At 36.5% G+C, this 576,716-nt stretch overlaps 2 protein-coding genes and 1 long non-coding RNA gene across 3 annotated transcripts in view; 2 read left to right on the top strand and 1 right to left on the bottom strand.

Moving 5' to 3' along the window:
* Positions 1-220,386, top strand: part of LOC138711979 (uncharacterized) — a 686,293-nt gene extending 465,907 nt beyond the window's left edge. The window contains exon 3 of the long non-coding RNA XR_011335561.1: positions 220,283-220,386. This is a non-coding gene — a long non-coding RNA (uncharacterized lncRNA). The remainder of the gene's footprint in view (positions 1-220,282) is intronic.
* A 70,094-nt stretch (positions 220,387-290,480) lies between these two features.
* Positions 290,481-523,704, bottom strand: LOC138711631 (uncharacterized). Its single transcript, XM_069842762.1, has 3 exons — positions 519,231-523,704; positions 426,067-426,240; positions 290,481-290,829 (listed from the first exon to the last, which is right to left on the bottom strand). Exons 1-3 carry the CDS (start codon positions 523,702-523,704, stop codon positions 290,816-290,818), a joined length of 4,662 nt encoding a protein of 1,553 aa, XP_069698863.1. The 3' UTR covers positions 290,481-290,815.
* LOC138711977 (uncharacterized) lies at positions 366,194-367,839 on the top strand. Its single transcript, XM_069843297.1, has 4 exons — positions 366,194-366,332; positions 366,460-366,537; positions 367,431-367,499; positions 367,688-367,839. Exons 1-4 carry the CDS (start codon positions 366,236-366,238, stop codon positions 367,816-367,818), a joined length of 375 nt encoding a protein of 124 aa, XP_069699398.1. The 5' UTR covers positions 366,194-366,235; the 3' UTR covers positions 367,819-367,839.
* Positions 523,705-576,716: the final 53,012 nt, after the last annotated feature.

The following is a 576,716-nucleotide window of genomic DNA, read 5'->3' as shown; positions in this document are numbered from 1 at the left end:
TTGAACAGGAGTACCAATCAGAATCAGTCAGTAACAAGTGCTTCTCGAGTTACTTTGTTCACGTGTGAGTGTTTTAAAACATCGAATAAGTAAAACTAACATATACTGTATAAGATAAATAAATGGAAGGAGATACTATAAAACGACAAGTACTGCACAGGCAGGCGCGGGAAATAGTGTTTAAGATGAATAATTATTTTAAAAACATTAACGAGCAGAACTCTGCCGGGCATCATGGTGCTGGCCGCAACGTTCCCAATGCGCAGGAGACGACTGCAGAAGCATGCAAACAATTATTAGTGAAGGAAACAAATATTTTAATGTGAGCGGAACTGCCACGTTTCGTTCTTCTGAAAAATATCCTCGTCGTGAAAAAACAGTCTCTGAATTAGATGAGTTTAATAAAAGTGTGCTGCGACGTACAGTATGAGCCATGCCCACTACCACGGCCGTTCATCTAGTACGTCACTTCATCCATCAGAGCGCTCTCAGACGTCACAGTATAGATAGCGCTATCAATCCCTTCATTTGTTCTTTCCCAAATAACCCTATTGGCCGTTCATTACGTCTCACGAGGATAGAGGGGAAGAGAGTTTACCTGTTTTAATGGAGATACACGGAGCGTCACTCGGGTTCCGGTACGCGGCAGATACACTTAACAAGACTTAGGCTCTCGTACGCGGGAGATATACGGAAACAGTTGGCTCAGATTCAAGGTCTCGTACGCGGCAGAAACATTTAACAAGACTTAGAATTTTGGTACGCGGCAGATATAGACAACGTGACTCGGGCTTTGTACGTGTTGGGGATAGATCAGTGGAGTAGTTATATTGCGTCGTGCGTGTTTGGGATTTTAGTGGATCGTAGTTTGAAACATCGCTTGCTTGTGATACATCTTGGGGGCAAGTTTTAGTATTTGCATCGAGTAACATATTTGTGAGATATATGTGTTTGAGGTAAATTGTATTTGGGAATTATGTAATGAGATTTGATTTGAAACGTGAGTTCATGTTCCGAGACGGTTAGAGTGATGAAGCAGCGGTTACGGTCTCACATATTGTTTTAGTGTATTCCCTGCTCCATTTGATTATTGGTTTCCTTCGCCGCTATTTGTTATCATATGCGTCGAGTTTCGTTGCTATTTAAACGATCCCTGAGATTGGAATTATTGTCCGTTACTTATTACGTGTATCTGTCTCCATCCCTCTCTCTCTCTCTCCGTTGGGTGTTCATTTTGTAAAGTGCAGAGATTTGTGTTAGTGCAATTTGCACAGAGTATGTGAGCAATATGTGCAATGGGTAATGTATAGTGATCACTCATGTAATGTCTTATGCTGGGTAGAGTTTCTCTCTTATTGAGTGTATATGTATTTATAGTTTGGTTACTCAGATTGAGTGGTATCTATGCTCGAATGGATCATGTATTAAGTTAATGTGCCGGCTGGGTGTTGTGTTCAGATTCATACTCAGTTAATATATATATATATATATATATATATATATATATATATATATATATATTAAAGAGTGGTTCATGAACATATGGCTAATAGGTTAGTCACTGATTGTCGAGAGACGGCCATATTAGATTGTTTAATCACTTATAAGTGTGTTGGCCTCAGCCTTGTGATACTTACATGATTTACATATCTTGGGGATATCATTTCAGATTAGTTTGTCCTATTTTCACTCACCCATTTCATATTTATTGTTATTTCATTTTTCATTTATGTACATTGTTACTTATTATTGTTAATTATATTTGTTTTACAAATTCACACTATTCATTTCTAAAAGTCTTCCACTGCGCACATCCAATCCTTCCAATGTGCCCTCCACCTGGCGAAAGCAGCCAATATAAGAAAGATAAAGAGGAGGAGTGGATGATCGTACCGCCGCCGCCCACCTCAAGTATTAGATATGTACCTTCGAGAATCCGACTTTGAAGAATCTGAAGGGACTGATGAGGTAATCAGCGACTTCGATTAAAACCAGGTACTGAATATTTATTAAATCCTAATTTATAATAAATGTGACCGAAATGTGACAATATAACATGGTACTCGTAGTTATTGTTTTAGGGTATTTAACTAGCTAAAATAATTTGCGCCTAAAATAGACCTAAATACAATTTCTATTTAAATAGTATATCATTTTTTCTAGTAATACACCGTATACATTTCGTATTAAAACTATACGATAAAATAATAATAATAATAATGATAATATAATAATAATAATAATATAATAATAATAATAATACCACGCATAAAAATCTTAAAACTTGGTATAAGTATTATTAATAGAACGTAAGATTTGATAATGTTCTGATAAAAGGTTTGTCATGCTTGCTCTAATCAACGGCTAAGGTCATTATTGTCTTTTTAAAATTGAAATTCTCTCCTCACTACTTGTATTGCGCGCGCGCGTAAAGTACGATGTGCCAATGCTGTACATTGCCTTTCTCTCACTATCTGTCTCTCTCGACGCAAACGCTAGCAGCAACAAACGCCTTCCGAACTGGCGTCTAGTCTAGTAGAGTAAGAAGCCATGGTGTCTTTCTAGAAGTCTATTCTCGCTACAATTATCATAATATAAGTTAGGCCTATACGTACCATCATATCATAGTGTTTAGATTAGATCAATAGAAAAAATCCATGTCCATTACTCCATCGGAAATGTAACCCGCAACTTTTCCGATTGCAGTGTTGCGCCTTAACAGCAATGATTCCGTGCGCCCCATGGAATTAATAGGAGCTATTATTATTATTATTATTATTATTATTATTATTATTATTATTATTATTATTATTATTATTATTATCGGTCAATAAAAGGATATCATGCTGTTCTTGTATTGAAAATGTCAGAATTTTATTTCCGACGCCGTTACCCACTGTGACCACGATACTGTTCTTTCAAAATCCAAACGGAACTTAGTTGACTAACGGATTCTTACTAAAGGGGATCAGAGTTCCCTTCTGGATATATGTTATCATAATTGTATTTATCAAAGCGATTGTGGAGATATTTTCAGCTAAAGATATGTCACATAAAAATAAATAAACTAAATTAATTAAATAGAATAACAAAATAAATAAATAAGGAAAGAAGTAAAGGATAACAGTTTATAAGCAAGGCCAATGACATAATGTCCAGTTACAACGTAATCTCACTGCGACTCCAAGGCTAAAAGCAAGTGCAGAACAATGAGGACGCCTCCACATCGACTCTCTCTCATAGGCAGTTTCCCAGACCGTGTGGATATGTGCCGCTTTCCCTCTGCGTTGATTGAGCTCGTGGGACTCGCGCTGCTATGAACCCGGTTATCACAGAGGGGCTCCCCTAATTGTTGGACCGGAAGTACGTCTCTCACCGGAACTAACGAACCAGAAACGTCACTTCATCGATTTCTCTCGCCTTCTGCGAGAATGTTCTCGTTTCTTTTATCTCAGTGTTCCATATATAAAGATGTTATCACTTTGTCCAATCTGTTACGAGAGTCGACACCTGCAGCATTCACTTAGTAGAGTTCCATTGTTTGTTGAGCAGTGGCGGCTAGTAGACTTCCCCACCCCGCCCGTCTGAGCGAGGTTTCTTGGGAAAGTTCAATTAACTCGCAAACTTAAAAGCTTAACGCTGTCTTGAAATAAGCTCCTAGTTACATTTAAGTTTGCGCCAAGTTGAAATTAATATGTTTGTTCTTTTGCACGATTGTTTATTTCTTCATTGTATGAATTATGATGAGACTATTTTGTTACTGTAAATAAGCTTAATCCTAAATCGTTATTTTGACGAAAATACTCCTCTTACACATCTCTTATGTCTGTCCGTATTAGAGTGCTGCAGAACAGCGCTTAGAACCGGTTTATATTCGATCGGTCGGAGAACAACCGGCGAGATTGAACATCCGACCGATTTCCGACTTTCAAGCGGTTGCACCTAATGTTTTCAAGAGTAGACAGAACATCAGGCGCACTTCACCATACAAGAACCATGATAACATTTTCTGACTACACAGATGGAGTAACAATTATTGAAGAAATTTATTTTTCCTAATTAAAAAAAGCATTAGCTTGAAATAGGCCTATAATTGATTGGACACTTTGGTACATTTAGCCTATCTTCATAACTAATATATAAATCAACTAATGGACACCGATAAGAACAAAGGAAATATATGTAATGCATAGATAAAATCTGACATGTAAACAAATGCAAGAATAAAATAAATTACAATTACTTACAAAATACAAGAGCAAATAAGTACACACTATTTTAATGTTTATACTTTAAACTCAAAATGTATAGGTTACCTGTAAAAGAGTAATTGTTAATATGGCGTGTGCCTTTTAATTATTCTAAGTGGATGTATTATTATTTAATTGATAAATCATATTTAAGGATATAAAATGTTATTAACAAAAACTAGAAACACACTCAAGTTAAATGATTGTAGTTTTCATTATCTGTTGCTTCTGACGACACCTAACTGCAATACATAAATGAATGAGTGAATTAATGGGGAGAGAGGAGAAAATATCCATTTAAAGGTACACGGTGATAATCGCGTCCTTGTAACGATTCCTGAAACTCCTGGATGGCACAATGTCTTCCGTCTTTCATGGTCCAGAACCGTCCTCTCGAGAAAAACTCGGACATTCGTTAAACCAAACACTGGATCAGTCCGAGATACGGAAGAGATTTGCATACTGTCTATAGCGCCAGGATTTCTGTAGCAATCTACAGGGACATCATTTTATTTTTACTTCAATTTTTATTGTACCTTACTTTTTGAATGTACTTCACTATCACCCCCTCTACTAGTAAACTTCCAACTTTTCTCCACACAGAACCAAGGCCGCATATGAGTTACTGAGTATAGTACGTTCCAGAAATATGTTCGCGTTTTCCAGCGACGAAAAAGCTTTCAACATTGAATCATATTTTTGCACAGGTACTGTCGTCCATTTGCCTACGTCGCATCCCGGTTTCCCCCACCCGCTTCTGCTCACCCCTCTGTAAAGGCTAGTAGCTGGGCTGTCTTAGCTCTTTTCTGAAAACATTAATTTGTTAGGAATTGGACGTCTACGTAATATTATACAACTGTTTAATATTACTTAAATAAAATGGCCTCGTTAAGTAATTAACTCTCACGTGATTTCCCTCTTTCTATGACTCTGCGACAAAACCACTTGGACGGACGGATAGCATGTCTGAGTAATTTTATCTTTTCGGATCGAGCAGAAGTGAAGATTAAATTTACAGTACGTAAGGTACGTGCTTCTTTTATAGAATAGGTACAGAATTATTTCAACATGAGTTACTCGTACGAAAGACGAAACTGGTAATTGGAATTAGGTACAATATTCTATAGTGCGATAATATGCATAAACAAACTGAAGCCTGTATCGAAATGAACGGCCACCATTTTCAAAAATGTGTTTAAATATCCATACCACGATTATTTTTCAATTTAACGTCATTCTCTATATTGTACGCTGATGTGCTGTAGACAGTATAATATAGGCTACACTGCATAATGAATTCGTCCGAATGGATAGCTCAATTCGTGAGTAAAAACACTTATTGTTAATACAGTACTGTATTTTGATTAAACAAAAACTTAATGAAATTTATCAAACACAAAATCGTGATATTTCCTAGTTTACGTAAATGTATGAACTACTTTTCTTCTCTCCTATACCTAGTAAAGTGATTTGTTTGTGTTTTACGCCAGTATCATCGAACTCCAGTCGTGGAAGGGGGTAAGTTAATCCAAAGGTATAGCCAGGTTAATATTAGAAATGTTAGTAAAGATAAAATGATGTCCCTGTATCATTTGTTTTTCGTAACCGATTGTGCACGACTCTAGTCCGTATGTATTCCGTCTAATTGGGACGTATTGTCCTGAATAATTGTCTTTATATTCACATATCTACTTCGAAGGGATATTAAATATTGGAAAAATAATATCAGTTCATGATCGCGTCTGCGGTACAATGCTATCGCGCTGGTCTTCCATCAAGGCGTCTCAGGTTCGATCCTTTTCCTCATCGTAATGGGATTTGTGATTGACAAATCAGATGTTGTAAAAGGTTTTTCTCGGAGTGCTCCCGTCTCCCTTCAGTTCGTAAATACTCTCATTTTTCCTAACTTCATCTATCATCTCCAATAGTTAAACTAGGCTGAGATGAAACTTTGGGAGTAGTACGGTCTCCGATACAAATATAGGATTTAAGGTCTTGGGGTTGCGAACACTGAGGTTTATCAGGTACTCGTCCGGGGATTGAACTTGGCTCTGCCAGGACTGAGGCAGAATGGTCCTTCTGTCAGCAACGAATTCACGAATACAACGCACGCTACCTGTCGAAATAGAAACAATAATCGCATATATACGGCCCAAGAAAGGCCAATGAGCACCTAGGTGCATTAGTCCTCCCAGGTCCGGCCTGGAAGAGCTAAACCAAGCACAGAAGGATTACTCTGAAGCCGAGCCTCCGGTGTGGAAAATAAACAATCTAGCCATTCGGTTACGCGTGCATTTACGTCACACGTACGTACACTGTGGTTATAATTAAAGCGAACCTATTCTGAGAGATCTAAAGAGAGATCTAGCAACAGTATAACGACCGCTAGCAATCTCACAAAATATTTTTAAACGAATTCACGAGTAAAAATGTTTAGTTCAATTTGTCCATCTAGGAGATTAAATAGCATTATACATAAACATCAAAAGTTTCCCTTTTAAACTGGTAGCAGTAGTAAACTCTCCATAGTCAAGACGTTGTATTTAAAAGAATAGAAGGAAAAGCGTCGTTCAAACGATTCCAACAACATAAAAAGGGAGTGAATTTCGCAAATATAAATCGACTTGGTTTTCTAGAACAAGCTGGGGATTTCTCCAGACGATAGTCTACTCCTTGTCTTAAGGCTTATATTATTGCATCTGATGTTATACGGATGTATCATTGCCACATCTCCCGTTAGTTGAAAAAAAAAAAGCCTTTTATAATAAGTAAGGTTATGTTAGTATTGTCTATCAAATGAAGTAAAAGATTACAAATATATCTTAATCCGGAGTGTTGTTGCAGATTTAAACATTACCAGTCTACGTGTGTAATTTTTATTTTATTAATACACTCCTTCGTTTGGTTACGTAAAGCCTCCAAGCGACTCGCAACAGTTACGCATATATGGGGTATAGATCAGCGGCACCCGACCCTACTACAAAATTCAGATCTGTTGTTCAGTGAACATGCGAAAACAAAACAAAGTTAGGCGCTTGGAGATCAGTGCTCTGATAAAATAATTTGGTAGTCAGCACTTCACTAATGAAGGAGAAATTTTTTATTTGAAACGCTTAAATTAATGTGTTCATACTAACGTGTAGAGACTCGTAAAGCATGCACTCAAAATTTGTATTGACATTTATATTTTTGCATTTGTTAATTCCAACCTTTAATTAGATCTAATTTCCTCTTATTGAGATTCTGGTTGGTATGTACTGTACATCTATTATCAGGCAGTTACTTCACGATATGTGTCAGAGGAAAGACAACTGTTTGTAGGGCCTATACATCTGAAGTCTGATTAGTGTAATATGTCGGCGATGTATGCAATGGAGGTGGAAAGAACTGGCCACCCTACTCCATTATCTCCTGGTCTAGTTGTCTCATAAGTGGTGTCTTCTTGATAACAATTATGTCTTCGGACAGTTCACTAAACAACAACAACAACAACAACAACAACAACAACAACAACAATGGATCTAAAGTATCTTAATGCGTTTTACTTATGTAAAAATCAGGGATAGACAAATTCCGGGTTGCATGTAGCCTTGGCGACTAAAAATTTTATGTGATACCTGAATTGTTTATTGAGTTCAATTTTTTTTAAAACTTCGATTTCTTTTATGTCACTACGAGTAATACATAATGTTAATAAAAGCGGTTGTAGGAAGAAATTCGAATGTGCTTCTTAGATTAATACTGTTACATTGTTGCGCATCTCAAGATAGTCATACATACATAGCTTCAGTGGAGAGCACAGAGCTCTCTGAGAGCCTGTGTTTGCATTGCATAAATATTCAATATTGTTTAATATATTTCAGTAAATGTATATTTATCTTACAAGCAAACATTCTGATGAGGGCAGATAAAAAGTTAATTTTTTCCTTTTAACATGTTAATAATGTCAAAAGAAGTGCTTATACAAATTTTGGCCACTCGACCGCAATTACGAGGGCCGTAAAAAATAAGTTCGCCAGCAGTCGTTAACAGAAAGAAAACACAATTTCATTGGAAAAATTTATTGAAACAGACACAGCAATTGATGAGCTATTTTTCAACATATTCCTCCACCGGAATTTTATTTGGCTCGACAGAGAGGTGCAGACGGTACTCAAACGCTGATTCCGATCCCAGGTGGCTGACTTCTACGATACAAGAATACAAAAATTGATCCCATGGTATGACATATATCACAATTCTAGTGAGAGATATGTTGAAAAATAGCGCAACAATTGCTGTATCTGTTTCAATAAATCTTTCCGTGCAATTGTGCTTTTTTCTGTAAACGGCCCCAGGGAAAATCACTTTCTGGACGGCCTCGTAATTGGGGCCGAGTGACCAAAATTTGTATAAGCACTTCTTTTGACGTTATTAACATGATGGAAGAAAAAAATTAACTTCTTTATCTGCCCCCATCAGAATGTTTGCTTGTTAGCTCATTGCATGTGTGGGCAGAATGTGATGGTTCCCGAAACGAAAGGGGCTGGGTCCTGAAAGTGTTTAGTTTTATCTAACCGTGGTAAAGAATTATCTTTTATTGCATATAAGCTGCCTTCAAAGAAATACTTCGTCATTATTCATATTAAATCCAAGTGGTATTTTGTACATGAGTACTATTCCTGTTGTTCACCGACTAATAGACACAGGTACACGGATAAACAGATGTAAACACATAGTGCGAACCGTGCGGAGAGAGATTGCAGCGTGAACTGACTCGCTTTCCGTACCAAGCGAAGGTAGTTTAATCGACGTACACCTAACTTGTAAGCAGAGTAACCAAACACAGGATTTTGCTTATTACTAATTACTGTAGGTCTATACAAACTGTACGCGTATTCAAGTTATAACATTTATGAGGTTCAAACCTGTCTTCGGACAGTATTGATCAGGCCTAGGCATTAATAACTCAATCGAGTCACTGCAGATTTCCCCTTAACTCTCCACTCCACCTCCCCCGGCTGAGACGAGTAGACAGGATTGCTCAGTGAAGGATTGTTTACGGCATGCATCATAGCTTTTACGAACTTTCGGCTCTCGCTGGTCGCCTGAAATCCATTGCTGATGCACAGTCCCTACTGTGCGTTTGTTTATAAGGCAGTCTAAGCGAAAAGGGACAAGGACGGGGGTTTCAGAGTCCCGTTCCACTTCCCCGTTGTACTCAGGACTGGTATTGACTAAGCAACAATCTACTATGTGTTGTAAATGTAATATTTCGTGTTCAACTTTTGCACATAACACATCCCTCGGTATGTTTAGAGGGTAATTGCTAACTGCACAATAGTATTAACATCGCTATTGTAGTATAATCATCAACAGTGTACGACAGTTCACTTTTAAATTCATGTTAAATTTCGTATTCTGTACAAAATCACTCCAGTTTTTACATTGTGCACACAGCTGGTTTTGTAAATATAACTGGTAGTAGACCTTAACCGCTCCTGTAACTCAGAGCTAATAGGCCGTGTTCCGTTCCTGGATGTGATTGAATTTGTGATGGACAAAGTAGAAGTAGAAAGTTTTTACGGAATACTTCCAATTCTCTCTTACATTCCAACAACACTCTTTACTTCCTCCTCATTTCACCTATCACCTTCAGTAGTTAAAAATAGAATCAGGTGAAGGGCTTTATCAGGTACTCCTCTGGGGATGATACCTTGCCCTGCAGGGCAGAGGGAGGATGGCCTACCTACCAAACGCTGCCGAATGGCCACCGTTCGGAATTGAAAAAAAAATCATTACATATAGGCTACATAGTGCCCAGAATGGGCCGATGTAAGCCGAAGTGCAAGAATCCGTTCCGGGTCCGACCTTCGTAAGCTAACAGCGTATTCCGAATCTCTCCGGACCGGTGGACAACAAAAACGTCACGCTGCGGCGAAATAAGAACAAAACTGATGGAAGGTTCGATGGATGTCATGGCGGCTGTATAAGTTGTTGTCTGTGCTACACTAGCAAGATTTTGCGAAATTTCCGTACTGTCATCTCGTTCAAAGAAAAGAGAGCATAAACAATTTATTTCTTGAACCGGTGGTAATAACTGGTCCGTTGACATGTTCGCTCATAAGCCATTAACATGTTGTTTTTACGTTGTGCTCATTACAAACAATACAGCAGAACTAAAGCAGAACACACTGCCATGACACAACAGTGCACGATGTCATTCGTCTGCTAATTCCCGCCCTACACAAGAACCAATCAGATTCACTGATGGCGGCTGATGGAGACTGTCACTACCTCTGCAAGCAGATGGAACCGGTGCGACACCGGTGGAGCATCAGTGACGCCATCGTTGAAATTCGGAACACCGTGATGCCATCAGATTGCTCAGCGCTGAGATTCGGAATACGCTGTAAGCCAAGCGTTAGATTTTAGCAGACTTGGAGTCTCTGAGATGGCTGAGTCATGTCACGCATGTGATCTGGGTTCGAGTCACGGTCAGATCTGTGATTTTTTATTGAAAAATTCGTAGTGACACTTGTGGCGGACAAGGTCGCAGTTGAAGTTTTTCTCGGAGTTCTCTAATTTCCCCATATTAGGCAACAACATCGTTCCCTCCGCTCTCCATTCTGTTATCATTCCTTAGCATTCCCCGACCGCTGGCTGCCTACGCACGAATGGGGTGGTCTACAAATGAGTGGAACTTACTCTCTGCTCGAAAACTTGATACTCAGCGGACTTTAGTGTAGTCAGATGGTATGAGTTTGGAATGAACCTACCTGGGGTTCGGTATTAATGTTATCTCAGATAAAATCAGTGCTAGGGATTCACCTTCCTCTTCAGGATGATGATAATGATAACAGCAGAGTTGATAGAGAATTGATGACATATTACACCGTTCATATGTTCAGTCACATCACTATCCAGTCTCCTATCGGCATAAACTGAACATTTCTTTTTTATTCTCAGAATATCTTCTGCATATTCTTCGTAGGGGATTTATCAATGCTTGTTATTTCGCCTCTGAATCTCATCCTAAAACTCGCTAAGTAGGTTCATTTTAATTAAACTACCCGCTACAATCCAACATTTCTTCTAGTGTACACTAGATGCTTGGCTGTCTTTGTTAAAAACGTGAATGAATGAATGAATGAATGAATGAATGAATGAATGAATGAATGAATGAAGTGCATTTACTGATACACAATTATACAAACTCATGTACACAAGATTCTTCGCGCGAGCTCGTATGGCCATTCGTGTTATAACTATGCACAGTTTGAATCTTCAAAGAAAACAAAAATAATACTACTAATAATAAAATAGTAAGACAACATTAATTATTATTACTACCGTTATCATTCATTATCACAATTACAACTAATATAACTTCAAACCAAATTTCACAAAAATAAAAAAAATCTTAATATGAAAGAAAAAAACACACAGTGAAACATATATATATACATATATATATATATATATATATATATACAGGGTGTTTAAAAAATACTGGGCATAATTTCAGGTATGTATTTCGCACATGTAGACAATCAAAATAGTTCATTACAACATGTGTCCGGAAATGCTTTATTTCCGAGTTATGGCCTTCACAACATTGAAATTCACCGGAACGTTTTTCTTTCCGCAGGTCGTTGTCGTCAAAAGAGACATTAAGAGGGCACTCTGACAGTTCATTCCGAGGCGAAGGTTACATTCAGTGTTGTGTAGGCGGTAGACTGTGCGACATGTATTCAAATCAAGAGCTGGCAGAGATACACTTCATGTACGGTAAGGCGGACGGCAATGCTGCGCTGGCTCGTCGTTTGTACCAGGAGAGGTACCCACAGCGACAATGTCAAGATCGGAAGACATTTGTACGTCTCTATTACGTCTGTGCGAGTATGGAAAATTTACTCTCCTGGTTTGGGAAGGGGACGACCAAGATCTACAACTCCAGAAGTACAGGAGGAGATTCTGGAGGCTGTGAACATGACTCCTACTATCAGCACACGAAGGGTAGCGTTGCAAGTCAATGTTCCTCATACGACTGTCTGGAGACTGTTGAAGGAGTAGCCTATCAATTGTATCCTTATCATTTGCAACGTGTACAGGCCCTGTCACCAGCAGATTACTCTGCACGAGTTAGGTTCTGTCAGTGGTTCTTGCAGCAGTGTGGTGTAAATCCGAACTTTCCTGCCTTAGTATTATTTACAGATGAAGTACAGTTCACACGAGATGGCATAACAAATTTCCACAATCAGCATGTATGGGCGTATGAAAACCCACGTGCAACTGTTCCATCTTATCACCAGGTGCGGTTCTCCCTCAACATGTGGGCCGGTATCATTGGTGATCGATTAGTTGGACCCCATGTACTTGTAAACAGACTTACGGGGCAGGCGTACACAAACTTCCTGGAAAACACCATACCTCATGTTTTAGAAGACACTCCATTGATCAATCGTCAACACATTCACTTCTTGCATGATGGCGCTCCTGCACACTTCAGTCGTACGGCTCGCCGGTACTTGGATCGAAGGTTTCCTGATCGATGGATAGGTAGAGGTGGCCCAATTGCTTGGCCTCCACGCTCACCTGATCTGAACCCTCTCGATTTCTACTTGTGCGGCCATTTAAAATCATTGGTTTAATCGTCTCCGGTGCCTGTTTTGGAATCCCTTCGGAATCGAATTGTGGCATGTTCTGAGGACATACGCAATACTCCTGGAGTTTGGGATCGTGTTCGCAGGTCAATGAGACATCGATGTGAGGTCTGTATCCAAGCAGGATGTGGACATTTTGAACATCTTCTGTAATGACAACGACCTGCGGAAAGAAAAACGTTCCGGTGAATTTCAATGTTATGAAGGCCATAACTCGGAAATGATACATTTCCGGACACATGTTGTAATTAACTATTTTGATTGTCTACATGTGGGAAATACATACCTGAAATTATGCCCCGTTTTTTTAAACATCCTATATATTATATATATATATATATATATATATATATATATATATATAAACAATGCAATTCAATTCTTTATTGAAACTGCAATAAATAATCCAAGTGATAAGTATATAGAAATACATAAAATATATACACACGCAATAAAAAAACAAACAAACAAATAGAAAAAACAATAAATACAAAAAGAACATTATCCCCTAATTACCTCATTTGCTCAGTGTTAATACTATTCATTACAACACTAATAAATAACTCTTCCCCTTACTTCCTCGGCCTCCTCCCCCTCGGCCAGTTCCACTCTCAGCTGTCGAACTTTTTCCATAAATTTTCCCACACTCTCACAGAATTTAGCGTTATTTAATATATCGTACACAATATTTGCCCGTCACTGAGATCTAAACTAAAACTAGAACAATTAATTTTTATGTATTCTTTACCCTGCCATCAGCCACACTATCTGTCCGTAGATTGATATGACGCGACTCCGCTTTCACTAGGCACCTATTTACACAATTTCATAACAGGTCCTTTGTGAAATTATTTCAAACAAATGGAACCATTATTCAACTTTTTGACTAATTTCGCATAACGAATAAAAATGGAGCCTCATTAATAACTTTCAAGGATATGAACAACATGGGGATTAGTAAAGAGATATTGTCCATACTCTGTCCATAAAATCTGGGACTTCTCCAATTATTAATTTGACTCGAATAACCGGAATAATTTCAGTGGTGCTTTTCCTTCATTAAAGGTAACATTCGTATATCGAAAACTCCTCCGCTGTAGCATCCAACGAAACCGAATTAGAATAGAAGTAGTAGAGATTTTATTTCCTTCTACAGGATGACCTTGAGCCATCTTGACTACATGTCAAGTCCCGTCATGAATGTGCAATGAAAATTTATAATTCTTGCTCGAAAGAGAACGAACTAGATTAATTAGAGAGAGATTTTGATGATATTAATATTGACGATGTTGTTTATATATAAAAATGTTTAAAAAATAGATAAATTTAGTTGCTCATAGCTTTGTTATTTTCTTACAATCTTAACAGCTCTGAGCTGTATTCTGGAATATGTCATATTTTTTATGATTATCCCTTCAACTGATGTATTGTCACAGGTCTGTTCAAAGACAATCTTTTCTTCAGGTAGTCCCACATCAACTATTCCGCACGGTTAATATCTGGCGATCTTGCAGGCCAAGTTACGTGCAATTATTTATTGATAACAGGCCACAAAAAATGTTACGTAAAATGTCTTTCTCTGAATTAAAGATGTGAAGAGGTGCACTGTTCTGCATTAATGCGAAAATTTCTATGTCTTATTGTCGTAAAGTTTGTATTGCATGATCACGAGCTATATTCAAATGCTCATTAAGTGTAACAGTAGACCTATTAATAAGAGTATGATCCTCTTAGTTTATGAAACGACTTAAGAATTCACACCAAATGATAACATTTAAATAATGAATTCCTTATTGGATGACTGTGGTTAATCGAAAATCAAAACTCAGAATTCCTATGAATATTTATATAACCATCCAGTTGGGAATGCGCTTCCTCATTCCAAAACATACTATGTATCAACCTAAATTTGAGCTATCGTTCGCATAACAAAATCATTTCGTTCAACTTTATCGTTGTCTTTCAGTTCAAAAAATTTTTCATTTTGTATGGCTACAGTACGATATTCGTCATACTGTTGTGTTCCTCAACTCCAGACATCTTGCTACTTTATTGAAACTGTATATTCATAATGGTTATTATAAGCAATATTCTGTGATTCTTGAAAAATTCCAGTCATTGTTACATTTGTTGCCACTCTAGATGTTTCTGATTTCTTTGCATCTGTAACAAAACCAGTTTATTCAAATTTTGATACAAGATTCTGGAAAGATCTCGAACTGCATGGAACATCTTTCAAACTATTATGGGTACAAAACCGTTGAAAGACTGCTGAAAAACTGCGTTCGCATATGTAATAACATTGAATAAGTTCGATACGAGTTTGCATTGGTAACATAATTTTTTTTTCATAAATAAAGTAGTAGTAATAATAATAATAATAATAATAATAATAATTATTATTATTATTATTATTATTATTATTATTATTATTTCTTTAATCTACAGAAAGTACCAATTCAAACAGAATATTACTGTATGCACAAGAATAGACAAATTCGTTACTATGATAATCTCATTACCGAAAATAAGGAAGAAAATGAGCAATTAAATTACCTCTTACTGAAATGCCCTATATATCGAACGCGATTTTGAGGTGTCCCATTTACATGCCTACAAATGGCTGTACCGATTGTGTATAAAAATGTCCAAGGAATAAGCAGCTCTGGTTTCCATGGGAACACGACGTCTATTTGCTGAGCTTGTGGTGGGGAGTACCAAATGGAAACGAGACGCATCCGGGGTGTGAAATAGTGGGAAATGAGCATCGTCTAGGCGGACACACTGTCGCAATTCTAACTTCAGTGTTCCGCTCTCAGAAATTCGCTCGCTAAATCTGGACTATATGGTTATTTATTTATCAACGAAACCAGCTGCGTTGTGTCAACTTTTAAGACTGTAAGGAGAGTAGGAAGCTCTAAGGAAGGAAGTTTGAACGGCTATTTTGTCATGAATTCAGATAGTCACAATAGAGTCAATAATTTTGTAAACTACTACTACTACTAATACTACTAGACAGAGGACGGGCACTGGAAAGTTTTCTTTTCTCAATCGTACTATCAGGGACTGGAATGCTTTACCTGCAGACTTACTAAAGGCTTTACCAATAACCAAAAATGTATTTAAAAATAGACTTAAGAACTTTACTAACAGACGGTAGTATATTATACGCACTATTTAAAGGGTGTAATTGATATTTTGTTATTTGAATTGTTGTATCAGTGAGGAAGTGTGTTGTGTCAGTGAAGTGTGAAGTGTGTGAAAAGTATGTGAACAGTGAAATGATTTTGAAGTGTTAGTGAAATCAGGATAGAATCAGTGCAGTGAGGGAGTTGACAGCGAAATAAGTGTGCAGAAAGGTACTTGTGCAGGTATGAACCTATCACACTCGTGGGTCTTAGTTCGAACTTAGGGTTAAGATACAAATTAGATTTCCTTTAAATGTTATTTTAAGTGATCGTGCTTCATTTAATTTAGGATGCTCCTTGTTGTTTTATTATTATTATTACTCGTATTATTATTAATCATTATTATTAATCATTATTATTATTTATCATTATTATTAATTATTGTTTTTTATTAGTTGTGTTTATTATTAATTGTCATTATTGAGTGTAATTAGTTACCACTGCCACCGGGTATACACCCATTTGCAATGTGAATAAATACATACATACATACATACTACTACTACTACTACTACTACTACTACTACTACTACTACTACTACTACTACTACCGCCACCGCCACTCCTACCGCCACCGTCACTAGCTACCAGGGGCGGCTTTCGAAGAGGGGCTGCGGAGCTGCAGCACCCCCAGACATTTGTGGCTCTTGTCTCGTTTTATGTTGTGAAATATATTTATTATACAGTCTCTATTTAGCGGTTCGAATTTTTTTAAATTCCGCTCTCATTGCCATGCACGCAATCGTTAGTGAAGTCACTTTCTCCTCTGGTGCTGCCAGAGCGAAGCCAGAAACAAGGACTATGGGTGAAGCCACTTCCTCCCCTGGAGCTGCCAGTCTCGTCTCGGATGCTTTGCGCCGTTGCTTACGGGATTACACAAGCTGGCGCATAGCATGATCGAGAGTAGGTCTCTGTGAGTCATGACAATTTCTGCCGCTAGGTTCGCCTCTCTGCCCTATGAAATGATGAATAGTACCATTACAAAGCATTGTGCATCGTGAAAATAGTTCGATTAATTGTGCATTACTGATTGAGTACGAATATTATAAATATGCCAAGCATATTACAATGCTATTTGAAGTTTGTTCAGCTAAGTTATATTCGAAAATTGTCTGTGTTTTGCTATGTGAAGAACTCTGTACCAACAGGTCGTATCTTTATAGGTTAAGGTAAATGTCAAAGTTCTCTCATATAACAAGCAATGCTATGTTAAAAGTGGCGAATTGCATTTTCCGACTCTCGAATGATGTGACCCGAAATGTAAAATAATTTCATGCATTGTTTCACTTACCAAGCATTACTGATATAGGCCTAATGAAAATGTGAATGACGTGATGTAAACATTGAAGATAATGTTGTTACTGTTTTCCCTTTCTCTTTTAGAAAATACCGACAAAAGTAATTAATTATCTTCATGCTGTACTTATTAGGTAATTAATGTGTATTTGTCTGTATTTTAGACCTGTGTATTGTTACGTAATTATCAGTGAATCAGGTTAGAGAACTTAACAAGGTTAGTATGAGATTAGGTAATGCACCTCAAACTGTAACTAATTTAATGGCTGCTGCCGAAATAGGCTGAGGTGGTTATCGTGTGAAACAAATTATATCTGGAATATCTAGTTTTATTATATACGGATACGTAAAGTTTTTTTTTTTTTTTGTTTTAGCATGTGTTTGTAATTTTGTGAGGTTATGTCTAGCCTAATTTCTTTTTATTCTTGTATCATTACCAATACATTAATTTATTTTATATTCATTTCAAGTGTTACATCTATGGTGGCAACTCTAATTATGTTAGGATATGAAGTAACAGTATATATTCAACTTCATCATTTGCTAAAAATTAAAGAAAACTGTATGTGTTTGACTCATTCCATCGTCATTTCTTCTTATGTATGTGAACCACGTTCGTTCTAAAAGTGCTACAATAAATGAACACTATAGACAACGTGATGGAACAATTTACAAGTTACTGTTAAAATGCTCAACATTTTCAAGTGGTGCTATACCCATTGTTTCAAAATGTACATACATATTTTTACATTTCTATAAGAGGTGTCATAAATTATTTCAGCATATTTGTAAATTCTTCAAAATTAATCCTTCTAATTAATACCATAAAGTAATGAAATAATATAGCCTAGGCCTATATGTGATTTTATACTACCGGTATTGATGTTGATCTTGGTAAATTAATCCAATTTCACAGTGTTGTCTTTTATATTGTGGTTCATAACAATTATAACAGTATGTACGTGGAAATGTTTTTAAAATAATAAATTCTAGCTCATGATTTTAAGTGGTCGTTTCAATGGGAGGTTATATTGGAAAGGTGGTCACAAATGGATAATTTACTGCAAGATACAAGAACTGAATATAAGTGAGTGTTCCGTTGAAAGTGAAAGTGAAAATTTCGTTTTACAAGAGCTAAGTAGGCGTACACGCACTAAAATACTACAGAGTTTACTATTACTATGCTCAATAGATTAATCAGTAGGCCTATAGAAATGTTTTCACCACTGCAAGAAAAAATTGCGCAATAATTATACTTCTCAGTTATTGTGACGTCCGTATTTTTTTTTTAAAGAGAGGGAAAAGTTAGGCCTTCTTGCAAATGCGTAATTATGAATTCAAGGAAATTAAAGATAATGCAGTACCTTAATTAGTTGCAATATCTTATTTAATAACAATATTAATAATATTAGGTGAAAAGGGTAGGCTATAGTGCGTATATATAAGATGTCAAGTTAATTTATTTCCGGAAATGTTTGGTGTATGAACTGAAGTACAGAGCAGACAGTCCCTCAGTTTATATGTAATATGTTTTAATATGAAGAATGACAGCCTTTTATTGTAATATAATTGAGGAGTAGAAGTTTGCAAATTACGTCTATTGTCCATAAAATATTGTACGAAGCATTTAATAAGCAATGATGAGTCCTTTAAATGTCCCAAATGTCAATGTCTTTTAAGTGTTCTGCTATGAATATATAGGGCAGAACAGCGCTCCGAGCGGCGGAATTGGCATTACGAGGGAACCACTTCAGACTCGTTTTTCAAGCTCTATGCGCCAGCTTGTATAATCTCGTAAGCAACGCTTTGCGCGTTAGTTTTACCCCTCCCTCTACTGCCCCGGCCATGAATACAGAGTTTCCAGAAGCTGCAAAATTTACAGCAGCTTGTCAGTAGCGCGCGCGCAGTTTTAAATACATTTTCTTTAATGTTGTGAGTATAACAAGTGCAACAATGTTTAATTCTGTACAATATTTACAGTCTATTCAGTTCAGTACCTTAACAAAATCAGGAGAAATGTGAAATTAAGTGCCCATCAGTTGAATCTTATAATGGAAAGAGCCGCTAAACAAAATACAAAGGCTCGCATATTTTTTTTATAATTTTACCAGTATCCCTGCTTTCTTCTCTCGATCTCCATAAGTCTGTATTAGATTAATGTGTTTCAAAGACAATTCCATCAGCTGGGGCAACAAGATGGATTTAAAATAAGAACAGTAAATGTTGTTCAAGAAAAGAAGGAGCCATTGCTAGAATGTTTTCAAATCATAATGGAATCTAAAACATCTAACATCATCACAATAAATGAGGCAAGCGCCCTGGTGCGTACTCTTGAATATCCTGAATTCAATTTCTGGCTCAGTTATTTTTTTTCATTTATTGATGTATCATGTATATATATTATACAACCAACTACAACATCGCCAGTTAGATATTTCTAAGATTCAAATCTGCATATAAAAATTAAATTTTGGTTTATTTAACGACACTCGCAACTGCAGAGGTTATAACAGCGTCGCCGGTGTGCCGGAATTTTGTCCCGTAGGATTCTTTTGAATGCCAGTAAATCTACTGACATGAGCCTGTCTCATTTAAACACAACTTACAAGATAAGGCGCATGGAACTAATAAATAAAATAAGTTGCTTGGTTTATTTTTGCATGCAGCCCCTCTTAATTCAATACCCACGAGCCGCCACTGCTAGCTACTACTACTGCTGCTACTACTATTCTACTACTACTACTACTACTACTACTACTACTACTACTACTACTACTACTACTACTACTAACTACTACTACTACTACTACTACTATTACTATTACTATTACTATTACTAGGTAAAGGGAAACAAGAAGTTTCGAAGATTGGCCTTATGTTCGTCTTTAGGTGAACGAAAACCAGTAGAGAAGGGTTACGTCCTCTTTGGGCTCGTTATAAATTACTAATTCCACTTGACTTCGAAACAATTCACCACTGTTTTCGCCGTAATTTTGATCAATAATATACAAAGGTATGTCCCAGGCATTTACCTCAAATTCCGTAAACGGAAGAAGTTGCTCATATGTATTGCTAACTAGAACATTTAAGATACCAATTTTCTAACTCAGTGCAGATCATAAACATGAGTTAGTCAAGCAGAATTAGCTCTCTGCCTCAATTAGATCAATAGTATATATCCGGTATAGACTCGACATCTACCCCAAATTCAGTGAACTCGTAAAGTTGCATATTTTACTGGCTAAATTTTTTTCCATACCAATTTTATAATTCAGTTCAGATCATACGTGGGTCACTCAAGCAGGTTTAGCTATTTGTGGCGATCCCAGTTTTGTGGAATAGAGGAAACCTGCGAAGTAATGTGAATTCCTTTATTCACACCAACAATGGAACAATCTACATATCTTCTACATAATTTTTTAAAATGAAGTTCTGTAATCTAGGACATTATTTACATGTAGGTCTATGTTATCTATTTACGCTGTGTCTTTCTCATTAAAGTGGTCGTTCTAAGTTGTATCGATCAGAAAATTACTGAAAAATGTGTGCAGAACAAACTCGCATTAGTCACGTGAATGGGACAGTGCTATAGTGAGAATTTGTGAGGCAATTAATAAAATGTAATAGACTGTTCTATTACAAGACACGTCTCAATAATTAAAAGAAAACATTATCTATGGTTATGAATGAAAATTAAGTGATAAAGTAATTAAAATTGTAGATGAATATTCGCTAACCGAAGTTCTGATCGGTGACATTCTGAACATTCTTACTATTAGTCGAGATGATAATTCTAGTGAGAGTGGTATAATGACACATTCCCATCTTCACGACACTGCCTTCAGAGCAGATGTACGTACGTACGTGGGCCTTGGTACTGTGATTTGTAAGAATATATATTTTTTTTTACTAACTTGTGGGACTATAGGCTTTACCATATTTCATTATTGGGTTCGTGATTTATTCTTAAATAACCAACCATCTTCTTCAGACACTTCGCTTCTCAGGTCTTGATTCCTCATTTATTTTTGATTCCGATGAATTTGACGAATGTAAACGACGGGGTGCAGATGAGTCCGGCTGCTGCAGAGATCTCACTGTCTTATCGACTGCAGGGGACGTGTCGTGCCGCAGTATAAATAAGATGGAGTATCTAGGATTCCCAACGGAACAAACAGTGTGGAGCTGCTGTTTAACGACGACACTGACATTCGTGATAGATGGGGAGCGTGATGAGTGATGAAAGGCGTGATTGATGCGTGTGTCGAGGATTGAGCTCGTACACCGCAGGTTCCAGGGTCATTCCAAAAGCAATACTGTCACGTTTCTCAGGTGAAATACCTCACCTTATACAGAACATTCAAATTTTTCAATGAAGAGGCCGTCATCATTCACTTATCTAAGTGATTTGAGGTGAGAACCCGAATTTTATTTTATGTTTTAAGAAAAAGTACAAAACTTGCTCTTTAAAACAGTATATATCTATATTATAGGGAATATCTATGCAGATAATCCTTTAAATATGACGGCGCATGTAATTCATACATCTTTTTAATGCAGTTTTCTGTAAGTTAAGAGTTTTCAATTACGTGGATTTTTCTCTGAAACTATTGAATCTATTAATATAAAAGTTTCACATTGTTTTCTGCAGCGTGTATTCTACAAAGTTTACCTACAGGTTTATGAATATCATTTACATAACATAAGGAAATAAAAATGTATGCATTGTAAAAAATGGCAAAAATGGTTAAAATATAATTTTTTGTTTCACTAAGTGTGAAATATTTAACTAAATATTGCTTTAAAATTTAGAATGTAAGTAGGCCTACTGATACTGCAAGAAATATGAGTGAAGAGTGTAATATGTAATGTGCTCTTAATGTTTGAGGGACATTTAGCGAAATGAGAGAACAAATTATCAGTAAGGATCTTTTTTGCACTTGGTGCATAACCATGGCCATTTTTATTCCACTCTAAGCAATAAAATTCTAGAAATATTAGTACTTAAATGCTTTAATTATACAGGTATAACTACCCAGTATCCTTGACTGAATTTCACTGTAGAAGGAATATGGTATCGATCTCTAATCTGATTACAGCGCAATATTCGTCGGAGTACCTAGATTCATCCTATTATTCTTTTCACATAATGTGTTCATTGTCACCGTATCGTCATCTTATTCTCTCTGAATATAGTATGCCTATAAATACAAAACATACATCTGGAAATTTTGTAACGGACATTAAATAAATAAATATCGTTTTTCATGGTCTAGAGGTTACAAAAACATTAAATTATGGTTTATTTAACGACGCTCGCAACTTCCGAAGTTACATCAGCGTCGCCGGTGTGCCGGAAGTTTGTCCCGTTGGGGTTCTTTTACATGTCAGTAAATCTACCTCGAGCACAGAAGGTGAACGCTATATCGACTGCGCTACCCACGCCGATTAGATGTTACAGTGCTTGACTTAGGATCCAAGAGTAATGTGTTCAAACCCGGCCGAGGATGATGGATTTTTAAGGGCAATAAATGAAGGGTTCACAGCCATAGTGGGCCACGCGCCATTTATTAAAAACGGAGAAAGCAAGGGTTAAAGTTAAGTGAATACCACAGTTTAATGAATATTTATATGTCATTTAGTTTTAATGTGTATACTTTATATTACTTGCTATATGTTTCCATTGAATTATGGTATTAACTTCATTTTAACTCTTGTTTTCTACGGTTTTAGTAAATGGCGCTTGGCCCACTATGGTTCTGAACCCTTCAAATGTCCTTAGCATGACTTCCTTCCGAAAGCAAGTAAAGCTTGGGTCTCATATCGTAGATTTACAGAAAGTAAAATAACCCTGATCTGATATATAGTTCCAGGCAAAATTTGCAGGACATTTCTCATCCACGTTGAAATTTAGAGATAGCCCATTGACCTTATATGACTGGTCTAAATGCAAGTGAATTTACCCAGACTCTCTCCGTAAAAAATATTTTTTTTATTAATCTTTGGCGAAAGCGAATGGGATTCCTTTTCGCAAGGCCACTTTTCAACCTGTATTCCCTGGGACTGAGAAATGAGGTGAGATGAGAGATCGCTATAAGTTAATTGATAGCCTGGAGAAGCGAGAAAATCCCATCTTACCCCCTTCTCCACCACAAGTAGTTTTTCGTGCTTTCATGACCTTGAAACCAGATAGAGGTTCTATGGTCGGTACCACGATCCAACCGACTTTTATTTCCGGGAAAGACCAGATACTCTATTTGATAGAGGTTGAGTAAAAACCAAGGCCGTTCTTGGAGTTTTGGTAAAGAGAAAAATTATGCCACCGGGTGACCGGGGACTGAATCCGTCACCTTCAGTCCGTAGTAAGTTACTCTACCAACTGAGCTACCCTGCCGCCATTGAGATTCCGGAGGATCTTGAGAAAGATAATCACTTTTACGAACTTTGTGACGGATAATATCGCAGAATTAATATTCAGAGAAGGGTATTGGCCAACTTTATGCTATTCCTAACTCCATAATACTTTCTCATTTTCATTTTCGTATAGCATTAACTTTTAAACTTTACAAATATTGCGTTCTTTGCTATATTCAATTTATTTAACTTCGAAGTTCATTATTTGAAATTCGACCGAGACTTATTGCTTTTAAGAAGAAATGTCTCTGAAAGACTTTTATAAGAGTAAACGAAGATAAAGCAGGAATCAGCAGAAAATATACATGGTGTAAGGAGTATAAGTGCCGTCCTTTTCACAGCCGTAGGGGAGGGTCTACAAGATCAAAAAATGTCCATACAACATAGTCAAAACTTGATAGTTTTCCCAAAAAAAATATTTCTTCTCTTATTTTATTCGCGTTATACTGCTTATATCGTTAGTAAAATTACGAAAACAATTACATCAGTAGGTATGTCTAGCAAAGAGCTAATATTTGTTTAAATACATATTTGTGTGTTCTGTTACGTTTTCGTGAAATTAAATAAAATTGCATTCTTAAATTTGTTAATATTCTGGCGTGAGAGACGTGGTAACGTGTTCAGCAGGCAATACTCTACACAGACGTACGTGCAAGTCAGCTGAGTTCAAGCTCCCTGTCCATAAGTCTGCTGTCGAGCGGATAATAATTCGAAACCAAGTACAGTATTCGATAAACAACTTACAATGTAATTCACAGTTTAGGAATATCATATGTTATTGATTTATTAAGAAAGTCGTCGTAATTCAAGTAAGGCAAAAAGATGTACCGTCAATATTTTCCGCAATGAAGGTTATCTAATCGGCGAAATTTTGTAGCGATTTCTCAACGATTATTAGAAACTAAGAGTCTCTAGCCTCGTTTCGAAAATCACACAAACAGAAATTTCTTTAAAAATGGTACTGCTTATGGACGCGGGAGAGATTAAAATGTTGCATTTAAAAAAAAGTTTGTGCGATTTTGTGCAGTAAACCATTATTGTCTATTTTTTAGACGTACAATAAAAAAGGGACCAATATTGTTAAATAAAATGGAAATTTATCGTAAAGTTCTATTAATGAGATTTTAAGTTTACATTTGCTGATCGTTTTATGTAAACAACGGTCCGCCCCTGCATTAGAACAGAGCATCTGTTTTGTACCGGCATGTCTGTATCCGTTTGAGCTGTACTGTTTACTTGTAAACTCCCTCCTCTCCATCCAGCAACGTTCCCAAACGCCTAATATTGTAAACTTTAATAAATAATTAGCTAAATATTGCAATTAGAAAAAAATTACGACGTAATTTTTTCTTCCTTATGACATGAACGAATGTTTTCTTCCTTATGACATGAACAATCATCAGTTAAAATAATGACACATGCCAAACGCCTAATATTGTAAACTTTAATAATTAGCTAAATATTGCAATTAGAAAAAAATTACGAGGTCATTTTTTCTTCCTTATGACATGGACAAATGTTTTCTTCCGTATGACATGAACAATCATCAGTTAAAATAATGACACATACCCCTTAGAGGGCACAATAAATCAATAGACTGTACTTGAGGTTGAATGACTGACGAGTCCACAAGGCAAACAGAAAAATATTTATCCTTTCCTTTCTGCTATTTAAATTTATAGCACAGCAATAATAATTATATTTCTGACGAAAGTTTCACGTTTTACTACTTTGTCCTTCAGGGCAACCCCTATTTTAGGGGAAGTTTGTTTAAATTACCGGTTGTTTTGTAAGGTTGTGAAACTTGGATTCTCACTTTTAGAGAGAAACAGAGGATATGGGTGTTTGAAAATAAGGTGCTTAGGAAAATATTTGGGGTTAAGAGAGATGAAGTTACAGGAGAATGGAAAAAGTTACAGAACACAGAACTGCACACATTGTATTCTTCACCTGACATAATAATTAAGAACATTAAGTCCAGACGTTTGAGATGGCAGGGCATGTAACACGTATGGGTGAATCCAGAAATGCGAATAGAGTGTTAGTTGAGAGACCTGAAGAAAATGACCTTTGGGGAAGCCGAGGCTTATATGGGAGGATAATATTAAAATGGATTTGAGGGAGGTGAGATAAGGTGCTAGGGACTGGATTAATCTTGCTCAGGATAGGGACCGATGGCGGGCTTATGAACCTTCGGGTCCTCTAAAAGTCATTTGCAAGTAAGTAAATAAGTACGTAAGTAAGTGTCAACTAATAGGTTATTTAGCGTCGATGGAATCGGTGATAGCGATATGGTATTTGAAAGGTGAGGCCGAGAATTCGCAATGGAATTACCTGACTTTCGTCTTACAATTGGAAAAATCTCTGAAGGAAAAAGAACAAAGCTCAATAAAAAAAAAAAGTAACTGATGTCACAAAGTGCAAGACAAACAATCTATCTACAGGGTCTCCATTTCCATATAAGCATACAGAATACAGTCATAAGTGAAGTCAAATGACGATATAACGAACAATGCTTTAATTAATTATTCTGGTCAACGAAAACATTCGAACTCCCCTTTCACATCTCCATAAGACACAATGTCAAATTATTTCCTTTGTACGGACGCCGTTATTGTATTTTGTTACAACAAAAAGAACAAATGTCCCTACATCAAAATACGACCGATTGAACGAATTTATTTTGTGCATTTTCCGTTACTTAACTTTGCAACTGTATTTTGTAGCCTAATGGATTGTTCACCCATATCTTCCTGACCGTATGTAGTTCTTCACCTAGGGAAGTATTCTAAAAGCTTATACTTTGTCCAAATAGAATAATACTAATTCAGCATGGGTATGTAGGTTACTATTGTGAGTTCTTTTATGCATGTGGTGAAAAAGATTAAATGTATCGTTAGAAAACAGTTCTAGACTCTTGTATGCATTGGACATTCAGTGTATAGTGCATAGACGGTCAGGCGGGCAGGAATCGGGCGTGCCTTGGCCAGGGTGGCAAGTACTGGGCAGGCTTTGCTCTTAACATGAGGCAAAAGGAGTTCAGTGGCGGCCATTCAGTCGCTAATCTCCTAGTATAGGGGTTCTTAACCTGAAGTTCATGGACCCCTTGGATGGGCTTCAGGGTGAGAGTCATATAAAAATTAACATATTTATTCACAATATTATTTCAACGTAAAAAGCACAAGCTTATCTAAAATAGTCTCCCACTTCTTTTTCTTACATTTTTCTAATGAGGAGAGCATAGCTTTCACCAGATTTTCTAAGGGGTCTGTGACTCAAAAAAGATTAAGAACCACTATCCTAGTGGGATTGACAAGATTATTTTATCAGTTTATTTCAATATTATGTCTTTTAAAATTAGAGAGTTGTATTATTTTATAATATATTTACATTATCTAAACAACAAAATGTTTTGCATTATGTATTTTCGTTTATGTTTTTGCAATAATATTTAATTAAATATTTAATTACTTCATTTAAATTTGTCTTTACAAATCAGTTGTTTTTACAATATATTTACATTATCTACACAACGAAACGTATTATGATTTTGCTTTATGTATTGCCTTATGTATGTTTTGTTTTATATGTTTTGCAATAAGCAGGAAAATGTCTGAAACAATACCCTGGGTTACTTTACTTTTCTAAAAAAACTTACTTCATTGACGACGGATTGCTTTAAATTTTTTATAAGTTGCATACGCTCATCTCCAACAGTAGGCATTATTATATATTTGAGCATGCCTGTTGTTTTAATGTGACTCAAAGTTTTATTTTTTTACTATAACAGTGTCCACACACTAACTAAGCATTTGGCATGTTCGCCAGTTTGAACAGAAAGAAACCGTTCCTGTCATTGGAAATTTTGAATCACTTTAAATGTAGTGCTGGTATTTGTTCTGTTCTCTTTGTAAATAGTCCTCTTACTGTAGCATAAAATATTCCAATCTCCAGTAATGTCATACCTAGATAATTTATTATTCTACGTTTAATTTGTACTTCAGCAACTAATATTTTCTTTGTTCTTAAATTGTATAATAAATTGTCCAATATTTATTAATCAGGTAATGTTTTAGTATTCTGATTTTATTGTAACTGTAAATTTAATATTAATTGTCATTTAATTTTAATTTCAATTGTATTCTTGATATTGTAGTTCTAATCCCCTGATAGAGGGGAAGAGAAGGCCTGATGACCTTATCTCTACCAGATTAAATAATAAATAAAGAAAGATAAAAAGAAAGAAGTAAATAAATAAATAAAAAAGAAATAAAAAGAAAAAATGATAAATAAAGAAATAAATAAAGAAAAAAGAAACAAAGAAGAGGGAAGAAAAAAGTACCGGCAACTAAATAAGTAACTGAGTAACAAATAAGTAAGTAAATGAATGAATGAATGAATGAATGAACACATAAATGAATACCGCATCAGTAGATCTATCTATTTTACAAACCGCCAGCGATGTTACTTCTTTTACATTACGCGTGAATGCGCAACACTGTCTGTTCGCATTTGTAACAAGTTTCCAGCGCCCGTCCACCAAGTGTACGGGCGCCCAAAGTGCAAAATGCCCGCCGTGAGCACGTCTGGTCTAATGAGACAAACTTGCGCTGACTTTGTTCTTAAATTGTACTGTACACTTGTCCCAAAGAGTCGACGTACAATGCAAGAAAAACACATAAGAGTGAATATAATGAAGAAGATAATAACGAATAAAAATGTTATCTTTTGTCGAAGCCCTAAGTATTACTAATGAGTATGAGTTATTACATTTTTTTTATTAAAGGAAAGAATGTCACCGATAATGTGACAGAAAGTGCAAGTTAGACGTAAACTATCTAGGAGGATCCATTGTAAAGTGTTCAGTGCATAAAGTGGTTACTGATTTTTCTCGAAATGAAAGAAGTGACATACATAATAGTTTTGTTGTTGTTGTTGTTGTTCTTGTTTAGTCAACTGTCCGAAGACAGGATTGAACGTCAAAAGTGACACCAGTAAGGCATCACTCATGAGGTAACTATGTCTGGAGATAATGCAATAGGGTGGCCAGTTACTTTCCCCCTCCATTGCATACATCGCTGACTAGTAATAGATGCATACAAAGAATTGTTCTTCCTCTGACACATATCGTCAAGTGAGATGTACTGCCTGATAATAGATGTACAGTTCCAGAAAAAATAAATGGGCCGCCTATTTTTAATAAGTTCTCGATACAATGCATTGCGCATGTGAAGTAAAGAAGTGCGCCTATATAATTATGCACTATACTACTTGGTGGTCAGACTTGCGAAACTTGTTGCCTACATACATATGGACTGTCATCAAGACTCGGCCCATTACTTTTTTATGGTATTGTACATAACAACCAGAACCTCAATCAGAGATCTTATACATCATAGTCAATACGAAATTCAAGATTGCTGACAAGGTATGCCTACTGTACTGTATCGATAATATAAAAGAAACTGCTGTATTATTGGAGGAATTGAATGCTTGTTGTGTTGTAATTGTGCGCTTTAATAAACATTCAATATAACATAAATAATTTCCCTATTTCCAGAAGTTCGTTTTGGCGATATTTGACTGTAGTGAGATTTCCTGTGCATGTGTTTAGCATGACACTAGATCAACGCTGTAGTCCAAGAGACCGGATTCTTCGATCCCCAACCAAGTCGTGATGGAATTTTTGGTGAACAAAGCAGACGATACAGAGGGTTTATCTCGGGGTATTCCCGCTTCCCTTTATCATTCCGCAAACTTTCTCCACCTCCACCACATTTCATCTGCAATAGTAAAACAGGCTGGAGTGAGGTGTTGGGAATAGTACGGGTTTCCGATTCTGATATAAGAAGAGCTAGACCTCTGCATTCTCTTGAAAACGGCCGACCGAACTCGCCGATCACTCCTCGGTTGTGACGAAGGCAGCAGGAAAACGATACGCTCGAGCGCATATAGTCGAGAATTTATAATCGGTCGGTTGAAACGTTTACTCGGTCGATTGCGAGCGCACGAGGTTCTTGCACTACAATTACATCACTTTTTAATGCCTGATACCCAAAACAGCCTACCTAAGGAGTTGTTACAATTTTGTTTTTATTTCAGATAGCCTAGAATGAAAAATAGGAACATTTGAACATTAAAACAAGCAAACATAATTTTTAAGTAACACAATTCTTTAAGTGGAATAATGCTTTATAAGATATTATCAACAATGTTATTCAGCATCCATTTTGTCGAACTCATTATATCAGTAACGAAAATGTTTAATGCAGTTTAGTAAATATGTGATTGCATAAAAAGAACAGAGATTTTGTGATGCGTGTCAAATTTCTTCAAAAGTAGACATAATCTATTTCATTCACAGTATTTAATAGAAATAAATCAAATCTACATGTTCACTTTGCTTAACATTTTTACAATAGTGTATATTAAGAAATGTTCCATCGCAAAGAATGATTGACGTTGGAGCTACTTATGGTAAGGTGTATACAGATTCTATTATTCCACATTCAACGACCATATCACGAAATACCCAGAATGGAGCAAACAAAATTCGTGCTGACGTTATTCCAAAATTAAAAAAGAATCAATGGAAAAATTGCCATTTTGTTTTAAAATTAATAATTTTTGTTCAATCTTATCTGGAATTTCCTCCTTGGTTTTTTAATGATTTATTTAGTCCTGTGATATTACGAATGTAACACTGTTACCAGGGGCGGCTTTCGAAGAGGGGCTGCGGAGCTGCAGCACCCCCAGACATTTGTGGCTCTTGTCTCGTTTTATGTTGTGAAATATATTTATTATACAGTCTCTATTTAGCGGTTCGAATTTTTTAAAATTCCGCTCTCATTGCCATGCACGCAATCGTTAGTGAAGTCACTTTCTCCTCTGGTGCTGCCAGAGCGAAGCCAGAAACAAGGACTATGGGTGAAGCCACTTCCTCCCCTGGAGCTGCCAGTCTCGTCTCGGATGCTTTGCGCGTTAGTTTTACCTCTCCCCCTACTGCCCCGGCCATGAATACAGAGTTTCCAGGAGCTGCAAAATTTACAGCAGCTTGTCAGTAGCGCGCGCGCAGTTTTAAATACATTTTCTTTAATGTTGTGAGTATAACAAGTGCAACAATGTTTAATTCTGTACAATATTTACAGTCTATTCAGTTCAGTACCTTAACAAAATCAGGAGAAATGTGAAATTAAGTGCCCATCAGTTGAATCTCATAATGGAAAGAGCCGCTAAATAAACTACAAAGGCTCGCATATTTTTTGATGATTTATCCAGTATCCCTGCTTTCTTCTCTCGATCTCCATACAGTCTGTATTAGATTAATGTGTTTCAAAGACAATTCCATCAGCTGGGGCAACAAGATGGATTTAAAATAAGAACAGTAAATGTTGTTCATGAGAAGAAGGAGCCATTGCTAGAATGTTTTCAAACCATAATGGAATATGAAACATCTAACAACATCATAATAAATTAGGCAAGTGCCCTGGTGCGTGCTCTTGAAGATCCTGAATTCAATTTACGGCTCAGATTTTTCATTTATTGATGTATCATGTAGATATATTATACAACCAACTGCAACATCGCCAGTTAGATATTTCTAAGGTTCAAATCTGCATATAAAAATTAAGTTATGGTTTATTTAACGACACTCGCAACTGCAGGCGTTATATCAGCGTCGCCGGTGTGCGGAATTTTGTCCCGTAGGATTCTTTTAAATGCCAGTAAATCTACTGACATGAGCCTGTCTCATTTAAACACACTTAAATGCCATCGACCTGGGCCGAGATCGAACCCGCAACCGACTATGCTACCGAGACCGACTCTGCATATCAAGCTTTGTTAATGCCATACAGACAATACGGAACAGTGCACAGTTGAGCAGCGAGATCTGTGAAAATGAAAACCATAAAAAGCGTCGTAAGGTCGAAGGGATTCAGACAAGGGTTGCGGCAGCCAAGGAGGTGTGTGACCTCATTATCACACTAACACCCGATTCCAGTTCATAAGTCATCTGATATTATCTTCTCTTCTGTGTCAAGAAAAATTTGAATGCTACAAAAGCTCATTTCCTGAAAATGACCTAAATGTATGTGTGAAGCTTTTTCTAATGTTCTATAAAGACAAACTAAAAACGGAACTCACTGTGTTGTATCAGAGACAAGAATTCAGAAATATCAGTGACGCAGTGAAGCTCTTGCAGTTTCTTCTATCTGAGAACTTGCAGGCCTATTTTCAGAAGTTGTGGAACTACTACGCATACAGTAGCTATCACCATACCAAAGACAATTTCCGAACCAGAACGTTGCTTTTCGTGTTTGAAGAGAGTAAAATCCTATCTTAGAAATAGGATAAGAGAAGATAGACTGACCGCATTAGGTATGTTTTGCATTGTAAAGACTATGTTAAACGACATATCGGATTTTAATAAGAAGACGATTCAAAAGTTTGCAACCTACAAGGCAAGGCGCATGGAACTAATATTTAAATAAGGTAAGTTGCATGGTTTATTTTTGCATGCAGCCCCCCTGAACTAAATACCCACGAGCCGCCACTGACTGTTACAAAATATTATTATAAGTTAGCTGTTCCGTTCAACTAGAGGATAAACACGAACATATTTTTATATATTTTTAGTGCTGCTTATACTTTATATGTATATTATTATAGACAACATAGTTTGTTAAAATTTTATTTTATTTTATTAACTTCTTATTATATAAATATTTTATTGAATTTTTTTATTCAATCTAATAGCCTGTACATCATCTAGGTTCACTTAACAAGTGATAGGGTATCAGGTAGTTTAATAATTTCCATAGCGCATACAGTAAACACATCTGTCGAAGACACTTTTCAGTCTATGACACCCTTCATACGACCGAAACGACCGGTCGTCCGTGATGATTCGGTTGGTTGTTTTGCTTTCAGCGGAGTCAGGACACGTGGCAGCCAGCCTACGAAGCGAGCGACCGATCGCGCGTAATATCATGACTCTCGGTCGGTCGTTATTAATGACATGCAGAGCTCTATTCTGCACCCCTGGGACCTATCAGAGTACTCGTTTGAGGACGGGACTTGCTCCATCAAGGGCTAAGGCAGGATGGCCCATCTGCCAGTATCGGTTCAAGATGCCATCTGGCCACCTGTTGGATTTAGTCAACGCATATATAGGGCGCACAATGGGACTAAGCATGCCTAAGTGTAAGGACTCGTCCTGGGTCCGACCCTCAAAAAGCCAAACCAAGCAGTCGGAAAACCAAGCCAAGTTAGTACAGACAAACACAAGGTAAGGATCACACTCAGTACTTATGAAAGGGACAATAGGACAGCACATTGGCAACGAACAGAACCCACAACCGTGACTCTGAATAACCAAATTGCGCTTTAGACACTGCGTACATTCGGCCGGCGAATGTATATTTTTAAACTCCATTTTATAATGGAAATCTACCACTACGCCATTTGTCTCCCACTGTGCATCAGCCCTTGCTTGATGAACACTAGCTGTATAGAAGTTCGCGCGTGGGTTTAAAACTCGGTTCCGTTTGAGCGGAAGAAGTAGACGTGAGCAGAAGCCTGTTTCGTTGTGATGGCAACGATGCGGGTCACGTGGTTCAAATGTCGCGAACAATACCGATTTTGACGTCTCCATAGAAATATCTTTATTTGGCCGAGAAAGAAATCGTTTTCCCGGCAAGTAGCACATGTCCCGTCGTCTCTATAGTAACAGTTGCAAACATGAAATGCTTGGAGAGTTTCGTTTGCTTGACTGTGTATGAGGCAGAAGTTTTAATCAAGTCAATTAAGAAACATTTTCCCTTTCAGTGGCTCAGAGTTAGAGCGTGTATTTATCCCTCCGCGATTTCTGGTTCAGTCCTCCATGTTGTATGGTGTGATACTTGTGGTGGAAAAGATTGGAGAATCCGATTTTCATCCGGATTCTCACGTTAACCTCAACTTCAAAAATTTAATTCTACCAAGTACTCTTCATTCCATACTACATTTCTCCTAACTCTATAAGACTTTTACCTTATCAAAAGTATGGTCAAGTGCTCAGGAATATTCGGTAATATCGCAAGGAAGTGTTCAGCAAGATAAAAAGTGTCTCTATAATCCTCACTTCCGTGGACTGGTGAATGTTAGGATGTAAATGGCGAGGGTCGTTCAATCTTATGACTAGAGCCCGGGCATGTGAAACCTGGTTCACGATGTTAACTGAACACGAATATTTTGCTCTGTAGTAAGTAACAAGGGGCAGTTGGAGATATAGTATCTGTACTCTTGCTACAAACATGCAGATTGGAAGTACAATCGAGTGAAAAAATGTAACAATTAAATTTACAAATATAATACTTCTACGACATAAAATGTAATTTTTTTACAAAACGTTAGTTTAATAAATTTGCATAATCTAGACACTAGTTGCGACGTTCGGCATGTTCCCAGGAAACATAAAATACAGAAATTACAAATGAAAGTAATATGTACAATTGTGTGTATGTATGTATGTATGTATGTATGTATGTATGTATGTATGTATGTATGTATGTATGTATGTATCAACACTACAATTGGGTACCTATACACCCGGTGGCAGTGATAATTACGATAATAAAATTACAATAATTACAGCAATAAAAAATAAAATAAACGTACATTTAAATCTAACTATAAATAAATACAATAAACCTAAGACTATAAATAAAAACTATGCTATAATAACGTCTACAATATAAGCAAATGTAAACCTAACTGATTAGTATTTCTATTAAACCCAACTATTATCAACTTAAGTAATTACATATCACTTAATTAATTACATATCAACTTAATTAATTACACGATACAACTTTGATAATGACACTGCACCTACAATTAAATTTTCAGTCTAATTTTCTCAACATTTCCTTAAATGTATTGATTTTGAGAGAACCACCCTGAAAGATTGCCGCAGGTACTATTGTTCGGTTAAAACAAAGGAAAATTTTGCCACATCCATTCTTTGTTTTCTGCATTTAAACTTCCTAATATGATCAACCTTACCTAAGTATGATGTGTCACTAATCTAGCATTGATGTCGGTCTATGCTTTGTGTGTCATTTGTGCCTTAAACAATGCGGTGAGTCTGGTTTTTCGTCGCCTTGATTTGAGAAATTCCCATCCAGAGTCTTTTAATATCTGTTCGCCATGTCCCTTTCCCATTTTGAGATATTTTGCTCCGCTGCGTTGGACTTTTTCTATTGAATCGATTTGGTTTTGTCTGTATGGATCCCAACCTACTGCTCCATATTCCATAATTGGGTGAACAAGGGTTTTGTATGCTAATTATTTGGACCTTCAAATTTCATACATACATACGTAGTTTTTTTATATTCATTGCACTGAATTATGAAATACACATTCTAAGCGTATGAAATGCAGTATTGTTACAAATTGATGTATGTTCTTCCGCGTGATACCATTTGGTCTTAAAAGATATACACATATTCATAGATGTTCTTAATGCTTATGTGGTTCGCTTTATTTAGTAGGTATTTTATATTTTAACAACATAGTCCAAAGACTTTTTTTTTGTGAAAACAGGCATTGTCCAGCCAGGACGATGACAGTATTTACAAATACTCCATTCGTGTCATCTTGGAACATTTATCCTTACAATTTCAAACTGCAGTAGATTGGCAGTACTGCTTCTTACGTACACAGCAAAAGCCACCTCAGAGATAAATACTTTAGCACGTGAATTGTTGTATTAGTTATGGAGCCATCTTTAGGTGCAGAAGTAACCCATGGAAGAAACTTAAGCAACGAAAGGAGAAGAAGCAGGATATAATACATAAAAATATTAAAGGAGAGGTACACTTCAGCCACAACACAGTATTTTTTTCTTAAAACAACAGTTGTACACAATTGCCTACATTTACACATGTTTTTCTATGAAGTAATTTAAATTATAAAATAATGTATTTCAGCTTTCCCAAGAAATGGCATAATAAATAATTGAAGTGTCAACAACTCCCATGCCAGATAGCTTTTTGTTTCTCCTGAAAATTTATCTTTTTGGACTGTGGTTGTTTTTTTTTTAACCCTTAAATTTCAAACCGATCATCACTGATCATGTACAATAGTTGAGGTTAGAACAGTTTTCAAACAGTTGTCAAACCATCACAAATTCACTGCAGAAAGAAATCTACCGCTATTACGCATTAAAAAACGTAGACTTAGCACTTAACACACAATAAGGGCAGGTTATTGCATGAAAATGCACCATTGTGCATGTATGCTAAACACGTGTGAGGCCGAAGTCACACCTGGTCTTGCAGATAAGATAACAGTAACGCACTCTACCCCTCATGTACCGTATGCCACCTCGACAGCTCGTATTATCTACAATGTTAATAAATTGTCATCTACTACCATTAAACAGAAGTCGCGAAAAATTCAGTTTGACTAGCCTATTTGTACTTAATTTCATCCGTAAGTTGAACGCATATCTTAATTATTCTTATTGGACTTAATGTTGCTATTCTGTCTTAATGCTGTTAATATTTCTGAGCGAATGAAACATATCTCGTCTTCTCTTTTGTCCACGTGGAACAATTGACAAAATATGATTTTTTTTCTGTATTATAGAAAAAAAATCTCAAATTCCTATACAAATGTAGTGAGCGCAGAACGCTTTACACTCGACGTTCTCGGCAAGTTCACTGTGCAAGTGGACTTTCAATAACCGATTAATGTATGTGAAAAGTATGATTATTATTTTTTAAAGAAGAGTAAAGTTTAATGTGTGTGTTTAAGTTACTTGTTTAAGGAAGACAGCTAATTACCCTTCTTAGTAAAGTAGACCATTGCTAAATATGTGTCGTGAACGAAAGGAATCAAGCACGCCAGTCAGCAATGCCACATAATGCAGCGGATCCATCCTGAGGTCCGCCGACCACCGGGGATCCGCGAATGATTCGAAAGGGGTCCGTGGAAACAAGACACATTTTCAAATGGTTTTTAAGTGATTTTTGAGCAACAATTATGATTAACTCTTTTTCAATATCGTTAGAAATATAAAGGATATATTGACTCATGAATATTACAATTAAGGATATATTTTCCTCCCTGTAACTGAAAAACAACTGGGTGAAAACCTCTTCTTGGTGATCAAAGTGTGTGTTTGTATTATCTTCTGATTCGAGCTTAAAAATCGTGTTTCCTACAGAACGCTGTTGCAATCCTGGTTGCATGGCACGACCATGTCTCCCGATGTTTTCCGTATTGTAATATAGCACTTAAACGACATATGCAACAACATACTTCTATCGAGTGTATATTTTCTGCTTAAATCTTCTTGAACAAATATAGAAGTAAATTTAATGTTGAGATAAACGTATGACTTACTGTACCTGTTGATAAAGTTGCGACTTAAGAGTATCTACAATTAAACCATCTTTTCAAAACTGACAGCTGGAAGTTAATACCAACTATTCCATTAGTAACATAATGGTAAGCTTAAAAACTAATTTAATAAGTAGTAGGACGTAAAATGACACTGTATTTGGGCCTATGTATTTTAAGTTCATATTCAAGAGATAAAACTAAAATTTATTATCGCCACCAATTGATTATAGATATTTAATTCACTGCATTATGCAAATATAAAATATGTTGAACATGTTTATGGGACTAAATTATATATAACATTTTAGGAGATCTTTTAAGAATCCGTCAAAGTGAAGTATGAAATGTATACCAAGTCCGGTCTCTTCTTATGATAGGGAATTTCGCTTAGTATTCACTATCACTATTTGATAGCGTGGCTGTGCAAAAGTATAGGCTACTGGATTAAAATTTTCACTCCTTGTATACTATTTTCACTCCTTGTATACTTTGTTACCAGGTAGAGTGTAAGAGAAGGCCCTATGGCATTAACTCTGCCAGTATAAATAAATAAAAAAATTATAATGAAACATCGCTTAGGATTCAAGAAATGGTTTACAGAATTGGTTTTGTGGACTACGGAGCAGTCCATCTCAATTTTCCTCCTTCTATACAGATTTAAATCTTTAAGATATCGAGCTGCAATACAATAATTTGGTCAAGAGAGATTACAAAATTAATCACATTCTAAATTGTATACGCCTAATTATGTGAAAATGAGTGCTAAGTTCAAAATCTGGAAAGTTATGAGATTATACTCGAATACATATTAGATCGTCTCATAAAAGAGTAATGTCGGTTTTTTTTAAGTTTGGTTTTCTTGTATGATTTTAATGATTTAGCTTTAATTGGACAATATAATTTCCAGGACGCTATGTTATTATTGAGTATTGCGAGCATATGACAGTCCTCAATTCTTAATACAAAGAACATAAAATGGAGGTGATAAATATCGAGATTAGAGTCACTCTAAAGCACTACTGGAAACAAGATTTTAAAGTTAGAAAAATATATGAATTCGACAGGAGAGGTGTCGTTAGTGAGCGTGTAGCACAAATATGGCTCCAGAGTTTCAGTAATGACAAGGATACACTAAAGATTTATAACGTCGCACAGTGGTTCCAAACTCAAATCTGACTGGACAAAAGGTATAAATGTTTGAGCTTCGAAACAATATAAATACTGCAGTTATATAATCCTATATAGTCGTGTATCTACAATTCATATTCAGTTTCCCATAAAAATTATTGTGGTCTGCGCAGGAGCAGGTAGAAGTCAAGTGTTCAGCACAGACATTCTATTCTCGTTAGCATCGCCCGGCAAGTTACCTTCGGAACATCGATGTGTGAAGATATAATATATTGCCAATCTCCTTCGAGTTTCGGTGAATGAAACTACAGGTATTTCCCTACATTTTTAGTGCATTTTAGAACTTTAACATTGTGTTATTTACTTATAATACTCATTAATACACAGAGAAGTGTTCCATGAACATTTTTAAAATTTTATTTGCTGTAGCAGGCCCGCAAAAGCAAAGGCCACAAAAGGCCATTGTCAAAGCAGGTTTAGTTTTTACATTAGTCATTTAGGTATGTAATTATAAAGGTTTTATAACCAACTTCAACCACCTTCTCCTTTTATTTATATTTTAGTGATGGTGGACGAAATTCTAAGAATGGAACTAGTTGACATTTCGTGAAAAGAAAATAATATTTTAAGAAGATTAGCTTGTGTGTTTGAGTATGTATTAATTAAAATGGTTTAGGAGATTCTGAGGGACATGATCGTAAATTAGTGCAGAAAAAAGTGCTGAATTCTGAATGAAACTTAAAGAGCAGTGGACTAATTGCCTCTACGTATTAAAAATTTTTCTTAAGAAAATACAAGGATTGGTTAAGTGTTGAAATGACTTTTTTAAAAAATAGACTGTGTCTAGCAACGAAAAAACAAAGATCGTCCACAAAATCCGTTTCATGAATGTGCTGAGAAAAGTCAGAAGAGGAAGCTGAAGCCTTTGGTGGAAACACACTTGGTTGATGAGATTGCTCTTGTCGCAGAAATGGATTTGAGATCAACATATAGGCCTGATGCAGCAGAAATGCTAAAGCAAGTGTTAAGTTTGTATCAGAAAGGGCCACGAAAATGAATAAAAGGAAAGAAAACAAGATCGCTTACGTAAAGAAATGGGACTTCTTGTCGACATTCCCAAACCAGAATTATTACGATTAATGACGGGATTAGCGCCCGGAGGTTCTTCGAAGATCCAGGTTTGGCATCAGAAACTACTGGCGTAGATGAAGGCTAAATTCGGTGATTTGGAACCATCTTTAAAACCAGTGGTCGTCATTTCGTAACTCGCGAATCAACCCCTTAATATACATGCAGGGCGGAGAGGTAAGGCATGATTTCCCTCTCCTCAGCCAACACTTGTTCATTCAACGTTAAGCAATCTGGATATCCTCCTCTCCTATATTCCCCTTTGCTGTGTATTGCGGGCTGCATTTTATATGACGTAATCTTTGCCGATCACTGCTTAAAACAATCGCCAGTGGGTACAGCATTAATATTGGAGAGTTTGAAAAATTACTGTTTGGGCACTGTAGAATTATACATCCAGAAACATAAGTGGTATTATATGCCGCAAAGTGTGCATAAAATACTTACTCATGGTGCGCAGTTGATAAAGGAAGCCGTATTTCTGTTGGGGTGATGTCCGAGGAACCCCAGGAAGTCCGATATAAAGATTGCAAGAATTTCTGGGAATAAGCTTATTACGCACGCAAATTTTGTAGGGCCGATACGACGATGGATTTGATGGAATTTCCTCTGGCCCGATGGTAAGCAGTCTTCGTATCTAACGCCAAAAGAGTAGAAAAAGTGTATCTTCTGTTGTAGACCTACTGAGACTGCTCCAGGATCACGATGGTGATGATGGTGATGATGATTATGTTTGAAAATTAATAGAGTTACAACTCTCTAAAGTATCTGTAAATATTTCAAATGTAGGTTTATTTAACCAGAGTTAGCGGTTTTGTTAAAATTATGTTAATATGAAGGCTATTTTATTAAAAAAATTAAATGATATTTGACTCAATATGTACGACTGTTGTGTATTTTTAGCATCTTTCACACATTAAAATTAAGTAGAACGTATATAATCCATTTGTGATTTCGTTCCAATCCCTGCGAAAATCAGTTTTGTAAAATTATTACAATTCTTTAAAATTCAACCCCTGTGAAAGGGTGGTTTATTTTATCCAATCGTAATCAGAGTTTACACTGAAATGCAAAATGTCATTTGTAACCTGTATACAAAATTTTATGAAAATCTGTTAGAAACGAGGAGAGTTATTTATTTTGTCCTGCTAGATTTGTATTTGGAACCACTGTGCGTCGTGGAAGAACTAAACTATGCAATATTGAGAATATACGCAGTTTTGGAAGAAAATCCACAAAAGAAAAGTAATTGTATGTTGTCAGAAAATCTTGGTGCTTCAAAAGATATAATACATCGCCACATTAAGACACTCATGGCCAGTTTTTCCAAGTAATGTTTAATTTGGCTTAACAAATGTTAAATTAACAGCTGGTTTATTTTTAACGTTTTGTTAAGATATTTTCCATTTTTCCAACATAATTTTGTTTAAAATAACCAACACTTAACTTTAACTGTCGTTAATACTATTCTAACTTCTCAACAGCAGTTGGTAATGATTTTGCATATATAAGACAACTTCTTATTGGCTGATATTATTATTTAAATTCTGTACTATGGAGTAAGTCATGAAACATGTGTAAAATCGTAACCTATTACAGTAGCCATGATTCATACAGTACAGAGAATTGATAAATGAAAGTTGCATTGACTGCTATTGAATAATAATAATTATTATGTATGGTTACATTTTATAATGCTAAATATGAATTTCTGTTTAGAAAAATCTCAGCATTATGACCACCAGGTGACAATAATTACACGAATGTGTGTGTAGTCAACTGTACAGAAAACCCCGAGGAGAATTCCGTATCATATAAAATTCTCTAATTTAGGTTCATGTATAAATTATATGTAATTTCGTCCTAAAGAAGCAATTGCTGCTGAAACATTTTATTATTTACTCACTGCGTATTTTGAAGCACTATTGACATCGGCTCTAGTTGAAGAGCTAGTAACATAGAATCTAGAGTTAATAGTAGCTAGTGAATTGAAACAAGTGGCCTATTTCAACTAGGTAACATACAACTGAGTTTTATTTTAAGACATGAAAATTATTATTATAACTACATACCGGTACCTAAGAAATATTAGTAAATTAATACATAATGTGCATTCAAACATAACAAAACTTAATTGGTATATTAACTTTCATTTATTAGAATTATATTACAGCTAGCGATAAGGTATATGTTTGCACTGGCTTTAAAACAGAAGCGAAACAGCTGGATTCTTGGAATTTATAATCGTTTTCTTTCCGATGGAAATTTAATTTTCCAGCAGGATAATCACCACGCGCACACCGCCATAAACGTTCAAAGACGGTTCACGGAAAAGTATGAAAAAGAGGATTGACAAATATCGAGACATCCCACCTCAAAATCCAGATCAGTTCTGGGATCAAGTTCTGGTTACCTGGAAAGATTTCGCTAAGGACCAGAACTATTTCCGCGATCTGGTGGACTCAATGCCCCGAAAATGCCAGGCAGTGATAGACGCCGATGGCATGTGGACAATGTATTAGATCCACATGTGTATTTCTTTTATTTTTCTTTAATTTGTTTGTTTATCTTTGTTTTATTTCGGGAAGAAAATTGATCTCCCAAGAGTTTTTTAAATTCTCCTAGTGGAGCCGGAGTTGCGAAATAATAAGTTCCACTACACAAAATTATAAAAATGAAGAAAGGTAACATGTATAAAAATTAGTTACGTTAAAAAAAAAAGTTATCGCCGAGAACCGAACACGGGCCCCTTGGATAGCAAGCCAACACGCTACTGAATACTCCAACTGGGTACCCTGACGTAAACAGCGCGACGAGGCACATATAGCTGCTAGGCTAGAAGTCTACGGACACAGCTCACATACAAACGTAATCGTGTAAATATTTCAATGTTCAGTACTAGTTAATGTTTCATTTGGACTGATTTACTGAAGCTTGGTGAAACCGTCCCTTACTCTAAACATTCCTCAAAGAGAAACATAACATGTTACTTTCACTACTTTTGTCTGAACAGCTGTGGTGTTATCCGCCATGTTTAACTGTTTGTTAAATGAGTTAAAGGCCTGAAATCCTACATTTAAAGTTAACAAACGGTTAAGAATCTGTTAAGCCAAACTGGTGTTGAACAAATGGAAAAACTGTATTTAACAAACTGTTGAAGGTTTAACAGTCGTTAAGTCTTCTAACAATACTTGGACAAACCGGCCATCAGAAAACCATACAGAAGTTGAAGATCTGCAACTGATATATTGACACTTGAACAAGCTCAACGCAAAACGGATATCAATCGTCAGCTTATCACTAATTCCATGGGTTATGGATTTATCAGGGGAATTGGCATGACTGTGTCAAGAAAATGGGTATATATATGACTGTAAGCCTGACACCTCAAACAGTGACTCTATCCCAATTAGCCTGCCATAGTCGTCGTTAAACAAGATCAATTCGTCCCCAAAGTAATGTTATATGTCTAGTGGAATTTTGAAGATGTGATTCACTGACAGTTTGTTCCAAACGGACGTACAGTGGATGAGGATCTTTATTCTCAAACATTATAATGAGTTCAAGAAATTTTGAGACGCGAGTACCCGGTATTAGTTAATCGAAATAGAATTCTCTTGTAACAGAACAATGCGAGACTACATCCGATATACCCCCCTGATCTTGCGCCTTCAGATTACCATATATTTCGAGCCATGATCAACTTCCTCCGTGGAAGAAAATTCTAAAACTTGATAGCCGTTAAAATGGGTATTAATGAATTCTTTGCATCAAAAACCAGAAACTGTTACCGTGCGGGATAACAAACCTGGCTGAAAGATTATTTCTATTCAAATTTAACTTTACATATTAGATTAATTTCTTGTCACAACACCCCCAACAAAAGTTTTGCTCCTAAACTAACATTACTTATGTAACAGTATTTGTTATCTGTATAATACCAAATGACTTCAGCCATTTGTCGTTATCGGTCTTATGGGCTATTTCTTCTCGAGCCTAATCCCTGTTCTCATTTAATTTCAACATCGGGGGACGATGTATCAGTTTAGAAAATGTATAATAGGCCTACGAGAAAATAAATTAGTCATATACTAGATTGTTGACTGAATTATGTGACTGCAGGGAAAAGCGCTACATTAAAACTGGGTAGATTCAGAGATTTCATTCAAACATTATACTGCGTTCAACAACCAAATATATATTGGTCTCACGGGCTTTCCCATCTCGAGCTTCCATTCCTTGTCTAATTTATTTTTCGGTATTGAGGGAGATATTTAGTTTTAAATAATTCCAAGAAGATAAATAATATTATAGCTATACACGAAGGCGCCTGGGTAACTCATTTGGCAGAACTCTGGGTTACGACGACCGTAGACTCGAGTTTAAATCTCGACGATAGCGGAATTAGCTTATATTTGAGCCGTTCAGAGCAGAAGTGGTGTAAGTCAAAATTGGGTAACGAGGTTTAAAGTAAAATTTCTGTAATATACGGCGCAAAGTACCAATTAATATGTCCTTCGTGCTATCCACTGACTATTAATAATTTAAATAAATTTAATATTAATTGTTACTGTGCGCTGCATTTAACATTTTACTTTAACCCTCATTACCCATTTTTTCTTACACCACTTCTACTCTGAACGGCTCATTTATGGTAGAAAAAGCGAGAATTTAAAGGGATTTTCGTGGGTTTCTCGTCATTATAGAACCATTCTGTACAATTCCCCTTTCACTAATATCTCCATCCCGAAAAATAGGGCACCACCTTGTTTGCGTGACGCCGAATCTATTGTACGCCATCGTGGGTGTTCCTAGCAATTTATCCAAATATCAGTAGATGACAGTGGTGGCGGAATCTAGATTGATAGATTTGCATAAGAAGCATCGCAGCCCCCCCCCCCAAGTTCTAACCTGCTTCCGACGTGAACATGACTCATGAAGATCTGTGAGATATGGTAGACTACCACTAGAGGTATGGTACGGATTTTATTGCTGGAGAGTAAGTCGTTATATGGCGGATAGTGGAACAGCTCTACCGGGCAGGACAATATGAACTAAGTTACTTCATCACGGTTGCACAAAAATCCTACTTGGACAGAAATCTTAGGTATGTTCCATGTTCTGGCCGATAAGCACGTCTATCTCTACATTTAGACTATACAAAAAGTAATTAATTACGGTAACGAAAATTGCTATTTTACTCTCTTGGTGGAATATCAGGGCCTATCTTACGGACCATTCTACACAATTTGGAGAATATACATATATAACCAAACTGAATTTAGTAAGATGTCTTGTACAAGATTACCATTGATCTGCATTGCATTAGCTGTTAAATGTTGTCATAAAATCGAAATGAAGCGATGTTATCATATTAATTCTACTTTAAAAATCTATACAAGTTCATCAGAGACGTAATGATTATGTCACAAGTTCCTATAGAGAAATGTTTAATCTTGCACAAATTTCCCTCTGGTTTGCTCATTTCGTCGATCTTCCAAAATCAATCACACAAGTAATCGATATTTTCTGGAGTGGTCAGATCGTTGTGCTTAACGTATTATGTTAAAAGGTGATTGCGTTGAATAGAAGAAAGTGTTTTCAGATACAGTAGCTTTTTCCATGGAACTTATCAATGTCGCCTCGTAAAGCAGAAGGCGTCGCTGCTGCTGGTGTGATATTTTGATTACGTATGCACGGCATATTCAACACTACAAATGTTGTTATTGTCCAGAACGCATACACTGCACAAGTGTAGCTGTTAGTCATTCTTGTTAAGCACGTGGAGAATATTGCAAATAAAAAAAAAAACAAACAAAAACCTTGTGCGACAGCTGACCGCTGGCCTCACGCCCACATGCTTCAGAAGAGATGTACGATAATACAACCAGTACAAGGGTAACACGTGGTTAACACGATGATACCGCCAGCCATTACAGCTGGCTTCCGAAATCGAATTTCGTTAGCTCCCCAAATTCATCACTATACAGACATGTGCGAATTATTAGATTCAGCACCACATTTTTTACATTTTCATAATTATCATGAATTACTGGCCAAAAATAATTCTGTAGGATTCTATGCGACAGGTTCAGTACAGAAAAAGTCCTAGAAGGCCGAATTTTTCCACAAATGAGGGACTGGTTCCCCAATGGTGAATGTGTCTTCATGCAGGATAGAGCACCCTATCACAAAAGCCAGATCAGTAACTTATTTTCTGGCTGAAAATAATGTAGACGTCCTTCTGTGGCCAGGTAACAGCCCAGACGTAAATCCAATTGAAAATCTTTGGTCTATCATAGAGAAAGAGAGAAAAAAAAAAGACGATTACCACCAAGGTGGACCTCATAGAAGCACTTATCCAAATATGGCACAGGAATGAAGACATCAAGAAACAAAGTGAAAATCTCATGAACAGCATGCCAAACCGCATAAAATTGATGATAAGGAACAAAGGGTTTCATATTAAATATTAATTGTTGCAAACAGTGTGTAATAAATTGAATCATATAATATATTATCGTTTGAGTCTAACAATTTGCACACGTCTGTACTTGTTGTTCTAAGGCCATATGACGTAAGCAGTGTAACCAACGTCGCAACTATGGAGATGAAGTAGCGTTCGATGATTTGAACCTCTTTAACATATCTCTAATGTCTGCTTTTATATATACTATTACTCGAATGAAATTTTTCCCGCTACAGCCTAACAGAGAATTTCATACTTTCCTATTTAGACTCATCCAACACCCCTCCGAAACGGGCGAGTTCAAGTGGTAAATCTAAAAATCTTATCGTCTCTGCGCATTGTTTGCAAGGCCCAACTGAGAGCTTATCGATGCTACCCGATCTACTCCAGGGACATAACGGGGTTTTCTGTCCATGTGTAAAGAGTAAACACAATGTGCGGCATGTGCGATACACGAAAACTACTTACATCTTCGACCGACTCTTCCCATTCGCAAGAATAACATTTTTTTAGCCTAGCCAAAAGTGCCGTTGTTTTGATATTGCCGGTTATTTGGGTGCCGGATACGAGGGATTTTACTGTACATGGTATTATTGGTGATATAGGTCAATCTGGTAAGGATTTTATCAGTGCTTATTACTTCTTTAATATGAATAATATCCGTGGCGCTACAGCCCGTGAAGGGCCTAGACCGACCAGCCGGCTGCTGGCCTCACGCCCACATGCCGAAGCAGAGGTGGACGATCATCCAACCAGAATGGAGGTATCGTGTGGTTAGCACGATGATCCTCCCATCCGTTATAGCTGGCTTTCGCAACCGGATTTCGCTACCTATCGTAGCTTCCCAAGTGCATCACGATGCTGGGTAGGCACCGGTCCCATACACTGGCCGAAATTTCATGAGAAAATTTCTTCCCCCATGAGGACTCGAAACAGCACGCATTCCGTAACGCGAGTCCTAGGCAGGATGCCTTAGACCACGACGCCACGGCGCGGGACTTTAATATGAATTATTATATTATTCATAATTGACCATATTCATAAATAATATAACCAAATAAGATCGAAACAATGAACGAAAAGCATACAAATTAATTTTCCTTCCCTCTTATTCCTTCATACGGAACGGCGAAAGCCGGGGTGAAACATACCGCGTGTCCGCGTTCTTTTAGATGTTTTCCTCCGATATCATATTGCTACGTGAAATGTTTCATTTAGCACCACAGGAACGCCAGTGAATATGATTGTCATGTGAATGCGTAAAGTTACGGCTCTGTGCGTGCCTATCTTTTACTTTATTTACATTTCAGCATGATACCAGCACCTCATGACTGTCAAGTGATCCCTTGTGCACTGGTCATTTTCGATTAGTATGCAGAGGGACAAATTGGCTTCATATTCCCGAATCACATAGCTCTTCACGCCTCGTTACTGTCTTGTTTCCGTGACCGTCGCGCCCCTAGTGTGCGCACAGATAATTTGTGTCGACATGTGAAGACGCTGTTGCACCAGCGCGTCGTGTTACAGTCAACTTCAAAATATAACTTATTTAATGATTTACGTTCACAGTTCCAAACATGGCATTAAAATGAAAAGAGATGTAAAATAAATAAAGGAAAGAAAGAATGGAAAAAATCTCGAATCGGTCTTCCTGTAACAAGAGAGCACTCTCTTTATTCATATAAAGAGAAAATAAAGATGAACGGAAAGTATAAAAGGGATAGAGCAACAACGAAGAGTTTTGCTAATTACAAAATTCATACTTATTGTAGAATTGGAATATATCATCCGCTGAATCAAAAGAAAAACAGTGGAAATGCTGTACCATGTCACGTTTTTTAGTTGTCGCCAATAATTGCTTACATGCGTGTTGAGATTTGCCAAATAAACAGGTCTGAAAATTCAGTTATTGTGTATTAAATACCAATTAATTACATGTACTTGTATAAATAAGAAGGTGGTTATTACCACAAAGCAAGTCTTGAATGAAAATAATGCAAAAAGTTATTCCCCTTGTTTTAAGACTGAGATTTTGTATCTTTTCTTATACACGACAAATCTCAACTTTCTCTGTATGAGCAGTAACTAATCCATGTAATGGGTATTTCTACAGCAACACGAAACTCACCTAATATTTTATATCATAAGGAAAAAATTTTGTGAGAATTATACAAGGGATAGAGTAACTAAGAGGAATATAATAATTATTGCTAGATAAAATTAACTTTTTCTGCAACCAATATGTGAGTTTCGTCAATTTTCATCTTTCGAATAAAGAGAAGCAGAATGAATGCTGTATCATATCACGCTTTTCGAGTTTTTGCTCATAAATGTTTATAGTCTTTATATATTTGTCAAATAAACGCAACTTCGAAATGTTGAAAGGTCTTATTTCTCTAATTACTATGTGTTAAATATCGACGAACTAGATATATGTATTTACACTGGCGTTCATTAGAATTCTCCAAAGAGATGGAAGTATATTAAAAATAGTATCGTTTTATGAGGACTATGGTAGAGAAATAAAACATATACAGATGCGACGCCACTTTCTCCACTCGTTGTGAAAGTTTTTAATATCTTGGGCGATACTGACCTATTGCTGTTCTATCGTGCTCTTCCCTCCTCATGTTATACTATTAGATTATGTCCATTTCCTGCTTTCCCCTTCAATATTAGCTAATGTTCCTTCAATGAAACGGCGAAAATCGGAGTGAGACAAGTGGCCAACAGGCTTGGAGCTCACATAGACACTTCTTCTCAGGCGCAATCCCCTTTCAAGGACGCGTTTTCGTGTACTTTTAAAATGTTTCTCCTCCCATTTCCAACATTCATTCATTCATTCGGAATTTGATAACTAAACATCATATACTATTTTTTTTTTATTTTTCACGTTAATATGACTATTTCGAAAGGATACTATGGCTAATAATAATTAATAGAATATTTATTTATGTAAAGCTTTTCGTAACTGAGGTTCTACTATCATTTTTTTTTCAAAACATAGCCTACATACTAGTGTAAAACCGACCATACTAATTTGAGAGAATTTCACTTTCAACCAAAGCGATTCATTCACTGAAGCTAAGATGATGCCAGAAACACAATACCCAGCTAAATTAAACTTCGAATTGTCACCGGTTCATAAATACCGCTACTTCATATCACTCTAATTGTGTCGATGTATTAAGGGTTACTGATTTCCAGCATTCATTTGCAAGCATAAAAATATTCTTCATGGATGACTAGTCTACTATATTTTTTTCAAATATCAGTTGGTAATTTTCAAATCAGTAACGGAAAAAAAAAACAGTTACAATAACTTAAACCTCACATCAATATTTATGTTTAATCTTTTATGTTAAAATCTTCTTTCTAATTTCTACGACTATATTTGGATTTAGCATATCGAAATATGCAAGAACACATATGTTTCTTAATACTGTACACCTGTCAAAAAAAAAAAAAAAAGTGGCCACACTCGTGAACAGCGAATATTTTCTAAGTCCATTTCGGATAACGGTGATGTTACATGATGCATACGCTTATAGAAGCAGTTACGAAACTAAGATGTTTAAGCAGGTATCATTCACATCTGCGAATCGTAGAGGAGCGGTAGTGTGTTTGCTAAATTATTCGAAGGTTGTGAGTTCGAGCCTTTTCAAGTCATAATTTTATTTCGTTATAAATAATATTCAAGTTCCCTTTTATATTCTGTTATCGTTCTTTAGTGTTATAAATAATATTCAAGTTATAATTTGTATTCTGTTATCGTTCTTTAGCGTTATAAATAATATGCAAGTTATCATTTGAATCGCTTCATAAAGAAAGGGCATCAGTCACATTTTTTTTAGAAATTGAGTTAACATTGAATTTCCCATCTTGAATGTTCAACACATCATTTTATCAAGAAAAGAAACCAGTACAACATTTCTTTCATCATGATATTGTGTTCGGAATGTGAGCGTTTTGTAAAGGAAGGGGCATCGGTCCAGACAGTTTTTCTTCATTTCCCACAACTTAGCTAAACCGGACTGACGCCCTTTATTTATGAAGCGATTCAATTGTGTATTCTGTTATCGTTCTTTAGCGATTTAAATAATATTCAAGTTATCATTTGTGTTCTGTTATCGTTGTTTAAGGATATAAATAATATTCAAGTTATCATTTTTACTCTGTTATCATTCTTTAGCGTTATAAATAATATTCAAGTTATCATTTTATAATGATATCGATCTTTAGCGATATAAATAATATTCAAGTTATCATTTATCTTCTGTATCCTTCTTTAGCGTTATAAATAATCTTTAAGTTATCATTTTATTTTGTTATCGTTCGTTAACGATATAAGTAATATTCAAGTTATAATTTGTATTCTGTTATCATTCTTTAGCAATATAAGTAATATTCAAATTATTATTTGTATTCTGTTATCGTTCTTTAGCGATACAAATAATATTCAAGTTATCATTTGTATTCTGTTACCATTTTAGCGGCATAAATAATATTTAAGTTATCATTTTATTTTATTATCGTTGGTTAGCGATATAAATAATATTCAAAGTTATCATTTTGTATTCTGTTATCATTCTTAGCGATATAAATAATATTCAAGATATCATTTACATTCTGTTATCGTTCTTTAACGATATAAATAATATAAATTTAATGTTAGATTAGAAACAGTATAGTTGCATAATACTAAGTTTTTTTTTCTTACATTATTACATTATACTATCCTGTAACACAATAAAATGAAAAGGAGTTATCAGGATTTGAACCTGAAACGTTAACATCTAAACTTGGACGTTCTCCCGACTGAGTTACGGGGCACAAGTAAAGAAACATATGCGGTTGTGGAAGCTCGTCCGGGATGCCTGGGATGCCATGATTGAGAACAGTTACGTTTGAAAAGACTATTCCGATTCCATACCCACTCGACTACAAGATGTGATCGATATGGGAGAAAGACGGACTAAATATTGAATCGTGGTTTTTTGTTTCGCTTTTTGAACCTTTAATTGTTTGAATTTTCGAAGACAGAAGCCAGTGAGTTTGTTTCGTTTATGCCAACAAAGATATTTTTGTTGATATAATTTTTCTTTCTTTCCATTTACAGCCTTAATGTCATAATACATTCATGAACCTGATGTTAATTACTAAAACAGTAATAAAAGAGATAGGGGCAATTATATTTTCTCTCTCTCTCTCTCTCTCTCTCTCTCTCATAAAAACACAAAAAAGCATAAAAAGCACTAGTTTGTGTTTGAACGCACGACCTCACAAATACCATTCCGAAACGTTACCATTACGCTATCACAGTAACACGGTACACACCTTAATTACAACTGTAGATATCAGGCAACGTGGTCCAACAACTTGTAACGTCGCCTGTCTCCGAATTGTAGCGGAACTTAGTTTCTAGAGAGCGGCCACTTTTCCTTTTCACAGCTGTATATGTTGACTAACGGTAAGAAAGTCAGACAGGCTGGACGATAGAGAAAATAAGCAGATTAAGGGGATGAAACAAGAGAAATATGAAGTACGAAATGATGAAAGAAAAAAAAGGATGAAAGAAGTTGTGAGAGGGAAATAAAAAGATAATAAATAGATGAAAATGATGAATAGAGAAGAGGAAGGTGAAAGAATTTGTGCGAAACTTCTGATTATGCGTTGCAGTGAACTCCCTGTTATTTGTTGTGGTGCTGGCCTCTGATTTCATTGAGGAGAAACGTCATGACTGACTCGTGTGGCGACTTGCCCGCTCACGTACACACGTATTACGTACGGAATTACAAATTTAGCTTGGTTTTGTGCAACACTGACTTAAATAACATGGGCCAGAGCTCTTCTATGAGGTACACGGGGACATCACAACTGGACGCCACAATTATCATAAAGTTGTGTTGTATGTTCTCTTAGGATGGAGTGCTTGTCTGATTATATAATATAAAATAATAATTTCGACTACATCTGAAACTAAAGCATTTTGCACCATGAATAGCAAAAATCCAGTCTCTATGCTTAAAAGCCATTTGTAAGTAAGTATAGCAAAAATAGTTTTGGCTTACCTAATTCTGCCTCGCTGCGACTGTTACGCAAAATTACAGTATATGAAGCGGAGCTTACCTGTAACATTAAAAAGACGGAAATTAATGATAATACAAGACAGTGGAAATCTTATACTAATACAGTTCTGTGTTAAGTTTACAAAAATGTATCTATACAGACTGGACCATCTTAAGTTTTCTGCAGCAACGTTACGAGTAGCTATAACGCTTAGTAACATGTTACAGAGCATAAAAGTCAAAAGTATCGAAAATTTTACAGGAGATAGCGGTTGTGTTTCTGAAAAAAATTCAGAATTTGAACTATAAGAATGGAAAGCACATGTTATTAGAACAGGTAATCACACTTTAGAAGTTCCTAGATACATATCGGTATTTATTTGTACTGGTCTTAAATAACAACTTGTTTTAAATTACACATGAAAACATACTTTAAAAAATCGAAGTATGGATGTGTCTTGGACACGGCCGTAAGTTTTAAGTGAATGCATATGACTTATATCGACAGATCTAGATGAAAGATTTCATTTGGCACCAAAATCAGCGCACTAGCACATCGGAGTCATGGGATATACCACTCGGAAGTTTTCGCTCAAGCCTAAACCGGCCGCCAGTCGGCGCAGGCCCCCACCCACACCTCGCGCATGAATAGCGCTAACTGAAGGTCATGCTAGTGTCGTAATCGTATACCCGATCGAGCGAGACCACATTTATTTAAATCATATTATTTAATCACAAAGTTAAAGTGTTGGAATGGACCACACTCCAAACGTGACATCGCCGTTTCCGTCCTGGTACCCCATGTGCCTGTTTGATTTTAAAGAAGTATATCAAGTCAAAAAAAGAAAAACTTAGTCACTACTTATTAGATACTAAATTATTGACCTTTCTAAACATGATACATTCGAAGTAATTTGTTTTAAACTATTAACTTCACTGAAAATATTTGACTCGTGATTTACCGATAATTGCGGACAAATTACTGAATTATGGCAAACTGTATTAGAACTTCTCTGCTGAGAAACATGATCGCCATCATCTGTCAGTACATAAACCATTTACAGCTGTATGTATTATTATATGTAATTTTCTTAAGAATGCGTATTTGATCAAGTATTGTATATAAAAGCCGTTTGTTCTAGAATAAACATAGTCATTTAGCTTTTTATTAACCAATTATAACTCAATAGACTGCTCGCTTACAGACAGAAATCCTGGCTAATTATGAGATAAGCCATGCCTGGTATGCGGTAAAGATTTTATGCCATTTCCGTCTTTATGAATAGGTACATGATGCACTATTTTCTCACAAGACTGACCTGATAAACATATCGCTTTCTTAGCCTTAGTACTGTTTTGGTTACCATTAGTTGTCCTAAGAGGTGAATTAAATCACCGACCAGTCAAGCAAGCGGACGAAGCCTGGGATTATTTATTGTAGCGAACTAAGATACAGTTTTCCTCGGGGTTCTACCATTTCTACCACTAAAACAGCCACAACAACATATAAGACATCATCGCATTCATCATCATACACAATCTCGCTATCGCGCTTGTGGAATACCCTACCCAGTGACATTAGAGATTGTCGGAATTTAACAGTGTTCAAAAACTAACTCATTAAGCATTTACTGACTAAGTAGAGTGCAATGCAGTAAGCTGAGTATTCTAACTTATTGCAAATGTTTCGAAATTGTTACTGTTTTGTTCCGCTTTATATTTGCACAGTCAGCTACTTACTTATAGATATTTAATCACTTTTCTTAAGGGGAGAGGATGGTATTTTTTGGTGAAAAATGAGTAAATTTTCAAAAAAAAAAAATCTTTAAAATACTATTTGATGTGTGTGGAATGCATAGCATAACATTTTGTGGGTATTTGTGCTCTTATCGGATGTTGAGTCTCCATTTTTAAACTTCCTGCGTTATGGATTTTTAAATCACTCGCCCACTTTTATTGTTGTTTCCGGTAAATTAAATTTTCAAATTTTTTTTCTTTAAAATACCCTTTTATATGTGCGGAAAGCACTGCATAACATTTTGTGGGTATTTGTGCCCTTACCGTATGTTGAGACGTCATTTTTAAACTTCCTGCGCTATGGATTTTTAAATCACACGCCCGAATTTATCGGTTTCCAGTAACTTAATTTTTTTTGTTACATTGCCAGACAAAAATGGATATAATTTCTGAACTATTAAAGATACATGCATGAAATTTAGAACACACATTCTTTAGACTATTAGGAAACTTTTCTCTGTAACAGAATTTTGTTAATTGATTTCATTTTAAAAATACGTCCGTTTGTTTGCAAGAAAGGAAATCAGAAAATTGTTATTAAATTTTAATTGTTTATTTTACAAACGTAGGGACTAATATCATTCTGTTACAGACAATTTGTAGAACATGCTTTTGCAAATACTTTGCAAAAAACTGTTTGAATCTATCTTTAAAAACGGTTTAGATATATCGGTTTTAGTACAATCATGCATTGGGTATATTTTTTCAAATTTGGGCACTCAAATATTGTTTTTTCAAATATTTTTATTTGGTTGACTTGCCACAGCTATGAGCTCTCTACATACAAAAAAATTAATATTTTACACCAAATAGTAAAAAACTTAAAAAAATACCATCCTCTTTCCCATTAATCACTAATATATTAGGTAGACAATATACTGTATTAGTACCTTTTGTGTCCATTGTGATCTTATATTCGTACTAGTGTGTGTATGTATGTATATATATATATATATATATATATATATATATATATATATATATATTTCTCATTCTCTTTGCATTTTTGTTTTTTTGTATTAGTATCTGTAATTTTATTTCTATTTCTTATTTGCTTCTTCTCTCTGCATTTTGTTTCTTGTATATGTCTATTTGTATTCTGGTGGTGTGGTAGAGAAGGCGTGATGGCCTTAACTCCGCCAGATTAAACAAATAAAAAAATTAAATAAATAAATAAATTTCCTCTTTAGAAATGTACCTAATTCTGTCACGATTTCATATTATAAACATTTCATAGCATTTCCCCTAACTCCGGCTGTTCACAACCCGAGTATACAACGAATCTTAGTTCAGTCAGTTGGTGTGGGTTGGGAATGCGCCTATTTGGGGGAATGGCACATTAGACAAGGGATGGTCTTCATGCTGGATCATATGACCCATCTAAATAAAAAAAAAGTCACGAAGTTTCTTCATACCAACGAATAACCACAACTTACGAAGTTTACACCCATCCTTAAAGGAGCCTTAAAAATGTTTGTAGCTTTTAGGCTATAAGAAATTTAAATGTCTTGGATTCATTCTACAGTATGAGTAGTGTTTAGATATTTCTATTGGTTATAAAATTACAACGTCAATGATTTGCAGAGATTTAGATAACTTGTCAGTACTATGGAAATTTCTATGGCAGTGTACGTTCTAAGAGACGTCGGCAAGGCAATTACTTCAGAGGAACAGAACATTTTCTTGACAGAGAAATAGTGTAACTGTGTGCTTGCAGAATAAGGGACGGTTGCGTAGAACACAGAACGCAGCTTGAGTTTAAATGTAAAGTATCTGTTGAAACTGTTCTCTAATTAGGAGTGATCCTAATCCATATCGCTAAATATTTTGATCTGTTTTATACTTCACTATTTTGTTATTATTATTATTATTATTATTATTATTATTATTATTATTGTTATTATTATTATCATTATTATTATTATTATTTTATTTATATTATTATCATGATTATTATCGTTTCATATTTATATACTTTGTAGCCTATGTCTCGTTTATTTTGACTTACTCTTTACATTTTATTATGCCTTTTCATTTTTTTTTTCTATATGTTACATATTATGTCTCATTTCTACTGACTTGTTGTTTACATTGTATTATAATTATCTCCTTCAGTCTTTTTTGTATACTGCATTTTGTAAATTTGTAGTGTTTTTATAGCGCCGTTTTAATCCTGGTTGAGTGTTAAAGAAGGCCGTCTGACCTTAACTCTGCCAGGTTAAATAAACTATTATTATTATTATTATTATTATTATTATTATTATTATTATTATTATTATTATTCATGCCAAATTTTAAATTACCTTGGGCAGACCGTTCAAGCGTTGGCAAGAGACCATAACGGGCCATTAGGCCTAATACAAGGATGATGATGATGATGATGATGATTATTATTATTATTATTATTATTATTATTATTATTATTAAAGTTACAGAACTATAAGCTCATAGACTATAACATAAAATGACGAAACTGCAAGATTTTGCAATTATAAACTAATTTTCTCTTTCTTAAAATTTTTCCAAACTTAACAGTGGACATTTCAAAGTCCCTTTCCTTGTAGATTTGTGTTGTGAAACATTGTCTTTATATTATAGAATTAATTGTGTGTGAAGTTTCTGTCATTTTAAATTCATTTCCGATTGCATTGCTATAGCCTTTATGTTTTATGATAGACTTGAACGCTCACAAGAAATGCATTTTTTTCTGCAGAATATGACACTTCATTGTTATGACATCAGCGGAAGTAAATTAACTTTTTAATTCTGTAAACCGCTTTTGCACTGACATTTAAAGTGCGTGGACAAAGGAGTGTTTCCATTAGGTGCTGGTAATAGAATAATTAATACCACAACATGCGCTTCACTGCGCAAACTCAGAGTTAGTTGTGAGTCACTTTTGATCACTTACTCTCTGCGTAATTTAATTTCACCGTCTCTTGGCAAATTGGCCACCATACACAGTAATTTTTTAGGCATTCCCGCTCCTAACAATTGTGTCTCCTTGTAAGACGCAAGTCATTCGCTGAGCTGACACAGTACATCGTCGGATTTTATTTATGAAAAGAACGAATGCATGAACCTACAACAGTACATACATCAGTCTTAAACATATACCTATAAACTATGATGCGAGAATATCTACGTAGGCTAATAATATAATCATACAACAAATAAATACCTTCAGTTGCCTGGGACGCATAGGCCTATTAGTTTAAGAAACAGAGAGCGATAGGTCTATGTAAATAAAATTGGACTACATTTCTGTAAATCATAAATAGAAATTTCAAACCTTCCATGATATAACAACCCATATCACAATTAAATAACACATTAGCAATATTTATTCTCATAGACGGATGCGCAATATGAATTTTTGAAACAATGAGACAAATCACGAAACAACGGCATAAATTAAATTTGTAATGAAAACAGACAGGATGACATCCACAAAGAATTAAAAACTGAATAGATTTTGTAAAAGAAAAAAATATATATAAAAATACGGAAGTAACTAGATCTAAAATATACCTAGAATGGCCAGCGACAAAATTCCACAGTTATTTCTCAAATACTTCTGAAGAGACTTCTGACGACTGAGTTCGAAACGGGTCATACGGTCCAGCGCCATGATAATTTGATGATGATGATGATGATGATGATGATGATGAGGAGGAGGAGGAGGAGGAGGAGGAGGAGGAGGAGGACGACGAGGATGACGACGACGACGGACGACGGACGACGACGACTGTATGAGTGAATATCTGGTAACTGTGTTATTGTGTCCTATACTTACACTTCACTTGAGATTGGTACTACTGGCTTACCTTAGTTCTAGAATAGCAAATTTGAAAGCATTTGTCTGAATCTTTCGTTTTTATTTGCCATTATAAGAATTATAAAAGTTTTACTCGCAGGCTATAATAAGATTTATGAATATCGTGTGTGCTAACGGCACATAATATTATTTAAGCTAAGGTTTAATCTAGCTTCAACGAAAGCTATCAATATTCTAGATTTGGAAATTGCAACCTCTTTCGAGAGGATTAAGGAGAAGTATTGCTATTTTTATGACTTTTAGTTATGCCCATGAGTTGGGGCTAGGCCCACCCACATACATTAGGCCCCATTGAGCACCTATGTACAGCTGTCAAAAGAAAAAGTGGCCGCTCTCCTGAAACAAAGTTCCCTTCGGGTATCTTCGCTACAATTCGGAGACAGGCGATGTTACATGTTGTTGGACCACGTTGCCTGATATCTACAGTTATAATTAAAGTATTCTGTGTGTTATTCGATAGCGTAATGGTAGCGTTCAGGTCTTTTATTCATGAGGTCCTGCGTTCTGTTTTTGAGAGAGACAAACTATACATAATGGCTCCTTTCTCTTTTACGGTTATTTTTAGTAATTAACATCAGGTTCATTAATATATTATGCCAAGACTTTATCATTATGATATTGTGGCTGCAAATTGAAAGAAAAAATATTTTATTCTCAATTAAAATATCTTTCGTGGCATAAACAAAACAAATTTACTGGCGTCGGCCTTAAAACATTCAAACAATTAAGCGTTCAAAAAACAAAACAAAAAGCCACAATTCAATATTTAGTCTATCTTCCTCTTATCTCGATCATCTTGCATTCGAGTGGGCATGGAATCGACTAGTCTTTGCAAATAGCGACTGTTCTTAGACACGTTATTCCAGGCATTCTGAACATACCCACATACATAAGTGTTCTGTCCATGGGCAGGTCTTTCATTGCAAACCCAGCAATCTCCAAACTTTCCTATTTTCTGCCTTCCTCTTAGTCTCCGCATATGATCCACATATCCTAATGCCGTCTATTATTCTTTTCAACCAGAGACCCAACCAATTCCTTTTTCTCTTTCTAATCAGTTTCAGCATCATTCTTTCCTCACTCACTTTTTCAAACACAATTTTATTTCTTATTCTGTCTGTCCACTTCACACGCACCGTTCTTCTCCACATCCACATATCAAATGCTGCAATTCGTTTCTCTTCATTTCGTCGTAATGTCCATGTTCCTTCACCATACAATGCCACACTCCACACAAAGCACTTCACTAGTCTCTTCCTTAGTTATTTTTCCAGAGGTCCGCAGAAGATCCTTCTTCTTCTATTAAAAGCTTCTTTTGTTCATGTTTGCAGTTTTTCTTGGGAAGGATAGGCCTAAATGCGGTAACATCCCGTTGCTTTCCGCACACCACTATCTCTTTCGCATCTTATTATATTCCAGGGGGGACAAGCGTGGAGATGAGGAGAGTGGATTTGACTAATTGGGCCCTCCGGACTTCACCGAAAGTCACGGCAAGGGTTAAATATTAATTCTATCAGGATGTTTGACCCGATCAGAGACCGGGAAATCTCAATTAGCCTTTGCCCCCCGCATCCTGGACTAGCTTCTACGAATCATCAGAAAATCTTAGAGTATGATTGGGCCAATTTTCCCGAAAATGTTTGCACACTTTTGCCCTCGTAGCTCAGCGGACGATCGTCGCAATTTAGATGTCAACGTCTCAGGTTCAATTCCTCGTTACTCCTTTTCATTTTATTGTGGTTCAAGATAGTATAATGTAATAACACAAAAAGAAAAACTAATACCAGTATTATGCAACTGCATTTTTCCAAACCTAATATTAAATGTATGTTATTTATATCGCTAAAGAACGATTACAATATAAATAACTTGAATATTATTTATACAGTATCACTAAAGAACGATAACAGAATATGAATGATAAATATCGGTTTGTTTGATTAATATATTATATAATACTTATTTAATTATCTAAATAGAATAATCTATTTCACAAAGAAAAATGGTTATTTGTGTTATAATAATTACTTACATAAAATACAGATTATTTATATTGCGAAAGAACAATAACAATATAAATAACTTGAATATTATTTTATAATGCTAATGAAGGAAAACAGAATATAAATGATAACTTGAATATTATTTATATCGCTACAGAACGATAACAATATAAAAACCGTGAATATTATTCTTATCGGAATTTCACAGATTTATTACAGATGTATTTAAGAAATTGTAGAAGAATAGTAATTAGTAACAGTGTCCTATTTATTCTTCTTGGAGCCAAATTTGTAACTTTTAAAAGTGTGGTTACTATGTTGAAGTGTATGTCTTGCAACGGATGCTTGATTTGTTATGTATGTGAGTCAGTTATAGGATGCTTGATGTCGTCGCAATGTCGTAATTATAGTTTGATTGTGTTTGTGTGACTATTGTGTATTAATTTATGATGTATGGTACGGAAAGCTGCATATTTGTGTTATAGAAGTGTTACGTATGTGTGTTGTTAATGTTTTTGTATGTTTCAAATTGATAACTGATATTTGTTTTGCAATCGCAGTGCCTAATTTACGGATTGTTTATGTTTTGTTTACATCGCGTAAGCTAATTTAATTTTCTTTTCCATTTCTCTTTATGCTTATGTTTTTTGTGTATAAAACTATAGCCCTAACATACATATGTAAAATAGGGCTAACCCCCATTGGAGATACAATAATAATTATTATTATTCATACCGTTATAAAACGATAACAGAATACAAATGATGACTTCAATTTTATTCATATCTCTAAAGAACGATAACAAAATATAAATAACGTGATATGCATAAAGAACGATAACTGGGTATAAATGATAATTTGAATATCATTTACATCACTAAAGAACGAGTAAAAAATAAAATGAAAACTTGAAGAAGGCCCGAACCCACAACCTTTGAATTATTAAACATGCACTCTACCGCTGGTCTACGAGGCGTAGGTATGAAACACTTTCATAGTTCCGGAACTGCTTGTGCAAGCACATGCATCGTGTAACATCGCCGCGACCCGAAGTGGACTTTGAAAATATTCGCTGTTCACGAGTGCGGCCACTTTTTTTTTTTGACTACTGTACATTACTTGTATGATGTGGAATGGTTGTTCAGCCATTACCTCATATTCTGCAGAATTGTTCAGATTTAAGTCATAACAATCATCGATAACTAGAGAAGCATATATTGTCTCCCGAGAAGATTCAGGAATTCAAACCCAGCAGCATCATGAACCTGGTCATTCACTTCGATTTTCTGGGATAACTTCTAGTTTATGGAGAGCACAACGGGTCATTCGTGCCAAAGTGTGTTATTAGTTGTCTTCGCCGTCAGTCGAGAAGAAGAATCTATGCAGGGAAAGTACTATGATGTTGCAGAAAATTGAATTTGAGATTTTTAAGAATATAGGCTCCATTTTTTCAGCAACGTATTATAGATGATTTAGTTTTCTGGATGCAGTCTTTCTGTGTACAGCGATTTCTCCTGAAATATTGGATGAGTTTTTTATTCAGTATTTACACAAATAAAAAATAAGATATTTGATTGAAAAAATAACATAAAATAGCAGTTTATTTAACATCGGCTAAAACGACTTATTTAGAATAAATTATATTTATATCAGATCATGTGATAAATGAAATGGTATAGATATTGGCCCTCCGAAACTGCTTTTCCCACAGAAACTAATTTTGACTTGCTCAAATGCTTAATCAATTACTTCTTTAGACAAAAAGTGAAAGGTTCAAAGGCATCTATACGAATAACGTTTAAAAATTAATATAGGCCTATCCTTACAAGTCAGGGAAGAAGAGCAAAGGAAACTGTTGTGCCATCAATTGAAAATTAGGGATACAAATTTTAGGGTTTGAAGATCACCTCCACGATTGTTTTTTTTTTTTTTAATTTAACGCAACTCTAGCTAAAAAGAAAAGTTTTTTTTCCTGAGAAATAACTTTTCTATATATGAGGTTAAAATTGTATTCTAATAAATGATTTTGAGCTATAAATATAAAAACACAAAGTACGCACATGGAAAAGTTAAAAATTGTCCTTACCCTTCACAAGTCCTGAAGGTCCTTCGTTACAAATAGACGGATATTCACAAAATCGTATAATTTTAAATATACTATGCAATATCCGATTTTAGATTACTCCTGATTATTTGACAAAAAAGTAATACGCTTAGTGAGTCATAAAATTAAAAAAAATCTCTAAATAGCCTACTTCTATAACTTTTAAATGCCGTTTTTCGTAACCAAAATAATAACAAAAGGTGATTACAGTATACGAATAGCTATTTCATGTCAATTTATGAAACAATTAATGACGTCATTTACTTAAATCTTGCAATAAAATTCATAAATGAAGTCCGATATCTTACTTTGCGAAATTATAAAAATGTTCTTGTGTGAAAATTAGGAAACAATACTCAATATTCTGGTGTACAATAAACATGTAGTTTCTGAATTTCTGAATTTTAGTTTCGAAAAATGATGAAAAAAATAAATTGTTGCGAGTCGCATAGGCTAAATCACATAAGAAAACATACGTCGGTTTTGTGATTTCTTAGTTAATATTCGGCATATGCTAATTATGTCGTCAAGTCAAGCATAAATTTCGGTTTCTCTCTGGACAGTATCGAAGTAGGACACTGACCATGGCGTACTCTTAATATCTTAAAGATAATATCTTACAGGGACATGAATAACGTTGACGAAACTCAACTTATTGCTGACGCTTTAGAAATGCTATGGAATTATATTTGGAACTTAGGCCTACATACTGTTAACGAGAAAGTGGAAGCTTTCATTGATACTGTACTACACCTATACGACAAACATGCACCCGTAAAGACTAGACGAGTATCCATACTTCCTGCCCCGTGTATGACCTACTCAGTAAGAGAACTAATGGCGAGAAGAGACGCGGCTTTTCGTACTTACAAGCGTCATAAAACCGATAATAACTGGCAGTATTACAAAAGCCTGAGAAACAGAACGACGTAAATAACACGTAATGCCAAAATCCAGCATAGCCACAGACTTATCGATCCTGACCCACAGCAAATAACTTGTGGAAAAACCTACGGACAATGGGCCTAGGTAAACAAAAACCACACACTGAAACTATTAGCATTTCACTCGACGAACTAAATGACCATTATACTTCATCACCACCTATTTATCCTGACATGTCACAAAACAAGTTATAAACGAACTCACATCACGACCTCCGCCTATACGTGAGAATTTTTTTCTATCTGATGTATCTCCTACAGACGTAATTAGATCTTTAAAACGGATCAGAACAAAAGCACAAGGCACCGCCGGTATTACCGTAATAATACTTAATAAAATAATAGACATTATTCTTTCAACTGTTACACATATATTCAACGGTTCTCTTATCACATCCTCCTACCCTGTACAATGGAAATAAAAGTATGCTCTTGTTCGATCCCCCACCCCCCTAAAGTCACCCAGCCTACCACTCCTTCCGACTGCAGACCAAGAAGTATTCTTCCGACATTATCTAAAGTACTAAAACGTATAGTCCACAAACAGCTCACCGACTACCTGGACTCGCATAATCTCCTGAATTAGCACCATTTTAGGTAACCTTTCTTCTGGCATTATTCTCACATGCCCAAACCAGATCAACTGCATTATATCTCACATAATCCAAAACAGGACACTGAATGTTCATTTCATCTCGTATAACTGTATTTCTAATTTTTTCTAATTTCGAATATCTCGCTGATCTTCTTAAAAAAATCCATTTTCTTTTTCATGAGTTTTGATGCTAACTTTTTATTAAATTTCCATGTTTCAGTACCACAATATATAACCGTACTTTTGTCTATTGAATTATATATTTGCAATTTCTTTTCCCTTGTTATATGTCTGTCCCATAGAATACCATTCAACATTGCTGTTACTGTTCTGTCTTTAGTAATTCTGTTCCTAATATCAGCTTCTTGTCTATCTTCTTTATTTATTCGAACCCCAAAATACTTAAATTCTTCACAGCCTTTAATACAACCTTTCTGATCTTCAAATATTGAATAATAATAATAATAATAATAATAATAATAATAATAATAATAATAATAATAATAATAATAATAATGCAACAGCCTATAGAGAGCAAGGCTTACCAGTCCGACTGCTAGCCTCACATATAAACAAACATACGTCAGCAGATGTGAACAGTCATCCAATCAGTATGTGGGTAACGTGTGGTTAGCACAATGTCGCTATCTACTAGCTATAGCTCCCCAAATTCACCAAATTCACCATGATTCTGGTCTGAACTTCAAGAAAAAATGTCTTCCCTCATGAAGACTCGAACCTGCACCCATTCCGTAACGCTAGTCCAAGACACGACGCCTTAGGCAACGATAATACGGCGTGGGACTCCATTAATAATAATGATAATAATAATAATAATAATAATAATAATAATAATAATAATAATAATAATAATAAATTGTAGCAGCAGAAATAATAACCTCCCACAGTGCATTTAACAAGGCAAAGTGATCAACAATATGTCCTTCGTAGAAGAAACGCTTGGACTATAACAAAAATCAAAGTACCCGTCTCTGGAAAAGAAAGGGGTTCAAAGCTCGTTGGCGAAATATATCCCATTATAAAACGCTTAAGCGATTTTGCGACCTGGCGAGAAAGTACCTAGAATAAAGAAATAAGTGGTCTCTGAGGCATTGCTAGTTGAGAAGGAAAACTCAAATAAAAACCAGGAGAGGAGAAGCTCTGTAGGTGTAGTGAAACCAACTCAAACCTCAAAATTAAAGCCTGGTCCTCCGAGAGTGGTGTGCGGATGTCTGGCAACTACCCACCTTATAAATTTTATATTATACTCACAGACTTCAAAGAAAAACGCCGGTGACGGAGTTCTCTATGTTTAAATTTACTGCAGGATTGACAGTTCATGGTGAGAAAATGTGGTGGGAGTGCTGCTATAAAACACTCAATACGTGGTCTTCGGAAAACCAGGCGGCGACCGCTGGGCAGATATAATATGTACTGCTGCATTGTAAGCAAGATGGGCGAGATTCTAGATAGCCTACCGTAGCGATTTTTAAATGAATGGTTTGACATATCCTATTTTACAGTGATGATCAGTACTCATGGTTTCTCGCATTACCTATAATTGCGAAATGTCTCCAATACATAATGAATGCAATTTATTATTTCCGTTTATCACGAGTTCTGGATCGATGATTTAATCCTTTAGAATCTGGGGAAAATTGTTTCAAAATGCGAAACAGTTATTTCTTGTCGAAATAGATATTAAATTAAAAAAGAGTCAATTTTCATAAGTTTGTGGTTTTCTTCCATAAAATAATAAGCAATTAATTGAAGACTTCCCCGGAATAAGGGCGTAACTAACAAAGCTATATTATACATTTCAAGAGAAAAGAAAGTAATTCAGGGTCATATTTCGTTAGGCCTATATTTACTATCAGAACCATTCAGACTAATCCAGGATACTAGTTTATTCAGCTATTGAATGCAATGATTTATTGTTATAAATGAATGCTTTAAAATTACTTTTTCCACCAAAGTCACATATTTCATTAACTTAATGTTACTTCTTTCTCCGGAGAGGTCTAAAATTTCTGAGATAACTGTACTTGTACTCGTACTTGGAAATTCCGTAGGGAGGATTATTTGCATAGGCCAATATGCATATTTTCAAGGCTACATATACCAAACAAATTACGATCGCTAGGGGCGAGATTATTTTGTACGCAGCGGTAATATCACATGTCCAGGAATTATGTTGACTTGACTTGTCTTGGCTTTTCGAGGACCGGGACCGGGATAGATTCATGGATTTAAACTTACAGTGGCTCATTGTGTGCACTATACATCGATGACTGTTCCAAGTTGCACGGAGGTCCGAATAACATTTGTGAATCCGATGCTAACAATTGTGTCAACCTGCCTCAGCCCCGACAGAGCCAGTTCCCATCCCTAGATAAGTTTCAGACCCAGTCTTTTCAATATCAGCAGTGGAAACCCGCATTATCCCCAACACTTCATCCCAGCCTATGTTTATTTATTGCAGATGACTTATGAAATAAAGGCGAGAGGGAAAGTTCTTGTGAAAAGGAGGGAAATGAAAATATCTCGAGAATATATCTATGCAACGTCTGCTTTGCCCACCACAAACCGATTGGGGATCGATCCCTGGACCGGCTGGATGGAAGACCAACGAGCTAACGCTGAGTCACAGTCGCGGCCTGGAATGGTGTTTAAAAATGATCACTTTTCATTTCACGATTATGCCTAAGAGATGTAAAAATATGTGGAATTTAAGTCGCGAATTATTGATTTTATAACGAAAACACTAGACAATTTATATTGAAAATTAAAAATTTTCTTATAAATGCACCCACAAATCTTAAAAATAATTATGCGATTTTATGATGCTCGCTCCCGCGTTAGATCTTTGTTGTTGATTGTTATTAATATGCTCCTCTTTGTTTTTACGATTGGAACAGATCTTGTGGAGTTCAGCAGTTGATACTCCATATTATAAGATTAATGACTACAGAATTTTATATTATTAATCACGTAGTTTAAATTTCATCAACTAACCTTTTACAAGTACAATGGATAGACGCGGAATAACTGTAAAGGAGCGCGGAATATTCTTATGTTAGAGATTCGAGTTTGTGCCGACTTTGTAATCAGTAACTAAAATGGAAAAAGAATAAGGTTCTCGATGGACATTGCAAAAGCAACATTCATACAAAGTCAAAAGAATGTTTTTTCTAAAAAGATCGGTGATAGAAAGAAAGCAGTACCGCTATGTTAAAGTAACGAGCTCACTTCCAAGAAAACGGGACAAAAAATGCTAAAATAGAAAAACAGGCTTCCGTAGAAAACAATGTTAAGATGTGTCTCCAAGCAAACATTCCAATTATCAGGTTGAACCAGTTTAAGGAAATGTCTTCAGAAGTACCTTAATTTATTTGTTTATTATTAGTATTATTCACAGACATACTAGTAGGCCTAAGTTACAATTCTCAGTAAATAAAGATTCAGCAAAATTTAATTTATCCACTTGTGTAACTGAATCGGTCATTGTTAAAAGGCATCAAGTCAATTTAGATGGATTTCGCAATTGTTTCTGCATTTAATAGAGGATGAAACATTATCATTAGTACATTATCAAAGCATTTGAAAGAACCATAACATTTACAAAAGAGTATTCATCATTTATGCTGAGTCAAACTTCTACTTGAACGTAAAATTGAATGATTTCAAATATGTAAAATTTAATATAGAGTGCCATTTAAAAAAGTGTTATCTTTTTGCCATACCCTGTACATGAATCAATACTTTTGTGAGAACGCAGCCATAAGTTTTAGTTAGATATCTCCAACAACTTTTGTTTTTGGTCTTACTTCATAAAATGAATATATAAAGAGTTACTATCAATATTCCATGCTTAATTAACTCACTGTATAATAAACCTGATGAGATGTATCTTTGTAGTGCTATTCAGAACAATATTTGCTGCCACTTCAACCTCGACAGCTGTGTGTTCCATGTTGTTTCTAAATGAACAACTTGTAAATGCAGTGCCACTTATTTTTACGTTACGTATGTCCTTCACCATGGAGCCCAGTGTGAGAGCCCTGCTAGGCCTGTTATAGGTTCCAAAAGTAATTCCCCCGTAATTAGAAATCAAAGCAACTATCAGTTACCAGTTATATCTACGAATATGCTTGGACCACACACCACATCATATTTTGAAATTGAGTTCGAACTTACGTGTCTCACGACTTGTTTTGGTTAATTATGAAGCTGTGTAATTTATATTAAGTTTAATACACATCAAAACGTTCGCCAAAGCCAGAAAATTTAATATTTAATGTAGGGTCGCAAATTATTTTGGACAAATCACAACCTTACCTTATTCCTTTATCAAAATACATGGCTCATAAAGGAACACGCTAAAAAACATTTTCGCCTCATATTCCAAAGGAAAAAAAAGATCTGGCCAAGTGAATGACGTGTCAGTTGACTTTTAGTACGCTATTTTACGACGTTGTATCAACATCTTAGGTTATTTATATGAAGGTGAAATGAGTCTGAGGTGCAATGTCGATAGTTACCCAGCATTTTCTCATATTGGGTTGAGGGAAAACCCCGGATAAAACCTCAACCATGTAACTTGCCCTGACCGAGATTCGAACCCGGACCACCTGGTTTCGCGGCCAGTCGCGCTAACTGTTACTCCAGAGGTGTGGACCATGTCAGTTGAATTTGAAGAATATTGAAAGATAGGAAGGAACATTAAAAATATGTATTCCAGTAATGGAATATGGTGTGAAGAATATTGAAAGATAGGAAGGGACATTAAAAAATATATTCCAGTAATGGAATATGGTGCTGCATGGGCATGGTGGGATCCTTACAGATTAGAACATATTGAGACATTAGAAAAGATTCAAAAACGGGCTCTCAAGCGTTGTCGTAATAATTCAACATTAAAATGGGACACACTCACGGACAGGAGAACGCGAATTCGATTATGCGTAATGTTCAAAACATACAGAGGTGAGCCTGCCTGGAGAGAAATAAAAAATAGAATGCAGCCGCCAAATTACTCTTCAAGGAACGACCACTCACATTAATTGGGGAAAGAAGACAGAGGGCGGACACTGGAAAGTTTTCTTTTCTCAATCGTACTATCAGGGACTGGAATGCTTTACTTGCAGACTTACTAAAGGCTTTACCAATAACAAAAAAAAAAAAATGTATTTAAAATAGGTTTAAGGGCATCACTAATAGACGGTAGTATATTATACAAACTATTTACAGGGTGTAATTTATGTTTTGTTATTTTAAGTGTTGTATCAGTAAAAAAAGATGTGTCACTGAAGTGTGTTGTGTCAGTAGTGAAGTGTGTTGTGTCAGTAGTGAAGTGTGCTGTGTCAGTGAAGTGTTTTTGTGTTAGTGAAATTAGATAGTTTATAGTGGCAGTGCAAAGTATTTGAACAGTGAAATGGTTTTGTATTTGAACAGTGAAATGTTTTTGAAGTGTTAGTGAAATCAGGATAGTATCAGTGAAATGTATCGTAGTTCCAGTGCAGTGAGTGAGTTGACAACGAAATGAGTATAGTGCTGAAAGATACTTGTGCGTGTATGAACGTATCATACTTGTGGGTTTTAGTTCGTACTTAGGGTTAAGATACAAATTAGATTTACTTCGAATGGTATTTTAAGTGATCGTGCCTCATTTAATTTAGGATGCTCTTTTTTAATATTATTATAATATTGTTATTATTATTATTATTATTTATTAGTAATAACTATTATTAGTATTATTATTATTAAGTTATTATTAATTGTCATTATTGAGTGTAATTACTTACCACTGCCACAGGGTATTTACCCATTTGCAGTGTTAATAAATACATACATAACGCCTCCCCCCCCCCAAAAAAAATCTTGATTTTAACAAAATTGTTACCAGTATTAGAAGTATTACCTATAACTTATATGTGGTATGGGTTTTGTGCTAACTATAAAGAGGAATTAATTCCCAACGTAGTTCCCAAAGTCTGAGAAGATTCATTAAAAGTCATGCATTTAAGAAGAAAATCTAATAGAGGTGTTCTTTTTGAAGACAACATAAACTAGTGGTCGTCAGCACTAGCTGAAATGGGTAAAGGGTAAGCGGAGCCGTCCCGTGTGCCCCGTCGTGCAGCAGGAAGAGGTAGAGAGCATACCCGCTAGCAGCTACGAGTGCACTATAGTGCAGTGTGTTCTCCGCGGGTAAGTGATGCTAGCCCCAGGGTGCTCTGTGCTGATGTCCGATGACAAACTTTCAGTCAGAGAGTAACCTGACCTGTCTTGGAAGTACAGCAATGAAAAACAATTATTAATGTAACGTTACTGAAGTTGAAAACATGCTTGAAATGAATTGTATTGTAAGATGATTAATTTTTTTATTACCGGTAATTTAAATAGGCCTATATGTATTTTTTTACAAAAATTAAAATGAAAACAAAATGTAGGTACATTTTCATCATATTATATTTAATTGTAAGATAACACTTATTGAAGTGATTATATTCATATAGTGTTTATACGTACGCACATAAATTTTAGAATGACCTTCTAGCGATAAGAGCAGATCTAAATAGGATGCTGGTGAATTGTTTCCATTCGAAATAAATGAATCCATGAAAAAATTAAAACAATTTAAGTTATGTATGAAAAAATGTTTAACAAGACTTATTCATACATGGTTCTGAACGAGTCAGCCATTTTCTCTTGGGGAACAGTTAAGCTTTTAACCAAGCAACTTTATCAGTCACTGTTAAAAAGCACTAAGTCAATTATTGACGAATTTAACATTTTTATGGATTCCTTAGGATTTTTTCTGGATTTAATAGATGATGAAAAACAATATTATTATACTTTCTAACTTACTGTTAAAATGGTGATTGATCAGTAAACACAACAGAAACATAACTTTAATATTATTAAACATGTAGAACAGTTTTCTTCGATTATCACAATATGCAAAGATATTACTTAGTTCATTTTAACAGTGACCGATTCACTACAGGACAAAATTGAGTGCTTGATCGAAAGTTTCTCCGTTGCCATTTCTTTGAAGCCTTATTCGAGATGAATATGTAGGAGGCTTTGAATATTTGCACCTGGAATTTTGTGAAAACAAATCAGAAATTAAAAAAAATTGGCTTCAGATGTTGATGGCACTGGAGTTAGTCCTTTTCTTTGGCCTCTGCATCTCTGAAGTGAATATTGACACAAGCAGTGCTGAGCCTCAGATTTTTCTGTTAATATAATTTGATTGTGACAGACAGTCGTAAATGAAAGAAGATAATACAGTTCAAACATGGTAAATGCTAAGTTGGAATGCGTAAATGTGTTGCTAAGTACCGCATGAGAAAAAACAATCCTAGTTTATGTTTCATAAATATTTATTTCTTAAGTATTATCCTTGCTTTCTTATTTCATGCCAATTTGCTATAAAACGCTAAATTTCAAATTTATGTCATAAAATGTTAAAATTACAATTCAAAAATGTTAAATTTAAAAAGCACAAACTCTGTTAATTATATTGACAATTATTCAAGTGAACCTTCAATTATTAATATAGGTATTTCCCAAGACACAGTTATAGGCCCTATTGGGCGCGCTTCCGAACAGGGGCAGCGGCATTTCCCATAAGGTTAAAGTCCAGTTTAGGTGTGTGTGTATTAATCGAAAAAAAAAAGTCATATAAACATGTGTCCTATTTTCAATATTTTCTAGCCCCTAATTTTAGATTAATACACACACACCTAAATTGAGCTCTAACCTTAGGAGAAATGCCGCTGCCCCTCTTCGGAAGCGCGCCCGCCCTATTTTATTTTTAATATATATTAATGACTTATCCAAAATTGACTTACAACAATTCAATGGTGTTCATTATTCTTATACAGATGACACAGTTTTACTTTTTGGTGGAAAAACCTGGTATGATGCATTTTATAATTCAAATAATGAACTTAAATTAATAAGAAAATGGTTTGAGATAAATTATCTTTCTATCAACGAAAATAAAGCCATAATTATTCCATTCTCATTATCTGAAAAAATGTAACAAACCTCCTACATCTATATTAAGTATTAAATTACATAGCCTAACTTTAATTGTTACCTTATACAGTGTAAATGTCCGATTATTAAGGAGTCCTGAAGTTAAGTATTTTAAGTATTTAGGTATAATTTTCGACAATCATTTGAAATGGAACCAACACATTAATTATTGCGACGGTTTTACCTGGTGGCACGTGTTGGTTGCGCCAATTGCGACTGTTGCCCTCTTCTTGTTCTGCCGCGTCGCCGACAGAGCAGAAGTCGGTTTGCTCAGTTGAACGGATGCTGTCCCCCGGTAGAGGTGATCTCTTCTCAGGGACCTTGTGGTTTTGTGGGTGTAGGATATAATGTGATGTTTGTCATTCACACGAAAAGAAACGAAGGAGTAAAGTTCCACTAAGTATATTTATTCGGCTCACGTCCCTTGCTTGAGTCCAAGCGACGGAATACTGGCTGTTGTCTTCCGTGTGGTCTCGGCGTCTCGTCTAACGCCAGTTTAAAATCGCTGCTGTCACTTTTTGAGTAAATCACAAAGCTAAAAAGTGCGAAATCTACACTTTATCACTTCGATCGGCTGGAAAACTGAGAATGATAAGATATACACGATCGGAACAAGTGCCGGTAATATTATTAGTACTCACGCGATCGGCTCACAGGCCGTAGACTGTATAAGTGAGTAAACACGCGATTGGCCGGCAGTCTTCTGACCAAACACACGATCGGCTCACTGGCCGGTAATATTCTGAGGAAATACACGTATGGCTCACGGGCCGGCAATCTTCTGAGAAAATACACGCTCGGCTCACAGGCCGGCAATCGTCTGGGGGGGCGTCTCGGTACGCCGTCCTTTTAAATACTCACTAAGGTGACGCGCTCACCAGACGCTACTATTGTTTGCAAGCTTCAAACAACGCTACAAGCGCGTTCCTAGACGGGAAAAACCCCTTTATGCTATACTAAAGTTCAATAACCTACCTCGCGTCTACTGGTTTTAAATGCGTTAGGCGCCTGTCAGACTGAGTGAATAAAGAGCCTATTACGCGCTTCGCTGATCCCCGTCGCGTAGAACATCTCAAAGAAATATAGAAATATCTAAAATGAAGCCATACTATAACTTATATAGGAGAAAAAATATCTTACTATCGCTGGACCACCCGACTACAGCTTCAAATGCCCCTTTCTCAACAATGGAAATTCCCCTAAAGAATTTTCATTGTTGGGAAATCTCGCCTTCGACAATGCCAGTCTACCGTTATCCCTATCGCGGTCAGCCAGGATACACGCCATCTTGCTCAGCTATATACAAATTCTAAAATAAACATGACATATATGTTTTTAAACAATCTCTCTGTGCACACAGTCATCATTCAAGCATACTTGCTAATCATCCCTCACACTATTTACATACATTATTGACAAAATTCATAAGATTCTTATTTACAGTTTCACACATTATTCAATTACGCATCCGCCTTGCGTACGCAGTTACACTGCGCCGCACTGTACATTGGTATCCTGCCTTTACACAATAGAGTCTAGCTCATCATCCTAACTTACGTATCTATATTTGCATTGTCTTGCCTGAATGGTCTTAGCAGCTGTTTATAGTATTTACCTAGAACCTTGTTGTTGTCTAGGTCCTTCAACTCGCAGGAATGGTCTCCAAACTGAAGGATTTCTACCCGGACTTGCTGATCTGTCACACTCGTCGCTACGCGTGGCTGGCATTATATTGTTTCCCTGTTGCGCCGCCACCATCAATGCATTTCTGCGGTCTCTTTCCTGTTCTTGCCTCCTCCAGTCTCTCCTGTTGTTCCAGCCCCTACCAAAATTAGGCTGCCAGAATCCCTGCTGTATCTCCTATTTCTTAACCAATGGGGTGGGTTGCTGTCCCTAGGGTGCATATCTGCCTCTCTATCCGTATACCATCTTATGTGATTAATTCTGCGGACTGGTCCGCCCCTATTATTTCTCATCCTATTTACATTACTTCCGCTACCGCGGTCAACACCAGGATTATTGCGGTTGTACATATTTCTGACAGGTTGAATATCCCTTCTATTTCGGTTTGGGCTGACAGTACCACTTTGACCCTGGTTGTCTGTCAACTGCCCAATTATTTATATTCATGTTCCCTCGAGGTGGTGAGAGGGCGCCAAGTGCCCCTCTCTCCGCCTTCGAGTGGCTGGAATAACCCTGTATTCTCTTCTCTGCACAATTAGTTGCGTCATAACTTTCGCCTCCATTGTGTGTTATATCAGAACTGTCTAGCGCGGTCAGGAGGTCAATTGTCTCCCCAAAATCTCGTGGTCCCGCGATAATCAAATTATACCTGATATTTTCCGGGTAATGGGATATGATAGTTTGTATCAATTCAGAATCTGGCATTGGTGGATTTAGACTCTTTCCCTTTTTGACAAGCTCCATAAAGTAATCAATCATCGATATGCCTTTCTTAGCATCAAATCTACTGTCATTGATTTCTTTTCTAATTTTCTGCTGTTGCCTCTGCCCCCAATACCGGTCAGAGAACTTTGTTTTGAATTCCCCATAACTAACCTGTGCCTCTAACGCTACGAGAACCCAATTAAGTGGCCGTCCTCTCAGACTTTTTCTCACGACGGTCATTTTTAGTTCCTCTGGTACCCCTTTCACGTGAAAATACGTTTCCAATTCGCGGCTATAGCAGTGAGGGTTTGAGAATTCCACCTCATCAAACATGGGATAACCAATTTCATTAATGATATGCGTGGGATACTGTGGGCGACCTAAAGATGACCTGTCGTTTACAATATTTAAATTACATTGTTCCTGATTTCGGGGGTCTTGGTTCTCTCCGACCACATGATTACTTATGTTACCACCTCCTACTATATGTCCTAATCCCATACTACTGCTCCCGCTAGGCGTTCCGCTCACGCTCGGTTCGCTAATTGAATTATCGATAGTGACTCCATGGATCCTATCTTGCATCGAATTCCATCTTGTTTCTAAACTCTCTAGGCGTTCTCTCTCTTCCTTTCCCTGGTCTCTCACCACTCGCCTAATCGCCTCCATCTCTCGATCCACCCCTTGTAACCTCTCATCTACCGTTCCTTCTATGGCCGACCTCGTCTTTTCGTTCTCAGCAATTGTGCTGTTCCTCACCTTCTCCTCTAGTTCTCTCATGTTCTCTGCCATCTTATCTACTACGACGCCTAGTTGACTTTCTATTTCCGTATTATTGTCTGCTATCTTCCCCTCCAAGTTTTCTATTCGACTCTCTATCAGCTGGTTCACCTGTTCCCTAATCTCTCTGGAATTTTCTCCCATCCTACTCTCCATTTCTGATAGTTTGCTGTCCATCTGCCTCATCAGCTGTTCGGTCTTTTGGCCTAGCCTCTCATCTATTTGCTTTATTTGTTCGGAGATTTGCCTTGCCTGCTCGGTACCCTGACCTAATCTTTCATCCATTCTTTTCATTTGTTCTGTACTCTGACCTAATCTTTCATCCATTTTTTTCATTTGTTCTGTACTCTGACCTAATCTTTCATCCATTTGTCTCAAACTCTGTTTCAATTGCTCTGAATTATTCTGTTTCATTTTGTCGAAATTCTGCTTCATTTGTTCTGAATTATCCTGTTTCATTTGTTCAAAATTTTGCTTAAACTGTTCTGAACTATCCTGTTTCATTTTATCGAAATTCTGCTTCATTTGTTCGGAAATATGCTTCATTAAAATTCCTAGCTGTCCTAGCATCATTCCCTCTTCTCCCTTTTCCTTCTCGCTACATTGCTGGTTTTCTTCGCTATTTCCTATGATCTCGTCGTCCCCCATAGTGCTCTCCAATTCTAATCTTCCCTCCATTTCGCTGTCTCCTACGTTATCCATCCCTCTATTCTCTCTACTTATTATTTTCCTCTCACTCTCCGTCCCTTTGGTCTCAATTCTCCTATTCTTTAGCAACATCTGGATATGCCATATCCTATATACATATCACACAATAACAATCCCCTCCAAAATATTATACACACATATATAAATATACATACAACTCTACACAAAATTACGCGTAAATAAACGTTATTCTCTCTACGCACAAAAAGAAAATTCATACATGTATAACCCTCCAAAATATTACCATCCACGTTGTCTTCCTCCTCGATGTAGCGTCGACCCTGCTCGTCCCGCGTGGCCGTGATGATTCTGCCACTCTCGGTGTTGCCGCTCTCGTCCCGTTGTCTCGGTGGAGATGCTGCGTCAGCCTCTCTGCTGTCGTCTCGTACTGATGTTAATCTGGTAGCCTCGTTGCTACTGTTGTTCTCGTACAGATGTTAATCACGTTGCTGCTGCTACTGTTGTTCTCGTTCCGCCGCCTCGGTGGTATTGTTGATTCTCATAGCCACGCGTTGGTGTTGTTTATTTTCTTCTCGTAGCCCCACTAGTATTGTTTACTTTCTTCTCGGGCCCCACTAGTATTGTTTATTTTCTTCTCGTAGCCACACACTAGTATTGTTTACTTTATTCTCGTAGCCACACTGTCTCAGTGGTATTGTTGATTCTCGGGCCCCACACTAGTATTGTTTACTCTCGTAGCCACGCGTTGTTGTTTTTATTCTCGTAGCCACGCGTTGTTGTTTTTATTCTCGTAGCCACGCGTTGTTGTTTTTATTCTCGTAGCCACGCGTAGTTGTTTTTATTCTCGTAGCCACGCGTTGTTGTTTTTATTCTCGTAGCCACGCGTTGTTGTTTTTATTCTCGTAGCCCCACGTTGGGCGCCATTTGCGACGGTTTTACCTGGTGGCACGTGTTGGTTGCGCCAATTGCGACTGTTGCCCTCTTCTTGTTCTGCCGCGTCGCCGACAGAGCAGAAGTCGGTTTGCTCAGTTGAACGGATGCTGTCCCCCGGTAGAGGTGATCTCTTCTCAGGGACCTTGTGGTTTTGTGGGTGTAGGATATAATGTGATGTTTGTCATTCACACGAAAAGAAACGAAGGAGTAAAGTTCCACTAAGTATATTTATTCGGCTCACGTCCCTTGCTTGAGTCCAAGCGACGGAATACTGGCTGTTGTCTTCCGTGTGGTCTCGGCGTCTCGTCTAACGCCAGTTTAAAATCGCTGCTGTCACTTTTTGAGTAAATCACAAAGCTAAAAAGTGCGAAATCTACACTTTATCACTTCGATCGGCTGGAAAACTGAGAATGATAAGATATACACGATCGGAACAAGTGCCGGTAATATTATTAGTACTCACGCGATCGGCTCACAGGCCGTAGACTGTATAAGTGAGTAAACACGCGATTGGCCGGCAGTCTTCTGACCAAACACACGATCGGCTCACTGGCCGGTAATATTCTGAGGAAATACACGTATGGCTCACGGGCCGGCAATCTTCTGAGAAAATACACGCTCGGCTCACAGGCCGGCAATCGTCTGGGGGGGCGTCTCGGTACGCCGTCCTTTTAAATACTCACTAAGGTGACGCGCTCACCAGACGCTACTATTGTTTGCAAGCTTCAAACAACGCTACAAGCGCGTTCCTAGACGGGAAAAACCCCTTTATGCTATACTAAAGTTCAGTAACCTACCTCGCGTCTACTGGTTTTAAATGCGTTAGGCGCCTGTCAGACTGAGTGAATAAAGAGCCTATTACGCGCTTCGCTGATCCCCGTCGCGTAGAACATCTCAAAGAAATATAGAAATATCTAAAATGAAGCTATACTATAACTTATATAGGAGAAAAAATATCTTACTATCGCTGGACCACCCGACTACAGCTTTATTATCTTTGTAATAAATTACGTAAAATAATAGGTATATTATTTTGTTTTATTGAGAAATTACTTGTCAATATATTCATTACGCGCAATATACTTAACTTTATTTCAATCGGTAATTATGTTTGGAATTATAGGATGGGGTAGCTTATTTAAATCCAATTTTAATCCACTTTATTTATTACAAAAGAAAATAATTAAAATATGTGTTCATGAACCTATTGATTTTCCATCTCAGAAATTGTTTGTAGACTTCAATGTTATTAAAATGAGACAAATTTATTATATTGTATTAATAAAATTCATACATAAAAATCGAAATAATTTTGAATTGTATTCTCATAGTTATGAAACAAAAGGTATGAATTCTTTAAGATTTTTTCAACCAAGATGCAACACTGCTACATTATTTAATCATAGTACTAATTTAGGCCCAAGAATATATATATAACAAATTTATATTTAAATATCCTAATCTTCTCAATTCTAATAGTTCTAGTATTAAATTTAAACAGCTATGTATGGATTTTATAAAAATTGAAAAATTGTAAATTTAAATTTATATATTCTTATTGCGTAGTAGACATAAGACAAATTGTATTATATAGTTCTTAATTTCAATTCAGAAATCCGCCCCTGAGCACGAGTTCTGCTCTTTCAGGGGCGAGCTAAAGTTTTCCTGTTTATATTATATTTTATATTACAATTATTAGTAAAATAAATAAATAAAAATATATTGAGATGTACTTTGGAGCAGCTATCGGGCTACTGGACGATATAATCAGTGACGTGTCTGAGTGATGGAAAATAATTATTGTTGTATGCTACATTGATGTTAACTAGAGAATCACCTACCGGTATACCTTATTTTATTTCAAGGAGTGCAGTTCAGTGGCTCCTTTGAACACCCATTTACAGATTTATGACTTTCTACACAACAGCTCTGACAATTCCATCCTGTCCCCTCGTCCAAACATTGCACAGTTGTCACAATCCTGATGACCTTCGAAATTATGTAGTGAAACTGACGGGATTCTTGGAATTCGGAAAAGATGCGGCAACTCTGCCTCCACGTGGATTTGACGGGCACCTGTCAATTCTTCTGAACGAGGGTTGTGATTGGTTACTAACAAGAGAAGACAAGATTTCCGTCACAGTAAGGAAGACAATTATTTATGACAGCCAATTAGTAGGGGGCAGTAGAAGGTCTGTCGGCAAATTCCTTTCTATGAAACTGCACTCCATGAAAAAAAATAGAGTATACTGTCTAAACCGCTTCTTAAATGAGAATTTATGAGCAGACACGTCCGAAAGGTGCGGTAGGTCACATCAGAAGGCACGAGTACGGTTGTGCTTACTGGAACATTGTAGAGGGCTACGCCTGAACACCTCGCGTGCTGGCACTCCAAAGACCCACGCGCTGTGACTGGTCGCCATGATGATCCTGGCACGCGGTTATTGTAAACAAGACATTCCTTTGCGTAGCTGCGAGGCCATTGTTGATTTGCACGTGGTCACAAAGTGACTTCGGGTTGGGTCTTCATTCCAGATGACTACTGATTCATTGATATGGAATTACGTGCACAAATGCTTATGTTGACATGATTTATGTAATACATTTGTTTTTTCGAAATGAATAATTTCTGGGAAACGGCAGGCAAATTTCCTCTGCTGGCTTGTATGCACCGATTCCGATGGAGTTTCAAGAAATTTAATCATATAAAATAGAAGGCTGCGAATTGAAATCAGTAGTGTGCTCTGTTTCAGTTTTGACTCAGCGAGCCGTAGAAGCATTAGGCTAGAGTACATACTTATCTTTGTGTAGGTCTGTATTTTACTTCTCAATATACGAAATATTTAGAGAAACAAAAAAGTTTCGAGGTTCAAACAGAGTTACGCCTACATTTTTTCAGCATTTCCAGTATTGAAAAGTTGGTTTTTGGCATGTCGTTTGTCTATTTCTGTATAGCGATTTCTTTCAAACGATTCGATCGAGTTTGTTCATATCTAGTGAGTCTATCTCTGCAAGTACTTTATCCGGGAATTATTCACATTATTAAAAAAATGGTCTTTACTTAAAATCAAAATTAAATTAGACGACTCTCTCCATGATTTTTTGTAATGCATAGCATACACTGTCATATAAGACGTTCAAGTTTGTATCGAATAGAAATGATTCCCTAAAAAAATAGGTGTTATCCCAGATCGATCACAATATAACAGATTGCTCATCCCTACGTTAAAATCGGCAGAACTTTGAAGATAACAACCACCAGGATCGCCACCCGTCCGTCGTAAACGAACACGAGAGGGCAGTATAGTCGCTAATGCAATTCAAATTGGAGTTATGACGTGACTCCTTATGTAACAACTAGATGGCAGTATAGTAAACCTAATAAAAGTTATTACCGTCAAAGCCTATAAGGTCGAGCAATCTGGGTATAATGATCTAGGGTGTTATGTTGACAATTATTTCTAATTTTAACGAGAATGTCGTCAAAGATTTTACTACCTCGGGGTTATTAACTGCAGTACTAGGAAAGTGTTGTCCTTTCTTAATGGATTGGTGATAAGTGATAACTAAGGAGCGGATTCCTATGTAATTAAATATTCTTTTTGCGTGTGATAAAACACAATTAACAAAGTTAAAAATTCCGAACATGAAGTTTCATTTCACATAAAAACACATATTTTCACAAAAAAATTAAGTAAATACATATTTTCAGGAAATCTATCATAAACACATAAATCTTGGAGTTTTTTTACTTAAATAATTTTTACGGGAACTTTTAAATATTTTAAAACTATATCAATTATATCACTTTGAAGTACGTTATCTTTTTAAGAATTCTTGATTGCTTCATATTTCTAAGCGCTGTGTGGTGTATCCGTGATCCATTTTGGTAATAGTATCGCCTCAATTTCTGAGAACTGCTAGGCAGCATATCAATGTTATTAATAGAGAATAAATTAACGTGGACAAGGAGGAGAGACTTTGCAACACATAATTAGGGATGTTTATTGTTGCTGAAGATGATTTCATTCCACGCTTTGTTTGTGAAACACAACAGATAAGAGCTCGGGTATGAACATTATTTAATTTAAACAAATCTCTCGCCTCTCGCTCATGTATATCAAGTAAGTCAATGTATGTTGTTGTGATTCCCTGTTATTGGGCTTCGTCAATCGATATCCTTCCTGAAAGACGGTTATTTAAAAAACGATTTGGCTTTTGCTATTAGCAAATTTAAGCTTTTTGTGTGACACCATAAAAAACTCGAAACATCCAAAAACCTGTTGTCTAAAACAGGGAGTGCATGCCGTGAAAATTAATCTAGATTCGCTACCAGGTTCAGAAGCACAAGTACTAAGGGACAAATTCTAGAATGTGTTTGGGAAAAACAGTGGATATAAAAACATGTGTGAAGTTGCTCAAGTATTGGAGGATGTGCCTGTAGGTGAAATTGACGGTGTGTGTGTTTGTGAGATTCTTCTCTTTAAATATCCACGTCTGACGTCCTGTGACGTGGAAAGATCGTTTTCACAGTATAAGTCGTTGTGCAGAAATAATCGGCAAGCATTTGTAATGGAGAATTTGGAGATGACCTTTGTTGTTCACTGCAATTCTCGGCCAACTACTAGCACTCAAGTGTGGCTGGTGAGTACCTAGTAACATTTTTTTTTCAAGCTAAGTAAGGTATTTTGTCATATTTAAAAAAATATATATATTTCTTTATTTTTAGCAAATATTTTCGTACTTTTTAGCACATAAAAAATAAATATATTTAAATTTTTAACACATAAAAATCCGCTCCCTAGTGATAACTGTCTGTAAATCTCTTATTATATTTGCTTGAATTTCAACAAAATATTACAGTTACAGTATTGTTGAGTATCAAAAGAAGGAAACATCCTCAGATTTTCATCAAGAATCATTAGCCCTAGAACACAAACGTCGTAAATTTTACGAGTGCCATATATAAATCAAAGTGGGGGAAGGATAAAAAGTCAATCAACATTACCATCTGTTCAGTAGCTATCTAATTCTTGATGACGATGTTTGTGTTAGAGTTTCACGCTGCATACAGCTGTCAGCATATCAACAAACCAGAAACTCTACTTCCAAAGTCGTAATTTTTAAGAGTGTTTGTGATTTGTTAACTTTTAATCAGAATAAGGCAAATAATTTTCATTTCATACAAGTAACTGGCATTACATAATGTCTTATTTTTCTTCTAAAATTGTTGTCAAAATAACATTTTCATACAATTTTGAAATTAGGTACGAGTGACCAACAAGTCCGGCATTATAGACTAATATGACCCTCTTCAATTTCCAACATGTCTGAAGGCGGAACTTCATGTTATTTACAACGCGGTGTAGGATGTGTCGGCAGTGCTTTCACGACACTTTTCTTCCACCGCATTCGTAGACGTTGCAGGTTACGATTTTCTCTTCACTTTTCCTTACCCCAGAAAGCAAAGTGAAGAGAATTTAGACCAGGTGACTTGGGAGTCTAAGCCTACTCTCTGGGGCCTATCCATCGATCGGGGAACTTGTCAAACCAATTCTGCACAGGTGTGGCATAAGATTATGCCGAAATTGGATCTGATAGGCGGAAGACGAGAATGGTTCATGCAGGGTGGTGTTTCACCGTTCCCAATGCCATTGTGTATTTTGTACGGAATGCTCAACACTGCTTGCGTCAATTAATGGGTGATTCATGTGCATAATACCTGTCGTGAATGAAAGACTACACATTGAAGGAAAAACTACGTTGTTGTACTAAGGCACTAAGCGAAGGACTAATTGTGCCATGAATGAAGGAAAGACCGAATATTCCAACACTTCCTACTGATCTCTGTTCAACGGTCAAGTGTGTGCCGAGGGCGAAAATCATCACGAAGAAGTTACTGATCTTCTTTTGAGAGCAAGAGTACAATGCACTACAGTTGGCCAACAAAAAAGAGAAGAATGACTGCCACGTATTTTACCATATCTCGCAGAACTTTCTTTAAATGAAATCATGAAAAATTGTACAATAATAATATTGTTTTAAATAATTACATTTTATAATGGTAATGCTTGATTTGAATCTTCTAGTAACTATTAAACCATATATTTGAAGTAAATGTAATTTATTACATCCCTCTTTAGGTCCTAGAATATACTCTATCAAGTAATCGTAAAATTACGAACGTTTGTGTTTGAAGGTTTGTGTTCTAGGGTTAATACTAGTATGTTTTACAATTATATCCCTTTCAAATATAGATTTTCTTAAATAGAAAAATATCAAAACTATTATACTATTTTAAAAGCTATTGTAAGCGAATCTGTGTAGAATTGGCATAACTTACCTAAACATTGCAGTCAGCAGTTCTAATAGTGACGGAAAGGGCTGCTGCACTCAAATCGGATTGTTGATTAAGATGATAATTTAACAGTAAAATTTATAAATGAATTGTTCTTTCAGAATTGCAAATAATACTTTTGGTGTACGACAGACTAAATGAAATCCTATCTTATTATATGTTGTAGTAAACGATTTAATTTATGTATGTCTTTTGAATAAAAGTTCAAGAAATAAACTATAAACAGTGACATCATTCGCAACATGAATTGTATTTTTGCTAAACATCTAAAGCGTAGTTATAATGAGAAATCATGTGTAATATTCGCTACATTACTTTTTAAGTATTCTTCGAGTTAACTCCATAATCTGGATCATATCTATGCTGACCAGATGTCCCCGATTTCCGGGGACAGTCTCCGTTTTGAGTTGCTGTCCCCAGGGAGCAAATGTCCCCGTTTAGGTCCCCGGAATTTAATTTTGTCCCCAGAAGCTTTGATTTTGCTTCAATAAAATTTTGCACACAAATATTTAAGTACCGTGATGGAACTGCTGCGATTCATGCACATTTCTGAACATTTCTCAGTATCAGACAGAAGAACCATCTAGCATAGTATGAGATATTCTGCACTCTTTGAGAAGAACATAGCATCTTTATCTTTGATTATTTTAGCATTCGCGTTGTGTGGAAGCGTTAGAACTGCCACAGCGTCCATTTGTAAGTAGTTAAAAAAATGAGAAATGTTGTGACAAACCAACAGGTGAAAAGTAGTATGATATTTTTCAACATTTCAAGAAAAAATCCATTCCGTTTGAAAATCTTCTCAAACTAGTGTCATTAATCATGTGTCTTCCAGTCACTATTTCACTTTTCTCCACAATGAACTCAATATGGACTGATGAAAAGTCACAAAAGAAAGTTGAAACAGTTAAAGTTTTGTTAAGTCTACAAGAGAAAAAAACTTTCATTCCTCATTTGAAGAACTTAGTGTGTAGCTGTATAGGAATGAACAGATCCTTAAAAAGATACATTCTTCAGACAAGTACTTGCAAAATGTGTGTGTGTTAGAGTTCAGTGTGTACAATAGGCCTATTATGTAAAAGACTTCCATGCATGCGTAAGTATTGAAATTGAATTCTTAGTGTCTATAATCACCTATATACAGGAGTTACGTGTGTTCATGCATTTCATTCAAACCGTTATGATACGCTATAAACTTAGTGTGCAAAGTTCTATCGTTGTATCTACTGTTACATGTATTTCATTTAACATTTCAACGGAGAGTGACTAGGTAAGCGTTTGTGGTTTTGCTTGAAATTGCCGGTGTCCCTGCTGGACCATAAAAAAAAATCTGGCCAGCCTAATCATATCTACAATATAATTAATTTCCATTTTTGTCAATATTTTTACGTGGTCAGTTTCTGATAATTTAAATAATGTGAAAAGATTAATTTCTGTAACAAGCAAATTACTTTTGAGTTTCGTCAGGATACAATACTTGGCACAATAAACTATGATACCGGCACAGTTACACTATTATACTGTACTACTTAATCAGCGCTGAAAGGAAAATTATTGATGATCGGAAGAATGTGAAACTTAACACAAACATTTTGGAGGGCATGGACGAGAGGAATTATGAACAGATAACTTCATTAAAGGATGTTAAAAGAACAGTCACGATCAAAGCATATACCGTATATTTCCTGTACAGCAAGGATCGTACGTTGGCGTAGCAATTCGCAGTATCGTATGCCTGTCACTTCACACAATTTTGATTCTTGGGCTCCCATCTCTTTAAAGAGAAGTGGGCCAATGATGAAATTATCAGTTATCAATCCCTCGTTCACTATACAGAGGAGCTCCATGAATTTCGTTTGGAAGCACTAATACGGCAGTTTTTTAGTGTACGCCCTACTAGTAAGATAAGTGTTTCATCTCCTCAGAATAATCCAAGGCCAGGAATAATCAACTTCTGTCTTTGCAAGGAATCGAAGGGCTCAGTCGATATGGTGCTGTGCGTCACGTGCCATTAATTTCTGCGCAATGTTACAGTTTTACCAGTAAATCCTTCTCTTCTTGTCAACTGTACAGAATACTGATTATAGCTGTTGATGTACAGTTAATCAATACCGTGGTTAATATAGTGATTGGTGGTGAACAGTGTGTCCAGTGACAACAAACAGAAGTAACCCATAGTCTGAATCTTCATTATACCGAATTTGGTATTTCTAGGGTCAATAGTTCTCCCTCTAAAGCTGGTTAAGTAGGCACAGTTCAATTACATACAACCTTCTCACATAATATGTAATTCACTAAATGATAAGCAACAATAGACGTTTATATATAGTTCTGTTAAAATACATAATCATTACAGAAAATAAGAAGGCCGACTCAGATACTTCCAAAACTGAAGAAAAAACGTGGAAAGAAATTGTGACTGAATTTGATGCTAGGAATATAATTGAAACTTTTGTAATTATTCTCCCACACCACACACGAGACTGATGTGTGATTTTCTTTGCGTTATTTCATCACCAAATGAAAGTGAGAGTTGGAATAAGTTTACAAATATACACACAGCACGTATTAATTATTCCGTAGGGTACACATTCTTTATTATTTACACATTAATTTTTATTTTATAAACTCGAAACTCATTAAATTCACAACAATTTCATTCATGTTTATTTTTAAATGATAAATAATAATAGAAGTTTATATTTCGGGTGTAGGCTAACATTCCTCATTCCTGATATCTATAACCCCCACTCCTTTAAATGATAAACTCCACTGTTATTTAAATAACTATCATTCAAAATTTACAGAATTCACCTCAATAAATAGTTGTATACAGTTAGGGTACATGAAAATTCTTACTTTATGCTTCAGAACCAGTGAAGTATTAAATATGAATGCTTCTGATCCATGTCAAAGGAGATTAATCGGAGAAAATTTGAGACCTAAATATGAACGTATATTGTGATAACATGAGGTTAGATTAGCGTTCATACAACACAAAAGCTGGGTTCAACTTGACGGACGGCCATTTTTAACCCTTAATTTTGGTTCAAAAGCTTTATACAACCGGTCCTTAATGGTTTTAGTTCAACTATAACCAGTATAATTTTCATTCCAGGTAATGCAGGGCAGAAAATAAAATACAAAATCACTCATGTTATTTCGATAAATTCTAAATATCAACGCGTTTGCAAAGTACGAGACAATCTCGAAGGAAAATCTTTGGACATACTGTGCATAAGATTTGACTCTTTCTGCGGAACAAATGCCGCCTTTTGAAATGCGCATCAGTAACATTCTGTGATGTCGAAAGGAGTTATTTCTCATTACAAGAGTATCTCGAGAGACAAAAGAGACGAATTTATCATGAGTACCGACACACAGTGACTGTATAACTTACTACAATTCATTCCTTATATTGGAAGAGGGCAAACATATCTACTTATCAACAATAAAAGCATCCAATGTTACATTTTACGAATTTTTATGTATGTTTTAAGGAAATATTTTGATCCATATTAAAGAAGTTTCAAGGTTATGAATAGGGGGCGGATGTTGATGACCTAAAAATCTACTTAAAATGATCATTAAAATGCCCTTAAAATAATGGAAAAATGACATGAAATAAATTATTCACCGTACTCGCACCACAACTTCTTAAAAATTAGTCACCTTGTTTCAATGACTGCCCTGCAAATCTCGGAGAGAGGAGGCAACTTCCTGGAATTTGGCTAAGATAAAGGAAAAGAACATGCGACAAAAAGAAGGTTGTAAGAGAAAACTATAGATTTTAATGAGGGTTTACAATATGTTTCAATCAGGGGTGGTCCATGTCAGTGTCTTCATTCTCTGTCTCCTCCTCCTTCCGCGCTTCACTTTTGATACCAGATCTTCCAGGTGAGGGAGTGTGAATGCCTAAACAATATTCTTGGAATATTTGTATTAAAAATACTGTCTACTAGAGTAGACATCTTTACCGAACCATGTTAAGGACATAACGTCCTGTCCAGGACACGGCGAAAGTTTCCCCCCTTCCAAACATAAATTCTAAAGACACCCTCGTACCGACAAAAGGACAGTAGCGATCAAAGCCTTCACTTAAACTAAGCTGCTGTCAAGCATTTTATATTACTTATGTTGTGGGAAGTGAAGCCTTCAGTGGAATGAGGGATCGACTTTAGCGTCTGTTCCAAACTATAAAACTCAAACTTCACTGTTATTCAGTAGGTAATTACTAGTGGCCTATTTGCTTAGAAAATGATTTAACAGACCTGTCGGTAAAGAAGAAAGTAAAATGCATTCCAAATGATCTAAAAGTTCTTCAAAGTATTACAAATGACTAAAAAGTGCCTAAAAATATAAAAATTGACCTATTAGTTCAAAAACGTCAAAAAATGCAATATAAGAAATAATTTTTTTTTACGTTGATATTAGCATAGAAAGGATTTCTATATTAATAGGCATCGCCCTAATGTGAAAAGTAAGAAGATGACTTTTCATCAACATCCGCCCCCTAGTTATGAATTTCCTAATCCTAATTATTACTATTATGGTCCTGTTGTTTAAGTGGAAAAATCCGAAAATTCTAGGCTTGGAGCGAGTTCCGCGATAAATATAATGTATATAAGATATCGACAGGAAGATAAAATATAATAGGCAAACATATATGAAACAAAATTGTAATTTACAACAGCAAGTGGTAATCCACGAAAATTTACAAAATTCGATTAACGGCGGTCAAACTAAATTTCATTAAAGTTTTACATTTTCTGCGTTTTCTTTTTAATAATTGATTGAATTCAGCTCTGCTTTCTACCTTTTCGAACTGAAATGTTTACCAGTGACCAAAGAAACAGTCATTTCAAACTGAAACATTGAAATGTACTTTGATAAAATGGTATTTGAGTGAGAGTCAAACGGATTTAGAAAAAAAAAAGCCATTTGGATTCGTGGCGGCGTGACGCTGGGCAGATAAACCTGATGGACGGCTTGTAAAGCGGGCTTTATTAAAACAAGAACACTGGTTGGAGCCACTCATAGAATTTATTACCATGTGCAGGCGGAAACCTTTCGTTTCTACGTGCAACTAGAAAAGTTCGACAAAAGAAATATAAAATCCTGTGGAATATGACTTCTATAACTCCGATTTTTTTTCTCGTGCAGAATTAAGGTGTAGATCATATTCTTCTTTGACACTTTTATGTTACGAGTTTTCCATTCTTTCCAAAGTCCCTTGTTGTCGCATTCTTCCACTTGAAAATCACTGTTTTCTGTTAAACGTGACCTCGTTACAGTGTAGTTCCGAAGTCCAGACGTGTCTTTCTCTCTCCCTTTATGTTATTCATACCAACGTGTAGAGAATCAACGGAAATATACATTCTGAGGTTCCGAGAAGAAATCTTTTAGTAGTCTCAAAATTATGGCTGTATGTACGTGTGAGAGCACTCATAACAATAAATAATGCAGTCATGAAATGACATAATACTCGTACATATCACATATAGCATCTCAACTATTTAAATTTGAAACTTTTTACTTTCTCGTTATACGAAGAGCACAGAAAATATTGTGGTGCACTGAAAACAAATTTAGAGATGTCCACAATGTTTTCAGCCATCCTCAGGCGACCACCGGCGTACTAACAACAAAAATATACACATTCGAAATTCCCCAACGGCGTTCTGTTTTTACAAATGCATTATGCCTGCTTGGAAGCAGAGTCACGGGTTCGAATCCTCGCCCAAACGTGAATATTAGTTTGTTATCAGTAGACTTCGTGGAATTGCCACGAGATTCGCAAGGTTTACTGTGCACGCAGTATAGACTGTATGAGAAGGGGGCGTGTCTCTGATGTAAATACTGTGCAGTATACTGCGGTTACAAGAAAACCTGTATCCTGCATTCAAGAAATATAATGAATGATCATTGAAGTAGAAAATATCTAAACATGTAAATACACAATTATTTTATAGTGAGATATATTAACTCTTAATTTAATGTAAGATACATCATCCTTGAATATGTGCATTGCAGTGAAGAGTTACGTACATTTTGAGCGACTGCAAAGTAACCTCCTCCGATGGTCACTTAAACAGTTTTTATTTTGGGAACTTGTAGTTCAACATCACACGATGTAATACGTGCATTTCTTAAGAACGGGAAGTTACTACTTTTTAGTACACCAACTTCAGACGTCTTGTCGTGATCTGATAGTACATAATTTATAATACGAAGTTGTGAACAGGCAGAATTTTTAGCAATAATGTTTCTCAACTTACATTTCACTTTTTCTGAAATTAGTGAATTGTTATTTTGGATAACGTTTTGTGATACTTTATCCACTATATTAAGAGCTTCTGAGAGTTGTAGTTTAGACAATTCTAACAGGATGATGCTTTTGGACACGATTATAAAATTAGAATCAATGACAGAATATCTTTCAATAGCTGTTCAGAAAGCAATGATTTTACAGCTGCAACAGCGGAACTGTCTGTGCTATCCAATGCATGAATTACCTCCATTATTTTTCCGTAATGTTCTGCATAATAATTAACAGAATTCAGCCACGTTCCCCAACGGGTCAAGACTGGCTGCGGGGGTAAGGTTATTCCAGGAGTAATTGTTTGGAACAGCAACACTCTCATTGTAGTATGTTTGATTGAATTCTTGTCTGCACTGAACAAATGTTAAACTTTGACTATTCCAACCACAGTAATGCAAAAACAAGTGCTTACATAGGTATACATTAGCTGTAGCTGCTCTATCTATTTGGACCGGTCACAACTCTTAGCATGAACTGCTCATACTACGAGACCGGGCGGTCGCTCGCCTCCTCTATACTACCGTACATCGGCAACCTGATTGCATGCTGCATGTGGCAATTCAACGAAGTCTAGTTATCAGTGTTAATTTTCTATATTGCCTTAAGCAGATTCAGTCGTTTAGATTCAGTGCTACAGAAATCTTCTACACCAGGGATGTCGAACAGCGCTCTCGACCTGTGAACTGCAGAGCCTTCACTCCTCTCTTACCGTGCAACGGTTGAACACAGGTAGCAGGTAGTCCGGCCGAATGATCGTAAACAAAAGCGAAACTGCGGCGTCTGGTACTTTGATAACTTTTATACATCTTACCAATTGATTAGGAACTCAGTTTAGATTTGCACTTGATGAACTCTGATGAACAAAGAATGTGGCCTACTTGAGGATGAATTATGATGATGATGATAATAATAATAATAATATAATAATAATAATAATAATAATAATAATAATGTTTTATCTGCTGGGTTATTCCATGAATGTTGCTCGTTAGTGACGGAAATAAATCATAATAATAATGTTGTTAATATCATGTTTAAAATATCAACTTTGTGTGTATGTGTTGTAGCAGTGCAACTTCAAATTCAGAAACTTAAACTGTTTTGATGTATAAAATTAATTACTTTTAACATGACTTGAAATTTATTCATAGTTTTTGTTACAGATTCAAAAATATCTCCGCCTCGAGTTCGATCCTTTAGTGAAATGACGTCTACAAGATCCCCATGAACACTGAAATCTGAATCGACACTCCTTATGAATATACTGTATCTTTACGTTCGGTACTTTCATCAACAGCTATAGTGAGTAATAAGTGTTAGTTTTCATTCTTGCTATCAGTTGTTCCTCTCCTCCAAGATATCTCCCATTTATGATACGTGCTCTGCAAAAATATTACGAGACAAGATATAGATTTAAAATCATTAACGTATTCCGGGCATATCCCTTTTGCAACAGCTATGAGACAGCCTTTCACAAATTCTCTGTTAGTAAATAGCTTTGAAGCCGTTGCAATAATTTCATAAATTTTGTAGTTAGCACGAACCAAGCTTATTCTACTAACACCCGATGATGATGGAAGATTTTCTAAATTCAATCTTGATTTTAATTCTTCTACAGCCTTTTCACGAGTGAAACCGGATAACTTTTCTGGTCCATAAGCTTCAGCATGACGTGTAGAATTAAAATGCCTTTTAATATTATGATGGCTAATGTATCCAAGTTCTTTTCTACATATTAAGCAATGTGCCTTTTCGTCCTTTAAGATAAATAAATATTTATCTGTCCACTCACTATTGAACCGTCGTTCCATATCCATACCAGCCGCAAGAGCTGATAAACACACTTTGTACAGAACCTGCTACAGCGAGCTGACTGACTGTCGTTTCAGCTCAGCTACGGTAGGCAACAGTATTAATCGTTTCACAGTTTGAGAGCGCTGTTCCACATCCCTGTTCTACACTATCAGGTCTAGCAAAAAGTCCACTATGTACTTTGGCTAAGATTAGGCCAATATAACAAGCAAACATTCTCAAACATTAACAAAAAGTTAACTTTTGTTCTTCCACCATCTTAATAATGTCAAAACAAGTGCTTAGACAAATTTTGACCACTCGAGCCCAATTACAAGGGCCGTCCTGAAAGTAAGTTTGCCTGGGGCAGTTTACATAAAGAAAACACAATTTAATGAAAAGATTTATTGGAACAGATAAGCAATTGTTGCGTTTTTTTACATATTCCCCACTGGTTTGGAGACATTTGTGATAACTTTGGCTCATCAGAAAGGTGCAAACGGCTGTCACACACTGGTTCCGATTCCAGGCGGCAGACTTCTACTATATAAAGATAGAGAAGTTGATCCCATGGTATGACAAATGTCTCATTTCCGGTGGGAAATATGTTGAAAAATAGCTCAACAATTGCAGTATCTGTTTCAATAAATGTTTCTATTAAATTGTGTTTTCTTTCTGTAAACGGCACAAGAGAAGCTACTTTCTTCACGGCCCTCGTAATTGCGCTCGAGTGGCCAAAATTTGTATAAACACTTGTTTTGATATTAACGTGGGAGAAGAAAAAAAACTTTTTTATCTGCCGCCATCAGAATATTTGCTTGTAAGGTGTAATGTTGTTAGGTGCGACAATATTGGTTTTCTTTCTCAGATATTTTCATAACTTCTTCGAAATTCGCAATATTGCAATTTATCTTTCACTGATACTAGATGGAAGTGGTGGGGCTCGTGGTATCGTCACAATTAAGGCGTTGCGCTGCAAGTCGCGGGTTCGATTCGCGACCAGGTCATGTATTTTCTTCATTGATCTAATCCTTTCGCCCGCAATATGGCTCTAGGATTTACTCAGCCTTTGAGAGAAATTAGTACCAGGACTAATACCTTGGGGGTAAAGACGACTAGCACGTAGACCCTACTCCTACTAATGCCGATTTTCTGCAAAAGCGGGAGCTTTAACTTCCGCGGTGCATCTCAGCTCAGTCACATGTCCCAAGGCACACTAACTCAGTTTCGGAATAATCATCAACTGAGTTCCGGGCCAAACATGAACTCAATTGAGGCACAGACCAAATATCAACTCATAAAATAGTATGTTAAACAAAATTTCTCTTCCCGTTTTCATAAACTTTGGACTATCTGCACAGAATCTGCAGGTATGGTTAAAAAGTCTGTTCAACATGTCGCTTATTGTACTATAAATTGTTGTTATATAAATTACAATTAAATACTGATAGGGAGGCATTTAAAAGCTACAAGATAGTAGCCTATTATCATATTTGTCTATTTGAGTTCAGATGAAGTTATCTTTTAAAAACTATTTGATTATTCCTAGGGACGTTTGATATTTACGTACAGTATGTCTCTTGTAGATAATCACAGAACTGTTGAACCCTTGCGTCATTTGGTTGTACTCCCATTAAATCATCTGTAAAACAGTTATTCACATCTTCTGGTGATAAAAATAATAGTCCAAAAAATAACTTAAACTGTTCTTTTTCAGAATCCTACCCGCTTTTTTAACCGGAGTGACATGACGTGCGATTTCATCGGTACCACTGGAAATGGGACTGAGTTGAAGTGCAATCAACTTCCGCTACCTTTTGGACCTTCATTGTTTGCAATTGAGATAACTTTACCTTTTTACGTTTAAGAGAAGTAGTCATTTAAATACGACGCCGGTCCTTTACCAAGAGAACACAGAATAGGCCTAATAGTGAATACCAAAATATAAAGATTACAATGTTTCAAAGGTATAAGCTACCTTAGTCTTCTAAGAGAGGAAATAACGGGTATCCCACTCGAAATTGTTCAAATGGTAAAATTCAATAATGACCGACATCTGAGAATAGGTGATAGATGACAGGCAAACAAGTAGAAAATGAAAAAAAAAAATCGAAGAAAGGAGCTTCACCTATGCATACAGAGATAATATTATGAAGGGAAATAAAACTAAGTAAATTGATATAGCTAAGAGGAATGGCATAAATAAAGGAGTTTTATCTGTGAAGTGAAAGTGGATTAAATAACACACAGAGAACATATATATATACATATATATATATATATATATATATATATATATATATAACCAGGACTCGAGAAAAGCACTCGTCTGTTCTTCTCTGACGAACGAAAATTTTTACTTGAGTGAAGTGAAATAATCTTGCAGCTTGAAAGGGACGGTAGGGTGCACGTAAATGAATAGAAAACCTATATTACGTTTTGTGATTAAATGTACGGTTAATTATAAAATCAAGTTTGAAGTTTGAGCAGTCCGACAACATCGTCGCTAATACACTCTCGTGATCAGATGTAAGAGGTCAAAGAACTTAGTCTCTATACGTAAGCTGCCGAGACGTTGCCACTCGCTCGCTTACTGCAATGGCTTCAATTTAGTTGTATTTAAATTAAATTTACATGAAAATCGTTGACGCTATTGAGGTTAATTAAATTTATTTATTTATTTATTTACTTATTTATTTATTTATTTATTTACTTATTTATTTATTTAATAACATATTATATAAAAACGCTAAATGAAAGTACTCGAAAGAGCAAAGCTCGTGTTCGGGGATAGTTCTGTTTTGATAGAAAGACTTCAAATTACATAAAATTTTACATTGTTCACAAACATACCTATTTTTCTGAATTGCAATTTAAGATTCTGATTATACATACCGGTAATTCACAAAAATAAAGTCTCTATTGTTTCCAAAATAAAATTTAAAATTCTTATATTAGGATCACATTCTTAACAAGAGTAGATAGAAACATACATAAATCGCAAATATACATACTTTGTGGACAAAATACTTAAGAAATAGGCCACATAAAGATGATAATAGTAAAGTTAGTAACAATAATAAAAGTAATAACTGAGTGAAAAAAAGAGATGATGTTGAGATTGGTGCTGGATTAATATTAACTTATTATTATTAGCGTAATAAGTAGTAAATCATGTTGATATAGTAACAAAGACAAGATTGAGAGAAATAATATACTTAGGGTAGAAATAAACTTCTTTTCCAATACTTGGTACATATAAACTAGGGAAGTCTGATATATAAGGTGTTTAATTTTGGATTTGAAAATTTCATTGCTTAAAGTAGTCAATTTTGGATGAAATTTTAGTATAAAATTATATAGACGTGGACCATAATCTGTACTGTGTAGTAAAGCAGCAGATGTGAAGCTTTTAGGTTCAACTAAATTAAGAATTTCATTTCGTCTTTTATTATGATCATGTGGCTGAGCTACAAATTTCAATTTACTTTTATGACAGAATTTCATTAAAGAATATTTATAAATTTGGTCAATTCTAAAAACATTCAATTTGGAATGAATCAAATTTGTTGGATAATCCAGTCGCCTTTTCGAACAAATTTTGATTACACGTTTTTGTACCAGAATTAGAGAAAGAAGAGCGGTTTTTGTGATTCCTCCTCATCCAGTTACACCATATTGGATAACAGATTCAACTATAGCCAAATAAACCAAACGTAGTATATAAGTAGGCAAGTAATGGCGAAGATTTACAAATTTGTAAATTATTTTGTGGATTCCATTACATAATAAGGTGATAAGTCTATCCCATGTCAAGTGCCGATCAATACTAATTCCCAGGTATTTCATATCTACAGATTTTTTCAGGCAAGGGCATTTACAGGTTGTAGAGTGTCTACAAAATGAGTTGTGGATTGTTAACTTTGAATGAGAAAATAATTTCAATTTGTTTAATCCAGAGAAAGAAAATGGCACCAAAGCAGTTTTAGTTATATTTAGAGATAGAAAATTAGCATAAAGCCATTTTTTACCAAATTTACAATATACCTATATTGGCATATTTATAAGTGTCCTCTCAAGTTAAACCACTGAAAATCACCACCTTATCGTCAGCTTAAGAATAACAGGCGCCATTATGTATTCTCAAATCAATGCTTAACGAATCATTAATATATATTTAAAATATAATATGACGTAAAGTTGTTCCCTGAGGGACACTTATATAAATATTTACATTTTCACTGAAATTATCATCAATTTTGGTTACCGGAATTCTTTTGTTTAAGTATGACTGAAATAACTTATGCGCAATACCTCCAACTCCTATATAATATAATTTGCCCAGAAGTAAACGTTGGTTAATCGTGTCAAAAGCTTTCCTCAAATCTAAGAAAATTCCTAAACATTTCTAACCGTTATCCAATTCGTGCATAATTTTATCAGTTACTTTACTTATATGTACTGTAAGCAGATTACTTGGAATAGGTCTTGGGACGTATACGTTGGTTAATTTTTTTACAGGGGCTCGTTTTCCACATTTTTTGCCATCTGTAGTCACGTTCGGGACTGTTTACATTGTAATTTGATGTAGGTAATGTAACTTCAGTTATAAGTGTTGGGATTATAGGAACATATTTATGTAACTGCCAGTAGGCGCAAAAGACGACAGAACAGCAGAATTTTGGAAAGGAAGCAAAATAATTGAGAGCGAGGCTGTATATGAAGTATTATTATGCACTGCACATAACGTAGCCTATTTGAGCGCGGAGGGAAAGATACTGTAGCTATATGACGACTAACTTTTGATCACCGATTGGAGCTAATGTCGCTACTAGAGTCCAGCGCAGTAAAGCGAAGGCTTTAGATTGAGAGGTAGAGAAACGCGTAGAATATAATCACGTACCTTGAGCGATAACAAAATTTGTGGTCACGTCATTTACGACCAATGAGATTTAGTCCGCCAATATTTTTGCTTGCTTACGGATGTTCTCTTTGTGATGAAGCAGAGTTGGCCAACAGTAGTATCTTAACATTGCGTACCGATATTATCTTTGTCGTAAAGCAGAGTTGCCAACCGTAGCTTAATATGCTTCGCATAGCAGAACTGATGACTCGTAGCACAGTACAGGGTGGGCACAAAGTCCCGTTACCCTCTATAAATACCTCAAATATACACACTATTTACGTAATTCCGGTCATAATGCAGATATACATCCACTTTACACTAACTGTGTGTCCTAAGTATGCGAAGGATCAGTATGTCCCCCAATATTTTCTTCACAAAAAGTGCGTCGCCAGGTTGGGTGTGACATTCGCCTCAGCATTGCTGGCGTAATCTGTTGGAAAGCGCGTCGCACGGCGTCTTTCAATTCAATTATGGTGTTTTACCGTTCCTGTGCAACCCCATAGCGTATTGTCTCAGGTTTTGCGGTCAGAGCTGCGAAGTAGTCAGTCGAGAGGAGCTGGTTAGATGGATGACCATGGGTGGTCAACTCGTGCTCTCAAACTGTAAACACAACCTCATTCAGACAGAACGAACTATGTTATAGCTCCAGTTTCTCTACGGGTTCTTGCAAGTCTAAGTTCGCTCGAGTCTGCAGTAAGCGGCGGCTCGTTATGAGTGAAACACAGTAAAATCTGATCAGATCGTTTCCCTTTTATTCACGATTGGGAAAAAGTACTTTTTTGTTAAGAAGGAAGGTATAGCTATGTATCTTATATTATGTTATACTACATTTTTTACGCATCTTTCAACAATCTAGTTTCTTTATGCACTAGGAGAAAATAATCTAAAGGAATTTAAGGAAATTTACAGTTATTCAAAGTTTGTATTCCAAAATTAATTATTTCAATTGAGTTATATGTTATTAAAGTGTCATCCATATCATGAAATATTAACATATTAGCACATGAAATGGATTCTCCGCAACAGTGAATAAAATTACGGATTTCTGAATGGCTGAACACTGTGAGCGGTGAACAGAAGAAACACAAGAAGACTGTATTACAGTTGGAGTGTTATGTATGTATGTATGTATGTATGTATGTATGTATGTATGTATGTATGTATGTATGTATGTATGTATGTATGTATGTATGTATGTATGTATGTATGTATGTATGTGTGTGTATATGTATGTATGTACCCATATGAACACTGCAATAGGGTATACACCCGGTGGCAATGATATAATATACAATGACATTACAATAATTACAGCAATAAAATTACAGTAATCACAGCCATAATTATGAATTTGTAAAAAGGGCAGTTCGACGAAAAATTAATAAATTTTACGTAAATAATGAACCACCAAGAGTGAATAAAGTTTTATTAGCGGTAAACAATAATAATTTAGATGACGTATATTATAAATATGAGTATATATTAATATTAGTAAAAAAATTACTTACTCCATTATTACATTAAATATTTGGAAATTAATTCTGTTAAGAATATGCTTGATTAAAAATTACAATTTCACTGTAATATTAGTGATATTTCGAGTTTTATTATTATGGGCATACAATGAATGTACACGTCCACAAATTTAATATACTTTATTGAACTTTATATGTATTATCACATACTCGTCTCAACAATCACTCTCACTTGAACATCATATTACAAAAATAAAATGTTTCTTTCAATACAATTCACATACACCTCCATGAACCACAAAGACAAAGCATGTCACTTTACTTTATTTCTTAGTTTCTTATTCACATTTATTTTCTTTCTCGTTCTTCTATTTCCTTTTTCATAATCAAGAGTCAAATAAGTCCTAATTCTGAATCAGAATTCACATTATTAAGAGTCTGACCCGTCGTTTGATTAGCTGTTGCACACTGAGACATTGAGTTGGTGACTCAGAGACTGTGATTTATTACTTCGTTAACAGAACTAGAATTTACCTAATTATTTCAGAATGAACACTGGAGAATCAGAAGTGTATTTCATTTCTAAAAAAAATGGAATAAGCTTGTTTACCGCATTCTTGCATGTGAGTGTCCAATTAGTCTTTGCATACGCTCTTTCTGAAGTTTGTCCCTTTTCTTTTCTTAGCTTTTATTCTAATTGATCATTAGTATATTTTTGTATATTATAGTTCAGATGTACACAACTCCTAGCTGTAAATGACATTATTTATTTTTATTATGAATCTTAACAAAGAATGACAACATGATTTAACTAATCTTAATATCTCTTAAGATGAATTTCCGAACTTAAAGAAAGGACAACAACTGAGAGAAATCCTAAGGAAAAGATATTTTCCTTCATGGTGTCAACTGACGCACAAGGGTAAAGGAATCAGTTTTTATATGGAATGTCCTAAGACAAATTCCTGGATATTCAATCAAAAAGCTCTGTTATTATCTGAATATATTAATGCGGTGAAATGTCATGCAATCTTTCTGCACTACGGTCAGTCCCAGGTAGAGCATTCAACACAACCCGTTGCCGCCACCCAGGCTGTGACGAGACTGAAACACTTGGACATGTGTTGGGTTTGTGCCGAAAGACTGAGTTACTGCGGAACAACCGCCATTACAGGGTAAGGAAATGCTTGCTGATATCCTAATATAACAGGGATCAGAAATCTATGTGCAAGTGCATTGTATATCAGAAGCTGATTGAACAAGACGAGCAGATATTGTTGTCATTAATAGAAAAAACAACACGGGAACAATACTAGACCCGACTATCAGGTTTGAAAGAGATGCACAGCAGTCAAATCTTATGTTGAAAAGAGAATGATCTAAGAACCTTGCATTCCTTATTTTAGCAAGCAGTATAACATCATGGCTAATTGTTGGTCAGTACACTGACTTCTTTTTGGAGTTCGTGGTACCATCTCCAAATATACCTATACCCTTTTAAAATCAATCAAAAATCATTTTACAACATTGAGAAAATCCTTAGAGAAATTCGGAAGGATTAAATTCAAATTTTGCAATTTCATCTCTATTTCAAGTAATATAATTTCACCTTCATTTTAATTTTATTTTGAAATTTATTGTATGTATTTTCATTGTTTCATTGTAAACTTCTCAATAGGCCTATGTATTTGTTTTCTGGATCTCTTTGGTCACCCTTATTGAAGGGCAGTTGGTTTTATTTCATAAATCCGATATATATCATTCATAATTTAAAATTATATTACTGATCTTTGAAAAATTTTAAATCAATGTAAATAAACGTATTTCATAATATTTAAACAAAATTCTTTTTTCATAAAAGAACACATGTTTCAGATCGAAACTGTTATTTACACTTGCTGATCCACCATAAAGAACATGTATCCGTGTTTATTGTATCAAATGTTTTGCGTATATTTGGCCCTAGTTTAGGCGAATTAATACAATTTTATTGTTTATATCAGGATCCAAAGATTCGTTGACTTTGTAATAGTGATGACGAATATGATATTTTACTAGATTAAAACTATGAACTCTAAGTATAAAGAAAAACTATTTAACTACAAAATGCTATGGAATCCATAATCATTGTGTACTGGCTGTATGATATTCATGTTTTAACCTAAAATTGAAACAGTGAACCGTCAGGGCACAAGTAATTAGAAGAGCGATTCAGCTTAGTGAAACAAAGAACGTAAATTTTATGCTGTCAGTTGCAGTCATTCACAGTGTAAAAGGATTTGGCGCTGTTCTCTTTCAGGTCGCGTTGTTTTGCGTAATATGCTTATCGCAAAGTACTATGAATATATTGTCATCGCTTCTACAGGTTCATTAAAGACTTTCAGCTGAGTTTGCAGAGTTCTTCACTCAAAATCAGGGAAGGTCTGTGTGGGAGTAGCATTAGACTGACATCCCCATTTACCCTCCCCGACCTCACTTGTAGTTCGTTTAAGGACGCTTTTGAACTATGATCTTCATATTATGTCGAGTAAATCATGTATTAAATTGAGTAAGTGTGTAATGTTAAAGTGGACCTAAGTAATCGGAGAAGACCTGTTCGCCAAATATAATAATTATCGTGCAGCAAAATCCCAATTTGTTTGGTGGGAGGACACCGTATAACAGACAACCAGAATTGGGCCAATTTACTTAAATTCCAACAGAGTTCTTGATGTTTGTAACGATTCATGGTGAGTTAAATTGATTAACAAACCTGTTGTTATTAATATTATTTTATTTCACCCATACCACGCTAAGTATCTACTATTTTCAGTCATATTTATTATTTTTGGGTTTGAGTACAAGTATTTATTTACAAAACCTTATTTAGAAGCAATGGTACATTAACAGTATAAATTAAATTTCACATTAGAGTTTTTATACGTCCATAGTTCCAAACAGAGCAACTTTTTGCTTTACAAGCCTTTTGTTCTACGTCTCTTAGGACTATTTCCAAGCTTGTAAGAGAATTCCCTGTTTTTGTATGACATATTTTTAAGTGTTGCTTTACAAGTTAAAAACTTCAAAATGCATTCCTAATTATTTTTATGTTTTTATTTATTAGACTACGTAGTCAATTTGCATCCATTCTTAAAGTATTTAAGAACGGTGATTCTTAAATATTAGTATTTAAGAACGATGATTCTTAAATAGCCCGTGTGGCGTGGGTCGTATAAATGAACCTAAAAGGGAGAGGTTAAACTAAGGTAAAGAAAGAAAGATTCTTAAATACTTAAGCAACTTCTATTTTTTCTATTATTATTATTATTATTATTATTATTATTATTATTATTATTAATCATAATTGTCGTCAGTAACATGTTAATTGCTGTGGACACGGTCAAGAAAGAACATGTAAGTCATACAACATAATATCAGCAACAAATAATAAAATATAAAATATATATCAAAGTTTAAGAACAGGCAATAAAATCAGAGAAAAATAATCTTATCAAGCGGTAAGATTTCTTTTATAGAGTAGAAAGAATTATTAGAAAGCCATTTATATAATGATCTTCTGAATTGTACAAATGTTATGGACCTCCTGTCGTATTCTGTTGAGGATAGAAATGACAACAGAATTATACCAGCTTTTTGGATTTAGCCAATCTTAAATGACACTCAACAAGAAAATAATAAATTGTGCCTAGTGCAATAACTATGAGTAATAGACACGATATGAAAATGACCAAGATTCTTCTTGATGTGTAAGAAGTGAGGTAACTATGAATAACAGACATGGTATGAAAACTACTAAGATTCTTCTTGATCTATAACAAACACCTACAAGTATAAACATTAACTATACAGCAGTTAAAATACCTTCCATTATAAATAAAAGTTTACAATGGGCGTTACGTGTTGAACTGGTTAATATTTTTACAGCAATTTTTAGTAATTTTAAAATCTTAGATGTTTCAGTTCAATTGCTCCAAACAGTTATATTGTAACTCAGTACTGTAAAAAAAGGAAAAAAATAAGCACTTTTATTATAATATACCAGGCATATTATCTCAGCAAATTAATGAATATCGCTTGATAATCTGCAACAAATATCATCTACATATATGAGGTTGCCATGTCAGTTTAGAATCAATATGAATTCGTAATCATTTTATATACGACTTCGCCATATCCTCAGTATAATTTTTTGTGTAAACAATATTATCTAAGTTATATTAGCATTAAGATATGTTTTTATTCTGATATTTAACGACGTTGTATCAATTACTAGAATATTTAAAGTTGACTGGATTCATTATAGCGATATGGTATTTGGCGAGATGATGACGAGGATTCGCCATGTGATTACCTGACATTAACCTTACAGTTTGGAAAAACCTCGGAAAAAAACCAAACCAAGTAAGCATCCCAAGCTGGTATCGAATCCACACCCGAGCGCAGCCTCGAATCAGTAGGCAAACGTGCCTACCGCCTTAGCTACCACTGTGGCCTTCATCATATTGATTCAATTATTTCTGCAATACTTTATTTCGTGTGTCAGTTTGAAAACGTTCGCTCTTTATTTCTTTTGCTGCAATATTTGTAAAAAAACCGTCATTAGTGTTCGAAGTTATAATGATTTCTTAATAAGGTCTATGATTAAAACTATTTAATAGTATCTGTACTTACAACGCTGTAGAATTTTAGATTTGTTTGCTATATCACAACTATAGTTTACAATTAATGAACAAATAAAACACATATGTACAAATATTTAAATGATCTGAAACACTCCAAGAAAAACTTATTCTCGATGAAAAAAAAGAACAAGAGTGATGACAGGGGATTCATAAAATTTCTATAATTGCATGGAATGTTTAAGCGGTTGGTGGTTTCAAAAAATAATCGTAGGTAAATGTTTGATAGGATCATCTGAGCATAGTTACAGAACAACCAACTTCAACTTTTAATGATTATCGTAAATGGTACAAAAAAATAAATGCAGCATTCACTGCTCAAGCTATTAGTAACATCCTGAATACAATACATATTATCCGATGCTATTCAAACTTCATTTATTTTTTCAATAATATTTTGTTGGTTGCATCGACTCACTGCCGCTAAGAAACAATGAGTTGCGGGTTGCATCAACACGTTCCCGCTGAGGAGCAAGATGAACATAGAGTAACATAGAAATGGTAGGGACTTTTTCTCGAATAGCTGTCCACTTAAACATTCCACATTAAAAAGAGTACTAAACGAAGTTCAGATTTTTTATCATTGGTTAAAGTTTCTCGGTCTTGGCGACGTTTGAAACAAAAGTTTTTGGGTTCAGAGAAAAAAGACTAAGCCTAAGCAGTAGACGACATAATACGGTTGCTTCAGTTAATGAGCTGTCTTAGAAGTCTGTATGTATGTTAGACTCCATAAACTGACGTAAGAGAAAGATAACATTCCAAGTATATGCTGTTTTCGGTACTGTAAGGAAGCCATTTCTTGAATGTGCAGAAATAAAATAAATCTTCCACCGTGAGACGGTCCCTGGGACTGGTTGCTATACCTTATTACAAAGCAATATCGTTAACACCGGCGCGTGTACCTGCCTTTTGGGTGCCTAACCTCAAGGTATTGGAAGTAAGAGAGTCCTTTGTGTTCGGAGAGAGAGTTTGAAATTAGAGCAGCTAAACAAGGGGAGAGGATTGCTCATAAGGCTGTAATTACTGGCACATGTTGTACATCACAAGCGACTGTCTGCCTCTTATTCGCGATGACATCTGTGACCGGCAACTCCGATAGTTTCCCTACATTCCCCTCGGCAAAATTGAGATTATAATGACCTACGCCCTTCAAGTTGCAGCAGTATCATATATCCTCTTGTTCGTTCGCCTTCCAGTCAAATCAGCGCATAATCCATGTTACGTCTGTTTTTGGAAACTTTAAGTTCAGAATAATATAACGAAATGTTTACGTGTGGGCTTCGCCATCAGCATTGTAATAAGCAATAGTAGTAGTTTAATGTTAGTTTCAGACGTAGCAGGGATCAGACGAGATTTATGTCTTGCTGTTTCAGACAAACTTTTTCATTCCAATGTTTTTAGAATGCTTTTTTCCATTTGTTCCAATATTCATTCATTCTTTCATTCATTTATTTTTTCCATAAATCTTACTTGAGCAATGAAGCTTTAAGATGTGGAACAAGTCAAAATTTTACAATATTACAATTACAATTTTTACAAATTTTTGTAGTTTTACAATTTAGTAATTTTCTAAAATTTTTACAATTTTGTGCAATTTTTTACAATATTTTGGCGAGATGTAGTGAGATGAGGTGAGGTCCGAGGATTCGCCAAAATATTACCCGGCATTTGGCTTTTGGTTGGGGAAAACCTCGGAAATCCCCAACCAGGTAATCAAATCAAAGAGGGGGTAATCAAATCAAAGGACTCGCCATAGACCATCCGGCTTCATTCCCACGGCTGTGGAAAACCTCGGAAGAAACCAAAGACCAAAGGGGGATCCAACCCAAGCCCGAACGCAGCTCCGGATCAGCAGACCAGCGAGTCAGCCGACTGAGCTACATCGATGGCTCTACTAAAAGTATACAATACATTGCCAATCAGATTATTAAATTTACAAACGCAAACGATCATTCATCAGTTGAGCTATATGTATAATACAAAACAAGTAAGTTAATTAAATTTAAGGCATAAACAATTCAACCAGTTGTGATATACAGAAATTGATAATACAGATCATGCAAACTACTTCAAATTACAAACACAAACAATTTATCAATAGAGCTACATAGATTACTATTCAATTTAAAACATATACAATTCATCGGCCAAAACTATAGAAATATATACAATACAAAGTAGCATACTTTCATTAAGCTATACAAGCTGAATAGTACTTAGTATTCTGTCAATATTCCAACCTTATTCTTTCATTACCTACTTTTTGCACGGTACTTTGTGTCAATGACACGTTGAATTCAGAAATTGGCATTATATTAAAATATTGATGTTACATATTCCCTGAAAATTAGTATTGGTGCAGTTACGGCATAAGGCTGTAGAATATCTCCAAAATCAGAGACACGCAATCTGCATTTATAGTAACTCCACAATCCCAGAGTCGTTGTTGAGGGAATACCTCCCATCTCCGTGCTAGCAAAGTTAAACAAAAGAGCTTCTTGGATGTTGTCATGGAGATTTTGAATATATGAAGTTACAAGTCATCTTGAGGGACTGTCTAATTGAGGAGTTGGTTGCCCGTCCGTCCGTCCGTCCGTCTGTCTGTCAGAGGCACAGGGACTGTAACTGAATTACCTACTACCTTACCCACCGTCAGAAGTCTCGGCAAACGAATAACAAGCCGGGAGCGCCCACTAATTGAATAAGGTGTTGGTTTCTGCTGGTCCCACACCAAGGCCTGCACTGCACGTCACTTTGCAATTTTTTCGTGAGATGGGGAGCTTCCACAACATGGCAGATTCTCGCTGCGTAGGCCTATAGCTCACCCTGCAAGTCCTGCTTGTCTTATTGAGTCATAAACTAGTAAAGGAAGAGTCTCGAATATGAAGACATCCTATACGATATATTCTGCCCCTTGTAAGTATTCCACCATATTAGATTTTTATTACATTTACCAGCAAACGTACTTGGGTGTAACTTGTCACAAGAAATACTATTGTTCCAGTATAAGAAGACAAGTTAGAAAGCAATGTTCCAAATTACAGAACGCCTTGCTACGGCGGTCACTTCACTGACAAGCTAGTTTCACTGGTTACCGCTTCAGCAAGGCGTTATGTCTAACTTTCTCTTTTCCAATGTGACATATTGTGTCAAGATTTTTTTTCCTTCATATCTTACATTTATTTTATTTTATTATTTTTGTGAAATTTGGTATGAAGTTAGTTTAGTTGTAATTGTGATAATTAATGATAACGGTAGAAATAATAACAATTAATGTTGTTTTACTATTTTATTATTAGTACTATTATTTTTGTTTCCTTTCAAGATTCAAACTGTGCATAGTTATAGCATGAATGGCCGTACGGACTCGTGCGAAGGATTTTGTGTACATGAGTTTGTATAATTGTGTATCAATAAATGCACTTCAGGCATTGTCATGACAGTGCACTGTAAAAACTCCAATTTTCTTTCTTGAATCGATTAAAAAATCTTGTCAAGGCACAGAAATGCTTAAAGGATTTTAAAGAGTATTTGAAAATAACTTAACAAAACAAAATTATACTGATTTTCTAATACATAGGCCTACGATATAAATATTCTACAATTATAATAAAAGGGATAATTATCTGTCTGTGGAAAGCTGTCAGAATTTAAACCACGAAGTAATCATGACATATCGTCGGTTTCTTGGTAAAAGTGACCAAGTCCAAAATGAAAAATTGTTGGGAAAAGGCGTTTAAAGGTTTAATGATCCATTCAAAGATAACTGTACTTCATTAGATGTTAGTAATAAGTTATTTTAAAGGTAAATGTGCTATATTATTAGTTTTTAGTATAAAATTATGTCTTACATTTTCATAATGCTTGGAAGCCTTGGAATGTGATTTGATCACTTTTACCAAGAAACCGAAGATATATTGTACTTAATTTTATACTATCGATAAGCGAAAAGTTTTCTTCAGTTATTAGTGAGAGGCCAGTGAACAAAGTACATATACGTATATAGGAATAAGGGAATCTTCGAGTCATTCATTCATAGTTTTCTACCCAAGGGCAGGTCCTTTACTGTAAAAACCCAGCATTCTCCAATCTTTCATATTTTCTGCCTTCCTCTTAGTCTCCGCATAGCCTATAATTCAAATATCTTAATGTTGTCTATCATCTGATATCTCCTTCTGTCCCGAACTTTTCCCCCGTTCACCATTCCTTCCAGTACATCCTTCAGTAGGCAGTTTCTTCTCACCCAGTAACCCAACCAATTCATTTTTCTCATCCTGATCAGTTTCAGCATCATCCTTTCTTCACACACTCTTTCCGATACAGCTTCATTTCTTAATCTGTTTACTTCTTCTCCGTATCCATATTTCGAATGCTTCTAGTCGCTTCTCTTCACTTCGTCGTAATGTCCATCTTTTTGTCCCCATACAATGCCACATTCCATACAAAACACTTCACTAGTCTCTTCCTCCGTTTTTTCCCCCCAGAGGTCTTCAGAAAATGCTACCTTTTTTATTTAAAAGTTCGCTTTGCCATTGCTATCTTCCTTTTGATTTCCTGGCAGCAGATCATGCTTGTAGTAGGCCTACACCCCAAATTGGAATCTTTGATGTTATACTTAAATCCACTTTGAATCAATATCATAGCGTCAGATCTCCTATCCATTACCATTCCATATCATCCCTTAACGCCGGCTAGCGGCGCACGGAGAAGACGGTCAGCGAGCCTGAGTGTAGTCAGCTGGTGTGAGTTGGGAATACGTCTAGCTGAGAATCGCAGTAAATGTTCTCTCAGACGGACAGTCACCCTCCATCTCCAGGACGTAGTCAAATTTGAAAGCTTGTACATCGTATTAAATAAGTTATCTATAAATATGTAACTGGCAATGTAAATTATAAAACACTAAACATTAGTTGAAACACAATGTAAAATGTTCCGATCTACTACAGTGCGTATACTAACTGGCTCCGCAGGAGAAGTGGCAAGCAGAACGCGGGGACTCGAGCAGTTGTGTTGGTATCGTCCAGGTAGAGTCAATGACCTTAGCTGCACTGAATGGTGGACGGTGGGAGAGAGTGAGAGAGATGTAATATTCCTACGTGTTCAATTCAGTACCAACTTTACATCGCTGCCGGGTCGAATACTGCCGCTTGCTTCACTGCGGAGCCAGTTAGTATACGCACTGTAGAACGTGAGTAATCTTTCTGCTTGCCTTTAATTAAAAAAAGCCAGATGTTTCACACAGAGGAGTGCTAACATATAAGTTATAACTTCGTTATATCAGTGTCTGCTATAAAATAGACTAGAGTCATCATATATTTATTCGCAACTAACATAATGCTCCGCTTTTTAAGAAGATATAGGCAATTTTGCTTTCGCAGTCTCCCTACATAGTTCCCATTTATGTGAACAACCCATTGCTACATTTTAGGAAGATATTTAATGCTGTCAGCAGCTTTCTGTCTGTCAATAGTATTTGCATATTGCCTAACAAGCTTACACTTTACTGTATATTACATGGTTCTCATATGAGGCATGGTTTCATATGTATCTATGTCAACTCATAAGGACATATGCATTTTGGCCGCAAACATTCGTATGTCATTCAGAAAGCGTCTATGTGCCCATTGAAAGTCGGTGTTTGATGTGCAATATCAGAGAATAATAGATCCCATTTTTTCGACCGAACAATGAACATCGCACAGTACCGACGCATTTTCATGGAATTCGTTGATCAACTGGATGATACTGAGCTGCGTCAAAGGTACTTTCAACAGGACAGTGCCACTTGTCATACGTCACATACGGCTATCGCTCTGATCCAGAGTTTCTCTGACGATCTCATCTTCTCCAGGAACCTGTGACCACCGTAATAACAGGATTTGACTTCACCAGACTTTTTCTTATGGGATTAACTGAAGGAAAACGTATATACATGCCCTCTAACTTTGAACGATTTCAAGAAGAACATTACATGAAAAATCGACAGTGTTGACAAAGCATTGCTCCAGCGAACAACCAGAAATAATACCATTTAATGTAAAGATAAAGTAACCTCCCAGAGATAATGTATATTAAATACTCAATACAACGTTACTAGCACCATTCTTGTTCAAATAAACACACGATAAAACATATCAGTTTTATATGAATCGCCTTTGGGGAATTGAGAATTCTCTTTACTAGTATAAATCCACTATGATACAGAATGTTTATATTCGGCCCAGAAGTCTAATTAAGGGGAAAACGTGAAAGATCATGTGCACCCGCGTCAAGCACGTGTGTTCCAAGTTTCACAAGGACTGTCATTTACAGTTTTTAGGGGTATTTGAAAGTTTTGTCTCTGAGTTCGTTCATGTTCCTGATAGAGAGCACCAAGCAAAAGTTGTCAACCATTTCGAAGTTGGATAACATCTACACTTGAAACAGTCGTTTCGAAATAATTTTTATTTTGTGAATGTTAATAATGTTGCTATTTTGGCAGTTAAGTGCAATTGATTTAATATACTATATAATACGTGTAAGTAGCATTTATGTTAAAGAAAATTCGGTCTTTGGAGGGATCTATTGCATTAACATTATTTTTAATAATTCTAAAAATAATAATCTAAGAATTTACGTACAATAATTTTATTAATTTTCGACATCAGTAATTAAACAAAGAATTTTCATGTACCACATTTTATGAAACCGTGAAGCATAGAAAAAAATCATAAAAAGCCGATTTTTGTAACGGTAAGTAGACTTGTATTTATATAAAATCGAGATAAGAGGTTCGTTTATATAATATGAAAATTACACATGTTGTTTATTGTATATAAAATGTCTAATAGGATAATTAGATCAGAGTTTCGCGAGAAACTTTTAAGTTTGTTGCACAATTCGCCATACATTTACTTGTGTAGTTATTGTACTAAATATTTACACTTAGTCGATGTTCCATTTTGAAATAGAAGCTTATGTGAATAACATATTGGTCATAAATTTATAAAAAGAGAATATCTACAGTGGTTTCCAGCAGAAAGAAGCAACAGTGCACATTTGAAACTTCTCAGCGAAAGAGGCTAAGAATATATAATTGTAAACTATTGTGCCTTCAACGAATTGTAGCTTTTAATCTCCCTTTTATATGTATGGAGGAAATTGAAAGATACTTTGCATGTGAAGAATCCTGACCAGCTATATAAATACAATATAATATTATATTCGTGTTCAGTTTCCACCACCGTTACACAAAACTTCTGTTTTTTTTTTGCTGAGAAGATCCAAGGAATCTGCAGAGTTATTCGATGCGGTTCCATCGAAAGCTGGCGGCCACTCAGTTTTGCATACTCGAAGCCCAGACCTTCGTGCATTGTCAGCAAGAAAGGTGGACTGCCATAAAATTCCCATAACTCTGCAATAAAACTTGGGAGTTTCTAAATAGTTACGCGCTCTTTTCCTAATAATAAAAGGGAACACGTTGGTCAACAGTATCTTGCTGATGAATCAAAATTTTTACTCGCTCTTCAGTTTTTCTGTTCCTTGCAGGAATTTTAAATTCATTATCTTCACTTTCCTTGTTCTGTTTGTTGATGATGTTCTTACAAATTGACTCAAAACAATGACGGAATCGACTGTAGGCTATATGAATTAAAATCGACAACACTCTGTCGTTTTAAGAGTTTTCCATTTTGCTGCTGCCGAAATCAAGTTTTCTTTAACAGAAGTTCCTGTTGCATTCAAGGAACTGTCAATACTGAATTATTTTTAGTCCGTCTACGGGCGTGCGTTGCACTTTACGGGAAGAGACCATAGCAGATTTTCGTTGCTGGACAAAGGAATTTCAAATGAATTTGTTAAATAAATAAAGAAGATTTGTCCTTACGTCGTGTAAACCAACAACCTAAGGAATTAAAAGAATATAAAAAGCAGGTTGCTTCTTGTAAGCTAAAGGTCCTTATGAAAACTGTGACTTTGCAGCAAAAATTGCTGAAAATCTAAGTGGGTCTTGAAACAGTAATTGTTACTGAATGTCTTAGAGTGCCGGCATGTGAAGTTTAATCATGGAGAAACTCTTCATAAAAATAATTATATAAATTAAGGGTGTCAGACTTTTATAATGAGAAATCAGTCTAGTGAGAAAACAGATTTATTATAATCGGAAATCAATCATAGTGAGAACACAGATTTACGCTAGATACAGTATATTTGAGTTGATACTTGTCCACATTATACACAGTTGTTCCCAGAAAAGTCATTAACGTGTGAATTCTCATTCCAAATTCGTCGGGTAGACTCTTATACACTGGCTTCCAAAGAAACCATAACATTCGAATTGACACTCCGTCCATCGTGAGAACTCACACAATCGCTTTCCAAGATACCATAAACGTTTTAATTTTTACTCCACAGTCTATCACTAAATGGATTGATACACTTTCACTTCCAAAGAATCCTTATACGTTTTAATTGACACTCCGTATTTGTCGAATGTCGCACTCCATCGTCTTCAAAGAAACTAAAAGTACTTTAAGGATACTTCAGATCCGCCGAGTTGGTTCATACACAGACATAGTAGGATTTATAAACTTAAAATTACAGCAAAAATTTCGCACTTTAAGAATCAAAATTATAATTTTAAAGAGTTTCAATATTAAAATTTTGTATTTTGTTGCTTTTTGGGATGGAACATTTTTATGGAAAGTCGATGGTGGAAATTTAATTATTTTTTTTTATTTTAGTAGGTTATTTTACGACGCTTTATAAACATCTTAGGTTATTTAGCTTCTGAATGATATGAACGTGATAATGCCGGTGAAATGAGTCCGGGGTCCAGCACCGATAGTTATCCAGCATTTCCTCATAATGGGTTGAGGGAAAACCCCGGAAAAAACCTCAACCAGGTGACTTGTCCCGACCGGGAATCGAACCCGGGCCACCTGGTTTCGCGGCCAGACGCGCTAACCGTTACTCCACAGGTGTGGACTTTAATGTATTAACAGGTGCATTTTCTAGGTTTTCTAGTTACAGTTCTTTAAAATAAGAAATAAGTTAAGGGAGATATAAAATTACAGTAAAATTGTGACCATAATAAACAGCCAAAAATAATGGTCTGATTTTATCATGATCCATCTGGTCAACATTAGACCTAAAGAGATCGCATACACAGACAATATTCTACCACTAGCATCAGACATTAATTGAAAATTCGAAATAACGGTACAGATAACAACAAAGAGGATATCAGGTATCAGGTAGGTCATATTCCTCTGCTATTCATGCTATAAAAGCTAACATGGAGGGGCAACCAAATATTTGAAAACATGTTAAGAATCTGGGTATGTCGGGGCCTTAAGATAGGCTATATTGTTTTTCTTTTCACAAAAAAAAAAAAAAACAAACAAACAAACAAACAAACAAACAAAAAAACAAAAACAAAAAAATTCTAATAAAATGTAATTTCCCTCTTATTTCGTAGATACATATACATTTCGCATTATATACTCAATTCCGCATTTTATCACGAATTAAAAAACTATAGTAATATGTTTAGCATGCTTTTAAACATAAAATGTCCTTCAAAAATAAACATCTAAAGTGACACTCCGTATCTCTCGAGGGGATTGATAGTCTAAATGTATTTTAATTTATACTCTATATATCACTGAAGTGAATACACAGAGTCGGTTCCAATGGAGATATGAAAATTTGATTTGACACTCCATCATATCTGTTGTGAATGAACTCTTCCAGGTTCTGTGTAGGTGTGCGACTACAATGGGGAGCGTTCACTGTGTCCGTTGTCATCGAATTTCCATATTTAGTAGCACAACTGAGAAGCTCGATCAAATCTACTGCAATATCACTTGGTTGCCCAGCACACTCATATTGGCGTCAATATGCAATACGTGAAAATTTTCTTAATACGTATTTAAGCAATTAAACGCATTGGACAAGCGAGACCAAATTAACCAATTTCATCTATGCTACAAATTAAAATGCATAATTCTGAATGTTCCGATATAAATTGCAATTGTTATTAATGAAGTTAATGAGGTTAGGTATAATTATTGATAATTATTTAAAATGTAATGATCATATTAACTATATTCGTAATAAATTACGTAAAACATTATGTTACTTTGTTGTTCTAAGAAATATTTTGTAAATTAACTGTTTACGTATAATTTATTTAGCATTATTTCAATCTGTATTTATGTATGGTTTCATAGGTTGGGGTGGAACTTATAAATCCAACCTTTATCCGTTAATTTTACTACAGAAAAAAGTATTAAAAATTTGTTTAAAAAAGCAGAAAGATTGCCCAACTGAATTGTTGTTTAAACACTTCAAAGTTTTCAATATTAAACAAATGTATTATTTTATTTTATTAAAATATTTTCATAGAAATTTTAATAACTTTGAAAGGTATATACATAAATATAGAACTAAAAATATGAATTCTCTGCGTTTGTGTGAACCAAAATGTAAAACCAATGCAGCTTTTTATCATAGCATGAGTCAAGGTCCCAGATTATTAAACAAATTTTATTCCAATATTATTTTAACCACGAATCCTCTCCAAATTAATAAAAAAAAATAAATAAAATTTTCTTGGATTTATAGTTTGGGTTTAAACATATTAAACACTATTTAATCTGTATTTACTCTCAATTTTAATATTTTTTTGTCTGTATTGGAATCCCCTCCTGAGCACGAGTCTTACTCATTCAGGAGTGGGCTAGTTTATCTTTCATTGTATTTATTAACTTGTATTCATTTCAAACTTACTAGCAATAAAATAAATAAATACAAATTATTTCTACAGGCAACACGGAACACTGAGTGTCTATCCTGTAACCGTCACTGCCATGGTGGCGCCTGTATTTCTTCACTCTTACGTACGACGATGTTTCATTTTTTGTGTACACTACTGTTACCTCCTGTTATATACATTCCAGCGGCGGCGATAATAAGGGTACGCTTCATTTTTACAAGTAATATGAAACTAATTTGGAAACACACAATCAACGTGCATCGCTACCGGAAAAGCTCGCTGGAATGAACGTGTTTTTCGTACCACACTCTTGGACGTCACGAATCCGCTCGCGCTCAAATGAGCGTCCAAATAGCTCGCTCTTAATCGGGTTGTTATTTTCAATTTGTTACTTTACTACGCTTTATCAACTGCTATGGTTATCTAGCGTCTGAGTGATATGAAGGTGATAATGCCAACTAAATGAGTCCAGGGTCCAGAGCCGAAAATTATCCAGCATTTGCTCTTAATGGGTTGAGGGTAAACTTCAGAAAAACTTCAACCAGATAACTTTCCCCAATCAGAATTTGAACCCGGGCTCGTTCGTTTCACAGTCAGGCATGCTTACCGTCATTCCACAGCTGTACTAATCGGGTTGAAAGGAGTATGCGTGTAGCGATCGCTTATGTCCAAAAGAGAATTCTATTAATTCATTTTTGTGTAATAACATTGTTCATAATTTTGTCACTCCTACAAATTCTCGCTATTAGTCACCAGAAACTAATCTCTGTAGGACATCGTTTTGTACCTGCATTTGTTTTCAATAAATAATGTTTCATCTCCATATCTAACAGAATTTTTAAGAATCACATTGTAAATGTCTGTTTTTGCTTTAGTTATGATATTTCGAAGTCACAATTCAATGTTTAATTGATGCGATGTTGGCATTCCTTTGTTTTTCTCTTTATTCGTGTCTCATAACTTTCACCTATACATAATCTTTACTCACAATCTATCCTGTCTTAACGCTGACAGAACCAGGTTACATCCTCAGACGAATACCCTGATAAGTCCCAGAGCCCCTTCCTTTGTTTTTCTCTTTATGCGTGTCTCATAACTTTCACCTATACATAATATTAACTCACAATCCATCCTGCCTTAACGCTGACAGAACCAGGTTACATCCTCAGACGAGTGCCCTGATAAGCCCCAGAGCCCGGAGACCTTCCTTTGTTTTTCTCTTTATTCGTGTCTCATAACGTTCACCTATACATAATCTTAACTCACAATCCATTCTGCCTCAACGCTGACAGAGCCAGGTTACATCCTCAGACGAGTAGCCTACCCTGGTAAGCCCCAGAGCCCGGAGACCAGCCGTTAAACCGTATATCAGTATCTGAAACCCGTAGCCTACTACCACTGATCATGATTCTTCATCTTTATCTATTTAAGATTATATACGAAATGAGGAGAGGTGAAATGAAAGGGGGAAATAGGAGTACCCCGAGAAATACACTCCGCTACTTCTGCTTTATCCACCACAAATTCCATCACGACCAAACCTGGAATCGAGAAGGACCGCCTTGATGAGAGACAGCGCGCTAACGGCGAGGCACGAACGCGGCCACGGAATAGTGGAAGGAATAGGAGTAAGAGGATTAATATGAATATTAATATTATAACCATAAGTAAGAGTAGAGTAAGTAATATTGTTAGGAGTAGAGTAGGAGTACAATAGGAGTAGGAGTAGGTATGCTAATTTTAAACGCGGTTGTACAACAACGTTTATAGGTCACAGTGTCAAAATCTGGCTTAATGCTTGCAGTCCACCTTGGCAATTTGTGCCCGGTCCACTGCGCGTGATGAAGGCATTTGCAAGCGGCCGAGCGCGCCTCACCGCACTCATCGCACCTGATCGGATCGCGTGGGGATGATCGCATCCGGACCTCGTAATTGATCCCACTGGAGCCGGCACCCCCACAGCTGTGATCGGTATTCTATGAATGAAATGTCCTTCCGTCTTCTACAGGCGGTCCTCGATTCGAATCCCAGCGTGGGCTCTGGGAATTCTGTGTTCCTTGTAATCCTGCAGAGTTCTTATTATAATTCAGTGCACTGGATGACCAATGCTTGCCAGAATTATACGGTGAAAATTTTTCATGATACCAGTTAAATCATCAAGTGAGAGAGTTTGTGACAACACATTCGGCGGACCGACTTCCAATTTCCTACAAGGAAATGGAGATTTATTGTCCTTTCACAGGGACTGTGTCGCGTTTATCATATGTTATCTTAATCTATGGGCTTGCATTGCGCACACATGACCAAGTGACAAGAAAGTTCCACTTAAATTTAATATACAGAGCGTTCGGTTACATAATGTAGGTCGATCGGGCGGCGCGCAACCGGCAAGAAAACCATGCAACACGCGCCTGCAAACCGTCTCTCGAACGCTTCGCAGTCCAATTCATTTTCTCTGTAGGAGTGGTTAAGTTGACGTTAGATTGCGTGTTTATTCTGACTGAGTTAGTGGACTACTTACATTTATATATTACGATGTACCAAAGTACATATGATATTTCAGTGCAGAATTTCTGCGTCATCATATGTTGATGGAAGAGTGAAACAGTGGAAAATTCTCTCCGGCACCGGGATTTGAACCAGGGTCTTCAGCTCTACGTGCTGATGCTCTATCCACTAAGTCACACCGGATTCCCATCCCGATGTGGGATCGAATCCTCTCAGTTTAAGTTCCATCTCTTGGGTTCCACCATCACATACTTACATTTAGATTTTGAAGTGGTCTTTTGCTGCTGTTGCTATATGGAACGGTAACATTATAAACATATCCTTGCAAATTGTATTTTTTACCTTTTCGCAATCATTCTTTTTCAAATAAATCTCTGCCGTGAAAATCCTTTGTTCCAATTTAAATTTCTGTGGTGCCATGTGAGCAAGCTAATGCGAACACTTCACTAACACAATCAGAAGAATAACACGCAATCTAACGTCAACACAAACACTCCTAAATCTAAACACTTCACAAGAAGAATAACACGAAATCTTTTAATGTCAACACAACCACTCCTAATTCTAAACACTTCACTAACACAATCAGGGGAATAATACGTAATCTAACGTCAACACAACTCCTACAGAGTCTCTGAACTAGACTGCCGAGCTTGCGGAAATGGTTTGTCACGTGTTGCATGGCCTTCCTGCCGGTCGCGCGCCGCTCGGTGTTATGTAAGCGAACGCTCTGTATATTGTTAGGTCAAGGATCCACTGTTGAAGGAATATAAGGAGACTAGTTACAGCGTTTTAAGTGCAAGCCAGAGAGAATAACTGTAAAATATCTGGATGATTTATTCCGGCACTATAACTTCATGACTAATAACACGATTGAAATAAATGTGGGCTCGTTCGATCGGGTATATTACTACTTGGGGGCGAGCTGCGTCGACTGGCGACCATTTTGGGCGTGCGCGAAGATTTCTTGCCAGTACACCTACATCTCGCGACTCCGATGTTCTAGCCAAACGAAAAATCTCGTCTTATCTGTCGATTTAAGACAGACGTGTTCACGTAAAACCCACAATTGTCTCTGACGCAGCCATATTCATGTTTTTCCGTGTTTCAGACAGGAAGCAATCATAATGTGTAGCCTACTTATGTAAATAACTCCACCACACACGTCGAGAGACACACATAATTGCCAAAGTAGTGGAAATGTGTTTAGGGCAAAATACGAAAAAAAAATATATATATATATGGTCTTTTAGATGAAAACAATAGTACGAAACCATTAAAACTGGGCCAGGCTAAATGATCAGTCAGGATCATTATTATTTAAACTAAAACAGATCGAGCTGTAACATGGAAATTAAAGACATGAGACAGTACTATATCCCAAGTTTCCTTACGCTTCAGAATTTCATGAACTGTGTACACACGGGTCAGAGCAACCCAAACAAAGAACCTTTCATTGCTATTGATTTTTCCACACATACACAAACGTATCTATATGTGGCTTAATTAGTGCGTTCAGTATGTGTTCACTGTCTATTAATGCATAATTAAAAGTTAAATTATACCTACATAATTAGCTTGCACTGCTCCGATACGCATTTCCAATTATTAAGTTTTATAAATGGTTAAATGCATTAATATTATTCATACACGTATGTCGGTTCTACAATATCTGGAAAATCCAACAGTCAATCTATTATGTGTATCCAATGTATGTGTTATGAATGGTGGAAACTATTGACAAATATCGCTCATGTAACATATACATAATATAAATACTATAATAAAAAAACCCTTGTACGCCAATAATGGAATTGAGGTACAAAATGTAAAATCTTACGTACTTAACTTAGGTTTGTAAATGATATGAAAATAATTTTGAAATGAAATTATAGGCCTAAGTTTAAATAACAAATGTAAGGGAACAATAAACGATAGCGATATGTATATATGTGCATATATGTTTAAAACCCATATCTCCTTAATCTAGCTTCGCATACCCCAAGTTCCCTATCTCAAAAATGTTCTGTAGAACATCTCCTATTTCCTGTGTAATTTTTGCACGCTCTTACTGAATCACCCTCGAAATAGAGGTCAAGAATTTGTAAAATAAAAAAAATTTAAGAACTTTCAGGATTTAATAATATATACATTAAACGAAATAAATCGAGATGGGCTAAGAAGCTCATGATAGAAATTAGCCTATAGCACAATACGGGCAAATACATTGTATATATATTTAATCACAATGACATCAGTCGAAGAATATCGGTGACCACAGACATCCTGAATTACAGAAAACTATTTACAAAGTAAGTGATTTAAAAAATAAAATTTAAACATGGATTTGTACTAAATAATTTTCACTGGGATTATAAAGTCTGAAAAAAAGAGAATTATTATTAATAATTCAGTTATTCTTAGTTTGGTTCAAATATAAATGATGGTGAAGAATCTTCAAAGAGTCCTTAATTATTGAAATGGAAGTTTTACACAACCAATTTTATTTTATTTATTTTTATTTATTTTATTTATTTATTTATTTAATAATAACATATACATAAAAACGTTACATTAAAATACCCCGAAAGAGCAAAGCTCGTGTTCGGGGACAGTTCCGTTACATAGATACACATACTTTGTAGACAAAATACTTAAGAAAAAAGCTCACATAAAGATTGTAATAAAATTAGTAAATAATAATACTAATAATAACTGAGTGAAAAAAGAGACGATGTTTAGATTGATGGATTAATATTAAATTATTATTAGTAGTATAATTAGTGCAGGTCATGTTGACATAGTAACCAAGATAAAATAGAAAAATACACTTAGGATAGAAATAAACTTGTTTTACAATACATGGTACATAATATATATACAGGGAAGTCTGTCATATAAATTTTTTAATTCTGGATCTGAAAATTTCATTGCTTAAAGTAGTCAATTCTGGATGAAATTTTATTATCGAATTATATAGCCGTGGACCATAATTTGTACTGTGTAGTAAAGCAGCAGATGTGAAATATTTAGGTTCAACTAATTTAAGAATTTCATTTCGTCTCGTATTATGAGCATGTGGCTGAGCTACAAATTTCGTTCTATTTTTATGATAGAATTTCATTAAAGAGTATTCATAAATTTGGTCAATTCTAAAAACATTCAATTCAGAATGGATCAAATTTGTTGGATAATCCAGTCGCCTTTTCAAACAAATTTTGATTATACGTTTTTGCAACATAATTAGAGGAAAAAGAGCAGTTTTTGTAATGCCTCCCCATCCAATTATACCATATTGGATAACAGATTCAACTAGAGCCAAATAAACCAAACGTAATACGTGAGTAGGCAAGTAATGGCGAAGGTTTACAAATTTGTAAATTGTTTTACGTATTCTGTTACATAAAAAGGTGATTTGTCTATCCCATTTCAAGTGCTGATCAACAATAATTCCCAGGTATTTCACATCTACAGATTCTTTCAGGCAAGGGCATTTACAGGTTGTAGAGAGTTTACAAAATGAGTTGTGGATTATTAATTTTAAATGAGAAAGTGATTTCAATTTGTTCAATCCAGAGACTGTTAAATAAAATGGCACCAAAGTAGTTTTAGTTATATTTAGAGATAGCAAATTTGCATCAAGCCAGTTTTTGATAAAATTTATACCTACATTGGCATGTTTATAAGTGTCCTCCCAAGTTAAACCACTGAAAATCACCACCGTATCATCAGCGTAAGAATAACAGGAGCCATTATGTACTTTCAAATCAATGTTTAATAAATCATTAATATATATTAAAAATAGAATAGGACCTAAAATTGTTCCCTGAGGGACACCTATATCAATATTTACATTTTCACTGATATTATCATCAATTTTGGTTACCTGAGTTCTTTTGTTTAAGTATGATTGAAATAACTTATGCGCAATACCCCTGACTCCTATATCAAATAATTTGTCCAGAAGTAAACGATGGTTCACCGTGTCAAAAGCTTTCCTTAAATCTAAGAAAATCCCTAAACATTTAGAACCGTTATCCAACTCCTGCATAATTTTACCAGTGACTTCAATAATTGCGTCATCCGTAGATAATTTATTTCTGAAGCCATACTGATGTTTGGAGAGAATTTCATTTTTCTCTAAGTAATTTACTAATCTGTTTTTTAAACATTTTTCTAATATCTTTGAAAAGCTTGAGAGGAACTTTAAGATTATTTTAGAAAAGTCCATGATAATTTAGAAATTCCACTTCTACAACCAAATAAGGCAATAACCGATCAATTGTCTTCTGAAAGATTATACTTCAATACCAGATAAGGGATGCAGGGCTCATAGATTGATACAATTCTGCTGAAATACTAAATACAACAGTTCTCTATCACAAATCTACGTGCCACATAGAACTGACCCAAAAAATAAGATGATATGGAAAGAGCAACAAGTAATATTATTCGTCACATTGTGCGCTCTACAGAGGGACTTTTCCTACACTCTCTTACCGGTCAGCTACAGAAGTTGGAAGTACGGACATTATTTCAACTTTTCTAAAAAACTGTAGACCTAATCTTAACACCTGAAAAGTTATACGAGATATATTTCTCCCTCAGTTTGAACAAGTGTAGGTCCTATGCGCACTTTACGAAGGTTCGTATATTTTCAGACCTATTCTGATAAAATAATAATAATAATAATAATAATAATAATAATAATAATAATAATAATAATACTGACTAGTTTTATTATTGTTTTGTGTTATAGCTTCATCATCAAAACAATTCTGCTCTAAGTTGAGACAAAGTTTACAAAATTACATATTCCCAAACACTAGTGAGAGAAATAGTATTTCAACACTTCTCCCTGAAATTATACATCATGTGTCTTGTTGCCATGGAGCGAGAGAAACAAAAGATATTTAATTTCTACTTGCGAAGTTGTGCACTTTGCATAAGAAGCGGGAGGCAGTGAGAACTTTTTGATTAATGGAACCCGTCGGGCGCGGTTCCTTGTAATTGAGATGTTACCTCGCCAAACCGTCCCGATGGATGCGCTAATTCAATAATCCGCCGCGGCGGAATTAAAAAGACTGTTTAGCGCAGTGCTTCGTCACCGTCTACTGTTTCTTTGCGTTCCCACACTCGCATACATATTGATGTGGCTCTTCAGGTTTTAATTAACTCCTTAATATTTATGCTGAGTGAAATTGTAAACTGTCTGATAAAGCAGTCATCTTCCATTCATTAAAGTTTTTAATTACTCCCTATTATATTTCTGAGCGCAAATGAAATTGTGCCTCGCCTTGTGAGTCACATCGATCCAACTCACAACGTCACAAACCTCTCTCCCGTAACCCGTTTGATATTATCGACACATCTGCAATTATGAAAAGTTTGCTGCCATACCCATGTAAACACATCCACACATTGCTTGGTGCAAAGCATCAGGTTCGTGTTTACGAAACTAGTATGCAAATGCATTCTTCTCTCCTTTCAGCGACCAGCCTCAAATTTATAGATCCATATTTGGCATATGCAGCATTTTATTTATATAATCTGCCATCCTGTACGGTTCAGAAATTGCCGTTCTCTCGAGAATAATTTATCCATGTTAATAATTTTAAAAAAGATGAAATAAAAATGTCAAATATTCAAGATTTAAATAAGCTAGGCTACTTAAATGAGAATAGAACTTAAATGAAGACATACAAAATAATAAAAATTCACTGGTCATACAATTAGAGTTAACACATGTTTTGTTAATGTATTTGAAAAGAAATTACGTCGCAAGAAAGGAAGAGAAAGACCTAGAATAAAATAATCATACATGCTCAGTGGAATGAAGTGCAGCAACTAATGAAGTACAATAGAGAAAAGAGAAACATGACTGAATTATTTACTTAAAAATGCAATATTATATGGAATCTATCTGCATGCTTTTCATTGCCAGAATAAAAACGACATTCGTTGACTTCTTATATCCCGACCACTGACATAAAAACCTGCGCCAGAAACCAGTGTTCGTTCGTGCGCAAGGTTGTCATAGTGGGGGTCAGTTGTGTTGTAAATGCTGTCCCTGATCGACGTCTCGCAGCGAGTACGTTTTAAACTATTCGAAACAACAGTCGTATTCGCGTCCATTCTTCCACTTTTCTATCAATTAATATTCCATTTCGACTTATTGTATACAGGTTAGTTAAAACAGATTGTAATTTATAATAATGGAAGGGAAACCAAGTGTGCGCGGCAGGCCTTTGAAAAGTGAAAGCTCCGCTACAGACACAGCTTTTGAATCGGATTCACAATCGGAGTTTGACTAGCGTAACCCGGCCTAGCGAGCTGCTCGCATAGTGATAACGTTTCACCCTCAATGGCCACGTGAGTATTGGAAATGTTGAAGGTCTTTTTGTAGTTGGTCGAGCTATAGCCGCTTGCATCAGAAATCACAAGTCAATCATATCTTACTCTATAATACTATCGACGGAAGAAATGCGAATCTCTGTTATCTTTTTACATCTCAATACTGCACACTCCTTGCTCGGGCCTATAAACTAATTCCGATATAGGCCTACTTCGTATAGTGGAGAGACAGTTACTGTACCACAGCTTATACAATCAATACTGGTAAGTTTTATATCGCCGCGGCTGTTGCTGAAGTGCTAGCACGCTCTATCTCATCCAGGACATCTAACCCGGGCCGATTGATGGCATTTGTGGTGCACAAAACAGACATTGTAGAAGGTTTTCTCGGGGTACTCTCGTTTCCCCTCTATCATTTCACCAACACTCTCCATCTCCCCTTCATTTTATCTATCATCTGCAATAGTAAAAATAGACTGATGTAAAGCCTATGGGGTTGTAAGAGTTTCCGATGATATAGGAAGGGCTTGGGGCTCCGGGCCTCCAGAACTTATCAGGCTACTCGTGTGCGGATGGAACCTGGTTTTATCAGAGGTTGAGGCAGGATGGCCGACCTGTCAGTATCGAATTCACATGCCATCCAGCCACTGTCGGACTTGGACAATCATCGGATATAGAACGCATAATGGTTTAAAGCAGGAGTCGTCATCTCAGTGCACTATGTTGCAGGCACCGTTTGCTCTCTAGCTCAGTTCTATCCCTTAACTGTGCAGCAGGAGTTGGGGGGGGGGAGGATTCAGGTGATGGCAGTGGCGTTCGATCACTTGTTCAACCCTTTTAATAATTATAATGAAAATGAAGACGGAAGAAGCTTGTACTTAATTTATTTTAAGAGGAACTGTGTAATAAGTGCATCGCTTTTCAGTTTAAGACAAGAATTAAGTTGTATTTTTCCGTTATATATTGTAACGGTTTTGAAAGTAAATAGTTTTTTTTTTCATATTAAAGTAATCGAGATCTTACAGACCTATAATGCATCTTCACTGAACAAAATATGAAATAAATCGAATCCATTAGTAATAATTAAATAATTTCATCCTCTTCCTTTGTTCAAGTGTCGTCAGTGAAATAAAACTAATTATCTATTTTTCATCTATCACTATATATAACAAAACCAATTATTTGTTATTATGTATAATATATTAAACATATTGTCGTTTCTGTTACAAGACTGAAGTAGGCCTAAATTGTTTTATTACAATGTAAATAACAAATGATAAAAATTATTTTCGCTGATCATTAGCATTGGTTTTTCTATATTTTTGAATTCGTTTTCCCTCACTAACTGGTCAATGTTAGGTGTCAATGCTAGTGTAGAACAAAATCGAAGAAGACATTGTAAATTATGGTCAGAAAGTTGGCTTCTGTGATGGCTGGACTCGACACACTGCACATTGCACACTACTTCCTCCTCAGCCAGCGTCTCGGCTCTCCGAACTAGTATGCAGGCCAGTTGACGATGGCTGTTAAAGCGTACCTGAGTGTACGGATCCGCCACTGGTCCATCCTTCGTAAAGCCATGCTAAGAGTTCTATATCACTATTTCCATCTATATCAGTCATTGCATTTTGCGTTGCTGCTGCTTCTCTGATTTAAGAAATTTCACACTACCACTTTTCTCAACAGAATACTTTCTTTCTCTAATTATTTTCTGTGCTGTACTGCTCTGTACATCCAACAACACAGTCTGCGCTTCCGCGAGTTGAGCTGTTGTTTGAACTAGGTCCTACCGATAGAAACTATAGAAAGGCGTTACTTATTATTTTTCTTGATTTTTTTATAAAATACACAACGTTTTCTGCATACGTTACGTTGTATAAAGTAGGAAAATAAATAAATTCAACTTCAGTACACATATAAGCCTAGTCTTCTTTAACTCCAAAATACATTGTCTGCACCTTCAAACACAACGTTACCAACCTGGCGAAGCAACATTTTGTTACCAGAGCTGGGAAATTATGCTACTTTAAATAACATTATGATACTTACTTGCACGCAAGTTAAAATGAACTGTTCTACGAATTCGTTCTTTATTTAAGAATTATTCATTAATTAACTTTTAGTTAGTCTAAAAGTATACATTACTTAATTGTTAAGAAAGTTACGAATATCTTGAAGTTGGGTAATATATGTAACTGATTTCAACAGTTAAGTTAAATTGTGTTAACGAATTCAGAACTAATACTGAAAGTATGATGGAAATCAGTGAACTGTAAAATAAAACTTAAACCAGCGGGAGGAAAGATTTGTAAGTATTGTATAAAAAAGAGATAAATGAGCCCCTTCACATGCTATAAAGTTAGACCCCATACTTTTTTGACGACGGCAGTAAAATGAGGTGGTGTGGTCGGCACCACACTCCGACCGCCTTTTACAGGGAAAGACTATACTCAGTCTGATAATTAATAGGCAGTGTGAATCTCGGGGCCATTCTGAAAGTTTGGCAATGAGAAAATCCCGACACCACCAGTGACCGAGCCCCGGATCTTCCAGTCCGTACCCACTGAGCTACCCGGCCGCCAAGTATTGTATAAACGAGTGTAATCAACTTACTTAAGTTTGACCGCTCGAATCACCCACCTTCCTTCAAACAAGAGAATTGAAGTATTTCAGAAGTGACACTTTGTTGTGCTCCAATGGAGCACAAGCACTACTTCTGTATTGTATCGAATTTTCAATTCTGTAAGTAAGTATCCTTAAAATGTAGAGACCCAAAAACTACAGAGCAAATATGGTTCTTTGAAACCATCGAAGCAAGTAGCATACCAGGATATAAATCATGAATAAAATCAATTTTTGAATACAAAACATGACGTATTAAACTACAGGTTACGCGGACAAAAAGTTTGCATCACGAGCCGGATGTTAACGAGAATACTGCAGCACCAACTCCGTATTACCTAAGCAGTGTATGATATTGTAAATCACTATTTCTTTTCCGGGATTAAAATAGCTTTGTGTACTATTGCAGATGTGTCTCTAACAAAAATCTTTATTGTAAGCGGCAGTTCTCTCGTCGGAATTAAAATAACACAGCACGATAAAATGGAATTTATTGGAAGTAGTGTATAGGGCTTAATGGGATTGATAAGAACTCAGTGTCCTACCTTGTTGTTATTAAAGTTTCAAAATATGACATGGAATTTTCACGTTGCGAGCTATAGCATATTGGTTATTCGGGAATGAAATTATACTAAATTTAGTAGTTCTTTTTAGTTTGTTATTTAACGACGCTGTATCAACTACTAGATTATTGAGCGTCAATGGGATTGGTGATAGCGAAATGGTATTTGGCGAGATGAGGCAGAAGGTTCGCAATAGGCTAGATTATCTGACATTTCCATTACGGTTGGGGAAAACCTAGGAAAAAACAACACCAGATAATCAGCCGAAGCATAAATCGAAAAGGCAAGCGCCTTAGCCCACTAAGCTACGTCGGTGGCTACATTTTAGTATTATGCTATGCATTTTATACAGGGTGGGCACAAAGCCCCTTTACCCCTATAAATACCTCAAATATACACACTATTTATGTAATTCCAATCATAATGCAGACATACATCCACTTTACACAAACTGTGTGTCCTAAGTGTCCAAAGGGTTAGTATATCCCACCACATCATCCTTATTTACTTACTTTACTGGCTTTTAAGGAACCCGGAGGATCATAGCCGCCCACACTCACATAAGCCCGCCAGTGGTCTCTATCCTGAGCAAGATTTCCACATCATCCTCCTCACACAAAATAATGCGTCGCCAGGTTCCGTGTGACATTAGCCTCAGCATTGCTGGCGTAATCTGTTGGAAAGACGTCGCACGGCGTCCTTCAAGTCATCAATGGTGTCGTACTGTTCCTGTGCAACAATGCTCTTGATGAAAAGCCACCTCAATGAGGTGTTTCCACAACGCTGGATTGACCGTGGGTCATCCACGTGAATGGGCAACACGTGCTCAAGGAGTGGTGAAAACCTTGACGCAAAGAAAGACAGACGGAGCCAGCCCCAGAAGTTACAAGTGATTTGTTTTTTATTGCTGAAGAAGCAGTCCACTGCCACGGTGCGCTGTGCGGCAGTGGTCGTGACGTTTAATCCATGATTTGTGTATCAGAATGACACATGGTGCAATAATTATAGTAGTTTTATACAAACTGTATCTAAACACATACTAAAATTCTATTGTTGCCAAGCTTTCTTAACTAGAATGCGATATTATGCAGTACTGAAAGCATAAATTGAACACTATCTTTTCCATCTATAACAAAGACACCGATGACTGCAGCACTTATTTATTATTACACTGTTTGTTAATATTCGTCTTATTTTAAACATAGAACGTGACAGTTTACAAGTGTTTATACATTAAAGAGTCTGGCTCCATATTCATAGCCTACGATATTATCCTATATTCCTAAAAAATTACAAATTCAAGGAAGTAATTGTTTTACATGTCACGGAAAATGAAATAAACTTACTCCTGAGATCTTTCTGTTCGTTTAGAATTTTGACACTTCTTTCTTGCATTAAAATCTGGTTAAAATTTGGAAGCATTATGTGGAAGCAAATATGGTTACTAGAAAGGAGGAAAATAAGCGTAGATTTGGAAATTCTGATTTAGGCAGCATTGCGAGCAGTTAGAATCTTGATTTCACTGAAACTGTAAATGGCGTGCTATACTGTAGATTTATCAATTCAAGCTCTAAACCTTCAGGAACTTCTATCGGCTGCAAGCCAAAAGGATTGCAGGAACACTCCATTCCTTGTCCACCATCACAGACATTACAGACATTTCGTTATAATTGGGGAAAACCTCGGAAAACACCCAACCAGGTAATCAACTCATGCGGAATTCGAACTCACGCCCGAACGCAGCCTCGGAGCAAGGAACTAATTTTGATCAAGTACGTAGGCTATAAGTATTTGGTGACAACTTTTATTTAATTCAATTCGATTGGTTATCTGGCAGTTTATAATATCAACGAAAAATTTAATGACATTACATAGTATTCACACAGCTCTTTCATATGACATCGAAAAATGAACCATTGAAGCACGTTTACATTAAAAATAAAAATATCATAGATGAACCAATGGGAAGAACTGCAACATACTCTTTCACAAATCACACAACAAAAGAAATAGTTTAAGAATTAAGAAAACAGTTTCAGATTTAGATAAAACAGCGATTATAAAATGAAATGGATATAATACGTGGGCCGAACAAGAAATAGATAATATTCTGCACACACTCCACAACTTCAATCAGAATATCACCAACATCATATAACTCCATGACGTCTCTTATTGAGGTGTTTCTGTTTCATGGCAGAAGTAGAGTATAAATGACAATTAAAATTTATTACATGTGCCGTCTATGCTTATCCTTATTTAACAAATATATTGGTTATACAATATTTTGTTACATAATATATCTATTTAAACGTTTTCGGCTCTATGGAGCCATCATCAGAAACAAGTAAGCCCATATGTATGGTGTGAGTACACTATATGTTGCCGTACAAGTAAACTCAATTAATATTAAAAATTAAAATGACATGTTTCTATGTAAAATCAATAATTGTATAGCAGAAATTACAATATAAATACAAAGCGGCTCATGGGCCGTAATAAAAATTGCCCTCACAGATACATAGGACAAACTCGTAGGAATTTTAAAACCAGATTCAATGAACATGTCGCAGATTTCAAATACAACAGGAGAAAATCTAAATTCGCGACCCACCTTATTGAGAATGCCCACGAATTAACCAATATCAATGAAACATTACGTGTAATTCTCCCTTTAAATAATTGCGCGCATATCACTGCAGCAGAAGATTTTCATATAGCCCGGGCATTAAAATTAGGTATTCCTCTCTTAAATGAGCACATTCCAAATTTATATAATCCGTTATTCAATCTGAACGCACACAGTACACGTGATGGGTTTTCAACCTACCACTATTCTCCCCCCCTTCCACCATCGGCTGTGACATAGTCTACGTAATTTTTTGTACACGGAGCGCACCGACCAGTTGCTTTCTGCCTCCAGTAAACTCAAGAACACATCCTCATTCATCATAGTAAGGTACAGTTCATACAGTTTTCAACAAGACACAGTCATTTACGTTTTCTCTTATTAATTTTGTATAAATTTGCCCTCTTAATAATTAATAGTTCAAACTTTTAACTAATAAACAACTGTTCCGTGCGCTTACGTACATATAAAATCTCTACACGAGATGTTCTGTAATAGATTCATGTGAATTATTAAGATCTTGGCATTAATAGCATTGAGATATGTATATACTTTGTTCTGGTAACGAGCATCATTGAAATTTTGAGTATAGACATTACATTTGATACTTTCTTCCCCACAGCTGTTGCCCCAGCTCCTACCAAATATGGAAAGCTACATAACCATCAAACTGGACGACTATTAATTCTGATCTTAACAATTTTAAAGTATTTAGTTAATTTTATCATCAGCAATTGTAACACTTTATTACGGCCCATGAGCCGCTTTGTATTTATATTGTAATTTCTGCCATACAATTATTGATTTTACATAGAAACATGTCATTTTAATTTTTAATATTAATTGAGTTTACTTGTACGGCAACATATAGTGTACTCACACCATACATATGGGCTTACTTGTTTCTGATGATGGCTCCATAGAGCCGAAAACGTTTAAATAGATATATTATGTAACAAAATATTGTATAACCAATATATTTGTTAAATAAGGATAAGCATAGACGGCACATGTAATAAATTTTAATTGTCATTTATAGTAATTAGCTTATCGGCCCCATCATGCCTTCTTAAATTTAAAGAAGTAGAGTAGTTTCAATATTTTCCTTCATTGATTTCTTCTTCCCTGTGCTTCATAATTTTAAAAATATTTGCCATTAACTGAACATACTTTTTACTTGCTGTAGATGCTCGCAGTCAATATATGGCTACGTTGTTTGAATAACTACAAAACTATGTGTAACTCAGTATACAGTACTAGATTGCACGTCTCGTGATCTGGGGTTTGGATCGGACCTTATTAACAAAAACTGTGGTAAATTTAAATTCTGGAATCCATGTTTGATACTACAGATAACTGTTATAAATAAAGACATTAATATTAGAAGCAGAAATAGATTAAAAAAACAATATAAGGCCTGAATGGAATCTTATGCAGTAGAGTGATCAGTATATATACCAATATTTACTGAACAAATCTGTAGTAGTACGCATTTGGCCTATGGATGTGAGAACATGCGTTTAAGAATGAAATGCGACTGTTGGCCGAAGAGGTCTCTTATTTGGACATCGACCACAGGAAGACGAAGAAGGGAGATCGGATAAACAAAAGATACCAGTAACTGAAGTTGAGAGAATGATGACAAAAATAGGAATGATATTGGAAGTTACTGTAAATCGTGATGTGTACAGAATAAGAGCAATCGGTGACTCAACTGGGGAAAGCTTATCATCAGATCAAATTAAATGCTCGCAATGATGACAATGTGTTTGCTACTTCTCGCATGTTACATTTTCGCCATGTACTCTCAAGCTGTAACATTTCTAGCAATTCAAAGTTTTGTCTCCTATTTCCTCGAAAATTTACAGTATGTCTTAAATGACTCTTCTTCTCAAAACAATAAAATTGCAAAAAAGTGAGATCTAGAGAAGTGGTGAATCAGTGAAATATGCCCTCTCTTCCAACCCAAAAAAAAAACCTGAAATAGTTTCAAGAAATGTACAGACACTGCTGGAGAAAAAAGAATTCAAAGACCATCTAACTGAAAGAAGTATTCTGTCGCATTCTGACTCTCTACACAAACCTCTATATACACAATCTGTGTTGGTATTTAAATAAAAATGGACTTATGACCTTGTCCTTGTTAAGTATACGTTGATTATTTTGGATGAATAGCATTCGAGGTCCAAAATCTCTTATAAATTCTGACTGTCTAAACTCGGTTATTGTGTGTTCCTCTTTCCGCTTGCAGTCACCCATTATTATTATTATTATTATTATTATTATTATTATTATTATTATTATTATTATTATTATTATTATATTCAGTGTTCTATCCAATTGCAGGTCTTTCACTGCAAACTCAGCATTCTTCAATCTTTCCTATTTTCTGCCTTCCTCTTTGTCTCCTCATGATTCATATAACTTAATGTCGTTTATCATATGATATTCTGTCCCGAACTCTTTTCCCGTTCACCATTGCTTCCAGTGCATCCTTCAGTAGGCAGTTTCTCCTCGCCCAGTGACCCAATCAATTCCTTTTCCTCTTCCTGACCAGTTTCAGTATCATTCTTTCTTCATCAACTCTTTCCAGCACAACTTCATTTATTATTCTGTATGTCCAATTTACACGCTCCATTATTCTCCATATACACTTTTAAAGTGCTTCTATTCGCTTTTTCACTTCGTCGTAATGTCCATGTTTCTGACCCATAGAATACCACATTCTGTACAAAGCACTTCACTAGTCTCTTCCTTACTTCTTTTTTCAGAGGTCCGCAGAAGATACTCCTTTTTATTGAAAGCTTCCTTGACCATTGCTGTCCTCCTTTTGACTTCCTGGCAAGCAGCTCATGTTACTGCTTATATTACATCACAAGTATTTGAAGCTGTCCACTTGCTCTACTGCCTCATTTAGAATTCGCAATTTTACCTTCTTTATTTTTCTTCCTATGACCATGGTTTTCGTATTATTATTATTATTATTATTATTATTATTATTATTATTATTATTATTATTATTATTATTATTATTATTATTATCTTCAGAATAGACCAGCCTCTAATTTAGGAACCTTTTCACAACTCATGATCGTTGTGCCTTTTTTCCTCCAACAGCTGTATGTTGCAGTCACTATGCAGCAATCTTTCATACCTCCCGTCGCGTAGGCACATTTCTTGACGCTTAGTTTCCATGCCTTTGGATTGGGAGGTGGGATTCAATTTCCTGGTTCCCTCCGTCTCTTGATTTCCTTCGAATTTCTTTATATTTTAGGGAAAGACCGGTTTTATTAAAGACATTGCCTAAAAATCTAACTTACAAACCGCTAAAGAAACTAAGCTATAGAAATGTAAGAGCCGTAGCTGCCGTGCTTGGGAATATGGAAAGAAATTGAATATCGCTGTTCTGTTCCGTAAAGAGAGCGTATGCTTATATTTGAAGAAAATAATAAACGTAACGCTCAAAGTTGTTGTTAAGACATAAAAGTTTATTTTTTAAAGTAAGTTTACTGTACTGATGAGTTTATGTTATTAAAATTAACGGCTACCTCTGATTGAGGTTCTGAGTAAATTTACCGTACTGTCTGATATGTACACCTATTATCAGGGCAGTACATCTCACTTGACCATATGTGTAAGAGGAAGAACAATTTGTTTATATGCATCTGAAGTCTGATTAATGTAATACAGTATGTATCTAGTCGGCGATGTATGTAATGGAGGGAGAAATGAACTGGCCACTTTACCCCATTATCTCCTGGCCTGGTTGCCTAATAAGTGGTAATATCACTTGTGAAGTTCAGACTTGTTTTCAGATAGTTGACTAAACAAAAAACAAAATTAACGGCGGCCGTTCTACATATTAACTGTCTGGCTGGAGCTGGTTTGCTGGCACTTGATCAGTTGTGCCAATGGTGCTTATTTTTTCACTGATTTCTGTATCAGTGATAGATGTGATTTTAAATTAAGGTTAACGGAAAAAAAAACAGGGAAGGTCATATAACAGCATCATTGAGAAAAGCAAGTTTTAATACCTGAACATTAGTGGTTTTTAACCAGTGTACCAAATGTTTAACGTTACCTTATACCCTAGATCATATATATCCAGATTGCTCTGCGTTATAGACTATGACGGTAACAACTTTTGTCAGGTTTACTATGCTGTCATCTAGTTGTTACATAAGGAGTCAAGTCATAATTCCCATTTGAATTGCATTAGCGACTGTACTGCCATCTCGTGTTCGTTTACGGAGGACGGGTGGCGATCCTGGCAGTTCTCTTCAAAGTGCAACCGATTTTAGCATAGGAATGAGCAATCTATATGTGATCTGGGCTTATACTGACATTTCCACTTTTAAACTCTTTGTGGTTGGACAGTTCTGTAAACCCAGTTGCCACCTATATAATGCGATATATACCATAAAATCGCGAAAAAAAAATAATGGTCATTCCCTGTTTTCTCCCATTACGAAACTTTGAAATGAAGTTAGACGCAACGAAATTATCCAGGAGAAGCTTTCCAAAACGCTGTATTTCTACATCGTAAATTTCATACAAAGCTTCACAGACTCCTTGAATGGGGCTTAGACATAGCAGTATAAGGTAGTTAACTGACGGCTATTCATAAAAGGGGTGAACGCGGGCTCGATTTCCGGCAGATCTTACGGGCTTTACGGCGAACGAAGTAGATAGCTCTAAAGAAAGTTTTCTCAGAATGTGTCATTTTCATTTCACTATCACGGTCTCTATTTCATCCTTTCTGTGTAACTTCTATAGCTCGAAGATTTTCATCCCTCATTCTGCTATACCCTAACCTCACATTGCTAGGTTTCTCCGTCTGCTAGACTACTGTGGTTTTGTAAAGATTTAGAGCTGTTGATAAAGTCACAATATTGTTGTTACCGTACCTACTTTATTATTACGCTTGCACACATATTTAAATGGATAAAGCAGAGAATGAATAACATTCTAAGGATTATAGTTAGGAAGCTTATGATTTTAGCACAGTCTAGTATATACATATTTTACAATTCATTTTTGATTTTCAGATAAATCTATTCAAGATAATAAATTTATCCAAATGCTCAATCATATGATTTATCAATTTGCAAATTTATTATTTGCTAATACATCTTGAAAAAGATATTCATGAATGTTTTCGCCTGTACGGTATCATCAGATATTCAAAAATTTGACGAAATCTAAACATAAGTCCATTAAGTTATACACAGTAATATGCATAACAGTGGTTGAATGATTAATCATGAGTTTTATGTAATGAAAAACTTATAATGGAAAAGGGTTCAATTTTGAATAATTTGTCTAATTTGTTGATTTGCCGAAAAATGAAATGAAATGTATAATTATGAAATGTGAATATTAATACATACAGCTCATGTTACACTTTTGTTAGATGTCACTAATTGTATAAATAAAATTGTTAAAAATGATGAGATATAAAATGTAAAATATATAAAGTATATGTATTAATGTTCACATTTTATAATCATAAATTCATTTAATTTTCGGCAAATCAATAAATTAGACAAATTATTCAAAACTGAACCCTTTTCCATTATAATTTTTTCATTACATAACACTCATGATTAATCATTCAATATGCATATTACTGTGCACAATGTAATGGACTTATGTTTAGATTTCGTCAAATTTGTTAATATCTGATGATGCCGTACAGGCGAAAACGTTCATGAATATCTTTTTCAAGATGTATTAGCAAATAATAAATTTGCAAATTGATAAATCATATGATCGAGCATTTGAATAAATTTATTATCTAGTATATACAGTCACGAAGCTCAATACGTAGTAAATATGCATCCATAGATAGTTGCTAACCACTAGAATCGCTACTATCATCTCATCACAGACAATGCGAAATAATACCTGCACAGTCTATTGTTTCTAGTACCCTCAACAACTCAAGCTTCGTGACTATATACTAGACTGTGATTTTAGTCTAAGTGCGCTTTTAATTTCTTAACTAATCATATATCCATCTCCCTCGGATCAACTTACGAAATCTTCATAGAAAACTACAGGCGCGAAGAGCAGTAAGCTAATTTACCGACGTTGCAGTGTGATGTAATTAAATGCACAGAGAGACTGCTCCAAAACCCGGGAGCAACAGCGTCGTGCGGTTGCCAGGCAACCCACATGATATGCCAGAAACCGTGAAATTAGTTCGCTTGAGCTGGAGTTATTGTTGCACCAGCATTTCAAAACAAGTGAAGGCACTGTTCCGTACTCTGAAGACTAGCTCTGCGACTGCGCTTTGAAGTTCCTGAGGCGGGAGGGTTTGAGGAGGAGAAGGATTCTGGAAATTGTTCCATAATGTGAGGTTTCGACTGCCTCCGTGGCCTGTTGGTCAGCATGCTGGCTTCCAGATCAGGAGGTCCCGGGTTCGATTCCCGGGTTCGGCTCTCAGTGAATTTTTCTTGAAGAAGAGGAATTCCCTGGGTGTCTAGAGTCTGGAAATTTGTATGAATGTGAGTGTGATTGTGAGTGTGCCTGGTTAATATTAATTAACCAATCATCACAAATATAAAAAAAAATACATCAGGACTGTCGCTGGGCAGTAACCTGAACACACGTTTCAGCGTCACATTGTTGACAAGTAACTCCATCTGTTAGCACAACCATAAAGCATCTAATAGATGCTATAGGGTTACCAACAATGACAAAATATATATATATATATATATATATATATATATATATATATATATATATATATATATAAGGTTTCAGTTCATGCGATTCGAAACATTGTTGGAGTTTATGTCATAATAAAGGAAATCTCGTGATAATCATAAATAAATTCTGCAGCACAAACACGAATATGATGACTATTGCACATTTTCTTTACGCTATAAATGACAAATATGAATAGTTAATGCATTTGTAAAGCAGTCGTATTAAAGTTCAGCAAGGCAATGAGAGAATGCAGCACAATATAAAAAAAATAAATATATTTCAACTAATAAAGTTGACTACTCTCAGTGAATCGCGCATTCAGAATTTTGAAGAGCACACTATTCGGAATCAAAGTAAATCGGGGGCCTAGTGTTCTAAATTTACAGCACGTAAAAGAACCTTGTCCCTGGCTAAGAAGTCTCTACAGGGTACTTCCGGGCTAGTGTTACAAACTTTCAGGGGTGATGGGGAAGGGCACATGTATCAATTTGAGATAAGGAACCCTAGTCCGGAAATGACTGAGTCGAAAATTATAAGCAAAATTAGTTGTATGGAATTGGAATTGTAACTTGGCACCACGTGCCCTCCTTCCCTTAACCTTTGGAAAAATCGTGGAAAGATGGTATGGGTCGGATGTCTCCTACGTGGGTACTTTGCCCGATACACTCTGTGAGCTTGTCTACTGTTCCTATTGGCTCATCCGTATTCGAAAATCATGTCTTCATTCCGCTCTCGTGTACTCCTCCATTTCACTAGGACTGATTGATTGGACACTGCAACTTGTACACATATACTGCTGTCTACAGACGTGCATATCAGGACCGATCATGTCCGTTACACATGACGCCATCTGCATTGCTTTAGTGTAGTTTCCTGTCCCCACCCCTCAGACAGCGCATTGAATGGAATACTGTAAGTAGATAACGTAAACGTCACATGAATACAGTATGTGAAAGATGTACGGATAAATACACATAAATAAGGTGTACAGAGGAATAAAATTATTTCGTTTCCACACAGCTACTTTTGCTTGTAACTTTCGACTCAGTCATTTCCGGACCAGGGTTCCTTATCTCAAATTGATACATGTGCCCTTCCCCATCATCCCTGAAAGTTTGTAACACTAGCCCGGAAACACCCTGTATATAGGCAACACATACCGGATAACCGTTTCTTATAATAACAGGTCACAGTTTTTCGGACACGTGCCTCTACGGACGTCTCTGTTTCGTGTTGAGAGAAATTGAAAATTTAACTTGAAGTTTTTCCGGATCACGTAGTATAATCTAAATATTAAAAATTACATATAGTAAAACAAGGTTATAACATAACATCCAAACTTGAGATGATGTGTGGTACAATCATTACATTAGAAAAATAAAACGGTAAATTTTTACACAATAATAGCTACAATTACCATTGATATGATTGTAAAACACTGGTATTCATGAAGAAAATGAAGTAGAGGTTGGAAAGTGAGTTTCATTTGAACAGGGGGTATCATTTTTAATAGATCTCAGAGAGGGATTAGTTATTTTCAAATTGAGATGTCTCAATTAATGAAGTCCTCCCATATTTTGAAAAATAAAATTTCTCATTAGCAATCGTTAAGTTTGTATTATAACCAAAATAATACTTATAAATACATATCAAACATTTGTCATGTAATTAATATTATTCAAATGCGGATTTGGTAAAGAACTATTTACAGAACGAGGGACGGGTAATAGTAGGAGAAGAATACAGTGATTTTGCCACCGGCGTAGCTCGGTTGACTGAGGTGCCTGTCTGGCGATCCGGATTTGCGTTCGGGCGTGGGTTCGATTCCCTCTTTGGCTGATTACCTGGTTGGATTTTTTTCGAGGGTTTCCCCAGCCGTAAGGTAAATGTCAGATAATGTATGGCGAATTCTCGGCATCATCTCGCCAAATATCATCTCGTTATCACCAATATCATCGACGCTAAATAACCTAGTAGTTGATACAGCGTCGTTAAACAACCAGTAAAAAAATACAGTGATTTGCTGATGATATGGCGTTGTTGGCAGAAAAGGATATGATATGAAGAGATATGCTACTGGAGCTAAATAACAGCTGTGAGCAGTATGTGATGAAGATAAATGCAAACAAGACGAAAACCACGATTGTGAGAAGAAAAATAATGAAGTTACACATTATAATACCAGACGGCACTTGAATCTTGAACATAAGAAGGATTTTGGCGAACATAAACTTATAGATAAGAGTTTAAAATAGGATTGTTATAGTTGAGGCATTGAGCCTTACCTTTATTCTTCATAACACAATACTCTGGTTCCCATGTATCTTGGGAATTAAAACGAAGCCTTCAATTTATTCGCTATATTCCTCCACTTTACACATCCCTGATTAGAACGCTATGGCACCGAGTTCAACACCTCTTACTGTATGTACATGCAGACAGGTAGAATATTAATTGTGGAGGGAGAAAAAAAGGTGTATATATTGCCCTCGGGGGAACATATTGCCCATGCCTGGTGTAGTAAACCGGATAGACCTACAAAAATAATATAACAATAATCTATAAAATGCTGACTGAGTTCACGTACAATAGTGACTTTGAACTGTACCTGGTTAATAATATGAAAAGACTTGCATCAAATTAAATTAATCTTACGTAAGACAATAAATAGGCCTACTGTTCTACCAAACAAAAAATACAAACATACCTCAAGAATTAAAAATTGCATACCATATAGATAAATGTACAAATAACATCGAGGGACGCTAAGGAAAATAATGGTCGTGACGAGACTTGACCGGGTAAGAAACCAATAAGAGAACAATGTAGCGTACAGAAGATGGATGAATGGCTTACAAAGAGACGGAACAAATGGGATGGGTATATTTCAAGGGAGAGAGAGAACTGGATAGTGAAGAATGCAAGAGATTATTGCCAACATAAAAGAGAAGTCCTCGAAGGTTAGAAAAATATGGAGCGAGTTACTCTGATCAACATTGATGACACCGATAGCTCTTACAAAAGTTCGGCAACGAAGTAAAATAAAATGGCAAAAGCACGAACTTCATGTTGACGATTCTGAAATGTCATATCAGATTTGAAAAGACAAACCGTATGTAAAGAAATAGTTAGGAATAGCTAATGGAAAATGTAATGAAAATCTATCAGGTCACTGTGGCGTTAATACAAGTACGGAAGATAAAAAAGTAAAAGTAATGGAAAAATCATGTGTTCAGTATTCACGAATTATAATTTCATATTATTATTAACTCTATGGAAAACAGTAGACATAGGAAAGGCCGAATGAACAGTGGAATGACACCGTAATAGGCCAAAAAATCTAATACATAAGAAGGAGAAGAAAGAGGAAAACATGCTTCAAGTTTATTATTGTCTCCATATTCAATTCAATACAATTTTATTGACTAAAGGGTAGCTTAGTTAGTATACTAACTGGCTGCCGATGGGGTAAACTCCGGTTGGTGACAGGATTTTCCAAGTTCCTAAAACTCCCAGAATGTTCCCAAAGTCCACTCAACTTCCTGCCAAATTGACTATCGTGTCTTTCCGGAGGTAAAAAGCAGTCGAATCATAATCCCGACAAGAACTCATTGTACTGCATGAACCTCAACTTCCATATCTTCAAGCGCATTCATTTTGTCTAAAGGGACTACCTCCTAAAAGTAATATACAAAATCAGTGTCTAGTCGTAAATAAGAACAAAATTCTACAGATTTAAAAAAAGTATGAAATATTACTTATAACGTTGTAACTTTTAATGTAACTGTAAAATGTTACATACAAAAATAAATAAAGTAATAGTATGCCAGTATGTTAGAGAAAAATTAGTCATGTATATAGAGTCTGACAAAATATGCTTCCCCCTCCCCAAAACAACACCTTATCAATGGAATCTATATTAATTCTTTTTAGGTATGAAAGAATGGAAATCTTGCCCGTTTGTTTGAGTTATAAGCCGAGAATGTTTTAATTTTAATAGATGCTCGTTTTTTTAGAGTGTTTATCTAGCAATACTAATCAAACTGTAACATAAATTAAACCATCATTTTGCATTATTTACAAAAGGTTTTCAAAATGGAAACCAACCAGTCACACATTTACCCAGTCTATCACTAAAACTGTCCACTGTCTTTGTCACAGTCACAGGACTGATCCGTTACATCTATAATTATTTCCTTCAAGTCTTCAAAATTTGTTGGATTTCAAGTGGGCCCATAGGAACAAATTCAGGAGGTTGGAGTCAGGTAATCTAGCCGGCCAATATGTATTCCTTGTCCGATCCATTTGCTATGGAACATTTTGTTCAGAAAACCCTAAAATGTAGACACAAAATATTGCTGAAACAAGCTGTTATGTGAAGGACACAGCCTGGGATAACATTCACGCAAATACTATAGATACGTTATCATCACATCATTATAATCATCAACTTCTCCACTTCAATGTTTAGATATTTGCCTGTTCAGATTTCACAGCAGATCCATCTCCTTTTTGGTCTTACAACGTCTCCTCTTCCTGATAGTCTATATTCGTATTCTACCCTGGGTAGTCCGTGAAATCCATTCTATTTACATGCGAAAATCCCGAATTTTTTATTGAGTATATTCCTAACTCCCATCGTATGTCTTCATTTTGCGAATAATCCAGTCTTGTACAATCCTTTGTTCTCCTTAAATCTGACATTGCACTGCTGTGTATTCTTGTTTGCATTAATTTTGTCGGCATCCATATTTCACTCCCATACAGATAAGCTAACCATAGATTTACAAAATGTAATCGGTTTATTTTCTTGTTTTGTTTCTCAAAGTTCTATGTATGGTACGTACCACAAACATTTAATATTTATTTAGTTTTGTGTTACTAAATGTTTCTATTTCTATTTCTGTATTTACAACGTAACATAGATAATTGAAGTGTTTGATCTTATTAATGATTTTCCCCAGAATGCCATTATTTTCGTTATATGCCCTGATACCTTGCAATCTTTATTTATAAAATTTGACAGATGTAAAGCATATTGCAAATAATCTTCGTTTTCTTGAATCATTACTAGATTGACAACATATAATAAAACACTCAGATTTGTATCCTTCTTTAATCCTACGTATTCCCAACTTCAAAATTTGTTTTCTTTGTTGCATAATGTCATTAATATTTAATGTTACGAAGAGTGAACGAGAATCTATACCCTTGTCTCATATCTTCATTTATTAAAATCTCTTTACTTTTAGATTTTGCTACGTTTATTATTTAATATGTGTGGTGGGTAGCTTTGTTCTGCCATTAATGTCCACAGTTTATTTCCCTTTACTCGATCCGATAGATACATATCAGAGTTCAAATTTACATCTATGAAAAATGGGCCAATGTGAGCATTTTCCACAAAATCTGTCTACACATAAATTTTCTGAGGATGCCGTGTATGGTCTTCTGTCATTCAACGAGGGTTAGCAGGTGACCACTACCGACAATTGAAGACCTCCCTGGAAGAAGGGTGTAACCAAAAAATCTATAATACACATTTCAGGAGAAAATAAAATATCATCAGAGGCATATTTCGTTAGGCCTATATTTACTAGCGGAACCATTTGACTAATCGAGGATACAAGTTTATTCAGCTATTGGATGCAATTTTATCGTTATATTTCATTACATCCTTTTTCTGGGGAGCTCTTCAATTATGACGATTGATGCTGCCACTTAAACAGAAAGATTACCTATCTAGAAATGCGAAATACCTCACAAGATCTTAGTTTTGACTTATGTTCACAGTGAATGCTTTGCAGTAGGCCTACTCACCTTCTCTTAATTCTTGCAAGAGCTGGATTTTGTATGAATATCATTTCTCGGAATTCAACAACTTTCATACCGATCATACACTATATATATAGTGGCCCGGGTTCGAATCCCGGTCGGGGCAAGTTACCTGGTTGAGGTTTTTTCCGGGGTTTTCCCTCAACACAATACGAGCAAATGCTGGGTAACTTTCGGTGCTGGACCCCGGACTCATTTCACCGGCATTATCACCTTCATATCATTCAGACGCTAAATAACCTAGATGTTGATACAGCGTCGTAAAATAACCCAATAAAAAAAATACACTATATAGGGGAGAGTCGGGTAGTATCGGACAGCGGGTAATATCGGACAGTGAGTTTCTTTTATCTACCACACGATGGTAGTACCTGATTGACATGGTTACGTTTCTGTGATGTCGCATAGAGAAACGTAACCATGTCATTCAGGTACTACCATATGGTGGTAGATGAAAGAAACGCACTGTCCTATATTACCCGATGTCCGATACTACCCGACTCTCCCCTAATGAATGTCATATTCAAGTAGATTTCTGCGGATTTTTTTAATAGCATCATATAGGCCTAAAGAACATTTTTCTTTCCGGTAATTGCTTTCAGTTTTCCAGATTTCAGATTATTCTTCAGTATATGTAAACAAACTTCCCCTAAAATAGGGGTTACCCTGAAGGACAAAGTATACCAAATATACAAGTATTAGTAAATGCGTACAATTTTACGAAAAATTTTTTTCCTGTTTAAATGAATTTGTTCACTCTTGAAATTGTTGATTGTGTTGTTTTTAACCGGTTGAACTTCATTAAACAAATCACCTACTTCTTGTTGATCCCTCATTGTTCCCATAACCGGTCATCTATAAGGCGTATATTCTTTCCCTTTCAATAACATGTGAAAATAATGTAAAAAATTTGAGTTGAAAAATAACTATTTGCATTTACACCCAGAGGACTCCGAATAATAGCAACTTTTAGTTCGTTTTGGAGACGACAGAGGTAAATCGGCTGACTTGCTTAAGCAAATAGTGACGATGGCGATAATGATTATTATTATTTTTTTGTTAGATTAATAATGGGAGATCCCTTGAAAATGAGCGCTTCCATCTTCGATCTGTCCAAGAATGGACGGATATCCTAACGATGTCGTGGTTGAGCTCACACTCGTCTAGGCAAGTGGAAGACAACTCGAAAAATATGCCGTATCTCGGCGGGTTTCTTCTGTCCTCGTCGACTCGCGTCGTCATGGCAACCAAGGCTGTCTCCACATCTACGTTATTCTTTTGAGAAGATGTGTCACGTGTCCAGGTCGCTGCAAGAGGGTTCTATCTGCCGTCTTTTGTTTGTGATTAGTTTGCTATTTGAACACCACTTTCGCATGCAGAACGCGCACCCTAATTGGAGGGCGCTACGATCCTAACGAACGCCTTCATTCGTCTCAAAGGAGTGGATTCGATAATTTCACACAAAGAAACAGATAACAACCCAGTGCCACGCTACGGGATGTTCTGTTGTATTGAACTTCTGTTACTAATTTTGTTCCTCGGATTTTGGAACATTTCTCTCCTCCAAATGAACTGTCAATTCAATGAATGAGTCGCCATCACAATCGCTGCCATCATAGTCTGTATCACAAACTAGGCCCGTTAACCTTTTATGGCAACGAATGGTTTATTTTTCTTTTGGAAAAATGCTATTTTAAAAGTATACATTTTAAAATCACAAATTCAGAAGGTACGAGTAGCCTATATGGTTTGGACTTACGAAATTTCTGGTTAAGCATACAGAAATAGTCACAAATTTCCTTTTGAATCTTTCTTATTCTTCTAGTGAATCGAATGAGTCAGCCATCCCACTCGTTGGAGCCCCTAATAATGGATAAATCCATGTAACTGAGCCATTAGTCACTTATGCTTATAGCGATCCCAACCATCAGGATAACCGTCTCATACGTTTGTTCACCTGAAGGCGAAGATAAATGCAACTTTCAAAATGATGCGATTTTTTTATACTTCACCAGCAATTGGAAACTGTACCTTTTGTGTACAATTCGCAATTGATTTCTGCCCTAGTCAGAACGATACAAGTTACAGTCGTCGTGTGACGCAAGACTGTATCAATATTTCATTAAATTATTAAAAGTAAATTAAATTCGTGGCGCGGTAGATCATGAAAAGCCAAGGCCGACCATCCCGCTGGTGGTCTCACATCCACATGCCTCAGCAGAGGTGAAGAATCGTCCAACCAGAATGGAGGTATCGTGTGGTTCGCACTATGATATCCTCAGCCCTTTTAGCAGGTTTACGAAATCGGATTTCGCCCCCAAATTCATCACGTTGTATCGACATCGATCTCATAAACTGGTTGAAATTTTTAGAGAAGATTCCTTCACCATGTGGACTCGAACCAGTGCGCACTTCCTAGACATGATGCCTTAAGCTGGGCGGACACAGGAAGAGACGAGACAGCTTGAGACGAGTCATTTTTATCGGAGACTGACTCGAGGAAAAAGTTGACATGGTTTGTTATGGATCAGTCGCACATAGGTAATGACGCTTGTCTCAGGCTATCAGAAACTAGGCAAAACAGTGAAGATGCCTGGAATTATGTCTCGTCTCGAGGAAACTAGAGACAGTCCAGTTTGCGCATGCGCGTACTTTTGCTTTCATTCATATTATCAGCGTTGCCGAGTATCGGAAGAAGATTAAAATTAATTTGATTTCAGTGTCATTGTCGTGCACCAGTACTACAATGGAATTAGTTAGTCAAAACTTTGTACACTCATTCGTGTGAAGTTCAAGAATTTCTTATGATCGTCTCGATGTTCATCTAAAACATGTGTAAGGTTCCTCTTGGTTGATGGGATGTATCCATTATTTGCAAACTGGCTTTTCGTCCAAACACAGCAGGTAATAATATAAAAAAATAGGCACGATCTCCATGACATCCATAATGACTGAAACTCAGAGAAGCAAGATATGAAGCAAGATATTTTAGACTCTGACTTTTGTCTCGAACCTCTTTGTCTCTGACAATCTCGCCTCTTCCTGTGTGCTCCCAGCTTTAGACCACAACGCTGCGACGCGACGCGGCACCATTAAATTATTTGTCTTTCATTTCTTTTGGGCTGACGTTTTCGAAATTCTATAATCAGGCAGTATTTCTGTATAATCATACATACATACATACATACATACTCGTACATACATACATAATTATTTTACACAATCCAGGGTCAGGATCTTCATCATCATCATAATCAGTTGCTGTTGATATTATATTAGGTTGGTTCATAAGTTCGTAGCGTTTTTTTTTTTTTTTCGCGTACTCCGGTTGCTATGGGTTTATTTATCGATTGTCATTTTTTGTTTGAAGTTCAATTGTTGCAATTGAGTTTACATTTCATTTTTACAGATAGTGAGTGGAGCCGTGGACGCTAGAAAATGTAGTGTCAAGTGGAGAAAGTGGAACATTTCCTACATATTCTTCTTTTTGATTTCAATAGAGGGGTGAAAGCAGCGGAGGCGGCCAAAAACATTTTCGCCGTGTATGGGGACAATGCTATCGGAGAGAGCACGGCAAGAAAATGGTTTTCTCGTTTTAAGGAGGGTCGTTTTGACATTAGTGACAGTCCACGTTCAGGACGATCTTCGGAGTTCGATGAAGACCGTTTAAACACATTAATCCACAATGATCCACGTCAGTGCACCCGAGAAATGCCAAATGTGATGAACTGTGACCATTCCATCTTCGTGCGACATTTACATTCAATGGGCAAAATTAAAAAATCAGGTGTATGGATACCGCATGCTCTAAGCCAAAACCACATGCCACAAAAATCAGCGGGTTGCTATATGTGCATCTTTGCTTGCTCGTCATCCATTGGCTAGTGAACAACGTCGAACATTCCTATCCAGTATCGTTACTAGTGACGAGAAATTGTGTCTTTATGCTAACATAAGCAAAACAAAGGAATGGTTGAGCCCGAACAAAAGAGCAACTCCCCGTACAAAGGCCAGCGCATCCACAAAAGATAATGTTATGCATCTGGTGGAACTGCGAGGGTGTGTTGTACTACGAATTGCTTCCCCGAGGTGTAACCATCACTGCCGACATTTATTGCCACCAACTGAGACGTCTTGCACACGCAATCCAAGAAAAACGACCAACAAGACTGCGTGAAGTGTTGCTACTCCACGATAACGCCCGTTCGCACTCTGCTAACCTGACACAAAACACTATCCAGGAGTTGAGTTGGGAATTAATTCGGCACCCATCTTATTCATCTGATCTTGCGCCCTCATATTTTCACTTTTTCCGCTCTCTATCGAACAACCTTCAAGGAACTTCCTTTTCGGATGAAAATGCGCTCCGATAATGGCTTGACAATTTCTTTAACTCAAAGCCACTCGCTTTCTACAAGCGTGGAATTGAAAAACTATTCCAGCGCCGGCAGATTGTTGTAAATAGTGAAGGGGAATATATTGTTGACGATTAACTTCTCTTATGTGTATCTGATATGTTTAATAAACTTATGGAAAAAAAAACGCTACGAACTTATGCAACATTAAAACTGGTCTACCCACTGTTTCCTTGGTCTACTGAGGATCAACCGGTTACCTCCATGAATATCTACGAGTAATTTTAACAATAGGCTCATTACTGATATTTCGAATACTGGTAGCCTATGTCCGACGGATGCCCCATCTGCAGGACATGTCCAGACATTAATTTTACTTCAATAATTTCGATTGTTAATCTCCTATTCAGCACAATTTATACAGCATGTAAAAGCATATCAATATGATGCTTGAATCAGATTAAGAATACGGAATATAGGAAATATGGAACACAGAATAAATTCAGACACTGAAACACATTACAATTGTTTTACTTATTGCAATCTGACAACTTGCAGACAGTGCACTGTTGTCTATGGATTACAGTGGACAGTTCCGCGGCAACCAACAAAGCACTCCATAATTAAATGCATTGCTGATACTGTGATGTTGTAGGGAGCTTATCGTCATTTAAAAGATTGTGGACAAGAGATTAAGTTTGCTGCCTGACAATTTAGAAAAATATACAGAAATAAATAAAGTTATGTCTCAATATTCTTATGTACAACAAAAAAAAAAACACACACACACACATACACACACAAATAATAGCAAATTTCTTAAAATAAAATGTTTTTTTTTTTAGTAGTGCATATTTTGTAATTTTTATTGAATATATCCTGGTTTTAAGTGCATACGTGCATCCATATTTTGCCGTTTTATAGTGCATATGAATCCGTCCCCTAGTGATAATCAGGCTTCGGTCCTGGGCACAGAAACGCATGAAGTTCAGAACGCACGGGCGTTAGTTTTGTGTTGGTCGAGTTAATTGGGAAATGGAGCGCGTCTTTACTTCGTGTCTCAACATGTAAACAGTCCGTCATAGTACGACACAAAATATATTTCACTCTGTACAGATGCAGTATATACAGTCCATTCCTAGTGTAGATAATAAATGTCTACCATTAAAGTATTAACGTGAGTTGTAACCTTCAATCAGGTGTCCCTATGCCGAAGCCTGTTACACGTACCGTAGCCAAGCAGCAATACACACAATGGTAATGCACATTACTGACCCACCTGTGCTGTTGCAGTCACCCCACAAGGGTCATGACGTCATTTATACTCCGTGTACTCTAAACCTCATACTGGTTATTCTGTGTCCCTAGGCCGAAGCCTGGTGATAATTATACTCGTACGATACACTTTGAGTGAACCACAATAAAAAATTTGTTGTGAACTGGGTCTAAATTCGATGTCGCTTCAAATGAAGGGAAAATATATTGTATACTCTTCATTAATTACTTCTCTTATCAAAAACTCATATTCTAGATTTGTAAACTGAAAAGCATATATATATATATATAATATATATTCAAACCAACACAACTGTAGTTTAATTTCCGTAACTGGATGTATCTACAGCGAAAAATTTTGTTCCCGTAGTTGAGTTGTTTTTACTGTTGTATTTGCGTTTTTTGCTTACAAATAATGCTAAAGTGCATTTCTCGAACATAAAAATAAGCATCCAAGTTTATGATCGACACTTGTATCATTTTGAATCTTTAAATGCTATATTGTCAAAAAGAATATCAAATTTTTAATGGAGCAAGAGCAGAATTTAAAAATACTCGAATAAAATCTATGCTGTAGCCGGTTTGTTCATCACACACTTTACAAATATCCGTATCGATTCCCGGTACTTCAGTGAGGAGCCCTCAGTTCACTGCAAGTGCTGGACTCGGTACACATAATATTCAGTGTGGTAATTGAAGTTCTCTGGATACAAATCCAGCGGATCACAGTTCAGTTCTCGGAAAATAAGTGCATTTATCTACTTTGAACCATATGAAAAAGGATTCTCACTACCTCGAAATCTCTACTGATTGCTCAGAATCATCTCAGAAGTGATTTATAGAAAGTAGATTTATATATCTTGCACCATATTACAAAGGTTTCTTATTACTTGGAGATTTTATGTTGATTGCATCATAATTCTGAGCTTAAACACTAGATTATAAAAAAGAATACCAACATTTATAATTTTAAACGAGTAAAACTAGAACCACAAAATTCTCGAATGCTTAAACCGTTTGAAGTTCTCAAATAGTGTAAATGGATACAAAACTAGCAGATCACAGCTCGACCTCGAAAAATAAGTGGAGATTTATCTAATTTGCACCATGTGACTATGTGACAAAGAATTCTCACTATTTGGAAATGCCTTGCCATACTGATTGCTCAAAATCATCTCAAAAGTGAAGACAGTGTGGGTCAAAAACTGCAAAATTTTACGTAGGTGAATTGATGATGATGGTACGGAAGGTGAAAGAATCTGTTAGACAGGATTTGCTGAGAGTTATACCAGCTAAGTTTAAAAACATGTCACTGAGAAAGGCAATTCATAATGTCTCGGTGAAGTTACAACTATTGGACATACGCCGCTGTTGCAGAAGGCTGCCACTAATTGTAGCAGTTGCTGGTAGCAACCGTCTCCAGGTGACACACGTAAGTGTTCAGCCCTCATCTAAACTTTTATTATTAATTACTGTAATTTATGAACGTTCCGTAATGGCGGCGAGACGAGCTTCATCACACTACCACCAGATGTCGCTCCGACTGACGCAATGCAAATCTTGGATATTACTGCGACCTTATTTCCATGAATATACGGTCCAAATAACTCTTTTCAATCAACTTCCCGGAGCTTGTGTTCAGGCAGTTAAATAAGGAGGCACTCAGTGCATATCCTGCACAAGGTAAAGGAACATATCGCTCAAATCCCAACCGGTATTATCCTTCTGAGAACATATATTCAAAATGGCTCTGTGTTTACGTCTTATGTTGACTTATATAACTTCATATAAACGTTTATATACCTGGATTTTAATGCAGATGCAAACCTACAATAAAATATATAGTCTCCTTTTATATTGTCGTTTGAATAAACATGTCGCAGCCAATAATTATAATATGTCAATACAAATAGAGACCATACGTTTGTCTCGGTTTAAAGTCTCAGGTTATGAACTGTTGTATAAATTATTGCTCCTTTACTTCAGAACCTATGTGGCGTAGTGAATATCGGGACTGGTGTAATTTCTCAGAACAATAATTAGTACTTCAGTATAATAATTATGATGATATTAAAATTAAATTATCAAGATCTTTAGCGACATTCGACATCCCATACTTTGATAGTGTCTCAGTAACTCCTGTTGCTGCAGTACATGCTGTGCCGGGAATATCTCAGGACAACCGTTGTAGGTATTGCCACAACGAGGTTGAAACTCTTGCACACGTCCTGGGATCCTGTCCGCACGGCGAAGCTCTGCGAAACGCTAGACACCACCTAGTACGATCAATTATAGCCACTGCCCTTAAAGATGCAGATTAAAACACCTTTGAAAAAGTACATGGTCTCTCCGTCACTGGCAGTACACGGCGCATAGATATAATAGCTTTCAAAGAATCTACAAGATCTGGATTCATAATTGATCCCACTGTGCGTTTCGAAACGAATGAGGAACAGCCAACAGAAGTGGATAAGGAAAAAAGAATATCTACAATGCTACCATTCCATATTACCAAAAGTACCAGCTAGAAGAGCTTGAAGTAATCGGACTTCTGGTTGGAGCAAGAGGCACCGCTACTCTCTTCATGAAAGATGTGTTTAAGAGGCTTGGAATACCTACATCTATTATTTCGATTGTAACTTTAGCTGCATTGAAAGGATCAATTGCTCTCCTGAAGCATCACCTATATTCGAAATGAAACCAAGTTCATTAGGATTCTCTACTTTTTTGTAACACTTACCTCTCTAAAACTAGGTACATTTCACTAATCTCAAAATGTATTTGCAGCTATGTACTTGTAGGAGTTTAATTGTCAAAACAAAATCAATGGTTCAATGAACTTGTAAACATTTATATGGTTAAGTAGTCTTTGTCCCTTGTGGCAGCTCACAAATAGTGAGAAGATTTCTAAATTAATGGGTGGTATTTTTCTGCACTTTGTTTGCCTAATAATGCTTTGACAACAGATACAAAATATTTCTAGGCTACTAATTCCTTAGGTTTAAGTTTTTTATTTAAGAAATGATGCTGTCTTTCAAAAGTGTTCTCATTTCAGGACCGACAGATATGCCTTCTTTTAATTTAGTATCTCTTAGTTTAGGAAACTGTTGCAATATTTCAGTAGTTTTATCTAGAGCTTCCACAAAATTTTTCATGAAGTATAGTTTTAAGTGCAGAGGAGGAAGGCATAATTAGGTTGATGGCATTTAATATTATGTTTACCAGGAACACAATCTTCTCGAATAGGCCATTTCATTACCACATAATGTTCTGCTGTTGCTCGTTCGTTATCAACCAGTTCGCATTTTTGCAGGTACAAACAGAATCTTCCATTGCAAGATAACTTGTAAGCTTATCGTTTAATTTTCTAAACACCGAAATATTGTACATTTTATTACTGTTCTCCCTGGCACTGTGTTGCAACCAACTCTCGGCGTGCAATGGCTTGAATTTAGAGGTTTTTAAAATTAAATTTACACGAAAACCATCCACAATATTGAAATACGCCAGAGGAATAAATTATTCTTTATTAGTTTTCCTATCGACATGGACAAAAATCACGATCCTACTCTCAATAGTTACCGAATAAGAGGTAGTTAAACATTTCTGAAAAAAAAACTATTAACTTTTCACCAATATTATATTATAGTTTTTTTTACATACAACATGAGCTCTGAATATCTGCAAGACTATTTCACTTCCATCCTGTATACTACTCTCATATATATATATATATATATATATATATATGGTGTTTCAAAAATACGGGGCATAATTTCAGGTATGTATTTCCCACATGTAGACAATCAAAATATTTCATTACAACATGTGTCCGGAAATGCTTCGTTTCCGAGTTATGGCCTTCACAACATTGAAATTCACCGGAACGTTTTTCTTTCCGCAGGTCGTTGTCATTACAGAATATGTTCAAAATGTCTACCTCCTGCTTGAATACAGACCTCACATCGATGTCTCATTGACCTGCGAACACGATCCCAAACTCCAGGAGTATTGCATACGTCCTCAGAACATGCAACGTTTCGATTCCGAAGGGGTTCCAAATCAGGCACCGGAGACGAATAAACCAATGATTTTAAATGGCCCCACAAGTAGAAATCGAGAGGGTTCAGATCAGGTGAGCGTGGATTCCAAGCAATTAGGCCACCTCTACCTATCCATCGATCAGGAAACCTTCGATCCAAGTACCGGCGAGCCGTACGACTGAAGTGTGCAGGAGCGCCATCATGCAAGAAGTGAATGTGTTGGCCTGTGGAGTGTCTTCTAAAACATGAGGTATGGTGTTTTCCAGGAAGTTTGTGTACGCCTGCCCCGTAAGTCTGTTTACAAGTACATGGGGTCCAACTAATCGATTACCAATGATACCGGCCCACATGTTGAGGGAGAACCGCACCTGGTGATGAGATGGAACAGTTGCACGTGGGTTTTCATACGCCCATACATGCTGATTGTGGAAATTTGTTATGCCATCTCGTGTGACCTGTGCTTCATCTGTAAATAATACTAAGGTAGGAAAGTTCAGATTTCCACCACACTGCTGCAAGAATCACTGACAGAACCTAACTCGTGCAGGGTAATCTGCTGGTGACAGGGCCTGTACACGTTGAAAATAATAAGGATACAATTGATACTCTTTCAACAGTCTCCAGACAGTCGTATGAGGAACATTGACTTGCAACGCTACCCTTCGTGTGCTGAGAGAAGGAGTCATGTTCACAACCTCCAGAATCTCCTCCTGTACTGTACTTCTGGAGTTGTAGATCTTGGTCGTCCCCTTCCCAAACCAGGAGAGTAAATTTTCCATACTCGCACAGACGGTAATGGAGACGTACAAATGTCTTCCGATCTTGACACTGTCGCTGTGGGTACCTCTCCTGGTACAAACGACGAGCCAGCGCAGCATTACCGTACATGAAGTGTATCTCTGCCAGCTCTTGATTTGAATACATGTCGCACAGTCTAACGCCTACACAACACTGAATGTAACCTTCGCCTCGGAATGAACTGTCAGAGTGCCCTCTTAATGTCTCCTTTGACGGCAACGACCTGCGGAAAGAAAAATGTTCCGGTGAATTTCAATGTTGTGAAGGCCATAACTCGGAAATAAAGCATTTCCGGACACATGTTGTAATGAACTATTTCGATTGTCTACATGTGGGAAATACATACCTGAAATTATGCCTCGTATTTTTTAAAGACCCTTTATATATATATATGGAGAGTAGGTCTCGTCCAGTGAACAAAAGTAGCGTGTTTTAAGTGGTATCTTTTCTTTTAGTCGGTTATTCGACACTTTATCAACTACTGCGTTATTTAGCGTCGTTAGAATTGATGATAGCGAGATGGGGGCGAGGATTCGCCCTAGGATTACTGACACTTGACTTAGACCACAGTTGGGAAAACCACGGAAAATCTACTCAAGTAATCAGCCCAAGAAAGAATTGAAATCACTTCCTAGCGCGGATCCAGATCAGCATTTAAATACGCTATTGCCTGAGGTACGTCGATAGTAGCTAAACGGTATCTTAAAATTATGGAAATGCCACATAATTATGTGGAATAACTACATTAAAAAAATAAACCGGGTTCGATGTAGGTTGGTTTTAACATGTTGTTATGGTATTGAGAAACTCAATTTCTGGGAGAGAAAAAAAAAACGTTACTTCTTGGAACATTTTCATTGTTATACGTTGTATTTCAAGTCGTCCTGGGTAGCGTAGTCGGTATAGAGCTTAACTTCTGTGCTAGAGGTTGCGGGTTAGATCCCGTTCCAGGTCGATGGCATTTAAGTGTGTTTAAATGCGACAGGCTCATGTCAGTAAATTTACTGGCATGTAAAAGAACTCCTGCAGGACAAAATTCCGGCACACCGGCAACGCTGATATAACCTCGGCAGTTGCGAGCGTCGTTAAATAAACCATAATTTAATTTTTTTTTTTATTTGAATGCCACCTATCAACTAGTCCCCAGACATGCGTTTCCATATTGTGGATAGTCTTAAGACATGACCACCATCAGGTTTTGACAAACAGTATCATTATCTTTGAAGCAGAAGTAGGCAGTTTCCTTTCACACATGAGGAAAAAATAATAATGGAATTCATATGATCAGGGACTGTAGACTGGTCGATAGTGAGTAGTGTGTATTCTTCTGAATTATATTCAATAGATTGTAGATATCAGAAAATACTGTATATTTTTGTAACAAGTGTCGCAAGTCAGTACAACGTTACGAAAGAATAGGATCATATTTTTTTTTTATTTTAGTAGGTTATTTTACGACGCTTTATCAACAGCTTAGGTCATTTAGCGTCTGAATGAGATGAATGTGATAATGCCGGTGAAATGAGTTCAGGGTCCAACACCGAAAATTACCCAGCATTTGCTCATATTGGGTTGAGGGAAAACACCGGTAAAAACCTCAACCAGGTAACTTGCCCCAATCAGGAATCGAACCCGGGCCACCTGGTTTCGCGATCAGACGCGCTAACCGTTACTCCACAGGTGTGGACTTAGAATCATGAAGATAATACATACTTTCTCAAAATCCATTTGCGTATTTCGCAATAAATGTTTTTTTTTTAATTTCCTTTCATGTTGCGAATGATATTATGGTACGCACAGTGCGTACAATATATGCAGTCAATTTTCTCGCGTCGATATTCAAAATACACACATAATGAAATTACTATGTACTCAATTAAAAAGACAAAAGCTTCGTTTTCTGAATTACACAGTAAATCGAAAAAGAGAGGAGAATTGGGAGGACAATTTAAAAGGTACTCAAAACGCGTCCTTGCAAGGGGTTGGGGGCTGTAAGAAACTAAACATGTGAGCCCCAAGCCTGTTGGCCACTAGTCTCACTCCGGGTTACGCTGCTCCACTGAAGGAGCTCTAGAAAATTTTGAAGGTGAAAGCCGAAAATGGACGTAACCTCTTTGGTACCACATACGCGAGGGGGATGGGAATGTGATCAAAATGATCACGGGACGGAACGCGGAGGAGATGGCTGGTGTAGATCTGCACATTGAAATGAACTGTCATTTCGCAGTGCAAGAGGAGTCGAGAAGACTCTGTCGTCTGTTGTTCGATGACAAGGCAGGTGAAGACCGCCAGGAGAGACGCAGTGAATTCTGAATCTGCAAATTGAAATGTTCCATGTCCTTTCGCATTGCGACTTGAGTGACTTTGCACATGTATTTCATAGTTTATAGACTCTGAACCAGAGCCATAAGTTATTTGATTGTAAAGAAGGGGAGGCTTACAGTAAATCGAAAAATCGAAAAATCGAAGGAGAATTGGGAGGAAAATTTAAAAGGTACGCAAAACGCGTCCTTGCAAGGGGTTGGGGGCTGTACAAAACTAAATATGTGAGCTCCAAGCCTGTTGGCCACTAGTCTCACTCCGGGTTACGCTGCTCCCCTGAAGGAGCTCTAGAAAATTTTGAAGGGGAAGCCGAAATTGGACGTAACCTCTTAGGTACCACATACGCGAGGGGGGCTGAGACTGATCAATTGATCACGGAACGGGGCGAGGAGGAGTTGGCTGGTGTGTGCCGTTAGGATGGCAAGACGCCGTCATCTGTTGTTCGATGACAAAGCAGGTGAAGGCCGTCGGAAGAAGCGCCGTGAAATCTAAACTGCAATTTGAGAGGTCCCTGTCCTTTCAATTTGCGACTTATTGAGTGACCTCGTATGTTTAATATACTATTAATATTATCTGAAATAGGGCATACATAATTTATAAGAAAGGTTACAGTAAATGACATTTTGTTATAATTTCAAAAGTAAGACATGTGACTTCATTTGTAAGTTGTAATGATTAGGTAGACTAATTAATTTTGTAAAAATGCACATATGCCTATAATTATTCGTATGTAGTAGGCCTAATCATTTCTAGTTTTATTTCTTCAGATTTTGTTTATAGTTCTTGTAAGTGTGATCTCATACAGCGGCTTTGTTGGAAATTGTTGGCCTACATTGAATTTAAATTTTATGTGCTGCCATCTATGGCCATATCTGAGACATGTTCGCTGTCAGGTCTTGCCTTTTAAATAATTTCTCCTTTTAAATAAATTGTTTCCTAGTTATTTTATGATCGAGGAAAGCACTAAAAGCCCCAGTCAGATTGGTCGAATCCGGATTATAACCTCGGGTTCCCCGAATGCGGTCCGGGGTCAAGTTCCGATCAGACCTGGGATTTTTCATTGGAAAATTAATAGTATTACTTGTGGCGGACAAAGTATGAGTTGAAAATGTTTCCCGTTTTCCACATTAGACATCAATATACGAGGCGCATCCAGAAAGTAAGTTCCCTTTTTTTTTTTTAAAAAAAAAAAAAGAACACACACTTTCGGGAAAACATTTATTGGCAACAGGTACAGCAATGTTTCAGCTATTTTTCAACATAGCCACCATCAGAATTGAGACACTTGTCGTATCGTGGGATCAACTTTTGTATACCTCTGTCGTAGAACTCTGCCGCCTGTGAATGGAACCAGAGTGTGACAGACGTCTTCAGCTCTTCGTCGTTGCCAAAACGCTCACCGGAGGACAGGAATTTCTTGAGGTGCAAGAAAACGTGAAAATCGCCGGGAGCAATATCAGGACTGTAGAGTGGATGATCAAACAACTCCCAGACAAATTCCGTCAAAACAGCTGCTGTGCGCCGAGCCGTATGTGGACGAGCATTGTCATGGAGGAGCACAACACCTGCAGTAAGCATTCCACGCCTCTTGTTTTGAATGGCACGTCGCAATTTTCGCAGTGTTTCACAGTAACGGTCAGCGTTCACTATTTCACCTCTTGGAAGGAAGTCAATGAGCAGAATGCCCTTCCTGTCCCAGAACACCGTGCACATCACTTTCCGTACCGACAGCGTCTGTTTGAATTTCGTCCTGACCGGAGATCCACTATGCCGCCAATGCATTGACTGTTGCGTGGTTTCCGGGGTGAAGTGCGAAATCCAAGTCTGATCGCCCGTGACGATCCTGTCGAGGAACTCGTCGCCGTCATCGTGATACCGTTGCAGAAATGTCAGTGCTGCTTCTAAACGTTGCATTTTGTGTTCGGGTGTCAGATTTTTCGGCACCCACCTGGCACACACTTTTTTGAACACCAGGTGCCTAGTGACAATCTCATGCAACAAGGATCGCTATATCTGCGGAAAATGGCTGCTAGCTCCGTAATCGTGAAGCGACGGTTCTCCATGATGCACTGCCGCACCAGCTCAACACGATCATCATTGATGAGGGACGGTCGCCTACTGCGCTCTTCATCATGGACACTTTGATGACCTTCGGAAAACTGCCTACACCAGCGGCGCACCATCCGGTTACTCATGATGTTCGGCCCATAGACCTGACAGAGCTGCCGATGAATTTCAATTGGCGCAATGCTTTGTGCATTAAAGAACCTTATCACCGACCGAACCTCGCAGGCGGCGGGAGAAGGAATAAGAGCTTCCATTTCGGACCACTGCTGCCACGCTACTGGCACCAGGCGGGACCTGTACGGCTGGCATATGATTGATACGTCATAGATCTGTTACGCATGCGCAATTGACACGGCTAATTACGTTTACTTTCAAGGGGAAAAAATCGGGAAACTTACTTTCTGGATGCGCCTCGTAATTCGATCCGAGCTCCATTCTGTTATCATTCTTTATTATTTCCCGATAGTCAACGGGAGACGAGCGAAAGGAGCTGGTTTAGGGACGAGCGGGATTGACAGTTTCGAAATCTGCACAGGTAACTTTAGCGTAGTCAGCTACTGAGTGTTGGGAACGCGCCTATTGGGTGTTAACACACGAGATCTATAAGATCACAGTGCTAGGTTATAGTGATCCCCCCGTCAATAGTAGACATATCAGTAAATGTCATCTTTGTAAGTTACGCCTAGTATATATTTTTTTAATTCATTATTTTACGACGATTTTCAACTGCTATGGTTATATAGCGTCTGAATAAGATAAAGGTGATAATGGCAGCGAAATGAGTCCAGGATCCAGCGCTGAAATTTACCCAGCATTTGTTCTTAATGTGTTGAGGGAAAACCCCGGAAAAATCTCAACCAGGTAACCTGTCCCAATCAGAATTTGAACACGGACCCGTTCGTTTCACACTCAGGCATGCTAACCGTTACTCCACAGCGGTGGACTTATAAGTTATTACTTCGGCGGAGAAATGTGTTTGCAAAGAGTAGGCCTATGGGAATGACTGAAGACAAGGAATCTACCCTACCTGTGCAGACATCTGGCTGGACAGAGTAAAAACTTACTGTTAGACCAAAGTCACAGTGAAAAGTATAAATGATTCTGTTTATAAAAAATGATTTATTTTTCAAAATATTATACACGAACTGTGTTGCTTTATATGAAATTTTATCCTGCGTAATATAAAAAATTACGAAGAAAATCGTTTGATTTATTCTGAAGATGGTAGCCATTATATTTACTAAACATTATTCTATTCCATTTAATTCACGGATCAATTCACTCGTAGAAATTATAGAATTTGAATATGAACAGAATCCGTTCACTAGTTTAGAAGAAATTCTTGTACACAGACAGAGGAACAGATGGAAGATACAACACCAACTGTGTCGGTGAAAACGCGTCTAAAATAGATTTTTATATAATGGTTATTTATGTAATTAATACTTGAAACGTATCTTTGGCGGACGAGTATTGATATTTATGGACGTGGTACCCCACGTCCATAAATATCAATACTCGTCCGCAGAGTCCGTAATATCATACGAGGCCGCTGAAGATTTCACGTACTTAGTACATACAATATTTTTGGTACTCAGTCCGTGAAGTGGTTTCTAAAACTAGTATTAAACTAAAATGTAGTCTTATTTTCAATATTTATTCATATTGGCACGCCATGGCCATCTATTTATACGAATGTATTTCTGATATAAATTATACAAAGGCGGCGACTTGAATAATGTGTTGTTGTGGTTACGACAATTGAGGCGTTCCGTAAGAGAAGGGTGAGCAGCCAAGGGTCGAATTTTGCGTTTTTTACACCTCCAAATATTTAAGACACATATCTGCAACATAAGCCTGGCAGACGTTGACCAGCTCGCCCTTACTACATGGAAATTATCATTGTTTGTAAGGTTGGAGGAACTGAGTAGCTTGTGACAGGTTCATAATATTCATATTACTCCGTACGAGAAGGGCGAATACGCCACTCCGCCTGAAGGCGCGCGGCATTCATTGTCTCAGTGTTGTAACCACACAGACGAGTACAACCGTAGTGAGGAATTACGTGTATTTATGTCCATTGTAATAGCTTAATATGAGTAATAGTGACAGTGATAATCAACCAGGCATATCTGGTTATTATAAGAAACGTCAGAGGTATGTCGAAAAATGGATAAACGTACAAGCAAAGATGAAATGGAACAAAGGTGAATCGTACATTAGTACGAAAACATCTCGACATGTGCAAGCTCGCGGTATAAGTCCGCCATGTATTTGTGGGTGCTTCAACGCATTAGGTATGGAGAAAATACAACCTGTATTTCGTAATTTCTGGGAGTTGGCTGATTATGACCTCCAGAATGCCTATATTTCTAAGCTCGTAGCCAGTGTTGATCTGAACAGATGTCGCATTAGGAACAGGCCGACCTCTCTCAGCTGGTTTTGCCAAAGAGGTATGCCACGCCAATAAATCTCATTTCTGAGAAAGTAAAGGATATGAAAGCTCTCCTTATCTATGTGCCACAGAACGTTTCTGGACGCCATGATCAGTAAACAAAACGTGCAACTAGCAGTGACTGACTCAGAGGAACATCTTCATGAAAATGTTGTAATCATGAAGATGTTGTAATGGATTATTAGCGCACCTGATCCCTGAACAAGTGAGACCACTTTTGATAGCAAGGATAATAACTTGGCACTCATATACTTATTTTTGTTTATTAATAATTTCAGACACTTTGTAAATGTCACATCACAGTGCGAATGTTTCTATTTATTATTATTATTATTATTATTATTATTATTATTATTATTATTATTTATGTCTGCCACTATTGAGTTCATTATACGCCCTTTCCTTTTTCTAATATACTGTTTTCAAATTATTCCCATAATATTGATGAATTTATAATGTCTTCTATGATCACTATTAAGTTGGAATATTAAATTGGACATTTAATTGCAATTTTCAATAAAGGTATTCGTTTTTCAGTGTACAAAGTAATTATCATTATTTATAAACGTGTACTTGGCGGCTTCGCCCTTATCTCGTTTACAGGTAAAATACTTTGAAATCGATTATCTCTGAAGGTACACTTGGCGCGTTCGCCCTTCTCTTACGGAACGCCTCAATTCAATCTGTAAATGTTGTCATAAGAACTTTATACAATTGATTCTTATAATAGTTCATTTCTTTAGTTCATCTGTCTCTGAAGCAACCACTTTACGGATTGAGTACCAAAAACTTAATTTTTATATACAGTATAATTTATAATGAAAGTAAAAGTATACTTAAGTTGACACAAATTGATATTATATCCTATGAACTGTATGACCACGAACTAGAAATAAACTATGACGAATGTCCTAAAATGCTACAAAATAGTCAGATTTGTTGGCCTGCCCTAAACCTTTATGTTTATGATGAAGGTATTCTTCCCTCTATGCTGAGCACTGAATGGAGCTCAGAGATCTTACAAAAGTTCAGCACAAACAGATGTTACATCACTGTGTCAGTAATTTCGGTCTAGAATTCTCTCGGGTCTGATGCGTTATACACCGCATCATAAGCCACATAGTGCTGCAGTACAATAGTAGCTCTTGCTTTGAGAAACACGGCCTACGCACAACCTCCGAAATCCCTGCAGACCGCCTGACCAGTGCTGCTCTCTGTTGAGGTCAGATAATGCTGATTCAGATGTTATTCAAACAACGTACTGCGATGATGTACAGTCTACACGCAGTCAACTTGAGACATACGGAAAGATCGCTACCTGGAAATTCGATATTTTCATGAAACGCAACATAATTTACAGCCGTATAGACTTAAAAGAGTGCATTCCAAAGACCTATATTTCAAATGTGTGACCACGTGCATCGATTTCGGTTAGTGCAACCATCGGTTAAAATTGTCGCTCAAACCCTGGTTAAGTATTTTTACGGTTCATGGACGTCGGTTAGGACAACATAGATTAGCCACGGTAATCTCTAACTGGCTATATTCGAGCAGTTAGGGGAGATAACCAGTGATGGTAGAGTAAAATGACAGCCAGATTTACAGCTGGTGATTTCGAAAATGAATTATTGTATTTGGATTAGTTGGATTGGTGTCATGTTGAATGCGAGTTGTGTTTGTGGTGAGAGTCTTTTTCAGGAATTAAATGACAGATAATTTTAGGAGATATTTCGTTTATGACATGCACCGTATCATTTCTACTGCAACAGATGATGGATCACTTGGACTATCTCACAAACAGAAACAATCTATTTTTTCTTATGAACCGGCTGATTACAATATCACGATTTTGTGCACCTACTGCTTTCTGTATTTAAACTTTAATAAGGAATACTACATAAATGCATAGACTTTACTTTATTGGGTTATTTTACGACGCTGTATCAACATCTAGGTTATTTAGCGTCTGAATGAAATGGTGATAATGCCGGTGAAATGAGTCCGGGGTCCAACATCGAAAGTTACCCAGCATTTGCTCATATTGGGTTGAGGGAAAACCCCGGAAAAACCCTCAACCAGGTAACTTGCCCCGACCGGGATTCCAACCCGGGCCACCTGGTTTCACGGCCAGACGCGCTGACCGTTACTCCACAGGTGTGGACTAAATGCATAGAACTGCAACATTAATCATTTACGATGCGAGCAATATACGAATAATAACTTAGCAGTGTTTGTTCGCAGGCATTTCGCTCTTCCTACATTGCAAGCTATGCTATGGATCGATTTTATAATATTCCAGTTTCCTGGCTTAATTGGGACTCTGAATTGTACACACATTTGCATTAATCGTCCAGTATTATATGTCACATCGTTTTCCTTTATGGATATTCCTTATATTTATTTATTTTTTCTACTAGATCATAAATTATTGCATATAGAATGTTAGTTGGGTGACCGGAGGGAAAAAGATCTTTGGGGGGGGGGGCGGAATGTAGATGGGAGGATAATATTAAAATGGATTTGAGGGAGATGGTATATGACAGTAGACTGGATTAATCTTGCTCAGGATAGGAAACCATGGCGAGCTTATGTGAGGGAGGCAATTAACCTCCGGGTTCTTTAAAAGCCATTTGTAAGTAAGTTGTATTAGATAATTAGATCATAGTAAAAATCGTATATGGAATGGAATGAAATGGAATTTAACTGAGGGGGACACGGGTGCCCCAGCTGTGACCTATTGAGATCTATTGCGCTAACCCTCGATATGGAATGAGTTACGTGCCATAGATCCCCTACGCGTACCGCCCTAACAACATGACTCCCTTAACGACCGGTCCCTACACCCGACAGAATCCATATACCATTCCTGTTTCGGCAAATTCCCCCAAGGCCCCCCCCCCGGTCGGTCCGAGGCGAAACTCCTCCCCCGAGTAGGCCCACCTCGGGTGCCATTGCAGAAGCCATCCAACATCGCGGAACTACATTCCACGGAGGCCGGTCGAGAGAGTCAGCAGCTTCGGGAGACCGCCGGTAGAGTGATCTGAAAAACCAGGAGGAAAGAAAGTGGCGAAGATGAATGAGGTTCCAGTCGTCTGATAAAGTTACCTGATATTCGTCCATAAGAGTGAAGGGAAAAACGCCGAAAAAAACCTCACCCAAGCAACTCGTCCTAACCGGGAATCGAACCCGGAGTGGCTGGGTTCGGAGTTAGACTCGCTAACCCCTCAGCCACAACGGTGGACAAAAGTTATATAACTTTTCTCGCTGTATATTTTCAGTTTGTAATATTTTAATCTAACATTGCCCCCCCCCCAAAAAAATTTTCAACCCGAAAACATAACAGCGACGAAAGGCAAACAAAAGCTACACGAAAGCGTTGGATAAGTTCATTTCGATGCAGAACGGAGTAAGCACAGTCATTTTTATTCTTAGATTACCATATTTACAGTGGTTTGGATTCTTTTCTTTTGTCACTCTGTAGAAACAGTGCACAATCACAGACTTCACCCTATATAAATGAGATGTCATCTAACCATAAGTATATACGATAAGTAACCGGTGATACAAAGCTGCACCGGAATTACTTTTTATCCACGATTACTTTTCAACCGTTACTTCGTAATCCATAGTTAATACTTGTTAACCGATGTTGATGTATTTCGCCAGTAGACGGACAGCAATTTAAAACAAGTTTTTATGGCTGTTGTCACATCGCTTCTTCTTTACACATCAATATTGATTGCATCTAATAGGAACAGAATACCTATAGCACAGTGTTAGTGTCCCTGACAGATAGATTAAGATCTTAGGTTGGACTTCCTCTAACTTGCATTATTATTTCCTGTTTCATTTTCTTTTTTGTTTGTTACTGGAGAACGCAATGAGTTGCTGTAAAAAAAACCGGTCTCGACATTCTCATGGAAATAAGAGTTTTTAGCATCCCTGTATAGCTAGTTATCTTTAATTATTGAACAAATTATGTTTATATTCAATATCTACGCTTCATTTTATCCGGGAATGATACATATGAAATGTAACTTTAGTAAAAAAAAAAAAAAAAAAATAGGTCATAATTTGAAATCAAAAACACAAAATAGGATCAACTCTAAAGCTGTTATAACAATTTCCTTTAATTTTATTTCTTACGTAAGATAAAAGAAAGGTTGTCCAGTGTGTCCTCAGACTCCTGTGCTTCGGAGAAATTAATTATTTTTTTGTTGTAAGTCCTAATAGTCTCCAGGCTCAGCCACGTACAGTCAGTAACCTTTGTGAACAGCGCATTTTTGTACATGCCAAATAATATGAGAAATGATTAAATAAACATATAGCTCTTTTATTTAAATTTTCTAAAGATTAATTACATAGCCTATACCTATCTATTTAAAGTTCATTCATTCATAGTTTTCTGCCGAAGGACCGCCATTTCACTGCAAACCCAATATACTCCAATCTTTCCTATTTTTAGTCTTCTTCTTAGTCCCTGAATATGATCCATATTATATCTTAATATCGTCTATTATCTCAAATCTTTTTCTTTGACGACCTTTTCTCCCGTTAGTGTAGAGCAGCGATGGGCGTTTGAGTGCATTTGCCCTCCGTGCGCACGGGGAATTCCAAGTGCGAGCGCTGCAGCGCGCTGCAATGTGCCAGCAGCTATAACAGATCTTACACAGCTTTTAAATGGGCTAAATTTAGGACTTCAGGGAAAAGAAATCCTTAATACACAATTTGCAGATAGAATTGCAGCTTTTAAGGAGAAATTTCTGTAATGGATACGTCAAATGCAAAAGGGCGAAATATATAATTTCCCATCCTTATCTAATCGCATAGGATTTTGAACAATGAAAATTTCGAAATGTACGCATGTATTCTATCCGGTCTATTAGAGGAATTTACATCAAGGTTCCACGATTTAGATTGTCTGGAAATGGATTTGCGTATTTTTGCTACATGTTCTGATTCCAATTGATTATTGATAACGTCCCCCCTTCATTATACTATGAATTGATTGACCTGCGATGTGATAGAGAGATGCGAGCGAAATATGATTCAAGGTCGAGTCTTATGCAGTTTTATGACGGATTCCCAAGAGGACGCTTTCCCAATCTGCATAAGCTGTGTGAGAAAGTTTTGTGTTTATTTGGTTCCACTTATAGATGTGAACAGTTATTTTCTATTACGAAAATAAACAAATCTCAAACAAGAAATGATGGGCTTTTAACGGCAGTTCTTCGCATAGCTTGTGCTAATACAATTTCTCCAAATCTTGAGAAATTGAGTAATATGAATTAATGTGCAACAGACATGTTTTGTTTTGTGTTTAAGAAAGTGTTTCATTACTTTGTGTTCTTATTTAGTTTGGTAGAATAACATTTTCTTTTGAAACATACAGTACGTACCGCAACTTGAATAAACCGGTTTTCGTGCACTCTATAAGCAACTTCTTTCGTAGTACACCGTGCAAGCACAGAGTGCATAATTCTGCTCAACCCTGGTGTAGAGAGTGTCACAGTAATCAAAATGAGGCATCAAGAGCGACTGTACTAAATTCTTCTTGAGAGCCAACGGAAGGAAATTTCGGATCCTTTCTAGTATGTGAATTTTCATAAAAATTATTTTACATGTGGATGTGATTTGAGTATTCCAACTTAATTATAGAGAATTCCTTTTGTGTGTAATGAAGGAAACGAAAGTTTATCCTTTTATTTTGGTGCATATTGAATGAATTCGTCCCTTTGGCTTAGTGGATAACGTACGGCCTTCTCATCCAAGCGGTCCACTGTTCGATTCGTGGGTAATGAAAGTCTTCCGTCCATGAAACTGGATGTTCGTCCCTTATTGTGTTCTGTTCTGTGTTGTCTTTTCAGTGGAAGTGCCGTGTTAACTACACAACCAGCGAAACCAGCAACGTGTACCTGTCTAATATGTGGTTGAAAGAGTATAAAACACCGGCAACAAAAGAAAGAGAAGGGAAAGGAAGCATGCTATTAAATGATTTCATTTAGGTATGTCTCTTGGATAATGAAAGTAAAGTCATCCTCATCACATACCATGGAGGTCCAAAGGGTGTATAGACATCAGTACTAACGGCAGTAGGACGTCAGTCCTAAGTACCCCTACTACTCGTTTCTGTTAAAGACTGAGTAAACCCCAGGGCCATAGTGCGGATGGAAGGATTGGATGAATGGAGAAACTCCATGACCCCATCGGAAATCGAAACAGCGATCTTCCCACTTGCCTTAACAGCAACACTACCGCACGCTCCCTTTCTTGAATAATAATGGAAAATAAATTACAAGCAGTAATATTATAATTCATATCACAACACGATAAAAAAACCTAAATTTTTGCGAAACGAGTAAGACCTATATCGTGAAAGTAAACGTAACTTCCGTGGCATTTGTTATGTTTCAGTTACTTAACGACACTGTATCAATTACGCGTTTATCTACCGTCCGTGTTACTGGTGACTTGGTGAGAGCTAGAGGTGTACCGAGCAATGGGATTAGCTGACATCTCCCCTTCTTTCCTCTCCTCTCCCCTCCCCTTTCAAATCTCCTCCCTTCCCCTCCACCCCTCCCTTTCCATCCCCTCCTGTCCCCTCTCCTCTTCTCTCAACCGATCAAATAAGTATTGGGAGTTTCTTTCTCGGGATTAAAGGTAATAGTAGCTTTATGCTAACCACCACTCAACTCTCTCTTCAGCCGAGGTTCATGGGAACTCTTCATACTTGTCCACTTTTAAACCTCAAACAGCAGACAGCTTCTCAACAAAAGCGTCGTTATTTCGAGCTCTTACAAAACCTGAGTATTTTTAATGGACAAAACTGTTTTGGGGTGAATATTTACATAAAGTAGTCTGACTTCACATCCCATTCACATTATTTCATTGTTGCTCCATTTTAGCTATCTCCCTATGGTTTAAATCCCGATTACTGGAAAACTGCGCTGCCGACAGACGACCAAGTCGAAGGCGAGGTCTGCAACTGAAGAAGCAGTACTTCGTGGATCAAAGCTTAGCTTAGCTTAGACTTTGTCCCTTATGTGTTTATATAGGTTATGCCATCTTTTCGGTTGACTTTTTCACAAAAATTACCAAAGTATCTTGAGTGAAATGACAAATTCTGGAGTGGAACAAGTGATAAGGCGCACATAAATATTTCATCAATTCCTACAATTAATGCTCATTACAGCAAAAAGATCATAACTTTTTCTACTAACACTGTCATTACTGAACGTTACTGTTAAGCGTGCATTGTACAAATTAGCAGTTTTCAGAGGAAAGTAACATTTAATTATACCACAATCCATAAAAAACTTAATTGAACCTGTCAACAGATGGCAGCAACATAGCTTGAGACGCTTGAGAAGTCACGTAATTAGTTTTTGTACGAAGAGATGGTGCTCGTGTGTTGCAGGCAGTCTTGCCGTGAGAGCTCTTGCATCAAAGCGAAGACTGCATTCACTGGCTACATATTTGCTGTGAGATTTCAGGAAACAAATATTGTTCTTACAAAAAGTAGTAATATAAATTTTCCTACATTCCTTGAGGCTAGAATTCAGCAGTAGGCTACGTGAAGCAAGAACCTTTCATCTTAATCCTATATTCATGTAAATCAGTGGCGGATAGGTACAAGACGCTCTTAATATTGTATTATGATTTCTTCTTTAAGTGCCTGACTGGCGATCTGATAATTACGGCCAGATTCTTAGATAAATAAATATTTTATTTGCACTGTAATAGAAACTTGTTATTGTGTTTTAAGTTTAGGACATGGTCACTTGAGCATAAATATATTTTAAATTTTATTTCACATAAACACATATTTTGAGTATTTTTTATGTAAATACATATTTTAAAATATTCACATAGAACACATACAAATTAAGTTGTCATCAAATAATTTTCGACAAAAGCCCCATTTCAGATTAATCATCACCCGAATGTTCAGTGCAGTTGCTTAGACGTGACAGCCGGCAACTGTTTCTCGGAATTGCCTGTCTGTGGAACTGTAGTCTGCTCTCCCACCACAAGCGATAAGAGCTGTCACCACTAAAAATTTGTACTGTAACCAACACGTAAACATTGATGTGACATTTAGGAGTGCCTTGTAAGTTATCATCAGACTTGCGACAAAATCTACCTAGATCAGATATCAGCGTACATAGAACTCTGGGTAGCAAGGCAAACCCGGAGGAGAGGTTACTGCGGTGGGTGGACGGAGGGGTTATGTATTCACTGTACAGTCCATAGTGAATGGCAGTGCATCGATATTCGTAACTGATGTCGCATCATTATGTTAAAAGCAGGCAAGAAATTAGTAGAATATAATTTCAACCGTACTCACAATTGTTTCAATTAGATTTACAGTTCATTCAATTACTATGATGTCCAACATGATATGCTAGATGGGTATCTGAACGGAGTGCCATTGTTTACGTGACGTACTACGGCGCCATCATTTGTTTTTAAAGTGTATGGTCGAAGTGCATGCAACTTGATGACAAAATAGATTTTGTCGCAGCTCTAGTTATCATAGCCCTGATTCGGGAAGCAATTGATAAGGCCTATGACCAGGTAAATCGTGAAAAATTGTGATATTTTATATTGCTACAAGATAGACTTTAATGTAATTAATGCCATACAATCATTATATAAAAACAGTAGAATATGTATTAAGGCAAGGACAAAAACTCTCCAAGTAAATAGAGGCCTTAGACAAGGATGTGGCTTTCACCACTACCATTTGATCTATACATAAATATAATTAATAGAAAAATGATTACTACATAATGAAAATGTCACCTTCTTAACTGGACAGAATCATATGCAAACAATTCTATTCGCCGACGACCAACTGCTATTGACGAAGTAAGATAACGACCTACAAAGGTCGGTTACCATTATAAATAATATAGCAAAGGATTATGATATGAAAATATCATCTGGAAAACCTAAATCATTGGCCATACAAGAAAAATATCAAAGAAGAGTGAAAATAGTAATAGATGACAAAATAATTCAACAGGTCGTAACATTTACATACCTAGGATGTAAGATAAGAACATATGAATGTAGATCTGGACACAAATATGACAAAATATAATCAATTAAACAAGTGTATTAAGAAATATTTTGAGAGGAACATGAGAGAAGAAATTAAACAAAGATTGTACAGTGTAATATTCAAACCAGCCTTGAAGTGTGGAAACGAAACATGGACTTTAAGAAGTGCTTAGAGGCAGCACAAATGCGTTTTATGTGATCCTTAGTTGGAAAGATAAGAAGAGACAGAATTAGAAATCAAGATATTCGAACACAACTTAAAATTATTTTGCTGAATTGTACTGTGGGCGTGGTAAAGCATGTGATTTTATTCGCTCCATCCTCCATGAGCGTAACGTAACCAGGTCAACAGTCTTGATTCAATCTTATCAACAACAATATCAACCACTTCTATCATACTCCTAAAGTAATTACTTCGTTCATAACCCTTATCGTCTCTATGTGTAGTAATACGAAAGGAAGATAGTCTTCATACGTCCAATAAATAAATAAATAAATAAGTAAGTAAGTAAATAAGTAAATAAGTAAATAAGTAAATAAGTAAATAAGTAAATAAGTAAATAAGTAAATAAGTAAATAAGTAAATAAGTAAATAAGTAAATAAGTAAATAAGTAAATAAGTAAATAAGTAAATAAGTAAATAAGTAAATAAGTAAATAAGTAAATAAGTAAATAAGTAAATAAATAAATAAGTAAATAAATAAATAATAAATAATAAATAAATAATAAATAAATAATAAATAAATAATAAATAATAAATAAATAATAAATAAATAATAAATAATAAATAATAAATAAATAAATAAATAAATAAATAAATAAATAAATAAATAAATAAATAAATAAGAATTAATTAAATACTGTAAATAAAAGGATAACCGAGCGGGCTAGCGGCGTGGTTTTTCATGGTTTCCTCAGTTATTTCCAGGCAAATGCCGGGATTGTACCTCTTGAAAGTCCGGCCATGGATGGCGATCCTTCCCTTAATCCTTTCATATGTGTGAGAGAATGCTGTGTAATGTCTTAAATGTTGTGTTGTATCGGAGGTGGCCCTGGCATTGAGCTGATCCCTCATCTGGGGAGGCCCTCCATGTCTTTGTGTGGTCAAAAAAGTACGTATGTACTCCCGAAAGGTCGCGGCCCTGTAAGGCTTGTGTGGAGTGGGTCGTATAAATGAACCTAAAAGGGAGAAGTTAAACTAAGGTAAATAAAGAAAGAAAATTAAAGGTTAGCATAAAAAGTAAAGAGGTACAGTTAATTAAGAAAGCATGCGGTAGCGTCGCTGTTAAGGCGTTGTGCTGCAGGGACGGATATTCTCCAGTGCTCTAATCCTTCTGGCTGCACTATGCCGTTGGCGTTTACTCAGTCCGTATTAGAAATACGCTCAGGCGTGTTTTCGATTCCCACTTGGGACGATTACCTATTTGGATTTTTCCAAGGTTTTCCCAAAGTGTAAGGCGAATGTCAGGTAATCCCATAGCGAATCCTCGATTTCATCTTTTTATCACCAAACGCTAAATAACCTGGTGGTTGGTACAGCGTCGTAATTCTTCGGAGTGAAGGCAGCAAGCACACGTGACTCATATCTCTACTACTACTAGTGTTGATCGTAAACAAAGGTGTGAGCCTTAACCTCCCGCTATCCTTTGGATCTTCGTACCTGCAATTTAGCTTTTACAGGTATAGGCCATTTATCTCGTGAAACATACCTGCTCGTGAGGGGAAGCAGAAAGTGGACTGAGAAGGTTCCTTCCCTAGCTACGCTTCCACTTGCAGCTAGATAGTTTACATATCCCCACCATAAGATTCTTACTATAAGCCTAGATTGCTCGGCCTTATAGGCTTTGACGGTAACAAATTTTTGTCAGGTTTACTATGCTGCCATCTAGTTGTTACATAAGGAGTCACGTCATAACTCCCATTTGAATTGCATTAGCGACTGTATTGCCATCTCGTGTTCGTTTACGGCGGACGGATGGCGATGCTGGCGGATGTTCTCTTCAAAGTGCTGCCGATTTTAACATAGGGATGGGCAATCTGTTACAGACATGATCTAGCTATAAGCTACAGCGCACACATGCAGTTGGCTTCACGAGATAACGAATGACCTGTAATTAAAAATAAATTTCGGCCGCGAGGTATGCACCGGCTAAGTCGCACAGTTTGACGTTTCATGAAAATCACAATCTTGTTCGAATTCCGTGTAGATTCTAGATTAGGTTATACGAGTAATAGTTTGTTGCCAATGTGACATGTCATGTATTACATTAACGTCGCGTCTGTGGCTCAGATTTGCGTGCTGGTCTTCCATCCAGCCGATCCGGTTTCGATCTCCTGCCGCTCGTCATGAAATTTGTGGTGAACAATGCAGACTCTTAGAAGCCTTTTCTCGGAGTACTCCCGTTTCTCTATTTAATTCCACTATCACTCTCCACTTCCCCCTCATTATATCCATCATCTGCAATAGTTAAAAATAAACTGGAATAAAATCTTAAGAGGTAGAATGGATATCCGATGCTGATATAGTAATGGATTGGGTCTCCGGGCCCTGGAATGTATCAGGTACGCGTCAGAGAATGGAATCTGGGGGTCAGGCAGAATGGCCCACCTGTCATTGTCGGATTCACCAATGCCATCCGGACCACCGTCGGACTGGAACAATATAGGGGGTCATTTGCAAAATTTGTGTAACAAATGGACGATTAAGAACGTCAAAATTAAAGTACTATTTAGTGCATATTCTGCATGTATTAATAAAGTGCAATGTCTCTGCCATGGTAATGAGCCACTGTACACTCACCTTGCTCTACAGCATTCTCTACAGGTACCAATGAATCTTCGATGGCACGACTAAATGTCAGGTGTGTTATAGGACAAGACAATGGATCTTTTGTAGAAAAATAATTCCTTTATTTTTATATCAGATATTCTTTAAACAGTGAATAGATCTTAGAATAGTAACAGAACTAACTTCAGATCAAAAATTAACAAATATTTTAAATATCTTAATATCAGATCTATTAGCTAATATGAAGATAACTTGTTCCGTAACTAACAGAAAACCATTCTTTCAGTAACAATTATCTTAGTAGATTGCCCTTAAGGCGAAGATATTTGAGCCTTAGTTTCTTTAAATATAGATAATTAGAAAAAATTAAGGTGCTGTTTTGAATGATGTAACAGACATGACATGGAGTAACAGATCTGACAGGTAACAGACATGACAAAGCAAACATGAGCATGTGCTAACCTAATTTTTTTTGCTTAAAAACCTTCAAAATGGCAACTTAACTATTGCACAAGTGTACTATTATGTCCTCTTGACCTTGACTCTATGTGATGTTATTTGTGGAAAAGACAACACAAACAGATCTGACAGAGAAAAATGCACGTTTAGACTAAAACACAAAGCAAAAGCATGACACACAAATTCGCCAAATCAAAATGGGTAAACATAGCAGTACAATCAAGATGGCTTTTTTTGTGCATCATCCTGGCTTGTACTGACATCTGTGGGATTTCTTTTTCAACTGTGTACCTATAGGAGCAGAATGGTGTAACAGACCTGACTGATTTACTGGACTAGAGTAATTATGCCATCATATTTAAGGAAATATAAACTCAGACATAAATGAAGAAGTTTTGATAACATCAAATGTTTCTTTAATTTTTTTCTCAATTACATTATTAAACAAACCTTTATCTGGACATAATCATGCTCCATTTTAAATACTTAACTAGTATGGACACGGTATTTTAGCTGTTACTATGTGAAATCTTTCACATGAAGGAAATAATTCTTGTGACGTTTATTACTAGACAGTGGATGCGGGATGACTTAAGGAAAAGTGAAGTTGTTTCGTATCGGAGTATATGGCACGTGCCGCGTCGTTCGTTTTTGTCTACCTGGCGAGTACAGCAGCGTACATAACGAAGGAACCCCGGTCCACATTGCAACGCTATCGATATAAATACAATAATGGGAAGGATATGAATTGATGGACGCCATTTGTTATACAAATTCTGCAAATGACTCAGTATATACGGCGCACAATGGGCCAATGTAAGCTTAAGTGCATGGAACCGTTCCGGGACCGACCCTCGAAAGCCAGTCAGCCAGCCAGATATCATGTAGTCTATTGTTTCAAATAGACGCCTGTCGTCAGATTGACCCTGATTCACTAGAGTGTCTTTAGTATAGTTGAAAAGCAAATCACAATTCAGTTTAGGTTAGATTCTGTTAAGAGAACAAAAAATTGTCTGATGATGATGAAGTTGAAGTAAATTAAATGTAATTAAATACGGCTACGGAAATAAATACTATGAACACAAACATTGTATAAGTATGAATCTAACTATAGGCTATAAATATTTTAATAGATTAGAAAGTAAATATGAACCGAACAATTATTACAACATAAGTACATCACATGTTCCAGTATGTTAGAGCAATTAAACCACCAAATACATTGTCATAGGAGTTACAAGAGGATAACGATGCCAAATTTATGTCATTATAAGCTACTGATCCTCAAACTCTGCAACGCGAAGACATTTCAAGTGAGGCGTAATGGATGTTTTTATACGTAAGGGAGCTTGAAACGCAATTCTTGAGACATCGCTTCCAATAATCCCTGTTCTGCTTTGGAAACTAATTTATTACCTCCAGTAGACTTGGCTTTTCTTTTCATTACCAGAATCCTGGATTTTTTTTTGTCCAATTCCAACCTACGGATTTCCTAGAAAATTCGGATTTCTTTTGTTTCTGGACATTGCATTTAATCACATATCGGTAAGACAGATCGCTTCCATTGACCTCTTCTACGTTATCTGGCAATTTTTCCACTGAAAATGGGGTCAAGTTCTGATCAAGAAAACCTCGTAACATTGTACCCATGTTTCTTTCGTAATGAGAAACGTTCATACATGATAATATATGAGAATATTCAGTGTAAATATTCGTTCTCCTTCCCCCCCCCCCTCTCTCTCTATCTATCTTTCTCTGGAGTGTTTTCTACATATTTTTCGTAGTTAGGCATAACCCATTTCGGATATTTCCATCATACAATTAAACTGTAGCAACATTGAATCACACAGATTTTCCGGTTCAGGCAACCCAGAACGTCACATTAAGCACTCACAAAAATCCATGCCACAAATGGATTTCGAACTTAGACTGTGGCTTTCATACAGCATCAAAGCTGCGTCTTAACTTTAGTTGTACCAGGGTTAGCATAATTATATAATTTATTTATTTTTTTTATTTTTTATTTTTTTCGTTGTTGGTAACTCTATAGCATCTATTAGATGCTTTATGGTTGTGCTAACAGATGGAGTTACTTGTCAACAATGTGACGCTGAAACGTGTGTTCAGTTTACTGCCCAGCGACAGTTGTTGTTATGTTTTATTTAACGACGCTCGCAACTGCAGAGGTTATATCAGCGTCTCCGGATGTGCCGGAATTTTGTCTCGCAGGAGTTCTTTTACATGCTAGTAAATCTACTGTCGCATTTAAGTACACTTAAATGCCATCGACCTGGCCCGGGATCGAACCCTCAACCTTGGGCCAGCGCTATACCAACTCGCCAACCCGCGACAGTCCTGATGTATTATTTTTATTTGTGATGATTGGTTAATTAATATTAACCCGGCACACTCACAATCACACTCACATTCATACAAATTTCCAGACACCCAGGGAATTCCTCTTCTTCAAGAAAAATTCACCGAGAGCCGAGCCCGGGATTCGAACCGGGACCTCCTGATCTGGAAGCCAGCATGCTGACTAACACACCACGGAGGTAGTAACAATTTATTAAGATAAAAGAAACTCAAATTTGTTCAGATATACGTAAATTTAATGGCAAACAATGCGTACTTCAATATTTCGTGAAGTCCTCTGCGGTTTACAATTATCATGCTGTTACGAATCTATCCGAAGTGGGCGGACTTTTAAAAGAAATAAAAATCCTACGCATAATTTTCTTCATAGGCGAAACGTGTCTGAGAGATCCATGCTAGACTTACAGCATGTTAAGTAATCTTGTTTCTGAATGGAAGGAATTGCAGACAAAATTTTCCAATCATTTCTCGTCCACGTCGAAATTCGATTCTGCTAGTTATCATCCTCGCCATTCATACCGTAATAGAGACAATAAACACAGTATTTCAGGTATTCAGTTTCAGAAATTGAATTATTTACAAAGGTAGACTAGGCGAGCCCAGGAAAATTTCAAACGACTGCTTCTGGAAATGTTAGCAACCAGTCTTATTTCGTTCACTAGAACCATTCGAGTGAATGCGTATTTGAGAAAATAAAGTTTCCAAAATTTCTAACGAGTTACTGCATCCTAGCTATACAGAGTAAAAGTGAAATAACCTTGCAGGTTAAAAGGGACTCTGAAATGAATATAAAACCTATTTTACGTTTTGTGATTAAATGTACAGTTTCCCTGGAAAAGGATGAGACGATTGAATATTCCTAAGTCTCAGATGTAAGACACTGCGCATGATCGGAGACCAGAGCACCGATACACAAGATAACGAATATTGAGTTACTTAAATTCAGGCTATTTGGTTTGTTACTAGCATCGTTCCGAAATTCAATTAAAAAACTGCAAAAAATATGATAATATTACGTAAATAAAAGATAAATATATACATAAATCGTGTAGTTAAATCGAAAATGGACCTTCATGACTAGATCGACACTCCGCACAGAAAGGAAAGCTATCATGTCGTTTCCATAGCTCAGACGGCAAGACTTCTGCGTGTTGTGTAGAAGAGTGCGAGTTCGATTCTTAGTCTACACAACAATTTTTTTTTGTCTAAATAACGTTGAAATAGCTAAGTCACGTTGAAACATAGTTTTACAAAGTCCTGAGATTAAGTGTTAATGATCGCAAACAATACAAAATTACAAGTTATAATATTATAAACGTTAATCTAATGAATACATTTATACACACACATATATACAATGTAAATGCATATATATTAAAAACTAACAATTAAAATGAAATTTAAAAAAATATATAATAATAGACAAACTTTTACAAAGGTTTAGAGTCCTTAGGCTATGTCATTTGTTGAGTAATTATTACAATAATTTATTAATAGCTTTCCCATATGTGTAAGAAATGCACTCGCAAAAAACAATTTTTGTTCAAAGTATGGCTTTGGATTATTTCATTCTCACCCCTGCAGTTAATTTTAACTATTTTATCTACGTGTTTGCATTCAATTTTATTCATGTTATGATTGAATGTATAAGCACTGTTGCAGTTATTGACTAATTACATATATTAATAATAATTATTAAATACATCTGTTAAGTAACCAATTGCAGTATCTTTTGCAAAATCTTGAATGTTTAAGTTGTCAATAATATTTCTGTACTATATACTATAATACGTTAAAAGAATTTGCAATAGATTTGGGATTCTCTACTTTATAATCATTGGTTTTAATGAAAAAATATTTTCTTTCTTAGGATATCTACAAGTTTAAATTTAATAATATTACGAATAGGTTTAATTGCATTATCTGAATTTTGTACTTTTCTACTCAAATATATTCTATTTCCCTCTTTCATAATTTTTGATAAATTACACTGTACTTCTTGCAGTATTTAAGAACATGAGGATCATTACATTGCAACTCATTACATATAGATTCTTCTTTTTAATACATGAGATTTTGAAGTCCCTGCGTTATCTACATGTTTTAACTTTTGAATTTTTTCACAACATTGAGTGGAGAACATCCACTGAAGTGATTATGAAATTAAGTGAAAAATTCAATATATTTACTCTTAATATCAGTAGTACCAGTATCATATATGTTTTTCCAAGATTCATTTTGTAGACATAAATGTAAATAATCACTAGATACAGCAATTACGATCCTTTCTTAGTTTTTAATTAATATTTTGAAATTGTTCAGTGACATTGGAAACACACAGGATTTGTTTATCATGGTCAGACAAGCCATTGATTATAGGTTCTGTCGAATAGGAATTCAGTCTAATTCTGTGTACAAAACGTTTATCAATGGCTGTGTTACTTCAGCTTGTATGCTATGGGAAAATGACCCTACGAATAAGGTTTCCAGTTTCAAGGAGTGAATTTGATTTACTTTTACGGAAAAGTTCCGAGAGATAATTTATGTTTATGTCACTACAGATCACAAATTCCATATGAGATTTCTAAAGTCTTTTCTTTACAAATTCAATGTTGGCTATAAATAGATAGATAGATAGGTAGGTAGGTAGGTAGGTAGGTAGATAGGTAGGTAGGTAGATAGGTAGATAGATAGATAGATAGATAGATAGATAGATAGATAGATAGATAGATAGATAGATAGATAGATAGATAGATAGATAGATAGATAGATAGATAGATAGATAGATAGATAGATAGATAGATAGATAGATAGATAGATAGATAGATAGATAGATAGATAGATAGATAGATAGATAGATAGATAGATAGATAGATAGATAGATAGATAGATAGATAGATAGATAGATAGATAGATAGATAGATAGATAGATAGATAGATAGATAGATAGATAGATAGATAGATAGATAGATAGACAGACAGACAGACAGACAGACAGACAGACAGACAGACAGACAGACAGACAGACAGACAGACAGACAGACAGACAGACAGACAGACAGACAGATAGATAGATAGAACTTTATTGTCGATGGCATAATGTATGCATAGACATGGTCAAATATATACAATTACAATTTAATGTAAAATAAGTCAAATAAAAAAAAACATTATTCATTTCAACGGCCCATGCGTGCATCCTCAAGACTGTAGGGCCACAATTTTATTAATTTCGTTTTTATATAATTCTTAAATTTCAGAGAATTTTTTGTATATTTGATGTCATCAGGCAAACTGTTGAATATTTTAATACCAAAGACCATATATGTTCTACTAGTGTTTGTAAGGTGGTGAACTGGAATAGTTAAACTATTTTTGTTACGAGTGTCGTAGGTATGGAAATCACAATTTTGATGAAAATCAGACAGATTTTTATAAATTAGTAGTAAAATATTAAAAATGTATAAACCATAAACAGTAAGAATATTATATTGTAAAAAATATTAATAAATAATGTAAGAAATATGAAAGATTGTAGTTATAAGTCTGATTTACATTATAAAAAGCAAGAAGTTACATTCCTCGGCAAGATTCGAACTTTCGATGTTTGGTTTTGTCGTCCAACGCACAACCACGGACCTATTCAATGCTTATGTTAATAACATACAATTTAGCTGTAGCAATGTGATGTCATAACTTGTGGTTTGTTTATTTAATGTAATTAGATTTAATTTGATTAGTTTCGCAACAATTGGACTTCCTGTTATATCCTGTTATTTAGATATTTAATTTAGGGTTGATTTATTAACTCTTACTATGCAAGATGCCTCTTATTTCAATAATTCTATATCATGTTAAATAGTCATTGTCTACACTAAAGTATTTTCGTCATCTCTCATTTCTCATCGTAATGGCGAACCGACGTGACATGAGACAGCGAGTTATAGCTCTAGTTGAGGCTGGATATGGGGCTAGATCTGCTGGCCGTTTGGTCGGTGTTCCTGGAAGTACAGCCGCGAGATGGGTTCATCGTTACCAAAATTTTGGGGAGGTCGAAAATCGCCCTATTCCTGGGCGTCCGCGGATTTCTTCATTGGAAGAGGATGCTCTTTTATTCGAGACAGTTCGACAGGACCCCTTTCTGACTGCTAACGAAATAAGAGCAGCATCTAACTTTCCCGGCTCTTCACAGACTGTGATCAGCAGGTTGAGGAACCGCGGTATTAGGAGCCGGAGGGCTGCGCAAATGGAAATATTGGGGGAAGCACAAGCTGTCGACCGTCTTGCCTTCGCTACCAATCGAGTGGATTTCGATTGGAGAAATGTAATTTTCTCCGACGAAACTACCATCTCGAGTGATTACGAAGGTCCTGTCCGTGTCTATCGTGAGGATGGTCTCCGACATGATCAGCGCTATGTGCACCGACGTGAAAGATCGGGGCGCTTTAGCATATCGTGTTGGGGGTGGATGTCTTACGATAGACCTGGCGTTATAGAACGCATCGATGGCCGGTTTAATGCGGAAACTTACGAGCACATTCTGGAAAATATATTCCTTCCCTCCGCCCGAGAACGTTTTCCCGAAGGAACATTGCTATTCCAGCAGGATAACCATCCCGTGCACTATGCTGCAAGCATTCAAAGATGGTTTCAAAGGAGACCCGAGATCGAAATCATTAATTGGCCTCCGAAGTCACCTGATTTGAATGTCATCGAAAATTTATGGGCGGAATTGAAAAAGAGAAGGATAGCCACCTATGCCCACCGACGCCCTCGAAATCGAGACGAATTGTGGGATCAAGTTGTTGACACCTGGGAAGATCTCGCCGGGGATCAGAACTTATTCCACAATCTCGTGACATCCATGCCGGATCGACTTAGAGCTGTAATAGAAGCTGATGGCATGTGGACAAGATTTTAAGTTAACAGGTCTCTTTTTGTTTCTTATGATTTTTGTTCGAGGAAGAATACTTTTAACTTCCAAGTAAGATTTATTTTTTTACGAGGTTCAGCCCACTTGTAAGACCCAGAAATTGGGCATAAATTATTCCATATTTTTCGACAAATTAGACAGTCGAGGAACTTTGAACAAATTAATTACACCTCAATAAAAAAAAGTTTTACCTGGGATCGAACACGAGACGTTTCGGTTATACAATGGAACCGGCACGCTACTATATGAGCTACCGAGACAAGACAGTGATAGCAGCAGTCCAGAATGTAGATCCCTTAGCAGGCATTTGCCATTCGGTACAGTGAAGCAATGATATTTTGGGACTCGAGCTATGTTGTGAAATCCTGGCCTTAAATGGCAGTCTTCTTCGTGATCCTTATTCTGGTCCTTGTCCTTGTTGTGGTCCTTGTAACAATTCTTGTACTATCTGTCATGTTATGTATCCCTACGTCGATATCGAGTGAACCGCGCTGTAGAACTTTAACTTCCGACGAGCAAGAATCGTCTCATTCTTTTTCAGGGTAACTGTACAGTTAATTAGAAAATTAAGTTTGAAATTTCAGCAGTCCGGCAACATCGCCACTAACACACTCTTCTCATGATACAGATGTAAGAGGTCAACGAACTCGGTATGTCTCGCTAGATGAGCTGTTCTCTGGCGCTGTGTTGCAACCAACTCGCACCGTGCAGTGGCTTGAATTCAGAGGTTTTTAAAATTAAATTTACACAAAAACCGTCCACACTATTGAAATACGCCAGAGGGATAAATTATTCTTTATTAGTTTTCCTATAGATATGGACAAAAATCACGATCTTGCAATAAGTAATGAATAAGAGGTTTTATAAATATTTGGGGGGGGGGGACATTTTTTTTCTGAAATAACTATGAACTTTCCACCAATATGATATTATAGTATTATAGTGTTTGTTACCTATAACATGAGCTATTCGCTTTGAAAATCTGCAAATGTAGAACATATAATTCTTTACTTCACTCACGAAACAGCCCTCCATCTCATATCCGATGATTTGGAAAATGCCCAAGATACTGTGCCGAAGTGAACCTTTGAATATCATTAAAGGATGGTCGAATGGAAATGGGAACCTTAAATGTGATAAAAGAATGTATGGGAATTATAATGCTACATTTAAAATTAAAAACCTTCCATTAGAGTTGCAAACATTTGAGGGTTTGCGCTAAGGATATTCAATGACACCTATTCTCCTTAACATTTCTATAGAACCAAATTTAATATTGTGCTTTGAAGTAGACAATACGAAGATATTGTTTTTCCTGTTAAGGAACGTGTAATTAATTCACTTCCCTTTGCGGATGATCAGGTTATTCTAACCCAGGACAGAGAGGATTGATAGTACCAAATGAAGCAGCTGATAAAGACGTATTCTTAATGGGTCAGGTCGCCAATATAGTTAAAACAAAATACCTAGTTGTAAGAAATGGAGGAAAAAATATTTACAGTTGGCTTTAGGACGTATCGAGGCAGTAGATTCATTTAAATTTCTTCAGTCAGTGATAGATAAAACAGGACAGTGTGTCCAGAGAAACAAAAAGAATAGTCTTTAGAGCTACTGTTGAAAGCATCCTAACTTACGGATGCGAGAGCTGGACACTAACAAATGGTCAGAAGCAGAAGATCGATGCCTTTGAAATGGATTTCTTTATCCAGAGTATGAACTGTATGAGAAATGAGTATATTCCGACTGAAATGTACATGGAGGAGCCTGTACACAATCGGAGACGAGCTCTAAGATGGTATGGACGCGTTCAGAGAATGAATGATGAGAGAAGGCCCCGGAGACTGAATTCCTGGTCTCCTCCGGCAAGTCGTAAGAAGGTAGATCCCGCAGTACCTGGTGAGGAGAAATCGCCAAGGTAGTGTAAAGATGAGGGTTCCAAGAGGAACACCGCAAGGGCCGCAAACTTTCAAACTTCAAAACAGGTAACCCAGGACAGGTAACCCTTGACAAGTAGAAATTTCTGGAAAAGTGTAAACTAACAATGGATATACTACTTGATCTCGAACGCTTGGAACAGCACAAAAACATGTTTAGAACGTAAATCGTCCATCACAAAAGCAGTGGTGTGAGTTATTCCCATGCAAAGCTGCGCGTCTTACCACAAAAGGAACTGGATGTGTCGGGAAAAATATGGCCGAACATTTACTTCGTTCCTCTCAATTGCAGGACTACTTTATGTGCGTTAAAGCTACGATATAAGACTTCTTGTCTGTTATCGTATTTAATTCGGTTCTAAAGCTAGTTATGCTGATGATTATATTGTGCATAAAAATCCGTCGCCCTCGATCAAGTTTCAACTTCGGATCATTCGCATGCATGACAGTTATTAGTAAACCAACGACAACGACTTGGAAACTAAGCTCACTAGGCAACTTATACATTTCATTTATGTGAAAATATCAACAGAAATTAAAGAGGGCGTTGTTTGCTACGAGTGTTATTTCCAGTCATTTAGGTTTGAAAGTGTCTCAAAAAACGACAGTGATACACTACCGCCTCCTTAACGGACACGTTGAATAACATCCATTGTCTTTGAAGTATAGGCAATCCGAAAACGCCTTAATATCGTTTAAGTACGTCAATTTGCTACTTCATTGTTTCTCACACTATGATTCATGGACCCCAAGTTGTCCTCGAAGTGAAGGTCAGTGGACTGCAATGTAGAACTGTTGCTGAGCAAATATATTAATATACTTAACTTGAGGAACAATTATGAAAGTATCAAAATATTAGAATGTGATAAATTGTCGAAAGGTATTACACTTTAACTATACTGACAATTATGTAATATTATTTTGACTAGAATTTTCAGAAAAAAAAAAAAAAAGTAAATTTAACTACATTCATATGACTAGGCTTCCTATTCCAGCTACCTACGTAAAGACTGAACTTAAAGACACATTGAGTATACAGTACGCCGAACACAGGTATTGCAACGAATAAGAATATAAACAAACGCGTCGTCCCTGCGTGTTCGTGGAGTACAGTCAACTCCCGACATTCTGAAGCTATACTGGTAAACACATGCTTGAGCCGTGATGTTCATTTTCGTCGTGATCTTTGCAGTGAATACGGCTAATATCGTCCATTCGTAAGTTACGGAACTTGAACATATGCAGATGTCACTTGGAATTATTTTAGATTGCAATAAATTCTTTCAATAGCACATGACGTTATTGGTGCATGATGTAGTACAAGATATTCATAATATCTTATATTTTTTCGTGTTTCATTAGGATATTGCATGCCGCTCATCACTGAAAACCCAGTAATATTCTATGTGGGTACTTCTCTATAAATTCTCTAAAATGTAGATTATTCAATTTATTAATTGAGATGTTGGCACTGAACATCATGGTAGGCTACACAAATCCAGGCTAAACGTCGAGTTAATATCTTCATAATTTTCAGATTTTGATCGTACTGGTTTCTTAGATTACGTTTAACACACTTTCTGTGCCTTTTGGTATTGCAGTGTCTTTTAGTGCACTTTTTTTTGTCACTTTTACGTATATTTTACCAAATTTATATGTTATGGTGTTTATATTGACAGTGAAAATATTAGTTCAAATATTCTCAATAATACCCTGCTCTCTTGAACGTCTTATCTACGACATATTTCCTCTGCAATGAATCTTTAAGCGGCCACAAAGATGTAGTTATTTAAATAATACGACTAGTAAGAGCAGTGATCGATAAGACTAATCACTATGACTGCGTTCCGATTTTTACTTTCTAGAGGAAGCTGGCAGAGGATGCTTAACTATTTTGTATACGAGCGTACCTGTACCTGCGCTGTAACGTCACATATACTTCGAATGAGGAAACTTCATTCCAGTTTATAGGTAGCTGAAATACGGAGCCTACATATAACCATTAAAAGAATTTGAAAAATAAAACTCAGAAAGAAGTTGAGGTTTAATATAATTAATGGTTGTTCTTTCACTGATGTATAGCCGTGAGTCATGGATTCCGCGTAAAATATTGTTATGTAAAATACCGACGTGAGAGACAAAATTCTCATCGATGAAGGCTATAGCTGTGAATGATGGATTCCGCATAAAATATTTTTATGTAAAATACCGACGTGAGAGACAAAATTCTCATCGATGAAGGTTATAACTGTGAGAAATGGATTCCGCGTAAAATATTTTTATGTAAAATACCGACGTGAGGGACAAAATTCTCATCGATGAAGGCTATAGCTGTGAGTCATGGATTTCGCGTAAAATATTTTAATGTAAAATACCGACGTGAGAGACAAAATTCTCATCGATGAAACTATAACAGTGAGTCATGGATTCCGCGTAAAATATTTTTATGTAAAATACCGACGTGAGAGACAAAATTCTCATCGATGAAGGCTATAGTTGTGAGTCATGGATTCTTCGTAAAATGAGTTATCTGTAAAATATCGGTGTGAGAGACAAAATTCTCATTGATGAACGGCAGTGTGTCATGTGTTCCTCGGAAAACACAGGCATGAGATATGAAATTCCTAGTTGCTCTGAGATGCAGATTAAAGAACAATGTCCGGAGTGATCTCAGTGTGTTTTAAGTGGACGGAGTTACGCAATAATAGACCAACCGACAATTTGAAAAAATGAAGAAGAAGAAGAAGAAGAAGAAGAAGAGATATTTGCACAAAACTGTTGATGGCAAGGTAATTTAACTCGGAAAAAATCAAGAATGCGATATCTGAATTTTTCTGCTATTTGTAAGAAAAAATTCTTTTATTGTATAAAATTCATTTATTTATTTTGCTATGAAATATTAATTCAACTGCTGGCCTCTTATTAAAAATCGGTTAGCCTTTCTTGGTATTATTTGTGCTATCTTTTGTAATAGTATGAATGTTATAATACTTCTTGCATAAAATCTGTTATATAAACAAATTTATTTCAAAGGCCAATATCTCGAAACAGATTTTTGGAGCTTGGATATCTATTGCTAATCACCGTTCAATAATCAATTGAATTTATTTATTTCATTTTATTGGGTTATTTTACGACACTGTATCAACATCTAGGTTATTTAGCATCTGAATGATATAAAGGTGATAATGCCGGTGAAATGAGTCCGAGATCCAGCACCGAAAGTTACCAGCATTTGCTCGTATTGGGTTGAGGGAAAACCCCGGAAAAAACCTCAACCAGGTAACTTTCCTGACCGGGATTCGAACCCGGGCCACCTGGTTTTGCAGCCAGACACGCTGACCGTTACTCCACAGGTGTGGACTCAATTGAATTAAAGAACTAGGTATATTATATTATACTCTAAAGTTTGATTAGTGTAATATCACAGTCTAGTATATAAAGTCACGAAGCTTGAGTTTAGGAACAATAGACTGTGCAGGTACTATTTCGCATTGTCTGTAATGAGGTGATAGTAGCGATCCTAGTGGTTAGCAACTATCTATGCATCCATATTTACTACGTATTGAGCTTCGTGACTGTAGGCCTATATACTAGACTGTAATAATATGTAGTTATTCGGCGATGTATACAATGGAGGGGGAAAGGAACTGGTCACCCTATCCCATTATCTTCTATTATTACTATTGTCGGTATCACTTGTGAGGTTCAGACCTGTCTTCGGACAGTCTACTGTACAACAAACAACAGCAGTAGGTCTATAGTATAGTGTAAAAATCAGGAACACTTCGAAGCCGAATGTACTCATGTAACGGTAAAATCAGAACGGGCTACAATTCTGTATTTCAGTGAAAAAGAAGATAATTAATTTATTTGTGTATTACTGCAGTTCTTTAGTTTCAAATGTGTGATTTTAAATCAAACGCAACCTATTTATACGAAGGTTCTAAAACGTGACTTATTGTTACCAAAATACATTGTAATAACGCAGTAGATCATTGCGGCCTGCAGATTTACTACAATTCTTAAAATGCAGCCTTCACTTGATAAAGTTCGAAAAACGCTGTGATATTTCGTTCTGACTAGCTATATTCGAAAGCCACGCCAGAATCAAGTTGTTTCCATTCTCTAGAAATGTACTGTACTGTGTGACAGTTTTTATGACCCACCGAAGCGATTGTGCTGTTGTCGTACGCTGTGCGAGGCTTATTATCGCAAACAATGATGCAGTACGCTTTGTTACAATACTTTAGGAGTCGGTACAGTTTTGTGCAAAAGAAAGGAATCATTTATACTATGAATTTTAATCAAAGGTTTCTCGTTCTTTTCAATTCCCACATTTTACCATGCATTCTGAGCTCTTTATGAAATACTCACAGATGTCATATCCAGTCTCGTATAGCCTAGCGTTGTCTTGTCCAGTTACGTCACGTCTTGTGTGGACATGTGTTATGTTGTAACGTATTTTCCATTTTTTTGTTGTGATGCATTATATTATCTTGTTTTTGTCTAGTCTTGTGCTCTGACTTGCCTAAACATGTGGTGTATTACTTGTATTTGACTTACTTAAACTCGTTAGGTTATGTTGCATTGTTGTATTTCAATATTTTGTCTAGTCTTCTATTGTGTTGTATTTTATCGATATATTGTGCTTTATTACCTAGGCTTATACAATATTCCCTAGTCTTGGGTTGTATTGTCCAGTATTGTAAGTATTTTACTATCTAGTCTTCTTGTATGGTGTTATACTGTATTCTATAATTGAGGGGTTCAGGAGTAAAACATGGTAAGTGACGTTTTAGTGTTTTGAAGTTATTAGATAGGTAAACATTTATACATGCAGCAGTCTGTATAGTTACAAAGAAAGTATAATCCATATACTTCTGCCATCTTTTGAGATGTTGGAAAACTACTGCATTAGACGCAGAATGTAAGATACCATTATTAGGCCCTATACGCTACTTATCTCATTTTTGACCAAAATGTCAATTGCCATGTTTTACGCCCGAGCCCCTCAATTTTGTTTTGTGATGTATTTTGACTTATCTAGTCTTGTGTTGTATTGGATCGTGTAGTATTTTGTTGCACTGTATTGTGTCTTACGTTGTACCACATTGCATAGTCTGTTTATTGTAGTGTGTATATGTGTTTTGTTGTATTATACTGCATTGTCTAGTGTTGCGGTATGATGTAAGTCTACTGTATTCCAGATGTCATCTCGTGTCTTGTGTTGTCGTATGTAGTTTTACCTAGTTTTTATTACGTCATGTATTTAGTTTTGTGTTGTATTGCATTATAGTGTCTAATCTTGTACTATTTGTGTCTAGTCATGTGTTTTGACTTGTCTAATCTTTTTATGTGGTGTTGTGTTGTATTGTATTGCTTGTGATGTGTTGCAATGTATTGTCTGATCTTGTGTCGTATTTTATTACCTAGTCTTGTGTTGCGTTTTCTAGTCTTGTGTTGTAAAGTACTGAAATACTTAATCTTGTGTTGTTTTGCATTGCCTCGTCTTTATGTATATAAGTATTGTATTGAATTGTCTTTCTGGCGCGGGATATTTAAATGAACATGAAGTGTAGCCAATCACAGTATTCGGCATCGTTGCCAATTAGACGTCCGGGAAGGCGTTAAGGGTCTCACAGCGACACGAGACTTTGCAGTAATCCAGCTCTAGCAATATTGCAGGCTGGCCTTGCTACGTGATTCGCTACAGCTTATGCAGTAGACCCACATTATTTTCATTTATCTGTTCAGGGCTGTATATTTTTATGTTCTGTTTTATTGTGTCTAGCTTTGTTTCATGTGTTGTATTGTCTAGTCTGTGTCATTAATGATACTGAAGATACGAATTTTTCAGATTTCATAGATAAATGTTATGTTTTATTTAACGACGCTCGCGTCCACACCTGTGGAGTAACGGTCAGCGCGTCTGGCCGCGAAACCAGGTGGCCCGGGTTCGAATCCCGGTCGGGACAAGTTACCTGGTTGAGGTTTTTTCCGGGGTTTTCCCTCAACCCAATACGAGCAAATGCTGGGTAACTTTCGGTGTTGGACCCCGGACTCATTTCACCGACATTATCACCTTCATTTCATTCAGACGCTAAATAACCTAGATGTTGATAAAGCGTCGTAAAATAACCCAATAAAATAAAAAAAAATAAATTAACGACGCTCGAAATTGCCGAGGTTATATCAGCGTCGCCGGTGTGCCGGAATTTTGTCCCGCAGGAGTTCTTTTACATGCCAGTAAATCTACTGACATGAGCCTGTCGCATTTAAGCACAGAAGGCCAGCGCTATACCAAATGCACCAAACCAGGCCGATGATTTCATAGAAGTTGATTATGTTTTTTTGTATAAACTCACAAAGTTAAACCGGAGTAAATTAATTTATACTATTTAGGTCCACGCCTGTGGAGTATAACGGTTAGAGCGTCTGACCGCGGAACTAGGTGGCCCGGGTTCGATTCACGGTTGGGGCAAGTTACCTGGTTGAGGTTTTTTCCGGAGTTTTTCCTCAACTCAATATGAGCAACTGCTGGGCAACTTTCGGTGCTAGACCCCGCACTCATTTCACCGGCATTATCACCTCCATTTCATTCAGACGCTAAATAACCTAAGATGTTGATAAAGCGTTGTAAAATAATTTACTAAAATAAAAAAAAATACTATTTAGGCCGGACGCACACCAAACGTAGCATTTTTTCTCGCAACGAAACATTTTGTTGCAACATGTTGCAGACGTGCTGCTGTAACATCAAATGAAGTGCACCTCACTGGTTGCAACAATATTGCGCAGCTCTTTGCAAAGCGTTGCAACAAAGGACGATGCTGCGCTGACTGATGTCTCGCAACAAATATGTTTGGGACATTTCAAACTGCGCATGAGCGTGCGCGAGGATAGGAAAAAACATTGACATCTCTTCCCTACAGTTTCTGACAGTGCGTTGTAGATAGTACAGCTCTGCCATATTAATTTTTTAGTATTTGAAGTTACTTGACTTTGAGAATTGATTCCTTTTTCTAATGTCGTCTTCAACAATTCCCAAGAGGTGATGAAACATAGTTACATTTGATCTACAGTAGTTGTGAAACTTATCGGGGTCATTTCTAAGATCTGTAATGAACCTAGAAATGTATCTTTTCTATTGAATGTGCGAACCCAATAACCTCTTTCTGGTCTCCCGTCTAATAATTTAGTAAATTTCCTCCGAAACAGTTACATCTACTTCTTCACTTCCCATATTCTTCGCAATTCATTAACTACATAAAAACAACTTCTCACAATAATCAATAAGAAACTGTATTCAATTCTTTGAAATCTCACGACTATTAGGAAATCTAAAAACTATTTTGACGTTGCTAGTCAAAATGTCTCGCAAAAAGTTATCTCTTTACATCAAATGCATTGAAATGCAACATTTTGCCTCGCAAAAAATAGTTGCGCGACAAATTGCTGCATTCGGTGTGCACCTGGCCTTAATGTTGACAGAATCACAAGGTAGTATATCTGTAATGAATGTAATTGTGGCACCGGATACAAAATTATGAGGTCCACGTTACATGGATGTAAATGTTTACATCAAATATAATATATATCATATTATATCAATATTCTAGCACCATATTGACTGCAGAGTCGTGTTTTTTTAATAGCCTGTATGATGCTTATTCAAAAATTTTACACGGATCGAGACGGAGTGGTGAGAAATTTCAATACTCACAGGATGATAAAAGCTAATGGAAATAAGAATGACGACAGCGATGATGATGATGATGATGATGATGGTGATGATGATGTTGACGGTAATGGTGATGATACATGATATTAAAAATGGCTGTGATATTGATAGCGGTGAAAAATAAGAATTTGGCATGACCACACAAGTATAATGAAGAACTTTTAATAGGGTGTTGTCAGCTGCTGACGATTACAGTAAATAACACAAACATACAAGCGGATGATATATAACTCAAATTTCGCTGCAGTTAGTTTATTTAGCGAAAGTATGAAAGCATTTTTCGGCTCTCCGTGGTGAACGTAATTATTACTGATGCTATTACAACCACAATCACGACGACCACCATTACCACTGCCACAGCAAGTCCAGGCCATCTCATCCACCATGATTTAATAACCCTAGTGATGCAAAGCTCATAATTGTGGAGCTCTCTCGATTCCTACGAAATTTAATTAATATCCGCCACAAGAGATTTACACGTCGATTAAAATACATGCGCCCCCAACTGAAATGCAATTATGAGTGTCTTGCATTATTAAGCAGACGTTTGTCTCTCTCTGTCCGTCTGTCCATCTGTCCATCAGTGAACCGTCTGACAATCCCTGCTCACACGTCAGCTCCAGGTCTCTGGACAGCATTTGAGAATAGGTACCTTTTTCACTGAAGTGTAAGCCTCACGGTTACAGATATACATCGGACCACATAAACTTGGAACTAAAAGTTAATAATAGTATTTTACGTGTGTTCACTATATATACATTTTTGCACGGATGAAACTGGATCAGAGTTTGGAAACCTTCACTTTTCCAAAATAGTTTAAAGACAATCTTTCGATGTAGATACAGACACTGAGGATAAATTCTACCTGTTTAGTAATAGTAGTGCTCTATTTAACAGCTCTTTCAACTGCAGAGATTATTCAGATCCAAATTCAACGTAGACGAGAAATGACCGACAAATTTTGTCTGGAGCCTCCTCCCCCATCAAGGGCTCAAGGGCAAGGCTCTCTTACATACTGTAAATCCTGCGCTAAGGATTTTATTGCCTTCCGTCGATCTGAAACCCATGAATCTCGAACCGAACTGCTGGCATGGTAACTATCGAAAAGAAACCGCATGCGACCCAATTCCACACGCTTCAAGAATCGTAGCTAAGAATCGCAAACTTTCGAAAGGTCCATTTCTGCAACCCAAAATTGCAGTCTAAGGAAAGTGAAAAGTTAAAGAACAATAAATAAACAGAACACTGCATTAGACAATTTAAATTTAGAAAATGCTACATATATCGTCTGCAAAGTTTACTCAGTCGAAGGAATTCAGGACTGTAGATTTTACTTGGGTTAGTCATTATTTCGGAAAACCCAAGGACAGCAAACTTTAGAAAATGCTTACAGTGAACAGTTAATGAAACCGGGAAATGGCTGAAAATGTTTTCTGTTCATTTTTTATTTTCACCTTCAAATGTCGCCAAAAGAAACAAGTAAAATTTTCTCCTAGTTCATCTCCATTTGTTCAACAGACAATTGCTTGTCACTTAGTAATTTATTTTATAGACGTATTATAACGAGAACTGTGCTCAATTTTCTTCTTTCATATGGCCTCGATCACCGGGAACACCTACGAAACTACCAATAGATTGGAGAATCTTCGTAATGTAATTCTTTTATAAAGCGGATCCTTCTCCGTCATTCATATTTCAAAAACAGATTGGCAGAGAATCGACTGAAGGCCTTCGCCCGGGGATCTAATGCTGTCACGGCGTCTTAAAAAAAAAAAAAAAAAGAAAAAGGTACTCATTGGTTATAAGCAGACTGCGGCGCAGGGTACCGAATCGGACTGTTACGAGCACAACGAACTGACCACTGTGTTATGAAGATCGAGGGGAATGGGAGATTGAGAGTGCAGTTACTCCTTGCCTCAACACGTAAACATTCAGTCACAGTAGGACACAAAATAAACGTTCACGTTTATAAATGTAATATATACAGTGCACATCTAGTAAAAAAATAATTGCCTAACATTACATGTTTCAATTTATATTATACTGTACTAACAATATAAAATAATCATTTGTGTGTTAGCAGAAAAGAAAAAAAAATATACAGTACTTACATAAAATAGCTACATTTCTTCATAATTCAATGCACCGAATTACAAGGTACATCCGCAACATCTCAAAAGAAAAATATATCTACTTTCACTCAAAATAACTTTTTTCAAGAAACGCTTTGAAATATTGTTGAAAGGGATGTTGGCATTTACCAACATTATACACAAATCTCGATGAAATCCTCTTTGATGTTTTTTATGTCTGATTTTGATGTTGAAAGCCAGTTTTGACTGTATAATTAAATATTTTCCATCTTACCTTCTGCTATTACACTGCTTTTGAAAGAATCAAGTTCTATCTGTCTTTATACTTTTTTAACTATTTGTAAAATTCAATGTTTTTTTTTTTTTTCATTTAATAAGAAAATATTCCTTTCCGAACTTCTCTGTAAGTTCATTCTGAAGGGAACGCTCTTAATTTTCGACATGTTCCTCAGTAGTGTGAATTATGAAACAGCGAAATTAACACTAACACAAATATGCATGTATAAATAGTCAAATAAATAAATAAAAAGAAATAAAATATACTTCTTTAGTCACAGGATCTCAAGTACGTGTGGTGGTTGCAAGGACCCACGCCAAGCAGAATTAGGAAGGCGGTAATGTAATTTCTTACGAAACCAACTGTACTCTCACACTGCCATCCCACCACATGGGTCATAACGTCAATGTACTCCGTTCCAAACTTCAGTCTCGCGAATCGGTGACCCTAGGCTGCAGTCTGGTTACAAGTCTGAAGGTGGTGCAATTTGTCAGCCGGAACCTTATGTTAGTAGTGTTCTATTAATTTTATTTTTTTTATCATATACCGATACTGAAAAGTGTGCTGTTCTTGGTTATCGAGTTCAGGTAAAGTCGTACAAATCGACCTGTTCATTTCCTAAACATGTTCAAATGATGACAAAATAATATACAGGGTGCGTCAGAAAGAACGGATGGATTTCACATGGCAAGAAAATTGTAAAGATTCATCAAATCAAAAATTTATTGTTATCAACATACTGTATTCACCAATACATGCAGTTTATTTATGGAAAACAACATTATCCATATGATGTCCTTGGCTTTCAATACAGGCATCGAGGCGTTTTCTGATGTTCGCCATCACTTTCACAGTCATAGCTGGTGCAATTGCCACGATTTCTTCGCGAATCGCTGTCTTCAGTTCGTCCAGTGTATGTGATCGATGTTTACAAACTTACGCCTTCAAATGGTCCCAAAGAAAGAAGTCGCAGGGCGCGAGATCTTACCGTAGCCTCGGACAATCTCAGTGCAATAGAATTTCGTCCAGGTGATTTCTTCTTCAATGTTGAACCTGTGATACGAAATGAAGCCACCCACCGCAAAATTGTATTCCGAGTTGGAATCCTAGCGTGACATCTGATGTCGAAATGAGTCCTGAGTGGCGATCACAGACTCTTCGTTTTTCAAAAATGTCTCTACGATGAAAGCACGTTGTACACCAGACCAACACCATATTCTCAACTGAAACTGCATTCTATGGCTGACCCAACAGTCGTGGTCCCCCTCACTATATCTCTCTCCTCGTTGCGTATCGATAGTTTGAAATCCATCCGTTCTTTCTGACGCAGCCTTTAGTTGTGAAAGAGATGAAGTCCACCGCTGTGGTCTCGTAGTAGCGTCTTCTCTCCCAAGCTCAGCGGGCCGGGGTTCGATTCTCCGCTAAGGACAAGTTGCCTGGGTGAGTTTTTTTTTTTTTCGGGGTTTTCTGCAAATCACATTTCGTAAGTCGTATAGTATTTTGTCACATGAGTTATCTAGCTGCTAACGCCATTATTTTGTTATTTATGTCTTCTCTTTCTTACAGAATAGCATCTACAGCCCTACTTACTTATTTACTTTCTTACTTACTTAGTTATGGTTCATTGCCGCCCTCACATAAGCCCGCCATCGGTCTTTTTCTCTCCGGCCTCCCATATGCATTTATGGATTTGCCTATACGTGCTAAGTGCCCTGCCCATCTCAATGTTCCTAATTATGTCAGGTGAAGAATACAATGCGTGCAGTTCTGCGTTGTGTAACTTTTTCCAGTCTCCTGTAACTTCATCCCTCTTAGCCACTTAGTATTTACAGCCACTGAGAAAAAAACGTTGTCTCACAATGTGATAACTGATAAATATCAAGGTATTTAAATTTGGAGTTGCGTAAAGATTGTAGCTATAAATTACATCTATTATTCAAACTATCATGAACTACACTCCTAGGCCTATATACGGAGAGCCTATGATCAGTTGAATACCCACATCTATTTAACTTCTTCATTGAATTCCGCATAGCTGCTGAATTTATTAGTTTGCTTTGACTACATGTCACGCTATAAAACATGAGCTTTTCAATTTTAAATTTTTTCTCAATGTTTTGCAATATATGTCTGAACTATTGGCTTTTATAATTCTGTCATTTCTGATTTCAATGTAAAATTCTATACCTTTGTTCTAACTTCAGTATACAGACACAGAGTTGGACGCTGTAAAGCTTTAAAACCACAGATTGGGGGGGGGGGGGAAGTCTCTTAAATAAGAAATTTAAAGATCAATGATTAAAATGACAAATAAAGGTACGTATATGATACCTACGAATTGAAAGCGTCACCCATATTAAGAATGGTATCAAAATACAAAAAGTGATCACACGGCAGTGTGGAAAGATACAAGCCAATTAGCCACCGGCGTGGCTCAGTCGGTTAAGACGCTTGCCTGCCGGTCTGAAGTTGCGTTCGGGCGCGGGTTCGATTCCCGCTTGGGGTGATTACCTGGTTGGGTTTTTTCCGAGGTTTTCCCCAACCGTAATGTGAATGCAAGGTAATCTCTGGCGAATCCTCGGCCTCATCTCGCCAAATATCATCTCGCTATCACCAATCTCATCGACGCTAAATAACCTAGTAGTTGATACAGCGTCGTTAAATAACCAACTAAAATAAAAAAAATACAAGCCAGTTGAATTTCAGGAGAGCTAGTTACATTCACACAAAGGACGCAGAAGTACAGGAAAACTTGTCGTCTAGTCACACATGTTCTACTACATTTCTGCTAATTTGTTTTGATGCTAACTTAATGAGGCTCATCTCATCGGTTACCGGAGTTCTGTGGTTCATTTTCGCAAGCGAATAGCCTATTCCAACTCTGATTTTTGTGATTTAATTCTTAATATAATCTTAATTTATCTTTATCGTAATAATCATTATTATTATTATTATTATTATTATTATTATTATTATTATCATCATCATCATCATCATCACCATCATTTGCATTCATGACTTGAGTAACAAAACCTGTTGTGACTTAAAGCCACTTTATTCCTCTTCTTAGTCTGTCGATATTTCTGCTTCCGTTGTTTCAATTGCTGCAAATGTGTGTAAAATAATGTGTGGGAACAATACAGCAATGCTAACACAACTTCGAATAATCTTATAAAACATTCCTTAATATTTTGAGACTGTCTCCTTTCCTATTTTATTTATTAGACTATTTATTTTACTTTGGAGGGTAAATTTATTCAAGAATGATTTTTGCGTCCATAAAGAAAAACACCGCATACGCTTATAGGAAGAGATTTTTTCATGACAGGCGGGTATCCAACGTCCATTAGTGTGAGCTCTAATAATAATTATTTATTAACGAGTTTATTATCGAAGATGGAAACAATAGCCGGAAGCTACAGTCCCGCCGCACACCAATGTGTTGCGTGTAACGAGCGACATAATTACGGCAATCTCGAACCGATCAGCGAGCAAAATACAGACTCTTCCACATATAATATCCCTCAGCGCTTGTATTCATTCTATCGAATAATGATAGATGGATAGGAACACTGTATTTTATTTAACGACGCTTTTAACTACAGTGATTATTTAGCGTCGAAATTCGACTCGAGGGAGGAATGGTAGACGAATTTTGACTGAAGCCCTCTATAAGGAAAAAACTTCTTTTACGTGCGGTAAATCTAAAGACATATGGCCCACGTCTTTACTTCTTTTTCAGAGGAACACATGCGTGAGGATCAGTTGTATTCTAAAGTCACTCCGAGACGGATCGTATCGCATTAATTCGGTTTTACACAGTCCTGTATTTTGTGATTGTGAGTGGTTATAAATTACAGGTTTGACCTAAGTTTTCCACTTCTATTAATTTTATCATCTACGGTATCTATCTGTTTTCGTATCGGTTTAGTATTATCAATCGCCTATTTCGTTTGGATGTCTTGGTCTTGCAATGGAATGGAATTTAACTGAGGGGGGCACGGACGGCCCAGCACTGCGACCTGTTGAGATCTACTGCGCTAGCCCTCGATATGGAATGAGTTGCATGTCACAGACCCCCTACGCGCACCGCCCTAACCACATGACTCCCTAACGACAGATCCCTACAGCCGACAGAATCCATATACCATTCCTGCTTCGGTAAATTCCCCCAAGGCCCCCCTGTCGGTTCGAGGAGAAACTCCTCCCCCGAGTAGGTCCGTCTCGGATGCCATTGCAGAAGCCATCCAACGTCGCTTAACTACATTCCACGGAGGCCGCTCAAGAGAGTCAGCAGCTTCAGGAAGCCACCTGTAGAGTGATCTAAAAAACCAGAAACGGGATGATGAAGAAAGGATGATGGGGGAGGAAAGGGGTTCCAATCGCCTGATAAAGTTACCTGATATTCGTCCATGGGAGTGAGGGAAAAACTCCGAAAAAACCTCACCCAGGCAACTCGTCCTAACCGGGAATCGAAACCGGGACCGCTGGGTTCGGAGTTAGACTCGCTAATCCCTCAGCCGCCACTGTGGACCTTGGTTTTACTTTATTTTATTGTAATAACTAATGTTTTCCATTTGTTTGAAATTTTCGTTTATATGTTTTGAAAGCGAAGTTCTGAAAATCTCCTTTTATATACTTAATATCGTCGTTGTTCCTGCAATAACTCCTATGTGCAAAATATAATTTTTTTCAATGGGAAGAAATAACACATTTATTCATTCTATGGCTGTGGTACATAAGAGATTGTGAATTCTTACATTTTCGAAAGAAAGAAATATAATTACATACAGGAGATTTTATTATTTGCTGTGTTACTATTTAAGTTATTTAATAGAGCAAATATCTGAAAATCGAATAAATTTGTCACATAGGAATTATTGCAGGAACAACGATGGTTTTTTAAGTTGTAAGAATGAATAATAAATCTAGTGTTTCTGGCAGACCATTGAAAAACGATGCTCGGGCTATTATTTATAATGTTACAAACTATTTGCAAAACAAAGGAGTTTAATTTGAAATAAGCTATATTGTTCAATCTTATCTCTGATTGAGGTTCTGGCTGATTTGTAGGGCCTACATCTATTATCAGGCAGTACATCTCACTTGATGATATGTCTCAGTAAGTTATACATCTGAAGTCTAATTAATGTAATATGTAGCTAATCGGCGATGTATGCAATATAGGAGAAAAGAAACTGGCTTCCCTACTCCATTATCTCCTAGCCCAGTTGTCTCATAAGTGGTGCCATGTTGGTATCACTTATGAGGTTCAGACCTGTCTTCGGACAGTTGGCTAAAAAACAATTTTTCAATCGACAAGTGAAGCTCCGGGAGTGTCAGTCAGCTTGGTGAAGAGAATATTAAAGGGAAGACCATGTCATTGTCAACCACTGGTCAGGTTAGATTTTCAACCCCGAATGGAAAGTCTAAAAAGAGGCGGAAATGAGTGGAGGTAGATGATTTTGATGACGAGGTTGTTAGAAGGAAAATTTTCGAGTATTATTACTATAAGGAAAACTGTGCCAACTTTGGCAAAACTCAGAGCAATGGAAGTTTGAAATGCAGCAGAGAGTATCTGAGGAAACTCATTCTCAAACTAGGTTTCAAATGGAATAAATGTGTATCAAGAAGACTGTTTACTGGCGTGCTAATTACATCCGAACAATTCGAAAATACCGTCAACAGAAGAGGGACATCATAGAGAACATTATGAAAAAAGGTTCCAATATTTAGAGAACAGGTAGTACACTTCAAAATAATAAATAAAAGTCCCATTAAGATGGGTCCTAAAATCAATATCTTCTGAGAAATGAGCAAATGTTTACCATGACTGTAAGAGCAGCATATCTTCCACTGTGAGCTCTTTGCCAAGAAACAAATGAGGAAACAGAATGCAGCCGTTTGTTACCGTGTATTACATAGCATACCTTTGTGTGTGTTTGTATCAAGAGGACGCTTAAACAGACGACAGTACGTTAGAGTTCGTAATCGTACTATTGTACGTAAACTGACTCCACACTGCAGTAATTATTGCTGTACCAGTCGGGTAGGTTAGTTTCGTATCTGTTGGATCGGACCATGTTTGGTTGCAACAATAACACGGCTCATAAAATTAAATCTTCTGAGAAATGAGCAAAATTTTTATCATCACTGTAAGAACAGCATATCTTCTACTCTGAGCTCTTGGCAAGAAACAGAACATGCTCCTATTCAACAGATACAAAACTAATACGTAGTGACAAACGGTTGCATTCTGTTTCCTTATTTTTGTTTCTTGCCAAAGAGCTCACAGTGGAAGATATGCTGCTCTTACAGTGATGATAAACATTTGCTCATTTCTCAGAAAATATTAATTTTAGAACCCATGTTTGTAGGACTTTTACTTTGTTTTGATACATACTCCTTCTCTCTAAATACTGAAACCTTTTTTCAGAACATTCTGTATATTTAGATGAGACGTACGTAAACGCTCACCACAAGATTGGTTCATGTTGGTAATCTTATGACGAAGCAGGGGTCACAACGCCTATTGATAAAGGACCAAGACTGAATATTATTATAGCTCATGCAGGAGGAGAAAATGGCTTTGTAAAAAAATTCTCTGTTAATGTTCCGATCAAAGCAGAAGACGGGGGACTATCATGACGACATGAACGCATCTAATTTATCGAAGTGGCTAAAACATAAGTTCAGTCTAATCTTTCTTGTAAATCAGTCGTTATGATGGGCAGTTCGAGCTCTCACAGTATGGAGATAAATAAAAAAAACTTACATCGACGACTCTAAAAAAAGATATCATTCAGTGGTTAAGGAGAAATAATGTAACGTTTAATGAAAATATGCGGAAAGTAGATCTTTGACAATTAGTGAAAACAGTGCCCGCAAAATTGGTAGTTGACTAAATGTTACAAGTATGGACCATAACGTATTGCTTCTTCCCCCATATTATGCTAATCTTAGTCCGATAGAGCTGGTATGTTGTGAAATAAAAGGGAAAATTGCAAGAGAAACACTATGAGAACAATTATTCTCTAAATACACTCGACACTAGTGGAAGAAGTGCTGTGATCATGTTCGAGGAATCGAGGAAAATTATTGGCAGTCTTACGACTTAATTTATGATGTTCTGGATAGTTGCACCATAAGTCCAAGGGATGATTCGGAAAACAGTGCTATTGAAATGGCATCAGAATAGATCTCGCATTCGGGATCGGAGTCAGACTATTCTACTAATGTAACCCTGACTGGCAGATTACAGCAAAATTTTCGATAACGAGCACAATTCGTTTCGAAAACGTGGTCTTAATCCAAAACACTCGCACATCAAAGCGACTTTCTCCATAAAAAACGATTAAAACTCAGATTAATTCGTTTCACAAAATTTTATTAATATAAAATACAGTACAGTTTAGGTAAAATTCAATAGTGCAGCAACAATTAATTTACTGTATTTTCTTTTGAGTTTGTTTTGAGTGTATCACCTGATTTACTGATTAGTACTTCTTGAACATTTAAAAAAATATTTTCACTATTACTAACGGAAGCACTTCTGACTGCTTGACTGACTGCAATCTTTTGCTTTGACTAAGAACCTATCCAATGACACCTGCTTTTACCTCGTTTTGCGTTAAATTTGCGCCATCGTCTTACGAATAGTGTACAGATTAGTAATATTAATAACATAATGATATAATATTAAAAATAAGGTCCGCAGTGCATATGAAGAGAAGGTATATGCCGTCAGTAATTGATTTCTTGTAAATAGTTTCCATAATCTATCACAAAATATTTCAATATCCAGTAACTTCATCACTATACAATTTTGTTATTCTAGGTTTAATTTGTAATTCAGTAAATATAAAATATTCTTTGTTTTTCTATGATAAATTATCTAGCTTTCATTAGACGGCCTTATCTCTACCAGGTTAAATAAATAAATAAATACTAAATACTGCTGATAGTGATTCGTCCGTCGGAGGGGCACGTTAAGCCTCGCGGCACCCCTTGGTGCTATTCGACAGGAATAGGCTACAAGCCGGCACCGGGTTTCCCCTCCTCCCTTCCTCATCTTCATCATCATCACTCATTCCATACACTAAACTTACACGAACACTTACACATACACTCACCCTAGTGCACAACATATCTCCCCACAGAAACACATCATGTATAGCGTGTCCCGCCGAAGTGATGTGCAACTAGAAACTGGATCACAGTCCAGCCATCTATACGCAATACGCGGAACCCGAATCACGTAAAGTGAAGTGGATGGGCAATGGGTACATACATAAGTTAGATATTAGAAATAATAAACTAACGTTACTGAAATTGTGAACAGAAAACTTTAAACGACCGTACTTTTCCTATTTATACATGTAATCAAATGCTAAGTTTCTTCAAGTTTGGCGTCGTGTTGACCCCATTTACAGAAGTTCTACACTTTGACTTTCTTTTTTTCTTATATGGCAACCAGACTCTAACAAGATAAAGTATTAAAGAAAGAGATTTTGTGAAAATCGAGCTATAGAGGATAAAATTTATTTTCGCAAGAACAGACAAAAACATAGATGGACGAACTATATAATACATAAAGAGAAAATCGAACTCTTTTACATGTATCACACATAGGTGATTTTACCTAAGAACTCATACCTGGATTAAATTACGCACCTTAGCGCAGTGTTGTACGCACCCTACTGTTTGGATGGGCGTGTGTGGGCTTTGTATTAACTTTTAATGAAAGCGGCAGAAGGTAGGGGCAGACTCCTCCGAGAATTAAACGCCCGGATAATTGTGGAGGGGGGGGCGCCGTCTCTTCACTTTCATATAATTCCAGGGTTTAGCCTTATGCGCACATTGGACATTAGACACATCTCGCTGCTCCTACGTACAGGGTGATTAACGTCAAGGAGATTAGAGCCGGTGTTGTTCAGCTGAATTTTGTAGCAGCTGTGATGATGTAGTCGCCACAATGAACACCTCTCACGTGTCGACGAGAACGCATGCTCCGCTCTTCCGCAGGAACTCATTGGTGTTAGTGAACTGCACACCACTCGTCAGAGGGCAATACTGGAGACACAGAACGCTTGTAATTCTTGATTTAACGTCCCTTTTAAACTACTGCGATTGTACACAGACTATGAGTTGATGAAGTGGCGATAATGTAACCGTGGAGGAATAGAAACATTCATAGAAACCGAAGTACTCGGAGAATACATACTCCGTAACCACTCTTTCCATCTCAAAGTGCAGGATCTTACCGAGGAACGAAGCAAAGTCTCGCTGCTACCTGATTAATACTTTCCTTCCAATTTAATGAAAAAAGAGACTACATCTTTATGTAACATGTTCAGGACTATCAGCCTGATATCACACTCGGCGAAGATTCTTCTGCGAATACTGAATCGACAATTGTTTTCTAAGATAGAAGAACAGTTGAAAGAAGAGTAGTTTGGCAGCAGAAAGCGAAAGGTACGAGAAATGCAATTGGACTGCTACGAACAATCGGCGAAAGATACCTAGAGAAGAATAAAGAAGTGTATGTAGTATTTGTGGACTTAGAAAAGGCTTTTGACAGAGTGGATTGGAATAAACTGCTGGGAATCCCAAGGAAAATTGGTGTGGATTGGAAAGAGAGAAGGCTGTTCAGTAATCTTTATATGAAACGAGTCCAAGTCAGGATAGAAGAAATGTCTGAAGGAAGTGAAATAGGGAGAGGAGTACGTCAAGGATGGTCTTTATCACCTACTCTCTTCAACATCTACTTGGAGGATTTAGTGAAGAACTATTTTCAGAACATAGGGGAGTGATAGTGGGAGGAAATTTATAAAGAGGAATAAAATGTATAAGATTTGCTGATGATATGACGTTCGCAGAAGAGGAGATAATACGAAGGCATATGCTACTGAAGCTAAATGACAGCTGTGAGTAATATGGCATGAAGATAAATACAAATAAGATACAGACCATGGTCATAGGAAAAAAAGACGGTAAACTTCCGAATTCTTGCAGTAGAGCAAGTGGACAACTTCAAATAATTGGGATGTACTGAGCAGTAACATGAGCTGCTCCCGGGAAGTCAAAAGGAAGATAGCAATGGCCAAGGAAGCTTTTAGCACAAAAAGAGCATCTTCTGCGGACCTCTGGAAAAAGAACTAAGGAAGACACTAGTGAAGTGCTTTGTGTGGAGTGTAGCATTATATGGGGCAGAAACATGGATATTACGACCAAGTGAAGAGAAGCGAATAGAAGCATTTGAAATGTGTATATGGAAAAGAATAAAACGTGTGAAGTGTACAGACAGAATAAGAAATGAAGCTGTGTTGGAAAGAGTGGGCGAAGAAGAATGTTGCTGAAACTCATCAGGAAGAGAAAACGTAATTCCTCGAGTCACTGGCTGAGAAGAAACTGCCTACTGAAGGATGCACTGGAAGGAATGGTGAACGGGAGAAGAGTTCGGGGCAGAAGAAGATATCAGATGATAGACGACATTAAGACATTAAGATATATGGATCATATGCGGAGACAAAGAGGAAGGCAGAAAATAGGAAAGATTGGAGAAAGTTCGGTTTGCAGTGAAAGACCTGCTATTGGGCAGAACACTATGAATGAATGAATGAATGAATGAATGAATGAATGAATGAATGAATGAATGTCATTTCGTGAACTACACGTAGTTTTCTTTACGATAAAATAATATACAGTAGACTTATCTGGTTCTGGATTGAAAGGAAATTTATCTTTATCATAGCACTATTTATTTTATTTTTGAGCTATTAATATTCATTTACTTCATTATTACTTTGACTTGATTTGAGTATAAGTTTGCACTAGCCAATGAGAATCGTGTATATCGATATTATCTTCTTTACTTTCACAATCAGCACATTTTCAGATAGCCTAATTATTTTTCAAGGCGTCGTCGCAAATCCTGTGTAATTGTTTTAGGCCTATCTTAGTAATATGTGAGCTTTATTGCTGCATTAATAGCTCAGTTAGCAGAGCAGCACTGGCTTACCATGACCAAGGGCCAGGCTTCAATTTTAGCCAAGGACTCAGTTGTAGTATTTGGTGGACAAAGCCGAAGTCGTAACGATTTTTCTAGTGGTTCTCCCGTTTGTCCATCTTCGTTTCGTCAATGTTCTCCATAATTCCCCTTTTATTACCTCCGTCTCGAAAAATAGGGCGACACTGTATTTGAGAGACTGCGAATCGATCAATCGCTATGGTTGGTGATTAGTAAATGACAGTTGTGGTGGATTCTAGACTACAGAAAAGCACCGGAATCTTCCAAATTCTTGGTTACCTGAAGGAGGAGGCATGGTGACTAACGTTGATATGCGAGATATGGCAGACCAATACCAGAAGTATAGTATAGGTTACGGATTTGAAGCTGGAGACGAATGCATAACATGACAGATAGCAGAGGTGGCTTAACTGGGCACTACAATCGACACGTAATACATTGCATCACGGTACAGAACAAGCCTATTAGAGCTCAAGTGTTTAGAGGTACAGTACGATTATTTAGTCCTGACAGTCGCCGGAGATGTGCGCCTGAGACAGGCAAGTCCATTTAGCTACACCAAGGGGTGTTTGGGTTATTCACTCGCTTGCCTTCGGAGCCATCGGATGTCATGCGTGCGGTAAAGCGGTACAATTAAGCTATACTGCATTCCTTTACAGATCGCTCACCCTTATCTCTACTCCGGAACTCTCCCCACTGCTCCTATTACTTCCCCTCTTTCGCGTCATTGAGCTGTCAGGACTAAATAAGCGATCTATACTCCACGTCCCACCCAATAATCATCTCTATACCTCTGTATAACTTTCTAAACAACGCACTTATCACACTATGCTATTTACACTATTATTTCTATACACATGAATTAGTTATATTTAAAAGAAAAAATTAAGAACATACGGAATCTTTAACGTCCTCTGCGCTAAAAAGGAACATTTCTCAGTATCTGTTGTACTTAGGCCCTTGAAATTTTTATAGTTTATAAATCTACGTGTTCCAAGTATTAATCGAACATTTTTTTTAAGTTATTTTTGTTTGAGATATTATTTACTCAAAATTCCAGCCATTTTATTTAAATTAAAAAATTTACACATAATATCCCAAACAAATAATAACTTAACAAAAAAAAGTCGACTTCGGAATACTCAGAACACGAAGATCAACAAAACTGTAAACATTTCAGGGACTTAAGTATAATATATCCTAAGCTAATGTTTATTTTATTTATCATAGGGAAAGACAGGAATTCTATATACCTTTTAAGAACGAATAAAAAATGGATAGTAGCTCTATTGATAAGGAAGCAGCTATATGAAAAGGAAACTTCAGAATAAAATAACAATGTGGATTTGCGAAGAACCGTACAGTTTGGTAAATGCGGATATGAGAATATGTGTAGTATTGATTGAAAATGAGAATGTGGGGGTGTGAAGTGGATTGATCCGACTTAGGATAGAGTCCATTGCAGACTCACGTGTGGGCGATGGCAAACCTGTGTTCCGGGAATCTATACATAAGCATCATATGAGAATGAGTGTGAGAGATATGGATCAAAGGCGGGATTACCTGGACACTAGGGTGAAATTCTTGTATTGATCACCGAATATATTTAGGTATTACGTGCGCATTTGCTTATTTTCATAAAGAAGAATAAGAGCTTTTAGTGTTAAAGTAATTTTTAAAGTGAGTTACGATTTTGTTTCTAATTTTTTTTAACATAACAAAATGGGAAAGACTGAAAAAATATTGTGAAGATGAATGTTCTGTCATTCATAGCCTACAACATGAAATTTACTCTTTCCATACCTTTGTACTCTTATTAAACCACGCTTTTCAAATGGAGATTTTTACACATACTTGTAAAACGTGAAAAACAACGGTTGTCGTGGCCGACGAAATGCAGTTTCTGTGGATTAAATTTGAATAATACTGCAAAATGAAATTTTAAACTATTCGCCAACTGAATTGTCTCCAAGAAATCTATGAAAAGAAGCCGATAGTGAGTGCGAATTACGGAGTGAAAGTATGGATCGGCGAATAGGCGCACTGATTTGATGGATAGGTGAACAGACGTGTAGGTAGCAATGTGAGTGAGCAGTTAGATGAGTAGGTACATACATACATACATACATACGTATGTGTTTTATATATAGGTAGGCTATATTATGTGTAAATAAATCTTTGAACACAAATAGTTTGTGTATTTTCCAATAACACAGAGTTATAAAAAAATTAATTATTCTACGTTTAATGAATCTGTATGACGGCCAAATTAAAAATGTAAAACAACGCTATTTTAAAAAGGATGACAACCCACACCGATGATGGATGACGATTGACATGTTTCATAGAACAGTGTCTGCACGAGTATTCAAACTATTTTTTTTTTCTCCAAATATAGCATTAACATAGAGCTTTAAAAATTTAACTGAAAGTTTCGATCCTATTTTACTATAATTCTTCTTCAGTTGGAATTACAACTACTGTATTTTGGTAAACTTGAATTATTCATTACTGATTTTGTTTCACTGGGATATGTATAATTTTATATCTTCGACTAAATAATCCATGAGTTTTATTATTTTAATCGGCTCCAAAAAAACTCATTTCTAATTTTATCCACTAGTATTAAATACTTATTTCGTAACGTAGTTTAAGAGATGGGATTGTAATATGACAGCGAAACCTGTAGTTTCAGATGAATAGATAAAAGAAGAATCTGAACATTAGAAATTATATTTATTAGATCCATATTTGGAGTGTCATTGAGGGACGGAGTAAGAAATGAAATCATGCCCAAATTTAAACAATTCAGTGCTATCAAAGAAAGTTACATGAACACTAGAAAGAATGCTACCTCGAAAAGTAGGCCTGTATAATTATTATCCCGATGCAAAACGAGAAGGGACACAACAATCGAGGAATGATCTCCAATAACAAGGTATGTGGGTTTTCGGCAGTAAGTAAAAGTAACATTGTTTTCATTAAAAAAGAAAGTCCTCTGCAAATCTACGTTTTTGAATTAGTATTATTGATATTTTATATGTGTAAGATTAATGTATTATTAGTCAAAATCTCGTTATTGAATTTGTTATTTTGATACATTAACAGTAAAGTCCTCCGACTTACCTTGTTATTGCAGTCATACTCGTACTATACAACTTGCCTTGTTATTGCAATCATACAATACAACTTGCCTTGTTTCATATCCATGATAACATTGCAGATTCTTTCCAAGATTACTAAATGTAATATGAGTTAAAATGTAATACAAGAACATAAAATAATTTAAGAGTTGAACTTTATTTTCACAATACAAGTTAAGTATACAATACATGATATAAGAAAATAGAACTTGTGTATTTTCTTGTATATCCCAGTACTTTTATGTTGTGGGGGAAAAATGTGACTTCTCAAAATCAAAATATATCCAAAACAATGGCATCACCTAATGAGCATTATTACAGTATTGTTTCCAAAACATTTTCTTCACATTGATTTTATCACTTTACGAAGGAATATTGTATATCATCAGTCAGTATTCCAGCTCGGATTCATCACATTCAGAATCTAGTGCTTCTGACCTACGTGGTGTGTCTAAAAAGTTCGGTGAATGGTGTCATATCTGAACTGCAACTTGGCGCATGTGCTTGCGCATGCGCATGGTTCTTCAGACACTTGGGGAGAATCGATACACAGCATGCAATGCGTGTGACTGACAGTGTAAACAGACTGCGACCAGTTGAACATAGTCAGTGTGAGAGGAAGTGTCCCAGAGCAATGGAGCAAAGTGTAAACATCAAGTTCTGCTACAAAATGGGGAAGACTGCAAGGGAGACACATGGAATATTGGTGCAGGTGTACGGGAGGGAAGCCGTGAGCAGAAAATGTGTTTACGAATGGTTTAAACGCTTCCATGAAGGAAAGGAAACAATTGAGGATGAGCCACGTTCAGGTCGGTCATCGACAAGCAGAACCCCAGAAATGATCGAGAAAGTGCGACAAATGCTGGCACAAGATCGATTGCGGAGGAATTGGACATTAGCAAGGACACGGTGCACACCATCGTCCGCGATGATTTGGGTAAGCGGAAGATCTGCTCCCGATTTGTGCCGCACAAGCTCACAGACGAGAAGAAAGCAAAACGGATGGAAACTTCTGGTGATTTCATTTCCATGTGTGACCAGGATCCATTACTTCTGAAAACCATCGTCACGGGAGATGAGACCTGGTGCTACCAGTTCGATCCGGAATCAAAACGGCAATCGATGTCATGGTGTTCACCGACTTCCCAGCGACAAAAAAAACAGCCGTCTGCAAAAATCCAAGGTAAAAACACTGTTGATCGCCTTCTTCGACAACAGCAGCATCATCCACAAGGAATTTGTTCCTGCAGGTCAAACCCTTAATGCTGCATTTTACCAGTCCTTTTTGAACCGATTGCTACAGCGTCTCCGGCGGATTCGGCCAGAGTTGCACAGGACTGGAAAATGTATGCTGCTCCATGAGAATGCCCCTGCACACTGTGCGATCCGTGTGCGCCAATTCCTGGCTCAGAAGATGGTAACTGTTCTTGAACACCCTCCGTACTCCCCTGATCGGGCTCCTCCGGACTTCTTCCTGTTTCCCCGCTTGTAGGCGGCCATGAAAGGTGACTGCGATTTGGAAACTATCAGCAAAGGCCTCCTGTGGAATCGATCGCAGAATGGCTGTCACACGATCTTTGATGGTATTCACGTCCGCAAAACGTTCACCTTTCATGGCCGCCTACAAGCGGGGAAACAGGAAGAAGTCCGCAGGAGCCCAATCAGGGGAGTACGGAGGGTGTTCAAGAACAGTTACCATCTTCTGAGCCAGGAATTGGCGCACACGGATCGCACAGTGTGCAGGGGCATTGTCATGGAGCAGCATACATTTTCCAGTCCTGTGCAACTCTGGCCGAATCCGCCGGAGACGCTGTAGCAATCGGTTCAAAACGGACTGGTAAAATGCAGCAATAATGGTTTGACCTGCAGGAACAAATTCCTTGTGGATGATGCCGTTGTTGTCGAAGAAGGCGATCAACAGTGTTTTCATCTTGGATTTTTGCAGACGGCTTTTTTTTTGTCGCTGGGAAGTCGGTGAACACCATGACATCGATTGCCGTTTTGATTCCGGATCGAACTGGTAGCACCAGGTCTCATCTCCCGTGACGATGGTTTTCAGAAGTAATGGATCCTGGTCACACATGGAAATGAAATCACCAGAAGTTTCCATCCGTTTTGCTTTCTGCTCGTCTGTGAGCTTGTGCGGCACGAATCGGGAGCAGATCTTCCGCTTACCCAAATCATCGCGGACGATGGTGTACACCGTGTCCTTGCTAATGTCCAATTCCTCCGCAATCGATCTTGTGCCAGCATTTGTCGCACTTTCTCGATCATTTCTGGGGTTCTGCTTGTCGATTACCGAACTGAACGTGGCTCATCCTCTATTGTTTCCTTCCCTTCACGGAAGCGTTTAAACCATTCGTAAACACATTTTCTGCTCACGGCTTCCCTCCCGTACACCTGCACCAACATTCTATGTGTCTCCGTTGCAGTCTTCCCCATTTTGTAGCAGAACTTGATGTTTGCACTTTGCTCCATTACGCTGTGACACTTCCTCTCACACTGACTACGTTCAACTGGTCGCAGTCTGTTTACACTGTCAGTCACATGCATTGCATGCTGTGTATCGATTCTCCCCCAGTGTCTGAAGAACCATGCGCATGCGCAAGCACATGTGCCAAGTTGCAGTTCAGATATGACACCATTCACCGAACTTTTTAGACACACCACGTATGTGCAGCTTCGAAAAGCTTCTGATAGTACTGTCTGCTCCCTTCTGAACTTCTGCACCGACACTAGAGCCCTCTACTGTCTACGTAATGAAACTTCGACATAGTCGTATCACAGTCTAGTATATAGTCAGGAAGCTCAATACGTAGTAAATATGCATCCATAGATAGTTGCTAACCACTAGGATCGCTAATATCGCCTCATTACAGACAATGCGAAATAGTACCGGCACAGTCTATTGTTCCTAGCAACCTCACAACTCAAGCTTCGTGACTGTATACACTAGACTGTGGTCATATTATAAACTGTGTATAAGCAGTTTCATACTCTCCACCTATGTGATGGAACAGCAAAATAAGTGCATTTGCTTTATATTTCTAAGGATGGCGACTACACTGAGGTATGTGTACATACCTTGTTATTGCAGAGAGTTTTGTTAACTCCTTAGCCCCGGAATGGATCGAGAAACTCAATTCTTGGAATGACAGAAGAATAAGCATTATACACTCTAATGATTTATGAAATTTGTTATCTCTAGTTTCTAGTCCACTTACTCATCTTTCCCGAACTCAAAAGGCTTACAGTATATTGTACGTGTGCAATTCAAGTCCCAATAAAATTTTCGTTAAAGAGCTAAATCTTCTTAGAATACCATTTATCGTACATATCTTATACTTCAGCTCTTAAAATTATTGTATTATCAAAACATTCGAAAATGCCAACGAAGCCTATTATCTGCCTATTTACTGTTGTTTATGGCGTAGTAAATACTTCATTGCATTGTCGTAGAGTTTTTCGACAAAATGTTTTAAAAGAGTCTTAAAACTGTGCTCCGCGGATGTGTAAAGTTGACAAATATAAATTATTTATAAGTATTAATGTATTTCTTGACTATTACACTCTTACTACGTCATACTACTTTTGACCAATAAAACGGTACGAAAGGACGTATTTCAACCAATCATGGCTGCTTATCGCACAATTTTATCGCGTCCCTAGCATTTGTTTAATTTTATCGCGTCCCTAGCATTTGTTTTTTTGTTTGCCAACATTTGAAACTGCGCTGGTCTGGACGTCAATATATAATTACAAACCACTCCAGTCGATGCACAGGAGTTTCAAATATGACTCGCATTGGCATTCAAAAACAAGAATTAATAAAAATCACTGATCATGCCTATGCATCTTCTGAAATCCGATTTACAAATAAATTAAGAGCACCATTCGGAAATCCTGAATAAGTTGAATACACCATGTAGGCCTAAATCAACGAGTTCTACTTCTATTATGCACACGTCCAATATAACATCAATTGAACCACCAACCACATTCAAATTTGAAAATTGTACATTCAATAATTATTCCTTTTAAAATTATTCATTCGGAAATTCTGAATAAGTGGAATACACCATGTAGGCCTAAATCAACGAGTTCCACTTCTATTACGCACACGTCCAATATAACATCAATTGAACCACCAACCACATTCAAATTTGAAAATTGTACATTCAATAACTATTCCTTTTAAAATTATTCATATTTATTTTTTATGGCATCGTCGTTAATTAAAACTTTTCTAACACTTGTGTATATTAGTTAGGTTATGTTATAGCTTCTGCTCTGAGAGGATAAAAAGAACTTCTGCTATATGATATTATGGATAGTCACGTATCAGAGATTGTTTAATATTAAGATTTATTGAATAGTAATCATTACAGTGTCTGTATAAAGACACTACTGCCATCTAGCATGCATCTAGCGTAATATTTGTAATGTTGAGATGGTACAATAATACATTTGAAGACAGTTGTATTTTCGTAAGTCAATTAATATTTTATTGTATTGGAGTACTTCGTTACTTCTTATCTTTATATACTTTCTTCTAATCGTGTACTAGTCAATTAAATCCACTCAAGTTTTGATTTTCTCTAGATAAATCAAAACGTCTAGTGAGATTACTGTTGACTATTACACTCTTACTACGTCATACTATTTTTGACCAATAAAACGGTACGAAAGGACGTATTTCAACCAATCATGGCTGCTTACCGCACAATTTTATCGCGTCCCTAGCATTTGTTTAATTTTATCGCGTCCCTAGCATTTGTTTAATTTTATCGCGTCCCTAGCATTTGTTTCTTTGTTTGCCAACATTTGAAACTGCGCTGGTCTGGACGTCAATATATAATTACAAACCACTCCAGTCGATGCACAGGAGTTTCAAATATGACTCGCATTGGCATTCAAGAACAAGAATTAATAAAAATCACTGATCATGCCTATGCATCTTCTGAAATCCGATTTACAAATAAATTAAGAGCACCATTCGGAAATCCTGAATAAGTTGAATACACCATGTAGGCCTAAATCAACGAGTTCCACTTCTATTACGCACACGTCCAATATAACATCAATTGAACCACCAACCACATTCAAATTTGAAAATTGTACATTCAATAATTATTCCTTTTAAAATTATTCATTCGGAAATCCTGAATAAGTTGAATACACCAAGTAGGCCTAAATCAACGAGTTCCACTTCTATTACGCACACGTCCAATATAACATCAATTGAACCACTAACCACATTCAAATTTGAAAATTGTGCATTCAATAATTATTCCTTTTAAAATTATTAATGTTTATTTTTTATGTCATCGTCGTTAATTAAAACTTTTCTAACACTTGTGTACAGTATATTAGTTAGGTTATGTTATAGCTTCTGCTATATGATATTATGGATAGTCACGTATCAGAGATTGTTTAATATTAAGATTTATTGAAAATCATCTGTCAAGTGACGTTGATTACTGGGATTCGGATAATTGAAGTTTTAATAATAAAAATGAAACTGAATCAACAAAGCCTTCTTGACTAGTAACATTGCCATCGTGTATACGTGTAGATCGAGAACTTGACGAGAAGGCATTGCTCACTGCTGCCATCTAGCATGCATCTAGCGTAATATTTGTAATGCTGAGATGGTACAATAATACATTTGAAGACAGTTGTATTTTCGTAAGTCAATAAATATTTTATTGTATTGGAGTACTTCGTTACTTCTAATCTTTATATACTTTCTTCTAATCGTGTAATAGTCAATTAAATCCCACTCGAGTTTTGATTTTCTCTAGATAAATCAAAACGTCTAGTGAGATTACTGTTGATAAAACCAGTAATAAATGTTTCCTGATTCCTTGGCAGTACAGGGTTTATATTTCAATATTTCTAGCGTTATTATTATTATTATTATTATTATTATTATTATTATTATTATTATTATTATTATTATTATTATTATATGTAAGAGTGAAAATAATACTAGAAAATTATCTATATTAGAGCGTTGGTTCACTTGAACATGTGCGCTTTAAGTTGCATGCACTAATGCACATAAAAGTAGAAGTAATCTTCAGATTGAAGTGGATTTCTGTAGCATACAATTTCACCAAACAAAATCAATTGCTCTCGAAATGAATTAGACAGACGGACAAAGAACCCCTGCTCTCAACGTTGTTCAGAAGTCTCGTAATTAATGCGGATTCATCTGGAGTATCCTCACCAGTGAGAGCGAAATGCCGATATATCGAAATATCGACACTCTCAAAATTAGTCTGCACAGTGTCATATAGCACTGGTATCCGACATACCACCAGCGATTCCTCGAACTGCATTCATTGACATGGTTTCCCAGATTGAGTTTTGTTAATAAATTCTTTGGAGTGCGTACCATTCGGTGAACAGTTAGTGTGTCAGATTTCCATGCTGGAGATCGAATTCAAATCCAGGTGAATTCGAGCGGAGTTTGTGTTAGAAAAATATGATGTTAGTTGCTCCCATTCCCTTCCCTTCTATTCTTCTTGTCATCTGAAATGCGTGGGTTTGTCATGTACACTTTATGTTTCAATGAACGTCGAAGATGAAAATCGAGTAATCTAGAAAGCCACAGATGAACTCTATGACTGTCCTGGTACACTTAATTTTGTTCTGGAAAATGTTCGCTGAATGAGTTGTGGCGGAATCCTATTGAAACAATGCATAATTTCGTTTCATCTCGATCAACTCTTCAAGAAAGGGGTATAAAATCATATGCACATATCTATCGGCATTGTTTCTTGAAAAAAAAATGGTCCTCATTTACTTTACCGCTTAAGGCACAATATAGGCTACTGTACATAAACTTTCTCGTCATGTAGGGGAACCTCCTGAATAATGTCTGCTTCTTTCAGTGGACCAATAGCGATAATTTTATGAATTCATGTAGCAGTGGAGACGGAACCAAGCTTTGCCCCAGAAGGATCTGTTTCTCCATCATGCATGTTATTCAGTGCCCATTCGCAAAATGTACGCTTTTTTCCAAAATCACCCGACTGTAGATCATGATACACACTAATTTTGTATGTTTTAATTTTCAGTTACTTTGTAGCTCTATGTGCGGAAGAAAGAGAAATTCCCGATTGTTGGCAAGCCGCCTAATAGATTTTAGGAGAATTTTTCAAGCTGTAGTGACTGCCATCCAACGTTTCTTTCATCAAAGCCCTTTCTTCCTTTCTGCACTTTTTCCAGTCCACCAAAAATTTACGTACTAATTTACACATTGTTTAAAGAGCTGGCACCTTTAAACCAGGAAATCGTTTGAAAATAGTTTTTGAACTTAGAGGGAACTTTACACGTACGTAGGAATCATACATGAACACATGATATTCTAATAAAAATTTTAACCCAGCCATATTGGTCACATTAATGTTGAATAGTCGTTTGGTGTCTTTATTTGAAGTTCATTTCATGACAAGTTACTCAGACCGAGCGAGTTGGCACAATGGAAAAACATTAGGCAGTCTTCAAATCCCGCAGTTGGCCAATATAATCGGGGTCTTTATTGCTTTCCTCGACCGTAAATAACAGAGAAGCTAGTTATCGGTACTTAAAAAGGTAAATTCCACATTACTTCAGAGAAATTTATACTAATGAGGGATATCTGCATCCATAGGTGTAAGCCATGGACCATAAATGGGAAAAAAATTTAAACTCATTTTATCAACAATGTGCCATTCTTATCAGAAGTCACGATATGATCTCGTAGTTAAAGCGACTGTACCTATATAAATAAAAGATAATAAAATAATAATAATAATAATAATAATAATAATAATAATAATAATAATAATAATAATACTGGAGAATGATTCTTCAGAGAGACGACGGAATTGCATTTTCCCCTTAACTGATTCTTTAGGGAAATGCAGGAATTATTTACCCCTTAACACGGAACCATGGTTCTTCAGAGAAACGCCGGAATTTTGTTTTGCTCTCAACATCGGAGCTCGGTTGTTTAGAGAGATGTCGGAATTTTATTTTTCCTTAACATCCCAACTCTGTTCTTCAGAGATATGATGCATTGTATTCCTTCTTAATATTGGTGCCGAGATGTTCAGAGAGTTGTTGTATGCTACTGTATTTTCTCTTAACGGAGTCTGATCCTATAGAGAGGTGTCGCAAGTGTATTTATTCTATCATAGCCCGGTTCTTTGTAGAGACGTTGAAATTATATTCTTATAACAACGGATTAGTGGGACACTGTAACTCTTTTATAATATCGGGTACCAGTTCTTAGTACGGACGATGTAATGGAAATACTTCAACATCCGGGTTCGTGTCTTTAGTGAGGCGTTATTACTTAATGACTTTGGACATACGAGTCCGGATCTTTGGTGAGATGCCGGAATTGTATTTTCTCTACAGTCTGTGCATTTAGTACCTATTAACCTCTGTCAAATTGAAGAACCTGGACAGGTATGATGGTTTATTATGTTCCTTAAGCTGTGTCGTTGTGCTGGATAGCTAGAGTGTGTACTTCCTCAGACAACAGTGATAATAATAGTGGTGAATTGTTGACACGATGTCAGGGCTAATGGCAGTACTTCAAGAAAATCTTTTCTAAAACTGTCATTATTGAGAAACTCCGTTCGACCAGAGAACTGGTCATTGGTAAGGAACTCAGAATAATAACTCAGTGAGTGTTGCGCCTATGCCAGTCTCATTCTATAGAACTCATTACGACTTTTCATCAACACACTAGTGTTAATTGATGTTTTGGATTTGTGCATATCATTTAATCTATAAGTTAAAATAATTGTGAAATCTCTTGACCTTTTACTCAAATTAAAATATCTCGAGATCTAATTGGGCTTAAAACTCTCGGGACGTTACGCATTATCGATTGAGTCCAAATTTACTTGATTCGGTCAATTTGAAGCAAAGTTATAGTGGAGCATGAATTTTTTCTGCGATGTTTCACCATAACTTTGGTCCAAACTAACCAAATCAAGTAAATTTTGGCTCAATCGATAATGCGTAATGCCCCGAGTGTTATAAGCACATGTAAAGTATCGCAACTTCTTTAAGGCTCGAGATATTTCAGTTTAAGTAAAATGTGAAGAGATTATGCCAATTACTTTTATATAAAAATACTAAAACTGAATTAATGGGTTGTCTTTTGTTTTTATGCATTGTTGTGGAGAAGGATTTGGATGATTATAGAAGGTGGGCCTATTGAGTGCTAAAATTATAAAGAAAGAAAATGTGTTACTTTTTTAATTTTGTGTTTGGTGTGACTGTGTTAACACTGAGAATTCTTTAAAATTAAGTGGGATTTTGTGCAAGTTTGTCATTTTACTTATAACTCGATTCAACTACAATTGCCGATGACGTGAGAGATGCTTATGTATGTTTATGTGTGCTCCTATTGGCCGATCTCAGATACGGGACAGGAAATATTGTAGGCCTATGCTTCGGTTCTATGATAAATGGAACACTGCACTGAATTAACTCCACTCGTGAGGAAGAATAAAAAACATTCATTCACATTTTTACTCTATAGTAATCGTATCGAACGACTTGCACTCCTTCCTCGGAGATAGTTACCTCGTCAGCTGTGTCCGTCGAGCTATTGGTGACGTCAGATATCTTAATGTGAGTTGAATTTCGCGCGTTTTCATACGTTTTACGATACAAGCCTTCATTCTCCGAATCGTTGCTATCAACACTTATATTTATTATTACACTTGCAACAACGTGTTTAATTATACCAGCTCTTCGCCAGAATTCATTTCTTATTTCACGTACTTTATCGCAGGTCTTCTTTCCGTCTTCCTTTTTAATGCTCCTTACAGTATTGCACGCCATTTTTTAGCACTCGGAGATTAACACTGCCAACATTATCTGCTCCTTCAATAAGACTCATTTCACTCCCGCATGTCAGCCTTAGACATAAAAAATGACCGATCATGAATGTTAAAGCTGCTGCTTTCTTATAGTCATTCACTACATTTTCCACTGTCCTTACACTCTTCCCTACAGCTGCAGCCGCTCTTTCCATTGCTCTTTACAATGGAATTACTAATATAATTTCCTTTTCTTGCGTGCAGATTGCACTGCATTATTTATTATTTTCCACCTGAACGGACACTTGGACAACGGAGCGGTAGTTTGTGGTTGGGAATTTCCATGTACTTCACTTCAAATAAAATTCAAACTGTGATAATGTACTCACTGTGCTACTCTACATACTGCACCGACTGTCCTCGAAGATTCAGAGCGATAACGGTCGCTCGCCTTCGACTTATAATTTGGAATATGTATGATAATTGTTTAGATCAGAGCATTACTGGCGTAAATTTTGGTCAAAGAATATTACTTCCTCGCGTTGACATAACGCCATCAGATTCACATTTATCATTTCTGTTCAAATGAAGGCCAATTTCCAATACATTTGGCTTTTTGTGTAAGGATTAAGAAACTCAAGGCCACAATTTAAATGAGGTAGGCAGTTATTTACCAGAACCTATATTCAATAATGAACAGCTTTATATTGCACTATCCCGAACAAAGTCTTGAAAGATTTGAAGGTTGAATAAAATAGAATCGAAGGGCAGGCACGCAGAAAATGTCATATGGAAAGAAGCTACATAAGTTTTATGCAAATGAATGCTACGAAGCAGCCCAGGTTATCTAGTAAGAAATGATTTCTATAATGTAAAGAACACAAACACTTTCCAGTTACCTGCTAAATTTTATAGTAAAAAAACATCGAAAGTTGAAGCGAACTCTCTATAGCGTCTCCTAATTGACAATTCTGGTTGCCATAGAGACATAAAAAAACATAATATTATCTCTACTAGAACAGAATAAAACGAATGAAATAGTGAAGTACACGCCGCTCCGTGTAATGTTAATTAACGCATGAATGGGAGCTATTAGAGCTTACCTTTCCTCTTTTGTTTCCAACTATTTTTGATATTTCAAAAATAACGTCATTCCAAACACATTCCGGCGGTAATCTAGAGCATTAACGCTCGGAGGCGTGCATACCAAAGGTTTCAAAGCGTCGACACAAGTAAGCCTGGGCATTAGCAGCGCTCTTAACAATTGCTGCAAGTTTGTTTAATAATTTCCCCTGGGAAGGTAATCTGCGGCTCTGTCTTACAACAGTACAGCGGCATTCGATTCCCGATGGAGGCTCTGAGTTCTATTCAGATACTAAAATAGCCGGAGCGTAAAATAGTTCGCTTGCATCCGGGTTCGTAACACACATCGGAGGGTGGTACTAATGCACAGGGAGTATTTTCTGCATGTTTTCCGAGATTAATCGGCAGTTGAACATTGCATCACTTCTACTTGTGTACTCTGCTTCCATTCTTTCATCCGAGAATGCCATAGCCAGTTGCTATTTATCCTTCCTCCGATTTTATATGAAGTTTACCATCTCTCAAACATAAAAAATGGTTTCACGGACAAAGATTACAGAATAGAGTATTTATTCTACTCATTTACCATATCTAGTATTATGGAGACAGTTGAAAGTAAAGACAATACACTAGGAACTATTCTTGTATGTTCTCTCTTGATTATTTCGATTGTAACACAGAGTAATAATAAAACTACGAGTACGGTATTGATAAAGTCATGCAAGAACAATGAAATACATGATATGGCAAATATGATATTGCACGGATTACCTTCCCGAAGGGAAAACAAGAATATGACAACCAGTTAAACATAAACTGTATATTATATAGGCCTATTTTAAATAATTGTAGGAATTTAAGGATTGTAAAATAAGTTTCAAAATATATAGAAAGGTCATAAATTTTTTTAGACGGCTGAAAAACTGAATAGGAATTTTTAAGCTTACTTCTTACAGTAACACATTCTGCAGATCAGAGGTGGGAGGGGTTATTTATTCCCTATTGAGATTCAATATGTGCCTTTCTCTCATGTTTGTCCTGTTGTCTCAAGCGGTGGTTTTGCAGAAATATTTAGCATGTAACTAGAAAGTTCGCTCCTTGAGTTTTTGGCTTGTAATTCCTACGTGAACGAATAAGGCAAATAGTTCAATTTTAAGTTAGCTAATACAGGGTTTTTAATATAATATATGGCTGCCGTAGCACGGGATCTGGCAAGGTTACATACTTTCTCCCTTACTTTTTAACCTGTTTATTGACGATATAACGTAGATTATGTTACGAGAGGACATTGACGCCTCCGTCATAGAGGACGTGAGTATTTCAGTATTGTTATACGCTGACGATTTGACTCTGGGCTCTAGAAGCATTAAAGGATTACAGAAAAGACTTGCAAGCTTCAAATATACTCTAGGGACTGGGGATTGAAGGTAAATACTGAAAAGACAGAGACTAAAACCTTTGCGAACGGATGTGTTTACAGTAAAACGGAGGCTTGGACATACGAAGGTCGAGCACTGAACAACGTGAAAAGTTTTGTTTACTTAGGGGTAACAACGACGATGAACGGACAATGTAATAAACATATAGACACTACAAAACACTGAAAAAAGCGATGGAAACGCTGAAATACGTAACAAAATCCCAGAAGTATCTCTAAATTTATTAGATAAAATATATAACGCGGTAGTTAGGTCTGCAATTACGTAGGGGCAGAAATTTGGGGCTGGAGATGAACGGAAAAACTTAATCAGGTACAAAGCGACTTTAAAAAAAAAAGATGGCGGGAGTTGGGAGGCGAACGGCTAACAGTAGAATCCTAAGAGAATTCGGGGGCCATAGAGGCTCAACAGAATGCAAGGTAAAGGTTTAAAATGCTACCTGAGGATTGTACATGGAGGTCATAGTGGAAAAATAATATTCTTCCACAATGATGGAGATCAGTCTCTTATTAGAGCGGTCTTTTATAGGAAGCAATTGGAGAGGAAAGATCAAGTAACCTGGTCAGGTAGATTATGCAAAGGGTTGTAGGAAATAGGCATGGGATTTATAATCGGGGAAGGTTGCAGGAACAAACGAAATGTTTGGCGGAAAGTCGAGAACCGCCTGAAGGATATAGGCAGGGAAATAACAGAAGGGGAATGTAGGGGTAAGGTTGCTCTGGAGATCCAATCGATGATCAAAAGAAATTTGGCAATCGAGTTATACCTCTATAGAGGACGCAAAGAGGGCAGGCTAGGAATAATCTGGTTTCGTCTAGGAGCTTGGAGGGCACTTAAAATCGTCAACGAAGATGGGACGAGAATATATCCTCTTTGCGGTAGAGGCGAGACATCACATATTTTGTCGGAGTGTGAAGCCACAGAAACTCTGAGGAAACGATTCCTGCCGGAGTCCTTCATTACATCTAGCAGGAGGCACTTAGCAACATATGATATAATATTAAATAACGCTAAATTCTTTTAGAGTGTGGGAAAATTTATGGCAAAAGTTCGACAGCTGAGGGTAGAACTGGCCGAGCAAAAAAGTGGAAGAGTTATTTATTACTGTTGCACTGAGTAAGTTGGTATTGACACTGAACGCAATTAAGGTAATTATGGGATATGTTCTTTTGTATTTATTGTGTTTCTTCTATTTGTTTTTTTTTATTACGTGTGTTTTTATATCTTGCATTTATATTTATTATTTTAATTTTGTTTCTGAAATTTTGATAATTGAATTGTTTATATATGCGTGTGTCACTGTTTTTATTTCATTCATATCTTACATTTCTTTATTTTTTATTATTTTAATTGTTTTATTGGAACGTGGTATGAAATTTGATTAGTTGTAATTGTAATAATGACAATTATGGTAATGATAATTGATTATTACAGTAATAATTATTATTATTGTTTTATTATTTTATCGGTAGTATTCTTTTTGTTTTCCTTGAAGATTCAAACTATGCATAGTTATAGGTAGCATGAATGGTCGTACAGGCTCGTCCGAAGGAACTTGTGTACATTTATTTGTATCTTTTATGTATAAATAAATTCATTTCATTCAGTCATTGATTCATTCATTCATTCACTCATTCATTCAGTAAAATGCCGCCTACAACGACGGAAGTAGGAATGGATTATAAAACCTGCCATACAGTAGATTTGAATGTATCGTTCTTCTGCTCGTATAGAAACTTGATATTGCCAAAATATGTTATTCACTCGTCTATGCTCATCAACTGAAATTCTTCTTTCAAGCTTAATATTAGCCTGGAGTTCCTCTAATGTATGCGGATTCGTGCGAAAGATTTTATCTTTCCTCCGTTTAAAATTGTTCCTGTTCGGGAATGTTTTTTCTTTTCAATACCGAACCTTGGTTTCATATTTCATCAGTCATCACTAGTCTTTGTAGCCTATAGCATTTCATGAAGGGGGCAGTGCATTAGGATAAGTTTCAATAAGCTCTCTTATAGCAGAACGTGCAGAACTGATTTTAAAGTAACTTTTACAAAGAAAGACACGAACAATTTTAACGGAGGAAAGACAAAGTTTTCGCACGAATCCGCATACATTTGAGGAACTCCAGTAAGACAGCTAACACAGTATATATATATATATATATATATATATATAATGTAAATAATTTACAGACTAAGTCAATTTTATGTATTGTTATACATCATACATTATTAAGGAGCACATTTGTTGTCCAATTCAACGTCGACTTAAACCAATAAATATTACTCCTGTACCTTTTTGCGGTCCGAGGCACGTAAAACTACCGTGTATGTCATAATAGTTGTTAAGAGTCTACAGATGAGGGCAATTTTTTGGTGATTTGCTAGGTTGCAGTGTTTGGAATCCTTAAAAAGGTACGGTTGATCTTTAGGCTTTCCCCATAATTTTACTTTCCTTCAAGTTTTGTACTTGTACCAATGTTTCTAACACGTAAGTCGTAAATAATGGATATGTTATTGTCTCTTCGAAAATTGCATGTGATTTTGAACACTTACTGAAAAAACAACCTCATAATTTCGAATTTCTTTCATGAGTAACTTTCTAAAACCACAGAACATTGGTATTAAATTAAACCAATCCAAACTGAACTAGAGTACGCCATGATAACCCACCGCTCAGCACTGCATGCCTGCATGCGTCGGCAGCCCAGCCTATCCAAGACCCACGTTGCCTGACGCGGCCGCTTCCTAGTCCATAGTATTGGGCTCCGTAGCCCACCGCACTGCTCAGCACTGCACTGACATCAGTTATATTCTACCGATTTTCTGCTTGCGCGTATTGGTTATGCTTTCGCTTGACGTGTGGCCAGTGGATCAGAGATCAACTAAACGTACCTATCTTCGTGTTTTATTTCCTGTAGCCTTCACTGATTCACGTCTACTGTAATATCCATTGGAAACCCCTACGGTGGCTGAGTAGTCAGATCTTCAGCCTGTCGCGCAGGCTGTCTGGGTTCGAGTCCCGGTTAGGCTTAGGGTTTTTCATTGAAAAATCATGCTTTTGGCGGAAACGTCGCAGTTGGGGTTTTTCTCGGGATTATCCAGTTTTACCATACTGTATTTCTACATTCCGTCAACATTTCTCCATTCCGTCATAATTCCTTAGCCGATTGGCGACGTACGGAGGGGACTGGCCTAGGGAGGAGTGAGGTTGTCCGTTCTAAATCTGGGTTACGCAGCTAACCTTAATTTTGTTAGCTTGGGATCGATTAAGTTTAGTTTCTTATTATTATTATTATTATTATTATTATTATTATTATTATTATTATTATTATTATTATATTGGGTTATTTTACGACGCTGTATCAACATCTAGGTTATGATATGAAGTTGATAATGCCGGTGAAATGAGTCCGGGGTCCAGCACCGAAAGTTACCCAGCATTTGCTCTTATTGGGTTGAGGGAAAACCCCGGAAAAAACCTCAACCAGGTAACTTGCCCCGACCGGGATTCGAACCCGGGCCACCTGGTTTCGCAGCCAGACGCGCTGACCGTTACTCCACAGGTGTGGACTTTTAGTTTCTTGTTGGATAGTAATTTATTATCAGAATATTAGTATAGTCAGCCGGTGTGAGTTTGAAAATGAGCTTAGCTTGAGGGTTAGAGCAGTATATCTTGAAAGTTCGCAGTGTTGTGTCATAGTGCCCCCTCCCGAAAGTTCATTCCATTCCATTTCAGTATTCATTGGAAATGTGACAACATTTAAATCAAATTTGGACACTATTTGAGCTCTCCAATAATATTATCTGTTAAATAACTTTTATTTCCAGAAAGTGTAAAAAATGAAGTCGACATTTTGCGCCGTGTGTCGGGACACTGTTCTCAAATGGGGGATGGCACTCACTTTTCCATATATACTATAGCACCAAATTTTCAACGTCTGTGCGAAAACCAGGAACCTTCGCCATCAACTGTACCAAATGACCCCAAATCCCATGCACACATAGGCACACGTTTCTCGGTTATCAACTCCTGCGTCCGTATAAGTACACGTTTCCCATACGATTTGCAACGCATGGATGACGGGAAATATATGAGGTACCATTGCATGAGTATACAGTTCCCCGCATACCGGACAACATATAAAATTGAATTATATTTCACTGTTACCGAACACAGATCTAAAAACCGCCCCAATGGTACTTTTTAAATTTCCATCCAACTCTGTTGTTTTAAACTCTCTAACAGCGATTTTCTGCTTCACTACTTTTTCTCTAGCGACTGTATTTTAGCAAGTAGGCTTTTACGATCGGTGTCTGTGACGGTTGGGACTGAGATGCCGTGGTCTACGTAGACCACGGTATCTCAGCCCGGAAAGCCTTCATCACAGAGACAGTACTGTCTTTGCGACGTTCCATTATTTGGACTCATCTTGAAAAAAAGAAATCAAAAACTAAAACAAAACGTTTGAAACAGTAGCTGATCGTTGATCAAACCACACACGGAAGCATAAGTCCGCGCAAACTCCGTTAATAAGTAGGCTTAACTGATAGAAGAGGAGGCTTGGGCTCGACGCCTTAATACCAGCCCACCGCACAAAACCATTCGCAAATGGCCCGGCCCGTGCAGTGACGTCACGGGCTTGTTCTGTGCGATACTGTGAAGCCCGTGCGGAAGCAGCCCATGGGTTGGGCCGTTATGCATGTCTATAAATTGAACCTGGAGAGATATACTTCATTGTTTAAGTATTTCACCCAAACACGTTTTAAATGCCAGTCTTGGTGCACAGAATGGGAAAAACATAGCTTCAACACCAACGTGAAACATATGTTCGTGTGTATTCCACTTATCGGTTGGACGTTTGTCGGCTGGGAGTGTCATGTTCCTTGCTGTCTTAGAGACCCACATCTCAGGAGTTCCACCGTTTTGTTCTGGATTATTTCAAGTGGTTTCGTTACTCTAAACATATAATGAAGAAGTTCCATTCAGTATATTTTACTTATTTATGAATCTTGTTAGGTGAAGTCGAACTAAGAAAATCAGTCTCAAACTAGATACGATCTAAATGCCTACCAAGGTTCGTATAAAGGTTTACGAAAATTTCTAACGCTGTATAGGACGTGTATTTGAAATCCACCATAGATGTTTATTCGTTAGAAATGTAATCTTTCTTGTCGTAGATGGACGTTCTGGATCGTGCCGATCTTACGTCACTGGAGTACCAACGTGTGTTTGCCTGGTGATAGGCCGAGAACAAGGCTCAACCAACCCTGCATGACGAGAACACAGGTCAGTGATAAAAAATGAATACATGTTTTATATATTTTCTCCATAAGTAACTGTAAGAATTTCTGATTATAAAGAAAACATTTTTTTATGGTTCTTTACTTCTCTCACTGTAGGCCTACTATTTTTGGAACAAAAAATGACTTGGATTCCAACACATCCTCAAACTGATCTTCTTTCTGACACCTAAAGTGGAGAAATAAGAAGCCACTTACTTCCGATTTCCTCTTAAGGTAGAAACAACAGAATATCCAATCAGAGCATCACAACGCCCGGAAGCGTTGTTTATGATCTCTTTTCTCATTTCTGGAATCGAACACGTGCGCCGTCGATTCTATTAACTTATCCAGCTCGTGAAACGGATTCGCTCTTCTCATTTTGCCGAGTTTGATGGGGTCTGTTCCCACGAAGGTGCTTGCAATTCCGACCTCTATGATGCACTACACCCAGGGGCGCTGTTGCGACGACTTGTGTTATTTTAGAAACTAACCAGTTGATTGGCTCTCACACAGTCCAATACCTTCTTGCTTCCATGGAACCGCATAAACGTGCCATTGTATGGATATGTACCTTGTATAGAGATCCTGATATTGGAAAAGAAAGGAATTCTTATTCCAAAAATTCGTTTTCCTTACGTATGTAATTTTATTTAACGATACGTTACTACAGAGATTATTCGATATCGATGAAATGATAATTTGATCGTTATGAATGTCGGTGTTGACGAAAAACAACAATCAGTTCTATCTAGATATCACACCTGTACTATATACGCTGTGATCTTTGTATACTGTGAATAAAAGACAAGGAACAACCGAATTTATTTCTCTTCTGAAAATTAGCTTTGACATTAAAGTAATAACACCCTTTAAAAACTGATTCTTCCACATTTTATTCAAAGAATTTTCCATAAGTTTATCAATGAAAACAGCAACAAAATAACACAGACTGTTCGTAATCATTCTCAGCACTATCTTGTCATCACTTTCGCTACATTATAATCTGCATTAGATATTCCTCAAGTATTTCAATTTCACATCTCCAAACACAATCTTCAGTATCTTTCCAGGTCAAAATCTCTTCTTTTCCGCAATTCAATGAACTACATTTAACTTCAAACGTTTCAGCAGAACTCTGTACGGATAGAATTGTCCCATTTATTGCAATACGATGATGTTACTCGTAGTACTTTGGAAACAAGAGTGTAAGTGATTTTCCACACTGTCCGTCTTGCACTATTCTCTATTTGATTTGCCTCAATGTTTTCCACGCAGTAGTAATGCAAATATGGTTATAGATATGCCTATATGAATTTCGAATAAAATGCATTACAGTCCAGTGTTGAAGAAAATACATATTGTACTTTATTACCTCAATTCGAGTATATACGTTTCAAGCAATCCTATCACATTAAGTAATTACTCGACCAAGGCCAGTGGAGTCCTGCAACTCGGAGCCGTGGCGCTACTGCTCCTGCGTTCGTAATACTGCATCGCGATAGTTCACATTACGCCCGCGACTTCACTCGCCTTCGTTGAGTAATACTTTGCCTTTTCCAACCGTTTAAAGTATTGTTTCCAAATATGTTTATACGTTTTAATAAGCGTTAAACGATATTTATTTTCTCGCTACACTAATAATTTCATCTCTGCACCAGTTATTCTTGTGGAGTCTAGTGTTAAAAATAAATAAATAAATAAATAAATAATAATAATAATAATAATAATAATAATAATAATATAGCATTGTTTCTTATTATTAAAGATTATTTTACTATACAATGGATATCTTTCATCCCATACGTCTTCTGCCGACAAAGGCCTCTGGCCAAGGCATCTTTCTCACTTAGACCTTTCACCTCCATAGCCTCCTGCACTCCATTCATTCAGTATTCTCGTGTTCTATATTTTTCTCTTTTCCTTTCCGCCTCCTAATTCAGTATATTCCTTGGTATTCTGTTCTCTGAATTATATACAGTTTCTTCATTTGAAAACATAACACAAAATGGAGACTTATTCCAAACATATTCATTATATTTTATAAATTAAAGTCAAAGTGACAAATTAAACGGTATACTAGAGATCGCATATCTCCAAGCGTGAATTCTGCAGGGATATTAAATGTTATCTACTCAGGAGATAGATACGATAAGGACATTAGACCGCTTCTTATAGCGACGGGCGTAGTTCAAAAGGTAGCGCGTTTGTCTGTTGATGAATATGCGCTCGGGCGTGGGTTCGATTCCCGCTTGGGCTGATTATATGGTTAGGCTCTTTCCGAGGTTTTCGCCATCTATAAATTCCATGAGGAATGATCGGCGTAATTCACCATCACCAATTCCATTAACGCTAAATAACCTACTAGTTGATAGATCGTCGTTAAATAACCGACTAAAACTTTTTTTACATAGTCGCATACTATTGTCATTGTAGTAGACATGGTTTTAAAGTGCCTGTTTTCGGCTCCATCTGTAAGATTACTCTTAGATTGGATTTTGGTTTGTTATTGTTTGTTTTAGATCAGAAGTAATTGCTAAATTACTATAATTTGGTTTAAGAGACCATTACTTGCTTTCAGTCATCTGATGACTCATTTATTTTAGGATTCAGTTAATAAAACTATTTGTTGAAATACTTTCGGTTATGATAGGTATAAATCTGTGATTTTCCCCACAAATTTCAGAACATTGACGATATAATGCACCAGGTCGAATAATTAACTATTGTGATATTTAGAGTATGCAGAAACTTCAGAAATTTAATAAATTTGTAATAACATGACTGCAGTTATGATTAACCCTTTCTGCATACAGTGATCATTTCAGCTGTTTCCTGATATAGGCTTACATAACGGAACAGTACGTGTTGTTCATTGTTAAGTATTTTCTCACGTCTTTATGTCGTTATAATTTGTTTCTCTATGGTCTTTTCAACGAATTTCGCTTCTCATTTAGTGATCATGATGATCAAAATAACAGTGAATAAGGTGAACCATAAGAAATGTATTCATATTATGTTTTAATGGCAACAAAACTTGTATATATTTAGTTATTAAGGCAAATAATAGTAGTGATTGTGGTAGTGGTGGTGACAGAAGTACGGGTAGTGATCTCAGAGGTATATACTGTATTAGTAGTCTTTTAACTTTTTTTAGTGACATTACGAAGCAGTAGGCCTACTCTAAGCCCATATTTCGGGCTTTCTACGACCCATACAAAATGCTAATGCAGTGGAATTAGTACGACAGTGAGCTCCCACATACAACACAGGATTTCGTATTAATAACGGACAAATGTCCATGTCGTAGGTGGAATTCGAACTCACATGCATGTTTCGCGTAATCTTACAGCAGCGCTTATTAGGCGATTCATACACAGTTACTGATAGGGGTCTATCACTATTACTAATACTGACATAGTATCCGCGTCCAATGAATACTCAGCCGGTGTCAAGGAGTGTGGTTACTTTTGAAGAGATAAGAGTTTGATTATTGATAAGACCTTCACAGGTGCCGCTCTAATATCAAGAAGCGGTAACATACATCTACCAATGATCGTTAGCAATATTGTAATTTAGATTCTCGTATCTCTTCTCCCACGTATAGTAAAAACCAATTTCGTTGTATCTGGATGTGATGGATGACGACCAAAAAGGTTAATAATTTTAATTTCATTTTTAATTAAAAGTAATCTTAGAGCTTAAAATATATTCACTGTGGATGGTGGTGATAGAAATCAGTGTATTGATGGGTGTCGGTATAAAAATAATATTGTAACCAGGAATTATCTTTGGAACGAAAATGTGACAAAAAAGCTTGTTACAAGTATTGATGAGTGCAAGAAAGTTAGACTACATCCAACACAAAAACTTCAGACTGGAAGTTATTTGGATGCGGATACTATACTACCTAATAGAACTAGTAACGATGGTGATGATAATAGTAATAATAAAATAATAATAATAATAATAATAATAATAATAGTAATAATAATAATAATAATGTTTTATCCTCGATACTCCCAAATATCGAGAGCAATCGACACTTTCGTTGAAAAGATTCGATTTTTCGATATTTCTTAGCTCTCACGGCGTTCTCTTTTACGATTTTTTCTTTCTTTCTTCCTTTCTTTCTTTCTTTCTTTTTTCTTTCCTTCCGTTTCAGCGATAGATTAGACTAGCTATATAAAATTTTATGGGATGTCCATCTCTGTTCCTTGTTTACAGAAATATATTGTCTTTTCCACCATTAAATAATATTATGAGTAGGTTGTTGGAAATACTGTATATAAATTGACAGGAATATTTCAAGCAAATAGGATACATTAAAAAGAACACGTAGAAAGAATGAATAATTCCAAGCTATCGAAAATTAGGCTATGTTTAAATATTATCTAAACGGAAGAAGAGATGTTGCAAGACCTAGAAGACGCTGGGAAGATGAGTTTTATTAGAGAGGACGGAACGAACTGTGGTTGTCCATGTTTTTAAAGATGATGAAGATGAGGTTGTAAAATAATCCTCACCATTGGTAAACCAAACATTTCACTGTCTTCAATCGTGGAATTGGGAAATCGCTCGGTAATAGTACATAAAACTCAAGAAAAATTCCTAGTGAAATAGACATATTGCAAAAGGTTTTAGTATTGTCACCATCTCCTCATAATCGTTCCTGCCAAGGTGTGTGAATGAGCTCCATATACAGACACATTATTATGATGTGAGGCGAGAAAAAGGCGGGTGACTCCTGGCCCACTGCTAGCGTGGTTTCCAGCGAGCGCGTAACCATTTCTCCGGCACTTATACAATACATAACAGTACTAACAATAAATGTTCAATAATTTTGACTACCATGCTCACAGTCGTTGCTGAAAATGGCCCCCATCTGCCACCACACACAACTGACATCTTCTAATAAACGAATGAACAACACTCTGAAGTTTCATCATTGATAGTCTCGATTTCTTCCGGTACATAGTATTTTAGTTCATCTATAGAATGAGGATTTTTTCTATAAACCCTACCTTTTAGTGTTTCCCATAAATAAAAACACAGGGTGTTAGATCTGGGCTTCGTGGAGCCCACAAATGATTACTTATTAGACTCGTACTTAAAATACGCCGTAATTCCCTCGTTGACACGGACACGCAATGAGAATTTGTTGGTAGGCATTATCTAGATACACAATAATAACTTAACTTGATACACTTGAGGAATCAAGACTTTTGTAACGTAACTCGTGACTACAGCGAGTGACATATGGCGACTGAGAATCTATATTACGCAGCACCTCTATCAGCCCGTGCATTGCAGACCGCGCAGGGAGCTGGCCGTCAGTAACCCGCCGTTTTCTCTCCTCACGTCATAATAATGTATCTGTATTTAACTAAAATTGGAAAGATCTGGTATTCCAAAAAAGTAAATGAATAATTTATTTACATCTTGAAATTCCTTACTTGCTTCTTAATCAGAACATGGCTAATGAAGTGAGAAATATATTAGTTATATGTTATCAAGCGCAGACGCTCTGGCGTCACAAACAGCTGAAAATAGGCAATTTTTGTTACTTCAAGTGTGGGACTAACCGAAGGAGCGGAGAAAATTGCAATAAAGTAGCCTAATATTTCACACAAACACTATCACTTTTAAAGTTTGGTATTGAATACCGGTACCGAATAGTGAGGCTCGAAAATAGATATCATTATCGAGAAAATATGTGGTAGCAACCCCTCTCTAATAATAATAATAATAATAATAATAATAATAATAATAATAATAATAATAATAATAATAACAATAATAATAATTGCGTCTCTAGCTGTCTCAATAGGTTAATATCTTTGTCACTGCAAACTACAGTAAAACAGAGTTATCTAGAAGTACATGCTGTTATAATCCAAAAGGATATGAAACGCTATATGAATGCATGAATCAGTTCTTGTATGGGGAACATGCACTGTTCAGTTAGAGTTTCTCCATGCTTTGTGTTAGATTTGTTTGGAGAACTATAGCAGTTTCTATTCGACCCCCTGCTGCAAGGGCTGGCTAAATCCTCCCTCTTGTTAATGGACAGTGCAGAGATAATAGCGGGTGACCACATCAATGATAGAAAATCGTTTGGAACTTTACTCTGTGCAGTTTCAATGTTCTGATAGTACTCTGATTAGAACATCCGACTTTTTAAATGGCCTCCGCTCTCTGCTGCTTCTGTCTACTCGTATGTATTATTGTATATAAATGAACTTCATTTCAGTATTATATGTTTTCCACGTTTCGGAACAATGTAACTTTCAAATATGTGAAATTCCGCACGTGTAAAATTTGCAAAGCGCATTCATCTAACTTCGAACAAAAGTAATAATTACAAACATTACATGCAAAACAAAACCGATTTGTATAACAAAATTAACCTTATATTTTTTCACAGTTTTAAAATTGCACTGCATAATAATGATTGTTTATTCATGTAATATTATTGTGGCCTCTGTAGTATTGATTGACTTTTATATAATTTTCCTGCCTGACATTGCGATGTTACGTGCAATGGCATTCATTAAAAATCTGAGGTGTGGTGGAAATTAACTTAAATTATTATCGCTTTACCTGTCGTTTTATTAAATGCGAAAAAAAAAAACAGTTATAACATGTTTAGTTCATTTTATATGATGGCAATTCTTTAAATAATTTTAAATAGTTAAACCAGTAATCGGCATTTTGTGACTCGCGAATACATAAGCAGGGCAAAGGGATAAGGCGTGATCTCCCTCCCCTCGTCGATTACTTGTTCACTCAACGTTAAGCAGTGTGGGTATCCTCCCCTTTACTGTGTGTTGCAGGCTGCATTTTATATGACGTAATCTTTGCCGACCACTGAGTTAAACAGTCTAAAGTCACGTTTAATTTGTTCTTGTCATGTCTCCATTTCTTTATCAATATTCATAGCACTCCACACCTGTGGAGTAACGGCTACAGCGTCTGGCCGCGAAACCAGGTGGCCCGGGTTCCATTCCAGGTCGGGGCAAGTTACTTGGTTGAGGTTCTTTCCGGGGTTTTCCCTCAACCCAATATGAGCAAATGCTGGGTAACTTTCGGTGCTGGACCCCGGACTCATTTCACCGGCATTATCACCTTCATCTCATTCAGACGCTAAATAACCTAAGATGTTGATAAGCGTCGTAAAATAATCTACTAAAATAAATTCATAGCATTTCCCTGATTGCTAGATAGTGATATACGAATGTGGTTATTATGGGTAGTCTAGGAAGGGTGGTTTTGCCTGCTTAACACCTGGATACTCAGCGAACCTTAGCGTACTTATAAATATGTACAATTGTAAGATCTTGTAATTATGATTGAAATTAAAATTATAATTAGGCCTAAAGCATCAATAAAATGCTTATATAAGCTGTTGCATCAATAAAATGGTCGCACTACATTTTAACATTTTTATTGATGCAATAGCTTATATTATAAGCATTTTATTGATGTTTTAATTATAATCATAATTAACAGATCTTACAATTGTATTTATAACAGAAGTTCACAACTTGCTCAGTGCTTATATTATATCAGATTACACACATGCACTAACTAATCAATACCGGTATGTATTTATGTATTCAAGGGCATAGCTTTTGATGATGGCTCTGTCGAGCCGAAAACGTTCAACTTAAATAAAATGTGACAAATAACTTACGTTAATTGTTCTAAAGATAAGCATAGACGTACCTTGTTTACCCTCATTTAATATACTAGCTTATCGGTTCTCAATATGCCTTTTAAATTTAGCGTACTTACCCAGTAGTTGATAATAGTTGATCCCTCCCGAATAGTAACAATGTACCATTTTTATTTTGACATCTATAGGCTATAGCCTACCTGGTGCAACCTAGTAGATCTGTTGTATCGTCGATTACCCAAGCCGCCCTCGTTCTAATCCCGGTGACTGCAAATGGGATTTGTGACGGACAAAGATTGTGTACGCAGTAGGTTTCTGTCGCTCACTGACATTTCCTCTGCTGTAATTACATTATCATAGATAATACTACGAGAGGTTCTGAGATTACTGATAAATTTACGAGTTACGCTGTAGTGAGAGGATTTATGTAGGAAGCTCAGATCCTAGAGTGGCGTGTAATAGGACTATTTTCTGAATGGAACGGGAATATAAGTAAATTAAATTCGTAAAATGCGCTTAATAAAAATTAATTACATTCTGTTATATACAATTAAAATTACAATGTCTCATGAACTGAGTTTATACTGGTTAATAACGAAATTATGATAATAAATTGAAGGGCTCAGAACCATAGTGAGCCAAGCGCCATTTACTAAAACTGTAGAAAACAAGAGTTAAAATGAAGTTATTACCATAATTCAATGGAAACATATAGCAAGTAATATAAAGTATACACATTAAAACTAAATGATATGTCAATCTTCATTAAACTATGGTATTCACTTAACTTTAACCCTTGTTTTCTCCGTTTTTAATAAATGGCGCTTGGCCCACTATGGCTCTGAACTCTTCAATTGTTCTAGAAACAGATTCGGAAACTTCTGAAAAAAAAAAAAAAACATTCAACGTACGGTTAAGATAGCGATGTACTTGATCGACACAGTGTTATATAATGTATGCATGTATCCAATGCCTAACCACCCTGATCATATATATCAGATTGGCTATTTACACGTTAAGAAATGACAACATATTAAAGAGAACAACCACCAGGTTCTCCACTGTCGAAAATGAAGTTTTTGGTAACGACCGCTAGATGGACGTATACTGCTGCAAGCATCCATTCAATCGCATCAGGGTTATAACGTGACTTTTTTTTGCAGTCGCTAGATAGCAGCATAGTAAAATTGATGAAAGATGTCTTGAAAGTGCATTAGGCTGATCAATTTGTTATATGTGATCAGGGCTACCAACTTTACTTGCGTATTGCGGATAGATAGCTAACTCGGTGGACATATTACATAAACTTACAAAACCTCTTCGTGATCATTTACTGAAAACATAGTTGTTTATTGTTTAGTCAACTATCCGAAGACAGGGCTAAACCTCACGTGATAACAACAAGGTACCACTTATGAGGCAACTAGGCCAGGAGATAATGGGGTAGGGTGACCAGTTCTTTTCCACTTCCATTGCATACATCGCCGTTTAGCTATATTACACTAATCAGACTTCAGATAAATACAAACTACTGTTTTTCCTCTGATACATAATATTGTCAAGTGAAATGTACTTCCTGATTATAGGTGTATATATCAGCCAAAACCTCAGTCAGAGAACTGAAAACATAGTTTTGGTTATTAATTAAATAGAATTAATTTTATTACTACCCAACTGATCCTTCTTTCCTCTAGCGTGTTCTGTATTACTTTTCTTGCTTCTGTGGCACATTTAAATTCTTGATCTATAAGCTGATTGAAATTTCGTTGATATTCCCTAAAATATTCATCTTGTATCACTTTTGCCGTCACATTCCACATGATTTTCACAGTACAGCCCACTATTTACATTCATCGGCGTTTGCAATTCTGTTGAGTTTATGTTTCTCTTTTCAGTTCATAACCGCGCACTTCACAAAACTGCTGGAACTCACTTCACACATTTTTTTTGTCTTGTGGCCTTGCATTCTGAACTACTGAATCAATTTTATCATCTGACGCTTAGCCAGAACCATTTGTAATGCCTGCCATTGTCGTTACATTGCAGTGCATACTGAATATTAATTACAATTGTTCAATAAACAGGGAAAGTTGGACTGATAAAGTCCAAAACGATAAAGGTGAACCTGAGGTTGCAACAGTCACAGCTGTGATTGGTTCTTATCTGAGGCATTCTTTACCGTTAATGGTAGAAAGTAGAATGACGTAACAAATGAAATAGTCAATAAACCGGCTACAACTGTAGATCCACCTTTTCAATGTGCACTTCTCTATCACGGTGAAATACAACTTTCTCAATCAATCAAGTGCCTCTCAATTTATAAAAGTGTACATCTTTAGGTTATAAATCATCATCATCATCGTCATCATCATCTACTGTCTTCATTTTTGTAACACGTATGAACCATCGATAGGCTGTACAAGTATTGGATATTACTCGTTATGTGATTAACACATTAAAAGAGCAAACACAGAACAAGAGAAATCCACTTAGTCCCAAAGGAAAGGACATAAATCACCACTTAACTGCTAGGACTCAAACCCAAGACAGCTGCATTTGATAAGTAACGTTTGAGCAATAGCCAAAGACTATCTTTTATATCTGAGTATTTTTTTTTTTCAATCTACTTAAAAATGATGGCGCAATTTTTGCTTTAAAATACATAAAATAGACACTTCGTCAGTACGAGTAATTCCTTTTTCTTTTCTTTTTTTTTTTTTTTCAAAAAGGATACGCAGAATAATAGTAGAGAGTATAATATAAAGTACAGATTTTAAATATGCTCATTTCGAAAACCACGTATACAACAAGTTTGTTCAACCATAATTAAATTTCAAGCAGAAGCTGCAGAAAATAATGAAGTCTTGTTCCATATCCTAGCAACGCTTAAAGTTGCACACAATATTGTCTGGCTGGTGAACAGAACAGCGTCCGTGGATATCCAGAGTACCGCAATCGTTTGAGCCGGCAAATGCCGACAAATCCGCCATTGTTAATCCAGCGCGCGCTATGCAGTATACAGTTGTATAGGGAAAGAATGTCATTTAAGTGCGAAAAAATGCAGTGCTGCTGTGTTCAGAACTGTTCACAGAGAACTGAAAAAAGCGCACATTTGTTTTCTCTGTGACAAGGTGAAAGAAATAAGGAAAAAGGAAAGAAGTGGTTATAAATATAAAAAGGAACGATCCGCTACCTAAGCGAACATACATTGTGAGATTAATGAATGACTGTATTTTGATATTTATTTTTTCAAAAATTGGTCCCCAAAATATTTTTATAAAACTAATCTAGAATTTAAATTGTTTCAGCAATGATATTTCCACATAAAACAAATGAAAATCACGTACCAATTAGGATCAGTATCAAATTTTTACCATGTTCTCCCTTTCAAATCAAGCATTTCTGAATTTAATCCTATTTGCTATTTGCAAGAATGACATAATATATTTGTGAAGTTCTGAATTCATTCTTGAGACAAGATTGTATTGCTTGGCTCGATTGGAAAATGCAGAGACCGTAGAAACTAGAAACCCTATTAAGGTTAGACTGATGTGAAATTTCAATTTTCTAAACTATTTTAGGTAGATCTTTGAAATTTTATACTTTTAATTTGTAATTTTAAATTGTGTAAATGTAGGTTTTCAAAAATTGCTACTATTATGGCCAGAATTTTTGTCTACATACTTGTCAGACCTTCAGAAACAAAACTTAGTATACAATTTTCCTTTTATTTTACTAAAAAAAATAATTAAAAATATTTAATGCACTAAAAGTGTAAAAACAGAAAAAAATTTAACTCGAGCGTAAAAAAATAGTATTAAAAATACCTTTTATTAACATTCTGGCTGATATGCATATACGTATATTATCAGGCAGTACATCTCACTTGACGATATGTGTCCGAGGAAGAACAATTGTTTGTATGCATCTGAAGTCTGAATAGTGGAATATGTAGCTAAGCGGCGAAGTATGCATTGGAGGGAGAAAGGAACTGGCCACCCTACCCCATTATCTCCTGGCCTAGTTGTCTCATGAGTGTTGGTGGTACTTATGAGATTCAAACATGTCTTCGAACATTTGACTAAACAACAACAACAAAAAATATGAGTGTTAGGTATAATCCTGATAGTAAGTTTTGTTAAGAACATATTCAAAAACCTCTAATCATTATTCTAATACAGTAAACTCTATGTAAACTGTAAGAATTGTTTATGTATTTTCGCGAAATGACTTCCTAAGCTAAAACTATATAAAATAAATAAATTAAGGAAAAAACTCTACAAAAAAATCATGCACGTAGTACAAAATCTGTAGAAAGAGTAGAATTTTAGCAATGCAAAATTTACAGTAAATTAAAGTGGAGAAAATTCACTTCCAAGTTTTGGACGATAATAATGAACCAGGTCTCTGTCTTTTTTATTTTCTAGGCATTCTGAAACATATAGACCTAGCATATTATGTACAGAACTTACCCTTATATACACTACCACGTTGTGCACACCTAACCTACACTAATAAATAACGGTAACTAAAAAAACTATGTAAACTTATGAAAACACTATAATAGATAAATATTACTTACAAATTACTATATACTGTAGATACTATTATAACACTAATAATAACACTGTTAGAAACTTGCATATATTTCTTGTATCACAAACAAAAACCAAGCATGGAAAACATGTTATGGCACCTAGCAACAAGCGGAATTTTCCTTTAGACAAGAGTTGTGCTCTCCTTTGTAACTGAATGTTTTTTAAAGGAGTCCACACCTGTGGAGTAACGGCCAGTGCGTCTGGCTGCGAAACCAGGTGGCCCGGGTTCGAATCCCGGTCGGGGCAGTTACCTGGTTGAGGTTTCTTCCGGGGTTTTCCCTCAACCCAATACGAGCAAATGCTGGGTAACTTTCGGTGCTGGACCCCGGACTCATTTCACCGGCATTATCACCTTCATATCATTCAGACGCTAAATAACCAAGATGTTGATACAGCGTTGTAAAATAACCCAATAAAAAATTTTTTTAAAGGAAAGCAGCCTCTGAAGTAGGCCTAACACCTGTTGGATTCCATGAAGAAATATTTCGAGAAGTTACACTTGCTCAATCGGAAATCTAATATTATAAATAATGTATAAAATACAGCGTAATTTCCAAAATGGTAGCAGAATTCATAATGGAGAGCGTGGACGGAGCATTTAAATTAACAGTCAGAGCCCGCAGCCTTTTAAAACTGTGACCCTAAATAGCTGATAGACTGGTCGTATGATCATGAAAATTGGCCGAGGGCATCTTTAGACCAAAAATGAATTTTTAAAGGTAAAAACAAAGAAACGATTTTTTGACCAAAATGACAAAACCTCACGTCAGTGTATCCTTGGGGACATTATACTGAAATTACTAACTTCCATATTTTTAAAGCTAAATTCACAAAATGTTTATCACTAGTATATCTGGTTAATAATAACCAGGGAACGGATTTATATGGACTAAAAATATATGAAATATGTAAATATATATGTAGTTATTTTTACCAAAATATGGAATTAAATATGGATTTTTACCAAAATATGGAATTAAATATGGACTTAAAATTATAAAAAAATGACTATGTACTTTAAATATTGGTACATTTTAATCAAACTAAACAAAAAATATAATGGACGTACCTTATCTTCCAATGTAGTTTCAACAAAACACAATTTTTATTGTCTGTTACCATAACAATAGGTTACAAACATTTCTTTCAAGTGCTGAAAAGTGAATCTTCTTCTATTGTCTCTGAGGATAGATTTATACTGACTAAAAGAGCGTTCGACGTCACAAGAAGTAACTGGTACATAATTCAATTTCACAATGTCTGCTGGGGATAAGTCTAAGTTAATCTTCACTGTTGATTCACCACTCATCACAGCAACAACCTTTTGTAGTTCTTCATATGCAGGGTTTTTTGAAAGTACAGTGTCCACCTTAGCTCTTACTGCATCTGCAACTTTACCTCTACCACGATTCAGTTGTTCCACAGTACTATTTATAATTTCAAAACTTTCAGATAGTGAAAGGTGCCTATTTTGGAGACTTTTGAGCGTTTTTATGATGCATGAAAATGTATGCTGAATGTGAGCTAAGTCATTCTTCACACTTATGTCACAGGTAACTGTTTTCGCAGTATCAATTGAGACTGCATCTTCAGAGTCCAATGCAAGGAGAACATTGTTAATAGAGTCTATATGTTCGGCATAATATTCAACTGCTTCTAGCCATGTACCCCATCTAGTTAAAATTGGCTTTGGTGGCAATGGAATTTCAGGGTACATTTCTTTCAACACGTTAACTCTACTGGGAGCTTTGAGAAATACTTTTTTCACTGATGAAATCAACAAATCTACTTTAGGGAAATTGTCTCTGACCACTTCTGCCACACGATGAAATGCATGCGCCACACAAGTAAAATGAGTCAATTTAGGATATACAACAGATAATGCTTGTCCAGCTTTGACCATATAAGGGGCAGCATCGCTAATAAAGAATAACACATTATCGTACATAATACCCTTTGGCCACAGGATACCCATAGCTTCGTTGAACAGTTTAACTATAGTTTTGTTATTGCACTTTTCTAGAACATCACAATGTAAAAGAATTCGTTCAGAATATTGTTCACTTAACAAACCGATAACTACATTACCAACAAGTCTACCTTCTTTGTCGGGAGTCTCATCAATGGAAACCCAAATTGAACTATCTTTAATTTCATCTCTTATCTTCTGTATTGTCTCATCGTAGATGGATGGAGCATACGTCTTCCTAAGTGTTGACTCATCCGGGATTGTATGTTGAGTATATTTTTCAAGGAATTCCCTGAAGACCTTATTCTTTAGTTTGTAGAGAGGAATATCAGCAGAGATGAGAGAACGGCACAGGTCGATGTTAAACTCAGATCTTACATTCGATGTTGTTGGTTGTGTTAAAAACAATTGTCTCTGCTTGGAATTTAGTTGTTTGTTGGCCTGATGTTTACTAGTTGTAATGTGTTGTTGCACCAGGAACTTTTGTGTAGATGATACTGCACACTGACACAAATTACAAAATAATATTTTATTGTCAGTTGATAAACCATCTTCTTTAAATTCTGAAATGTAACTTGTTAGTTTTGATTTTAAATTGACTGAATGACGTACTTTTGGCATATTTACCGTCTTTATAGTATGATTTACAAAACTGAACCTATGTGTACTCTGACTGGCATTTAACTGTTGAGCTGCACAACTGAAGTCTGTTAAAAATTTTAAATTAAATTAATACAGTTTTGTAACTTACTTTCCCATTGTTGATAGGACTGCTAATTTTCAAATAACTCTGATGTTAAAGGGATTACTGAACATGTGTTTAAATCTCTATTGTTGAAATGTATTTTTAAAAGTTAATGGAATTTTGTTTTGTTTTATTGTTAAACCTAATATAATATGGACTGTTTTATATGAAATATGGAAAATATATGGAAATTAACGAAAATATGTACTAAACTCTAAAATATGGAAAAATATGGAAAATAAAAGTAGGATTTTTCAACCCTACACATTGTGAAACATAAAGATAATGCAAAATATAAATTATATTAGCTTTATAAGTAAATATGTATTTACATATAAATCCTTTCCCTGATAATAACACATGTAGAAAATTTTGTCTCTCTATAATAAGTGGTTTGCATTTTATTAATAACTTAATAGAATAATATTGTATTGTTTTATACAAAAAGACCCTTGCGTCACAATTTACATTATGTTTCATTGATATCCACTTATAAGATTCTTTATATACATTGGAACAAACATTCCTATTGGAATTTTCTGTACAGCGGAAGGGTAAATTACTAGGAATTTTTATGACTTAATTTTTTTTATTTAATAAAAAATTCTAGCAATTTACTTATTAATTTTACAGCAAAACCTTATAGTAAGCTTTAATTCCATGCATGTAAGGAGCCATATAAGTGAAAATCACTTAATAATAATGTCAATTGTACTGCAAGCGACTTTTTATATAAAGCTGTTCAATATTTTAATAAAATAATTAATAAATTGCGAACCACGTATCATAGACGGATGCAATTTTGTACACTTATCACTAATAAGCAGATATACCAGTGATAAAAATTTGATGAATGTAAGTATGGTAGTAATTGGTTTCACTGTTGTGAACTCTTAAAACTAATAAACTTCGAGAAAGTTCAGTATAGTGTGCCCTTATATGCGGAAGCCGGAGAGTTTGCACGAGGAATGCAGTTGGAAATGTTTAGATCTATTGTTATTTTATTTGCAAAATTGTTGTTTTCATTTGTTACTTGTAATTTATTAAGTTCTTGTTGCTGTAATACCTATAACTGTGATGTCTATGAAGGAGTATATTGAACACTTAAATGCGTATTTATGGTGTAATAATTATTAAATGAAGTTTTTATACATTAGTATGTTGACTGATAATAATGTTCTATAATGTGAGAAGATCCTTTAGACGTTTTTGCCCTTCAAATTAAAAATATCTGAGTTTTACTTCAAATATTCCTATCCCTAGCGTGTTGTAAAGGACTAACAATGGCGGCCGACTCGGTGATTGCGCTACTCTGTATATCCACGGACTCTGGAACAGAAAGGCTCGCACTGCCATCTGTTTTCCTTGGTAGATTGCTACCCTCTGACCGGGAGGCAGTTGTGTGTACTCGGCATGGAGTATATCTCTCTGGCAGAGCCTGCCGTCGAGAGATAACAAAGAGATGCGTCCTAAGCCAATGGGGTTTGACTCTGCCGCAACCGTCGTTTATTCCGGAATGCTGTTGCATCATGGGAAGTTTCAGGGTAGTCCCCATGTTCTAGCAAATCCATGTCTTCATCTCCATAGCATCTCTCTGTTTCCCCATAACAGCATATTATTCAGATTTTTTTTTAATTTGGTGCAAATATGAATTAAAATTGATCTGTCTTTGCATCGTAAATTAGATTTTTGTGTTTAGTTTTCCGACGCTGGCGTAAACTATTTATTCTATTCAAGGCAGATATGAAAATGGACTAAAAGTGAGTCTTAGGATTTCCGAAGAGCTTGGAATAAAATATCAACTATTAGACAGCGATATTTCCCATTCAAAAACCACAGTCTAACATCGGTCTCGTTCTTTATCATTAAATGAAAAAGAGAGAAAACTGTAGCTATAACCACAGTCTAATATATAGAGTCACGAAGGTCAATACGTAGTAAATATGTATCCATAGATAGTTGCTAACCAATAGGATCGTTAATATCGCCTCATTACAGACATGCGAAATAGTACCGGCACAGTCTATTGTTCCTAGCACCCTCACAACTCAAGTTTCGTGACTGTATATACTAGACCACGCATGTCAATTGAGTAAGCGCGCGCGAGACCAGGAGAGCCTCAGCGCTTTACAGCGGATAGGAAAGAGACAGACGAAAGAGGTGGTATATGGCGCTTGGTCGAACTATTTTCAGGGATGGCCAGCACTGATTAAATAGATAAAGGGAAGAGAACTTATTAAAATTGTATCCATGTTAATTTTTAGATTTGCCTCAGAAGTGTAAGTGCATTATAAGAATGTAAGTTTTAATTTTAATGCTCATTTTTCACAAGTTTGATTTTTTTTATTCAAAAGAAATATTTTCTCAACTTTTCGTATAGAAAAGTGAAATTTTCAGGTATAGGCCTATTTATTTAGTAGCCTTACAGAATGTTTTCGTAAATCTAATATACCGTATATATGTATTACTGAAGATAGTGTATTGAAAATTTTTAAAATATTCGCATGGAAATTGTTTGTAAGGAAATGAATTAACAAAGCAACTACTGTTATATCATAAGCAAAAGATACGTGCACATGTGTTGTAAAAATGTCAACAGCAGATTTCAAGAAAATAATTTAATATTCTGATGATAGGAAGTTGCTCACAAATATCACCTTAAAAGCATAATGCGATAAGAGTTTTGTTATGTAATATTAGTTAAACTTAAAACAGATACAGTACCTAGGTAACTTTTCTTTGTACTGTAATTTTGTTTTGATTAGTTTATTGATTACTTTTGTAAGGCTAAAGATACCATCAATATAAATTCCAACTTATCATGTCATACGCAATCTCTTTCTTTGGAATATCACTTTCTTTATGAATGATGTGTATCATCCACTTAATACACTATAATATTATACTACTATGGGATTTAATTGAATATTCCTTCTTAACTCTCTATTAAGTTATTAAGATTTAAAACACAAGTGCAATATTAAGAAATCAATGTTAGTACTTTTGTTTTGCAGACAATATAGATAATATTAAACAGAAAGAAGCCATATAAAAATAACGACATAAAATTTCACGTTCCGTTTGAAGGTTGTGCACTACTGTTTTCTTAATCCAACAGGTTGCTTATTCATATACACAACCCTTCCTCTTTCCATCCTTAGCACTTGCTGCCCGCGCACGACGTCAAGGTCAGAAAAATGCGCTTGCTTTGACATCACTGTACTAGACTGTGCTATAACGCTACCAGGAAATTATTTTGCCTAGTCAGATCCTGCTACTCATCGGCTACAAGGACAACTGAGCACTGAAATTTGAACACAAGGCAAAAGTGTTCCTGTAAAGAACTGAAAAGCTAATATTCTAAACAATTTAAATCCACTTTTCATTATTTTGAGAAAATCACCAAAAAAACTATTAGTCTACTTATTAGGCCTAACTATTTATCTCTCACGTTTGTATTTTTAGGTGAATAATAGCATCACTACAGGAGTTCGTCTTGTGAATATTATATTTCACATACAATTTCATTCCACGATATTACAACAGTTTGGAATAACTTTTATTTTCATTTTGAAAATGTGGTGTAGACAAATAAGCATTTCACTGGAATAACTTGTTATGAACTGAACATAGGAATTAACTTGTTTCGACATCAGTCATGGATGAAACACTGTCGTGCATTGAACACATTATTTTGATCTCTACTTTAATATTAATAACAATATGTGAAAAATGATAATTCAAATAACAAGAAATGAGGCTTAATCTAATTAGAGCAATAATATAGTCCTGTGGTCGTCAATACTGGCTGAAATGGGTAAAGGGTAAGAAGTGTATCGGAATATGCACCGTTGTGCAGAAGGGAGAGGTAGAAGGTATACCCGCCAGCAGCCACGAATTCACGCCAGTGCATCTCTTATCCGCGGGTAAGAGACGCTAGCCTGAGGGTGCACTGTGCTGATGACCGCTGCTATAATCTGTACAATACCTTTGTGGAAAATCAAGATCATCACTTTTGTACTTTCACTAAACATTCTGTCTTCCCAACATATTTGTTCTCTTATAATGATAATAAAGGTAACTCCATTAATAATATAATCCTAAACAATCTAAATACAATTATATTTTAATGAAAAATAAATTATACCTTTGTGAAATTAAAGGATAATCACTTTTATACCTTCACTAAACATTCTGTCTACACAGTTGCACTCTAACAACGATCATAAAGATAACTGAATTAATAACAAAATAACACTACAGAACCCAATATAGGCTAGTTTAATGAAAAATACTCATCAGTATCATCACATTTATACGTTCACTCAACAATTTTTAATATGTAACAATATTAATTTGATCAAACCCATGGCCACGGAGTTTAAAATATTAATGTGTGCTCTAATAATTATACTCAGTGATGTATAAAGTAGTCACGTTGATATCTGCAGTGAAAAGTGGTGCCCATAAAGTGAATCGTATTGAACGTAGGAATTAACCTTTTTGTGGAAAACGGGCATGTAGATTTAACAAGGTCTGAAGAAGACGTACATTGTGCATCAGTTCATGACTACATCACGGAACTTTATGCATTAACAAACCTGAAAATATGCATGCAGCAATGCAGTAAGAGGTTTAATAATACGATGTAAATGAAAATAATTTAAAGTAAGTAATAAGTGTTAAGAAGCCATATTGCACAGAATACCATTTTGCCATCAGCAGAAAAAAACATTTTGTATTCAGAAGCCCAGAACTTGTCAAAATGAAAATTTACTCTACACGAGACTTCATTGTCGCAGGTGTTTAAATAACATTGTTTCGTTTCTATGAAATCAGAGCGCACCAGCAAGCATCGTCTTTGCAGCAGTTCCACGACCTCAACAATACGTACGTAACTTTATTGTCGCAGGTCTAAATACATTGCCCTAACGAAATCAGAGTAAAAGTGGTAAAAGTCAGAATGACATCTAGGCGATGCGTATTTTCGCCCTAGCTTCTGAAAAATTACACTTACATGACTAGTACGTACAGTCTTAGGAAAAAGTTTATCGCACAGATACATTAAAAGTCCTAGAAAGGAGGCAGTGCGCGTGATCAGAAGACGAGCGACAAGAGGACTAGTTCAGGTAAAATTAGTTTTGTTTCGTTGTATATCTGATCATGCGCACGAAGTCCTTTTTGGGACTTATAAAATATCTATGCGACAAAACTTTTTTCTAAGAATAAAATATCTGTGCGACAAAACTTTTTTCTAAGACTGTACACAGAGCAGCAGCTAACCTCTAATTAAAGTTGTAAATGACTCAACTTATAGGCTACTCTACGGACAGGTATACATTGCCGTCGCAGTATTTCATGTCCTCAGCAGTAATTAAATAATTATTGTATTTATTTATCACATAATTTTTATATTTGTTGGAAATTATTATTGTTATCAAAGAGGTATTTTTAAATTAGATAATAAATCGGGCAAAACAAGGAAAGCTGTTACTATATACATTTAAATATTCAAAATAAAAAATATATGCGTTTAAAAGAGAAAGCCCTCGAAATATGCATTTATGCAAAATAAAGTTGGCTTCATTCTAACGTAAAACCACGATCGGCAAAGATCCACTTTTACTTCTTCAATATGCCATATCAATAAAAAAAAAACCCGCGCTCTAGTTTTGACGGTATGGACTTAATTTGTTTCGAATATTTTGATTTATGACATGATCAAATTCAACTTGAAGACTCTGGTGGGATGTTCAGCTCAGAAAGATTTCAAAGATGACTTGATTTGTTTTGAGTATTAGCTTTCCAGTTATATTAAATATAAGGAGTAAAAATTTAATTTATGGTTGGTTTCTGGAACGTCTGATATCTATTCGATAGCACTATTTGCTCGATAAGTGTTTCTGAAACGTTGGAAAACAGTTGACTATACAAACCTTCCCATAATTTATCTGAAGCTAAATGAACAGATAACTCCTTATGTATTCGATAAACAGAGTATGGCGACTGAACAGCTGATATCTGAGCCAGAAAATCTTGATATTGCACAAATTGATGATATCCAAGGGAATGCAGCTTGGAGGACTGCAATTAATATATATTTTAAGGAATCAAATCACACTTTTTATATTTGTTTGACTGTGGCAGTAATTACACAAAGCTAATTATAATTTTAGTAACTGGTAACATTAAAGAATAATGTCGGATAGCAATAATTATAAAATAATTATATTATCACATGATATTTTAAAGGATTATCTTAAAGTAAGCGAAGTTTGACTTTTAGATATACGGAGAAATCAATATCCACAAGAAAACCCTGTCGAATTGGCGTCAATTTGCAAAATGTTAGCTTTTGAATTATATTCAAAATCTTATAACAGTTGTAAGAGACTATGTAAAGAGCTATAGCCCTGAGGAGTTCCGTAACCTATTGAATAACATGTTAGACAAATTCGAGTTCTCTTCTTTTATTGTATCACTGTATTCTTTTATACTCGTAGTTCATATATTTCTCTCAGCTCTCTTCATTTATTTTACTATCGCCAAAGCTGATGTTATCCTGTAAGTAAAACAAACTTCAGCAGTATAAATAGCCAACAACCTTCTCCTAATAACAATTCTTGAAATATAAGAACAGAAAGGTGCAAGTTATGCAAAAAACTTTCCATAACTAGGGCTAAATTCTTTTTTTTTTTAATCATAGATATTTTCTCAAAGTTTAGTTGTCTTTTTTACAGGGGGTAATTATAATCAGTGTTGCCAACTCCAATTCATGATAGGGCTTAAAGAAACTGTGCTGAAATCGTTAAATACATGTATAATCGATTATGAATAAGATGTTTTTATCCCGTGAGAAGTTAAAAAAGTCAATAAATTTCCATATCAATAATAGTAAATCTGTAATATTTTTTAAACTAATTCAAATTCACTAAGTTTGCAAATCAAACTGGAAACACATGTCACCATCTAACGGCCAAATCTAAAGCGTGCTGTCGAATACATAGCTATTGGATAGATAGATTTCCTTTCAGAAACGGTGCATAGTTAACTATTTCGTAAAGTTATGGAACAGACAGTTATGGAATGGATATCTCGAAGTTTATGCAACCGAGTTTTATTTACACAATTTAAGTACGGTATAGAGATGTTAAAGTTATTTGCACTCGTTTCCAAATACTTTTTGCACTTCTTTATGAAAGTCATAAATACTCTTAACAGGAAACAATGTTTCCATACAGTTCTTATTTTTCAGTTCATCCAAGTTATGTGGATTTCTTTCCTAATCTATATTTTAAAGTATTTCCTATGATTTTAACTTCAGTAACGTTAAAGTGTGTAATAACTAGACATCAGATTTTTAGGCACTAAAAATTGCAGTTTTAGGCGCCTAAAATAAGCTCAAAATTTGTAAAATTAGGCTCTATTTAAAAAAAAATAATCATTTTAGGTACATCAAGGTATCATACTTATTTCTTTCACTGAAATTTTTAGTTATACACTAAAATACGCACAAAAAAGTATGTTTAAACATTAAAAAAGAATACTATATTATATTTATAAACAGAGCTGCACAAATTTAATATATTGAAACTAATGAAATAATGATTATTGATATCAAGATTACTCATTTTAAGTTATTGAAATTCAGTTCCATGCTCACACTTTATTATAATTATCTGCACAGTACACCACCAGAATTTTTTCTAAGTTCTCCACAGTTAACCTTTGCCTTTTGTCACTGAGAATCATTTTGAAAGCAGAAAAACTTCTTTCAACCGAAACTGATGTGAGAGGCGCAAATTTTAAATTAGGTACAATAGAAACATCAATACTTACTGGAACATTTACACTTTCCCCCGATATCACTCTTGATACTTTTTCCAACAATGCAAATCCTACATTCTTATTTAATACGTTGTCCCACTTATTTTTAACTTTTTTCCCAGTTTCGCCCAAAGCAGAATGTATGTTCACTTGAGCTTCCTTTACTATTGCTATTTGGCTACAAAGAGATTGTTTTTCACTTTCTAATTGTTCAATGCTTGCAGGTATGAAAGAAAAGTTTTATGTTATGTAGGCAATATCGTTTTTCACTCGTGAGTCATTCAGACAATCTTTCACTGCTTTCACACACGCTGCACTATCAGTTTCAGGTAATTTATCAATAACTGTGACCACTTCTTTAAAATACTTAGAATAATACACCACTGACTGAATCCAGGTCCCCCATCGTGTAACAACCGGCTGAGATGGGAGTGGGATATCTGGAAAGTTCTCTCTGAATATTGAAATCCTGGATGGGGCTTTACAAAAACTTTTTTTGTGTTAGAAATAAACGAATTGACAAGAGGAAATTCATTCCGGATTATTTCAGAAACCCTGTGAAGGCCATGTGCTAGACAGGTTACATGCGTGAGGTTAGGATAAAATGTTTTAAGAAGTGGAGCTGCAGCAACCATGTATGAGGCAGCATCAGTACAAAACAACAGAACTTTAGAATCGTCTATATTACCTGAGTATAAAGACTGGCAATGGCTTGGCTATTCACTTTCGAAAGTTCCTTAACACATACGAAGTGTGGAATCGAAGGTCCATCAGGACTAAGTTTTCCTACTACCATATTTGCTATATACCTATTCATAGGATCTGAGGTTTCATCCACAGAGACCCATATGTAAGAATCGCCTATATCCTCCCGAATGGAAGCTAAAGTTTCATTGTATATTCTGTCTAAGTAATTTTTTCTTAGGGTCGACTCAGATGGGATATTTTGTTTGCAGTATTTTTGTAAAAACTGTCTTAAAACCGGATTTTCAATTGCATTCCAGGGAATGTTAGCAGCAACAAACGCTCTGGTTAAATCAGCATAGAAATTGCTGCTGAGATTGGATGAAGTAGGCTGTGTTAGTAAAGTTTGTTGCAGTTGATTTTTCTGCTGAGCTTTAGCCTTATGAGCCGCTCCTTGCACATGCTGCTTTAGGTGGCACTTCTTTTCTTACGAAATCTAAAAATGTAAAGTAAACTGAATTAAAATAAAATCCTAATTGTTGTATTGCCGTATTTCTATCACAAAGTTAGTGGGTTCGAACAATCAAAATTTTAATGACCTGCAAATACTTTAACTATCGGAATTTAAAAGGTTAAAGTGTAGTGGTCTTAAAAAGAATTATACCTCAGGATAGCTCAGTTAATGTATAAATATTATAGGCCTACTCATTAAAATTAATAGAATTTATATATTTCAACTATTGTTACATACCTTTTTGCTACAAATCTTGCAGAATATTATTTTTCCATCATAAGTGAATTCTGAATATTCTGTTAGCCATTGCCGGATCAATGTAGATTTTGCACTTATATTTTTCGCCATTATCGCGTTAAACTTCACAGGAAAACGTCCTACCGCTCAAAACTTCTCAACACAAATAAGGTGAGGGAAAGAGCAACTGTTAACGAGCATTCAAATGAACCGTTGTTATTGAGATTCAATTGACAAAAATACAAAGTTCCACTTATTGTTGCATTTCCTGGTAGTGTTAACACTAGGAGGGCCATTCTTTTAAATATTTTGTAACGGTTTACCCTACTAATTCGCAGTTTTACAACTTTTCATAAATATTTCAAAAACACTCTTTCTCCAAAAATTGTGATTTTATGACACTCTGAAGGGCAGTACAGCTAATCGGTTTCAGACCGAAAACAGTCATTTTTATAGTATAGTATATCTCTGAATCGGTAGCAGCACATGTTGTGATTGTTGCCTGCTTCAAAACTAAGGTTGGTTCTTTGTCGGCATTTATGCCTCCAAACATGTTAAATTCGGTGAAATCTATTGCGAGTGTCGTGAGATTCAAAACATTTTGTTTCCTTTATCAATGGTTTCACGGCCGGTGTGAAGCAAACCTTCCACTTTTTAAATGCCTTAAATTTCGCAGTGAATGCATGTATAAATTATAAAAAGTAAGAGTAAAATGCGAAACTTTACAGTGAGTTAGGCATTTTTAGGCGAATATTAACAAATTAGGCTCTAATAACCGTTTTAGGGCATTTTAGGGCACTATAAAACTCTTTGAATACCTTTCAATTTCCATGAAACACAAATATTAATAATTATTTTTACTTTTCTCCTAAAGAAACAAAATAGGCATTTGCCCTAGAATCCGATGTCTGGTAATAACCGAGCAAGGTGGCTCATTCGTTAAGCACGGAACTCGCATTCAGGAGGTCCGCGGTTCAAATCCCCGGACCGACCAACCTGACTGCGGTTTTTTCGTGGTTTTCCACAGTTGCTTAGGCAAATTCCTGATTGGAAATTTCATTGTCTCGACCCAATCCCTTCTTCCATGTAGAAAAAAGAATTTACATTTCATATCATACCATTCATCTTCATCATCTTATTCCATTCCATAGACATATTCAGGTCATGAGGCTTGCGGGAGGGGCGTCCTCTCCGAAACCGTCTTTGGGTTCTGAGCCTTTCGCAATATCTCTGCCAAGATTCTTTCCTTAAGAGCACTTCCGAGGGCGCTTCTACACCTTAGAAGGGCTGTCGAAATGGATCCTGTGCTGCTCGGTCATAAGGCGGGGGAGGGTGTAGGGAGTCCATTGGGTGAGCAGGTGAGGGGTCTCATGCGGCCGGTGGGCTGATACACCTCATTCTCATTCATCCCATACTTCGGGGTACACGATAGGCCACTATTGAGCCGACGTGCTGAAGGGTCGTTCCTAATCCGCCCCTAGCCATTCAATACTACTAAAATGTGAAGTATACAACGATAAAACATCCACATATCCCGTTCCTGCGAAAGACGATGAAGCGATTTTAAGGTAATTTTCTACGTGATGCGTAAAGCTATACCCATTTTCCTCGATGAGGACCGTATACTATCAGCGCTTCTTATCTTTAGCACCTCCTGTCTGCCGAAATATAGGTCATGGATCATTTTGCGACTTGGAGCGTTAACAACGAGCGGCTCTGCCCGATCAATATACAGAACAAAAAGGAGTTAAAATAGTCAATCTATAGGGTCTACAGTCTATATTTCTCAGAACTGGTAACTTAATCGTCGTGAACATGGCGCACAATAGGCTATATTGGTTCCCCTAAATGCTACAAACAAAATTTTAAGTCGCCCAGGAAAGTAAGAATAAACGATTTTCTCTCCGAAATGTCATACTTCTCCTGACATTCTCATGCCACTATTGCTTCTTTTCGTCCTTCCATCTCTTGAGTAGTCTGTGTACTGAAAGGGAGCTTCAAATGAAAATAATATCAACTATCGAACAGCCTCACCTCAATACAACATACTGCCTTGATCTTTGGAAAATTCTCGTTTGATCCCTGAGGTCCATTAAGCTGGTAGAGACTTCTTGGGATTTACGTTGCAATTAAAATAATGCCGTACGGCGTACACGAATGTTAAATTTAAATTTCACCACAGCCTGGGTTGGCATGTTTAAAACAAAACGTTTTAAACAAATTGTTCAAAATTGCACTCGCGGGTCGTATAAGATATTTTATCTACTTGTTGTATATTTGCTAAAATTACAAGATTATAAATCTATAGGTACCAATAATAAATCTGTAACCGAAATTTTTCTGGTAATTTTCGCTTTTCCAAAAATAATTGATGTTAACATGTATAATTAAACATCCTGAGGCCGAAAATCGCATTTTTGACATTTTTGTTTGTAGTTTCTGTAGAGAGCTTTCTGTTGCACAGTTATACGATGATAGCAAGTTAGAGTATAACAAAATAAGAGAAAATCGACACTCCGAAAAAAATATTTCGTCATTATGTTAGCAACTATCATAAGCGAAATTACTAACCAAATATAAGAAAATTATCGGTATCGCTTATGGCAGAGAGCTTTGTGTTGCACAGTTATACGATGCTAGCAAGTTAATGTCTGAAGATAATAACACATTACAGCAAACGTCAGTCATCAAGAAGACGTGGTAACTACTGAACCACAGAGGACATGAGAGCGACTGACTGGACCTTAAGAATCTCTTTTGCAGACGAAACCCTAACCTCAAATCGAACCCGCGAGAGATGAAATTAAGACAATTTCACTAAACATTCAACAGAAAAAAGTCATCCTTGGGTGACTTCAATGTTGCTTGTTTCTTCAACATACGCAAGTCATGTTTCACGTCAAAGAATTCTACGTATGCAGGACAAATTCAAGAGTTTGTACGCGTTAGGTTGGTTTGAAGCTCCGTGTCACGTCGTCTGTTACAAGAACTAAGGATTACAATGTATGTAACTATAATTCTACTTTGTGAGTGTAGGAGTATTAAACGTTTTGTCGCTCTGAAAGGAAGCAGAGGTAGAATGAGAGTGTTTATAGCCGACCTAGCTTTATTATAATGTAGAAGTTAACTCCCGAAGAACTCTCGCAACATTTGTACACCTTAATATTCCTATATTGTTATCAGTGATTCACTCATTTCTCCCCGCAAAGATGGATACAGTGCAGTGACAACATTATTGCATAATGAGTCTTCTCGTGACATCACGTCAGGAATGTAGATTACTTTGCCGTCCACGAGATGTACCAGTTTTCAGTTTGACATAATCTGTAATAAAGATGATGATAATGATTATTGTGATTACTATTCTTAGGCTGCCAAAATAACGGTAGGAAATAGAAAGTTCCAGATCTTGACCTGTCAGGATTTTCTTGACGTGACCGTGGCAGTCCAAATCTTTGTTAACTCTTACGGAGCATAAGTAGGCCTGCGTACTTCAGTCACCTCACTGAGAGTAAGCAATGCAAGCCTGTAGTGTGATGTTGCCTTTGTCTCTTGAGATTTCAGTATTTCGTTATGGGTAATAATTATGATTATAATAATATTATAATGTTGTATAAACTGTAGACGTTTGCATAACGGGATATCAGACTGCATTGTATGAAGTTCTTTGGAATTGACTGGTGCTCCTTGACAAATGAGAACCGTCAGAAATAGTTCTCGTAGCGATCATAATATAATGGAGAACAGATTTAATGATGACAAAAGAATTGTGACTACCCCGAAAAAATCCTGCACATTCTTTATCCACCAAAAGTTCTGCTTGGACTGGTTGGGATTTGGGTGTATCGCAAGGAAAGGAAACATTATCTAGCCCAGGCATGTTGAAATTAAATTCCAAAGTCGTGAATCATAAGAAGGGTAGCTTAGTTGCCTTGTTTGGTATCCCTCCTTCTGCTTCGACATCCACCAGTTGTAAGAAACAGTGACAAGGGCATTCTATACTGCAATAATTATCTTATTTTTTTTACATAATTTATATAAGTTTCATTTCCGTAACTCATTTGTGAAATTTTACAAGATTAGGAATGCAACCAATCGGCGTGCAGATTGACGAAGATTAGGAAATGAAATTTCTGGTAATGAAGCATAGAGCTCCAGACTGAACTTTTTCGAATTCCAAAGAATCGTTGTGTTTTGCAAGTTGAGTATTTGAAACTATAAGACGTTAGGGACATCTTGATACTGGATACTGAAAGGGTTATTTAAAAGTCTCCATTCATGCTCCATGGACTTCAGTTTTTTAAGCATATGAATCTTTTGAAAGCTATTTTAGCTATCATTTGACTTTCAACATTAAGTTTTGAAGTCCTAAATCGTAAACCCAAAGTGTTGGCTTCTTAAAATTATTTAATTTCATTACGAAGACAGATAAACCATTTCAGCACATTACCACGAATATAATAATCTTACTTGGTAGTAATAAGGCACCCCACATCGGAGTAATCTGAATTCATATCGGTGAGAAAATCTTGGAACAATCGATGGCCTAATGTATGTGGGATTAGAAAGCACTAACCAGTTTCGGATATACGTACGCACGTCTTCTGCAGCACTTAGAAGATAGTTACAGTTCTTGGTAATCTTCACCTGCAAATGATTTACAGTCATTGCGAATCAAACACCTTGAACTTAACCTCAAGAAGACGGGATGTTTTCTGTGTATTTTAAATTTAATTAAATTTCTCCTAGCGCCTTTCCACAAGTGGAACCTCATAACGTTCCTCGTCCGTAAGCTTCTACATGCGCAGAATTAAAATGTCTTTTAATTTATAGTGATTTACATAATCAATTTTCATTTCACGTGTTAAACTTCGCAGTTTTTCGTCCCTTAAAACACACAAAAAATTACTTTCCCACTCATCATTAAACTCACTCCTGGAATTCACCGTTACCGACACAAAAACCACTAATTGAATAACTACCATTCCAAGCCGTATGTGTGGCTCAGTGTTAATGCGCTGGTCTTCCGTCAAAGTGACCCGGGTTCGACTCCCGGTCTGGTCGTGATGGAATTTGTGACGGACAAAGCAGAGTGTTACAGAGGGTTTCCCTCGGAGTACACTCATTTCATTTTTTTCTTTCATTCCATCAACACTTACCATTCTCCCTTCATTTCAAACAGGTCTATCAGCAGTAGTTAAAAATATGCTGGGATTAAGTCTTGAGGGTACTATGGATTTTCTATGCTGATATAGGATTTAAGAATTTGGGGCTCTGGGCCCAGGAGTTTATCAGGTTTCGTTTTGGATGGAACGTGCCCTATGAAGGTCTGAGACATGGCGGCCCGCCAATCAATATCGAATTCACGAGACTCACCGAAGCTATCTGTCGGACTGGAACAATCATCGCATGTAATGACATACAGTGGGTCAATGTAGGTCTAAGTGCGTGGATCCATCCGAATCCGATCCTCCAAATGCCAACCAAACTGCCAAGCCTTTTTTAATTCCACTCTCAGTAGAGTTTCACGTTATCCAGCTACATGGAAGACGACTGGACCTTTCTCATCTTGACAGTTGAGTTCGAAATGTGTACTCTAGCCATTAACTGTGCGACCCCATTTGAAATGGTGAAACATTCATCCGTATGGAAACCAAACAGGAGAGTAAATACCATTTAATCTTTATATAAATACAACTGAAGAGACATAGCAATGTTAAGAGTATAAATTCAACATTATGTATTTTCTTCTTCTGCATTTTCTTCTAACACTGGCCTTTCAAATCTGTTGCGGCTGCAGTTTTTGAACCCATTTATTCTTATTTCATGGCAAGTTCAGTTTTATGTGTTATATATAATTAGGAATATATTTCGAATGTAACTTAAATTCAAGATTTCTACATTGCCAGCTATTTAAACTGAACTTTTGTAAATTTACTACCATACATCTATATTACTTAAATTGTCGCTCCTTGTTACATTCTCTCGTCAGCTGCCAGTAATTTACTTCTATCCATTTATTTTTACTTACAGTGCTTTCTTACATACTTCAACATTCTCTTTATTATAGCATTGATACATGCTATGGCAGATTGTGATAATTTGTAAATTAATGTAGCCGATTGGAATCCACCATTGATTTTTGTTTATTATTTCATAAAGAATAAGAAGTGCTATATTCTTGTAACATGTTTTGATAATGGTTTCATTTATGTCTCCCACCATTTTGTACCTACTCTTCACAGTTTTGCTTCGAAATTTCTCATTGCTCGTCTCATAAAATCTTACAGCATTACAATTTCCTAGAGAACGGAAACTGTGAAGCAATGGTTTAAGGGCCACACTGTTGCTAATAAAATAAAATTTGTTATTCTTGCCGTTACACTTTTGCTTTGAGATGGCTCCAGGAGAAATAATCACAGACATGTCAGGCGGACGTATGGGTTCGGGAATGTTGCCATATGTGAAAAATGTGAAATTTGGAAGCAGGCCTGCAAAGTAAAATAATTTTCACAGACGGAATGACATACTGACAGGCATATATATTTTCGGTAGACTAATCAGGAAGGTGAAAACGCATGCTTATTAATCGAAATTAGCCTCCTTAATTTCGTATAATTTATGAAGTAAAAATCGCTATCGGTAGAATACGTGTTGCAGAGTCTGTTTACTTCGTTTAAGAGATTAGCTTCGTTCACTCACTCGCCATCCAAGCGGTTGCCCCGCAACACGGCTGAGGTTGCCATGTCAGCCGCAGTATCGGATATTCGGATTGTATTAAATTAATGCCGATCCATTTGGAACCAATATTTTCCCGGAACGGTTGATCTGATTTGCATGAAATACGAAACTAACGCAGGTTTAAGCAAATTGAATCAACTGCATTGCTATAACATTATTCACAACACCAGATATACTGAAAGGATAATATTCCACTTTGTACTTCAGAAAAACCTTTCATAACAGCATACACAGAGTTGCTATGGTGATGCAACATTACTTTACTGCAGAACGAACCAGACACAGGATTGCAGTAGGGGGCGATTCTAAAGTCACTATACATTTTAGTTATGTAGCTATTAAACACATTTTGCTTACAGGTAATGTGACAGAATGCTAACAAGAAAATAACGAATAGTCGTTGTTTCTGCTCGTCTTGAGTGGAATAAAGTATGATCAGGTGGGATCAGACTTCAGCCGTAAATGTGTATTGATATATGTCAGCCAACTTTACAATTTGTAGTTACGGTGGACCTTTACATTTCTCACCTGTAAATTAGGAAACCAGGCCCATCCAGACTATCTATCAAGAATATGGTCAACAAATTAAAGTGTACTGGTAGTGTTGAAGGCGAAGAACGTCCAGAGAAGTCTGCTATAATGCCAGAAACCGTATAAAGTGTATAGAATGCGACCACGCAGCCCCTCTGCATTTATCAGGAAACTTGGAGCCACTTCAGACGAGGCCACTTTTAGAAGCGCTGCTAACGCGCTGCCGCTTGTGAATAATGTATTTAAATGGAGGCCTTCAGACACAGCCACAACCACAGAATCAGTCGCGCTGCAGACGCTCTGAGTGGTTGGCTTCGCCGCTGCTGGCGGCCACTAAAAGTAGCGCTTCTAGTCGCGATGCATAGAATTAAATGGTAGGTTTCAGATGGGGCCACAGCCAGGCCACTGTTTTAGTGGCGCGTTAGTAGCGCGTTCGTGGCGCTGGTAACGGACGACTGTTGGACCATCAATTCCCTACACCTACATCGTAACGACAGTATACAGGCTTTGTTACGACAGAATAATAATAATAATAATAATAATAATAATAATAATAATAACAATAATAATAATAATAATAATAATATAACCATAGACTAGACAACTAAATAGCTGGACTAGTGCGAATTATTGATATATTATTGATGTAGTAAAATCTCCTTTATTTCACGTTAAAATAAAATAACGCGTTTAAAATAATGTAAATAAATTAACTAAGAGATAAAAAAAATTAGCTGATCTCAGGTTCGAACCTGGGTTCAACTTCACCACGGCCTTTGACTTTGCCATTACGCTACAGACACCTATTTGTAGTAGGCCTATATTGGTTGAATTGCGTGCTATGAATGGCTTCATGTTTGCTGCCTATTATATTTAATTTTGAATTCTTAAATATTAAACAAAAATATGTTTTATGCCATATCATCACTCATTTGCGTAATTTTAAGTTAATATTTTTTTATCGTCGTGATGTAAATCATCAAACAAGTTATGGAATAATCCTCGATTCAGTCTTTCCAAAACTAATGGATGGACCCAGACTCTTCTTCTATTTTTATGTCTATTCTTTCTCCGTCTGAGCAAAGTTACCAGAAGTATATATCCTTCTAGGTCCATGTTCACAGGAAGACTGAAAAGTCTTTACAAAAATTTAGTTCATTAAGCAGCGCCACTAACGCGCCACTATAAGTGGCCTCGTCTGAAGGGACCCTTAGTGGAGGGGGGCCCCTTGGTATTCCTTAAACCACTATGTGAAAAAAAAAAAACTGCAATATAAATTGAACAAACGTGCGTACCACACGCAGGTTGTGCATAGGCTTGAAGCTGAGGACAATGAAGCCCGATACGCTATGCTGGAAACTGTGAAAAATGACAATTTGATGCAGGATCTCTTGTTCAGTAATGAAGCTACATTCCAGATCTGTGGACTTAGATTTTTTTGTCTGCAGATTTATAAAATCTAAGGTTTGCCAGGTAAAGATCCACTGCATTGAACAATTAAAACACCGGATTAGAGCCGCAACTACTCAGATTACACCAGCTATGCTGAAAAAAGTTTTTCGGTCACTGGTGGAGCGCTGGGAGCTGTGCACAGAGATGCAAAATATATTGAATCTGTGTTCTATTGTGAGATGTTTCAGCACTGTTATATGTTGTGTAATAAAACCTGTTTATAAACAAAATGCTCACCCGATATTTCGCTTGCAAGTTCTGTATGAAATGTAACTTAATGCCGAGAGTGAAGTCAATCAAACCTTAGAGTGAAACCGTCGTATCAAGTGCGAAATGTTTCATCCTGTTACTTATTTACGAGATAGGCACTTAACGAATTATCACTAAAGAAATCATATTTTGCTTCCTGAAAGATTATTATTACTATAATTAAAGTGTTAAATGGAGTAAGTCACTGAAGAAATCTGTGTTAAGGTCAAATGGGAATGTACGAGTAATAGTTACTTATGAGACAAGTTCTTTTTGGCAGGAATGTAAAGTTTGTGAAACGAGGGCTAAAAAGATAACTTTACGAATGTGTATTATACAATGTTTTTCTAAAATAGCACAAATTTACATTAAATAAATATTTCAAGTTGGAGAGCTTATAAGATTATAATGCCTAACCATTAAGAAATAAGTAATGGAATTACAGCCTGTTTTATTCACGATCATGATCTCATGGCCGGCCTTAATCAATAATGGGGTTAGGAAAAGTTGAATGCTACTTCTTGTTGCAATAAGTACTACAGTACTACAGGGACATCATTTTATTTTTACTTCAATTTTTATTGTACCTGAGTTTTTGAATGTACTTCACTCCCACCCCTTCAACCGTCTTCCACACAGATCCAAGACCGCATATACACTCATAGTAGCCACAGTACGTTCCAAAAATATGTTTGCATTTTCCAGTGACGAAAGAGCTTTCAATATTGAATCATTTTCGCACAGGTACTGTCGTCCATTTGCCTACGTCGTATCCCGGTTTCCCCAACCAGATTTTATTCGCCAGCTAGTGGCTGGGCTGTCTTAGCTCTTTTCTGAGAACATTAATTTCTGTTAGGAATTGGACGTCTACGTAATATTATACAACTGTTTAAAATAAATTAAATAAAAGGGCCTCGTTAAGTAATTAACTGCCATGTGATTTTCCTCCTTTCTACGACCCTACGACGTAACCACTTGGACGGACAGTAGATAGCATGTCTGAGTAATTTTATCTTTTCTGGCAAAAATGAAGATTGAATTTACAGTACGTAAGGTACTCTTTTATAGAGTAGGTACAGAATTATTTCAACATGAGTTACTAGTACGAAGAACTGGTTTTTTATTTTTTATTTGATTATATAACGACGCTGTATCAACTACGAGGTTATTTAGCGTCGATGGAATTGGTGATAGTGAGATGATATTTGGCGAGGTGAGGCCGAGGATTACGAAGAACTGGTAATTGGAATTAAGTACAATGTGCTATAATGCGATAATATGCACATTAGAACTGAAGTCTGTATCGAAATGTATTTAAATATCCATATTGTGATTATTTTTCAATTTAACTTCATTCTCTATATTGTACGCTAATGTGTTGTAGACAGTATAATAAACACTGCATAATGAATACGTCCACATGGACAGCTCAGTTCGTGAGTAAAAACACTCATTGTTAATACTGTACTGTATTTTGATTAAACAAAAACCTAATGAAAATGATTAAACTCAAAAGCGCAATATTTCCTAGTTTACGTAAATGGATGAACTACTTTTCTTTCCTCCTATACCTAGTAAAGTGATTTGTTTGTATATTACGCCAGTATCATCGAACTCCAGTCGTGGAAGGGGATAGCAAACGGCGTTGAACAGAGGTATAGGCAAGTTAATAATAAAAATGTTAGTAAAAATAAAATGATGTCCCTGTATACCTATATAACTTCAGAATAATGGCTAAAATTTAGGCCTAGATATGAGTTTTAAATTTGTTACTTATTTATGTTACGTGTAATATTTAAGTAATGAAAAATCGAGGTAATGCATTCATTTCTTACTGAATGAAGTTTGTACATTGAACATTACATTTTATTTGGCAGTGTGAAATACTGCCGTTGTGTCTGAATGATGACAGGAAAAATTACACCGAATCCTTCCATTTTATTTTAGTTTAAAAATCCTTTCTAAATACAAGGTTTTCCGTGACCGAACTCCGTCCAAAATCCCCTAATTAAGTTTTAATTGCAGCTATGAATTACTTTTGAGAAATTCTGTATAATATTTCGTTTAGCGGAATTTCCTACTGTAGACGTAATTTATACATATATAGTAGGCCTATTATGCAAATGGCTTTTTAACAATCCTTTTTATTGTATAAGTGATTTTAAATACCAACATTAATACCTACCGATATATCACTTTTATTAAATCTGTATTTGTATACCATCAAGTGTTTGATTCCATTATTTTATACTTAATCTGTTTTTATGTAACGATTACGTTGTCTGTAGCAATCTTTTTCTCCTGGTGATTAAATAATTGAATTGAATTGAAAAATGCAGTGTCAAAATTCAATGTGGCCGAGAAATGGCCGACAAATTATGCATGAAGCCCTTTATCAGGGACTAGGTTCTTTCACATGCCGTGAAATACGACTCAGGATCCACATCTTCCCACATCCTTCCCGGAGGATGTATGCCTAGGATTTTATCGCCCTTTAAAATCCATCCATGTTAACCGGGTCGTATTTTAGTAAATACTGTGTATAGTTGAATGCATACTTCTGCGTCTGTTGCTACATACATAGCAAGACGACGCGTGAAAGAAACTGTCGTTTACTCAAAAAATAAGTTTTCCGAAAATTGTCATTTTACAGATGGGAAAACGTAGCGACTCTCGAGTATCGCGATGGATAGAGAGAGCTGGGGTGTCCCCCTGGGGCCTCCTACTGAACCAATCACTCAAAAAGAGAAGAGTGTTGCGAGATCGGGACCCAAGTCTTCCAGAATGGGACAAATTAAATAAGTGAAGAACTGCTCGACAACACCCTCGTGAGAAGAATATCTCAATTCAAGGCATGAGGGCCCGCTTTATGTTACTAATGCACTCGCTCCCCTAACGTTGCAAAATAGTTCTCTACAACACAGCTCAGAATGCGTCACGTAATGCATCATATGAAGCTTTCGTGTGAAATGTCACATAAATTTTCATATTTGTGCTACACATCATAAAGCAACACAAACTTGACAAAGACATTCACATAGATTATATTTTACATTTGAAAATATTTCAAGTGTAGACTAGTGTTCAAATCCGTACGAGTTCAAAATGTAATTTTTGTTAAACATATACTGTAATGCAATGGTGATAAGTCGAAGGAAATTTCCCTTTTGTATTTGTATTTATAAACACCATTGCTCATCTCTTCCCGCGCTGTAGGTGCGTAGTCTAAGGAATTGTGCCTTGAACTAGCGTTGCAGAATGAGCACAAGACCGGGTATTCATGAATGAAGGAATTATCTCATTAAATTTCGGCCAATGTATGGGACTAGTGTTTATCCCGTAACGTAGATCAAATTGGGGAGCTACAGTAAATAGCGAAATCCGGTTTCGTAAGTCAGCTATAAAGGCTATGGGAGATCATCGTGCTAATCTTACGTTACCCCCATGATGGCTGGTCGTTCACCTGTGCTGAAGTATGTGGACGTGAGCCAGCATCGGCTGGTAGCCCTTGGCTCTTCAAGAGCTTTCTTACAAGGGTTTGATTGTTTCTTTTTCTTCTTTCTTTTACTGATTGTAAATTTTAATAATGAAGAGAAAATTAGGTTTGTAATGTAACGTATAATAAAAATATCGAAAAGACAAAGTATATGATTATGTCTCGTGATCAGAATATTGTACGAAATAGAAATATAAAAATTGGAGATTTATCCTTCGAAGAGGTTGAAAATTTCAGATATCTTGGAGCAACAGTAACTGATACAAATGACACTCCGCAGGAAATTAAATGCAGGATAAATATGGGAAATGCCTGTTATTATTCGGTTGAGAAGCTTTTGTCATCTAGTCTGCTGTCAAAAATCTGAATGTTAGAATTTATAAAACAATTATATTACCGGTTGTTCTGTATGGTTGTGAAACTTGGACACTCACTTTGAGAAAGGAACAGAGATTAAGGGTGTTTGAGAATAAGGTGCTTAGGAAAATATTTGGGGCTAAGAGGGATAAAGTTACAGGAGAATGGAGAAAGTTACACAACGCAGAACTGCATGCATTTTATTCTTCACCTGACAGTTAGGAACGTTAAATTCAGACGTTTGAGATGGGCAGGGGATGGACGAATCCAGAAATTCATATAGAGTGTTAGTTGGGAGACCGGAGGGAAAAAGACCTTTGGGGAGGCTGAGACGTAGATGGGACGATAATATTAAAATTTGAGGGAGGTGGGATATGATGATAGAGACTTGATAGGATAGGGACCGGTGGCTGGCTTACGTGAGGGCGGCAATGAACCTGCGGGTTCCTTAAAAGCCATTTGTAAGTAAGTAAGTAAGTAACTTATAATAAAAATAAGTTTTTGAAATTTAAGAACAAATATGAGTAGTTCTTAATTAATATAAAATATTACGTTTCACATTAAATTACTTTGTGTAATAAATAACTTTAACAATAATATTTTCCAGCACAATGACAAATTCACATTAACAAAGTACGGATAAAGTTATCCCCACTTTTAATTTTTTGTGTGTATCCGTTCTCTGTCCTATCCCGAATACAATGTACACTGTAGGCTGTTAGTTTATTGTACTTGACATATACTTTAATTCATAGTTTGTTCATTGGGGGCCTGTGTGATTCGTAAAATTTCGTCCTTGCAGATAACAATAAGTAAAGCAAAAAACTTGATGAGACGAGAAACAAAATATTTCCATTAACCCATTCAGTCAGTTCCCTTTTAAAGAAAGTCATGTTACGGATCTTTATCGTCATTTAAAAGTCCTCTGCCTTAAACAGAATTCAACCTGAGCACAACAAATTTAATAACAAGCAGGTAATCAATCACTTTCTAAATGTAGCCCGAAGAGGAGGAATTGGGAAGGGTAAACATATAAAAGTTACGCGTGATCTTGCGTCCTTTCAAATGGTTCCATTGCTCATTGACTCTGTCCGAGGTATTCCGTCCCATTGAGGACTTAAATTTTGAAGGGAGGAAAGAACCGAAATGAGGATATAAAGCACTAGAATATATGAAAAGTGGGGAAGCTATTACCAATTACTTGTACACAAGGCACAATTCTTCAGTCGCAGATATTAAGGGCATTAGTTGTCTACCTGCAATGCCATCTGATGTAGAACCTAATACTCAGGACTCGAATTCGAGATTTAAAGAGTTACTGTAGTTCTTCACGAGTCGACATTCAATATTAAAAACTTACTATGTGCAGAAATTAATGTTGTTATATAACATTTTTTTTTTTATCTAACGTTGCGAATATTGACCTGTAGCAATTTGGGTATCTATCTACCTTTTACAGTTATGATGAAGAATTCTGTTCTGAGGTTGGGACAACCATTAGGTCAGGTTCTGTTAGCCCCATATGATAGGAGACATATGAGTATGGAAGTAGACAGGATGGATGAAGATGAAGGAGATAATTACCGCGAAATGAACCCAGTATGCAGCGCCGAAAGTTATCCAGCATTTGCTTTTTAAATGGTTCAGGCAAAAACCAGGGAAAAAACTCAACCAAGCAACATTTTTCTAACCGGAATTCGATCCCGGGCCCGCTAGTTTCGCAGTCAGACTGCGCTGACCACTACTGCAAATTGGTGGACTGTTGCTATAACATGTCGAACGTTTGACATTAATGATGGATAATTGCTCAAATTCGAAGAAGGCGGTATGTAAGTGTTTGCACCGAAAATCTCTGGCACCAACATAGTTTGTTTTCATATTTCTGTGATGTGGAAAACTTCACCGCCCACAACATATTGACCATTCTCTTCGACGCTCCACACTGTGCATCGTGGGAGGCATACAGCGTATTCCGAATCTCACCGGACAGGTGGACAACAATGACGTCACGCTGCAGCGAAATAGGAACAAAACTGCTGGAAGGTTCGATGGCTATCATGGCTGCTGTACAAGTTGTTGTCTGTATGCTAGCAAGAATTTGCGAAATTTCCATACTGTCATCTCGTTCAAAGAAAAGAGAGCATAAACAATTTATTTCTTGAACCAGTAGTAATAACTGGTCCATTGACTTGTTCGCTCATAAGCCATTAACATATTGTTTTTACGTTGTGCTCATTCCAAACAATACAGGAGAACCAAAGTAGAACACACTGCCATGACACAACAGTGCACAATGTCATTCGTCTGCTAATTCCCGCTCTATACAAGAACCAATCAGATTCACTGATGGCGGCTGATGGAGACTGCCACCACCTTTGCAAGCTGATGACACCGGTGCGACACCGGTGGAGCATCAGTGACGTCATCGTTGAAATTCGGAACATCGTGATGCCATCGGATTGCTCAGCGCTGAGATTCGGAATACGCTCATACACATTAGGATGATCGTAAAGATGTTGATTAATGGAGAGCTGGCAGAAGAAACAGAAATATCCCACAAAACAAGGCCGAAACATCACGTATCTCTACCAATAATTTAAATTAGACTCTTTCAAATTTTAACCTGAGTCTCCGCTATAGGAATCCAAGTTCTAGCCGTTCGGCGTGAAAAACCAAAGCACTTGTCTCTCTTTTGACACTGCGACTAAGACGAAATACACATAAGTACGGACTATTGAGACAGATTGAGTTTGTGTATTCATATTACGTAGTGGAGTGCATACAAAAGAAACAAAACACTAATTCGGACGCCCACTGCCGCGCTAGATCTCGGCTTTAAGAAAGCGGGGCGCAAAGAAATACTCGGCGTTCCCGCGGTTTGTCTGCTCCCACACGGCGGATATTGGGAAACAGGCGGAAGTGTGAACAGCGACCAAGATAAAATGCGGCTCAGGTCTTTGCTGTTCTAATAAGCATTGCTCATGCTTTCTAGCGTACGTGTCTCGGATTTACATGGGCGCAATAGCACCACATTTCAAAGACGAGGAGCTTATGGAGACGCAAGAAGATCAAAAATGAGATTCGCCGAATGTATATTTGAGTATTATTATTATTATCATTATTATTATTATTATTATTATTATTATTGTTATTATTATTATTATCATCATCATCATCATCATCAGCTCTTAAGTATTGGAAGGTTTAGCTAGATAAGAATAAACGTCATGTCATGAATAGAAAGAAACACGAAATTCGTTCGCTATACCATAGAACACGCATATCTATTTAGTCAGCTGAGATGCAAACGTGAGTTGCGAGCATCGAACATATAAGATGTAATGCTTCCTCCTTCGATCCCTTCCACTATCCCCTGCATGGCAGAGGAACGATGGTATCAGTGGCGCTTGTGCCTTCGCAATGTCTACTCGTATATCGAAGTCGTATTATTCCGTTCCCATTTTCAACAACAGAAACTTCCATTCGTATTGGGAGCAGAAATTGTAGTTTCTGAGTATGAAATAAATATTAATACCTACTTTTCGCAAGGTTGGATGTGGCTTTTAAACCCCAATATGAAACACCATTAGGTATACTACGTGTCACCCTCAATAGGGTGTGAAGGGCTAGTGAACAAGCAGACATACCCATCCCACTTGACCGATTGAACGAACACTTTGTAAAGGACCCGACCTTAAACAACACAACGAAACAAGACACAGTTTTGCCTGACTCAGCTCCCCCAACTCGAGACAAATTCTATTTTACTGACGTCACTCCTATTGACGTAATGAAAGCCATCCGACGCATCAAGACGAAAGCTCAAGGGCCAGACAACATTAGCATATTACTCATACAGAAAATACAAGACATAGTAATACCTACAATTGCACACATATTCAACAGTTCCTTAATCACTTCAACTTTCCCTAAAATATGGAAGCAAGCTTTCGTTCTTCCTCTTCCAAAAGTCAAAGTTCCCACCGACCCGAACGACTATAGACCAATCAGTATCCTGCCAGCCATATCAAAAGCACTGGAAAGAATCGTACACAGACAAATTACTAACTACATGAACGAACACAAACTATTCGACAAGTATCAGTCAGGTTTCAGAGCTGGACACAACACAAGCACTGCTCTACTTAAAGTGACAGAAGACATTCGTGAAGCAATCGACTCTAATAAAGTAACAATACTAACACTTCTTGACCTTAGCAAAGCTTTCAACTCTGTAAATTTCGACCTGCTCACCCATAAATTGAGAAATCTGCATTTGTCAGAGACTGCTGTGAGTTGGTTCGAATCCTACTTACGGGAAAGACAACAATGTGTTGTATCCGGGAATCGAAGCTCTTCCTGGTTTAACATAACATCAGGTATACCACAGGGTTCGGTACTCGGACCATTGTTGTTCACGATATATGTCAGTGATATTACATCTCATGTAAGGCATTGTAACTATCACTTGTATGCTGACGACCTTCAATGCTACATCTCTTCCCGCTTAGATCGAATAAATGACGCTATAGATAAATTGAACAAAGACATTGACTCGATTGTGACATGGACAAAGAAATTCCATCTTAATATCAATCCTGGAAAGACACAAGCAATCATATTAGGACACAAACGGCAAACCGACGCTGTAAAGCACCTCGACATTTCCCCCGTTAAAGTAAGTACAGTGCATATCCCTTTCAGTTCTTCGGTAAAAAAATCTTGGCATTCACATGGATAATAATCTCAACTGGGACATGCAAATCACAGAAACCTGCAGAAAAGTATATTCTATTATTCATGTGCTAAAAAGGATAAATGTTCATCTTCCCTCTTGCTTAAAAAAGTCCCTTGTGCAGACCCTTGTATTTCCCCATTTTGACTATGCTGACATTTTACTGACTGACCTTTCCAGCGACAACAAAATGAAACTTCAACGTGCTCATAATTTGTGTGTACGTTTTGTAAGCAATGTTCGTAAATATGATCATATTACCCCATCCCTGGAAGCAATAGGTTGGCTTAAACTAGATAAGAAAAGAAATTTACATTCACTTCTCTTTCTCTTCGAAATCTTGAACTCTTCTATTCCTTCGTACCTGTCGTCTCGCTTCACTTACCTTTCTTCCCACCACAATGTGAACACACGCTCTCGCCATGAAACAATACTAACAATACCATCCCATCGCACCTCCTCATACTCATCCTCTTTCACAATAGCCCTGCCAAGACTCTGGAATTCGTTACCTGCTAGCATCAGGGACTGTCGAAATAAAATTCAATTCAAACGCAAACTTACTAGGCACTTGGTCAGTAATTGAGACTCGTTCAGACATGGTTTCTTGTAAATAGTTCTTTTAATCTACCACAAAATATCTCAATATCCGGTAATTTCATCACTATAGAATTTTGTTATTGTAGGTTTAATTTGTAATTTAGTAAATACAAAAATATTCTTTGTTCTTAACTTCTATGATAAAATGTCTAGCTTTCATTAATCAGGTATTCTTGTCGTACTTTAATTTTTATTGTAATTGTAATTGTAAATTTAATATTAATTGTAATCTTATTGTTCATGTTATAGTTGTAATCCCCTGGTAGAGGGGCAGAGAAGGCCTGACGGCCTTATCTCTACCAGGTTAAATAAATAAATCTAATCTAAATCTAATCTAATCTAATACTCTGATTTAAAGGGTGAATAATAATAATAATAATAATAATAATAATAATAATAATAATAATAATAATAATACTCTGATTTAAAGGGTGAATAATAATAATAATATTATTATTATTATTATTACTATTATTTATATAACTTCTTTGTAACATTTCTAGTTAACTGGTCTGAAATATGGATTATTATTATTATTATTATTATTATTATTATTATTATTATTATTATTATTATCATCATATTATTACAGTTTCTTCGCTTGTTCCATGGAATCTATGTATGCTTCAGCCTACAAGTATGATGAACATTGTGAAATAAAAATACAGAATACATCTTGTATATTGAACAAGGACGTTTTGGCACAATTAGGTGTGCCTGTATCTGATATAACATCAGATTTTCAAGTTGTTTTTTCTCGAGTCGATGAAGACGATTAGGGAACAATAATGGTTAGATATAATTATTATTTATTACTGAAACATACATGTATAAACCAGTTATTTACCATATTGATTTAATTGATACAGGAACGACGTAATTAACAATAATTAGTTAATACAGTAACAGTTCAATATATCAAATGATTTGTAAGAAGCATTATACACTGGCTCACAGACGCGAGTAATATTCATTATATTCATTTTCAAACAAATGTCGATTATGTTGTATTTAAAAGAATAACTGTAGGGAAATATTTCAAGGAATAATTTTGTGTAAATATATATTTGTTAGTAATTCGATAAATAAACAGCCACTGATAACAGCTAAATGACGTAATTCACCACCGTCTCACTTTGTGACTGTATTAGCTACCTCTCCATCCACATACTCCTCAAATGTAGACTGAAGTGTTGCGGGCTGCATTCAGCAGTGATTCGACGCTACCTATTGCCATAGAAGATGCACTCTGCTTTTAAAAATAGGATTTAGTAGTTCAAAAATCTATTTATCTCACACGCATACAGTACATAGTGGAAGAAAAACAATTTTAGAATGACCTTTCTTGTTGTGAATGCTTTCTTTGTGCAAATGCCGCACAATAGCAGCAAAACTTCGTGGCGGGCTGCACACAATCTAGAATAACGCGCATTCAGCATAGAAGATTACCTTCCCACTGGTTCTTTGAGAGCCTAGCCCAAAGAAACGGGGATTCCTGCTGTTCCTCTGATTAAAACACGAGCTCGCCCTGCCAACTCACTGTTTCCAATACGCGCAAAACTCCTGCGGAAGACCGGACGTGGGCTGGCAGCGAAACCGGCGCTCCTTGTCCGAGTGGTCTCAGATTTATAAACGGCACAGCGGCTCACAAAATATCTGTAAAACAAGCGGGAAAGTGGACACTTTCTTGTTGTGACATGACACAATTCATATTTTAAGATCAGGTATAGGCCCAACAATATACGAGACACAATTATAACGAATTCTACTTCATTACAGCAGCGATAGGTGTGCGATGGAAAAGCTTAGATTACAGAAAAATTATATATAATTCTGCCAGACATTCATAATCGTTGTTTCCATCGCCGTCACAATTATTATTTTTCTTCAAGACTCTAGTCCCGTCGCTCTTATTTCCGGCAACCAATCACGTTGCAGGTCGGCTACATTTAAACGTGTGCGTCTTGTCATTCACTGATAATGATGTTATGCATTTCCTAAGGCTCGATAAAAACTTAATGTAATCGCCCGCCATTTTGGCTCTTTCGTCGGAGTTCGCAGAAAGCACACGAGGACGTTATTTGCCGCTCAATTATTTGCTCAATTACAGTGCGTATTATCATAGGACCTACGACATGATAATGTTTAACGGTGTGGCAAATAGATTCCTCGTATGGCGAACGATACTACTTACCTAGACTTTATAGAGCCTTCGCTTTCTAAGACGTAAGCTAAGAGGAGGAGTCACGCCGGGAATAACAGCGTCGCGACTATAGAACCTATGGCCTACTCCTATCTCAGTGCTACTGAAAATCACCAATCAACATTACGTGTATGCTTTCAGTCTTTGAAATCGCTAAATCGGAAACGACGTATTGCCACCATCAGTCACCACAGGTTACGAGATACAAACTTTATCTGCTACCTTGAGATACTGTGGTAACTAACCAGTAGCCCTACGTCCAAAGTACGACTATTGTGGAGGATTTGGGTAATAATTTAAAGGTAATTGCGGTAATGATGTAACTACAAACTGGTAATAATGTAACTACAAACTAACTGTTTGCAAATATACAAACAATGCAAATCACAAAGTCCAGTAAGCAATATTGTCTCCGACATATTTCCAATTTATCGCTATAGGACGCCATTTTACTCGCTATGAAACGTTTTTTTTCTATGTGTCAACGCTATACTCACCACCCAGCTATTCCATTTCTCTTTTCACCTATTCAATGCATTTCGTTACTTTAAAAATGAAAACAAATATAGAGATTCAGAAGTACCGGGTAATGACTAGTCATGTCATCAACACAGGAGGAATATGTGAATCGCAGAGCCTATATGGATCCGGATGAGCTAAGCTTGCAGCAGGAAATGCTCCCAATTGAGTTACAGCGAAAAACAAAGACAAAATACGTACATTATAATCAGAGCTAGGAAGTTGGTACCAAAACTATTAAGTTGTGTGGGCTTGACTATATCTCTATCGAATGAACAGCAGTCAAGCACCTCTAAACGTCAACAATCCAGCACATAATATGTACAGTCGGGTGATAACCAAACTTGTCTTTGTGCCAATGGTCTATGACATAGAACAAGAAACACTATAAGCAAGTAATATAAAAAGACACTAATAATTGTCAAATTAGAACATTCGTAAATTTAAATCTAATAAATTATGCATATGGCTTCGTGCAAAAGTAAATCAAATAAATAGTGATTCTCAACACTTGCTACAATACCTAATAATGTACTTTTTCAGTTAATCAAAAGAAATTCTCCGTCTATGTTTGGAAAAACTATTCGTATGCGAAAAATAAAATATTCATTCTACGTCACAAGATGCGATTGGAACAAATAAAAATATGATACAGTAGTATTTGTTACTGTATCATCAAGTGAACAATAGCTGCGTGAATCTAATAGTGTATCTCGTATGTAGCAAATCATATTAAACCCATTATTATTTTCAAGGACACTCCTTAACTACAGTATTCTTCCAGATATCTCACGGCTTCATTCATTTTCACTATTCTGGACTGCAGCAGAATGACTGTTATAGGCAATTCAATAAATTGTTTGAAGGGATATTGCAACATAGGTACCAACATTAGCCTATACATTATCAAAAAATTATGTATGCTTGACTTAGATTTTGAAGAAGAATGTTTCTTTGCATTGCTGTATTTTCCATGTAAAGAGAAGTGTTTCTGCTGTCCTTTTCAAAGCACCAGTGTTCCTGAATTACTGTTTGCTTTATGTAGATTAAATGTCCACATTATATAATTTCTCCAGTAAAATGTTTATCCATTTATTACTATGGTTACCAGCAAATTCTTGAAAACATTGCATTCAAATTTTTGCGATTGCAGGATTTAACTTGTCACAGCCACTGGCTAGCTCAGTCGGCTGAGACGCTTGCATGCCGATCCGGGGTTGCGCTTGGGCGCTGCTTCGATTCCCGCTTGGGTGATTACCTTGTTGTCTTTTTTCCGAGGTATTCCCCAACCATGAAGCAAATATCAGGTAATCTATGGCGAATTCTCGGCCTCATCTTTCCAAATACCATCTCGCTATCGACAAATAACGTAGTAGTTGATACAGCGTCGTTAAATAACTCACTAAAAACATCTGTTGCATTGAAAACCGCTTATTAAACTGCACAACTTCACTGCGAATGTTAGTACGTAATGAAACCGCTTGTCTAATGTGCATATTATTATGATGCAGTGACGAGTCATCGACCCATAGTTGCGGTTATATTGTGAGTTTTTTTTATATAAACAGAGTACAGTAGGCCTAAGCTAGTGCAATAGATCTATATGCCTGGCTGCATTCAACCTGAAAACAATGTTTTGGTACCAAATTCCTAAGATTGATTATAATAAAATTTATTATTATTATTATTATTATTATTATTATTATTATTATTATTATTATTATTATTATTATTATAGTTCTCAACTACTTGACTGGTCATGTTACTTGTATTTAGATCAATGTCACGTTCCTTGTATTTACATCAAGTAGTAGGTTATTTTACGACGCTTTATCAACATCTAAGGTTATTTAGCGTCTGAATGAGATGAAGGTGATAATGCCGGTGAAATAAGTCCGGGGTCCAACACCGAAAGTTACCCAGCTTTTGCTCATATTGGGTTGAGGGAAAACCCCGGAAAAAACCTCAACCAGGTAACTTGCCCCGACCGGGAATCGAACCCGGGCCACCTGGTTTCGCGGCCAGACGCGCTGACCGTTACTCCACAGGTGTGGACTATTTACATCAATGTTTGTCACATGTGGAATCTGGATTTGTTGACGAGTATGTTAAAACCTCGACCAAAGTACAGAACTTCTTTACATGTCTGTATTTGTTGCTGATAAAGACTTGAGCAGGTGCTTATTAATTAACTTTCCTTTAAGAGATTTCAAAATGCCTTATCCCTGTAATGTTACATTTTTCTCGCGTCATGATCCATTTCCTCAGCATCTACTATGTGTAGCAATCTGCCTTATTCTATCATCAAATTCTGGCATAATCTACGACAACGCTCAATATCTTTCTTTAGAATAATTGCTATAGTGTAATATTATTTTTGTGTTAAGCAGCTGAGCTTATGATGCAACAATATTGAGCGTTCCGTTCCATTCTTTAACTTGCCGTTTGATAGTCTTCTTTTTATGCGTACTTATTTTTCATCAGGCAGAATCATTTCGTATATTTTTTGGAACTATATACCGAACATAGGGAAGAAAAGTTCACAAAAAGATCCTATTCAAATTTTATAAAGTGATGGCACTACTAGCAGTGAGAATTGGGACACTGAAGAGAAGAGATGAAGGGTTCAGAACCACAGTGGGCCAAGCGCCATTTACTAAAACCGTAGAAAACAAGGGTTAAAATGAAGTTATTGCCATAATTGGACATATATAGAAAGTAATATAAAGTATACACATTAAAACTAAATAATATGTCAATCTTCATTAAACTATGGTATTCACTTAACTTTAACCCTTGCTTTCTCCGTTTCTAATAAATGGCGCTTGGCCCATTATGGCTCTCAACCCTTCAGATGATAAAAGTATTGGAACTGCCGAAAAATATTTTTTTTTTTTTTTTAGATTTTTAATTGGATACTCTTTGACAAATAGAAAGGAAAGTGAGGTATTAAGGTAGAATTAAAAATGTAGAACATCATAAAAACAATAAAAGATTAGTGGATTAAATGGCGAGAACTTACCGAACATATGCCGGTCACAACAATCATAAGAACTAACTACAATTCACTTGGAAGAAGATTTTTGGGAAGACCTACAAAGAGATGGAGGGATCAATTATTCTAATTAAAATTTAGGTCAGGCCGAATGGCCCACAGCGCTAGACCGTAATGTAGACGATGTGCTGTCTATTTTTCAAAATTTTTTATATGAATAAGGTTTCAACTCTGATTGTAGAGATATTTTATTTCCACTGACGAGTTCATTATTAAACATCGTACATAATGTACTTTTGATTCCATAACTTTAGCATAATAATAATAATAATAATAATAATAATAATAATAATAATAATAATAATAATAATAATACAGCGCGACAGCCCATGAAGGGCCAGCGGCGACCAGCCGGCTCCTAGCCTTACGTCCGCATGCCACAACAGAGGTAAACGATCACCAAACCAGAACGGAGGTATCGCGTGATAATTACGATGATCCAGTCGTTATAGCTGATTTTCTTAACCGGATTTCGCTACCTATCGTAGCTCCCAAAACTCAACACGATGCTGGGTGGACATCGGTCCCATACACTGGTTGAAATGTCATGAGAAAATTCCTTCGTTATCACGACTAGAAACAGCGTATAATTTTAGAATGCTTATTACAATATATGCATAAAGATCTGCAGTGTTCATACTCAAGTATGAAAACAGTTGATGTATTGTTTATATCATTACGATGTACCGAAGTGCATATGATATTTTCGTGCATATGATGTATTGTTGTTTTGTAATTCACTTCAAGCAATGTCTATGCACCATTCCCCATATTTTCTGGAAACAAAGCTTATATTATTTTGTTCACTATTATTTATTCAATCATTTCTTCTCTTCAAAAACTTAAACTTCAACATATGTTATTTGTACAGCAGAACCCCTATTATCCGTGGTAACGAAGGGGGTGGACTGAACGGTTAATCGAAAAAATCTGATAATCCGTACTATAAAAAATGTTTATAAATTTAGTGCATAATACATACTTTCGTAATTTCCTTTGTGGTCTTATGTTAACGTGCTGTATAGTGGATCAGGAGCTCATTAAAAGTTCGGTTGTCAACGACGGGTGCTTAAGGGCCAAGGATTGATGTTTGATTATTGTCTGCGGAAAGATAGGAATACTTGAAGTCTCGTGTTGTAGATTTACGTACTTTAAACTATTTATCCTTTTTTTTTAATTCGCTTACAGTTGTAACGCCAATTTTCTACTCTGAAACAGCATTAACCACAATTTCTTCTTTCCCAAACTTCTCAATTATTTGTAATTTTTTTGATAATTAACACAATACGTTTTCTTTGACAACTGTGGAAGACATTTGCATAGAAGTTACGCAGTACGGCCACTCGAATAGTAGGAATAAGGACTGAATAGAATGTACACGGGTTTGTGGAAATTCTTGGGGTAATTTCTTTGGAAGCAAGTAGTGATTATTTTACATGTAATTATGTCTGTTGCCGACAGCGAAGAATTTCTACTACATACTTTGTGGTTAGAGTAAAGGCTTGTAATAATCTTCTGTAGAAACATAACTTACAGTACTTCATATTTTTTGCAGCAAAAAGTAAATAGGAGCTAGAAAAAAAAGTCGGATAATCCGACAATCGGTTAATAGGGTGACGGATAATCGAGGTTCTACTGTACTTTCAACTGCCTGTTGTACAATATGCTCTATCTTTATGGCAGCCTGTTAATACAGGGAGCTGTTATCGTTTAGATAAATAAATGAATAAATAAATAAATAAATAAATAAAATACTACTACTATTATCAGAGTGTGATTATGCGCATTCAGATTTTTAAACAATACTAGATATTTAAAGTAGTGGAACTCCTTGGACACGTGGTTAGCACGGAGGAAGGCCACTCTTAAGACAAACAAAAGACAAGTGACACCCACGAAGCGAGTCCCTATGGAGGGACTGCTCCTGAGAATGGAAACATTATCCGCTTGATATGTAGCCAGAATCTAGAAGTGATGATTACAAATAAAATGTGCAAAATAAGTGATAACAGATCAAAAAATAACTAAACCAAATATGAGAGAAAAAACTGCAACGCTTATATTAAATGAGAGGATGAAAACAGAATAGAGAAACTGATGGCTATTTCATACACAAAGGAAGTAAAGGGAAAAACTAAAATATGGATTCATATATAATAAGCTTATCATACAAATGTTAATGCTCGGGAAAACATATTTTCAGTAAAGAATTATGATTACGAAGACATCGATGAGCAATTGACTCTGGAATGTAAAAATGTTTTCCTATCGTCACATTATTCATCTTCGATATAAAAATAAAATTTTGAGATCGCTTCTAACTCATCCCTTATATCTTCGTATCACCCTTTCTACTTTCTCTTACAGTTTGCTCGGCTTATGCTTCTATATTACATCTATTTTGAATATAGACAGTAAAAATTCCGTGAAACGAGGAGAGTGGTACTTGAATGTGCGTTTCATACTTTTATGAGCATCCGTGGCAGAAAACTTTGAAGAGATTGAAAGAAAAAATATTGTATGTCGTCGAAAATGCTGAAGAATATAGTTCTGTGAGATAATAAATCAAAGAAAAACTCTCTCAATAGCACAACAGACTTAGAACCCTACAATTCGCATTCACATATTTTTATTTCCATAAAAAATTCGCCTTACTTTAAACTCTATAATATTCCGCATCGCTGAACTGTTCGAACATCGGTTATATCGGAGATTCAGGTTCATATCCCAGTGAATAAAAGTTGAATTTTTGGTGGACAAATACTCTGTTGGAATGGATGCTCTCGATTACACTTCCACTTCAATGCCATCATTGGACCAATTTTCCATCATCATGATATCATCAGTCCTCCTCTGCAGTTACTGTGGCGTTTTAGTTTACAAATTCAGAAGATCCGGCTTTGATTTTCGGCATAAAACGAAGATTTGTCTCCACTAGGTAAGATCTATGTGTATCTTTCCTGGGTTTGTCCTCTGCTGTCTGTGACATTCCACTATGCTCGCTTATAAACAGGGAGCCCCACTTTCATTCATTCATTCATTCATTTATTTTATTCCATAGATCTTACATGAGCAATGAAGCTTTAAGATGTGGAACATGTCAACATTTTACAATATTACAATTACAATTTTTACAAATTTTTATAGTTTTACAATTTAGTAATTTTCTACAATTTTTACAATTTTGTACAATTTTTTTACATTTTGGCGAGATGTAGTGAGATGAGATGAGGTCCGAGGATTCGCCAAAATATTACCCGCATTTGTATGTTAAGTAAGAACATAATATGCAAACATGTTCAGCACCGAAACCCAGTTTTATTATTATTATTATTATTATTATTATTATTATTATTATTATTACTATTATTTTATTATTGAAGCAATATATTATAAAATGATTAAGCAAAGATGTACCGGTATATACGTTTATTGACAGATGGAACATTTGGACATAACACAACAGATATTGTTCTCGACAAAATTAAGAAGACGATGTTTGTAGTAGATATAACACACTCTAACATCGTATTCCGAATCTCACCGGACCGGTGGATAACAATGATGTCACGCTGCAGCGAAACAGGAACAAAACTGCTGGAAGGCTCGATGGGTCTCATGGCGGCTGTATAAGTTGTCTGTGCTACGCTAGCAAAATTTTGCGAAATTTCCGTACTGCCATCTCGTTTAAAGAAAAGAGAGCATAAACAATTTATTTCTTGAACCGATAGTAGTAACTCGTCCGTTGACATGTTCGCTCATAAGCCATTAACATATTGTTTTTACGTTGTGCTCATTACAAACAATACAGCAGAACTAAAGCAGAACACACCGCCATGACACAACAGTGCACGATGTCATTCGTCTGCTAATTCCCGCCCTATACAAGAACCAATCAGATTCACTGATGGCGGCTGATGGAGACTGCCACCACCTCTGGAAGCTGATGGCACCGGTGCGACACCGGTGGAGCATCAGTGACGTCATCGGTGAAATTCGGAACACCGTGATGCCATCAGATTGCTCAGCGCTGAGATTCAGAATACGCTCTAACACTGGTGTGCCTCCACAAGGTGAAAGGTGTGACGCGAACTTTTAGCTATTATTGTAAGAAATTAATAAAATTAGTAAAAATTAAATTAAAATTAAATTAAAATTAAATTCCTCTCTCTGGTGACACAATTACACGTCGAGTTAGTGACATGTCCAATGACATCCAAGACATTATGAAGGAGAAAATAAAGAGCAGTCAGAAGTTCTCACTTCAGATCGACGATATTAGTGGTCACGCACAAATTCTTTTCTAAATTCGATACATTCATGGGGATGTAATTGCATTTTTTTTCATGAAGAGAAGTGCCAGAGCGAGCAACTGGTGAAGAAATATTTCATGCAACTAATGAATATGTGGTCCGTAATGAATTAACATGGGAGGATTGCGTTAGCGTTTTACAGATGGAGCTGTTTCTATGAAAATTTTCGTGGCTAAATTACGTGAAGTATTAAGATCATAACATACGGAGCGACCATTGTCTCATTCACCGTGAAGCCATTGTTGCTAAGTTTTTGACATCTCTTCTGAAAATTGTGATGCACGAAGTAGTAAAAGTTAATATGTTATTGTCATTTTCAACTACAGATATGTCTGAACTGGGCTTCTCGACGTTGACTGAAATTAAAACACTAAAGAGGGAGAGACTCAAATCAATCGATGAAGAAATTAGGCTTGCACTGTCAACAATTCCGCCGCGGATCAGCCACCTCTGTGCAACTAAGCAGATTCAAGTATCATATTGAAAGTATGAGTAGAGTTATTTACTTTAATAGTGGTAATAGAAATGTGTACTTTCTACAGTGAATTAAAGTTCATAAATTGTTAATAAATGCAAGAGTCGATTTCTGTTTGACAATAATAATAATAATAATGATAATAATAATAATAATAATAATAATAATAATAATAATAATAATAAATTTGAATACATTACGTAATTATATTAAGAGGTAAAGGTATCCCCGTAACATGCCATGAAGGCACTTGGGGGGGCATGGAGGTAGAGCCCCATGCTTTCCATGACCTCGGCACTAGAATGAGGTGTTGTAGTCGGCACCATGCTCTGACCGCCTTTTACCCCCCGGGAAAGAGCCAGTACTCAATTTTATAGGAGGCTGAGTGAACCTCAGGGCCGTTCTGAAAGTTTGGCAACGAGAAATAATCCTGTCACCACCTGGGATCGAACCCCGGACCTTCCAGTCCGTAGCCAGCTGCTCTACGAACTGAGCTACCAGGCCCGTAATTATATTAAGAGAGTCACATCATATATTTTTGAGGGGATTAACATTTTGATGTGCCGTGTTGAGTCTAGGCCTGTCTAGGGTGTGCCGTGAGTAAAAAAAAGTAGCGGAACACTGCGAGTCTAACACATCAAATTTACTGGCCGCATACACAACCAAAACACCAAAATACACTGATTTAATCATTGAAATTACACAACATTTGAAGATAATTAATGTGCAAATTTTGCCTACAGTCGTATATTTAATAGTTGTTAATCCCACAAACTCTCCGCGAGTCTTTCAAATGTTTGGATATAAGCAACAACACATTCATGTAGGCTATGCTATTGAGTACGTCCAACGTTGTTCGAAGATTCATCCGCAAAACTTGTGGACTATAACCAATAGACACATATACAGAGTGTAAACGACATAAACTGTCAAAAAATGCTGGTGATAGAGCATAAATAACTGAAGAAAAAGGTCAAATAATGTTTTCCTATAACTGTCAAGGTTTCCTCCCACACACAAAAAAAAATGTATTCTGTGAGTCTAACTTTTTTGAAAAAGAGAATAGAGTCATTATTTACTTTGCCCGATACATAGGCTGAAGCAGTCATTTGTTACTCTGTTGTGTATTGGTATGTGTTAGGCAATAGTATTCACATTCAGATGAAATTTAAACAAATAGAGTACTATCAATCTTAGAAACATGGTATTTTACAAATTCAAAATAAAATTACACGAAATAATTAAATTTCACTAGACATTTTGTTGAATAGACCGATATGTACTATCTAATAATTTTGGCAGTTTATATCATTTACACCCTGTATAACAAATACAGTTCACTGAATTTCAACTTGGTCATTGAAACCCGTGAAGTAATAATAATAATAATAATAATAATAATAATAATAATAATAATAATAATAATAATAATAATGTGCAAATATGAACTGCACTAAGACAGTACAATAATGCTGCAATGGTTATAGAGGTTCTCAAATTAATTGATGAATACACAACTTACTGAATAAAATTATAAAACATTTTTAAAAATCTCCTGAGAAATTAAGCATACAGAATCTACTGGGACATCACACAGAAAAAAATCATAGACTATGAGATGATCATAATGGTGACAGACAAAATCAACAAAACCTTTAAAATACATCCATCCAGTCATCACTAAACAAGTTATCGTGTGACTTCGTAGTTTACATCACGAATCCTACCACTCTTTTTCGCAGAGTAGCTGCATCAGTTGGAAATATCCCACATGATATCATATTTTAATAATGCTGTAATATTTCTCCTAGCATACATAATAAGTTGGAATATGTGTAAGAAGTTTCATCGTATTTCTGTGAATGTGTCACAAATTCCAAATGTAGTATTCGGTGAAGAAATTAATTAAAATATGGTGCTGCATTATCCAAACACTAGTCGACCTGGTTGGCGAGTTGGTATAGCGCTGACCTTCTATGCCCAAGGTTGCGAGTTCGATCCCGGGCTAGGTCGATGGCATTTAAGTGTGCTTAAATGCGACAGGCTCATGTCAGTAGATTTACTGGCATGTAAAAGAACTCCTGAGGGACAAAATTCCGGCACATCCGGCGACGCTGATATAACCTCTGCAGTTGCGAGCGTCGTTAAATAAAACATAACATTTTTTTTCTAAACACTAAACTTTCACATGTCGGGTTCCCTGATAGTGTGATCATCACTACGCAGGACTAATGCGCAGACGTTGCACGACAAGTACAAGGGTTAACATCCAGTCCTTTACGTGGAAAATAAATCTCCGCCCACACCGGGACTCGAATCACGGACCGCTTAGTTGGAAAGCATACGCAATATCCACTGAGCCACTGCGGGAGATATTATTATTATTATTATTATTATTATTATTATTATTATTATTATTATTATTATTATTATTATTGTAACGCGATACATTCTATTTATGTCAACCATATAACTTCGTACGTAGATGAAATTATTGGGGATCATCAGTGCGGTTTTAGGTGTAATAGATCGACTATTGATCAGATTTTTTGTACTCTACAGATATTGGAGAAAAAATGGGAGTATAAGGGTACAGTACATCAGTTAGTCATAGATTTCAAAAACGCATATGACTCGGTTAAGAGACAAGTTTTATATAATATTATTATTGAGTTTGGTATTCCCAAGAAACTAGTTCGATTAATTAAAATGTGTCTCAGTGAAACTTACGCCAGAGTTTCTATAGGCCAGTTTCTATCTGATGCATTTCCAATTCACTGCGGGCTAAGGCAAGGAGATAATCTATCACCTTTACTTTTTAACTTCGCTCTAGAATACGACATTAGGAAAGTTCAGGATAACAGACAGGGTTTGGAATTGAACGGGTTACGTCAGCTTCTTGTCTGTGCGGATGACGTGAATATGTTAGGAGAAAATCCACAAACGATTAGGGAAAATACGCGAATTTTACTTGAAGCAAGTAAAGAGATAGGTTTGGAAGTAAATCCCGAAAAGACTAAGTATATGATTATGTCCCATGGTCAGAATATTGTACGAAATGGAAATATAAAAATTGGAGATTTATCCTTCGAAGAGGTGGAAAATTTAAAATATCTTGAAGCAACAGTTACAAATATAAATTATACTCGGGAGGAAATTAAATGCAGAATAAATATGGAAAAAGCCTGTTATTATTCTGTTGAGAAGCTTTTGTTATCTAGTCTGCTGTCAAAAAATCTGAAAGTTAGAATTTATAAAACAGTTATATTACCGGTTGTTCTGTGTGGTTGTGAAACTTGGTCTCTCACTTTGAGAGAGGAACAGAGATTAAGGGTGTTTGAGAATAAGATGCTTAGGAAAATATTTGGGGCTAAGAGAAATGAAGTTACAGGAGAAAGTTACAGAACACAGAACTGCGCGCATTGTGTTCTTCACCTGACATAATTAGGAACATTAAATGCAGAGGTTTGAGATGGGAGGGCATGGAGCATACATGGGTGAATCCAGAAATGCGTATAGAGTGTTGGTTGGGCGACCGGAGGGAAAAAGACATTTGGAGAGGCCGAGACGTAAATGGCAGGATAATATTAAAATGGATTTGAGAGAGGTGGAATATGATGATAGAGACTGGATTAATCTTGCACAGGATAGGGACCGATGGCGGGCTTATGCGGGGCGGCAATGAACCTGCGGGTTCCTTAAAAGCCATTTGTAAGTAAGTATATAGCCTACGTAAGCACAGTAAATCGGCGTATTAGAAAGTAGCTTCTGCTAGTTAGTGAATTCCAAACTAAAGACAATGTCGATATAAGATAATACACAAATAATTTAGATATATGTGTCCATGTTTAATCCTCTTCATTCTGTATTTTCATGACAACATTTCACAGTTGACATCTTTTTAGTCCATAATATGTAGGAGTAATACACATAGGTATTTTTCACATCAAACAAAACTTCTGTCCCGTGTATCCATGGAAACCTGTATTGTGTAGTTGTAATTTATGTTCGGAGCCTGTGTCGTTCGTTATATATTACAATAGATATCGCATCAATGAAGCATGCTATCTCCTTTGTAACCTTTTCATAGAAATTACCTTCAAATTGTGAGAGGATATAAATGGATATGCTCTGACAGTATTCGACGACGGCGACGACAATGACAAGAGCGTATTAAAACGAAAGCCATGCTGCTGCCTGTCGGATGATTGTACTCAGCTCCCGTAATGGCGTGGTGCAAAGTCAAAGTGCTACTGGATGCTGCGTTGCGGGACAGTGTGTGCCACCTGAGCGGATCAATAGTGCGTGCACGCACTGGAATCACGGCGGGTGGAAGCGTCCATGCATACTGTTAATCACTTTGACGGGGAAGATGAAGTGTGAGCACGGCCATCTTCAGTAACGGCTTGCAAGATCTTAGGAGATAATCGTTACGTGTATGAGTGACTTAACTCCAAACGTGTGTTTATCTCGGGTTTAACTTGCCAAAAAGAAAGACATAAAAATAAAAGATAAAACTAGATAATAATAATACTCGTATGTTTGATGTTATGCGATAATGAATAGAACTGCCAAATGATGAAACAATACACAAGCGTATCCGTTATTTAGCGAACGAAAATAAACACGGAACATGTATTCAAACGAAACGAAATGATGTAATATCGCGGTGATAACTACAGTGGCGATGGCGAGGAAAAATGATGTAAGTGATGCAAAAGTGACAGTGATGGAGAATGATTGTGATAGCGACAACGAAGATGAGTAATGTAAGGCAGTAATCATGATAATGAACGATGGGAATGGTGGCGAAAATGGTCAGTGATAAACTGTGAGGTACAGAGATGGTGAATGATGCGAACGAGACGATTTGTGATAATAACGATAATGGTGAGTGGTGTTGAAACTGATTGTGATGCTTGAGTGATGGGAACAGTGGCGAAGAGACGGAGATGATGAGTGGTGTGACGATGATAAGAAGTGATTGTGACAGTAACAATGATGATGAGTGATTATGATGTAGGGATTGTGATAACGAGCGATTTGTCTGTATCTATGGAGAAAGGACTTAGACAATTTTTTTCAGCAGTAATCTCACTAGAGATTTTGATTTATCAAGAGAAAATCAAAACTCGAGTGGGATTTAATTCACTATTACACGATTAGAAGAAAGTATATAAAGATTAGAAGTAACGAAATACTCCAGTGTAATAAAATGTTAATTGACTTACGAAAATACAACTGTCTTCAAATGTATTATTGTACCATCTCAACATTACAAATATTAACTTACGCTAGATGGCAGTAGTGTGTTATGATTAGCTGTTTTCTTGTTATCAGTTGTGCCAACTATGGAATCTTCATTGAACTCTGTGGACGGTTACTAGTCAAGAAGGCTTTGTTGATTCAGTTTCATTTTTATTAAAACAGTTGCATTCCACTTCAGTTATCCGGATCCCAGTAATCAACGTCACTTGACAGATGATTTTCAATAAATCTTAATATTAAACAATCTCTGATACGTGACTATCCATAATATCATATGAGGGGTTCACAACCAGAGTGGACTAAGTCCGTCTGGAATAGTTCTGAGAAATTGAGTCTTAAAGTTCCTAGCTCACGCTTAGTAACCTTCATCTCCCATAGGAAATGCTGCCCTCTGTGGAGTAACAAATGAATTATGGACTTATTTGTTATGGCAATGGCTAAGTTTTCTTCATCCGAAATTGTATTAATCCACAAATTGACCATAGGTGGACTTGGTCCATTCTGGTCGTGAGCCCCTCATATAGTAGTAGCTATAACATAACCTAAATAATATAAACAAGTGTTACAAAAGTTTTAATTAGGGATGACGAAATAAACACGAAAAGTTTGAATTAAGGACGATGAAATAAAAAAATAAACAATAATTTTAAAAGGAACAATTATTGAAAGTACAATTTTTAAATTTGAATGTTTTAGCGGTTGGTGGTTTAGTTGATGTTATATTCGACGTGTGCGTAAAATAAGTGGAACTTGTTGATGTACATGGTTTAATGGTTTATTCCTCAACTTATTCAGGATTTCCGAATGGTGCTCTTCATTTATTTGTAAATAGGGTTTCAGGGAAGTTGTATAGCTATGACCAGTGATCTTTATTAACTCTTGTTCTTGAATGCCAATGTGAGTCATATTTGAAACCGCTGTGCATCGACTGGAGTGATTTGTAATTTTCTGTTTTTTGACGTCCAGACCAGTGGAGTTTGAAATGTTGGCAAACAAAGAAACAAATGCTAGGGTATTAATAAAAACAAATGCTAGGGTAGTGATAAAAACAAATGCTAGGGAAGGGATAAAATTAAACAAATGCTAGGGACGCGATAAAATTGTGCGATAAGAGCCGTGGTTGGTTGAAAGACATCCTTTCGTACCGTTTTATTGGTCAAAATAGTGTGACGTAGTAAAAGTGCAATAGTCTAATTAAAATCTATATAAGAATTAATTTCAATTTATATATGAAATTGAATTAAATAAAACATATAGTGACGGAGGTAGTAAGAGTAATGTGAGACGATGATGGCCAGTGATAGAGACAGTGACGATAGTGTTAAATGATGTTGAGACAGGGATTGTGATGCTCAGTAATGGGAACAATGACAGAGATGGATAGTAATATCAGAGAGATTTAGATGGTAAGTGTTGTGAACGTAGTGGTAAGGTGAGTGATAAAGAAGTGACGAATATGAAGAGTTATTGCGACAGTAACGATCATGGTGACTGTTGATGACACAGTGATTCTAATGCTGAGCGACAGGAACAGTCGCGAACATGATTAGTGATATAAAAGTGGCGATTTATGATAACAATGATTCAATTGTGAGTGAGGATGTCGGAGATTCTGGTCCACCGCTGTGGAGTAACGATTAGTATGCCTGACTGTGAAACGAGCGGGCCCGGGTTCAAATCCTGGTTGGGAAAAGTACATGGTTAAGGTTTTTTCCTAGGTTTTCCCTCAACCAATTGCAGCACTGGGTACTTTCGACGTTGGACCTCGAACTCATTTCGTCACCATAATTACACTTTCACTCTTTCATCATCATCTCCGTTTCTTCCCCATATTTTGGGCTTTCTCCGACGTACGGTTGGCCGCTGGGTGCCACCGAATTTGGACCCCGTGGTATGTGATCATTCGTTGCTAGTGGTAGTGGGCTCTCCCCTTGGTCCGTGATAGCTGGTGAAAGCAGGGTTGAGGGACCGCGGTGAGGTCTGCGCGGAAAGGTAAAGGGATTCTGCACGCTATAGAGGAATTCGGGGGCGCCCACTGGAGATTCTGTAGCGCGGTGAGCCTTAGGACATGCACATCATTCCATCCAGGGTAGTACAATGGACCACTCAAACCCGTTACCCTACCCTCAGTTAGGACTAATATATAGACGGAGATTCTGATGGTGAGTAACGACATCGATGATTCTAATGATAAATGGTAGTGATGACAGTGATGATGACAAGTAAGTTAATAATAGTAGCAGTGAAGGTGATGGGGGGTGATGTGAGACAGTGATTCTGATGCCGAGTGATGATAAATGTGATAATGATAACAGCGAGTGATGATGACAGTGATTCAACTGTGAGTGAGGATGGCGAAGATTCTGGTGGTGAATAATAACTAGAGTCTTGCATTGGGTTACTTTGAGTACAAGTTAGATGCACATGGTCATATGCAGGGACATCACTTTATTTTTACCAACATTTTTAACATTAACCTGGCTATACTCGGAAACACTGTTACCCCCCTTCCATTACAGGAGTTTGGAGTTGCTAGTGCAATATGTAAACAAATCATTTTACTAGGTATAGGAGGAGAGAAAAGTAGTGTATCCATTTATGGTACAGGGAAATATAGTATTACGATTTTCAGTTTGGTCATTACTTTACAGTATTTTATCAAAACACGTAGGATAGCAACAATTTTTTTTTTTTCACAAACTCAAGTGTTCAGGCGGTTATATACATTATGTAATGTCTACTTTATTCAGCATATTACTAACCTAATTTATTCCTGAGAATTTTGTGAGCACTTCCTTAAGAAACCCCAATTTCTACAGCTAACTTCTTGACCGACTAATTACAACCTCGCTGCATCCTTTCTCTAGCATATTCCACAGCATCTTCTGTCACCTTTGTTGGCCATCTTACACTTTTCTACCTTTCTGTACACTCTGTTGCTCTAAATTTATCTACCAGATTAATGACATTTCTACGAAAATATTCCGTAATGATATAATCAGGAAACTGTGAAAAAAAAAAACAACAAAAACTGTTGTTCACATTCGGTTACATTGTAATTCCAGTTTCCATCATCGTCCTTCATACCTAAAAATAATAAAACAAAACTCTTGTTTAAATAATGTTGTTAAGTACAGTACCATATTATAGGGTGCCGTACTTTCGGTAACTCTAATCTTCACTTGTGCTCAGTCCACACAGATAAATTCAGTTATGCTACACACCATACCTGTGTGAAAATAAACTTCAATAATATAAGCTCTTTCTTTTATAGAAAACAACATATTTCTGAAACACACTGTACTTTGTATTGTTTACTTCACTGCTAGCAACAGCGGCCGTAAGTTTGTGTGACTGACGTTGGCAAGGACATTAGAGAAAGGGGTGGGAGTCAAGTACATTTAGAAACGCAGGTACAATAAAAATTGAAATAAAAATAAAATGATGTCCCTGTATTAGCTGCGCTTGGAACGGAGAACTCTACTCGTCTCCCGCTCCGTTTCGTGTGTTTAACTGAACAATTAGAATACTACTCACGTACAAAGTATACTGTCACGTGTATTTAATAACAAACAAAATATAATGGCTGACGAAAAAAATTTGGGACGCTTGAATTTTAGTTTGTAAATGTATTTAATAGGTCACCGATATGTTTTAAATTGTGATTAATAAGACTTTCTGGGTGTTCATTTCAAAGTGTGTCATGACGTCACTGTTGTGAGTCAGCGATTTGAAGCGAGTTTCAGCTTTTATGTCAGAGAAGTTGCCTATTCTTCAAGGCGTTCTATCTGAACTTGAAAACGTGCATGGTATAACATGAACGTCGTAACAACAGATGGCGGTCTGTACGGTCTCTGTGTTTTTTTATTGGGTTATTTTACGACGCTGTATCAACATCTTAGTTATTTAGCGTCTGAATGATATGAAGGTGATGATGCCGGTGAAATGAGTCCGGGGTCCAGCACCGAAAGTTACCCAGCATTTGCTCATATTAGGTTGAGGGAAAACCCCGGAAAAAACCTCAACCAGGTAACTTGCCCCGACCGGAATTCGAACCCGGGCCACCTGGTTTCGCAGCCAGACGCGCTGTTACTCCATAGGTGTGGACCTACCATAACCTCTTTCGAACTGTGTTTTGCGCGGGCAAATCGTACGCAGGGTATTTGTTATCATCGGTAACGGCAACATTCCACAACACAAGTCAAATGCTCCGTGTCCATGTTGACCGTCGAAGTTAATGTCAACAAATACGTAAGTAATCGTCTTAACCCTCTCCCCATAAAGAAAAAAACTCACCTCAGTACGTGTTTTCAAACAGTTCACATTCCTGCCACTACCGGCAATACTGTACGTATCGGTAAGTACTCTTCAGAATGCAATACTGTACGTATCGGTAAGTACTCTTCAGAATGAACGCCGTATTTGCAAGGCAACTTCTCTGGCTCATAGGTAATACGCCTTTGCGGAAGTGTAGGAAGATTGAATTCTCTAGGCTCATCGGCTAGACACATGACGACATACAGCGAGCCATGACGCACTTTGAAGTCACACTATGCATAAGCAAAACTTTGCTCAAATCTAGATTCTGATGTTATTGTTGGTAATATGATGTAATAATCATTTTAGTTTTCAGTCTATGTACGTTTATAATCATATAATTAAATTAATCATCATTTAAAACATATTTGTGACATATTAAATACAAAGTAAAATTTAAGTGTCCCAAATTTTTTGTCCGTCAGCGTATTTTATTTATAGCCATCTTATGAGCAACAGAAGATTATTCTCATAATAAGCAAAACTCATCTAGTTCCTAGATAGGCCTACATTTTTGTTTCACACTATATATATAAGAGAAGGCCCTATGACCTTAACTCTACCAGTATAAATACATAAATAATAATAATAATAATAATAATAATAATAATAATAATAATAATAATAATAATAATAAATATTTTTCACCAAAAAGTAAAAACCAATGCTCATTTTTTTTTCTCCTATTTACACAGTTTTGAATACTTAAACTTCACTTTTTAAAATAAATAGATATATTTTATCAAAGTGAAAATGAATTTTGAAATAAATAATATGATAATTTATTGAAACGATTGAAATTTGAACATTCACAATTAAAAATTAGTTAATATTGAATTATTATAAAATATATTTCGGCCCAGATGTTTCAGCTTTTGTTCATTTAGAAATGTTTGTAGGATGTTTTTGTCTCCATGTATTTCCGTCTCTAATGCAGATTACAGAAATTAATTATGAATAGGCCTACTTGTTTTAGACATGAATCTTGTAACTGGACACAGCCTATGTATGTAGGCTACACATCTATAAATAAATAAATAATTAAGTAAATAAATAAACAAATAAATAAATAGTGGAAATTACAATAATACAATAAATCACAATAAAAACAAAATTATTTACACTGACTATTTGCTTAACGACCCTCTACACATTACGAGTTGCTGTAAACATTTTAGTTTCAAAAGAAAATTTTCTCCTTCTTTCTGATCAATACGTTTTCTTCTTTCCTAATGAAGTGCTCGCTACCAAATTCTTCTATTGGAGCACTCATTTCCAACCATCTAGCTTCGGTTTGCTTTGACATGTTCACTGAAGAGCAGACCTGAAGTGTATACACCGCGCTATACTCCGTACATACCTACACTGTTGGGGGTTGCTTGGAGGCTTTAGATAACCAAAAGCAGGACTCTAGTAATGGCATTGGTGATTCCGATGAGTGATAGTAACAGTGACTGTGATAAATAATATTGATACTGACAGTGATGATGATGATGACGATGATGATGATGATGATGATGATGATACACAGTGATTAGTTGTGAATGAACTGTTTATTCTGTTCCATATTTTTTCTACTTATATAGAAATAGCAAGTGATGATAATTATTGATATAATCAATCCAGAATGTGTACTCTGGTGCAGTACACCAACGAAAAGACAGGTTACACTGTAGTCGCCTGTTTACTTCTGCTCCGTACTCATCTCATATTGGCTATAGTAACAATGATGGTGATTTGATGCTGAAGATAATGGTGAATGTGTAAGAATAATATCAGTTCCCTTCTACTAAGAATTTACACACACAATAATTATTTTCAAATTAATAAATGTATAACTCCAAAAATTATATATTTGAGCTAAGTCATTATATAAGTGACGTCCTTAAAAGTTGTATCTTTCAAATAAACCTTTACTAATTTGTGTTCTATTTTCAAATCTCTTATTTAATAGCATGCTGCATTACCTACCGTAGGCAACCACCCTTGAATAGGCTCGAGAAAGAGACAATGGCGCGTCCTTGAACTAAATTGCAATGCACAATGGAATATTGTCTGCCTGTGACTTAATTTTTACCTTCTTTCGTCATCCTTCTCGGAGTCCCTTTTTGTTTCGTTATAAAAACCGGATGTAGATGTCGGGCGTGTCGCAATTCAATTAGAGGCGTCATTTTGTTGCAAGGATGCGATAAGGATGGTCGAGTGGGGACTTGTAATTTATCATCTCGAGATAAAGTTTGTGTACCAACAAGACTACGTGGATTGCGCTACAACACATGTTCTTTCACTCATGAAACTCGTCCCGTGCTGCATTTATCTCTCACGAAATCTTTGAGTAGATGAGAATTAGGCTTTTACTCTTGTTTTTCTTTGTTTATTTAACAATATTATTCGCTGATTACGTAATCGATATGAACATGGTACACTAGTATAACAACAATTTTACTTCTGGAAAAAACATGCAATAAATATAATTACATGAGTTCTTCAAATTTGATCTGAACATTTATTTTTCCTTGAATTAAAATAATATTTACCCAGTAATTCTAGATAGACTAAGTCCGTTATATTCGATTTTACTTTACCATTACCGTCTTTCCTTTCTGTCAATAATTGGCGTAGAAAGATCATGTAGGCCTAATATAGATTAATCATCACTGTGGAAGGAACCGGCGGTGTTAAAAATTAAAGAAGATTTCTAGCACAGTTGCAGAAGAGCTGCTGTTCCCTTTATTTAAACATGGCCACACTGTAGACATGACATGTTATACTCACATTAAAGACCTTATTCAGGAAAACCAACGAATAATTGTCTAGGAATTAGTCAAGAAATGAAATAACATCGAGAAAATTATTCACCTAAAAAGTTCAAAGATGTGTTGAAGATTGGTGCCCATAAATCTGGTTTCAGACAACAAAGCGAGTAGAGTTCCCTTGGAATCTCCAACACTACAACCAAGACAGCCACGAGTTGCTGGATAGTTGTAACAACCTAAGACAATTGGATAATACGCCGATATACTGAAACCAAGATTGTTAGTAAGGATTGGAAACGTTTGCCACTACTAAAAAAAAAAAAATTAATACCAATGGTTTTTGGAATACGACAGATTTCAATCGATGAATTTTCTCTCAGATCTACAATAGTAATATGCGTTACAAGAGCGGTATGTTGAAGTTTTCATGTTCGAGGAAAAGTTTGAAAAAGCGAAACGTAGTTTAGCTTTTTTAATTTCCGAGAATTGAAAGAAAACATACCGCTCGTGTATCGTACATTCTTTTTTGTGCGAAGATCGTTTATTACATACCTGAAAGAGGAATTTCTAATTAGTTGCAATGAAATCTCCATCTTGGTTTCTCTTCAATGACGGCAATTTTGGAAAACAAAAATATCTATCTTCAACATTGTTGCTTTAAAATGTTTTCTGTGTTTACTATACTCCAACAGGCCGTGATATACGTCTGTCTTTTTTTTCCCCAGTCTATAAATGAGAACTTAAAACAAACGGCTTCCTTAATGTTACATGCATCACGAAATACAGTAACTTTAGTGGAGTTGTAGAGTTTACTTAATTTTTGCAGATATTTAAAAACAATAATTAACAGTGCAAATTAGGTGAAATTGCAGTGGTAAGTTTCCAATTTATAATTATTACTATATTGAACGTCTCTAAAATAATATGTTACAAGCCTAAAGGAGTAAAATCAATATGTCACTTAAGCGGTAAGAAGAGGGAAATTGTTATGTGTGTTAGGTTCGGAATACTGAATGTGGAATTTTAGACCTACCGCGGGTTGGTTTTGTGCGGAAACCAAGCAAATACGCACGATCTCGCACAAATAACTAATACAGCGTCCTACAATAGTATTTTGAAAGTCAGATTGAAAGTATCCGCAAAATTCAAAAGACGTGTAGAATTGTTTAGTAGTAAGGAAATGAAGCTGACGTCACAGGATCCCCAGGCTCCCATGGGCGTGGCCCAAGGAGGGGTGGGGGAAGGGGGCGTGACCAAATGAAGGATAGGGGAAAGGGGGTGTGACCAAAAGAGGGATAGGGGAAAGGGGGCGTGGTCAAAGGAGGGATAAGGGGAGCTGGTTTGTGATTTTTCGAATGGGGATTTGCAAGCGAGCGGTGTGGGAAAGCGATTGACGAATGAGCATGGAGAGAATGTGAGAGGGAGGAGTTTTGGGTCCATGTGAAAGTGAAAGGTGTGTTACATAAGATCCAAGGCAAACCTCTCGACATGTGTTGAGGTCCGTTGTTTGTAATTCACCTTGAACCAAATGTGAAAGTGGAAGCGCGACGTGTTGACACATGACAAGGTGAACAACACCTCGACACGTGTCGTGTGTTCGGCGTACACCAGCTGACCTTCCGCAGCCCAGCCGGTTGAAGAGAAAGTTCAGTTGCAAAAGAGTTTTTTGCTCCATGTCACTGGTATAAAAGCGGAAGAATTCGGGTTGTATATAGTTGTATCATGGATCCATTAGCCACATTATCACGCATTAGTGTTGGGGAGTACACAAGAATAAGCAATATTGGGACGTTAACTCCCAACAAAGAGTATATTTTGAAAAAGCTAAGAAAATTAAACACTATAAACGGTCCGGTGATAGTGGCAGATTTAGAAGACTTACCTGTTTTCCACCCCAAACGGTTTACGAACCTATCTGAAGCGGTTCTCAATGAAATAACGTCTGATTCAAAGATATTGTTGGTGTACCGAGGGTTGGTGCCGATTGGCGGAGGGAGTAAAACGATCCATAAAGTGGACTTCAAAAGAAGTGAATAGCGGAGAGGTGAGTAGAAATGAATACGATTATACAAATATGTTAGTATCACCAAGTGTGTTAGAAATATGTACTATTTTAAGTTAGGTAATTAGTTGTAAATGTTGAGTTGATATGATGAGATATGGATGATGTGTTGAGATAATGCTACATGTCTCGGAACTACGAATCTAATTACTTACAACATAATGGTTAACCCTGACATGGAACAGACACGTGTGGAAATTTAAGTTAGGTGAAAGTCAGGCGATGCGTGAACTCCTGCATCTGCGTGCGTGCGAGAGAGGTGAGAAAAAAGCGAAAGTATTTGGACACGCGTACTAATGTAGTTTAGGTAATATGTTGCTTAAGGGGGTTAGAAAGGACAGGAGCCCCTTCGCTGTCAGAGGTACAAGATGGATTATTTTAGGAGAAAAAAAAACAATACCTGTCTGGGTGAGAGTTGGGGATTAACCTTGAATGAGCCCCGAAACACGTGGAGGAAACTCGTATAAATAGGATGCTGTACATTTCATAGGAATACAGTGCAAGAATGGATTTTAAAGTACATTGCAGGTTGTATCACAATGAAATGTGTAACGGTACGATTCACACAATACGACGTATAAATCCAGGAGTGCTGGAACTAGGACTACAAATTTATGACTGTGCAGCAACGTGCTATGTCTATCGATTACACCAGTTGGAGGCGAATGTAAGTACACTGCATATTTTAATCATCGAAGTCTCATATTTATTGTTTCATTAACGTACTTGTATACATGTATCTGCTTACCATACACAGAACCAAAATAAGTTCATTGAATAGTTTAATTAATACTTATTTCTGTTTCATTATCTCGTGTATGTTTATTTATATGTTTTTGTGTTGTGATTATCATGATAGCGTCATTAATAATGTGATGTATAAATCTAATGCATGATTTTTATCAAAGTGTACATCATTAATTACATTAATCAATGCATCACATTTATGTTTTTTGTAATCATTTAACTAGATTGTGGGCTTATTTTCATTTAATTGTTGTATTTACATAAGAATTACTCTGACAAACGATGTAAATTCATTCATGTTTTTCTAACTAGATTGTAGACCTCATTTCCGTGTTTGCTTGTTAATCAGCGTTTGCTCATGCTCTAACAAATGTTACTTTACTGTTATTATTTCACTGTTCATGATAGCGTTATTAATAATGTGATGCATAAATCTAACGCATGATTCCTATCAAAATACACTTATTTTATTTACATAAACAGTGATGCAGAACCGAGAGAGTTTGAGACTTCCATTGAGGAGGTCACGGGTTCAAATTCCATCACCAACCATAAAGACAGCTACCAGTTAACATGCGCTCATTTAATAACTGGGGGGCGTAGCTCAATTGGTAGAGCGTTCGCTTAGAAAGTGTAAGGTTCCGGGATCGATACCCGACACCTCCAAAAGATTTTATTTTATCGATAGAAATACTCCGACGTAGCTCAATTGGTAGAGCATTCGCTCAGAAAGTGTAAGGTTCCGGGATCGATACCCGACACCTCCAAAAGTTTTTATTTTATCGATAGAAATACTCCGATAAATGATACAAATCCATGTATCAAATTTTAACTAGATAGTATTTCATTTAATTGTTGTGTGTTAATCACGCTTCAGCAAATATTACTTTATGTATTAATTATTTTCACAGATGGCAGCCGGAGCAGAGGCACCTCCAAACAACACACCAGTAGAGATGCCTCGCCATAATCATGTAAGTTCATTGGATATGTTAATCATACTTAAATATGTTAAAGCGGTTGCTCATGCTCTAACAATAAGGTTCCGGGATCGATACCCGACACCTCCAAAAGTTTTTATTTTATCGATAGAAATACTCCGATAAATGATATAAATCCATGTATCAAATTTTAACTAGATAGTATTTTCATTTAATTGTTGTGTGTTAATCACGCTTCAACAAATATTACTTTATGTATTAATTATTTTCACAGATGGCAGCCGGGGCAGAGGCACCTCCGAACAACACACCAGTAGAGATGCCTCGCCATAATCATGTAAGTTCATTGGATATGTTAATCATACTTAAATATTTTTGAGCGGTTGCTCATGCTCTAACAAATGTTACTTTATTGTGGGCTTATTTTCATTTAATTGTTGTAATTACATGACGTTCCTGTGCTCATAATTTACCCATACTACTCGTTTCCCAATGTTTCTTAAACTAATATTTATGTACCTAATTTCATTTTAATTTATTTTATTTACATAAACAATGATGCAGAATCGACAGAGTTTGAGACTCGCATTGAGTAGGTCATGGGTTCAAATTCCGTGGTCGACCATAGAGACAACTGTCAGATTGGAAATTTACATGTCATCACCGCCTCCATTACCAATACGATAAACCACTCCTATCTGATTTTTGTTAATCAAAATTTTACCTGGTTTCATTAATTACGTTCACAGATGTCAACTAATTTATTTTATGTAATGACTTGCTGTTTTCACAGATTCTCCGGCCTGAGACGCCGCACATGGAGATGGACAGAAGGATTGGGGAAGAGGGGAGCGAACAAGCATGCTCCTGTGGTGAATGTAATGTAATTACCATTGAATAAAAAAAAAAACATTGAATATAATGAGTTATTATTTCGAAAGTGAAATCACATTCCTTATCACTGAGCAAGAAACCTGTCATTTCCATCTTGGGGGACTTAGGATCGGGGTAAAAGAAAAGAGTAATAAAAGCAAATAATGGTTATATATTGATTACAATGCAACAAATACAGTTCCAGAAAACAGTACCAAATGAATTGTTTCTTTTCCACAAACACACTCACAATCAGTCATATGTGATATCTCTTAAAAGTACTATAATTAACATAACCACTAAGCATTGTAATTAACATAACCACTATTTCACAATAGTCCATAATGATATGCTGTCAACCAATTCGACGAGTGTGATGGTATGACGTGAGGAGGTGGTTTGAACAGCTGCACATTCCCGGCGAGATGGTGAGTTCCTTTACAGAAACATTATTCGTCCCGGCTTCGTGGAAACCTTGTACATCAATTATCATAATGGACATCCTGAAACAAAATAAGAACAGTGTAGAATGAGAGCTAATGTAAATTGTATAATATTACGGAGAAAAGTAACACATACTTACATTTTTTTGTTACACCACTGTTTGCACCAGGTTTGTGAGGGGTGTATAGTTTACGAGGCAATCGTGTAGAATAAGACAACATGCAGCAGTATTTGCTGCTATATTAGCATTTGCCAATATGTCAACACGTATATTTACTGCTCCTAGTTTTACTTCATCGTGTTGTTTAGAGCAATCAATGACGAAAAGTGGCGCTTTTTCGATGAAATCTTTTCTCGATAGCAGTGGATTGTTTGGTTTGTTGTAATATGAATTTTGAAATTTGCTGTATAATTCATATAATAGAGCCACTTTACCATTCTCAATATCCAGATTTAGATTATTGTATGGGTAGAATTCATCATTCAAATATACTCTCACGTCAGTAATATTACAATGATCAAAGACACTGTTATCCTTGTCAATCCCGTTTCTGTTTGTTTGAAATCCAATTATAACATATCTTGGTTTCCGAAGTTTGGTAGTAGTTGTAACATTCCACATAATCTGCTTAGTTGCAGGTAGTGATGGATATTCAAACAACTGCCATGAGCGAAATGGAATGCTAAGCGGTCTATCACTTCTCAGTATCTCTAAAAGTCGAAGTCTTTCAGAATCAGAGACTGTAATTAGAGGCATGTTCCAATGAATTCTTGTTAACGTCACCTTGCAATTCTCACCCATTCGAGCATTAATAGAGTCTCTTGCTCGTACAAGTAAGAGTTCCAATTGTGCATTTATTATGATATCTTTAAAATCTTCAGCAAATCCGAGAAGAGTTTTCAGAGGGACGCAAACGTTGAATTTAGTATTGGTAACAATATCAACATCCTTAGTGGGATGGATCCAACCGCTGTTTCCAAGCATGTTAGATTCAAATGTATTCAGAGAAATCAAATTCTTCATCGTTGACGTAATGTCTGCGTTTTTAATGCTGTCAATAAGCTGCCCATTAAGTTCCAATCGTATACTTTCGAACAAAAATGCCATAGCATTGTTAACCAATTTCGCACTAGTTGGCGTACCCTCAGGTTTTGTAATGCTACCTTCAATAACAATACAACTCTCACAAGGAAGCATGTATAAATTTTCACTTTTAATGCGAATATTGATTGAGTCATTTTCATTGATGGCTGAAGGATTCTGTGGAAGAAAGGAATGCGTTTCTTTTTTCACTATTCTCTCCTCAAATATTGGCGATTTAGTAACATTTAAGGGATCCATCGTCGCTTTACTTTATATCCGTATTTTGTGAGTAAGTGTACTGAGCGAGATGTCAATCTCTTGGTTTCAGAAGTTGAACTAACGTGTTCAGTTGATGTGTTAGTTCTGATATAGAAGTTTTGAGGGAATTGTAATCCCATTTTTTCCAAGATGTAATTCTACAGTAATAGTTTCACCCCTAAAATCAATCAATCTTCCGTCTTGATCCAGTATTCTAGTAGTAATATTATCAATATATTTAGTATTTATTTTGAAATATCGAATGTCGAATGGCTTGTCAGACAAGTGAAAACCTGGGTCAACATTTACAATTAAAGAATGAATTGCATGTGTTGATTGACTGTTTAAAAATGAGCTCCCAGTTAAATTACATTCTATTCTTATAAGAGTGACAGGAAATATGTTAGCTGGGTAATCGGATATGTGTTTATGGACAGCTTCAAGTTTTTTCGATTTAAATCCCAGTATTTTACCTATTGAATCGGGAGCGGTGAAATCAATTTCATGTTGACAATAAATTTGTGTGTGTAATGTGTTATTATTTGCTACTAATTCAAAGGCGATCGGTCGTGTGTGATTGTCTTTGATCATCATTGCATGAGATATATATTTATTGATATCATCGATTTCATACGTTCCCGTGGGTAATGTAATTGTTTTACTTTCCTTCGTTGACTTTGTAATATATGTAAATTTGTTATTCCCATCGTTAACATTGGGTATGGTGTTATATGTTGAAAAATTCACGAGGCCAATTTCATACTCTGAATCTTCATCCAATGTGATTGGTGGATGATAGTTACAAGATATCTCTGATGTGTTACCTGTCACTGTGAAAGACATTGTGACAGCATACAAATTGTTACGTTTGCATTTATAGCAAAAATTGAAGAGCTAACTGTCCACATAATTCCGTATTAAACTCTTGATGACGGTTAGTATTATATTTAATTGTTACACCCCGTAAGTAATTAATTATCTCTACAGGTGGGGGGAGGTCTCCAAACGAATCAAAGTAGAATGCTTCATTGTTATCAATTTTATTAAGCGCGACCCAATGCGTTCCGGGTCCCTCATTAGAATCTAAATTAATTACTAATTTTTCTTTATGCCATGGTTTCCTTGGCAAAGCATTTCTCATAAATACACCGCGAAAATTTTGTATCCCAAGAAATCGTGCATAATTAAGAATATCAGCATCACTTAAGGCTTTTTTTTTAACCGCATTCCCTTACCGCTCTTGTATTGTCTCACATACAAACCCTTTCCTGCCGATGCTTTCTTTGGTGAAATAACTGTTGCAAGTGTTTGTAAACCAGCCAATATTAAAGGGAGAGGAAGTCCACCACCAGTTTTTTTCCCCATTGCAATACCCTCCATAGTTTTATTATGCCTCATAGATTCTGAAAGTTGCTTTTTATCACTTTTGGCAGAATTTACAGCTTTCGCTATTTGTGCAGCACCACCGGAGAGAGCTCCTAATGCGCTGAGACCTGCGAATATTGGGAGCAGAGGGAGAATTCCAGCTATTTTGGGCCCCTTTATGACTCGAGGTTTCTTCTTCTTCTTCTTATGTGTATTGTTTTTTCTTTTCATTGCCGCTTTCAACTTGGAGAGTGTCATGTCTCGCTTTCCAGCACCAAAGAAACGTTTAGCACCCATTACTTTGGAGACTAAAAAAGTAGCAGCCCTCTCACTCGGTTTGGCGTCAGATGCAGTTACACGTGCTCGGGCTTTGTCTTGTAACACTTTATCAGCTGCGTGTCTTGATGAAAGATCACTGCTTTGTGCATATGCAATATCGTGTTCTCGACACGCCTCGTCTAAAGCATTGACGCCCAGTTGACCTTGAAAAATTATCTTATGCAATTTCGTGCCAGGTCCACAAAACTGATAGCCTGGTAGATGCAATTCCACTGGTAGCTTGTTGATAATTGTATTTAAAATACCGCGTTCTCTTACGGTACGTTCCCCACCGTGGACAAGCATACTATAAAATAATTTATAAAAAGGTGTTCCTTATATACATATAATGTATTATTCTACAATGTTATGATATTTGTAAAAGCACTTTATACACAATCCAACAAAACACTTTGAATACTGTGTTCGAACAATGCTGTTACACCCTTTTTGCATACATCTCTTTCTCCCTCTAAATGGGATATATTGAACCCAATGATTCATGCAATCATATCGGGATTCTCTGCTATCGTATGTAATCGGGGAACACGTTAGTCGCACATCCAGTTTCTTAGCGTTCATAATTGCAACTGATACGAAAATCATATGTTTGTAACATTATATGGTACCTTGTTGCTTTAAAGCAACAAGTTGTTTTAAAGTAACAAATGGTCGAAAATGGTATCTTGTTGTTTTAAAGCAACAAACGATTGAAAATGGTATCTTGTTGTTTTAAAGCAACAAATGGTTGAAAATAATACCTTGTTGTTTTAAAGCAACAAATGGTTGAAAATAACACATTGTTGTTTTAAAGCAACAAATGGTTGAAAATAATTCCTTGTTGTTTTAAAGCATCGATATGTTGAAAATGATATCTTGTTGCATATATGTCGAAAATTGTATTCATGTTAAAGTATTTAACAGTTGTAATTACACCTGTATCTATCACTGCAGTGTTTGGCAACAATCAAACAACATGCAAGTTGTGAAGCAAACACAAACGTTACCAATTGAAGTTATAGGAGAAAGTGGAAACGATACAAATTACGTACGACACAGTGCACTATTTCCGAATCACGTGCGATGTATCATATGTGGTCCAAGCAATGCTGGGAAAACAAACTTGTTGTTAAATTGGATTCTTCATAGCTCTGGACTAAAATTCGAAAATATCTACATCTATTCAAAATCCCTATTCCAGCCAAAATACGAATATTTAGCCAAAGTATTGGAAAAAGTGCCAGAAATAGGACTTTTTAGATATAATGCCAGCGAGGATATTGTACCATTTGAAGACATAAAAGCAAACTCCGTGTTTGTCTTCGACGACATAATGACTGATTCACAAAAGACAATATCGAAATTGTTTAGTATGGGAAGACATAAAAACCTTGATTTATTTTATCTCGGACAGACTTATGCAAAGATTCCCAAGCACCTCATTCGAGACAACTGCAATTTAATTGTTCTTTTCAAACAGGACAGTATGAACTTGAAGCATATATTTGACAATTTTGTCAATCCAGACATGACTTTTGATCGATTTCAAGAAATGTGCTCCGAGTGTTGGAATAGTGGTGATCGATGTTTAATCATGAATTTAGAAAGCGAATTACACAAGGGGAGATATCGCAAAGGATTAGATTCCTATATAATATGGAAATGATTACTATTCTCTTTACTTAGTATCGAGACTTTGAGAAAGTATGAGTATTGACAAATTTGGACGGAGTGTCTACAGAAGAAGAGAAAAAATAATTCTTCGAGAAGATTTCCCACGCGATAGTGATAAAAACTATCTTATTGGCGACGTAAAACTAAAAGGTGTCAAAGCACCGGATGAGCCGGAGGACGCTGCAAATAAAGTATACGTGGATAGAGCTATTAAGGAAATTCAACGATATGCCATCGAAAATGATGATAAAATTAAATCGTCTTTGGAAACGTACACGTCAACACTTGTTGACAGGACTAGTAGCAATTTTGAAACGCGAATTAAACACTATATTAATGAAACGAATGAACAGACGGTGAAACATGTGCATGAACGTATGCAGCACCAGGAAGCACAATGGGATGCAAAATTACGGAAATATGATGAAGATCGTGCATTATTTGCCATTGCTGAAAAAGTGACTCAAGCAAATGAGTTGAAGAAAGAAATTTATGAAATGACAAACAAGTTCAAAGGTGTTACATTTTTTCATATTGCTTCAACTCCAAAACATGATAATACGAATGTATATAAATTATCCAGTGGACTAAATTACTTTGAAATTCCTATGAATGGTGTAGTAACTGTTACTACAACACCAGCTGATATAATCGTGAAATTAAATGATAAACTATTCAAAAATGGAACGTCTGTTTCCAAACGTGATAAGTTATCGTTTCATATGTCTGGTCGCAAGCAGCAGTTAAATGCAACTATAGAACTTGTGTATAAAATAGTGAATGTAGCATGAATATTCACCATTGCATTGCAAGATGTCAGCTGCTACAGCATCTCGAGACAAACTGAAAAGAAATATCATAAAACATTCTCAAGCTGTAAAACGCAAATTCATAGCCTTGAAGCAGGGACAATTGAGCTCTCAGCATGCACTCGGTGAAGCGTTTCAGCCAATTACCACACCTCTACATATGCTAATAAATGAAATGCAGAATACGAAGAAATATGCAGACGATGGAGGAAAGAAGGTAGATTACATCAAAAAGGATATGAAAGAAGAGGAGGAAGAGGAGGAGGAAGAAGAGGAGGAGGAAGAGGAGGAGGAGGAAGATAATGATGAGAAACACAACCCCATTGTTAGCATGCATATAGACAATCTCTCAATACGAACAAAACATAAAGCATATGATAAGGTATATGGTGTTCAGTTTAGTAATAGCAAATTGGTGATTGGAAACACACCCATTAAATTTGACAAAGATCATGTAATTGTGAACAATATACGATACAAGGGAACCTCTGGTTTATATAATTTACTGTTTCTCAACAACCCACCGGATGGTAGTTATGATGATCAGGACATATATAAATACAAAGATATTTTAATTTCCACTAACGCACATCGTGTTGATTATGATCCGAAACAGAAGCTAAGGAGAGCAAATACCAAGAAGTATTACGATATTATTGTTCCATTGTTTCAGAAGCGTGGTGGAAGTTGGAAAGTTTCTCTGCCAAATCATAAAATAGAATATAAGCATTGGGATTATCCGAATGAATTAGTTGAACGCCTTGACCTTCTCATGTCATCACGCTACGCTGGAAATACCGGTGTGGATAACGAAATCTATGCTATAGAAGAGGAATTGCGTGAAGGTGGATACATAGAATGAGCAAACAGGGGATTGCACAAGAACTTCATAAACCAGCTCGGAAAAATTTTCAAAAACGTCATGTCATCACTAAAGGTTTATTTGACCTCTTTCAAAGCGATCTCATTGAACTCATTCCCTATGCTAAGCAAAATAAAGGATTTAAATATATACTGGTAGTAATAGATGTGTATTCCAAATATGCTTGGGCGAAAGAACTTAAAAATAAAACCGGTAAAGAAGTGACAACTGCCCTGCACTCATTGCTAAGCGGAATGGCAAAGGCTCCGAAAAATTTGCAAACAGACTGGGGAAAAGAGTACTACAATAAACATTTTAAATTACTAATGGAAAATTACAACATCAATCACTACTCGGTGTTTTCTACAACAAAAGCATGTATCGTCGAGAGATTCATCAGGACACTCAAGTCACACATGTTTCGAGAGTTTACGGCGCGTGGATCCTACAGATGGTTGGAGCTATTGCCACAGCTGATTGAGAAGTACAATGCCACCGTACATTCAACTACAAAGATGAGACCCATGGATGTTACTAACAATCAACTCCTTCATACAGTGTACGAGCAACAACCAGTGCGACGAGGAAGACAAAAGTTTCGAGTGGGTGATTTAGTGAGAATATCAAAGTACAAGAAGCTGTTTACCAAGGGCTACCTACCATCGTGGAGTACTGAAATATTTGAAGTGAAAAAAGTGCAACAGACTCAGCCAACGACTTACATACTTCATGATCTAGAAGGTGCACCCATTTTAGGAGCGTTCTACACCGAGGAACTTCAAAAGACAAACTTTCCAGATGTTTATTTGGTTGAAAAAATTTTGAGGAGGAAGGCTGGGAAGGTGTATGTGAAGTGGTATGGGTTTCCTAACTCAAAGAACAGTTGGATTGATGAGGGTGATGTATTGAAATAAAAACAAGTTTCTGCACATGCACTGTAAATTTATTATGAGTTAATAAAATGTATATAAAATACAATATTCTTATTATTTAAACACTCTTGCACACGTCTTCTTTTACATGGAGGTTCATCATATCCATGTGGCAGTGTATTAACACCATCTTGTAATATTACTCTTTTGTCGTCAAAAGAATTTAAAGTCACTTTATTTACACACATTGTAAACACATTATGAAAATATGATCTAATAGAATTGTTTCTTGAGTAAGTAGGAATACCGGATTCACGACATGATGCATAATCTGCAAACGTGATTTCATTCCTAATTACACTTTTCTTAATACCCTTCAGTTTTTTTTATTTCAAAATCGGAACATTTCAAGGCGTACACTTTAGCCTTCAAACCTACAAACTCATCAATATGTGAATTTGGAATTTCATCCTTGAACTTCCCAAGCACACCTTTATTTTGTAGTGAATATAAAATATGATTTGGTGAATACACACTAGTATCCCAATGATCCCGTACATTTTGCAGATCGTGGTACAAATCATCTGTTTGAGCAAGATATATAAAACTGTCTGTGTCCATGTAACACAACTTAAATTTGTCACCAAACTGTTCTTTCATAATGCGATGGTGAAAATTGTACATGTGCACTTTTGAAAGTTCTAAAATACACATACCTACATACAATGCTTTATCAAACAAAATTTGAGTTTGTCTTAAATGAATACCCACTAGTTTTTTCAGTTTCTCATCATTTGAAACTAATCTGAAACGCATTTCAGTATTCAAATCAATGTATTGTTTTAACCAACGTGATTGCTTGAATTTTATAACACGATGTATTTTCACAATTTGCAAGCCATGATCCACTGCCTGTTGCAAAAGTTTGTAGTGTGCCACATAGTTTTGTTTGGAATGCAGTGTTGTCAACAATTTTTTATGCTTTCCATCTGGTGGTTTTGCAAATTCCGCACAAAATGGTAACTCTTTATGTTTTTCAAACAGATGATTTGGATACTCTATATCCACCTCTAGAACATAACCTATTTCACTATCATCATTTACTGCTTGAAGATCAAAATGATGTATTTCCTCATCTGTTAGCCATGCAAATCCCCCGTATGGTAATTTTTGAGACATGGCGAATCCATACAAATTATTCGCATCCACTTAGTAAATTGCAGAAGGGGGTTTAGAATCATCGAAATTGTCGCTTTTAGGATCGTTCGCAACTGCATGACGAGTCACACATTGACAGATTCCACCACGTATTCCTTGTTCGAAAAGTAATAGCATAGTCATATCCTTAATCAATTGCAATTCAACACCCGTTAATTTCAACATTGCTGAATAGGCAAGTCCTGGCACTGTATAGTAATACATACAATCTAAATCATATGCTTTGAGACACATCTCGCGAAAATTTTCAAACACATCCGTTAAGATGAGGGTGTCGGATTTTAAGTATAAATCTGAATACTCCCCCAGCGTCTGAATATTGAATGTCTCCCAAACAGATTTTGCATGATTATAGTCCTCTTCAGTGATATGCTCATTAGTTAATTTGCTGAAAAAGTTCTCCTTCGGTGGTAGACAGTTGTCCTCTAGTCTATCTGACGTTGTTAAATAGTCATAGGGAAAAACACCCTTACGACAAACAAGATCAGATTTATCATTGAAGTTTTTTTTCGTTTCCGAAAACTTATCTTTGGGCAAGTTGTCTGCTAATTGTGCTAAACTGGATGGCATAAACCGAAAAGAATCAAGAAATCGCATTTTCATATAACGCTTTCTTCTGTACATGCAAGGAACATTTTTAACAAAACTAATGTACTTTTCCTGCGTGTTTGGTAAAACTTGAATGAGGTTGTCATCATAACCCAATTCCTTCACAATAAAATATCCATCATATGATGACAAATTATGCAGTACAATTGGAATAAAGTGCTGATGCTGATACCTGAAATTACACTCATTGTGAGCAGCACCGCGAAATTTCCCCGTCAAATGATCATGATCACGAACTTTATAATTATCGCCTATAAAATCACCCTTTTTACAAATGTGACATATATTTGCTTTCAAGTATGCATCATTTTCTTCACTGGTTAGTGGAATCATTTCTTTAATATCCTGAAATAGTATTTGTTCAATTTTTTTCGTCTCCATCACCATGTCTTGTACGAAATGGTTTGCTGCATCACGCCCTCTGTACAATTTCATGTCTGTGTACGTATCCTGACTATCCTTAAGAACATAGCAATAACTAAACGGTGTATGTTTCTGATATTGCACCGTATAACTAGAGTCTGGATTCCCATGACAATTCTCAATGGGCTCTAGTAGACACTCAAAATCCGCATAAATCACAAATCTCACCTTCTGTGAAAACTCGGGATGATCAAAAGACAGGTAATCTTTATACGGAAATACTGATCTAACAGCACTAAATTGTGAACATACGCTCTCGTGATCCTTCAATCGTTCTGCACACGACCTAACCTCATTATGTCGAAAATATGCAAAACACCGTTTACAAACAGCAATTTGACTTCCAACGGCAGCTGTCAGTTGAGGCCGTATGAGTGCGCTGAAATTTGTTATGCAACAGTAATGTGATGTGTTATCATTATTAATGTATAACAAATCCCTATGATCTGATAATTCCTTTTCACACATTCTCAGAGGAAATACATCATCATTCTCATCAAGTGCAAACACATTTATTGAAATATCATTGCGTTTTTCAAATTTTGCAATGTCATTAATTCCCACGGGGAAGTCAATGCACCAATCATATTTACATTCTAAATTTGGTCTATTCTCATAGCTCAACATAAGGTCCTTGTCTCTATCGAGAAATTTTGATAGTATGCAATACTTAAAACAATAGATATCACTGTTGGCAATGTTTACTAAAGATTTTGAATTTTTGTACCTGCGAGGAAGTTCTATATATGCACTTCCGCCCATCAATGGCGTATATTTATTTACTCGCAATTCTAATTTATGTAATTTGACATAAAATAAACCCGAACCCTTCGTACTACATTCTTCAAACTCTTTCACAATCTTTTCCTTTTGTTTGTTGATAAATTCCCTGATATCCGAATACTGATATAATACATCATTTTTACTTTTAAAATTATGAAATATTGTCTCATTGTGAACATTGGCAAACATACATTCAACAAATATGTTAAATTTTAAAGCAGAGTACTCACTTAAATGTGTCTTTAAAATGTCTTGCATTTCATTAGTGACACATTCTAAAATATCTTTCAATTCACTCTCATGATTTGTCAGATTTAGAGCAATATAAGTCTTCAAACGATTTTTGAAAGCTCTATCCGATAACGCAAACACAGATCCTGAACATACTTGACTGGATGTTGACGCCACCATTGGGATAGCATCCGTTCCAAAGGTCGGTTGTGCAACCATCTCAGATGTTGATGTTGGGATAGCAACCATTCCCGAGAAAGGTGACGTAACCATCTCGGATGCAGAGGTAGTTGGCGGCATAACATCAACCCGTGCGGTGTTCATCACAGGTGCAGCGTTTTCATCTCCATTCAATTTTTCATATGCCCCTTTGACATCTGTAACCTAATACAAAATTACTCATTAATATTTTCATAAGTATTACAAAACTCAGTATGTATTTATATTTACATACTCACCATATTATGATTTTTCACATGTTGAATCATATATCTTTCAACTCTGCCAATTGTTCCACACAGTTTACATATGAACCTGATTGTAGTGTGCGTTTCTTTTTTGTGTCGTGCCAATATCTTTTTGGTTGAATATGTTTTTTCACATATATCACATTTATTCTCCATTTTGGTCCTTTATGTGGTTAATTGTTGAATAATATCTTCCACATCCGTCGTCTCCTCCTTCAAAGCTTCACATTTCCTCTTTCCTCTTTTAATTGTCTGCTGAAAACAATAATGTAAGTTAGCCATGCATACAGTACACACTACATAATTTGTTGAAAGAACAAATGAAAATACACTCGCCGCTTTGTGGTTAGGGCATGTTTCAATACAATTCTCCCGCCAAAATCTATTTTTCCTGTTGGCTTTTTTGTCCTCATCAACAACCACTTTCACAATTTCAGGTTTCTGTTAAACAAAACAGTGACAAATATTACCATTATGCATCACAAATACAGTTGTACTTCATATAAAAAAGAAATACACTTACCGGTTTATAGTTGGGGTATGTGTCTTCACATCTCTCCCGATAATATCTTTTTCTTGGCGCTTTCACAGCCACATCCACACTTTCTGGTTTCTACACAAAAACAAAATAACAAATATAGACATTATGTATATCATATTATAATTAGTTAAAGAAATAACCACACTGTACTCACCTCTTTGTAAGTGAGGCAGCTAGGATCGCACAGTTCCCGCCAGATGCGTAAATGTGACTCACAAGGATCCCTGCACTCAATCAGCAGGTGCTCGCCATTACCTAGGCAGGTATTGCTGTGGTGGGTATCCTCATGTGTTGAAATTGAATTTAAAAAAAGAATTTCCGTATTACCACATGGTAACACTAATGAGTAATCAGTATGTAACTGATTTTCTCCATGTATTATTCTCTTCACCTCCGTATATATGTTATTAGAGTTGTTTATATAGTACTTGCGAACGATTTGGTGCGGCTCATCTAACCATTCATCTCTCATACCAGTTGGATATGAATATGTTACCTCAAATGGCACTTTGAAATGTTCTTCTTTTGTTATTAGTGGAATGTTCTTCAAAGCGTTACTGTCCATGACTCCTCATCACGCCCTAATACTTCCGCTTTTATACCAGTGACATGAAGCAAAAAACTCTTTCACAACTGAACTTTCTCCTTCAACCGGCTGGGCTGCGGAAGGTCAGCCGGTGTACGCCGAACACACGACACGTGTCGAGGTGTTGTTCACCTTGTCATGTGTCAACACGTTACGCTTCCACTTTCACATTTGGCTCAAGGTGAATTACAAACAACGGACTTCAACACATGTCGAGAGGTTTGCCTTGGATCTTATGTAACACACCTTTCACTCTCACATGGAACCAAAACTCCTCCCTCTCACAGCTCCACTCCATTTCAACATTCTCTCCATGCTCATTCGTCAATCGCTTTCACACGCCGCTCGCTTGCAAATCCCCATTCGCCAATCACAAACCAGCTCCCCTTATCCCTCCTTTGACCACGCCCCCTTCCCCTATCCCTCTTTTGGCCACACCCCCTTTCCCCTATCCTTCATTTGGTCACGCCCCCTTCCCCCACCCATCCTTGGGCCACGCCCATGGAAGCCTGGGGATCCTGTGACGTCAGCTTCATTTCCTTACTACTTTGTTTAAAGGCATTATCATCCATGTCAACGCCAGCCCTCGCTGAGCAAAGATCACACAAGAACCCATACTGAACTTGGTTGGGAAGAAAGTCTTTGGAGGCGAAACATTTACAGTGAAAGACCTGGTGATGACAGAAGTGCGGACATAGCTACACAATCAATCAAAAGTGTTTTTTAAGAAGGAATGAAGAGGCTTCCTGGTTGCTGACTACTATTGTAGGCCTATCGATAACTTTCGCTACTATTTGGAAAATAATCATGTAATGTTGACTAAATGCAACACAGTTTAAAATTATAACGTACGGTAATTATTGAATGAGAAAATGATCGTAATGTTAAAAAACTGAGATATTTCCTTAGGAACGCGGAATTTCTTCATCCTCTATTCAGAAAGCGCGATTTTTAACCTGATGTCTGTTCGTCTGTCCATTTGCTTTATATAGCTTGGTGGATTGCAGTGTGAAACTATAATTTTTAATACAATAATTTCCTGGAGATATACATTGAAAGGGTTTAATGTATAAAGGCTGTTTAAGTGATCCATTCATATTCAGCAGTAGCAGCAGCAGTATCACCACTATCATCATCATCATCATCATCATCAGTCATCACTATCTACCTTTAAGTATTTGGTCTTAGACTCGTTTTCTGTCAAATACTCAATAGATCTGCAATTAATACAAGAAATTCACAAGTTTCGGGGTCTCCTTTTTCATATGGTCAGCCATACGTAAGGTTACCACTTAAGACAACATATAATTGTGGTTGTGACTACATCCATTTAAGATAGGAGGAAAATAAAATTATAAGTTCCTGCTGCAAATCGAGTTCATATCCTTTGCATCTGTAAGGAACGCTACCTTTCGATTGACAGAGAAGAATATATCGAGTAACATTATCGAAATTGTGAACCTATTAATTTAAAATTGAAACCGTGGCAAGACATACAATCGAGGGCCAAGGCCGACCGCCCCACTTTCATATGCCTCATCCAACCAGTTTGCGGTAAGTGTGTTGAGCACTAGAGAGCTGCAGAATAGGGCTTATAACCGATTTTCATTCGACCGGTTAAAGAGCATCCGTCAAGACTCAAGATAGAGCGTCCAACCGAATGTTCGAATTTAAACCGATTACCCCTGATGTTTTGCAGGCTAGAACACTGACTTTTCTGATTATACAAACGGAGTAACAATTGAACGAAATTTACCATGTGTAATTTAAAAAATGTATTCACTTAATATAGGCCTACATTTTATTTCATATTGTACTCCAACCAGGAGAAAGTCTCAGAGGAATGAGACGCAGCAGGGTAATGCTGTGAATGAATGTTGATGTCATAAGATGTCATAAAGTCACACACGTGGGTAGACGCATCTCCATTGGCTAACTCTCAAAGCACAAACGATAACACTGATACACACATATTTATACTACCCTAGTTACAAAATTAGATCGCGGTTAATTTCCTGTTATTTTAATCCCTCCATACACGAAACAACATATGCAGGAGAGCGCATGTTTTTTAAACTGACGTTATAGGTAAAGGTAATATTATCTATCTACTTCGCTCAAATAGATGACGCAATAGTAAGCACATTCCTTTCACGGTTAATCTCCTGGTTGGAGAACAGTACTTTATTACACTTATCTTCATAACATGATGAACAAATGGACACCGGTAACAACAAAGGAAATAAGTGTAATGCATAATATAAAATTTGGTATGTAAAGAAATGCAAGAATAGAATAAATTACAATTACTTACTAAATAGAAGAGAAAATAAGTACATGAATTCTATTGGAACGTTTATATTTTAAACTTAAAATGAATACCTCTTAAACAGTAGTTGTTAATGCCATTTAATTACTCTAAGCATATGCATTATTTCATTAATAAATCATTTTTAAGAAAATATTTTTTACGCTTGACGTTACCAACTGTAATACATGAGTGGATGAATGAATATGTCAATGGATGGATCAATGGATTATTGATTGATTGTAGTGAGAGAAGAATTATGAATTAAATAGTAGACCTACAAGATGATAATCGTGTCCTTGCAAGAGTTCTTGTAACTCCTGCATGGCTCAGTGTGATCTACTTTTGCCGTCCACCCACAAAGAGTGAGAAACAATTTGAGTTTTCGTTAAACCGAACCTGAGGCACTCCACGAGACGGAAGAGCTTTTCATACTGACTACAGCGCCAGGCGTTCAATAGCAATACAGTATATAATTTCTATTTTTCGTAACCGGTTCTGCACGACTCTAGCGAGCACTATGATTCTCCCTTCCGTATAGCTCGTTTACAAAAACCGGATTGCACTATTAACTGTAGCCTCCAAAATTTATCACGATGCTGGATAGCCACCGATCCCACACACTGGTCGAGGTTTAGTGAGAAACTTTATTTTTCTACGTATGAGGTCTCGAACCAGCGCTAATTTCGTATCGCTAGTTCAAGGCATAGAGCTTGAGGCCACAAAGCTACGACGCGGAACGTGAGTCTATTGTGAAACAAAGTTATTGAATTTTAACTGTAATTCTTTACTTTACGCCACTTTTAAAGTAATACAAAGAATCAGATGATGATGATAATGATGATAATTATGACGACGATGACAATGCTTTATCTACCACAAACATCTCCGAACTCATTTCAGTAAATGACGGGAACCTAAATTCAACTTCTCCTAGAAAGACGTAACAGAAAAGGAAATGGAATGAGAAAGAATTATCGTGCTAAAGACAATGGTAAGAAAAGAAAATGAAATATGTTATCCAGCAGAAAGATTATATGAGTTAATGGGGTTAAAATAAATTAAGTACCAGCGGAAGTTAGACGATTTATTATTATTATTATTATTATTATTATTATTATTATTATTATTATTATTATTCACCTGACATAATTAGAAACATCAAATCCAGACGTTTGGATGGGCAGGGCATGGATTAATTTTGCTCAGAATAGGGACCAATAGCGGGCTTATGTGAAGGCAGCAATGAACCTCCGGGTTCCATAAAAGCCAGTAAGTAAATAATTAGGTTATTATTATTATTATTATTATTATTATTATTATTATTATTATTATTATTATTATTATTATTATTATTAGTGAGAAAGAAGAAGAAAGGAAGAGAGTAATAGAGAAATAGGAGGATATAAGACAAGAAAGAAGAGACAAGTGTGAGAAAGAGAAGAGGAAAAATAATGGTACTACAGATTCGGGGCAGAAGAAGATACCAGATGATAGACGACATTAAGATACATGGATATGCGGAGTCTAAGAAGAAAGTAGAAAATAGTAAAGATTGGAGAATGATGGGTTTGCATTGTAAGACTTGTCCTTGGGCAAAAAACTATGACTGAAAGAATAGAAGAAAGGAGGAGACTGGAAGAGAGCTGAATGCGAAGAGGTAGAGATGAAAATTTCCATCTCGTTCTTTTATCGATAGACTTTAAATTGTCCGTTAATGGAAAGTTCGCTCCGAGTTTTCTGTAATTAAGATTGTGGTGTGCGTCTTGCAATAAATTTAACTGTACGTGCTGGCGTGTTTTTATTATTTATTGCATGCTTCTAATTGCTGCTAATTAAGATGCGGAATCAGGTCATTGTCATTAGTTGGTATTGTCAGAAATATCATTCCACGTGCGAATTCACTGTGAAATATCACGTCTCATGCTTTTGGTATGATGCATGCGCCTGCGCGCCTTTTGGTTGCATCTTCATTTAAATTTTAAATTGCAGGTCATAAGTCGTACGTGCGTCTGCTATCTCGTGCGCTGCCTAGTGAGGATTGATGGGCACACGTGAGGTGAGCGAATCAATTGCATCCGCAGCCATTAACTGTTTTCGTCGATAAAATTGAATGTATAATCATACGATATACTAAAAAAAAAAACACAACAGAGGTTACGTCGCGACCGCTTTTCATTAAACTAACAATAATTTGAAGCATAAAAAGAGACTTGAGAACTTATAAGCTAGAGGAGTGGATGTTTTTATTCCCCATTTAAGTTAAATTATCGGATTTAGTAGACAACAATTGAAGGTTTTAATAATTATCGCCTTGAAGTCGCAAACCTAATTACCTGCGACTAATTACGTTGCCACAAAACAGTTGAGTGCCTGGGAGCGGCAGATAATGAAAGTTGATGTTCTTTTGTTTTCAGTCTCCTCTTGTGCAATAAAGTCGCCATTTTGATGCCGTCGCATGGGGTTACGACGGAAAGCAAGTTCTGTCGGTTGGCTCACTCATGAGATTTTGGTTATGTAATTGTGTTTGCTCAGACTATAAACGCTTTATCGGCAGAAACTAAGAAGGTTAGTATCTGCGGAGCTAGCCTTGCAAGAGCTAGTACTCTATTAAATGGGAAAATTAGACTTCATTTCATTTAAACGGGTAGCGTGATCAGATCTGCATGCTATAAACAGAGTTACTAAGCGTATGAAACTCTGTTCATGCCAGCTGTTATAATGCGTGTTGAATATAGTTTCTCTTCTGAGAGGTTAATGTAATACAGGCGGAAGCAATTTACTGAAGCGAATTCTGTCTTATATGAGATAAGACTCGACAGAAATAACTTGAATTACAAAGTAAGGATTGCCAGTAATTTTCAGTTATTGGTAATATTTGAAAATTCATTATATATATAAAGGTTATTATATATATTTTGGCTTAGATGCATTATGGCGGTGGGAACTTAGAGCGAGGGAGGATAGGAAGCCCCCATTGGGTGGGCGGATGAGAGTCACATGCGGCCGGTGGGCAGGTACACCCTCATCCTCATTCATCCCATACACTCCGGGGTGCCGGAGTATGGCCGCCCGTAGGCACCGTGACCTAACCTAACATAATCTGGATACTATAGATGAACAAAACTAACTGCCGCTCTCGCTCGCTGTGTTCGCTGCATTTGTCTTTTGAGTCTCGGCTCGTCATTCTCGCTGCGCTTCGAGTCTCGCTCCTCATTCTCGAAATAGCATTTGGTCTGCGTGGAAAGATTTCGTAACTTTGAATAACATACATCATTGAAATAAATAACATAAATGTTTAAATGAAACAAAAAGAGAAAACAGAACAGTATCTTAGTTATCAAAATGTTCTGGTTCTATTATATGATATTATCTATGGTTACAAAAAAAATCTCAAATAAATTTCCATTTCTAAGAAACATAAAACATGACATTAATATATTTTTACTTGAGATTGCACACTTGATCTGAAACATATGAAAAAAACATTTTAGCCTTTTAATAAGGGCCTAGTAATTAAATAAAGACTGGGAAACGGATTATTATACACTGAAAGGTAGAGATGATGTTTGAAATAGGCTACTTGATTGTTTATACATATATAACAGTTACCAAAGTAGATCAAAGTTCTGTCAGGTATGAACAACTGCTGACTTCAGGACTTCGGGACTTGATCACAATATCGAGTCTCGGAAGACTGACAACTAGTCTTTACGTCAAGGACGCGACGTAACACAACATTTTCGTGCGGGTTTTCGACTTTGCGGGCGCTGTTAGTCTCGTTTTCTCGATCGTTGTTCATCTCTGCTAGATACCGTCAGCCTATTTCATAATATCGATTCTTAGTCTTATCTGTAAATAGTATATTATCGATTGTTATTCTAATAAAGCCAACTTAATAAAACTAATTCATTTTTTATATTTCAATAATACGTAATGTCACTGCCTTCTCCAAACTTACTCATTATTCATTATACTTTTTACGCAAATATTTTTCCTGGACCTTGTAGTGTTTAAATACCCGCCATAGTGACATGCAAACAAACAAACTTTGGTCCTCAATTATTCAAACAATAGGTACCGATAATTTCGTTTATCCAACTGCTAATTTCCTTGACCTTTTTTTAGGAGATATATTAACTGGTTGCACCCATAATGATCAGAACCCTCTCTCTCACCGTGAAGCATTCAACGTTTTAACAACTGCATTTTCAAAGAACTCTTCATCCTTTCACGTAGCTCATATTAACGCTCAGAGTATGACTGCACACTTGGACGAAATTCAGTCCATATTCTCGAATCAGAATTTACATGCTCTTCTCATCTCTGAAACTTGTGTAAAGCCTACACTATCCTCAGCCACATTACACCTAGATGGTTATACGCTATTAAGAAATGAACGTTTAAATAAACAAGGGGGCGGCGTTGCTTAAATATTTTCACTTCATTCCATATCACTTCGTCACCCATGGTACTTGTTTAGTAGTTTCTCCAATCTGACTGGATAATTTTTTCCAGTCCAGCATTTGATCGGTAACTTAATTGCTTTTATTAGTTACGGATTTCCACATTTCTTGCACGATTTGCAATAGTAACAATTTCACTAGGCACATAAATTGGCACACTCATTAACACCTTCTTCCTTTCTATACAACAATACATAATAATGCTTCCTGTTTTGCCACTAATATCTTACCTTTAACAATGAATATTTTAAAATATCCAAATATCCCATTTAGTTGAAAAAGCTAAGAGCATAAAGATTTGCAGTACTGAGACGGATAAACACACTGTATATTTTTATTGCATTCGCAGAAAAGTAATTTTTAGGATATGGAATGTGTTATACTATCATAACTAGGGCTAGGATTTTGATGAAAAAATGTCCTAAAAACAATGCATTTATGACCTAAAAATCTTTCAAAAATGCCCTTAAAAATTTTCTAAAAATTGATCTTACATAATTGGCTTAGTAGGAAAAGAGGTTTTGCACTACTTAATATTTAGACTAGTAATTAAATTACATTTTACATAATTTTTTCTAAGTAGTACACTTTAATTAATTATTTTACCTAATGTAGTTTCCATGTATGATCGTTCACCTCTGCTTCGGCATATGGACGTGAGGTCAGCAGTCGGCTGGTTGGTCTTGGGCCTTCATGGGCTGTAGCGCCATGGATTTAGTTTACTTTTAGTTTCCATGTAGTCTACCACAAAGACACTCTTACTCGGAATTAGCATGTATAGAGGAGTCTTTATTGAAGGGGTGATTGGACTGATCCACAACATGGGGTGTACTACGTTAAAATGGCAATATTTATGTAGAAAAATAGTTAAAATACGAGTATTATACAAAATAATGGGTATTAATGGACAAAATATGTAAAGAAAATATCGAAGAAAATAAATATTATTTTACATGAATATTGGGGATTTATGGCCAAAATTAAATGAAAATGCCTAAAAAAAAGACCGAATAAGACAAAAAATGCTCTTATGAGTTGAAACAGGCAAAAAATGCAAAAAATGCCCTAACAAATATGTCTTAAAACACTCAGTTTATCACATAACATATAAATATTAAAGCAGCTATGTTTCTGGCTTACTATAAAAAAGATGCAATTTCATCACAATCCTAGCCCTAATCATAACTAATGGAAATATATAATCTTGCTTTGAAAAGGGCTTCATTTTCTGAACAAAATGATATATTTATCTCAGTTTTCAATTTTTCCAAGAAATCCCACCCTTGCATTAAGACGACGATATATTCGATGACTGTCCAAGTCCAGCATGTGGCCTTAATGACATTCGTTAATCTGACGCTTATAGGTGGACCATCTTGTCTCAGCTCTTGATAGAGCCAAGTCCTATTTCACGGATGAATAGCCTGGTAAATCCCAGGTTCGGAACCCCAAGCCATTCCCAATCAGCCGATGCTGACAGCTGGGCCATCCTGCCTCGGCCTCTGATAGTCAGGTCTATCCGCAAACGAGTAGTCATGTAAGTCCCAGGAGACCAGAGCCGCAAGCCCTTCCTATATCAGCGTCGGAAACCAGTACTACCACAAAGACTTCACCCCAGCCTATTTTTACTACAGTACTGTAAATGAAAAATGAAATGAGGGGAAGGTGAAGAGTGTTAATGGAAATGATAGAGGGAAATGGAGTATCCCGAGAAAAATCTTCTGCAACCTCTGGTTTTTTCACCACATAGGTCTATTCCATTGCGCTGGCCTGGGATCGAATCTGGGAAGACCAGAGCGCTAGCATTTTAGCCACATCATCTATGTAGGATACAAGAAATCATAGGTAAAAAATGATATTAATGAAAAGCTGTTGTAGAAAAACGTCAGTTAAATTGGTCTGATCATTGAAAAAAAGTGACGAAGTAAACATTGCCTGAACAAATAGTGGAATGGAGTCCTCTACAAAGACGACAAAGAAAGAAACATAAAAAAAATTGGTTTGATCAAGTAAGGCAGCGAAAAATCGCAGATTAGAACATAACAGATACATTTATCCGAGAGCCAGAAATAAGATTAATCCATCATAAGCGGCTTGATTAAACAATGACTCAATTAATTTCTCATATAGATCAAATGACTGATTAAATTAGAACTGCCTACCTTCTGAAGCACAAAATGCTAGTCTTGAACTACAAATGCCAGAATTAGTCTACTTGTCCTGTATTCATTCTGAACTGGTTCATTATTCCTAATTACAATTTAATTAACTGAAATGAGCAAATGTGATACTCGCCAGGTATCTCTCCAGTCCCTTGAGTTCGTATCCCGCCTGATTGATGAGGGTGCTAAACTGGAGGACAAAGTTTTAATTACGTGAGCGTTGGGTGCGCGCGCATGTTACTTGTCATCAGAGTATGAGGTTTGGTTGGAGGACCACACAGGGCGCATTATACTAAGAAATGTATTATTTTCCAATGTACAGTATATTTTGCTATTAGTCGACTAAATTATACACAACGATTAACTCGGGAAACTTTGATGCGTGAAAACGACGATCGTAGATTTGAATCCATGCTCTGGGTCCTTAAAGGACTGTAGCGTCAAGGATAATTATTTTATTTACAGGGCATGATTTTTTCCAACGTGATATACTGTGTTACTTCAGATGAATACTCGTCATCGTTCTGACTCTTCATCATGTCATATTGTTTAGCCATATGTCATAATAAACGGTGAGAAGGTAATATAAAAAAACCTTACATACATACATACATAAATACATACATACATACATACATACATACATACATACATACATACATACATACATACATACATACATACATACATACATACATACATACATACATACATACAAGATGCAATCAATAAATGTCCGAACTGCACTTGTATTTATTGTATCGTTAAACATGTATGCGCGTGTCACTGAAGATCATTGCTTCAATGTCAGATTGTCTTTAAGAACTAAGCTTCTACGCGTGATTTTGTGCAAATATGTCAAGGACCTATTACAGTTCCATATACGCATTATGGCTAGTCTTCTTCTTTGCCTTTCAAGTGATGCACTTAGTATAGATTCCAGACGTGTCCATGTTTCTACATACCTTTTCCGTTTCCTATGTCCTGTTTGTTGCCTACATTTGGGGCAGTCCGGAAACTTACTGATTGTTCCTTATATACATACGTACATACGCAACTTACATACATTCATACACACAGGATTCAAGATAGTTTCAGACCCAGCATGCTCTTACAGAGTGCAAGAAGAATAAAAATAAAGAATAATTCTACAAGCTGATTTAATGCATGAAGGTCAAACCTTTTCTTCACCATTTGAGAAGTTCTCAACAAAGTACCTAAGGCCCGTAACACACTTGAAGAGTTTTCGCTAGCGAGAAATGTGTTGCGAGAATGAGGCGAAGAGCCTTCCTCCACACACTTGGCGAGTTCTCGCTATCACAGATCACACCTCGCTATGCTCATCTATGCACTGCCTTCATGCAGAAAGCATTTTTCTGATTATAGTAATCACTCGGGGGAAATATTATAGGTTATGTATTTACGTATATTGTCGTACTTAAATAGATAACCTGTAAGTATATTTACAAATTACGTACGAACGCTATGTTGAATCTGCGTATTCAGATGATGAGGAAATGCAGTTACATGAACATATTTTGTTAATGAAAAGAAAAAGTAGGTCTAAAATTAAAGCCAGAAATATCTGAAAGTCATATCGTATCTTACGAAAATGAGGGCGAGTTTTGGACACTGGTTTCGATTTGAATGATGATACGTTTAGGCATTATTTCAGATTGAATGGACCTCAGTTTTTTACTATTCATGACATGATAGGGGATTCATTGCTATGTTCTGATTAAAATTATGTAAACTCTTAAGACATATAGATACATTATTTCAAATGTTTAATTAATACTATTAAATCTCATCAAAATAAAATATAGCCCTACTTATTTTCAGATCATCTGATATTTGTCTCCAGATTTCTTCTTTAAGTTTCGTGTTTTTATAGTTTTCATTCCGTGTATCATATAAATATGTCTACAGGTGACATCCTACAAGTTCGATAAGTTTCTGACTGTAATTATCACCCATCTTTCTCCATTTTCAAACAGAAACAATACAATTCATCGCCACCTGCGATATCTTTTTCTACATTCAATCGTCATAAAGAGTATAAATGTCAAACATCTTTGATAAATGTTTCAAGAAAATTCGCTGAGCTACCGATTCCAGCGAGGAACTCGCTCGAGATTTTTGCCTCCAACGAGAATCTCTTCCAGTGTGTGGACGTCCATTTGAATCCATGTTCTCAATATTTGAATTTTCTAGCAACACATTTCTCGCTAGCGAAAACTCTTCAAGTGTGTTACGGGGCTAAGAAACTTCACAATATATGTGAGACGTAGCTATGGAATTCAGCACCAAGGGGGCTGCCAGGCTTAACGTATAATTCTTCAAGCTTAAACTCAACAGGATTTTATTCATTCATATTAACAAACCAGTAAATTTGTGCAATATGATTTTATAGACAAACCGAAACAATGGATATATCGGAAATTTAAATCACAATTTTGCATAAAGAGGACGATGCTAAAATAAAATAGCCTAGTATAAGTTCATGATAGAGCCAGATTATTTAGTAATAATACAGATTACGTCAGCTTTAGCATATATATTGTGTACGTGTAGACACTGTATTTATAGCTTCGCTTATGAAAACAGCATTTTGACTTCAAAGACAGTTATAAAGTCCACTTAAAATTTTAAGGTCCGAAAATCTAAGTTCCTGTAGGAGGAACATAGGCCTACTAACCTGCTGGATTCGGTCTTCAGATCACTTTTTTTTCATATGCTACCATATGTCACTGCTGACTACACAGACGCAGTTATTAATGTTCGTTTTCTGTCGTTGCGCCCTCTGATATAGTTGAATATTTGAAGAGAAACCGGAATATGTATCCATTAAACATTTTCTCGCCGAGACCTGTCATTTCTCTATACTCCTAACAATCCACTTTTCTTTCAAGACATCCGCCATTGAAAAGCTTTACCACATTATGGTGCTTCTCTATCATCCTTTGCACTTCCATTAATGTCCGAGATTAAATTTCACAGCAGAAAATAAAAATGTTGGCATTTGCTTAATCTTAACTTGTGCATCCAAAGTTTTCAGGTAAAGTTTTGCAAGCCTTTGCATAAAATTTAAAGTTTGGCGTCGTCTGTATTGCGGCAAACCCCCTCACACGTGCCTGAGCTCTACCTGATTCCAGAGTAGAAGTGAAAGCAGACAACACGGGAAGAGTAGGAGTGCCACTTATCCCTTCTACCTCATTTAAAACCTCTGTATCAACGTATAAAATTGTACAGAAGCTTTCCAAACATATTGAGATTGATTCTATATTTTCATATTACAAATGGGTTTAGTTCCATTCTGATTACAAATATGTTTAATTTTTTTTAATTAAGGCTGTAAAGGGGAGTGGCATTTAAAGAGCTGTCAAAATTATTTTTTCATCAAAGAATTCTTTTTTACAAATTTCTGATTACAAATCTATGACTTTTTTCTAAAGTTGGTTCCTTGAAGTTACTATTTATTTTATTTTCAAATACATTTTTCCGTAAGATTATTTTTATCTTCATTCAACACCAACTTTTTATGCCAAATTTTAATTAATCTGGATGAAATTTTTACTTAAAGTATTTATGAGGTAGCTGCATGATTCCATGTATTTATGTTATAAGAAATGCTGCTAGTTTGTTTTATTAATAATTTTTTCCATGAATTATAAGAAAAATAACATTTTTTTTTAATTTCAAACATTCTTTTAAATGAATAAATGAAATATATCATAAAATGAATGCATAGAAATGTTTTTTCTATGTCTTGTGAATGTAATCAAAAAAATAAAGCTTAAACATTGATATCTTCTACTAAGAACTTGAAAAATAAACACTCAAAAGCCAAAAACATTTAGGAGTTCAGGATTTGCATTTTGTTGGTCCTTTACATACTAACCATGCTATCAGAATTTGGCTGAAAAAAATGATTAGGAGAAAAATTGTCATTTTCAGCGGAGTGTTCCCTTAAGAGACCATAATGACCCACCCATTCACAATGAAAACGTTAACATTAACGCGAGGACACAAACTTTACAGTAACAGCAACCGTCCACACCTGTGGAGTAACGGTCAGCGCGTCTGGCCGCGAAACCAGGTGGCCCGGGTTCGAATCCCGGTCGGGACAAGTTACCTGGTTGAGGTTTTTTCCGGGGTTTTCCCTCAACTCAATACGAGCAAATGCTGGGTAACTTTCGGTGCTGGACCCCGGACTCATTTCACCGCATTTCATATCATTCAGACGCTAAATAACCTCAGATGTTGATACAGCGTCGTAAAATAACCCAATAAAATAAAAAAAATAAACAGCAACAGTTTAGTCATCATTCACAATGGAAATTTCACATTGTCATAAGGCCATGAAATACAGTATGTCCGTAAAAAGATGTCTGCAATTAACATTCACTGACGTTACCGCAAACGAAAAGCAGAAGAAAAAGTTTGCAGGCTTCTGCGTTCACGTTTGCGTTGACGTTAAATGTTAGTGATTATATTACATAAGCTTAATATATTAAATAACCTGACAGCAAACTTTTGCGCTCACGTTGCATTTGCATTTGCTTTTCATAGTGAATGCTCTTAACTTGTATTCAGTCATCTGATGATCCATTTATCTTTAAAATTCAATAAGTAATATACACATTGACCGAAATTTCATGAGAAAATTTCATCCTTAATGAGGATTTGAACCAGCCACCTAAGGGCTGTAAAGAATCAAGTTACATAGTGACATCTTTGCGTAAAATACAAGTACACACTCTGTCGTAGAAAACAATATTTTTCGATTCAGTTGTTAATTTGATTAATCATATTGTACCACGTCATTCTGAATTATTAAGTAGCTAACGAAATTATTAGATGAAGGTAACTTAGCTACATAGCCTATAGTAAGTGAAGAAAGTGGCAAGCAATATTAATATTTGTCATCACTTACAAGGAGAGGACACGCTCAGTATAGCACCGAATTAAATCTGATTTTGTGACATGAAAGTACAAGACACAATGTTTAAAGTCATACCTGGTATGGGTGGCCAATGACGCCTCGTTTTGGAAATATTGGCTATTGTTTGTGACATACTTCCGTTAGGTGCCTAATAGGGAAGCATTAGACTGTGTAACGGCGTAGCTCATGTGGTTGGATGCTGAGTTGTCATCCAACCAATCCGAGTTCGAATCCTAATGTCTTCTAATTTTTTAAAGCTTGATATTATTATGATTATTATTATTATTATTATTATTATTATTATTATTATTATTATTATTATTATTATTATTATTATTATTATTATTATTATTCACTTTCAGTTGTCATTTCCTATATTCAAAGCCATGTTGAAATATGCGTGGTATGCATCAAAATTGATAAATGAAAGAGAAGTGTTTGTGAATGTGAAGGATATCTGTTTCGTAGCAGAAGTGCGGAAAAATGTGTGTGACTGTGGACAACCTTCTTTCATTTGTTGTGCATGGTGCAGGAAATATGTATGTTTTGTATGTTTTTATGACATCATAATGAATCGGGTACAAAATTAAATGGAATAGCTGCTACAGAAATAGAACAGACACCAGTGATACATCTTACCTTCTACGTGAGCAGTATTTCATTGTTTATCCTTTACAATACAATGTTAGTTAATTAGTAATTTGTTTAAAATATAATGAAGCATACAATACATTGAGAAATATGATATACATATGTAAATAGATAACTGTGATCACAATATTAATCATTATTAAAAGAAAAAAACTATAGGATCAGTTAAGATTCGAACTCAGGTTACCTGGATAACAACTCAGCATCCAACCATATGGACTACGCTGTTACACAGTCTAATGCTTCCCTATTGAGCTCCTAACGGAAGTATGTCACAAACAGTAGCCAATATTTTCAAAACTAAGGGTCATTGGCCACCCATACCAGGTATGACTTTAAACAGTACGTCTTGTACTTTCATCTCACACAATCTTATTCCATTCGGTGATATACAGAGCGTGTCCTCTCCTTGTTAGTTGTTTTTACAATAAATATAGGCCTAAATTAGGTAAAAGAGTAGAAATGAACAGAAATATTGATAAAATACCACTCCCCTACTTTTCCCGTTCAGTGTGTTCAACCTGTGTTCGAGATCTTTCGTGTCTTGTTCGGCATTCCCGCACCCATTACGCCATGCTGATCATGAGATCTATAAGGCCGTGTTTCTTGTGAATATTTAGTATTTGTTAGTAATACAATGCGTCGCATGAAATTAATTTTTAGATTTGAATGATTGGCATAAAGTATTACATCAAACTATTTACTTTCACCATCATCATCATCATCATCATCATCATCATCATCAGCAGCAGCAGCAGCAACATAATCTTTACATAAAGCTACGACATTACGGATTAGGCCAAAGGTTTGTACGATTAAATATTTTAAAACTATCTTTACATCGTCTTCTTGGACGTCATGCTTTTCGCCTTTCTGTAGATGCATACTGTGTTTGAATAAATGTATGGTAATATGTGGATTCAATCTTGAGACACGTTCTTTCCAGTAGTGTACAATAATGTAATTTAAGTAATTGTTTTGATGCAACTCACTTCGAATCCATTGAATACAGACATAACCTATTAATGAATAACCAGCCATTGACCTCAAAATTCGCTTTGAACTGTTTCTTAAAATCATCTTTTTTACACCTAATGCTCGTTGCAACTTTGCAAGTTCATCAACATCCGAAATTTCAAAGTAAAAAATGATTGTACCCAAAAAGTGCAGCTTATTTCCTTTTTCTAATATTTCATTTTCTATTATCCTCCTAAGTCTTTTCATCATTAAATCCCATTACAAAATTTAATTAAATGTTACATGCATAATGTAGTTTAAGGGGACCGACAGATCAGTTACACAAGGTTTCTAGCTTTATAATACGTTTGATCTTTCCCCACGGGTCCAGTAACCGCAGTGTGTGTGCCACACGATAATATGAAGTGCTTGGGAACGATGATGTAGGACTTGTTGCCTGACTGTCAGAGGCGAAGTGCTGGCTAAAGGTGTAATGTCAAGTCATTGTTACAATTGTACCACGTTGGAGTGCCAGAAATTTCCAACGTCTTTCTTCCCCCCTCCTAGCCTCTTCTCCAACCCTCATGCGCACAAATCTTAATCCATTTCCTCATTAATTGCTAATTGCAATCCTCTCTCCATGTATAATGGCATTGGAAGGGGTGCAGAACTCAGTGAATTTCCAAAGTTCTCTATTCACCCCGGAATAGAAGGGTGGGAGGAGGAATAATAATGGTTGAGGAGGCAACAAGGAGGGTAATGTCTCTAGATCGAATCCCGGAGAAGGATAGAAGCATTTTTATCTTTTTTATATCCTAATTTCCTGAATACTAAAAAGACATTCACACTGAAAAGGGTTAAATCGATAGGGGAAGGTACGAATATAATGATAAGGTTCACAAATTGTGTTCTTCGCTCGACATTGAGAGCTCTATTGTTTAGAAGCACTTTGCACGAGAGGAAAAATGGAGCGTTCAATAAATTCATACACAATTTAGTCAGAATTCTGAACAGAAAAGTTTAAATGAGTTGAGTATAAATGGGAATTAATTCGCTATACTGAAACAAATGAGGTGAACGTTATTTATTTAACAACCCTTTTAAATTACGGCGATTATTCATAAATGATGTGGATGTATTGAATAGCAATGGTGGAAATACAATGGAAGAAAAAATCAAATTAAATCTCCAGTTCCACTCACAGCTCATTCAGCTGATACAGCTGCCAATTTTTTCCCCAAAAGGAGCTATAATTCAAATCCAGAAGGATCCTGAGAGATTCTGTTGAACAAAGCGGCTGTGGGCAAATTTTCTCAGTGTTCCCCACATTCGCCATATTATGCACCGTCATTGAATAATCAGTTTAGAAGAATGATAAATGTTTAACTAATTTAAAATCTTTATCAGTTGCAAATAGAAATAGAACAATAGAGTTGTGTTTTATTTAGGTCGAGAAATTTTCCACGAAGCCTCCTATTTCTATAAGGGACTAATACACGGACCTTTTTGCTTATTTTCCGCCCGGAAGAAGCAATTCTAAGGAACTTTTCTCCCTTTGAAATCCATTTTCCGACTGGGTATGATCACTCGAATCTCGAATTCAATCAATGTAAGATGATGGCTAAACTATCGAGGTTAATAAGAACAAATACGAATCATTATGATTAAATATATTTAAAATGAATGAACAAGGTAGTGAACTAAATAAAAAGAGCATGTTTGAGGTCTAAATACGAAGTTTTGTATTTAAGAATAGAATGCCATAATTCTTAAAATTGTTCAATACTGGATCTCTCAACAGAAACATTTTTCTCTAACATAAATCCGGGCATCCAAATGTATCTTAGTGTCTTCTTAAAATATTTATTAACTACTCATAAAAAAATTGTACATATGTTAACAGGTTTCAAATCTGGGAACAGTAGGACATAAATATGGTATGTAGGTTACTTACATAAAAATCCATCTTAATCATTGCATTGTAGAATCATGATGTCCAGTTCATTCTCTTACAAATATGATTCCTATTTTTGGTAAAGTTACAGAAGAAAGCTCTGACCGATGAACAGAACAAAAGTCAGCACAACTTGTTTACAGGATATACAAAAAATGTGCCACCGTGCAGCAGTGGTTTAATTATCGTAATGAGGAGGAGATTCCATGCATGGATGCTTAAAAGCTCCGACTTCAATCCCATAGAAAATACGTGGGTAAGATCAAGGACGTGTTAACGAACATTACAAAAGCAGCAACCTAGGACGAAAGATGAGCTGTGGGAACACTTGCACAGGCCTGGAATGATGTTGCATGCTTAGGGTCTATATGAGATAATTGTTGATTCTTTGACTTCAGGAATGGATGCAGTGATTATTGCAGATGGTTTTTTGACTGGTTACTAGGACCTCAAAGAGACTTTCTTTTTATTTTTTTGCTATATATGGGCTATTATATTAGCCTATCAGAAATAATTTCACTTTTTTTAATTGTTAAAAGTTAAAGTTATGCTCTATTTAACGACGCTCGCAACTGCCGAGGTTATATCAGCGTCGCCGGTGTGCCAGAATTTTGTCCCGCAGGAGTTCTTTTACATGCCAGTAAATCTACTGACATGAGCCTGTCGCATTTAAGCACACTTAAATGCCATCGACCTGGCTCGGGGTCGAACCCGCAACCTCGGGCATAGAAAACCAACGCTATACAAACTGCGCCAATCAGGCCAACTTCTTTTTTTAATTGTTAATTTATAAATCTAAGAAGAACAATAATTTGGAAAACCATTCACGATTCTTTATTTTGTCATTTTCATATTATCTTAAAACAGAACCAATAAATAAGCATTAAATAAGCGACAAAATAACAAAAACTAAACTATTTCTCTCTTTCATGTGTGTATGATAATAAATGATGTGGGGTTTTGGAGTTATCATTAAATTAAATGAAAATACATAGTAAATTATTATTATTTTTATTTTGAGGGTAAACATATAGGTAATAAGGAAAATTAATTAACTCCTTTAATATCTTTGCCTAATCTTCTATACTCAGTAAGTGCCTGCTGCTTCTTAATATATAATTACATCTTTCTTTTCTCTTTCGTAACAGCAGTTGTCTGCTGCTTTCTAACATAAAATTAAATCTTTCTATTCTCTTTTGTAACTTTGAGTATCATTTGTACGAGGCAAGTAACACCGTATACTTTCCTAATGTATTATGATTAAATTTCTTTAAAATCAATTATATTGAGGAATGAACGTTACTGCTACATAGTCTTGATCTAGTCTGCTGACACTGGATAGTTCACTTTCATCAGTTCACGCGTATTAAAGATTTATGGCCGGTTTCACCAAGCTTCTTTAAATCAGCACAAACGACTTGTCAACAAATGGATCGTTTAATTTTAACGGGATCTTTAAAAGTTGACTGTTTCACCAAGCCTCGTATCTTTAAAATTAACAGGCGTTTACTAACGAGGGGATTTTGTACTTGTATCTTGCATGTTTTGTTTTTCATACGACCATGGCTTCGAAATCGGAATTTCATTGGTTACATATGATCATGGCTGACTTTGTTTGGCATGAGGAAACAATCATAGGCAAACGGGTAAGAGGCAGTAATTTTAAGAACATCTTCCTAAATATAGTATGTTGTCATACCGCAATTAAAAAAAAGACAGATGCTTCCAAATAAATGTAAATAGTAGGAATGTAAAGCAGTTAAATTGTAACTTCTAAAGGAAATCTAAGAAAATTTAGCGGACTATAAGGTCGACAGCTTCAAAATTGATGCCAAAATTAATTATATACAAAGCATTCTAAGCAGTTATATTAGGCCTAAATTTAGGACGGGAAATCGCCTCTTCCATAAATTGCATACTACTTTTCCACTGTATTTCATGCAGATTTATTAGTACCCTGTAACAATTTTGCAATGCTTGTGTGGCAGGATTCAGGAGAGGTGTCATTAATTTGGATTTTAAGGGGTATCCATTGTCTCCTAAAAGAAAATCTCTTTGCACCCTTTCCATTTAAAAGGCATCCTCCTTTGGAATGTTGTGCTATCCGTGTAGACCGTAACATTATCTTAAACTGAGAAGAATCTGTTTGAGAGGCGTTAAGTGGGTGATTCCTATCTCTCGTATTCTAACCTATTATAATTTCAATAAACTAGCGCTGAGGTAGTTCTGCTGGTTTCAGAAATGAAAATCGTTGAATTTATAAGGGATTTTTTTTGTGCTAATGCAGTTGATCGTATATGCAAGGCATAACAAAAACCTAAAGTAATCAAACGTAACCTGTCACAGATTCGTACGTGCAAGATGTATAAGCAGAGTACGAAGGAAACTACCTCAGAGCTAGTTTAGCCACAATTTTTCTATGCGGAGCGTTACATAGGCCTATGAAATTGTTTGAATATTGAAGGAAAAATAGGATCTTCTATTGTAGAATCTTTTGGCTATATTACTGCCAGGATATACGATTGGAACATGTACACAATCTATGATGTCTATGACAACAGAAAATTTAGCTATAAGCTTATTAAACCTATAGAAATAATGACTATTATAATGTTGATAGTACGTCTGATACTTTATTCACATATCTAGACAATACAGCTTTTGATATCCCGTTCATATCATCAATTACTATTTCAAAACTTCCTGCAACGTTATCTTAAAGCGAGAAGAATCTGTTGAAGAGGTGTTAAGTGGGTGATTTCAATCTGTCGTATTCTAACCTATATAGTATACCGGTATTCAGTTTCTTTTAGAATCATTCTTATTACTTATTTCCTTAATGTGTAGCTTTCGTGGAATTCTTTATCACTAAAATCTTCAAAATGATTATTCCGAGCGTTATTACAACATATAAGTTCGTCGTTATGTTGAAGTTCTAAATAAAGAACTTCATCATCGAATAATTACGTCCGCCATGTTGTTGACTTCTTAACGCATCGTCACTGTTTTAACGCGACGAATAGGTCCTAATAAATTAACGATGAATTTAAAGATGCGTTAGCAATAATGATACTTGGTGAAACACAAAAACTGACTAATGTGTCATTAAATTATTTAACGAGACGTTATAATGATAACGAAGGTTGGTGAAACCGGCCATTAGTCTACAATTAAGTCAACACGAAAACTGTTCCGCTTATCGGTCAGATATTTTTCCCGTGACTACTACTGATACGCGTGGGGTTTTTGAAAGACCATCTCTAAGATTGACATGAGAGTTTCAGGTACGTATTTCATTTTTATCACAATGAAACCGTGAAACATTTCGAATAACATCGTTAGAGTGAAATGAGACATGTTCAACTAAATACACAACGAAATTGCAGTTTATAGCTAGGCCACGGATTTTATTTTACTTTTACAATTTAATTTGTTTCGATATGCGGTGTAAATACTGGCATGATTACTGGAATACTATAACGACTTTTCAATTAGTGCTTTAATTCCCAATGACATTTATGTAGGTAATGAGAAAAGTGCATTTAGTGACATTTACTCAAAAAATACGGAAACCTTGATATGTGCATTTTGGACAAAGTCTGAAAAATTAATGGGCACATGCACGGATTTTATTTTCCTCTGGAACTTGGCTGTTTTAGTGCAAATATGATATACTCTCACAATATTTAGCCGCATACTTAAGAAACCTTAATGTTCGTCATAAGGATGCAAATTAAATTCGATATATTTTTAATTAATATTGCGTGACTCGAGAACTCCAGGCTATGTGTGTGATGTCATAACAGCCATTTTCAATTTGGACGCGGTGAATCAATCTTTCCAGTGCTTATTTTTCATTTTCATTTCTACCGATCGATGTCTTATTTGTCATCTGTTGTAGATATTTATTATGACGTGTGTGCTTATTGAAAAGTTACACACGAATAAATCTCATGTGTATTGTATTGTGGCAGTGTTCAGTAACATATCGTTTCCGTCACTTGTGCTTAGGACGCATTTTCCACTTTACAATGCCATTGTCATTTTAGCACTTGACATGGACGTATCCAAGAGCATTGCCCCTACAACTTCTTCTACCAACACTGTTTACTGTTACAGGGAAGTAGGTCTTCTTTTTCTTCTTTGGCATACAGCTCTTATAGTTTAGCTAAAGTCTCCTTTAAAACAATAGCCCAATCACTTCTGTCCTCTGTCCTCTTCCTCCATCTTCTTGTTCCCACTTTCCTCAAATCTTCCTCAATGCAGTCTAACAATCTCAATCTGGGACGACCCCTATCTCTCTTTCCCTCCAGTATTCCAGTGAAGATCATCTTCGCCATTCTTTCGTCCTCCATTCTAATTAAGTGACCTACCCATTCAAGTCTTCTACTTTTTATCGAAGTTACTATATTAGGTTCCTTATATACTTGTTCTAATTGAAAGTTACTACGGATTCTCCAATTATTTTGTTCTTTGACAGGACCATAAATCTTTCTCAGAATTTTCCTTTCCCATCTTCTAAGTTGTTGTTGCTGTTCAGTCATGGTCCATGATTCACACCCATGAACTACTATGGGTTTAATTATTGTTTTGTATATTAGTAATTTTGTCTGCTTAGAAATATACCTAGTTCTCATGACTTTGCCTAAGGTATAATAACATCTATTCCCTGCTGAAATTCTAGCTTTTATATCTTTACTGCAATCATTGTCCCATGTAACCACTGAACCCAAGTATTTAAACTCATTACATTCCTTAAATTACTCTGAGCCGATAGAAATCATCTTATTTTCTTCCGTTCTTATCCTATGTTTTGACGTGTTCATAAATTCTGTTTTATCCATATAGGCAAGTGAGTATTGAAATAAATTTCATATCGTACCAATAACCAAAATAAATGTTTCAAGAAGAGTCCTTCGCAGTGGGTTTGACGCCTCGAATTTTCATAGACTTGAAGCAGTAATTTTATTCTAATAAACCAGATTACCGGATTGCCTCTTTTTGAATACTTCATCAACCGTTGCTTTACAGTCTGGAAAAAATAACAAACTTCATGCAGCTATCACTGCAATCAAAGTGAACATAATCTCAGCCACTTCCAACTTGTTGGCAACGACTACACAATAAAGAGATCTTGTGCTGTTACGTCATATTCGTTTTCAGATGCCTCACAAACATAACACTTAAAATATATAGGTTTAATATTTCTTGGAATAGAGAGATATTTTTATTAGGCCCTATACTTTTCCCTGTTAATAAATGTCACGGAATCTAATTAAAGTATAAAGAATATAGAGCATGTTGCCCATTTGAAAGTAATCTTCATTAAATTGCTGATTACAGCATATTACTTTGAAGTACTTTTATATTAACTTCAGCTTATGGCTATTTTTCATTTCGCAGTGCTTTAAACGCAACTGTATAAAATTTCACGATACATCCACGACTTAACACTTTTTTAATACTACCGACATGGATTATATTTCACCACGAAAAAGGGTTCCCTTTACATAGCTTTTAATGCTGTTTAAGGCTACAGATAGTAAGGAACTGCCTAAATGTCCTAATTTATCTGACCAAATGCAACAAAGTTACCATGATATGGGTTCCAGAGTATGGAAATGAGGAGGTTAATATGCTGATCGACTTGCTAAAATAGGGTGCAAACGCCCTTTTCATAGACACTGGGCCATTTTGTGGACTTACTCAGAGCCATTTCAAAAAGGAAATCAGGCTGAGACAAAAACAAAAATCCTGATACTAGAAAAAAAAAAGTTCTACAGAAAGACAAAAGAAAACGTTTTTCGCAGAAAAGAACCATTAAGACCCGGAACTTAATAACTTGAAGTTAAAGACAATCACATCTGCTTGCTGTTCACAGCCCTATAAAGTACCATCTTAAAAGACAGGGAATACCGAAAATGAATCTGTTTCCTGTGTCTAATTTGGACGACAGCAAAATACATTATCTGTGACTGCGAGGTGGTAGTTCTCAAAAGGCTAACGTATCCAGTAAAGGCCTATTTACTATAGTATCTGAGTATATCAAACAAGCAACTCGTAAGATTGGTCTCACTTTCTAGAAAAGCTTAAATTTTTCTGTAGGGAACTAGAAACAGGGTACCGGTATGTCACAAAAGTTCTTTCAGTGTGCAGTGACGCGAGGCGAATCGAAGATTATATAAGTCTTTTACATTTCATTCCGTTTCAAACAGAGTTAGAATATAATAGAGTGTTTTATTTTCGCTGGCAGAGTTAAGGCCATAAAGCCTTGTCCTCCACTCAACCAGCCTTAATCAATACAATAGTTACATACATATTTAAATTATGAATATTTACAATACCCTTAAAAGATTCTCAAGCAAATATTCTGGTACTCTGTATTCTTATGCTGATGATACTGTGGTTATATTTAGCGGTTCGAGTTGGAATGAAACTTATCAAAATTCTAACAGTGGTATTAATATTATTAAAGAATGGCTGGATGCTCACTTACTTTCTTTGAACGTTTCTAAAACAAAATTAATACCATTTTTATTAACATCACATGACCTTGAGCAATTAGAAATAAATAATAATGTAAGTATAACTATACATGATTGTAACCTACCTACTTGCTCATGTAACGCTTTGAGTATATCCTCACAAGTTAAATATTTAGGCATTATTATTGACCAACATTTAAAATGGGACAAGCATATCTCCTTTCTGTGTAACAGATTGCGTAAAACAATCCACAAATTTTCCATTCTACGCTCTTATTTACCTGTTTATGTTCTGCGTACTGTGTACTTAGCTCTGTTTCAATCAATAATTCAGTATGGTATTTTAGGTTGGGGAGGAATGGCAAAATCGACTCTCCGTCCTTTAAATCTGCTCCAAAAAAGAATTATCAAAATTTGTCTATATAAACCTTTTGATTACCCAACAAAATTAATTTTTCAGGAATTTGGCGTATCAAATCTAGAACAAATTTATAAACAAAAATTGCTGATTTACTTCCATAAAAACCACAATAAATTTAAATTTGATCCTCATGAATACCAGACGAGACAAAACTACAGTTTCTTTCTAAATACTCCCAAATGCCACACAACTGCTGGATTAAAACACAGCAGAAATTTTGGACCCAAAATATATAATACATCAATTAGAGCTTACCCTGAGCTAAGTACACTTAACACACATAGATTTAAGAAACAAATCAGATTAATTATTTAATTGTTTAAGCTAATTGAGTTAAAAATTGTTACTCTAATATTCATGTACTTCTGTATTTTCTATTTGTATATAGACCCTGTTATTACATGCTGTATGTATTTTACCATTTATTAATGTGATTGTGCTCGATGAACTCTCGTAATTTTGTGATATATTTTGTATAACTGATCTGAACTGCGCCCGAGCACGAGCTTCTGCTCTTTCGGGCTGCAATGCCTAATGTAGCTCAAGTGTATAGAATTAATAAATATTATTATTATTATTATTATTATTCTCCAGTTAAGTTTTAACGGCTAGTACATGTTTATTTAAATTGAGATAAACCTGTAAGAAAAATTAATAATTTATGAGCTAATTTAATTCATTTCAGTCTATACGTAATATGTAAAGAATTATAATTAAGTTGAGATAGCTTGTTGGTTAAAATGATGAGAATTCATTTAATATTAGAACTAGAACTAATTAGAACTATGTTATAGAGAGCAAAAATATAAATCTAAAATTTATTGATATAATGAGAATATTAATATAATGAAATTTTGCCATTAGAGGGTTTGTATTCTATTTAGAGAACTTAATGGTAATAATAAGAATGGACAGATGTTAGTTTCATTATAAGTAACAAATATTAATCAGTAATTATTCTGTTCAGTAGAAATTTATGTAATTTTGACCTAAATGAAGTTATTGTCCAACAACCTCTTACATCACTCGGAAACGAATTCCAATTTCTAGCAATTGAAAAAGTATAGGATGAAGAATATAAAGTTGTCTTGTGGTAAGATAGGAGTAAATTGTTATGATGAGACCTGGTACTTAGCTGACGATATGCGGATAAATTTTGAAAACGAGAAGCCAAATAGATTGGAGTAGCGGTGCGCAGAATTTGAAATAAGAGAATGCAGGGCTCGTCGATCACTTAGCCTTAGCCAAGACAGATTATGGAAAGACGGGGAAACATGATCATACTTACGAATATTACAAATATAACGGACGCACGCATTATGCACACGTTGTAGCCTGCTGCTCAAATTTGCATTTAGGTTACTTAATATAATATCGCAGTAGTCGAAGTGTGGCATCACGAGTGTTTGTAGGAGGATTAATTTTAGTATATAAGGAAGAAAGTGCTTCAGTCGCTTTAATAAGTGAATAATAGAAAATATTCTTTTAAAGTGTGATTCACTTGTTCATTCCATTCCAGGTGACAATCCATGTAAATGTCAAGGTTCTTCACAGTCGATCTGTATGGAATAGTAATATTATTTACAGTTCTGTAGTGCTCGGGAAAAGTGGCACAAGTCAAAAATGTTAATTTTACATTAGAATGGAAAAAAATGTCTTCACACTGGTTTAAGTCGTTTTGATTTTCTTCTGTATGAATTCTTGTAATGGGAGAAATATTTATGTATCGTTTTCCAAGCGAGCAGATGTTCCGTAATCTATACCAATAATAAATCTGTAGCCAACATTTTTCTGGTAATTTTCGATTTTCCAAAAATAATTGTTGTTGACATATATAATTAACCATCCTGAAACCGAAAATCGCTTTTTTGAAATTTTTGTTTCTATGTCTGTCTGTCTGTCTGTCTGTCTGTCTGTCTGTCTGTCTGTCTGTCTGTCTGTCTGTCTGTCTGTCTGTCTGTCTGCCTGCCTGTCTGTCTGGATGTTTGTTACATTTTCACGCGATAATGGCTGAACCGATTTATATGAAAATTGAAATATAAATTAAGTTCGTTGTAACTTAGATTTTAGGCTATATGGCATTAAAATACTTTATTTAAAAGGGGGGTTATAAGGGGGCTTGAATTAAATAAATCGAAATGTCTCCCTTATTATTAATTTTTGTGAAAAATGTTGCATAACAAAAGTTTCTTTAAAAATGATTTCCGATACGTTTCATTCCAAGCAAAATTTTGATGGGACCAAATTGCACCAAAAAAGGATGTTCTCTGAACCAAATGATCATATTTTAATTATTTGCATGTACTAACAATTAAGAAATCTGTTAGGCCTAAAGGAATTATCATTGCACTAAATAAGTGGTCTCTGGATCAAAATGATCGCATTTTAATTATTTAAATATAGGGGAGAGTCGGGTAGTATCGGACATCGGGTAATATCGGACAGTGCGTTTCTTTCATCTACCACCATATGGTAGTACCTGAATGACCTGGTTACGTTTCTCTATGCGACATCACAGAAACGTAACCATGTCAATCAGGTACTATCATCGTGTGGTGGATGAAAGAAACTCACTGTCCGATATTACCCGATGTCCGATACTACCCGACTCTCCCCTAATTTAAATTAAGTGACATAGGCTATTAAACTATTTATCCTTCTATCAAACACGAACTGTTCCCTGAACCAGATGTCCTATTTTAATTACAGTATCTAATTACTTTATATTTATTTCTAACAAGTGCAGCGGAGCGCACGGGTACAGCTAGTTTATAAATAAATTATTAAAAAATGTTTGTGGAAACTGACTTATGCCACTTTTCCCAAGCACTGCAGAGTTATCGGTGGCAAATTTTGTTTGTCACACTTCGACCTTTGATGTTCTATTAAGATCTCAGTTACAAAACTCTATACACACACTATATGATTATAAGAGATTCCATTTAAGAAATAAAAGTAAAATGTACATAACTATTTGTTACTATCTTGTATTAAATTACGGTCCTACTACATGTTGTAAAATGAGATTAACTACGGAAATCGATGACTCAAGAAATAATTAAATTCATTACAAATATCTGTTCGTGTACATTCCTCTCGAGGATATCTACACTCACTCTGTGTAACAAGTAGCTTCCAGAAATTTACAACAGGGGCTTCGAGACACTCGGTACAGCTCATTAGTAGATTGCTCTGTATCGACGTTGTCAATAGGGATCCGATAACACGGTTCTTCTCGGCTCTCCACTCCAGGGTTCGATGCTCTCCACTTTGCATGTTTCCATAGTGACACGCACTATAGACTCTCCACGTTGCTGTTCCATTGGCTATGAAACGGCAACTAATGACTTCAACAAAGTTTACGAGATAAAACTCTTGCAATTTGCTATGGAGTCGCGATTTAGAAAGGGTAGCTAACGTGATGCCATGACTGAAAAACTCGTGAAAGTAATTCTTTTTCTTTATTTAAGGTATGTTTCCCACTTCTGTATTAGCAAGTTATCTCAAGAATGCCATCATTCTCCTGAAAAATATTAACTCTGAAAGACTGTACAGCGTTATCTCACTAACTAAAATGTTAAGTGTATAAATTGGTATATTTATAGTATATTGAAAGCTCATATATTAATTTGAAAATTGTTAATTCGATCCTCGAAGTTAGGTCCCTAAAATAATTGCAGAGTTCCTTGAAATAGACCGAAAATAATATTATGCCTTTTTAAAATTTGTAATGCCTTTTTCAAAGATTATTGTGCCTTTTTTTACGTTTTTGTTGTCTTTTTTGCCTGCCTATTTTAACTGTTATAAATGTCTAAACATCCGGGCTCTACTAATGACCATGATCAAAGAAATGTCGAAACACACTCAAAATACTACAGATAGTCCCTTCAGTTTACTCTAGTGCCTGAAACATCAATTACGACAGTCTTCTGACAATGAATCTAGTCACGATGTGTGATAAATATTGCTACGGTCTGTAGCACCGAGTACACAGCTGTTTCACAACTGTCTATTCAGCTGTTTTATATTTCATAGGAAATTGAATTGCTGTAATTCATGTTTACGTTTTATCTGTTCTAATGTATTCCTGTCGCAAATGGTAGGTATATGTGTTGTTTTGTACATCCATAGTGGCTTGTGTCATAACAAAGCCATACATTAACGATAGAGGTTTTAACAACAAATACATTTCCATTTTACTTTCCATAAATCCATAGCAGCATTTGAATTAAAATGCCGGTTTACATTATTCATATCATCTGATTTCGTAGAAAGTAGGGCAACACAGAACTATTTTCTTTCTTCATGAAATAAAAAAGCAATTCCAATTCTGCATTTTGTATGCATTTTCGACAATCGTTAGACAGTCGGCTTCAGTGGACGATAAATTACTATGCTTTCTACAAGAACCGAGGTTTGTACTCTGTCGAGAGCGATGGATTCATAAAGGTGGTAAAACTGTATTATTTTCCGTGGCTTCCTTTGGAAGGTAAGCGAAGCAGGAAAGGAACTTGTCCGTTAATGACACGACTCTCGGTAAAATTTACCGACCACGTAAAATTTTAACTGTGCTATTCTTATCCTTTCTTGGCGTCATAACGTTGAGGTTAATAAATTTCGCGTTACGTGTGCCTTCCCGTCTAGACTAGACTAGTTAGAGTGAAGAATTCAGAGTCCAAGGAGATCTGAAAGTTTTAAGAATACTGCCTGGTCAATCTATAACAGGCCATAAAATAACTTGTGAGATATTACTCGATAAGTCGGAGTCCCTCTGTTTGAGTATCAGTGCTCAGTTTTATCTAGTGCATTGTGTGCATAAATTCCATTCACTTGTTATATATGTTGCAGTTCATTATTTTAACGTGAAGTAAATTTATAATGTTCACATAACTTGCTTACAAAACCAACATTTTTTTATTCAAAATGAAAGCTGTTTGAGGTTTTATAAAGAAGAATTTATATTATGATTTTAATTTATCACATCTGCCTTCCTTACTCGTACTCACCACAGTCTTTCTTATGAAATTAGAATAATGGGCCTATGTAGTAACACGACACAGTAGAGCTACGGTACGGTAAGAAACAAATAAATATAATTGAAATGTACATGAATTGCAGTTACAGGTATGTTATGCTTAATTACAGTACATAATTGGGAATATTGATATGTAAGATAAGTAGAGTAAGCATAATCTATAATTTGAACATTCCATCATAAAACATATAACGTGATGGCATTGAAGAAAATTAAAATTAAACATGAAGATAATATTACAGTATATAACTGCTTCTTAATTGTATCTGAATACATTAAGCCTTTTTTATCTTTTTTCCAGAAAATCCATCAAACTAGTCTTTTGTGTGAAGATTGCTGAACAATGTTTATTTTCACATTGGAATAATCGTTCAGCAATATTTATCCTTATCCCTGATTGTGGTGCTGGCTAATACTTCTATTATCAGGCAGTACATGTCACAGGACGAAATGTGTCAAAGGAGAAACAATTGTTTGCATACATCTCAAGTCTTATTTGGTAAACTGTTACTAGTCAGCGTTGTATGTAATGGAGGGGGAAAAGAACTGGCCTCCCTACCCCATTAATTTCTGGCTTAGTTGCTAGTAGTGATACCATATTGGTGTTAATTATGAGGTTCCAACCAGTCTTCGGACTACTAATTAAATATACATACATACATACATACATACATACATACATACATACATACATACATACATACATACATACATACATACATACATACATACATACATACATACATACATACATACATACATACATACATACATACATACATACATACATACATACATACATACATACATACATACATACATACATACATACTTTTCCATAGCCCTATATTAATGCATTGGTCTGCAATTTCAACTGATGTGCTGCCACATTCGCATTGGATATCATAATTTTGTAAATCTAGTTGTTCTAGTAACAGGCTTTAACTAGTGTCTTAGGGTTACAGTATTTCTCTCAAGTGAGTACTTGAAACAGTTTATAAACCTGAATCTCTATATCTATTCCAAGATCTCGAGGATACCTCAAACCAGCCAGGTTTAAATTGTATAGGTACACGGGACAATTCAAAGATCAATCCATTTTTTCTTGGTAACAGATTGTTACAGTTACACTCGCTTTTAATGCCTGTGTTATAGCCAACATAGCCAGCAATAAAAATCAGAACTTCAAAGTGTTAGCGTTATCTTCTATGTATGCACAATATTCTATTATTTTATAAAGAAGAATACTTTAGCATAGCTATATTGTTGTAATATGATGCATTAATTCCTTTAATAATAGGTGAAACACTAAATTTAATTCTAGCTTTTCACCTCAATTTGAGAAAGCTGGTTTACTTTATGTTTTCTCATTCATTAATCTGCTGAACAGATAAATTGTATTTACAGTACATCTACTTACTCCCCTTAATAAAACAAATACGGTAAACAGAACAATGGTCTCATTACTGTTAAATTTCACAAGAATAATATTACACTTTATGGCAAATTAATTTACATGTCAATCAATGTTACCACTTTCACATGTACATCATTACACGTATTTACTGTTTATAAAACAAAAATTCGCTTAAGAACGTAAAAGGCCGAAATATATTTTTCGAAATAAAGGAGAGAATACACGTACAAACTTTTGCGTGAGTCAACATGATTTTCACGCCAAAAATAATATTCTACTAATTATAACATCCATAATTCAGAAGCAAATTCATGTTTAAATTACCTCGTTAATGAATCAAATCATATTGATGCAATTACCTTACATTTTAGAAAAATACAGTATCTGTTACCATTTATGCATTCTATCTAATTCAAATGGTTGAAAGATCTTCTATCGCGATCAGCTGTTACTGCAACATTGAGTAGATTAAGAAATAAGTAATTAATATATTTTCTCAAACGTAGAATTTTTTTAATGAACTACATGAAAAGATGTTTACGACTAACACGAAAAGACAATACAAAATGTGAAAGTTTGTACAAGAATGGGGGTTACTTACTTACAGACGGCTTTTAAGGAGCCGGAGGTTCATTGCCGCCCTCACATAGATCTAAGCCCGTCATCGGTCCCTATTCTGAGCAAAATTAATCCAGTCTTTACCATCACATCCCATTTCTCTCAAATGCATTTTTATATTATCCTCCCACCTACGTCTCGGTCTTCCCAAAGGTCTCTTTTCCTCCGGCCTCCCAACTAACACACTGTATGCATTTCTGGATTCGCCCATACGTGCTACATGCCCTAGCCATCTCAAACATCTGAATTTAATATTCCTAATTATGTCACGTGAAGAATACAATGCATGCAGTTAGAATGGGGGTTACATGTTCAATATCCAAGACACTAGAAAATAAAGCACTGAAGTAATATGGACATATCCAACGCCTAACGGAATGTAGATGGCCAAAGAAAATTATAAAATTATCCCCAGCAAGGAAAAGAAAAAGAGGTAGACAAACTTTGGAGTGGGAAGTATACATGAATAAAGCCATGGATGAAATGGGCCTATCCCAGATTAGGTATTGCGCCACGTGCAACAGCGACACCCATTATACGGGCCAAGCTCGCTGTCCAAAATATCCAAGGACTAATCTCATAACCTCCACCGATCCCACGCATGTCCCCATAGACACCCACAAACCAATACCGCCACCTATACCCAAACCATCACAGTCCGTCTTCAAACCAACACTTCCCAAACCCGAATTGTCTTATGCGGATGCAGCTAAGACTATGACAACCAAGACAACCACTACAGACGATCCACAGACAGACAAAACAACCACGGAACAGCTGGTCGAGGGGGTTCTACGTTCTGCTATGCAGAAAATAGAATCCTACATTGACCGGCAACTAAACAGACTACAGGACGAAATAGTGACATTCACTATTTCCTTACTCACTACAGACACAAACCCATAGTGACATTCACTATTTCCTTACTCACTACAGACACAAACCCCACGAAACGACACACGACACTTGCCACAGCCAACCAGGCAGCCAGACGGCTTCTACGGAAACGAGTAGCCCACCACTTTGTTGGTAACAGGTTACGAGTCTCCCTAGCGCCACTACAAAAACGTGACTAGGACAGAACTAACCAGAGCACTGGACTCTCCACCTCTCATTAACATCTGCAAGGCATGGTGCTAACTTCACTTCATTCATTCACTCACAATTCAACTGTTAGCGTGTACATTTTTCATATAATCATTTACAGGGGAAAATACACTACTGTTAGTTGAGAGGGCAAACGGCTTTCAGCTGGGAACCTCGATCTAAAGTTAGTGAATTGTTAGTCGGAAACCAATGGAGGCATGGGATGCTTACCCTGCCTGCCATTTTAAACATCATTCATTCTTTCTTCGTCCCCTTTCATTCGTTCAAATGGGCCTGGTACCTGCTGATTGGAACGACCGAGATCTGTTGAGGCTGAAAACGGCGAGTTTCTGAGAGGGGAAATACCGATGAAGAAGAAGAAGAAGAAGAAGAAGAAGAAAATATTCATCCTATATGGTTAACTGAGGAATAAGCTAAGATTTTTGGAATAGAAATTTGATATAAACCTCCAATGGAACAGTCACGTGGTCTGCTTGAAGCCTGGTATAAGATCGGGAAAGCAGTGATTTGGAATCAGCCACCTCAACCGTTAAGAATGAACTTTATGCTTATTAATGTCGTTGTCATATTCATAAACGTGGTGCTGTACTATAAATTTTGTGACACTATAACTGTCATAGTCCATTAGTATTACAAATTATTACCACTGTGTTTCAGGCAGATATAGTTTACTACCGGAAATTGTACTGCAGTTAAAAGTAGTAATAAACAGAGATTTTTATACTGCTACATTTTTAAACGAATATAATACTTGATAGCATGTTATATGCTTTCGCGTGTCGCCATTAGGGATTTCTGAACGAGGTAAATTCGGCGCTCATTGGCTCGTTTTCCTTGACTTCAGAACGACGCTCTCTCTCCGTCTCGACTAACCTCTGTTGTTTTTGGTATCTGCACATCACAGCGCAGAAGTCATCCCTGGTCTATTATTCTAGTTCCACAGATAGACGCATTCTTAACCCACGCCAACTGACTACACTAGGGTCCGCTGTGTATTCGGGTTTCGAGCAGGCAACCCCACTCGTGCCCTAACAAGGCTTCTCTGCTCTTCGGCGATCGGGGAATGTTATGAAATGGCAATGATAATGGAGATCTCGACGAAATGATATACAGTAGTGCCTAATATGAGTAAGCGGTAGAACCTGGAGAAAAAAGCACAAAATGCGACCTTGTCCGCCACAGAAGTCACTATGGAGTTTTCAAAGAAAAATCCTAGGCCTGACAGGGACTCGAACGCGGACTCCCTACGTGACAGATTGAAGATCAAACCACTCAGCCACTGCAGGGACTGTTGCCCTGCTGCTTAGCCCTATTTTGGATGTCACCCTGCGACATTTATTTCTCCTTAATGTGTTACCTATTGAGTTGCATCGATCTTTCGAATTTTAGCCTTTGAAATTTACTAGTTTTCTTTAATGGAACGGTGACAAACGGAGTGAGACATGTGGCCTACCGGCTGGGAGATCACATACAAGTTTATTATCCACACTCTAATATTTCCTTGCAAGAACCCTCATTCGCTTATCTTCTATTTTCCCTCATTTTACTCTTATCGATTCATTCATATACAGGGTGTTTCCGAGGTGGTGTTGCAAATTTTCAGGGATGATGGCGAAGGGCACATGTATCATTTTGAGATAAGGAACCATGGTCTGGAAATGACTGAGTCGAAAGTTATAAGCAAAAATGGCTGTGTGGAATTGGAATTGTAATTTGGCACCACGTGCCCTCCTTCCCTTAACTTTTGGAACAGTCGTGGAAAGATGGTATGGGCCGGATGTCTCCTACGTGGGTACTTGCCCCGATACAATCTGTGAGCTTGTCTACTGTTCCCATTGGCTCATCCGTATTCGAAAATCAGGTCTGCTTATTCCGCTCTCGTGTATTCCTCCATTTCACTAGGACTGATCGACTGGACACAGCAACTTGTACACATACACTGCTGTCTAGAAACGTGCATATCAGGACCGACCATGTCCGTTACACATTACGCTATCTGCATTGCTTTAGTGTTGCTTCCTGTCCCCATCCCATCCCTCACTGTAAGTAGACAACGTAAACAACGTCAGATGAATACCGTATGTGTAAGATGTACAGATAAATACACATAAATAAGATGTACAGAGGAATAAAATTATTTCATTTCCACACAACTATTTTTGCTTGTAACTTTCGACTCGGTCATTTCCGGACCAGGATTCCTTATCTCAAATTGATACATGAGCCCTTCGCCATCATCCCTGAAAGTTTGTAACACCACCTCGGAAACATCCTGTATATTATGTACGTCCCATTTATTAAATGTGCATATGGAAAGAAATTTATGCATTAATCTGATCTTTGGTAACTGGTATTTTCGTCATTATCATCATCGAAAATTAGTTAAGCCTTAGTAAGTCTGGTTCGGCCAATGCAGTTTAACCAGTACACTGGTAGGATTTTCTCCTCTCAATTGTAGTGGTCCGGTGTTCAGTTTTCTTGAAGTATAGTTACTAGAGGTGAACAAAATTAACTGCCGCTCTCGCTCGTTGTGTTCGTTGCATTTGTCTTTCGAGTCTCGTCTCGTGCACTTCGAGTCTTGCTAATGATTCTCGAAATAGCATTTGGTCCGCGTGGAAAGATTTTGTAACTTTGAATAACATAGGCTACATCATTGAAATAAATAACATTAGAAATGTTTAAATGACACAAAAAGACAGAACAGCATCTTAATTATCAAAATGTTCTGGTTCTATGATTATAGTCCATAAATTGAAAAAAAAAAAATCTCAAATAAATTTGCATTTCTAAGGAAAATAAAACATAACGTTAATATCGTTATACTTGGGATTGCACACTTGATCTTAAATATATGAAAAGAAAATTCATAGCCTTTTAATAAGGTCCTAGTAATTAAATAAAGATTGGGGAACGGACTATTATACACTGAAAGATAGAGATATGTTTCAAATAGGCTATTTGATTGTTTGTACATGTATAACAGCTGCCAAAGTAGATAAAAGTTCAGTCAGGTATAAATAACTGTGGTGATTCAAGGTTACTTGATGTTCGAGACTTCGGGAGTGATCAATCTCGGCGTCTCGAAACACTCACAAGCAGTCTTTACGTCAACGACGCGACATATAGAACATTGTCGTGCGGGTTTTCGGCTTTGCGGGCGCTCTTAGTCTTGCTTTCTCGATCGTTCTTCATCTCTAATAATTACATATACTCGTATGATTCTGTGAATTTCAAATATCATGTGTTGAGATTTTAATACTTGTGTCTGAGAGGTCTGGTATTCATCCTAACCTTACTCAAGCTGTTGTCTTTTGGCATGTTCACTGCATTGTTAGAAGTGATGCTATTATGAATCCTCACAAGAATGAGCACGAAACCGGTCGAAAATAAATAATTAAAGCCGTTCAAGGTATTTTTTATCTATGGCTTAAACCATGAGACTGGATCCATATTTTAGTAAATATTAAATTTTCTGTTAACGATTGCGTAATGCAATTTTAGATCAAAATTAACAAAAAAAGTTATTTTTTTTATCCGCAGTTCTATAACCATTAATAGGGCTAGGAGTTTGATGACCTATAAATCTTGAAAAAATGTCCTATTATGAACTAAAAATCTTTCAAAAATGTCCTAAAATTGATCTTACATAATTGGTTTAGTAGGAATATTAATATTTAGACTAGTAATTAAATTAAATTCTAGTATCAACATTCAAATTTATTTAATTTTACATAATTTTTCTAAGTAGTACACTTTAATGAATTATTTTACCTGATGTAGTTCCATGTAGTCCACCACAAGGTCACACTTATCCGGAACTAGCAGGTATAGAGGAGTCTATATTGAAGGGGTGGTTGGACTGATCCATTGCGTGGAGGTGTACTACGTTAAAATAACAATATTTGTGTACAAAAACGATTAAAATAATGTAAAATTTAATGGGCATTAATTGAAAAATATCAAAGGAAATTAATATAATGGATATTTATGGCCAAAATTAAATGAAAATACCCCAAAAATGACCGAATAAAACAAAAAATGCTCTTATGAGTTGTAAGAGGTAAAAATGCAAAAAAAAAAAAATGTCCTAACAGATATGTCTTAAAACGCTCAGTTTATCACATAACATATAAATGCTAAAGCAGCAATGTTTCTGGCTTACTAGAAAAGAGATGCAATTTCATCAAAATTCTAGCCCTAACCATTACTAACAAAACTCAATGTCTCGCATTTCAAGTTATCTTAAAAGGAATCTACACTTAATGTGGTGTCGTGTTTAAAAATGATCGTTAAATTTTTTCGTGGGGAACGTCTACTTTATACTGCAGCGCCTTTCATAGAATTTTTCTGAAATCGTTATTTCAGTAAAACATACTATGTTTCCATTATACTGAATATTATGTTTACTATTCTGTCAGTATTCGTTCGTTGCCTGATATTTTCGAGCATTTGACGGTCTAGAAAAGTATATCTCGTTAAGGTCTAATGTACTCAGAATAAAATTTTATTTCCAATTGAAGTTCATCCTCATACCCATATAAAATATTGTAAAATTTAGATATTCTTCAATCATTATTTTAAAAGAAATGGTTACACATTTCCTATAAGCTTCCAATATATTTATTTCGTCGATTTATTGCTTTCAAAATAAGATACATTACATCTGAGGCAATTGATTGCATTTAATCACCATATTACGTCATTGTTTATTACGTTTTTGTATATAAAAACTGATATACTTTGAATCTATGACATTTGTTTCCTTTCTTAAATTTTAAAATATATATTCCTGACTGATGTACAGTATATGTAGACTATACTGTATACAGAATGTTTAAAAAATACGGGGCATAATTTCAGGTATATATTTCCCACATGTAGACAATCAAAATAGTTCATTACAACATGTGTCCGGAAATGCTTCATTTCCGAGTTATGGACTTCACAACATTGAAATTCACCGGAACGTTTTTCTTTCCGCAGGTCGTTGTCATTACAGAAGATGTTCAAAATGTCCACCTCCTGCTTGAATACAGACCTCACATCGATGTCTCATTGACCTGCGAACACGATCCCAAACTCCAGGAGTACTGCGTATGTCCTCAGAACATGCCACAATTCGATTCCGAAGGGATTCCAAATCAGGCACCGGAGAGAATAAACCAATGATTTTAAATGGCCCCACAAGCAGAAATCGAAAGAGTTCAGATCAGGTGAGCGTGGAGGCCAAGCAATTGGGCCACCTCTACCTATCCATCGATCAGGAAACCTTCGATTCAAGTACCGGCGAGCCGTACGACTGAAGTGTGCAGGAGCGCCATCATGCAAGAAGTGAATGTGTTGGCCTGTGGAGTGTCTTCTAAAACATGAGGTATGGTGTTTTCCAGGAAGTTTGTGTACGCCTGCCCCGTAAGTCTGTTTACAAGTACATGGGGTCCAACTAATCGATCACCAATGATACCGGCCCACATGTTGAGGGAGAACCGCACCTGGTGATGAGATGGAACAGTTGCACGTGGGTTTTCATACGCCCATGCATGCTGATTGTGGAAATTTGTTATGCCATCTCGTGTGAACTGTGCTTCATCTGTAAATAATACTAAGGCAGGAAAGTTCGGATTTACACCACACTGCTGCAAGAACCACTGACAGAACCTAACTCGTGCAGGGTAATCTGCTGGTGACAGGGCCTGTACACGTTGCAAATGATAAGGATACAATTGATAGGCTACTCCTTCAACAGTCTCCAGACAGTCGTATGAGGAACTTTGACTTGCAACGCTACCCTTCGTGTGCTGATAGAAGGAGTCATGTTCACAGCCTCCAGAATCTCCTCCTGTACTTCTGGCGTTGTAGATCTTGGTCGTCCCCTTCCCAAACCAGGAGAGTTAAATTTTCCATACTCACACAGACGCTAATGGAGACGTACAAATGTCTTCCGATCTTGACATTGTCGCTGTGGGTACCTCTCCTGGTACAAACGACGAGCCAGCGCAGCATTGCCGACCGCCTTACCGTACATGAAGTGTATCTCTGCCAGCTCTTGATTTGAATACATGTCGCACAGTCTAACGCCTACACAACACTGAATGTAACCTTCGCCTTGGAATGAACTGTCAGAGTGCCCTCTTAATGTCTCCTTTGACGGCAACGACCTGCGGAAAGAAAAACGTTCCGGTGAATTTCAATGTTGTGAAGGCCATAACTCGGAAATAAAGCATTTCCGGACACATGTTGTAATGAACTATTTTGATTGTCTACATGTGGGAATTATGCCCCGTATTTTTTAAACACTCTGTATATGCACGTATATACTTATATACAGATCCTTGTACATTATTTTCAGAATCTGCATATACAGTCTCGTTGTTTGCAAAGAGTAACGTGTTTAAAGATTTGTTATTCATCAAGTATGGACATTATAAATATATTTACCATTAATTAATGACAGTGTAAATATATGAATTGAATAGTCTACTGTGTTCGATAGTGGCTACCCTTGTTTTATTCCCTGTGACGTTACTCTACAGCCATTGCTAATTTCTCCTTTTATCTTTATTTTTATTGAAGCATTAGCATGCATGCTTTGTGCATTTCGAATTATATTTCCCGGTATTCCTTTTCATCGCAATGTTTATCAAAGGTCAGCTTTATCAAAAGCGTTTCATAATGTATTTGTGTATATGTGTGTGGTTTTATGTGTGGGTCTACGTTCTGTGACATAGTAAAGATGCAGTCCGTGCAAAAACCACCATTACATAGTCCATATTGCTTTGATGGTAATGAATTTTTACGCTGAATTAAATACATAAACCCGTTTTCGGGTGTTACAGTGTTTCTATTACGCTTTTTAATAAAGAAATAACTATTGTTAATTTCCCAATTTTATGCAAACGTCCATATGATCTTTTTGTACAAATTCAGAATCAAACTGGTAAAGCTAAGAATGCACATAGGAGATAAAATTGATAAAGACTCGATATCTAATTCAAAGGAGACTCTGTGTGTCCACTAACTATTCTTGGAACTTGGAAATGAAAACACCAATTAGGCCTATACCTGGGGTTGAATCTTGCCACTTACAGGCCGTAATCTGTCATTCTACCTAGCCAACTTCGTTTGTGAATATTAAAATATTCGAAATTTCAGAACGTGTAACTTACTACTCAATATATATTTTCAAAATAAAATGAATAATTTATTTCACTTGTGCAAAACACGTGTACCCTAAATAACAAAGCGCATCATGTGAACGCTCTATTACTCAAGATTTTATAGTTATTATTTCGTGTGTTCTTCTATGACTACGAAACCTGGATATTATTATTATTATTATTATTATTATTATTATTATTATTATTATTATTATTATTATTATTACAGTATCGTTCCACAGAATTATGACACATCGAAACGATAATAATCTAATCACTTAAACCCATGTTACAATGACAAAATTTCTTCAGAAAATAAAATGTACCCTTTAAGTGCTGTAAAATGAAATAAAACAGAACCACAATTTTCTTAAGGACCTCATATCTGTTTATCGACTCTGACTTGAAATTAGTAGATGATACACTTTTAGAAGTCTATGTAAAAAGGACAGAGGGCATACGAAAGGAACAAAGTTCTCCGATGTATGACTAGAAGATCGAGGTTGTGCAAATATTAGTCGTCCAGGGAAAATGTACCGGTACATAATTCGGCAAAAACGACGATTAATACTATTTCGACAATAAACTAATTTAACGGCGTTAGAAGCCGTTCCACCGTAGTTGAAGGATGACCTTGTCATCTCGCGCAGATTACGTGGGCGGCAGCACGTGAAAACCTTACGGAGTGTACGCATTTTCGCCTACAGCGCATCCAAGGTCATGCTTCAACCACCGTGGAACGGCTTCTAAATATCGAACAACCGTTAGCAGAGACGACTTTAATTCAAGCTCCATTATATTATTATTATTATTATTATTATTATTATTATTATTATTATTATTATTATTATTGTTGTTGTTGTTGTTGTTGTTATCATCGTCATCATCATCATCATTTGGACGTAGTCCGTGTGAAAATTTCTCCGACAAAATCTGAAGTACCGGTAATGGTTTTCTTGGGACAATTAATAAAGACAAGATTTTAATGAATAATAAAACATAATAAGTATCTGAAGAAGTAATAAAAATATCTTCCGTCACCTAAGATTCTGCCAGAGTAAAAAAAAAAAGACTTCAGAAAACTAAATTTTCACGTCTTACTCAGTTGAAAATATAACAAGACTTAAGCAAGTACCGGTATAAAAGAACTTCGACAGTTTCAAAACCATTGTATGACAGCAAAATTTGAATCTTTCGGAAATAAGACTCAACACGATTAAAAGCAGCAGAGGTTAGGTTTTTCGTGAGAATAGTAAAATTTTATACAGCTTGTTGCAACACAAAAGGAATAACAAAATAATACAGGTACTGCAAATCATGTAATTACATTATGTACAATACAGTTTAATAGATGTACCTATCTAAGTATAATTTGTTACATCAGTTTACAGATTAAAACTGCTACTGGCCGAAAGAGAAACGGATGCCAGACAAGATCTGTGAAATATGTCAGATATTATATTCGTCCCAAAACGGACCACTTTGCTTAATATTTATGAATTATTGTTGTTGTTATTATTATTATTATTATCATTATCATCATTATCATCATATCATCTTACGTTGATTGGAAGTACAAAATACGACATAAGGAAAGCATGTTCGTAAATTGTCAGTGTTGCCTCTATGGAATTAGACGAGACCCAGCGTTGAAATGACCACCACGTTATCCAAGTTCTCCTTTTTGTCCGTCTAGTTTAGGTCAAGAGTTAATACGAAAAAATTCTCGGCACCGGATGAAGGACGTACAACGCACTTGTTTTGCTGGTACTACTACTTCCATAAGAATTTCATATATTTCCGACTGCATGGCTTTCGTTTCTAAACGCATTTTTTTCTCATTATACTAAATACAACTACAACAAATTTAGATATTTTCATATAGGCCTATATACATGTCTGTAGCATTCCTGATATTGAAAAAGTATTTCTGACATTCCTTCTATGTTGTCTATCCCGTCTATGTAAAATACAAAGATTTTTTTTTGGTAAATATTAGACGAGTTTTATTCATATCCAGAACCTATAAGTAAATTGACCTGAGAATAATAGACGATGTAGAATCATGTTGAAAGGAAATTAATTATTGATATTTATTTGAAACTAGTAACACAAACTAGCCTTTGTTAAACTGGCTCAAAAGTTATCTTTTTTATATAAGATTACACATAAATGTGACTTGTTTTTTTTCTACAAGAGGAAGTGTAAGTACAAAAATCATAGTCAAAGGCTGTTATTTGGAATAAAGTCTTAATTGCTTGAACGCTTATCTTCTTTCTCATTATTACGGCTTACTTATTTTACAATACTTCAGTGAAAACTAATTTTTACAGCGTTACATGCTAATCTGTCAACTCCCAACGATGACAAGATTCAGTAATAATAATAATAATACTAAAAAAGGTAAAGGTAAAGGTATCCCCGTAACATGCCATGAAGGCACTTGGGGGGCATGGAGGTAGAGCCCCATGCTTTCCATGACCTCGGCACTAGAATGAGGTGGTGTGGTCGGCACCACGCTCTGACCGCCTTTTACCCCCGGGAAAGACCCGGTACTCAATTTTATAGAAGGCTGAGTGAACCTTGGGGCCGTTCTGAAAGTTTGGCACCGAGAAAAAATCCTGTCACCACCTGGGATCGAACTCCGGACCTTCCAGTCCGTAACCAGCTGCTCTACCAACTGAGCTACCCGGCCGCCAATAATAATACTAATAATAATAATAATAATAATAATAATAATAATAATAATAATAGTAATAGTAATAGTAATAGTAATAATAATAATAGTAATAATAATAATAACAATAATTATAACAATAATAATGTCTTCCTATCAGGGGATTTAGGCTAATTGACCTGTTCTGCTTTCATGACATCTATTGTTTTGGTCTTCCTATTCTTCTTTTACCTGTTTCTCAGTAGTTGGTTTGTTTAGATAATCTTGAATTTATCATTTTTCGAACATGTTCGATCCATTTTCATGAGTATTGATAGTATTTATAATTTTTACAGAGGTGGGTTACTAGCTCGCCTTAAACCCCAAACCTGGAGGATCAGGTTTTTATATAAGAGTTTTCTTCTCTTAGATGAATGATTTCACATTCTAGCAGTTTCATCTACCCTGCTTTATGGTCCGCGAATGGTATTTTCATCGGCTATGTCGATTAGACAATAATAATAATAATAATAATAATAATAATAATAATAATTTCATGTTCAGTATTTCATTTCTTAATGCAGTGATTCATTGTGTCTTCTGCTCCATCTTATTCATCGATTTGAGACATGGAAAACTTACATTTACCAACTGTAATGATAAATCTATGAATGTTTACGATGTTAAGAATCTTTACAAAATCGCCTTAAAAATAATTATTGTATACTACCTGTCTATATCTTTATTGAGTAAGTAGGCGCATTTATATTGCAGTAGCCTATTTATTAAGAATACACTCAATAAAAGTCCTTATCTGTTAAATGAACAGTTTGGTCTCCCAGCAAATAAACCGACCTTCCTGTTTTATTCATGGACGTGAAAGCTCAACTTTTCTCTATCACGATAACTCGTCAATGCTCAAAATATCTTCATTTCTATTCCACCTTTATACAAAGCAGATAGGAACATTACAATGGATGTAACATTCGGTACTTAAGAACGCATGAACTGAATCCGCCTGGCTTTGAAATCGGTTCAGTGGTATAAACTCTGGGAATGTACAAATGTTGAGGATAGGATAATATTAAAATGTATGAGAGAGGAGTGGATTCCAAGGACGCATATTGGATCAGCGGTAGGATCCAATACGGTGTAGAAGTCTTCAGGTTCCGTTACAGCCGTAAACTGTTCAGAAGCCTCGGTGCTAAATATTTAAAAAATGTGCTGGAGCATATGAATCCCTACGTCGCTGCCACCCGGAAATGCAGAGTCGTGTGTCGGTTGTTTTGAAGCGCCGGATTACCGCTCCGGCGCGGCGGCAGGCGTCTCCTAGCAACCGCAAACTTTGTCCGGGCGGGAGGCCCAATCGATATCTGTCTTCCGGAATTCAAAACTGCACATTTCATAAATCGTAAACACGGCACCAGAGCTTACTTACCCCACAACCCGGTCTCCCCTCTTCGTCTCTGTCGCCCTCAAAACAAAGCTTTCCTTTCCCTTCCGGGTCACTATGCAAACCGCAAAGCTTATCTCAAGCTGCTTTACGTTGCAAAATTTCGACTGTATTCCCTATTTAAGCCTTTAGAGTTTTAGACCATATTTAAGTATATAATAATAATAATAATAATAATATTATTATTATTATTATTATTATTATTATTATTATTATTATTGCTTACACTGCCAGAAAGAAAGAGGGGGGGGGGGGAATTTGTATACAGAAAGAAGACAAAGTTCTCTCTGTACGAGTGCATTCCTCTATCATTGTCCCACGAATTCTCCTTTGCCATTTCATCTCCCTCGGCCTTCCTAGCGAGAACAACAATGAATATTAGATACTTGATGTGAACATTAATATATCTATCACGTGACCCGTATTTCAACCAAAACCAAAATATTATTATTATTATTATTATTATTATTATTATTATTATTATTATTATTATTATTATTATTATTATTATTATTATCACCTTCACCACAACTACGGACTGACTGTTCAGATTACAGTCCACAAATTGAATTTAATGTATGGTAAACGAATCTTATGTTAGATAACTTGAATTCATCACCACATTTTTCATTTAATGATAGGAAATTAGAATGGAATGTTGATTTCTGTGTTATGAAAGAACATACATCAAACTGCATAGACTAGGTACAGTTTATAATTATTTTTCGGGTTCTTCTCAAAGTATTTAATTATACAGAGCAGAAACCTGGGCAGTTACTACCGTACCTAGCATACGAACAAGTTGCTAGCAAGTTAAATTAATTTGTTGAGGAAGCCGGTTAATAAATGAAAAGATAAAGTGAATAGCATTGTAAGATAAAACAGTATTACGGGTGCTAGAAGGTTGTTCTTGAAGTAATAGAATAGAGAAAGCTAAAATAATACGGGCATTTTAAAAAATGCTAAATCAAAGAATTCCAAAGAAGAGAAAAGAAGGAAGGAAAGGCCAAACGAACAAAAAATAGATGAGATTAAACGACGTATAGATTACCGTGATCTGATAGCCGAAGAAGCGAATTGTTACAAGCAAACTTAACTTTGAAGAAAGGAAAGCAATTGAACTGTAGAAATTCCTTTGTAATAAATTACCATTATGATGTATCATCGCCACCATAGTTGTTTTTACTAAAACATACCTACATAAAATATTCTTGCACTAATACATCGCTGTATGATCTCTGTATAGTAAAATAATTCTAAAACAAAATTAAAGCGATTACGCATGATAATTTGGAGTCTCAATCAATCCCAAATAAATTAGGAGGAGTAATTGCCCTAGCAATATCTATTGCTTTTTACTAAGGAGCAGACATTTCCTATTTTATCTAATTATTTATGTTATTATTTTGCTCCTGTTTTTAGGTTATTTTTGACTCTCCTTCAATATGGTGATTATCAGAAATTTCTGCACTTCATATTTATGAACATGCATTTGATGCAAAATTGTACTAAATTTGATTCGCACACTTACACATTAGAGATCTGTTTCGAGAGACAGCCATCTTTGCTTTTAAAAGTAAACTCCTATTTTAATAAAAGTAGAAATTAATTTTCTTTCTGTATCTAGCCTATTTATAATTTTGTTATTATTGTAGTTTTGGAAAACTACACATACTGCATTTTGCCAACCAGGAAATCTCGGAGTCTAGTCTAATGGTTCAGTATTAAACACATTTAGCAGCTTCATAAGTCAACCTTTTTGAGAGGGTTGGAGATTCCAATATCTGAAATATTATGGATGAAGTTAATGCCCTCTCGGCAGCTTAAATTTAAAACTATTTGGTAAATTAATTCGAGAACATTTTATTGACCATTTTTATTATGAATATGATTAGATGAAATTTTTTTTTTTCAGAGAGCTACATAGAGTGATCACTTTCATTAACAACCTTGCACCTTATGTTATATGTGTGAATTTGTATGTCACATGACTCATATCGTCGCCGGATGCACTATTCAGATGAATTAACACTCGTGAGAAAAGATCTGCAGCAAGATATATCTGTGAACTAAATGCACAATGTCCTCGTTCCATTTATCACAGTGTACGGCTGACCTCAAAGTGTGAGATAAGCATAATGTTCAGACTTCAGAACTGGTATTAGTTAATTAATGTAATGTATACGTATGTCTAGATTTCGACTAGTCTCTGATTTTGCAGACTAAGGAAATTGTACGGTGTGAATTATTATGTGAAACCTCTTTCTACCGCAGTATAACATTAATATGCTATAACCTGCATGTCATATCAGCTAATACAAGAGTGGGCATAAGGGAGGGGAGATATAAATGATCGATTTCACTTCTTCCACAATATTGCGGACGTAGCTGCTGTGTTTACATCCACGGGTAACTATACGGACTCGGCTTCTCTTCCGCTTAGGAATGTACAAAACTAACGAGGCATCCCAGTACATTAAATATTTCAAATCAAGTCAAATACGTAATATAGGGATTCATATGGCCACTAGGGCTTAGCGCTCATTAGAAATAATCACTTATAAGCTCTAGATCGCCTATACTGTTTGATCAGAACAAGTTTGTCTGAATTGGGATGATTACTATTACTAGTATCATAAACTTAAAACAGTTACGAGATGGTAGGCTGTTAGACGCGTATGCGCAAGATTTTTCATTAGTTTCATTTTAGAAAAAAATTGTAACAGACATACTTGAATTAAAAAATTTCCAGCGTCTTAACTCCGAAATTAACGTAAGTTAGGAGACTTGTCATTAGGTAATAATCACACAATTCCACGTCGGTTTTAGTGTTATTTGAAAAAGTGCATTGTTCTCTATGACTCGTCTATGTGCTTGAAATGCGAAAAAATTGATCGGACTGCATTTGCAACTAGTAGTGATTGTGGGACGCTTTTCCATTAACTATTCTTGTAGGTTCTTGAAAACTCTCATTATTTCAACCTGCATAAAAAATAAATTAAAATAACACATTCGTTATGGCATGTAACAACTATTTTATTAATTAATAATCCTATTTTAAATCTTATTTATAATTTTATGTTTGCCACTATTCTTATGTTCAAGATCGAAGTGCCGCCTGATATTATAATATTTTATATAAAATCTCAACTGAACAGTTGAGTGAGCATAGAGCTTCCGTCTTGTCCCCATATTTCTTGAAAATGAAAACGAAACATACAATTTATTCGCCATATCCCACCATTTTACACATCCCTGATTAGAACGCTATTGTATAAGTTCAACCTCTGCTTACTGTACATACAAATACGGGCAGGGCATGGTTGCGCCCCAAGATTAGGTAAACTGCAGCAGATAAAAAAGGGTCCCTGTTTTGTAGGCATAGTTGCGCCCCGTTCCCATCAGGTAGAGAAAAGGGTCATGGCATGGTTGCGCCCCGATGAAATAGGTAGAGAAAAAGACATTACGGGAACTCGAGCTTCGTAATCAACCAACCTTTGTAATTTCTTATTCGATTTAATATTCGTTATCGATACCGTTAAAATGAACACCATGAAGTTGACAGTACTTTATTAACTGTTTTTCTACTGTTCATGCAGTGATTATCGATAGCCTACCGTAAAAATTAACATCAAGAAGTTGGCAGTATTTTATTAAATGACATATTCAAATTAGTGAGTCTTTGGAATATGGGACCTCAGCAATCTTGACAGTTTTATTAGTGATTTCCACATCATCTGTGGCGTATAGTGAGGTTAATTTAAAATGAATGTTATGTTTGGTGAAAAGGGTAAAGAGTTAATAATTTACAATGATTTTAAGTTTCGATTTTCGAAACCCTATACCGTATTTTATGGCATTCACTTCCATGTGTACTATGCCCTCTCCATTATCCTATCTGATTTCAGTGCAGCTACCATTATAATATTGTTAAGTAATTTATATATTTTATGACAATCACTTTCGTGTGTACTATGCCCATAGGGCGCAACTATGTCATGTCTGTTCTGCTACCTGATTTCTTCGGGGCGCAACTATGCCATGTCCAGTCTGCTACCTGATTTCTTCGGGGCGCAACTATGCCATGCCTAGACCTCCCAATTGACCGCGGGGCGCAACTGTGCCATACAGACAAATACAAGCAGACAGGTAGATTATTTGTGGAGGGAGAAATGAAGAGGTGGTGTATGTAGTGCCTGCGCGGGAACATACTGCCCATGCCTGACCTAGTAGTAGAAGTAGTTGATGTGGAATACTGTAGTCAGAAGTTAAGGTTCACTTTCGACATTTCTCGCCTCGGTTACAACTGTTCTGGATTCAACTCTTGCATAGTGTATGGGTGCATGGTCATTTTTATGGTAAATGAGTGTTGCAGCTAGAGCTTTGTTATTTTTCCGATTAGATTTGATCCATGGCGCTGATAGGAATGATATCTGTAGAAAGCAAGATCGGAAGGTGAAGACTCTTTCTGTTTTCTTTTACTTCCCTCAGTTTCACAATTTCACCTAAATCAATAGTCTCCATTTATTTAATGATTTATTTAACTAGCTAGCTAGCGAATACAAATTATAATTATAAAACAAAAATGTTTCTAGCCACCACCGTACGGTGTGGTCTTAGCCAATAATATAATATAAAATTTACAAGAACAGTTTAATAAATACAGTAAGTAACTTAATTCAAACCAATAAATAACACACAACAGCAAAAAAAGAAGAAAGAGAAAAAACACACATTAAGACGTGTATAAATAAAGACAGAAGCCAGTGATATTCAATAAAAACACGAATATAGTCGACAGAAATAAAAGGAAAAAATACATTTGTTAATATTATATATAATGAATGATTTTATAAATTTCTTTTGTAAAAGCTCCAATTTTAAAATATTTAAAATTTGGAAAATGGTTTGTAATTTTATTATAAAGTCTTCGGCCGAAACGAGCACCATGTTTAAGAGCTGCACTTGTATGACATTTAGGCTCAATTAATGGGAAAGTAGACTTTTATCTTAGAGTACGATATTCATGTCGATTAGATTTATGTTTTATTTGATTTCTGTGGTACTAAGTTAGTAAACTATATTTATAAATTTCTTCAATAGGCCTACTTTAAATACTTTAAAATCTGTATAAATTAAATTTGTTGGGTAATCCATATTTTTGGTCAGACAAATTTTTATTAATCTTCTGTGTAATAAAATTAATTGATTAAGTACAGGATTTCACCATATCTTTGTTTTCTATATCGAAGAAGGGCCCTAAAGTTAGCACAGCCGTCTCGAATGGACTTATTATGCCTTAGCACTCCTTTATTTATGAATGTTTACTGAAGTTCGAATAATGTTATGTAGGTTTAAGGTTCCGATGAAGTACCACTAGACTTTTTTTGACCTCCCGAAAGAGTACTACACCTCCTCAGACTGACGCCATCCGTATGCCAGTTACAATACTACAACACGCTGACACCGTTTTCGTTAATGTTATTGTTACTGATAAAAATTAATATTGAAATGGAAAGATTATATGATACAATAATTTTCCGTCAATTTCTGCACAGATGATATAAAAATTTTGTATTGCCAGTGAAAATTAGTATGTCTTGATGAACCTGCACCAAACCGTTTCCGCACATTAAAAATTCTACTTATATGACGATATATTGGTCTCTGCCTTAGGCAGCTGACCGAGAAGTCTTTGATTAAAGTGGAATTCAATTTTCTTCGAATACGGTACCATAGATGGACCTATACTTTGCTATAAATTAGCTCAGCAGATATTTACATAAAAGTCCCCGGCGGTCAAATTGTTAATATGCTCAATAATCCGCACCGATAAAGACGAGCTCCTCTTTCACACATGGGGAACTCTTCAAGCCACAAGACCGCATGGGTGGGAAGCAAGCTTGCCGGGAGTCTTGATCGGGATGCTAATCCCACGCGACATGCACGCACCGGAAGTTGGCATTGTCTGTGGCCCGCGAGCCGGAACTGCAGTTCCTTCACTCGGTTCCGCTCCGTAACTTCTAAGAATAATGAGATGCCAGGTGCGGTTCAGGGTTCGAGTCCAGGGGCGGGTCCCTTCTTGAAATAGCTTCAAATTATAGTCTCATTAGCCTGTTGCCATACTGGCAGAACACTGCAGTGGTCGGAGTGTAATTATTTCAAAAACTTTGTGAAGCTACGTTTCTGATGCAGTAACGACTAAGTACTATGTAGAACACAGACGATACTCGCGATGCGGCGAAACCTCTTTCAAAACGCATCAGAGAATTTTTGCTGGAAACGAATTCGAGTAGTCAGCAACCACAGTAGCGTCTGTGGCTATGCTCTAGCACGTTGGTCTTCCATCCAGGCGGGTCTGTGTTCAATCCCCGTCCAGGTCAGTCCCAGTGTGGGAAATGAAATAGATTTATTTTCCGTCCATTGGACTGGATGTGCTGTCCTGTGTTATCTCAGCGGTGGCTCTGCGCCATGCTGACCACACGACCAGGTAGATTCGCAATATATGCCTGTCAAGTGTTGTTCGGTAGAGGATTGTCGCTGCCAAACGGTAGAAACTCTGAGTTATTATTCATTCATTCATAGTTTTTGCCCAATGACAAGTCTTTCACTGCAAACTCAGCATTCTCCAATCTTTCATATTTTCTGCCTTCCTCTTAGTATCCTCATACTATCCATATATCTTAATGTTGTCTATCATCTGATATCCTATTCTGCCCCGAACTTTTTTCCCCTTTCACCAAACCTTCCAATACATCCTTGAGCCGTGCATGACGGCTGAGCAGTCAGTACAGTCTACTGCAGGGTCACGACAGTCTACTATAGTTTATTTCGACTGGCGCGCCATCTATTCTAAGTACATTTCCTTTCTTCATTCCTCATTGGCCAGCAGTAATTAAGGGTATCTGAGAGAGGGGGTACAGAGTTTAGCTGGGTAGCCGCGAGAGATAGTCATTTTGAAATGACTAATAATACACCCAAAATATTTGAAGTTGTCCACTTCTTCTACTGTCTCTTTTCGAAGTTACTAATAGTACACCCCAAGTATTTGAAGCTGTCCACTTCTACTGTCTTATTTCGAAGTTACTAATAGTACACCCCAAGTATTTGAAGCTGTCCACTTCTACTGCCTTATTTCCAAGTTACTAATAGTACACCCCAAGTATTTGAAGCTGTCCGCTTCTACTGCCTTATTTCGAAGTTACTAATAGTACACCCCAAGTATTTGAAGCTGTCCACTTCTACTGCCTTATTTCCAAGTTACTAATAGTACACCCCAAGTATTTGAAGCTGTCCGCTTCTACTGCCTTATTTCGAAGTTACTAATAGTACACCCCAAGTATTTGAAGCTGTCCACTTCTACTGTCTTATTTCGAAGTTAATAATAGTACACCCCAAGTATTTGAAGCTGTCCACTTCTACTGTCTCATTTCGAAGTTACTAATAGTACACCCCAAGTATTTGAAGCTGTCCACTTCTACTGCCTTATTTCGAAGTTACTAATAGTACACCCCAAGTATTTGAAGCTGTCCACTTCTACTGCCTTATTTCGAAGTTACTAATAGTACACCCCAAGTATTTGAAGCTGTCCACTTCTACTGTCTTATTTCCAAGTTAATAATAGTACACCCCAAGTATTTGAAGCTGTCCACTTCTACTGTCTCATTTCGAAGTTACTAATAGTACACCCCAAGTATTTGAAGCTGTCCACTTCTACTGCCTTATTTCGAAGTTACTAATAGTACACCCCAAGTATTTGAAGCTGTCCACTTCTACTGCCTTATTTCGAAGTTACTAATAGAACACCCCAAGTATTTGAAGCTGTCCACTTCTACTGTCTTATTTCGAAGTTAATAATAGTACACCCCAAGTATTTGAAGCTGTCAACTTCTACTGCCTTATTTCGAAGTTACTAATAGTACACCCCAAGTATTTGAAGCTGTCAACTTCTACTGCCTTATTTCGAAGTTACTAATAGTACATCCCAAGTATTTGAAGCTGTCCACTTCTTCCACTACCTTATTTCGAAGTCGCAAGGTTACCTCCTTTTCTTTCTTCAGATGACCATGGCCTTCGTCTTGTTCACATTTATCTTCATCCCATACTCCTCATAGTTGTCATTTAGTTCAGTAACATATCCCTTAGTATTATATCCTTTTCTGCTAACAACTCCATATCATCTGTAAATCTAATATAAGTTATTATTATTATTATTATTATTATTATTATTATTATTATTATTAGTAGTATCATTATTACTATAGCTATTTATTATCCCTGACTAGTAGTTGAGAACTAAGCCTGTGACATATACCCTTTCTTCGTGCAGCTCTGGTCAGAGAACACCGAACAGAATGGCAATTACAACGCGTATACGAGTATATAGGCCTACTCAACACAGTTTGATGCGTACTAACAGATAGTATACTCAGTTGTGTTTACGCACGTTACATACAAACCTAACTTAATTATGGGCATTTGCTACACTGACCACTCTTGCCCTACCCATGTTGCATTCCAGTTGCTCTCACTGCTCAGCAACCCAGCTAATCAGATGGCATTAGTGTATTGTATTGTATTGTATTGTATTGTATTGTATTGTATTGCATCTACAGAGAGAGGCGAACGAAAGCCATCTGCACTACGACCATAGTTGTTAGGATAAAAGAACTTCTACAGTGATATCGCAAAAATGACTAAGGAAAATTTATAACGGTCACCAGATGACTATTCAAGCTGCATTATATATATTTGCATCGTTTTCTGTTAGCTTTTATGTTGATATAATAACCTTTGTATTTTTGGGAAACACTTGCTTTTCATTCTGAAATTTTGTTTCTTTATGTATGTATTTATTTATTTTCTTGTTATTTTTATTTAGTCATTCATTTATTTATGTATTTACTGAATCACTTTGATTGTGCTATGAATGATGTTGACAAGAAAAACCAAAGTGTAATATAAGAAAAGCAAAACACATCCCGTTCAATTTGGATGAAGATTTTTTATTGTGTTAAAAGTAGAACGAAGCTTTATTTTTAGATTTTGTATCCATCATAGATATAGAACATCCAGCATTTCGGAGCTGTGTGTCAGTACCTTTATCAAGGAAAACAAAGACAGAGGAACCCATCTGTTTAGTCTATTATTAAGAGGTTCTCTCCAGAACTGAACGTCAAGAATATTTGCCACTAGTAACGGTCCAAAGTAGCTTAGTTGGAAGAGGAACTAACTACGAACTGGAAGGTCCCTGGTTCAATCCCGGCTGGGGATGGAATTTTTCGTGTGTAAAAACTTCCAGAACAGCCCCGATGTCCACTCAGCCTCCTGTCAGCTGTTCTGGATATTTTCCGGGGTAAAAGGCTGTCGAAACGTGGTGCCGACCACACTACCTCATTCTCATCTGGGGTCATGGAGACATGGACCTGTACCTCCATCCCTCCCATGCGCTTACGTGGCTTTTAAAGTGAAAAGACAGCTTTATACCGAGGAGACCGAAGGCTACAACCGCAGTGCGAGGCATGTAGTGTCTTGCCTCTCCTTTTATGTGAGAATGGTTGTGTCCGAATGGTCACTTTCGTACAGATATAGTGACTCTGCTATATGGTGCCCAACGAGTTAGATACTATAGAGAGGCTAAATACCTCTGATAAGCGCTCCCTGCGGAGGCCAACAGTACTATGGATCGTTCCCTAAAAAACATGGCGTCTATAGTACCGCCAGCCTCCGCAAGGAGTGCTTATCAAAGGCACACTGTAACGAGTTGGTACATGTATTATATTTTTCAGATACATCAATATTTAATTTAAACATTTCGCTATAGGTTTTGTAAAAAGCTGATTTATAAATGAAAAAGTAATAATTAAGACTTTAAAATTTCCAAAAATGTCTCATTCCCTCGGATTTAAATGAAATGTACCGTAAATCATAATATTCGTTGCTGGATAATTAAACCCTCTCAATACAGGTACCATTGCCGCAGAGAATTATAAGATAAGACAGACAGCATAAGCGAAATATCTGTATTAATAAGTTTGTACCATGAAGAGTTTAGTATTTATTGTGTTTATAGGGCCTACTCCAACTTTCTTTTTATTAATGCGTTAGGGCTCTTTTTGTTATCAAAGAGGAAAGATAGCACTTGCATCACACACAATTTGTCATTATTGTTCAAAATAATGTAAGAACAGTTTTATTCTGCAAAAGCCTCTGCTTAGTTGCGAGACACGTATGAGATCAATGCTTGTTTCAAATTATATTAGACTACACGATGTCTCCATCACGCGACAATATTTGTTTCAAACTATATTAGACTACATGATGTCTCCATCACGCGAAAAGAAGTGTACCTAGCTGTGGGTCCTGTTGTTTCTGATAACAATGTTAATCGTAAGTATCTTATCGTTTCAATAAATGTGGTGAGATATGATCGTGAGTAACTTTCTATTAGTGTCATTCTTTAATTATTATGTTGCATGCTAAGAGATTATTTGTAGTTTTAATAATTTCAGTTTTCAAAAGTTATCTGTGTTAATTCCAATTTCAAATGAATTTTTCTCAATAACTTAATTACTGGATATTTTTTTTTAATTTTCGCCACTACCTTTACTATATTTTACTCCTATTAGTTACATACGTCGTCTCTCTTGAAATCACCTGGTGAGCACTGAATTACATGATTTCATATTAGGATAGACTAGCTGTAAGGTAATTAAATTTGTCACGAAGTCAAAAAATAATTTATTTTTCTTCTGCCGATTAAATTCATCCGTCTTTAGGTGCTTTGCTTTGGTTGCATCGAGTATAGCTTGTCATTTAATATCTGGGCTATATTTAGTGAAACTAATAAAACAAAGGCCTACAGCTGTTATAAAACGTAAAGTTTTGTGTGTATTTTACTTTTTACTTATTAACATAGTCTTAATATGTAACTCAATTCACAATAATACTAACTTCATCACAGTCATTTCCTACAACATCCGAGCCACGCCCCTTTGTTTTGACTAACCGAAACATGGCGGACCAATGTTCAATTTTCTTCAACTTTCTGAGATCTTTGTCCTCTCTATAGTATCTAACTCGTTGATGGTGCCATATGTAAGTTAAAGTTCCGGTGAAGTCCCGTTAGAGAGCTCTTTCATCTCCAGTTACATCCTTTAGGATAAATACTATTGAGAATAAGGTGATCATGATGATGATAATGGTTATGAACACTGAAATGGAAAGTGACTATGGCTGGAGGGAAACGGGATAATCCCGAGAAAAACCCTCAGGGACCTATGACTCCGTCATCACCGTGATTTGAATCCCGGTCAGCAGTCATATAAACTCCCCCACAAATGGTCTGTTACTTGAAAAGTTGTTAGTTTATTATTATTATTATTATTATTATTATTATTATTATTATTATTATTATTATTATTATTATTAGACTTCGTTGAATTGTCACACGCAGCATGCAAGCAGGTTGCCGATGTACGGTAGTATAGAGGAGGTGGGCGACCGCCCGGTCTCGTAGTAAAAGCAGTTCATGTTACGAGTTGTGACCGGTCCAAATAATAGAGCAGCTACAGCTAATGTATACCTAAGTAAGCACTTGTTTTTGCATTACTGTGGTTGGAATAGTCAAAGCTTAACATTTGTTCAGTGCAGACAAGAATTCAATCAAACATACTCCAATGAGAGTGTTGCTGTTCCAAATAATTGCCCCTGGAATACCCTTACTCCCGCAGCCAGTCTTGACCCGTTGGGGAACGTGGTTGGATGCTGTTAATTATAATGCAGAACATTACGGCAAAATAATGGAGGTAATTGGATAGCATAGACAGTTCCGCTGTTGCAGCTGTAAAATCATTGACTTCTGAATAGCTATTGGAAGATATACTGTTCATTGATTCTAATTTTAAAATCGTCTCCAAACGCACATCCTGTTAGGATCGTCTAAACTACAACTCTCAGAAGCCCTTAATATAGTGGATAAAGATTCACAAACCGTTATCCAAAATAACAATTCACTAATTTCAGAAAAAAATGAAATGTAAATTGAGAAACATTATTGCTAAAAATTGTGCCTATTCACAACTTCGTAATATAAATGATGTACTATCGGGTCACGACAAGACATCTGAAGTAGTGACTTTCCGTTCTTCAAATATGTACGTATTACATCGTGTGATGTTGAACGTACATTTTTCCAAAATAAAAGCTGTTTAAGTGACCATCGGAAGAGGTTACTTTGCAGTCGCTGAAAATGTACGTAACTCTTCACTGCAATGCACATATTCAAGGATGATTTTAGTATCTTACATTAAATTTTAAGAGTTAATATATCTCACTACAAAATAATTGTGTATTTACATGTTTAGACATTTCCTACTTCAATGATCATTCATTATATTTCTTGAATGCAGGATACAGATTTTATTGTAACCGCAGTATACTGCTCAGTGTTTACATTAGAGGCATACTCAATCCGTTGCACGCCCCCTTCTCATACAGTCTATACCGCGTGCACAGTAAACCTTGCTATTCTTGTGGCAATTCCATGAAGTCTAATTATTATTATTATTATTATTATTATTATTATTATTATTATTACATTAGCTTCTTCTCTATGCAGATGACGTGAATATGTTAGGAGAAAATCCACAAACGATTAGGGAAAATACGCGAATTTTACTTGAAGCAAGTAAAGAGATAGGTTTGGAAGTAAATCCCGAAAAGACTAAGTATATGATTATGTCTCGTGACCAGAATATTGTGCCAAATGGAAATACAAAAATTGGAAATTTATCCTTTGAAGAGGTGGAAAAATTCAAATACCTGGGAGCAACAGTAACAAATATAAATGATACTCGGGAGGAAATTAAACACAGAATAAATATGGGAAATACCTGTTATTATTCGGTTGAGAAGCTTTTATCATCTAGTCTGCTGTCAAAAAATCTGAAAGTTAGAATTTATAAAAGAGTTATATTATCGGTTATTCTTTATGGTTGTGAAACTTGGACTCTCACTTTGGGAGAGGAACATAGGTTAAGGGTGTTTGAGAATAAGGTGCTTAGGAAAATATTTGGGGCTAAGAGGGATGAAGTTACAGGAGAATGGAGAAAGTTACACAACACAGAACTGCACGCATTGTATTCTTCACCTGACTTAATTACAAACATTAAATCCAGACGTTTGAGATGGGCAGGGCATGTAGCACGTATGGGTGAATCCAGAAATGCATATAGAGTGTTAGTTGGGAGGCCAGAGGGAAAAAGACCTTTGGGGAGGCCGAGACGTAGATGGGAAGATAATATTAAAATAGATTTGAGGGAGGAGGGTGGTGGTGGTGGTGGTGGTGGTGGTGGTGGTGGTGGTGGTGGTGGTGGTGGTGACTAAGTGACAAGGACGTCGATCGTAATATAAAGATTGATCTTTGAAAGCTACACCAGTGCAATTTCAGGAACATGGAATCCTGTAAATCTTAATAGATTACTTCTATGAAAGCAATTTTCAACAAAAACTGAAACTGAGCCTCAAAATTCAACTTACATCAAAGTGAGAAAATAGTCCTTTATATTAAATTTATAGCTGTGTAGTACTGCGACATGATATGTGCATTTAGAAAGTCCTGTAGCTTTTGTCAGAAGCTCGTCTGGTCCCAGTAAATATTTAACGACCTAAAATTAACGTGTTTCAAGTCCCTGTGTAAATTGGTCGTCCACTGTATGCGCTTTTAGCTTAAATTGAAGTCGGTTGACATGTTTGAGTAAAATTCTCCAGTATCTACACAATTTCAACGTATGAGCGAACACAAAATAGACTGTAAATTGAGGAAAAAACCTACGCATACAACTTTGTAGTACGGACCGAAAAATAAAGCCGACAAAGTTGAAAAAAAACATGGAACATCGCAATTACGAGTACATACAGGGTGCATCACAATATGGGAATGAATTCAGCACAATAAAGTAAATAAATAATAAAGAAACTCATATGAACACAGACCAGACTACACAATACCTTTTCCTCAATTTACAGGGTACTTTTATGTACGGTACTATCTTTCTAGTTTTACAAAGTAATCTCCGCGTGCCTTGACTCTTTTCTGATTACACATTACCGTAAAACTTCAAACATTGGAGGTTCATATATATATATATATATATATATATATATATATATATTTTTTTTTTTTTATGTACCGAAGTACATATGATATTTCCATGCAGATATTCTGCGTCTTCATATGATGAAAGAGTGATGGAACGGAGAAAAATTCTCTCCGGCGCCGGGATTTGAACCCGGGTTTTCAGCTCTACGTGCTGATGCTTTATCCACTAAGCCACGCCGGATACAACCCCGACGCCGGTTAGAATCGTCTCAGATTAAGCTCCATCTCTTGGGTTCCCTCTAGTGGCCGCCCTCTCCACTACGTCATAGATGTCTATGAACGCAGGACCGAAGTCCATATATGTGTTGAGGTGCACTCGAATGAGTGACTGGTTGGCCGGGATCAGACGGTATGGGCGCCGTCTTAAATCACAAAGTGATTTATTACGCATATCATATATATATATATATTTTTTTTTTTTTTATGTACCGAAGTACATATGATATTTCCATGCAGATATTCTGCGTCTTCATATGATGAAAGAGTGATGGAACGGAGAAAAATTCTCTCCGGCGCCGGGATTTGAACCCGGGTTTTCAGCTCTACGTGCTGATGCTTTATCCACTAAGCCACGCCGGATACAACCCCGACGCCGGTTAGAATCGTCTCAGATTAAGCTCCATCTCTTGGGTTCCCTCTAGTGGCCGCCCTCTCCACTACGTCATAGATGTCTATGAACGCAGGACCGAAGTCCATATATGTGTTGAGGTGCACTCGAATGAGTGACTGGTTGGCCGGGATCAGACGGTATGGGCGCCGTCTTAAATCACAAAGTGATTTATTACGCATATCATATATATATATATATATATATATATATATATATATATATTTTTTTTTTTAGTACATATGATATTTCCATGCAGATATTCTGCGTCTTCATATGATGAAAGAGTGATGGGCGTCGGGGTTGTATCCGGCGTGGCTTAGTGGATAAAGCATCAGCACGTAGAGCTGAAAACCCGGGTTCAAATCCCGGCGCCGGAGAGAATTTTTCTCCGTTCCATCACTCTTTCATCATATGAAGACGCAGAATATCTGCATGGAAATATCATATGTACTTCGGTACATAAAAAAAAAAATATATATATATATGACATGCGTAATAAATCACTTTGTGATTTAAGACGGCGCCCATACCGTCTGATCCCGGCCAACCAGTCACTCATTCGAGTGCACCTCAACACATATATGGACTTCGGTCCTGCGTTCATAGACATCTATGACGTAGTGGAGAGGGCGGCCACTAGAGGGAACCCAAGAGATGGAGCTTAATCTGAGACGATTCTAACCGGCGTCGGGGTTGTATCCGGCGTGGCTTAGTGGATAAAGCATCAGCACGTAGAGCTGAAAACCCGGGTTCAAATCCCGGCGCCGGAGAGAATTTTTCTCCGTTCCATCACTCTTTCATCATTGGAGGTTCAGTTCAATACTGTCAATGGTTGTGGAATAAACAATAGGTAGTTTGCTAGAATTCGTGTACTCAATCAAAGACTTTTCTTGTTTAATACAGAACGATGAAGGAATTTCTCTTTACACAGATCACTTACCCTAATTTATCCTCTTTCTCAGTTCATAAATAAGACGCATGTTTGCTATCTCTCGAATCAAGTCTTCATTATCAGCTGTAAGCTTTCAATATAATGCTCTTATCAAGAGAACAGAAATGATTCCAGCAGTAGTAGGAGATCTTAAATAACCACTAGTAAAGCCCTCTGTGAGATATTTGCCTACAGCAGTATTTGTAAATGTGTGAATGGTACCAGCTATGGTAGTTCTGTTTATCCAAAGGAATGCTAGGACAGAAAAATAAATGTAACTTGGGATAAAGTAAAAACATTGCCAAGTTTATAGTTGAAGAGTCCACTGCACGAACGATGGATGTCACTTTCTTGTCGAAAATGAACCAAGACTGTCAATGCATAGCTTAAGACATATAGAATGTACATAGAGAGTTATATGGCATTAACACTGATAGTCACTGTCCAGTAATGATCGGAAAATCACAGTTAAGTTTTGAGCGCTAAGCATTTCAAACTTTCAATTGCTTCACCTGCAAAATGTATTCCAAATGACATCCACCATTCTTGCAGTGGACTCTTCAATGGTTTTTAATCTAGATTCATCCCTGAGATAATTCTCACATGGCATTTCTACACCCTGTTAGTTAGAAGGCCTAAATATCTTCTTCGCATCTAATTTTGTACCTCTGTTATTTTAATATTGTAAGATTTATACAAGAAAAATTAGTTATTGGAGCATGCGCAGTCGCGTTTTCCCACTGTATGAAAGTCGGTAACATTAATTCGCATCTACAAACGATTTTCTTTTTTTATTTGGTGAATTTTTGTAGCTTATAATTCAGGAGATATTTATTCTTAGATTGATCATTGTACAAATATAGTCTTCTTGTTTTGATTTACTTTAAAAATGCGTTATAGTTTGTGGATATTCATTGCAGTCACGTTAGTTGCCGTTGGTAAATCTACAATTCTCAATACTGTGTTGTGAATGACCGTAATTTCGTTCCTCTTGCACTTTATATTTTTGTTCCGAGGACGAAATTTGGAATTAATAATGGTTATTATGTTCTGCTCTAATGCGAATCAGCTCATCGCATTAGAGAACAAGAGCTACCCTCATGCAGGAGGCCTTTGCCCTCCATAGGGACATTCGGGCTCAGTAGTATTAGTATTGTTGTTGTTATTATTATTATCTTCAGACGGCGAAATGTAAAGAGTATAACAAGAGTTCTAAGAAAAAATCTGCTGAAATAGCAAAGCCGACATGGAATGTAAAATTGAAGGAAAGCCATTTAATGTTATCGAGCAGCTGTGAAAAAATAATTATGTCCAAATTGGTGAAGCACTTATTCTTAAATAACTGGTTTACAGAAATAAAATCATCGAAAATACGTTTTATGGAAACTGAGGTTCAAGAATAATGATCTACTGCGTAGGAATGCGAAAGAGCTTGTTTGGGTTGATGTTGAAAGATCTCTGCCAAATAATATTAGACATCTTTTCTCAAATGATTAGACAGGAGCTGATCGTATAATGTTCTACCTCTCTTCGCAGGTTATCCTCAGTTATCATTACGAAATGCTCAATGATTTTATTATATAATGTACTTTGTGATGAAACACAATATGATATTTCAAATATATGGGTAATTTACAGAATTTCAAGGCGACTAAGTTAAAAGCACCCAGTCTTACACATAATAATTGCAGTGTTACTTTTCTTTTTTATATTTTCTGCGGCATGTACTGGTAATAATGATGTTTCACAAGTACGAGTATTAATATATTAAATAAATATTAAGGTAAATTATATGTCACTTTTCGGAAAAATTACTGAAATATTCATACTTTCAGATTCTAGAAGACCGCAAATATTAAGCAGGCACAATGTGCGTCATGTATGTATGTATGTATGTATGTATGTATGTATGTATGTATGTATGTATGTATGTATGTATTTTTTATTTTTTATATTAGTTGAACGGCATGTCCCATTACAATAAAGGTAATACTACATGCCTTGCTACCTGTATGTTTACAATATAACACATTATGTCTCGTTTCTGTCACTCTCTAGGCGTATGTAGGTCTGTTATTCTGTTGTGAAAAGTGTATGTATGCATGTATGCATGTGTGCATGTATGTATGTATGTTTTGTATGTATGTATGCATGTACATATGTATATACGTATGTATAATATGTAGGGTTTTGTTTCAGAGATGGATCTATAATAATGAAGAGTCATCGCTTTGTAGATATAATTTCCTAGAAGACGAAATAAACGAAATTCTTCGAATAACCTTCGTTGAACATGATGTGAGTCGCTCTCATAGTTTGTTGGTTACGTAACAAACAGATGTTTCTTTAAAATAACAATTGAATAAGGCAAACCCACATGTACCATTGTTCTTTATTATGATAGAATTTGTGCGTCAAACATCCGAGTTTGTGTTTTGAATAATGCAGTGCCTGTCACGGCAATATCATGGATAAATATATAATAGGATGCGAAACTGCGGACAGCACGATCTAGAAGCGGTATTCTGAAATAAGGTGATCAGCGCCCGACGTCGTAGGTGGTAAATCATAGAACTACGTGAGGACCAGCGTTCTCCACTCCGATACGAAGTAGTCAGAACGTTGGCCGATGACCAGCCAACAGCGTTATGAAGGCAAGATGGATTCCAGAAAAAATGCAAAAGATTCGAGGAAGATGCTCAGCGCCTGGATGCAAGACTGTTAATACTGTGGGAGGGAAGCATTTTTTCTATTTTCCTCAGGAACCTATGAGGTAAGCTTTAGTATCATTATTGTGTCCTGTGTAGCCTAAACCTTACACTTGAAAACAATGTACTTTTTGGTGAAGTAGGTTAGACGAGCTGTGCATTGCTTTCTGCTAGTTTATTTAGGATTATAGTAGGAGTATAAATTTAGATGGTTCCGAAATTCAGTCAAACTGTAACGAAATGTGAAATATTGACGAAAAAGAGCAAGAAGGCTGAAAATGAAACCTCGTAAACCTGAATTGTAGCATTAGGCCACATGGCTGCAAACTAAAACCACGTGGTTTTTAGTATAAACATCTCACAGTTATGGAAAATAAAATTATGCCTTCTTTGATGTAGTTAGCCATTCTGGAGAAATTCTCAATCATGTGTAGTAATAATAATAATAATAATAATAATAATAATAATAATAATAATAATAAGCTTAGGCCTAATATTTAATTTAGTTTTACCCAATATCTGTTGCTGCTACCAGTTTTCCTATGGTCACTCACCACCTAGTGATGCGCATTAGACATCTCTTAAAATAACACAAATGCAGCAGATAACTTATTATTTTTTTCCCCAATTTTTGCATGATTTCTATTCAATATTTCTTCTACTTTATCTCATTAGTAATTGTAATCCATTGCTTTAGGTGTTGGAAGTGGCTCCGATTTTGTGGGCTAGAGGACCGGTATCGAGTTGCCGCACATGCCACACACACAGGTTGAGAATCTGCATGGACCACTTCATTGAGTCTGACTATTATAGCTCTTCACAAAAAGTGATACTTAAGCAAACTGCAGTGCCCACTGTTCATGCTAATGGATTAGTGGTGCCATCAAACCCTAAAATCCGGAGCCCACCATCTAGCCCAGTTATGCCTCGAGCGACCTTATCACCGGGGTCTACCCCAACTTTCAGGCATCACAAGACTTTCCGGACGTATGGTAGGAGGGCGAAGATTGATTATGCAGCTGCTGAAGGTAGTTAGTACACTAGCAATGTTTTTATGTCATTCATGTTTAAAATTTCCGATTTCATTACTCTTTTCTTTATTTTCAGGTACGTGTAGTCTCATAGGTTTACAAGCTGCAACTTAGTAGGCTGCAGGCTTGGCAGCTATGCCTCAAACAATTCCTGCTCCTATGAGTACTCCAGCTTCAAAGATTACTGCTTCGACGGCATATGCCGGGATGAATAAAGATGCATGCCAACAAGGTAATTATTCCACTTAGTCAAGTTTATGGATTTCAAGGAATGCCTTAGTTTCTCATCAGCTGTTCTTACATTACATGTTTCAAAATACATAATTAATTATGTTTCGTTTTTTTTGTGATTATTACAGGGAACAGTATGATTGGTGAACAGCTGAGGGGCTATCAGCAACCATCGCTCCTATTCAATGTGGTTCCCACAGCTGAAGGTAAGCGGTACTGTCTTGTGAGCCTGGTAACATGCTAGTAATCATTTAAGTTAATTGCCCCCTGCCATATGTCTGCAGTTTTCATACTTCATTCTTTTACAGTAGCGAATAATAACAAATCCTCTTAACTACAGGGCAGGGTGTTTATCTTGTTATATATCGATCGTCCAGTTCAAAAGTGCGACAACTCAAAAATTGCCATTTTTTAGTTATTTATACTACTGAAAGCCCCTTTCGGAGCTCTTTCCGATTCAATATTGAGATAAGTCATATTTACAACCAAAAAGAATAAAAACGAAATAAACTGCTTTAGAAGTAATTATAACTATGGACTTTATTAATTCATTATTACTACATTTCGAAATCTATTAATAATGAACTGGAAGATCGTGATATACTCGTCCTGAATACTGACTCAGTTCTAATTGTCGTGGTTATGAACCACAAATCTGTCCCTTTTTAGGGGATTTATTTGAAACTTTCAACTGAAGATATCTCAAAACTTGTTTTTTTGAGTTGTCGCACTTTTGAACCAGACGATCGATATTGCAACTGATATCCTGACAAGTCTCCCTGGCACACGAAGTACACTATCATTCCCTCTTACTGACTTCTCTTTAATATCCCAACACCTCTGCTGATTATCCCTTTCTGTTAGTGTCAGTTGTCCTCTATGGCCCAGCCTATTAGCAAAAAAATATTTTATATTACATTACAACGATCAATTCAGATTAACACAATCAAATTTGTTGCAGCATTAAACTTTTGGATTGTTACTATTACTTAACATTTATATGAGTTATAATTTATACAGTTAAGAGCAGTTTGAAATGAATGGAGCACAAAGTCTGTTCAATTCTTGCTTCAATTTAATTTATCATTTATTTCCTTAGATACTGACATGAATACATCCAAGATGGAACAGTTTCCTTCAGCTTCAGCTACACCTCCTTCCAAACTTGGTAAATATTGATCACATTTTGATATATTGTCAATTTTGTAGTATGTTATATAGCCTATCCATGGCTTGCATGCCTTTTGTTAGGCCTACATTAACTTAACAAGGCTAAAGGTGTTGTCACGTTTCATTTTTTATTTAAAATAGTTCCCAGCAATTAGATTAATCTGAAGTTAATTTCGTAATCTTTAGGTCCTGGTGTTGCAAAACGAAAACTTTTCTCGAGTCCTCACTTCTCATCTTCACCCAGGAGCAACAAACTAAAAATGGCAGCTCTGAAAGCAAAGGTGAAGAGACTGCAGAAAAAATTGCAGTGTCTTTAAAGTAGTGTAAATAGCTCATATTGTGTGTAACAAAAAGGTATAATATCATATTGGTGGAAAGTTCATAGCTTTTTTTATTATTTTTTATTTTTATTTATTTTTTTTTTTTTGCCCCAGAAAAAAATGTTTTTAGCAAATGTTAAATATATTGTGTAATTGTAGGGAGCAAAGTTACAGTATGTGGTACATGTGTGTGTATGTAAGAGAGATATTTGACTTTGGAAGTTGGGGGTTAACATACCTTCAGTTCACCTAGTAAACTTTTTTGCCCAACATAATGCAAGTAAGTGATGCAGCTCATGTATTTCACTCTGACCCTCAGTACATACAACATTTTGGTATACGTTACCGTTATGTGTATGCCAAACAACAATGTCTAAGAACCTTAGATGTGATCCTAGAAAAGTGTTCTAAAATGTGTTGCAAAATAGTAGATAGTAATATGACAGTTTCAATTATCAAACATTTTTTTGTAGTATCTGAAATCCGATTAATGTAATATGTATCTAGTCAGCGATGTATGCAACGGAGGGGAGAAAGGAATTGGCCACTCTTACTCATTACCTCCTGCTCTGATTGTCCCATGAGTGTTACTTGTAGGGTCCAAACCTGTTTTTGGACAGTTGACTAACCAATAGTTGATGGGTCCAGGCAGACAAGGGGACAAACCATAAATTTCGATACGTAGGGTATCTCATTGGAATGTGAAGAAATATGTTCTGACTAAACTATATGACAACACATTATTCAAATGGGTATCATTTACATCTGTAAACGAGCACAGATGGCAGAGCATTCCAAAATATAAATATATAGATGTGGCTTTTTCTCTTATCCGACTGGGCCCCACAATTTCAATTATTCAATTTGTTGTATAGACTTTACCAATGTACTGCACACTAAATATGTAAGTGTATCTGTGTGTATAGGATTACCAGATGTTCTGGATTTCGCTTGACATGGACTGCATCCTGCCAGGGTTCGTAAAAATCAGAAATTGTCCTGCTTTTCTTTCTTGCCAATTCCCAATGGACAAAAGAGAGTAACTATTGAGTTGGGGTCCATTAGAGGAATTATGTGTGTAAAATCCTTGCTCAAACAAGTCGAGTCACCAGAGAAGTATTAACAATCCGAAAATTAAATAAGGTAAAAGCTAATTTAGAATCCGTATACTTCAATTCTATTCATGATAATAGTTTTGTATCAGTTTTATTGTACAAAGACAAACAAATTACCTAATTATATAACAGAATGTAAAAAGACGTCACGTCAAGTATCAAGTTAGTCTATTATGCCCTGCTTTTATATGGAAAATTCTTTTTCATTTAAAATGACCTGCTTTTAAATTGTTACAATCTGGTAACCCTACTGCACATGTAGTGTATGTTAAACAGTGATATGATGGACCTTGTCAAAATTGTGTTGTTGAATGTATTGTAAAATAGTATACAATAATATAGTAATTTCAATTATGTAACTAGTTTTTGCAGACTTAAAGTGCACTATACACTATTACCTAAAGAATAAAATCCCAATTATCTAACCTTGTTTTCTTTTATTTTCTGTCCCTGTTTGGCTGTATTTTAATTAGTTACATTTTAAGGTAGTGTAAAATAGACCGTCTCTTCCAACTATTGGCTCCAATAACAATTTTCAGTGAAAGATGATGTGAGGAATAAAAATTTTAAAGTTTTACTTTAAATTGAGGGTTTGGGGCGGGGGGGAGGTATATTTACTGCATATAGTTCAACTTTTCGCCGCCAGGCGCGCTGCTAGATACGCGGAGTAATTAGTTATTATTTTCGCTACTTGGGTGCGCTGCTGGATGCACGGAGTAGTTACTCTTTTCGCTACTTGGTGCGCTGCTAGATGTAATAACGCCTCTAACCGCATATAGATGGCAGCACGATCAATTCTACAACAGCGCCTCTAGTATGTGTTACGGGAAACTCAGTGAGTTTCGCATCCTATTATATATTTATCCATGGCAATATCGTCATATAAACTGCTCCCGTCATTGGAATTTTCTTAACTCTGCATTGTTTTATATTTAAAAAATCGAAAGAATTGCTATCGGGATAGTTTTAAGAAAAAAATGGTAATATTTTATATCTGACTAACTTACTGAAATTCGTTTCACAGTCTAGAGAATTGAATTTGTGACGAACAAAGCAGCTGAATGGATAATCTTGATCTACTTCAATCTATCCTAGCATTCTTATTTTATTTATACTAAACCAAGGATTAATTGTTTAATATGTTCTTTAAAAAAGCTTTTATTGAAAACTGTCGTAATATTTTATACCTGACCAACTTACTGAAATTCGTTTCACAGACTAGAGAATTGAATTTGTGACGATCAAAGCCGCTGAGTGAATAATCTTCTTGATCTACTTTAACCTATCCTATCATTATTTTATTTACACTAAACCAAGGACTAATTATTTAATTTGTTCTTTAAAAAAGGTTTTATTCAAAATTATCGTCATATATCTCGAGGCCAACATACAGCTCACATTTATTTCGTTCAGAAGAACTTTTTTGCCACAGTTTATGTTCAAGGATTATCTTACTATTTCTATATGCCAACTGGATTAATTTTTTTAACTGCTGATTGCTTCTATCGTTCTTTTTATTATTATTTCTGATTTGACATCACATCTTGTAACGTCTCTCCAAATTATCACCATTATATACCGGTATACTAGAAACTTCATTTTGGATGGTTCACATCTTCAACATAATTCTCTAAGACCCAGCCATAGCTTAATTAACTGCTTGTTTAACAACGGAGGACCACTACAACAACCATCTGATCTATTATACATACTCGAATCTCTGGGACTGAAGAATGGAATGAGATGAGAGATCTTTGACGCATTGGCGAGCATTGTAACTTCTAAATCGCCAACGGCAGTATAATATACATGCAAAGGAATACTTCTACAGTTATCTCAAACGAGTGGACGTTCAACGAAAAAACAAGCAAGTCACGAAATGTTTACCGCACACTAAAAAGTTTCAAGCTGTACTAACTAAAGTGTGAAACTTGTTGATTCCAAATGCAGGAGATTGCCCTAACCAGAACTGAACCTCAGAGCTTAAAGTAAGACATCCGGGAAGCGGTTCCCCTAGCAGGAACCGCGCAACGAGCTTCATTTGTTTGCGTTGCCGTTGACATCAAAAGCAACACAGTTGAATGATGTTACGGTACAAGAGGCGTGAGGCGTGTCGCTGAATATCGAGTTTGAGAAATAGTGCCCGTCTCATTCTGGGAGCTAAAGGCATGCTGTGTGTGTGTACTTTGGAGGATGCATACTGCATATCGTTCGTGCACTTTGTAACATTCTGAAACGATTTTATTAATAATTCATTGAAATACAGTTACTGTAGTATTTTAGCAGCAAATATTACAACCTACATAGTTTTTTAGTCTTTCCAGGGAAAACTATTCCACTACCATTTATGGCAACACTAATTCTACTCTAAGTAACCTGGAATTGAACCTGTGTATTCCTCATGAAAAGACGCTGTTTTATCCATTCAAATATCCAAGCGATAATAATAATAATTATTATAACGATATTCGTAAATATATAATGTTGGATTGGAGTCCTCACAAGAGCGAGGACTGATAGTGAATCCGATAGTGATGGCTATTATGGTGTAGCAGTAGTTGTAATGATTATAGAGAGAGAATAATAATAACCGTGATGATAACTTGTTTCCATTGCCCCTGGACTCTGCTAGTGTAGCAGTTTCAGAATTCAATTCGTGAGATATGGGCTCCTGGAAGAATTAATTCACTGCCATGATGGGCTAGAATGATGATTACAATAGCTGACTTTTGACGTGGACAGTAAACACCCGTAATTTGAAACCTTATAATTCATGGGCACGATTCTTTCAGATTCCGTTAATTCTACCGCGCTTTACCAAGCTGTACTTCTTTTTCGAAGGAAGCCATGTTTATATTTTAATTGCTCTTAAACATCCATCATCTCTAAGTTACAACTCGCGAATCTGAAATCTAATGACAAACATAATAACCATTCAATCATCGAGGTCGACTACAATTATGATTAAAGTTGCAGTATATCGTATGCTGTAGCATTAACATGTATCATATGCATATTGCGATCATCAACATCGAGAAAGGAGCCTCATGACTTGTTCAGTCTGTTTGTAGTACCGTCATTTCCCATAACTATGGTCCTGGAACACAACTATGATCGACGAATACAACTGTTCAAAGAAGTAACATAGACCGTTCGTAGATAGCTGCAGTGACTTGACTTCAAACTACAGTACAGCAAGAATATAGATAAACGAGATACTACGTTGTGGAGTACAAAATTTGAATGGGCCATAGTTGTGTTCCAGGACTATAGTTATGGGAAAAGACGGTAAGTACTACAATAGTAATAATAGTATCAGTAGTGGTAATGGTGGTAATACCTGTAGAACCAGCAGTATTTTAGTAGTGGTGTTGTAGTAATAGTATCAGTGATAGCAGTGTTGTAGTATGGTAGTAATATTTGTGTTGTAACGGTATCAGTAGTTGTAGTAGTGCTGTAATCGTTGTTTTAGTTGTATTGTAGTAATAGTAGTTGTAGTTGCAGTGTTGTACTAATAGTAATAGTAGTAACTGTAGCGTTATAGCAGATCTAATTTTAGTAGTTGTAGTAATAGTAGTATTGTGGGTCCCTATCACCACGGCATGGCGCGTCCTCAGGTTGCGGATCGAGGAGACGGCCTCCAGATATGGAGGGTATAGCTGGCGCAAAGAACGATTACCAAAAAGCAATGGTGGCGTTGTTGTCTGTTTTGACGTGTGTATGTAGGCACGCAAAGGGAGCGAGAGGTGCGAGCCGATGGAAGTACTGTCTCTTCCAAGAAGATTAACAAATGAGGACATCGCTGTGGAAACAAAGAACGTAGCAAGAGAAAAATTCGAAGCTAATTAAACGCGCAACATATGTTTACGAATGAAATAATAATACCGTGCGATACAAGACACGTATTCACATGCAATGGAACAAACTAAAGTCGTAATGTAACTATCACAATGCAAGACTGATTCAATCGATGACATTTCTCTTTCGACTATACTCTTGAATATCATTCAAGCTATCTCGTGACCTTTCCTGTCGCCCGATCTTCCTTATCGCATTGTTTGATTCGCATTCCTTCCGTCGGTACTCCCTGCTTGCGAGACCTATAGCTGTGAATATATTGCATAAGCAGTCGCGGATAGCCGATGAGGGGTGGTCCTCCAGCTTGGGGGTTGGGCGAAGGGCTAACAACCCATCACCGTAAAAACAGCTTGTTACGAATCCTTCAAATAAGAAATGGATTTGAGGGAGGTGGGATATGATGATAGAGAATAGATTAATCTTGCTCAGGATAGGGACCAATGGCGGGCTTATGTGAGGGCGGCAATGAACCGCCGGGTTCCTTAAAAGCCAGTAAGTAAGTAATAGTAGTGGTTGTAGTGTTGTAGTAATAGTAGTGGTTGTAGTGATATATTGTTGTAATTGCAGTTTATAGTAGTGGTATAGTTGAAGTAATAGAAGTAGTAGTTGTGGTTTTACATTAATGATTTTAGTAGTTGTAGTAGTTTTTAGTATTATATTAGTAGTTGCAGTAGTGTTCTAGTAGTTGTAAGTGTTGTAGCAACTGTAGAAATAGTTATGCGTTGTAGCAACGATAGTAGTAGTTTTTGTAATAGTAGTGTAGTGGTGGTGGTAGTAGTAGTAGTAGTAGTAGTAGTATTAACGTTGTAGCAACCAGTAGTAGTAGTAATAGTTGTAGTAATGCAGCAACGGTAGTAATAATAATTGTAATGTAGCAATAGTAGTAAAAGTAGTTGTAGTAATGTAGAAACGGTAGTAATAGTAGTTGTAATGTAGCAACGGCAGTAACTTTAGTAATAGTATTCATGTAGAGTAATGTTGTATTAACGGTGGTGTTGTAGCAACGGTAGTAGTAGTTGTACTAATGTAGCAAATACAGTAATCGTAGTTGTAATAATGGTGGTAGTTGTAGTTATGTGATAACGGTAGTAGAAGTAGTTGTATTAGTTTTGTAATAACGCTGGTGGTGGTGGTGGTGGTGGTGGTGTGGTGTGGTGTAGTATTAATAATAATGTTCTGCCTTCAAAGACTAGATCCTTTTCCCTTCCACTTTAACTCATATTATGTGAATCACGAACTTTTTTTACTTGGTTATTTAACGACGCTGTATCAACTACGAGATTATTTAGTATCGATGGGATTGGTGATAGCGAGATGAGGTCGAGGATTCGCCATAGATTACCTGGCATTTTCCTGATCGTTGGGGCAAACCTCGGAGAAAACCCAACTAGGTAATCAGCCCAAACGGAAATCGAACCCGCGCCCGAGCGCAATTCTGGATCGGCAGGCAAGTAATGGGAAACCGTACTCATAATCAGCATAGTCCAATGTCACCAGTTAAGATACATAATTTTTGACAAAGATAAGAAAAGGAACTCATGTTTAAAGAATTACCTCGAAGCCCCAGATGCTACTCCAACCAGAATTCTCTTCATTTTTTATCAGAAACGCTACATTTTAAACAAAAGGGGACTTATACCTAATAAGTAATAACAATAATGATAGGTATAATACAATAAATAATTGGAATGACATCATGATGTGGACGTTAAGATAATAACGTCTTAATGTCGACCTCTAAGGCTTTCTTCACAATCAAGCTTTATTTTCATCGATTCAACTTAGAAACTTCTCACCCCATTCCCTTACATTTTGTTTCTTTTTCTTAATTAAAACTACTGGCGCTTTGTGCCCCTTATACACTGACCACATTTGGGCAACATAAATTTGTTCATAACTCCAATGTCGTGCGGGCAGTCTAGTTGGCGGTGCCAGGAACAACATCTATTTCGGGAATTGAAGGCAGACGCCGCCACGCACCTGCAAACTTGGGACAGTCTCTCCCACCTCAAAACAACCTCAGTGTGCCATGACGTTTCCCCGATTTAGATGCAGTTTCTCAGAAAACCGCCGTTCGTCACTACACTCAAGAAAATGCATTCTGAGAAGTCTAGTGTGAATCGCAGAACATGGCAATGAATTGCATTATATTCGCTAACTGTTTAACGCATTCATCTCAAAGCCTCGTAATCTGAACGTTTAAGCTTCTACTTTCGACGTCAACTTCCAGTTCAAATCCCGTCAAATGCAAATGAAGTTCGTGATGGACAGGCGGTATTTGTGGCAAAATTTCGCATGATACTTCCCTTTCCTCTGCCAACATTTCATCATTGTTTATTAATCATTATCCTGATGCAGTATAAAAATGAATCTTTTATGGCGCCCCGCTGACATGTATGGCAGCGAATTAATTTACAGCTTCAACACGTTAAGGGAGCCTTACATGATCAATATTTATTGTTAACATATAAAAATATTTACTGAACGTGTGAGAAGAAATGTTGTTGGATTGATAATACGGAAAATAATAATATAGTTTTATTGAAACTATTTTGAATATTGGCAGTAGGCCTAGTCTATATATTTTGGTGCGGGAATTGATATTGATGAAGTGATCGTATTTTCTCGCTACATTTTATGCTTGTACTGTTGTATATTGTTTAATCGCATGATTGTTACATAACGCTGTAATAAATTGATCTTGCTTTTTTTTCATCTGTATTTGCCGCTACAAAGCACTCATAAATTATAGCTATAACAGCGAGTAGATTCGTCAATTCAAGGCGTAGAGACATCAAATCGTTTCGCAACTATGTAAATATCGACTCACACTAGTTCACTGAATACTTTGGTATGATAATGTTTTGCAATTTCATTTAGACACTAAATAATAATAATAATAATAATAATAATAATAATAATAATAATAATAATAGAGAGGTTTCACTGAATAATAATAATATGTTTATTATTATTATTATTATTATTATTATTATTATTATTATTATTATTGTTATTATTATTATTCAGTGAAACCTTTCTAACCGGGACACATATGGTTCAATAAAAAATTGTTTAACCTAACGGGGTGTCCAAGGTAAAGGGAAGTAGAAATTCTTTTAGTACACAATTGAAAGGAAACTGTACATAATGTTAAAAAACTGTATTCAAACACTTTGTCATTTAGTTCGTTATTAGCAATTTTGCGAACTCCCTTTCTTTCCACGGATTTTATATTGAGGTCCTATTGTTGATAATATTTGAAACTGTTGACTTAGAAATTCCAAACTGTTCTGCAATTTTCCTACAACTGTAGTCCCGTTGCTCTTATTTCCGGCAGCCAATCACGTTGCAGGTCGGCTACATTTAAACGTGTGTGTCTTGTGATTCGCTGATGATGACGTTATGCATTTCCTAAGGCTCGATAAATACTTAATATAATCGCCCGCGTTCGCAGAAAGCACACGAGGACGTTATTTGCCGCTCTGAATTACAGTGCGTTTGATTTATTATCATAGGAGCTACGATATTATAATGTTTAACGGTGTGGCAAATAGATTCCTCGTCTGGTAGCTCGGCAACGAAAGAACAAAAATGGCGAACGATACCACCTACCTAGACTTTATAGAGCCTTCACTTCCTAAGACGTAAGCAAAGAGGAGTCACGCCGGGAATAACAACGTCGCGACTATAACATCATAACACAAACGAACAGTAACTTTTTCTTCCTTTCAATGATTAATTCCACCAACTTACGCTTACTCATATTGAGGAACTATACAAACTACACAAACTGACTCTCACAGGTAAAGACCTGAACAGGGACTGATTTCTACCCTGCAGGCCAACTTAAATAATTTCGCATCATAAAGTTTTCTATTATGAAAAATAATGCCCCTTCACTCCATACTCAAATTGACAGTACAGTTACAAAAAAGACAAAGTAGATAATTCCAGAGAAGTAGAAAGAGGTTCACAGTTACTGAGCTTACTGTACAAGGAAAACCCCATCTATGTAATTCCATTGTGCTAATGGTCCTTGTAAAACAAGAGTTCAATGAAACTCAACTCTAAACAGGTAGCATAAATACACAATAGAACAAGAGAATCGACCAAGATAGAACTATAAGGGGTCTCCAGCTTCCAGGATTGAGGGGTGTCCAACACAGAGAATATATTGAACGTGTAAAATCTTAGAAATTTGTCCGGTTCCAAGAAAATATGTCCAATATAATGAGGTGTCTAACATACAGAGGTGTTCAAATACAGATGGTTCATGACTGTGCGTAAACATTTAATGGGCTCGCCACATTTTACCAAGCGTATAACGTTACTACTAGTTTTAATGTTAAGAAACTACAAGTAAACCAATTCGGTGGTGTTCGGGTAAAGAGAGTTAAATCATTTTGTGTGCTAATGGAGTTTTGTTCGACACGTGAATACACAAGTCAAATTCTACAAGTTGATGTGAAAAAAACAAAACAATACTAGGATATGTTTTTATTTGTGTATAAAATTATTTGCAATAATGGTCCTAAGTTTATTTTCATTTATTTCAAAACTTATTTTTATTACTTGCCTCCCTTTACTCAAACACCATCGAATTTATATTAATATAGAATGCTTGCATAGACAGACACGGAAGGAAGAAGTCACTATCGAGCCATGTATTACTGAAAATAAGGAATCCTCTACTTTATAATTCCATGTTTTGAAGTTAAACTTGTCTTGAATTGCTTAAAATTCAACTGAAACGGTTTATATATGTTCCTAAATTTGAAGGGAGGGAGGGATTTTCAGCTTCGGAAGAGAATTTTCCCCTAGAGCCATCTCTAAATTCATTATTGGTTAAAGGCTATCGAGACAAATCCATTTTGCGGAATTGTTCTTCTAAAAATTATATAAATCAAGAACAAAAAACAAAGCATACGAAGATTGATTGTGTGAAAATTTAAACAGCTAGTACCAGTTTGAGATATCAAGAAGAAACCTTTATGCATGAACTATAGAAAACAGCTAATGAAAACTGAAACATTAAAACATTCAGGAGAAAGGATTGATGATATAATATAATTTTATTGAACTGGAATAGCTTCTCCCATCAAAGTATCTACTTTAATTATTTAGAGCTGGGCATGTTATAAGATTGAAGACCATTGCGTGCCAAAGAGAATACTCCACGGACATCAACCCAGGAGGGAGGAAACCGATAGGAAGGCCGTGTAACAGATGGAAAGATGCAGTTCAGCACAATGTAATCCCCTAGTTCAGTCTCGCAGCTGGATGACTGTCGAAAGAACGGGCCCGAAAGAAATGGACAGGAGCGACACATTAGTAGTGTAGTATAGTAATAGTAGTGTCAGTAGTAATAGACAGGAGCGACACATTAGTTAGTAGTGTAGTAGTTTACAGTAATAATAGTGTCAGTAGTAATAGACAGGAGCGACACATTAGTAGTAGTCTACAGTAATTTATTTATTTATTTATTTATTTATTTATTTATTTATTTATTTATTTATTTATTTATTCTGGTGTAGTTAAGGCCATCAGGCCTTCTCTTCCACAACACCAGGAATACAAATACAATAACAGAAATAAAAAGGAAAAAAAACACTATAAACGAAGTAAAGTCACACAAACTTTAAATGAGTGATTAAGTATAATTAATTGTATCCTAATTAACTAACATAAACAAGAAACTTGCGATTTTAATCTGGAGTAAAAAAAAAAAACACAAATCGACACTTCTAGCAATATCTAAAAAGCATTAAACAAGACAAAATTTTCCAATTTAATTTTGAATTGTGATAAAGTCCGGCAGTCCCTGACATCATTAGGTAGCGAATTCCAGAGACGAGGTATTTCTAGTGTACGAGGATGAGTATAGAGACGTTCTATGATGAGGGATAGAAAGAAGTGCTTGATGTCGGTTTCGAAGAGTTGTAAGAAATTGAAAGCGCGATAAGAGATAATTCGGAGTAGAAGTATGCATGATTCTAAATAGAAGAGACAGTGAATGTATTGTTCTTCGTTCCTTCAGACGCACCCATGAAAGTAACTGGAGGGAAGGTGTTATATGGTCAAATTTACGAGTATTGCAGATGAATCGTATGCACACATTATGAACACGTTGTAGTCTCTCAGCTAAGAGTGAACTTACATTAGTTAGTAAGGAATCGCAATAATCAAAATGGGGCATTACAAGCGTCTGAATAAGATTCTTTTTTAGACTAAGTGGTAGAAATTCTTTCATATGAAACAAAGAGTGAAGTTGAGAAAATATTTTTTTGCAAGTGTGTGTTACTTGGGTGTTCCAATTTAGATCGCTATCCATAAAAATGCCAAGATTTTTAACTGTTTCACTGTATTTAACAATAATCCCATTCAATGTTATATGTGGTATAGTACCACTATCAAGAGTACTTCGTAGACGATTATGTCCCATTACGATTGCTTGCGATTTCTCTGGATTTAACCTTAATCCAAATTTGTGTGACCACAGTGAAATCGAATTTAAGTCTTCGTTTATTTTATTTACTGCGTCACTAGTCTCATCAGGGTGGAAATGCAAATAAATTTGCAAGTCGTCAGCATACATATGGTATTTGCAGTGTTTTATCATTTTAGTCACGTCATTAATATAAATCATGAAGAGTAAAGGTCCGAGAACTGATCCTTGTTGAATTCCAGATTTCACGACACACCATCTTGAAGAATAATCGCATGCAATGACACATTGTTGACGTTCGCGAAGGTAGGATTCAAACCAAGTAACAGAACTTTCAGAAAGATGCAGAAGTCTTAATTTACATAATAGAAGGTCCGTGTCAACTGTATCAAATGCCTTACTGAAGTCAAGTAATGTCAGTAATGTTAATTTACGTTCATCTGTGGCTTCACGTATATCCTCATTCACTTTTAGTAGTGCTGTAGTCGTACTATGTCCATTTCTGAACCCGGATTGGTATTCGTCCAGTAAGGCATGTTCGGTTAGATAGTTCATTAGTTGTTTGTGAACAATACGTTCCAGAGCTTTTGATAGGGCAGGTAGGATACTAATTGGACGGAAATCATTTGCACATAATGGGGTTTTAATTTTAGGGATCGGACGGATAAAGGCTTTCTTCCAGAGGTTCGGGTAGGTAGAAGTTATGAGTGAGGCGTTGAATATATGTGTTAATGTCGGCAGTATTATGTCCAATATTTTCTTCAATAATATTATACTAATATTATCCACACCTTCAGCTTTAGAAGTAATACGTTTTATTGCCGCTCTCACTTCAGTTTCTGTGACATAAGTGAAGAAAAATATTTCTCTATCCGGAATTGGAGTCATTTGTAATTCGTTAACTGTCTGCTGTTTGTCAACCGTATCCAAGGTTATTGACTGTACCGTTGCAAAATGGTCATTTAGTTCGTCAAGAGAAACTGGCACACTGTCTACCTGAGTCCTGGGATTTCCTAAGCCAATTGTCCGTAAGTTTCTCCACAGTTTGGAAGGGTCAGCTCCCCCCTTCAAGATTTTATGAAAATGTCTCAGTTTTGCGTTTCTAATGGCTTGAGTAGTTCTGTTACGTAAGAGTTTATAATAATTATAAGAGATTTCTGTCTTGTCATGTTTAAACGTTTTGTATGCAGTGTTTCTGTCCGTAATCATACTACGTATGTCAGCAGTCATCCATGGTGCTGGTGTTCTTTTTACGCGTTTAGATTTGATAGGAGCATGCTTGTCATATAAATTTATAATATACTCATTTAGTTTAACAAGTTTCTCGTCAACAGTATGTAAGGTCCATATTGAGTCCCAGGGAATCTTTATTGCGTCTTCAAGTAGTTGGGTTTCATCAATACGTTTCAAGTCACGATACTTTATGAGTTTAGGTGTGGGCTTGGGACACTTCAAAGAATATACTAGATAAATAATATCGTGGTACGAAATTCCCGAAGCCGCACATTGTCCATGTTTTTGTACTTTGTCTGCATTCTTCGTAATAATTAAGTCTAATAGGGATTCGGAAGATTGGGTATGGTGGGTTGGTTCAAGGGGAAGGACTGCTAGATCAAGAGCCTGGAACATGGTCAATAGATGTCTAGTGTAGTTCGAATCAGAGGCTAACAAATTTGTGTTAAGATCACCCATTATTAAGACGTGTTCATAATCTGTGATGAATTCCAATAACGATCTCTCGATCTCTGCAATATCGTTAATCTTCGGGGGTTGGTAAATTACACAAATAAGGCATTTCTGAAAGCTTGTCAATACTTCTACAAATAGCATTTCAGGTTTTCCGGCATACTCGCCAGGAGATGTGTGTATTATTCTGGGATTGAGATCTGATCTGACATATGCAGCAACGCCGCCCCCTTGTTTATTTAAACGATCATTTCTTAATAGCGTATAACCATCTATGTGTAATGTCGCTGAGGATAATGTAGGTTTGAGCCAAGATTCAGAGATGAGAAGAGCATGCAAATTCTGATTCGAGAATATGGATTGAATTTCGTCAAAGTGTGCAACCAAACTCTGAGCGTTAATATGGGCTACGTGAAGGGATGAAGAGTTCTTGGAAAATGCTGTTGTTAAAATGTTGAATGCTTCAGGGTGAGAGAGAGGGTTCTGGTCAGCAGGTATAGGGGAATGGTGTGAGTGAAGGTCATTGTACAATGTTCTGTCAGAGACAACCGGATTATTGCTGTCAAAAATCAGGGTATCCAACTTAAAAGAAAAAAAAAAGTTATATAAAAATATGAAGTTGCTACAAGTAAAGATTTCCTATTAATTAATAACTTAGCTAACTTAGCTAAATATAAACCCAGTTGAAAAGCTAGTAGATCTAACCTAGACTAAGAATTAAAAAGTATAATTAAATAATAATAATAATAATAATAATAATAATAATAATAATAATAATAATAATAATATAGTCTTGGGAAACTAACACTAAAGAAAATTAAAAAGTAGGAAGAATAAAAGTAACATTGCACAACAGCTCACAGTTCAGAAGTTCAAATCTGCAGCACAAGTTATCCGGTGCTTTACATTACCTACTTTAACGAATATTACGCCGTCTATAGTCCAGACACTAGACACACCAAATTTGCCTATCGCTTCCCGTAACAGGCCATGCCTTACCTTGGTCAGATCTTCCCTCAGGGTCATTCCGGAGCCCTTCAGCCTCTTTTTGTTAAAGAAAACTTCACTTCTCTTCCTGTAACTACAGAATTTGACAATAATAGGCCTCGGTCTACCGTCGCTAGTCGTGCGGCCTACCCGGTGGCTTCTGTCGATATCTTCTACCTTCAGTTCCACTCCTATGTTCGTTGCCAGTTCCACCACGAGCTTGTCGGTATTCTCGCCAACCTCCTCCTCGATCCCGAAGATCCTGACACATTGTCTTCTCTGATATTGTTCGAGATCGTCCACTTTTCTTTCCAGTTCACCAATTTTACGGTCCCGTTGCTCAATAGTCTGCTTCAGGTCCTGGATAACTTCGGAGTTGAAGTCTATGCTACGCTGCAGCTCCGACACTACCGCATCTTTTATAAGGTTGGCTAACGTTTGCAGCGCGCCAGACTTCTGCATCATGGCTAGAAACATTTCTTTAACCACTCGCTGCACTGTAGCCTCGATTTCTTCAGACTTTAACATTTTCGGAGGCATGATTGCAAAGTATATAAGCACAATAATTCTGTAACACTTTATAAACTGGATGAGCACTATTCTAACACTTAACACTAGATATTCACCTTCTTAACAACGTCTAAACTAGGAGCGGTTTGTATGCTGTTACTGACTATCCGCCATATTGGAATATATGTAATAGTAGTGTCAGTAGTAATAGATAGGAGCGACACATTAGTAGTAGTGTAGTAGTCTACAGTAATAGTAGTGTCAGTAGTAATAGACAGGAGCGACACATTACTAGTAGTGTAGTAGTCTACAGTAATAGTAGTGTCAGTAGTAACAGACAGGAGCGACACATTGCTAGTAGTGTAGTAGTCTACAGTAATAGTAGTATCAGTAGTAACAGACAGGAGCGACACAATACTAGTAGTGTAGTAGTCTACAGTAATAGTAGTGTCAGTAGTAATAGACAGGAGCGACACATTACTAGTAGTGTAGTAGTCTACAGTAATAGTAGTGTCAGTAGTAACAGACAGGAGCGACACATTACTAGTAGTGTAGTAGTCTACAGTAATAGTAGTATCAGTAGTAACAGACAGGAGCGACACAATACTAGTAGTGTAGTAGTCTACAGTAATAGTAGTGTCAGTAGTAACAGACAGGAGCGACACATTACTAGTAGTGTAGTAGTCTGCAGTAATAGTAGTGTCAGTAGTAATAGACAGGAGCGACACATTAGTAGTAGTGTAGTAGTCTACAGTAAAAGTGGTGTCAGTAGTAATAGACAGGAGCGACACATTACTAGTAGTGTAGTAGTCTACAGTAATAGTAGTAAAAGGTAAAGGTATCCCCGTAAAATGCCATGAAGACATTTGGGGGGCACGGAGGTAGAGCCCCATGCTTTCCATGACCTCGGCACTAGAATGAGGTGGTGTGGTCGGCACCACGCTCTGACCGCCTTTTACCCCCGGGAAATACCCGGTACTCAATTTTATAGGAGGCTGAGTGAACCTCGGGGCCGTTCCGAAAGTTTGGCAACGAGAAAAAATCCTATCACCACCTGGGATCGAACCCCGGACCTTCAAGTCCGTAGCCAGCTGCTCTACCAACTGAGCTACCCGGCCGCCACAGTAATAGTAGTGTCAGTAGTAATAGACAGGAGCGACACATTACTAGTAGTGTAGTAGTATACAGTAATAGTAGCGTCAGTAGTAATAGACAGGAGCGACACATTACTAGTAGTGTAGTAGTCTACAGTAATAGTAGTGTCAGTAGTAATAGACAGGAGCGACACATTACTAGTAGTGTAGTAGTCTACAGTAATAGTAGTGTCAGTAGTAATAGACAGGAGCGACACATTACTAGTAGTGTAGTAGTCTACAGTAATAGTAGTGTCAGTAGTAATAGACAGGAGCGACACATTACTAGTAGTGTAGTAGTATACAGTAATAGTAGCGTCAGTAGTAATAGACAGGAGCGACACATTACTAGTAGTGTAGTAGTCTACAGTAATAGTAGTGTCAGTAGTAATAGACAGGAGCGACACATTACTAGTAGTGTAGTAGTCTACAGTAATAGTAGTGTCAGTAGTAATAGAGAGGAGCGACTCATTACTAGTAGTGTAGTAGTCTACAGTGATAGTAGTGTCAGTAGTAATAGACAGGAGCGACACATTACTAGTAGTGTAGTAGTCTACAGTAATAGTAGTGTCAGTAGTAATAGACAGGAGCGACACATTACTAGTAATGTAGTAGTCTACAGTAATAGTGTCAGTAGTAATAGACAGGAGCGACACATTACTAGTAGTGTAGTAGTCTACAGTAATAGTAGTGTCAGTAGTAATAGACAGGAGCGACACATTACTAGTAGTGTAGTAGTCTACAGTAATAGTAGTGTCAGTAGTAATAGACAGGAGCGACGTAGTAGTAGTAGTAGTATAGTATAGTATAGTAATAGTAGTAGTGGTGGTAGTGGTGGTAGTAGCAGTATTTGAACGCATCACTATTAATCACTTCATCATATTATGTATAGCTCTTGATTCTAAAATAATAATTTGCCAAGTCTTTTGAACCAGATATGTGGAATATATTCATTACACAATGATTAAAGGAGAGTTTGACAATTACTATTAAAGGAAAAAATGTTAGTAGCGACCTGTATACTCTGTTTTCAGATTTATTGATATTGCCTTACGTGATTGATGATTTGATTATGATTGGTTATTTCCTTTATTTAAAATGGATAGGATTTTTTTTTATTTACGATAAATGGTAAATGCATTTTATTCCGACATGAAAAACAGTCTTCGATCAAGTAGTGTAATTTGGTTTTGAATGTGTCACAAAAATAACTTTAACATAAAGTAATATAATCAACAGAAATTATTTTATAAACCTGCAAGACTCACGAAGGTGTAAATTATTCCAGCCAACGCTTTTCGCACCAAAACCTGTTGCCTTGAAGTATTTCTTGTGAAATTCTCCTAAATACAGAACACTTATCATTTCAAACTCCTAACTACAGGACACTTGTCATTTCAAACTGTTTTCCGAACCTCAGTTATTATTGGTTGTTAGTTCCTTTGCTCTTTCTGCAGGTATTGAGAAATCACTCACTTATCACCTCACATTTTCTCCTCCGAAGAAAATTCAATTCACACTTTCTTTCTACATTGAAGCATGTTATAATATCCTGCATATTATGATTTATGCACTTAATATGTTTGCCAGAAATTATGTCTACTATTCTTGTAATGGGAAAAATTCTCAGAATTGTTTGTCTCAGAAGGGAATTCACCATTTTCCTTTCAACGCCTCTGCTTTATAAAAGAGTGGTGGAACAGACTCTAGTCACCGTGTGCATGTTATTGTTAGAGAAAGTAAGTTGAAGGGCGTGAGATAGGCTCACTGTCCTTTATTCCAAGGTAACGGGACTTTTACTGACTGCAATGAGGCGTTTCCATGACGATTGTAAAAAGATAACAAAGTCTTACGATAAACAAACGAAGGGGGGGAGTTGCATTCCGCAGTCTCATAGTTACTAGAGCGTGACATTACTCGGGTGTAGCCTCCGTAGAGCAGAATAAATAGCACACTGGCTTAGAGAATTAAGAAGGATGGGTCCTTCCTGTGACGCCGCGTCTCGGAGCCTAGCCGTTCGATGTTGATTAGATTATTCAGCGGCGCTCTTTCAACTAGAAGGATGTCTAATGAGAATCGGAAAAAGGATTACGACATGCGAATTGCAGTCAAATTGCAGTCGATAAGAAAAGGTAGAACAACAGAAGAAGAAGTTAAAGAAAAGTAAAAGAAAAAGGAGGAAAGGAACATGGCAAGAAGAAAGATAAAAAAGAGGATGAAATGAGTGTAGGTAGGATGAAAAGGGGAATTTATATATGAATGAAAGGAGAATACTAAAGAGCACAAGTGATAGAAACAAACGAACATACAACAGAAACGTGGAAATAAAATAGAATAGAAGGTTTTATTTTCGCTGGCAGAGTTAAGGCCATAAGGCACTCAACCAGCCTTAATCAATACAATACATATTTAAATTACGAATATTTACACTACACTTAAAAGATTCTCCAGCAATATTCTCCAGTTAAGTTTTAACGACTAGTACATGTTTATTTAAATTTAGATAAACCTAAGATAAAGGAATAACTTAATTTATGAGCTAATTTAATTCAATCAATTATAATTAAGTTGAAATAGCTAGTAAAATGATGAGAATTAATGTAATATAAGTTTACTAGAACTATGTTATAGGGAGAAAAAAAATAAATAAAAAATGAATTGATATAATGGGAATATTAATGTAATGAAATTTTGTCATTAGAGGTTTTGTATTCTATTTAGAGAAATTAATGGTAATAATAAGAATGCACAGATGTTACTTTCATTATAAGTAACAAATATTAATCTGTTAAGCAAGAATTTATGTAATTTTGACCTAAATGAAGTTACTGTCCAACAACCCCTTACATCACTCGGAAGCGAGTTCAATTTCTAGCAACTGAAACTGTATAAGATGAAGAATATAAAGATGTCTTGTGGTAGGGTATAATGAGTAAATTGTTATGATGAGACCTGGTACTTAGCTGATGATATGCGGATGAATTTTGAAAACGAGAAGCCAAATAGATTGGAGTAGCGCTGCGCAGAATTTGAAATAAGAGAATGCAGGGAGAATGAAGAATATTAATGGATAAAATGAAAGAAGAAAAGAATTAAAAGAAACGGATAAATTTATGAAAGTATGACCTATATAAGAAAAAAGAGAAAGGGTAACAGAATTAAAGAGTATAATTAACATATTACAAGCCACCAGCGTAGCTCAGACGGCAGACTCGTCTGCCTATTGATCTGGAACTCAGCTTGGACGTGGGTTTGATTGTCAATTGGGCCAATGGGCGTGGATTTGATTCTCGCTTGAGCTGATTACGTGGTTAGGTATTTTATAGCTTTTCTCCAACTATAAGATGAATATCAAGTAATCACATGTGGAATTCTCGGCCTCACCGCACCAAATACTACCTGTCACAAATTCCAACAACCTAATAGTTGATATGAATAAAAAGAATCCGTTGCGTGACAGCCCATGGAAGGCAAAACCTACAAGACGACTGCTGATCTCATGTCCACATGCCTCAGCAGAGGTGAACGATCATCCAACCAGTAGCCTATGGGAATGGTTTATGTAACGACGTTCGCAACTACAGAGGTTGTATCAGAGTCGCCGGTGTGCTGGAATTTTGTCCCTCAGGAGTTCTTTTATATGCCAGTACATTTACTGACATGAGCCTGTCGCATATAAACACACTTAAATGCCATCGACCTCGGCCGGGATCGAACCCGCAACCTCGAGCATAAAAGGCCAGCGCCATACCAACTACGCTACCGAGGGCGACTAGTACAATTATCTATTTAGTTATTATATTTGGCTTTTGAAGTCTGATTTTGCACACTGTAGCTCCCAAAATTCATCACCAGGTTTCGGCCTAGGGACACAGAGTAACCAAGATGAGGTTTAGAGTACATGGAGTATAAATGACGTCATGACCCATGTGGAAGGGTGATTCCAACAGCACAGGTGGGTCCGTAATGTGCATTACCGTTGTGTGTATTGCTGCTTGGCTGCGGTACGTGTAACAGCCTTCGGCGTAGGGACACCTGATTGAAGGTTACAACTCAGATTAATACTTTAATGGTAGACATTTATTGTCTATACTAGGAATGTACTGTATATACTCCATCTGTACAGGGTGAAATATATTTTGTGATGTACTGTGACGGACTGTTTACATGTTGAGACACGAAGTAACGGCGCGCTCCATCTCCCAGTCCACTCGACCAACAGAACACTATCGTCCGTGCGTTCTGAACTTCATGCGTTTCTGTGCCCAGGACCGAAGCCTGTTCATCACGACTTGGGATAGGCATCAGTCCCATACACTGGGCTAAATTTTATGGGAAAATTTATTCCTCTGAAGGACTCAAACTTGCGCTCATTCCGTATCGCTGGTCTAAAGCATGACGGTGACTAAGAGGCTATGGTGCGGGAGAGTAGTTGATACAGCGTCGTTAAATAACAGATTATAAAAACATTTCAACATCTTTACCACATCTTTTCCTCTTTTTCTTTGACTCAATCCTATCAGACTTTTTAACAGTACTGGAGATTTACAAATAATGTTACTCCCGGGTTGTCATGGCGCAATTCCAACACAATGCAGGAAAGCACAATACAATGGACGTGCACCTAGTCTCTTTAAATGTGAGATACATCAACATTTTGTTTGTCGGGAATGGAAAAAAAAAAAAAAAAGTGTGTTCTCCGGATTTGTAGGCGGATACATTACTACTTAAGCTTCAGCAAACAACAAAACTGAATGGATGTATAAATGGAAAAAGAAAAGTGTGATAGGATGAAACGAAGAAAGGGAAAGAAGACTGAGGAAATGAAATAATAACAGTAATCATCAGTCTATCAAGTGCTAGTCCATAAGGCCTGTTATCGTCTTGAGTTTGCTATTTTGTTGTTTTTTTTCCTACTCTGCCTCTTGAAGGGATAATCGAGAGACCTCTTCAAATTAGGTGATATTTTAAGATTGCCTTTGGATATCGTGCAGTATTAATTCATGCATAGTTTTCTGCCCAAGGGTAGATCTTTCACTGCAAACCCAGCATTCTCCAATCCTTCCTATTTGCTGCCTTTCTCTTTGTCTCCGCATATGATTCATATGCGTGTAATATGTTACAATAATAATAATAATAATAATAATAATAATAATAATAATAATAATAATAATAATAATAATAATAATAATGTCCTGCGCCGTGGCGTCGTGGTCTAAGGCATCCTGCCTAGGACTAGCGTTACGGAATGCGCGCTGGTTCGTGTCCTATGGGGGCAGAAATTTTCTCATGAAATTTCAGCCACTGTATGGGACCGGTGCTCACCCAGAATCGTGATGCACTTGGGGAGCTACGATAGGTAGCGAAATCCAGCTATAACGGCTGGGAGGGTCATTGTGCTAACTACAAAATACCTCCATTCTGGTTGGATGATCGTCCACCTCTGCTTCGGCATGTGAGCGTGAGGTCAGCAGCCGGCTGGTCGGTCTGGGCCCTTCATGGGCTGTAGCGCCACGGATGATGATGATGATAATAATAATAATAATAATAATAATAATAATAATAATAATAGACCCTAATAATAGTAAGTAAAAGACGAGGAAGCGATAATGAAGGAATACAACATCATTACAAAAAAGGCGGAACATCAGTATGAAAATAAAAGAGAAACGAAAGAAAGGAAGGGGGAGAATAAAGCACAGAATAAAGGAGTAAGTTAGAATCGACAGATTTTTTTTTACCATGGCGTAGTTCAAACGGTATATGCATTTGCCAGCTGATCCGGAGCTGCAATCGGGCGTGGGTCCGATTCCCGTTTGGGCTTCTTACATAGTTGGGTCTTTTCTAAAGTTTCCCCAACTGTAAGGGTTTATCAGGTAAAAATGTGGTGAATTCTTGCCAAATCCAGATCTTTACCTACAGTGTAGTTAATATAGCGTATTTAAATAATCGACCAAAAATTGAATTAACGTTATAGGTATTTCAAGTAGACTCCCGGCCATGTGGTTCTCATGGCACAAGGCCGCCACTAAGAAAGTCAGGTCAAATACAGACTCATACCGGTTCCTATGGAAGGAAGATAAATCTCTATTTCTATTGGCAGATAACAAATTGTATTAACTAAATTAGTTCTTGAGTAGGTTACAGAATAAGCTGGGAGCAAGAGAAACACAATTGCAAGAAGAAGAAGAAGAAGTGATTAATACTTAGTGGGTTGAAATACAAGTAAACAAAAAGGAAGAACTTAACTTGGAATGATAGGGAATCAGAAAAGAGGCAACAAGAAAACAAGGGAAGTTTGTCAATAAAAAGTAAATACCACACAATCTGACGTTTTGCTGCTGTTAAGGCTAGCTGAATCGCCATGGTAACATTTAAATAAACTGGAAGCCCTCAACTTGGTTACGTTACAGAAAAAAAGAGTAAATCCTCTTACAATATCCATCATAACAGTATTGTTAACAAAGAACTAGGCTATTTGTTTTAAAATAAATGTTTTTCAGTACATTCCCCGAGTACGCCTCTTTTGATTTCGTAAGGCGATTGTGAATGTCAATATGTTAATCCGCATTATACGCAAACAAAATTTGATTTAAATATGTTTTCAATATATATTAATCATTTATACACAAAAGAATTGTTATAGGCTTACTATTCAATCAGAAACGAAACGAATACATTTTTAAGGAGTTAAAATCAGACATTGCATAATAAAAGTCATAAGTACAAAAACAACTGGCTGCAATACGTTTCATGCTACCTCTTCTCCTAACAAAGCATAAATCAGAAGGACGTTAAAACTGGGATAACGCTGAAAGTGTTTTAGGTGAGACCGAAACCGATATTTAGGTTATTCATGATAGATAATGAAGAAGAAGGACTGTTACTTCATGGTAAACCATGCTGAAACCCTAATACAATAATAGTAGTAGTAGTAGTAGTAGTAGTAGTAGTAGTAGTAGTAGTAGTAGTAGTAGTAGTAATAGTAATAATATAATAATATAATAATATAATAATATAATAATAATAATAATATAATAATAATAATAATAATAATAATAAACTTGACAATAATCCTATAGATTACATCTCCATGTATGTACACGCAAAAGCTAGAGAGTTACGGTCTTCCGTGTCAGTTCACATATTATTTCAAGTACTTGTTTCGTATTTCTAAGGTATCTTACTTACTATTGATGTTCGAAGCCTTATTATGTACTTGCATGTATTACAATGCAAATATTAGCATGAGGTATATCTTGTCTTATTTTATATATCCTTCATTTCTTACATTGCGTACAAATGTTTCACTAAATCACACTTAGGCGTATGCCATGTATTCTTTATTATTGCGTTATAGTATGATATTTAAGGAGAATGTGATTGGAAATGTAATTCTGGTCTTTTTATTAATTCTTTTGGATTTTGTTTTCACTGTACTCATAGATGATTCACACTTATACAATGAAATCATGTAAATTTTCTCTTTTAGAGAAGGCCCAATTTCATTGAAGTCACTATTAATGAGCCAGTTGGCTCGGCCTCCTAAATTGAGACCACTCGTCTCGCATGGAGGATTTTTTTTTTTTTTTTTTTTTTTGTAGATTCCCTAAGGCTTTTTTGTAGATTCCCTAAGGCGTTAAAACAAAATAATATCGGGATGCATCCTAAAAAATGGACCGCGGGCCTCCGTCTATGTTTGGGATTTTTAAATTCTGGCATCGATTTATTTTCGGCCGACATTGGAGAGGTAGTTTCGGCGGTGCTTCTTTCCTTTCTTGACTGCACGGTGGCTGTTGTGGAATTCGGCGATAGTCGCCGTGTATGCAGCTATAGGCCACATGTTATCTCGTGAAATCAAATGCATGCGTGCGCCGTAGCTTATAGTGGGGGTAAATACTCTAGCTAGCTACAAGTGCAAGCATAGCGAGGGAGAGTAGCTTCCCAGTCCACTTCTTCCCTACGCGCAGGTAGGTTTCACGAGATAACGAATGGTCTATACTCTACATGGATGACTGCATGACTGGCTATTCCCTTCATCTGCTAATGTTATACAGTTAGTTTCCGGCTTTTTCCTCTTGCAACATTTGTTTAAATTCCTTCGGTGTGATAGAAGTGAGATAGATGACCTTAAGATTACAAGCTCATACATATAGTAAGAAACTTTGCAAGGACACACGCTCTTGTACCTTCTTATTTTAAGTAAGTTATTTAACGATCCTTTATCAACTAGTTAGTGCCGTATTCACCAATGTCGGTAAAAGTTTTATCCCGGTTTTTAGCTAAGAAAACTTAGATAATAGGTACATTTGTATTCACCAACAAAATTACCTCGGTTAATTGGCATTATCTCGGTTTAAAACTTTACCGGAGATAAGTTGGCCGATAAAATAGTAAAAACTGAGATAATCTGAATAACAAGATGGCGCGTAGGCGACTAGAATAATTAAGTTATCAAAAAGAAAATGATAATGATGAGGAATATGGCCAAAAGTACAAGAGAAGACGTCATAGGCGGAGAAAAGAACGCGCTACATACTTTCATGATTACGATGATACTGATTTTGTAACACATTTTAGATTATCTAGAACTTAGCTTTGTCACTCTTATCCATGACAGAAAAAAATAATAGGCATAATAATATAATAATAATAATAATATTATTATTATTATTATTATTATTATTACATTATATAATAATATTATACTATATTATTATATTATATAATAATGTACGATATTATTATTATTATTATTATTATTATTATTATTATTATTATTATTATTATTATTATTATTATTATTATTATTATGTTTATTGCCAGAAAAATATAATACAAAGAAATTGTAAATGTACAAAATTCAAGTACTCCCCTGAAATGAAGCGATCTCGTGCTCAAGGGAGGATTCGATACATAATAAAGTTACATGCATATGTTAGGCCTACTATAAAATAACATGTAAAATTTAATTTTCCTCATAACAAATTGCTTACGTACATTTTTTAATTTAAAACTGTATGAGTTAAATAGATTAGGTTATTTATTTATTAATTTGTTATAAATTCTAGGGCCGATATTAGTACTGTGGTTGAAAGCAGTGCTCGTTAAACACTTGGGTTCAAACAAACGTATCGTATCCATGTCTTGGTTTTTGTTGTTTATGAGTATATAATCGGAAATATGTGTGATTTTTATGTATAAAATTTAATAATGCATTGATATAAATTTGATGTATTTTCAAGACTTGAAATTCTAAAAACAATTTCTCGGTAGGATAATCAATAGCTTTTTTAGACATATTTTAATTATTCTTCTCTGTAATAAATCTAGTGCATTAAGGTTAGTTTTATAAGTACTGCCTCATCCTAAAATTCCATATTGGGTTACGTAGTTCATCTACTTGTAAGTAATTTCGTAACTGAACAAAATAATATATATGTAATTCTACGTAATTTGTTACAAAGATAGTTGATATGTTTGTCCCACTTCAGATGTATATCAATAATAATTACTAAATATTTAACCTCTGAAGATTAATTTATAATTGGACAATTACAGCTAATTGCGGAAGAACACAAACAGTGTAAACCTGGAATTCACAACAGATAAGCAAGATAAATAGTCCACAATAATTATTGTTTATAGTTACACAATTTATTTATTTTATTGTATATGTATATGCATGTAAGATAGCTCATCCCGAACAGACCCGAGGGGCCACCGGCGTATCTCAGTCACCTGAGACGCTTGCCTGCCGAACCGGAGCTGCGCTCGGGCGTTGATTCGATTCCCACTTGGGCTGATTACATGGTTGGGTTTTTCCCGAGGTTTTCCCCAACCGTAAGACGAATGTCAGGTAATCTATGGCGAATTCTCATCTTGCCAAATACCATATCGCTATCACCAATCCCATGGATGTTAAATAACCTAGTAGTTGATACAGCGTCGTTAAATAACTAAGTAAATAACGCCCCTTTTCCTTGAGAATTAAAACCAATTGATATTTTTTTGCCATTGGTCATTTTTATTTGAGTTGTTACACATGTTTTTTTTTTCTATCACATTTATATTTTCTGCCACCAAATCCAATAACAATTCCTTATCTTAATTTGTCAAATTAGGTTTCTTTCTATGTTTCTGGTAACACTGGTCATAACTTACGGTAGGTAAACTATTTTCACAGACCTAACCTATATACACTCGTAAATTTGTTTATTTTAAAATGAATTTATAGTTTCCTTGGCGTTAGTCAATTGTTCTCCTCTATTCTTTTCGTCCTTCGTTATGAAAAATTTAAGCATAAAATACAGTCTGAAACGAAAACTTAGTTTTTGAAAACCAGGATAATAAATGATGTGGTGAATACAGAATCCGAGATAATGTTATTACCAGAGTTTTAGAAATCTGAGATAACAGCAAAAGTTACTGGTATTGGAGAATATGACCTTTGAGGAAAAGGAACTGGCCACCCTACCCCATTATCTCCTGGCCTAGTTCCCTTCTTGGTATGACTTGTGAGGTTCAGACCTATCTTTGGACAGTTGACTAAACAACAACAACAAACATCAACTACTTACTAGATTATTTAGATAATGTTTGACAAGATGAAGCAGAGTATTCGCCATGTGAGTACCTGACATTCGCCTTCCATCTGTGGAAAATCTCGGAAAATCCCTAAAAAGGTTATCAGCCCAAATGGATATCGAACCCATATCCCACTGCAGCCCCTGATGAGTAGGCAAACTCACTACCGCCTGAGTTAAGCCGGTGGCTCGAACTCATACGCCTTTTACCCTATTTTCCCTCCTTTCTCCCTCACTGACTGATTGTCAATTTTTTAATTTTATTCGGTTATTTTACGACGCTTTATCAACAACTTAGGTTATTTGGCATCTGAATGAGATGAAGCTGATAATGCCGGTGAAATGAGTCCGGGGTCCAGCACCGAAAGTTACCCAGTATTTGCTCGTATTGGGTTGAGGGAAAACCCCGGAAAAAACCTCAACCAGGTAACTTGCCCCGACCGGGATTCGAACCCGGGCCACCTGGTTTCGCGGCCAGACGCGCTGACCGTTACTCCACAGGTGTGGACTTGATTGTCAATGTCGACCTACTTGTCCATTTCCCTATCATCGTCGTCGTCGTCGTCGTCGTCGTCGTCGTCATCATCCTTGCACATGTCATGTCTAGTGGCTTGTTAGTATTTGCATACGGATATGTTGTTGATATGAATGTCTGTACTAGTCAATATGAAATGGTTGCATTTTTTAATTACTGTCGAATGCTTAAATTTAATTCTGATAAATATGTTTGTTTCCTTTCTCACTTGCGTGTTGTCCAGACTTCGCATTCTTGCTATAGTGTTGTAGACTTTGATTCTTGTGCGCTTCCTGACGAATACTAATTTATAATTGTTAAATTCACAATGCGTTTATCAACTTTTTATTAAATGGATAGCAACCTCTAGAGAACTGAAAAACTATAGTGATTTCTCTTCATAAAAATGAGGCAAAAGTAATTGTGGTAGTGCATCTATAAATATGTTCGTTAATATGGAAGCTCCGCGATTATAATCATCATGCGCAACACATTCCAGACATGTAAGCTCAAACAAATAGCCTGCCGATATATGCATACAAATATGTACAAACATTTATTGAAATATGCACTATAAATATGAAATTATTTGTAACATAACAGTATAAACATCATGGCAATGAAACAGTCAACATCAATGTTGTAACGAAAGTCATTCTGATAATTTTCTCAGTGAAACTTGTGCATTTGTCACTGAGGAATTATTAATAAGCCTATATTATTTTTATGCACCAGAATGTCACCGCTATTCACACCCTATGGAAACAGAAATGGTATATTTATCAAGTTTACTTAAGTGTTACATACTAAAATTAATTTCAGAATCCACTTCTTGAAACAAAATACTGTTTGCTTATTGAGTATCGGCTCTAAAAGGATAATATCAGTCAGTATTCAAGTTCTTCCAAAATTAGAAAGTGTGTCCTGAATATTTTATTTTTCGTTGAACTATATGTTTTTAAACATCAAACGCGTGTACAAAATACAAACAAAATACTGCTTGTTTATTGAGTATCGGCTATAAAAGGATAATATCAGTCAGTATTCATGTTCTTCCAAAATTAGAAAGTGTGTCCTGATTTTTTTTTTTTCGTTGAACTATATGTTTTTAAACATCAAACGTGTGTACAAAATACAAACAAAATACTGCTTGTTTATTCAGTATCGGTTGTAAAAGGATAATATCAGTCAGTATTCATGTTCTTCCAAAATTATAAAGTGTGTCCTGAATATTTTTTTCGTTGAACTATATGTTTTTAAACATCAAACGTGTGTACAAAATACAAACAAAATACTGCTTGTTTATTGAGTATCGGCTCTAAAAGGATAATATCAGTCAGTATTCATGTTCTTCCAAAATTAGAAAGTGTGTCCTGAATATTTTTTTTTTTCGTTGAACTATATGTTTTTAAAAATGAAACGTGTGTACAAAATAGAAAAAAATACTGCTTGTTTATTGAGTATCGATTGTAAAAGGGTAATATCAGTCAGTATTCATGTTCTTTCAAAATTAGGAAGTGTGCCCTGTGGCTTAGTTCTATCCCCTTTCTTAAATGTTGGTATCACTTTCGCAGTCTTCCGTTCTTGCGGAATTGCCTTCTTTTGCCAGCACGTATTATACAATGAGTAGCTTAATATCAAAGGCGGACATCTGACCTTCACATGAAGTTTAGATAATGTGGATTCTTATATATTTTTTCATGCTTTTTTCAGTTATGGTGAAACTATATACAAACTCTAATACTACATTTATAAAAATAAATTGTGTTAAAATACTACAAAGAACACTGTGACACAAAAAAGTGCCTCTAGATAAAAACTATGAGACGACAGATGTCCGTCTTTGATATTAAACTATGTAATAATCCTTTATTTAAATTTAAAATGTCAGACATGCAATAATTTGCAACTTCTTTTTGAGCATGTATTAGCAAAGCCACTACTAAAGTGGACCTATATATCACAATGTTGAATAACGAAGTCGGGAAAATTTTCATCCTTCGTTGTAGCAACTGAGAATCAGTTACGGAAAATGCTTGGAATGACACAAAAATGAAGTAGGACTACAGTAATAAAGCCTGACCCAACATCAACGTCGATCACCACGTATTTCATTTAAATTTCCCTGGAATTAATTTAGAGAGAATTAGAAAATGTATTGAACTTTAAAGTTAAGTTTGGGTAAATTTTAAGATACTTAACTTTCAGCCATGACTTACTGAACGGAGATAGTTCTCCGTATCATGAAAATTTTTTTATTGAAATAATGTCTAAAAATAGAAAATATAAAGATGGTAATCTCTGGGCACAAGACCTTCTCTCAGCTGTTCGACTAAAGTTTGCAAAAGTTCATGTGTATATATTCCCAGATCCTATATAAACGTGAGCGTCGTATGTGGTCAACAGCTCTAAGAAAACTAGGCTATGAATTCCACTTGGAGCTCCTCTGTAATCACATAAAGTCAAATTGTTGATGTCTTCTGAACTTTCAGGTACATGCACAAATGGGGAATTTGCAAGTTGTTGCTTATGTAAATTTAGATGAAAGAGGTTAATACCAGTATGTTTTTTTTAACTTCGTTGCTACGTCATCATACGCAAACAACATATCAGTCGCGGGTTTGCAACTTCAAAGGTCTCTTTCTGTCTCTCTTCCTGCGTAAGCTTCAAATTCATTTTACAGATTTCTCTAAACATGAATCGTGGTATAAAAATGTACACACGACTTTTATACACATATTTACTGGTCTCCATTCCAGTGACCTGTTTCATGAACCATGTGACGCAATAATTAAGCCGCATGAAGAAATTTACAAAAAAATAAAAATGTTTCCATGTAGTTAATATTTCATATTTATAGCTATGTATTTTTGTCCAGTCTCTGACATAGCAATTAAGAGACAATTAAGTCAAAAGAGATTTATAAAGTGAGAAGAAACATGACAAGTAAAATCTGAGAGTCAGCTTCAAAGCTATTTCCATGAAAATTGACAAAATCATTTTTTAATTACTATAATTTATAACTCCGCAACTACTAATCGTTTTATTAGGCTTTTACTAAACTATATTCTTTTTACTCAACATAGTAGTGGTGATGTCCCTCGCCGTGGCGTCGTAGTCTAAGGCATCCTGCCTAGGACTCGCGTTACGGAATGCGCGCTGGTTCGGGTCATCATGGGGAAAGAAATGTTCTCATGAAATTTCGGCCAGTGTATGGGACCGGTGCCCACCCAGCATCGTGATGCACTTGGGAAGCTACGATAGATAGAGAAGACCGGTTGCAAAGCCAGCTATAACGGCTGGAGGGATTATCGTGCTAATCATACGATACCTCCATTCTGGTTGGATGATCGTCCACCTCTGCTTCGGCATGTGGGACTGAGGCCAGCAGCCGGCTGGTCGGTCTGGGCCCTTCATGGGCTGTAGCGCCATGGATTATTATTATTGTTAACATTATTATTATTCGTAGTAGTAGTAGTAGTAGTAGTAGTAGTAGTAGTAGTAGTAGTAGTAGTAGTAGTAGTAGTATTAGTATTAGTATTAGTATTAGTATTTCTCACTTTGAGAGAGGAACATATGTTAAGGGTGTTTGAGAATAAGGTGCTTAGGAAATATTTGGGGCTAAGAGGGATGAAGTTACAGGAGAATGGAGAAAGTTATACAACACAGAACTGCACGCATTGTATTCTTCAGCTGACATAATTAGGAACATTAAATCCAGACGTTTGAGATGGGCAGGGCATGTAGCACGTATGGGCGAATCCAGAAATGCATATAGAGTGTTAGTTGGGAGGCCGGAGGGAAAAAGACCTTTGGGGAGGCCGAGGCGTAGATGGGAAGATAATATTAAAATGGATTTGAGGGAGGTGGGATATGATGATAGAGACTGGATTAATCTTGCTCAGGATAAGGACCATGGCGGGCTTATGTGAGGGCGGCAATGAACCTCCGGGTTCTTTAAAAGCCGGTAAGTAAGTAAGTAGTAGTAGTAGTAGTAGTAGTAGTAGTAGTAGTAGTAGTAGTAGTAGTAGTAGTAGTAGTAGTAACTATGCCATACATACATACATACATTCATACATACATACATACATACATACATACATACATACATACATACATACATACATACATACATACATACATACATACATACATACATACATACATACATACATACATACATACATACATACATACATACTGTATTCCAACCAGGAGAAAGTCTCAGGAAAATGAGACGCAGAGGGGTAATGCTGTGAATGAATGTTGATGTCATAAGATGTCATAAGGTCACACACGTGTGTACACGCATCTCCATTGGCTAACTCTCAAAGCACAAACGATAACACTAATACACACATACTTATACTACCCTAGTTACAAAATTAGATCACGGTTAATCTCCTGGTCTTTTAATCCCTCCATACAGGAAATAACATATGCAGGAGAGCGCATGTTTTTTAAACTTACGTTATAACGGTAATATTATCTACTTCGCTCCAATAGATGATGCAATAGTAAGCACATTCCTTTCACGGTTAATCTCCTGGTTGGAGGACAGTACATACATACATACATACATACATACATACATACATACATACATACATACATACATACATACATACATACATACATACATACATACATACATACATATTTACTTACTTAAACTATCGATTAGTCAAGCGTTCTTTGTTTTGCAACTCGCAGTGCAATGCATTGAATGATTACTATTACCATTTACATTTTACTTACAATAGTGAAGCACCATATCCACTGTTATTTGTAGGCAAGAAAGATAAAAAAAGTCGACTGCTATTCGTATGGAGGAACTGATATATTTCTAAGTTAGTTTCCTTCAATCTTTAGGAATTGCAGTTTTATTCGGCTTTACGTATTTTTTTCATGTCAAAAATTAGATAAATGATCCTAATTAAAAAAATAATAGACACGATTAAGAAATTCGAGAAGGGCGAATCGATTTTTAAGCTGGCGGCAGATTATGGAATTGGGGTGATGCAAGGAAGAGAAAAGAACTCTATAAATAAGTGCAAGACAGTGGTAACAATGATGCCCCTTCGATATATATTACAGCTTTAAAAAGTTACTTCGTGAAGAGTTTGATATAGCCCTTCAAAAATGGCTCAAAAAAAAAAGAGCAGAAGTTACAGTTGTAGTCTAATGTATATCGTGACGGTCAAATTTTTGCGTGATATATTTGGGTTGGAGGTTTTAATGCCTCCCTCTTGGATTATAGGCCTACGTCTTTTCCGAAAATCTTCGCAATTCCAGTGATCGTTTAATACTCATACTTGCATAAAAAAAACATGGTTTCCTCAGAGATGACGACGATTCTAACTGCATTACATAATTTAGTAACATCCGTTTTCATGCAAGTACTGTGATTACGTCTTTACATCGGATACCCAGAAATGTCAACTCATTTCTACAATCATTGTAACAAACGTATAGTGTAGTGGACTTCGATAGTTCAAGACTATCTTGAGACTGATTTTAATATGAATAGTACTTGAGTCGAAACCAGAGAATTCTGTATCTCGTATTGTCTGTAGAGATATCTTTCCGCGAAGCACAAAATTCGGGCAAGAAAATAGCCGATAATTTTACGTACAACTTTCACACTCATATCAGAGACACTGTCCTTTTACTTACAGTAAAACTACGACACGGTACCACGGATTAGTTCTTTTCCGAAGAATACTATGGTAAAAATGTTAATTTACCTTAACACTCCATCGCCTTCGGTCTGTGCGGAACTTGCACGCAAGTTTTGAATCAAATAGCGGGCATAGTAGGCTACGTAATCACTGGATCCCCAGACGACAAAGTTGAAAAGAATGATTATGGTGTAGATTTTCTCCAAGTGCTTCGGTTTTCTTATCATTTCAGTTATTAAAATTGTTAGTCGATGTCGGAAGTCTTTTAGTTTACGTACTTGCCTTTGAACCGGATTCCATTCACGGGGAAGGCTGTTCGGCTTTTTAGACAGAAAAATTCCTTGATCTGCATTCCATCGTTTGAATAACTAAAGCCGTTAGCCGCATGTAGCAGATTTACTGTTTGAGATAAGCGTGTAAAATTTGTTGTCAAGTCAGCCATTACTCAGTCGTCAATTCTAGGCACAAAGATAACAATCACGAAGACATCTGGGGCCTATTTGACAAAGTTATGATCTTGTACATTACAAGTAAATTCTCTGGTAAGTAGACTTAGTATAAATGTACTAGAGTTTCTGTTCCACAAAAGAATTTTCTATAGTTGTATATTATTACTCCATTACCAGTGATGTTTCTTGTGTTCCACAAAAATATTAGTACTCGTAACTAACCAGTGAATTATCAAATAATCTCCAACAATGAAATAAGACTAATACATACATGTACTGGTGATATTTAAATATATTTACTTCATCCATTTTGAATCTTGCGTACACCACTTTTAACACTTGAATATAATTAATTGATGAACTAGTGGACTTACTCGTGTTAAATATGTAATATTTGTCCGGCTTACAGCTGGCTCTGATGATGGTGCGTGAAGCACTGAAACATCTGTAAGCCGGACAAATATTACATATTTAACACGAGTAAGTCCACTAGTTCATCAATTAATTATATTTACTTCATAATATTAAGATATATTTTGACAAATATGTGGTCTAGAATATCCTTTCTTGCTTCAAAGGAAAAAATTTCGTCGCCTTTGATACAATTTTTAATTATTTTTCAGAGTTTGCAATTTCGTAGCAGTTAGGCATAAATTTGGCCAGTGAAGATCGTTATTAGCGGCATCTCTTGGCTAATGGCTGGTTCACAATAAACCGGAAACGGAAACGACAACGAAAACGAGAACGGAAATATTGTTAAATGTATTTAAATGTGACCTTTCACAATTAACAGGAAGATTGCCGGATCCCGGGAAGGGGAACGTGAAAATTAATTGTGAATGTTCACATTTAAATACATTTTAACAATATTTCCGTTCTCGTTCTCGTTACCGTTCCCGGTTTATTGTGGACCAGCCTTAATATGGGATACAATCGCGGAGCATTTGCGGGGATCGCGGAAGAATATGATAAGACGGAAGTAATTATCCATTACACTGATAAACAAGTGGTAGATATCTGACATGATGTTTACTATTCCTAATGTAGTTTTCATGCTGATTTCAAATCTGAAAACCGTTTTGCGCTATCTCGTCAGGTTTTGAAATTATCGAGAAATTTTATTTTTACATGGAACACGCTTCGTCAAATTTTTGTCGTTTATCCAGATGATGCAGAACTTCACCAGATGTGTTTTGATACGTGTGCGGCTATGTAACAGACAAATTCCATTGGAAGACTTTTACGCCGTTTGTTAGGAAAATATAATATGAACTATGCTTTGATTCGAAAGTGGATAGTGGTAAGTCGTGGGCACCACAGTTCATCTGTTTGACCTATGCATGCAACTTGTGCGGTTGGATAAGGAAGGCATTTGGAGTTCCTATGATATGGCGTGAGTCAAGCAACCACACCACAAACTGTTATTTCTTTTTGTCAAACGTCATCGGATTCTCCTACAAAACTAGTGCATCTGTAAAGTATCCAGACGTTTCTTCAGTTTCTAAACCAATTCCACATTACCCCGTCCCTTGTCCAATACCAACAGCACCTGCAGAATACACAGTTAATGAAGAAAAACAAGAAGAGAGTCCTCTTTCATCTCCTACCAACGACTCAGTCTCTGACTACTACCAACCTGGAGAAGATATTCATTTGATGAATAATGCTGAACTTTACGATTCGTACGGGACATGACACTAACAAAAGGCCAAGCTGAACTGCTGGTTCACGTCTTAAACAATTTAATATCCTTGCACCAGTTACAACGACTTCACAGTTTCGGCACAGACATAAAGAACTTGTCAAGTTCTTTGGAATGAGTGACACTATTTGCTACTGCATGGACATGTAAGATCTTATGTCAAGCTTCGGGGTGGAACACAGTATTGAAGCATGGCGACTGTTCATAGACTCACCTAAGACAAGTTTGAAGATAGTAAATAATAATATTACACAACGGAAACAGATATGCGTCAGTACTGGTTGCATAATCTACGCGCCTGAAAGAGACGTACGAAACCATGTCGCTATTTCTTGAAAAAATACGCTATCGCGAGTGTAACTGGCGTATCTGTGGTGGTTTAAATGTTATCACTACTCTCAAGGGAATGCAGACAGGGTACACCAAGTACTCCTGCTTCATCTGCGAGTGGGACATCAGAGATAGAAAGAATCATTACATAAAGAACAATTGGCCGTTCAGAGACAGAATGCAGCCAGAAAGTAAAAACGTCCTTCGTGTGCCGTGGGTTGAGCATGACAAATTTATCATGTCACCGCTTCATATACAGCTGGGACTCATGAAGAATTTCGTGAAGACACTACAGTAGACAATGACTCAGATGTTTTTTGGTACCTGTGTAACAAGTTTCCGGAGTTGAGTTACGCGAAAGTGAAAGAAGTGTGTTCATAGGTTCACAAATGAGGAAGATCATTGCAGACAACTACTTCCAAGACTTACAGAGTGGTACTGAAATATTACTACTATAATTATAATTGTGTCATGTGGCGCATTTGCACCATTTTCTTAGCTAGAGCCATGTTCTTTATTACTCCATGTAGCAATAAATGCTCTACTGAAACTCCTGTCTGTGAGTTGTTATACATAATGGTTGATGTCGCATATCTCAAGAACGGTGGGTAATAGAGACAATGGTTTGCATATTTGGAATCGGCATGTTTCAGTTGTTTTAGAACGCTTGTTGGGTACCAAGATATCCACCGAAAATGTTTTTTTGTTATTCAGTGTTATCAAAGAAGTAAAGTAATATAACTTTACATGATTACGAAATTCATAGAAATATTACAGTATTACCAATCTTTGCTATAGCTTACAACCTGTCTTAAAATACTACATTACGATTAAGGAGACAAACATAACCTAATTCTGACAAATGAAATACGAATATAAGCAGCTGTTTCATGTTATGACGTAGTATATTTATTGATATGATGTCATTTGTTGCATTTCACTAGTAATGTACAAAACACTTTAATTCTTTCGTGGAACAGAAAGATACAACTCCATACTTTACAGCTTTCACCAGTAACTTGTAATGCACAACATTATACTTTTGTGGGATAGGCCCCTGGTAGAAAAGAATGGGAAAATGACAATATAATTTACAATCTCACTGATCCAAAAACTTCCAAGTTATCAGTACGTAGCCTACTTAGTTCGAGGTGCAGAATCTTGAAATTAAGAACAATTAAGTTAAGGCCATCCCAGAAGATTCAGTGACTTAACTGCTAAGTGTTAGGCACTGGAAATCAATAATAATTGTTTTATTATTACCATTAATCACCTGCGCTTTTTTGAAAAACTTTGTAATAATATAGAACGGTCGGTCGATAAATAAAAAACTAAAATTGGTGCCAAGTTTTGAGAGGCTATTTCCAATGTGTGTCAGTCGTAGAGACATCAAACGTTGCGAAGTTATATGTTGGATCCATCATCTCCAGTCCCGGAGAATAGCTCTTGGTAACGAACCAAACAGAGGAGATTCCTCGTTCATCTTTCTCTATATCCCCTGATCATGTAGTCGGAATATAGATCTGAAACATTGCAGGAAGAAGTGCAGACACACAAAACTCTCACACTACAGTGATAAGTGTGAAAGTCTCAAATCATACTTAAAGAACTGTAGTTGTTGTCTTGTTCTTCAAGAAATTTAATAAAACCGATTTTATTACTTTTTTTCGGGCTCGAACTTTAGATCTAATAGCAAGTACAATGAACACTCCATCACTAAAACGGTTAAGAGAGAGGAGGAAAGAGAAGACATGACATATTCCAAGTACAAGAGAAGAGTAACTGGACTTGTCTAAAATGCGACACTCTTTTCAGAGATCGGAGACTTGGTAGGACCACCAATATCGCCCGCGGAATTGTTGGTGTCGCCTCGCTGCATCTGCGCAGTGTGGCGTGATGCAAGACAAGGAACTGGCCATGTCACGGCATTCCTGTGTGTCGCAAAGGCCGTTACTTTGTTGCACCGACGAGTGGGAAAAGCTGGCCGAAGCGACCGCAAGTGTTTTAGTTCAAATGTAATTCGTTTCCTTTACAATAAAAGCAAATTTTGTTCCAAGCATAGGTCCTTCCTGTAGTGATACTTACAATGAACAAGAAGAATGATGGATTTTTTAAGCTTCTCCCGTTTCCCTCAACAACACATTTTTCATTCCACAAACACTCTCCATTTCAGAGTACTCTTCTCCTCATTTTATATAATTTTATGTCACCAAATACATGATTGCAAGATGGCATACGAGCTTCGTGATGGTTGGCTGGAATTAGCCAGCCAGATTACTATTTCTCCCTTCGAAACGTTGATGACAATGCACTGGAGCCGTCGAAGACGACCAGATGGCGAGACCCGCTATGCAAACGGGGAATAGTTAGGCTTCAGTTTTCCACCGTTGTGGCTGAGGCTTTAGCGAGTCTAATTCCGAACCCAGCGGTCCTGGGTTCAATTCCCGGTCAGGAAGAGTTGCCGAGTTGCCTGGGTGAGGTATTTTCGGGGGTTTTTCCTCACTCCTATAGATGAATATCAAGTAACTTCATCAGGCGATTGGAACCCCACTCATCTTCGCCACTTCCTTTCCTTCCCCATCATCCTTTCCTTATCATCATCCTTTCTGGTTTTTCAGATCACTCTACCGGCGGCCTCCCGAAGCTGCTGACTCTCTCGACCGGCCTCCGTGGAATGTAGTTCAGCGATGTTGGATGGCTTCTGCAATGGCACCCGAGGCAGAGCTACTCGGGGGAGGAGTTTCGCCTCGGACCGACAGGGGGGCCTTGGAGGAATTTGCCGAAGTAGGAATGGTATATGGATTCTGTCGGCTGTAGGGACCGGTCGTTACGGGAGTCATGTGGTTAGGGCGGTGCGCGTAGGGGATCTGTGGCATGCAACTCATTCCATATCGAGGATTAGCGCAATAGATCTCAATAGGTCGTAGTGCTGGGCCATCCGTGCCCCACTCAGTTAAATTCCATTCCATTCCATTCCATCTGAGTTGCCAATCGTATATTGATTTCTTTCCTGTTAAGCCTATTATTTATTGGTTTACTTTACACTGTTTACTATTTATTTTAGTCCCTTCTTTTTTGTTTTATTTAATTTATAAACTTATTTAAAATGTTACTCATTATTCGGTTTAGCTTTTTACTTATCAATTATTATTTTTATTACATTGCCTATTCGCTTATTTGGTTGTTTTTTTATTACGGAGTTACTTATCTGTTTATTATCTATTTTATTAGCCATATCTGCATTTTGTCTTGCTTATTCAGTGATCTGTCTATTTATATTTGTTTCACACATCACAATGATACAATAGTCGTAGTAACGCATGTACTCTATGGACTGGAAAACATCAGTACGGTAGTCAAGAGTTTGGAGTCTCTTCTTAGTAATCTACATATTTATTTATTTCCCTCTGGAACTGCGTGTGTATCTTCCCCGGTGAAATCGACTGTTGTAAGCGGAGATTTTGCGTTACTGTTATTTTCTTTCTCCATCTTTTTTACTTCCTCGTATTACTTCTCTTCTTACTGTCTCCTCCAAGAAATTCACCGTTTCAATTGCTCGTCTTTGGAACGCGGTACTTCATACCATTAAGAGGCTGCTAGACATCGAGTAGTTTCAAAAGCCGATTGTCAAATAGACTGCTTTTCATCTCTAGAATATGATCTCCCTTAAAATATAATATATTTTGTAGAATGTGATTTTTATTTCTAATATATCAGTTTTCCTTCAGTATTTTAATAGTTATTTGATTCACATTGTGTTATTTAACACTGAATTATAATTATTTTGCTTTTAGAATTACGTTTTATTCATTTTGCTCTTACTACTGTTATCATTGCCATTATTATTATTATTATTATTATTATTATTATTATTATTATTATTATCATCATCATCATCATCATCATCATTATAATCAGGTCTAGTAGGAATTGAGAAAAATGTGTGGTGAGTGGGCTCGAGACGAAGGACTACTAAATCAAGAGCCTAAAACATTTTCAGTAATTGTCTCGTGTAGATTGAAGATGGAAATAGTAAATTTGTATTGAAGTCACCCAATATTACGACATGTTTATAATCTGTAATAATATTCAATAGGAATCTTTCAATTACTATAAAATAGCTAACTTTAGGTGATTATCAACACCAACAAAAATTTACTTCTTAAAAGCTTGTTCCGATTTCATAAAGGTTGTTTTTGATAGTCAATAGAGTTACAATGTTCACTTCATTTTCAACCTATCATGCAAGCAGTCTAGGTTCGAATTCCGGTCAAGTCTGTGATTTTTCATTCAAAACTCCGTGACACTCGTGGCTGAAAAGTCGCATTTAGGAGTTTTCTCAGAATTCTCACTTTACCCCATTAAGCATGAATATCATTCCATCCGAACTCCATTCCATTATCATTCTATAGCGTTCCCCAGTCGCTAGCTAGATACGCACGCAGGTAGATATTCTAGGCACGAGCAGGTGTACCTGCTTCGAAGCCTGGATACACAGCGTAGTCAGCTGGTGTGGGCTGGGAATGCGTCTAGCTGGAGAGTTAGCACAAGAGATCTATAAGGTCGCAGTGCTGAATTATAGTGACACTCCATTATGTAGCTACTGGAAGAATTATACATGTGTTTATCAGTGGCGTAGCGTCAATGTAAGCTAAAAAGCTCAGCTTCCCCAGTTAATAATAATTTTATAATAAACCTGCAGTCTATAGACAAAATTATTTATTAATTTTAATAGAATTTATATTTACTCGTTAAATATTGTGATGCCGCAGCTCAGGATGATTTGTGATGCAGCACTAAACAAGAAGCCTGCACACACCAGCTTCCAAGCACAATGGTTTCACTCATTCTTCTGTGTCACCCACCCCGCAGATTTTCCATCCCTTTCTAACTAAACTATCCTGGTCGCAAGGCTAGCAAGAAGCTAGCTTTGACATTGAAAATAAGTAGTTTCCGAGTTATCCCTTTTCGTCAGTTGTGTTCAGTTGAAGTATTAGTGTGCATTGTGGCTGATATAATAAATAATGAGTGAAATAACAGTTCCTGACACCAATTTACTTGAATTTTTTAGGACAATTCTATTATCAAGACTGACTTACTAACAAAAGTGTGATCTAAAAAACAAATGACCGACTCCCTTGCTGTCAATGAAGGACACAACAAAAGACAGATGCATACTTACGTACTGTATCTATTGACCGTTAATATTGTGATTCCTCTAACTATGACAGGGAGTGAGCTAATGTTATACGTATACGTGTAGATATGTGTAAACCGTGAAATCATATTTTACTACGTACCATTTGAGGTCATGCCTTATTTGTGTTACTTACGAGGTTCCAACCAATCTTCGACTGCTGACTTGACTACTATTTATTTTAAGACTATATTTTGGTAATACATTTTCTCATATTGCATGAAAGACAACTTGAATTAGCTTCCCCTGCTCAAAATTTCATGCTACGCCACTGGTGTTTATTGCTGCAGAAATTGTAGTTGAACGAAAATAATACAATTCAATTTGAAGAAAAGACACAAAAAAGTTTACATGTTACGTTATTTAAAAGTATATAACAAGAAAAATTCCATTAAACTTATCATCTTCTGTAAGCAATTTGTTAGCCTATTGTGTCGTCACTAATTTGTTTCATTGTAGCTGGTATTTTTTAATTTAACTTCTTTGAATATTCTCTTAAATGCTAAACTATTATGTTCGTGCTGCATGATTTATGATAATTATGTGTGAGCTAGCGCATATGTATTATGCATGAATGTGTAGGGCTGCCATATCAATAACACAAAAATTCAGGACATTTTAACGCGACAATTCTTCATAATGTTTTTTTCATATCTTGCATTGTATATAGGCCTACTAAAATTAATGACAATAAGCCTGTTTGTGGGTATCGTATTAATAACACAACAAAATAACATTAAACTGGGTTTATTTTGTACAGTTACACGTTGTTTACATTTTACATTAATGTATTGTGTACCAGTCATACTTATGAGACTGGGAATTTTTTTTATAGAATATTTTTTAATGGATCATGCATGAGGTAATTATGAAATGCAAGACATGTCATTCTTTAAAATTATTGTAACATTAAAATTGATTTTAGAGAGAGTATTTTAAGCTCATTCCGTTCATCAGTCTGTGACTAGTATTCATTAAAGAGAAATATCCTTTCTACACTGATGTTATGCTCAGTTAAACAAAAACTAAACCAGTTTCATTAATTTTAAACATTGATCAGAATTCTTACAAGTTTAAAAAATTTAACCAATTTATCGGGGACTAATTAAGAGCTAAAACTTTCACTTTCCTAACAAATTTTCTTCATAACAGTGATTGCGTATTGCCAGAGAGTCATCCACTTTGCACCACCTTTTTAGCAAATACATCACTCCTAAATGTAATGTTATAGGAAGTTAATACAAAAAAAAATATTGAATTTGAACATTATTTAATCTCAAATTGCATGCATAGAGAGGAGCTCCAGTTTTTTTTTTTTCAGTAATATTAAAAAATTCAGGACATTTGTAAGAAATTAAAAATTCAGGCGCTACATATTTCTTGAAGCTAGAATTCAGGACAATCCCTCTTTTTCATTACGTATGGCAACCCTTTGTGTGTACTAACTTGAATTCAAATATCGGGCTCCTTGACCAGTTCCACCTTCACTCTTATGAGCATTTTCAACTAACACAGACAGTCACAAGTATCAATGCTCTCTAGTCATGTTGTCAGTATAGCTCAAATCCATCTATTGAGACGGCATCGGACAACTGTGGGATACAAGAAACATACCGAATACTTCAGAAGCTGAAATAAATATACACTTCCCTTTGAGAAGAGACTCAGAATTCGTTGGATTTGGAGCTAGATATACTCGTATCACTTGAACTACAGGCATTTGAGTGATGCATATACAGAGTGTTAAGTTAGTTCGTTTATAACGACACGGAGACGATGGAAGAGGTAGAGAGGAAGAGTCTTCATATGAAACAAAAGTCCGGCAGATGTGTCTTTCTTCCGCCAGAGACCCGTATGAGTAAAATGCAACATTCTACGATCTCATATTGGCAAGGATCGATCTCCCAATCTACCTGTGTAGATATACAGGGTGGAAGGTAAGGTAGTACATTAATTGTAGGATGTAATTCCTTAAAATATAACGAAAAAAAATTTTATACCATTTTGCTCGTTTTTTGCGAGGTTTTTGAAGAAATAATACTTTTATGCCGACATTTCGATTGCGAATTTTACGAATACTGTTTAAAATACGGTTTAATTTCTTGTATAACAACGAAGAGAACGTTTGTTATGTCCACGTTGCAGCAGCATTTTAATTATAAAATTCACAGATTTCGAATTAATCGATTGAAGAAACATTGGAAACATTGATTGTCGAGTAACGTACAGAAGGTCTAAAAATCTGGCATCGCTGTCGAGACGGCAGACGGTTTGCCTAGTACTCGTAACTGATCAGCTACTGTGATGTTTACATTGCATTAGTGTGCAGTTGGACGTACAGCGATACAGTTTAGCTTATTTCAAAACTACGAGATGCCAGAGTTCACAAATCACAAGTACTTAGACATGATCCAGGCCGCTGAAGAAATTCGGAACAGTGAAGGACTACTGGCCAAAATTCCTCATAATTGGACTAGAAGATACGGAAGATGCACGCACGCTGATGGTGGACATTTTGAACAATACCTGTAAGATGTGAGTGGAATGTGGTTTACACTGTTTATTACTCTTTATTTCATTATTAGCGCCCAGAAGTAGTGATTCGTAAAACAACAAACTGTAATGTTAAATACATCTTGTTCACAAAGCTACATCAGTTTTCTTTTTCATTAATAATTGTAACTGAAACTTCAATCCTAAGTGTTTTCACTAATATGGACATAATTTCCTGATTTTCACGTTATTTCTTGTTATTGCTGTACGTATTTCTTGCTTACATTAAAATTATTACGCCATACTTAGTATTGCATTGTAAGTTGATAATTCTGCATTCATTGTTGAACTGCGCCCGGACACGAGCTGTTTTCTTCATTCGGGTTATTGATTTACATTTTCTGACATTAAATTACACAAACTATACAAATAACAATTACGTCCCTATTCGGAGTTTACGTAGGTCATTTTTGTGCGAAGATTTATCCCCAGATTAGCTCGCGAAGTATTGCACCGAAGCACAGTACATTTGTTTGCTGCCGTCCTCCCCTCACCTGCTGCAAGATACACGGTGAAAGGTAGTTGAACTAACCCACCCCCTTCAAGTCGCTGACTGCATGGGGTGTGGGGTACTATTTATGCAGCGTTGAGACATCTTACACTTTCAGCGCTTTCGAAACACTTGTAATTATCTCACTATCCGTAAGTCCTATAATTTGTTTTATTTTACAAAACTTACTCTAAATAATGAGATCTATGGCACCTGTTAATTAATGTACTACCTTACCTTTCACCCTGTATTTTTTGGGGGAGGGACGGTTATAACGTCTCGTCTGAGACCCCGATAGATGCGTTAGCAGAACTGACTGCAGGTGTAGCTCTAGTGATTACTCGCGAAACGCCTGGCATTTTTTATGAATACCAGAGGACCAATTGTACAAAGATGTCACCTCTCTACTCAGGTAAATGGCAGATACAGTATTTTCAACAAACTTCCCTGACGCGTATGCGACATAACCTGTAAACGTCCTTAGCGGGGAAACGTTGGATCTGCCGCACTGTTTTCATTTTTTATACGAAAATTGCCACACTTTACTTCTTCCATCATCCCTGTAAACGAATTACAGTAATTTAATCCTAGTATATATAATGTAATTACATACACGTACGCACACATACAGTATTATATCGTAAGTTTACACTTGTAGTTGAGGTCATTAAATAGACATTCAATCGGACAAGCCAGAGCTTATCATTTACAGACATCCATATTGTGTGTAGTTCAACTTTCTGACAAGTTCGTACGTACTGACGCATGATCTCGGGGCGTGCAACCAGCAATTATACAAGTCACGTGGCTCCGGAAAAGTTCTCCCTGTTGAGCCTTTAAATTTTAACAGCCTAGACATGACCTACTTTTTTTTAATTACCCTTCTATCCCGTAAATACTTAAAAACTGTCGGCGTATTGAGTTTTGCTAGGTGGCAAACAAAAGACTGACGACGATAAGACAATCTCCCTTCTTAACCCATATCGTCAGCCACACACCTGGGCGGTGGTTCACTGAGTCATTGACTCGAAACTACACTCTTTTGTTTCTTGTCAAAGTAATTTGCCTTTTCCGCTTGAAGGAGCTGGGTCAGCCCAACGCGCCAGACACTTCAACTGTCACAGAATTCTTCGCCGCTGTTACAAGCCAGGTGTACACTACTTTGTGGGCGTGCGCTACTTGTCTGTGTATTAAAAATTCGGAGTTATGATGGGTTGACATATGAAAGTATTCGACAAGAAATAATTACTTCAGAAAACTATTAAGAATGTAATAGTTGCACTAGCTATAGAAATATTTTTGTGACATGGAGCACGCATGCATGAAGTTTCGAAAGATTTTATTTAGAAGCAACATTATTTTTGTTTACTTATGCGGATGTTGGTGACCTGTCTCCGTCATTCTTTCCCCTTAACTTACATGTTCCACGTGTCTTGCATCGACTCAGTTCTTCATATTGTTCGCATTGATATTCCTCTCTTTAGTTGATTTTCTTGAATTTTCATTTGGAGACATATATAAATAATCTGCTCTCAGATAAAAAGATAAACTTTGTTTTCGGAACTTCCATATTCCCAAAGCATGCGGTTTATTGGTATTGATGACTATCGGGCAGAACTGCGTCCCAAGTAGGCTTTTTGTAAACCCATTATGGAATGAGCTGCATACCGATTGTGTTGCTCGGCTATACCAACATCAACATCCAATGCACCATGCAATGCTCTCCAGCCATCAAGTCCCAATATCATACTTCTAGTGATGGTCTGCCGTACCTCATTGATCTGCCAGGAACATATGATTTAAGCAGGTGTATTTAGTCACTTCTAGACATTTACATGTCAAGTAGTTACAGCATACTTGTGTTGCACTATATTATACTGCAATATTATTTTTGTGTACAAAAATCTGTACTTGAAAGATACAGAAAAAAATCAAAGATGTTACAAGTTTGTAATGAGATTCTAAGTAGCAAATAACCAAAAGTAATACAGAGTCAGTCAGCCAGGGCTAGACTGGCGTCAGCGGAAAGTCGTATGCGTAGTAACTGCTGCGCCATCGCAGTGATCAGACCTCTTGCTCGCGTACGTTTCGTGTTCAGTTATATAAACATATTGACACAGTGAAGGTGCAGCTACACTGTATACCGTACATTTAGAATGCAGTGTGTGTCCATTAAGAAATATAGCCTTGAACAACGACTGTTTATGACAACTTTATGAAATACGAATATTGGAGAATAGTTGTAACAAATTTCCATCAATCATTCTCTGATTCGCCAGAGCTTTCTACAGCAATGATTTACAATTTAGTGCAGAAATATCTTACAACTGGATCAGTATTGGATAAGAAACAAACATGTGTGAAACGTGTTCTCACTGAGGAGATCTTAGATGAAATTGGCCACCGACTAGAGAATCATTCCGCCATGTAGCTCAGCAGGTAGGATTGTCACAGTCTTGAGTGATAAGAGGTGCGAAACAATTAAAACCTTATAGAATTCGTGTAGTTCAGAGGTTAACGAAACCCGATTATCAGAGGAGACTTAGGTCTTGCATGTGGTTCCAACAGTCAGTGTATGATGGACTATTTGACCCCACCTTAATTTTTTATAGTGACGAAGCAGTTCCACCTCAGTGGTTACGTGAACACTCAAAACAATCGTTACTGGGATAGTGAAAATCCACACCGTTTTCACGAACCGCTAAATGACATAAAAATATGGGTATGGTGTGCAATGAGCGGACGCAGACTGATTGGCCCCATTTTCTTTGAGGAAACAGTCAACGCACAAAGATATACACAGTTCATACTCCGTCCATTCTTTAATGAGCTGAGTGAGGACGAAAAGTTGTACATTTATTTCATGCAGGATAATACCACAGTTCACATTGCTCATGTGTCAATGGCCGCCATTCAGGAAGGTTTGATGACAGGATGTTAAGTCGTGGATTATAGCCAGCTCGATCACCAGATTTAAATCTCTGCGAGTTTTATTTATGGGGAATACTGAAAAGTAAAGTTTACGCGTATAACCCACATTCACTTTAGGAGCTCAAACAAAATATTCAGCACGAAATTCGTTCCATTTCGGAGAACGAACTACGGCGAGTTGCTGGACATGTCTTCAGGAGTTGTGCAGCCTGCCAGATATCATAAGGACGTCATTTCGAGCATGAATTGTGAATTCGGTAAGTACATCATTACGCAATACTAACCGTAAAAGCGCGGTAGCGTCGTTACGTATGAATCAACCGCCGTGAGTGCGGTTAGGAGTCTAGCCCTGGATGGTTTATCCTGTATATATTATATATAAGCTAATGAAATTGTTTCTGTAGAATGTTATAAAACAATATTATATTGTGGAATTCCGTAAGTAAGACATCTTAATATCTTACAACTGAATGACATCTTGTGTAAAGGAGTTAATTATTGTTTTACGAAGAGCGGTGATTCTGGCAAAATTTGTTGGTGGAGTCACATAGTCCTAGACATCGTTATGGGAACACTTATGTATTATTAATTTTAAACTACACAAACATGCTTACAATACCATCATCTCTACAAAATTTGGTGTCACGAGGACTAATAGTTTTGAATTATATTTTTAAATATATTTTATATTGACGTCACTAAAAGTTTCCTTGTGACAAAGTTTAAAAAATGTTTAGTTCATATTGGTTTAAAGGCTTGAAAATAGTCATGGGAATATGAATTAATTAGATTTTTTAGCTTAGTCTAAACAGAGAATCGCAATAAATTTTTAAGCGGATTTTTTTAATTTTTCACCATTATTTCACCATTTCCAATTTTTTTGTGTGTGAAAACGTTTTAGAATATAGTAATAATTCTATTAGATAGCAGTAAATTTTACTGAAATAACTATTTCTAGAGACATAATGTGTCTACATTCTTCCATTTGTAAATTCAATTAATGTAAAGAAAAATGTTAAAGATTGCCATGGTTGATTTTCAAAATAAATATGTAAATATAGTAACCTTTAAGCCTTTTATTTTCGTTGACATTGGCTATATAAGTATGCAAATTATAACGAATTTCTCCCAAACGAGTATAAGAACATATTGGCTTAAATAAATTTCATTTATCACTCAGTCAGGGATACACCGGCACATAAGAGTACGTCACCCAGTTTCAGGAATGAAACTACAGTTGTGTCGGTTTGAATGTTTCATTTTTGTTTCAGTTTTAAAATGGGGAGTATGGATCTATGATAAGAGAAATAATTTATGAAGGATATCCAGTAATTATATTATTTTCTGTTCATATGAAGCGACATTCCGAAATTAGTCTCAGCTCAACGAATTTTGTATTATGATTCATTCAATGTGTACCCTGCTCCTGTTATCATTTTAATATATAGTCTACAGAGTGAATCAGAAATAGCCTATGGCCACACGTTTGATCGCTTCATCTGTTGACGGTATTATGAGTACGGGAAATTAGACATTATTGTTGGAAAGGTAATTCTTCAAATTAAAGAACAATACACAATAATAGTAATCAATTTTTTATTGCCTCAAACTGCTGGCCGTTGACATCACGTATAATCGGCACCGCTTTGAAAAGTTACTCATTGCTTTACGATACATTCCCACTGATATAACAAGAATTTCTTCCTCAATTACTGTTTTCAGCATGTCGATGTCTCATGATTTCCGAATTAATCCAGAAAAGAGAACGTGGATATTTTAATTGGAAGGATGCGGACCACAAGTGTGTCAATACTACGAATACATGGTCAATTTTTCGTACTGACTATTCTGGAAGAAAGGGTTGAGATGAATGACCTCAACGGATGTATTTTAACTCCTGAGATACCATAGACATGATCTCGGGCAGATTTATAACAGCAGATAGAAAAACAAACTCCGAATAGAAGAATCAGGTCTCGCCCTAAGTACCCCAGACCGCCATTTCGATCCATGTGCTTAGGCAATAATGAGAAACTTCTATCTGACTGTTCATCTCTGTGTGGTGGCCAGTATCAGCATCACTGAAGTTCGTAATGCTGAGCGGAGAAGTCTAATCCTCCTATCTTGTTCGCCAAAAGAATCATTCCAGTCAAATCCGCGATCTTGGAATGACAAACCCATGCTCTAGCACTTATGTTACCGGTACTATTTCTCAGTTCTCTTACGACATCTTAGTGAACAATTAAACACTTTGTCAGTATTGTTATTGGAGCGTAAATGGTTATAGGAACATTTATTTTGTTTACTTCGTACCTACATTGCATCTCCCTGAAAATTAGACATTCCATTGGTAATATTAAAACTATGTCACCTTATTTCCAGAAAAGAAAAACAGTTCTGAGCAGCATGCGTCTGCTGACGGAATATAAACAAAGTCAGTAAGAAACCGACAGTCACATCCGTCACTGTTAATGTAACCATAGCGACGGACTGCCGAACAACTGCCGCGCGAGCGGCGAAACATCATAACGACCAGAGCTCTCATTTCCCGCGAATGAAGAGAGGGGTGTGCTAGGAAGAAGATATATTGAGATTCCCACGAGGGTGCAGATTTACCGCTCCTTGAGATATTACATGTCTAAGTGAGGGAGTGATTACAGCAACGACACCCACCTGATGACTGTCTGCGAAGGATGAAGTGTCTTCGTGTGCGGGTATTTATAGGCTAGTAAAGCGTCGAGAAGGACGAAGGATGGAAGAGCTATTCGAGAGAGAATTAAATAACAGACCAATATCAATACGAGAGGTTACGGGAAGGTAAAAAAAAGATAGGAAAGAAAACAAGTAGGAGAAATGGGAGAAGGGAAAAAGAGCGGAACAAATACAGGAAAAGAAGACAGAATGAATTAGCTAATTAATAGACGAATGAATTGAAATAGAAGACGAAAAGAAAGTGCCGAAGAAATACACAGAATAGATGATTGAATTAATTAACGAATGAAATAAGTGAATGAATAAATGAATGAGTCAATGAATGAATTAATGGAATAGGGGAACTGGAGAAAAGAAAGTCCGGAACTGAAGAGTTACAGAAAAATGACTGAATTAATTAATGGAATAGGGTAACTAGAGAAAAGAAAGTGCGAAACTGAAGAATTAGAGAAAAATGACTGAATTAATTAATGGAATACGGCAGGTATGCTCATTCTCTGACTCCCGATTACGTTCTGTAATCACAACCTTCGAATGTAGAGCGTGCTGTTCCTCGTTCGAAGCTCGACGGATGGCTGCAGAAGGCAGTTCAAGTACTTAGAAAACGGACGAACAGTGCGGGACAATGACACAGTCAAAAGCTTCTGTAAGAAAACGATCATTCCGTATAGTGTGGGAGGAAGACTATTTTTGTTGTACGTTCGGTGAAAATGGAAAGTGATTACTGTATTGTAAGGTACTGTCAGGAATACTACTGAGCAACATAAAACTACATTATAGGCTCTGCTACCCAGAACATGCCGAAGTGACAGGGAAGTGTTTTCTGTAATATAGCCTATTTTCATATATCAACGTTGTTATTATTATTATTATTATTATTATTATTATTATTATTATTATTATTATTAGACCTATTATTATTACTATTATTATTGTTATTGTGGTGATTTTATTCCAGCAGAAATAGATATTTTGATAAAATAATTTTTCAGGGGTGCAACGTGCACTACAGCTTCAAGAATTGAAAGCACTTCATGAAAGGCCAAACATTGAAGTGAGTCGAATAATTCAGAGTCTATGTTTAGGAGCAAGTTAGCCTATGTAGTATGTTGGGAATTAGCTAAGGCACTAAAACCCTTCACGGATGGTGAACTTGTAAAGAGATGTATGGTGCCTGAACAAAATATAGTTAATTATGTCTCTGTACTCCAACAGTTCAAATGTGAATTCACAGAACATAGTTTTAGTGATTTTAGACGTATGGAGAGTGATATTAGTATGTTTGTTAATCTTTTCATAAATTTAGTACAATCCGTGAGAGTGCAGTTCCAGGACAAGTTAATTGATTTACTAAGTAACGTAGAATCCAGAACTAAATGCAGAGAATATGACTTGACAAGCATAGAATTATTTAAAAAATGAACAAAACTAAATATTACAAGATGAGCTTATTCGTTGCCACTATGTTAGCTACCTTCGCCTCGACATATGTGTGCGAACAATTATTTTCGAGAATGAAGGTTACTAAATCCAAACATAGGTCCCAATTAACAGATGAGCATCTTTAGCGCATTGCAGTAAATTCGTTGGAAATAGATTCCCGATTACTTGCAGAAAAGAATGCAGATGTTGAATAGACCGCAAAGTAGACTATATGGTGGAATATGAAAATGTTATTATCTATGATATTATTATATCATAACTATATTAAATATAATAAATAATGTAATAACTGAATATTGCAGTGTATACTCTTTCCGTTTTCAAATTCAGTTTATTATCCGTATATGTAAGAGTGTAAGAACTATGCTACGGGCGGAGCTGCAGTGTAGTTGCGGAGCCCAGTCCGTAGACAGTGTGTGTTATGCAGTGCAGCATCATCCGTGTAATCGGGGCTTTTACAATTTTGAGCATACCTGGAACAGGGGAACTGGAGAAAAGAAAGTGCTGAACTGAAGAATTACAGAAAAATGACTGAATTAATTAATGGAATAGGGGAACTGGAGAAAAGAAAGTGCGGAACTGAAGAATTACAGAAAAATGACTGAATTAATTAATGGAATAGGGGAACTAGAGAAAATAAAGTGTGGAACTGAAGAATTACAGAAAAATGACTGAATTAATTAATGGAATAGGGGAACTAGAGAAAAGAAAGTGCGGAACTAAAGAATTACAGAAAAATGACTGAATTAATTAATGGAATAGGGGAACTGAAGAAAAGAAAGTGCGGAACTGAAGAATTAGAGAAAAATGACTGAATTAATTAATGGAATAGGGGAACTGGAGAAAAGAAAGTGCAGAACTGAAGAATTACAGAAAAATGACTGAATTAATTAATGGAATAAGGGAATTGGAAAACAGAAAGTACAGAACTGAAGAACTACAGAAACATATAACAGTATGAATGAAATAATGAATTAATTAACGAATGGATGAAATGGAAAAAGAAAGTACGGAAGAAATACATAAAACGAATATAGACTGAATTAATTAATTAACCAGTGAGTGAGTGACAGAATGGCGGAGTAGAAGAAATGGAAGAAGGAAAGAAAGTACGGAAGGAACTAATTGATGGATTATTTAACGAATATATGAATAATTAATGAAAGAATAAATGAAAAAGTGCTGGACGGAAAATGCAGAAAAATATGACAATGAATGAACTAATTAATGACAATGAAAGGATAAATGAATGAGTGAATGGAGGAAATGGGAGAGGAGAAGAAATTGCGGAAGAACTACTGTAAAAGAAAGCACAAGGAATTAATTATTTAATGAATCAATGAATGAATGAATAGGGGTAATGGAAGAAGAAAAGGAAATATGGAAGAAATATAGAAAGTGAGACAACTGATTGATTAATGTGTAAGTGTATGAACGTAATAATTAATTAGTTAATAGGGCAAATGAAAAAAAAGAAAAAGTGCGGAAGAAATACAGAAAAAAGACAGTAACAAAAATAGAAAAAGAAATACAGAAAAATAAGAAGAATAAAATGCATGAATGAATGAATGAATAAAGACAAATTGAGAATGGATAGGAAAGGAGATAAGGAAAAAATGTAAGGAATATATTGAATCAAAATAAATACGGATATTAAGAAAAAGTAAAAAGAAACAAGAGAGAAACAAAGAAGTACGAAAGACAAATAAGCCAAAGAAAGGGGAACGGAAAGGAAAGATTAAGAAATCGATAAGTACATAAATAAATAGGGGAAAATAAAAGTTAATGTATGAATGGAAATAGAAAACAGAAAAATTAAAACCAGAAAGGGAGAAGAAAGAAACAATAAAAGACAAAAGAACAAGATATCAACGGAATGAAGTGAAAAGAAAGGAAAAGATGTGGAAAGGAACGATAGAAAAGACAAACAGAAGAAAAAATAAACGAAAGAAGATAAACAAAGTGGAAGTTATTTTCGTGCGAAGTGGTTCTACTCTGCCTGATAATGTCATGACTCGGCGTTTAGCTGAGCATAGAAAAAATTGCAAGAAAAGTGAGAGGTTAAAGATCCAATTACTTGAGGATGAGATGGAAGTGGCATAAAACTAAATTCCAATGAAACGCTGCTTCTCTCGACTCTTTAATGGCTCCACTGCGCTACACCATGACTGCGCTAAAGGTAAGAAGAAAAGATCGCGATGCGTTTGATGTGCGTCGCGGTTTGCACTCCATGGCGCGCGGAATCGTGATTGGTCATGTTAGAATTTCCTTGTTAAATGTGACGTCACGGTTCTCAACTGTTCCGTATCATTGAAAACAAGAAATCCTGAAAAGAGCGATTTATTTATTTATTTATTTATTTATTTATTTATTTATTTATTTATTTATTTATTTATTTATTTATTTATTTATTTATTTATTTATTTATTTACATCTTCGTTTATATATCTACCTTCCTTTTAGCACCTATTGATTATTTATTTTCACGACACAGCATCAACAGGTAAGTGTAGGTAACTGATTGGGGAGAAACTATTTCACGTTATAAATCATTAACACTTTCGAATAGTACGTTAATTTTGACGTTGTCGTGGTTTCTCTCTGTGCTTAGTGCTCATGTTCACGAGTTCATACTCTGGCGTAGGGAATTGATTTTAAAGTCGACAAATCTTTAGTACGATATTCTTCAGAAAAGTAATAAACATGACGTCTTCCTGTCGTAGATGTCTTTATTTCTTCCTTACTCTGTTTAAACTCCCCTTTTTTCCGACTTACACAACATTGTGGGCAGGGAAGGGAGATTCTTCAGATCGTGCACTACACATCCCACAAATGCGGTCCTCCCTAGTCCTGGGATCGGCATGACTCAGGACCACCGCAGAGACATCACAAGACAACGGACAAACACCCAGTCTCGTGGACTAAAGATAAATTTCTTCCATTGCATATGCCGGGAATCGAACCTCGGATCGCTTGTTTGCGAAGCGCGTACGTTATCCACGGTGCCACAACGGCGGACTGTCGTAGATATGCACCGCATAAAAGAACACGTCCCTCAACGTGAGAGTTTGAGGTATAATTTTATGTCACTATTCATCCGTTTAGTAGTACATAGTTTGTTAAGAATCCGAATCTCAGATGTATTGATTTTATTCTCATTTCAGTACTATTTACCATATCAACTAGAGGCGAGGACGTTAACAAAGGAATAATGTGAAGTTTTGAATTTTATTAACTAAATGTGATCTAACACAACGAAAATTATCATTTAACCTATTTTAATCCAAATTAAAAGTTTGTTGCTCAGTAAACTGTCCGAAGAATGTTTGGATCTCATAAGGACATCAATAAGGCCCACTCATGAGGCAACTAAGCCAGAAGAAATGGGTTATAGTGGCCAGTTCCTTTCCTCCATTGCATACATCGCTGACTATAGTAACATATTACACTAATCAAACTTGAGATGTATAGGTCTCGCAAGCAGGGAGTACCGACGGAAGGAATGCGAATCAAACACTGCGATAAGGAAGAGCGGGCGAGAGGAAAGGTCACGAGATAACTTGAATGATATTCAAGAGTAAAATCGGAAGAGAAATTACATCGATAGAATTAGTCTTGCGTTGTGATAGTTACATTACGACTTTAGTTTGTTCCATTGCATGTGAATACGTGTCTTGTATCGCACGGTATTATTATTTAATTCGTAAACATATGTTGTGCGTTTAATTAGCTTCGAATTTTTCTCTTGCTTCGTTCTTTATTTTCACAGCGATGTCCTCATTTGTTCATCTTTTTGTAAGAGACAGTACTTCCATCGGTTCGCACCTCTCCCCCCTCGGCGTTCCTACATACACACGTCAAAACAGACACCAATGCCACCATTGGTTTTCGGTAAACGTTTCTTGCGCGAGGTATACAGTCGAAAGAGAAATGACATCGACAGTATCAGTCTTGCGTTGTGATAGTTACATTACGACTTTAGTTTGTTCCATTGCATGTGAATACGTGTCTTGTATCGCACGGTATTATTATTTCATTCGTAAACATATGTTGCGCGTTTAATTAGCTTCGAATTTTTCTCTTGCTACGTTCTTTATTTCCACAGCGATGTCCTCATTTATTCATCTTCTTAGAAAAGACAGCACTTCCATCGGCCCGCACCTCTCGCTCCCTCAACGTGCCTACATACACACGTCAAAACAGATAGCAACGCCACCATTGCTTTTCAGTAATCGTTTCTTGCGCGAGCTATAGCTATACAAACAAATTGATCTTCCTCTGACACATATCGTCAAGTGAGATGTGCTACCTGATAATAGATGTAGCCTACATATAAGCCAGAACCTCAAACAATGGTAAATAAACGTTAGATACTTCTTAATACACACTTATGAGTCCACCGTTGTGGAGTAACGGTTAGCACGCCTGACCGTGAAACGAGCGGGCTCGGGTTCAAATCCTGATTGGGACAAGTTACCTGGTTAAGGTTTTTCCGGGGTTTTCCCGCGACAGAATGAGAGCAAATGCTGAGTAACTTTCGGTGTTTGATCCTGGACTTATTTCGCTGGCATTATCGCCTTCATCTCATCCAGACCATATATATAGTAACCACAACAGTTGGAAAAAGCGTTGTAAAATAACCAATTACAAAAATTACACACTTTTGTCCTCTAATGAAAAAAAAAAAAAAAAAAAAACAATTATGGAATTAGCATCCTCTAAAAGTAAAAGTATTTGATGATGAGGATGCTGACTGGTTGTTTCGTAGTTTATTTATGAGGTTATGATGTTCCGCTTAATTAGTACGAGTACATAGGGTTCCAGCACAGTCTAGTATATACAATCACGAAGCTCAATACGTAGTAAATATGCATCCATAGATAGTTGCCAACCACTAGGATCGCTAATATCGCCTCATTACAGACAATGCGAAATAGTACCGGTACAGTCTATTGTTCCTAGCACCCTCACAACTCAAGCTTCGTGACTGTGTATGCTAGACTGTGATTCCAGTATGAGCTGTCACTGCCTTCTAAATATTCCCCGTACTAACCAGGAACAATTGCGAATCAGGAATCAGATGCGACAAGATTATTTCGACAATATTACAGTGATTGGTTGAAACTGAACAAATTATTATACGCGATTGGTCACTAATTGCCTGAGCGAAATAGTCATTATAGTCTAATACCGGAACATATTAAACGCATTACTGAGCCTTGCAACTGTGAAGCGTTTTCTTATTCATTGTTCGTAACAATTCTGATTTGTAAATTTTCACATATTCTCGGTGTGATCTGAACAATTTTTATCCAGTTGTTTATAAAGTAACCCTAGTTCCGAAGTTTTTCAATGTCAAGCCAATTCCTTATGTACACAAACTCGTCGTTCCATGCCTGCAGAAGAAGTCCTTGCTATTAAAGTTGTCTTCAATAATTCTCTTTCTGACAGTAGTTTTCTGACATTTATATTACTGTAGTGACGATAAACATTATTCTAAAACCTCGTTAGTGCACATAGCTTCCATGAAGGGCTCCAGTTTATCAGGTAGGTCTTACTTACGAGAGTAGGCAAGAATGGAACTTCACTAAATTTACTGCACATACATTGAAATTCAGACATTTGCCATCATAAGTTAGAATTTGAACTTTCAGAGAAGTGTATATGATTAAAAAGGCAAGAAAATGTGAAGCTGCCTCAGTCATTTTTATTCCATCTAGCCTTCGTTCCTTTTACTTTCTCTTTTGCGTTCCTTTATTATACCAGAACTACGCAAATAATCTGTAATTTTTACAAACTCAATATTGCTTTTCGAAACGCACAAATATTTCTTTGGTATATGTCAAGAGACATTTCTCTGGCACTTGTCAAGAGATATATAGAGTAAATCAAAAGTCTGGAACCATATAAATATCTTCCATATGCTTGATTTTCGATTACTATAGGTGTTACCAGTATTTGTAAGACCAAACGCTCTACCAGTGACACATTCGATTCTAGCCCTCAGCTTTCTCAAAAGACGCCATTTTGGATGCAACTTTGACATTTTAAATGGAAAGGGGGTCGTATAGGTACTCAAAATGATGTGAAATTTTTGGAATAAACAATGGTGCTATGTGTTTTGAGATATCTCTAATCGTTTTCAAGTTATTTAAAGATAACTGTGATAATGACACAAACATCAAGTTACTACATCTACAGATATTTTGTAACATAATTTTGAATACATACATGACTCCCTTTCCATTTAAAATTTCAAAGTTGCACCCAAAATGGCGGCTTTTGAGATAGCTGAGGGCTAGAATTGAATGTGTCACTGGTACAGCATTTGGTGTTATGATACTGGCAACACCTACAGTAATAGAAAATCAAGCATATGGAAGATATTTATATGGTTCCTGACTTTTGATTCACTCTGTAGTTATCGGTTTCAGTACATTCTCCTAAATGTTAAACAAATTTCCTGCACTTCTTATATAAAAAGTAACTTGTTTTGGTTGAATTCATAATGGTGCTCCGATTCTTTTCATTTATTTCATTAATATAGGCAAACTTCTAATAAAGACACAAAGGCAGAGTACAAGTGTATTTACCTCACAACTTAGAGCAATATTAAAGATTACCTACCTTCATTTATAAAATTTAGTATTTAAAAATATTTTTTTATTTATAATTTCCGCAACGTCTCTATACTCATCCTCGTACACTGTAGAAATACCTCGTCTCTGGAATTCGCTACCTAATGATGTCAGGGACTGCCGGACTTTATCACAATTCAAAATTAAATTGGAAAATTTTGTCTTGTTTAATGCTTTTTAGATATTGCTAGAAGTGTCGATTTGTGTTTTTTTTTACTCCAGATTAAAATCGCAAGTTTCTTGTTTATGTTAGTTAATTAGGATACAATTAATTATACTTAATCACTCATTTAAAGTTTGTGTGACTGCAACCTGTGTATATTTTTGTGTGACTTTACTTCGTTTATAGTGTTTTTTTTTTTCCTTTTTATTTCTGTTATTGTATTTGTATTCCTGGTGTTGTGGAAGAGAAGGCCTGATGGCCTTAACTACACCAGAATAAATAAATAAATAAATAAATAAATAAATAAATAAATAAATAAATACTGCTGTCACATCCTTTAAGATATCTTGTAACAGATAATTCAAAATGTGGATAGAACAACTATACGCAATTATCTCAAGCTACTCACTTTCTTTAAGACCATTTCTCATTTTCAACATATTATCTGTATTATCGGTTACATAGGTTGAAACATCGCACTTAAATTCTCTTTTAAATTCTCCCACACAATTTATGGCAATATCAGTCAAGTATTGTAATGTGTGAAGGCGTCTTGAGGTATCATTGTTCTTTCGCTCTGTGACGTGCTTCACTTATTTTCTGAGAATAGAAATCGTTATGAAAAGTTGAAAACTTTTATTTAATCGTAAGCTGAAACTCTAAGGGCCATATTCATAGACATTCTCAGCGCGGGCTTCCGGTGGATGATAAGCGAATTAAGGTTTTTCGTATTCATAAACCAGTGTTGGCGATATGATATGATATGAATCCTGTACAAATAATCAGTCGATAGCCGTGGCTAGTTTAGCACGCTCTTATCAAGGGCTAGCGAAATGTCTATGACTAGCACCCTAAAACTTCAGTTCTTTTATTATATCTCTGCCGGTGAGTGACCGGTAAATTTCAAACAGTTTATCTCAGTTGTGCGCGTCAGAGAATTAAAAATCATTGCAAACTTTTGTTATCTCTCTTCCCCCAACCGCAGGCGTGATGTTGCACACAGACAGAGATATAATACAAGATCTGCACCACACTGAAGTTAGTTCCTTGCTGCTTGACCGAACATCACGTTCGAATTTCGGGAGCAGAAATCCTGCATGCGAAATGATTTACACTCACCAGTTGGAGCGGGATGATGGTGGCGTACCACGTCCTTGTACCCTTCGGGGGGGCTGAGGGTCACCTGGTCGATGAACTCGAGCGGGGGCTCGAACGTGCAGTTCTCGGGGATGTTGAGGTCGAAGCCAGGTCCCCCGGTGGCCAACGTCGTGGCGTCCCGCCTGGGGATGTTTCCTGCAACATGACGGAACCACAACCTGTCAGACTGTCACTCAGATGGCACAGGGTGATCCACAATAGCAGAATTTAAAAGCTATGATCAATAAAATAGAATGTAATGAAGAAGACTGTTGATAAAACCAAGAGGGATCATGTAAGAAATAGAGATGAGCACGGGCTGAACTCGGGCTGACTTAATTTATTATTGACCTTGCTTTAAGCGGGTAGAGTAAGTTGCGTCATCATATCATACAGGAGTATAGCATCTCACACGGGTTGAGGCTGGTTCACAATAAACCGGGAACGGAAACGACAACGAGAACGAGAACGGAAATAATGTTAAAATAAATGTATTTCAACGTGAGCATTCACTATAGTTAATTGTGAATGCTCACATTTAAATTAATTTATTTTAACAATATTTCCGTTCTTTTTCTCGTTGTCGTTTCCGTTCCCGGTTTATTGTAAACCAGCCTTTAGAGTAAAGCACACTGTATACCTAAACGGGGTAACTTACCGATACAGAGCTGTACTGTTGTCAATTCAGTAGTACGGACAGTAACAATCTGCTCTTCCTTCACAGTAACTTGAAGTGAAGGAAAGGTAATATACATTAAATACCTACGTTAAATTATTGTTAGAACGAAATGCTGCATTGATAAATACACATAGAAAAGAGTATATAAAAAATTCAAATTTAAGTTACGTTAATTTTATTATTAATGTTTTGTGTTTCCTTTTCAAGCACTGTAAAATGTTCTGTTATAAGTTGAAAGCTGTAAAAGATGAAATTTCTGAGAGAAGGGAAAAAAATTAGTATCACGAAATGACACATACTCTCTCATACAGTACGTTGGCACCAATTCAGTTCCTTATCATTTTTCGAATGACTATAGCCTATTTTCTTGAATTGACGAGCTGGATGCAATAACAGCGTTATTATAAAAGTCGCTTTTCAGAAAAATTAGATAGAACATTTAAAATTATTTAAAACAAAGGCTTTACATACGATAATAACTAATCAGATGTTTAGGATTTACATATTAATAAAATTCAAGATTTCATAATAAATAATGATTTATTTTCGTTTTCGTCTAGTTTATTTGCGCGTTTTACTTTAATTTATCAGTGATGTCAAACAACATCCCTCTGTCTACTCCTTCTGAATCTACTAACACTTCTTCTGTGACTTGTAATTTATGTGGTAAATCTTTTACTCAACGAGGCATCAATACCCACGTTTCGAGATGTCATACATCAGAAGATTCTTCGCTGGATATTACCCCATCCGCAGCAGGGAGTTTTCCGATATTTCTACACATATTAGTGCTACCACTGAACCTGATGAATATATTCCCTGCCCACATTATCCACCAGGTGATACTAAACTTTTTAGAGGTACTCGTGGTCTACGCATTCATCACTCACGTGTGCATTCTAACATTCAAGATGCAATTCAATCCTCAAATACCACCCACGAGGAGCTTCACTCCATACTCATACAGTGCAAGAAATCTGTTGCTGTCATACGCAGAATTCCTAAGGGAGCTCGCCTATTGGCTGCGGACCGACTTCGACGTCTGATTGACCTTTGTATATCATTTAATTCCGAAGCCCATTGGATCAATTTAATGCTTTACGCTTACATTGCTCTTCGTGTTCCTGAAAAGTATACTAATAAATCACTAATCTCCAAGATTAAGGAAAATATAAATAATTTTCAAAATCCTTCTTTCACCGAGTTTCTTCGTACTAAGAAGATGTCACCACATATCTCCCAGACGCAACGTATAGAGAGGAAAATTGCTGAAGGAGACACGCAACGCTGTTCGTATATTATCATCCGATATGGGGATAGCTGAATACAATAAACTTACTTATGAAGATTTATTATCAAAACACACGCCTCCTTCTCGACCATCTACTTTTCCTGATGCTCCTGTTATTACTGCTAATCACCCATCTTTTTCTGAATCTGATGTCCTACACGTCATTAAAAGTTTCCCTCAAGGATCTTCTTCTGGTATTGATGGTCTGCGACCTCAGCATCTAGTTGATTTAGTGTCCATTTCAGCTGGTGACTATGGTAAAAAGCTCCTTTCATCCATAACTAATCTCTGCAATTTTTTGTCTCAAGGTAAATTAAATGATAATGTACGTACGAAATTCTTTGGTACTTCTTTGCTTGCAGTTAATAAACCTGGCGGTGGCATAAGCCCAATCGCAATAGGTAATACTTTCAGGCGTCTTATTTCTAAAATTATTTGTCACGCTATTAACATTGAAAGTGGTCATATTTTTCGACCCCATCAACTAGGATTTGGTTCTCCTAAAGGTTGTGAATCTGTTATCCACACTGTACGATCCTTCTTACACACTTATGATAACTCAGATAAAATTCTACTCAATATATATTTTAAGAATGCCTTGAACAGCATTGAGCGTGATATGTTAAACTCATTTTTTAGAAAAATTCCCCCGCTTTTACCCTTTTGTTTGGCAGTCTTATAGATATTCGTCCAATCTATTTTTTAATTCCAAAATTATTTTATCACAAACAGGCTGTCAGCAGGGAGACCCTTTAGGGCCTTTACTCTTCTGTCTTACAGTCCACTTCCTCATCCAAAAATTAACTAGTGAATTAAGTCTCTTTTATTTGGATGATGTCCATTGATGTTCTTTGTGATTTACAGAAAATCATTCATCTTGGATCCAAACTTGGTCTTGAGATTAATCCTAATAAATGTGAATTTTTTTTTGTTCTGCTATTAACCCAAATGTTTTATCTTCTTTCCAGAATATTGCTCCTGGCATTAAAACTGTCACAAAGTCAAATCTGTCCGTCCTGGGTTTTCCCATCTTCTTAGATTCTGTTGATGAAATAGCTACTCAACACCCCTAAATCTCTTATTTCATTGTCAAAAATTGCCTATTAATCCCTAAATTCACTTACTCGTATTTTTTAAGAACCACACCCTTATTTCTTTTCCCTGCTTTTCTCCAGCAGGCAGATGATTTATTAAAACAGTCTTTACAATCTATTTTAAATACTTCTTTTGACGACACTTGGATACAGGCTTCTCTCCCAATTAAATTAGGAGGCCTTGGTATTCGTACACTTACTGATATTTGTATACCAGCTTTTTTATCTTCAGTCTTTGGCGTTATTGACTTCGTCAAATTTATTTTCCCTATTTACAGTGATGCTGTCGACATTTGTCATGTTCCTGAAGCTTTAAACAAGTGGTCCGAAAAAACGAATAACTTTGCTCCTCCCCAGAATCCAGCCATTCAAAAAGCCTGCGATTATTGCAGGTCAAATACTTGATTCCCTTAATTCCTCTTTCACATCTGACAAGGACATCGCTCGTATTAAAGCTCTCCAAGAGAAGGAATCTGGATCTTGGCTCCATGCTCTGCCTTTCTCCTATGTTGGTACCTTGATGGACGGTAAATCTTTCCAAATCGCTATTGCATTGCGTCTGGGCTACAAAATTTGTCATGTACACCAATGTATATGCGGAGAGACTGTGGATTCTTTTGGACATCATGGACATCTGCCAGGTTAAATAAATTGTTGTTATTATTATTATTATTATTATTATTATTATTATTATTATTATTAAGGTGTGCCAGAAGTAAAGGTCGCATTCCTAGGCATTCTGCTATTAATAACATCATTAGTAGATTTTTAACCTCCTATGACATTCCATCTCTTCTTGAACCATCTGGTATTAGTCGGTCGGAGGGTAAACTACCTGACGGCTTGACACTAATTCCTTGGTCCAAAGGTAAATCACTCATCTGGGATTTTACATGTGTCGATACCTTAGCCCTTTCCCATTTAAAATCTTCTGTCAATTGTGCTGAATCTGCTGCTAATCCGCTTATCATGCTAAACGACGTAAATATGAACATTTAACATCACATTACATCTTCGTCGCTTTTGCAGTTGAGACCTTTGGTCCATGGTGTAGGGACGCTAAAGATCTAATGACCCAAATTGATACACGCCTACTGTCCCGTACCCGCGAACCTAGATGTATCCATTCCATTTGCATGGAATAGCAGTTCAGCAAGGGAATGCTACCTCCATCCTGGGATCATTTCCTACCTCTATTTCGATGGATGAGATCTTTCTCATTTAATGTGTACCTGCTTCAGCATGGGAAGAAAGTTCACAAGAAGAAAACTCCCACGAAGAAAGGAGAGAGGAGTCCGATCTTTAATGAAGCCATGATCTTCAGTGTGCCGGCCCACACATTACAGCAGTCAACGCAAACCACGCAACGAAGATTCAATTAAGTATTGGTAGGCCTACAATAGTTCTATTCGGGCGGAAATATTTTTATACGAGTAATAACAGCGTTAACCCTTAAATTGGCAGAACTTCATTTTTCACCTTAGTTTATTAAACCGTGTCGGACTTTAAAGAAAACAACTATCGCAATGTCCATATTTTATATGTTGTACAATATTATAGTATTGGTTAAATTTAATTTTCCTACAATTTTTTTCTATTGTTCTATTAAAATTATAGCATATAGCCGACTAACTTGTTGTATCCTATAGGATACATTGTGAATTTAAGGTTTAAAGCACTAACGCTCTAATTGTACCCAGCTCTTCAATAATATTGTTATTGAAAGACATTACTTAAATGGAATCGTTTAATATACATCCAATATCAAAATTACACACAAAATATCCCACAATTAAGATATTTCAGTTTATTTAATCTACGAATTGTGGGTCTACTATTTAAGAGGATAAACGAGTGATTCAAATGTTTGGTGCCATAGTCAACTCCGTTAATACTATAGTGTAGGTAGCAAAAAATGGACAGAGGGAAAAGTTGTTGTAAATATGTAATTCCCCACCCCATACTTAGTGTGCTTAATTTTCAACGTAGAATGCACCGTTGAGGCTGTACGCCGCTACGAGCCTCATTGAGAACGGAAATTGTAATTGTGAGTTTTTTAGAATTTTTTTTTTCTGTTTGTGAAGGTGCTTTAGATTTACCAGTTTTGGTTCCCACATGCTTCGTCCTTAAAAACGACTTTTACATTATCGCAATTACCGCACTGTAAATTAGGAACTGATAACGATTATTATTAGCAGTATTGCCAATATGAGTTTAGGGAAAACCGCTAAACAAGAATGAAATTCCTCCAAATTTCTATGTCCTCAATATAAAGAAATGTTTCTTTGTCACTGTGGAATGTTAAAAAAAAACCGCTGAACCCTACAGTATAAACAATACAAAATGTATAATTTTTCTCCGCTAAAAAATCTAATTATCGCTAGATATAGTGGAAAAACTACTAAACTGACAACACAATTAATTAGGCACCTGAGCATTTTCCTTTCTCATTGAGGCTCGTACCAGAGCACAGTCTCATCAGTGCATTCTAACTTGACAGTTTAAGCACATTACATTGGAAACTAAATATTTCTAACTCTTCCCTCTTTCCATTTTCCGCTATCTGTACTAATAACAGAGCTCGTCTTGAACGCCGGAATTTTGAATTACTTGTTATGTATATAATTAATTAATTAATGTTTCACAAATATATATATATATATATATATATATATATATATATATATATATATTGTAATCCATCCCGCGCCATACCGTCGTGGTCTAAAGTGTCGTGCATTGACTAGGGTTTCGGAATGAGCACTGGTTCGAGTCTTCATGGGGTAAGAAATTTTCTCAATGTATGATATCCGTGCCCACCTATCATTGTGATTAATTTGGGTCGCTACAGCAGATAATGAAGTCCAATTCCGCCAGCTAGCTGATAGGGATCATTATGTAAACTACACTTTATCCAATAAACATAAAGGGATCAAAAAATTAAATATATTAAAAAGTTTAACATTGCAGCATAACATATGATTGAAAATAATCATTACCACGTACTGGTTGGATGATTGCTCACCTTTACTGAGACACGTAGACGTGAAACCAACAGTCGCCTGGTAGGCCTTCGCCCTCTATAGGCAGTCGGGCACAGGATACTATTATTATTATTATTATTACAGATCATTCGTTATTTCGTGAAATCAAACGCATGCGTGCGCCGTAGCTCAAAGTAAGAACTTTATGGTGGATTAATTTGCTAGCTAGCTGCAAGTGGAAGTTTAGCCAAGGAGGAAAGCTTCCCAGTTCACTTTCTTCGTCCACTCACCCGCAAGTTGGTTTCACGAGATAACGAATGACCTGTGGTGGTGGTGGCGGTGGCTGTGGCGATGGCGGCGGCAGTAGTAGTAGTAGTAGGTAGTAGTGGTAGTATATTGTAATCCCTTCTGCTATATTTCTGTTCACGAAAATTGGAATGTACAGTATATTATACAGGGACATAATTTTATGTTTACTTCAATTTTTATTGCACCTGAGTTTTTTAATGTACTTCACTCCCGATTTCCGCCACACGTTTCTGCTGGTCTCTCTGTAAAGGCTAGTGGCTGGGCTGTCAGCTCTTTTCTGAAAACATTTCTTGTCAGAAATTGGACGTCTACGTAATACAGTATTATACTTACAACTTACTTACTTACAAATGGCTTTTAAGGAACCCGAAGGTTCATTGCCGCCCTCACATAAGTCCGCCATCAGTCCCTATCCTGTGCAAGATTAATCCACTCTCTATCATCATATCCCATCTCCCTCAAATCCATTTTAATATTATCTTCCCATCTACGTCTCGGCCTCCCCAAAGGTCTTTTTCCCTCCGGCCTCCCAACTAACACTATATGCATTTCTGGATTCGCCCATACGTGCTACATGCCCTGTCCATCTCAAACGTCTGGATTTAATGTTCCTAATTATGTCAGGTTAATAATACAATGCACAGTATTATACAACTGTTTAAAATAATTTAAATAAAAGGGCCTCGTTAAGTAACTGTCACGTGATTTCCCCCCTTTCTACGACCCTGCGACATAACTTGGACTGACAGTAGACAGCAATCTGAGTAAATTTATCTGTGCGAATCGGGTAGAAGTGAAGTGACTACAATATAAGTAAGGCACTGTGTTTATAGTATATCTACAGAATTATTATTTCAAGAGGCACAGGATTATGGCCTCCCCATGTCGACTGATGCTTTGCATTATTTCTTTTGGAGTCACTGTGAAACAGCCTATGTTTGTTAAACATCCTACAACAATAGAAGAATTAAAGAGTTACATTCCAGAAACAATACATTCTATTTCAGAATATATGCTTAAAAATTAAAGGTTTTAAATAATATGCACACAAAAGAACTGAAGTCCGTATAGAAATGAACGGCCATCATTTTCAACAATTTGTTTAAATATCCATATGTTGATAACTTTTTAATTTAAATGCACTCTCCTTATTGTATGCTAATATGGTGTAGACAGTTTATTATACATTGGATAATGAATACGTCCGCTGAATGGTTCAGTTAGTGAGTAAAAACACTTATTGTTAATACTGTACTGTATTTTGAGTAAATAAAAACCTAACGAAAATTATCAAACTGAAAATCGTAATAGTTCCTAGTTTACATAAATGGATGTACTACTTTTCTTCCCTTCTATACCTAGTAAAGTGATTTGTTTGTATTTTACACCAGTATCATCAAACTCCGGTCGTGGAAGGGGGTAACATATTGTTTGCGATTCTCAACCGTTAATCCAAAGGTATAGCCAGGTTAACATTAGAAATGTTAGTAAAAACAAAATGATGACCCCGTATAATATGAATTTTGAAGTACGTTAATGTTACGTTGAGACTCCCTCCTTTTAATTCTAGATCTTTAAAACTTTTTTTTTTCATTATTTTAGCCACGGATAACAGATGAATGTAAAAAGGATGGTAAATCCTGGACGAGTCCGATCTACTCTAACATTATTTCTAAGTCCAGCTGTGTTACAGCCTCCGGTATCAAGACTTGGAATGAACTCGCAATGAAAAGTATAAACAGTTCTGTATATGATAATTAATTTCTCTCAGGCAAATGCTTTTCTGTCGATATTACGTAACCCGTCTCATTTTTTCATTTATTCTGCATAATACAAAAAATAGACGAATAAAAGCATTGGCTTTATTTTGGCCCAGAGCACTGTTATGCTTTGTATTCCAAATAAAATTGTAGACCTATTTATGTTTTACTGAAATGATTATATTTCATAAACATTGTTACCGGATAAATTAATTTGTAAGGTACTGAGTGTGAATGAAATCCGATCAATAGTTTAGGAAACCAGACGACAGTTCAAAATCATTTATTCGATGTCAGGAATGCTGAAAACATTTACACGAAAATATATAAATTAATAGTTTGCAATTTCACGATATGCCTGGTATATCTGCGGGGAAGGTAAGAAGAAATTCAGGACGACCAAAGAAAGGAATAATCTCAATTGAAGGGTACACGGGAATAACGATCAAGGTCCATTTTAGAAAGTGTCGAGAAAAACGAATTTTAAAGTTTAAGCACTCAATACTTAGTTATGTGTGTATTTAATATAAATTGACGTAGTGGAATGTCAAGAATGATGATTTCTTATTACTAGCTAGACCACATGATAGTACTTTCTGTCCACTATAAGATAGCATTATTAACTCAATTTCGATTTTTGATGGACCTTGATCGTTTTTCCCGTGTACCCTTCAATTGTTTCTTATTTTGGTATGAAGAGGCTATGAAACCTAAAAAAAGCAGAAGTAAATAAATCTAGGAAAAGAATGGACGGTCCAATGAAAATATGATAAGACTATTTATAAGTTATAATTGTAAATAAATCTTATCAAATTTCAAATAGATCTTAGTTTATGTCGTCTGTGCTTTCACCAATAGCATATACAGAGTGTTTTCAAAAGATTTTAAAAACAATGTGAGGTTTTAGGGCAGGGCATTTGGAACCGTTTGAGATAGGGAATGCATGTCCGCCAAAGCCTCCTTTCCAGACTACGCCTACGTCATTATAAAAGTGCTAACTCTTGCAGGTAAGCAAGTTGCTTTTAATTAAAGACCCTTGTGGTGACTGGTAACTGTGTCCATGTTTCAAAAAGATTGTAAAAACCGTAATGAGGTTGCAGAGTAGCACATTTTGAGCCGCTTTAGATAGGGAATACACGCCCACCGAAGCACGTCGATGTATTCCCGCCACGTGTATCATTCCATGTTGTTAAGATGGGTTCACTGTGCACTGTCAACAAACAGACTGCAACTCGGGCGAAGTTTGGTATTAGCACAGTGGAATGGTGACAAGAGAGGAGAGTGGCACGGTCGTAAAATGTGGGCCTCGAAACTAACCTAAGGATCGCCTGAACATTTGTTGTACATAAAATACTTTCAATTTAAAGCACATCTGAAGTGTCTCGGTTCGTAATAAATGAAAAAATGTAAACGACTCACTCTATTGCGCTCTTCTCTTGTCGCCGTTGCACTGCTTATTGGCCTGAAGGAGGAACGAATAATTATGATGCATTGTTCGTAAAATAACCTACTTAAAAAAAAGAGACGAAGTGGACCCCTATTGTTGATATTATACGAGGAGCACTATTGCCTACTGCAACCCAAATATAACTAATCCTCGCCTACAGTAGTGTACGGACACCTGCAGGGTTAACACTTTTACAATGACGTAGCTCTGAAAGGAAGCTTGGGCGGACATGCATTCTCGATCTCAAACAGCTCAAATGCCCTGCCCTATCACCCCACGAACTTCTTTTACAATATTTTCCAAACAGCCTGTATAGATGCACATTCAACTGACTTCGGTTCGGATTCCGATACAAAAGTTAATCTTTCTCCTCTCACGTGTAATCTCTTATTTAATATGACGTGTTCTTTTAAACGATTACTTTTAGTCATACTGACCACATGACCAGAGATCTACTATTTTTAACTGTATAATTCATTCATAGTGTTTTGCCCAAAGGCAAGTCTTTCACTGCAAACCCAGCATTCTCCAGTCTCTTCTATTTTCTGCCTTCCTCTTTGTCTCTGCATGTGATCCATATATCTTATTATCGTCTATCATCTGATATCTTCTTCTTCTCCGAACTCTTCTCCCGTTCACCATTACTTCCAGTGCATCCTTCAGTAGGCAGTTTCTTCTCAACCAGTGGTCCAGCCAATCCCTTTTCATCTTCCTGATCAGTTTCATCATCATTCTTTCTTCATGCACTTTTTCCAACACAGCTTCATCTCTTATTCTGTCTGTCCATTTCAAACGTTCCAGCCTTCTTCATATCCACATTTTAAATGCTTCTATTCGCTTCTCTTCACTTCGTCGTAATGTCCATGTTTCTGGCCCATAAAATGCTACACTCCACACAAAGCACTTCACTAATCTCTTCCTTAGTTCTTTCTCCAGACGTCCGCTGAAGATGCTCCTTTCTCTATTAAAAGCTACCTTTATCATTGCTATTCTCCTTTTGACTTCTTGGCACCTCAAGTATTTGAAGCTGTCGACTTGCTGTACTGCCTCATTTAGAATTTGCAAGTTTACCTTCTTTACTTTTCTTCCTACGACCATGGTCTTCGTCTTGTTAGCATTTATTTTCATTCCATACTGCTCACACCTGTCTTTTAGTTCCAGTAGCATATCCCTTAGTATCAATGGTTTATAATTCTGATAAGAGCAGAAGAAAAGGTCCAAGAGGTCCCAGCTCTTGAAGATATATGATTATGTAATGGATCATAATGTACAGTAACCGCAAAACGCTATCAAAAAAAAAAAAAAGAAAGAAATAAACCACACAAGATATGATACAAAAAATCAAGGCATGTAAACTATCAAGCAAACATTCTGATGGGGACAGATAAAGTTAATTTTTTTCTTTCACCATGTTAATAATGTCAAAAGAAGTGTTTATCAAATTTTGGCCACTTGACCGCAATTACGAAGGCCGTAAAAATAAGTTCGCCAGGGGCCGTTAACAGAAAGGAAACACAGTTACATTGAAAAAATTTATTGGAACAGACACAGCAAATATTGAGCTATTTTTCAACACATTCCCCTCCGGAATTGAGACATTTGTCATTTCATAGTATCGACAGAGAGATGCAGACGACTGTCAAACACTAGTTGCGATCTCAGACGGCTGACTTCTACGACACAAGGATACAAAAATTGATCCCATGATATGGCAAATGTCTCAATTCCAGTGGGGAATATGTTAACAAATAGCGCAACAATTGCTGTATCTGTTTCTATAAATATTTACATGCAATTGTGTTTTTTCTGTAAACGGCCTCAGGGAAAATCACTTTTGGGCGGCCTCATAATTGTGTTCGAGTGGCCAAAATTTGTATAAGCACTTCTTTTGACATTATTAACATGGTGAAAGAAAAAAAAAAACCTTTCTATCTGCCCCCATCAGAATGTTTGCTTGCAAGCACAGGAACTCAGGCTTAGCCTCTAAATCGGGGGCATACTGCATCGGACATGCTATCTCGGACAGGACGGTTTTGTACTGGACCATCCAGTAGTCGTGTGAAAGTGATTGATTACACGCATGCTTATGACGCTGCAGCATATTGCATTGTTCGGATATCCCGGGGCGAAAGTCCAATGCAGTATGCTGCAGCCTCACGATGGATGGAAGTTCGGACACCGAATCTATGAAGTTTTAACTATGTCGCGTGTTATACAAATCGTGTTGTTCATATCAACTAAGGGTGGTACAAGGACTTGCAAAGAGCATTGCTGTGCTTGAATCAAAACATTGGCCTGTATTGTCAGATGACTAAAACAAATAAAGTATAACACACATTTACGAAAGTGACTTATCTCATTCTCTTCTTTGTACATAAAAAATGGAGATAGATTTTAAATACAAATGAATGGTGTAATTTTAAGTGTCACTACTTTTGTTGCAGCCACCAGCGTGGCTCAGTCGGTTAAGGCGCTTGCCTCCCGGTCTGAAGTTACGTCCGGGCGCGGGTTCGATCCCCGCTTGGGCTGATTACCTGGTTGGTTTTTTCCGAGGTTTTCTCCAACCGTAATGTGAATGCAGGGTACTCTTAAGGCGAATCTCAGCTCGCCAAATATCATCTCGCTATCACTAATCTCATCGACGCTAAATAACCTAGTAGTTGATACAGCGTCGTTAAATAACCAACTAAAAAAATTGTTGCAATGTACAACTGTGTACATTCGTAAATAGTCAAATATAAACCTGTTTCCATTGTCACTCAAATAATATTTGTATTAAGAAAATATTCTTATCACATAATGTTATTGGTGCTAATTTGAAATAGTTTATGACTGTTGTGTGTTATCTTGTACCTGTTCACTATTTAATTCATATTGCACTTCACAGATTTTCAAATATGCAGGATTTCAAGGACACTCTTTATTTTAGTTTAACCCTTCTATTGTTACAAACAGCTAATTGTATAGGATTTAAAGCTTTTTCATAACACGAGGTAAGTACTGTGTACTCATTGTTGTTGGAGTCGTCAATTTTCTAGACGTATACTTTTCAGTGAAGTGTTTACAATGTGGATTCTCAAGTTTATGGAACGGAATATACGTACATATCAGTCATAATAAAAAGTGCACTTACCCGAAATCGAATCAATAAACAATTTCAGACGTTCGATGTATCTTTTAGAGTCACAAAATGTTTGTAAATGACTACGCTTTTTAACTTTTATGTCTAACTTACACACTTTATACCATAGCATATTTTCATCCTTGGCTGAAAAATAGTCTACTCCGAACTCTTTTACAAGTACAGACAAAGTTACAAGTTTTATTGAAGGCATTTTAATACATCTACACAGTACCTTCACTAGATCACAACTGAACTCCTGACGAAATGTTTACTTTTTTAAAACAAAAAATAGGCATGCTGTGTCGAAACAACCTATTAGAATGTAGTAAACAATACAAAACCCACACCCATTAAACTTCCAATGAATAGAGCTCCCTTCACTCGACGTCTTTCATTTTACATACGAACCTGAAGGTACATCAGTAAAGTAAACAGCTAATGTCATCCTATAGTCAGTGTTACTTAAGCCTGCGGCCTTCCCTAGGCAATGTTTTGGTGTCCCGACTTTGTTCCCTAGAAATTATTTAAAAGTTACTTAATCAGAACAGACGCATTGGTGGCGAGCGTACTACATTATAATAACCAGCATAACAGAAGAAAACAGTATGTTTTACCAGAGTAGGCTACATCTTAAGAATATACATGCGCTGAAGGCTAGCAGGCAGTGGAAAACATTATCAAATTACTAGAACTAAAGCATTCGCGATTGTGAATGCAAGATCATTCAGCGGCATTAGTATTGTTATAGAGTACAGTTTTGCAGTGTTACGACATGCTTCTCATCTTGGATGAGGCTTACGTTGCTGTGACTGTTTCACGTGCTTGGACAATGTGTCTCATTTGGTTGATAAATATTAACAACGATATCTCCGAAACAAATGATCGTAGATTGTTGATTCTTATGCTTAAATGAATCGGCATTATATCCTCTACCCTACAATGCTGTTCATTGATGGACTTTTCCTCTAACATTATGTAATAAAATTAAGCTTATAGCCTACATGATAAGATTGATGACCTATAAACATATCTTTAGGATGTGACATAATTTATATTAAATAAATACAATCATATCATATCCATTCATTCAAAGTATTCTGCCCAAAGGCAATTCTTCCACTGTTCTATCTTTCTTTTCCGCTTTCCTCTTATATTATATTATATTATATTATATTATATTATATTATATTATATTATATTATATTATATTATATTATATTATATTATTTCAACTTGCCACGGTGGTCTAGTGGCTAGAACACTGGATTTATAATCCTGTGAAGCCCTGCATAGTTATCCTAACTTGTGTTGGACAAGCCCGTGGTCACAGAGGTTTTCTCCAGGACATCCCAACAAATCTCCAGCATCTTATCTCATCGCGGATTTAGCGTAGACCTGCCTCCTATGGCCAGCCTGGGCAATAATTCTATTATAGGCTATATATTTTATATTATATTACACCATACAATTATAGGTACTTTATTTTCAGGAATACATAATAATATAACCTATTATAATATATGCATTGAGAGTATATTAGATGTAGATACATTATTTCTGCTAATTTCTTATTCATCAATTCCATTGATTTATTATTTTTTTCAGGCATGGGCAGTTTTATATTTAGGCTAATTATAACGCAACTCGATCAAATAACTCACGAAGTGTGAACCTCTAATGATGTTTTATTTTCTTCGGTACGTCTCAATAAATTAATAAGCCAGTCTAATCTAAAAACAAGACGAGTTTCGCGCAAATGTTAATTTAAAATTCTGCTTCTTCACGTTCATGTTATAGAAATATACTCAGGTGAGTATAAAAAGACCATGGGCAATCACTGTGTTTGGTTAAATAAGAGAAATAAGAACATCATTCTAGTGTTTGATTTTAATTAAAAATTGATATAAAACTGGCTCTCATAATTAATCTGCGCGAGCATAATATAGCGGCCACTTTTATTTAGCATTACTGGCTGCGTGGCAGTCTGTCTTAACGTACGCTCTGCAAGAGAGAGCGACAACAGACAACCAGCGTTCCGCAATAAATAACACAGACGCGCGCCAACACAGGCTTGCCTCGCATTTTTTCTGAAAATTGAAATCTGTTTACAAAACAAACCTATTACAGCTTGTTTTGATCAAACAGATAAAGCGTGAAACAGCAATCACGTTTTAAAAGTGGTTCCGTACTTCAATATGCTTTCATGTAATATGTTCGCGAAGTTATTAGTTTTTCTTTCCTAGTTACAAGCTTAGAACTACATACCCGTACGCGGTTTATAGCAGAAGCCCAGAAGATTCATTTTGAGTTCCGATTCTTAATATTTTCACCCAGTAACTTTTTGCCATTCTTCCACCAACTATATCAATGCCAAAACTGGTCAAATTGTATGCGTGTGTGCATGTGTGAGAGATAAAGAGAGAGATGTTCTATTTAAGAGTCTAAACTGAAACTTTAAAGACATTCTAAGGACGTTAACATTAATAATATTCTTGCACCCTCGTCCGATCATATGATGTGTGTGTATATCCCTCTGCCTCTACTTTTTACGAAGGTTTGCACCTCAACCTGAGGCTTATTGTGCTTACCACTCCTCTTCTTTGAATGATACTTGTAGCCCAACGGCCGCGCTCTTGTACAGGGACATCATTTTATTTTTTCTTCAATTTTTATTGTACCTGAGTTTTTGAATGCACTTCACTCCCACCCCTTCTACTAATGAAGTTCAACCGTCCTCCACATAGATCCAACACCGCATATACAGTCATAGTAGCATTACGGTCAGAGTAACCAGTATGTTCCAAAAATATGTTCGCGTTTTCCAGTGACGAAAGAGCTTTCAATATTGCATCATTTTCCATTTGCCTACGTCGCATCCCGGATTCCCCCACCTGCTTCTATTCGCCTCTCTGTAAATGCTAGTGGCTGGGCTGTCTTAGCTCTTTTCTGGGAACATTAATTTCTGTTAAGAATTGGACGTCTACGTAATATTATACCCATACAATTGTTTAAAATAACTTAAATAAAAAGGCCTCGTTAAGTAATTAACTGTAATGTGATTTCCTCCCTTTCTACGACGCTGCGACGTAACCACTTGAACCGACAGTACATAGAATGTCTGAGTAATTTTATCTTTTCGGATCGGGCAGAAGTAAAGACTGAATTTACAGTACGTGAGGTCTCTTTTATAGAGTAGGTACAGAATTATTTCAACATGAGTTAATGATACGAAGTACGAACCTGGTAATTGGAATTACGTACAATAGTCTATAGTGCGATAATATGCACATTAGAACTGAAGCCTGTATCGAAATGAACGACCACCATTTTCAAAAATGTGTTTAAATATCCATATTACGATTATTTTTCAATTTAACTTCATTCTCTATAGTGTACGCTAATGTGCTGTAGACAGTATAATATACACTGCATAATGAATACGTCCGAATGGAAAGCTCAGTTCGTGAGTAAAATCACTCATTGTTAATACAGTACTGTATTTTGATTAAACAAAAACCTAATGAAAATTATCAAACTCAAAATCGCGATATTTCCTAGTTTACGTAAATGGATGAACTACTTTTCTTCCCTCCTATACCTAGTAAGTTGATTTGTTTGTATTTTACGCCAGTATCATCGAACTCCAGTCGTGGAAGGAGGTAGCAAACGGTGTCTCCAGTTCTTAATCGTTGATCCAAAGGTATAGCCAGGTTAATATTAGAAATGGTAGTAAAAATAAAATAATGTCCCTGTACAAGTGCAGCATACCGCACCGTGAATTTAACCCGGGCTGTGGTATGAATGATGATATGTGAATAATTAATGATAGTGAAATGAGTCCGAGGTTCAACCCCGAAAGTTACCCAGCAATTCTGCCTCAATTGGTTGAAGAAAAACCCCGGAAAAACTCAAGCAGGTAACTTGTCCCTACCAGAATATGAACTCGGTCCCGTTCGTTTCACGGTCAGGCGTGCTAACATTACTCTACAGCGGTGGACTCGTCTGTTCCTTAAGCGCACCACACGACTTCCCACACATAGGCCTATTGCTTTTATGAATGCCATTGACTGGAGAGATAAAATCTTGGCACGGAAATCGGAGGTATCAAGACAAATTCTGTTCCAAACTCATATGTTTTCATCACAAATTGCAGAAAATTTTCATCAGAATTTCTACCGTCTACGTAAACAGGTGATGTCTTAGCCATTTCGCAATTATTTTACCGTCAACATGGTATTGATACCCGAAATATAAGGCTCGTGACAACAGTATATTTACTGCTTAGGTTACGAATAGGGAGGACGAATTAAAATTACTGCAGATGGCCATGAATGATATCGTAGTTCCTGGGATTCAATTTTTTGTTTCACTGGTTCGTTTTAATAAAAACTGAAAAAATTACACGTGACCAACGGATTCCGCTATTTTTAAAATCAGAATTAATTATTCTCACGGCAGTGAGGACGAATATGATCACCAGACTGTAGATTTGAAAGTGAGTCCCGAAAATGATGGTGGTGATGATGGTCTTCCTTTCTTTCTTTTCTCTTTCTTTCTCCCATTTTTTTTTTCGCGCTTCCCTATCTCAAACAGTAACACCAGCAAAAAAATGGCCAACATTCAACCTTTCGGCTTGGCTTTTACGTAAAATCTGCTGTTCAGTCGTTGCTTTAACCCCGACGACTTTCTTTTGACTGACTGACTGAAATGACAGAACTGTCTAATTGACTGGACTCTCTGGCTTGCTTGCTTGCTTGCTGGCTGACTGACTGACTGACTAGTTGGACTGATTGGACTGGCTTACTGTCTGATTGAGAAATTAACCAATGAACTGATTCGACTGTTTTTCTGACTGACTGAACTGAATTACTGTCTGACTGAGAAACTAACCACTGAACTGTTTCGACTGTCTTTCTAGCTGACTGACTGACTGACTGACTGATTGAACTGAATTACTGTCTGACTGAGAAACTAACCACTGAACTGATTCGACTGTCTTACTGACTGACTGAACTGAATAACTGTCTGACTGAGAAACTAACCACTGAACTGATTCGACTGTCTTTCTAGCTGACTGACTGACTGATTGAACTGAATAACTGTCTGACTGAGAAACTAACCACTGAACTGATTCGACTGTCTTACTGACTGACTGAACTGAATAACTGTCTGACTGAGAAACTAACCACTGAACTGATTCGACTGTCTTTCTAGCTGACTGACTGATTGAACTGAATAACTGTCTGACTGAGAAACTAACCACTGAACTGATTCGACTGTCTTACTGACTGACTGACTGACTGACTGACTGAACTGAATTACTGTCTGACTGAGAAACTAACCACTGAACTGATTCGACTGTCTTTCTAGCTGACTGACTGACTGATTGAACTGAATGACTGTCTGACTGAGAAATATCCACTGAACTGATTCGACTGTCTTTCTAACTAACCGACTGACTGACTGACTGACTGACTGACTGACTGACTGACTGACTGACTGATTGAACTGAATTACTGACTGAGAAACTAACCACTGAACTGATTCGACTGTCTTTCTGACTGACTGATTGAACTGAATTACTGTCTGACTGAGAAACTAACCACTGAACTGATTCGACTGGCTTTCTGACTGATTCAACTGACTGGCTGAATTGATTGGACTAAGAGACTGACTGGGCTGACTGACCGAGTGACATGTCATAGTTGTCTTACAGACATGGTTGAAATACAGTATTTTGTTTATTATGTTACTAGTTAATAATGTATACAATGGAGGGGAAAAGGAACTGATCACTGTAACCCATTATCTCCTGGCTTAGTTGCTTTATGAGTGATGTCTTATTGGTATCACTTGTGAGGTTCCAACCAGTCTTCAGACTTCTAACTAAACATGCACATAGTCAGGGGCGGATGCAAGGGAGGGGGGATTAAGGGGATATATCCCCTCCCGAAATTTTGAGAAAAATACGAAACAAGAAACAAAAATAATATTAATTTTAATTCGTGAATGTACATAGGAATTAGAGAGTCTTCCACGTAAATTCTCTGTGCTAAAATGTTAAATTCCAAGAACTGCAGGAAGACAAACAGTGTTCTTACTTCAAGACAGAGAGTCATGAAGAGTATTTTAGGCTTTTAATTTTCCTCCTCTTCTTAGACTATTTCATTAGTCAACTCAAGGACAGGTTTTTAAATCATAAAGGAATCCTAAAGTCCATACAAACTTTGCTGCCTGAAAACATAGTGCGAGCATCAGATGAAGATTTAGAAACTGCTGTTGAGGCTGTAGTAAATCAGTGGCCCAATGATGTTGATGCATCGCCAGAGTCTTTCTTCAATGAACTGAAAATGTGGAGAAGAAATTTCCTTGATTAGAAAAATCTTCACCTAATGCCTACTGATTTTATATCATCTTTGAACAGGTGCAATGAAATTATTTTTCCCTGCACTCGCAAGGCGCTGAAACTTTTCTGCACGTTGCCTGTAACTACAGAAACACCAGAACGATCGTTCTCAACTTTGCGGTATTTGAAGATTTACTTGAGGAGCACGATGGGAGCAGACAGATTAAATGGACTGGCCTTGATGTATATACATAAAAATGTAGAAGTAAAAGCTCATGAGGTACTGGATGAAATGTCTAAGAAGCCTTGTCGCCTTCTTCTGTAAATGTCATTCTGTCATTGTTTTTGTATTGCAGTCATTGTAAATGTTAAAATTAAAAAATTATGGTTTATTTAACAACGCTCTCAATTGCCGAGGTTATATCAGCGTCGCTGGTGTACCGGAATTTTTTCCTGAGGACTTCTTTTACATGCCAGTAAATCGACTGATATAAGGCCTGTCGCATTTAAACACACTTAAATGCCATCGAGCTGGGTTGGGGTAGAACCCGCAACTTCGAGCACAGAAGGCTATATCGACTACGCTACTCAGGCCAACTTGTAAATGTTTGTGACTCGGAAACAAATTGTGAGTATATAAACTTATTTCTCATTACTCCATTTCTACTATCTCCTCAAATCCCTCCCCGAAAAAAAAAAAATCCTGCGTCCGCTCCTGCACAGAGTATCTCAACGACATCTGTGATGTGCTCGCAATATAGGACCGGTGAGATTAGAATAGGATTTGGTATTACTAGATAATAGTAGAGCATACAACTGCTAGTATAAGGGCCTACTACTAGAATTATTACTTGCCGGCCGTGATGTACGCTGCGATTAAGGCGTGCGCTTTTAATGTCGTGCGGAAGCTATGATTGTGGGTTCGAAAGCCACCTAAGATCTATTCTTTATCGTTAATCTGCAAAAGCACATGATTAAACTTCCATAGGTTTACGTAAACTAAGACCGACAACATAACTATACTTAAAACGAGTTTTTCTCTAGTTGCAAAGAGCGATGAGCTATCGATACTTCGCTACATCGATTACAATCTCTGCAGTCGATAAAGTGCTGGTAAGTGAGCGAATGCTTCCTCTGGCCTCTTAACGGCTTGTGATTTGTTTTCGCTCCTCCACGTTCATCTCAGGATGCGCACCGCGACCTGCTGATGTCGTAACCCGAATCAGAGCTGCGAAGTCACTTCTTGGCGGAAGTCGAATTATGCAGCTGCGAAAATACATGGACAACTACTAACAAACGCTTTTAAGGCTACTGCGCCAGAACAAATGTTTACGTCTGCCAGTCTGCCTATAGAATTTTATTTATTTAGCATTCCCAGTAAAGATTTTCAACTTCTCCAGTAGTCTATAACGGAGTCACGAGAGCCATGTATCATGATATGGTACCATATACTATGGCATACAGTATTCATCACACATTTCAGTATATCGTTTCATAGTCATTGCTAGAGTCCTACGTTTCGTTACCTAAAGGCTCCAAGCAACTACAACAGTGTAGGTATGTATGGAGTATAGCTTGACGGCATCCGACGTCACTTAATTCAGGAATATTGTACGGTGAACATATGAAAACAAAACAAAGCTATTGGAAATGAGTGCTCCAATAGTCTTATTTGGTAGCGAGCACGTCAGTAGCAAAGAAGGAAATGTATTTTATCAGAAAGAAGGAATAATGTTTCATTTGAAACACTAAAAATGTTTACCGTTGTTAATTGTAATGTGTATAGAGAGAGAGACTCGTAAAGCGCGCACTCATACTTTGTCTTATTTTAAGTTTGCGCTAGCATTTAAATTTCTTTCTTATTTGTTGATTCGAAATTTTAATTAGATCCAAAGTATCTACATGCAGTTTACTAATTGAATCGGTCATTGCAGAAAGGGGATAAGTCATGAAAAACGCGAAAATGAGTTAAGAGTGCCATTGATTTCTCCAGACCTCGACTCGCATTTCCATACAGAAATGGGACAAATTTGCTTATTCTCAACGCAAAGCAGAGTACCATAAGCAGCGCAGTCATTGCAGAAAGGGGACAAGTCAGCGACTTTCTTTCTGCACTGACTGACGACGTGACGCAACTGAGTGCCGCGGATCTAATAAGTTACGCGCCCATCAGCTGATAAGGAAAATGACAGATAAGCTAGAAGTAGTGAGTGACCCAGGGGAAGAAAACTGTGTTATTAGTGGTATATAAACGTAAACGCAACGAAATTAACTACCACAGAAATGTAAATAAGAAGAATAAACTGAAGGCATTGGAACGTCAATTCCATTGGGAAGTCTGTAGCAGCCCGTACGACAGGAGAACAATGTGGGTAAGAAACTACTCATTGTTTGTTTAGACGCAACTTTGGGTCATCAATTTTCAAAATTCACAATTTCAAAGACCATACGGCGCACTTCTAGTCCTATCATGAAGGTATAGGCCTTAAATCTTCAAATGAAGTGTGTTCCTTCTGAACTACATTGAAAATAATGTCCCTTCTTTAGTCAAGGAATTGTATCTTTTCTCTGATAACTGTGGAGGGTCAAATAAAAATCATACCTTAATTCGATTGTTGTTTGCACTGACCCAAATGGGGAGATTTAACAAAATCATTAATTATTTTCCACAACGAGGCCATTCATTTCTTCCCTGTGACCGCAACTTTGGGGTAGTGAAGTGCAAACTGAGTAAGACAGACTGGGTATACGTGCCAGACTAATAAAATACCTTGATCCACTAGGCAAATACAAACAACAGATTTTCTGTAGAATCAGTTACTACTGATGATATTTTGAATTTTAAATACTGGTGGCCAGAGTATTACAAGAAAACCACCTGCCCATTAGACACACTGAGGAAAAAAGGGAAAGATAAGAATATGTTTTCTTCAGCACAATTCAGTGAATTTGTTTACTCTAAAGATGATCCAGGATGTGACTGCCACTTTGTTCATTGGTAGTGAAATGAGGAAACACAGATTCTGTATGAAAAAACCAGGTTCTGGACGCATAATGATGCCTATACAAAATCATACAATAGGAAAATTCCCATTAATACGAAAAAAAACTTGGAGATGTATCGAAAGTAGGCAATACATTTCATTGGAACACACTTTCTTTTATGAAGAGATCCTGAACTGGCCACCTTGTGACAAGGAATCTACAAATGACGTGGTTTCCAACGTCTAACAATACACTCTATAACAATTGAAACAAATGATTTTGTGTAGTACTTTAGTGTATTTTTATTGTGCTCTCCTATATGCAGTTTTTATGTATTAAGTTTAGAAGTAGAGTTTTGATTTAAAACTGTGATATAAAATCACATATTGGTACATTTCTGTAATATGAATAATGATTAAAATGCAAAAATAATTATGTAAATGGTGACAGAAATGTAGTAATTACACACAAAAACATCGTTATCATTGTAATTATTAACATTTAGTTTGTTTTCAAATATTACATTAGCTCAAAATTGTAAATTATATATTTTTTTCTTTTATATTTAACAATTCCTTGCAGAAAGGGGATAAGTCATGGTTCGATTAAACAACTTTAAACAAAAGTATTTGAGATGTCAGATGTCTAATATGATGTATAGACATCGGATTTTTAGGCACTAAATATTGCAGTTTTAGGCGCCTAAAATAAGCTCAACATTTGTAAAATTAGGCTCTATTTTAATGAAAATAGGCATTTTAGGCACATCAAGGTATCAAACTTATTTCTTTCACTGAAATTTTTAGTTATACACTAAAATACGCACAAAAAAGTATGTTTAAACATTAAAAAAGAATACTATATTATATTTATAAACAGAGCTGCACAAATTTGATATATTGAAACTAATGAAATAATGATTATTGATATCAAGATTACTCATTTTAAGTTATTGAAATTCAGTTCCATGCTCAGACTTTATTATAATTATCTGCACAGTACACCACCAGAATTTTTTCTAAATTCTCCACAGTTAACCTTTGCCTTTTGTCACTGAGAATCATTTTGAAAGCAGAAAAACTTCTTTCAACCGAAACTGATGTGAGAGGCGCAAATTTTAAATTAGGTACAATAGAAACATCAATACTTACTGGAACATTTACACTTTCCCCCGATATCACTCTTGATACTTTTTCCAACAATGAAAATCCTACATTCTTATTTAATACGTTGTCCCACTTATTTTTAACTTTTTTCCCAGTTTCGCCCAAAGCAGAATGTATGTTCCCTTGAGCTTCCTTTCCTATTGCTATTTGGCTACAAAGAGATTGTTTTTCACGTTCTAATTGTTCAATGCTTGCAGGTATGAAAGAAAAGTTTGATGTTATGTAGGCAATATCGTTTTTCACTCGTGAGTCATTCAGACAATCTTTCACTGCTTTCACACACGCTGTACTATCAGTTTCAGGTAATTTATCAATAACTGTGACCACTTCTTTAAAATACTTAGAATAATACACCACTGACTGAATCCAGGTTCCCCATCGTGTAACAACCGGCTGAGTTGGGAGTGGGATATCTGGAAAGTTCTCTCTGAATATTTAAATCCTGGATGGGGCTTTACAAAAACATTTTTTTGTGTTAGAAATAAACGAATTGACAAGAGGAAATTCATTCCGGATTGTTTCAGAAACCCTGTGAAGGCCATGTGCTAGACAGGTTACATGCGTGAGGTTAGGATAAAATGTTTTAAGAAGTGGAGCTGCAGCAACCATGTATGAGGCAGCATCAGTACAAAACAACAGAACTTTAGAATCGTCTATATTACCTGAGTATAAAGACTGTAGGCCTTTATTTACAAAATAAGCAATGGCTTGGGTATTCACTTTCGAAAGTTACTTAACACATACGAGGTGTGGAATCGAAGGTCCATCAGGACTAAGTTTTCCTACTACCATATTTGCTATATACCTATTCATAGGATCTGAGGTTTCATCCACAGAGACCCATATGTAAGAATCACCTATATCCTCCCGAATGGAAGCTAAAGTTTCATTGTATATTCTGTCTAAGTAATTTTTTCTTAGAGTCGACTCAGATGGGATATTTTGTTTGCAGTATTTTTGTAAAAACTGTCTTAAAACCGGATTTTCAATTGCATTCCAGGGAATGTTAGCAGCAACAAACGCTCTGGTTAAATCAGCATAGAAATTGCTGCTGAGATTGGATGAAGTAGGCTGTGTTAGTAAAGTTTGTTGCAGTTGATTTTTCTGCTGAGCTTCAGCCTTATGAGCCGCTCCTTGCACATGCTGCTTTAGGTGGCACTTATTTTCTTGCGAAATCTAAAAATGTAAAGTAAACTGAATTAAAATAAAATCCTAATTGTTGTATTGCCGTATTTCTATCACAAAGTTAGTGGGTTCGAACAATCAAAATTTTAATGACCTGCAAATACTTTAACTATCGGAATTTAAAAGGTTAAAGTGTAGTGGTCTTAAAAAGAATTATACCTCAGGATAGCTTAGTCAGTGTATAAATATTATAGGCCTACTCATTAAAATTAATAGAATTTATATATTTCAATTATTGTTACATACCTGTTTGCTACAAATCTTGCAGAATATTATTTTTCCATCATAAGTGAATTCTAAATATTCTGTTAGCCATTGCCGGATCAATGTAGATTTTGCACTTATATTTTTCGCCATTATCGCGTTAAACTTCACAGGAAAACGTCCTACCGCTCAAAACTTCTCAACACAAATAAGGTGAGGGAAAGAGCAACTGTTAACGAGCATTCAAATGAACCGTTGTTATTGAGATTCAATTGGACAAAAATACAAAGTTCCACTTATTGTTGCATTTCCTGGTAGTGTTAACACTAGGAGGGCCATTCTTTTAAATATTTTGTAACGGTTTACCCTACTAATTCGCAGTTTTACGACTTTTCATAAATATTTCAAAAACACTCTTTCTCCAAAAATTGTGATTTTATGACACTCTGAAGGGCAGTACAGCTAATCGGTTTCAGACCGAAAACAGTCATTTTTATAGTATAGTATATCTCTGAATCGGTAGCAGCACATGGTGTGATTGTTGCCTGCTTCAAAACTAAGGTTGGTTCTTTGTCGGCATTTATGCCTCCAAACATGTTAAATTCGGTGAAATCTATTGCGAGTGTCGTGAGATTCAAAACATTTTGTTTCCTTTATCAGTGGTTTCATGGCCGGTGTGAAGCAAACTTTCCATTTTTAAATGCCTTAAATTTCGCAGTGAATGCATGTATAAATTATAAAAAGTAAGAGTAAAATGCGAAACTTTACAGTGAGTTAGGCATTTTTAGGCGAATATTAACAAATTAGGCTCTAATAACCGTTTTAGGGCATTTTAGGGCACTATAAAACTCTTTGAATACCTTTCAATTTCCATGAAACACAAATATTAATAATTATTTTTACTTTTCTCCTAAAGAAACAAAATAGGCATTTGCCCTAGAATCCGATGTCTGATGATGTATTATACTTCACTATTCAATAAGAAAGTAAGAAAAAATATTTATAATGATTACTCCAGTATTGGAAGAAGAAAACAGTTTTTATTGATTATCTCAAAAGTAAGATTCTGCAATGACCGATTCAATTGTAAAATCAGGGTTGGACAAATTCCGGGCGCCAGGCATTTAATACAGAAAAGGGGGTGAATCAAAACTACTATGGGAAAAACTCGCTGCTTTCAAGGTATGTAGCTTTGTACTGGAGCGCCACAGGGTATAAGTTTATAAGCAAAGGTTGTTCCATTTGACATCACGTATCACATCTCAAACTTTGCCATACACTCACCCGAACACTCTGTATATGATGTTATAAAATTTTATGCCATGAAATACAATATATATATATATATATATATATATATATATATATATATATATATATATATATATCATATCTTTTCGTATCATATCATGCAGTATACGTATCATACATAACAAGTTAACCTTACATGACACACATCAGGGAATATGAAAAGCATAGACCACAGCCGCTTCTTCCTTCATAGTCACAGAAATTGCCCTGGAATAAAATCCAATCCTTTTTGGTGAGAATTGTTCACTTAATGGAGTTCTAGCTTGTCTGATAGACAACTTCTTTTTTATTGGATTGATGTAAACATGTTTCTATTAAAAATTCAGTGCCGATATGTTGTAGTACGGTCGCCGCGGTGATTTACTCGTAGTTCCCTATCGGCAAGTTTTGTATTCGATTTTTTTTTTAACGCATCAGTACTTGCAATGTCAAGCGATGTTATCACGTTTTCGTTGTAAAGATAATTTCTAGTTACAATTATTTTTATGCCAACACCAGTACATTGATTTCTACCACCATTATCCACAGTCAATAAATTTAAGCTATAAGATGACTTTTAATTAAAATTGAAATAAAAATTACTATTTTTGTCGTAATCAATCAAATTGAGATATGACAACGTTGTTTTATACTCCACATGGAGTTCACATAGGCATGTCATTTGAAAATGCTAGCGCATCATTGGTTATGCTACCACTTCTTGTGAATGGAGCGGTATCTGAAAAGGCCTAATTAATAAACAGACTTTTATCTTATCTCTTCAAAGGAAATCGTCTGCTGTGGCAGCAGCCGAGCATTAATTTTATTGAACGAAGATACATATCTGCCTTGCATAACGAAAAATAAAGAAAAGACGTACAAGAGTCGATTATAATTATCTATAGATTTGATTCTTAGAAAATCATTACATTTTCTTACATTATTATGCGAAAGTAATAGCAACAACTCTACCAAAGTTTCCCTTACGTTTTAAAATTTGATTGATAATCTCAATTGAAAGATATATGATGCTGCTTGCTAAGAGATTTACTTTGTAAAATTAATTATTATTGTTGAACGTTTCGAGAACTCCCTATAAGCAGAACATGCTTTCTAATCAGAATCCATCTTGTTCAATGTCGTCTCCTATCCCAAGGCTCCAATTTCTCTGAATGCCTGACCAGCGGCTTGGTGCTCTCGGCGTCTGAAATTCAATGCTCTATACTGATTCCTCTCTTGTTTGAGAGTTAGTTTTTCATCAAGATCAAAAGCAAGTAGAAATATTGGAAAACATTGACCACACGTTTTGGAGAGCAAAACCAACAAGTTCTTTTTCCATTACGTTCAAAATACGTTCGAAACGAACAAAAAGTATTCATAGAAGTCTCATAATTAAAAAAAAATTGAGGAGTTTAATTCTGTAGTACAATGGTTTGAACTGCTCTTCCACTAGACTGGATTTAATAACATCACACAAGTTCAGCTGTCTGTTTCTTGTAGAAGTACCATCCACACCACTCAATTCTGGCCGTCATAGCTAAGACAGAAAGGGATTAAAGTTCGATTCCTGGTAAATGTTGAGAGGTTTGCGATGGACAAAACCACTGAGGAAATAGTTTCCTCCCACTAATTATATTTCCTCTGTCACCCTTAGAGATTCATTTCCCCTTAATAATTGTTGTAGAAGCAAAGTAATGAATGTTAAGTAAAAATTTTAATTTTCAATTACTATGTTATTTTGTTCCAAAGCTATTACTGTCCCAAAGACACTCATTTACAATTAAAATTACAGGAATAAATTTATAGGTTACAACCAGATTCCAAATTGAACTCTTCAGGAACCTCCAGAGCTGTTTTAATATTACCTATTTCGCTGGCCACATCGCAAAGTTTTAAGTTTTAATGAGAAAACTGGTGACTCCGATATCTAACTAGACATAACTTGGACTGACAGCAGTCCTATTAGTTGTTCTGATCTCTATTGTTGCTTCATGTTCCAGAAATTAGAAATATCAACCAACTTGTTGCCTGAGACAATTAATAAGGTGCATGTCATTGGGAAAAAGTTCATTCAAAGGTTGCACAATACGAAGTAGAACCTACTAAACAGAAATTTAAATGTGTGTTTGAAAATAATTATGAATTTGTAGTTATGTGTAAAGTTGCCAAAGTTTTGGAAAGGCAAGAAACTTTGGTGAAATTGAGAGTTTGTGTATGTAATGAACTAATGACAAAGTAAGGTAAGCTAAGCTCTTAAGTAAACTCTAATCTGTCCTAATTTAACCTAAGCAACCTAACCCAATCTGACCTAAACTAGATGTTTCTATTAATACAACAATGTCTGTTATTCTGGGACTTAAATTACGTACGAATACTATTAAAGTTGGCGAATGGTTCGACCAGCATCCAACATTAGGAATGAAAATAATTGATTAAATGGCGATCTTACTCGTGTTAATTGTGTAAGCATGTGCGGCTTACAGCTGTTTCGGTGCTTCTTCACACCATCCTCAGAGCCTACTAGATCTCGGCGTCATCTCGAACTTCGAGGATGGTGTGAAGAAGCACTGAAACAGCTGTAAGCCGCACATGCTTACACAATTAACACGAGTAAGATCGCCATTTAATCAATTATTTATATTCAAGTGTTAAAAGTAGTGTACGAAAGATTCAACATGGATTAGGAATGACTTTACCAGCGACTGATGTACTCACTTGTCAGAACGACAGTAACAATCATGCCTACCACCAATCTCTTCCATCCCTTTACCAGTTTTGGGAAGATGCTAGCTAATGCAGTCAGTGGCTGATGCACTCAATCGTCAGAACAAAAGTAGCAACCAATCGCATTCTAATCTCTATCATATCGATAACCCTTCCAAACCTGGTTACAAATAAGATTCGAATATAGCCCCTATCTCCTGATTTGCTTCAGCGAAGGGCCAAATTTATTAGAACCAATATATGATAATAGAATCAAATGGCTTCTATATAGTATCTGTGGTTTTCCCGTTGTTTCCTTAAATCATTACGATAAATGCCGAACCTTAGAAAAATGGAAGGCAGACCATATCTCTTTCATATTTCCAAATTCTTTTGCTCACTTTATTTTGGCTCGCAATGAAGAGTTGATCTTGGGGGGTGCTTCTTCCCCTCTCCCGTCATTTGAGCTGTTGATGCGGTCGTACACTTCGCGTCCGTTATTGCACGTGATTGAGCTTGACTGACTTGGCCATGCTTTCTTGTTTTAGTGTATTATACTGTTACGGCCACATTTCGGCTTTTGTTCCGTGCAGAATTTTTCTTAAGTCCCTTGATTGGGACGGTGTAAACGCAGGACGAAAGTTGACTTTCAGACTAGGAACTCAAGTAAATGCTAAGTTCAAGAACTCTTACAAGGACATAAATTCGTGTACCTTATAGATTATTTCTCCTTTCCCTCATTGCTTTAATCATTCACTCATGGATATGCTTTAAAATCAGACATTAATGTACTGTATTTTTCCTTATTTAATTTACTTTCGAAGATATATAGTCTACTGAAAATAAAAAAGTACTTGTTTGTTTTCAATGAATTTCACACATTGCCAGTTCTACAGAGATTCATTTATAATTTTAGAGCGGTTACAGCGCACATCGATGCGATAGGTTATCGGCACTTGCGTCACCTCCTCCAGTATAAGCTGAGTCACCCTTGCGTTGAACAGCTTGTGACAACACAGCAGTGTTTGTCATTCTAACGCAAAGGTTTTTACAGTATCGGGCAAAAAATTATTCTGATGGAAACTTATTTGCAATCTAAAAACCCTGTAAAAGTGTTTTAAAAATGCATTATAGGCTATATTTAATTATGACGCAAATATCCAGAATATAATCACTCTGAAATTATAAGTGGATCTCTCTATAGAACTGCCTGATCAATCCCGAAATGATTATAAATAGACAGTGTATGCGGGATGACTTACGGAAAAGTGAAGATGTTTCGTATCAGAGTATATGGCACGTGACGTGACCTGGCGAGTACAGCAGGGTACAGAACCAAGGGACCCCGGTCCGGTCATAGTAACATTGCAACGCAATGTGTGCAGTTGTGTTATCCTGGAGGATAGGCGAAGACGATTCAGCTTCGACAACTTACGCTAGTAATTCCATCAATGGCGACGAGGTATGTGCTACAGTACGTCATTTTTCTTTTCATTCTGACTGTACGGAGATACAGTAGCATGTTGACGACGTCTGTTTACGTTTAAAACCTGTTCAGCCAATGGTCTGAATGAAAAAAATTGTAACATATAGTAAATGTGCACCTACATTCAACGATAAGTCATCTCGCAACCACTGTCTAATTATAAAATTGTATGCATGGTAAGCCTATTTAAGATATTGACCACTTCACCTGGCCACATCTAATATTGACGATCACTTTTCGGTTTTCCCAATGAAACTTTTGGCGTTGTAAAGACGCTGTATATCAGAAAACTGCAGGAAACTTGTTATAATTCAGACAAAAATAGTGAAGTGCCGGTAGTTTTTGGAGCGGAGACTGTTGATATGACGTCAACAAGCATTTCTCTTTTACTGGGGCATAAGTAATGTGAAGTGATTGATTTAAGTACAAGTAAAAATAAAATTTCAAGGATAGTGGGGACTTTGCCAGACTCACAACTCAAGTTACTTGAATTGTGCATAATGGAACAAAAGTCTCTGTACAAGAGACACTAGCAGATATAGTATATCTCAAGCTCGGATATGAATGCAAAAGCAAAATATATTAAATATGCATGTAAGTATACATGAATTCTTGCTAAAATACACATGGCGATTAGTATAATCACAGTAATAACGTTAAATATAAATGCAAACTAAGTTATTAAGAACATCGTCACCATCATAATCGTCATCAATATGGCACGAGCATATTTTTTTAGCCTATCCCACTTATCTTGAATTAGGTATGTCTTACCGGTTTTGGCTCTGTCCCACCAATTTATCATGTAATGCAACGAGCGATTTTGAACTCATCCAAAAGTCCGCGAATCACTTTCGTGTCAAACGGATTTATCTGAAGAGCTCAAAATTATGACTTGTATTTGTTAGGACTATTTCACGAGTAAAACGAACTATTAAAGAGTCCGTAAAATAAGATAATATTCCATATATAATAAAGGACATCTTAACCTCACAACATTGCTTTTTGCAGTTATGAGTTTGTAGTTGTCAACATATCACATTTAATGTAAATTAAAATTGGCGCTGGAGACTGTAATATATAACACAACATAATATATAATATATTATATTTTCTATCCTTTTCGGTGTTCTGAGGCTTAGTCTGCCGAATTAATTTATATTCTCGTTTGTTGCTTATAAGCAAACATTCTGATGGGGGAAAATAAAAAAAAATATATTTTTTTTTCTGTTCACCATGTTAATAATGTCAATAGAAGTACTTATACAAATTTTGGCCACTCGACCGAAATTACGAGGGCCGTATCAAAATAAGATCGCCAGAGGCCGTTAACAGAAAGAAAACACAATTTATTGGAACAGACACAGCTATTTTTCAACATATTGCCCACCGGAATTGAGACATTTGTCATACCATGGGATCGACAAGAGGTGCACACGGCTATCAAACACTGTTTCCTATCCCAGGCGGCTGACTTCTACGACACAAGGATACAAAAACTGATCCCATGGTATGACAAATGTCTCAATTCCAGTGGGAGATATGTTGACAAATAGCGCAAGAATTGCTGTATCTGTTTGAATAAATCTTTCCATGCAATTGTGCTTTTTTCTGTAAACGGCCTCAGGGAAAACCACTTTCTGGATGGCCTCATAATTGCGGTCGAGTGGCCAAAATTTGTGTAACCACTTTTGACATTATTAACATGGTGGAAGAAAAAAAATAACCTTTTTATCTGTCCCCATCAGAATGTTTGCTTGTTAGCTAAATATTTCAGTCGCCATATTTTTTTTAATCTAGCGCCTTCACTTCATACATATTTGTTACGTAACATGAAATAAATGCTGAGCGATAACATAGTATGATTCACAATTACGATGTAGGGGGTCATGATTGATTGATATGTAATATTTTGTTGCATATTATTGGTCTGTATCAAATGACTAAATTTAAGTGAAATAGTAATGTAAGTTCAATAGTCATTAGGGTAGAGTGGGGTTTTCGCACGCTTTGTGTAATGGTGTGCACCTAAGTTTTAGGATATGGCAACACTCTATGGCCGCGTTCGGCGAGTTGGTTTAGCGGCAGCATCGGTAACGTCAATCTAGTCGAGTGTTAGCTCTGTACTGTTAATTCAAGCGCTTCAAGTGTGTCAGTCAATTTGTTTGCATTTTCCAATAATGTTGTGGCTTCATTGTATTTGAAGTAAGTAATATATATCTGACTGATCTGGATTTGGGATTATGTAATATGTCCTAAAAGTACAACTAATTACCTGCTAACTTGAGAATAAAGATCTTCTGTTACTTCTGTTACTTTGCTTCCAGCCACCGGTGTGGCTCAGTCGGTTAAGGCGTTTGCCTGCCGGTCTGAAGTTGCGCTCGGGCGCGGGTTCGATCCCCGCTTGGGCTGATTACCTGGTTGGGTTTTTTCCGAGGTTTTCCCCAACCATAAGGTGAATTCCAGGTAAACTATGGCGAATCCTCGGCCTCATCTCGCCAAATACCATCTCGCTATCACCAATCTCATCGACGCTAAATAACCTAGTAGTTGATACAGCGTTGTTAAATAACCAACTTAAAAAAAACTTTGCTTCCACGATAATTTAGAGCTAACTATTCTAACGGCGATAGTTTGGGTATTCGCATGCGATTGTGTTTCCTAATACTCCTGCGTTCCAACATTCAATCAGAAAAAAATAATTCTGAAAGTAATTTAAGTGCCTGTTTTGTAATGAATTCGGTAAAGACAAAGAACTCTGGTATTGTTGTGTCCTGTGTTCAGGATGGGATCATTCAGATTGCAGTGCTGCTGAAACTCCTCAAAATTTCATTCGTGACTTTTGTCAATACACATGAAAGAAAATTTAGTGTTAGGTTTCTTTAATTTTAGCATATTGTTGCTAAATGTTGATGCTGTATCTATTAATACATATTAAAATTGCAATTGTATCTGCGTACTACTATCTCAACTGTCTGCGTCCCATTTCCCGCTTGGTAGGGTAATGGCACGAATTAAAACTTTTTTACATATCATCAATAGAAAAGAATGTTGTTTATAAATATATTTTGTAAACTTGTAAATATTATTAGAACCTAATTGTTTTATTATCTCCGAAAGTTTTAGTGTTACATTAAAATTACCTTGGAATTTATAACAATAGGAAGTTAGGTGCGTGCAATTACCCCAACTCTCCTCTATAATCACGTCTTACCAATAATAATAATAATTACTATTATTATTATTATTATTATTATTATTATTATTATTATTATTATTATAGGATTGACTAGTATTATAACTTACTTCATTCCGCTCATCAGACACACTTAAATCTTACAGCGAATTGTATTTAACTTATTTATCTTAATTCCGTTAACCTAATTCCTGTATAGACTTTACATGCAATCATAGGGATTTCCTCAAACTTCCGTCGCTTTTCTCAGCGGTTTTCCCAAGTGTGAGGCGAATTTTAAGTAATCCCATGGACAATCCTCGGACTCATCTCTAATTAATTATCACTAGGGTCACCGACGCCAGAAAACCAAGCAGTTGGCATAGCGTCGTTATATAGCATATAAAAAACAATACAACAAAACTAATCAGTCTCTTCAGAAGTAAGATAAATCCCCGCTTTATTTCCAAGAATGGACCGGATATAGCTGAATTTGTATCTAGAAATACTGCCACTAATTTGTTTACACTTAAAATGTAATAGGCCTATATTAAATGATAATTGAAGTTCACTGTTTCTTTACTTGTCTCTAGAAAATTTACCGTAAATTTTCTTTGTAAACTGGTGACATGGAGCAGGTTTTTAAGGGACACTAGGACTGAGTTTTGAAATGTTTAAAATTTCAATGCGATTTCTTTCAATTTTGTACTGTTTGTTAGATCCATCAAGGAGAAGGTTTGTGCAAATTTTCAACGCAATCGGATTGCTAGTTTCGTAGTTAATTTTATTTTAATTATGCAAATTAGTGTTTAATCAAGATGTTTCATGAGTATTACATTTAAATAGAACAAGTTCACATTTTTTCCACACGAACTCTGATTCACGGGCAGCATTTTAACATTGGGAAATTTATGATATCTAGGCTAGTTTAAGCGCAATACATTTTTGAAAACAATTTATTTATTTATTTATTCACATTTTTTATTAACATAATATATTTTAGCTTCAAGTTTTAAAGATACTCAATATTTCTCAACGTTAGATCTCGGATAACATATGCATGAACATGTACGAGTTTTTCCATTGAATTTGGTAAAAAAAATGCATGCGCATGTAGCATTTTGAACACCATAAATGTAGTTGGTTTCGAGAAAAATGCAAACTTGTGAAAAGAGATGCAATATTGACATATGGAGTAGGCCTATATAAAAAATGGCACCTGAACCTCAGAGAAGACGTAGAGGTAGAAAACTTCTTACTATCAAATTCCTAATTTCCCAAGAAAATTTTCGTACAAAAAGATCGATTTTTTTTTTTAAACTTAGTCCTAATGTCCCTTAAACACATTGTTCCCTTTAGTAAGGTATGATGTTCAATTAAAAAATCCACAAACTTTGGTTCATTAGACACGAAGATCATATGAGCACTCGAGGATTGAACTTTACGTGACATTAACCTAAGGCAGGCATGTCAATTGATGCCCACAGGAGCAAGCGCGCGCTTTAGAGCCCAGGAGAGCCTGAGCGCTTTACAGCGGAAAGGAAAGAGACATACGAAATAGGTGGTATATGCCGCTTGGTCGAGCTATATTCAGGGATGGCCAGCACTGATTCAATAGATAAAGGGAAGAGAACTTATTAAAACTGTATCCATGTTAATTTTTAGATTTTCCTGAGAAGTATGAGTGCATTACAAGAATGTAAGTTTTAATTTTAATGCTCATTTTCACAAGTTTGATTTTTTTTTATTCAAAAGAAATATTTTCTCAACTTTTCGTATAGAAAAGTGAAATTTTCAGGTATAGGCCTATTTATTTAGTAGCCTTACAGAATGTTTTCGTAAATCTAATATACGTATTACTGAAAATAGTGTATTGAAAATGTTGAAAATATTCGCATGGAAATTGTTTGTAAGGAAATGAATTAACAAAGCAACTACTGTCACATCATAAGCAAAAGATACGTGCCCATGTGTTGTAAAAATGTCAGCTCTATAGCTTCAGCAGATTTCGAGAAAATAGTTTAATATTCTGATGATAGGAAGTTGCTCACAAATATCATCTTAAAAGCATAATGCGATAAGAGTTTTGTTATGTAATATTAGTTACACTTAAAACAGATACAGTACCTAGGTAACTTTGCTTTGTACTATAATATTGTTTTGATTAGTTTGATTACTTTTGTAAGGCTAAAGATACCATCAATATAAATTCCAACTTATCATGTCATACTCAATCTCTTTCTTTGGAATATCACTTCCTTTATGAATGATGTGTTTCATCCACTTAATACAGTATAATATTATACTACTATGGAATTTAAGTGAATTTTCCTTCTTAACTCTCTATTATGTTATTAAAGTTTAAAACACAAGTGCAATATTAAGAAATCAGTGTTAGTATTTTTGTTTTACAGACAATATAGATAATGTTAAACAGAAAAAAGCCATATAAAAATAATGATATAGAATTTCACGTTCCGTTTGAAGTTTGTGCACCACTGTTTTCTTAATCCAACAGGTTGCTTATTCATATACACAACCCTTCCTCTTTCCATACTTAGCGCTTGCTGCCCGCGCACTACGTCAAGGTCAGAAACATGCGCTTGCTTTGGCATCACTGACCTAAGGAATGAATGAATCCGTATCTGTACAGACCGCAGCCAGTTGCACAGTCAGTCAGTTGAAAATGTGGAGTTTTAAATCTCCAAGACCCAACCCGTTCCGAGACGCGCCTCTCAAGTTGTTCCCCCACCCATCTCACCGCGTCAATACGATCAGAAGTGTTGCATTCACGTGTGAAGGCACCACATGTTGAGGAAGTGAGGCTTGAAGGCCGCACAGCGCCACTTACGTAATGAACGAGGGAGGGGAGCAGCAAGGCCTCGATACAGACTTATAGTGCCGCCGTCACATTCTGCGTCGTGAAGATTCGTGGGAGTCATGTGCCACTGTTAACAGTACCATCGAATGTTGTCACTGGCATTACTAGGTTCGATTCCAGACGAGACAAGCAGAGATTGTCTCTCTCGCGTAGCGGCTCGAATCGCTTATTGGTTTCCAATATCGAGTACTTGACATACAGTAAATCACTGGCTCTTCTCGTCTGGGCTAGGCTTAAATAATACCTATTTTCAATACCCATTATATGTACGGCGGCTGGTACACATATAATCCGTTCACAGCAATCAGCTGAATTAACACAGCTGGGCGGAATGTTGCAAACACAGTTCGGGCTGTGGCAACGCAGTGATGCGGATTTGTTACAAAGTTAAACTGTACATAAATAAGTCATTTTTTAATTAGTTGTTTACTACAGTTTTTCAACTGCTACGGCTATCTAGCGTCCAGAATCGAGCGCCGAAAGTTTCTCAGCATTTGCTCTAAATGGGTTGAGGGAAAACACCCGAGAAAACCTCAACCAGGTAACTTGTCCCAACCAGGACTTGAACCCGGGCCCACTCGTTACACGATCAGGCATGCTAACCGTTACTCCAAAGCGGTGGACTAAATAAGTCATAACATAAGTTACAGTCTGATAAAAGTAATTCATTCATTCATTCATAGTTTACTCCGCAAGGGCAGGTCTTTCACTGTAAACCCAACAAATCTTTCCTATTTTCTGCCTTTCTCTTAGTCTCCGCATAATATCGTCTATCATCTGATACCTTCTTCTGCCCCCAACTTTTCTTCCGTTCACCATTCCTTCCAGTGCATCCTTCAGTAGGCAGTTTCTTCTCAGCCACTGATCCAACCAGTTCCTTTTTCTCTTCTTGATTAGTTTCAGCATCATTCTTTCTTCATCCACTGTTTCCATACAGCTTCTTTTCTTATTATGTCTGTCCATTTCACATATGTCTACTTATTTCAATAAAAAATAGTACATTATGCAACGAGCCTATAATGGTAGTAATTAAGACGCCAGTATGTTTATGAAGCGAGCGCAAGCGAGTTTCATAATTTTCATACGAGCATCTTAATTACCATTATAGGCAAGTTTCATACGACTTTTTATGGTCGACCATATTTCTAACTTGAAATTATTCATAAGTATTCATGTTATTCTTATCTGAATGGGGAGTGGAATTGACCTTGTACAATATCTCGTAAATTGTGAGATGTGCGCAGACGCGAAAGTATTGATTTTTCCGAGAAACGAATGTAATTGACCTTGATATAATCTAGAGAGTAAAAGAAACATTAATCTTGATATAATTTGAAATTGATTTAGACATTGAAAAACGAGATGACAAATTGAATTTATTTGAATATTATTTACAATTAACACTAATTATTATAGTAACAGAACATAACCTTCTGCGACAGTATTGGATTTCCAGCCTCCGTAACGTTTCGCTAGTTGTCTTTCGATTGCATATCCGCGAATAATCGATACTTACGCTTTCATATTGCTATAATGGTGTTTTCTGATTGGTGGAACACCTGAACTTTAATGAATAGGTGTACTTTAATGAGGTTCATTAAAGGGCTGCTACCAGGTGTATAATTACTACATTTCGGCATGGTCGAGCATAAAATCTTTTAACTTATAAATTCCGCACAGCAATCAAAATTTGATCATTTTTGTGGATTACCAGATACTTTGCCAACATTGCTTTTGGAAAGAAAGAAAGTAAGAAAGAAAGAAAGAAGAAAGAAAGAAAGAAAGAAAGAAAGACACACTTTTGCAAGAACAGTGCGTATTATTTATTAGCCTTTTTCATTTAATTCCTTTCCAACCCACCTTGGTAAATCAGTTGGTAGATCGCTAGCTTACGACTGAGGACTCTAGTTCAAATCCCGGTAATGACTAACTTGTATTTGTGGCGAGTAAAGCGAAGGTGGTGAGGATTTTTATCGGTGTTCTTCCATTTTCCCTCGTCATTCCATCAACGCCAACCACAATTCTCTTTTTATTATCATTCCTGTCTCTGAAACAAGGTCATCGCTTTTGTTTGTACGACGCCGAATCGACTGTCCACCATGTCCAGTGCCGGATTTAGGCCTAGACAACCTAGGGCCAATTTCTGGGGGAACGGCATTTTCTCTCTCCCTCTCTTTTTTACAGTGAACTTTGTTTTTAAAACACTTGTTGGTAAATCTTTTCTGAAGTTTGTTCTTGAACACCTTGTGGAAGTCGGAAATTGTTTTGTTATCACATTGTCGTGGTCGCGGCGAGAGTAAAAGGAAAGTGTGCAGCTGCATAATTATATTGTAATGCCGGTATGACGTTATTATACTATGAAACTGCTTAAATTTAACTGCTTGTATAAATAAAATGTATTGTTGAAAAACAAATTGGAAGTGTGTTTATTATATTATCGCCATAAGGAATTTCGTTCTGTTATCGCTATGAATAGTAACCAGAACTCTGTTACATTTTCAATATAATATATCGTCAACAATACTATTAATCACTTTCCAGTTTGTGCACTATATAATTCGATATGAAAGGTTTATTCCGCAAAGAGTTGGAGTTTATTTTTCAATTTACTTTATGCTTCCTATCGAAGTAAAAAATTCGTGATAATTATACCACCAACAAAACCAAAGCTTAAAAATAAACTACAGCCTGCCTTTTATAAATTAATGTCGTTTCAACAATGAATAAGTTTGAATATATTTCTTTGCATCGAGTCTGATGTGCTTCGTCAGATAGACTTTGATGACATCATCAATGCTTTCTCTGCGAAGAAAGTGCGAAGGAAATCTTTATAATTCATAAGTAAGGTGCATGTATTTTGATTCCAGTAACTTATTGTTTTCTGAATTGTAACATTTCATTTAAAATGAATCTAAACTAAACATAACCTGTATAATAGCTGCTCATAAACTGTTTGTGGGAGTTGGGGGCGGCACTATACCTAAATCCGGCCCTGATCATGTCCCCGTCGGGAGAATGTAACAACCTGAGAGATTTCGGTGTCTCTTTTGCAGAGTTATGAGTCGTCTAGAATCCACTGTCAATGCCATCTAATCTTCTGACAAACCGCAAAGAACGCCCATCAATGGAAATAAACAAAGAAAGAAAGAAAAAAAGAGAGGAAGAAAGGATGAAAGAAAGAACTATGCTACAAAATATGAAAAATTCCGATATTGCCATTTTGATCAATTCCCATCTGCAGTTACATTGTAAATTACAAATGTACCAAAATTGTCATTGCTATGAGATCAGTTTTTAAAATTTCATGAACACCTTTTTTCAACAAATTCTGTGAGAGGTAAGCTGCGCCATTAACTTGCGTCGTCTGTTTCGACATAAATTAAAACGGAAGATGTTTGTGAAATTCTTATCAGTTTAAAACCTAGGAAATATCATTATAGAACTGAATTAAAACTTTTACTAGCTTGGGCTTCAATATGAATCGTAACATAATTATACTACAATATTTTTTAGCTATTTTTAATAAGTTTACTACTTAATTTCTTTGTGATAATTATGGCTTTATCTAATGGTGTCGCTGCTACACGTATAGTCCCAACGAAAGATTCCTCAAGTACTATTACACAGTTATTATAAGTGTAACAAAGTGAGATAGAACAGCACTGTCAGCTTATTTTGTCTCCTAGTGACGTATGTAAATAATTGCCGCTCTAAGGTTCTCGGTAAATTATTAGACTACCTTCACTCTTTAATAATAATGTTAACTGTTTTCCAAAATACATCATGTAACGGTACTTAAATTGTATTAGATATTAACATATCAAACTTTCATTTGAACTAATTTCTATATAAAGTATTGAAACATTTATTTCTCGTCATTCTTACCGATTGTCGATTACCGACTACCACTTAATACAGATAAAATAACTAATCAAAATGCCTGTCGCGATCTCCCAGCAAGAAGTCTGGACAACAATTACCATTGCCAGGGTGCGAATTAACGGAGAGGATGGGGGGATTTCCTTCCCTATTGGAAAATGATCCTTCTCTCATAAATGCATATTAACATCCCTGCCAGGGATAACTTCTATAACAAATACAGGGTGTTTCAAAAATACGGGGCATAATTTCAGGTATGTATTTCCCACATGTAGAAAATCAAAATAGTTCATTACAACAAGTGTCCGGAAATGCTTCATTTCCGAGTTATGGCATTCACAACATTGAAATTCACCGGAACGTTTTTCTTTCCGCAGGTCGTTGTCATTACAGATGATGTTCAAAATATCCACCTCCTGCTTGAATACAGACCTCACAATCATGTCTCATTGACCTGCGAACACGATCCCAAACTCCAGGAGTATTGCGTATGTCCTCAGAACATGCCACAATTCGATTCCGAAGGGATTCCAAATCAGGCACCGGAGACGAATAAACCAATGATTTTAAATGGCCCCACAAGTAGAAATCGAGAGGGTTCAGATCAGGTGAGCGTGGAGGCCAAGCAATTGGGCCGCCTCTACCTATCCATCGATCAGGAAACCTTCGATCCAAGTACCGGCGAGCCGTACGACTGAAATGTGCAGGAGCGCCATCATGCGAGAAGTGAATGTGTTGACGATTGATCAGTGGAGTGTCTTCTAAAACATGAGGTACGGTGTTTTCCAGGAAGTTTGTGTACGCCTGCCCCGTAAGTCTGTTTACAAGTACATGGGGTCCAACTAATCGATCACCAATGATACCGGCCCACATATTGAGGGAGAACCGCACCTGGTGATGAGATGGAACAGTTGCACGTGGGTTTTCATACGCCCATACATGCTGATTGTGGAAATTTGTTATGCCATCTCGTGTGAACTGTGCTTCATCTGTAAATAATACTAAGGCAGGAAAGTTCGGATTTACACTACACTGCTGCAAGAACCACTGACAGAACCTAACTCGTGCAGGGTAATCTGCTGGTGACAGGGCCTGTACACGTTGCAAATGATAAGGATACAATTGATACTCTTTCAACAGTCTCCAGACAGTCGTATGAGGAACATTGACTTGCAACGCTACTCTTCGTGTGCTGATAGAAGGAGTCATGTTCACAGCCTCCAGAATCTCCTCCTGTACTTCTGGCGTTGTAGATCTTGGTCGTTCCCTTCCCATACCAGGAGAGTTAAATTTTCCATACTCGCACAGACGGTAATGGAGACGTACAAATGTCTTCCGATCTGGACATTGTCGCTGTGGGTACCTCTCCTGGTACAAACGACGAGCCAGCGCAGCATTGCCGTCCGCCTAACCGTACATGAAGTGTATCTCTGCCAGCTCTTGATTTGAATACATGTCGCACAGTCTAACGCCTACACAACACTGAATGTAACCTTCGCCTCGGAATGAACTGTCAGAGTGCCCTCTTAATGTCTCCTTTGACGGCAACGACCTGAGGAAAGAAAAACGTTCCGGTGAATTTCAATGTTGTGAAGGCCATAACTCGGAAATAAATCATTTCCGGACACATGTTGTAATGAACTATTTTGATTGTCTACATGTGGGAAATACATACCTAAAATTATGCCCCGTATTTTTGAAACACCCTGTATAATTTTTTAATACGGGTAGAGTTTATAAAGTATAAAGTAAGCAAAGAAAATAATATTGATGTATTATCATCACCGGAAAGCTGACAACAATCAATAACTTAGGAATTACATATTTTAACTTAAGCCTGTTCATGGACATAATTTATTTTATTATTATTATTATTATGATCAAGGTGCAAGAAAGCAACTGAGTGCGATCAAGCGTTGAGCTGTAAAGCCTTGGTTTTTCTGAGCCAACGCATGCGACGTACGGAGTGCGAGGCTCATGTCGCACAAATCCGGACTACACGTGAGATAGTGAGTGGTTTCTGTGGCTGCGAGGTGCGCAGACCTCGCATCTCGCAGTTATAAAAAGCACTCACTATCTCTCATGTAGTCCGGATTTGTGCGAGGCGGGCCTCGCACCTCGCACGTTGAATGCGTCGGTTCAGAAAAAACCAAGGCTTTAAAATGTAATCCAGTCGTGATACAGCGGCGAGTTTAGTCATTATTTTATTATTGTAACTTCCAAATGTTACATTTCATCACAGTAATGTCAACAGCAATAATAATAATAATAATAATAATAATAATAATAATAAATAATAATAATTTTATGTATGGTACCGGTATTCTCTATCTAGGATTCTATCCCCCTCATCAGAAATCTCAATTCGCACTCTGACCATTGCTCACGTCAGCTCGTGTATTTAGAATCTAACCCTTTATTGGTACGCTTGAAGTTCACAAAGCGAAAATGGAAAATCGGTTTATTGAGAGCAGCATAAAGCCCGTATTTTGTATTTAAAAATGTCGCCCTAGGCCTGGATCTACACGGCATATATATATGAATATGCCATTGTTTTGTCAGTGAATGAGTCTGTGTGTATACAATTAACAATTTCTAGTCCTTGGTTATGGATAACCGGAATTGATTTCGTACTTCCGTACATAGGTAATAGTAGGCCTAGGCGTCCACATGCCTCTGCACAGGTGAATGATCATTCAACTAGAACGGGGTAACTGTAGAAGTTATTCAGCGTTGAAATTCAACATGGGAGAGAAATGTTGACAAAAGTGCCTGGAGCCCTTACGGGGAACAAGGTTATTTTATGTGCCGTAAATTTGAAACACGAGATCACCCTCGGTTAGATTTGAACTCGCGAACTTCGGACCCAACAACTATAGTACCCGGATATTCTTCCTTTATATCCCATGGTTGAAACGCAACCATTTTCCACTATTACTACATATGCCAGTGGATTATACTGATTTTCTAGTTGTCAGGTTGAATTTTCTTTTGCCAACTTTGTTTCGAATTTCGGTACTGACAGATACTTTCTGTTATATTGAGAACATCGTTTGCCTTTGAAGAACCTACTAACGTTCATGAAGCGAAAAGCAATAGCGACTGCTATTTAGAAATTGAACGTAGTTAATAATTGATGATATTAATAACTAATGCACAGTATTAATTAATAAATTAACAGTATACATTTTAAAGTTGTATTCGGTTCTCGGAATTTGTAGTAATCATTTCATGATGTCAAACAAAATACATTTTTAGGTTAGGTCTCATGAATTTTAATCTCTTTAGTCAAACCAATTAATTTCAAGTTGCACGACAAAAAGCATTTTAATATTAAATCAATCAATCATAAATAAATAAGTGAATAAATAAACAAGCATTATTATTATTATTATTATTATTATTATTATTATTATTATTATTATTATTCCACTGAATTTACCTGCTATAATGATATCTGGCAACAGTTTTCTACATTGAAAAGACAGCCATATTAGCTTTATAGGAACTAATCGTACGTGAAACCCGCTATAGTGTATGGTCACGGGGTCAGTGAGGACGACTCTTAAAGCTATATCACAAAACTGTTGTTTGTCAAAGTAAGTCAAATCAGAGTTATGTCTGCGAGTGTATTAACAGATTCCAGTTCTTGTTAATGAATTTTCAGCAATATTTTCTTTATACAACAAATATCAAGTAAATAAATATTAGCCACCGACGTAGCTCAGTCGGCTAAGGCACTTGCCTGCCGATCCGGAGTTGCGCTAGGGCGCGGATTCGATTCCTGCTTGGGATGATTACATGGTTGGGTTTTTTCGAGGTTTTCCCCAACCGTAAGGCGAATGTCAGATAATCTATAGCGAATACTCGGCATCTCGCAAAATGCCATTTCGCTATCACCAAGTCCATCGACGCTAAATCTAGTAGTTGATATAGAGTCGTTAAATACTCAACTAAAAAGAATATTCATTAGAGTGAACCGTTTATATTCTTAATTCACATTTAGATTTTAGTCATGTTCAGATTAAAATGTACATATTTATTATACACATAATCAGTTAACACAGAGTTCTAAAATCAATTTTCTCAGTTTCTCATTGAAGTGGCGTAGAGCCTTCTCTCAGTGGATTATTCGGTTTGCGAGTTAATCATGCAATCCTCTGTCTCTTTCTCTCTCTCCCTCCCTCTCTCTTTCTCTCTCTTTTTTTGTGAACTTGCAATGCGAGCGATAGCTCTTGTGATGCAATAAAGCAACGCCTGCTTTCAGTTCATGACAGGATCCAGTTACGATTTACTTGCAAATTGAATCATGCTCCATATCCATTGTTATCGGCTGATCGAAAATATAAAAAATAACTGATACCTGCACGTGTGAAGTATTGAGATTTCTCAGTCTACTTGTTTTCTTTTATACTATGGATTACATTTCCATTTGATTGCACGTATTGCCATGGGAGAAAAAACATAAGAAAACGATTCTAACAGTAAAAAATTGAATGTATTGAGGAAGGAGGTCGTCTATGGTGGTTCAGTCAAGAAAATACAGAAGTAACCGTGTTTATGTGTACCTTGAAAGCCAAGTTTTCTTGTAATCATTGTGATCGGGGGAGATTTTAATGACTCTCCTTTACTTTACTCCAACCACGAGAAAGTCTCAGGTGAATGAAACGAAGCGGGGTGATGCTGTGAATGAATGCTGATGTCATAAGATGTCATAAGGGCACACACGTGGGTACTCTTATCTCTATTGGCTCTCTCTCAAAGCACAAACTATAACACTGATATACACATTTTTATACTACCCTAGTTACAAAATTAGATCACTGTTAATCTCCTGGTCTTTTAATCCTTCCATACAAGAAATAACATATGCAGGAGAGCGCATGATTTTTAAACTTACGTTATAACTCTAATATTATCTATCTACTTCGCTCCAATAGATGACGCAATAGTAAGCACATTCCTTTCACGGTTTATCTCCTGGTTGGAGAACAGGTCATGTGATATTATAAAATCCGTGCATCTCATCCTCTTTAATTAACCCACATAATCTAAAAAATTATAATATTTATAATGAAGGATTTAGCACGTATAATCTTACAATTAGACTGCGAAGTATTTACCTGAATAAGGAAAATCCCCCAGATTTTCATAAGATCTTCACCGAACGCCGAGGCCAAGAGAAGGCTCGAAATAAAAACAAATGTGCAAAGAAACGTGCAGTCAGTGGGAGGTAAGGAAGGGACGGGTGTCACTTCCATGCAGAACCGAGTGACGAATGTCACGTTCAGAATTTCAAATGCGCTAGCTCGTCACTTCCACTGTGTTAAACAGGTGCAATCATAAACACGGAGTGGCGTGATGCGTTCAGCCTGTCACGGGTATTAAGCAGGAATGCTATAGAGTTTCATTCTTGAGCTTAGCTGCTGGATTATGCCTTTTAATTCTCACAGGTGTTATATTTCAATTGTCGCATTATGACCTTTAATCCCCAAGAGGGAGGAGTTTTAATTTTCGACGGAAGTCCAGCGACTTTTAATTCCTACAAATGTAAAGTTTTTGTTGTAAGCAGTTGGATTATCTTATTTTCAAGTCTAAGGTACGTCTTTTCAATTCTCAAAAAAGTTTCTATGTAGTGATTCTTACGACAGCAGAATTGTTCTCATGTGTGCTGCGAATTTTATTTTTAATTATCAGATGGGTCATTCCATACAAAATTTTAAGAATATGCCAGCGATGTCATGAATTTTTTTGGGCTTTTAATATAATAATGTTATTATGAAAATAAATTAAACTGCCAACTATGACCGCCATATCATTAATATTTTAGTCATACGGATGTGTGAAAAATGGGTGACAGTTACATGTTATCCATCATTTAAAATATTCTAGACACCCTATCGAAACTAAACAGACGCCATTGTAAACCTGAATAACCATATTTTAATACCTTAAATACTAATCCGAATAATATTAAGGCAGCTCATAAAAACACCTCATTGAAAAAAAGAAACAGTTTTATATTCGAATGTAACAAATTAAATTCATGCGAATTTCATTCGTATTAAAGAAACTCTTATTCCTAATCCATCTCCCAAGTTTTATGACTTTATCTAAAAAAAAAACTTGTGAATAACTGAATTAATAAAATTATTAATTTTTGTTCCGGACTGTTGAAAATCACTTGCTATGTGTGGCGGTCGCTGCGTTCGCAAGACTTCTTAACGATGAGTAATCTCAAACGTTCGTCTCCCTGACCTTGATCGCGCAACATTCTGTACGACTGGAGAGCCTACCTGCTGAGCTCCTTTGTTCCGGCGAGTTATTTTTATTAAAAACTGACATGATATTTAAGTCAGCATTCTGAAATTTTCACAGTGGAATCAATATACCCAAAAGAATTAAACACATGTTTTTTCGTCTGCAGAAATGAATTGCATATTGTGTTTTATATTTTTTTAAATTATTTTACGGTGGGTGACTATTTAAAAAATTATATATATTTTTTTCATTTTAAGGGCATTTATAAACAAAGCTCTCCTTTTTCGAACTGCATTGAAATCATTTTTCCATCTTCCTTTACATAGTAAGAAAACTTCAATGAATGAAACCGTGTTCTTTGTTAAACCAATATTTTAAATTCTGATTGCTGCCAAACTATGAAAGATATAAATATAGTATTGCTTGAAATTCGTATTTAGAACATACAAAATAACCTACAATATTTTTAACTTTTGAGACATCACAGTTCAAAAACATACTTTTTTGCATGGAATGACCCAGATTGTATTTCTTCTTTCTCTACCCGTGTCTAAAATATTTTTTACTGTAAAATTTTGTCTCTCTCTTTCTCTACAAGTAGCAGAAATGTACGTTTAAGGAGGATTGCATTAAATTGGGTAAGATAAGAAGCTAAAATATTCTTGGTTGAATGAACATATTTTCACTTGATGATAGCCCTGCTGGATGATTGATCTAGTCCTTCAACCTGTCACGCAGGAGGTCCACGTTCGAGTTCCTGTTATCGTGAAATTTTTCAAAGAAAAATCTATAGCGGTACTTGTGGCAGACAAGGTTGCATTTTGGATTTTCTCTGTGTTTTTTCGTTTTCCCACGTTAGGCATCAACTTCATTCAGTCCAATCTCCATTGTGTTATCATGCCATTCTCTAATTGTCGCATGGTGACGTAAGGAGAGGAATAGTCTAAGGAATACTGGGGTTGCCCGCTCAAAACCTGAATACTCAACGAACCGTAGTGTAGTCATCTGGTGTGTGTTGGGAATACGCCTATCTAGGTTCGACATAGAAGTTATCTCAGAGGGACGTAGCGCTAGGGTACGTCCTCCTCCTTCAAGATAATGGTGCTGGTGGTGATAATAATAATAATAATAATAATAATAATAATAATAATAATAATAATAATAATAGTGTTGCTGTCAGTATAATTATCACGAATTTTAAAGATGTAGTAGGGTTTTGTTTCGAAGTTTTATATTTGTAGAATGTATAAGGAAAATATGACGTTTCGAAATTTTAATTTCCTGCATCCCTTTGAGGTCACTCGCCTCCTTATTCGAAACGTTCCAAATATTTTTAATTCTCTGCAATTAAATGTTTTAATTTCCGTAGAGGGGGAATGGAACTGGCCACCCTACCCCATTATCTCTTGACTTAGTTGCTCCATGAATACTGCCTTATTGGTGTCATTTATGAGGTTCCAACCTGTCTTCGGACAGTTGACTAAAACAATTTCAATTTTCAATTCTAGGAAGTTTACAGTTCAATTCTTTAAGATTATTTTTTTCTTATGATTATATCATTTCTCTGAAAATTATTTACTGCGGTAAATCAAGAATGTCATTACTATTTCATCTTAAAGTTGTTTTTAATTATCAGATGATGGAACGGATCAGACTGATCTAGTAAGTGATAATGATGATGATGATGAAGATGATGAGTAGGAGGTGGAGACGGACGGTGGTGGTGGTGATGGTGGTGGTGTTGGTGGTGGTGGTGGTGGTGGTGGTGGTGGTGATACATTTATTTAACATTTTCAATACTCAATAATTTTTAGTTAACTTTCGAAGCTCTCTTACCTTTTTAGCTAAGGTTTTTCATTTTTATGAATATTTAACTTTCTGATTTTGATATGACTTTGAGCTTATAATTCCATACATGGCAATTTTTTAATTCGCATGATTCAATAGTGATTGTTTGATGAATTAAGGCATTGATCCTATAGGCCTATTCTAGTCCCTCCAGTAGCTGGCTTATTATTCTACGAACTCAAGTTCGATTCCGGCGTTGACTGAAGTACTCGTAGCGTAATACTTGGAGTGGAAAAGAGCGAGTGTTTTCCGGAGTTCTTCTGTTTCCTTTAACATCACAAATATCATTCCATCGACATTCTCCAGTTCACATTGCAAATCCATCCGCAGATCACTCATCTCATTCTTCCTTCCCACGGGGGCCAGCAAATAGAATAAACAAGAACGAAGTGCAGAGCTTCGATCCGTCCTATTCAACCATAAAAAAAATCCTATACGTCATTTCTACAAGATGTAGTCTTACTGTTCCCATTTCCATCACACTCTTCTAGTTCTCTTACAATAGTGCCTGGCTTTTTGTGCTAGTGGCTTAGACAGTTCACGTATGGGAGTCTATATGAAACACGTGAAAAACAGAAGAGCGATACTATGGTAAATTCAGCTTTTTTTTCTGAATGTTTAGTTGTCAATGAACATGCAGAGAAAGCTTAATCTTGACGACTTTCCATTGAATGACTGCGCAACGTGATCCAACGTCCATAAACAATCTTCCCTGCGGAGCTGTAATACTGTCAGTCGCACTCCCCTGCTAATGGTTTAGGGTCCCCTTTTTTACTTCTATCAGATAATAACTAGGTGACAAGTGCTAATCGCAATCCTTCCTCTCCCATCCGCCTAACGTGCCACACTGAGCAGAGGTTGGAAGTCCACAGTCGGGCGCCTCCCCAGGTGGCAAATAGGGGAATGTTCACCATATATGGGTGGAGAGAAAAGGCAAAAATATCCACTTTTTCGCCATTGAATGGCGTAGTTTCTATGATTTCTAGATGTCCCCTTTTAATCTCGAAACTTATTCTATAGGAAACTAAATGAACATCGGGACCGTTCAGGAAGTTACGACGTGATGATAAATCTCACCTTCACCTAAAGCAGAGAGACAGACATTCTGTGCATTATTAAAATGTAACTGTTCAGACACACCACAAAGACAGCGCCTTCGCCAGTTGTATAGGGCAGAAGCGGCTAATTTCGTGATACTGCGGTTTTGGTGCAAAAATAAGGTTTTTAATGTACGTACATTACTGGGTTTCAGGAAGTTACATGTCAGCCTTTTCAAATCAAATAAATTTATACAATAATTACAAACAAGCATTACAAATAAACAAAAAAAAAATTAACACTCTAGAATGGTTGGTATAGGCCTAATTTCGTGATAGTACAAGGGTAATTTCGTGATAGTCCTTAAATTCAAAATATTAAGGCATTCAGTTAAATTTTTAATTCCTTGGTCAGATTCTTACCTACAATCCAAATAATTAGAGTTCTTTCTGTATTTTGAAGGTATCGATATGTATCATGAAATCATTGACCACAACTGATGCACTGAATCCATCTTTCACCATACTTTCCGTCCTCGAAATTTCCCGAGCAAAATCCGCGCAAAAATCATTAGATTTCTCATTCGGCTTTTTTTAAGCACAGATCTTCTTTGCTTGGCTCCTGAAGTTGATGCTGTTTCGTTGTCTACCTCTTTAACTCGCTAGAGAGACTGAAAATGTCATTCTCATTGACTGCTGCTTTGGTTCCTTTCTGGTCCTCGTCGAATTTGCCAAGAAAAAACGAGGTTTCTCTGCGGCAGTTTTCCTTTGTTTTAGGCACAGTCAATTGCATCTTTCATATCAATTATATTGTATTTCTTTTCGCATTTGACCCTGCGTTTATCTGCTTCACAACATGCACAGTATATCAGAGATGTCATGAATACACACACAAATATTTTACGATTCATGAATTTGATATTTCTTTCACCAGAGATGTTGTTATACCATAGAAAAAAATTAAAGAGAAAAAAACAGCCTTATGGAATGAGAAAAACGCTAAGAAAATACCTTCCTAAGATAAGCCTGTGTTACATAATCAGTGCAATTGATAAGTTTATATTTTTGACCAAGAAGTATACAATGTTAGCACATACTATTGAAAACAATTTGGAACACAAAACAAAGCACAAAACTTTTCTTTTAACAAAGGAAATCGGATGGTGTATTCACTTACGAATTCAAAGGTATTACCTCACAACTCTTCAAATGCTTTCTACAAAAATTCCGCTTCGTCACTGCAAGAGCGCAGTGAACAAAATCTATGTCATAATACATCTTCTGCCATTTATACTACACCATCAGAAAACATTTGTTGCTGGTATAATTTCGTGATAAATTTAAATAAAAATATGACGAAATTAGCCGTGTCACGAAATTAGCCGAGATGCCCTACAAGTGGTTTATCAGGGTTCAGGTGAATGGTATAATGTTAATGTAACTTATTTGGAAAACAGCGATCGTCTCACACTAAGAACTCAAGCAGTCAAGTTGTTCACTGCATAGATTAAGCCTGCCATTTTTATATAGACCGTATCTCTACCGACAGATTTAAATAGATATGGCGGCGCAATGGGGAAATAAAATATCTTGATCAGGCCAGAACTTCCATGTTTTCCAGGTTGGCCGGCAAACTCTCTCTCCTAGCATATAAACGCTCCTTTAATCCTCGATATGAAAAGAATCAACCACTCAGAAACAATCATAACGAACGTGATAGTATAAAGGCGAAAGAATCTAAATTTGTAATATTAGAGAGTTAGCATATTAATTCCTACTGATATTAAATGTAAATTACCGTAGTTATATCGCACTTTAAGAACTGTAATTTTCGCTCGGGCGTAGGTTGGATTCCCGCTTGGGCAGATTACCTGGTTGAGTTTTTTCCGAGGTTTTCCCCAACTGTAAGGCGAATGTCAGGTAATTTATGTCGAATTCTCGGCCTCATCTAGCCAAATACCATCTCGTAATCACCAGTTTCATCGACGCTTAATAACTTAGTAGTTGATACAGCGTCGTTAAATAACAAAGTAAAAAAGTTTTAAATATTTAATATTTCATGCCATAATAGATCTATATATCTCTTAAACACCCAAATTACAACACGTCAACATATTTGCTGCGATGTGCATATTTGCATTAAGATGCAGCATACAAACTTGAATTGAGTTGAGAAATTATATATTTTTTTTTATTTTAAAATTTTGGTGGGGTTATTATAAGCACGGATCCAGTACACGAGTACCTATGTAAATACAGTATTATTTCTCGACTCCATAGTCTAGGGTGGACTTGTGCCAAGTGCATATCTCTATTTTTTGTCCATTTAACTCTAGATCAAAATACAGTGAGACTAGCGATGACAGCCCTTGTTAACTAAAGTTTTCACATTACATTATAATGTCCATTGCCCTAGACATAATACGAACCAGTGAGCGCGCCTTCTACAAAGCGTTTCGGACTATACGGTTCCCAGCATTACATGTATTTATCGCCATAATCTCTATTCAGCTCTTGGTCTTTCGCCTGTTCCGTCAGCTCTCTTCTAAGGATTATAAACTAGATTTTCACAATTAGTGGTATTCCTGCCCTTGTGGTCAGCGTACTGTAAAGCATAATTCCCAATAAAATTCGTAGTCCGCGGACTCCCAGGGTCTATGTGACCTATCCAGGTGTGCTTAGCACTATGCACAGCAAAAATTCCATTCGAAATATTCATGCTGTATTTAAAAAATTCTGCGTAATTGTGTATGGTAGCCTACTTAACAGATGTTTTGGAATTCTTGAACTTGAACATTCAGCATTAGCCTTGAAAGCGAATATTTTTACACTGAAGATAAGATTGAGACCGTGGTTAAAAAATTACAGTTGAGGCCAAGCCGAATTGAAAGTGGTAGCATTGGTGTGGTCTAAAGTTAACATAAACCCTTATGAATGTAAAGTAAAAGTAAATCCACGGCGCTACGGCCCATGAAGGGCTGCTGGCCTCACGTCCACATGCCGAAGCAGAGGTGGACGATCATCCAACCAGTATGGAGGTATCGTTTGGTTAGCACGATGATCCCCCCAGCCGTTATAGCTGATTTGCGAAATCTGATTTTCGCTACCTATCGTAGCTCCCCAAGTGCATCACGATGCTGGGTGGGCACCGGTCCCATACACTGGCCGAAATTTCATGAAAAAATTTCTTCCCCCATGAGGACTCGAACCAGCGCGCATTCCGTAACGCGAGTCCTAGGCAGGTTGCCTTAGACCGCGACGCCATGGCTCGGGATCCTTATGAATGTAATGATGTATAATTAACAACTTCTGCAGAAGAATGAGATGTAGCCTACTTGTTGACGTGACTTCAGATAATAAATTCATTAAAAACATATTCAAATTGTTGGATTATACTTTGTCCTCGTGGCAATTCTAATGATGAAAGTTTCTAATAAAAAATACACTAGAACAATATGAGGTGGAGATTTTTCCTGATTATGAAAAGTTAGTGAAAAGTAATTCTCTTTTATTCCGCATATCTTTGTGAAGATATTTCTTCGAAATTTTCTTGTTTGAAGAACAAGTAGAGATATCAGCTCGATGTTGATTCAGAATTGAAACTAAAATTATAAAATGTTGAACTGAATGTTTGAGCTAATCTTCGGTACACAAAAGACCCATTTCTTCCATAAAATTTAGGAATTGGCTTCTGGACATTGTTCAGTTGTAATATAAATTAATAAAATTAATTGCGTTCGTCTTTTTTCCCTAAGTAAATCACTTCATTTTCATTTTATAGTATGTTTTTCACTTATTGAGGAATACTCTACGTTCTTTCCGAAATGATTGCTTTGCATAGGTAGTACCATACAGCTGTCAAAATGTTCAGACGGTCCGTGGCGTGATTTCTTTAAACAAAACGTCTGTAGTTCTTACCTAATTAGGAACCACTGATAAAGCATATTCTTTGCTGGTTAGGAGATAAAGATATTGAAGGACTAATCACCTGTCGCATCAGCAAGGTTATACCCTAGATCATATATGTAACAGATAACTCATTACTGTGTTAAAATCGGCAGCACTTTGAAGAGAACAACGCCAGGATCGCCACCCGTCCGCCGTAAACGAACACAGTCGCTAATGCAATTCAGATGGGAATTATGACGTGACTCCTTTTGTAACAACTAGATGGCAGCGTAGTAAACCTGACAAAAGTTGTTAATGTCAAAGCCTATAAGGGTGACCTAGCTGGTTACATATATGATCTAGGATAATACTAAGGAATTTGAGTTATTGTGTGTAGCATATAACTCGATTCCACCAACAATCTCCACTTCCCCCTTATTTTATCTATCTGTAATAGTAAAAATAGGATGGGATGATGTCTGGGGGTGTTACGGGTTTCCGATGCTGGTCTAGATTGTCCGCCTCTCAGCTGTGGAAGAATTCGGCTCTGATTTTAGGTTCGAACTGCACACAGTTTGCAGACACTTGGTCTGGGAAAATTATGTACTGAATTCTGAATATATTTTATAAATCACAAATGTTACATAATTCTTCAAATCTTTTTAACCTTAACTACTGTGAAGGAACTTAATATAGGGATATGCACTATTTGAGGGAAGATGTTTCACAGTGAAAATGATTATTAACCTCTTACTCTTCAGCGTGGAGGAAGGATAGACAGTGAAGCCAGCTCGCAGTCTGTCCTTGTGCATCCTAATATTTTTATCGATAATTCGATTCTTGAAAAAGGTTCAGACAAACAAGACAAGAGACAACCAGCCAGTTTAAAAAAGAAAGATATAAATTTCAATTTTTACACTGGGAATCGAACCCACGTCGTTTGACCTCACGTACACATGCTTCAGCTGAGGTAAACAACCATCCAATCAGTCCGAGGGTAGCGTATCGCTTCAGCCAGTATAGCTGGCTTGAGAAATCGGATTTCGCTACTCACAGCAGCTCCCCAAATTCATGACGAATCTTGGTGGGCACCGGTCCCATACACTGGTGGAAATTTCATGAGATAATTTCTTCCATTATGAGTACTCGATCCAATGCTCATTCCGTAGCGCTGAGCCATTATAAGTTATGTTAAATTTAAATTCCTGGTAACAGAATTGTGATGGAACTCCAGCAAGTTTTAATGGTAAGAATTCTGCTGTGAAGTTGAGTCCTCGAAGAGGAGAATGTTCAATTTCCGATGATTACAGCTGTTTTGTAGGTGATGGCATGATGGCTGCTAACAATCTATTTCATGGAGAAGTGAAACATTCGAATATGGGCTAATGCTCTGCATTGGAATTACAAGTTTTAATCCCTATGAACCGGAAGACAAGTCCTAATTCCCAATCTCCTTCCCGCGACAGGGTGTTCCTCACAACGATCGATCCAAATCAGGGAAATATTAGGGACGTGAGAGCCCGGACATCCAATCGCGCCTTAATCGAATTATCAATTACCTCGCTCTCCATTCCAATATCAGAAGCAGGGCTGCCAACCCTCCACAGTGTCTCTCGATTTAGATTAACACGGCGGAGTCGGGATTGGTTCCTACCGACTGGTAAGAAACTGGGATCCGCGTTGGGCCTGTCGAGCTCCGTATAATAACCCGAAAGTTGACGGAAAAACACAATCGTCACTCAGATTTTAGACGACGGCTTCTCGTCATAGACAGGAATTCGGACATACGCAGATTCTGTTACAGTTATAGGCACCGTGCATGGGTCTCAAAATCGTACTGGTGGCGCCGCGCAGTGTCTCAATTCCTAATTAACTACAGGATCGCAGTCATTCACTGTCATGTGTGATATAGAAATTACATGCGGCTTTCTGCCGATAAAAAGTTGTAATATTAGTAAGAATGGGTTCATTGATTCATAGTGTTCTGCCCAAGGGCAGATCTTTCACTGCAAACCCAGCATTCACCAGTCTTTAATTATTTTATAGACCCAGTGAAATATTCAGTACTGCTAGAGGAGTGTAAAAATGTAACTACAGAGTTCCTGAAATATCAGTGAAGTTGTTTGGCATTTAAATCAGATTTCAGATCACTGAATGAGGGTGAACAGTCATATCACGAAAACATTTATATACTTATATTTGATGTCATGACGTGTGTAATATTTGTGTGTATAATGTCTCTATAAATACGTAGTTTAATGTGATTTAATTCTAAAAGTAGTCTTAATTACACTTCCTGAATAATGGGCGACTGCAAATTCTCTAAAACACAACACATAATGAACAATATCATCAACATACTACCTCTGATTGAGGTTCTGGCTGATATGTACATCTGTTATCAGACTGTACATCTCACTTGACGATATGTGTCAGAGGAAAAACAATATTGTTTTTATGCATATGAAGTCTGACTAGTGTAATTTGTAGCTAGTCGGCTATATATGCAATGGAAGGGAAAAGGAACTGGCCACTCTACCCCATGACATTCTGGCCTAGTTGCCTCATAAGTGCTGCCTTGTTGGTATCACTTATGAGGTTCAGACTTCTCTTTGGACAGTTGAATAAACAACAAGATCAACATGTGGAAGCAGTTCAATTGATAGTCTGTTTATAATGTTATACTGTATATTTTAATTCGCTGAATGCACCTTTCAACATGAATTCGAACACTGGCAACGCTGTAAGTAGTTTCGACTTCTTCAGCTGTTAATTTACCATCATGCAGATAAGGTGGAGTAACAACAATGATCCCTTTATCGGAGAGGTTTGTTATTATTCCGGGAAAACCAGACTTCATCACCACCTTCTAATAAAGTCAATAATTCGCAATCAGTTGTTATGAATGTGTCACTCGATCTGCTTCGGTAGCATTTAGATTTGAAGGCCACCATCTAATCCACATTGGGTGGCTGTTCCACTTATTAACAATTAATTCTCACTCTACATTTTTAATATTGCAGGTATTGTTTCCTGAATACTCTCTCTGCTAGGCCAAAAACCCAAAATTACAGTAACCATTGTGGATGTCAACAACATTAAAGTGGCGGTAAAAATACATTATAATTATAATTGTACGATTAACTCCGAACATCACCCTCATAGCAGAATACGACAATCCAGTTTTAACTTTAATTGGAAAATATGAGTAGACGATTTTCTTTACTAATCTTACTCTTGGACAGAATTTTTCGAAAGCTTTCGATGTGAAATTCATTAATAAAAATGGCAAAAATAATATGTATGGTCTACATCTTGGGGCGTTTCGACTATCTATGGTAGTTATTTTTGGGTTAAACGACAGAATTGGAAATGTTTCTTATTATGATTCTACGGGTATGATTGTTTCAATTGGCAGCAATTTTAACAATATAAACGAAACCACAAATGTCACTCCCATTAAGTCTGGTAGTTCTCTCTCATATTTTATTGTAGAATAATCTCGGAAACCTTGCATTTCATTAAATATATCATCTGTTCCTGAACGCTTGTCATAACATTTCTTATGTGACTTCAGTTCAGCATGTAATGAAATAGACACTTGAGTAGACAATTCACACATCTCAATTGTGAAAGAAAAAACAAAATCACTAAGAATGGTTTCATTTACTTCTGCCTGTATGGCTACTTCATTTTTCGAATAACACTTGTTGAGCATTCGCCTTCAATAAAACTTAAATTTTTATCTTTTCTTCTTTATGCGTCTCTTTCATACCTTTCCGGAGCAAGTTGAGATGAGGCAGTCTTTTTCTTGTAATCTTTTATAAAAATACTGGGAACGGTATGCTAGTTTTGGGGGTATTCTGATCTCGTTCCCAATAAAATGAATACCGTAAATTCTTGCTGCGGGTGTTGGTTTTCAAGGTGAACCATCAGCACTTGAAATCAAGAATTAAATATCGATATGAATGCATTTAAAAATAAGTATATCATTATTTATTGTTGCTAATATTATACATAATATATATGTAAAGTACTCAGTAATTATGTACTTTTTTAAAATTTAAATGATAAATTCCTGTCGTTGTTAACTTAATGGTTATTTTTAAACATAATACTATATATATTCTATTTTTATATCAGGCCTAGTATATAATAATACTATGATTACAAGCAGTGTAGCTTTATTTACTTTCGTCTGCGTACTGCATGGATCCACAATTAGCGTCGTTCCGCTTCAGTTTTCTGTTTTGGGAATGAATAAAAACAATATCGGTTGGTGTGTTCCTATAAGCATTACTACACTCAAGAACACAGCAATTTGCGTTACCTTTCCGCTTTTAGGATCATCCATATTTCTAATCATTTAACCTGAGATGTTAAGTATATTCATACGCTTCAAGCGCAACTCTATCGCTGCTGTCCCGCAGTTAGTAACAACAGTCGCCACCAGAGGAGCTTGCACGGTGCCTATAGCAAAATGAGTTCTTCAGTTTACATTGTCATTCTCATACTCGCACCATAATTCTCTATTACAGCCATAACCTCACCTCATCGCCTATAAATATACTCTCTTTCATTTCTCCCTCTGGAAAACTTGAGTATCGCCTGAAGGTTCCATATAATAAAGGCTGTAGATGGTAATCGTTTGTATGTACAGTACGTACTAAGATCATTACTCTGACATTCGTAATCACATCATTTACAGTGATACATACAGTATTTAAGTTACAAGCTCTGACGAAAAGTCACATTTTTATAAACTATGGGTCTTAAACGATTAGCGTTACACTGTAATAGGCCTAGCTTTAGGGTAGTAAAACACACACACACACACACACACACACACACACACATACACATACATACATACCTACATACATACATACATACATACATACATACATACATACATACATACATATATACATAGTCACCGGCGTGGCTCAGTCGGTTAAGGCGCTTGTCTGCTAGTCTGAAGTTGCTCTCGGGCGCGGTTTCGATCTCCGCTGGGGCTGATTACCAGGTCGGGTTTTTTCTGAGGTTTTCCCCAATCATAAGGTGAATACCAGGTAATCTATGGCGAATCCTCGGCCTCATCTCGCCAAATATCATCTCGCTATCACCAATCTCATCGACGCTAAATCTGTGGTGTTCGGGTAAAGGGGTATAAGTCATTTTTTTGTCCAGGTGGAATTTTGTTCCCCAGATGAACACACAAGTTAAATTATACAAGTGGGTGTCCAAAAATCAAATAATACTAGCAGTTGATGTGTTTTATTTATGTAGAAAATTATTTGTAATAATGGTTCCAAGTTTAATTTTCATTTATCTCCGAACTCATTTTTATGACTTATCTCCCTTTACCCAAACACCACAGAAATAACCTCGTAGTTGATACAGTGTCGCTAAATAACCAACTAAAAAAAACACACTGTACATAGTGTATGAATGAAGGAGAGTATAATAATATTTCTGTACACAGAGTATTAGGGCCATATTCATAGGCATTCTTAGCGCGGGCTTCCGGTGGATGATCAGCGAACTAACGTTTTTCGTATTCATAAACCAGTGTTAGCGAGATGATATGATATGATACGAATTCTGTACAAGTAATCACTCGACAGCCGGGGCTAGTTTAGCACGCTCGTAGCGAGGGCTAGCGCAATGTCTATGCATTGCACCCCTAGTGTTTAGTTAGAAATAGAAGGGCGTGTTTTCCGACACAGTCCTTCATTTAACTCCATTTGTGTATACAAGCTTGTCTTGTTGTTAGGAAAATATTTACTACATACAGAAAGTTTCACATTATTAGACTGTTTTCAAATATACGCTCAAAAGAACATAACCAAATCATAATTTTTATTTTACATTGGTACAGATACCAAACTTGAAGTAATATGGAATATATAAAAACATAAATAAAAATCTCTCGCACCCTCTCAAGAATGTCCAACATCGTAGTACACTCTTAATAACAATAAAAACCTTCAAAGTATACTCTCGCCTATGGATTATTATATGCTACGTGACAATTGAGCGTATAGTGCTCGGCATTGCAAAATTAATCTTAAAATTAAAACACTCTATGTATGTATGTATGTATGTATGTATGTATGTATGTATGTATGTATGTATGTATGTATATATGTATGTTAATGCGAAAATTGCCCCGAGTATGATTCCAACGAACTTTTCGTTAATCTCTTTCAGTAAGGTATCATCCACTTTAGAATATACATAATTTCAGCTTTTTTTGCTTTTGCGATGTTGCTTATATCCACGTCCTTTCAGCCCTTTCCCTCAGCCTCGCAGAGTCGCACTTGCAGGAGACAGCAGCAAGAAAGAAGCCGAGCGGAATCTTGTATTCCGCTGTATGAGCACACTATTGCGTAACAATGTTCTGCCACCGTAAAATATCGGTACAGCGGCAACTTCGCTGCAGTGAGCAGAGTTCTGAGATTCGCATAACGGATGTACAATTTAAATAAGCGGAAGTAGAGCATTTCATTACTTTCTCCATCACACCTAATATTAACTTTTCTGCGAAAATTTTCTCATACATCTAACATTAAATGACATGATTTTGAAGTATGCTTCAGATGCTTTGTTTCACGAAAAAAAAAAAGTTAACATTTTGAATGTTATAGTAGATATACACAATACAGCACTCAAAAACATACATTCAGTATACAAACACTAATACCCACATCCTCTCTTTTCCAATGAATAGTATTTCAGGATTCGGTACTAGAAACGTTACTAAAATCCAAAGAGTATATTCAGAGGCTAAAAATTAGGGATTGAACTGAGAAATCCGAATATAATTTATTTTCTATCAGCATCAAATTTTTATGTTTTCTTTCCAACAATTATCTAATACCATCTCATTTGCCCTCTCATAAATCCAAAGTCATAATACTTCTTCACTCATTCATAATATTCATCCAAAAGGCAGGTCTTTCACTGCAAACCCTACAGTCTTTAATATTTCCTATTTTCCACCTTCCTCTTAGTCTCTGCATATGATCAATGTATCTTAATGTTGTCTATCATCTGATATTTTCTTATTCCCCGAACTTTTTTTCCGTTCACCATTCCTTTCAGTGCATTCTTCAATATGTAGTTTCTTAGCCGATGGCCAAGCCAATTTCTTTTTCTCTTCTTGATAAGTTTCAGCATCATTCTTTCTTCACCCATTCTTTCTAGCACAGCTACGTTTTTCATTCCGTCTGTCTATTTCACACGCTCCATTCTTCTCATATCCACCTCTTACATCTATCTCATCGTTATGCCAACATTCAGATAATTCATTTCCATCTCACTGTCTGTCAACATTCGGATAACTGAAGGGGTGAGAATGATATAGTCCTAAGCCGCAAAGACTTTACAGGAGAACGTATTGAAAGTTGGAAGTCAAATGCTGTTAGGTGCGGTATCACTTTCTTCAGCATGTATTTCTATTATTTCTGGTTTTACTAGTAGTTTCCCCATATGTGTAAGAAATGAACTCACACAAAAAACTGTTTTTGTTAAGAGTGTGGCTTTGGACTATCTCATTCTCACCCCTTAAATTCTTCTTTCCTGCCAACATTCGAACAATTCTTCATTTTCTATGTCACTGCCCTCCCAACATTCATGTAATTCTTCATTTGATTGCTCATTTCTCTACTAATATTCGTGCAATTCTTTACTTCCATGCTATTGTCCTGCCAAAATTCCGATAATTCTTCATATCCATCCAATTCCTTTGCCAGTATTCGAACAATTCTTCATTTCCATCTAACTTCCCTGCCAACATTAGGATAATTATTAATTTCCATTCTATTTTTGAATTCTTCATTTCCATCTCGTTGCCCTGCCAATATTAGGATAATTCTTCATTTCCATCTCATTTTTCTACCAACATTCGGATAATTTTTCATTTCCATCTCACTGTTTTGCCAAAATTTAGATAATTTTTCATTTTCATGTCATTGCCATGCCAAAACTAGGACAAATCTTCATTTCCATCTCATTTCCCTGCCAATATTCGAACAATTATTCATTTCCACCTCTTTGCTCTGACAACAATCGGATAATTCTTCATTATAAACATTCGGACAATTCTTCATATCGTCTCATTTTCTTACCAACACTAGGATAATTCTTCATTTCCATCTCGTTGCCCTGCCAACATTCGGATAATTCTTCACTTTCATCTCATTTTCCTTGCAACATTTCTTGCCACCATTCCAATATTTATCCAATATAATAACTTTGCACTAACTTTGTTCTAACAATTTTGAAATACCATCTTCACAGCGTTTCTCTATTACCAACTCATTTTTGTCACCATTCTAACAATACACAATAAAATTACCATATGATTTGCCTTTCACTATTTCAATAAAATTCTCGATTACCATCAGCGCCTCGAGGGAATACGCTCGACACTGCCAGCCAGTACAGCATATCTCCCAACATCATATTAGAGGAATTACTTGAGCTTAATACAGATCAAGTGACTAACAAATATCTTTCCAGACAGTTGTCGCAAAGAATAATACTAGTATGTGTGGGCCTATTTTGTATGGTTCGAGAATGAATCCCTTACTTGTTCTAGTACTCACTTTTCAACTTGTGTGTTCAAGGAAATTTCCTTTCTCAATATTTGGAAATAGAGTATGCCAGGAAAAGGTAAAACGGGTAAACGGATTTTTTTTTTCATGTGCACATAATGGAGTTTAAAATCATAGCTCGGCAACCGTCCACGAGAGAAGTGCGTCCGGATCACATCTGATAGATTGGATGAACCCCAGGGCCATTTAGAAAGTGGTGGTCAATTGGAAATTTCCTGAAATCTAACCCCCCACCATCGACCTCTATTCCAAACCTATTACCAACTTAGCCAACACACGACGCACAGTTAGTCGAACACCTCGAATAACAGACAGGAGCTAGCTTCAGTGAAGTTCTTGGTGGTAAAAGACAAATTTGGGACTTTTTTTTCTGAAGATTATACCAATTTTATCTGCCATAACATCAATTCGTTATTATTCTCAGCATTATCATCACCAGCATCAATACTCATCTCCTTGAAACATTTAGAGAAAACTAATGCAACTAATTCTTCAGATTGCTATGTACATATACAAAAAGTCAGTATGCATAGCCTACTTTCTAAGTCCATTCAATTATTTACTATGTTACTAGCTATAACCTATTCCTATCTATATCTGTAGCTGGTTTTATTGAACTGTCATTCAGCACATACGTACATAGATATAATAATATATTTGTATACCTGCCCAAATAAAAAAGTTCACTTTTTCAAATTGCACACAAGAACCATTATCTTTATAATCACATAAAGTAAGTTATAAATGTACGTCATCTATGTAATAGTTATTCCTATATTAGGCCTATAATTGCATCTAATGTTGTATTTCAATATACAAACTATATTTAAAATTAATAAAGTTATTAAAAATGCATAATGAAATCTCATATAACGTAGTTTGCATCACATAACCAAGAGTACACATTGTTGGAAAGTGCCTACTGACGACGTTGGTCGGAAAACGAACCTCAATTACGCGTGTTAACGCCACCAGTAATTTTTAGTAGGTTATTTTACGACGCTTTATCAACATCTTAGGTTATTTAGCGCCTGAATGAGATGAAGGTGATAATGCCGGTGAAATGAGTCCGGGGTCCAGCATCGAAAGTTACCAAGCATTTGCTCATATTGGGTTGAGGGAAAACCCCGGAAAAAATCTCAACCACGCAACTTGCCCCGACCAGGAATCGAACCCGGGCAATTGGTTTCTCGGCCAGACTCACTAACCGTTACTCCACAGGTGTGGACAATAATGGAATAAGACAGACTGTTACAGTAAAGGGGGAGCGCTATTACAGCATGTTACAGAACTTCGTCATCCCTAGACTAAGGAATCACGATATGGAAAAAATAATCTTCATGCAAGATGGCGCTCCACCCCACATCTTTATCCCTGCAAAACAATTAATTACGCAGATGTTTGGCGATCGTGTCATCAGTAGGCACTTTCCAACAATGTGGCCTCCGCGATATCCAGATTTCAATCCGGCCGACTTTTGGTTGTGGGGTTACCTTGAACGAGTTTTCCTGTCACATCCAACAACCCTACTGCAACTGAAAGATGCCATCTCGCAAGAAATTGCTAATATTCCAAGAAATTATCTGCAAAATGCTGTGTATGGATCGCAGACAGAATGCTGTACGTTGAACAAGAGAACGGCGGACATAATCCCAATGTTTTGTAAACCCCGTTGTTTGCCCAACACTGTGATGTTTTTGTTTTTTCCTATCTCAAATATTATAATATTTATAGCGATTTAATGTTTGAATTGACTTTTGAAATACCCTATATTTCGGCCTTAGGTGGGAACGATATACATGTGCAGTAAACAAGAGCGCCTAAATATATGCTACTTGTGGACAGTCTTGCGAAGCTTGTTGCATACATTCATTTCCGTATTTGACCTGAATGTTTATGGAATGTTGAAACTATAATTTTTTCAGAGTGTAGACCAGTCTTAGATCAAAAGAATGCAAGAATATGCCTGCCTCGAACTTTCCAGAGAATCTCTTAAGTTTTTGATAGCCTAGCATTTGCACACTGAGAGCCTGAAAAAAAAATGGATCGCCTAATTTTACTAAGTTCCAGATACAACACCGGGTCTCTACATATTTCATTGAATTTTTCCTTAAATTATATATAGGTCTATTTTTCTTTCTTTTAGAAACGGATTCAGTATCCATCTGTGACTGTCGTAATTGTTTTGATTTCTCCCGGAAAATACTCAAAAAGCTGTGGTTTAAAATTGTGCCAACTTAATAAATGTATGTCCGCAAAAACAGACTCAGTAGGCCTGTTTGTTCTATCCTGCTAAGTATTCCACAAGGTATTTAATATACTGGAATGAATAAGATTTTCTTTTTGTCAAGTGATAACGACCACAAATCAAGATTACTTGTAAATCTGTTGATTTTATCTCTGACTGTTATTATTTTAACATAGTAACCTTGCGAAGTACTATGCACAGTGTTTAAGTGTTAGCAGAATATATCAGCAAGGAAGGCCAGTCGAAGAATTTTAATTTTATTCGATAATGGTTTGCTTATTCCGATTTCTCCTCTTGCAGGCTGGTTGGATGGTGTTTACTAGTTCTGAGTAAAATTATCGTCGTTTTCGATTTTATTGGGTTTTGTATTTTTAGAAGGGGCTTAAGTATAAGTACGGCAGTGGGGGGGGGGGAATCGCAAACAAATTCTCCCCCAAAAGTGGTTCACACCTTCAAAATATTTGGAAACCACTGCCTTAGACCACGACGCTATGGCGCGGGACATAAGCACATCTTCAGTGTGAAAATTACATTTCTCAAAGTAATAGTTAAAAATTATGTAAATACATAATTTACTTAATCCGAGCGAGGTACCTCAATGATAACGCACTAGACTCGCATTCGGAAGGTCGCGGGTTCAAATCCCACGGCTAGTCAATCTGAGTGCGAGTTTCATGGTTTCACTCAAATGTGGACTGGAAATTTACATACCATGATTCATCACCACCTTAATTACTATTATCATAATTAGGCTGCGAAAATATATGCACTAAAAATCGTGAAAATATGCATGCAAATATGCTCAAAAAATTAAGAAATTATGCATTAAAACTTGAAAATATGCAGTCAAAAGTATTTTATTTTATAACAATAAAGTAATGACTCAATACGTTTCGTCCATATGTAACTTCAATAAACATTATTAAATAACTGAACTTACTTTTTCATAGAGTTGATCCAAGTAATTCTTTCTCAATATGGACTCGCCAGGAATTTGCCTTTTATTGTATTTCTGCACAAATCCGCGAAGTAATGGATTGTCCAGTTTCCTTCAAGGTATATTAGCTGCTACTAGGGCTTCACAGAGGTTCGCACTAAATGTATCATTTTCATTTTGTTTTGGATTCAAATTAAGCAAAGGCTGATAATTATATTTCGTTGAATTTTTTATGTGAAACGCAGCCTGCAAATGCTGATCCGCTTGGAACATTTTTGTGCAGTTCACCCATTAAATAAAACATTATTCAATTTTAAAATACGCAGCTGTATGTAATATAATGTGTCTTTGTAAATAAAATAATTGAAAGTGTTTGTGGATAAATATTTAAAAAAACACAAAAACTTACTTTCTTCGAACAAACTTGACAAAGTATACGTTTTCCGTCTGATATTAAAGTCTTCTCTCAATCAATTCAGCTTTTCAGAAGAGTACCTCTTGAACTTTTGTCTTTAGGCATTGAATTTTGCTGTTAAAATATAAACCAATTCATTCTATTGTTGAAAGGGAATACTGTCAGCCCGCGATAGTTTTAAAGAGGCGACAAAAAACAAGTGCGCGACGTGCTGCTTAACAATGTAGTCTGTGCTAATGAAGTAGATATTGTCGAGTGAGATGGGGAAAGAGAGTATTGTTTTCTCGCAGTTTATATTTCTACAGAATAAAATATTTATTTCTGTATTAAGTTAGTATAAATATGCAAACATATGCTCTAAAAGTATAAACATGCCATAACGTTACGGATATGCTCAAATGTGCACAATAAAATGCTGCATACTAATTCCAAACAACGAGAGAGAGATATTATTTTAATGTACCGAAGTACTCCATGCAGATATTTTGCGTCATCGTACGATGAAAGAGTAGTAGAACGGAGAAACATTCTCTCCGGCACCGGGATTTGAACCCGGGTTATCAGCTCTACTGCTGATTCTTTAAACACTAAGCCACACTGGATTCCCATCCCGGTGTCGGATCGAATCCTCTCAGTTCCACCTCTTGGGTTCCCTCTGGTGGCCGCCCTCTGCACTATGTCATAGATTTCTATGAACGTAGGACTAATGTCCACACATGTGCGGAGGTGCACTCGTTATGAGTGACTGGTTGGCCGGGATCCGACGGAATAAGCGCCGTCTTAAATCACAAGTGATTTACGCATATTATTATTTTAATGTACCCAAGTACATATGATGTTTCCATGCAGATATTCTGCGTCATCGTACGATGAAAGAGTAATGGAACGGAGAAAAATTCTCTCCGGCACCGGAGAGGATTCGATCCGACACCGGGATGGGAATCCGGTGTGGCTTAGTGGATAAAGCATCAGCACGTAGAGCTGAAAACCCGGGTTCAAATCCCGGTGCCGGAGAGAATTTTTCTCCGTTCCACTACTCTTTCAACGAGAGAGATGTTTATGTTTTCTCTGCATATCGTCAAGTTTAAGGAAAAGAACATGCACATATGCAAAATCCGCAGCCTAATCATAATCATTAAAATTGTAATCAGTTAAAATTATTACATATAGTGTAACATACGACACTAGAAACAGAATCACAACAATAATCCACGACCTACTGATATCCCAAGGATCCTACGCACGCGATATGATCTAAATCAGCGGTCATCAGCACACTGCACCCTCGGGCTAACGTCTCTTACCAGCGGAGAAGAGACTGCACTATGGTGCATCCGTGGCTGCTGGCGGGTATGCTCTCTCTTCCTGCTGCACGACGGGGCACATCACGTTGCTCCGCTTACCCTTGACCCATTTACCCATTTCAAGCGAGTACTGACGACCACCGATCTAGATATTGAAACGGGTATAAATACACTAGAAAAGTAATATTACATTTTACAGTTTATTCTTAATATCCAAATTGGTGTCAATCTTTCAAGATTTATTACTAACTTCTCTGTCGATAATAAAGCGGCCGCCGAACTCATCTTTACAGATGAATTCACAGCACACTAATGGGACCAATTTGCCACATTATAGCCATTCGCACATGACGCACAAGCAAAACACTTGAAAATACGTGTTGCGATGCAACAAAGTTGCAACATAAATTTATCGCTGGTGGTTGTGGCAGTCTTCGCGCTGCGCTCACACAGAAAATAGTGAAAAACAAGAACCTCGGTTACACTACGTGAGCAAACGATTAAGTACAGGATTACCCACAACCTCTGCAACGATCCATTAGGGAAGTTAGAGCACGATAAAGAAAAGTAGGCTATATCCCACGGAATTGTCAAATAATGAATAAAGGTAGTAAAGACAGAAAATTGATTATATGTTTTAAGTAGTTTATATTTGCCCAAGCTGGAACGTGGTCAGAAACTAAGTACCAAAGATAACAGGGATGCGAAAACATGTATTTCCATGAAAATGTCAAAATATGTTCATGAAGCATCACAATACTTTCTCTTTGTTACAGCGAATAATGAATGACACAGTAAAAAAAGTAGAAAACAGCCAACGCATTCGACTGTTTGAAATTATACATGAAGAAGACAGAAATGTGTACAATATGTTTTCACATAATAAATGGGTACTTCTGCATGAAGATGGTAATTGTATACAATTCAGTATAGGCTACGAGTACATACATACTAGTACATTTAACAAAATTTACAAGGGAAAATTAGGCTTACCGCCATATTTGCAAAGGCTAGGACGCAAATTTAACGTTGCACAGAACCCACGGTCATTCGTTCGAATCCAGCGTAAAACTTGAATAGTTCTTTTTTGTCACTATGACGTCCTGAATTATCTTACATGGCGGTATCGCGTCATGCTGACCAATATAACAAGAGGCCCAGATAGATGGACACACTGGCATGGTGTCAGATAAATAGGTAGTGAGCTAGATGGATAGGTACCTACGTAGCTAGATTGCTAGCTACATAGGTGAATAGGTGGCTATGTAGATAGGTAAGTACATAGGTAGGCTAATGTTAATATTTTACTTGATTATGCGGAGGCTATACAGCATCGAAATTGAACGTAGGAGACAAATTTCTGACTAATTTTGTCTGGAGTCCGCCATCAGGATCCGTAATGTTGTACTTAGCGTAAGACCTACACTACGCTGACCTTCTAGCTTTACTTCCTTTCCAGTCATCCTAAGGATTTTATTGCCTCCGGCATTGAAACCGCGAGCCTCGGGTGATGAACCATGGTAACATGGTAACTGCTAGATCAGCGGTACTCATTACGCGGCCCGCGAGCAGCATGCGGCTCTTGAACTAATATTACTTTTACTATTCTTTTTCAGAGAAATATATTTCTTTTATTTCTGTAATAGTGTACAACTAGAGAAAATTTTGGTTACTCTGCATCATTACTGCCAGTGACGGTTTTCAACAACGACAAGTATGTGTTTTTTTAAGATAGTGTCATGTCTATGTGCTTACTACGTTGTTTAATCAACTGTCCGAAGACAGGATGGAACCTCATAAGTGACATCAATAAGGCATCACTAAACCACGACACATATAATCAAGTGAAATGTACTGCCTGACAATAAATGTCGTACATATTAACCAAAACCTAATATTATATCTTGATAGGCATTACAATAGCGTGCATTCAAATTTTGATAATGAATATCCCAAAAAAAAAAAAAAACTCTCAATCAAAGATAGAAAATCTGAAAATGTTAAAAAAAAAACGCCCGTAATACCTGAACAGAAAGTAATGTATTCCACTGTTCATAGAAACGAACGTCGGCCTCGGTAGTGTAGTTGGTATAGCGCTGGCCTTCTATGCTCGGGGTTGCGGGTTCGATCCTGGCCCATGTCGATGGCATTTAAGTGTGTTTAAATTCGACAGGCTCAGTAGATTTACTGCCATGTAAAAGAACCTGCGGGACAAAATTCCGGCATATCGGCGACGCTGATATAATGTCTGCAGTTGCGAGCGTCGTTAAATAAACCATAATTTAAATTTAGAAATGAATTGAAAACAAAAGCATCGTACTATGCAGCAGAAATTAAGCCATTTACAGATGCGGAGATTGTTCAGGAGTGTCTTCTAGCTGCATGTGACATTTTATTTTCTAAATTTCCAAATTCAAAACAGAGTACAGGTGAAATAAACAACAAATCAAACTACTCTTATTCATATTATTTTGCAGAAGGGTGGCAGAGTCCGCCCTTCATCTTCAAAATACCAGTAACATGTGTTAGTTGTGTTACTTTATATTTAAATAATAATAACAGTAATAATAATAATAATAATAATAATAATAATAATAATAATAATAATAGTAGTAATAATTAAAAATCCTCGAATTTTGTTGATCTTCAATAATGTGATATGCATTGCGGCTCTCGACAAATTACTATTTCTCACTTTTGGCTCTCTAATTTCTAGTGAGTATCACTGTGCTAGATAGTGGATAGATATGTAGGTAGGTATACGGGAACAACTTACAAAACTCCGTTGGTCTGCGCATGCGTCAATCTTAAACAGTGACACAATATACTATTCACCTCCTCCTTCCGAACTGTCAACCAATAACGAGAGAAGACGATACTCACGTAGACTTCCAATGAAGTAGAATATTTTCGCATTTTTATACTTAATAATAACTCAAAAAGTAGTAGTCAGATTCTAATAAGGAAAAAAACATGTTGAAGAGTATTGTTTGCAGATTTCTAAGATGTATGAGTCGCCGCAATATAACAAATGTAAGACTTCTTAAATTGAAGTATGTTTTATATATATTGTAGTGTGGAAAAACATGTTTTTAAAGTAAAAAATCAATCAATGATAAGTTTTTTCTTGAAAAGATAAGTGGGTAGTTGGAGTGTATGAAATCGTCTAAATACATTATACTTTATGTTGAAAAAAAACATGTTAATAGAACGAGTCTACATGATATTATCACTTATTAACGGTTTATGTCTGACTGCTCGCGATCCGTCACGTAGCGAGCGCGTATAAGCATTTATTGTTTTGATTGGTTTTATTTACTTAGAGGCCAGACTAAAATGTTAAATCGGTTGTCTCCAGTCTTTTCAATTGGATTTCTGTAACAAAAACCCCACTTAACGTAAAGGAACGATTCTGTCGCCGTCTTTCCGCAGGATATGGAAAAGACAAGTGAAAGAAATATCTTGATCACGTTAAAAATAATTAAGAACAATATTTTTGTAGTGATAATGTATTAGACAGTGAAACTGACAGAATAATGTCGTTAGAAGTTTAAGTGATAGCAGTGATGCATCAGATGACTTGTCAATCAGTGCGACAATGGTTCAGATTAATGGAGGAAGACTCCGCCTCCAGCGCAGCGGTAAGGTTTAGTAACCTCCTACAGTGGAGTTTTGGCAGTTGTTAACTTATAGTATGGTTCGAGCGTCCAATTAATACCCAGGCGGAAAGCTTTGTGTTGGATATATCTTTTTGCACGCATAAATACTTATGATATCAAGCGGTTTGTCATATTTTCGTTCCAAAGATAATTCCTGGTAACAATTATTTTTATAACGACATCAATACATTGGTTTCCATTACCACCATCAGCAGTGAATCAATTTTAAGTTATAAGATTACTTTTAATTAAAGTTGAAATTGAAATTCCTAACCTTTTCTGTCCTCATCAATGTACTCCAGGTACGACAACATTGGTTCTTACTCCACGTGGAGTACAGATGAACAGACGGACGGATAGAGATAGATGGATGGATGGATGGATGGATGGATGGATGGATGGATGGATGGGTGTGAGTGAATTCCCTCCCGCGGTCAATTTGCACAGCCCAATTTCCTCCCGGTCGATTAAGTCTTAAGATAACAATATCCCCAGTCCCTCCCAGCTACATTTTATTTAGAAATACAAGTAGCCCTCTTCTCTCCTAATTACTGTATACGGATTGATTTTGTTTCTACATGCGCTGTTCACTTCTAGCACAGTAGTTCTGTGCTTGCTTTGTAGCAGTGTTTACATGTAATATAACAGTTGTTATTTGGTTGTATTGAGTTAGTTACTGCAATGACTGAGGTAACGAAAATTTTAAGTGAGAAGGGAAAGGACTTAATTCTATATAATGGATTTAAATTCAGTTTTCAGAAGACATTGAAGGACGGTGTACAAAAATAAGTGCTTCATTAAAACTGATTCAAATACTGAAACAATTATTGAACATAACCATGAATTCGATGTTCTGAACCGAGATATAATTCGGAACTGTCTTAAACGCAAAGCCACGGATATTAATTTGAACTTATAACAGTCCGTAGTCTATAAGTGGGACGGGAAGTTGTGTTTCCATTTCAGATGGGAGGGAGGGAACTGACCCATAACCTCGGTAAAGTTGATATCAGATGGGAGGGAATAGACCTGTACCTTTTTTTCGGTAGGGAATGAGGCTTCGAAGTTGGGAGGGAATCGGGCAACTCCGGGATGGATGAGTGGGTGATGAATGAGTGGGTGGGTGGGTGGGTGGATGGGTGGATGAATGGATGTGTGGTTGAATGGTAGTTGGGAATGTGTGAGTGGGTATGTTGTCGGATGGACGGATGAATGAGCGGATAAGATTGACGGATGGATGGACAGACAGACTGATGAGGGATGAGTGACAATGGATTGATGACTGGGCGGTTGAGTGAGTGGATGGATTGAAGGGTGAGTGATTGTGTTGGTGGTGAGTTGATAATAGGTGGTGGGGTGTGAACAGATGGAGAGACGAATAGATATGTGGATATGTGAGTGACTGATGGATGGACGGAGGGAGGGTACCGTGGTATGTAGGTAGATAGATGGAGAGGTAAGGGTGAACGGATGAATAGATGAATGGTCAAGGAAATAAAAAAATGGGCAAGTGGATATATAGGTAGATAGCTAAATGGATAGGGAATAAGCAGTTGGTTAGATATGTTATTAGTCTACCTTTGTTATTTGTATGTAGGCAGGTAGGTGTGGAAGTAGGTAAAAATATGGATGAATGGAATACAACATCTATTCAGAGTCGATGAAGTGTTAATAACGATAAGAATCAGTCGAGGAATGAACTTGTAAACCAGTTGAAATGTTCGCAGTAGGCCCCATTCACCATCTTGTACAGTCAATTTCATTAATGCCGTCACGTTTTGAAATTGTGTTTATACAACAGACACACAGATAGCCATTCCTATGAGCAGTGGCGTGCCGCTGCACCTCTAAAATATTTAAATACATCATAAACGAGTTCAAATTGTGTAGCTACTTCTCTACCATAAACACCACTGAAAACCGGAATACATAAGACAGACAAGTCAGCCGCATGTGCATGGTAGGGGTGGAATGGAATATGGAGCCTTGTTATCAGTATACGACTAAAGAATGAGACGGCATTAATGGGATCCAGTGTACGAAACAAATCTCCCAATTTCACCGGTAATCATGATCCAGATTTTGTTGTTGAGAATTCGTTAGTAAACTGAACATTGACGTTTTCCCGATTATCCTATCTTTTTTGCCCTGCAGCAACACTCTCAAGTAACTTAAATCTTGGTTTTATCCCAGAAAGGTGAACCGGTCTATCCTAGGTCTACGGTTGCGCCTCATTGGAAACTCTCTCAATTTCTGTGGAGTATGATGGGAATTTCACCAGCCATTTTCTTTCACTGACCATGCAGTTGAAATGGATTCGGATAAATTCTACGTCAGACTCGCTCCCTTGGCATCCGGGCCGCAGTCTGGCAAGGCTGGCTGTTCAGGGACCGATTGCCTTTAAGCCAGCAGTATAAAAACCTTGGCGTTTTGTTAGTCAAATTATCTCACCCTTCTCGCATACTATTCAGTCGAGCGGACGAAGGCGGAGAGAGGCAAACATGGTGGCGCCCTAGTTCGCAGGTGCGTGCGCTGTTTATAATGCAACCCTCTTTTCAATTAGTAACCACTCTCCCTTTCACCTGACGTTTTTGACTCAAAATTCCTTTAAAGTTCACATAAGAATATCACTGGTGTGTTTTTGAGAGTGAGTAATCATACTTTAATTTTACGCAGCTCTTAAGCCGCTGCGTCATTGTTTCTTGTATAACATTGTCGTGGTTCGCTTGTCTGTCTGACGCTTGTTAATGTGGTTCATTCATTCATACTGTTCTGCCCAAGGGCAGATCTTTCATTACAAACCCAACTTTCTCCAATCTTTCCTATTTTCTGCTTTTCTCTTTGTCTCATATGATCCATATAAACAGGGACATCATTTTATTTTTACTAACATTTTTAATATTAGCTCGGCTATACCTCTGGATCAACGCCGTTTGCTACCCCCTTCCACGACTGGAGTTCGATGATACTGGCATAACATACAAACAAATCACTTTACTAGATATAGGAGGGAAGAAAAGTAGTTCATCCATTTACGTATACTAGGAAATATTGCGATTTTGAGTTTGATCATTTTCATTAGGTTTTTGTTCAATCAAAAAAAAGTACAGTATTAACAATAAGTGTTTTTACTCACGAACTGAGCTGTCCATGTGGACGTATTCATTATGCAGTGTATATTATACTGTCTACGGCACATTAGTGTACAATATAGAGAATGAAGTTAGATTGAAAAATAACCATAATATGGATATTTAAACACATCTTTTAAAATGGTGGCCGTTCATTTCGATATAGGCTTCAGTTCTAATGTGCATATTATCGCACTATAGATTATTATACCTAATCCCAATTACCAGTTTCGTCCTTCGTACTAGTAATTCATGTTGAAATAATTCTGTACCTACTCTATAAAAGAGTACCTTACGTACTGTAAATTCAATCTTAACTTCTGCCCGATCCGGAAAGATAAAATTACTCAGACATACTATCTACTGTCAGTCCAAGTGGTTATGTCGTAGGGTCGTAGAAAGGGAGGAAATCACGTGACAGTTAAATACTTAACGCGGCCCTTTTATTTAAGTTATTTTAAACAGTTGTATAATATTACGTAGACGTCCAATTCCTAACAGAAACTAATGTTCTCAGAAAAGAGCCACTAGCTGGCGAATAAAAGCTGGTGGGGGAAACCGGGATACGACGTAGGCAAATGGACGACAGTACCTGTGCGAAAATGATTCAATATTAAAAGCTCTTTCGTCACTGGAAAACGCGAACAAATTTTTGGAACATACTGTTTACTATGACCGTAAAGCTACTATGACTATGACTGTATATGCGGTCTTGGATCTGTGTGGAGGACGGTTGAACTTCATTAGTAGAAGGGGTGGGAGTGACGTACATTCAAAAACTCAGGTACAATAAAAATTGAAGTAAAAATAAAATGATGTCCCTGTATTAATGTCGTCTATCATCTGATATCTTCTTCTGCCCCGAACTCTTCTCCTGTTCACCATTCCTTCCAGTGCATCTTTCAGTAGGCAGTTTCTTCTCAGTCAGTAACCCAACCAATTCCTCTTTCTCTTCCTCATCGTTTTCAGCATATTTGTTTCTTCATCCATGTCCCGTGCTGAAAGTGGAGGCGCGTCGTCTCTTTGTCCTCATGCGACTGAGGTTCCATTATCATGGAAATGAGCCTAAATATGGGACCGGGATAGATTTTGGTAGAGACATAAAAATATTCCGTTTTTATAACTGCCTGAGTTCAGAAAATACAGAGGGTGAACCGTAAGTCATGTTCTTAATTTCAGGAGGCTAAACTTTGAGATATTTCAAACAGGAAAGTCGAATAGAATTTGGCTCTTTTTTTCTTACGTTTCGAGAAAATAAAATGTCTTAAATGAAACGTTTAATGGCGTATTTTTATTGAATAAAATTCTCAATATGCTCACTCCGTTTAAGAATAAATCAATCCTGATAACAAACTAGTGAACGGATTTTGGTTCTTTTAATTTAAAGAAATTTGATCTAAACAAATGTTAATTTCCGTTCTTCAGAAGAATTTTAAACTGAACGGAACCGTGACAACGCTATTGCCTGAAGTCAACACGTGTACAGTCTAAGAAAAAAGTTTTGTCGAAGTCACAGAAAGGATGCAGAGGGTAAGCGACCTGGTTGACAAAAGAATTAGTTGAGGCAATAAAATTAGTTTTGTTTCGTTGTATGTCTGCTCATGCGCACTGCCTCCTTTCTGGGACTTATATAGTATCTGTGCGACAAAACTATTTTCTAAGATTGTACATCAGGGCGAGGAGAAGAGAAAAAAAAATGTAAACAATAAATGTAAATAAACAATAGGCCTATTGTGTTTAAAGACACACTTTCTCTTATGTAAGTTTATACCGATTAACTAGTTTATACATTGAAATGGGAGGCAACTATTTATAATTGGTCGAAGCAAAATACTGCTTACAGTTTCTCTCTACATGTTTAAAACAGAATAATTAAACAGTAGGGTAAAGGTGCCTAATTCCGTTATACCCCTAATCCCGTGATAAAATTTGGATTGACTGCCATGGAGTTGTGGTCTCTGACTTCTAAGTTTTTGAAATACCTAACAGATGTCAGGAAATGTCTCTTTCTACTGACTACCCGCCTTTTGAACAGAAGCAGTCGACTGCAGAAGCTTTTGTTCGGTGAAAGGTGGTTGACCAGTAAGTTTTTCTTTCTCTTGTGACCGCTCCTGAAGAGACATTTATATATTTGAGGTAGGAATTAATATAGCATTATAAAAATGATATATTACTGAAGATTATAGTCAGATGAATCAATGTGTATGATTATTTAAACATTGTGAGACAATAACAATGCTACAGGAGCTTTCCCATTTTCGGATTTATTTTCATATTTCTCCTTTCTGGCTCACTCGACCTGTGATGCCAACGCTAAATTGTGAAAGTTAATGTCTATGAAAGAAAATAGTCCGTGGAAATAATAATGCAAATAAGTATCGGAAACATCAATTACAATTATAATAAAATAATAGGGCATATATTTAACTTAATTACTGTTGTTGTTAGGAATATAAATAATGAGAAATAATTGGGTTATAATTAAATTTATTCAAATTAAATTTTGTATTGAATTTAAGTTTCATTTTATTTTGTTTATAATATATTAATATATAATATGTATTCCTGTAATTACACGAGTACTTTCTATGAAATTTGTCATTTAGGCCCTTTTTCTATGTTGTAATTTCTTGCTTAATCCATATTAAAATATACCATGACTTTAAAGTGTTTTTTCAAATACACGTTTGTTTTCTGAGCAGTTAATGAGGATTATATTAGTATCACGGAATTAGGAAACCACTATCACGGAATTTGGATCACGGATTTAGGAGCCAATGAACCATATATTTTATATCAAACTTGTGAAGCTGTTGACACTGAATGTTGTAAAAACTGTAGCTATAGGTCTAAATAACGTCACTTAGGTGTTATTTGAAAATTTTTAGTAAAATTTTGGCATAAATATAGACTTTATTAAATATGTCACGGATTTACGCAACCTTACCCTACACCACCTGTATTTCGCTTATGACATTTAAAACAATCTATATGGCAGTGACCTCCCACTTCCCTAATCAAAACACGTCCGGCGAAGAAATTGTTCACCGGAACATAACAGACATTGTGCATTCGGCAACTGATAACAACGTTGCACGGTGACACAATTCACGTGTTCATAACTCCACACTTTTCTGGAAAACTATCTAAAACACACCAAAATGGTACATGACTTCTTTGTTGCTCTTTATTAAAGGTATAATCCTGCCAAAGTTAATGACGTGATTAACGGTTCACTCGGGATAAGTCACATCCTCTAGGCCTATAATTTTAGACTCTTATGTCTTTAACTAAGGATGATATCTTCCGTCTGTTTTCTATACTAATAATAAATCTGTAGCCAAAATTTTTCTGGTAATTTTCGTTTTCCAAAAATAATTAACATGTATAATTAACCATTCTGAAACCGAAAATCGCTTTTTTGAAATTTTTGTTTGTATGTCTGTCTGTCTGGATGTTTGTTACCTTTTCACGCGATAATGGCTGAACCGATTTATACGAAAATTGAAATCTAAATTAAGTTCGTTGTAACTTAGATTTTAGGCTATATGGCATTCAAAATAATTTATTTAAAAGGGAGGTTATAAGGGGGCTTGAATTAAATAAATCGAAATATCTCCCTTATTATTAATGTTTGTGAAAAATGTTGCATAACAAAAGTTTCTTTAAAAATGATTTCTGATACGTTTCATTCCAAGCAAAATGTTGATGGGACCAAATTGCACCAAAAACGGATGTTCTCTGAGCCAAATGATCATATTTTAATTATTTGCATGTAATAACAATTAAGAAATATGTTAAAGGAATTATCATTGCACTAAATGAGTGGTCTCTGGACCAAAATGATCGCATTTTAATTATTTAAATACAATTTAAATTAAGTGACATATTAAACGTTTTATTCTTCTATCAAACACGAATGTTCCCTGGACCAGATGTCTTATTTTAATTATGTAATTACTTTATATTTATTTCCAACAAGTGCAGCGGAGCGCACGGGTACAGCTAGTAATGTAATATATAATTGATTTTGATCCTCTGTTACTCCATATAGTTAACGAGGGAGTTGAAGAAACAGTCATGGTACACAAAAAGCAAATAAACTTCTATTACAAACCCAAATACAGCGGCATAGAGACAATTGCATAATAGCTAGAAATAAAGCTAAATCGGTCACAAGAAAAGTTTATAGAGAACGTTGGAATAAATTTGTTACAAAAATATACAACACGATGTAAATAGTAGACAAGATTTTGATATGTAAAGCCCAGAAAGATGTAACACAGATGAGCGTAATAACCCAAGAAGAATCGACTAAACACTATAAAGCCTTGGGTTTAACACTGGAACAGATATATACTGCACTCGAGACTATAACTCACAGTTGATCTGGTAAATTATGAGGAACTGGACACTTATTACCAGGCTTCGGCCTAGGGACACAGAGTAACCAGTATGAGGTTTAGAGTACACGGAGTATAAATGACGTCATGACCCGTGTGGGGTGACTGCAACAGCACAGGTGGGTCCATAATATGCATTACCGTTGTATGTATTACTGCTTGGCTACGGTACGTGTAACAGGCTTCGGCGTAGGGACACCTGATTGAAGGTTACAACTCAGATTAATACTTTAATGGTAGACATTTATTGTCTACACTAGGAATGTACTGTATATACTGCAACTGTACAGAATGAAATATATTTTGTGCCGTACTACGACGGACTGTTTACATGTTGAGACACGAAGTAACGGCGCGCTCCACCTCCCAGTCCACTCGACCAACAGAATACTATCGTCCGTGCGTTCTGAACTTCATGCGTTTCTGTGCCCAGGACCGAAGCTTGCTTATTACATAAGCAGAAAAATAACAAATCTCCACCTGGGCCAGACGGCATAAATAGGCCATATAATTTATTAAAACCTATATTAAATGTACGATCATTTCCTTTTTTAAATTAATGCTGACTAAAAGCCGAAATTCCAGAAGATTGACTCATTTCAAAATTTGTATTGTCTTAAACTGTGCGTTTTCGTCGTGTGAACTGCTACTTATGAATGCGTAGCTCATATAGGGTTCCCAGAAACAATGCAAAAAATACGGGACACTCAGCACTGATTTTAAAATTCAGCTTTGGTACATATTTTCCATCGCGCTTATCCATGTTGTCTTTGAACAGATGAAAATAATACAATTAAATAAAATTAAATATTACCCACATTATTGAAAATAAAGTACTTAAACAATAAAATGAAGAAAAGAATTGAAACTGTACTTCTTACCAAATAGTTTCACCTGAGAATGCATTATAAAAGAGTCACTCGTACAATACGTTTATGAAGAATGAATTTCTTGTAACAATTGTTTTGAAGCATTAAGTCATGAATGAAATACAACACATTCGTCACTGAAAATTGATTTGACAATAAGCATAGATTTTAATGTATTTATAGGCAACTTGTTTTTCTCATCAGTCCTCAGTAGTTCATGCGGGAGAACAATCTTTGAACATCTGCATTTGTAACAATGATTTTTTTTTTAATTTGGGAACTACTCACCAACACTTTTGAACAAGCTATCCAGACTTCACATCATAAACGTTTTGATTCAAGAATTTCACTATCCAATGTTGAAAATGTAGCGAATTCCAATGTTACCGGCAGTGATGGAAATTGATATTTATAATACAATAGCAGTTCATATTCCCAGTTTTGTTTTTTTAGACATTGATTTTTAATTACGGGACAAAATATGTCCCAGGACCTTTTTCGATACAACGGGACACCTTAACGAAAAGAGAGATATTCCCGTATTTTACGGGACGTATGGTCACCCTAGCTCATATTTCTCAAAATCGACCGAACGATTCAATGTTTCATGTATGATGTTGACATTGGACAGCAACGATGCGTGGAAGTTAGGTTCTCAGTTTCGAATTAGATCTTACGCATGGATGTTTGTTCCTTCCTCATGTGATACCAGAGGCAGACTAGGCATCGTGCTGATCTATGTCAAGGGACCTCACTATATGTCTGTCTAATGTACAGTAGTGGCAAAAAAAAAACCGGACCGACCCTTGTAGCTGATTTCAGAGCCTTGTTCACTCCAGAGCACGATAGACTGGTAACTAGACTTTGGTGGTTCGAATCCTGCCTGGAAAGGAAACTTTTTTTTTTTTGTTCCTTATTCAAATTTATTCCCAATACTTTTCGATTGCAGCGATATTTTACTACTTAGTTAATTTATTATTTCCAGAACATAAATTTTACCAGCAATCGAAAAGTATTGGGAATAAAATTGAATAAGGAACAAAAAAAGTTTCCTTCCCAGGCAGGATTCAAACCACGAAAGTCTTGGTTACCAGTCTATCATGCTCTGGAGTGAACAAGGCTCTGAAATCTGCTACAAGAGTCGGTCCGGTTTTTCTTGTCACTACTGTACATCGAAAACTCTTGTACAGTATGTTGAATTAAGACAAATCCTGCTGAAGCTTATAAAAACTCCTGGTATGTACCTATGTTTTACAATGGGTTCGAATGAATGCCATTTGTTGCTTTCAAAGAACAGTTTAGTGTAAGCGTACATGCGGGCAGATGGATATTCACGTGTTGCAAATATTGGTTTCGTTAGGATGCGAATGGACTGAGATAATTTAGGGTACAATAAAATTCACTAGTTGGTTCGCGGTAGTTAATCAGTTAATCATTTAATTAATCTGCCGACGTGTCGGTTCGTGTTTCATGCGTTCCTAACTAGTGAGTTTTCCATTTATGAATTAATCAGTTGGTGTCGAGACATTCAGCGTGTTGCACCATGTCAATATTTGTGATACGTGCCGAACAATAAAGCATCGACGACTCCCAGTGCAGAGGACGAAAGGTCAGGTAATCATGTCATTATATCATACATTCCGAGTTATGTAGTGCAGTTAGTTTTGAGGGGACAAATTTCAATTAATTACCTATATCAGGTAATTGTAATCTCCTGATTTTGCTCTCACCAATTAGCATTTTGTGATTCCATATCTTTTGCATGCACCCTTTTACCTGCGTAGATTCACCATGCCAAAGACCTGAGTTCCATTCCCAGCAACCTTTTATTATTTCGAGGTCTCCAGATATACTGCATGCAGATAGTTGGCTCAATATACCCCCCCCCCTATTTTTATATTTTTGTTGTCCCTTCAGATACCTATGTGGTCTCTCTAGATTTGTTCTCAAATGCATTTGCAGTGTCAGTAGAGACGCTGATCCGTAAAGACATCTGTCTGCAAGACAGAGTAGTCCCACTCCTGAGCTAGAAACAGATAAATGACAAATTTTGCCCGAATATTCATCAATTGAGACGGAGTTCCAAAGGAAGCTAAGTTATAGGTTTTATCATTCTTCAAGAATGCATCGTTTGCCAGGTTTGAATCCCTGAAGTTCCAATACAATGATAAGAATGGTAACCATCAGAATATCGAGAATCTTTGTGTGTATGTTTGTCGTGGTGGGGGGTTGTGTGTGTTTGTGTGCATATGGCGAGCGAGTCCTTCAGCATTCAGACCACAATAATTATTATCCAATGCGCACAACCTCCAGAGTGGAGAGTAATGTGAGTGGAGTCCTTACTTCTGGATTTCAGCTGCAAAGATATCAAAGTCATAGCTTAAGCAGTTCAGCTTCAGAGATATCAGAGCGATGGTTCAGAAAGGCATCTAACGGTAATCAGACGTTATAATTCCCCCATGTTTGAGAGTCTCGCTAAACGGACATCTTCGGACCATAACTCGAATATTATCGAGTAGTGGAAAGAGAATGTCCTCGACTGGTGCCTGTGGAAGATCATAAGCATTTCACGAGAAAAAATTAGTAAGTAATCTAATTGACCATTTCCAACGTCTAAAGTCTTAAATGAAGATGTTGGTGAAATATTATAATACTTTATACTGTTGAGAAAAACGGGAGAACTTCGGAAAAAGCCACCGGCGTGGCTCAGTCGGTCAAGGCGCTTGTCTGCCGGTCTGAAGTTGCGCTCGGGCGCGGGTTCGATCCCCGCTTGGGCTGATTACCTGGTTGGGTTTTTTCCGAGGTTTTCCCCAACCGTAAGGTGAATGCCAGGTAATCTATGGCGAATCCTCGGCCTCATCTCGCCAAATATCATCTCACTATCACCAGTCTCATCGCCGCTAAATAACTTCGTAGTTGATACAGCGTCGTTAAATAACCAACTAAAAAAAACTTCGGAAAAGCTCTTACTCTATGCTTTGTACAGCAAGCGCCCTGGTTTCTTCAACACTATACTGATACTGTTTTAATACCGCGTTTGACACAAGTTTTATTTCATTAATGACTCTTAAGTTTACCACATGTTTAACTAAATGTTAACATTTCCTGTCCCTTGTGTTAAGAGTTCAGAAATTGTTAATTCCTTAGATGGCTAATGTTTCAGATATAGAATTACTTCATTTTGACTTCCTGAATGTCACTTCTCAGAGAGAAATAAGTATATGGAGAAATTATTTTCAAAATCTACGTACGAGAACAAAAAAATTACAGAGGTACAGATATCTAAGGCTGTTTTCGAGAAAGGTTACAATACTAGATAGGAAAAAGTATCCCCTCCTATTATTGTAAGTACCTAAAAAATTGGGAATTTATGCTACAGACTCTTTTCGTTTAATTATTGGAGACAATGCTAGAGTTTCAAACGTTACTAGCAGAAGTCCTCGTAATATTTCAGCACCTACAGCAGCAATTAAACCGTGTAGCGGTAGCCTGTGTTATATCTCCTGTACTTTCTTCCATGCATCATCTTTGGATTAAATTCCTACACCATCTGTCTTCTTAAATCCAAGAGGGTTTTTTTTGTTACTATTTCTATTCTGAAAGATTTTCCTAATGTAAAAAATAGTGTTTCGATTCCTCATCATGCTTACATGGTCCATTTTTATCAGTTGTCTGGAAACGAAAGGACAACGAAATGTGTTTTGATAGATTCGAAACACTTTGAATAAACTTTCCCCACAAGTATTTTCTCTACCACAAATCATAGAATCCGCCGGGAATATAACTCTAGTCTGTGTTGAGAATTATCATCTGACTAAGCTGAACCATCTTGAACGGAAATTAAATTCGTAATAGAAACATAATTTATGTAAGTTTTTGCAAATACTCTCATTTTTCCGACTAGAATTTCATTGTTTGTTCATAATTCATACTTGACATAAGCGGTGCAGAAACCAACGGAAAATTCCACTGTACTGTTTTCCGAAAACACCTTTACAATATATTTAGCCGTGATTTGGTACCAATAAGCCAGAAAAACTGAAAGACTAGAACTTTTATTGTATTAATACATATACATTATGTTATGGTTTCGTTCCTACATATTTCTAGGAAAAAGATATGATGACAAAGCGTGTTTCCGGGGAACACTTTGTTTTCTACTCTTTTGTGCGTGTTTGTTATCTATTATTAGGCCTATCTATTATGCTTATATAATATGAGTTAGATGTATCTTGAAGCACTCCGTAATCCTCCGTAGGAGGATTGACAGCACGAGATGGTTTACTATTTAGCTACTTATTACTAATTTGACCTTCAATCTTGTTGCTTAAATGAGATACCTTGGATATCAGCTAAGCATAAATAATAATTAATATCTTTATTTATGCCTACGGGTCATCATTGCGCCATTCGTGATGATTCAGAATAAGCGACAATCCATGGAAAACGATTGCCTTAGGAATCCCGCAGAATTTATATTTCTTGTATTCTTCACCGATTTTAAGAATTATGTACAATTACAACAGTGGAAACAGAAATACCCCCAGAAAACCTGTCTCAACAACACAGTCATTCCCCACTACAAATTCTACTGAAACTCACCAACTTGAAACTAGTCCCCAACTTGAAAAGTTAACTCTCATGTCAACACACACATACGTACACTTGCCCAAAAAAGAAATGGGACAATGGAATATAGAAAATCCCAGATACAAGACCCTGCGCACGATCGGAGAACGCTGTGCATTATCAGAGAGATAACCGCGCTATTAAACTTAGCGTTTCCATCACCAAGAGCCGTCCCATTCTCTTTTTTTGAGCAAGTGTAACATACATACATACATACATACATACATACATACATACACGAAGGTTGAATTGAATTGAAAGAGGAGAAGTGGGAGGAAAAATTTAAAAGGTACGCAAAACGCGTCCTCGCAAAGGGTTCGGGGCTGAAAGAAACAGAATATGTGAGCTCCAAGCCTGTTGGCCACTTGTCTCACTCCGGTTTACGCTGCTCCACTGAAGGAGCTCTAGAAAATTTTGAAGGGGGAAAGCCGAAAATGGACGTACACATTCAGACACACAAACACACACATACATACACAAGATCTTCCTATTGTATTGCCTAAATTTTGCTTATTTTACTCAAATGTCTTTCAACGTTACGTAGGTTGTCTCAATGATTAATTAAGGTTGTTACACATATATTTTGTCGTGGAAATAGAAACAGTTGTGTTCACGTTAATAATTATTTGAGAATAGAAATACTCTAATTATATATACACACACATATATATATATATATATATATATTATACATACACACAAATAGACTATATATTTTTTTAAATTACAGATGATTTCTATTCTCAAATAATTATTAAGGGGAACGCAACTTTTTTTTTCTTATTTCCACGACAAAATATAGTAGTTTAGACCTTGGGCCTGTCACATAGCCGGTCCTAGTTAAGCATGGGGTCGTTCATTGAAAAAGAAATCATAATGGCACTTGAGACGGACAAGATAGCCGTTGGAACTTTTCTTGGAGGTTCTCCCGTTTCCTCAAGATAGATAGGCCCTATCAACATCATTCCGTCCGATCTCCATTCCATTATCATTCCATAGCATTCACCGATCGCTGACTTGCGACTCACGGAGGGGACTAGTCTAGGAACGAGTGGGGTTACCTGTTCGAAAAGTGGATACTGAGCGAACCTTAATGTAGTCAGCTGGTGTAAACTCGGTATCCGCCTAGCTGGAGGATATAGTCGGTACAAGGTAACATGAGGTTTTTCCCCGTAACTTGTTCATCTGCTTAAATTTAGTGATTTACTAGCTATTAGGTTCACTTCACTACTGGCAACACTTCCTCGAAATACACGTAGGCCTGGTAGAGCGCCTTCTGTGCCCGAGATTGCGGGTTTCATCCCGGCTGAGGTCGACAGCATAGTGATCTTAAATGCGACAGGCTCATGTCAGTAGATTTACTGGCATGTAAAAGAACTCTTGCGGGACAAAACTCCGGCACACCGGTGACGCTGATATAACTTCGGCAGTTGCGAGCGTCGTTAAATAAAACATAATTTAATACACGTATGATGCAGATATCATGATAGTCATTTTGTAACTGATAAGTTGGCACAATATGAGATACTACTATTCAGGCGAAAGAAGCTATTCTAACCAATTTTATTCAGATGCCAAATTGTGTGTACATTTTATAGCGTAATTATAATATAATGTATTTCGGAAATATAATTATTATTCCTTAATATAGTGAGTTCTATGTGAAGTTATTGTTTTCATCACATCACATACAACTTTGTACAGTAGTGCTTTAGGTTCAAGGTTGGTAGCATTGAAGTGCCGGCCATCTTTGATATTTGGTACCTCACTGTATACTGTTTTGACTATAAGCGCAATAGATCTACTACGTGCTTACCATCCAATAGTAAAGTGCTTTCTCCTTGTTTTCCTCTTTATTTGCCAATAAAGGTGACTATACCTAGCTTTGAAGTGTTCGATGCTTCTCTATTGAAGTCCCAGTGAAGTCGTAAAACTTACTATCTCCATTTTAATATATTTTCTGTGTCATTGCACAATTTATGTCTCTCTGTACTAGGCATTTATAACGAAATGACGGAAGATTTGAAATATTGCCAGTAGAAACGGGAGTGTCCCAAGAAAGTTGTCTTTAACCACAATAAATTATCTTGTAATTGCAAGAATATAAAGCCGGATCTGCGACGTGAAAGTCTACTCTTCACGAATATTTACTTAATACACCACAGAAAGCCATACTGACAGCAATAAACAAACATTTCTATATAGGTTTCGAATTTATTTCAGTATTTCGAGAAGTAAAAACAGTGCCTGTACAATAGTCACCCATAGAAAAATTTACTGAATATTCCAAAACTTGACGCAATATTTTAGTCTACAGTCAAAACTCAGGTGAAAATGTAAAATAAGTAATACTCCGAGTGACAGTTTGCAAGCTTTTTATTTTAACGACTCAGCCTCTGCTGGCCTGGCTAGATGGAGTCTTACTATGTAATCGTAGGTCTACGTTTTTTTTATTTTAATTGCTTTTTACGACACTTTACCAACTGTTAGGGTTATCTAGCGTCTGAGTGAGATGAAGGTGACAATGTCGGCGAAATGAGTCCGGAATTCAGCGCCGAAAGTTACCCAGCATTTGATCTTAGTGGGTTGAGGGAAAACACCGGGAAAAACCTCAACCAGGTAACTTGTCCCAAACAGACGTAGGCGTACTGACGTCTAGTTTTATACCGGGCGATTCAATAAAACCATGCAAAAATTAAACAGGAAATAGAGGATGTTCCAATAAACTTTAATACCTACATGGAAAACTTAGGGTCTGCGAAGCCAGGTTAAAGCAATACTGCTCCATCGCACTGTATTGTGATTAACTCTTCGAATGGTATGAAAGGGTCTGTCGTTGACTCAGCATGTTTTTCATGTGACAGTGTAAATATGATAGAAACCCCTTGTGGACGAGAGGTCAATAAGCAAAACATAATGGATTGTCTATATTACATGTAAGTAATAAATGTCCCAAAATAAATGTAAGTACAGAGTTATTATTATCATATGTCCCAGAAAAGAGCGGCCGTTTCTGCAGTGCAATCGAGCTCTAATAGCCATATGACATTCAGTGTGCTTAGAAGTCGTGTAATGAAACTCTCGATTCGAGTGTCCAACCTTAGTGTATAAAGTTTAGTGATTATTATGTATTTAGGTAATGCCTAGCAACAAATTCTCACTGTGTGAATGTGTGTATATGTAGAGTAGTGGCAAAAAAAACCGGATCGATGGAATAATCAAAGTCCCCGAAATGAGCCACTGCGCATGCCACGCCCGCATTCACATGATAGCGAGTAATCTATTGAAATTGTTGTAGTTTCGATTGCTGACGTAGCCCATTTCGAAAGCCATTAAAAAATAAGCTGGTAAAATTCATGTTCTGGAAATAATAAGTTAATTAAGTACCTGAGCCATTCAATGAAGACAAAAACAGTATCCAGCTGCGTGGCTGTTGTTCAACTGCACAGTTGGTTTCGGGTCCAAGGAATATGCACCGACGATCTGGACTGAACAAGGCTCTGAAATCAGCTACAAGGGTCGGTCCGAGTTTTTTTTTTTTTTTTTTTTTGCCATTACGGTACAATATGTACATAAAAGGCAGAAGGTCGTGTGCGAAAACAAGACGAAAATTTCGAATAAAGTTTCCAAACAGACCCGTGCCTTCTGCCAAAACAATTAGACGACTCGCTAAAAGATTTAAAGAAACAGGCTCAGTGAAGAATCGAAAATCAAGCAGAAAACGTAGTGTTGTTATGCATAACGATTGTCAGTTTATTTCCAACAAGATTCCGCCACTGCTCATACAGCTGCAGTGTCAATGAGGGAATTGAGGCGTATTTTCGTTACGAGACTAATCAGTAATAATTTGAGGCCTCCTCGAAACCCAGATATAACATCCTGTGACTTTTATTTATGGGGAACTCTAAAAGGTAGGGTTTATAGGAAAAACCTCATTCTGTAGATGAACTAAAAGACTATATACGAGAAGAAATCCAAGCTATCAATGATGTGGAACTTAAGAATGTTGTTCATTCGTTTATCAGAAGATGTCAGTTGTGTGGCGGCAAACGAGGGGCCATTTTCAGCAATGACTGTGAGCATGGTAAGTCCAAATTATTGAACATTTATTGTTAGTACTGTTATATATTGGAGAAGCGCCGAAGAAATGGTTATGCACTCGGAGGAAACCACGCAAGGCGCTGCCGGCCGCTTTTTTCTGGGACGTATGATGATAATAATAACTCTGTACTAAGTGTAAGTAATAAATGTAAATATTAAATGTAAAATTAAAAACATTAAATCACATGTTTGAGATGGGCAGAGCAAGTAGCTTGGGTGAACCCAGAAATGCATATAGAGTATTAGTTAGAAGACCTGAGGGAAAAATACCTTTGGGGCGGCCGAGATGTAGATGGGAGGATAATATTAAAATGAATTTGAGGAAGGTGAGATATGATGTTAGGGACTGGATTAATCTTTCTCAGCATAGGGACCAATGGCGGGCTTATGTGAGGGCGGCAATGTGCCTCCGGGTTCTCTAAAAGCCATTTGTAAGTAAGTAAATATTAAATGTAAATACTAAATGTAAATAATAGGTGTACATAATAAATGCATATATTAAATTTAAATACTAAATATAAATATTAAGTGTAAATAGACCTACTATAGAAAATAATAAGCATGTTTAAACCCACATCACCTTAATCTGGATTCGCAGACCCCAAAAAATAATCAGTAAGGCATCCCCTACATCCTGTTAATTTTTACACTGTTTTACTGAATCACCCGGTATATTCCAAGTACACTAGAACCATTTTCTTCTAACACTTATATTCGTACTATACAGAGTGTTAAAAAAAGTATTAATATTACTCACAACTTCTCAAATTTTAATTTTACAAAAAGAATTTATGCAAAAGTTGTTTGAGATAAACCATACAATATGATACCAGTGTTCGAAAAAAAGTTAGTTATTCAGGCATAGAGGGTGTGGGAGTGAATTTTATTTTTTTAAATGGCACCCTATATTAAAAATTATATATCCCGAATCTTCATTAAATTTTACGTATGAATGTGTAGAAATTTTACCCATTCACCCGTTTTGGTCTTTTAACTATTTATTAAACTTGTTTCGTGGACTTCAAACTTCATACAATTAAGTATGTAAAATCATGTTAAGTAGACCATGAAACTAAACAAAACACTATTACTAACCAAACTTTACCAAAGATGCTCAAAATGAGAACCATTCACAGTCAAACAATGTTCTAGTCTATAACGAAAACTGTTCATTGTGATATGAGATGGAACACATCAGTCATGTAACTGTGAGAAAAACAATGGACTGTTTTTGTGATAGATTGGGACATTGTTTGGCTGAGAATGGTTCTCATTTTGAGCATCTTTGGTAAAGTTTGGTTAGTAATAGTGTTTTGTTTAGTTTCATGGTCTACTTAACATGATTTTACATACTTAATTGTATGAATTTTGAAGTCCACGAAACAAGTTTAATAAATAGTTAAAGGACACAAAACGGGTGAATGGGTAAAATTTCTACACATTCATACGTAAAATTTAATGAAGATCCGGGATATACGTACTTACTTACTGGCTTTTAAGGAACCCGGAGGTTCATTGCCGCCCTCACATAAGCCCGCCATTGGCCCCTGTCCTGAGCAAGATCAATCCAGTCTCTACCATCATATCCCACCTCCCTCAAATCCATTTTAATATTATATTCCCATCTACGTCTCGGCCTCCCCAAAGGTCTTTTTCCTCCGACCTCCCAACTAACACTTTATATGCATTTCTGGATTCGCCCATACGTGCTACATGCCCTGCCCATCTCAAACGTCTGGATTTAATGTTCCTAATTATGTCAGGTAAAGAATACAATGCGTGCAGTTCTGTGCTGTGTAACTTTCTCCATTCTCCTGTAGCTTCATCCCTCTTAGCCCCAAATATTTTCCTAAGCACCTTATTCTCAAATACCCTTAACCTATGTTCCTCTCTCAAAGTGAGAGTCCAAGATTCGGGATATATAATTTTTAATATAGGGTGCCATTTAAAAAAAAAATAAATTTACTGCCACACTCTCTATGCCTGAATAACTAACTTCGAACACTGGCATCATATTGTATGGTTTATCTCAAACAGCTTTTGTATAAAACTTTTTTTTTTGTAAAATTAAAATTTAAGAAGTTATGAGTAATATTAATAATAATAATAATAATAATAATAATAATGATTTATTTAACCTGGCAGAGTTAAGGCCATACGGCCTTCTCTAACACTCAATATATTATATATATTTTTAACACTATGTATAAGCTACATTAAATAATAGCTGGACGACATCTGATTCTGTATAAATGTATAAACTTTATTCTCATTTCTTTACGGTACTGTGTTATTATTGTGTATTAAGTGCTTAACTGTTTCCTTGAACGTAAACATATATTTCAATTCAATTAAAGTTTTGACACTTTTACCGCTTTTCTTTTCTTTCTAGTTGTATATTATAACCTTAGCAATTTTAAACTGTTTCCAGCAAGTAAAGGAATAAGTATGCCTATGATACTGATACCACACACAGTAGCGACAGACCGTGGTTTGTTCGGTTTCTGGCCTTGATGCTTATTGGTTAACTTCAAATGAATATAACTTCAAAATTTTAACATGTAGAAAATCACCTGTTTCAAATTTCTGCCTCGGTTTAATCGCTTTTGAAAATTATGTACAATACTCGTAGGCCTATTCCTACACATTACGCAAATTTACAACGATAAAATAATTTAGAATCACATTACCAGAAATTACGATAATATAAACACACAGAGAGAAATATTTTATACTCGTGTGTGTTGACACTGTTGTATGCTTCCTTTTGTGGCTGTACCCGAAGTGTGAAATGAAAAACCGTTGTATTTATGCGGTACAACCTGTATCTTACACCCACGTGCACACAAATAAGAATGTTACGACTAACTGCAAACTACTGTATGAACAAGGACTTAACTAGATTGCTATTTTTGTAGCATACCAAGGACATTCTTGGTCTCTGCTTCTATTGCTATATAATAAACATACATTCCATGAATTTCTTAATGACACTGTGACCATGTCTGTATCCGTTGATTAGGCAACAGAGGCAACACATGTTGTTTGTGATGCCATTGGAACTGGGTTTTAAAACTAGGCTCGAACATTCATGCCGCATTAGCATTTGGTTCATTTCCAGGAAGTTTACGGAACACATACCAAACATCCGTGATTTGACTGTAAAGTTTTAGATGCAACAAGACGAATCCGCACGAATTCAAAAAGTAAAAGAAAGAAGGAAGGCATGAAGAAATAATTAAATGAATGAAGGAAGGAGAATAGAGAATATAAGTAAATAAAGAAAGATGAAAGTATTAAATAAAAATGAGATGAATGAAATGCGAAAGAGAATAAAAGTGAAAAGAAACAAGTTAACAAAGGGAAAAGGAGCAGAAATGAGAATAGTGAAGGACTAATATAAGAACAGAATATTCATAGAGACGAACAGATTGATAAGGACAGAGATAGGCGAACAGGCGAAGAGACGGGCACACAGACAGAGATAGAAGAAGTTGTGGAAACCAAAATATGTAAAAGATAATAAAGAAAATTTTAAATTGCATTTTACGATCCCATGAATCCCTGAAAGCTCTTACGAAATACATGTCGACGACAGACTTGTTCACACCGTCACGATTCATTATCTTCTCTCATTAAATAAAGAAATGTATATCGTAGTTCACAAAAACCAGTTTGCATATTTGTCATCTACTCAACTTCTCATCTTGATGTGCCGCATTTGAGAAATTCGGAAGTACATCACAATTTTTCTCTTCTCTGAACCAGACCGATTGCATTCTCGTACTGAAGATACCCTATCCCTCTTTTACACCTGTCTGTTGACATTTTTATTGATGGCACACAACTTTTCTTATATAATTTACAACGTTTTCTGACATCTCTCAATTTTATCTCTCCATGAGAACAAAATTTGGGAAATGGGGCTGCAGTAGTTTTTCTGGAAAGTACCGGGTTCGACTCGATAATATTCCTTAAGAACTACACTTGAAGGGGCCACGACTTTCTATCGCTTATCATTTTCTGGAAACCTAAATAAAGCTGTTAAGAATGAAAACGAACACAAAAGTGATATTTCACAAACGGACGTTGACCTGATGGTTGACAACTGGATTGTCGCTGGTTTGTTTCCTGACCGTTGAACTTTCAGTGACGGTCGGTGTTGTAATTGGGAAGCGTTACACTAGTACAGCGCGATAAAACCAGACTTTTAGTTAGCGAACATTTGAATTATCTTTGTTACTTTCACTACAGGTGATAGAACTGTTATATTAAAAGAGACAGTGGCACAGAAAGAAAAAGAAAAAAACCGATAAGAAAGAAAGGGAAATTGGAGGAAAAAGCAAAGGAAATAACGAATGGAACATAGCAAAGAAAGAATGGAAGGAAATAAATAAATAATAGGCCTAAGTAATTATATATAAAGAATGGAGAGGAGCGAGCAAATAACAAGAGGAATCAATAAAGAAATAATGGAAAATGACAGAAAGAAAGACATTAAGAAAACAAAGTATAGGGAAAATCTACGAAAGAAGAAAGATAAAAAATATAAAAGAACAACAAAGGAAAAAGGCAAAAATAAGAGCGGGTAGCAAAAAAAGGCTACTTAAAAATGAAAAAGAAAAGAGAATAAAGGGAAGAAGATAAAGTAAGAAAGATGACATGACAAGGAGAAAACCATACATTACAATTAAGAAATGAATTATGAAAGAAATGAAACTTGAGACACGAAGAAGTAGGAGGAAAAATATAACATAATGAAATTACGACAAAAAGAAAGGAAGAAAGAGATGAAGATAAAGACTAAATGAGAATTAAAAAGAAAATATAGGCTACACATAGGCCTATAATACATATACGAAACATTAAATGTTTTCCTTCAGATTCCTTATTCAAAACTGTCTATGCGCCGCCGAGCGGTTGACGACTTTGCCTTTCACATCACACTGTTCGTTGCGTAAGGCTCTCTGATAATATCATCCACTCTGCACCACGCCATGAGAGCATTTAAACAGACTGAGACCATTCCACCCCGATATCCATGTGGAGTAGAAGTTGGCGGGCGACGTAAGGTACGGTTGATGAAAACATAAACATAGGATTCGGAATATAGGCCCTTCCCTATCCTGACATGCCAATACTGCGGCGAAGTTCTGATTCTTCAACTAAAAACGTTGCAAATATGTTATTTCGCGATGCTTCTCCCTTACATGGGCTACCAAGCAACTAGAAAATGCTCCAGTTTCGTTCTCTACGTGTTCGTATCTTACATACAGAAAATTTGAACTTTCCCGCAAAATCGTAATTATGTCTTGATGTGACTCTATTTAAGTTTCTCAGCCGTTGCGAGAGTTAGATATTGACTCTGATTGGACTGTGAAAACAGCTTTTGGTATTTCATCCGTGTGTTATTTGATTTCTTCGACTTTGCAGACTACTCACAATCCGAAACGTCGGAGGAGTCAAATCGCAAATCACGACTGGAATACCAAAATTTTCTTTTCCAACTTTTCAGCCGTTATCTTGCAAGAAATTAAATGAAAGGACGCCCTGTTCTTTGACATGGAAACACGGCAAGAAAAATTGGTGTTTAATTCTTCGCAGTGTCTTCCTGGGAGTGCGCAAAAATGAGAGAGCGATTTGCAATTTTCCTACCAGTAAGCGCACGTTGCATCGGTAGTAGCTGACAGAGAAAAAGGCACACGAAGTGTTAACATCGAGCCCGATAGGGGCTCCTATCATAAGACACAAGGACAAGAGCACAACCCCGTTACCATAGAAGAACATATCACTGCACTGTCACACACCTGGCAAAACCTGCACGGCACCTCCGGGCGGCTGCACGATGCGCCTGGTAGCTGGAGGCGGCATACCGACGAGGGGCGTCCTCACCGCCCCAACAACGGGGGGCCTCATGCGACCCATCTCGGCGGACGCGCCGCACGTGCAGATTTCCTCCTCGTCTTCTTCCATCTCCTCATCCTCCTCATCTTCCTCCAGATCCTCTTCTTCCTCCTCTTCCTCTTCCTCCTCGCGTATTAGGATCACGTAATCGGCATCGAAGAACTTGTTCTTGGACTCGTCGAACTGCACGCGGTGCTTCTTCTTCTGCGGTGCGGGTTGTGGGGGCGGTGGAGGCGGCGGCGGCACCGGCGCGGGGACGGGCGCCTTGCCGCCGCCCTTCTTGTGGTGCCCGCCACTGCCGGTCCGCTTGAGCACCGACTTGAGGATGGAGCGCGCCGTGGAGTGGTGGTGGTTCACGTGCCCGTTGCAGTCGGGCGCCGCCCCCGCCGCCGCCTCCACCACGACGTCCGTGGCGTCGCTGTCGCTGGGCTTGTTCTTTTGCCGCATGGCATCACCGCACCTGTTGCCACTGCTTTGTGCTGGGTCCCTAGGGACGTCGCGGCACTCCCCAGGGACGCGGCTCGCTTCTGTACGTCCACTCGGCGCGGCGCCCGGCTCGAGACTGGCGCCACCTCCGTTCCGGCGGGTCGATACGCGCGCGGCCGGCTCGTGCGCCGTCGCCGTCATGGCCCCCTCTATGTCATCCACCACCATGACCACCTCTGTGTCACACACTCCTGTCGTAATGGCCTCCTCCGTGTCACTTCCTCTTTTCAGTATCGTGGTCCTCTGTATGTCACTCGCTGTGGTTTTATTCGTGTCTATGGTCCCTTCTGTCCCACTCACATTGTCCGTCACGGTCCCCTGGAAATCGTCAAGTTCTGTTGCATTTTCTGTCTCTGTGTCATTCACGACTGTTACGTTACCTGTATCCACGGCCCACTCCACTGGCTCTACTCTAGAATTCTCCCGCATGTTTTCCCGCTCTCCGCTCACTCCTGATACAGTGTATGGCTCCATGATCCATTTCCTGTCACTCACTACATTATTAACTGCAATGTATCCGTCTCTGTCACTCATATCGTTTGCTGCATTGTTGACTACTATGATATCCTGCACGTCACTTAAAATTGTAACTTCATTCTCTATTGTTGTGTTATTTTCTGCTGCCACTCCACTCTCCGCCACGGGCAGCTGTGTGTCACTCGTTGGATGTTCTATTGCGGTCTTCTGAATAACATTCACTCCAGCCGGTACCTGCGAATCACTCACTCCTACCGTCACACTTTTTTGCTTATCACTTACTTTTGCCACCACGGCCTTCTGTCTGTTACTTATTTCTGCTGTTTTCTCAGCCTCATCAATGTCACCTAGCCCTGCTCTTACGACCGCCGGTGTAACCGTCGCTTTTTCTACAGTCAAAATCGCTTTAGTGTTACTTAGCGCCACTGCAGTTATGGCCTCCTGCGCATCGCCCGCTTCTGTTATCAAGACCTTCTGTGTGTCACTTTCCCCTTCTGTCACTGCGCCCTGCTTTTCGATTACTGTTGTTACCGGCCCAGACTCCTGTGTTGTACTCTCCTCCACTACATTCACAGCCACATTTGTGTCATTTATACCTGCTATCGTCACAAATCCCGGTATGTTATTTAGCCCTGTTGCTACTCTGAACTCAGATCTATCTCTTAGCTCTGCTGTGTCACTTACCCCAGCTTCCGCCACAAACCCCGGTGTGCCACTTTGCCCAGCTTCCGTCACGAAACCAGATGTATCACTTAGCCCTGCCGTCGTTACGAATCTCGGTATGTCACTTAGCCCAACTTCTGCCACAAACCCCGGTGTGTCACTTAACCTAGCTTCCAAAACCAACCCAGATTTATCACTTAATTCTGCTGTTGCCACGAACCCCAGTGTATCACTTACCCCAGCTTCTACCTCAAACCCCGGTGTGTCACTTAACCCAGCTTCCGCCGCGAACCCAGATATATCACTTAATCCTGCTGTCGCCACTAACTCCGGTGTGCCACTTACCACAGCGTCCGTCACGAACGCCGGTATGTCACTTAGCTCTTCTGCCACCACGAATCCAGATTTATCACATAGCCCTGTTGTCACGAATTCTGGTGTATAATTTGGTCCTGTTGCCGCCACGAACCCGGGACTGTCAGCTAGATCTGGTATTTCACTTTGCTCTGCTGCCACCACAAACACAGGTGTTTCACTCGGTCCCTGTGCGCCACTCGCGTTCCACAATATAAGACCTTCCGTTTGTGTGCTCTTGTTCACAGTATTTCCCCGCGCCACCACGTGGTCGCTCGAGGTTACGTCGTCTTCGGTAAGCGCCGCGTCGAGCGCAAGGTCCGCTATGACTGCGGCTGCACCACCGCTGCTCAACACCGGCCCAGCGTCTCCAGCACTACAGTCATACGCGCCCGCCCACGTTACAATACTGCCGTCATCCCTGAGGGGCTCTTCCACGGAGTACAGAGTCCCCATTGCATGTTGGCCTGGTTCTAACTTGCGCGCCAAGCGAGTGCCGATCGCATACTGCCGCGGTCGGTGGCAGGTCTGACACCGCGGAGGAGAGAGGGGGCGGAGCACCCGCAAGGTGCTGGCCAGACCCTTCCTCAAGGCCGCACTTACGCTCGCAGGCGAGCTCTCCTCCGAGACACTTACTGCGTCCCTGAGGGACAAGACGCCGAGCACGCGGAAATCGTCGTCTACGATGAGTGCGCCGATCACGTCTAGGTCTCCCGCACTGACTGACACGTCCGTCCTATGAACGCTAATCGACTTCTCCGGCGGCAACGCAACAATTCGGCTATCAGTCTGGACCACTTTGTCACTAGTTACACTAACGTCGTCTCTTTGCACGCAGCTCTCAACATTCGGTGTTCTTGTTAGCCCGTCTTCCGCTTCCACGACATCGTTGACCGAAGCATTAACCGGCCGGTCACCCACAAAAACATGAATTTCTACCTTTACCTCCCCAGCACTAACTTCAGCAGTCCCGACACTTAATCCTATTGTAAATGCCGATGTACAGCCAGTTGCATTAATCCATTCACTTTCGCCTGCTAGTGTACTTTCTTCTAATGCTTCAGCACTCGGAACAACATTGTATTCTGTCCCATTAACGCATGCACTTCCACTACCATTGTCTATATTAACACCAAGAGATGGAGAATGCTGTACGGCGCTGAGTGTTACTCCAGAACCTCCACATTCCTCTTCACTTTGAACACTAACGCCTGCAGAGGCCTTCGTCGTACTAATTAGATGGGGTTGCAGCATTCCAGCAAGTTCACGGTCGGGCGATCTTCTTGACCCCCGCGCCGCCTGTTCCGTTTCCGGTTGCATGCGGAGGAAGTCTCCTCCTCGGGTTCCCACGCGCGCACCCCTGTCTTCGGCTGCCATTGTCCCCGACACGGTCTCTGGACACTCGATACTCACAAGTGACCTGCGAGGCAAAAACTCGCTGTCCATAACGACATTCTCACCTTTGGCTGTTCCCTGATGTCCTTTTTTGTGTTCCTCCGTAGTCATCACGATCTCCTCTACCTTTTCCTCTTTCATTAACTTTCTTTCTAGTTCGAAGTTAATCTCGGCTCTTTCTTTTAACAGGCATTCTTCCTTTACCATTATACATTCGCTTTCTTTTGTTTTTGCCTCTAGTACATTATTCTCTGGAGTAACGACTAATGCTTGCTTGAGCTTGACCTCTGCTATACTTGAATCATTGTTTTCACCTACATTATAATTGCACCCTTTCTTTTTCGAAAATATTCCCAGTACTTCGTCCGAACTATCATCACTTACGTTTGTAAGACACTCAATTTCATCAATATTAAAAATTTTAGATCTTTCCAGTTCTTCGTTTTCTCTTGTTTTGTGAAATTCTCTTTTAGATGTCATTGAAATAGCTGCCGCATTCACATTACTGGCGGTATGAATGTCTGTTCTATATTTTTTTCTTTCTGATTCTGAAATTTCTATATGTGCATTATCTGCTACCTTCTGTTGTTCACTTTTTCTTATCACTGAAACACTTATGATATTTATCGAACTATCATATTGCATTTCATCCTCTTCCTCAGACGCTGTTATGGTTTCACCTATAAATTCACTTTGAACTATTTCTTCGGAACTTCCTTCTTCTGTTTCTGCAGTAGTTACAGCCTTCTTGCCGTTAGAATTCTGAAATTGTGTCTGATGTGCATTTGTATCACTTGTGTTGTCTTCTCTTACCTTCTCTTGTCCTCTTTCTTGCGAGATCTCTTCTTCCTCGTCATTGACCATTGCCTCCAAGTCTGCTAGGGGCGCCCTAGGACTAAGGGAATCTGAGGAAGAGGAAGTGGAGTCCCTGGAATCCCAAGGCGCGTTAAGAAGTTCGTCCACCAGATCGCGCATCTCGTGGCCATGTGACAGCGTCGCCATTGTTCAGCTTCTGGAGAGTGATACAAGGGTAATTGAAAATACACGAAACGGAGATTAGAAAAAAAACAAACCCCAAAAAAATTCTTCTTATGGCTATGAAATTTACTAAGTATTTGTGTATTTCGTCAGACATATAATTTATATGGCTCTAACGTTGCTTGTTAAATATATTCTGATTGCAAATTCATAGTATTAATGTTGTCCATGATATTATTGCAGTGCTAACATTTGTCACATAATATGATGCTGCAAATAACAGATAAAATGTCATACATAAGTCGGGAAAATTAATAGATTTCAGCTTTTACACGTTAACCGATGGTATGGTACAGTGTCTTTTTGTTTTCAGGGTTCTCTTTTAGATAATTTGAGAAACCTCATTTCTGTTTAAAGTTCTTATTAGTAATGAATCCAGAGAGTGGTTGGGGAGGGGGGGTGGAAATATCTCTCCTGCGGAGATTTCAGACCTTTTTTTGACTAAGTAATATAATTTACACAAAACAACACTAAACATACATACATACATACTGTACATACATACATACATACATACATACATACATACATACACTCAGTACATACATACATACATACGCACATACACGCATACACGCATGCATACATACATACACACATACATACTGTACATACATACATACATACATACATACATACATACATACATACATACATACATACATACATACATACATACATACATACATACCCGGCTTTATGTGACAATTTTACACAGGAGGTTAGTTACATATACATATTAACCATGTCTGGAAGGAATGATGAACGACAGAAGAAGATATCATATTATGATAGACGGCATTATGATATATGGATCATATGAGGAGACAAAGAGGAAGGCAGAAAATAGGAAATATTAGAGAAATCTGGATTTCCAGTGAAAGACCTGCCCTTGGACAGAACATTGAATGAATGAATGAATGAATGAATGAATGAATGAATGAATGAATGAATGAATGAATGAATGAATGAATTCACGAAGTTTCGCGTAACAGTATTAACATTTTTAAGGTAATGTCTATATTATAAAATAATGAAAGCTTTATTTCTTTAATTGACCTCATTTTTCATGTTCTCTTTTACATTGACTACGTCTGGTGTTATTAGTTAAGATATGAATTTAGTTGGTTGCACCCCCCCCCTTCCCTTCGGTATAGTATAAATCCCCCGGGGATAAGGTCTGAATTCAACATTGGTTCTTATTCACAACTTTTCCCTTTTCCTTAGAATTAATTGAAATATCACAATCATAATAACAATATGCTATATGACTACAGCATTTCAAGAAATATTTTTTTTTCAACATGAACTAATTTTACACTAAACCAGGGTCTTAATGTCAACTTTGGACTCAGTTACCAAGGCTATTATATACGTAGTTCAGTACAATTTCTCATAATAGAGTATGCAGCTGTCATCATCACATTTACGACACGCATTAAAGAAGATACATCATCAGTGAAATGCTCGGTAGGTAGATTAGTTTCGTATGGCAGTTCAAGGTTTCTGTATTAGCATGTAATCTTCCTCGCGTAGTCTTTGTGGAGGCAAGAGCCGTATGACGGCCTACGGTATCGTGCAAATTTACGAGAGAGTGTGCATCTTCCATTAGCATGTGTGTTTTCTTTGCGGTTCGGCTCAAGCTGAAGCTTTGAAACTGGGACACGATTGTTGTGGTTTGCTCTTCCCTCCTGTTGCTCCAGCACCTGCGAACAATGGTAAGCGCTGAGATGTATGTATGTGTGTGTGTTTTCTGTAACTATTCCAAACATCACGCCATACTGCTTCATATATTTGTTGTATCGGAAGCAGAATGGCTAGCCGTAACTTATGGGGTCTGGGTTCTACGAATTACGTTGATGAAAGAGAGGAACTGATATCCCTAACTTTCACGTCACATAAAAATGTTTCGGATGTACCGAAAACTAGCGATAATCATTTTCCTCCCATTTGTCTATACATACACCAAGTGATTGGTAGGAAGGACATTATGTGCTTGAAACAAAATGCAATCCGTAGACTAGTTAGTACTTAACCCTTTGCAGCACAAATTAATTTTTTTATATTTTTCATATCATGGACCATAACAAAGCTTCGATCAATTGTTTTCAACATTTTAACTCCGCACACAACTTTAAAACACAAATGGCACCCCTTTGTATACTCAAGAGACTGTTCCTTGGTGGAATATCCGTTCCATAAAATTTAGAAAGAAAGAAAACGGTGGTTCTCTGAATAACCACTATGTTGCAAACGGTTAAGTGGCATTGATGGACAAAATAGAGCGAGATGTATTGTGTAGTCGCAGCAGTGTCATCAGATCGAAAAATTCTGGAAGCAGCAAATTTACCTGTAATATCACCCACAATACAGGAGAAGGATTCTAGATAAAATGTGAAGGTAAGAATGCTAGGCTGTGCGCAGTGGTGGATTGTAAAGACAGACGACTAGAATCGTAATGAGCCTTACAATAAGATGTGCTTCGTGTTACTTATTAGGCCTACTGTATATGTGTGTGTATAATTATATTAGATTCACATAAACGTTTGTGCTCTTTCTTCGTTGTACTTGAAAAAATCTCGTTATGACGCAAGCGGCCTTTTATATTTGAGCAAGCAAATTGCAGAGATGGTCAGTTATGCGGGATGTTTTTTATTTTATGTCTCCAATTTAAAAATAATTGCTCGTTTAGGTCTATAAATATTGTACTGAATATTCGAAGCGAGTAACTTCAGTTTTTCCTGATTTGAGATTCATAAATTTTTAAATACAATAAATTACCTATAACGGAAACTACAGTAAACTTAAACACGTCCATAAGGAAATTTTTCTTTGTACGGTATCGTAAAGTTACTGCTGTAAAGCTATATAAAACTTTCCTTATTTAGCGGAAACTGTATAACGCACAAACGGAAAGGAAAAATCAAGACTATAACGGATATTAAACGTCTTTCTTTGTTTTTTTCTTCCTTTCTTTCTAATTCTGCTTTACCTCCCCCTTTTTCTGACTGCGGATAGGGGAGGGCGATTCATTGGATCACACATATACATCTCACAAAATACGGACCTCCCTGGTCATGGGATCGTCAAGATGGAGGGCCACCACTGAGGCATCACAGAACAATCACAAGTCCAGTCCCGTGGACGGAAGGTAAATTTCTTCCATTGACCACGCCAGAAATCAAACCTTGGACCGTGTGGTTGGGAAGCGCATGCGCTATCCACATAGCCAGAACGGCGGACAATTAAGTCTCTTGATTTTATTTAATTAATGCTTGAACTGTATACGGAATTCGACGTTGTACTTATTCATTTAAAAACATTTTCTTCAGTCAGGCATCATTCAACAGAAAATAGATATAAGATAAGCATCCTTAAGTTTATAAATTGATGATGAAGTCATATTTAGAAAGTATAAAAAATTGTATTGCAATATTGATATTAAAGAGCATCTTAAAAAATTCGTAAAGAATACAGTACTCCTTCTTGTAAAAAAAAAAAAAAAAAAAAAAAAAAAAAAAAAAAAGAGACAGGGAGATGCAACTGGCGAAGTTAGGACGCACGTGTGCCCTAAGTTCGCCACTTGTGTGCCTGTTGTAAATTCAAACAATATTTTAATATCATCAGAGTACAGATATAATAAATTTTAATACAGAAAGAAATGGTCATAGTAGGAATTAAGCAAAGTTTTATCATTAATAAATTATCACAGGATTAATAGTTTTAGTATTCTTTTATCTACATACAAATATATAAAATATTACTCATTTAAATACTGAAATTAAAAGGTAATCAGTAGACTTTGTGGAATTGCCACGAGAATCGTAAGGTTTACTACGCACGCAGTATAGACTGTATGAGAAGGGGACGTGCAACGGATGGAGTATGCCTCTTATGTAAACACTGAGCAGTATACTACGGTTACAATAAAACCTCTATCCTGCAGTCAAGAAATATAATGAATGATCATTGAATTAGGAAATGTCTAAACATGCAAATACACAATTATTTTGTAGTGAGATATATTAAATCTTAAACTTTTATGTAATATAGTCACATCAACCTTGAATATGTGCATTGCAGTGTAGAGTTACGTACATTTTGAGCGACTACGAAGTTAACCTCCTCCGATGGTCACTCAAACAGTTTTTAAATTGGGAAAATGTACGTTCAACAACACACGATGTAATAGGTGCATATTTGAAGAACGGGAAGTCACTACTTTTTAGTACACCAACTTCAGACGTCTTGTCGTGAGCTGATAGTACATCATTTATAATACGAAGTTGTGAATAGGCAGAATTTTTAGCAATAAAGTTTCTCAACTTACATTTCACTTTTTCTGAAATTAGTGAATTGTTATTTTGGATAACGGTTTGTGATACTTTATGCACTATATTAAGAGCTTCTGAGAGTTGTAGTTTAGACGATTCTAACAGGGTGATGCTTTTGGATACGACTTTTAAAATTAGAATCAATGAACAGTATATCTTCCAATTGCTGTTCAGAAGGCAATGATTTTACAGCTGCTATCCAATGCATCAATTACCTCCATTATTTTGCCGTAATGTTATTATTAACAGCATCCAACCACGTTCCCCAACGGGTCACGATTGACTGCGGGGGTAAGGGTATTCCAGGGGCAATTCTTTGGAACAGCAACACTCTCATTGTAGTATGTTTGATTGAATTCTTGTCTGCACTGAACAGATGTTAAGCTTTGACTATTCCAACCACAGTAATGCAAAAACAAGTGCTTACATAGGTATACATTAGCTGTAGCTGCTCTATCTATTTGGACCGGTCACAACTTTTAACATGAATTGCTTATACTACTAGACCGGGCGGTCGCTCACCTCTTCTATACTACCGTACATCGGCAACCTGATTGCATGCTGCGTGTGGCAATCCAACGAAGTCTAGTAATCAGTGTTTTAAACTGCCAAATGTTTAAAACGATCTTAAAGAAGCAGCAACAAACAAACAACACAAACAAACAAATACAACCACACAGGCGTATACAAACTCAAATGTAACACCTGCAACAACTTCTACATAGGATAGATAGGCAGATCATTCCAAACACGTTACAAAGAACACATCACAGCCATAACAAAATTACAAAACACCTCCACATATGCAGAACACATCACAAATGCTAACCACACCCACAGAGACATCAACACAGACATGGAAATACTACACATCCAACCAAAAAGCCAGAAACTAAACACACTAGAACAATATGAAATATGCAGACACACGAAAACACACCCCAACGAAATTCTCAACACACAACTCAATTTCAGAACACACACACTCTTTGACTCTACATTATACCACACGAACACACCCTCACAGGAAACAAAACAAGAGGTGCCAAGACCAACAACGACCAGTTCTGAGGATGACCTATAAATAGGTCGAAACATGTAAACAAGGTACGTTAGAATTTAACACAAGAAAGTCTTATCATACATATTCTTAAGTGAGATGTTAGAGAATGTTGAAGATTTTTTTATATTTACAAAAATACAAAGGTTGTAAATTTTACTGTTTCATTGCAATGAAATTATTACTTTTCATTACGGTATTATGAATTTACCACGACCGAAATGATTACAGCTTTTTATTTACAATTTTTTTACAAATTGAACACCATTGTGAACTTGAGATGGGCAGAAGAGGAAGAATAGGTTAGGTTTTATTAACCATTGGGATCTATTTCGTGACCAATTTACAAATAATTTAAAATTACATTAAATTCTCTGCTTCGAATAAACCTGATCTACGAATTCAGTTTGATATTAGAAGACCCTTCTTTTGCACGAATTCACATCTCAGCTCATTATGACATACTGCATCACACTGCATACAGGGAAATATGTGGTCATTTAGCGTCCAAAATACCACTGTTCCGTTAGAGACTAGTAGTACATGCATGTTCCAAGATACCACTGTGCACTGTGTGTAGTTATATATGGTACTATTATTTCGGAAATGTTATTTTGAACCTAGTATTTTCAAGGAACTGGAACAGTTGGAACTGTTACGAGAACATAAAAATTTTTTCTCGTCTCTATCAAGAAGAGATGGGCAGAACAGGAGCCCGAATCTTTGCTTCCGAACAGAGAATAAAAATGTCTGCACCCAAACCTTGGAATAAAAACTTCTCTCTATGTTTCCTTGACGTCCCGGGAGGACCGTATTGTGAGCCTAGGATTGGTCCAAACATATACTCTCTCCTACACAACGTTGGATTTTTAAACAAGACAAAGAGAAAAAGTGTTCTGTGTTTCATATATTTGAATGACGATAAAAGATCCATTATTGTGTGTTAAAATTTTCATTACGAGACGTTTTCATTGATCCTATCATTATTCTTAGTTTAAAATAAAAACGTTTACATTGGCATATATTCGATTATTAAACTTCATGGAGAGATATGGAAAAATGAGTTAGAATTAAAGACAATAACAGGTTTTAAATAAATTTACATGCCGTAGGGTAGCGGTGTAGCTCAACTGTATGTTCTAATTGGGTTGGGCTGTTTACTTAGTTCAGTATATTGCGAAGTTTTTCAAACTATAAAGCGACACTAAGATAATCCCATGACGAATCCTCGACCTCATCTCGCAAAATACCATTTCGCTATTACCAATTCTATCGACGCTAGATAACCTAGTAGGTGATACAGCGTCCTTAAATAAAGGATTAACATATATATATATATATATATATATATATATATATATATATATATATATATATATTAATGGTAGATATATAAGCTAAGAGAAAACAAGAGTTATAATTTTGTTAAGATACAAGAGAGTATTAAGTGTATACCACAAATTATAATATCAAAAAATTAATACAGAAGAAATGAGTTAGATATGTGAAAAAGACGTAAGGAATGCGCATTCAATAAAGACCGGTGTCTCGTTTCTAATTAAACGTCCAACGCGTTTCCCAACAGTTCAGTTCTCTACCATTTTGCCAGTGTATATCTGTTTATAGTTTATTTTCTTGAACTGTAATTTATAAGACTTAAAACTGTAAAATTATTTAATGTGCACCAAATTGAACAGATAAAACTTTCATATTTTGCACTCTAAAGGCATAATTTTGTAGTTTCAAAAAATAAGGCATCTGACTTCAATTATAAATTGTGTGGTCTATTTAGATAAGTTATGTATAATTTTTTACACAAATCCTCATTGAATTACTTTTGGGACAATTTATTGGGCCGTGATATTACTTGGATATTAACTAAAAATCGGTATTTACAACTTGTAACATATATATTATTAATGTATAGTGGGATTCTAATTATACTACTACCTACTATGTACTACCCGTCAATCCCTCTCGAATATAACTTAAGTGAAAAGCAAGTAGGTCCTCATACATAGGTACAGGGGCGTCGTTTCCTTTGACGTGTCTGCGCAAACAAACATCTTCTGTTATGAAATGCTGAATCTCTCTTTACTGTTGATCTATACTACCTAATTTACTGTATGAGTGGGTGAATTAGTAAAATTAGTCGGTGTTTAACCTACGTTTTAATTATATATGATTGGTTTGTATTTCGTAATTAATTACACAGAGATCTTTGCACAGGAATGAGAAAGTTAATATTTCCTTTATGAAACCAGCATGTGAGGCCAGGACAGAAATTCTGGAGTATTTGCACTGTTTTCAAGCCATTCATTCTAATTTATACATTTAGAATAGAGTCAACGAAAACGCCTCTCCACTTTGTTGCGTTATTCGAGTACTTGATGTACTACACGTACAGTATGTGTATTTCAGGTCACAAGTTATCAGTTGCCGTGGAAACCACAGTTCAGGTCGATCAGTATTTGGTTCCAGGTGGAAGAAATGCGAACCTCTAGAGCTGTTGCTTCTGCTTTACGTTCTTCTGCTGTCCTTAACACCTAACATTCACTTCAGTACATTAAATTTGATTCACTGTATTGTGAACAGTAGCATAGGCTATATTTACTAATATTTCTGCTTACAACTCCACTTAATTGATTATGTTACAGTTAGATGCGCATCACCCATATCTTCCTTTCTCGTACCCGAAATTAAGTTTCTGATATATTTAAAACTTCTGACTTGTGCTGTTTCAACATTTACGTGGTTCCTGAAAAGCTATTGCTTTCGTCTTATAAAGATCTTCTTTAGGTTAGCGATATCAATTTAAGGAAAAATCGCTGTAGGTCATTCTTTATTCCTGAGATTAAAACTTGATCATCAGCATACGTTATTATCACTACTTATTCCGTTCTATTAATATTACTTTACTTAGGTTTTTTTCAAATTTTCACAATGTAGCCTAATTGGAATGGTGGAGACTACAGTGCATACCGGAACAACAAACACGTTATAGGTTTTCCAAAAGTAAGAGGTAAATTTAATTGCTCATTTTTTTCACAATCTTAAAAATTCTGGCATTGGTTTATTTTATTACATAAAAAAATTGAATTTTTTACATCTCCTTAATAACAAGTGTGTTTCTTATTATTTGGTGACCATGTTTTCACCAGTAGACACTTTCCTGTAGCTTGGCCTGCAAGATCGCCAGACATTAGACCATCAGATTATTGGTTGTAGGGCTATCTGAAGGAAAGAGTGTTCTTGAGCAAATCTATGGCAATTCACTGATGAGTTCTAGGACTCCATCGCATACACTGTGGCAGATATTCCAGGACACGAACCCAGAACTACCGTTTACAGCATTGAAGAGAGGCTGTTACTTGTATAAGAACAAAATGGGGGGCACATACATTTGCGAAGAAATAATGACATGGGTGCTGTTGTTGTTTAGTCAACTGTTCGAAGACAGGTTGTGATGCAAAAATCCCATTTCTTGTGTAATATGCCAGTGTCAGAAGAAAATAAGAACAATTAAAGTTACCTCTTAATTTTGAAAAACTATATAGTCTATATATTACAAAAATACACCGTGTGCTAGCAAAGACAAGAGATTTCCCCAAGATATTTCTAAACGCATTGCATATTTCTCACCATGTGTTCGTCAATGTTAAATCGAGAAAAAGTCCATATGTGAATTTTTATCCGTAGAATCGTAGCCTACTATAGAGAAAGAAGAAGAGAAAAGGACGTTAAATAAAAAGTTATATATTAGCATTTTAGCTCTCAACCTACTATTTATAGTTGTAAATGAATCGTCAAATACATTACATTATTTATTTTTCCTCTAGCCTTTGGTCCACTGGGGCTAATACGTTCATTGATCGACCCTTTGTTTTCTAAGTTAACCTACAGTTCTTGTTCCGATGCTCTGTTCTTTTCGGCATTTCACTGTAGACCGTTTATTGCACGTGATTCTATCATTACTTTCAACATAATAATTATGTTGAGCGTAATATTATTATATTATTTTATTTCAGTTCATCTGCTGTCGCTTCTTGTCTCTCTCACCACAGAAGAAGAACTTAGCCTCTGCTTGAATTCTGCTTTATATTCCTATTTAAAATGCATACATCGTTGTCGTATAAACATTCTATCATATGTGATGGTAGTGTTTTTTAGAGTTTCAAGACTTTTCCTATTACTACCTTCCTCTTTTACAATAGCCCTAGCAAGGTGAATCGGTGGTAACGCACTAGACTTGCATTCGGTAAATCGTGGGTTCAATACTTAACTTTATTTCAATCGGTAATTATATATGGAATTATAGGATGGGGTAGCTCATTTAAATCCAATTTTAATCCACTTTATTTATTACAGAAGAAAATAATTAAAATTTGTCTTCATAAAACTATTGATTTTCCATTTCAAAATTGTTTTTATGCTTTAATGTTCTTAACATAAGACAAATTTATTATATTGTATTAATAAAATTCATACATAAAAATCGAAATAATTTTGAATCGTATTCTCATAGTTATGAAACAAAAGGTATGAATTATTTAAGACTGTTTGAACCAAAATGCAACACTGCTACAGTATTTAATCATAATAGTAATTTAGGCCCAAGAATATATAACAAATTTATATTTAAATATCCTAATCTTGTCAATTGTAATAGTTCTAGTATTAAATTTAAAAAGTTATGTATGGATTTTATAAAAATTGAAAAATTGATAATTTAAATTTATATATTCTAATTGCATAGTAGATATAATACAAATTTTATTATATACTTCTTAATTTCAATTCAGGAATCCGCCCCTGAGCACGAGTTCTACTCTTTCAAGGGCGAGCTGAAGCTTTTCTGTATATATTATATGTTATGTTACAGTTATTAGCAAAATAAATAAATACATAAATAAATAAATTGTCGGATTGTATATGTACATACCATGATTAATTACAGCCTTAATCACCATTATCATAATCATTAAAAATTGAAATCAGTTATATTGAATACAAGCCATAAGCTATAGACATTAGAACCAGAATCACAACAATAGTTTAAGGCATGTTGATATTCCCAAAGATGCTACACACGCAATATGACCTTGATGTTAAAGCGTGTATAAATAAACTAAAGAAAGACCAAATAAATTAATTCTAATAATTTTACTCGTTATGCGATCCAAAGGTAAGTTTTGACTTGTGTAATTTATAGATAGATATCTTTTACCTTGAGAAGACAAAGCTCGGTTTCCAAGATGCTCTTTATCTGACTTCAATTCAGAACAATCAGTTAGTATACGTAATAAAATTACTTCTAGAAAAAGAACTTTGGGTTCCAACCATGTGATGGGGACTATTACTTCCAACGTCTTTTACCCTTAGGTGCAAAATTTTCGTTTCCAAGATTTCTCCAGAGCTTCGAAACTAGCTTTTTTTCATAATCGGAGTAACACTGCCCAAGACCTGAAGGGTCGCCTACTGTGTTGAATCCATTATCTCTAGTTGACCCTAACAACTGGAACCCATCCCCAGAGCTTCCTCTTTATTTAGTAGGCTCTTACACCTTGGAAGGGCCGTTGGAATGGAGCTTGTGCTTCTTGGTCACCTTGGCGGTGTGAACTTAGAACCGGAGAGGGTAGGAGGGGCCCATTGAGTGTGCGGATGAGGTGTCACATGCGGCCGGTGGGCTGGTACACCCTCATCCTCATTCATCCCATACAATTCAGGGTGCACAATAGGCCTCAGTATGGCCGACGTGCAAAAGGTCGTCCTAACTCGCCCGTAGCCAACGTACCCTAATCTATAACCTAACCTAGTAGGCTCTTAATAATTATTATCTTAGCTTTTCGGTTTTTCATTTGTTGTCGGTTGTGGCGAGGCATAAAGACCCTCACAATATGACGCCATTATGACTTCGGCAGTATTACCTTGATGATGAAACCTCCAAGTAGCTCCGGAACTTTGGAAATGTTTAATCTCAACACACCGCTGAAAACCAAAATTCTTCTTCTGAGCAAATTCACAATGATACTCTAAATTTCAAGACTATTTTTTCACTTCACCTACACATGGAATAACCAGTATTATTTATCTTTGAGTGACAATGACCTGTCAGTATCCGTATAATTTCACTGAACACTTTCAGTCTAGCAGTACACGAGATTTACTGAAGTCAGCATATCGTATACCTGATGTTTCGCCCTAAGTCCTTCTGCTTTTCTTAATTTCCGACTTCTGAGTCAAGCTTGTGTGGGAATGCGTGAGATCTCTGTTCCAATAGTGGTGAATGAGAGCTCTTTAGACCTAGAACTACGACTTTTTCCTCGCTAGGCAAGGGGGTAACTTGAGAAATGACCGCCATATAAAAATGTAATCCCCTCTTCCCGTCTTTTTCTCGTATTCCCCTTATATTTCCCTTGTTCTCCCTGTATTAACTTTTTTCCTCCTTGTATTACTTTTACTTTTCTTGTATTATCCTTGATCGCTATGTAGCCTATTTCTCTTGTTCTCCGTATCTTCCCCTTGTTCTTCTTGTCTTCTTCTCATTATCCTTGAATTCTCCCTGTTCTCTTTGTATTCCTCTTGTTATCCTTGTATCCCCCTTTTTCCTCTTGTTCCTCATTATTATTTTATCCCTCTTCTCCTACTTATCTTCACTCGTTATTCTTTCCCCTTGTTCTCCTTGTCTGCGTTTTTTTGTCCTTACCTTCCTCTTGTTTTTCTTGTATTCTCCTTCTTCTCCTTCTAATTCCCTAGTTCTGCTTGTTCTTCTTGTATTCCCTAGTTCACATTTTATTTCTTTTGTTTATCTTGTATTCCTCTTAATCTCTTTGTATTCTCCTCGTTTCCATAACGGTGCCTACGACACTCTGTGGCTCGTGCATCGACATGGTTTTCGTAAGAAATTTGGATTCCTTGTTCTACAGCCACCACATATATTACTCATATCATCGCCCTGTTCTTGTCGTGTGCGAGTTCATTGAATCTGTGAAGTTTCGTAATTTTTCGCCCAACAAATGATGATTCCATACACAACCTCATTTAATTTCCTACACTTAGTCCTACGAAAAGATATGCAGCATAGTAAAGCTATGCATCTGTCGAAAGATGAACACACCTGCACATAGTTCTACGTAGAGATATGCAGCATAGTAAAGCTATACACCTGTCGACAAATTATCATACCTACACATAGTTCTACATAGAGATATGCAGCATAGTAAAGCTATACACCTGTCGACAGATGATCATACCCGTGGTGGGAATATAATGGTGTAGCAGACGGTTGACTCAAACTCGTTTTCTACTGCGCATGTCGTCACTTGGGAAGCAGCAGAGGCGCGCTAATTCGCACCGCAGTGCTCGAGGAACAAAACAAACAGCTGATGTGTGTACGTGCACGGTGTTAATTCTTTGTTTATATATATATATATATATATATATATGTATATATAATATTATATTAATGTTATTCTTGTATCAGTAATGCTATTAATGTGACACATGCTATTAGTATGCCTGGATATGCAGTATCTGGTTTTTTGAGTTACAATCGAAAAACAAAAGGAACTGACGTAAAATATTATAAGTTTCCGAAGAATGAAGACTTGGCAAGACAATGGTTGCAGGCTTGTAGAAGGGAGAATGAAGTCAATTTGCAGCACGATGAGTTTTCCCGCATGTTACTAAATTTTATTTGCTTCGCAACTCATTTGCAAAATATATTTTCATGTTAAACTTATTGTTTGACTTATTCCATAGATTGCTTTGAGCGAAAAGAAAAGGGGGTAAAAATCTTAAGATTTAATGTTGTTTCAGCTCGAATATGTTGACTTCATTTTGAGGAGTCAAGTTACGAAGTATCTTTAAAGCAGCAACTCCTAAATTATGAACCAAAAAGCAGTCGTAATCTGAAAGTAGACGCTGTACCCACAAAAGCTCTGGCGCAGTCTTGCTTGAAACGAAAATCAACAGATAATCTGAGATTGGACAGATGTGAAAAACGGAGAAGGAGAAAAGAAATTCATGACATCATTGCTAATAGTTCATGTCCTCTTCAGGCCACTTCCAAAACCAATTCAGACGAACATGTATCAGAGGATAGTGCATTAGACCTAAATAACGAAACGTGAGTAATTACAGCATTATAATAAGTATTAACTAGTATGTTCCTGTGTATCATATTGTTAAAATGTTTCACATATGAGTCGCTCCGCAGAAGGGAATAATTTTCTCATAGTTCTTCAAAACTTTCTAAGCTAAAAGGACTTAATTACATGTCTCATAAAATGTTAAAGCTGTGTTATCTTTTAACAACTTCCAGACAGAAAAGGCTTCAGTAAATGGAAGGATTCAATTGTCTCGAATGTCCACAGAGGAGCAAAAAAGGCGTCAATCAATGGCCATAAAATAATTATTTTCTCGCTTAACCCTAGCATTATCACGGTTGGGAAAAAATTGCCCACCCTTTTTATTTTCTAAATTTTTTTGAATCAATGAAATCTGACAGCTTTCACCTTTACTCTATTTGTCTCTAACATGATAAAGTATGCACACATGTGTTCTGTTTCAGATTTCAAATATAGCAGACTAATAATTTGAAGTATTTGTTAGTGGACAGATTTTACCCACCCTTGGCATTTCATATGACCTACACTTTTAAACATTCTCAATTCTGTGATTTTTGTCCATTGTTGTAACTGTTTGTAATGCCGTTAAAGTTGTATACTGTTTCAATTCTCCACTTTACCATTTACTTGCAGTGTAGAAACTTGACTTGGTAAATTTGTTCTTTCTTTATTGGTGTTTATTCAAATCTAGTTGTATTCAGGGATACAGAACATAGACATGAGTTGTTTTGTGGATAATAGCAGTCTTAATGTTTTGGGTAAAAGTGATATTATAGTGTCATTGGAAATTGATTTACCGGCGGAGTTGAAGAAAGAAAGTGGTAGTGAGGAAGATAATACAGAAGTGGTTAGTGAGGGTGAATCAAGGTCTATTTCAAGTACTAGCTGCTAACAAGAAAGCCGTTCACATTACGAAAATTAATGTCAGATGTGGAAATTGTGGACTTAATTTGTGTAAAAAATATTCAGATATTAAAATTGTGTGCAGGAGCATTTTACTAAAAGAAATATGCAGAATCACTGGAATGAAAAACTGATGTGTTTTTTTTAAGTAATGTAAAAATGTTGACGATGAAACTTTATTGAACGTATTTGAGGAGCTCGGAATCAAAACGCGTAAAGTCCACATTTTATCGAAAATGCGTTTTTTTTTCGAATTTTCCTTCTTTTAGGGACACTTCATCATGCTACACTTGACATTTGTTGCAATTCACATTTTCAGCCTCTTTAAAGCCAGCCTGAAATCGAAGGTCTGATTCAGAACGTATTCTGTCCATCACCCTGAATGGATCAAACCGAGTTGAGTCCATGAACTTAAGATATCTTCTAACGAAAGCAGTACACCAGAATGAACGTAATTAATTCGACACCTGCCTTTAACAAATGTTCATTATTGACTCTTTTCTAAAGTTTCCTTGTTGCTACCTTTAAGTTCATGCAGTAAGATTTAAAAAGACGGGCTTATTGCCTGGAATCTCTATTTAAATCTCCACGCGCAGACAGTGAATTGGTGGTGTGCGGTAAGTGGCATTTAAAGGCAGGTGGAAGTCGTTTGCAATAAACACGGGTCTTTTACTACAAATTGTGATATTATACTCATAATTTGGTAACAGTTTGAACAGTATGTTAAGTTTCGAAAGACTCCAGTACAAAACATTTCTTGTGAGATTTACAAACTTTGCAGGTTCTCGCTGGCTTCTTTTTCTGTGGATGGTTGGTATATGTCGGGAGGGGGGAATAAGCCTAACAGTTTGCTTGTAATATTGTCGTCGTAACCCTCTATAAAATGCCTGCTTCCAGGTCAAGTTGAAGATTTGTATAGATCCTTTCCTTCCTGGGTTTGCTTCCCTTCACGGTCTTACATGCAATTACGTAGACATTGAAAAGCTGAAAAGTACCATAAACATTATATTGAAGAAACGTTTCTGTAGTTTTTTTTTACGTATTTTCCCATAATGGAGAAGGGATATAAGACTTATTCTGACGCTGACCTGACAGTCAACCCACAACATAACGTTACTGTACTCTATTACGCCCTTCAGTTTCACCACTGTTTATTCCCCTTCATTGTTACCCTTTTTTCCTTTATGCTCACCATGTGAATGTTGTGCTTCGTAGACAGACCTTTTCTGTCATGTCACTTTACTGCCAATAACTCTTACAAGACCTCGATTCTGATTCCCTTTCTTAAACTTTGTTCATTCCACTTGGAATTCAGGACAGAACTTCAATGCACTTTTATTCAAACAGAATTGTGGAAAACCTTTCGCGTATATTTAGAGGAAAATAACTCCTCTTCTTCACGAAAGATCGTTTTACAACATACAACAACCCTCTAAATAGACAGCTTGAAAAAAAAAATGCATTTGACAGCTTGAATGAAAACTGTCAATAAAAGTCGCAGGGTCACAAAGACGTCATGTCTAGACGGCTATGCTTTGGGAGCGCATCACAAGACGTTAGTAGGGAAGGGATTAGTTAATACAGCTTCTTGGTATTCATAATCAATTAACCTACCCCACTTCCAAAACCTTACGGAGCTGAGCTGAGCTAAGCTAGCAAGCTGCGAGAGAGTCTGCAATGCTTCCCGCGTGACGTCATCACGTAGTAGAATAACGGGCGAGGCTGCGCACTGCTTCACCATTATATTCCCACCACGATCATACCTACATTTAGTTCTACGTAGAGATATGCAGCATAGTAAAGCTACACACCTGTCGACAGATGATCATACCTACACATAGTTCTACGTAGAGATATGCAGCATAGTAAAGCTATACACCTGTCGACAGATGATCATACCTACACATAGTTCTACGTAGAGATATGCAGCATAGTAAAGCTATACACCTGTCGAGAGATGATCATACCTACACATAGTTCTACGTAGAGATATGCAGCATAGTAAAGCTATACACCTGTCGACAGATGATCATACCTACACATAGTTCTACGTAGAGATATGCAGCATAGTAAAGCTACACACCTGTCGACAGATGATCATACCTACACATAGTTCTACGTAGAGATATGCAGCATAGTAAAGCTATACACCTGTCGACAGATGATCATAACTACACATAGTTCTACGTAGAGATATGAAGCATAGTAAAGCTATGCATCTGTTATTATTGTTAAACATCAGCCTCTTCTTTACCTATGGCACGATTGTGTCCATAAACGCATATAAAATGGATTTAATATTCCTTAAAATTGGTTTAAGATATGTCTACGGTCTTCAAGCAATCTGGATTATATCACCTAGAGCAGACTGGCTGCCTGAATAAATATAAATGTTCACATTTTCAAATTATATTCCCAGATTTTCCAGTGCATAACCTAATTTGCCTGCACTTCTTCTTGGGAAAACTATGTATCACATATAACCCAAGAGAAATAGATACTGTATTATTACATTTAACGCATAATATTTTCTGTATGTGAAACATGTTAATTTGACATTCGTTTCCTTGTAGGAATACATCTGTCGATGCTATTGGATGTGCGTAAATTGACATACGGTAGTTTTCGATTTTTTATTAAGGAGTGACACTGTATAGCAGTGCACTGACAAACAATGGAAGAATGAGAACAGAAGTGTTGTATTCACAACGTTACCAAGTGGGACAGAGAGCTGGATGTCCCAGCACTTGCATTGTTCTCGCTATCAGACACCCGCAAGCATCACAATATGCCACCATGTCGCAGAGGATTGTGTTTCGCAGGGGTCCGCATATCACTGCTCGGGGATACTGTTTCTGCATGTAACTCTTTTTCATGATTGACGCCTAATTGTTGTCGGATACACGAGACGTCCGCCTGCCTGAATGCCTGCAGCAGCTGCAGTCTAGAAGATGATCTTCGTAGAGGAGATACGCAACTTGTGAGGCGTAGCTTTAACGTTGTGTCGAAGACAGGTCGTGAGTTCGGATCCCATTTAGGGATTGGATGTTTGCACTGTTGCCAACATATCGCCCTACAATCTCGCTAACTTTTGAACAAAAAGTAGCTAAATCTCTCCAAAGTTTGTTTAAAAAATCCCCAGATATGTCGATAAAAATTAATAAACATCAATAAATAAAAATAAGAAAAAGATACATATGCAGAGAAAAATATAATTTCCTCGTCGTCACCCTCTTCTGCGGAGTCTGGTTGTGTTGTTGACGGCTGTGATGTTGAGGTGGAAGGTGTAGGAACAGCTGATTGTGAATACACTGCACTTGCTCCAATCATTGACACTACACTTTCTGACAAATTGTAAGTGTGGAAATTTTCACCCTAGCTTTTGATCACAATTTTTTTTTGTGAAACCTAACATTTTTAAAATTTATATATTAAAATATATTAAAACCAGCAAAAACTACAGTCTCACTTGCATCACACGACCTTTCGGTACAAAACTCCAAAACTCAATTGCCGCAGGTCGGTTCGGAGTGGAAAATCTCCGCGTTGCGAGGAAGAACCAAGAATTAGTTGGAGCTCACGACTCGTAACGTGGCAATCAAAGTTGCCGCCGTTTATGGGTGTTGGAGCAGTAGCATTGAGAGAGAGAGAGACCTAACCCGTGAGAATCATTGAATCAGCATCTTTACCCTGATCACTGATCACAAATATATGAGATCAGGGCTTTCACGTATGAATCATAGTCATCCGTATGCTACGCAGTACGCACTACGGATCCGTAGGCAGTTTGCTTTCACAGTCACGCGTAGCAAATCCGTAGCAGATTAATTATATACAGTCGGCTTGTTTGTTTCAAAATGAGCGTGCTCCAAGGAAAGCTTTTGGCTGCACATTATTTGTATTAAAAAGAGTGCATAATAGACAATATTGTGTTCACCCGCTACTAATTCTAAAAATCTTGAAGGAAGCTTTTATAAATCTACATAGTGACTTGCGCGAGGCCGAAAGAAAGTTCCTTTAACTAATTTCGAATTCAATCGTTTGATGAACAAATTGGAAAAATTACAATAAATGCAGCTTGAACTAGATCTACATAATAATTATGTCCTACCGAGCGGTTTGCTGTTAACATAAGGTGATAAAAATTACTCAGATGAATAAATTATTTATAATCGACATTTTATTATTTCTTGTTCATTATAACAAATTACTAAACCATCAATTATTTTTTGTTATAATCTATACAGATCAGAGTTTCTCAACCTTTCTCATTTCCTTTATTTTAGTGCGGGCCTCTAAGTCTAAGGTGTAGATTGTGTAGAATGTACTGTAGTGTTTTTTTTCTTTCTCTTATACAGAGGAGGGACCCGAAGGCTTACACTGCAGCCTGAGGCTTTTTGTGCTTATCAATCTATTCTTGTGAATGATTGGGTAGCCGAACTGCCGCACTCTTGTACAAGTATAGCACGCTGCACAGTGTATTGATTATGATGATGATGATGATGATGATGATGATGATGATGATGATATGTGAATTAATAATGGCGAAATGAGTCCGAGGTCCAACGCTGAAAGTTACCTAGCAATTCTGCTTCAATTAGTTGAGGGAAAACCCGGAAAGACCCCAACCAGATAACTTGTCCCAACCAGTATCTGAACCCGGGCCCGCTCGTTTCATAGGCAGACGTGCTGACCATTACTCCACAGCGGTGGTCTACTGTAGTGTTACTCAACCTTTTTGATTTTGAGGCTCCTTTTTTCCTCACATTACTTTAGTGCGGCTCCCTGGCCTGAGGTGTAGAGCAGAATGTAGAACATACAAAGTAGTAATATGAAATTTGGTATCAATTCAAAAAGAAAAAAAACTTAATTAACTTGTTTTAATTAATGTAAAACTTTTTAAATTGTTATATTATTATTATTATTATTATTATTTTTTTTTTTTTTCATTGCACCCCACTACTAGTTGGTCGGTATCCCTCAGGGCTGCAGCCCCCCTTCCCGGTTGAGAATCACTGATTTAGATTAAATCTGTTTTAAATACACTGAGGAAATACTTATATTGACATATTGACTAGGTACTCTTAATTAAATATTCCTTAACTTATTTTATAGATAAGAGGTTTTGTATATACTATATACCGTAGTATGTTGCCCATAATGCTTTGGTAAATTCCTGTGAGTGAAAGAGTATCGTTGGAGGTTGATGGAGATTGGAGAATTGACATTCAAGGAAGACTATTGTTCTGTTTGGGAAATGTTTCCAGTGTGACAATGTGAACTAATATTTGTGTATTTTGATGTACGATTTTTCTGAATATTAGCCCACCGAAAAATGGCAAATGAACAGACTAAGTAAGTGATGTCAATGGGAAGGACGGAATAAAAGGGAATGGTTCATGTTTTGTATTCGCAAGACTGTGTTTCCATACAATAATGTAGTTTCTACTTCCGAAAAATGTCCTAACAGCTGGTAATATTGAAATGAGGAAAGAACAAGCCTCATCCTCTTTCATCTCTTTGGTTTTGTTTAGCATAACTAAGTTATCCTCAACGGAAGTTTTTTTTTCTGGAATTTCTGCCATGTCTTCTCTCATCTTCATCACTCACCTGCATTTCATTGTGTGTTATTATCCATTTCTGCAAAATTGTTCAATTAATGTCACACATATCACGCCACAACTTCTACCTGATGCCTCTATTTTTGTATTATTCACAAAAAGAATCCCAGAAACATTGTCTTCTATCTAATTGACTGATAACAGCTGCATATCCAAAATCATAATGCTTTCAAACATGAATTTTACTGCTTATTATGCCGCTACGCTATGCGTAGTACCACTGCCATCGTGATCTAATACAGGCCGTAAGGCAGACCACGTGACTCGCTTAACAGCTGATCGCGAAGGGCGGTCTTTCAACCATATGAATTAGTTGCAGTGCATGAAGAATAACATATATTTCTCTGAAATTCAGTGTAATTGCGTCAGTAAAATTTTAAACAGTGATTGTGAGACACTTGAGACACAATTCACTTGCAATTTAAGGTATAATATTATTTTTGGTGTGAAAATTACGTTGTTGCAGGCAAAGTTCGTATGTGTAATACCTGCCTTTATTTCGATTAAATATTGCGCCCTTATGTGGTTAAGTGAATTTTTGGTCTTATAAACAGTAGGCTAAATATGTGTAATAATATATACGTGAAAGTGAAACATTGACTGGCATGTGATTAGGCCTAAGTGCAGCGTTACCGATGTTACTCTTGTCTAATCCATTATTGTTAGTTTACCGTATTTGTCTTATTAAATTTAAATTATTGCGCCCTTTTTATTTGTAAATAACCTACATTATACGAGTAAATAATACGACGTTTGATAATATACACAATTTGAACAAAAAACGAGATACATATAGTGTATTACGAAAAATTATACCCTATAGTTTTCATTACTGTTACAGTATTTAGAATTGTAATTAGTTGAAATAAAGCACTCATGCTTCATTACGAAATTCTTGCACATTCATTTATGCACGTTTCAACAATTTTCAGTTGCATCGCACGCATATTTTAATGTGTTGAAGTTATAGGTTATGTTTATTCTATCAGTAGGCCTACTTGCCTTATTTCCATATTCGCAATTATGCATTATAATTAAGCATAACGCTACGTATAACTTATAAATGCAATTTGTCTACACTTCAATTGTATTTATTCGTTTCAGACGGTACTCCAGTCTGAAGTCTGATTAGTTTAATATGTTATTAGGGCTAAACTAGCGCTGAGGTAGTTCCCTTGGTATTCATACATCTTGCAAATACAAATTAGTTCGGTTCGTTCAGGATTTTATTATGCCTTGCATCTCCACAAAAAATAAATTCAACTGTTTTCAGTTCAGAAATTACCGGAACTATACCTCAGCGCTACTAAGTAATATAACGTATGTACATTTCATAGGAGGGACTGTGGTGAATTTTCTACCTACAAGTAAGGACGGTAACCGTGTTCTGAAGTTTATCCTAAAAATATATTCTTCTTTATTAAATCTCAAAACAGTTTTCGTTCTCAACTTAAACCTAAAATGTTGACGCAGATAGGTTATGTTAACATGGTAAATTCTCTTCACATAAAAATAGGCCCAACACAGTTTTATTTATTATTCCTGCCACATTATACAACACATAAATGGAACTTACGCACATATTACATTGAATAAAAAATTAATTGTATTATTTATTTGTTCCCTACTATACTGGGTTGTAATGAAATGTATTTATCTAACCTACCAGATTAACACACAACTGTACATACACTAATTTCATAGGAGGGACTGTGGTAAATTTTGTACCTACAAGTAAGGAAGGTAGATGTGCTAAATTAAAATCACAATATAAATAATTCTTCTTTATTAAATCTCAAAATAGCTTCCATTTCAAACTTAAAATGTTGATGCAACCAGGTTATGTTAACATATAAAACTCCGTTCACATTAAAATAACACAGTTTTGTAATTATTTCTGCAACATATTATGCAATAAGAAGTGAACGTATCTTATACACACATTACACTAAATAAAATTGAGCACCGACACGCTATAAAGTAATATATTTCACTCAGCTCCGTATACTCAAATAGAAAAGCCCGACTCATCGAGTGACGTCACACAACCTGCATTACGGCCTGGTCTAGATCACGATGGCAGTGGTAGTACGCATGACTGTGTAAGCCCAAACTTGTCCAAGGTATTCAGCTGTTCTCCGTAGTCCATAGCGCGTAGCGGGACGTCCGTATGGATCCTACGGATGCGTACAGTACGCAGAACTGTGTAAGCTCCCATATATGTAAGGTATTTTGCTACGGATCCGTAGTCCGTAGCGCGTAGCATACGATGACTGTGTAACGGGCCTTAGACTACTCAGTCATGCACCCATGCCTCCTTAAAACTAAGAAGTGCATGACTTCAGTTGGATATTTTAACTTAAAAGAAAGGAAAAGGTGGAAGAATATAAAGATCAGCAGAAAAGTCGCTAATCGTATGTTACAAAATTTGTCGCCGATACTGATCCAAAATTCCCTAGATTTAGAGACTTATCGCTAAGTATGGCAACACTGGATGTTTGTCCCTGTCAGTGTGATGTCCTGTGATTTATTAGATAAATGCTCTGTTACATGACAGACTTCACGCCTTGTTAAGTCCTACCGTACATATCGGTTTGATTGGTATATGGTAGCGATGGCGGATTCTAGATGGCTCGTAGATCTGTAAAAGAGGCACCGTGATCCCTCAAATACTTCCCTTTTTTCCTCAAGGGGATATAATGACTTATGAACCTGTGGAGACGAATGCATGGTGTGACGAAGGTAGAGCCGACTCAGCCGGATAGAACAATTGGCATGCAACTTATTCCAACACAGATGCACGAAACTCCTAGGGATAGCTCATGTCCTGCTTATATGCCTATGCCTTTACCTATCCGTTTAGTTTGCGTTTATAATAATAATAATAATAATAATAATAATAATAATAATAATAATAATAATAATAATAACCTTCTTCGATATTCGTCAACAGCATTTGTAGCATTCCCATCACAAAATCTATACACTTATAAATCATTTCTGCATACTCGACATCGGAAAACTGAAATTGCATATTTGCTATAAATTGCACATGCACTGAATCACACCACTACGACTATAGTGATCTCATTTTGTTTTGCCGGTGTTAACCCTGACCTTTATTATTATTATTATTATTATTATTATTATTATTATTATTATTATTATTAACATGTCCACCGCTGAGGAGTAATGGTTATCTTACCCGATCTTGAAATGAGCGGGCTCGGATTCAAATCCTGGTTGGAAAAAGTAGCCTGGTTTGTGTTATTCCGAGGTTTTCCCTCTCAATCAAAATTTATCAGCGTTGCTGTGTAACTTTCGGTGCTGGACCTCGGAGTCATTTCGCTTTCATTAATTGCAACTTCATCTATCATCTTTCAATAGTTCAATAAAAATCCACCTATATGGCTAAGGACCATCCTAAATTTTGCACATCACTACCCTTTGCACTAGCCCATCATTATTATTATTATTATTATTATTATTATTATTATTATTATTATTATTACTCGATATATAATTTACTCAGCTATAATAGATTCATTGCTCAGTTATAACTAATAAGATTGGATACACAGTAAAAGGTAACAGATTCGATGACGGATGAAGACAGCATACATTTATTCTTCCCTTCCTCGTAGCTTCTATATAGGTGTTATCACGAATGCTGATGGGTATTTCTGACTCATGAGACCAATTATTCAAAGTCACAATAAATGTATAAACAGCAGCTGTGTCTCTCAATTTATTCGTAAAAGATTGCTATGCTTACACAAAAGATATTTACTTTCTCCTGACTATATCTCAAATACAATTTGTATTTTAAATTGTTGAAACGGTACTCTGGACGTGGTTAAACAGGTTAAAATTAATAAATTTTCGCCCTAACGACAGTTAAATTTAACGTAGGATACCCTTTGCCTAGTGGGAACTAATAGTGTGTGTAAATTGAGTTAACGCCAATGCAATTGGTTCTCTGCTACATTTGTGCGCAAAATCGACGTTTGAAAAGGACGAAAATGTTCGCTTGGAGTGTGGAGTTGTAACAGTTCTGTATATGTAAGGGTTCTAAGTAACAATTTTTGGAGAATAGCCTACAGTAGAAGGAATATACTTTACAAAATATAGGCCTAAATATTTAATTGAATTGCTGCTTCTGAAAATTCCATATCGTGTTTAACTAGTTTAGTCTTGTGCCAGTTCTACCTACTTCTGAATAAACCAAATGCTGAAAAATCTAGTTGACCTAAAAATGTCGGATCTTTTTTTTTTTATCTTTTACGTTTTTAGATTGAAAAGCACAAAAGAAAGAGATGATCTCTGTGAACGGACGTTGGCTGTGACGTACAAGCAGTTCATGGAAGAACAAAATACCGTACATAGAATACAGCAGGATTTTAAACTGTGATAAGTACATAAGGATTTCCTTACCCGTTACGATCTTTGCTATAAGCTGCTTTATCAGGCTTTTTCCTCCTTCGACAGAACGGACGCAAGGTGGAACTACTTGAAGTAGGCCTAGTGCCTGCCCTGCACCTAGGAAAATACAGAACTTAATATTCACAGTGGAACAAAATCTTTGACAAATGCAGGATTCGAATTTATGACTGTGGCCCCTACGCCACGTAAAATTCGCACTTTACGCATTTCATACATATAGGTGTAACATTAAAATTCAATTTTACTACTTATCTCTTATTTATGTTTCCTCGTGATACTAAGAATAAAGAGGAAGGATTTCGAGATTTTCGACGAAATGCACATCTTCAGCACCACTCAGACCGAAAAGTGATTTTGAGCATTTCTTACGTGTACAGCTATTTCTCCCAAAGCATTGGGTTCATATCCACAATATAGGCCTAATATGAAGCCAATTTATCCGGAAACAATGCGTATTGAAGTACAGCTGTTGGTAAAAAATTTAATGGGGCTTTATTTCAAATAGAAAACTCACTTCTACATGTTTTCTACTTGTTTTTTTTATAGTATGCTAGGGGCCTGATTTTTCGGCAATAACGATAAACGCGTAAACATTCCAAATTTAATTTTAGACATATTCTGCCTTTTAGGCATTTGTATATATCATACCGTAATTAAGCGAAAAAAGTTTGCGAAATAACGCAAAATTTCTTAGTTTGTGCGAAATATATTGGTTGCATCGAAATAAAGGCCCCTTTATCAGAAAAATTACTAAATATATCCCAAATAACTTCATTCATTGCGGTGCTGGTCTTTATTTCTCTTTTCATCCCGTTCCCTACATGCTTTGTTCAAAACATTCAGAAATGCTTTTATGTCGCGGGATGGTATGGTTGTTAATTTTTCTGCCTTTGGAATTATACAGTATATTATACTGACACAGTATAAAGCGAAATTCGTATATGCTAAAGGAAAAAAAAATAAGGAAAATTAATTATATATAATTAATTGAAAAATGAGTTCTATTCAGTCAATACTTAACATAAATACAATAAAACATGTTATAATAACATTTACACAGATTTTAAAAACAAACGTTTTCGCCAATTTTGATTGGCATCTTCAGGTCGTGTAGGTCGAATGGAACATGTTATAAAAAGTGAACACTTGGTATATGACGTTAAAAACCAAAGTTACAACTGTAATATCACTTAAAAACAGAGAATAGAATATAGCACAAAGCCTCCACGATGTGTGTAGAATCACTGTGTTGAAAGAGGCGTGTGTGAACCAAGGAAACAGCAAAACTCTTCTGTCATTGCAGATACAGTATTCAAGATAGATTTGAAGATGCTACGAACAGGTCGGTCGTGTGGCCGTTATGGAGAGCAGGAAAAACCCTGTGAATTGTAAGGATAGAATGAAAGAATATTTAGAAGCAATTAAGTATTATTTAAATCTTCTAAAACAATACTTACAAAAAATGGAAGAACGTCTTGAAATCCATGAGGATGGCGACACGACTGATCTTTACATTAAGTGGTAGCGTATGACGAAAACTGTATACGTTGCACGACTAGTGGATGAATGACCGTTACTTGCGTGTGATTTTAAACAGCGGATTATTTGAATTTGGGTATTGTTCGTTAAGGAGCGGGCTATCATTATTATTAGAAAAGGTGGTAATATATAGTTCCTCCGCAGCATTCATGTAATTATGATTGTTAATAGTCTTTAAGACCTGAAGGGCTTCTTCTATGCCAGTAAGTTCGTGATTAAGGGAAATGAGATGCGTGGCAAACTTTGATTTATTCCTATTGAATTTGAAGTCAGAGACGTGCTCTTTGCAACGCGTGCGAAAATTCCTTTTTGTTTGGCCAACGTATTTACTGGGACATTTTTTACATTGTAATAGATAGATACCGCTATTGGCAAATTTATTGTAATTTTGGACGTTATTGGGAATTATATTATTAAGTTTGTTGTTGGTACGGAATGCTACGTTAATTTGTTCTTTTCTAAAAAGGCTACCTAATTTGTATGACACATTACCGAAAAATGTCATGGGTTTCCAGTGGGTGGTTTTAGTCTTTTTGACAGAACTTATTAAAGTGCTATTAGTTTCGGTTTCTGCTTTAAATTTATTTAAGCGTTTTCTTATCAAATTGTTAATTAAATTCTTATTAAAGTCATTAATTTGTGCTAAATTTACAATGTATATATATTCAGCCTGATAATTGTTTCTGTTTAGGGGGACTTTGAGCAACCGGTCAACTAGAAAACGGAAATTACTAATCTTATGTGTGTAGGGGTGATTGGAATCAAATTGGATGGAATGACTGGTGGTTGTAGGTTTCCTATAAATATTATAACAAACAGTGGAGCCTCGAATGGCTATGTTCATATCCAAAAAGTTTATAGATCTATTATGTTCTGTCTCACAAGTAAATTTTAAATTAGGATGCAGGTTATTAAAACTTTTGAGAACATCTTCGTGGATTGCACTACTTCTATTGTAAAGTATGAGGGTATCATCTACGTAACGGGCATAGAAGAGTAGGTTATACTGAGTAGTTAGCTTGGGGACTTGTTTACGTTCCAAACTTTGTAAGAACACTTCCGAAAGGAGACCAGATAGGGGATCGCCCATGGCTAAGCCTTTAGTTTGTTGAAAAATTTTGTCATTGAAAGAAAAATAATTCTGTTTTAAGGAGACGGAAAGTAAGTTGGCAATTTGTTCTATGATGTTGTGATCTATGTTCTTCGATCTTAATTTATCTTTTACGATATCTATGGTTTCCTTAATGGGAATATTGGAATATAGGTTTTCAATGTCCAAAGATATAAATTTGGCATTCTTGTTAAATTTAATTGATTTCAAGTTATCAATGAGATGCAACGAATTATTTAAAGAGTATTTATTTTCAAGCTGCAAGGCATTTTTTTTAAGAAATTATGCAAGAATTTGTTAATTTTGTGATTAGGGGCCCTAACGCTATTCACCACTGGTCTCATGGAAAGTACACTTTTATGTGTTTTCGGGAGGGTTCTTAAAAACGGTGCACAAGGGTTTTGTACCATATATTTATGCGCATTAGAATTCGGGATAATTGTTGAAGCTGATTTAATGGCTTGTTTGATCTGTTTCTGAAATGAATATGTAGGATCACTTTTTAATTCTATTACATCATTTTTATTAATGAAGTCGTTGGTTTTATTAATGTAATCGTCTTTAGTCATTAAAACAATGGCATTATTTTTATCTACCTTGACATGGATTATATTATTTTCTTTTAATCTTTTTCCTAGTTTTCTAATTTTGTTATTGACTAATTTTGCTTGTTGAGTATGTATATTTGAAGATTGGCTTTTAGAATAATTTTCGATAATTTTGGCTGCTTGGACTCGTAAATAGTCCTTGTTATGATGCGAGCTACTTTGGATAGTGGACTCTGTTTCAATAATGAGATCGTCTATGACCTTCTTAACATCATGGGTAGCATAGTTATGTTTATAACCCCTGTTCAAGATTTGAGTTTCTTCCGGTGTTAGTTGAAGAGTTGTTAAATTGACAATATTATTTTGTTGTGTGGTATCAGTTGTCTGAACTATTGTAGGCTTTTGATTACGAATTATATATAATTAGTTTTACTCCTCGTTGCAAATTTTGCTAGTCCTCCTTTATAATTTATAAATGTTAAATGTCATTTTATGTAAATATAGAAATAATATTATAAATGATTACAATAGGCCTATAATATGTATAGCTAGTTTATCTTATTTCCTGCAAAATTGGTTACGCTCATCTTCTTAAACAGTGCAACATATAAATGAAGCCAAATACCTTACTTTTTGGATTTTAAAGAATGCCTATCGTGTACAATTCAGGAAACAACGCAGTGCATTTGAAGAAAAGGCATATGTCACTGTGCTATTCGACACAAGTAGGCTACGTGCCGGCACCGGCTTTCCCCTTCTCCCTTCCTCACCTTCATCATCATCATCATCATCCTCAACCATTCCCTCAACTATAATTACATGAATACTTAACATACACCCTAGTACACGACATAACTCTTCACAGATACACATCAAATTGAGAAATATGTACATAAATATGTAGTAAAATATAGTGAAATATGTAAGTAAATATATAATATCAAATAAATATGTAATTAACAATCGATAATTAGTAATTGGTAATTACATACAAATCCGGGCTCTAACAATTATCATAAATGGAAAATATAAGCTAATTTCATTCACTAGTCATCCTCCTTATAATATTTATTGCTCCCATTGTAGCAGACATCAAGGTAGTTCTTCCGGAGTTCAGACTAGTCTGGAATTTGTCGCAGTATTTCTCCAAGAAAGAGCAATATTCTGCTACTTGCAGTTTGTACCACGATATGTCTGCAGCTACCATCGCAGTACATATGTCTTAAAAACATTTTTCGAAGCAGTAGGCTCATGCTGCATTTGCGTCAATAGGACTTGCTTTCTAGAAGAATGACACTGTTTGTTTCTTTAGTGTAACGAACTTCGTTTATGTTGTTCCAGTTCGCAACTTCATTGAACAGCCTATCTTTTTCTCACATACTTGGCATACTACAATTTTACCGTCGGTCGTTATCCCTCGTCCATCGCAACCCATGCGTTTAGTTTTTTGGCTAGTGAAGATGTTGTTGGTGCCATTATAGAATCACTTTCACTTGAAGTAGAAGTTAAGACAAAGCTTCTCTGGTCTACAATGCACAACAGACGACTTCTCAGAGAACTCTAAATAAAGTAATTATTTCAAAACACATCTGCAGTCTTCCCAATGCTAAAACAAGGTAGTGCACCGGTATAATTGCGTCGCTATCATCGGCGACATTCAGCGAGCAAGGACGACCTACAGGCCTTTTACGTTCTCCTGCGCCAATCACATTGTTTTCCAATAGTCAAAGTTTAATTATATATTTTCATTTCATCTTAACTGTCGCCCACGATAGCAACGCAATTGCGACATAACAACAGGGAACAGAAGCAGGAAGTGACCGACCTCAAAGAGCCCGAAATAGTGAAGTCGAGATCATGTTTCTTAAACTGCATGGCACGATTAAGCTCGATTCACATTATACGTCACATCACCGTCACATCACGGACCAGCAGCGTTGCATCAAAACATTGTACAATGCGTTTTGTATGGTAGCGTTCACATATACAGGCAACGTCACAGCCCATCAACGGCACGGACCGTCTGGGATTCTCGAGGAGAATGTTTTGATGTGACGTGGACGGTTTGATAGCGTGAATTGTTTATGCTTTCTTCTTCCTCCTTGTTATTTATACTCGCTTTAACATCTTTGGTCATATTGCTAGTATCTTTTGATTGAAATCCGAAGGTCTATTCTATTGTTGGGAACTAGATGGTGACTATTATGTATTACTGATTTGTTATGAATATGATTTCGGTGATGAATGAGGCCGATTCAATCTTTTCAGGTCCAGAATGCAAAGTGAGGTGGGTTTCATTAAGGGATCAGTTTAGAAAGGCATTAAAAAAGAGGAAGACTAAGAGCGGACAGACAACCAACACCGAAAAAAAAATGGAAATATGAAGATTATATGTTATTTCTGATCCCGTTTATTAAAGAAAGAGAAACTATAGGAAACGTTGAACCTCAAGGCAGTGACGATTCGAACAATCAAGGAGAAGAAGAAAGTTTGAACAATGATACAAATGAAGAGACTGCAGAGATTGCTGCTTCACATCCACAGGACTTAAGAAAATCAGTACTGCCAGAAGCAAGAACACTGGTCCTCTAGTTACAGGGTCACAAAGGCGTCCAAAGAAAAAGGTGCAGGAGAAGGAAACAGCGTCATCTCTCGTTATGAAATATTTATTAGAAAACAATGAAAAATAAAAGCAATTGACGTCTACCTGCAGTGCGGACCCAATAGATGCATTTTGCAACGGCATAGCTGCCACAGTGAAACAAGTTTCACCATTAAGACAAAATCTGGCAAAATAAAAAATTTTCAATATAATTTCTAATCTTGAATACGAAGAAATTCAAGAAAGGATGTTCTAGTCCCAAAGCAATGAGCAGCCTTCGATTTCTTCAGCACCACCAGCTCACTATCAGCATCCCGTGCTGCAACACAATCAGCTGCAAACAGTTAGGGTTACTTATCGGACGACCTCATCTACGTCACATGATCTGAAACTATGCAAACACCGTCGCCTACACCATCACACGTGTCAGGAATATCATCAGTTCAAACCTACTATTAACAATTTTCCCCTGTGGAATAATTAACGTTTTCCTGTGAGTGATTTTATGCAAGGAATGACAAACAATAATTTGTTTTAATTGACATAATTGCTTTTCCATTTCATTGTTTAGACTACAATCTAGAAGGACTTACATTAAACAAACCATCAACTTTTCTTTTGCTGAAATTGCTTCTCTAAATGTTGTGTTTTGTTTTTGTATTTGTATTTCTATTTTTTGAAGCAAAATATAAAACTGATATTTTGACATTCTAAAATACTTATAGAAGCAACGTTCATCATCCTCCAACTGTCGGTATAGTGTATGATATTCACCTATATTCTTCCACTTTCTGAGCATTTCTTTCATCCATATTCTGTTTCGTTTTCTTCTTTCGGCCTCTTCTTCGTCCAATAAGACAGCAATTATCGCAAGTTTTTGTTTGCTAAATATCGGCATCGTTCGAGAGCACAGTTCCTACAGTCTTGATGGCGGCAAACTGATGGTCACTTGCCGTTAAATGTGAATGAGTTTGCATTGGACGGTGATGGTCCGTGACGGTGATGTGACGTATAATGTGAATCGAGCTTTATTGTATCACTTGGATACTTTGATAAAGCGTAGCGACAATAATATCAGTTAATGACAAGTCACGTCACAGCTATGCAATATCAATACCAACAACCATCACTTTATTTCAATACTAAAGTGAGAAAAATATGTTCTCCAACCAGGAGATTAACCGTGGAAGGAATGTGCTTACTATTATGTCATCTATTGGAGCGAAGTAGATAGATACTATTACCGTTATAACGTCAGTTTAAAAACCATGCGCTCTCCTGCGTATGTTATTTCCTGTATGGAGGTATTAAGATACCAGGAGATTAACCGTGATCTAATTTTGTAACTAGTGTAGTATAAATATGTGTATATCAATGTTATCATTTGTGCTGTGAGAACTAGCCAATACAGATACGAGTACCCACGTGTGTGATCTTATAACATCTTATGACATCAACATTCATTCACAGCATTGCCCCGCTTCGTCTCATTCCCCAGAGACTTTCTTGTGATTGGAGTACGATTAATTTATAGAAAGAAAGAAAACTAAAAAAAAAAAAAAAATCGAGCATAAAATGGCAAAATATTTATTTTTATGTAATATTGTACGAAATATTTAATATACACTGATAGGCCTATATGTAAAAAATATGTAAAATGAAACTTGAATACAGCAGTGTCCCTGCTTCAATTCGTAGACATTTTCTGCTTCTGTGTGTCTACATATAAAGGAATAGAATATGTAATTACATAAAAATCCGATCTCTAGTGGCATAACGTGGCCCGCCGAAGTGGTATGCAAATTGGAAATGAGTCACAGTCCTGCCATCTATCCGCAGTATGCGGAACCCGGATCACGCAAGTGAATTGTAAAAACATTACATACATACATACATACATACATACATACATACATACATACATACATACATACATACATACATACATACATACATACACACACATACATACATACATACACACATACATACATACATACATACATACATACATACATACATACATACATACATACATACATACATACATACATACATATATACATACATACATACATACATACATACAGGTAATAAAGACAAACGTCAATCCAACCAACGTTAAAGTTGGGGTCTGTGCAATGAAATCATTAAGAGATGGCAAAGTAATGATCGAAACAAGTAGCAAAGAGGAAATAGAGAGGCTGACCACAGCCAGCAACGAAAAGTGTAGTGAACATTTGGAAGCAAAAATCCCCAAACTTTGGGATCCTAGCTTAGTGGTCTACAACATCCGAGAAGAAGTTACATTGGATAACGCGGAGGAAATCATCATTTCGCAGAATCCAGGACTGGAACTCAAGACAGGAGATCTGAAACCTAAGTTCATAATGACAAACAGGAAGAACTTACGCAACTTGGTTGTGACTGTTAACTCTCAGATAAGAAAGCAACTGCTACACACAAAACTAAAGATAGGTTGGCTCATCTGCTACGCAGAAGACTACGTTAAAGTTAATCGATGTTACAAATGCTGCCGTTACTTTCATAAAGCTCGCGATTGTAGAGGCGAGGAGACATGTGTTCGATGTGCGGGAAATCATAATTCGAAAGACTGCGAAAGACTGCACAGTACATGATAATGAAATGAGGTGCGTGAACTGCATTAATTACAACAAGTATAATAAACAAGAGAAAATAAACGAGAATCACTCTGCATTCGACAGGGACTGCCCGTGCCTGCATATCGCCACAGAGAAATATAAACAAAACATTGACTACTAAAATGGCTCTCTCACGGAACAATACCAACAACAAGAAAACATTCAGAAATGCAGTATCACTAAACTGCACGCAGGTTAACTTGAAATATTGCAAAGCAGCGGCGTACAATCTTGACCAACTAATTGGAAAGAACAGCATAGACTTAAGGCTTTGCCACACAGAATGCCGGCTAACGCAGCGGGCAGGACGTTGCAGAAAAACGCAGCAGACTGCGATCAAAGACGTCACACACACGTACAGCGATATACTAGTGCGTGCGGACGGTACGAAATCTATGATAACATAGAGTGGATTCTGCTCAGTTTCTATTTCGAGTGGCTATTGTGTATCTATCTATTTAAGGGTGGCACATATGTCACGCATTGGTTTCAATGCCTTATAACTTTTTTGTTTGAGCATGCACAAATTTATTCCTGTCTGAGATGAGAAGTGCACTGTTGGGAAATGTGAAAACACTAGGTATGAAAAATTATGTCCTTCAAATGACCGCCATTCGCAGTTCACAAAGAGTGGCTCTTTTTAGTGTATTGTCCATAACTTTGCGAAGAATTGCTGACTGCAACTCAAGAATCTCGGCCCGTATGTTGTCTTTGAGCTGCTCGATGGTTGCTGGTTTGTTGACGTATACACGTTATTTCAAATATCTCCAAAGGAAAAAATCTGGGACTGTCAAGTCTGGGGAACGTGATGGCCAGTTGAAATCAGCAAACCGGGATACCACTCGCTCGCCAAAAAGTTCTGTTAACAGTGCTCTGGTTTCACGTGCTGTGTGAGCAGTGGCTCCATCTTCTGAAACCAGTGTGCAGCATTATTCGCCACAGCTGGTCTGAGAAAGTCCCTGATCATGTTGCGATACCGCTCTCCTGTTACTGTTACGACAGCACCTTTCTCTTCAAAGAAATACGGACCGATGATCCGTTCTGAGGTTACACCACACCACACCGTACATCTTATTGGATGCAAATCACGCGGAACGATGGCCTTGGGGTTTTCCCGTGCCCATATTCGGCAATTTTGTTTGTTGACAACACCATTTAGGTGGAAATGGGCTTCGTCACTCATTATCAGATTCTGGAGAAAGTCCTGTTGTTCCCTCGCCAAGTTTTGGAAGCGAACTGCATACCTGAGACGGGCTTGTGCATCTGCGGGAGACACTCTCTGCACCAGTTGCAGTTTGTATGGGAACAATTTCAAATCAGTCCTTAAAATCCTTTGCAGCGACCTTCGATTCATGCCAAGCTGAGCGGCACGTCTTCGGGTTGATGTTTCAGGTTTGTCATTAATGCTGTCCCTCACTCGCTCAATGTTTTCGGGAGTTCGAACTGAACGTCGTCTACCCGTTCTTGGGCGATCGCAGACTGAATAATTTTGCCGAAATCGTGCTACCAGACGCAGAATTGTAGTCTGATGAGGACAGTGGCGCACATGGAAGTGCCGACGGTATGCTCTCTGAGTGAGTATGATGGACCTTTGATTCTCAAAATAAAGTTCAATCAGTTTCGTGCGCTGTTCAGGATTCAATCTCTCCATGGTGTGTCTCCCAAGTTTACTTTATACAGATCTGAAAAGAAATAAGTCAAAAATCAATTTACAAAAAAGTTATAAGGCATTGAAACCAATGCGTGACATATGTGCCACCCGCGTCCGGACGGTGCGAAATCTATGATAACATAGAGTGGATTCTGCTTTCTCAAACACTAAGTAACCGCAGAGCAAACAGTGCTGCTTTGGAAGTTCGACAACATTTTGTCAATTATTTCAATAATGATTCATTACAAAAATATTTATACATAGTAGATTCCTGCTTCAATTATTCTGTAAATTACTTATTAATTATTAGATTTCTATCTCTTACTATGATTAAGTGAATTACTTAATAATAATTAATTCTTAGATTTCTGCTTCTATTATTATGTAAATTATTTATTAGGCCTAATTCTTAGATTTCTACTCCTTTTATTAGTATGTAGGCTAAGTGTCTTATTAATTTTACTGGATTCCTATTTTCTGTGTTACGTAAATTACATAATATCGACATAAATAAAACTATGTTGAAATACAAAGTATATAATACACTTACCTTCTAACTTCAAGCCAAATCCTATTTCCTTCCATTTCTCCGCCTTCTTCACAACGTTTTTGTACTCCAGATGTCCGGGATCGTACAAAAATTTATATTTCCGTACCTCTTCTATGAGTTTTTCAGTCTCCATGTTCCTACTAGAACGCAGAACGCAACGGGCAACAGACTCAAAACACAAACTGAAACTAGCCCGCTGCGTCCTCCTCCAGCCCGCTGCGTTAGAACGGCGCGTGTGTGACGGGGATGCTGCAATATTGTGTAAAACAGTTCAGCGTCCTTCCCGCTGCGTGCTAGGATCGCAGGACGCTGCGGTAGCCCGCATTCTGTGTGGCAAGACCTTTAGTCTTCATACAAGAGCCATATTTATATAATAACCAGACATCGGATTCTAGGGCAAATGCCTATTTTGTTTCTTTAGGAGAAAAGTAAAAATAATTATTAATATTTGTGTTTCATGGAAATTGAAAGGTATTCAAAGAGTTTTATAATGCCCTAAAATGCCCTAAAACGGTTATTAGAGCCTAATTTGTTAATATTCGCCTAAAAACGCCTAACTCACTGTAAAGTTTCGCATTTTACTCTTACTTTTTATAATTTATACATGCATTCACTGCGAAATTTAAGGCATTTAAAAATGGAAAGTTTGCTTCACACCGGCCATGAAACCACTGATAAAGGAAACAAAATGTTTTGAATCTCACGACACTCGCAATAGATTTCACCGAATTTAACATGTTTGGAGGCATAAATGCCGACAAAGAACCAACCTTAGTTTTGAAGCAGGCAACAATCACACCATGTGCTGCTACCGATTCAGAGATATACTATACTATAAAAATGACTGTTTTCGGTCTGAAACCGATTAGCTGTACTGCCCTTCAGAGTGTCATAAAATCACAATTTTTGGAGAAAGAGTGTTTTTGAAATATTTATGAAAAGTCGTAAAACTGCGAATTAGTAGGGTAAACCGTTACAAAATATTTAAAAGAATGGCCCTCCTAGTGTTAACACTACCAGGAAATGCAACAATAAGTGGAACTTTGTATTTTTGTCCAATTGAATCTCAATAACAACGGTTCATTTGAATGCTCGTTAACAGTTGCTCTTTCCCTCACCTTATTTGTGTTGAGAAGTTTTGAGCGGTAGGACGTTTTCCTGTGAAGTTTAACGCGATAATGGCGAAAAATATAAGTGCAAAATCTACATTGATCCGGCAATGGCTAACAGAATATTCAGAATTCACTTATGATGGAAAAATAATATTCTGCAAGATTTGTAGCAAACAGGTATGTAACAATAATTGAAATATATAAATTCTATTAATTTTAATGAGTAGGCCTATAATATTTATACACTGACTAAGCTATCCTGAGGTATAATTCTTTTTAAGACCACTACACTTTAACCTTTTAAATTCCGATAGTTAAAGTATTTGCAGGTCATTAAAATTTTGATTGTTCGAACCCACTAACTTTGTGATAGAAATACGGCAATACAACAATTAGGATTTTATTTTAATTCAGTTTACTTTACATTTTTAGATTTCGCAAGAAAATAAGTGCCACCTAAAGCAGCATGTGCAAGGAGCGGCTCATAAGGCTGAAGCTCAGCAGAAAAATCAACTGCAACAAACTTTACTAACACAGCCTACTTCATCCAATCTCAGCAGCAATTTCTATGCTGATTTAACCAGAGTGTTTGTTGCTGCTAACATTCCCTGGAATGCAATTGAAAATCCGGTTTTAAGACAGTTTTTACAAAAATACTGCAAACAAAATATCCCATCTGAGTCGACTCTAAGAAAAAATTACTTAGAATATACAATGGAACTTTAGCTTCCATTCGGGAGGATATAGGTGATTCTTACATATGGGTCTCTGTGGATGAAACCTCAGATCCTATGAATAGGTATATAACAAATATGGTAGTAGGAAAACTTAGTCCTGATGGACCTTCGATTCCACACCTCGTATGTGTTAAGTAACTTTCGAAAGTGAATACCCAAGCCATTGCTTATTTTGTAAATAAAGGCCTACAGTCTTTATACTCAGGTAATATAGACGATTCTAAAGTTCTGTTGTTTTGTACTGATGCTGCCTCATACATGGTTGCTGCAGCTCCACTTCTTAAAACATTTTATCCTAACCTCACGCATGTAACCTGTCTAGCACATGGCCTTCACAGGGTTTCTGAAACAATCCGGAATGAATTTCCTCTTGTCAATTCGTTTATTTCTAACACAAAAAAATGTTTTTGTAAAGCCCCATCCAGGATTTAAATATTCAGAGAGAACTTTCCAGATATCCCACTCCCAACTCAGCCGGTTGTTACACGATGGGGAACCTGGATTCAGTCAGTGGTGTATTATTCTAAGTATTTTAAAGAAGTGGTCACAGTTATTGATAAATTACCTGAAACTGATAGTGCAGCGTGTGTGAAAGCAGTGAAAGATTGTCTGAATGACTCACGAGTGAAAAACGATATTGCCTACATAACATCAAACTTTTCTTTCATACCTGCAAGCATTGAACAATTAGAACATGAAAAACAATCTCTTTGTAGCCAAATAGCAATAGTAAAGGAAGCTCAAGGGAACATACATTCTGCCCTGGGCGAAACTGGGAAAAAAGTTAAAAATAAGTGGGACAACGTATTAAATAAGAATGTAGGATTTTCATTGTTGGAAAAAGTATCAAGAGTGATATCGGGGGAAAGTGTAAATGTTCCAGTAAGTATTGATGTTTCTATTGTACCTAATTTAAAATTTGCGCCTCTCACATCAGTTTCGGTTGAAAGAAGTTTTTCTGCTTTCAAAATGATTCTCAGTGACAAAAGGCAAAGGTTAACTGTGGAGAATTTAGAAAAAATTCTGGTGGTGTACTGTGCAGATAATTATAATAAAGTCTGAGCATGGAACTGAATTTCAATAACTTAAAATGAGTAATCTTGATATCAATAATCATTATTTCATTAGTTTCAATATATCAAATTTGTGCAGCTCTGTTTATAAATATAATATAGTATTCTTTTTTAATGTTTAAACATACTTTTTTGTGCGTATTTTAGTGTATAACTAAAAATTTCAGTGAAAGAAATAAGTTTGATACCTTGATGTGCCTAAAATGCCTATTTTCATTAAAATAGAGCCTAATTTTACAAATGTTGAGCTTATTTTAGGCGCCTAAAACTGCAATTTTTAGTGCCTAAAAATCCGATGTCTAATAATAACCAAGTAACAGGCATATCTCGTAAACATAACATTTTTACCTCTGGAAACGGTAAAAAGAGGGCAGCAATTGTGGTCACCAACAAACATATAGATGCTATATTAATAAATCAACATTCAAACGAAGATAACGTAGTTATAGAAATCACCCGAGGCAACCTAGCCTTCATTGCTGCAAGCAGCTATCTCGATTTCAACGAGGATATTAACAGAGATCTAACTAAACTAGAGGAAATTACCCAAGTAGCTAAAGGGAAGGGTTTAATACTGGCCATGGATAGCAATGCAAGGTCCAGGGCTTGGAATGACAAAATAACAAACAAGAGAGGGGAAATGCTCGAAGAATTTATAATAAGCAACAATCTTCACATTATAAACAACAACAAAGAAATCACAACTTTCGAGTCACCTACAGGTTCCAGCAACGTGGATTTAACAGTAACAAATAACAATATACTTAAACTTATAAATAACTGGAGTTGCGTAAACGAGGAAAACTGTTCTGACCACAGGACGATTACATTCAGCATAGAATACAGAAACGACCAAGTCAAATCGTATAACTTCCTTGGGACACGATACGTAGTCCAGGCAGATAATTACAAGGAATTTAATAACAACTTTACAGAAGAGGTTAAAGTGAAATTTGGAGTACAGAATGCAAGCAACGAGATGAGGAAGCTGGATGAAATTCTCCAAGACATAGCATCTGTCGAAACGGATATTGAGATACTGGTAGAAAAATTTGAAGGAGCTATAACTGCAGCATGTAACAAATCTTTTAGGATCTGCAAACCTGCAACTAAAGTAAAGGACCACAAACCAGTTCCATGGTGGTCACAGGAGTTGACGATCATGAGGAAGAAGACCACAGCTATGAGAAGAAGATATCAGAAAGTTAAAAGCAATGAAAACGAGAGGGAACTGCGGAAGCAACAGTACATCCAAGAGAAGAGAAGATATGAATCATCAATTAAAAGAGCCAAGTATGAGTCCTGGAGACAATATTGCAACGTTACCACGTCAGCCAATCCTTGGAACGCAGTCTACAGGCTTGCGTCTGGGAAGATGCCACAAAACTGCACCCTATCGACCATAAGGAAACCCGATGGTCAGTACACCAGAGACTTGCCTGAGACTCTGAACTTCATGATGGAATCATTTGCGCCGGTTGATGAAGAAAAAGAGGACAATGAATATCACAGACAAATTAGACATGAAGTAACGAAAGAACTAGATACACAGGATGACACTCCATTTACAAGAGAAGAAGTAGAATCAGTATTAGAAAATATGGACACAAACAAAGCTCCAGGTGATAATGGAATCACGGCAGAGATCCTTCGCCTAGTGTTCAGACTAGTGCCGAGACTCACCACAGCTATATATAACGGGTGTCTAAGGAGAAGCTGTTTCCCCAGTGGATGGAAACATGCAACAATTGTACCGATAATTAAACCGGGCAAAGAAAACTGTGACGATGTAAGTAAATATAGGCCTATCAGCCTACTCAACGTAGCAGCCAAGGTGTTAGAGAAGCTTCTAATACAACGGATAATGCATCGCATACATAAGAATAATCTTATGAATAACAATCAATTTGGATTCACACCACAAACCAGCACCGTTAATGCCGCGATGTACCTGAAAGAATTAATCCTAGAAACCCTAACCCAAGGTCAGATGGCTGTCCTTATCAGCCTAGATGTCAAAGGAGCATTTGACGCCGCATGGTGGCCCAGCATTCTGACTTCATTAAGAGACTTCAAATGCCCAAGGAATCTCTACGATCTTTCCAGAAGCAACTTCAGTGAAAGGAGCGCTACAATATCAGCAAACTGTCTATCCATAAACAGAACTATCAGCAAAGGTTGTCCACAAGGTTCCTGCAGCGGACCGGGCTTCTGGAACATACAATATAATTCATTTCTGAATCTGAAATATAATAAGAACACAAAGGTTATTGCGTTTGCGGACGATGTAATGTTGGTTATTAAAGGAAGCTGCGCTCTAGAACTAGAAAATTACGCCAATATCGAACTCCAGAAAGTATCAAGCTGGGCTCGAGAAAACAAAATCACCTTCAATGAGCAGAAATCAAAACTGCTAGTAATATCGAAAAGAAGACCAGTGATTGAACGAGATCTCAAGATATACCTCAACAATAAACAGTTACAGCAGACAGAAAGCTTAAAGTACTTGGGCATAATTTTTGACAAAAAATTTAACTTCACACAGCATATAGAATACGTCAGCCAAAAATGCATTAACCTTATTCACGCACTATCCAAATCTGCTAAAATAAACTGGGGCTTAAATAGTGGTTATGAGAATAATATACAAAGGAGCCATACTGCCGATTTTGACATATGGGGCACCAGTGTGGGTTGAAGCCATCAACAGAAGACACAACAAACTGAAACTACAAAGAGTCCAGAGACTTATAAATATAAAAATAGCAAAGGCCTTTCGAACCACGTCATCCGAAGCACTATGCATCCTAACAAAAAACATACCCATAGGTATAGAAATTCAGAAGCTGGCGACAGCATATGAAAGCAAGAAAAGGATCCAGGAGGGAATTAAAATTGACACAGTAGAGCATTACACAACATGGCCGCATCCAGCAGATAAAATCCTGATTAAAGAAAAATCAAGTGATCAAACTTACAAAGTAGATATCTACACCGATGGCAGCAAGGGAGACTCGGGAGTTGGCTCAGGTGTCGCCATATTCATTGATCAAGAATTAGTCCATGAGCTGAAATATAAACTCCACAGGCGGTGCTCGAACAACCAAGCGGAGCAGTACGCCATTCTCAAAGCACTAGAACAACTCAAAGTACTCCAACAACTAAAAGATGTTCGAAAATCAGCAGCCATTCATACCGACAGCAGAATCACACTCGATTCGTTACGAAATTTCAATAACCATCACCACTTGATAGAACATATTAGAAAACAGATAAGAAAGCTGGAAACATTAAACTGGACTATTCACTTCGCATGGGTCAAGGAGCACGTTGGACTTGCGGGGAACGAGCTGGCCGACCACTTGGCAAAGCAGGCAGCACGTAACAACGAGATACCAGTGAGCTTCGACAGGATACCAGTCAGCGACATCATGCGGGAACTTCAGGAAGAAAGTGTGGTTAAGTGGGAAAGTGAGTGGCAAAACACGAAAAATGGTGCAGTGACAAAATCGTTTTTCCCCAGTGTAAAAGAGAGGTTACGCGTTAACATTCCACTGAATGGAAAGGTCACAACTTTTCTAACTGGACATGGAAAAACCGGTGCTTACTTATACAGATTCAAGCTGAGGGACAACCCGTCGTGTACGTGTGGAGCAGAGGAACAGACCGTCGACCACCTCCTTTTCGAGTGCCCGAAATTGGACAAAGAAAGACTAGCGTTCCAGCGGGTAATGTTAAGGAAAACTGGCAAGTGGACTTTCACAAAGATTAAAATAATGCAAGAACATGCGCATACATTCACAAACTATGTCAATGTTATAAATTTAGACGAGTAAACGTAGGATAATTTAATCTAGGATAGATAAGAGTAGGCAATAGATATAATGAAAGACTCAAATTTTCACAACAATAACAGACCTACATACGCTTAGAGAGTGACAGAAACGAGACATAATGTGTTATATTGTAAACATACAGGTAGCAAGGCATGTAGTATTACCTTTATTGTAATGGGACATGCCGTTCAACTAATATAAAAAAATACATACATACATACATACATACATACATACATACATACATACATACATACATACATACATACATACATACATACAGTTCATTCGCAATTGTTGCGAAACGCCTAAAATGTAGCCTGTATTGAGTAAGTCTGTGACATCTTATGATCCATGTTTATGTCACCGCGACCTGCGAGGCGTAGCTCATGCGGTGGGGCCACTTGTCTACACATCCGGAGCTCCGCTTGGTTGTGAGTTTGATTCCCGTGTGAGCTGATTACCTAGTCGGATATTTCCGAGATTTTCCCCAACTGTAAGACGAATGTCAAGTTATCTCATGGCGAATCCTCAGCATCATCTAGCGATAAACCTTATCGCTATTACCAATTCCAAAAAATTAAATGACTTAGCATTTGACACTGTGTTGTTAAATAACTTATTTCAAAATCATTACACTCATCACAATTTGCACAATGCACAACTACAAAATACTAAATTGTAAAAATACAGGATGATTTTAATAAGACGAACGATATTTTTTATCTGTCTTTATTTTAAGGATAAAAGTATTATAAGCATGAAAATTCTATTCACATTTGATATTAAATTCAGTAGTTATATTCTGGTTCCTAGAAAGTGGATAGCAAAGCACGTGTATTTTTTCAGAGAGAATGGATCAAAATGGCTGGTGACTACACCACCTTGGCAAACAGTATAGCTAGTCAGTAGCTGATCATACATAGCCTATATTATATTGTGCACAAAGCACATTAAATTATTCTAGTACCGATACAGTAATGATAGACCTCAAATTATTATCTTGTATGTACTCGTACGCTATAACGAAAGAGCTCTAAACAGGATCGCCTTAAAGGGTGATTACCATAGTTAGGAAGTTCGTACCAAAACAGTAGATTTCAGTTGAGTACAACGAGGAGTATAAATGTCATCCGCGCCTCGCCCTGCACCCGTGGCTACAAACGATTCACAGTGTGTTCACATAAACAGCGCATAGTGGCATTCTTTGGAGCTGTGTACAGTCGTGAATAATTTGAAGAATATTCCAATTTATATTAATATTTTAGGTTTTGAACAAAGTGAACTATTCTGTTATTATTGTGCCCATATTTACGTAAAGTTAATCTAATGCGTGATTCCAAAAAAAGTAAACTCATCTTTTATTAAATAATTATGCAAACAGGAGTGTGTAACACGTTTATTTTTTTCCGGATTCGTCATCGTTAAATGTTGACGTCTCATGCTGCTAAGCATTCGGTTGCGTTACAGTCCAAGTTCAACATCGGAATTACGAAACAAACTTCCTAGCTCTCATGACAATAGAAATTAAATATTTACTTAAAAACAATTATGGGTTTAATATTATGTGCCGCATACGAGATACACTATTAGATTCACAAAATAGTTGTTCACCTGATGATAGTAAGAAATACTGTTTCATATTTCGGATTTGCTCCAGTAACGTCAGGTCCGGTGATCGTGGGGGCCGCACTGTTGTTTTTGACATGTTCAGTTTTCTAGCTACAATTTCTGTTGATTCTGTGGGCTGCGCACAAAACATGTCCGCACACGATCCCTGTCTTCTCTGAGGTTAATGGGCGACCAGGCGATTTTCCTTTGCACAGAAAACCTGTTTCTTTCAATAATTTGCAAATTTAATTTTCGCTAGGTGTGTTCTTTTTAATTTAAAACTAAATGTACGTAGGTCAGTAATCACTGACCTAGTAGTGTGAAATTCCAAAACGCAGAACGATTTCTCCACCTTCATAGCAATCTTTGCACAACAAAAAGGAATATGGGCTGCCTAGCGGCAGGAATGTGAACTCCGGGCTTAACAAAACATACACACAAACTGTTTGAGTTCCTTGTTAGTTCTGGACTGGTTTCATTGACGTAAGTTCAATAGTCTACTTGCAATAAAGATTTGTAACCCCTCAAATCTTTATGAAACTCAGTGTGTATCATGAATATTTACATTGTAAAAATCTTCCTTACCGAAATTTTAAGTACAAACTTTAATTCCAATGAAATGAATAATTTGTCTGTATACACGTCACTTAGGCTTATGGGAAACAGAGAGATAATATATTGTACGTAGTTCTCGTACTTGAAGGATCTCGGAACTAGGAGAAGATGGTAAAGTCAGTTAAACTTCCGGCCGCCTTTTTATTCCGGCAAATATTCGGTTCTCACAGAATACTAAATGGACCGCCTAGCCGTTTTGGAATATCCCGTCTCTGAGAAGGTTTGAACCTTTGTATTAGCGTTGTTAATTATTGGGCTGGATATAGAGCATCCTTAAGCAATTCAACCCTTGATCCGTCCCAGGAATCTATAGAGTAAAAAGACGAAACAAGTGGTATGTGGAAGGACTAGGGCCAATGACCGCTCTGGGGGGAGGAATTGATTGAACGAAGCTAACAATCGCTTGAAGGGAGGAGATCATTTCTGTCTAAACTTTCTATCACGAGCATCTTAACCTCTTAGCTGCCTCGAACTGATGCTGCCCGCAATACACTCTGGCACAGATAGACTCTGTCCTATATGCGTGAAATTACTGCACAGATTTCTGGGACGGACCATAGTAGGTCTTTTATGCACACGTGACGGAATGAGTTGCGTGCCTCGAGGAACATCCACTTTGGCGAACGGCCGATTAGGCGTCAAGTAAGCACAAGTCATACCCTACTTTTCGATACGGAAATGCTAATAGAAGAGCATGGGGAGATGAGAGAACGCCTAGAAAAACCTTCAGAACTTTGGCTTTTTCCATCACAAATACAACTACGCCATCGAAGAAATTTAAACTCTGGCCTGTAAGTGTCGTAAGCCAGAGTTCTGCAAACTTAACTGCAAGACTGCAATATTTGGATGTTAGCTCTTTTATTTTTCAGTCTGTTACTCTACCGTCAGAGCTAATTCAACTCGACAATTAAATATATGCACCAATACATAATATGAAATTTCAAATTCGAGGAAATAAACATTAGGCCTAATTATTTTAGAAATATTTTCAAGGTACAACGACATTATAAACTAAATATAGACCTAACATACTGAAAAAGACTTAGTAACAACGGAAGTTAACACATTTGTACACCAAGAAAAATAAAAATACCCGCAGAAAGTTATGGATCTAAGATTAGGATTTTCTAAACTTCAAAGTACTGAAAGAAACATTATTGTCATGTTTGTTGTTTTTGGTGGTTGTGATAGTGGTAGTGTGATATGCTTCTAGATTATTTCTCGTGAATGGGCAGATAATTATCCGATCTATGGAGTAAGACGACTTTTTCCAACTAATTATATTGTGAATTTTAATGAATGATGAATAATTTATTGGGATAGATCTAATTGTTTGGAGAACGACAGTACTCCTAGGAAACCTGTTCCATTAACACTAGGATTCGCTGGGGATTTAACCCGGATCTTCGGCATGTAAAGGCGTTGTTAGCCATTCGGATGAACATTATGTATACCGGTAGTAATTATGTGGATAACAATATACTCAATTCTGCGCTTCGGTTAATTAGAGCTATCGTAATTCTGTAACTAATGGAGGAACGTTCAAGTTAATAGCGTGATCAGGGGTTAACAAATGTTAACAATAGACTGGAATTACTACTAGCTTTAAATTCAGATTCTTCATAATAGCTAAGCAGTCTGAAGTCAAGTTACACTACAGGAATTTAGAAGCGATTTTTTCCGTGTAATGAATAAGGCACGTGCCTGTCTTCTCATTGTTCGTTTTATCCTAGATCATAAATATGTGATCTGGATCTGGGATTTTATGGATTCCTTACCAGTCGACTACTTTGTCACGTTACCAATAATTTTTCTAACATATATCAACATATGATTGATTATATTTATTCCGTCAATATGGCTTAAGCAATGATTTACATATGAAAGAAAAACATGTGAAAGAAAACTATTGATGTATTACATCCTATTTTATCTCGATACTAACGTTTTCGCCCCTAGTGGGGCATCTTCAGGTACGAGACATAAGTATCATCTAAAATCTTGTTTGTAATTGATTTTAGATTATACTTATATCTTGTACCTGAAGATGCCCCACTAGGGTCGAAAACGTTATTATCAAGATAAAATAGGATGTAATACATCAATAGTTTTCTTTCATATGTAATTCATTGCTTAAGCCATATTGACGGAATAAATAATCAATCATATGTTGATATATGTTATTAACACGACGCTTAGCTGAACATTTCCCAACATGAATTGTAAATTAGTAATTTTTCTGTTTGTATTTCCGTTGTGACTATGTGGATATCGCGGTCGCTTCCTAGCCAAGTGGTCCGTGATTTAATTCCCAGCTCGGGAAATGGAAGAATTTGTCTTCCGTCCGGGGACTGGACGTTTGTCCCTTGTCATGTGCTGTCCTGTATCGTCTCAACAGTGGCCCTGCCCCGTGCTGACGACACGAACAAGGAGGACCGCAATGTGTGTCTGTCAAATGCTGGTCCATAGCTACAGTACGAGCACAGTCTAGTATATACAGTCACGAAGCTCAATACGTAGTAAATATGCATCCATGGGTAGTTGCTAACCACAAGGATCGCTACTATCGCCTCATAACAGACAATGCGAAATAGTACCGGCACAGTCTTTTGTACTTAGTACCCTCACAACTCAAGCTTCGTAATAGTATATACTAGACTGTGGTACGAGTATATCGGTATCCTTCTCAACACCGCATTTAATTGTAAATCAGTAGAGAATAAGGAGGTTAAATAGAAGAAGAAATAAAGAAATAATTCTCTTCAAATTTCATTCCAAAGACGTACCTACATAAACTGTTGAGACAAACATTCAGAGCTGACACGAGATGAAGGTAAATGAATTACTTTGAAAAATTTATGTGACCTTCAATATAGTGAAGTGTGACATAAAAGTCTAGTTAGTCGTTCATAAAGTGTCATAAAATCAATAGTTGACAAATATTTTCAACCACCTTATTTGAATGAAGTTTACCTCCGTTTCAATGGCTTAGGAGTTATCAGTAATAAAGTATGACTTGAGTCTGCAATAAACAAATGCGATTTCTCTCATTTTGTCGGCTCTTAACATTACTTACAACTTACAAATGGCTTTTAAGGAACCCACAGGTTCATTCCGCCCTCACATAAGCCCGCCATCGGTTCCTATCCTGTACAAGATTAATCCAGCCTCTATCATCATATCCCACCTCCCTCAAATCCATTTTAATATTATCCTCCCATCTACGTCTCGGCCTCTCCAAAGGTCTTTTTCCCTCCGGTCTTCCAATTAACACTCTATATGCATTTCTGGATTCGCCCATACGTGCCACATGCCCTGCCCATCTCAAACGTCTCGATTTAATGTTCCTAATTATATCAGGTGAAGAACACAATGCGTATAGTTCTGCGTTGTACAACTTCCTCCATCCTCCTGTAATTTCATTCCTTTTAGCCCCAAATATTTCCCTAAGAACCTTATTCTCAAACATCATTCATCTTTGTTTCTCTCTCCAAGTGAGAGTCCAAGTTTCACAACCATACAGAACAACCGGTAATATAACTGATTTATAAATTCTAAATTTCAGATTTTTTTATAGCAGACTAGATGACAAAAGCTTCTCAATCGAATAATAACAGGCATTTCCCATATTTATTCTGCGTTTAATTTCCTCCCGAGTGTCATTTATATTTGTTACTATTGCTCCAAGATATTTGAATTTTTTCACTTCTTCGAAGGATAAATCTCCAATTTTTATGTTTCTATTTCGTACAATATTCTGGTCACGAGACATAATCGTATACTTTGTCTTTTCGGGATTACTTCCAAACCTATCGCTTTACTTGCTTCAAATAAAATTCCCGTATTTTCCCTAATCGTTTGTGAATTTTCTCCTAACATATTCACATCGCCCGCATAGACAAGAAGCTGATATAACCCGTTCAATTCCAAACCCTCTGTGTTATCCTGAACTTTCCTAATGGCATGTTCTAGAGCGAAGTTAAGAAGTAAAGGTGACAATGCATCTCCCTGCTTTAGCCCGCAGTGAATTGGAAAAGCATCAGACAGAAACTGACCTATACGGACTCTGCTGTACGTTTCACTGAGACGCATTTAATATATCGAACTAATTTCTTGGGAATACCAAATTCAATTAATATTATATAAAACGTCTCTCCTAACCGAGCCATATACCTTTTTGAAATCCATGAATAACTGATGTACTGTACCCTTATACTCCCATTTTTCTCCAATATCTGTCGAATACAAAAAATCTGATCAATAGTCGATCTATTAACACTATGCTTAAAAAAAGAAAAAAAATGTCATATTTTATTGCTGAAATATTAATCATAATCACATCAGAGCCTCTACAGTGAAACATCACAATTTCAATCACAGTTGTATTCCATTGTTGTCTATTAATCTATCATTCTCATCACACAGAGTTGACACATTCACTGATGGTATGTTTCGTGAGTCTTGTTTTTAAATAATTGTGTCAGTGGGATTTCTGTTATAACTTAGTGCTTGCTAACTACTAAGTCATTGGCTCTGGAATTGTTTTCTGACGTAAAAAATTTAGAAATAGACCATTATAAAATTGTGTAGGCTATATTCTAACGAAATTCTAAAATGCTTCGCCAAACTATATACATAATACTAATTTTTGCATTTCGAATCGTAGGCATATCGCCTACACCGTACGAAGGTAAAGTGAATGACGGAAATTTCCATTATCAAAACCATACTTGAAACTGTGATTTCGGAACTGGTTTGTTACATATGATTAATCTTGTAACAGAACGTCCGAAAATGTAATTCACTAATTTATCATTTGTGTTAATGTGTACTTAACAACAGTTCAACAAACACAAAAGCAGATTAAACCGGAAATTCAATTGAATACATAAAATATTCCGCAACGTTGAGCAAATTCTATAACAAACATTCCAGTTCGTGTCATTCGGAGTTTATTTCCGTAACGCAATTAGCACATCGCTCTCTGTTTTCCTTTTGAAGTTATAAAAATGGAGTAAAAAAATGAAAGAAAGAAATTCTGGGTCGGTAGTTCAGATTAATCCAGACTGACAGGTAGTGAAGTCTTCACTGTGATTTGTACACTCATGAAGTAGTGTATGCAGTCTTAATCACATGTTTTATTTTGTAGGTCTATATATAAAAATTTTAAGTTGTATCGCTGAGGTGTTATTGATTAACTTTATACATACATACATACATACATACATACATACATACATACATACATACATACATACGAAAAGACAAAGCATATGATTATGTCTTGTGACCAGAATATTGTACGAAATGGAAATATAAAAATTGAAAATTTATCCTTCGAAGAGGTGGAAAAATTCAAATATCTTGGAGCAACTGTAACATATATAAATGATACTCGGGAGGAAATTAAACGCAGAATAAATATGGGAAATGCCTGTTATTATTCGGTTGAGAAGCTTTTGTCATCTAGTCTGCTGTCAAAAATCCTGAAAGTTAAAATTTATAAAACTGTTATATTACCGGCTGTTCAGTATGGTTGTGAAACTTGAACTCTCACTTTGAGAAAGGAACAGAGATTAAGGGTGTTTGGGAATAAGGTTCTTAGGGAAATATTTGGGGCTAAGAGGGATGAAGTTAGAAGTGAATGGAGACAGTTACACAACGCAGCGCTGCACACATCGTATTCTTCACCTGACATAATTCATTCATTTCATTTAGTGTTCTGCCCAAAGGCAGGTCTTTCACTGCAAACCCAGCTTTCTCCAGTCTTTCCTATTTTCTACCTTCCTCTTTGTCATCTCATATGATCCATATATCTTATTGTCGTCTATCATCTGATTTCTTCTGGCCCGAAATCTTCTCCCGTTCACCATTCCTTCCTGTGCACCCTTCAGTAGACAATTCATTCTCAGCTAGTGACACAACTAATTCCTTTTCCTCTTCCTGATCAGTTTCCGCATCATTCTTTCTTCACACTCTTTCATTTCTTATTCTGTCTGTCCACTTCACACGTTCAATTCTTCTCCATATCCACGTTTCAAATGATTCCATTTGCTTCTCTTCACTTCGTCGTAATGTCCATGTTTCTGCCCCATACAATGCCATACTCCATACAAAGCACTTCACTAGTCTCTTCCTTAGTTCTTTTTCCAGAGGTCCGCAGAAGATGCTCCATTTTCTATTAAAGACTTCCTTGGCCATTGCTATCCTCCTTTTGACTTCCTGGCAGCAGCTCATGTTACTGCTTATAGTTCACCCCAAGTATTTAAAGCTGTCCACTTGCTATACTGCCCCATTTATAATTCTCGAGTTTATCTTCTGTATTTTTCTTTCTACAACCATGCTCTTCGCCTTATTTACATTTATCTTCATCCCATACTGCTCACAGCTGTCATTGAGCTCTAGTAGCATATGCTTTAGTATCATCTCCTCTTCTGCTAACTAAGCCATATCATCGGCATATCTTGTGCACTTCATTCTTCTTTCTCCTATTATCACTCCTCCCATGTTTCGAAAACAGTTTTTTACGAAATCCTCCAAGTAGATGTTGAACAGGGTAGATGAAAAAGGACATCCTTGATGTAGGCTACTTCTCTCCAAATTTCACTTCCTTCTGACATTTCTTCTCCTATCCTAACTTTGACACATTGTTTCATATAAATATTACTGAACAGTCTTCTCTCTTTCCAATCTACAGCAATTTTCTTTAGGATCCTCATCAGTTTATTCCAGTCCATTCTGTCAAAAACCTACATATACTACATACACCTCTTTATTCTTCTCTAGGTATCTTTCGCCGATTGTTCGTAGCAGTCCAATCGCATCTCTCGTACCTTTTCCCTTCCTAAAGCCAAACTGCTCCTCTTCCAACTGTTCTTCCATCTTAGAATATAAACGTCGATTCAGTATTTGCAAGAGAATCTTCGCCGAGTGCGATATTAGGCTGATAGTCCTTAACTCATTACATTTCTTGGCATTATTTTCCTTCGGTATTGGAATCAATACTGTCTCCGTAAAATCTTCATGCCTTTCTCATATATTTCGTTGCATAATGATAGAATTTGCTTCTTGCATTCACCCAAGCATTTCACTAATTCAATGAGCATTCCATCAATTCCTGTTGCTTTTTCTTCTTCATTTCCTTAACTTCTTCCCTTAAAATAGAAAATTCTTTTTCGTCTTTTGATACGGCTTCTTCGTCTTCTATAGCTAAGTCATCTGGACGATTCCTTGTCTCGTATAACTCTTTTACATATTCGTCCATCTGTTCAGTATTCATTGTTTGTCTGTTATTTCATTTCCGATGTCGCCCTCTATGAACCACATGGATTTCCTGTTCTTATTTGTGGAGTGCAATCATTTTACTTCGCGATACATTAAATCATATCTTCCTTTTCTCTCTAGATCCTCTGTTTCTTCACGTTTATCTTTCATCCATTCTTCTTTTGCTTTATCAGTTTCTCTTCTTAGTTCGTTGTTTAGTTTCCTGTAGCTACTTTTACCTTCTTCTGTGTTGATGTTTTTCCATTTTCTCCTCGCCTCTCTCTTTCCCAACATTTTCCCTGTGACCCAAGGTTTCTTAATTCTCACACCTTCTGTATGTCCTATTATTTCTTCTGCTGTTGTCTGTATACAACTTTTTAATTCTCAGGTCTGGATTCTAATGTAGCGGCTTTCGCTTGAAAATTTGCTTCTTCAGACGAATATCTACTTCGCCTATCAGCAGGACATGATCTGAGTTAATATTCGCTCCTGGTAGAGTCTTTGCATTTTTAAGCAATTTCTGACATAATTAGGAACATTAAATCCAGACGTTTGAGATGAGTTTTCGCGTCAATGCACCCTCGTTATGCGAAATGAAACTGACCAATCAGCAATTAGGCTAGTCTCTTTCACTTATAGAATTCGAGTCTTCAGTTCAGTAGCACTCAATGTCAGCACCAGTTCTTTGTTCATAAATGCCAACTAAAATGAAATATTTATTAAAATTAAAATAATTACATAATTTTTAATTTTACATAAACTCCTAAAAGTCCTAAATTGAATTTTATAGCACATAGAAATCCGTTTCCTAAGGCTTCTTTCTATTCGGAATCTAGCAGATCACTTGCATGAGACAAAAGAAAAGGGAGCCGCCACTGAGATATTTTTCTACCAAGGATTTATTTCTGAGTATATTCCATTGCCGTAGTAGGTTCAAATCTCTCCTGGGATATCGCCTTTCAATATTGCCACGGCTTGTGTCTTCCTAATGATCTGACATATATAGTATAAGATAGAGAACTACCTCTCCTTCCATCAGTAGAATATTGCCGAGAACTAATCTGCAATGATTTATAACTACTTTAGAATTCTATTTCAGCTTCTTGATTACTTATGTCTTGAGAGTTAACTTTATAATTTCCTCCTATTTTGATTCATTACTCTACGTTCAGTTTTAGACCGTGATTTTATAAATCCGTCTCATCTCCGTCAAACTACTTTTGTTTCCAACAGTAGGTCTGTCTGTCCTCCATCAATGCAAAACAGTTCGACTTCCGCTGAGGAGATTTACTTGTTCGTTTCGGTCGGACTTGGCACATGATGAAATCGCAAGTAAGAAAATTCAAGTTAGTCATGGGGAGGGGGACAAAAAAAACTAAAAGGAAACACCCATATGGAAAGTACAATTGCTATACATAATGTCGAAAATTATCTAAAAAGGCTAAGAACATATGATTGGCGAGAACAGGCCAGATAAATCAGACGTAAAATTTTCTTTATCGACAAAATATTTCAATGACTTTGTGATGTTGTAGTCATAGCCCTCATTACGTTTCCAATTAAGTTCAAATCGAT

Source organism: Periplaneta americana, chromosome 13, assembly GCF_040183065.1.
Source record: "Periplaneta americana isolate PAMFEO1 chromosome 13, P.americana_PAMFEO1_priV1, whole genome shotgun sequence".
NCBI lineage: Eukaryota > Metazoa > Arthropoda > Insecta > Blattodea > Blattidae > Periplaneta > Periplaneta americana.
Note: the sequence above shows the minus strand (reverse complement) of the source record. Positions and strands in the feature narration are given on the sequence as shown.

Excerpts from the sequence above, each read along its gene's own strand:
- LOC138711977 (XM_069843297.1), top strand. The coding sequence starts at position 366,236 with ATGCCTCAAACAATTCCTGCTCCTATGAGTACTCCAGCTTCAAAGATT. Across the intron at positions 366,333-366,459 it reads TAAAGATGCATGCCAACAAG|GGAACAGTATGATTGGTGAA; the intron begins GTAATTATTCCA and ends TGATTATTACAG. Across the intron at positions 366,538-367,430 it reads TGTGGTTCCCACAGCTGAAG|ATACTGACATGAATACATCC; the intron begins GTAAGCGGTACT and ends TTATTTCCTTAG.
- LOC138711631 (XM_069842762.1), bottom strand. The coding sequence starts at position 523,704 with ATGGCGACGCTGTCACATGGCCACGAGATGCGCGATCTGGTGGACGAA. Across the intron at positions 426,241-519,230 it reads TGCCGTGCAGGTTTTGCCAG|GAAACATCCCCAGGCGGGAC; the intron begins GTGTGTGACAGT and ends GTCATGTTGCAG.